At 45.5% G+C, this 576,716-nt stretch overlaps 1 protein-coding gene across 1 annotated transcript; it reads right to left on the reverse strand.

Annotated features, from left to right (window-relative positions):
• Positions 1 to 73,089: 73,089 nt before the first annotated feature.
• Positions 73,090 to 427,362, reverse strand: LOC138566934 (placenta growth factor-like). The gene is made up of 7 exons (XM_069644691.1): positions 426,425 to 427,362; positions 159,599 to 159,629; positions 119,940 to 120,136; positions 110,967 to 111,046; positions 107,603 to 107,629; positions 79,428 to 79,571; positions 73,090 to 76,917 (listed from the first exon to the last, which is right to left on the reverse strand). The coding sequence occupies exons 1-7, from the start codon at positions 426,524 to 426,526 to the stop codon at positions 76,800 to 76,802; spliced, it is 699 nt and encodes a 232-aa protein (XP_069500792.1). The 5' UTR covers positions 426,527 to 427,362; the 3' UTR covers positions 73,090 to 76,799.
• Between the last annotated feature and the right edge of the window lie 149,354 nt (positions 427,363 to 576,716).

Here is a 576,716-nt window from a genome sequence, read left to right on the forward strand (position 1 = left end):
TTTGCATTAGAATAGATGTAGCGCCCCTGCCCTCTGTGTGCCAAGCGCTTCTGGGAAGTCTAAAGGCTGAGGGTGGCATAGTAATTCTGTGCATAGTTCATAGGCTAGCTGCGTGGTTCAGGACCAGAGTTGCTGACTGCAGGGTTGAGGTCCAGAAACAATTTGCAGCAGTGATTGTATACAGGATTTTTCAAAGTTAATTTGGGGTTCGGCAGAGTTGTGTACTAGCCCCTCTTCTGTTCACACTGTATAGTAATAGTCTGCATTAACCCTTGGTGAGAGCGAGTGTGGACTTCTTGTTGGTGGGTATTCAGGCATTGGCTTCATTGGCTGACACCGTCCTGATAACCCGCACCCCGAATGCACTTCAGAGGCTGATATTGGAATGTACTGTGTTCATGAAATTACTTGACCTAAGGATCAATACCGCCAAATCTGCTGTTATGGCATGTGGCCTCAGCAGGAAGTCAATTAAAATGCACCCAATGTGGAGTAATGGTATGGTCATCCCCAGGGTGAATGAATTTGACTACCCAGGAGATCGGTTCTCTCGCTGCGTTACAGGAAAAGCCCATGTAAGTAAACAAGAGATCCGTCAGGAGCAATCTTTGGGAGCGGCTGTTGTGTTGCAAGGCCATGTGCACCATTCAAACCTTGCACATGATCTTGAAGGTTTAAAAGGCCAAGACTAAGGCCTCCGCTAATTATGGTGTCTGCATTTGGGGCTTTGAGAGGGTCACCACTCTTGAAGTGAGACAGAACATATTTCTGAGGGAGCTGCTTGGATTACCCAGTTCAGCCCCCATTTTTTCGATTCATGCTGAACTGGGTCTTGGGTATTTGGAACATGACTGGCTCCGGGCTCCATTTTTATTTTGTCTAAGGGTTTGGTCTAATCCAAGGGCGGCCCTGACACAGCACATTATGAGGGCCATTATAGGGGTTGAAGGATGGAATAGGATCCCTTGGCTTAGGCGTATTAATGTTTTTTTGACCCAGTTCAATGTTCACTCATTGTTTGCACCAAATTATTTGTTAAGTAGGGAACACATATCGGGTTTATAAAAAAAAGATGTTTTTTATAACACTAAGGAAATCTGTGAAGTTAGTGCATTGCTTGTCCCCACCACTAGGAGGCTGTCAATGATTAGTTTGGTGGATAACAGGCAGCCATATCTCAGTTTTGACGCTCATTTACAGGATAGTTGGGCAATAACAAGGGCCTGTTTCAATCTGTTGTTATTGAGAGCACTAACTGCATATTCATCTATTAGACGATGCACAGTTTTGCCCATTTTAAGACAGATGAAATTTGAACAATGCAGACATGCACTATTTTGCCTTTTAAAAGCAATTACTCCTTATGCAGCCTGGGCATTGCTTTCGTTTATAAAGGGAGCTTTGAGCTTATGTAAACTCAATATAGCTCTGATACCAAAGGATTACATTGTAAAGGTTAAGGAGTGCTTGTGTACATATTTCTATGTGATTCTGAATATGAATCCTGTCTATGGATTGCTTTATCTGTCTCGTCCTGCCTGCAGAAATGTGGAAGGAGAAAAAGGTTGTTTTATGAAGATTATCTATTTTACAATCTATTTTGTAGCATAATGTAGGATCTAGATCAGTGGTCTCCAACCAGTAGATTGCGAGCTACTGGTAGCTCGCCTGAGGCTTCCCAGTAGCTCTTTGATCAGGCCCCAAAATGAGCACTGTGGGCCTCATCACGAGTCTGGCGGTAACCCTTAAATGCAGCGGTAGCACTATTACCGCTGCATTTAAGAGTCTGCCAGATCATGGCTTTGGCAGATTTTCCCCTCAGCTCTGAGCCGGGGGGAAATCCGCTGCAAATTTGCCGATTTTCTGCGCGATTACCGCCAGCGGGAAATCCGCCGGCGGTAATAGCGCAAATCTTCCCCATTGGGCCCAACGAGGAATGAGGAATTCCCGAATAGGCCCAATGGGGAATGGGTAATAACCCTTCCGCCAAACCCGTGATCTGGCGCTAATAGTGCTGGGGGGTTTGGCGGTAGGGCTATTAGCACCGGCGCTACTAGCGCCGGCGTTACCACCCAACTTGTGATCAGGCTGTGTGTTTATTTTGGTGTCTGAAGTCCATGGGAATTTTCCCCTGCCGCCTCCTACTGCTCTTCCTGTAAACTAAACAGTAAAAAGCTGTGTGCACAGTGAGAGGAGGGGCTGCATCTGGGCTTGAAGGGCTTGGGCAGCATCCCAACATGGGGTTAACTATCAATAACAAAAGTAAATGGCAAATGTGTGTTGTGGCCATTGTCACCAAGAGGTGCAAATGATGGCGGATTAGAAAGGGCCTGGGTGCATAAATCTGCATGCTGTGTTAAACAAAGCTGGGGCTGTGATCGTTTCAGTCTCACTGTGTTTCTTTAGATTTTTCAGCTAGCACTACTTTGCATGCTGGTAATTGTAGATACAGCTGTAATTGTTTTCTCAGCACGCGTGTGTGTGTGTGCATAGAAAAATAACTATCTGTGTGAGTCCCAGCTTGCAAGAAAAAAGGTACATCTCGCTTTGCGTGTTTATGGTAAAACTGTGATTTTTTAAAATATTTTCAGATATTGATTTCCCGGTTTTAAAGCTCTAGTATCCAAACTGCATTACAGCTTTGAATTGAATAAGGCGTGATATGGAGGAACCCGCCTCTATGGATGCTCCAAAACAGGAATTGAAGCGATAACTGCAATTTTACATTTAAATAAACATGGAGAACTACTAGTGCACTGCATTCTGGTGCTTGTCCACTTATATTTATGAAAATAAACAGGAATATAAAGTGACATGTCTATCAATACCAGCACTTAAAAAAACATAATGTGGGATGTTTTACGAAACGATAGTTGGAATTAAGTGCGAAATGTGAGCAGTGGTTTACATATATATATTTCGATATGCATAGGATAAATATAGCTTAAACTTAGTTACTAAGTAACAGAGCACTGTACAAAATAGGGTGGTCAATACAAGGAGAGAACATAGAGGCGAGACATGGAATTGGAGAACAATTAACAGGGCTGATCCCCTTTGGCTATGTGCACAAATCGGGAGATCTATAGAGATCTATGGGGAACCTGTACACACGTTCAAATTCTGGTAAGGGATTTCCAGCCTTTCAATACTGGGCGGAAATCGTACAATTTATGAGCACTGTTTTGCAAAAAAATTCAGCAAAACATATAATTTACAAGTAATAATCTAATACCTGAACAATTCCAATATGTCAGAGAGTTGCACATGCAAGCCAAGCATGGCCCATTAGTCATGTACCAAAATAACATGATTCCTGCACAGAGAGGCAGCGATCATGTTAGCTGTTCACTTTGATACTGCCTCCTTCATAAAAGGGAGGAGGGTGGCATGTCGCCATCCATTCTGAATAAGTCGCCCCTCATTACAACCATACTCTTTGCTCAAAATATTAATTTAAAGACTCATATGTTGTCTCATGTGTGGACGCTACAAGTCACCACTATAAACTGTTTTGTTTCAGTGTAAAAAGAAAATGCGCATCTTTAGTCTACGGTGCACAAGTTAAAGTGGGAATAAAATAGTAACATTGATAGAAATTTTGCAGTAATACACGTAAATTATTAAAATAATTTTCCAAGAAGAATTTGTCTGCAATTCTAAAAAGTAGGTAAACTAAATACTGCAATACAAATGCTGTTACAGGCCGTCCTTCAAAAGGTGCAAATTATTTGATGAAAAACGGATGCTCTCTTACAGATGGTGCAGTTTGAAGGGCACAGTGACTCCCATGGCTGAGTCTGTGGTAAGCAAGTTTAAAACCTGTCCTGAATGTATGCCTGCCATGTTGGGTTTGCAATCATTATGGCTAAAAAGGTATCTGCACTATCAGCCAATGTGATTGCCTGTCTCTGTGAATCTGCACTTTTGAGACGAACTTCCTGAAATCAAAACCTTGACCCCAACTGACAGCCCCTGAGTGCATGTTCCTTTTTCAAGCTTTACACCAGATTACTCAGCACCGGTGTATAGCATGCAGGTTAAGCCTTCACATTGAATGTCCAGATTAGTTTCCTGATATGCTTAACAATTTTTAGGAAACAGCATCTAATAAAAATAATAAAATAAACATGTTTTTGATGTTATTGATATATTAGTATCACAGTAAATTCATACAGTGTTCCTCTTTTTATATGAAGAGCAAATAAACTGCCAAAAACATCTTTGTCGAAATTCTCATGCTCATGGATATCACCAACTTAGTACCTATTGGCCATTAACTACAAGTAGCTCTTGCCAACGAAAAGGTTGGAGACCCCTGATCTAGATACTCTGTAATAAGGAAAACTGTTTAAGCATTGTCTGTATGATTTGTACACATAGTTAGTTTGGGCCTATCTGCATGAATGCACATTTTTAACCTTAATGAATAATAACTATTTTATCTGTTGTATTTTAGCGCATTGGATGTTTTTTAATAGTTTTTTCTTATAATTGTATTTGACTTTTCTGCAGCATGGAGTCTGCCATAGATTCACATGCCCATGAATATTCCCTGTTGTCAGGCAGGGAATCCTCGGTAAAAGAAAAAATAGTTTCACTTTCGCTTACAAACTGTCTTTCTCTTCTAAGCCAATCACTGAGCTCTGGGTCATACTGCCCCCGGCCAGTGACTGCCCTCACCCTAAGCCCCTCCTCTGACACCATCTTCAGATTTTACCACACATTCAAGTGTTGGGAGTCCTTGTGTTTTGCTACTAGATCTTTTCTATGTTTTTGCGCTTTTTTGATAAAAGTTCCTATTTTTGTCTAATAGAGCCTGTGTGCTCTTTCGTCCTTTGCCTGGCAAGCGGGGATATGTTTGTTGGCGTCTTTCAATGCCCCTCAAGGGCAAGAATCATTGAGAGTTTCATCGAATATTCCAGAAGGCCATTGGACCTACACCACATGCCGGACCATGTCGGAAGAGAAGAAGGAGGGAGGATTGAGGAATGTGTTTGTGGAGGACAAACACTCCCAGTGCCTCTACTGTCTCCATCCGGACCACGGGGAAGCGGATTGTGAAATCTGCCTTGGTTTCTCCAAGTACACCGTCAAGGATCGTAACAGTAGGTTGGCGGCGTGGCTCAACCCCAAGTGGCAAGCAGGGGAATGCCTCACCCAGGAATGGCTGGTCTAAGGAGCGGGCTTCTAAGTCCTTTGAGGGTGCTCCCTCCATGGGGGCCCAAGACAAGTCCAAGTACCGTAAGTCTGTTTCTGTTGGGGTCGCCTTACAAGCGGGTCCCTCGATGAGCAGGGTGCGCTCATCTTCACTGCCTCCGTCTCCAGTCATCGCTCCAGCTCCTCCTCGAAGAGGAAATTGGCTAACCCAGGGAAGCTGCAGGAGAAGCCGGAGAAGACCAAGGGGCAGGGAAAGATGTCCGACCTGCCCCTGTCGGGCCAGGTGGTCCAGGTGAAGTCATCCTCGACGATCGAGCTGGTGATGGCCGCCCCATCACAAAGGCTAAAGGGGCTGACCAGTCCAGGGGACCCCGACGGTGCCCAGTGTGGCCCTCCCCCTGAGGCGGGAGGCCTCGGCCAAGGTGGTGGAGAAAACGCCAGAGAAGAGGATGCCATCATTAAGGCCGAGACCGAACACCCAGGACTCAAAAAAGTGGGGTGGAGACCTCATCCGTGCTCCAGGGAACGGCTATTTCTTCCTTGGACAAGGAGGACCTGGTGTCCATTCACACGGTCCCGGAGGACGTGGGTAACAACGGTGATGACGGCGCAAATGCCGAGGAGGACACCGATGGCAGAAATGTTGAGGGGGATGATGATGACGGCAGGAACGCTGATGATGATGACGACGTGGGCACTGGTCCCAGCAAGCCCACCGCCCGACACCTCCCAGGGACGTATCGCTGGACATCATTTCAACTCTCCACACACTGGTATCGGAGATACAGAAGAGGATGCCGATGGCACCCATGGCCCCGGTGGCACCGGGCCCGCCTCAGGCAAAGAAGAGAGAACGGCACCCTATGCTGCCTCATCAACCGCTGTACATGCCCTCCCCCCCTAGTGATACGGGGACGGACACAGCGACTACGGACACAGGCGATGACAGTAGCATTTCTCCACTACCAAGGGATTCTCCCCGGACAACGTGGGGTAGTTCCATGCCATGGTCACCCGCGCATCTGAGCTCTTCCAGCACGCCAGAAGGGAGCAAGAAGTTTACTCCTTTATCAACAACGTGAGGCCAAGAGGAGGACCATTCTGGTGGTGCCTCTCCTAGACGATGTTTGGGATGAGGGCCTGGCACTGATGAGAAACCCGGCCTCAGCCCCAGCAAAAAGGGACAGGCTGGAAAGGAAGTACCAGGTGCTGGAGTCCGCACCCAAATGCCTACAGTCACAGACATCCCCGGACTCTGTGGTCTCGGCGGCTGCGAGGAAGAAGTCTTCTCATCCCTCATCTTCAGCCTCCGTTCCCCCAGACAGCGAGGAGAAGAAGTTGGATGCCATGGGTAGGAAAGTGATCTACTCAGTGGCAACGACAGTCAAGGCAGCAAATGTGCTTGAAATCCTGGCCAGATACGACAGGGAGATGTGGTATAAAATGGCCCCGCGGCTGGAATTTCTCCCCGATTACAAACGGGTTGAGACGCTTGAGATCCCCATTGAGGGCAAGGTGGCATCGGACCATGCCATCACCATGGCCCTGGACATTGCGGACACAGGGTTGCAACAGATGGGGAACAGTGTCTGCCTCCGTCGTCGTGGCTGGTTGAAGGCCACCAACTTCCAGCAAGAGGTCCAGACGAGGGTACTGGACATGCCGTTCGACAAGGACAATGTTTTTGGGAAAGTCGTTGATGAATCATTGCAGGCCATTAAGACAGACATGGAGACGACCCGTGCCCTGGGCACTCTTCAGCAGATTTGTCTATCCTTTCGTGCCTCCGGCAGAAAATCTGGCAGATCGTTGAAGGGTTTCGGCAGAGGGTTCTCTTCTTACTATCAACCCTCCCGGCCTACGGCCCAGGAGACTTACAGGGGTTGTTCCAAGGCTTTCAGCAGAGGTGGCAGATGTCATCGTCATTCCCAAGGCAGCACGCAGACCCCAAAGCAATATTGAACTGGCCAGGACACTGGGCCCCCACCCATGCACCCCGATGGGAGGCTGGCTGGCAGACTTCATCAGCAAGTGGGAAAAGATCTCCACCGACCGATGGGTGCTGGACGTTCTCACCCACGGACACACTCTAGAGTTCCAGAAGAAGTGTCTGCGTATACGACCAGTGGCCCGGCAAGAGCAGCACATCCCTCAGCCCCTGCAGGAGGTATTGGCCATGCTAAGAAAAGGGGCAATAAAGTTGGTTCCAAACCAGCTCTGGGGCTCCGTAGTCTACTCCAGATATTTCTTGGTAAAGAAGAAGACCGGGGGCTGGAGGCCAATTCTAGACCTGTGGCGTCTCAACAAATACCGCAAGTCCCAAAAATTCAGGATGGTCATGTTGCAGCACATGCTCAGCCAACTGGAGGAAGGAGACATCTTGACGTTGCTGGATCCAGAGGACGCGTACTTTTACGTCCCCATTCACATGAAACCAAGTTCCTCCGCTTTGTAGCTCAAGGAAAGCACTACCAATACGAGCCCCTTTCCAGCGGACTGAAGTTGGCACCCATGGTGTTCATGAAATGCCTGGCACCACTGGCGACCCATCTGCACCTACAAGGGATACATGTGTACCCGTACCTCGACGACATGCTCACGGGACACAGCCATCCAACACATGGGGAGGACCGTCCGGCTGCTGACGGATCTGGGATTCTCCATGAACTATCTAAATTCCTGCTTGATTCTATCACAGAACATGCTGTTCCTGAGGGCCAGGCTCAACACGGTCTCCTGCCTGACAGGCCCCTCAGAGGAAAGGATAGCAGCTGTGCTGAGAAAGGTGCAACGGCTGTTGACACTGAAGACGGTGCAGACCATCAAGTCGCTGCTCAGCATGATGTCATTGTGCATTTACCTGATACGACCCCTTCAGGAATTCCTGGACGCTCTGTGGATCCATGTGTCCGGAAGCTTTGCAGACAAGATTATTCTCGACGAGGAGTTCCGTCAAGCTATAAGGTGGAGGGGTGTGCGTTCCATCATCGCCGGCGGCACAGACTTCCAGAGCCCTCCGTACCAAGAGACAGGCACCACAGAAGCTTCCCTGGAGGGTTGGGGAGCCCTCACCAGACGTCTCCACGCCAGAGGCCTCTGGCGGGCGGAGGAGAGGGATCTCCACATCTATGTCCTGGAGCTGCGGGCAGTATTCTGGGCTCTCAAGTCGTTCCTTCCGTCCATCAAGGGCAAGGTGGTGAGGGTCTTAATGGACAATACCACCACGATGTTCGACATCAGGAAGCAGGGGGGAACCAGATCCCAAGTGCTCTCCAGAGAGGCACAGAACTTGTGGCACTGGGCCGTCGCCCAGGAAATGTTCCTCATTCCTTTCCACCTGGTGGGAGCCAGGAACACCATCGCCGACTCCCTCAGCAGGAAGCTGCGCTCTTGCCACGAGTGAGAGCTTCGACAGGATCAAGTGGACAGCCTCTCCTCAAATGGGGCAGACCCCTCTAGATCGATTTGTTTGCGACGGTGACAAATTCCAAATGCCAGAAATTCACCAGCAGGTTCCACCAGCCGAGGAGCATGGGGGACACATTTCCTTTCCCTTGGTAGGCCTCTTCCTGTACGTGTTCCCTCCGCTGCCTCTCCTGCTGCGAGTCATCAATCAACTTAATTTTTTCATGATTGGTGCTGTGGATGCATCCCTCCTTCATGCCAAACGTTCCGTCTGAATTCCACCTCAAAAAGCCTTTGGTGTTTTCTGTGTTCTTTCCAAAGCTTTGTTGCCGGCTGAAAGGACTTTGCACTCTCTGGATGTGGCTTCTGCTCTGAAGTTCTATGTGGCACGCACGGTTTCAGGAAGACGACTCAACTGTTCGTGAACTTTGGTCCTGTGAACCATGGGAAAGCCTTGTCCAAGGCTTCCATCTCCAGGTGGCTCTCTGGCTTTATCACACACTGTCATCGGGTGGCAAACCGACCGCTACCCGGCCATGCGAGAGCCCATTCCACCAGAGCAATCACTGCGACAACGGTGTTCCTGTCTGGTGTACCCCTGCTGGACATCTGCAGGTCTGCTACATGGAGGTCAACGCACTCCTTCACAAGATTCTACAGCATGGACAGGGATTGCAGGGAGGAGTCCAGGGTCGGCCAAGCAGTGCTACTCAACCTGTTTGCTTGAAAGTGAGCCTGTTCCGGAGGTAAGAGTAATTGTTTCTGATGAGCATTGCCACCTCCAGCGGTTGTGTAATGTTGTACTGCTATGTATTCTTTATTCATGAGCATGTGATTCAATGCCAGACCCCATGCTGGAAAATGAACAAGTTACTTACCTGCAACTATTGATCTCCAGCATGGGGCTGACATGGATTCACATGTGAACCCTCCAACCTGCCCCTCTGCAGCAGTTTTTGGTCATACTGCCACTTTACGTGCTTACCAAATATAAAGATGGCTGCCAAAGGAGGGGCTTTGGGAGAGGGCAGTGATTGGTTGGGGGCAGTATGACCCAGAGCTCAGTGATTGGTTTAGAAGAGAAAGACAGTTTGGAAGTGAAAGTGAAACAGTTTGCTCTTTTACCGAGGATTCCCGGCCTGACGACGGGGAATATTCATGAGCATGTGAATCCATGCCAGATCCATGCTGGAGTAGAATAGTAACAGGTAAGTAACTTTCTCCTTATGGCACTGTGTGGCCGAAATAAAGTTTTAAAAAAATCAATACAGTATTAGTATGCCAAAGATTTCCAGCTTTTTTAGCTGTAGCAACTGAGGCTGAGCCATGATTGCAGCGTTCAGAAGTTACAACGTTCATTCATCAGTGGGGGTTTTTTCACTGGGTTTTTTGTCGAAAGATTTCGGCCAAAAAAAACTCATAGACACATATGGGGGATGGGGGTAAGCGTTTGTAAGGGGTAGGAGTTTGGGGAGGATAGAAAATAAATAAAGGGGAAGGGGGTTTGACACTAACTCATCATATACATGTAAATGCTTTCATTTAGTTTTATGCCCCCAAATAAAAAAATAAATGTTATGAGTTTTTTTCGGTGAAAACCTTTCAGCAAAAAACTCAGTGAAATAAAATCTGGGGATGAATGAACATAGAACCTTCAGAAGAGCCTAGGGAGGTGGGCTTCAAGTGAAAGAATTGTAGTTGTAGCAATACAAGTCGAAGTGTGGTTGGTGAGAATTCAAAGAACAGGGAAGGTACAGGGTGCTAAAAGGCCAGGGGCGAGAGGAGCTATGAGCAAGGAAACTCGCAATGAAAGCACAGTCAGCCACCAGGGTTCTGAAGAGGAGTTGATGGGAGTTGTTACACCCTTTCCCTCTTTTCCAGAAGCTCATGACTGCTTTGCCTCACGTCTCCCTGTGTGCATTGCCAGTCCTGATCTCTGACCCAAACACTCACAGGCTTCTGCCATAAACCCTGCCTGAGTTCTAAAGGCCCACAGTGGGGACTACTTCCCGGTAAACTACAGTGGTCATACTCCAACTCTTCCTCGTCACAGTACTTGAATCCTGCCTCTCCCTCCCAACATGGCTTAATGGGGCTATGACTTAGATATGATTAAATGGGGTCTGTTGGGTTTGCGGGGGGTTATGACCCCGAGGAATGGACAGGTCATAGTGGATCAGGGGTGAAAAGAGACATAGAAGAAGGGCTCCTGAGCGAGATGGGACAACTCATGAATAAGTACTGGGTCCAGGAAGAGGGACGTGGAGGTAATACTTAGGACCATCTGCTTTGAAGAAGAGGTGAGTTTGTATTCCTTTTCAAAGCTTCTGGAAGTGATTTGGAAGTTGATGGTAGAGGTCAGGACTTTCATAGGCAGGAGCCTTGTGATTAGAGCATTATTTCGCCCAAAACGTTTGTACCTGCAAGATCTGTTATTTTGGCCAAAAGGTTTGTGCCTTGAAGTTCTGGGTAGAAGTGTTTCAGATGCCAACCTTCAGGGCCGGTCTTGCGTCAGGCAGCTCAGGCGGCTGCCTGACGTCTGTCAGTCTGTAGGGGGTGCCGCACGGCGGTGCTCAGAGTCCTGCAAGGCAGGCCGCACCCAGCCAGGCCTATTCAGAATCATTTTTTACAATGTCGTCATGACATTATAAAAAATTATTCATGTCACAAACAAAACAAACAACGTAAATCCTTACCGCCATCCGTGTAATGAGGCCCTTAGTGTCAATCGTTCTTCTATCACTTCCGCCATCCAGTCCCGCACTGAACCCCAGTAGTCCTGAACTTTCGGGCAGAGCCACCACATGTGGCCTCTGGTGCCAGTCTGTCCGCATCCTCTCGGGCACCTAGGCGAGACCCCGTGAACATCCTCGACAACTTCGCGGGATCTCTGTGCCACCCCTGTAACACCTTAAAGTTATGCTCCATGTCCGAGGTGAACAAGTTTCCGTGAAATGCTATCTTGAAGATTCTGGCCCAGGAGTCCTCGGAAATCTCTTCCCCAGCTAGGTTGTCCCAAAACTTACGAAAGTTCCTTCTGCCTTGAAGGTCGTAGGTATTTAAGATTTTGTACATGCTGGACACCGCCCCCTTCCTTGAGGTCGCCAGATCGAGGAGTTGCTCGAAGGGGGTCAGCTGTCTCCTCAGGTTCGGGCCCCATGTCGGGTTGCAGAGGATGCCCTTCAGGCGGAGGTATTCCAAGATGGATAGTGAATCTCTTCCGAGAGCGTCTCTCAGGTCCTCGTAGGTTAGGAATTCCCCTTCTCTGAACAGCTGCCCCGCCCATTCCAGTCCCTTGTCCGACCATTCCTGAGAGTGCCGGAACCCTCTGCCTCCCAATCTAAGGGGATGGCCCCAGAGAGAGGTAATCGGGGACGGCCAAGTGGTGAGGTGAGCAGTCCGGGGGCCTTCTCTCCAGATGTCCCAGAGGACTCCCAGGGTCGGGTGGGACCTTAAGTGTTGCGGAATCGACCCGCGAGGGGCCCACAAGAGGTCTCGGACCTTCAGGGGATGGGCATCCATATCTTCCAAGTATGACCAATACGTCCCCATTCCCTCTTTCATATGCTCCAGTAGGACGCGCAGTTGGGCAGCACAAAAGTAGAGGTGAAAGTCCGGGAGCCCGAATTCCCCCTCCTCCCTAGGCAGAGTCAAGGTGGTCCTTCCTATCCTCTGGGTTTTCCCCTGCCACACAAAGTCTCGAACCCCCTTTTGTAGCTCTCTAAAAGTCTGAGGTGTGATGTTGGTTGGGAGTGCCGTGAAAAGGTAGAGAAGCCGTGGTAGTATATTCATTTTTACTGCAGTCATTCGGCCATACCATGACAGGATCATCTTGTCCCATCTCCTCAGATCTGATTTGATTTCTGCCATCATGGGGTCATAGTTAGCGGCGCTCAATTTCGATATGTCTCTGGTGAGGAGTACCCCCAGATACCGTACAGCGGCCTTCTCCACTTTAATCCCGTGAAACCAGTCCAGGGGGTCGAGCCCCGGGTCTAATGTCCTAATAGGGAGCAAAACAGATTTTGCGGCGTTGATCTTCAGACGTGAGAAGCGACCGAACGAGGCCACCAGCGCCAGGAAGGGGGGAAGTGATGCTACAGGCTCCACCAGATAGGCCAGGATATCATCCGAAAACAAGGAAAATTTGAATTCAACATCACCCCTTCTGATCCCCCTGATGTCCGGGTGACCTCTAATCGCTATTGCCAATGCCTCCATCGTGAGGACGTATACCAAGGGGGAGAGAGGGCATCCCTGTCTTGTCCCCCGGCAGAGGGAGAATGGTTCGGACAGCCTCCCGTTCACCTGAACCCTCGCCGTGGGGGCCCTGTAGAGGGCGGTCACCCAGCTCATGATGTGAGGCCCGAAGCCTATCCTCTGGAGGAGGAGACCCATGTATCGCCACTCGACCCTGTCGAAGGCCTTCTCCGAGTCTAGGGAGAGGACACATGCATTTAACCCCGATGTTTGGGCAAAGTGGAGCAGGTCTATTGTTTTGCGTATATTGTCCACCCCTTGCCTTCCCGTAATAAAGCCCACTTGGTCGCCATGGATTAGCTTTGGCATGATTTCCTCCATCCGCCTCCCCACCATCTTGACCAGGACCTTGACGTCGATATTCAACAGAGATATGGGACGAAAAGAGGAGCATTCCACAGGGTCCCTCATTATGGCCCCCATCATGGACTCAGGGAGGATACCATCCTCCAGCACAGCGTTGAAGACTCTCGCCAAGAACGGGGCCAGGGCGGAGCGGAATCTTTTATAGAAGTAGACGGAGAAGCCGTCATCTCTGGGGGAGGTTCCCACCCTCATCCCACCTATCACCTTGTCAATCTCATCCTCGGCACCGGACCCTCCAACCCTTCAGCCATCTCACGTGAAAGGGATGGGATCTGTATGGAGTTCAGGAAATCCTCTATCTGGGTGGCATCCCCGTCATACTCCGAGGAGTAGAGGGTTTTATAGTATTGGCGAAAGGCCTCTCCAATATGGGAGGAGTCGCGGCCGAGATGCCCCTGGGTATCCCTCACCTCCTTCACCCTTCTGCTTCTCTGGACCTCCTTTAGCTTCCAGGCTAGGATCTTATCCGCCTTGTCCCCCTTCTCATAGTATTTTTGTTTTACCATTAGGAGGCTCCGCTCAGTTTTATGTAGGAGCAGATCTTTCAGTTGGAGCCTGTAATCCTCCAGTGCAGCCACACGGTCATGCTCTAAAGCCTGGTCCGGGGATCCCCCCAGCTGGAGACAGGCTATTTTACCCCGCAGGGCTTTCTCCTGGGCCTCCCTCTCCCTCTTGCTCATGGAGCCCATTTTTAAAAAAGGCGTCCCAAAGTGTAGGCATGGCCACCTCTCCATTATCATTAAACTCAAAGAACTCTGCTATGGAGTCCAGGATCTGCTGGGCGAGTGCCTCATCTCTCAATAGGACATCATTGCATTTCCAGCGCCCCCTACGTTCTTCACACCAACCCATCGATAAGGTGACTCGGACCATGTCGTGGTCCGACCAGGGGACTGGGTCTATCCTATAGCCCGCTACATATGGGGTGAGGACCTCGTCCACCAAAATGTGGTCTATTCTCGAAAGCGAGTTGTGAATAGCTGAATAGTAGGTAAAGCAGGGGGTCCCTGATCTAGGGGTTGGGATGGTATCTGACAGTCCCAGGTCCCCATTAACCCTCTGAAAGTTCTGCGCCATGGCTTCATCGCGGGTCTGAGGTTCTGGGGGCTAACCCGTCTTCTGTCTATAGTTGGATCTAGGACCATGTTAAAATCCCCCCCACCACTAGTGTGCCCTGCACGAACAACCTCAGCTTGTCCCCTACCTCCTCCCAGAATTGGGCCTGACCTTCGTTAGGACTATACACTACTGCTAGAGTCAAGAGGGAGCCCTGCAGGGAACCCCGCACCATCAGGTACCGACCCTCGGGGTCCCTCTGGATGGCCTCCTTCTCGAAGTCTATGTCCCTTGCCACCAATATGGCCACCCCTCTTTTTTTGGCCTTGTGGGAGGCGTGAAAGACCTCCCCAATTCCTCCCCCTCGCATTATAGGCTCTTTCCCCTTTGCCCAATGTGTCTCCTGCAGATAGAGCAGGTCCAGTTTCGCCCTCCTAAACTCCCTATGAACCAAGGACCTCTTCGTGGGGGTGTTCAGCCCCCGCACATTAAGGGTACTGTAACGCTCACCTGAATCCCTCAGAGGCGTGGGTCTGGTCTGGGCGTTCTCCGAACCTTCCAAAGTCACTCGCAGGTCTTTGGCACCACCCTGGAAGGGCCCCCTCCTTACTGTGATCTTAATCTGGAGAGTGAGATGTCTGTGGGCAGAGAAGAAACAGGGATTAACGTCTGCCTGACGGGGTTTCGGCCCTTTCCCCTTCCTGACAATCCTACAACTCTCCTATGCCGCACGTGCTCACCTTAGGTAGGTAAAAGCGGGGCTCTCCATCCTGCGTCTGTGCAGGGGCGCTGTAGCCAGTTACTTCACTGGACGATAGTTCAGCCTTTTATTGCGGAGGTAGAGTCCAGAAGGCAAGACCGTCGTTAGCTGCACGAACGGTGAGTGCCTTATATGAGTCTTTTTATTGTCCTTTCAGAACCTTGCCTCTTTGCAGGTCCGGTATGCTGATCCGGTAAGTGGAGAAGTCCGGAGTTTTTGCAGGGAAGCAAAAAGTTCATCTGAAGTTAAATGCCCTTTTAAAAGTCTTTTTCCCCTTTCTTTCAGGTCGCGGTGCAATCGGCGATGAAGACTGATGCCGAAGGATCGTGCCGGAGGATGGACAGGTATCACCACTTAAGGCACGTGAGTAGAAATGGAGTCCTGAGCTCTAATAATGTCCTTCTTGTATTTTTTTACAGGTGCGGACAAATGGCGCTGAACGGAGCTCGCGGAGACCGTGGCACAGGTAAGCAGATATCACAGAGTTATCGCTAACCTGTATTCTTTGTAGTTGCAGATGGCTGGAGAACGAAGAATCGCGGCACGAGGCCTTGGAAGGCGCCGGAAGGTGGTAAGAGCAGCTCTGGTACTTTCTCGTGCTACTCTAATGTTCTCGTTTTCCTTTTCAGATGTCGAGGAAGGCTGGAGCTGGATTCAGGAAGGTAAGTTGAAGATTTTCCTGTTTTCAGGTGCAGAAGAAGAAGATCAGCTGGAGCCGACACGGTGAGCGTCCTGCTGCTATTGCAGAATAACGCGAAGCACGTGAAACCAATCGGGTGTGGTTTAAATAGCCTTCAGTAGTGCTTAGGCGTCTTCTTCCACAGCTTCAGAGATAAGAAAAGAGTTCCAGTATGTAATTCTTGGGAGTGGTGCTGGCCCCACCCAGCAGTTAAAGTAGTCCCTGCAGGATTGGATGAAGAGTTCATCCTGCAGGTAGGAAAGCAGCATGGTCTGCAGGAGGTAAGTCCACCCAAGCACTAATCCTTTTTATATGAGCCCGGCGCTTCCAGTGCCGGGACTGAGTCCCTTTATGAGCATGAGCCTGGCGCCGCTGGTGCCAGGACAAGGTCCAAAAGGCCCCTACGGGGGCCGGCTTGTGCCTGAAATAAGGGTCGTGACCCTGCTTCCAAGGATGTTGGGCTAAGTCTGACCCCTTGGAGGCAGTGGTCATGACAGCACCCCCCCTCAAGGCCCCTCCCAAATTGGTCTTCCCCGGAGGCTTTGGTTTGTTGGGGAAGGTCCGATGAAATTTTCTGATTAGACGAGAAGCATGGACATTTTCTGAAGGTTCCCAAGATCTCTCCTGGGGACCATACCCTTTCCAATCAATCAGGTAATACAGTTTTGACTTGAAAAACTTAGAATCCAAGATGTTCCGAACCTCGTATTCGTTTTCTCCGTCTACTTGGATTGGCTCTGGAGGTTTAGTCAGACGGGTTCCGGGTTGCATAGGTTTCAGGAGTGAAACATGGAAGACAGGATGTATTTTCATTCGAGTGGGCAATTCTAATTTAACCGCCACAGGATTTATCACAGCCGTGATCGTGTAGGGTCCTAAGTACTTTGGATTGAAGGTGCGTGGTCCTTTTAGAGACAGATGTTTAGTAGACAGCCAGACTTGGTCTCCTACTTGGTACTGAGGGGCCTCTTTCCGATGTTGATCAGCACCTTTCTTATAAGATTCTTAGGCTCGTTGAAGGTGTGCAACGGCTTCCTTAAATGTTTGAGTTATGGTCGCATGAAGATGGTCCACAGCGGGTGTTCCGAGATCTTGAGGCGGATCTAAATTAGAGGTCCGAGGGTGAACCCCATACAACAGGAAGAAAGGGGTTTTACCTGTTCCGGTATGTATTGAGTTGTTGTACGCATATTCAGCAATCCAAAGAATGTCCCTCCAAGTACCCTCTGATTGTTGTAACATGCAACGAAGATACTGTTCCAGAGTTTGGTTAGTCCTCTCAGTCTGCCCGTCAGTTTGAGGGTGGTGGCTGGTAGAGAGTCGCACGTCAATTTGTGCAAGACGACAACAACTTCTCCAGAAATGGGAAATGAATTGGCTCCCTCGATCAGAGATTAGGACTGAAGGGAACCCGTGCAAGCGAACAATGTTTTCAAGGAATTCTCGGGCTAGAATGGAAGCTGTGGGTAATCCTTTCAGTGGAACAAAATGAGCCATCTTTGAAAAAAGATCAACAATTACTAGAATTGTATTATATCCGGAACAAGGGGGTAAATCCGTGATAAAATCCATTGAGAGGGTGTGCCAAGGGCACGGTGGAATGTCTATCGGATGCAGTAGCCCGGCTGGTTTTTCTCTCTGGCTCTTGTTTTGTGCACAGATGCCGCATGAGACCACAAAGTCTTTGATATCCTTTCTCCAGGACAGCCACCAGAAATGTCTTTTAATTTTTTCGGAGGTTTTGGCTACACCCGGATGTCCCTCTATTAAGGAATCATGATAGCAGGTGATGACCTGTTTCTGTAAGTCATCACACGGTAAATAAAGTCTACCTTGAAAGTATAATAGATCTTGATCTATCGTAAAATCCTTTCCTTTTTGCAGCCAAGTCAAGGAATCTTCGGGAGTTATTATTTGCTTGATCTTCCTTTTCATGTCATCAAGAGACATTGTGTTGATGACTCCCAAAATCTTTTGTTCGGGGATTATGGGTACTGGTTCTAGATTAGCTGCGAGTTCGTTAACGCCTATTCGTGAAAGGGCATCAGCTTTTCCGTTTTTGACGCCCGGCCGGAACGTAATCACAAAATCAAATTCCGCGAAAAATAAAGCCCAACGGAGTTGTCTTGAAGATTGGGCCTTGGCTGACTTCAAATATTGGAGGTTACGATGATCAGTAATTACAGTGACAGTGTGCCGGGCTCCTAGGAGATAATGCCGCCAGGCCTTAAATGCGGACTTGATTGCCAGAAGTTCCTTGTCCGTGATTGTGTAGTTGATTTCCGGGGCCGAAAATTTGCGGGACCAAAACGCCACAGGGTGTAATTGGTGTGTTTCAGGATCTCTTTGTGACAAAACTGCCCCCATTGCAAGGCTAGATGCGTCGGTCTCGACAATATAAGGAAGTTCTGGACGAGGATGTTTCAGGACTGGAGCAGAAATAAATTTGGCTTTCAAATCTTGGAAGGCTTGTTCGGCCTCTGGAGTCCACTCAAATTTTTTGTTCTTTTTTAGGAGAGCCGTGATAGGTTGGACTATTCGAGAGAATTCGGGGATAAACCTTCGATAAAAATTAGCGAAGCCCAACATGCTTTGTACTCTTTTACCGAAGTCGGAGAAGGCCATTTGGTGATTGTATCCACTTTTCTTGTGTCCATGTGAACACCTTTGGGTGACAAAATGAACCCCAAAAATTCGACTTCCTTTACATGAAAGGTACACTTTTCCAACTTAGCAAATAAACGATGGTGGCGAAGCCTCTGCAAAACTGCGGTGACATGTCGTCGGTGTTCAGCTTCTGAGGAGGAGTATACCAGGATGTCATCAATGTAGACGACTACACAAACATCACTAAGCTCTCGGAGAACGCCATTCATAAAGAACTGGAAGGCGGCCGGTGCATTACATAATCCAAAAGGCATTACTTGATACACGAATAATCCGTATTTTGTGCGAAAGGCCGTCTTCCATTCGTCACCCTCCCTGATTCGTACCAAGTGGTAAGCTCCTCTGAGATCTAGTTTTGTGTAAATGCAGGCGCCTTTTACTTGGTCCAATAGTTCGGGAATCAGAGGCAGCGGGTACCTGTTTTTGACTGTAATCTGGTTCAGGGCGCGGTAATCTATTCACGTTCTCAGGTCACCTTCCTTTTTCGGGACGAAGAACAAAGCTGAAGAAGCTGGAGATTTTGAGGGACGAATAAATCCGTTAGCCAGGTACTGGTCTAAGTATTGTCTGAGGTGAAGATTTTCTGGCTCAGTAAGAGCATATATTCTACTGCACGGTGGAGTGGATCCGGGTATCAGGTCTATCTGGCAGTCGTATGATCTGTGCGGGGGCAAGGTGTTGGCCTGATCTTTCTGGAAGACATCACTAAACTCTTGGTATTCAGGAGGCAATTGGAGGTTCTCGGAAGCGATGGCTGCCAGCCTGATGTCGGGCCGAGAATAACAAGTTTGGGCGCACTCTGGAAACCGGATTACCTTGGCTCGCCAGTCGATCTGAGGATTGTGTTTTTCCAACCAAGGAACTCCTAGAATTACTTGAAACTGCGGGGCCTTGATTACATCAAACACGATTCCTTCCCGATGTCCGTCCTGGCAGAGCAGCGTCACTTCCACGGTGGTGTGAGAGACTGGTCCGGAAACTATTTCTGTACCATCCACTGTAGTGATTACATCTTTTACCAATTTAGGACATAAAGGAAGATTCATCCTAGTTGCCATATCTTGGTCCACGTAGTTACCGATTGATCCGCTATCAATGAATGCCTTAATAGCATGCATACGATTTGGTTGGTCGGGGCTTATGAGGACCATGGGCAGTACGAAATGCGAGGTCAAGGAACTGGTTTTTACGCTCGGCAAGCGGACCTCTACGCTTGCCGGGCGAGGTCGTTTCCCGATTCTTGTTGTTTTGCATCCTTATCGGAAGCTCCCAAGGCTTTCTTGACCTGTTTCACTGAACAATCTCGAAGGAAGTGTCCAGACTTCCCACAGTAGAGGCACAGCTGTAACTGTCTTCGCCTTTCTCGTTCCTTTTGAGTTAAAGGTCCTTTCACGATGCCTATCTGCATGGGTTCCACGGAATCATTTCCTTTAGCAGGGTTTTGAGTCTTTGAGAACGTCCGGGTTTCAAATCTGGAGCGATTGGCCTTTCTGTTCTGTAGTTGATGATCTAATTGAACTACTAGGTCGATATAATCGGAGCACTCTTGCGGAGGATTTACCACCTGTGCTAAGACATCTTTAAGTTCTTCACGTAGCCCCCTGTGGAAAAGCGTGATCCTCTTGTCTTCTGGCCACCTGGTTTCAACCACCAGTCTGTTAAAAGATGCTATGTACGCCAGGAGATCTTGGTTACCTTGTCTTAGCGATAGGAGTTCATTGTCCAAGGCCTGCCCTTGTGAGTGTCGTGCGAACAACTTTTCCATACTGGCCTGAAAGTCTTGGAAGTTTTGGAGGACCGGATCATCCTGTGTCACTAAAGGAATCGACCAATCAGCCGCATTGCCACTAAGATAGGAAAGTACAAACGCTACTTTAGCTTGGTCAGTTGGGAATGCAGCGGGTCTACACAAAAAGTGCAAGCGGCATTGGTTGATGAATACTGCGTAGCGTTTAGGATCACCTGAGAAACGTTCTGGTGGAGCCAGGGGCACATTCCCTGGCAGATTAATCTGCACCGGATTGCTTGAGGTTGTAAGTGGATAATTCCCTCCCGAGGTAGGCAAAGGTGCTTGCCCAGCCTGAATTTGTAGCAATTGCCTGGCCAGGTCGTCCGCTCGCTCTTTGGAAACGATCAATTCCCTTCGTAAGGCATTTGTTTCTTGACAAGATGCATGTACCTCGGCCCTCAGCTCCCCAAGCAATTGGGCCAATTGGTCTGTATCCGAGGTTTCCATTGCGCCTGGGTGGGATATTTGTGGGTGGCTTCGCGTTCTGTAACGCTCACCTGAATCCCTCGGAGGCGCGGGTCTGGTCTGGGCGTTCTCCGAACTTTCCAAAGTCACTCGCAGGTCTTTGGCACCACCCTGGAAGGGCCCCCTCCTTACTGTGATCTCAATCTGGAGAGTGAGATGTCTCTGGGCAGAGAAGAAACAGGGATTAACGTCTGCCTGACGGGGTTTCGGCCCTTTCCCCTTCCTGACACTCCTACAACTCTCCTAGGCCGCACGTGCTCACCTTCGGTAGGTAAAAGCGGGGCTCTCCATCCTGCGTCCGTGCAGGGGCGCTGTAGCCAGTTACTTCACTGGACGATAGTTCAGCCTTTTATTGCGGAGGTAGAGTCCAGAAGGCAAGACCGTCGTTAGCTGCACGAACGGTGAGTGCCTTATATGAGTCTTTTTATTGTCCTTTCAGAACCTTGCCTCTTTGCAGGTCCGGTATGCTGATCCGGTAAGTGGAGAAGTCCGGAGTTTTTGCAGGCAAGCAAAAAGTTCATCTGAAGTTAAATGCCCTTTTAAAAGTCTTTTTCCCCTTTCTTTCAGGTCGCGGTGCAATCGGCGATGAAGACTGATGCCGAAGGATCGTGCCGGAGGATGGACAGGTATCACCACTTAAGGCACGTGAGTAGAAATGGAGTCCTGAGCTCTAATAATGTCCTTCTTGTATTTTTTTACAGGTGCGGACAAATGGCGCTGAACGGAGCTCACGGAGACCGTGGCACAGGTAAGCAGATATCACAGAGTTATCGCTAACCTGTATTCTTTGTAGTTGCAGATGGCTGGAGAACGAAGAATCGCGGCACGAGGCCTTGGAAGGCGCCGGAAGGTGGTAAGAGCAGCTCTGGTACTTTTTCTCGTGCTACTCTAATGTTCTCGTTTTCCTTTTCAGATGTCGCGGAAGGCTGGAGCTGGATTCAGGAAGGTAAGTTGAAGATTTTCCTGTTTTCAGGTGCAGAAGAAGAAGATCAGCTGGAGCCGACACGGTGAGCGTCCTGCTGCTATTGCAGAATAACGCGAAGCACGTGAAACCAATCGGGTGTGGTTTAAATAGCCTTCAGTAGTGCTTAGGCGTCTTCTTCCACAGCTTTCAGAGATAAGAAAAGATTTCCAGTATGTAATTCTTGGGAGTGGTGCTGGCCCCACCCAGCAGTTAAAGTAGTCCCTGCAGGATTGGATGAAGAGTTCATCCTGCAGGTAGGAAAGCAGCATGGTCTGCAGGAGGTAAGTCCACCCAAGCACTAATCCTTTTTATATGAGCCCGGCGCTTCCAGTGCCGGGACTGAGTCCCTTTATGAGCATGAGCCTGGCGCCGCTGGCGCCAGGACAAGGTCCAAAAGGCCCCTACGGGGGCCGGCTTGTGCCTGAAATAAGGGTCGTGACCCTGCTTCCAAGGATGTTGGGCTAAGTCTGACCCCTTGGAGGCAGTGGTCATGACAGGTACCCACACCCAGGGCTGGACGGACATCAGCCATGATCTATGTTTTCCTCACTCTTAGCCAATGATATCGCATCATCACTCCCTCCTTGCTCCCCTTGTTTCCCCTTTTGGACACTTTTGGAACTTTCCCCCAACTGCCCCCCAAACCCTCCCCCAACCAACAAACCCCAACTAGTTTGTACTCCCCCTCCCCCCACCCCAGCGTCCAGCCAGTTAGTTCCACCATTGCTGGCATTTGGCTGGACCGCCAGCCTACCCTCCTCGGCTAAGCAATCAGTACAGTGCTCGTGTCTATGAGACCCCCTCCCCCCCACTGCTTCGTCCCTTCAGTTGACCCCGTTATACTTGCTGTTCAAGGGGACTCTGTATTCTGAGAAACTTCAGGAACTTCCTTTTTCCGACCCGCTGCGGGTCAGGGCATCACCACCGTCAGCCCTCCGAGTCGACGTGTTCGCTTCCCAATGCGGGCGGCGGGGTGTTCAATTTTTTGAATTTTCTCAAACTGGTTTTCTTTCTTCTGGCCCCCGGCTGGCTAGGGTCGCCCCTTCCAAGGGCCTCTGGACCCACCGGGCCCCTCCGGGGGTTGATTCCACCACGTAATCCTGGATGGCTCCCCTTATGTCGTCTTCTGTAATCAGCGTTGTCCGTTGGCCCATGTATTCGAAGGCCAGGGAGAAGGGGTACCCCCACCTGTATCGCACCCCCTTTTCCTTTAGTAACTGTGTTAGGGGACGGCACATCCTGCGCTTGGCCAGGGTGTATGCGGAAAGGTCCTGATAAATGGTGATCTGAGCGCTGTTGTAGGTCACCACCCCTGCCTTCCTTGCTTCCTCGAGCACCTTAGTCTTTTCCGCGTAGTAGTGGAACCGGGCCAGGACCGACCGGGAGCCCCCTGCCCTGCCCCCTGCCCTATGCACTCGGTCGAACGTGAGCTCTGTGGTCATCTCCTCTGAAAACAAGAGTGTGATAATGTCCCTCACCACTCGGATCAAGTCTCTCTCCATTTCGCCCTCCGTTTCAGGGATCCCAAAAAATCGAAGGTTATTTCTCCTTTCCCTGTTTTCATAGTCATCCATCTGTCTAGCCCTTTCCTCGTCCCTCTTCTCCAGGGCTGCGAGCCTCACCTCAGTTTGCACCTCCTGGGCTGCCGTTGATGACTGGTTGGTTTCCACTTGCAGGAGTCTGTCCTCGACCTTGTCCACCCTTTGGTCGATCTTTTCGAATTTCTGAGCGATATCCGACTGCATGTCCCTGATTTCCTGTAGGATAGAGACGAAGCCCCTCTCCATCGCTGTCGTGGACTGCATTGAGGCCTCCGGCTGTGTCATGATCCCAGCGTCAGTGGGGCTGCTGACTGCACTTTCCGTACCCTTAAAGCGATATGCCTGCAGTGCCACTTGCCAGCTCCTGTGGCCTTCCACTATGCCCACTGCGGGGACCGGTGCGGTCCGGTGGCTTTAGGGAGTCTCCTCGAGGACCCGGCTTGAGGTCCCCAGGCTGTGTTGTCCCGGGGAAACCCGCGGGAGGCCGGAGTCTTTCCATGGGGGGGGGCAGCTCCCAGGCGGGCACATGCCCCACCAGCGACGGATGGGGGCCCCACACCTGGGTGCCCTCGAGATGTTGGCGTTCCTCTTCGGGGGGGGTGGCTGTACGCGCCGTCCCACTGTCGCCGTCTGAGGTCGCGTTCCCCTTCAAGGGGGGTGTCAGGCGGCAACACGCCCTGGGAATGGGCCCAGGGGCCTCCCCCTGTGGAAGTCTGATGCGGGTGAGCTAGGCCCCTCTGCGTGTCCTCAAAGCTGGTGCAGGCTGCAGCGATTCTGGGACCCCTCGAGAGAGGAGGGGTTGCGATTCCGCTCCGACGGTTATTGTGATTTTCTTTTTTTTTGTTTTGATTATTGGGGGGGGCGTGGTGCCGTGCGGCCCCCCACACACCCTGACCCCGCTCTCCTGCTTCGAGGGGTGGCCGGGGCCCGGAACCTCCGAAATCAGGTGCTGTTTGCCGTGGCCGAGATGGGGGCTCGTCACGGCCCGGGGGGTCGGGGGGGGCAGCGGAAGCCCGAATCCCCCGCCGGGGCCGCTGTCCCAAAATCTTGTGGGCACCCCCCGAGGGCGGGGGGGGCGGATGGATGCTGGGGGACGGGCTCGCCGGCAAAAGGCTCTCCTGCGGGCCGCTCCTCCTTCTCCGGCGCCGATGCACTCTTCGTCGCTCCCCCGACACGGCCCGTTCTCAGGCTCTCGAAGTCTATGTCCCTTGCCACCAATATGGCCACCCCTCTTTTTTTGGCCTTGTGGGAGCCGTGAAAGACCTCCCCAATTCCTCCCCCTCGCATTATAGGCTCTTTCCCCTTTGCCCAATGTGTCTCCTGCAGATAGAGCAGGTCCAGTTTCGCCCTCCTAAAACTCCCTATGAACCAAGGACCTCTTCGTGGGGGTGTTCAGCCCCCGCACATTAAGGGTACTGTAACGCTCACCTGAATCCCTCGGAGGCGCGGGTCTGGTCTGGGCGTTCTCCGAACCTTCCAAAGTCACTCGCAGGTCTTTGGCACCACCCTGGAAGGGCCCCCTCCTTACTGTGATCTTAATCTGGAGAGTGAGATGTCTGTGGGCAGAGAAGAAACAGGGATTAACGTCTGCCTGACGGGGTTTCGGCCCTTTTCCCTTCCTGTCAATCCTACAACTCTCCTAGGCCGCATGTGCTCACCTTAGGTAGGTAAAAGCGGGGCTCTCCATCCTGCGTCTGTGCAGGGGCGCTGTAGCCAGTTACTTCACTGGACGATAGTTCAGCCTTTTATTGCGGAGGTAGAGTCCAGAAGGCAAGACCGTCGTTAGCTGCACGAACGGTGAGTGCCTTATATGAGTCATTTTATTGTCCTTTCAGAACCTTGCCTCTTTGCAGGTCCGGTATGCTGATCCGGTAAGTGGAGAAGTCCGGAGTTTTTGCAGGCAAGCAAAAAGTTCATCTGAAGTTAAATGCCCTTTTAAAAGTCTTTTTCCCCTTTCTTTCAGGTTGCGGTGCAATCGGCGATGAAGACTGATGCCGAAGGATCGTGCCGGAGGATGGACAGGTATCACCACTTAAGGCACGTGAGTAGAAATGGAGTCCTGAGCTCTAATAATGTCCTTCTTGTATTTTTTTACAGGTGCGGACAAATGGCGCTGAACGGAGCTCGCGGAGACCGTGGCACAGGTAAGCAGATATCACAGAGTTATCGCTAACCTGTATTCTTTGTAGTTGCAGATGGCTGGAGAACGAAGAATCGCGGCACGAGGCCTTGGAAGGCACCGGAAGGTGGTAAGAGCAGCTCTGGTACTTTCTCGTGCTACTCTAATGTTCTCGTTTTCCTTTTCAGATGTCGCGGAAGGCTGGAGCTGGATTCAGGAAGGTAAGTTGAAGATTTTCCTATTTTCAGGTGCAGAAGAAGAAGATCAGCTGGAGCCGACACGGTGAGCGTCCTGCTGCTATTGCAGAATAACGCGAAGCACGTGAAACCAATCGGGTGTGGTTTAAATAGCCTTCAGTAGTGCTTAGGCGTCTTCTTCCACAGCTTTCAGAGATAAGAAAAGAGTTCCAGTATGTAATTCTTGGGAGTGGTGCTGGCCCCACCCAGCAGTTAAAGTAGTCCCTGCAGGATTGGATGAAGAGTTCATCCTGCAGGTAGGAAAGCAGCATGGTCTGCAGGAGGTAAGTCCACCCAAGCACTAATCCTTTTTATATGAGCCCGGCGCTTCCAGTGCCGGGACTGAGTCCCTTTATGAGCATGAGCCTGGCGCCGCTGGCACCAGGACAAGGTCCAAAAGGCCCCTACGGGGGCCGGCTTGTGCCTGAAATAAGGGTCGTGACACTGCTTCCAAGGATGTTGGGCTAAGTCTGACCCCTTGGAGGCAGTGGTCATGACAGCACCCCCCCTCAAGGCCCCTCCCAAATTGGTCTTCCCCGGAGGCTTTGGTTTGTTGGGGAAGGTCCGATGAAATTTTCTGATTAGACGAGAAGCATGGACATTTTCTGAAGGTTCCCAAGATCTCTCCTGGGGACCATACCCTTTCCAATCAATCAGGTAATACAGTTTTGACTTGAAAAACTTAGAATCCAAGATGTTCCGAACCTCGTATTCGTTTTCTCCGTCTACTTGGATTGGCTCTGGAGGTTTAGTCAGACGGGTTCCGGGTTGCATAGGTTTCAGGAGTGAAACATGGAAGACAGGATGTATTTTCATTCGAGTGGGCAATTCTAATTTAACCGCCACAGGATTTATCACAGCCGTGATCGTGTAGGGTCCTAAGTACTTTGGATTGAAGGTGCGTGGTCCTTTTAGAGACAGATGTTTAGTAGACAGCCAGACTTGGTCTCCTACTTGGTACTGAGGGGCCTCTTTCCGATGTTGATCAGCACCTTTCTTATAAGATTCTTAGGCTTGTTGAAGGTGTGCAACGGCTTCCTTAAATGTTTGAGTTATGGTCGCATGAAGATGGTCCACAGCGGGTGTTCCGAGATCTTGAGGCGGATCTAAATTAGAGGTCCGAGGGTGAACCCCATACAACAGGAAGAAAGGGGTTTTACCTGTTCCGGTATGTATTGAGTTGTTGTACGCATATTCAGCAATCCAAAGAATGTCCCTCCAAGTACCCTCTGATTGTTGTAACATGCAACGAAGATACTGTTCCAGAGTTTGGTTAGTCCTCTCAGTCTGCCCGTCAGTTTGAGGGTGGTGGCTGGTAGAGAGTCGCATGTCAATTTGTGCAAGACGACAACAACTTCTCCAGAAATGGGAAATGAATTGGCTCCCTCGATCAGAGATTAGGACTGAAGGGAACCCGTGCAAGCGAACGATGTTTTCAAGGAATTCTCGGGCTAGAATGGAAGCTGTGGGTAATCCTTTCAGTGGAACAAAATGAGCCATCTTTGAAAAAAGATCAACAATTACTAGAATTGTATTATATCCGGAACAAGGGGGTAAATCCGTGATAAAATCCATTGAGAGGGTGTGCCAAGGGCACGGTGGAATGTCTATCGGATGCAGTAGCCCGGCTGGTTTTTCTCTCTGGCTCTTGTTTTGTGCACAGATGCCGCATGAGACCACAAAGTCTTTGATATCCTTTCTCCAGGACGGCCACCAGAAATGTCTTTTAATTTTTTCTGAGGTTTTGGCTACACCCGGATGTCCCTCTATTAAGGAATCATGATAGCAGGTGATGACCTGTTTCTGTAAGTCATCACACGGTAAATAAAGTCTGCCTTGAAAGTATAATAGATCTTGATCTATCGTAAAATCCTTTCCTTTTTGCAGCCAAGTCAAGGAATCTTCGGGAGTTATTATTTGCTTGATCTTCCTTTTTATGTCGTCAAGAGACATTGTGTTGATGACTCCCAAAATCTTTTGTTCGGGGATTATGGGTACTGGTTCTGGATTAGCTGCGAGTTCGTTAACGCCTATTCGTGAAAGGGCATCAGCTTTTCCGTTTTTGACGCCCGGCCGGAACGTAATCACAAAATCAAATTCCGTGAAAAATAAAGCCCAACGGAGTTGTCTTGAAGATTGGGCCTTGGCTGACTTCAAATATTGGAGGTTACGATGATCAGTAATTACAGTGACAGTGTGCCGGGCTCCTAGGAGATAATGCCGCCAGGCCTTAAATGCGGACTTGATTGCCAGAAGTTCCTTGTCCGTGATTGTGTAGTTGATTTCCGGGGCCGAAAATTTGCGGGACCAAAACGCCACAGGGTGTAATTGGTGTGTTTCAGGATCTCTTTGTGACAAAACTGCCCCCATTGCAAGGCTAGATGCGTCGGTCTCGACAATATAAGGAAGTTCTGGACGAGGATGTTTCAGGACTGGAGCAGAAATAAATTTGGCTTTCAAATCTTGGAAGGCTTGTTCGGCCTCTGGAGTCCACTCAAATTTTTTGTTCTTTTTTAGGAGAGCCGTGATAGGTTGGACTATTCGAGAGAATTCAGGGATAAACCTTCGATAAAAATTAGCGAAGCCCAACATGCTTTGTACTCCTTTTACCGAAGTCGGAGACGGCCATTTGGTGATTGTATCCACTTTTCTTGTGTCCATGTGAACACCTTTGGGTGACAAAATGAACCCCAAAAATTCGACTTCCTTTACATGAAAGGTACACTTTTCCAACTTAGCAAATAAACGATGGTGGCGAAGCCTCTGCAAAACTGCGGTGACATGTCGTCGGTGTTCAGCTTCTGAGGAGGAGTATACCAGGATGTCATCAATGTAGACGACTACACAAACATCAATAAGCTCTCGGAGAACGTCATTCATAAAGAACTGGAAGGCGGCCGGTGCATTACATAATCCAAAAGGCATTACTTGATACACGAATAATCCGTATTTTGTGCGAAAGGCCATCTTCCATTCGTCACCCTCCCTGATTCGTACCAAGTGGTAAGCTCCTCTGAGATCTAGTTTTGTGTAAATGCAGGCACCTTTTACTTGGTCCAATAGTTCGGGAATCAGAGGCAGCGGGTACCTGTTTTTGACTGTAATCTGGTTCAGGGCGCGGTAATCTATTCACGTTCTCAGGTCACCTTCCTTTTTCGGGACGAAGAACAAAGCTGAAGAAGCTGGAGATTTTGAGGGACGAATAAATCCGTTAGCCAGGTACTGGTCTAAGTATTGTCTGAGGTGAAGATTTTCTGGCTCAGTAAGAGCATATATTCTACTGCACGGTGGAGTGGATCCGGGTATCAGGTCTATCTGGCAGTCGTATGATCTGTGCGGGGGCAAGGTGTTGGCCTGATCTTTCTGGAAGACATCACTAAACTCTTGGTATTCAGGAGGCAATTGGAGGTTCTCGGAAGCGATGGCTGCCAGCCTGATGTCGGGCCGAGAATAACAAGTTTGGGCGCACTCTGGAAACCGGATTACCTTGGCTCGCCAGTCGATCTGAGGATTGTGTTTTTCCAACCAAGGAACTCCTAGAATTACTTGAAACTGCGGGGCCTTGATTACATCAAACACGATTCCTTCCCGATGTCCGTCCTGGCAGAGCAGCGTCACTTCCACGGTGGTGTGAGAGACTGGTCCGGAAACTATTTCTGTACCATCCACTGTAGTGATTACATCTTTTACCAATTTAGGACATAAAGGAAGATTCATCCTAGTTGCCATATCTTGGTCCACGTAGTTACCGATTGATCCGCTATCAATGAATGCCTTAATAGCATGCATACGATTTGGTTGGTCGGGGCTTATGAGGACCATGGGCAGTACGAAATGCGAGGTCAAGGAACTGGTTTTTACGCTCGGCAAGCGGACCTCTACGCTTGCCGGGCGAGGTCGTTTCCCGATTCTTGTTGTTTTGCATCCTTATCGGAAGCTCCCAAGGCTTTCTTGACCTGTTTCACTGAACAATCTCGAAGGAAGTGTCCAGACTTCCCACAGTAGAGGCACAGCTGTAACTGTCTTCGCCTTTCTCGTTCCTTTTGAGTTAAAGGTCCTTTCACGATGCCTATCTGCATGGGTTCCACGGAATCATTTCCTTTAGCAGGGTTTTGAGTCTTTGAGAACGTCCGGGTTTCAAATCTGGAGCGATCGGCCTTTCTGTTCTGTAGTTGATGATCTAATTGAACTACTAGGTCGATATAATCGGAGCACTCTTGCGGAGGATTTACCACCTGTGCTAAGACATCTTTAAGTTCTTCACGTAGCCCCCTGTGGAAAAGCGTGATCCTCTTGTCTTCTGGCCACCTGGTTTCAACCACCAGTCTGTTAAAAGATGCTATGTACGCCAGGAGATCTTGGTTACCTTGTCTTAGCGATAGGAGTTCATTGTCCAAGGCCTGCCCTTGTGAGTGTCGTGCGAACAACTTTTCCATACTGGCCTGAAAGTCTTGGAAGTTTTGGAGGACCGGATCATCCTGTGTCACTAAAGGAATCGACCAATCAGCCGCATTGCCACTAAGATAGGAAAGTACAAACGCTACTTTAGCTTGGTCAGTTGGGAATGCAGCGGGTCTACACAAAAAGTGCAAGCGGCATTGGTTGATGAATACTGCGTAGCGTTTAGGATCACCTGAGAAACGTTCTGGTGGAGCCAGGGGCACATTCCCTGGCAGATTAATCTGCACCGGATTGCTTGAGGTTGTAAGTGGATAATTCCCTCCCGAGGTAGGCAAAGGTGCTTGCCCAGCCTGAATTTGTAGCAATTGCCTGGCCAGGTCGTCCGCTCGCTCTTTGGAAACGATCAATTCCCTTCGTAAGGCATTTGTTTCTTGACAAGATGCATGTACCTCGGCCCTCAGCTCCCCAAGCAATTGGGCCAATTGGTCTGTATCCGAGGTTTCCATTGCGCCTGGGTGGGATATTTGTGGGTGGCTTCGCGTTCTGTAACGCTCACCTGAATCCCTCGGAGGCGCGGGTCTGGTCTGGGCGTTCTCCGAACTTTCCAAAGTCACTCGCAGGTCTTTGGCACCACCCTGGAAGGGCCCCCTCCTTACTGTGATCTTAATCTGGAGAGTGAGATGTCTGTGGGCAGAGAAGAAACAGGGATTAACGTCTGCCTGACGGGGTTTCGGCCCTTTCCCCTTCCTGACACTCCTACAACTCTCCTAGGCCGCACGTGCTCACCTTAGGTAGGTAAAAGCGGGGCTCTCCATCCTGCGTCTGTGCAGGGGCGCTGTAGCCAGTTACTTCACTGGACGATAGTTCAGCCTTTTATTGCGGAGGTAGAGTCCAGAAGGCAAGACCGTCGTTAGCTGCACGAACGGTGAGTGCCTTATATGAGTCTTTTTATTGTCCTTTCAGAACCTTGCCTCTTTGCAGGTCCGGTATGCTGATCCGGTAAGTGGAGAAGTCCGGAGTTTTTGCAGGCAAGCAAAAAGTTCACCTGAAGTTAAATGCCCTTTTAAAAGTCTTTTTCCCCTTTCTTTCAGGTCGCGGTGCAATCGGCGATGAAGACTGATGCCGAAGGATCGTGCCGGAGGATGGACAGGTATCACCACTTAAGGCACGTGAGTAGAAATGGAGTCCTGAGCTCTAATAATGTCCTTCTTGTATTTAATTACAGGTGCGGACAAATGGCGCTAAACGGAGCTCGCGGAGACCGTGGCACAGGTAAGCAGATATCACAGAGTTATCGCTAACCTGTATTCTTTGTAGTTGCAGATGGCTGGAGAACGAAGAATCGCGGCACGAGGCCTTGGAAGGCGCCGGAAGGTGGTAAGAGCAGCTCTGGTACTTTCTCGTGCTACTCTAATGTTCTCGTTTTCCTTTTCAGATGTCGCGGAAGGCTGGAGCTGGATTCAGGAAGGTAAGTTGAAGATTTTCCTGTTTTCAGGTGCAGAAGAAGAAGATCAGCTGGAGCCGACACGGTGAGCGTCCTGCTGCTATTGCAGAATAACGCGAAGCACGTGAAACCAATCGGGTGTGGTTTAAATAGCCTTCAGTAGTGCTTAGGCGTCTTCTTCCACAGCTTTCAGAGATAAGAAAAGATTTCCAGTATGTAATTCTTGGGAGTGGTGCTGGCCCTACCCAGCAGTTAAAGTAGTCCCTGCAGGATTGGATGAAGAGTTCATCCTGCAGGTAGGAAAGCAGCATGGTCTGCAGGAGGTAAGTCCACCCAAGCACTAATCCTTTTTATATGAGCCCGGCGCTTCCAGTGCCGGGACTGAGTCCCTTTATGAGCATGAGCCTGGCGCCGCTGGCGCCAGGACAAGGTCCAAAAGGCCCCTACGGGGGCCGGCTTGTGCCTGAAATAAGGGTCGTGACCCTGCTTCCAAGGATGTTGGGCTAAGTCGGACCCCTTGGAGGCAGTGGTCATGACAGGTACCCACACCCAGGGCTGGACGGACATCAGCCATGATCTATGTTTTCCTCACTCTTAGCCAATGATATCGCATCATCACTCCCTCCTTGCTCCCCTTGTTTCCCCTTTTGGACACTTTTGGAACTTTCCCCCAACTGCCCCCCAAACCCTCCCCCAACCAACAAACCCCAACTAGTTTGTACTCCCCCTCCCCCCACCCCAGCGTCCAGCCAGTTAGTTCCACCATTGCTGGCATTTGGCTGGACCGCCAGCCTACCCTCCTCGGCTAAGCAATCAGTACAGTGCTCGTGTCTATGAGCCCCCCTCCCCCCCACTGCTTCGTCCCTTCAGTTGACCCCGTTATACTTGCTGTTCAAGGGGACTCTGTATTCTGAGAAACTTCAGGAACTTCCTTTTTCCGACCCGCTGCGGGTCAGGGCATCACCACCGTCAGCCCTCCGAGTCGACGTGTTCGCTTCCCAATGCGGGCGGCGGGGTGTTCAATTTTTTGAATTTTCTCAAACTGGTTTTCTTTCTTCTGGCCCCCGGCTGGCTAGGGTCGCCCCTTCCAAGGGCCTCTGGACCCACCGGGCCCCTCCGGGGGGTTGATTCCACCACGTAATCCTGGATGGCTCCCCTTATGTCGTCTTCTGTAATCAGCGTTGTCCGTTGGCCCATGTATTCGAAGGCCAGGGAGAAGGGGTACCCCCACCTGTATCGCACCCCCTTTTCCTTTAGTAACTGTGTTAGGGGACGGCACATCCTGCGCTTGGCCAGGGTGTATGCGGAAAGGTCCTGATAAATGGTGATCTGAGCGCTGTTGTAGGTCACCACCCCTGCCTTCCTTGCTTCCTCGAGCACCTTAGTCTTTTCCGCGTAGTAGTGGAACCGGGCCGGGACCGACCGGGAGCCCCCCGCCCTGCCCCCTGCCCTATGCACTCGGTCGAACGTGAGCTCTGTGGTCATCTCCTCTGAAAACAAGAGTGTGATAATGTCCCTCACCACTCGGATCAAGTCTCTCTCCATTTCGCCCTCCGTTTCAGGGATCCCAAAAAATCGAAGGTTATTTCTCCTTTCCCTGTTTTCATAGTCATCCATCTGTCTAGCCCTTTCCTCGTCCCTCTTCTCCAGGGCTGCGAGCCTCACCTCAGTTTGCACCTCCTGGGCTGCCGTTGATGACTGGTTGGTTTCCACTTGCAGGAGTCTGTCCTCGACCTTGTCCACCCTTTGGTCGATCTTTTCGAATTTCTGAGCGATATCCGACCGCATGTCCCTGATTTCCTGTAGGATAGAGACGAAGCCCCTCTCCATCGCTGTCGTGGACTGCATTGAGGCCTCCGGCTGTGTCATGATCCCAGCGTCAGTGGGGCTGCTGACTGCACTTTCCGTTCCCTTAAAGCGATATGCCTGCAGTGCCACCTGCCAGCTCCTGTGGCCTTCCACTATGCACACTGCGGGGACCGGTGCGGTCCGGTGGCTTTAGGGAGTCTCCTCGAGGACCCGGCTTGAGGTCCCCAGGCTGTGTTGTCCCGGGGAAACCCGCGGGAGGCCGGAGTCTTTCCATGGGGGGGGGCAGCTCCCGGGCAGGCACATGCCCCACCAGCGACGGATGGGGGCCCCACACCTGGGTGCCCTCGAGATGTTGTCGTTCCTCTTCGGGGGGGGTGGCTGTACGCGCCGTCCCACTGTCGCCGTCTGAGGTCGCGTTCCCCTTCCGGGGGGTGTCAGGCGGCAACACGCCCTGGGAATGGGCCCAGGGGCCTCCCCCTGTGGAAGTCTGATGCGGGTGAGCTAGGCCCCTCTGCGTGTCCTCAAAGCTGGTGCAGGCTGCAGCGATTCTGGGACCCCTCGAGAGAGGAGGGGTTGCGATTCCGCTCCGACGGTTATTGTGATTTTCTTTTTTTTTGTTTTGATTATTGGGGGGGGCGTGGTGCCGTGCGGCCCCCCACACACCCTGACCCCGCTCTCCTGCTTCGAGGGGTGGCCGGGGCCCGGAACCTCCGAAATCAGGTGCTGTTTGCCGTGGCCGAGATGGGGGCTCGTCACGGCCCGGGGGGTAGGGGGGGGCAGCGGAAGCCCGAATCCCCCGCCGGGGCCGCTGTCCCGAAATCTTGTGGGCACCCCCCGAGGGCGGGGGGGGCGGATGGATGCTGGGGGACGGGCTCGCCGGCAAAAGGCTCTCCTGCGGGCCGCTCCTCCTTCTCCGGCGCCGATGCACTCTTCGTCGCTCCCCCGACACGGCCCGTTCTCAGGCTCTCGGGGGAGCTCGAGTACCGTTCTTGTTGGCGGGGGTGTTACGAGGGGCTCGCCAGCTCAGGTCGAGCACATGAATCCGCCTGGAGGGGTCCGGGGGGGGCTCAGTCCCCTTCAATGGCCCAGCCTCAGCGGGAGCACGACGCTCAGGCATCCATCACCTGGTGGCCTCCGCCTAGATTTGTTTTTTAATGGGGTTCCAGATACCCACTTTCACCGATGATCCTCTTACTTTTCCATCACCCTACAAATTGCCATACTCTACTCATTCCCCATGCACCCCCACCCCCACTTTTTGTAAGCAAGACATTGGTTCAAACAAATGTACATTATCGTGATTCTGTAACAATAATGCACGTTCGTGATGATTCTGCGTGTCAATGCACATGTAGAATCCCTTTTTATTTGGAGTTTTAATGTGGGTGCAAGAGGACGGGGTCACACCCCTATATCACGAGACTGGGTACCCTGAACCCCTTTCACCCCAAGCCGTGGAAAGAGGGGGTACTTGCTACAGAGGCGACTTGTATTGCTGTCAGAAGGCCAGATAGGTAAGGAATATGCAAGACATAGAAATGCGACAGAGAAAAAAGTGCAAGGGAAAGAGAATGTTTGAAAGGCGAAAGGACAGATTAGAAGTGACATACAGTGTAACATGGCAAATAAGGTAATATGAGTATCAGGGATTGCACAATGGAAGGAGGACAGGAGGAAATGCATGACTGAAAATGTACAACGGATGCGAGCATGGTAAACAGGCGAAAACATAAGTGAAAACATGTATAGGTGGTGTCAGGAAGGAATAAATGGGAGTGAAAATGTTTCAGAGGGGACAATAATTAGAGGGTAAACCGTAATACGGTACACGAAGAAGATGAAAGAAGCTATACAGAAAAACAATGCATAGCTTCCTGTACACCCAGTGTGGCCCCTATGTGGCCCCATTGTGGCATTATCACTCGTTGCTGGACCCCACTGAGTGCCTTAAGTATTCTTAAAAAAAACAAGTGAAAAAAAACAGAGAAATCTGAAGATTTGGTTGCTATGTACACGTGCAATTCTCACTGCATTCTCAAATTTCAGACAATGATAATTATTGCTCACGTCCATTATTAGAGCGCAGCGCTTGGAAGTTGGAATCCAGCGTGAAACGCTACGGCAGTGCACCAAGCATGCTTGCCTACATTTGAAAATCAAAATTCCTGAGATTTATGCACTGTCCACAGTCAAACAAAACTCTGCCCATTTTCACATGCCTCCGCCCATATGTTAAAAATGTAAACTCTGTTGTAATGTGATGTGACGTCAGAAATGTGCAGTTCCAGTTGAAATAGGCATATTTCATTAAATTGCCTTTTCACAACCACCCAAGTTGTATAGGACAAAAGGCAGTCGCCTTCCATAAAATCAACACGTTAAAATGTGCACATGTAAACTCCAAGAACCAATACAAAAGTTTTCCCTGAATTTTGCAGTACCGAAATTGGACATTTCACCTTAGTTGTTTTTCATCAGGTTATGTAGTGCAGTGGTGAGTTGTCCAGACTGCAAACCTGATGGCTCTGGTTCAATGGGGCTGAGTTCACCCTAACCTGGGCAAAAATAAAGAAAGCAAAAGAAATGCACGTTCGCATTGAAAGTCGGCAAAAAAGAATGAAAGGTGAAGCAAAATAAACCTGCGTTATTTTGCTACACCTGCATTCTTTTTTCCAATGTGCTGGAAGCGTTACAGTCATTACTGCAGAGACAAAGCCACACTCAGGCAGGGAGTCCATGGCAGTGCAGTCCTGCAAGCATAACATTACAAAACAAAAAAAAAGTAATCAGTGAAAGCTGTCCCCCACCAACATTTCTGAGATTCCAGGGTCTTTCCCGGAGAAATGGTTAAAATTCCTGAGTCTCCGGGAAAGATCCGGAGGTTAGGCAAGTATGGCACCAAGTCATCATTATTATTATCCCTCTGCTCTTATGGAGCTCCTTTTGAAAAGTAATCCCACCACAGGTAGCTAAACTGCGTATTCCACATTATTAATTGCTGCCTGTGTTACAAAAAAATAATGCACATTTGTGTAAAACGCCCGAAAATTAGAATAGGCAATGCATAATCACTTAAAGTGTGTGACATTAAAAAGCGGTATCTTTTTAGGAGCCCAGGTGGACTAGGTCACTGAACTGTAGATGTTGTCGAACTATGAAAATGTGATGCGTGTGAGACCTCTACTTACTTGCATTCTTTTGATGAGGTTTACTCGGCATATAGGGGCAGTGGTGATATCGTCTTGCGTATAGGGCCTACGTTTAATAAACCTTATACTAGGCATGATGGGAGCGGCTAAATCGGTTGGCATCATTGTATAGTTTGTCATTATGTTGTCCATGTCTGTTATCACATCTATTTTAAAACTAGTTGCACTCGTTCTAGCATGCTCAGTTGTCTTAAGATGGTTATTTCTTACTTTATGTGTGACCTGTTTTAAGGACTGGGCGTTTGTTGGCAATGATGAAGGGATGCCAACTCAAGTGGGAGGTGGGAATTCCAAGCGCCTGGAGATCGAGCACGGCATGCAGACTAAAGTTTGCAACATGTACTGTCAGCCAGCCAGGTTATACTCATCGACATAATATGCCAGTCTCCGGGAGATTTTGGGAACCGGCTTGTTTTGGTGTGTTTGCCTAGCGCCACAGACCCTGAGTGCTGTCAAAGTGCCTCTGTTTTCTGGGCCATTTCAAATTTTCACCATTTGTGCAGCGGCTTGGTATGTCTATTGGGAGATATCGCTGCCTGGAGTTGTTGTCGCCATCCGAAACAAAGTAAAACCATGTTCTCCTCACATTTCCATCTGTCACATCTTGGAATGATAACCTACTATCAGAAAATTATTCATATGGTTAGTCTAATACATGTGAGGTGGTACGAACAGAACACCTGGCTGCAACACAGGGCCAGTGGTCAGTGGGCCCTCAGACCCCTACAGGCTGGTTACACTGCAGTGTGCCAGTACGGACAGTTTGAAACTGCTTCCCTAAGAGCAGGTGACAGAAAAACCATTTACTTGGTCAGCAACAGCTGTGATTTCACATTAGAATTCTTCTGTAAAGTACTTGAATTACAATGTAATGAAACTAGCTTCATTCATATAGAAATTATTTATTCATATTACGGAGGGGTTTTGTCGCCCAACAGATGTGTAGTTTGTGATTGACGTGAGCCAGTCGGGGGAGGAGGGGCGCATTCTGATGAATGAGGGGGCGCCAACGATGCTTCCCGCCTGGGGTGCAATCTGGTTTAAGACCGGCCCTGCCGACCTTAGACAATTGGTCAGCAGAGGAATGAATTGCAGCTAGCCGGCAGTGCAGCTCTGCAGGGGTTGGGGTGCATTGATTTACATTGGCAAGCTGATCCATTCATTCATTACTTAATTCCACAGCTTATCATTATTCAATTTTCCTGAAAGGCTGGTCCGGAACCAGATGCATGTTCTTTCCGCAGAGGGTTCTGAGCCCCGCTCAGTGCCAGCTCCATGGAAGAGTGGGAGAAGGGCGTCAAGTTTTGCACCACAGAGGCTGGCTTGCAGAACGGCCTGCAAAGTGATTCATCAACAGGAGGTAGGTCCAGTGGTGGAGCTGGGGCCGGGGCAGCCACCTTTCCTCTGCCCCCCCCGCTGGTGCCCGGTGCGCGCCACAGCATCCCGCTGGCACCCCATTATCCGCCCTCCCTGGCACCAAGAGCTGGAGTAGGCTGCTTGCTGCGGCACAGCTTTTCCAGATCTTTCTTTGATTTTGCAATCAGTTGGACTCTCTGGGTGCATTTTTATACAAAAAAGAAAGGATCATTCTGAGGATTACAGATGGATTGATGCAAAGATTCAGGCATTCATCGGGCTCCATTATTTGTGTTCACTGTGACTGCTCAGAGTCAAGTATTTGCTCTTGTGTGCTCTTGTATCAATTACCGTTGAATGTGTCCTTCACAAACACCCCCTGTGCAGTCCACGTGACTGGAATTATGCAGCTGCTGAGTCTGATGCTGAGTTCACACACTGCCTTTTTAACTAACAGACACAGCATGTGCATTGTGGTGGGTTTGAAAATTTGTTTCAAATTAACTCATTCAAGCTAGTCGTTGTGCGCGGGTGTTCGTAACATTGGCCCTGGCTATCATCTGATCTATGTGGCCAATCTTCCCTCTGGGATTTCTCCTGGGGGTGGGCTTTCCTGATGAACATTTTTTAAATGCATTCTTGGCCCTGCCCCCTTTTCGTTCGCTGGCATTCTCTCTGGTCTCCCAGTTCGGTGTGGCTCGGTCTCGCCACGGCAGCGGCTCGCTCTCCAGCCAGTTGTTACGTCATGGAGCCTGACTGACAGCTGTCCTCCTTCTCCCGTCCTGTTCGGTGCAGTCTGTGGTTGGCCCAGTGAACTCTGGACGCTGTGGTTATGCAAGAAAGCAAAAAGACCTTTAGCCAGAATAAGATAGGTGGGCACTGTGGAAAAGACAGTGGAACCAATCTTTTTGAAACACAAGGCACGCTAAGGACTCAAGAATGGGCATTCCCAAATCTCCCACCGCACCTCTGGTGAAGGATCGGCTCTGGCATATGCTCTGGTAGGCTGCATAACCAAGTTTCGGAGGGGACCCTGCGCTCCTTGACAGGATCAAGACCCTAACCCTGCCACACTGTCCATTGCCAATCAGGCCCACTCAGACGATTAATATTATGATGCACAGTAATGGAACCTATGTTCAACCTCTGTAAACATACTGGGCAACCACAAGGACATGCCCCTCCCCCACACGACAAAAGAATAAATGCTTCTGAATTCCTCATCCACAACATATAGACTTACAGCCACCACAGAATGAGCGTGCACAGCAGCAATATGCATGCAGCTACACCCAACGATGGAGGCCAAATGCAAATGCACTTCTCATTACAGTTCATACATTCTAGCAATCACCCTCACCACAGGTCTGCAAATAAGCATAATACTGCTGGTCATCACAGACACGTTTCACATATTTCTGAGTCCTGTGACACTAGGGCTAAGGGTTGCAAACACAGGTAGAAACTCTGCACACTAAAACGCCACCCAACCGCACCAGCCAAAGGCAAGCTCACAGGGCAAGCTAACTGGGATGCATACAACAATGCCACAATGCGATACACCCTCAACTGCCTTCATGATTCAGCCCCCAAGCCATCAGTGGCTAACTTCATGGGTCCTCAAGGATCACAGAACGACTGGCAGACAATCTATCGTCTGGTCTGTGCATTCCTGCCAAACCCTCTATTGTAACCATGCATTGCATGACACAAATCAAGCATTGTACCATGAACTACAGTGCATCAATGGGGTCCACACAGGAGAAAATGCCTGCGAGCATGCAGCATGCATTCACTGAGGTCCATCGGCAACACCCAGCTGCACCCAAAAGACATACCTAATTGACCCATAACCTACCCTGCCCCCATTTAGTGAGTACAACATTCCTCAACCCCTGCAAACCATTGCAATCACACGTAATGTATAGCAGCCGCTCCAGAAGATACAGAATGAGACCGGGTGGCACTCCATTCCTTCACCAAGGCCAGCAGTTCATGCAGGAATCTCGAGAACGCTGAAACGCCTCATGAAAGACAAACTGCCATGCAACCAATAGCTGTAAGGAATCAGAGAAGCGGAGGTACAGGATGGCCACAACATCAAGAGAGGATGATCCCCTTTCTGACACCATCATCTTCAGCAGAGACGCACAGCCACACAAGTAGTCAGACAAACAGTGGCAGGTGCAGGGCACACTACAACCATGAGTAACAATGTCGAAAGCACTCACAACAGTCAGCAAGGGCCAAAAGATTTCTTACTTCAAAAAAGCAAAAATGCTGTTATTGAACAAAAAAGTAAAGCCACATGCGACATTGCAGTACCACAGAGGTAAAAAGTGACTGTGATAGGTCAGGGGCAATGCGTTTGTCTTGGAAGCAAGACACTGTGGCGCAATACAGGTAAAAATCCCAATCCCGTGCTTAGAAACCACTCGTTGGTATTAAGCGCATAATAAATGAACAATAGAATAAGTAAATAAACAGAAGGCCTGAGAAGGCATGTGGAGTCACTTCTGCTCACAGAAATAGGCTCCTATGTGTGTTACGCCAACAATGATAAAGTACCGCCACATGCGCTTAACATTAAAGAGTCAGATTGTGTTGGGAAGCACGTTCATGCATGTGGTGCTCACACGCAAACTTTGAACAAATACATGCAATTGGAAGATATCATCGCCACTGCACTCACCCCATAACAGATCTCTGGAGTGGAAAATACATGGGACGTATGGGATTGTATGTCATCCAAATGCATGCATAGGGGACAGCATATCATTGCGACATTACAGAGGCAGCTGGGGCGCCAGGGGTTTGGGGGGGGGGGGTTGGTGGAGAGAAAATAGGTTGTTGGCCAGTGCCAATGTAGTCAGACACAGTTCATTGCGCCGTTCATTCTGCCAATCCCATCATTCAAGGCCACCATTGCTATAATATGACTTTGCACAATCTGCTATGATCAACAACACATATGTAGTCATGCAGTTGTCGGACACATGCAGGTAATGCAGACCATTTTCTGAGCAGTGGCTATTCTACTTCTTGCTATCATATATGATGTCTATGTCATACATCTTACAGGGAGGTGTGTGATACGTCATTATAAATGACACAGACAATACATTCCAATGTAATGTAGTTTATTTGCTTTGCCAGAATGGTTATTGATTTCTCTATGGTCTTTAGAGTGTCCCCCTCACTATGAAGTAGCCTCTTTGGCGTTAGCGCCTCAATAACTCCACTAGCTTGTTTTCTCCCCGGGTTAGTGGCCAAGCCACTACTCTGGTTTGTCTTTGAATATCAGTGACCTTTTCACCAGGTATAACTCTCCCAAGTCTTAGGATTCTCATGACATCCTGTTTGGCACGTATCACAACTCTCAGGGCTCCTCTGGCGTCTTTTCCACAAATTACCCCAGTATTCTTCTGACCAGGTATCACTTTCACAAGTCTTCGGACTCTCCTGCATGCTTTCACTCGGTTATTTCCAGACGATTCACTTCCGCCTCAAAGTCTCAGAATGCACCACTCTCCTAGGTGTGGTCTTTCCTTTCTCTCAGTGGTGCAGATGAATTTACTTCCACTTCCACTGGCTTGTCTACCCTCCAAGGTTTCTTTGTGGCAGAAGTCTCCCTTCCAGGCTGGGAAAAGTGGTAGGCACATCTACTTCTTCCGGTGCAAGACACGAAAGTACTGCCTGCATCTTCTACCACTGAGGCTGCAGGCTTCCTGGTAAGATGACTCCAAATTGCCTTTTCCCTTTTGTACTTTGTTTCCCTTTTCCTGATTGGTGCATGGATTGGGGCCGATAATCATTCTTAAATGTAGTCTGGGATTGGATAATTGGGGACACAGGCACTTGGTTTGCTGTTTACCTGATTGTGATGGTTTGAAGGCATGTACATTCCCAGGGGCGTTGCTAGTGGGGGGGGGCTAAAGGGGCTATAGCCCCTGATCTTTTGGTTGTAGCCCCTGATAGAATCTCAGGAGCTACAGCCAAAAGTCTAGCTAGCCCCCAGTCCCAACAGAACCAAGATCAGCTTAGCCCCAGGTCTTTTCCAGACCTAGCAACTCCCCTGTACATTCCTCAGAGCCATCTTGGAAACTCTGTCGTGTCAGCCTGCAGCTCTGCAGCATTCTGTAGTCACCGGCTGCCTACTGACATATTCTCCTGGCGATTTCTAAGGTTCACGTGTTATGCAAACAAATAATTTCATTCTACAGAGGGAAACCCGAGAACGAGTTTTCTATGACGCTTTGCTCCTTACCCTATACTGTGCTCCATGTCTATGATGTTCAGACTCTAGGAATGCTGGAATATGTAGTCCATTTCAGATGTCTCGGACCAGGGTCTCGCCGGAGGGTTTGGATCTGTACAGAGCCCACGGTTTCACCCTCCCTCCACCCTCTGGGAGTGCACGACAACCAGCCCGACCCGCCCAGTTCCCCTTGACTTGGTTTCCCAGGGTGAGTGCTCTGACTCACCAGTGTTCACTTGGTAAACATGCTTTGTGCACGAATAGAGTTTATGAATGGTGTTTGTACTAAGTTTGCGATGCAACTTTTAGTGTTTGCCATTGCCTTACTGTGTTTAATTTCCTTGATTGGCCTCACCCCATGGGCATGGCTGTGTTGATGAGTTGGCACTTGGCAGTCTTTCTATGGCATGCAGATGTTTGGTAGCTACTCCATAATCGCACGCGGCTTTCCGAGTCCCTCCATTCAGAAATCATTTGGAAATGTTTTTTTTGCTTACACACTTGTACACACATTCACTGATTCTGTAGTCCCACAATTCACAGACTAGTATTTTCATTGATCAGTGTGTAATGTCCTTGCAACGGCCAGTACAACTAAGAAAACAAGGGTTTAAAGGCCATGAATGTCGGTAAAAGGAGGCAATCAGGCCAAAATAGGTAATGAAATTTAATCAGGAAATTAAATGTCTGCTATTGCACCCGAAAAAAAGCCCATCTAGAAATCTCAATTCTCAAGTGCTTCTCCATGCCCACTTTCTGCACATTTATTCTAGTTCTTTGAAGAAGATAAGTAGGAGAACCCTAGATTTATGAAATTTTGAATTGAAAATGGTTTTAATGTGGATTGGCAAAGGTATGTTTGGCGGAATACTGTTGTTAAATTATATTTTTCCGTCTATAACAGGTGTCTGCAACCTGTGGCTCTCGCAATAATTTAAACTAAGACTCACATGATCCCTCACCTTTGACTATGGTGGTAAGGGCTGATGGAAGTTGTAGTCCAGAGCCAAAAGATGCATATCCCTGTTCTAAAATGTGGCACATGTTTTGAATGGTTGTATACGAATTGTTCGTTTTACAACTGCTCGAATGACAATTGACCTTTTCACAATTGACCGAATTGTGAAGGTCAATTGTACCATACATGTGGGGGAAACCCCCCACAAACCCCCACCCAATGCCAAACCCCCCAAAACCCATACATATATATATATATATATATTACCAAACCGATATATATATATATATATATATATATATATATATATATATTCGGTCAATTGTGAAAAGGTCAATTGTGACTCTTTAAATTCGGTCAATTGTTCATTCGAACAATTGTAAATGAACAATTTGGGTAATACCTTTTGAATAACATGAGATATCGAGATGACAGAAGCGAGGGGCCACTCAACCCATTTTACAGATTACATTTATCCTGCAACCAGTTCTCTACTGTTAAGAATTCCCTCTCTCCTGTGCCCATCTAACCATTTCCCCATAGAAAGAAATGGTCCTTCTGTACTTCGTAAAATGATGGAAGGAGACCTAACCCCTCTGCCATAAAGGGTGCCTCAGCTAAGTCTCCCTCCTCAACTGCCCCATCCACACCTCAGACTCTCTTTGAATGACCAGAAGGGCAGGGTACTGCTGTTACCCTAGTCATTTTTCTAGTGTTGCCTTATCACCGGGCCAGATGATGTTGTTATGGCATTGGGTTTTTTACCACCATGCTCTGCAGACATTTGCATGGCCTCTTGCTGCTCTGGCGGATTATTATTATTATTATAATTATGGTATTTATGGACCTAGTTTAGGGAAGCAACGGAACACTTTACAATCATAGGGGGAAGCTGTAAGGGAAGCAGAGATACAAGGAGCAGGGAGACAACAAGGGAGGGCGAGGGGGGCAATTGTTTGTAGGTGGACCTACAAACAACCGGGAGGTGGTAGGCAGTGGGAAGCACATCAGAGTCTCAGGTAAGGTGGGGTGTGCAGGGTGTATAGACCTAGGTGTTAAGGAGGAGCCATTCCTTGAAGAGGAAGGTCTTGAGCTCTTTACTGAACTGTAGAACTGATGGGGCAAGTCTGATGTTGACAGGGAGAAGGTTCTAGAGTCTTGAAGCATCGACAGAGAAAGCCTGTCTTCTGGTTCTTTCCTTCCTGCAGCATCGTAATTCAAGCCTGCACATTTCCTTACTTCTGGTGGATCACATGCCTCCAGAGATTTGAGTTTCTCAGTGAGGTAGCCTGGGGACTTCAGGATCACAGCCTTGTAGATGATGCAACAGGATTTGAAGATGATACAGGCTTGCAGTGTGAGCCAGTGCAGTTCAGTGAGGGTCGGGGAGATGTGGTTGAATTGGCAAAGTCCTTTAATGAGTCTTGCTGCAGCATGCAAGACTCATTTCAGGGGTGCCAGAATAGCTGCCCGAAGGCCTTCCAAAAGGGCATTGCCGCCATGCAGGTGGGAGAGGACCAATTCTTGAACACAGGATATGATGTTTTCTGTGATGAAGGGTTTGATTTTCCTCAGGAGAGAAACTTAGTACCAGGCCCTTTGTTTCTTCCTTGCTATGATTGAGAACAATCATTTTTTTCTGATGTTTTAATGACTGTGGCAGGCATTTGCAATGGATTCCTATGGAATTCACATTCTTTTGCTACATGGTAATTGTAGGCAGATTCCAAAGGAATCCATTGAAATACTGCCAGCATGAAAATGTCCCGCTGGCAGTAATGCTGTTGGATTTATAAGGCAATTTGTTAAGGCTAGTGGGGATGCAAAGTCTGGTCTGCAAAGTCTTTACCGGCATACCTATCCAATTTGGAAATCCACTAAATCGCTGGAACAGTAAAAGTTGGGGGAAACATGGTGATAACCATTACCACCACTTTTCCCGTCACTTATTGATGATACAGTGGATTTGAAAATGAAGTGTATGGTCATTTGTGACTTGCAATTTGAGATGCCATAGAATAATGTAATGTCATGTATCCAGCATTAATACTCTACTTGCTACCACCTTAGTGGACTCCTGGGACTTATGCTTGTCCGAGTGGATATAGCATATTGCGCCCATGCCTCGGTTTCCAGACATTGATCTGTGGTGATGGGAAGATGAGGGGGTGGGTTGAGAGTGAGTAGGAGAAACTGTGGGTATAAAACATAGAATCAGATGTAAGTGAGAAAAGGCAGTGAGGTGAGTGCTTCTGGCTTGACTTCTCTAGTTCGAACAAGAGGATGTGCTTTTGGTGCAGAGGCTGAGATGCCAGTACCGTCGGAGATGAATTCTAGATGGCATATTTGTTACTACCAGTGAGATGAATTCAGAGGAAGTGAAAGGGGTTGAATGATGGGATCAATGTTGCTACTGTAGTCCAAAGTAGTTGGATGCCTGGTTGGATTGGACGCACTTAAATTTGTCCAGCCCACTCACCAGGGACAGTGCCAGGGAATGCCAAGGCATATACAATCTATGCAAGTCAAAAGGGACTGTAAGAAAGAGGAATGCAGGGGCTTGGGATGGGGAGGAGGGAAGGTGGCAGTCCAACTGGAGTGCCTCATCTGCGTGTGTGACCAGAGTCCTGTGTGAGTTGATCCATATACATGTGTAAGCCTGAAGTGAGAGAGGGGTTCTATTTGTAAGCTCCCTGATTTGTAAATTGCCAGTCGAATCCCCTGCTCAGTGACTCCTGCCCTATCTGCATTCCTCCCAGTATTGCGGTTACTTCCTTGAGTGAAGTGTGGCAGCAATGTGAACTATGAATAAGCCCCCAATTTGCAAAGTTATTGTATGGGTGATACGCAGAAGTTGAATGTGCCATAGGAGTGCAACTGCACGGCTCTTGTGAGCCAAAGAGCTGTTGCAGCACTGTTCGGTCTGTTTGTCTACATGATACTGCAAAGGAAAGTGTAAATAGCTGCACACTGTTGTTTTTATCTAGAAAATTGTCTATAGAGGGAATTGTGCATGCTCATTTATTATATCAGTCTTTTGTTATGTTAAGTTTAGTGATATTTCTAAAAGGCAGCAATCGCCATTTTCAGAGCTTCTTGATGCTGATTGACACAGAGGTGAGTGGTTATATCTTCTGGTGTGTCTTGGCCTCGGTGAAGATTTCCCCATGGGGAATGTGGACCTGCTACCTTGTTTAAACTATAGAATAGGGTTTTAGTATGTCTTTGGCTCAGGGCGGTCAGGCCTTGAGACCTTCTGCAAAGCTTGAGGATCTACATTAATGTCAAAGTGCTGCAACATGGCAATACTTACTGCCTACTCCCCAAACAGCCACCCATGGACAGGTTCTACATGCCTCAAAGCTGGGCGGAAGTTCGGGAACTTTTAAATGAAGGTCAGGGGTCTTGCTAACTTTTATTTCTCGCTGCATCAAAACCTTGCCCATACTGGATTCAAAGTAGAGAAGTGTGAAAGCTTTTACATTTGTCTAACTTTCACATGTCCTTCGACTGCATTGAAACACTTGAAACACCTGTGTATAGGCGCGTTATAAATGCCTTCGCATATCACATCATTCTATGTATGTATGTATAGGATTTATGTAGCATGAACCTACCTCGAAAGTAACAGAGTGCTATTTAAAATTGGGGAGAATACAGAGATAAAGATAAGAGCTTGTGTCTGGGACCAACAGGTGACAGTGTGTTCTTTAAAGAACAGCGTCTTTGTCAATGTGCAATGAGGTCCTGGTGGTGCTAATACGGAGTGCCTTGCTGTGCCATTGGGGAGAATATCTGTTTCCTGGGTCTCTCCTTGCATCTTTTAGATTCTGTTCTGGTCATGTGGCATCTGGTGCTGTGGAGGCCTCTAGCGACAGTGACTTCTTCAGTCAAGTAGTATGGAATTATGTGTGTCCTTGCCTTGTATGTGCTGAAGGCCCTTTTGAAGGTGATGCCAGTTTTGAGGGTTGAGGTCATCTGGCTATACTTATTGGTTAAAGAAAGCATTGCCCCGGTACAAGTGAGATAACAAAACAGGGTATGGATGATGGTTCTGACATCTGTGTCACTTGATGTTAAAGGGGTAAGAGCTGGGTCACGGCTATCTGGGGTTTGTTCGAAGGAAATGTTTCTATTGACAATAACGCCCGGAGCTTTAAAGAGGGATGTCAGCTGAGAAGAGGATCCTTGAGCCAGTTCCGGACTTGGTAGAGACTCTGAGTGGTTTGTAGTGATAAAATCGAAAAATAAAATCTCAATTTTTTTATGCCGTTTTTTATTCGAAATGGGGGGGTTCCCCCCGAACCCCCCTTTTTTTTTTTTTTACCCATTTCTTTAAATCCCGGACCCCAAAATAAATATATAATTTAAAAAAGAGTAATTCGACTTTTTTTTTTTTCGATATTTTTTTTCGACTGTATTGTCATTCGAGATTTTTTTTTCGTTTTTCGAGATTTTGACCGACCACCACTCTGAGTAAGATAAACACTGTCGCCCTGGGGTTCAATTTCCGGTTGATGCTTGACATTCATTCTTGAATGTGTGAAGCCACGTTTAATTGATTGATGCCATTGATAGAATTGACCTTTTTGGCTGGCTAGTATTCCGTATTGGTGGATCTTGATGGAAATGTTAGTGAGCATCCCCCAGTGGTTCCATGTAGAGGCTGGATATGATGGACCCTTGTGGTGTTCTATGTCATTTCATCGACACCCGTTTTTACGACAGGTGTTTTGCCACAGAATCTTTGCCGGAAAAATCTTTAGAAATTCTTTTACAATTATTTTTGGGGGGGTTCACCGCAACCCCCTGTCATTTACCTTTTTTTTTATTCCTGACCCCCCCAACCCTTTATATGCCCGTGCCCACCCTCAACAAAAATGTCCAAACGTTTTTTGCAGCAAAAATGCTGTGGCAAAACACCCGTCATAAAAACGGCTGTCGATGAAAGGACGCTATATATACCCCTTGTGGGTCTCTGCAGTGTACAGGGATGTGCTGGGATCCGTTGATGCTCACCTGGATGAGCTGGGGGTCTGGCTATGAGGCAGGAGATTAATAATTTTAAAACTCTGTCCTTTAATCCCTACGGACTGGTAAGTATGCTGAGAAGCAAAGATGCACTTTGTAGTTCACAGTATCAAAGGCAGTGACAAGGTTGAACAGAATCAGTAGACTGAGGTCACCTTTATCCATGGTGAGAAAGGTCTCAGTGTTGCATTAAAATTGTAAATAACTCCTTTCAATTTACTGTGCAGGTTTTGCTAAGGAAATACAGTTTTGACACCTATACCCTTATAAAGTGACAAACACATTGTTACTGTTAAAGGGTACTGTGAAAAAAATTAATACTGCACTTTAGATCATTAGAGCATATCACTCACTTATCTTGCCCGAAATGCTTATTTCAGTGTCACATATACTAATAGCCACCATTTTATCCTCAGATTATCTCCAAGATGAAACCTGCACAGCCCTTCGAGGTGCTATCCAGTTGCCATTATATGTATCCTTGTCATTCAAAAGACCCTTTTTTGAACAACAAGGATACACGCATATGCTTTGACCACAGTCCACATGTGAAAGCAAGCTCATATCTCATCAGGCATGTGTGATTCATTTATCGTTGGTGGACCAGGCGTTTGAACACCCACCTTGCAAGTGAGCAGCAGGAGGAGCTATGGGTTTTATGCTCCCACCAATTATCTCACATAATTAGTTTTCCTTCTCTTATTTATTAAAATGCAGTAACTATTTGTGCAATATAAAGAGATCTTAGAAATCATCACCGTGAAGTGCTTCATAGGGGTTCATTGCAGTGAAGCTCTGCGTGCTAAATGCTATTCATATGAGTATAAACACTATGCAGTAGATTCAGGGCATGGTGTAGATTGTCTAGGCTCACTGGCTGATGATGTTGAATGTTGTCACCGACCTAAACTTGCACATTTAACTAATTTGGTCCCTCCTGTGTGACCAATGCTCATACTGACCTCGGGCAATATAGGCATGCCCTTGCTACATATGTAAGAATAGCCTTGGTTCCTCTTATGGAACATACATTTTTATTATTCAAAGTTTAACATAAAATGAAAACAATTAGGTATAAATTCCTTGATGAACCAATGTATTTCTAGCTCATAGACACCTCCAATTCACCTACACATACCTTCCATTCATATGTGAAACACACTTGAAAAGATAGTGAGAAAAGCACTTTGACCACATGTCTCCATGAGTGACAATATGTAAAAAACTAGGGCACAGAACTTTGAGTGCATTGAAAGTGAATTATTCGGTTTATGTGCTGAAAAATTGAAAAGTTAAAGATCGAAAAATCTGCATCTTTGTTTTTGCTGGGCATATCAATCACTATGCAATTTGCCGTAAACTCGTTTTGAATCGCGTGTTTTGTGTGTGTGTGTGTGCCTCCTGATTTTTGCTTACTTGATTACTTTGGCCAGCATTGTGTTAGCCTGAATATCACTTCCAAGATGGCTGCCCAATTTTCACTTCAGCCTGTGTTGCCTTCCCTGGCCCACTGCCAATTGGCTGCATTTGCATTATCCACCAATCAGTGTGGACCGGGAGGCGGGAGCCGGCCTGTGGTTCAAAGGTCCATTTCTAAGGCCCCTGTCTACTTCGCTGTTGGCTTTCGGGCCGCTACGTGAGACTTCTGCAGCAGACAAACCCTCCCTGAGGCTGCTACCCCTGGACTATTGTACTACCATGACTCTTTCACCACATTTGCATGGGTTATTCCCTCCTTTCTGATTTCCCTTGTACTTCCTTCTCTGCCGGTACTCTCAGCTCTCCCTGTTATGTACTCAACTGAAGGTGTGTCTGTACTCAGCTTTACCATCTGACTCCCACTTGATTCCTTAACTACAGGGCCTTCTTATTACTTGAAAATCAAACTTGGGTGTTTTTTGCATTTAATTTGAAAATCAAACTTTGGTGTTTTTTGTATTTAATTAGAAAGTCAAACTTGGGTCTTTTTTATATTTAATTTGAAAGTCCAACTTGGGTGTTTTTTGCATTTAACATTGGCCATTGATTGTAACCGGCTAGCCCAGTGACTGTTCCATTCCACTGTACTTGCATACCCCTCTCTCTACCTCCTCTCTCCTTCCACTCATGGCGCTTTCTGTTTCTCCCATCTATTCCATCTGCTTCTCTATCAACTATCCTTCCCTTCTCACTAAGACTGGAAAGAAGAAGTTTAAAAAGGATATCGTGACCTCCAACCTAGGTCCCCCTATCGCTGATACCTATTCCAGCACTTCTTCCAGACAGACCCTCACCGACATCCTCTTTGTCATTCCTTTGCCTGATCTATGACCCTGCATATGATCTATGTGCTCTGTCCTGTCTCCTCCTCTCCCATTAACATTGGCACTCCCTGGGAAGTCCTCATGGCTTCCTTTGACTCCTCTAAAGTCATCCTTAATGTCTATCTTAATGGCACTGTCATGGTCCAAGGTCTTCGGACCAATCTCCTCTTCTTCGATAGGCGGTTCCCTCGCCTCATCAACTTCCTTTCATCTCCTGATATCCCCTCCTCTCATTCCTCGGCTACCTTGCCCACTCTTCTCTCCTCCTCTGCTCTGCACACTTCAGGCTACCTACACACCTCCGCAGGTCGTACCTCGTACCCCAGAAGGTCTTTAAGGCTGGCAACCTTCTTCATCTTGCCACTCTCACCTCTCGCTCTGCTGTCAAACACTCCTCTGACATCTGCCATGTCCTGGAAGAAATGAACCTTGATGTCCTCGGTCCTACAGAGACATGGTTCATGGCCAGCTCTGTCAGGGGCTTTGCCACTCTCCTCCCTGATGGCTACAAGATCCTCTCTGCACCCAGATCCACCCGGCCCGGAGGGGGTGTAGCCCTGATCTTTCCTGAGTGGATTCCTGCCACTATCATTCCCACTCATATTTACTCCTCTTTCGAATGCCTTGTATGCAGGCGCTCAATCTCTCCTAGCCACTCTCTCACTTTTGCTACTCTCTACCGGCTCCCTGGTCAAATTACCTCTTTTCTCTCCGAGTGGGCTGACCTCTCCTCCTGTCTCCTGGCCTCAACCACTCAACTCCTCCTCCTTGGTGACCTCAACATCCACCTTGATTCTCCCTGTCACTCAGCTTTGCTCTTTCGCGACCTCTGCAATTCCCTCTCCCTCTCTATCTTCCCCTCTAGCCCAACGCACTCTGCAGAACACACACTTGTTGTCCTGATCTCCTCTGGTCTACCCCTCTCTATCCCTCTGTCCACTCCCCTCTCTTAGACTGACTACTGCCTCCTCTCCTCTCATCTTTCTCTCTCTTCCCCCAAGCCAAGCCTACCCAACACTGCCACCTACCTTCTTGGACAACCGGCCCATGAAGCCTGTGTCTGTCAAGGCTTTTGCTGCCACCTTCTCTCTCCCCCCTCATCCTCTGGCTGACTCACACCCTGACACATCCCTGTCTTCTCTCTACTTTTCTATCTCTGATATTCGTGATGCTCTTGCCCCTGTCATGAGGATAAGAATGAAGTCCAAAGCCAAGTGCAATTCCTGGTATGACTCTGACCTAGCTTCTCTTAAACGTAAGTGTAGAGTGGCTGAGAGAAAATGGAGGGATTCTTGTTCATCCTCTGACAAACTGGCCTGTCGCCTGCTCCAAAGGCAATACCGACTCTCTGTCCGTACCAAGAAGAGAGTCCACATTCAAGCCCGTGTCTCTGCGGCATCTAATAACCCGGTCGAACTCTTTAAAATCTGCAAGGAGCTGGCCAACCCTGCTGCAGTCTCTACCCCTCCTCTTGCTTCTCAGGCTCATTGCAATGCCCTTGCCTCTCACCTTATCTCAAAAACCCAGGACATCTTGTCCACCCTCTCCTCCACTCCTCCTCCTCTCCCCTCTCCGTCTCTACTCGCTGACCCTCCTCCAGCCATACCACCACCCTCCTTCTCATGCATTCCTCTTTTCTCCCCTGATGAGGTCGCCAGAAAAGTCCAATCTATGAAAGCCTCATCAAAATAGGTACATCCTTGTTCCTCTAAAACGATCTAGGACCACATTGATACACTCGCTCCGGCCCTTGCCGATTTCTGCAACCACTCATTTGCCTCAGGTTCCTTCCCCTCCCCTCTTAAGCACTCCCTTGTGCATCCTCTTCTCAAGAAACCCACAGTTGATCCTTCTTGTCCGGCCAACTATGGCCCAATTTCCATTACTCCCTTTTTGGGCAAACTCCTTGAAAAAGCGGCCATCTCTCAGCTAAACCTTCATTCCGATTCTGTTGGCTATCTCTATGACCATCAGTCTGGCTTCAGAGACTGCTCTCCTGAACATCCATGAGGATCTGCTTTCTAACTTTGACTCTAGCATTCCCTCTGTCCTCATCCTACTCGATCTCTCCTCTGCCTTCAACACGGTCAACTATACCATCCTGCTCAACCGTCTCTGTGATAACCTGGGTTTCACCGATCAGGCTCTGGCCCGGCTGACCTCTTTCCTCTCTGATCGACCCTCCCAGGTCCAACCTGGGTCCTTCCTATCATCTATCTTCCTCTCCACCTGTGGTGTTCCCCAGGTGTCTAACCTCTCACCCTGGCTTTTCAACCAATACCTGGCAACCCTCGCCCGCTATATTGCCATTTTCTGCTCAAACTTCAAGTGCTACGCGGACGACACTCAACTCATTTTCAGGCTGCACTCGGCCACCTCCTCTACCTCTCTCATCTCTCATCTCTGATTGCCTAACTGCCATTCAAGATTGGTGTACTTCCAACTATCTTTGTCTGAATGCCAGCAGGACGGAGATCCTCCTCATCAGCACACCATCTTCATCCTTTCCCCTCACTCTCTGGCCGGCCTCCCTTGGCCCTCCTCCTACCCCCACCTGTGAGGCCAAGAACCTCGGTGTCACCTTTGATTCCACACTTTCCTTCTCCGCCCACATCGCTGATGTCTCAAAAATGTCTAACCTCTTACTGCACCTCCTCAGAGGAACTCTGCCTTTCCTCTCCTTCCCCCAGAAGCTCACTGTTCTCTCTAGGCTGTACCACTGTAATAGCCTCTTTTTTAATCTACCTGCTTCTACTCTCCGTCCTTTGCAAGTTATCCAGAACAGGACTTCAAGACTTGTCCTTGGCCTCAAGCCCTAGGATCGTATCTCTCCAGCTCTGAACTCTCTCTATTGGCTCCCAGTGGATGCAAGGATTACATTCAAAACCCTGGGCATTGTCCACAAGGCTTTCTGGGGCCTGGGTCCAACATACCATCAGCTATCCCTCCAGAAATCCCTCCCATCTCAAGCTCTCTGCTCCGCTACCTCTAACTCCTTCAGGGTCAGTCATTTCGCAAAGAAATGAGTGGGGGTAGCTCTCTGTCTTCGGCTGGGGCCTCCCTCTGGAACTGCCTCCCTGCCACTCTAAAACTTGAGGGGAACCATCTCTGGTTTCGTAAATACCTCAAGACCTTCCTCTTTGCTTCTGCCTTCTCCCCCCTCTCCCCTGCTGATTCTTTTCTCCCTTGGCACTGTGCACCTGGACACCTTCTGTCCTCCAGGCCCAGGTACTGGCTCACCCTGCCACCCTAACGCACTGCCTCCGGGCCACGCCTTGCACTGGGGTCTTGTATCTGTACCCATACAGCCCCCCCTTTTATTCCTGCACTGATCTGACCTACCCAGCCAGCTGCCTTAAACACAGCACTTGACACTCGCTGGCTGTACTACCATTGTTTGTTGCCTTTATTATTTATTAATTTATTATTATTCATCTGTTTTTATCCTTGCTCCGCACTCTCCTTTTCTCCCTCCTTCCACGCACTTATCGCCCTCCCCCTCGCTTATGCATTTGCACGTTCTCAATGTCACTGGGCCTAGTAAGATCGTTGTTTTTGTTCTTCCCAGTTCCCCCTCCTTTGCCTTGTCGCGCTCTGAACACTTGTGTATGAGCACGATAGAAATAAAATATCAATATCATAAGACAATTTGTATAAAAAAGACAAGTTCATTTAAAACATTAATCATGGGCATCTGTTCCGAAAGCACATGTCTTTACCAATCCAAAATATTTCCGTCTTAACGCTTAGACTCCTGACATTCTTCAGGGGTCAACAATTTACATAAGAATGTAATCACATCACAAACATTGTTATGATAGTTGTTCACTTTGTTACAGGCAAGCCCTTCTTTAAGACAATTGCTATCCTTCTTGTGGGTGTGGACCCTTGGAGGTGGATATCATCAAACACTTTGGCTTCAAGCATTCAAAATGTAAGTCTTGGGTAACCACTCCCCAATTGTTCTATCTACAGAAGAAGTATGTAGGAATAACTACTTAAACCTACATCAATATGTTAATGCATAACACACGTAAATAGCACCAACCCTATAGTTGACGACATACCTCATGTCTTCTTTTTGGAACGTCAGGCTTTTTTCATATGCTTGACTCTGCCAGGACCAATTCATGATCCTATGATTAACTTCCAGAGTCCAATACACACTATCACTTCTATACAGAAAAATCTGTCATAGGTGTTTAATACTATGATATAAAAATACAGAGAGAATTGACCGCACACCGTTTCCAGCAACTGCAATGACGGAAGCACGGGCACATTACAACCTCGTGGGAGGGCGCAACTTGCCTTGCCGGAATTGGTGTTACCGGAATGATGGAAACACTGGCAAAAGCAAGAAATGCAGGTGTTTCGGGGAAAACAAATGCCAGTAACAACGATTCCGGCAGTGAAAGGATGGAACCACTAACAACGGAGCAACCAATGATGGAAACATTGGCAACGGAAACAGCAGAGCTGGAAACAGCATCATTGCAGGAACTGGAAGCTCATCGTTGGCCATTTTGAAAAAATGAAACCATATAAAACTGCCCACTTCCTGTAGCCATCCAGTCCTTGAAACGCTGGCAACATGACAGAATCAGGCAAAGCACTTGTCAATGAGGTCTGTCAGTGGAAGCCACGCTTCTCAAAGTCAGATATAACAGTGTTGACCGATGCAATAGTGGCCAATGCCGATTCACTTTTTGCCACAGGAAACCAGGGAACCAGCCAACGTAGAAAGTCAGCAATATGGGAAGGAGATGGCCCAGTAGGTCTCGGCAGTGGGCTCTGTCTGCACCCCTGAAAACTGCCATAAAAGGTGGGACAACCTCCGCCTCAGAGTGAGGAACCTTCTCTCTACCAACCGGAGGGAATGCCTTGCAAACGGAGGTGGGACAGCCTCCCCTCTTAAGCTTATATCCTGGGAGGAGAGATGCAGCAAAGATCCGCACCTGGATGGGATTGACGGAGTAGGAGTGGCAGAGGCCGAAGTTGGGATGCAAGCAGAGGGCGGTGAGTACAAACAGTCACATCAAAACACAAAACATGAGACGACTGTGAAATGCACCATGCGCATCATGGAGTCAGGTGACTACAACTTGAATATGTGCCATGCACAATGAGGCAGGCATGGTATCAAGAGAGACACAGACTCAAAAGCAACAGTTTGAAAACCTTTATCATAAAACTTTGTAGGGTTAGTGTAATGTCTAACTGGCCCTCACTCTAATGGGGTTGTTCCCTCAACTAAAGAAAAATGGTGGGTCAAAAAGAAAGGCAAACCAAGGCTGGTTTCAGGTAGCCTTACGGTCAGGTTTAGTTCTGCCAGTTTTAAAAAGTAGTTCAACGCAAAAGCGGTGCCTTCAGAATCTTCCTGGTAGGGCTCTGGCAGCAAGTCAATATAGTTCCTAATGTCTCTGTGTCCCTTGGTGTTCTGATCCCCAAGTTCTGACCCTTCTGGTTCCAAAAGAATATAGTTCACAACATCTCTGGGTCTCCTCGGGTTCCCTTCCCCAAGCTCTGTCCCTTCTGGTTCCAAAAGAAATTAAAAAACACAGTTCCCTTTTAGGCCCCTCAGGGTTCCCTTCCCCAAGTATGGGCCTCTCTCCTTTCAACAATATCTCTCACAGTTTTCTTTTGGGTCTCTTCAGGTCCCTTACCCAAGCCTAGGCCCCTCGTCTCAAATGCAGATGTACAGTTCCTTTCACAGTTTCCTTTGGGGCTCTAAGGGTTCCCTCCCCCATGCCTTGGCCTTTCTCCTTATAACAATGTCTTTCACAATTTTCTGTGGGCCTCTCAGGGTTCCCTTCCCCAAGCCTAGATCCCTCTTGTCTCAAACAAAAGTTTATACAAAACTGTACCTTGTCAGGATGTACCTCACACATCACAATTCTTTCACAGGGCAGTATCAGAGACTTTCGAGAACGCAGAGCTTTTGCTTCTCCCATGCGAGACCACTCTGATTTCTGCAGTGGTCGAGGTGCATGAAAAGAAGTAGTGGAAATATGTTCCCTGATGGCCTTCCCCAGCTCCCCACAAACCCCATCACCAAGCCCCCTCCCACACACAATACAAACCCCCAAACAAATGTGCCTACTATTTAAGGGAACATTCAGTGCAGTGCACTGAATTGCAAGTTTCAACTTCTTCCTACACTTTTATTTTAAAACTAAACCATTGTGGGACGGTTTCTTTTTAGAATAAAAGTATAGGCAGAGTAAAACTTAATTTAAAAAAGTAGAGGAGCACTGCTCCCAAACGCTCCCACCCACTTCGACCACTGGATTTCTGGCCCCTCTCCTTACACTCTTTACTTTTCTTCTGGCACCTTTTCCTTCCTGTGACTCTTTCACCCTTTTTTTCTTTCACTTTTCATCTGTCTGTGCCTCTTGCACACTTTCCACTTTGCTGTGCCTCTTGCACACTTCTATAACTTTGCTGGGCCTCTTGCACCCTTTTTTAACTATGCCGTTCACTCTTGCACACTTCTTTTCTGTTTGCTTCGTGCTGCCCGCACCTGTCTCGCTTTCCCTTTTCTCCATCGGGTCGCTGGCACCCTTTCTTTCCTTTCCGTTCCACAAGTCACTGTTTCTGCTTTTCGGCTTTTGCACCGCTAATGCACTTTCTTTCTCTTGCTTTTCAATTATCGTGCCGCTTGCACCTTCCACTGCTGCTGCTCCCGCTCCAGCCACCCATATGCTACTGAGTTTCTCTCTCTCATGAAACTCACTGTAGCACAACGCTGGTGGGCAGTTTCCTCAGGACATGTGGATCGAGGTCAGGGTCACACCACCTGTCCCTCAGACACCCCTGGGACCAGGGCAATGAGCACTGGCCTGGATACAGCCAACAGGTCACAGCTTTCCTCAATCAGGCTCCATGGAGACACAGTTCCCTCGCCACACTGCAACCCCTCAAACACATCGGGTCAGCGTCCTGGCGTCCTGTTCTCCTCCGGATCCTGCAGGCTCCTCCTGCTGCAGCCTCCTGTTCCCTGGCTTCCACGATCAATCCAGCAAACCCACCTCGCTTCTTTACTCTAGTAGAACCCCACCTTTTATACCTTATCTGAGAGTCAATTGGAGTCAGGTGTGTATGGTTAGTGTCAAATGCCTGACCTTAGCTGACTTTGTTTAAGCAACAGCCTAGTGCTGTAATGTAGGCCTTTCCAGTCATCTTCCTCTGTACAGTACTGCTCCTATGGGTAATCTTTCTAACTCTCAGTTGCCTCTTCCTCATCCCAGTATATGATTGAAATGCAGAGGGGAGAGGGGATGAGACTGAAACTGATATTTATAGGCTGAATAATCACAGGTGATTGAAAGAGGCCCTCTTCCTCTGGCCCAGTTTTTATACAACGGGGTGATTCCCCTTTTGTTAGGTTACTCTCTACCCCTGCTACCCTCTCCTGTAAGTACTGGTCTTGACAGCCCCCCCATCGTCGGAAATGGGGAGGATAAATAGGTGTTGACATCAAAGCCATACTTTTGTGTCATCTGACCCTCCTCACATTCTTCTTCTGTTCTAGTACTATATTTCCACCTCCCTCTTGGATCAGGGACAGTGGGACCTGTGTATCCCCCATAAGGCGATGCTCCCAGCAGCTGTCGTGGCCACCGGCACAAGGCAAGGCATATGACAACAAAAAACATAGAGAGTGTCTATGACCCACAACATTACTGACACTATTTAAATCGTGGGGGTGTTTGGTTGAGGATGGAGTTTGGGGAGGGAGTGTTTGGCAAGGGGGAGGGAGGCACGGGGTTTTGATTGCACATGGTTCAAACTCTTGTTATGCACAAACATCAATGACTGGACATTCCTTATTGGTTTCGTCTGAGTTATTGGTTCTGTGTGTCACATGCAGTGAGGGGCATGGGTCGTGCACAGTGGATGGGTGGCCAAAAGAAGTTAATTATTTCCTGATAGGCAACACATGTATCCCTGTCATCCATGTGCACGTCTTGTTGCCTGGCTGGAGCTGGATCCCAGTCTCCATCATCTTCACCTTCTGGTGGTGGCATGTCTATTTCCGGGGGCAGGGGTATGTTGTGTCTGATGCATATGTTGTGCAACATTGCACAGGCCAGGACTATCTTGCCCACCGTCTCTGGCCTGTACATGAGTGCACCCCCTGACTGGTGTAGGCATCAGAATCATGCCTTCAATAGTCCAAAGGTATGCTTAATAGTTATCCGGGTTCACGCATGTGCGTGAATTTAGGCCACTTCCTGCTGCGTCTGGGGGTCTCTCAAAGGGGTCATCAACCACAGCAGTAGCGGATAGCCTGAATCAGTTGCAATGGGTAGGACACAACGTGAGCCATTACATGCATGTGGCTGGACAGAGCTTTGATCAATGAATGCCTGTGTATGCCTTACGCATGCAACTGGTACTGTGGACTAGTGGGCGCTCATGTGCCCTGCTGCACCCTGTGATAGCCACTGCTGGACATGCTGGGTGTGCAGCGTTTGGGTTCCTGGGATGGGTTGTTGGGGGGGGTACGACAGGTTTGGCCACTGACTGGCCCTACTATATACTACATATGCCTGCACATTGTCTGATTTGGACGTTGATGTGCACCTGCCAATGCTGCAACTGTACACAGTGCATGGCTCCTGCAATGCAGATTTGGCAGTGATTGCCTTGCATGTATGTCACATTTTGGCTCACATGCACGATATGCCTGGAAGGACAATCCACACTTTGGATGCACTGTAGCCATTCATGGAATGGGTGGACGGGTAGCCCCTGTCCCTCCTGTTCCCACTGGGATCCCACCCCTGTGCTACTCACATTGCAGTGCCACCACAGTACAATGTGTGTAGGCCAGTGGACACTGTGCAGTGCATGGAGTGCATTGGCATTCACTTTGATATTGACATGTGATGTGAGTGAGTGATGGTGCACGATGGTGGTGTTGAATGTGACTGTGGATCACACACAGTTGCGGTGTTCCCATGCATGCACCTTGTCTCATCAGGGCATGTGTTACCTGGGCCTAGGTGGGACTGTATACAGGTATGCTGGAATTGGTGAAATGGCTGTGTTGGTATTCTGGTGCATATAGTGCATTTCATGTGCTTATCCACATGTTCTCAGAATGGAATGGCCTGTCAATTATACCACTCATGTCTTATGTGGGTAATATGAGTTATGGCCACTCAATTGTGCATACCGTTAATTGTTCTGCATTTGCATGGTGGCTAAGGGTCATGCATTGGTGCCAAGGTACGCCCCCTTGACCTGTGACCCATGCAGCAATGTGGGTGTGGGTGTACATTTACTCACTCAATAGCAAGGTCTTCTCCGTCCCCCATAATGCACCATGTATGTGTTCTGCAGGACCATGGAGTCATGGGTGGATCCTGGGAAGCAGGTACAGCAGTGAGTGATGGTGAGGACAGCATCACAGGTCACCTGGACGTTGAGTCAGTTGTACTGCTTACGGTTCCTGTACACCACCTCTGTGGCATGGGGGGCCACCAGCTCGACGTGTGCAGTCCAGAGCTGCCAACACATTGGGCAGGCCCGCAAAAGCATGTAAGCCAGCCTTGGTGGTGTTGACCTGTGCCTGGGTGTTTGGGAGGACAATGTGCATAGCCACATTGCACAGGAGGGCATCCAGGACCTGCACAAGCACTTTGGAGAATGCAGGCTGCGATATGACATGCAGCTCGCTCACAGAGTGCTGGAACATGCCTGTTGCGAGGAAATGCAGGACTGACACAAGCTCCGGCAGGGGTGGTATGCCTATCCGGAGGCCTATGCTGCTTTCGTTATCACTGTGGATGAGCTCCACCAGTACCAGGATAGTTTCCCTGTTTAGACGGTACAGGGCCAGTGTCACCATTAGCATGTTATTGTTTCTCATCATCATCCTTATCCTCCTTCTCCTCCACTGCCTGTCCTCTCCTGTTGCCCCTGATTCAGCTCCAGCTCATACAGCTGCACTCCAGCATGCAGCACCTCCAGGTCCATTGCTACGAATATGAGTGGCAGCATGGTTTTGTTGGTCAGTGTTTGTGGTGTGGGTGTGGTCCATTTGTGGAGTAACTGTGCTTATTGGGTGCACCTGGGTGTATTTGGTGCACCTGTGGTCTGTTCTTCTCCACCAGGGCCCATTTTCCACCTGCTTCATGGTGCTGGTGTTTGTGGCATGGATTTTCCGATAATACTGGCATTTATATGCCGGTGCACATGTCTTTACCAGTCCAACATGTTTCCGTCTTAATGCTTAGACTGCTGTCATTCTTCAGGGACCAACAATTTACATAAGAAAGTAATCACATCACACACATTATGATGTTTGTTCACATTGCTACACGCAAGCCCTTCCTTAAGACAATTTCTTTCCTTCTTATGGGCGTGGACCCTTGAAGGTGAATATCGCCAAACCCTTTGACTTCCAGCTTTCAAAATATAAGTCTAGGGTAATGTGATGAATCCTGCACAGTAATCACTGAACCCCAGCCTAAGATATCCTCCCATGGGGCCAGGGGAAGTCAGACGCTGACTGATCCTAACCATGGGGGTGGTATCATGGGGGAGGTTCACATGGGAGGAGATGGTTGTCAGGGGGGAGTGGTGACTCCTTTGGGAGGGATGCAGTATTCACCTTCTTGTAAGGATGAGTGTCTTGTAATTCCCAAATATCTGATGGCATGCTGTCTTTGCACAAGTCCCTCTCATGAGGAAAACCAAGGAACCTTTTGTGAAAAGTTACCTAGACAGAATAAGTTGTATACCTTGGGAGTTCCTGAATCAGATGTGACATCCTCTAATGGCCATGACTCTGTCTTAGGTGATGGTCCTAGCCCTAATATTAAGTCACAAATCACTCAAATAACACCTCCTAACTCTGATAACATCCAGTTCAACAATCAAATATAAATGAATAGACAAAAAAGACTCAACCCATTATGGACTTCAAGATCCATAATGCCTGTGGTACTTGGGAGAAGAAGAAGGATCAAAGGTCAATGAGGATCAAAGATGCCACTGAAGGGAATATGTGGTCTAGTTGTTTGAAGGCAAGGCATCTGAGCGGTATATTTAAACCTGAAAATGGACCACAGCTGGAGAGAAGAAGGAAAGGAGGAGCAGCACAGCCAGAAGCAGTCAGGAACAACACAGGAGTCCTGCAGAATGGGAGACATGCTACCGACCTGATGCGAGTTCCCTGGAGGTGCTGGAGGATGCAGAGACCCAAGGGGGCTCAAGAGAGAGGGCGTGCAGGTGGTGGCAGGCACAGAAGAGCTGTAAATTGGATTACCGATCTGCTGAATGTCTGCTGCAGCAGCAGGGAGCAACACAGAGACAGCAAAGAAAGCAGGAGAGTTGGCCTGAAAGGGAAGGTAACCACGGGGCGCCCCTAGTGGAATGTTTGCTAAAATCAGACTGGTTTGAATACTGAGCAAGTAGAATAAGAAGGCAATATGGTCGCAATACTGTATTTATGAAACGTCAGTTTGGGGAAACCTGTAGCCCACATTGCCAACAGCCAAGAGGCTATCCAGAAGATGTAAGAGTGCACAAATGGTGCAATGCTCCATTTTTGAGGTGTCAACTTGAGGAAACCTATAACAAAAAGATAAAAGGGCAACAAGGGTGCAATTCCCCTTTCCTGAAACACTAGTTTGGGGAAATGTACAACCCATATTGCCATTAACAGAAGGGATCAACTGTAGTAGTAGGAGCTTTTTTTCTTCCTGGCAGTAGAGTGAGCTAGGAAAGGGACCACTTGTAGTTAGTCCTGGCAGGCGAGTAGATCAGGAAAGAAACAGTTGCTTTGAAGAAATGTTGTTGTGGTAAAAAGGTGTTGTGGAAAGACATTGGTAATGTTATCATTTGGACACACTATTGCATCACCAAAGGTAGTTGCTGTTATATCTTGACAAAAGTATTCCATTGGAAGAATAATTGTGATATGCTAATACGTGATTTACATCCAGAGAAATACATTGTGTGGAGGAAAAGAATTGCTTTGGATTTTGAACAAGTGTTTGGGAAAGAGACATTTACTTTACCAAGTGGAAGGACGCATTTGATGGAAAAGACATTTTGTGTTGAACTGAACAGAAATGTGTTGAATTGTTGAATGAGAACTTTTCCAAAGGCGTTCCTGAATTGGTCCAGGGAAAGGGAGCCCACCCCTGGTGTCAAGGAGTTCTTTCTAAAAACTAAGTTTGAACATTTGCACTGTTTTTTTTAAATGAAGTCAGACTAATATTCTACTTTTGTTGTATGTATTAGTGTGAGGTTCAGAGACTTTTGGACACTCGGTCATCTTTCTTTAGTTTTAGTTTGCTAGGTAGGGATATTCTCGTTAGGATAGGCAAAGATAGGCATTTATCGCACCCCTTTTTATTTTAATAAATGACAAACATTGAGAAAACTGTACCTTTGTGTCCGTCTCACATTTCTACCCATCACACTAACCACTGCCCACTTGTTCTATCTACAAGAGAAATATGAAGGAATAATTACTTAAACCTACATCAATAAGTTAATGCGTAGCACCAACCCTATTATTGAAAACATACGTAATGTCTTCTTTTTGGCACATCAGGCTTTTTTCATATGCTGAACTCTGGCCGCACTGATTCATAATCCTATAATTAACTGCCAAAGCGTGCAATACACACTTTTATTTCTCTACAGAAAAACCTGTCACAAGTGTTGAATACTATGATATAAAAATACAAGGAGAATGTATTTTAGTTGGGGTATTTTAAAACATTTTACTTGTTTTTTGACCAACAAGCCACGCTGTGGTCTTTCATACAAAATGGATTGTGCTGCTTGTTCAATGAGCACCCTGTGATGCATCGATGACCTAAACCAAAAAATACCAAACAACTATTGTAGCATTTGAAAACCGCACAACGAGAACTACTCTCAACAAGTACTCATAAGTTCCCTCTTTACCATGTCTCTGTGGGTCCATTAACGGCATCCCCAATCTCAACGGGACCAGGATTCTACTTCCTGTAACACACAAAACTTGACAGACTACTCCTCTATATGTTTGCTTTATCACATACTTGGTACAGCGTAGAGGTACCACGTGATGCACTGGTCTGGCCTCTGTATACTCTATGATTGAACAAGCATCCATATCCCAACTGAAGTTTAAATCTGATACCAAGGCTGAGGACATATTACTTACTGTGTCTCTATAAACGCTGAAGTTATAGCATTGAACAATCAATAATGAGGGGCAACCTATTTGTGTGACATATAGGTTCTCAACCTAATTTGTTATCATAGATGTTACCACTCTATATTTTTGTGTAGGCGTTGTTCATCACTTTTCATGGGGAAGATACAATGTTATTCCAATTCACTCAATTTTGTCTCAATTGTATGTTGATTATTTCCCAGAGCCTTTTGGATTATTGTCCACTTAAATTCATTAAATGTGTGTGATTTTTCCATGAAGTGTTTGACCAGAGGGGCTGTCGTGATCTTATTTGTCAGAAAGCTCCTTTGTTCAGTCATTCAGGTCTTCAACATCAAAGTAGTCTTCCCTATGTATATCATTTTACACTGGCATGTCATTACATAGAGGATATTTCTTGTTTCACAGTTGAGCCACCTGAAAAATTCCAAAGCCTCTTCCTATGGGACATCCAGCCCCGTTATCAAGATATGGGTTTGTTACATTGACAACATCCTTGTCATATGGACAGGTAACCAGGAAGAGGCCATGGAATGTTTCTGATGGCTCAAACAGAGGAATCCCAAAATCCACCTCCAATGATCCACACCCATAAGAAGGATAGAAATTGTATGCTTGAAGATTAAGGGTGACACAATGTGAATAGACATCATAACAATGTTTGTGATGTGATTACTTGCTCATGTAAATTCTTGGTCCCTGAAGAATGTCAGCAGTCTAAGCGGTAAGACAGAAACATGTTGGACTGGTAAACACATGTGCATTCGGAACACATGCCCATGATTACTATTTTAAACAAACTTTTCTTTTTTATAAAAAATGTCTTTTGTAATGTGATGCACCGTTGTTTTCTATATGTTGTCTCTCATGGAGACATGTGCTGAAGGTGCTTTTGTCACTATCTTTTCTAGTGTGTTTCACATATGAATAGAAGGTGTATGTACCGCCCATTGAAGGTGCCTAGGAGGTGGAAATACATTGGTACATCAAGGAATGCATTCCTAGATCTTTTCATTTTATGATAAACTTTGAATAATAAAAATGAGGGTTCTATAAGAGGAACCAATGATTTTCTTACACATGTAGCAAATGTTTCATGTAATCCCAGGTATTGTAAGAGATCCTACTTCTATCCTGGGGGTCTTGCAGTATTGGATTACTATAGTCAGTCAAGATACCATTCAATGCTTGGTACCCTGTACATGACCAAAACTCTTTTCTGTGCACTGCCAGCACTTTCCTAATTACTAAAAATTATAATTTTTTGTGTAAACGAAATACATCTTCAGAGATCTTCAGAATAAACTATGTAATGTGAAGTACTGTAGTTATCGACTACAGACCAACCATCTTTATTATTTGAATTTTTTTTATGTTGAACAAGTATATTTCACAACAACAAAAGGAGCATTGGTCGTGTAGGGGGACCAAACTTGGTCATGTACTTGAAATGTTGGAAGAATTATGTGTTGCTCATGGCCCTGTTCAACCCCCTATCCAATAGGATGGCTGTAATGTGAAGGAGGGGCAAAAATAACAGAATTTGGGCAAGCCAAAGCAGCCAGAGAGAGGGGTGTTCACAAGAGAACATATTGATGCTGTTAATGTTCAGTGATGCCCTTGCATAATTACATAATACCTGTGCATTTGAATTCAAGAAAATGAAAAATAGACATAACAAGTATAGCACTGATGGAGAGGTCCAAACCGACAACCTATCACAGTTCCCTTTTAGTTCTCCCCTTTCATGGCCCACTTATTTTATAACTTCTGTTTTGTACTCAGCCAATCTGTTTAAAAACAATATTGCACATTTCAATCAACCAGTGTGTTTAATTGTAGGCCATTTTAGGTTGTAACAGTTTACATTTTTGTTTTTAACTAGAGAACCAGCAGAGATTTTCGAACCAAGCTTATATGGAGGATCACTTGTCTATTCCTCTACACTACCAACCTTCAGACTATAAAGCTTGAAAAGGTATATATAACCTTAAACACATCACTTTACACCATTATATGCTGGGCACTATGTTGGGAAAGGCAATCAGTGCCTTCACATTCAGGACAGTAGATAATGTCACATGGTGTTTATGGCTGATTTCGGCAGATTAAATATACAAACTCAGCTAAAATAATATTCTTTTGCATACCTACCAGGGTAATTTTTTATACACCCTGGAAGGCCTTATGTTGCAGGAACTATGGGTAGCCTGTAAGAATTGTTTTATTTTGATGTGATTAATATGTTATCCCCTCTTTTGCACTTGATGTATTTGTGATGAATGTTCTGTTTCTCTTTATCTGTTCAATTGCTCTATTCTACTTATCTTTTGTTTTAGAAATTATGTAAAATCTCAAAAAATTGTGCTTTTAACAATAAATTTATGGTTAGCATTTCTCAGACTTCTTCCTTGTTGTATCCTTAGTGATTTGCCTCGCAAACACTAGCCTTTAAACTACTATGGAGATTTAACTTGAATGTTGGACAGAATTTAGGACTGTCTCGAGTGTGAGTACCCTTTTGATGGTTTTTGTAAATATGGCTAAACATTGAACATGTTCAGCGTGGTTTGATACTAGCATGACGCTGTGGAGAGAGTGGAGGGTGCAGTTTTATTTTCGGGGTATTAACAATGGGGAAAAAAAATAGGTGTGTGACGATACGCCGCGATATAGGATATCAGATCATGGCAGCGGGCACGTTGCAGGTTGGCTGGGATATTTCTGCTGCCCTAGCAACGCCAACATAAATACATGCACCCCCTCTCACTTTACTCCACCTCTGCCAGACTATGCACCTTCACCAGATTCCACCCTTTCAACAAACTCTTTCAGTGTTGTGCAAACTACGTCCCTTCACCCCATTACATTATAAGGACTTTTAAAAGTTGCATGGATTAGAAAGTTATTGCTTCCTCTGTATTAATTCAAGCTTCTTATCTTCTATGTTATGCTGGTTAAAGTTGTGTTTTCAGATCTTTGCTGGCCAAGATTTGGAGGAAGGCAGTGTGTTCTACAGTTGAGTGCAATAGAGGTACTTGTTACAGCACATGTTCGAATTTCTGTTAGGTCAGAAAATCTTTTAGAGGAAGCAATCAGAATGTAAGCTGTCTGCAACTGGATGCAAGTGAGAGAAGGTTGGAACGAGGAATTTTAGATGCAATGCTAATATCTGTTTTCTCTCACAAATTGCCTGCTGTCACTCTGAGAAGCACCTAGACGGTCTGTTATTCTAATGCAACATAACAACATTTCTGCATCCGGTCTTGTCAAATGGTAAAGTTTACAAATGAAATATATGCAAGTGGTAGAGGCACATCTTATAAAAATGTTCAATAGAAAGGACTCAACCCCCTTCTCATGGTTGCATCTCTGGTGTTAGCAGGGGGCAAAAATGGAAATAAGGCAGGCTACCTGCTGCAGCCGATGTACCTCCAATCCGTTGGGCTGGACGCCATTAATAACGGCAAAATCACAAGTGAAGTTTGTGAACTCTGCCTGAGCATAAATACCTCAGTAGAGTAAAGACAGTTGGAGAAGCTTCTTGGAATCTTTGGCTGCATTCTCACAGTGGAGTAATGGATAATGGCGACTCTGAACATTCATGTGTGGGAAGCAACAGCATTCCTCGTAGCTGCACAATGCCAGCTCCTTTTATAACAAATGACATTGTACATACTGTTTACATCATTGCTGTTTGTCCATTGTCCAAAATACCCACCATTCCAAGAGTAACATTGAGCAATGGATTGGGCGTTCCAGTACAATATTACCTTTGTGGGTGTGGTTTAGGTTATGGGTCTTGCCAGCTTGTGTTTAAGCTAATTTAAAATGTTTGTTAACTCCGTAGATTTTGTTGAACTGTACAATACATAGGAGCATTTTGAGATTTCTTGGTATAGATACAGCTGTCCTGCTGTCGTTTGAAGTACTGTTTCACAGTAAAAGTCGTACCTTGCATTTAAAATATAATTCATATAAAGATTACTTATAAACATCACAGTTATGCATTTTGTGACAACTTTGCAGTTTGTTCTCCTGGTAGTACTGAGCATGCAGCAGAGTGCCATCAGAGACGGATGATAACCCCAACAGGGATGCTATTTGCCTGCTTAGCACTGAGCAGCTTCTGTAAAGATGGCTGAATGGATATCTTTACGGGACAACTTCTTTACAGCTTCGAAAACAAACTTCTCTATTGTCTTTTTCATGCTTGCATCTTTTGGGAGGCTACAGACCTCTGAAATATGGGTCCGGGGAGGGAAAGGAATGCTTGCTTATGAACATAATTTTAGGTGCACCTGTGAGAACTCTGTGCTTGATTTAAGAATAGGCATGTGTTTAATATTGCAAAATGAAGTCTCATTTTAAACTTTTACTTTTCTGAAGGGAAACCCTATGCAATGGTTTATAAAATGCATGTCGTGTATTTGAATATAAAAGCGATTACTTAACACAGTGGATGGGTGTATTGATTAGAAAGAACTCCAAAGAGAATGTGAAGTGGCACCAATAAAACCACTGAGGTTTTGGCTGTTTTGGATTTTAAAGAGAATTTTTCGGAAGATAAGAATGACCAAAGAGTTTTATAGCTGTCATATGTCTTTGAAAATTGTATGACTGAATCACTAAATACCTAAAGCACGCTGGGTGTCGTACGCATTTCCTTATTTGTTTAAAAAGAAAAAAGGTCACCCTAACAATAAAGCTTTTGTAACTATCAAGCAATATATATATATAGATTATTTGTTACACAACAGGTATCGCTCCCATACACTTTGTATGGGACATATATGGGCGCTTACGCACTATGCACTTTATTTCTATTGCTGCTATGTATGAAATTGCACATTCCTAATGATTGTTGTTTTGCATATTTGCACATTGACAAAGGTCCTTGTTAGCTGAATGTATTGTCAGATTGCACATTTGTTTAATATGCGCTTGGTTCTACCAAAGATATGAATTACATATTCATGTAGGAAACTGCTGCATGAAGTGCAATGATGGAGATTGTTGGTAATATTAGGTGCTGTCCCCCCCTTTCTTCAGATAATAAAAACATTTATATGGTAATGTTCATTTAAATGTTCCTCCCCATAAGGCGGACTGCCATTAGTGCAGAACGAATAGACAGCCTTTTTTCAAATTGAGGGGCTTTAGCTCACAATGTTTAATTAATATGGTAACAGTCACACATAATTATGTATTTTGACTTTACATTGTGAGCGAAATTTCCAACAATCTCCAACCGCAGAAACATGACGGTATCTCGTACCTGAGATTCTATTATGTGTAGAATGCAAGCGCTTACTGAGTATTGGAACTGGTATTACTTATGACATTACTAGATGTCCAACGTCATAGCATTTATATAATAACACAATAATCAGGGTGACTGAAAACACATGCCGTCATAATAGTACTCCTACGAAAAAAGACATTATTCTAATATGCTGTCTCGGTCAAGGTAGAATGTTTTGACCCCGAGTTTTTAATGCACATCAGTATATCAAAACAACAAAACAGAACACTCTTTACTTATAAAGACTCTGTATGGAATACACAACAGTTCAGTCCAGTCATCTTGACTCGAAACGCATAATGGTAAGCATGATTCTTCCCTTACAAACATCCAGGGAGTTCAATATATCGATAACATGTTGGCACAATACACAACAGTGCACAGTTGACAATGTTGGTGATGGACACTGGTACGGGAACAAGTGTTGAGAGAGCGGGTGTCCGGTTGATCTCTGTCGAAGCAATGACAAGAGATACGTGGTTTCAGAAAGTATGTAGGTTCAGAATCAATTATCATTATTAACAAAAGCTTGTTAATGCTGAGATTACTAAAAGACAGTGATGATGTCAGTCAAACACATCACTTGGCTTACCATATGATAGGTATCACTACAGTGGAAGCTGGTGAGCTGGTCTCCTTTTCCAAGTACAGGAGATTGTGCTAACAGGATTCTGTGATATCTGGTATCCCCGAGTGGCTTTGGGGAGACAAAAGGGATACCCAGAGAACTATTTAGTCTAATGGTGGGTCTATATACCCACCCCAAGAAATGGTAATGAGTGTTGCATGGTAACTCTTACCAAAATGACGTTTCACTGCGCTCATAGTCTCTGGCTTCCGTGGATGGGCCGGTGGACCCTGTTGTTCCTCGTGGTCTGGTTACACAAGGACTTTGGATTGAATAGAGGGGAATCATTAGAATTTCCTGTGGGTAACTGCACTTACTAGTGAGTACCAAAGCCAGGGGTTGCATGCAAGCCCTGGGTGTGAGAGGGCTATGTGCAGTGGCTAGAATAGTTTGTCAGGGTCTGTTTGCAGAGGTACTATAGATAGGATGGACGGGAGTGAATCACACAGTGACTGAAACAAAGATTGCATGCAGGCCCTTGGTGTGGGAGGACCAAGGATGGATTTGCGAAGATGAATGGCATTTCTTGAATAAACTACATCCACGGACACCAGCCTTTTATATCCTCCCAAAAATGCGTAAGAATGTCACAGAATCTCCGGGTCGACCAATAGTGTCCGTCTGCGATTCCCTTTTGGAACCTCTCTCTCTCTACACCGATTCCTTCCTAAAACCATTTGTGGGCCTAATGGACTCCTACATTAAGGACACAACTGACACAATACAGGTCGTAGACAAGGTGAAATTATCCAGCAACTGCATTTTAGTCACCAGGGATGTCGAAGCCTTGTATACCTCCATTCCTCAACAAGAAGGTCTGGAAGCTTTGAGAACATGCCTAGATAAGAGAAGAGACACCACATCCACACCAACCAATTTCATTCTAGAATGTGTTAGATTGGCAATGTCTGAGAACTTTTTCCTCTTCAAAGACCAACTATATAAACAGACTAAGGGAGTAAGCATGGGGGCTACTTTTGCCCCCGATGTTGCCGACCTTTATATGGATCAATATGAGGCGGACCACATCACCTCCAACAAAAACCCTCACAAGGCCACGGAAGCCAGAGACTACGAGTGCAGTGAAATGTCATTTTGGTAAGAGTTACTACATAACACTCATTACAATTTCTTGGGGCGGGTATATAGACCCACCATTAGACTAAGTCCTCCGGGTATCCCTTTTGTCTCCCCAAAGGCACTTGGGCATACCAGATACCACAGAATCCTGTAGCCACAATCTCCTGTATTTGGAAAAGGGGATCAGCTCACCAGCTTCCACCGTAGTGATACTTATCATATGGTAAACCAAGTGATGTGTTTGACTGACATCATCACTGTCTTTTAGTAATCTCAGCATTAAAAAGCTTTTGTTAATAATGATAATTGATTCTGAACCTACATACTCGCTCTCACAACACTTGTTCCTCCCTCCTGATGACGGCCATCCACACGCCAGCCCCAATAGAAGGCTGATTTTTGGCTGAAACACAGTGGTGTCGACAAACCATTGTCCTGTACCAGTGTCCATCACCAACACTATCAACTGTGCACTTTTATGTATTGTGCCCACATGTTATCAATATAATGAACTCCCTAGATGTTTATAAGGGAAGAATCATGCTTACCATTATTTGTTTCCGGTCAAAATGACTGGACTGTATTGTTGTGTATTCCATACAGAGTCTTTATAAGTAAAGAGTGTTCTGTTTTGTTGTTTTGATATACTGATGTGCATTAAAAACTCGGGGTCAAAACATTCTACCTTGACCCAGACAGCATTTTAGAATAATATCTTTTTTCGTAGGAGTGCTATTATGACGGTATGTGTTTTCGGTCACCCTGATTATTGTGTTATTATATAATTGTGTACCTACCTGGGTAAATCGGGGCCAAGCCAGGTGCCCTTTTATGAGTATGGCCTCATAGCATGTAACTGATCCTCATTTAGGTAGTGGCACTCACTTTCAGCCTGTTACCATAGAGATGTTTTACTTAACTTAAGTCTATCATCTGTGTTTATATCCCTCTACATGATCAAGCGGTGTGTGAACCGCGAAACGCGTCGTTAGCTTGCTGTTTTCTTTTTTCCACGGCACATTAAAATAAAGGAAACTATGCTGCCTGGATTTCTGTGGTGACTTTCTTTTTGCTGACAGAATATCTGATCTTCAGCTGCACTTTGGAGTGCATTCCACAGACCGTACTTAGGTATGAAGGTTTTTTCAAATATATATGTACATATATTTGTTTGGTCAGGAAAGACTTTAGCTATCAGATTGGAATCACTGTTAACAGCTCAAAATTACTCACACAGTGTTGTGGATCAGCCAGACTCTGAGAAGCAAAATTGGCTTTATATTAAAAAAAACGACAACCAGTAAATTGAAAATAAAATGCTGCTCCTCTGGCAATCTGCCATCCTAGACCTGGGCCTAGTCAGCTGTGTTGCAAATATGTCTCTGGCTGGGATTGCAGATATCGATGACAAATACTGTACATATTTTTAAAAGCAAATATCTTGAAAATTACTGCACATATTGTCCACAAGTCAAAAAAGTCTGAAATTGCATTTGGGTAATTTTGCGGTCTCTTCTATTTCTGCAATATTACCTGTATGAGACATTTCTTGAACTAGAGCTAAGGCATTTCCTATCTAACCTCAAGGAAAGGAAGGTTTTGCATCACCTTACCCCTTCGTAATAATCTTGGAATGGCTTAACAAATGTTCGTCAACTTTCAAGATCTGAAGAACATTGATAAAAATGGTCTGCTGTGTGTCTTTCACTTCTGATCCATATATCGACAAATGGAAAACTGAATTTAACTTAAAAGTGTTGATGCAAACAATATTCAGTTTCGCGGCTGCTTAATTCGCTATTGAGTGAATTCACAATGCACACCATATATATTTCTTAATCAACTTCCATTTCTCTCAATTTATTTTGCCAAATCTATGGGACAAAAGGGAGCAAAATTGAGATTGGTTAAGCAGGTGCTAAAACCAGCTCCTGGTTATCCCGCATTAACCAGCTACCACTGGAGAACCAGGAGCAAGTGCACAGTGTTACGCAAATCTGACTTCCACAATAGATGCACATTTATAATTTTGCCTATTATGTATTTATTTATTTATTTTACATTTATAAAGCGCTCACACAGCCCGCAGGCATGGGGAATGAACCTGTTGTTGTTGTTGCTTCGTGTGGTCTTGCTTCCAAGACGCACACGCTGCCGTTGAGCTATACTCCAGGGATGATGTATGACCCATCATGCTTTCAAAGTCGTATAAATGTGTCCTAATGTGTATTTTTTGTTTGTCCCAAATAAACAGAGTTAAATTCATATAGGTGTGTTTGCTCGGCATCATTTGGCCTGGGTAGCCAAAAGTGACTCCTGGTAGCTGTTGGTGTCAAGCTAACCAGTCCCTTCAAGGCCACAAGCAGCAGCTAAATAGCCCCCAGATCCCCTCAATTTCGAACCCTGGTGATATTCACAATAGCCTCTAATAGACTGTGCATGGACTGGGAACTTCTGTCATGAAGTGAAGGCATTGAGGCACTAGCATGCACTCAATAATATGATCATAACCTAACCACAGACTTTCACATGCTTCGTAAATGTTGCAATCGGGAAGTTGAATACTCTGACAAACTGAACCCATGTTCCATCGCCTCTGATGAACGCGCACATTTGGAGTGACAGAACCGTTAATGAAGATTAATCGAAACACTGGTTATGAATTTTAATTTTCAATTCAAATGACTAAAAATACAAAACACATAATGGGCGCCAGTCTCGCACCCCTCACCAAGATATGAGGCTGATTAGATCAGTAGTTTTTTTAATGCTTGTTGAAAATATGTTTAATAAAATCAATATATAAAATGGACATGTATTTTTAATAAATATTGTTTTGATTTTAGATCCTCTCTGGTTCATCCGTCGTAGGAAGGTTGAGCCTGGCTGAGCAGAAATATTGAATGAATTTGATAAAAATACCAACTGATCCCTAAGGATTAGCCTGTTTGCAAGCGTGCCCAATGATGCCCACCAGAGGTGACATGTCTCTCCACTCGTGTCAAGACCTGGGTATGTTTTATCATCGGTGTAAAGCATTTTATTTTTAAACACCACAAAGCCAAATAAATGAAAACAAAGAGATGGGGGAATAGATAAATAAAAACGAGGGAACGCTGTAGGGGGTCTCCATCATTTTGTTAAAAAAAAACCTAAATATATATATATATATATATTTTGAAAACAATGCCTTTACACCATTGCCAAGACACACCGATATTCTGTGCAACCATGAAAGGAAATTGAAGCACGATATTGTCTTGTGACTGTTTCTAGAGCAGCCCCGTGTTAGAGGAGGCCAACGTCCTACCTTTGTGTTAATCCCCTGAGACAGGTGACAGACTCGAATCAGTATCCCTATGCCAATCCCTTGACATATTGGCCAATACAACATAAACATTAGGGGTCTGGTATGGCCTGCCCTGTGTGACTGCAGCCTTGCAGCCAGTTCTGCCCCCAGTGGAGTGACACCCTACTCGTTGCTGCATCAGCTTGTGGGTGGTCTCCCCATACAATTACAGCCCTGCCTCCAATCTCCATCATTTCTGTGTACAGGTTTGACTTCATGGATCCAGACAAGCTCTTGGCTGAACCAAAAGTGGGCAGTGTTTGCTTACGGGAACCACAGGCCTCACCAAGGCTCTTGACTTGTGGGGTTGTCTAAGCAGCCCACTCCAACCCTTAAGGGAACACCACACAGCTACCATGTGGATCCCCAGTGGGAAAACATCAGTTAGATGTTTTAACGACCTGTCCTTTTTCGCACCTATCTGGGCCAAGCAGTGTTACTTTTTGTGAACCTGCTGTGCTTGAACTTTTGTGCTGGCAGAACTATTCACCGCCCGCTACTGGCGACGGTTTATATTAAATAACTAGGCCCATTAAGTCCTAGGAGCCACAGGCTGCCTATCTCTGAGCCCATGCCCACATCCAATCCTAGGGGAGACACTACCTGTATCTCTTTGTCCTTTGACTGTACTATAATGTTTTAAAGGTGCCTTTAACCCGTCCGTCCAAGCGTAGAGGAGTAGGGTTTGAGCCTCTTTAAAAATACAGAAGCGCTTCGACTTAAAGCCCTCTGTTAATTTCCTGAGCCAAACAGGTGCTGTTTTAAAAGGTTATGATTGTTTGAGGTTTTTAGACATGTTCAAGTGAGGAGTCTGAAACAGAAAATATATTAGGTTCATCCTCCCTAAACCAGTTGTCCTGATACCTCCCTGAATCTCCATCTAGTCTTTCCTCCCCATTCCTTACCTCTCCCTCCCCCGTACACATCATGTTGTTTACTGGCCCCTCCCATTTCTCCTCACCTTTTGTAATTATAGTAATTGTTCTTTTATAAACGTGCTTAGACCGGGGACCAGTTTCCAAACGCCCAGGATCTTAGACCGGGGACCAGTTTCCAAACGCCCAGGATTCGAACCTGTGTTGCTATGCCTTGTCTTGCTTCCGAGACAAACGCATTGCCCCTGAGCTATCCTTCCGGCCTAGAGATTCCATTCAGTGTGTCACAACTGCTCCAGGCCACCCTTCTATCTCTGCAGACCTTTCTGCTCCATGCAAACCACTTACTGTTTCTCCGAACATCGCCCTGGTGTTCTACTACACCAGCTCACCTTGCCACATGCCATCTCTTGTGTTTCCTCCTCCCACTGCTCTCTAACTACTTACCGACTCCAATGCGCCCCAGCTCCTACCTCCTTCTGCTTGTCAAATCTTTCCATATCTAGATTCAACGGCTCTAGCTCTACTAGATCCCTCCTCCTAGCTCTACATCCACTATGCCTCAACCCAAGTCCCCGTGAGATCTAATCTTCACCCCCACTCCTCCAACATTTCCTTTTATTTCATTTCTGCTCTCCATAACTCCAGATTCTCTCAAAGCTCGGCTTGCTTTCTCCGCAATACTGTTCTCCTCTAAATTTTCTTCCAAATTTGCGGCTTAATATTTTCCAACTTTCCTCTTTTTCTGCTTCTCTAACCCTATTCCATATGGTCATGTGCCACACAGACACATCTTCCTCTACATTTGCTTTTCTCCTTAATGTACCCCTTTTCTGTCTTCTCCTTCCAAATTCATCTTTCAACTCATGCTGCTTTCCGCGGTTCCCTATCCCATGGATCGCTTTAGTTTTCCCTTCTCCGGCCATGACTCCCTCTAGCTCCTCATAATGCACTGTGAGATGAATATAGTGCATTTTCATGATTGTAAAATATATATCAACATAAATATGTGCTACATATGTAGAATATGGAGAAGTGATTTGACGGAATTTGCACGAAGCAGAGTTTTGAACATTGCATACAGTCTGATTAGATTAATTCATACAAAACCTTTGCTCCTGTTATCACTCTATAGCTGAAGCCATGTGCGGTCAAGCCATGCAGTGCAATGACACAGAGTTTATATTCAGCGTTGCAAAAAGCAATCCATTTGCAGAACCTTTCATGGCCAATTCAAAGAGTTTGTGGAAGTTCTGTGCTTGTACCAAACTGAGAGATTCAGTGATGGGTGGCACCTGTATCCTTCCACCTTGAAAGTTCACGGCTACTGGACATCTACATTGATGGTGCAGGCAACTTCGAAGAACGCTGAAATCTGCATGTGCGGCTCAACGACAGGAGATATTTCCCTCTGGCAATCCTGTCTGTCGATCAATTCTCAGAGTCATCCAAGAGTCTATTTTAAGTAGAGTTTGCCTTGGCAGCTTAAGAGACTCCATTGGTAGTTGGTCTCATCTATCCAACAATAGTGTTTGACAGTTGGATTCTTTTATGGCTGACAGAACAAGTCCTTGGATAGTTGGGTTCGTCTTCAATCAAGTCTTCAACTTAATTGGTGCTACATACTTCTATATTCAGTCTAAGCCGTAGGAGTCTATAGATTGTTGTATTGCCAATGTCAATAGTGCATGTCAATTATAAAACAATGAAAGGCAGAAGACTGGATTGTCCACTCTAAAGAGACCAATGAATAAGGTCACACCAATGAGAAATGTTTAGTGGTAATGGCGTACATCTTCAAATAATCGGTTGATCTGCACTTTTAGGACGAACATGGCTCTGCTTGATAGCTTTGCGAGTTAAATGATACAAGCTTTTCTCAGTCCACTTCCAGAGACTGTGACCTAGATGAGCAAGCAGCATGAACCAATATATCAGCCCCGTGGTCTGTTGACTGGCCATGGCTTATCGCCCCACGACAGCAATGTCTCCAGAGTCCTCCTAGTGAGGAGAAGTTCACATTGCAGCCAGTAATTTTTCAGACAAGTAAAAAGGTGCAGGTGTTAAGACACCTGTTGCCTGGTAGCTGGAAAAGCGCTCCAGAAAGAATTGAGAGAAGATGTTAGACAAGGCACACTCAAAGGCCTGTAACTGTTTCTGGTTGCCTCACATCTGGAGAATGATGTTCAGTTCTGCCCTCTGTCTTGTGAAGTCGCCTTTCCTTTTTCTTTCCTTTTTTCCGGTTTTTTTTGCATCTAGGAAGAAACAAAGACAACATCTGTGAGTGTGATTGTTGTGACATCAGGAGGGAATTAATGGATTGGTCACCCTTGCAAGCACCCAGCATGATTCATGAACAATATGACCATCTTACGCGTTGACACAAAAGCGCCCGCGCACACTCGCACACACAGTGAGACGCAAAGCGACAGCCACACACATGGGAACTGCTCTTCACAAGCATTGACATCACTACTCCTCCACTGCAGTCCGTATTCAAACCTTTATCACTACCTCTCACTCTGTCCCTCTCTGTCTTTCTCTCACTTAATGGGCTCCACACCTCTTCCCGAGTATGCGTGAGAGGAAGGATGCTCTGTCTGAAATGTTCCTTTTAGCCTTTTATGCTAATCACTGGGTTTTATATAACCATCCGTTTTGTCTCCTCTTATGCCCACCTTGCCCTGTTCTTATGCTTTTCCTTTTGGGAGGATTGATCTGCTTTTGCCCACTCATCAAGTCACCTAGTGTGCCACACAACTACACTTTATTTCTGTCCCATGGCAACATATTTACCTTAACAGGCGCAGGGGGTTCCCAGTGCCTAATAGCAGCAAACCTCCCTTTTGCTGTGTGCCCTCCCCTAATATAAATGTGGCATAGGTAAAGCCCAGGAGGGGTAAAGATACCAGCGCCTGCTTTCATTATTCATTGAGTCCCCCTGATGCAGCCCCCCCTTCGCAATCATATGTGTGGCTCACATGTCCATGATGCTTTCAGTGGGGAGGAATCTGGTTAGAACGATGACTCTCTAGCAAATTGGAAAGGTGCCCCTTACCCAAGAGAACAAACCAGGCTAGGAGCTGGAGACAGTTGCCACATGGGGCAGATAGGACCGAGGAGCTCATAGAAGAACCAGCAGTCACCTTCGGTCACAGGAAGCGGTTCATCTAAGAGCAGGAAACCATGTTCAAGGGATCAAATGTTTTGAGGGGGGTGAGAGACAGCAGCCACTTGTTCGCAGAAAAGACCCATGCATGTGACTGCGTGACCTAATTAATGTATGCCGACGTTTCAGGAGAACTTGTCCCTTTAGAAAAATACTAATTTCGCGCCAGGTTGTTCCATCTCCGGCATGCTGTGCGACACTACATACATCTACTGGTACCATGTCATTTCATCACGGGATGTTTTTTCACAGGGGTTTTTACTGCAGATTTTGTAACAGAAAAAACGAATCGAATTTTATTTTTTATTTTTGAGGGGATCCCCTGGATCCCCCATCCCCTTTAATATTTTTGCTATTTTCGAACACCCACACCACATATATATATTTGCCTAACCCCCCTAAAAATTCTATGAGTTTTTTCATTAAAAAAATCACTGTAAAAACCCCAGCGAAAAAACATCCCACGACGAAAGGATGTCGTACCAAATCTACTACATAGCCGGTCAGATAGCACAGCGAGTAGAGTGCTTGCTTTGGCATCCGTGCAGATCACCACACACCGTGGGTAATAATAAGCAGTGCTCAGATTCCTTATATTATTACTATGATTATTATTATTAGTATCATCATCTGCGGCCCACCGTGGAGTTGTTATTAGGCGACATTGTATGATGCTTGCTTGGTAATGGAAGCCACTGGATCATTTGCAGCAGCCCCTCTGCTATTGGAACTAATGGAGCAAGGAAAGTCAAGAGGCGAAACCTTAGGTATTTCTGCATATTCTGGTTTGATTTTAAGTCTGGTAAGCTAGAGCAGGTGCAGTTGTTGCCAGGCTAGGGGAACCCCATAGTTCTTTATCCTGCTTGATACCTGGTTTTTAAATTCTGCTCATCGAGCATTGATGGTAGTACGGAGTGGACTGTCCTGAGGCGGGTCAGCTGGGGAGGAATACAGATGGCTCGTTGCGTGTTTTTAGATTTTGTGGGGGCTGTTGAAATAAGCGGGCGCTGCAGTGTCTCTTTAGGACACTCAATGTGTGTAGTGTGATGTGGGCTATCAGGGCCCATGGGCGTGGCTACTTGCTCATGTGCTTGGGTCTTTAATATTTTGGCTTTGTCCGAATTTTATAAGGCACTTTAAACACACAGAAATATAAACAATGATAACAGTGAGTTTTCAGTTCGTCATACTGGAATGCAACGACATTTCAACAGTTAATACCCTTAGGATGAGATGCGCTAGTATTAAATTGGCCCTTTCTTACTTTTCTGTATCCTTTCTACCCCATCTGGAGATTGTTTTGTTGCCTTAACCTAACTTAGAGCACACAGATGTTTTGGTTTTCATTGACTTAACACTGAGATGATATAATAGTTCAGAAGGTTTGCACTATTGTTTCAGACGTTTTGCATGTTGTAGATCCATTAGCATTTCTCTTTTTTTTTTGTTTACTGCAATTGTTGGCTCAATGCTGACATGATGTTGTTTTGGTCTGTTGATATTGAACGTTAATAGACATATTTACAGCAAGGAAAATGTTACTTTGACACGCAAGGACATTTCTACAGGTCAAGGATCTGCTATTGGACAGTCTACCTGTGCCCAGCACTTTTGCATTCGCTCCCGCGTTGCCGCGGGGAACGACTGCGCGCTTGATGTGGCGAAGAAAGCATTGCTGGAGAAGTGACAGGAGCTTCAGGAGCTTTTCCTTTTGGCCTTTGACGTCGGGTAGACTTGTTCCTGTGGAAGACAAAAAAAAACTTTCGCGAATAAGAGAGAGGAAAGAGGAGATTTGTGACGCAATTAAAATATATATAAAGGAACATACGCGAGAATAGTGGGCATGGACAAGGGAAATCAATTGTAGAGCTAGGCCAAGGACATATGTGCCTCCACGAAGGTGCCTTAGCTTCGCCCTCTGTGTACTTCCCTTGTGATCTTACCCATGTAAATTACTTAGAATGGGAACATAAACTTGTATTTGTATTTATTTGAAGAACAGAGATGTCCACTTCAATCAGAAATGACTTACAACAGCACCTTAACCGAAGGTGGGGACATTCCCCAGAAAGGTACCTGTACGATAGCACAAAGATGAGAATAAGAGGTGGGACCCTTTTTGAGGGTGTCAACAGAGTGGGATATAGACCAAAGACAAAACAAAAAACGGGTGACTAAGAAAAGTGAAAAGATGCGAGTCCACACTTTGGTAAGTGGAATACCTGCTTATTTATTAATGGGACAATTTCTCCCAGCAACCCCCAGCTCTGGTCAGCTTCTCTTAAGCTCTCAACTGACCAGATTCCAGGATAAACATTCCACCGTGGGTTTCCACAACCCAAGGTTCTATGGCCTGGAGATGCTCAACATAACACAAAGTAAAATTTAACTGGTTGGTGGGGGGTCAAGTGCTGAAAACTAAAGAGGAGTGCTGTATAAATATACAAACTACACAGCACTGGTGGGAGTGGTTGGTTCAGGTAGGGAGGATGGGGAGAGGGCAGGTGAACTCCCACGTTGGTGAGTAAGTGAACAGTTGAGGTGACTTTTATTTTGATGGGCAGCAGGTTCCAATGGAGCGGCGAGAGTAGGGAGAAAGAGCAGAGGCAAGAGGAGACACAGGGATGCATGGGACAGTGCGGGTCAGTGCAAAGGATGAGTGAAGAGAGGATGAACGGAGGGGAAATGATGGTGAGTAGACAGAGATACAGACAGCCATATACTGAGGAGCAAGACCATTGATAGATTTTTAGACTAGGAGAAGGAATTTGAAAGGGGACCGATTCTGCATGCTGTGCCAACCAGCATGGTGTTGGTAGGTAAAAGTGGGGGAGGATCTGGGTAGGTTGTAGAGAGTGAGGGTAGAAACGTTCATGACTTTGTCCAGAGGGTGGAAGCAGCCACAGCGAGAGGAAGAGCAAGGAGTGGACTCGAGCAGTAGTCAAGTTTGCTGAACATGAGGCTGGAGATCAGAGTTTTTATAGAGTGGTGAGTAAGAAATGTATACATTTTTGGAAATGTTCAGAAGCGTAATACGAGCAGAAATGGTGGTTGTGATTAATTGTTTCCATTGGGGTTCACTATCAACAACAGGCTATTTCAAAACTTCCTGTAAAGGGATATTTTTTCTTTTTTTAATTGCATGCCTAGAATGCCAAATTTCTCATAACAGCATCATAATTTCACATTTATTGATGCACCCCTAAAGCTAAATCCTTATAATAATGCCATGTGTACACTAAAGTGCACATCTCTTGCCATTACTTTTGTGGCCTAACGGGACCTCCGTTAGGCCTCGCGTCCCACACGTCACCCATCCTACTTGGTAGATGCGGAGACAAGAGAGTATATGCAATGCAACTTCTTTATTCCTCCTCTTACAACGTACTGCCCTCCCCAACCCCTTTTGTCACTCCCTGTTCCTCCGCGTTCCCAACAGGGGCCTGCCTCCCACATAACGATGTGGGCAGGTTTTGTCCCGAGTATTGCAGGATGCTACAACTTGCATAAGGCAGGTATGGCAAGGTCAGTTTGGCAGTATTTGCATTGTATAGGATTGTGATGCACCAAATAGAGCTGCTTAATGCACATATCTGCGTCTGAGTAAAATGATGCCCTGCCGCAGACTGGGAACCAAAACCAATAAGTCATAAATATAATTACCAAGGCTGAGCGTGCAGTACTCATTACAATTGCACTTCTAGGCAGGTGATTGATAAAAGGGACAGGCAGCCATTTGGGAAAGCTGGCAATGGTAGTGGAGAACTGAGCCCAAAATAATGCAATGGAAAGAAAAGAAATACTACTAAGTCGTTTTTTGTTTTCAAACAGCTGCTTCTTCGAGGTGCCTTCAATGCAACTAGGGTGTTTGGGAGATCAGCCTGTTTGTGGCACTGATCTGGTGAAAGCATTAGCCTTTCACCTTTCCCACATTAATATTTGAGTATCATTAATATAAGTGATTAAAACACATGTTTACAGTGCTTACAAGGTTTTGGCGTATGGTATGAAATAATCGATACAAATGTGGTACTGTTCTGGAGTCCACATGTTATACAATTTCATGTAGTAAGTGAGAAAAACCATTGGTGGCATTTGCAGAAAGCAGATAATGTATTGATAAAGACAACCCAGGCTTCGTGGAACAAATGAAATGGCAGCCACGGTGATGAAGGATAGAGTCAGTGTTTTGTTATGTGTAATTTGCATCATTCATGATTACGACTGAATGCCATCGATATTGTGTTATCATAGGTGAGCATGGCTAAAGGAATTGTACTGCACGTGAGGAAGGCTGGGATGAAGGTGAAACGGGCCTCTATCATAACCTCGATGAGAGAGTTCTATCGAATTCTATGTCAAGACCGGAGGCAAGCATTATGCTTCACTTCTTTATTAGCTAACTCTAGCAGCCTTCCAAAACCTGCAATTTGTTGTTCTTTTTTGTAAAACGTCAGTAATCAACTGTAGAAAAAAACAAGAAACGAACATCAAAGGGACTACTATTCCCCATAGTTCCTCTCCTTTCTATAGACCTGAGTGCTCTGCCTTTCTCCAATCAGGGTGCACTCCTCCTCCACATGCCGTGCTCTGTCTAGGTCCCTTCATTTTCTTTTTGCTGCTCTCTGGCAGTTAAGTACTCTTCTCCATATTCCTCCTCATGATTTTGTATATAGGTATGCTTTTCTGGGTTTGCACCATGTATTAGAGGTGGTAATATTGCGTATTATTGATGGGAAGCACTGTAAGGAACAGCGAACAGCAGATTACGCTCATGGTGTCAGATTGAGTTTATTTCGCTTTAGGTCGTGCAGCGTTACAGCTTCAGTGTGCATACATGAGCCCCGTGAGCCTCAAGGATATCGAACGCTGTTTGCCAGCGCATCCCATAGTAATAACACAGCGGCCCTCATTACGACCCTGGCGTTGGACCATGGTGCTAATAGCACCATGGTCCATGCCGGTAACTTACCGACTCCGCCATGGCGGAATGGGGAATTACCGCCCGATTCCGAGGTTGGCGGGGCGGTAATTCCCCATGCCGCCATGGCCCTTCCCCATTCCCATTTTTGCGCCATAGGGCTCAATGGGAATGGGGAAGGCGCTAAGTACGGTGCTGGAAATTGTGGCACCGTACTTAGCACCAAGGTCCCTTTGCGGGTTGGTTTTTAACGCCTGCAAAAAGCAGGCGTTAAAGTCTCCAACCCGCAAAGGGACCTCGTAATCAGGCGTTTAGGGTTTAACAGCACCGCCACCTTTTACGGTGCCGTTAACCCTTTAACGCCTGGGTTGTAATGAGGGCCAGCGTCTCTGCACAGCTAGCTGGTGTGGGTGGTGTATAGCAGCTGAGAAGAGAGGGGAGCGGGCTGAGCCTGTGGGCGCACTCACTCACCTCATGGCTCCAGACCGTTCGTTCCCTTTGCTCAACTACCACATTTCCCAGCAAGGGTGACACGCTGGGAGACATTTTCCAGAAAATGCGACGTGCTGGGCCGTGTGCTGATTTGGGGGAAGGAGCCAGCTTGCAACGTCCCACACACCAACAGTTGCACGAGCGGCAGTGCGGGGTAGCACACAGCACTTACTGCTACACGATTGTGAGGATAATTAAAAGAATAATGTAAACAAACACAAAAATCTCATTACTTGAGCAGCGTACTGCAGATCAACACGATGCAGACTCTAGGCAGAGCTCAGCTCGAGCAATTCCGCCGTATAGCTCACACATATAGTTTATAGATGGTCTATGACCAAGCAGAGCCCGAGTGTGGGAGAGAGTGTCAGTGGACACTGACCTCACATTGAGCTTTAAGAGAGTGTTCGGTGATTCGTTGGTGCACGCAGTGGCACAAGGAGTGAGACACCTACAGGACAGATTGCAGGTCCTGGAGAATCTCCTGGGCAAGAGTGTTGCAAAGAAAACAACTGGCAGACAAGGGGAGCAAACCTGCTCGGAAGAGAAATGCCTCTTTTGCTCCCCGGTCTCTGAGACTGGGATTAAAAAGAAGCCCCAAGAGGCGGCTAATGCGTATAGCGATTGAAAAATGCCTTTTTATTCAAGACAGCCTTTCCCAGTCTCATACCCTCGATCCCAGGGGTAAAAAATACAGGGGATGCACAGACGTTCACATGGTATACAGTGTTTATATCAAATCCTTTATATAGAATGCCCATATATCGAATATTTTATAATGAAAACCTTTATGGTGAATGCATTTGGGGGTGGGGTAAAGGGTTAAATATTTTGGAGAAACGGTCGGGGTGGGTTTTCAGGGTTGCAAAACGGGGGTTTGGGGTGGACCCCTCCCGCCCCCCCCAAAAGTTAATTCACTATAAAACTTTAATTATAAAATATTCGATATATGGTCTTTCAATATAAAAATTTTCGGTATAAAGACACGTAACCAAATCTTACCAATAATGATGATGATGCAGGTACCAATACTCAGACAAAAGATACACTCACTACCTGCGAGCCTAAAGCCAGCACAGTGGAGGCCCCACAGGAGGACGGCCATATGTCAGATATATTTGAGCCTGCAGCCATATTGCATCCCAGATCAACGAACTGGGTACCATCCCCCAGGGTGGCGGTCTACATGGTGCAAAAAATGTGCAAGCCCCTGGAGAAAGAGACCAGATTTCGACTGAAGGCTGAATGCCCCAGACCAGAGTTGGTCAAGCGTCACAGCGAGTAGAGCGCTTGCTTTGACATCCGTGCAGAGCCTACTAACGCAGGTTCGAATCCCGGCGGGGCCAAACTCAGCCTTTCATCCTTCCGAGGTCTATAAATGAGCACCACACACCGTGGGTAATAATAAGCACTACTCAGATGCCTGAGGGTTCGTAGCGCTATATAAGTGCCAAATTATTTTTTTTTTATTAGAGCTGCCGGGTAACTTGGCTGAGACACTGGACCTTGAACCCAAGATGCTTACTTTCATGACGAAGGCATCCAAGGACATCCGGAAGGGTATGGACTGACCTAGCTAGGCCCATCGCGAAAATGATGGACCTCACAGAGCGAGCAAGGGACGGTGGATGCTCAAGTGCCGGCAAATTGGGCACATGTGCAGTATACCTGCTCGGCAATGCAAATTGTGCCGTCCCTTCGATGAGGCGGAGAAGCCTGCTATTAAACATCGATAATAAGTTTAGGGTTCTAGCCTCTTATGAAGCAGGCAAAGCAGCTCTGGGGCTGCTCTTTGGCAAGGCCTTCATCAAAGAAATGAACAGGTTTGAGAGCACATTTACAGCACTTGAAACGGTGCAGGAGTCCATAAGAAACGTTTTCCCCAGGAGAGTTTTTTCCTGGACAGGCCGACACAGGGGTCGATCAACCGGTCGATTTAGTTCCCAGAGGAAACTCCAGATTCCAAGGGTACAGTACTGGGAAATGAGGCAATAGGATGCTTTCTTCGCCAACAGAGGCAGGAGCTCCAGGGACCGCATGAGTAGAGGTTTCTACAGACACCAAGGTGCACCAAAGGTTAAATGTGATTTTACTGAATTAAAAAATAACAAAAGCTTATTTTTATTTGGGGGTGCCCCTTAATCTCCCCATTTCCCTTTGTTTATAATCCCACCCCAACCCCTCCCCACCCATTTTAACCCATTACCCCACCCCACCCATATATATATATATATATTTTATTTTTGAAAATCAGTATTTTTTTCAGCAAAATGTTTTGGATTAAAATGTTGTTTATTTTTTATTCAGTAAAATCGCTGCATACCGCACCAACAGGTGAGTGAGAGCGGTGCACAATACCCACCAGTTGGGGGAAGGACGGAGCAATTTGTAGAAAACTGGCGCAGGCTATCAGGCGATGCATGGGTGCTCCAGACAGTAGTAGGGTTTCGCCTAGAACTAGTACAGAGACAAGTGCGACCACCCCCCCCACAGAAGCACATTTCACAAGGGGAGAGTATCCTGTTGGATGTGGAGTTAGAGTTTTGGTGCAGAAGAGTGTGATAGAGCGAGCAGGCAACCTGGTCCCAGGCTTCCACAGTAACAAGTCCATCGCAAGGACATAGTCCGTCCAGTCATAAATCTCAGGGAGCTCAACAGCTGGTTAATTTACAGGCATTTCAAGATGGAGGGGATCCATCTGCTGGTGGATATCCTCAGGAAGGACAACTTGCTAGCAAGGCTATACCTAAAGGACACGTTCCTTGCTGTCCCAATAGCAGTAGAACACCGTCCCTTTTTGAGGTTTATTTGGAGAGGGCAGTTGTGGCAGTTCAGGAGTCTTCTGTTCGACCTCTCATCAGCCCCTTGGGCGTTTACCAAACCAATGAGGCCAGCAGTAGTGGCGCTGAGAGAGAAGGGTCTGCAGATGATCATATATCTAGATGACATCCTATTTATGGCAAACAACAGAGAGAGGTTGCAGACTCAGGAGCAGTGGACATCCCCCGTCCTAGTTGATCTAGGTTTCCTAGTGAACAACGAGAAATCAGCACTCGTCCCCAGCAAGAGAACAGAATTCTTATGCTTTAAAATAGATACTCAGAAAGCGACCTTGGAGCTACCGACTCCCAATATGAGAGCTATAAAGAAATAGTTGATGATAGTTCTCAGGAAATCGGTTATATCGCTTTGGAGTCTAGCCAGAGTAGTTGGCCTGCTCGTAGCTTCCATCCAAGCAATCTTTCCTGGCCCACTACACTACAGAGCCCTGCAGAGGCTAAATATCAGACACCTCTGGGGAGGAATGTGTTACCAACAGCTAGTTACGCTAGAGAAGGAAAGCACAACGGAGCTGCAGTGGTGGCTCCACAACATCGAAGGGTGGAACGGTCAATCCTTATTCAGAGATGTTGCAGAGCTCATCATAGAATCCGACGCCAGCAGGTCAGTCTGGGGCACCAGATGCTGGCAGTTCCAGACTGGTGGAAAACGTTCCCCACCAGAGCTAGAGTTACACATCAACTACCTGGAGCTGCTAGCAGGCTTATTCGCGGTGAAGGCATTTGCCAAAGGTAGAGCGCAATGCTGCATTCTGATACGGATAGGACAACATATCCAGAGTTTGCTATATCACCAAGCTAGGGGCACGAGGTCTAGAAAGCTGGTAGAGGTAGCAAAGGATTTATAACATTTTTGCCTGAATCGGAGGCTCTCCACTGCGGCAGAATATCTGCTGGGAGTGCAGAACACAGTAGCGGATTGGAACTCCCGCTATTTGCAGGACTCGAGCGGCTGGAAGTTGCACGAAGCAGTGTTCTCTAGACTATAACATGAATGAGGACCATTCAGTACGGACCTTTTCACTTCCAAGCTGAACACTCAGCTGCTGAGATACTTCAGCTGGATACTAGCTCCAGAAGCACTGGGGACGGATACTTTCCTTCACAGTTGAACAGGGAGTCTGCTCTACACGTTTCCCCCTTTGCGATGCTGGCAAGGGCACTAGCAGAGGTCTTCAGAGACAAAGTGGAAGTGGTGATAGTGACGCCAGAGTGGAAGTCTCAGGCATGGTTTCCACTTCTGATGGAACTTTCCTTGGATTTCACGCAGAGGATTCCATGTTGGATGGACATGCTAATGACCCATCAGGAGTAGTACACCTCCTAGTTCAAGAGAAAAGCCTGGAGCTGATAGCATGCATGGTTTCAGGCACAGATGGTATGTGCCAGGACTTTCAGAGAAAGCTACTGAACTCATCAAAGTGTCTTGGGCACCATCCACCGCCAGGAGCTACAGTGCTTCATGGCAGGCCTGGGAGGGATGGTGCAGGAGGTGTATTCCTCCCATTTGTGCCTCTGTAGTGCAGGTGATAAACATCTTAGTGAGCCTACCCAGTCAGGGAAGAGCGTTTAGGGTGGTAGGAGTGTACAGATCTGCCATTTCTGCAGGCCATAAGCTAGTGGATGGTGCAACGATAGGCAAACATCCGGCGGTTGTTAGACTGATCAGGGGGTGAAGGTTAGCAGGCCCCCCTACCGAAGTACTTTACCCTGTGGGACGTCAACGTGGTCCTTAAACTATTTGACCAGTGGCCGCGTAACGACCTGCTGTCAGTGCGGCAACTGTCTGGCAAACTAGCGACCCTACTGTGCTTGATATTTTGTAGGTGCGTGTTGGACGTCAGAGCGCCAGAGATTGACGGAAAGGTATTTTACCCAGAGGGAATAGCGTTCAGCCATTATCTCTTACCTGTACTTTCTACATAACAGCAAGCTATGAGGCGTATTCAGAGTTACAAGGCTACTATGACGGAAGTCAGGCCACACGGCGTATCAAAGCTGTTAATTGCATGGAGGAAACCCTATCAAGCAGTGGCCTCCACCACCATATTGAGGTGGGTGAGAGAAATGATGGCCATGGCGGCGGTAGACGTGTCAGTCTATGAAGCACATTCCGTATGGGGATTCCTGACTTCCAAGGCCTTTGCAGCAGGAGTGTGCTCGCAAGATATCATGAAGTCAGCAGCGGATTGGTTGAGTGACTCCACGTTCAAGACTTTATATTTCAAGACGTTATCAGCAGTCGCTACGGCAGTAATAGAGAACTTTGAACAAGCATAGTGCTCACCTTCAGTCTTGTCATAGAATGAAGATTACCCAAGTTTACAACACAGGCAGTCTTGATTCTATTAAAGACACAGAGGCAAGCATTATCCCGCCCAGAGAATACGCGCTAAGTAATGTAATGTGTGTCGCTTGTGTGTGCATGAGAAGGTATTCCCTGCTCTAATTATCCATTCTCTTTTGTGAAAGGGGACGACCAGAAAAACGACTGAGCGAGTACAGGGCTAGGTGCCCAGCAGCAATGGAGTTGGTTTCCCAGCAAGGTCTGGAGTTATTTCACCACCAGGAGCAGAGTTCCGGTTCAGCACTCCGAGAGGACAGACTGTTCTGGTTTATGTTAGACTGTTTGTTCAGGAGTGTTAGTTTAAGGCACCCAAAAGAAGAGGAAGGGACCTAGACAGAGCACGACATGTGGAGGAGGACTGCACCCTGATCAGAGAAGGGCAGGGCACTCAGGGCTACAGGACAGAGAGGATCTATGGGGACTTGTTTTTTTGTACAGTCGATTACGGATTTTTTACAAAAAAGAAAAAAAAAGAAATTGAAGGTTTTGAAAGGCTGAAAGGCTGCTATAGAGTTAGCTAATAAAGAAGTGAAGCATAATGCTTGCCTCTGTGTCTTTAATAGAATCAAGACTGCCTGTGCTGTAAACTTTGGTAATCTTCATGATCACCTATCCCACATTAAAAAGAAGCTTTTGAAGCACTAAAAAACCCTTTATCAGGTAAAATGCATTATTGACTGAATGTTTCCAGGTGTGTTTTTCAAAAATATGATTTCTTTGGCTTAGCTGTGCCTTCCCGTCATGTTTTTTTCTTCATTTTCTATGCATATACATTTGTACCGTTAGGTTACAATCTGTTATATACACTACTAGTGTGAAAGCCTGTGTACACGGGCCAAAATGCGTGAGCCAAAGTGCGTGAGGAGAGACATTTTCAGTGTTAGTATTACATCTGGCCTTATATATTTCCAAGGCAACAGTTCACTCTAGCAGTGACGACAGGTGAAGCGGGCAGTCTCTACTGCACATGGCTGCATCGGACACACATACATCTGGCCTTTTATTGTGTGATCAATAAAAGATACGCAGAAAAGGGTGGTAATGGGTTAATCACTTTTTGAGGTTGCTAATAATTTCTTTTCAGCTATAACTATCATGCTACATATTTTTATTATGATTAATTTGTATTTTGAATTTTCTAAATATGTGCATTTCAGTGCATGTTTCTTTTTTTCATTTCTATAACTATTGTCAGATATGGCACGTTGAATGTTGTTGTTTTTGTGAAGTCCTTCCACCATATATTTATCTTCAGTTGAGGCTTTTGCAGAAGGCCATCATTTTTTAGTATGACCTGAATACATTTTCATTTTCATGATCTTGTTTTAACACATTAACATTTTGTTTAACAATGACAGACATATTTATATTATTAATATTCATACTACTAGCCCAATAACAGCCCAACGCTTCGAATACTTCCTTTTAGTCTGTGTTGCATTATTACCAATCCTCTGTACCCCAACACTGCACATTTCACAGACTTCCACCATTTCAGGTCTGGCTAGGGGGGAAAGTTCTAGCTTATGAAGACAGTTCGATATTAGCAGAAGGTATCAAGTGAAGCTGTCTAAGGTGGGTAGAGATTTCATGAATGTTGCCTTTAAATGCTTGTTTTGTTTCCATAAAGCTTGGTTAACTGATGTGGTTTCCTCTTTTGCGCTACTTCCATTCCAAAACGCCTTGTCAAGTTACCATACTTACTTACATAGGTCAGACCTATCCAGTAATCACTTCTAAAGCACCAACCGTCTGTTTAAGCTATATTATGAACATATAGAACACAACTAATAGACATAGTAAAGAGACTTCTGTCCACCTCAGTGTTTGGAAGTCTTTTTATTATGCTTTTAATTTTCTCCTTACCTCCTCGGAGTTCAGTCTTCCAACCTCCTATGGAGATCTGTGTTTTAAGTACCCTGGTTGCTCCCAGAAAGGACGCATTTAGCAGCCCAGTGTCGGCGGCGATGCAGGAGGGCCTTCATTAATTAGTAGTTCCATTATTTACCAACTCCACTAGATCCAAATTGACCATGCACTGTACCTGCAGAAAACTGTCTTCATGCCTTCCGTGTGGTGTGAGTCGGGGGTCAGACCCTTCAGCCATTAACAGGTGAGTGATCAGCAGTGCCTAAACACAACTTGGGGGGAGGGCTGAGAAATGTGGCTTGGGCTCTGTGTTTCTCCCACTTCCCTGCGACACGCATGGACATTAGGCTAATTTAGGGCCCCATGTTTGTACAGTGGAGGGGAGGATGACACCCTTGGCGTTTGTAATTCTAACAACAGAATTCCATGTTGTCCAGTCAGTATTACTCCACGCTCATTCCCTGTTCTAAAGTAGTACTACTTGCCCCACCGGTCCAGCAAGTATGCTTTCAAGATGATGCATTCTATTAAACATCCAAGGCTTGGTGGTAGGTAGCAGTTCTCATGTTTTGCCTGGTATTCTAGCCCACGATGGACGTTACTGGAATCACACCTACAATAAGTGTGCTGCTACCAATTTAAATGAAACAAAAACAAAGTGAGTCACGTGATGACTGACTGAGCCACAGTTTCATACATTGATGTATTTATTTATTTAATTGCATTTTTATTCTGTTCTGTGATCGCATTTCTAAGTCATGCTTTTGAGGAAATTGTCAAACTACTAATTCACATCTAGATGTGTGCTTATTACCACTGTAGACAAACGTTGGGTCATGGTTTGATTGCTAGGCAACACACATGTTCAAACAAAGTGCCTTCCAGGGTGGCATTTGGAGGTAGTTATAGGTAGAAGTTGCTGTCCCACGGTGTTGCTTCTTACATGGGATTTACGCAGCCAAAATTCTGATCTATATAAAGAATCCTTTGTTTGATACATTTAGAAGCTGGGTGTTTGAGTCAGTTGTTACTGGCTGTTTATTAGCTTGCAGCAGCCGCACATTTTCAATAATACGCCAAATAGAAAACAACCATACAAAATGAAAGGTCAGCTGCGCTTCCCCTTGATGTCTGGTAAGATTACTGCCATTTTGCACAGTAGACCTGTACACCACTGACTATTAGGATGTTACATTAAGCCACATGTCCTTCACTACAGATGAATTGCTGACTCTGACTGCGCCACACCTGATGCTATCAGGACATCAGGCCTGAGTGTGAGCTTTGTATTTAAAAACTGTAGGCTTTGGAAGCTGGTTTTTGACATAGGTTCCCTGAAACAAACAAAAAACGGCGAACATATCTTGCTTAAGAACTCCTAAGCTTGGAATTTAAGCGAACGTCTATGCATGATTCAGCTGACCACTTTTGCTTACAGAGAAAATGCAATGGTGTTACAGAGCCCAGGAACAGCTGCGAGAGAGTAACTGATGCCTCAGCAGGAGTACAATTTTAGCCAGCATCAAACACCTTTTGTAAGATTACACTAGCTAGGGAATGTATACAAACTCTCCTTTGGCTGGGGAGAGGCAGACACAGATAGAGAGAGCAGGTTGTTCCCATGGGAGAATGTTATGACCATGATGAAATGGCTGCAGCTATACAATAACACCTGTGTCTCTCGGAGAGAAATGAATTCTGTTCCAGTTGTTTAATTTTGCCTTAAACTTATGTTCTGAGAACAAGTGGGAATACAAATAAGTATTTTCCTACATAAGCACGAGCAGGACGGCTGTTCACGCTTGGTAAATCTGCAGGCCACACCTTGGATGCTCTCATCTCTACTGACATCCCCCACTCCATCCCTCTCACTACCTCCCTCTCTTGGACTGACCACTCTTCTCTCAACACACCTGAAGCTCTCCTCTCCTCTTGCAGCAATACATCTGGCACAGTCACTTGGCTTTAAAGTCACCAGACCCATGAAAAAAGTGACAGTGGCTGTCTTTGCCGCCTCCTACTCTCTTCCACCACCCACCCCTCGGCTGACTCCCACCCTGACACAGCCCTCTCAAACCTCAATCTCTCTATCTCCAACACTCTTGACAGTCTTGCCCCTATCATGAGGGTCCGACTGAAGCCTTCCAAAAAGTGCAACTCCTGGTACGACTCCGACCTGGCTGCCCTTAAACGCAAGTGCAGGGCAGCTGAGCGAAAATGGAATACGTTGGGTGAACCATTTGACAGACTGGTCTGTCGCCTCCTTCAAAGGCATTATCAACTCTGCACCTGCACCAAGAAAAGAGTCTTTATTCAAGCCTGCATCTCTGCGGCATCAAACAAAACGGGCTGAATGTTTCAAAGTCTGCAAGGAACTGGCCAATCCTGCAGCAGACTCTTCTCATGTCACACCCACCCATGACCTTTGCTTGTTCCTGGCTGCACATTTCACCACAAAAACCCAACATGTCCTTTGCACCCTCTCCACACCACAGCATTCACCTATACCGGAGCCTCCCTTGTCCACCGTCGGCCGACCCCACCACTCTCGAAAACTACCACCCTATCTCCATCACTCCTTTCTTGGGCAAACTCCTGGAGAAACTGGCTATCTCTCAGATGACCCTACACACTGAATCTATTGGTTGCTTCCACGAACATCAATCTTCCTTTAGAGCATCCAGAGGCATGGAAACTGCTCTTCTGAACACCTATGAAGACCTGCTTTCAAATCTTGACACTAAAACCCCCTCTATCCTCATTCTCCTTGACCTCTCCTCTGCCTTCGACACAGTCAACCACGACATCCTGATCGCATGTCTCAGTGACACCCTGGGAATTACAGGTCAGGCTCTGCACAGAAAAAATACACTTTGCACAGTTCCATGAATCAGGGTTCATGTTGGCAGTGCAAAGTCACTTTTCAGTAGTACATATTCACTTTGAACCAGGTGAATAGTCCATGAATCAGGCCCATACTCTATAAAATCGATTGAAGTTGACTCTCTTCTTGATAGGCAACAGCTAGAGTTGTTTCCATCTCCTGTGTTATACACTGTGCATCTAATAGATCGATTTATCTGGGTTTATATTATGCTCTAATTATCACCTTGATGTCCACTTCAGAGTGCAGCGCACAATTATGTGGGTGCAGTGTATGTTGATCTTTCAACAAAAAGTGACGGATGGGCAGTTCTGAATTAATCAAATCCAGTAGCATTGTTCTGGGCAACCTTCCATACCATAATTGTATGCCTGGCTATAGAGAGCTTTAGTTCTCTGCCAAAGGCTTGAAGATGCAGATTCGAGGCACCCAGTCAGTGGCTCAGTACAATGTATTATTTGTTCTACTGCAAGTACAGGCCCCAAGAGCGGTGTAGGTATGTCTTTTTGCAAAAAACTGAGCAAAAATAAAATAAAGCACAAACCGTACCCTCTACAGTTACAAAGCCAGACCTATTGGATTTGCAGATGCTTGTTTTGAGGTAGAAAAGTCGTGGAGTGCTTGAGGGATCCAGTGTTCTCCAGCTGTTTCCTGTTTCCTTTGGGCGTGCAGTTATATACTGTTTTGGGACATTCCCTTATACACTTGGGAAATACACTCCAGGAGTCACATAGGAGAGATTTGTGCTAATCTGGAGCTTGCTCCTCTGATGTTCTGGATTACCAATCCTCGGCTGTGAATTTGGGAATATACACAATGTCGAGCTTGCTCCATGACCACCTGCTCTTCTCTCTGTTTCGCAGCTTGTATGGAGATTGGACTGGATCCTTTCCTCACTGTATTTCAGAATTTCGAAGACAAAACCAGGCCACACTTTTCCATCACCATAATGTGGATTCTGATATTCTTCTCTTTTGGGTTCTACCAGTGACTTCATCCTTCTCACCTCGACTCCATCACTCTTTTCCATTGCCAAGCACTTCCCTTTTTGCACCTGATCTCTGCGAGGTTACCTTCACTTCCAAGACCCGATTGTTTAGTGATCACCTGCAAATCTCCTCTGATAGCATCTGAGAGCTCAAGCATAGGAGCATCTGTGGAGATAGCCTTGCATTTTAGGGATATTCGTGTCAATTCATGCAACCGCTGTTTTTCGCTTAGATGAAAGTTGTGAAAATGTTACTATCTACATCTAACAATGCCATTGGTCTGTTGTTGGATGGGTCTTCCTAATTCCCCTTTTTATAAAGAGGGACAACATGCAAACGTTTCCAAGACGTCACATCTTCCCCACAGTAATAATGTTACTGAACAAAACATATAAGACCAGGGCCCACAATTCTGGTGCTTTTTTCAGAATTAAATTTGAAAGGCCTTGTGGCCCACCAGCACAAGAATTGATGGCCTTCTTGATGGAGAACAAAACATCGTAATTATCAAAATTGAGCACCCAACTAACTGCTATTCCTCTTACATTCAAATTTTGCATATCAGCACCCCTCGCATATAGTGAGTGAAAATGCTGAACCCAAGCAGATTCCGGGATAGGGTTGATCTGTACGTCTCCTTGAGAGCGTTCAAGATTATTAAATAGCATCCAGAAATTCTCATTTTGTTCAGAGACTACAATCTTTAACATGATTTCCGCCTCTTTTGGTGCCATTATATATTTAAACTTCCTCATCCAGTTTTTAAATTGTTGGCACAATTGCTTACAAAGTTGGATTTTGATTTCTGGAGTATCCTGTCACTTTTTAATAAATCTGAGCTCTTTATGCATGTTCCTTTTTCTCTGTTGTTCCTCTAAGTCAAACTTGTGTGCACGATGTTGCTTAGCCATGGAAATCCCCTTTTCAAACGTTCTATTGTATCTCTTAAAAATAAATCAAATGTTTGGGGAGAAGTTAGGAGCCTTTCTTGATGGGGCCACTACTTCATAGAAGGCATCCAAGACTACATTGTTAGGTTTTACTGTATTGCTACAATTCCATGTAATTCTGTTACCTGCCATATTGATTAACCCATTTGAGGGCCCCTCTGCTTTTAGCAATGTATGTGGGGGAAGAAAGTATGCAATGATCATTCTATGGTCACTGTGCTCTGTATCGATAATATGGAATTTGTCACATCTCAGGAATAGTCCATTGTCTACCAAGATATAATCAATTCTTGATGAGAAGGCGCCACTAAGCCAGGCATTCTCATTTTCGAGGTCACCCTCTACATTACCATTTAGGCAGAACAGTTCCCAATTTTGGAGAAATGCTGACCATCAGTGGCCCTCACAATTTATGCTAATGGCATGAAACAATGTCTCCTCTTTAGCTTCCTTTCTGGAGAGATATATTGAAGTAAAATCACCTACCAGAAAAATATAGACACCTTCACTGTCGGAGCACCAATCTTCTAAAATATTCAATAATTTATTAAGAAATTGGGCGATGTAAAATTTAGCTGCATTCCAATAAATGTTCACAATCAGGAGATTCATTTGAGCATTTCCATCATCAATGGAATACCAATTTACCAGGAGACCATATGTGCTTGAGTCTGAACTAACAAGAGTCCAACCCAATGAGTTATTAACCGCAATTAATAGACCCCCGGAGGGGTCTCCATGTGAGTCCTGGGTTGCCAATTGCTGGTTAATACTATACCTGTCCAGATAAATGTCTTATATCTAACATATCTCTTACAAGATGACAACTGGGAATTGCCTCAATTAAATGCACAGTTGAATGTTACTTAAGAGATGACCATTACCTCTCGTATTCCAAGATAGAATTCCCAATGTTTGTCCCTCACTAAATGTGCTGTGTTGTAACCCGTAAGTTGCAAGGGCTTTTATTTAATGCTGCCGATAACCAAGACCAAACTAAGGCACATCCCTTCGAGAGGTTCTTTGTTTTCACAGTCTTCCATGTATTCGAATCATTGCTATTGGTACTGCAAATTATCTTTATGTCTTCAATTGGGTACTCCAGATTTTGACTTCCTATAAAGTCTAACCTCCTTTTGTGAGAATTATTCTCCAACTCTAACTCTGGGGCTATAGCACAACCCGATTGTCTAAAGCTACCTATTTCTGACAATAACACTTCTCGAATAACTTTTGATGGAATGTCTAAAGCAACTAAATCCATTCTGGAGTCATCTACAAAGTCAACCAGGTCAATGCAATGTGCAGACATCAGGGTAAATTTAGGAATATCGTAGATTAAAGCCACAGCATTTTGATCTATTAAGCAGAGGTCTCTGTCTGTCCGGCAACAGAAACACTAATATGTTTCTTGATGATGAAGTATCCTTTTTCCCTGTCTATTATGTTTCGGGATATCACTATTCATTTGTATATCTGAGAATCTTAGAGTCTTCACCTTTGTATCAGCTGAGGTTCTTTTCCAAGAATCAGTTATTGTTTGGATTATTGCTGAGATTTCTCCAAACAACATCCAAGGTGCACAATTCATTTGAGTGCCCACCTCCTTAACTAGACCCTGGAACCTATAAACCATTTAGGTGTATTTACGACAAGTAGCTAGATAGAGAGGCACATACCACGAGTAGGTCATCTTAAAAAACAAGATTGCTACAACATTACTCCCTGTAGGTTATTTTATATTCTGTTATGATCTTTATTATTGATATATTTTATTTTGATTGTATGTATATATGAGATTGTCCAAATTTCTTTTGTATATTTGTGAATATGTTTTTATTATTGTGCCATACTGATGAAGAAATAAATACCTTGTCAGGCACAAGGAGGAAAATAACATTGATGTATTGATGCACTTGATTTTCCTTCTTGAGGTCACCAATTTCTGGAATATAAATCAGATTGCCAGGAAGAACTCATAAAATAGCAAATGTAGTTCGTATTAGTGACACTGTGTAATAACAACAGAGGAATTAGGTTCTATTATTAAATATGTTTCCTGCTAGGACACTCTACTGAGCTTTACACCTCCCTAAGAGCAACTCACGGACTCATTCCTCAATGGTTTGTTATGTGTGTCACTCGTTGTACTCAGCAGAGTCTCATCTTCCCAAACTGTCTGGATCGGTCTATTTTTCTTATTCTTATTAAGGGCCAGAACAGTGTGTGATTTTCATTTAAATCTTTGCTTTACTGGATGTAGCCTCAACATTTCTTTGGTTTTTCATGTTTTGTACTCTTTCCTCTTTCTCATCAGTAAGAGTTTCCTTATTAGATAGACAAAGGCTAAGATTTTCATTTTTATTTATCTCTTAAAATAACATTGATAAAGACTCTTGTTCCAGGGGAGTATGTATAATTGTATTTGATGAGTACAAGATGACTGTCACTGGATGCTCCAAAACCAATTTAGGGCTCCAAGAGTCAAGGCATCGATGGACAGAATTTAAAATCACTGTATTTTGTTTTACTTCAGTCCATATATCATCATACATTTCCATTATCAAGGCCAATACCATATACAATGCGGATATGGAGGCTTGGCCACGATTAGTAATATCTCCTAGGGCCCTATCATTACTCATCGATGGAACAGCAAATGAGGAGGAAGATAAACAAGATTAATCCATCGAAGAATCAGAAAGAATACCCGAAAAAGTATTCTGCCCAGGAACATCATGTGGGGCCGTTCTGTACAAATTCTGTGTGAGAGAGAGATTGATTTCAAGGATACTGTATGTTTCAAAGTCTTTTGTTCAATAGGTCGCTCCCCTATCCCATCCTTCTCTAGCCCCTGGCAATTCACTGCTGTCCACAGTTCCATTAGTGACTAGAGTTGGGTTCATTTCTGCAGGCAGTTCTAGAGGATCAAACCCCTCAAAAGCCGATGTAGAATTCAGACCACTTAAGCTTTTGCTGTTAAAAAGGTGCACAATTTTATTTCTAGATTTTTTTTCAATTTTCACTGACACACTTACTCCTGCCACAAGCAGTCTTGCTGATGATTTAATCAGATCTATGGAAGGACCAGGCACGATTTTAGAATCAACTTGAGAAATACGAGTCTCACTCACACATGACTGGTTGAAATTAACAGCCATACAATTTTCCGATGTTGGGGTCTTAATAGGGGGCTGTGAGGGCTGTTCGTGAGACACCGAAGCCTGAGGGGTTACGGAGGACCCTGAAACATCACCCCCAGCATTTTTATTGAGCAGGTCGTACATTGGTATTTGGGCCTGAATCACCAAAGGGAACTTAATGGTCAAAAATGATTACTTTTTGTGGGCTCAGTAACAAATTCTGCTTACCTCACTAATATCTGCTGCAAATGGCACACAATTTTCCTGCCGGCGATTCCGAAATTCCAAATCACCTGTTCAGCCAGTCAAGGTCCTCTAGATGAGCAGTTCAGTGTCTCAAATGTCACTGCTTAAATGAATCCAACGTCTGAACTACCAAACGTGACTCTGCAGTGCTCCGTTGTAAACTTACTTCAGAGAGTACCTGACTCAAGGGTGGGGGGAGTACCTGCCACAAGGGCACCCAATTGCGCCGACTGCGGCACATGCAACAACTGTGCTTAAGATTATAGTGCTTCACGCGGTCCAGGCAAATTTGTAGCTGTCAGCGCCAGGGCTTCCTGTACCACAGACGTTACAGTCCTCACTGCAACAAATGTGCTTTACTCCACAGCGCTTCACGCTCACTGTGCTTCGCATTTGTAGCTGTGTGCTCCAGGGCTTCCTGTGTCACAGAGATTACGGTCCTCACTGCAACAAATGTGCTTCATTCCACAGCACTTCACGCGCATGCTAATTTCTTTCAGTCGCGACTACGGCAAATGAAACAACTGTGCTTTACACCTTAGTGCTTCACGCGGTCCAGGCAAATTTGTACCACAGACGTTACGGTCTTTAGTGCAACAACTACGCTTTATCCACAGCGCTTCACGCTCACTGTCTTCGCGTGCTCCAGGCACATTTGTAGCTGTGTGCTCCAGGGCTTCCTGTGTCACAGAGATTACGGTCCTCACTGCAACAAATGTGCTTTATTCCACAGCACTTCACGCTCAAACTAATTTTTTTCAGTCCCCACTGATGTGCATTGTTGTGTTTCTTTGTGACACCAAGAGAGTCAGGATTGTCTACCAGGTGCCCCATACATGTGTTTTGTTATCAGGTGAGGCGCAATTACTCAAACCATAACAAACCAGCATATGAATCTCTGTACAAGGCCCCTGAAGACCTCACAATCTCACACATGTATCCTGCAGAACTCCTAACCCCTTACCTTGTCAGCGTCTCCCAACTGAAGAGCAGGCCGGAAGGGGGCTGCTATTTACACCCACATAGGACGTAGGGCACTAACCACCTTACACACTTTTAAGAGGGGACCTGGCCTGTCATCCACCACTGCGGTGTGCTCTACACAAGATGTTGGGTCACGTGGCAATGTCGGTTTTATTGGAATGCAGTATTTTACACCTTTGTGTGTGGTGACCACAGGATGAGATTGCAGGGGTTGGGGGACTGGTAGAGCCTTTGTTGGTGTGTCACAGTATTGGAGCTTAATGTGCCATGTGTTGATCAGCCCCGCTTGCTTATAATGGTGGTAGATCCCTGGTACAAACTACCAATGGGGAGTGGGACCTCCTGCTTGCAGAATATGTCACTGAGAAGTGGAGCCAACATCTTAAGATAACGAAGGGGGTGCGAGGGAGTTTGATGTTTCATGACCATTGTGAAGTTGTGTGCCTTTTACTACTGGGCTTACTGTGCATGTAACCTACAATGTGCAGGCAGAATGGGTCGGGAGGATAGATCAGGGGCAACGCATTCACCTTGGAAGCAAGACAACACAGAGCAACACAGGTTTGAATCCTGGTCCCGTGCTTAGAGACTGGTCTCCGGTATTAAGTGCGTTACAAAAGATAAATCAATTAACTGGAATGCCACACACAAGTCTGGAATGGCAGTGTAGTGGAACGTTTCGGTTTCCAGGTTGGTTGGTGACTGATTGAAAGTAGTTGCATGTCGCTGTTAGGTGGTTGGTGATGCCCCATTTCCCTACTATAAAAGGGAGTATAGTTTGCATGTACCGTGCCTTCCTGCAAGGTACCTCATGATTCTCAGCGGTGCCTGAGTTTGACTAGCCAACATGCTGCTGTCTCCTCGCTTCAGTCTAGATCCACCACATTAGGGCTGACCCGAGTGAGGGGAGCAATGGTGGAGTGCTGGACCATATAAGGAATGCACACTGAAAGGAGGACTAGCCATAAAACTGCAGAGCAAGGTACCCTATCTCACTATGGTAGAGCGATGCATGGAGCAAGAGTTGCTATACACTGGCTCATGGTTGAAAAGGATTTGGTATGAAGCCCTTGTAGATGCGAATCCTGTCCCTTCAGTGAAAGGGAGGCATCCTTGCATGCATGCATGCATGGCCAATGCCATGTTATGTTATTCTATTTTATTTATAATGCGCACCAAGAAGCCCGGAGGCGTAAGGGCCCTCTGCTCAGAGCAGGATCTCAACACATAACAAAAGTATGCACGCTGACACAACAAACACTCAAGTCACCAGACTGTCCACCGGGCACCCCCCAACCTAAACAAATACGTTTTTAATTTCTGTTTGAACATTTCGCACAATTTGATACCTTTAAGATTCAGAAGAATTGCATTCCATGCCTTGGGAGCGGCTGCAAAGAAAGCACCTTTACTGACTGGGGTCACTTTTAGTCCCTGGCACCACCAGTGAAGCAGTATCATTGGATCTGAGTGATCCCTGCACAGGCTTTCTCATAAGATGTTCTGCCAGATACTCTGGGCTAGTCCCCGCCAAACATATATGCACTATGGTCAACAGGGGATGTGATATTCCAGCTTCCATAGGTAGTCTGTGCAGATGTTTTCTAGCATCGGCGACGTGTTTGCTTCTTTTCAATCCTTCTGCTGCTCTCACGGCATGGCGTTGAGGCAGTGTCCCTCGGAAGCAGTGCAGACCTCCAGGTGAGGTGAACTCAGGACCAGAGGGCCCTCCTTGATTAGAACTAGAAAGAGATATTATAATGGCAAATATGGACCGAGATTTTAGAGGTCATCAGGAGCTCGTAGGTGTTCTAAATAAAGTGTAATAGGGTCGAACTTAGATTCAATGTTCTTAAGTAGAGTTTAATGAGGACTTGAGCATTCCTCGAAGCAACGGACTTCAACGAGGGATGTTGTTATGCCTTTGGTAACTGCAACGAGAGGGGACTTACTAGACTGTGAGCGTGAATGTGAGTGGAAGGCATCGGGAAGCATAGAAGCGGTGCCAGGGCTCAGAGGTAGAAGAGGGAGCGTGTGCCTTTAAACCATATTGTTTGCCACAGCGATAGCAGCGCTAAACGTAAAAAAGAAAATGCGAAAAGGGACTGGTGTGTAACTAGGTGGCTGGGGAAAAACGTGAGGTGTTTGAAGACAGCATTCAAGAGCGCTGCAAGAACATGCAGACAGTAGACGGGTTCCTGTTGGAGATGGGGAAAGGGCGATCTCGCCTCACGATTCACCACACACACGTTTGCAATTAGGTTTATTGGCGGAAGGTTGTTAAATGATATGAGGACCCCAGGGGCATCCAATGTCTGCCCAGATTAACGATACAGACCTTTATTTATTTATTGTTCACTTGTTAGGTTCTTATACAGGAAGCAAATACTTGTTCAAAGCACCCACATGGCAACAGGGAGGGGACAGGGGATGATAGGCTAGGTGGAGACCCTGACTCGGGTATCATCTATAAGAAGTACACTTGCTGCCTAGTGACAGAAGGAGCATTGCGTGGTTCACAGAAAGGGGGTGCCCCAGTCTTCTGCTGTGAGGAAAGCAGGCGGCTAGCCGGTGTTCATACACCAGTAAAGTCCTGGACAGCACAGCAACTAATCGCTTCTGCCCCCACAACCTCGCATGTTATCTCTTTGGCCCGGTTCCAGGTGGCAGGAGCTACACTTCTATTCGTGGCCACTGTGTTCACACATGACCATGAATGACCATGCCTCTGAAGCCTGCCCAGTATTTCTGACCAGCGTCGACTTCGTGCCCTCAATTTTGAGGATCTCAACATAAGGCATACATGTATGCTGCAGGGCTACAAAGAGATTTAGGCACTATTCAGTGCAAGTTACTGCCAGGTCACAAGCCAAAATGATTGAGCTTCAGAAGCGCTACTAGACCTAAGCGGCTTTCCCTATCCGGTGTATCAAATTATTATGGTACCTCTTCCATGCTGAGACAATGGCACGGCATGGGGGAAGACTTCATCGTAAGTAATGTCTCTGATTTGATAATGTTAATTGATTTTTCTAGAGCACAACTCATAAATCCCCGTCAGCCAGTGATAGAATAACGGTATGAATTAAGTAAATAAACCAATTAACCTCAACATTCCCATACACCACCCATCTCGCCACAAGAAAGCTGCTAATTACCGGCCATTCCCAATTTTTTATGAGGCTAAACTCATTGGGCATATGGAAATGATTCTTTTCACCCTCAATTTAGATGGGGCGGATGCGGAGGAAAAGTACATAAAAATGCCTGCTGCATCTCTGTACACATCCGCCTCCTTCTGGTCAGGTGGTGAGGATTCCCACTCAGCGCGGCATTCCCATGCACAAACTCCAAACCGGGGTTCCTGCATCGCACAGGGAATCCTCAAGCTGCCCTGAAGTGATCGGTGAGCCATCGTTATGGACTGTAACTTCCTTTCCTGCTGTGGGAAAAATCAGGTGCGGTCCTCAGACATCAATGGGCATTGAAGGCTGCCATGTTAGTCCTTGCGCCCGCCATTTTAGATCTCTGAAATTCGATGTTATACAAGATGGAGACCAAATGTGACCTAGTGCATTCCCGGTTCCCCGTGCCTCTCAGGGAACAGCTGCAGTAACTCCTTGAGCCGTGTCTCCTCTGTGTGGAGGTGGTCCAGAATGAGGGTGAACCACCCCACTGCACGAACGCAGTCCCGGTTGGCCTTTTTCACACTCATTTACAGTGCTCGTCGGAATGAGGCCGTGCTGGAAATATCAACGCCTTCGGTGCATGCTCGAGTTTCAGCTACTGGGACTCATAGTTCCCGGTTCAGAAATAATTGTGCAAATGCAGTCTTGACGCATAGCCTCCTTTCCATGTGTAAACTCTTTCATACTTGTACTTCTGGGATGATCCCAGCCATGCGAACCGTCTTCTACCCACAAGGCATCTCACCATTCTTGCCCGTGTCTGAGTGTAGCACAGAAAGCATCGAGTCATCTACACACTGGTTTCAAAGCCTGATCCAATAGGCAAAGGATGAATCCATGGAGGCTGGAGTTCTGGTGTTTACACCACCATACCGGAGTGCGGTTCACTATGTGGAGCTATCAGAGGTGTGCTGCTGGGTCCAACTGACCACACCTTGGTAAGGTAGGGCACCCGACAGGGGGCAAATCAGGTAGATATGCAGCAGACATGATGCCACACCATGGCATCAATGCCAGGGAGAGGCCATCCCTGAGCATTTTTCCAGATTGTATTTCCCCATCAGCCCCTTATCTCCTTCCCTTCAAGTCTGTCTAGCAGGGAACACATGATACATGATGGACTTTTACCACGCTCTGAGTTACACTTTGATAGCCCCTGCACATGACATGTGAGTGCTGTGCTCATGTGCACTACCAGAGATACAGTGGTCACACATGCCTTGCAGTGGAGCACACTTTCTTATCCAGGACGTTGGAACGTTGTCCTTTTGGCTTCTGAGCTGCTCCTTACTCCTGACTTGCACTAGTGCCCAAGTCTTTGTTTAAAGCATGAAAACGTGTTACTGTTGCGGGAGCGGTCCTTGTCGGTGGTGTCTTGCGTCTTCTCTGTTTTAGCTCGAGGACATGCCAGTCCGTTAGAGTCCTTCGACCAGGCACTACATCAGAATAAGATATAGTGATTTGCGAGGATATCACTCAGTTGGTATGATAGTGTGGGCAGGATACAGAGAGTGAGAAAGGAGAGACACGGACTGAAAGGGCGTGGATGATGCCATGCTCCTTGAGCCTCCCTGCGGCATGGGGTGCCACAGGGTGCTTTTTTCCATTCCTGCCACTCACGTTCATCCAGGGGGTTGGATGGCAGACACGCTGTGAGATGGTTTTCATCTTTCCTATGTGGACACACTCAATTTGCCCAGGTGGGATCCTGCAGCACTAACCCCCTCCCCATGCCATGTTGCATGCCCCAGGGGTTGATATGATCTGTCATGCTATTTAACATTTCCACAGAACTGACGAGAGGTTCGGCATTGGGACCGAGCTCCACCATCAAACAGTTTGCTGATGACGTCCAACTCTGTCTTCAGGTGTCATCCTTGGCAGACATCCACCACCTTAGGGCCTCATCAGATGGCCAGACATCTTCAAGAATTAAAATAGATGTGGTTGTCAAACAGGGCAGTGCCCTTGCCCCCATCTTGTTTTGCCTCTTTATGAATGGGGTTATTGATCGCCTGGTGGGCCAGCAGAACGATACCCCATTGCATGCATGTGAGCCAATACCTCTCCCCCTATTTGCGGATGGTGTGGTTCTCCTCTCACCGACTCCTAGGGGTCTCCAGAGACAACTGGCAACCTTTGAAAGTTTTGCGAGGAAAATGGGCTCGCAATAAACATGCAGAAAACACAGTCAATGGTGTTCAGCAAAAAGGGCACCAGGAAAATCCCCAGGCTCAGAGTATGTCTGAGAGGTGGCATTATCGAGCAGAAAATGAGCTATGAGTATCTGGGGGTCCGAGTGACGGCCAGCTGTGCCGGAACAACCAGTAAGGTGAGCAGGGATAAACTGACTACGTGTGGTGCGGCTGTACTCAGATTTACGCAGGCCTATGGGTCTGGTCAGTGTCTTTCTACAGATTTATATGAGCCAGGTACGGCAGGCAGCCCTTTATGGGGCCGAACTCTGGGGCATGTGTAATTTAGGAATGCTACAGGTGGCAGAGTTGACATTTTTTGAGTCCATATCAGGGCAGCCAGCCAATGCACCCAATATCCTGGTTCTGTGGGAATTGGGCTTACAGGGCATTGGCTTTGCCTGTCGAACAAGTCTAGTGTCCCTATGGGCTAGAGTATGGTCAAATGGTAATCTGGATCACTATAGGAGGGCTGTTAGGGATGTTTTGACTCACCCGGGAGGGCATGATCTACCCTGGGTTCGAGCCATAAGAAAAGAGCTGGTTGCAATGGGGATGGAAGGCTACTGGCTACAGCCCAAATCGATCCCGACTAATTTCAACATCTTATTCAATAAGGTTATTGTAGCTAGATGGGATGGAGATTCCAGGGTGAAGCGTATATGCTCAGCTAGTTTGGCCCCCTATCTATCCAGGGAAATTGCCCATGGCTTTGAAAGTTATCTGGATAGTATGCAGGGGAAGTTAATGAAGGCCCTATACATGAAGTTGTGTATTGGTAAATTACCCTTGGCTAGTCTAAAGTACATCAGGAACCCAAGTAATCCAGTAGTTTGTCCCTTTTGTCCTAAGGAAGAAGAGAACACTGTGCACTTTATCCTGTTCTGACCAGCCTATGCCAGCATCAGGAGAAACTGGCTGATACCACTTTTTAAACAATTGCATCTGAGAACGCTTAAAGTAGCCTTGTGTCTTTGGTGGGAGAAAGTGAAATCTCACATTATTGTACTGGGAGCTTTTAGTTGCAGGCTTGCGAAAAGGGATCCTCAGTTGTAGCTTCAACGGTGAGAGATCCATTGGTACCGGACCCTTAATAGGGCCTTTTTATATTGTAAAGTTTTAAAACATTTTATATTGTAGTGTTCCTTTTGTATTGATACAAAATATACCTTTGTTATGTCAATGATGTTGACATTTTTGTATGTTACTTTTATGAGCCATTTGGGTCGAAATAAAGGAATAAGGAAAGAAAGGTAAATATGCAGAGGTAGACCCCACAACCTCCTCATACTCCCCTCAAATTATTTATTACCCTAACCCACCACCACATAAAATTGTGCTGGAATGCGCTGTAAAAATGTCAGCATTTTCAGATTTGGTATTTTGGGTTGCAGAATGATGGGGTGATACCCAACATCTCTTTTCTGCAGGCGGTTTCTAGGAACACATTGCAGAAATGACCAAATCCTGAGGGTGTTTCTGATGTCTTGCCCTTTGTTAAGCCAATGCTTCTATCATGGATGATGGGAACGCAACTCTCTCAAAGCTCTTCTCTTTGACTACTTGACTCCTCTGCTGCTCTTGTTTTCTAGGGGTCTTGTAGGTTCTGCCACATCACCCCTATTCTAGTTTCATTGGCTTCCCTATCGCATCCAGTTTAAGCTATGCTGTATCTCCTTCAAAGCACTTGCCCTGAGGGATGCTATCTGTTTTCCCCAAAAAACAGAAGATCGCTGGTGTCCTCGCCAACACATTGGTGCATGCAAATGCCAAAATTCTACTGCACTTAATTTTCCAACCAGTCATTCTCAGTGGCTCATGGTCCCAGACGCGCCCCCTTTTTTAATTTAGTTTCTGCTGTATTTTCAAGTTCTTTTCCCTGTGGTTCCCAACTCATCATTCTTCCCATTGTCATGTTAGCCACTAACAGAGGCGTTGCTATGGGGAGCCTGAGGTGGCTCTAGCCTCAGGTCTTTTGGTTGCAGCCCTGGATAAAAGCTGAGGGGTTACAACCAAAAAGGCTAACTAGCCCCAATTCCCGACAGTTCCGACATTAGCGTAGCCCTGGATCTTTTCCAGACCTAGCAACACCCCTGGCCATGTGTTTTTATAGATATACAGGGGTTGTGCGGGTCTGTAGCTGACATGCACGTGGGGGTCTGCTATAGCCTTGTGTAAGTTGTATTGTGTCATAACTTCCTATTTTTGAAAAATCACAAAATCAGCAATCTCCCAAAATCACCTATACTGATAGCAGCACAGGGCCGGACCCCGCTCCATCCCGCTCCACCCCTGTGCAGAGTGAAAGGGCGGAGTTGGTGAAATTTCACTATTGCAAGTACACCCTAGACTTAAAATTTCAGCCGAGCAACTGTTCTGGGGCTGGAGCCAACAATCGCAAATCGGCAATTTCCCGAAATTGCCTGTACTGAAAGCACAGGGTCAGACCCTGCCCTGTAGAGGGCAAATGTGTGGGGCTGGTCAAATTTCACTTTCGCTAGTACACCCAATACTCGTATGCCGACCGTGGGCCAAACTTTCAGCCCACCAATTGCTACGGGGCTGGTGCCAACCCAGAACATACAAACACACCTTCACAAATATATACATAGATTTCTTTTAGCTTCTGTATAGTGCCTTGTTGCCTCATCTGATGATAGAGCGCTGTATTATATTTTAAAAGAAATTACATTAAAAAAAGTTGTGAGGAAAAATGTACATACCCGTGCTTTTGTCGTTTCCTCCTGCGCCTAAAAACAAAGAAAGGACAACTCATTATATACCTGGGGTACAATGGCATTACGAAATTCGCCAGCACCTTGCATCTCTTCAGGTCAAGCGGAGTAACAGTGCCCAACTTTGAGCAACACATGGGTGAATGAGCATGTGAATTAAGGATTTGTTTTATGGGTCTTGTTGAGTGTTTGCTAGGTGCAGAGACCACATCAGGGGTGCGAGCATTTGGCCGCTGTAACATTGCCCGATAAAGAAGTTGTTTTTTTCAGCAGGTGTTTAATTGTCAGTAGGTTTCTCAGGGGTTTAAGGGATGCGCGCTGGGGTTGCCCGGGAGAGTGTGCGGGAATGGTAACACGATGGCAGAGGTGCGGGGGGCTGTGCTTGCTGATAGATATGATGGGCGGGCAATTACGTCGAAAGAGATAGGTATGTTTGTCAGCGGGGTACCTAGTAGGTATTCGCTATCGCCAATGATTTGCTTGGCAGCAGGATACTTGGCGACAGGAGGAGGACTGTGTCTGTGTCTATTGGGCAGCAGGGCATCCAGACAGTCTTGGCCTCAAAGGTGCGGGCGAGCACCCCTTGGCAGGTGTATGCGCAGAAGAGTGTGCTTGTGTCGTGAGAGTGCAAGGCAGTAGGGTGCCCCACACGAGGTGCCAAGCGGACTTCATGTTACCTGGAGATCACTCTACCTGCACTGTTTTCTTTATCCAGACCATTAGTATTGGGTGCTTAAATTCATTTGGCCACTTGAAATTGAGTAATACTACAACTCCTACATGGCATTTTTGTTAAATTAAAGCCTAGATCTGGACATCTTATGCCCAGTTGTTCAGTATCTTTTTTTGTGACATTTTTACGTACTTTGCTTTGAAGAATTGACTGTTACTGTTATATCATGGACGAGTTCGACACGTTTCTTCATGCAGCCTGGAGTGCCCTCAAGTGGTGAACATTAAGGATAACGTTTCTTTTAGTTGCCGAGAGCATTTTTCCCTCATATTTTTTTCTTTGCATAATACTACTGACAAATGTATGGTAAAATAGCCCAGCGCAAATTCATTAGAAAATGGCCTTTGTTCTCTACCAAGGCATCCTGCACACTGGCAACGATGATTCTGTCTTTTCACAGAGTCTATTTGTAAGGCTTGCATCTCTAGTAGAGGGCAACAGACACCTCAGGCAGAGAGGAATGCAGTGAAGTGTGAAAGGTGCTCTATTCTCTGACCAGTTGCAAGAAGTGTTAATATTTGGAACATATTCATTTAAATGCCTACAGCTGCCTTTTCATTCTGTATCTCCTTCAATGTAAGCTGCACGAATATGTGAAACAATGAGCAAACACAGGTGACTTAATCATACATGCTCTTCTGGGCTGCTTCTTTACATTTTAAAAATAGAACACGTGATAGGACCTTTGACAACAATCTCAAGTTGTTCCATATCAGGTGTGAAATATTCACAATGCTTGCCATTTAGGCTCACTTCATGTTGCACCCTGTAGCACCAGTACCTGTCGAACCTCATTTGTAATGTAAAAAAGCTATAAGTATCATAGAGCAATGCACAATGGGGTGCAAAGAAAGCCTAGACTGCAGGATATGACTTGCAATCTGTGCCACAAGCGCTTACATCTTTATTGCTTCTCACTAGTTATGTGAGGATGTGTTTTATACCCAGGTGTTGGGTTGTGCTTCTTATCATGCAGATTACAGCTGTGTGTAGCAAATTATCAATCATTTACAACTAGAATAATGTGGATTCTTCTTATAGGACCAGGTCTACAAACATGCAGATCTCCAGCGAGGTCTAGATATATGCACACACATGCATATTGCAAAACCAGAAGGTTATGGCGGGAAGGTTTAGAATGAATCTTAACCACGGGCACAGCTCCGGGCAACCATCCAGACCATCTTTTTTCGCCTGCTAGGCCACTACAGAAAGGGAACGACAACGTGCAAATTAAGCTTGAGCCCACCCCAAAAGAGGAACGATGGTCTGGAGGGTTGCCCAGATCAATGTCAGAGGTTAAGATGAATTCTAAACCTTCCAGCCATCAGCTCTTGTGTTTTGTTATAGTCAACCGGATGAGACGTGGGTCTTGTGGCTGCTGGGCCTAGAGACCCAAGCTACTCCTCACTGATGACACCCAATGAGACTGAAACATGTTTGGGGATGCTTGTGGTGTCCTGCAGAGGGGATGTGACCTAGCAGTTCGGGCTGGGCTGCCCCTTTTGTTGTGGGACAAAGCCTGGTGTGCATATGGTCTTTTCCCTTCTGTAATGGCTTGGCAGGTTGCAAAATGATAGTCTGGAGGGTTGCCCAGAGCCGCGCCAGTGGTTACAATTAATTTAAATCCTTCATGATTTCACCTTCTGGTTTTGCTAAAGTCACCCTGAGCGGGATGGTATGCCCAGAAGTAGGTTCAGAGCCTGCTGGTGCTAAAGACCCAAGCTACTCATTACTGATGATGCCCAATGAGGCCAAAACATGTCTGGGGATGCTTGTGGTGTCCTGCAGAAGGGATGTGACCCAGCAGTTCGGGCTGGACTGCCCCTTTTGGGGTGGGACCAAGCCTGGTTTGGTAATGACTTGGCAGGTGAAGTACGATGGTCTGGAGGGTTGCCCAGAGCAATGTCAGAGGTTGAGATTAATTATAAACTTTCCAACTATCACCTCTTTTGTTTTTCTGTTTGAATTATACCACAAGTGTCTCTGCCTTTTGTCTTTCTGAAATTGATCAAAGGAGTAACTCTAAGCTGGTTATTTTTAATGCTGTGAAGCAGCAAAACTGCGGTCGCAACCACTATGCAAAAGCAAGTTAGTATTATTATTGAAGAGAATTGTGTCATATGAAGGTGTTCCTGGCACTCAATGGAGGTGCACAGCAACATAAGGCTGAATCTGGGCAGATGTAGATGTCACGGTCACCCCACTTTGGGAGTCAGCAAACTGCAGTATTTACGTACACTCGGCGAGCGGAGCCGCTCTGCGGTCCACTGTGTAACCAAAGCCACAAAGAGGAATGGCTTTTTGCACAGGCCTTACCCAATAAGGTGACATGCTTAAACCTTTTATGCACCTGACACCATTTACACAATTGCTCAGCCCGGCCGCACTCCTCACAGCACTTTATAAATGAGTGGTGCAGGAGCTAGGAGATGCAGGTGCAGAGTAGAGCCTGGTTGAGTAGATAGTTGTTACTTCCATCCCATTTTTGAAGAAGGGGAACAGAATGAAAGGATGACACATTTTCCTGGGCCCCTAGGTCTTTGCCCCAGAGCGCCTTCTCATCCATCCCTTTCCCCTGCTGTGATCAGTACAGCTGAGTGTCTGCCCGTCTGTTACCTGCACTCGCAGATGCTGTGCTCTGTGAAGGTCATCTCCTCCGGCACAGTATTCTCCTCGATCGGACTCACTCGAATGACCTGAAAGAAAAGGCACACACTAGAGCAAGGGTAAGAGAAAGGGCACACAGACTCAGTACTGAATGGCAGCACCATAGGCCCAGAAGTACCCATGGATGGGCCTTTTAAGAAATTGGTAGAATACCGTAGGGCCCCCCTTGGGTAAAAATGTTGGTGCTGGGCCCCGTTGTCTAAAATAATGTTGCTAGATCTCCACAGAAGCCACATCTGCTTATATGCCTAAAATCGGTACCTAACACCCTTTTGGAAAAGCCTTGCACCCCCCTGGACACCATAAGGGCTTGCTTAGGGGGGCCAGCCCCACACTTTGAAGACTACTGCCCTAGGCAAACCCATGCTTTATAAGTTAATGCAAGCCCACAAAGCCCACATTCTGAGCTGGCCAAAACATTCCGACCGCCTCGATCCCACATGTGCCTTATTCCCCGTCTGCACGTCCTTCTGTTCAGCCACAATGGGAATAGCAAAGGAGATCATCCTCAACGGACCAAGCTTCTTTTTCTGTTCACATGGCGGCCATGTCGACCTTGCACATTTTAGTTTTGGCTATTAGATGGCGCTAAAGCGCCACATATAAACCAACATTATTGCATTGGAGTACAGGTAGAGGGAGATGGCATATAAGGGACACAAAGTGTATAGGTGTTTTAGCCACTCATTGACTGCCCATGGCCATGGTCATTCCCACCCACCTCTGGCCTCTCTAGACCACAACACATCCTACTGGGATCTCCTTGAGCTATCTTATCAAGCCATAACATCATCCTTTGCAATCAAAGTGCCTGACTCTATTTATTCAAAGCAGTCTTCTGAGTGTTAATGGCTTAATTGGAGCTGTAAACGCGCTGTAGGTTTAATAAAATGTCTTAAACGGGTCTGCCGCCAGCCTGTTGATTTATAAGCAGTGTGGGTGTCCTTCACTGAAGTCCTGTAAAAACAATCATAAACAAGCCAAAACGTTTGGCTTTGCCAACATGTACTAAATAGGCATTTGCCAGGCACTGCTGTTATATACCCAGGTACTCACACCATTTTGCGGTGTCATTTTTTATTTTATAAATGCAGAGAGAACAGAAGATACAAAGGTGAAAACAACATAGGCAAAGAATGAAGAAACGTAGGCCCAACAGAACCATAGCCCTGAAACATTAGTCAATCGCTGACATTGGAATAGAAACAAAAACACATCTTGAATAACGCATGGCATGAAACCAGATTAAACATAGGGACTCGTGCATCAGGCAGAATGCAAGGAGTGACCTTAAGGAGTAATGTCCTCAACTCATGCCCAAGTTAACACACATGTCCTGGAACGGACCCCAGATCTCTTCAAACTTGTTCATTCACCCTTGTGCTTAAATACTGGCTTCTCAAAAACCCAGTTGTCAATACAAAAGTAATGTGGAGATTTCCCGGCCCGCAGGATCATTTAATTTGCCAGCATGCAACTGCCGAGCAGCCAGAAGTTGTTTGCATAACTCAGATCATCTGTTAGATGGTCATCCCCAAGAACATCGAGGGAAGCCTTCACGGGTATATCAAGTCGTAGCACTAGACACAATCTCTCCATCACGCACCTCCAGAACGCTGCATTATTGCAGCAAAACCAGAGTAATTGGCTCAGTGTTCCTTTTTTCTCCTGCTCGTTCTTAAACTCCCACCATTTTGCAACTGCTATCATTAATAGCCAGTTAGTGCCATTATGGCAGTGCCTTGCAGAGGACTTTCCCAGGCCTACACAAAAACCAAATCTGTTGGCATTGCCAATGTATGTTTGGAATGGCTTGTGCCCCCAACACAAACCCACTCACCAAAATTGTTTTGCGAAGGCATGCAGATGCTAATGCTGTTGATACACAGCTGGACAGAATATCTCCCCTAGTCAAGGGGGCGCACAGCCCCGTTAAGGGCCCTAGCGTCGCTTGTGACCTTAACACAGTCTGGTGTGCTGTAAGTGGTAACAATGGGGTAACAATGGGGTATTAAGCTTTCATAATAGGCGTAACAACATCGTAGGAAATGTACTGATTCCAATTTCCCTCTGCTCAGAGAGTGACAGGTTACATTGGGGGTCATTAAATTACCGGGGCATTACAGTCCTAGCAGACCCGGTAATTGCCCATTCCCGGGCGTCTGAAAATATTACTCCCCATTCCCATTTGAGTCCCATTGAACTGAATGGGAATGGGCAGGACGGATGCACCGGCACCATTCATGAATGAATGGTGCCGGTGCATCCGTCAAGGTCTGCGAGCACGTGCCGTTCCGCATGCCAGGTCAGACCTGGCGGGCTGAAAGGCACACGCTCACAGACCTCGTAGTTTGCTGGTCTGGTAACAACGGTGCCGGTAGCTTACCGTCGTTACCGGACCGGCAAACTTGTAATGAGGCCCAATATTGTTTAGGTAGGAGCATTACGAGGGCCCCTTCAACCAAAGCCCCATGTTTTTCTCAGTTTACCAACAGCAGTCTGTTCCTTTTGGGTACGATGAAAAGCCTCCACTATTTGCGCCCTCACGTCTGATGGTGTGGCAGGCTTGACCTATGTCCAGAAAGGCACACGCATTGCATGTTCATGTTTTGGCTTAACTACGGATGTCACGCCTTCTTCGGAATATAGCAGGGCTTGATAGAAAAACCACAGCTAATGGATGGGCCACAAGGTTGGCGATGAGATTTTGCCAGGATTCCTTCCCATTGGGCAGGCGAGTTTGGTCCATTCTCGGCTCTGATGGCAATGTACCGAGGTTGCCACACACCCCTAATTGCAAAACCTCTGTGCCATCATTCTGTCACACTAGCCAATTTCTGTATCCTTAATGCAGTGACTCTGAACCGTCTGTGTACAGGGTTCGAAATTGAGAGGAGCGGGGGGCTATTTGGCTCCTGCTAATAGCCTAGAAGAGCCTGGTTAGCTTGACACCAACATGCACCAGGAGATACCTTTGACTCCCCAGGCCAACCAATGCCACCCATGTGAATTTAACTCTGTGATGTGGTGCAATCTATAAATAAACATGAGGCCCCCTCTATATGCCATTTAAGGCATTTGGGTTCAAACAATAGAGAACATTATAGGTTTGCATATTATGTGTGAGTTACATTTGTGGAACACTATGTACCAGCTCCTTTTTCCCCAGCGGTAGCTCCTGGCCACTGGTTATTGCTGGATACTCAGGGGCTGCTTTTCGTTTCTGCTTATTTGATGTTTATTTCGCCCGCTGTGTGTATAATATTCCTGACAATAATAAGACCCTATGTTAATCTCATTGGAGCAATGGTGATGAGACAGCCTCTTGTATGCTTGGCAGCGCTTGGCATGGGCTTTGGTTGCTGCCAGTCTTCCCGGTCTTCACCTTTGGACGGTGGCCTATTTAGAATAGAAAGGATAGAAAGGAGGTGGGAGGCACAAGAGATACTGCAGTAGAAGTGGAGGGTAGTTACACCTGGAGATCGACTGACCTGTCGGAGAGTAATCTGAATTTCCTACAGGGCGCCACCCATGGACACCCTCTACTTCCACTCTGAATGCAAATGTCCTCCGTATGTTTCGTGCTAATGATTTTTAGTTGCTAGTGTCAGAAGTGTTTTTTCTCAAAGATGTTCTGAACGCTCAGGCCACTCAGTGGATGAAGACTTCTTGATACCACAAGACAGGGTGTTAACCTGTAAATATGGAAAATACCACACTTCCCTTGACATAGCTGAGGCCTTGGTTCTGCTTGTCTGCTCTGAGGATTGCTTACTCTCTGTCTCTATGAACTAAATACGGTGAAATATGCAAACTGATGAAAGTTATCCACCTAATTCCAAAAGAAGACATGGCCACCTTGGTTGTACACATGACCAACATAAGGTTGGAACATAGCAATAACCCATACGTGGGTCAGGCCAAGAATCTATATGCAGAAAAACTGCAAATGGACCTTGAAACTGACCCCTGGCCTCGAGAAACGGGGCTATAATTTAGAATCTCTAAAGACCTACACTGGCTACTGGTCTGGAGCAGAAAAGTCTTCACCACTGCATGCCTCACACATGCAGCACAGCCCTGTCCTGGCACTAGGAAGAGCGACTACGACTAGAACTAGAGATTAGAGCTAAAGTACACAATTGTCAAATGAGAAATTATAATTAGGATAAAAGATTAGGGCCGGCATTTATTTATTTTTTAAATTTAATTTTATTGTTCACTTATAACGCGCTTAATATCAACACGTGGATTCTAAGCACGGATCAGGATTCAAACCTGTGTTGCGCTGCGTTGTCTTGTTCCCAAGACAAACGCGTTGCTCCTGAGCTATTCTTCCTAAATTAGGACTAGGATTAGGATGAAGGATTATGTTGAAGGACTAGGACTAAGATGATAGACTTGAACTAGGGACTGGGATGAGAGAACAGAACTAGGGATTAGAAAAATAGACTAGGAAGATACTGGGGACATTGACGAGGAACTATGACAAGGAACTAGGATTTAGGAGTAGATCACTAGTGTAGGGTGAGGGAGTAGGGAGAGAGATTAGGATTAGGGACTAGGACAAGATTTTAGGATGACGACTAGGGCCTAGGGCAAAAGTACTTGGACGAGGAATAAAGTGAGGGACTTGGACTAGGAAAAGTGACAAGGTTTAAACTGAAGGACTAGGACAATTGACCAGGATGAGGGTTGAGAGACTAGGATGCAACACTACGACTTGGGACAAGTAAATCACAACAAGCGACTAGGATAAGAGAATGAGGTAGGAGGTCTAGGGACAATGTCTTGGGACTAGAACATTAGATGACGATGTGAGATGAACTGCAGACTAGGATGAGGTTCTGGAAAGAGCGAATAGGATGAGAACTCGGCACTATGGTTTGGGGCTAGGTGCTAGGATGAGAGACTAGGATGAGAGACTAGGACAAGTGGCTATATGAGGGACTAGGATCAGAGACAAGGACAAGAGATTAGGATGGGAGATTAAGGACTAGGATGAGAGGCTACAAATAGGGACTAGGATGAGGGACTAGGATGAGAGACTAAGACTAGGGACTAGGCTAGGAGACTAGGATAAGATACTGGTTCCAGTGACTCGGAAGATGGACATGGACAAGAGACTAGGACTAGGGAATAGGATACGATTTTAGAAGAGGTCTAAGGACTAGGACTTTGATGAGGGACTAGAATAAGGGACTTGGGTGAGGTATAAGGAACAAAGACTAGTATGAGAGACTGGGACAAAAGAGATTTGGGTTGGGATGAGGGACTAGGGCATGGGATTAGACAAAGGGAGAGAGTCTAGGGAAGAGTCTAAGAGGACAGGCTTGGATTTCGACAAGGACTAGGAAGAGGCATATGATGAGGACTAGGACAAGGACTAGAATGGACAAGACCGAGTCCTAATCCTAGTCCGAGGAACTGGGCTGAGGCATGAGAGACTGGGAGGAGATACTATGATGAGGGATTAGGATAAAAACCAGGAAAAGGGCGAAGGACTAGAATTGGAGACACGGGCAAGGGTTAAGATCTAGGACAACAAACTTTGGTGCAAGGTTAGAACTAGGTGTGGGACTAGGAGAAGGGATGAATGATGAGAGTTTAGGATGAGAGACTAGGGGCTAGGGTGATAGACCAGAATGTAGTCTATCAGCCGAAGGAAAGTAAGTTAGAATGAAACACTAGGTTGAGGGATAAGGGCAAGAGACATGAGGCTAGGATGAGGGACTAAGATTAGGGAGGATGGTGAGGGACTAGTACTAGGACAAGGGACTTGGACAAGAGTCTAGCACTAGAAATGAGAAACTAGAAAGAGAGATTAAGACTAGGGTCTAGGATGAGGGATTAGGACTTTAAGATAAAGGACTAGGATGATGGAAGAGGCACTAAGACAAGGGGTGAGATATTACAAAGAGAGGCAAGAGACTATGACAAGGGGTGAGAGTCTACGTTTAGGGTGTATCCCTAGGATGACAGGCTAGGATGAGGGAATAGGAGGAGAATGAAGGATGGGTGGAAGATTAGGATTTGGGACCTGGACAAAGTAGGAAATAGGAATAGGAATGAGGATAAGGGACCAGGACTAGGCACTAAAATGAGGGGAAAAGGTCTAGATTGAGGGACTAAAATGAGGGATGATAGATTAGGATGAGACACTAGGACAAGAGACTCTGGGGAATTTAAAGATTAGGATGAGGACTAGGATGAGGACATTACAAGGGATTAGAACCAGTGTGAGAGAATGCGACGATGACTCGGATTTTTCTAAAATACAGGCAGATGCGGGGCTTTGCACTGTCCTGATGCGAATCAGTCTGCAGGGAGGGTGGCACAGGTTTACCAGGGAAGGACCTCTAATCCTCTTCCCTCCCCAGGGACCCCCTCCTTTGTAGAACACCAGAGAGGTAGGGGCCCATATGAGGGAGGAAGCTCTGCAGTTTGCTCTTGTTAACTTGTGCTTGTGCTGAGAAACTGTGCAGCAATATAGAGCATTTCTACATCCTTACTCCTCATCGGCCCCCTTGTTGGTTGATATGGTAGAATCATAACACATAAGAATCTGTTTTACAGCCAATAATTGCACCAACTGTGACTGTGCCTTGCCAATCAAATATTCTGCTTCCTAACACCCTGTCCTTTGCCAAAATTAAAAATGAAATGTTGAGGGTTAGTCAAAATTCTGCAATGTGTCCTAAAAAACTGGACAGAATTTGAAAAGGTGGCGGGTATTGTTTTATTTATTTTAAAAAAGTATATATGATGGAAAACTATTTGACATTGGTTGCACATATGTGTAGCATGCAGGAATATTCTAGGTCTGTTACAGCCAGATACCACACCACTTCTTCAGTATATACCCTCCAGTTACAAATGCTAAATTAATTAACTCTCAACATGCCCCCCCCCCATAACGAAAAGACGAGCCTGAAGCAAAATGGTCAGAGTTCCACACCCGAGTCCTCCATGCGCCCCCAGTGCCCCCACACAGGAGTACAGCTCTGTGTGGCCACAGAACTCTCTGCTGCGCACCCTCTACTACCCCTGTAGCCCGGGGGCGGAGGGGGGCCTGGGCATCAGGAGATTAGACTGGCTCCCTTGGGTTATGAGACTGCCATAGCCTGTTCCTGAGCGCCCAGTGACGGAGACCTCTCTAAAAACCGGATGCCCAAGCCCTGTCTGCACGAGGAAACTGAAGGGCGGTGCATCTTGTAACTGACATCTGCGTTCACACTGAGTCACTCATTTCACCTGCAGCCACCCCATACCGGGAGGGCAGCTCAGGGGCAACATGCTTGCTCTGGGGACAAGATCTTGCTATGCAACATGGCTTTCATCCCTGGTCCGGTGCTTAGAAGCTGGAGGATTCCTCCATTAAGTGCCAAAATTAATCGGCACTCAATAATTCAGGGGAGAGCCAGGGAACCGGAAGGTCCAGCCAGCAGACACTATGGGCAATTAGGGAGAGTACTGCAAAACTGGGGTCCTTCTTTTAATAACAACCCTTTTACTGTGTTAACCAACTAAGCTGGAACTCACAGTCAGACCCTGTTTCTTTACACCGACACCCCCTCTCATTTCCTTTCCAACTTCGTGCTCTCCTTCCATCTCACCGATTCTCCCCAACATTATGTTTTCCTTGCACCCGACAGCTCTTTGAAGAGACATGAATAGTTGGATAGAGCGATGTACAAGAAATCCTGATACATAGCATAGATACATGTTTATAAAAGTATTCAGGGTCTCCCCAGCAGTGGAACGGCCTAAACGTTTTACACATTTAAGTAAGACACACTACCTTGTGAAACACTTGTGTATAGGCGAGTTATAAATGCCATATCATATCGTATAATATCATATCATACCTATGCCGGAGAAGCAGTATTAATGGGACCGTACCTTTTAATTTGTAGTAGCTTAGCCGCCTACATCAGGCAATAAGCTGTCTTTCCCTCCACATTACCCCATTCCCAAACTCTCCATTGAAATTGAGTTCTCTTAAATGCATTCCTTTTTTAGCTCAAACTGGACGAGTTAAAAAATGAAATATTTTTGATAAATATGGAGCTTTTTTGTTAATTTGACAAATAAAAAAAACATTTGAAATAAGCAATTGCAAATATTGGTGCATCCTTGACTTGCCCCCCTCCCCCCAACCTCGAAGAATGTTCACGATGAGTAAAATGAAGCCATGCCCCCCTTTTTCCTCTGCAGGGGGCATCCACAGGCCACCCAGAGTCTCTCTAAGAATTGGCCATCTTTCTGATTGCTAGGGTTACCTCTCAAAATACAACAAACATTGGCAACGCCAACAGTTTTGGCTCTTCTGTAGACACTGCATCTGTATTTTCCAGGCACTACTATAATGGTACTATGTGGCCAGAAGATGGCAACATCTACTCAACGATGCTAGAAGCTAGGCATATTATATACATAAACCACCCAAATGGGTAAACACACAATCCGTTTCCTTCCAATATTACATGGAAGGTGTTACATGTGGAAACATACTTTCAGCGTATTGCTCTGCAAGTTTCCGCAGTGCACCACATATCCTGATGAGGTCGCTGCGGCACATTGTAAGATCTTCTGGGAAGGGGAAGAACCGGAAGCTTGCAATGAACTGGAGGAAGAGAGAACTTGCAGGAGTACAGATGGTATTGCAGGTTTCCATGAGGCTACAACAACCAGTGATTACTGGATACTCACAAACACCTCTCCCTGACGCAGCCCCCGCCCCTCTTCAACGACATACCCCACTGTCCACTGTACAGAGCCACACTGCTTTCTAGCTAGGTTCCCGCTCCATAAAACCCCTACACACATAGATACAATACTAGTGCACCATGAGTCTGGCGATTGAAAATCTTGAAATGAAGCAGCACCCCAAACCCCCAAAAATAGCACCTAGAAAAGTACCTGCATGGTCACAGCCCGAGTCTCGAGTGGCACACACTCCAGTGTCTCGTCACCACAGCAGCCACCGCAGCGCCTGAGGAGCACGCAGGACGGCTTGAAGATGTGCGCGGCCTCATGGGGATACTCGCTCAGGATGTCCACCAGGGTGTCGATTGTGCGGCAGTAGCTGCCTTTCCAGACGTCTTCAAAGAGAACCACTAGCAGAAGACAAGGGATGGTTGTTAGAGGGGTGCCCGCTCTCTCTATCCCTGCCCTATTATCCCACCCTTCCTCGCGGGAAGTGCTGCTTTTATGGTGTATGCCAACGATGTCCAACTCCAGGCCTCGAGGGCTGGATCCATGACGGGATTTCAAGATACCCTCCATTAATAATCATGAGATACATTTTTATGAATGTATGCAAATTTACCCTCATGAATATTAATCGTAGTTAACCTGAAAACCTGTCAGGATTCCAGCCATCAAGGCCCGGGAGGCACACAGAAAAATGCAATGCATGAACGAAAACCAAACCAAATACAAACACTTCTATAACATTAAACATATTAGTAATGTATTAGAATGACCTTGAGCAAACCTATAAAAAAATGATATGCTGATAAGTGGCAGTGGAAGAACGAAAAGGCTATTAATTAGTGCTCTCTGTGTTGTTTAATGTAAGGAAAGCGATATATGCTCCAGGACGACCGAAAAGGAACTAAAACCTTACTGCCAAGGTTGGTAAATCACACGAGTTTGGAGAATTCTTCGTGCCTTGTGCAAGTTGTCAGCTTTTAAGCACGTTCACGTTAGGGAGCAAATGCCAAGTTTTGAGCACTCGTGTTTTCACTTCTTATTATAAATAGAGGCACTTAAGTCTTGTAGAGGCTTACTTGCCGTCATGTTCATCAATGAGTAGGTTTGCTTCTCAACACATGGTGTGTCAGTCATACAATATACACATAAACTTCAACATGTTTCGGTGTGCTCCAGCAGCTTCATCAGGGTGAAACAGTTCAACCGCGTGGTTCTGTTAATCCTTGAAAAAATGCCGACCACCCAAATTACCACCAGTGATTGACAGCAATTTCCTGGGATGTTTAGCGGATCCGAAATTGAAGATTCCCCTCATCAGGGGCTACTTTCACAGGCTAGGGAGATTTTGAACCGCCCCCTTATTTCACAATAAGAAGGGAAAACTGTAAATTGAACAGAGGGCTCAAAACGGGGTATTTGTATGGAGAAAAAGAGTTATGTGACCCAGATCAAAACTAGACAGCATGTACACAGCACACAAATCCCTTCAAATGTCCACTTGCGCATTGAGTTTGCAGTGGTTCTTTTCTTGGACACCCACCCTACACCCCAGAAGAATGGCTTTAGCTGCAGTACCGGTGGGGCTTAAATACAAATGCAGGAGTCCCTCGATTTCTGTTGGATGGGACTGGTTTGAGCACCCCAAATACACAAGCGTCTGTTCCTGTCTCTATCTCCACGAAGCCCTCTTTCATTCCAGGGTTCCATGGAAGCCGCAGGAGTGGCTCCACCAATCTACAAAGGTATGTACACAATCCTGTTTTCAAACGCTTCCACGTGAGGTCTTCGCTTTTATAGTGGACAACGTATATTTGGCTCTGTGCGAGAGGGGTGCTCCACTAGTCCCAGAACACACTGGTCACCAAGTTCCTCACCTAGCCAAAGCCTAGTGATCAGTGGTCGAAGTGTATGAAAGGAAGTAGTGGAGCTTTGTTCCCTGCTGGACTGTCGCCACTCCCCACAAACCCCACTGCCACGCCCCCTCCCACGCACAATACAAACCCCCGAACAAACAGACCTGATGTTTAAGGGAATGTTTTGTGCAATGCACTGAAGTGCAAGTTTCAACTTCTTCCTACACTTTTATTTTAAAAACAAAACCATCTCGGAATGGTTTCTTTTTAAAATAAAAGTATAGGAACAGTAAAACTTAATTAAAAAAAAGTAGAGGAACACCGCTCCCACCCACTTTGACCACTGCTAGTGACACCATCTGGGTGTACTACTGGTGAATTACCCAATGTGAATGGTGGGACTTTGACAAGATCCTATTCTGACCAGAAGCCATAAAAAGGACACTCCAAGGCGCTGCTCTCAAACTTGTACGATAGTTTGGTCCAGAGTTATTTCAGGCCTCAAAGCAAAACAGGTAAGCAAAACAGGTAAATGTATACCTGTTTTGCTTCTATAATGGTAGAATTGACGGAAAGGAGGCTGTTCCCTCCTGATAAGTAATTCAGGAGCAGAAGCTTCCAAACAACAATAGTGCAGTAACTACCAAAGTAAAAGTAATGTCCATGCAAGGCTTTAAAAATACACTCTTTACTCAAAGCACAACCGGTAATCAGAAACACTAAAACCCATGATGTAAGGAAAATACAGACTATGGGCCTGATCACGACTTTGGCAGTAACCCTTAAATCCGGCGGTAGCGCTATTATCCGCCGGCGGTAAGAGCGCAAGTTTTCCCCATTGAGCCCCATGGGGAATGGGGCATTCCCGAATGGGCTCAATGGGGAATGGGGAATTACATTACCGCTGAACTCATGATCCGGGGAGTTCGGCGGTAGGGCTAATACCGCCAGCTGTAATACCACCGGCGTTACCGCCAAAGTCGTGATCAGGCCTGTGAAAGGTAAAATGGGAAAGCATAAAACAGTTATTTTAAAAATGTCTTGGTGTAAGGTAAAGGACTGGCATGGCCTCCGGGGCTCAAGGTAAGGCCAGCGCATCAGGGTACCTGGAATACCTGGGAAAGGGCCCCTCGTCCACAAGTTCACTGCCATAGTCTTTGTTAAAAAGCACAACAGTGCCAAGCAGTAGTCCTGGGCACTTCCAACAGTTTGAAGCTGCATTTTCGAAAGAGGTGATGTAGCTTGATGGGATTCAATCAATGCAGCCTGGATCAACACGTGGGGTGGTTCGATGGTGGTTGGCCTCGTCAACGGCAGATTGAGTCGGTACAGCTCAACCGTCTCGACAGACACTGATCGTTGTTGAAGTGGAATGGTCAGTCTAGGCATCTCCATGTGGCAAGTAGCTCCAAGCAGCTTCATCACTGTGGGGACAAACAGGGTATACTGACTGTCTTTTCGTGCGTGGCTCAGCAGTCATATATTCTCTTGCCACAGGCGGCAGTAAGGAGCATAACGTGTCATGAAGCTCAATCATGGTTTGAAGGTGGCTCAATGCCTTGAAACAGACTCAACATCTTCTGTAGGTTTGCTGAGCAGGGGCAAGTGCCAGAAGTCGAACCTCTGGACTTAAACAGAGCTGGGGCACAAAAAGCTGTAGCTCTTCTGTGAACTTGCCTGCAGACCGACGTATACTCAGTCATCTCCAGGCACACTGTCTCCCCTGTCGGCTTGGGAGTCCTGGTCTCTGTTCCTCAGTGCAGGCTAGTTCCAAGGTTCCTCTAGCTGCTGCCCCTGTGTTCTCCAGCTACACTAAGGTAATGGCTCTACCTTGAATCGGCCATCTTAATCCCTATGGGCAGGGGCTTTGAATTGTCTACAGCTCCAGAAGGTAATCAACAGAGTAGGTTGCGTCTACAGCATTTAGAGACAACTCCTAGGAGGGGATAGTGGCTTCCAAACCTCCTGCTAGAATGGAATGGGGACAAATTCCCTGAGAAGTGTACACTCTCTTGTGCAGCAATTCCCAGAGTCCTTAGCTCCAGTAGAGTTGCTGCGCAGCAGAGCTAAGCATGTAGGGAGGATCCACAATGGCTGCGCACCCTCGGCTCCTATCCTGCTCCCCTGAAAACAAAGGGACTTTCACTGCAATTAACGGCACTTGCCTAGGCCGCTCTTGAGTAAGCAGGCTTTAAGGAGTTGCTATCGGTTGGTTCAGCCCAGTCTTAAGAAGCCTTCACATCCTGGTCACGTGTGAAAGTCTCACTTGGGAATTACAAGGGCTTGTGCATTGGCCTGAAAACACTTGGCTTGGGAGGAAAAAATTCTTCCCAGAAAATGTTTATGTCACCTGGTTCATTAATGAGCGCATGGTAAGCCTTGTAACTTTATTTCAGTTACTATATGTCTCTTCATTCCACGATATTCTCCTTTGGCAGAATATTCCTTTATATTTTTATTTAGTTTTATTAGCATCCAAACTATAGAGTGCTGGAACTCTGCCACCAGGTATGAAACACATTGTAAATACCAGTCATTGTCAGCAAGGAGCCTTAAGAATTGAAATAAAACCCCACTGCTGTCTGGCAAATGTAGACCTTAGTAAACTTTCTCCATTAATAGCATACTTTCCCCAGCACTCTCCAGTGATGGGGTCAGAAGTACAGCCAAGCAATTCTATGACATTAGCATATGGGCTCTTAACCCTTTCACGCCCTGAGGCCACGTACATAAATCCGTATACCCATAGGAAAACATGTACATTCCCACGGTGAGAGGGTTAAAGCGAAATACCATAAGCTGCCACAAAGGTTCTTCATCCACACATTTGAGGTAGCATGTACTTTTGGTATTTGAAATGTAGCCAATTCACCTGTCAGATGCTGGTTTGTCCTTGGAGTGTGCACAGCAGATAAAAATATATGTTTCCACTATATGGCTGAGGGTGATTATGTAACTCGCACACTAAGAATGCAGTCAGCTCAGTTTAATTACAACGCGTATTAAAAAAGGGATGATCAGGGCATGCATGCATGCGTGCCTGCCTGCAGAGAAACCACATGTACTTTATGCCTCCAAAATTCCAAAACACGCCAGAAGGGGACACCTTCGCAGATTCTGCCACAGGGCAGGTGATACCTGAGGTTCCCTTTAGGACCCAAAGTGCCCTCTGGGGTTCACCATCAGAGGTAAATGAAAGTTGATATGGCTTATGGGGTGACACCAAGATGCTGCCTGGGTCCAACAAAGATGATGGACACGAGGAGTCCAGTGGGCCTAATCTACTTAGTGTTCTATGGGGGTGCTGCACCCTAAGGTTCACCACTCTTTCCTGCCATTTCATGACTGTACCACAAACCAGTACCAGTGGAATTCCACACTATGAACACAGGCAGCCAATTGAAGGGCGCCAATGGAGGTTATTGATGAGGAGCAGATAACACAAGGATTTGCTTTTAGTCCAAAGTACCTCAGGACGCCGAATTTAAGATGGAAAACCACCAGTACTATTGAAAGGACCAGATTCTGGTATTGGCTTTGAGAAGTATGTAAAACACATTCAAGGAAAAAAGGCTTAATTCCTGTCACAATACACAAGGGCATGTGGGTACAAAATACTCCATACTCCCCAGTGCTTCCACTTGAGGAGTAAAGTTACTTAAACAGGCACAGACGCCCTAACTCCAAGTTAAAGAAGCTGCCATTGTATGAATTTTTGTAAAGTGCCAGAAGAGACTGCACATTCTCTATGTAGAGCCCTGCATCACTTGAGGGGGAAGGAGGCCTGTTTCATGTTCATCCAAGGTCGATGTTAAGATGGATTTCTGAACTCTGACCTGGTGGGCAGAGGTTCAGACGGCCAGCCTAGTTTCTTGGAACAGGATAACCTTCTGCACAAGCCAGACCAATTAAGGTAGCATTGGCGGCGGTCAAGACTAGGTCTCAGGAGAGGTGAGGGTGATTGAAAGTCAACAATGAGCACACGCAGCAAACAACACCGCAAATTGCTCTCAGTCAGGTGTATATATGAAAAATACATATACATTCATGAAAGGCCTTATAACTCCAACACAAGATGAAAATCAGCAATATTAACAATACTAACAAAACACTATACTAGCAAACATATATACAGTAATGTAGAGGAGGCGCTGTTAAGATGGATTTCTGAACTCGGACCTGCAGGGGCAGAGGTTCAGAAGGCCAGCCTAGTTTCTTGGAACAGGATAACCTCTGGACAAGCCAGACCAATCAGGGTAGCGATGGCGGCAGTCAAGACTAAGCCTCAAGATGGGTGAGGGTGACTGAAGGACCCCAATGAGCACACAAAGCAAGGACACTTACAAATTACTCCATAAAGGTGTTATATTAAAAATATAGACACATTTATTACAAGGTCTTTGTAACATCGACCATAGCAAAGAATCACAATAATACTAAATTAAACCAACACATAACAATCAATACAATACATATATAAGACCGAGGGTTCTAAGCAGTTATGAGCATGTAATATGTAGACCACCTAGATGGGGTGCAAGTAATCATTAGACCCAGTTCGACATCAGAAATACACCTAACTAGGAGGAAGTTCAAGCCATACGAAGAGAGGAGCCTTATGCTCAAAAGTACCTGCATGCGCTGGTGCCAATGGATAAAGTAGAGTCTCTTCAAGGGTCTCAGGCAGTTCAGGAAGGTGAATGAAGCGATGAAGAACAAGTCCCCACTACTCAAGCAAAGCCTCCACTTGTGGGCAGAGGCAGGGTGAGAGTGCGGAATAGAGTCGCTATTTCGCAACAGCGGTAGAAAAGAAACAGGCTCCTGCGTGAGGGGCCACCGTTGGGGTATGGACTACTCACCGGTCCCCGACGTAGGCAGACCCAAACTTCTCCAGTTCAGTTCACGTTGCTGGCAGGTTCAGCTGCGATGATCAGGATGTCTCGACACCGTGTAGATTCTGCATAGCAGGATGCAGGGTAGAGGGTGTCCCAAATGCAGTGGACGTGCACAGGTTGTTACCGCAGCAGGGCAACACGGCAACCGCGTTTACTCTGGTCCGGGCGCACTCGTCTCACTTCAGACCTGGGAATGCCAAGTGTGCGACATTCGGTGTGAGGGTGCCGTGGACACAGAGAAAGCAGTAGACCAAGTTTCGAGGGCTTCCCCAAAACGGCGGCGGTGACAGAGCAAAGTGTGCTGCGTAAGCTGGTCAGACCACTGGTTGGTGGTTCATAGTGATCATTTCGACAACAAAAATGTCGAAAAAAAAAATGTCGACTTTTTTTTTTCAATGCATTTTTTTATCGAAATGGGGGGGTTCCCCCCCAATCCACCTTTTTTTAAATTTTTTTTTGATTTTTCCCTTTTTTTTAACTCCCGAACCCCTAAAATAAATATATAATTAAAAAAAACAAAAGTCGACATTTTTTTTTTTGACATTTTTTTGTCGACATTTTTGTCTGTCGTTATTTTTTATTCGAAATTATGACTGCCCACCCTGGTTGGCCCAGGGACACTTCCGAAAAGGCTTACTTGCAGGGTTTGATGAAGGTGCCGTGAATAGTTGATCCCACTATTCTAATGGGTCAAAGCGCCTTCACAGACCTTCTAGGACGATCAGATGCAGAAGGGTCTCGCAGGATGACAGTAGTTCAGGGTGCCAAACCTTCAGCGGGTCACCAGAGGTTCCTCGACTCAGCTTCTTGTTGCAGGATACTTGGCCCCTTATCCCTTGTTCGGTGTGAACTCAGGAGATCGACATGGTATTGGTGTTTTCAGCCTCCTCTTATCCAAAGTTCTCTTTGCGCCAAAACGGAGAGGACCCAATGGGAGATCTGCTCACAAACACTCACACCATACGTGGACCTATCACGGACCATGGTGGTCCCAGGCATTCAGGACACTGCAGACTCTCTGGCACCCAGGATGTGTATTGGGACCAGACATTCCAGCCCACATCCTGGAGGCATACACACAAAGCATGCAGAAGCCCGCGAAAGCTTTGCGTTTCGCGGGAAAGTGCATGACCAAATAAGGACGCACCCGGGTCGGCTAGACCTGGGTAAGGTGAAGGGGCAAGACAGTCAGAGGACAGGACAAAGAACCTTGTGACATGGTCATTTCGGAGCCAGGCCACTCATTTGTGCCAAACGCGGTAAGCGCGGATAACATGGCGAAAAAGGGTTCAAAACACAAGAGAAACGATAGCTGCCACCAGTCCTGTCCGTGACACACTTGAACAGTTCATAATAAGTCCAGCAAGAGTTTCTAGGGCCTTTGGAATGACTAGAGACCCAAGAGCGCGGTAAAGTAAGTTACAGTGCACTCTTTTTTCATGTTGCACAAAAGCTGCAACATGAGGAAAGGACTAAGGGAAACAAAGTCTCCCAGTACAGACTGTCTTAAGGGCATGTCAGTTTCCCCAAAAGAATTGAGCGAAAGCCCAGAGGAGTCCGGCGGAAGGCTGCGCTTCTCTGGCAAAGTCTAGATCAGGGTGTAAAACAGCAGTAAAAAGTTTGGGGGTTGCCACATGGAGGGTAAATTACATACAATTATGAAATCTTTCCTAATAGGCACCAAATTCCTTTAGCGGAAGTCCCGCCCCCAATTTGCCTATATGTTGGAAAGCAGAAATTGTGACATGCACAACACCAGTGATGGTACCTATACCACGAACAGTTCTTGAAACAAGGTATCCATTGAGAAAACCCTAGATGATGTATCCACAGAGAAATGACAGTCTTCTGAAGGAAGTTCCGGAAGAAGTGTGAAGATGAATGAAAGAGAAGGCTGGTGACGTCACATGAAGCAGAAATGGAGCACCCAGACGAGATGCTGAAGAAGAGACTATATGGACCTTATAGAATCTGATGGCAAAGTTAAAAAAGAGTAACATTTCATGTGCAGAATGAAGACTGCACGTGCAGAGAGCACTGAAGAAAATGTAAGCCATTTTACAATTGTACAGATGCTGAAACGCAAGTAGACTAAGTTATCATGAGGCTGGATATACATAGTGAAAAGTCTGCAGGTGTGTATAGAATCTGGATGTTCCACAACGCATTTTAGCAAACTAGGACCCCATGAACAGAATGGCTGAAAGTGTGGCACAGTTGAAGAAAACAGCTGACAGCGAAGGAAAATTCAAGAGAGGTTGTCTGGTCCAGTGTTAAGGGTTGGGGCAGCCAATAAACTGGTTATCTAGTCGGAAACATACAATGAACGTGAGAAGCGAGACAAGCTCCTGTTGAGGTGTAATGGAAAAACACTAGAAGTTCCAAGTTGTATTCATTTAATAGTGTTAAATGCAAAGAAGGAGCTCAAAACATGGGGCCTCATTACGACCCTGGCGGTAAGGGGTTTACGCCAGCGTTAGCTGCGCCGACCCCTTACCGTCAATTACGAGGTCCCTTAGCGCCATGGAGGTTTTAACACCCGCTTTTAGCGGGTGTTAAAATCCATGGCGCTAAGGGACCATGGAGTTAATTACGCCACCGTAATTTACGGTGGCGTAATTAACGCCTTCCCCACTCCCATTATGCCCTATGGGGCAAAAATGGGAATGGGGAAGGGTAAATGGGGATTGGGGACTTACCGCCCCGCCAAGGTCGGAATGGGGCGGTAAGTCCGCCAACCACCATGGCGTAAACGTAGTTTACGCCATGGTGGTAAAGTGACGGCCCAGGCGGTAACTTACCGCCTGGGTCGTAATGAGGCCCATGGTCTCCTGTCACATGGTCAAGATGAAAATAGATTTTGGGTGAGCTACACCGAGACCAGAAGATAAGACCATGCTCACACTCCCTTCTATTCTCAGGTGCAGTGATACTTGCAAGGCCAAGTTCAAAGACTAATTCCAATAGCAGACAGCAGGAGTGATGATGAATGTTGGGCTAATTGGGTGGGAAGGCATGTTCATGTCCAACCCTAGCAAGTGGAACATTTCAGAAGAGTACAAGCGTGCCAACCAATCATAGAGGGCCACAGAGTGAAGAGCACTATAGTTTGAAAGCCAATGAAACATTGTGTATTTTATGACACTGAAGATGACTTGCACTAGGGGTGGGCACAGCTGTCCATCTGACCTTAGAGACCCAATCACACTCCTGTTTCCCATAGAAAGTATACTTAGATGTTCCCCTTAGGCCTATCACAACCCTAAGTAGGTTGTCTTTTTTTGCCACGTAGTATGACATGGCGTATGACAAAACTTTGTTATAAATATGTGTTTATTCATGTGAAACATTGCGAACGCTTGTGCGCGGTCTGTTGATGCCCATTGTACTCCATGTTTTTGAACTAGCTGAAGATTTGCCAACTTTATGATTATTGGTGTCAGAGTAAAATCTGCATCCCCATCCATCCCAGATAGTGCTACCTCACTTAAAGGGCCTACGGGTTCAGTAACTATTAGTCTAAAGTAATATTCAACACCACGAGCTTCCAAATTTGAGTTTAAAAATGATAAATAAACATGTTTGCATACAGCGGGTCATGGTGGCTCCAATAGAGTTCCCTCACATTTGTAGACAGTATTACTCATTGGGCCTCATTACAACCCTGGCAGTAGCTGTGCCACCGGAGTTGCAATTTTTCTGGCACCCACCATTATGACCCTGCCGGACCCGGTAATTGCCTATTTGCGGGCGCCGGAATAAAGATGCTCCCCATTCCCATTCGGCCCTATAGGGCGGAATGGGAATGGGGAGGTCAGATACACCGGCACCATTTATAACGGTGCCGGTGTATCCGACATGCTGTGCTTGCGGGTGCCTTTCTGCCCGCCAGGTCCGAGGCACCTGCGAGCACAACTCATAGTTTGCCGGTCCGGGAACTACAGTACCGGCAAACTTACCGGTGCCATAGATCCCAGACCGGCAACCTTATAATGAAGCCGCCAAACTTGCAATTTTTTCTTGCACCCGCGAATGGGCAATTACTGGGTCATTACAGCCCCGATGGACGGTTTCCCATTCGTGGGCGCCGGAAAAAAATGCTCCCCAGTCCAATTTGAGCCCCATAGGCATCAATGGGAATGGGGAGGTCGGATGCATCCGACATGCTCTGCTCGCGGGTGCCGGTATGCCTGCCAGGTCAGACCTGGAGGGCGAGAAGGCACCTGTGAGCAGATTTCGTAGTTTGCCGGTCCGGTAGCAATGGTACCGGCGAGCTTACCGGTACCGTTGTTACAGGACCGGCAAACTTACAATGAGGCCCAATGTGCAAAAGCTAGATCGGAAAATCCTTATTGACTCCTACATTATCCCTTTGGCAAAAGATATATTTTGCAGTTTCAGGTCCATGAACATGAGATTAGTTTACTCTAAAAGTTCATTGTCCAGGGTACAGCATGTTTCACCAGTGCCCTGTAAGTAATGTCTTTGTTTTCTGTATAATAGGTACTAAGCTAGACTATTGCTACTGCTGGGCATCTCTGCTAAAAACATCAACAAACTTCAAGTGACAAAGAACAACGCCCTTAGGGCAGCCCTGAGTATTCCCAAAAGGGAACACATTTCTCAGGCCAGAAAAGATGCACACTGGTTGCCTATAAGAGAACGCATTCTCTTCAAAACACTAGCCATAACACACAGGTGCCTCTCCTCCGATGCCCCACCCTACCTCTCAGAAAGAATCACCTGCCACCTTTCCAACAAACCCACAAGATCTCAGCTGACAAACCAGATCTACGTATCAACTTATAAAAGAACCAAAGCTGGAGGCTCCAGTTTCCAACACCTGGCCCCCAAAAACTGGAACACCCTACCCCAGCCTTAAGAAATGAGACTTCATACCCTGCCTTCTGCAAAATGCTAAAAACCTCACTGTTCTGCTAAAACACTGCATGTTCTTGACAACCAGATGCCGCTTTGTAACCTGAAGCATCATGTACCATATGTTCTGTGTCTAATATTCTCTTAACCTGTAGCATTTATGTACTATATGTTTTTCATTTTATAACTGTTGTCATGTCAAGCCGAACCCTCGGTAACAGCACCACGATGCCCCCGGGCTGCTGCTGCGCAGTATAAAAGCAAATAAATAAATATAAGTCACTTTAAACAATAATGTAAATATTCTGTTAAAGACTGCAACAAACTGTTTGCTCCCACAACATTCAGTCTCCCAGACGGACCATTAAGATTCCTAGGAATTTTTGGTAGGAACTAAAACACAGGAACAATATTGAATGATTCATTAAGAAATCTTTTCTTATTGTCATTCATCTACTCAATTTCCTCCTCCTTAGGAAATACTGGGCCTCATTACGACCCAGGCGTTAACCATGGCGCTATTAGCGCCATGGTTGATGCCGGTACCTTACCAATTCCGCCATGGTGAATGACGGAATTACCGCCCCATTCCAAGGTTGGCGGGGCGGTAATTCCCCATTCACCATTGGCCCTTCCCCATTCCCATTTTTGCCCCCATGGGGCTCAATGAAAATGGGGAAGGCAGTAATTACGGTACCGCAAATAGGAGTACCGTAATTACCTCCAAGGTCCCTTTGGGGGTCCCGTCCTTAACGGCTGGTAAAACCAGCCATTAAGGGAGGACCCACAAAGGGACCTCGGAATTGGGCGGTAAGGGATTACCGGCACCAGTGTCCTTACCGTTACCACTAATCCCTTACCGCCCGGGTCGTAATGAGGCCCACTGTATTTTAATGTTAGGACCTGACGTAGTGCCATAAAATTACCCAAATCTGTAATTGTCTCGAGCATTCCTGACTGTTCTCATCTGTGTCTATAATACATATCAGTGCCCGGCAAGGGGAGTGTAGTGCCCTCCCAGCCAATGGTGAGGCTAAGAAAGCGGGCGTTACCAGACGGTAATCCCGCTGCCCTGAGCCTCCTCAGGGCTGGCGGCCGCCATACTCCCTCGCCGGGGAATGAGGTAAATGCTTCTAACCCCCACCCTCTTTCCCCACATTTCCTCCCTGCACCCCCACACTTACCTGTTTTTCACGAGCGATGCGCTGGAAACACTTCTGTCTCGAGCGCGTCCGCTCCTGATCTGTGACAGGCCGACATAGAAAGGAATAGAAAGGAAGAAGGGAGTACGTGTAGTCCCTTCCCCATGGCGGCCATTTTTTCGTTTACTTTTTCCTTTTTTTTTTTAATGGCCGTCTTGGAAAGAGAAAATGCACTATGTGTAGTTCCTTATCCCTTTCCATGGTGGGCATTTTGTTAATTTACTTTTTTTTATTGTTTTTAATGGCATGGCAGACTTCGTTTTACCTTCCCGGCGACCATTTTTTTACTTTTTTTCTGTTACGAAACGCCAGAACATTTAGCAAAAGAGAAAAAATGCTTTTAGTACCCTGGTCTTCAGGGCTGGGCTACTAATAGCAATAAGCCCCTCGAGGGGGGGGGGGTGCATATACCACTTCAAGTTATGCCCCAGGGCCTTTGTGAAAGCATGTTCTTCACTTGGACCTGTCACAATGGTCCCCCGGGGAATTACCTGAAGTAGTAATGCCCTCCACTGTTCGGGGCTCACTGCTTAAATATGCCTCCTTTGTCTGCAGGTTTTATTGTAACTAATGACTGAAAAACAATGCACCTATAACTTGCATTTAATTTCTGGACATGTTACATTATAAAATGTCATTGCATATCATTTGTTTTACATTCTCCCACATTACTTGATGAAATAATTCAATCATTTTGGGCCATGTTCAATTACATTTCGGACTCAACTGGAACTCAGAGTTAGTCATAATTCCCACATGGGAAGTCCTCAAATGCAGGATGATGCCAATGGAATCTGCCTTATTGTTTTTACTGGAACTCCTCTTGGTATCTGGCATGTTCTACTTGTGAGAGAATTCTGTGTAAGTAAAATTATCTCTAGGAGTTCTAGAAGGATGGCATAAGAAATAGGTCAAGAGAGAGGAGGATGTCTGATGTGGCAATGCTGAATGAGACCTGTCCAAAGGAAAATAAAGGCACTCCAAGAAGGTAACCACAGTCTCGAGTTTATCATTCAAGTGTGAGTACAGAACACACTTTTTGGCGACAAGCTTTTCTTGCCCTTTGGCCCCATCAACCTGGAATTTCAGTCTGCTAAGAACTGAGCCCTCCACAAGAACCAGCATACTTCGCGTAAGGTTAGTGAAGCTACGTTATTTCAGAAATGTGGACAAAATAACACTTAAAAACAATGTCCCCATATTACCCAATGTTTATTTTCAATCCTATGCCCGAGCTGGCACCGTTCGGATCTGACAAAGGTATTAGAGGAGCGAACCTTGATGCGTTAAAAAAAACATGCTCTAAGCATCACTGGTTGCCTAGCTACCGGCACCGCTAGGGTTATGGAACCCTCTTCGCTCCAGTACCAATGCAACTCTCTGTATAGCAATTCCATTCATAAGGACAGAACGCATAAGTAATTTATCAGTAAAAGCCCGAATTTAAAATGGCAATGTAAAATCAGACCAAAATATGGACGTAATGATCACGAATATAACGATCACAGCATCTTCTTCATCCCAGTACCAGTGCCACTGTCTGTACAGCATTTCCATTCCTAACGACAGTAAACATGCGTGATTTATCAGTAAAAGTCCTCATTTAAAATAGCAATGCAACATGTGGACCCTCCTCCTAAATTCCTAAAAAACCCAGGCTTGTCTCCTATTACTTGGCGATGTTGGAAAGCAGAGTTTGACATATATCTAGAAGCCATAGATGGGAATAGACTCTCTGCTTCTAGAAAGAAAGCAATTCTCATGCACAACGTAGGATCAGAGGGCCAAGAAGTGTGCAGACTTTTACCACCAGTCTTAGAAGTGCAGGAGGGGAATGGATTAAACATATATGAGGAAGTAAAATCCAGAATGGAAAAACAATACAAAAAGAAAGAACTTGTCATCCTAAAACACATACATTTTACAACAGATCAGGGCTCAAGTCGAGGGTACACGCGGGTGGACGGAGTCCACCCACTTCTTTCAGAGGGTGGACTCAGTCCCGCCAAGTTAAAATGAGAAACATTGAATGACCTCTTTAAATGTATTAGTTAAAGCCAACGTGACGGATCGAACTACAGTCGTCAGGTTTGCAGGCAAGACACTTCACCATTGCACTATATAACCTGATGAATAATAACGAACAAAGGTGAAATGTCCCATTTCGGTACTGCATGTCCCAGGGAAAACATTTGTACTGGTTCTTGGAGTTTAAAACATGCACAGCTTTTAACGTTTTCAAAACCACTGTTAGAAGAAAATATCCTCTCGGTTTTTTGGGTGTGTGTTGATTTTATGAAAGGCAAATGCTATTCGTCCTGTGCAATTTGGGTGGTTATGCAAAGCCAATTTAATGGAATGTACATATTTCACCTTGATATGCTATGCTAATTTCTGGCGACATCACATCCCATTTGCGTTTGTTGATGAGTCCCCCCACTTTAATTTTTAGGACTTGACCCCTGGCAGAGATCAATTACGGAGAGAATCCATAGATGAATTTCTAGCAGCCCTGAGAGGAATTGCTACGCATTGTATCTCTGGACAATTTTTACATAAAGTTCTGAGAAACCAAATAATGGTGCACACGTCCAATGACCAAATACATCAAAGAATATGGGAAGAATTAGAACGCACTCTAGATGATGTGGCTCATATAGCTAAACGTATAGAGGTCACCAGAAGCTTGTATGAAGTTAGTAAAAGAGAACAATTTAGATAACATGCAAGTATGTACAACATTGGTCAAGGGAGAAAGTAACAAGAATCAACAGAAAGTAATGGCAGAGAGAGGTAATTTACATGTGAAGTGCTACAGGTGCGGTGTGAAGGGCCACATTCCATCCTCCAAGTCATGCTATGCCAATGGAAACATATGCAACATATGTGGAAAAATAGGTCACATTGCTAACACCTGTAGGAACAGGTCCTACAACGCATATACACTAGGTGAAAAGAAGGATGTGGCATTAGAGAGTTCAGTCGAGTTACGTCTGTGAAGGAGGAAGCTACTGTTGAAAATGGACCTGTGTGCCAAGTGACAATTGCAGGAGTGAAGATGCACTTAATGGCAGACTCAGGCTCGTTACACACTGTTATTCCATATGACATGTATAAAGGACCGTTAGAGGCTGTGGTCAAGAGTCTCAATCCCGTTACCAAGGTAACATGTGCGTATTCTGGTTATCAACTTGGAATGATAGGATGGGTTGTAGAAAACCTCAAATTTAAGACAGAGAAATAATGGGAAAAGTAAACATGGTGGATAAAGGGCCCCTCATTTTGAGCTGGAGACTGCAAGCAGAGTTTGGGATGGAGCTGAAGGCAGGGGAAAAAAAGCAAGTGTTGGCTATTGATCACAATTTTAAACAACAAGAATTGGTTGTGATGTTCCCTCAGGCATTTTCAGAGAAGATAGGTATTCTGAAATGGTACCAGCACCATATTAACATAAAGACAAATGCTGAGCTTGTCAAGAGTAAAGTGAGGAAAATTCTGTTGAGGCTAATGGGACCACTACAAATCTTACTGCAATACATGATAAAGCAGAAGATCATACAATAAATGCAGGGCTCGGAATGGGTGCCTCCCGTTGTAATTATTATGAAGCCTGACAATTCCATTAGGCTATGCACAGACCTGAGGGGAGTGAACAATAACATCATGATTGACACACATCCGCTATCGAACATCACAGAGATGATACAAGATATTGGAGGTGCCTGCATATTTTCAAAAATGCGTATCATCAGACTGAATTGATGGAAAAAAGCAAACATTTGACTACATTTATCACGCTGTGTGGTCTATTCCAATTTAATAGAATGCCATTTCATTTGGCTTCAGCGGCATGTGCTTTTTAAAAGCTTATAGGCAAGTTGTTCAAGGGTCTGTGGGAAGACGAGGGGAACCTACATCAAAATTGGACAAGATCCCACCCCACAGATTGCAAAAATCATCCAAACAACGTTGGATAAAGCATTCGAAGCAGGATGGATTTCAGAAAACACAAGAAAATAGATGACTAAGGAATTTCCAATCCACCAGTATTTTATAGACTACCCAAAATTCATAAAAATCTACAAACACCACCATTAAGACCAATTGTCGCTGGGACGGACAGTATATTTAACCCACTTGCAATTTACGTCGACAAAGCCCTGCAACCGTTAGTACAAGCCACCACAACATATCTGAAAGATACAACAGATTTTTTAAACATTTTGACCAATTTACCACAAATCAGGGAGGAGGACGACATCTTAGAGTCATTTGATGTTCAAAGCCTTTATACATCTATTCCCCATCAAGACGGATTAGAAGCACTCGAGTGGACACTCATGAATAACAACAACTGTAAAGCAAACAAAGTGCTCATTTTGGAACTAAGTAAAATTATTCTAGTTAATAACTACTTCAGATACGGAAACCAATTTTACTTACAAGCAGCTGGAACCTCCAAGGGTTCATCCATGGCCCTGGCATATGCCAATTTATTTATGTACTACTTGGAAAGTACACAAATATTGATTGAACCAAGATGGAAAACAAACTTGATCATATAGAAAAGATTCATAGACGACGTCTTTGTAATCTGGAGAGGAACAAGGACAGGTGTGGACACATTTCTGGAATATCTTAATTCAATACACAAAAGAATAAAATTCACCATAGAGGTTGGTACACCGAGACTACATTTCCTGGATGTGGAACTGGAGATCGGGCCAGCAGGTATAATAACAAACATATACCACAAGAAGACAGATGCCAACAGCTCTTTACACTACTTGAGTCATCACCCGAAACATCTACGTAACAATTTACCCTACAGTCAATTTCTACGCTTGAAGCGGATCATCTCATCAACAACAACACTGGAAGAGGCAAATCTGACTATGACCGAGAAATATAGAAGAAGAGGTTATCAGACAAACATCATAGAAATAGCCAGAGAGAAGACAGAGAGACTAACAAGAAATGAATTATTAACTCCCAAAGACAAACCAGAAGGGTCACCTTTCATATACGCCCTGCGATACTCAGGACAAAGTCACCACATCTCAAGGATGTTAAAAGAAATTGAAGAATTAGTGGAATGGACCCTCAACTGAAAAAATTGTTCCCAAAACCCCCTATTATAGCATATAAGAGGGGCCGTAACTTCAAGGATGAATTAGTTAAAGCAGAAAGACCTCCGAAGGAGAAGCAAACAACATTGAGGACAAGAAAAGCAGGCACATTTGCATGCCTCAGCTGTGGACACTGTAACAACATAATGAAAGGTACCCACGTAAGACATCCATACAATGGAACCAAAATCAAATTGAGATATTACGCCACATGCAATACAAAATCAGTCATATATGGACTAAGTTGCCCCTGTGGCTTTTTTTACGTAGGACAGATAAACAGAAAAGCAAAGGAAAGGTGGCATGAACACAAAAGTAATAACAGGATGAAGAATATCAGATTTCTGGTGGCCCGTCATTTTGATGAAAAGAAACATAATATATCACAACTAAAAGTAATTGTCCTAGAAGTAGTGAAAAGAGCACCAAGGGGTGGAAATCACACAAAAAGGCTAAATCATAGAGAAATGTACTGGGTAGAAAATTGAGCAGTTTATCCCCTAGGGGCATGAATGAGGACTACAATTTGGGAGTTTTTCTGTAAAAGACCACCATGCAGAAATGATCATCATTAGGTTTGATGTAACACATGAATTCTGTCAATCATCTACGGCTCTATAGAACATTATACTGTGAGCATATTCTTCATTTCATAATGACTTGTGCAACAGACATGTAATTACTAAATACATAGGTAATTGAGAGTGACTTCATATCTTCCATAGTGGATTGTTCTAAGATAGGATTACTAGACATCCTCATGGGGGTATTACGTGTCCAAATTTCATTCTTGAGCATTTTCAGAACCATTTGGAACATTTTCTGACAACTTAGGATACTACAAGTGACCAATGTACTACATACTATTGTAATCACAGAATCGAGTAGCCACTAATATCTCGGCACAAAAACGTCACAGCGATATGCATGATGTCATCACACAACCGCGTGTCTACGTCACTGCGATGACGCATATAAATAAATGGCGGCCATTTTGCGGTATGTTTTCACCGCGGCAGGGATTCGCATAACAGGAAGAATAGAGGTAAGATACCCAGCCTCCAGCGTGCTGGAAAGCGTGCTGGAAGGCTACATTAGAGAAGCCCAATAGGTTCAACATGAACCATGATATAGATAGGACAACAACTGTTTTTATAAGAGTAGTCATCTGGTACGTTTACCTTTTTCAGGTCTACACGATAAAGAAAGCCCCCCTTTTTAGAAATGATTTAAAGATCGTACCGCACTTCAGTGGGAACACCTCATGACCCGTTTCTGGTAAGAATCTACTTCCTAGTATAAACATCATTTGAAAAGTCATACACTATCATAACCCTAAACGATCATAGAAAATCAGTGCCTCTTTTGAACATCCAAAGCAGATAGAGACTGCCACGAAAGTCACATTACCACGGGCAACGATAAAGGTTGCTGACTAGACAGAGACAGCCTAGATTAACTACGGTTAATCCTACAAGAATACTGAGCAGGTAAATCTGGGATATTGAGAGATCGAGTTACTGACTTTTTAACAGCCACCATTGGGTAATTATTAACTGAACAACTCTGGATATTAGTCGAGTAGTATTGTCATGCCGCGGGCTCTGGGGAGCTGCTGGAGGCTATTAGGATGTCCCGGGTGTGGCTCTCTACTTCCTGGTTGCCGTTCTAGTCTTTTTGTTCTGTCTCTCTGTTTTCCTATGTAAGCCCCGCCCCTCTGTTTGTCAGAACGCTCTGTTGCTTGATCCTGTGCTACTCGCTTTGCTTCCCACCTCTGCCTATCTTCCCCTTGCCTTTTGTTCTCCTCCCTTTCCCTTCTTTCCCTCTCTCTCTTCCCTCGGCGCCTTGCCGCCGCCTTTGCTTACCTTTTTTCTTGCTGGCCTCCTGCTTGCTTTGCTGCTCTGGTGAGTCCCGTCTCGCCTGTGCTTGGAGTGTCCTCCCATCCTTCTATGGAACTCGCTTACCTGCCGGAGCTGGACCTGCTGCTCCGTCTTCTCTTGGATTTCCCTTCCTGTGTGTTTTCATCGGACATTCTCCCATCCGGTCCTGTGCTGACTAGACGTCTCTACTACACTCATCCGGACGCTGTGCAGTGACGCTTCTGTTTTTCCCATTTGACTTTTCACCCGGACCGGCCAAGACATTCCTTCAGTCTTCAGTTGCCACCATCCCCGAGAAGGTTATTTTGAGCCGTTGCTTTTTTCCCTCTTTTCTGGTTCTTGCGGGAAGGGGGCCCACTGCTTCCCTGCTTGGCAGGGAATCAGGGTGGCTTCTCACTGCGGGCGACCGTATCTCCTCTCAAGAAGAAAGAAAACAAAGAAGAAGTTTACCCGGCAGGAGACATCTTCAGAGGATTCAGGTGAGGAGGAAGGGGAGGCGGACACAGATATCACAGACAACCCTCCTGTCACTGCTAAATCTGATAAGTATAGTTATTCTTTTATGTTTTTGATTTTTACAGGAAACATTTTTTAGCTCTCCAAGAAAAGGTTACACGGAATAGGAAGGAACACAGGTAATTATGAGATGGAGAATTATGACAGATAAAGTACTTATTTACTGTCAATTAGAGATAAGAGTGATGATACTTTGATTATTTATTTACTATAGATTGGAGACTTGAACTTTATGAAGAGAATAGACAACTCCTGAAGAAGGGGAGAAAACACCCCAAAACGCATAGAGACACAAATCTAAGACTGGATATTTAATAAGAAATTGCTCTGCTATGAAGTTGTATTGTAGAGTCATTACTGAATACAGGATGAAATGTAAAATCACATGATACTGAAGATTTGTATTTGTCTATTCAACTGCGGAAATTAAGAAGAATTACAGAGGTTGTTGATTAACAGAAAATGTACAATTGTTGATTAAGAAAGTATATTCGAGCACAGTATTTACTTACAAACAAATTGGTTATAAATATGACCTGTGTGTGAATCACACTATTACATTATTATTTAATCAGAGACACAAACTATACATAAGAAATAATTAACGTTTGATTGTCTATACAATTATCATTGGGTGCGCAGGGGATGGGAGAGATCCACAAGATTGTGGACATCTGTTGTTTTGTAGTCTAGTAGCACAACCCAGTGTCAGGGTTGTTTTTCTCCCCGGCACCCCATTACTTAACCTTTAATGAATTTATGTTTTGAAAATCTAAGATTGAAATAGGAATGCACTAGGACAACCAATACCAAGACAAGGGTCTGCTTGAGGTCATGCATTTTCAGGATGACATTCTAGTATACATGAAAGATGAGGCACAACGTAAGATTCTACCAAACAGGTTTTAAACAGATTGAGATACTGTGGTATGACAGTGAAATTATCTAAGTGTAAATTGTATCAAAAGGAAGTCTAATATCCTGGACAAACCTTATTCTGAAGTAGGATAAAACCTAAAGAATCGTTGATCAAGAGCATCGTTGCGGCGCCTGAGCCATCTGATGAACGAGAATTGTTGTCTTTTCTGGGTTTGTGTGAGTTTTATACCAGATTCATGAGAGATTTTGCCTCGATTGTGGAACCAATGAGAAAGCTGATGAGGAAGGGAGTAACATTTCAGTGGGCAGAGAGGCAACAGCAAGCCTTTGAAAGAGCCAAAGTATGTATCATAAGGCTCCAGCGTTGAAACTATTTGACATAAAAAGAGACACTATTGTTACAGTTGGTGCCAATAACAAGGGACTTGGGGCTGTACTTATGCACAGCTCCCTTTCTGTTGCGAATGGATCATAGGGCCTTATTGAAAATATTAAATGGTGGGGAGGCGAGAAAGTATATCCCAGGTCACTTAGACTAGCATCAAGGTTGATTGAGTACAATTATAGTATCGAGTATAGTGATGGGCAACACAACAAAGTGCCGATTATCAAGAACGCTGAGGCGAGACGTCAGGACAGTGGTATTGATGATGCCATTTCAATAGCAGAAATGTGTGTGTGTATTAACCAAGAATGTGATAACAAAAGAGATCTGTATGAATTCGTAGGGTAATGATGTGGTGCTTCAAGAGATATGCAAATATATTATAGAGAGGTTGCCACTGAGCAAAAACCACAACATTAATGTTAAGCCGTTTGGAATAGTCAGTGAAGAATTGTCCACGGAAGGTGGTATTTGGAGGAGAGGTGAAAGAGTTGCACCACCCGAACATGTGAGGTATGTCATTATTATCAATGCACATATAATCCACTCAGACATAACTAGCAACAACACCTTTGGTAAGAGAACACTTTCGGTGGCTGGGCACCTACAGATATGTCAGGGTGTGCAGACAATGCAGTGAGAGTGATAAGATTTTGATTACCAGGACGCTGTCATCTGTGGCACAAAAATTACAAACTGAATCATGGTCAAGGGTTGCTAGGGACATAATGGGATCTTTTTATGGGATAAAGGCTGATAAGAGGAATGCGTTGGTGTTAATTGATTATTATAGTGATTGGCCAGAAGTAAAATTTGTAAGGGAGGTTAACACAGAAACTGTCATATGTTTTCTTCAAGATATATTTCAAAGGGAAGGTATCCCAAAGGAAAATGTCACTGATAGTGGGACAGAGTTCGTGTAGAGTAAGATGGTGAACTTCATAAACAGAGAGGGAATTAAACACATTACTACACCTTTATACCATCCACAGGTTAATGGCTTAGTGGAAAGGTTCAATAGGGTGGTGAAGAACATGATACAGCTGAACAGGGAGTCAGGATTGGACCGTGGTGAGGTAATGGATAAGATGCCGGCTGAGTATAGAGTCAGGAAACAGCCCAGTACAAATAACACTCCCTTTGAGTTGATGAGAGGGAGACATTGTAGGGTAGGGATAATAGATTCCTTGCTTGGATGGAGGAATTGTTGAAGAGGCAGATGTGTAATGTGGGTGTGTCTGTGGATATGAATAAAGTGTAAGAGAGGAGAGAGAGGATGAAGCGGGTTATGATTTCAGTAAAGGAGTTGGATAATTGAGTATCCAAGTAGGAGACCGTGTTAAGATTAAGTTGCCTCTCAATGTTAAGAAAACATGCTCTCTCTTTAACATACAAGTAAAAGTGGTTAGGGTGTTGAAAGCCAGTGTGTTGACCAGTGAAGGATGATGGTCGAATTGAAATACACTTTCACCATCCTTTCTGAAACATTCCATGGGAAGGGAATCATCCTCTGGATCCAAGAACGTGTACTTGGAAGAAACCATGTTTGTTGGATTTATCTATTTGCTTTACATTTGAACCCTTTTTGGCTAAACCTAGATCAAAGACACTTTTCTTTACACTTCTTAATTGTTTCATTTCTAGTGTGAGGGTCAGATATGTTTTGGACACAAGGACAATTTTCCTACGTTTGACGACAAGACACAGACTGATCTTTCGTTTTCGTTTCCTAGGTAGGGAAACTCTCTTTAGGCTAGGGACAGGGAGGCCTTTATCCAACCCCTTTTCTTTTGATAAAGATGTCTGATGTTGAAAACGCTACCATTTTGTGCCCACCTCTCATTACTGACTCCTCACATATGGTGTCAGGGTGGGATTCTAACTGGTTGACACAAACTGGGAACCTACTGATGACATCTTTATTCTCTAGCGGAACTTATTATCCAACAATTAGAGGAAGAAAATGTCATGCTTGAAATTAATCCTCACAACACTATTCTATGCATTAAGCAAACTATTCAAACAAAATGTGCTTTCCCAGTGCATCACCAAACCTTTTTTTCATAGACGTCCCCTGCTAAATACCTTTAAGGTGTCAGGCTATGATATAAAACAGCACATCAAATTATATTTGGTGGTGAAAGCAGAAATAGGCCTAACTTCAATGATGATCATCATCATGATAAGCATCATTCCTAGTCCCAGGAGGTCTGCACAAGACCCAGTAAAACAGGAAGAATGATCAGATCCTATTTATTTATTAAAGAAAAGTGTACCAATAGAAGTAGCCCTGTCTCCCAAGACAAAAGAAAATGTGTAAGAGGACCTAGGGAATTGTTTTCTTAATTTTGAGCTTGTGGCCTGACAATTTCATTGGGAGGATGAATTCAAAAGCTGTTACCTAGCTAGCTTATTGAGAGGAGAAATTCAGAATTCCTATCACTTATTAAAACCTGCAGGAACAACTCCTTTTGATGAAATCAAAGAGGGGCTACTGAAAAAGGTAGGCAAAGCAGACATTTAATTATAAACAGAAACTCTGAAGTAAGTATTAAGTTGATTCTGGATGAAACACACGTGGAGCTATCAGCTAGAATATAGAACACACTGGGCCTCATTACGACCCTGGCGGAGTGGGTTTACGCCAGCGTTATTCGCGGCGGACCCGTCCGCCCTACTACGAGTTTCCGTAGCGCCATGGAGCGTTTTCCGCCTGGTTTTTCCGGGCGGAGAAATCCATGGCGCTACGGGACCTTGTCGTTAATTACGCCACCGTATTTTGAGGTGGCGTAATTAACGCCTTCCCCACTCCCATTATACCCTATGGGGCAAAAATGGGAATGGGGAAGGGTAAAATGGGGAATGGGGATTTACCGCCCCGCCAAGGTCGGAATGGGGCGGAAAATCCGCCAACCCCCATGGCGCTATCGGCAGCTTTCCGCCGTGCTCCATGGTGCATTTTGCACCGCGATTTCCGCCAGGGTTGTAATGAGGGCCACTGTCTTTATGGTTGGGAAAAAATCCCTAACAGAGGTGTTGGAGATCCTATCCATAGAACAATTGAGCTGTTTCAATAACTAAAGTCAAACTAGGTTTGTTCTATAGAACAAACCTAGTTTGACTTTAATTATTGAAACAGCTCAGGATTTTGCAGAAGCCAATCGTCATGTATGAAAACCTCATACAGTTTAAAAACTCAAAAGAGATCCAAATGTATTTTCATGCCTCCCCCCCTTCAATAAGTAAACAAAAAACTCAAGACAGTTCACACAAACCCCTAGTGAAATAATCATTTAAGGGGGGTAAGAAGGCCTGGCATAGTTAAAGAAAAGAGTGAGCTAAGGCTTGAAGAGGCACAAATCCAAAAGCCTACCTTATTGGTATGTTTTTCCTGTGGGCAGCCTGGACATCTAGCCCGACATTGTCCTTTTAATAAAAGGGAAGGACCAATGGGGATTGGCTATATGACGGGGCAGGATTGGGGGTGAGGATGAGTTAGATGAGGAAGATGTGGAAGTTACTAGTTGTCATGGGGAACGATTCATGGAAGATTTTGTCGAGGTGGTGGATCCGCCATTAGCGTGCCATCCCTTTTACCTGCAGCGTTCTAGTTATCCTACTACACTTCCCATAAGTACCTCCTAGCCCCGCCCACTGGTGCGTTGTAACTCTAGGAGTTTATGCGCACCGTTACTGTTCGTTCTGTTTACTTGTATCTTGTGCATTTGCCTTGTACTTTTCTTCCTTTCCCTATCTCGGCCGACCCTTCCTTGACTTGCATTCCTTGCTTTATTGCTCTGCTGTTCTTTTCTTTGTTTGCCTTGCCGGCCGCAAGTATCGTCTCACGTCCCTCCCTCGCCGGCACTCTCTCTCCTTACCTGCCTTCTTTCTGGTTCTCCTAATTATTTCTATTTGATTTGTGACATGCCGCGATTCGTGCTGTTTTCCATCCCTGCATGGCACCGGCGTGCTCTCTCTCTCCTTTTCCTTTGGGTGGTTGGGTATTACCTTAGTTTGCTTCTTGCTTTCCATGCGCGCTTCAGCTATTAGTGGGTGCTTCCTCCCAGCATTGCTTTGTGTTAAATCGTGCTACTGCCTTTCAATTAGTTAACCCTTTCCTTGTTTTCTCCACTTTGCTATTTCTGCTTAACCTTCTTCTAGCATTCCCTGGCCACTCCTGTCTTCCTTTCACTGGACTTCACCCTTGGTCACATCCACTGCTTATTTGTCAAACTCCGCCAGCTTGGCGCCTATTACTGCGATAGTTCTTGCCTCTCCTGTTTTTCTCCTGAAGAAGTCCGGACGGCACTTCATTGCCTTTTGTGAAGTAGGATTCTTGTTGCCCTGGACTTCTCTTCTTCTCGTCTACTTGTCATTCATCCCAGACAATCTCCATCTCATCACTTCTTGGAGTCGACCATCGCTCAGGAATACCATCCAGGGGTTTTTGTGCCTTTGGGCTTTTTCCCCTACCTGGGCTGCGTAGGGAGGACACCATTCTTGTTGGTATTGGTTCTCAGTCCAAACAAGGTGGCGAGTTCCCGGAACAGACCCTATCTCTTCAACAAGAAGGGTACTCCTGAAGAAACCACTGCAGACCTCTCGGAATCCGACACATCCTCCAGCGACAGCGACAACGAAGCCCAGGTGAGACCCCCCAGAGGTGACACTAGTAATATATTGCTTGCTAGTAATACTTTTAAGACTCGTGATTCTGCAGTAGTAAACAGAGTCCCAGTCAGAGCCTTAATTGATTCTGGGAGGAAAAAAATGCCCATAAGATCTAATTTAATATCCCCCAGAGATCGGAAAAAGGAACTCCAATTAAGGTTACCTGTGTACATGGGGATGAGGAAATTTACCATAGAACACCGGTCACTATTAGGGTTTAAGGTGAGGCTACTAAGATACATTCTGCTGTCATTCCTGGACTACCCAAAGAAACAATTACTGGTACAGATTTCCCCCATTTTGAAAGGCTTCAAAGGAATGCTAATACAACATTCCTTCCATATTCTCCAATTCATTCATGGGAAAGGGATGGAATCCGATCAACTAGCCCTGATTGGGAAACTTAACCTAAAGAACCCGTTTCTTATATGGGGGAGGCTATTGGTTCTCATCAAACAAATAACCCTAGATCTTTAGGTGAAGGGTATGTGATGAATCTGGTGGAGTCATCACTGATCCCCAGCCAAAGATCTCCTCCCATATGGCCATGGAGCAGCAGTTGCTACCTGAACCTGACCCTCGGTGTGGTACTAAGAGAGAGGATCATATGGGAGGAGATGGCTACCAGGGACAAGTGGTAACCCCATCGGGAGAGACACAGTATTCTTTACCTCCCGGTTGGAAAACCACATAATTCCTGAATTCTTAATAACCGATTGTCATTTTACAAGTCCCTCTGATTGTAGCACCAAAAGAACCCTTTCTGCAAAACGTTCTCAGCAGGATAACATTCACACCTCAAATACACACAACTAACATTTAACAGCGTTTGTCTCTGATGTTTTCGTTCCAAATAAAAATCCCAAACAAAATCATATTAGAAGTCTTATGAATACTAGGGACTCCAACTCCCATAATGCCTCAAGTACTTAGATGAAAAAAGATGAAGGCATTTGTATGGATTGAATGAAACCCCAAGCCAAACAAGCAGACTTGTTGTTTCCATGGAGATCAGCTGCGTGAGATGTTTAAAAATGGCTTGCACTTTCAATCAGGAGTCAGAGAGAGAAGAAGCAGAGCGGGGGGCGAAGCAGGAAGCAGGACCGCAGGAGAAAGCAGGCAAACTGGAACAGAACGAGCAGCAGATAGCCAATGCTTTCAAGGTGCGCTTGTCAGCATTTCTTACCAGAGTGGCGGGAAACCCAGAGGAGCGTGGTGGGCACCCGGGAAGAGCGACTAAAGAACAGTCAGCAGCAATAGCATAGCTGTCAATGACACAATCATGCCGAACAGTGACAGCTTCACCGGTTAGTGAATGCAGAGCTGGCAGGAAAGCTGAAAGTGAGTCTGCACAGTGGGAGATGCCATTTCCGAGTGAGGACTTCACCGCAGCAGTGTGCCAAAGGTTGGAAACGTTTTGGAGCATTGATGAGTCAGCCCGGTGAATGCGGGAACCCTGGTGGGTACCAACAGGTACATAAAAGATTGAGAGTTCCTTTTCAATACTGACCAAGTAAAGTAGAGAGACAGATGGGGAAAGTTGGAGCAAATGTTATTAAAAACAGGTAAATGTTAATGAGAAAGTTGAAAGACAAAATGTGTGCATGTCTCCATATCTGAGAAGCCAATATGGGTAAAGATGGAACAAGTCTAATGAAGAAGTTGATGAACAGAATTTGTACAGGTCTCCATATCTAAGGAGCCAATATGGTGAAAGTTGGAACAAGATTTGTCACAAGCAAATGACGATTGATGAAGAAGTTAAAAGATATAACTTGAAAAAGTCTCCATATATGAAATGTCAATGTTGGGAAAGTTGGAACAAGCAAAGTCAAAAGCCAATGAAGTATAGACAGTGCATGAATACAACTGTGCTATACTGAAGGACTAACAGAACATTTAAAGAAGTCTTGGTAAAAGAAGTATATCATGCATTGAGCATTTGGGGAAAAGATAGCTGGCAGGAGAGTATACCAGGGGATCTATACTAACGAAAGGGGATTCCTGGCAGGGGAGTACACCAGGAAATCCTGAAAGAGAAAGATGTTGTGATTAGAGACCTGGCAGGAGAGTATACTTGGGGATCTAAAAAAATCTACTGAAAAATTCTTGGCACGGTGTATACCAAGAAGCTTGCCTTGAGAAGCTATTGTGTAAAAGAGACACTTGTGCCATCCTTAGAAAGATATTGGCCTCATTACACGGATGGCGCTAAGGGATTACCGGCACCGGTAAGGGCACCGGTGCCGTTAATCCCCTACCGCCCTACTATGAGGTCCCTCAGCAGGTCCCGTCCTTAACGTGTGGTCAGACCACATGTTAAGGAAGGGACCCGCTGAGGGGCTTCAGAGCAAATAACGGTACCGCAAATTGCGGTACCGTTATAAGCTCTTTCCCCATTCCCATTGAGCCCTATGGGGGCTCAAATGGGAATGGGGAATGGTATTTGGCATGGGGACTTACCGGGTCCCTAAGGGTCGGAATGACCCAGTAAGTCCCCATACCGCCAACCCAGACCCAGAAGGCGGTAAGGGGTAGCCATGGTGCTAGTAGCACCATGGCTACCGCCTACCGTGTAATGAGGCCCATTGTGTGAAAGAGACATTTTTGACATCCGTGGAGTGTGCTGTACATAAGAAAACATTGTCTGTAAAATACACTTTCAGCATCCTTTCTGAAACAATCCAGGAGAAGGGAATCATCCTCTGGAACCTAGGACGTGTCTTTGGAAGTAACCATTTTTTGGGGATTTATCTATTTCCTTTACATTTGAACACTTTTTGGCTAAACCTAGATCAGAGACACTTTTCCTTACACTTTTTAATTGTTTCATTTCTAGTGTGAGAGTCAGATATGTTTTGGACACGAGTACAGTTTTCCTACGTTTGAGGACAAGACACAGACTGATCTTTAGTTTTAGTTTCCTAGGTAGGGAAACTTTATTTAGGATAGGGACAGAGAGAACTTTATCCAACCCCTTTCCTTTTAATAAATGTCGAAAACACTACCACTTTGTGACTGCCTCCCATTTCTGACTCCTCACAAGAGTCAGTATGTGGTGGTGGCTGTCATACAGGTGGTTGGGTCTAAAGACAAAAGCTGTCAAGGAAATGGAACAGGACTCCAGAGTCAAGAAGGGAGAAGAACATCAGAGCCAGGGTGCAAAATTAAATCTGTAACAGGTGAGAACAGTCATACAGGAGGAGTTGCAAAGGCACCGAGAAGAGATAAGTGTAAGGAAGACTGCCAGGAACATAGGACCTACTCAGGCAGAATATGTAGGATCTGGCAGGCCTAATCAGCTATAGGCAGGTCAAGATGGTGGGTGGAGGAACGATACAGGATCACGCAGACTGCGTACAGTGGAGCGACTGGAAGCGGCAGACATCCAGGGTTTCCAATCAGCCTTACTCAGGGACTCCTGTTTAGCTCTCACTGCCTTCTCTGACCAGTGACCCAACTGGTCAGGGCCAGTGGCAGTTGGTGAATTATTTCATTGGAAGGGTGTAAATATTTCCCACAAATCTGTGCGAGCGACAAGGGTCGGGTGCTATCAATATCAACCCCTGTATGGTCTATGCTACCACATTAGGATCCAAGGCCAGCCATATTAGTGCTAGCATCAGAGGGTTTGCTGACTACTACCTCCATAGGTTGCGCAACCGCCATGTCACCCTCAGTACTAGGTGATGACTCCACTATCGCTCTAGCACTCCTCCCGTGAGCATCAAGGAAAGACATAAATAACTTCTTCAGTACTCTGCCAAGACCATGTGGCATTTGCACCCATTTGCTACATTCACCTCCATTTGAGCTATATGAAGAGTATGTGCAGCAGATGTATTGGTGGTTAGATGTATTGGGGGGAGGGGAGGGGGTGGGGCGTGCAGGGCATAAAGCCAGACTTTTCCAGTGCAGATTGCCCTTTCTTGTTGCAGACCGGAGGTGCAGTAATAAGGTTGGCACCAGCACAAACAATTCAATCGCCCGTGGGTCTTCCAAAAATGGGAGTAATCTGTTAGAGATCGGGACTGCATACTCAGGTGGCTCGCCCTACACAGCAATGGATACCTCTTCTGCACAATCACCCAAAGAGCCCCTGCTAATGGGCGACACACCACCGTGCTGGACACCCTGCAACATGCCATCTGAAGAGGACTGCCCTGTGCTGGCCTCAGGTCGCACTGCTCCCCTCTCGCCAATGCTCAAGGTGTCTATAATGGCAGGTGTACTGTAACACTTCCCTTCTTCCTGAATAGCTGGTTTTGCAACTTCAAGAGTGGCCAGCGGGTCCTTGATTGTGTTCACAGGGTTATTCACAGGGTTATTGGACTTATTAGTCATGTTATTACGCTTGACACCCACTTTGGTAGAGTAGGCTTGACTCCGCCTTGGCTAAAGTTCAGGCCACTGGAAGGTGGGAGCGCGGGTGAGTCATCAGGGATAATGCACAGGTCCGCAATGACGCGGCAATTGTTGACATTACTGCTGCAGCAAGGTTCCCTGTCAGCATCTTTTGTACTCCGAACTTCGGAGCTGACAGGGTCCTTAGTCATGACCAAAAACGGTTTGATTTCATTAATAAGGATATTTGCCTCCATAGTAGGGTTTGTGGAACTGTGAGTCCACTTTCTAGCTCGGTTGGGAGGTGAAAAGTTTTCCAGAGCTTTCCGTTAGGACATAATACATTTGATTAGTTAATTGGATGATTGAAGGCTTCCCTCTGGGAATAAAATCAGCAAAATCCAGGGCCGTCCCAGAATATTGCAGTACCCACACTTGTGTTAAGTTCACAACTTAACTCGGCTCCGGTGCGTGAACTCGTGTTTTAATATTACCCAACTCCACGTACCGTGACGTACCATGGTGTCCTAGCATCCGGGCTAAGACTGCAACTGGGAGAAACAAATGAATGGCGAAATGAATATCAGCAGCCGCGCCCCGGCGAGTCCTCAGCACCTCCAACGCCGAGCAGACCCCCAACAGCACTGCACTCTCTTCTACACCAAACACCCTGCTGGTACTCAACACCAGCACCCTTTTCTGTATCTGCCTGAGTAAGTGTTCTGGTGGGTGCCGTGTGAATGAATCAAACAGACTCTCAGTCATACAAATGCCACCAATCAGAACACTTCACTCATCCAGATATACACATTCACACAAGCAGTCACACACCTATACATCTGCTCTCTCATACACATGCCACTCACCAGCACACTTCACTCACAAACATAGACTATGCTACTCACACACACACTTTAAAAATAAAATCTCTCTCTCTCTCCCTCTCTCTCTCTCCCTCTCTCTCTCTCTCACACACACACACACACACACACACACAATCACACAAAACATACATGTATTGTTTTCATTTTAAAAACATACTTGTTCGGGCCATGGCAGTAATCTTCTTTGTAGGTCATCATGTGGGAGGAAGCGGGTCAGGGTTTTAAATATTTTTAGATTCTTTGCAAATGCCAATACTCGATCTGCATTATTATGGAGCGAGTTAAAATGGCCTGCTGCAAAATACAAATGCATTTCTTTTACTGCTCTAGATTCCTTCATGGGGACCTGGAGGGCCCTGAAAATTAAGGAGGGCTGCCACAGTAGTGCCCTCTAAGGGTGAGACCCCACCGGTCACTTTGGCAATTACTGCAATAACGGGGTACACAGTCCTGGAAAGACTGCATGTATGAATACATAAAGAATAGATGAAGAATGGGGTTCAAGAACCCCACAGGCATGAAACAGCAGAGCAGAGGGAGGTGACGCAACCCCTGGGGGATTCCGAGAAACTAAGACATTTATCAGAGAGCCTGAGGCAGCCTGGCCCCCGTACCTACTTCCTACTGGAAGAGCATGCACCTGCAGAAGGCCATTCTCAATTGCTGGGAGCTATTTAGCTCCTTCTCCTAGCATAGTAGACCCTGGTTAGCATGAAACCAACAGCTACCAAGAGCTACCTTTGGCTCCTAGGGCCAACTGGTGCCTTCCAGGCATGTAAATGTGGCATTAACTTTGAGTATTTGAGAATGTTAATAAAGAAGAATTAGAACACATCTAATACACATTTATACACAATGGTTCATACAAAAAGGACCAAGAGTTAAGGAGCATCTCTGGTAGCTCCTGGTTCCCCTGCGGTAGCGCCCAACTAAAGGGCGACACCCGACACCCAGGAGTTGGTTTTAGCTCCTGCTCATCGGATCTCAATTTCGAATCCAGCAACGGTATGCATTTAAAAGATAAAGAGGTCATTATGGTTATCAAGCTACTTCTGGGGTAATAGAAACTTCTTAAACGAGGCTGCCTTTAACTGCTTGATTTCTAAGTAACAGAGCATCTCACTGCAGAGCCCTGAATTAAAGAATGTAGCTTGTCGGCTTCAAGATTTTGGTTCATAGTTAGAAAGCCAAAATGTATTGTTACGACGAGTGATGACAGCAGTCGCAGAGGTTCACATCTACGTGATGAAAGTCGCCAATAGCTGATTCTCTGTGTTTCCTAAATTCTGTCACACATTGACATTGAGGTCATTTATAAGACCCTTTCCTTTTCTGCCTGAAAAGCCAACTGTCTGAGAGCCAGTTTGTTCGCTGTAGCCATTAGGCATCGCCTAAACTGTGTCATATCCTTTTAAGATGGTTCAGAGCACAGTTAACTGTCTGGAATGTTATAGGTCGATTGAAGCCATTACAAACCTCTAAAATAAACTTTTTGACCAAGTGTGCCTGTTCCAGCCACTCGATTTATAAGCACTATGGAATCTCAGCACACTGGCCTGCACCGCAGTGCTTATTCTTGACTCATTGATGCTTGCACGTATTGCTCACATGGTTCATCTATAAAGCATGTTTTGTTCTCAAGTCTGCTAGGATGAAGATATGCTGTAAAATAAGCAGCGGCATGTTTTCTCTTGCACAGCAGTGTAGACATGTTATTTCATTTACTTATTTATTTATTTGTATAGCGCACCAAACCGGTAGGCATCAAGGCGCTGTATAATGACTCACATTGACTGATTCCAGGCCAGATGATGCAGTGAAATAAATGATCTACAATATGGTGTCCAAGGTAATCTGCAGTAATCCAAGGAAACCCAGAGGGCTATGGATCTGAATGCAATCCAATGTAGTATGACGTATTATGCAGTAATGCCAAAGTAATCCAAAGTAATTCAAAGTGATTTAGTATTTGCATAGGTTCCCTGATTGTCAAACGCAGATCTAAATGTCAGCAACTGGATCCTGTAAAACACACAGTGAGATACTTTCTACTGGACCCGGTTGGTGTCATTTGGGTTTTTGTACATCTCTTAACTACTATGCGGAACACATCTGTGGTAATGTACGTCCCTTCCTGCACTCATGATTTATCACTTTATATAGTGGTAACCTGGTGCTTCCTTGGGGCTGGTGGAATGCACTCTGTAACCTTATAGACATACCAAAATTAAAAATGATGAAAGTGTGATTGTGAAACACACACAAACAATTTAGTTGGAAGATTAGAGGGCGATTAGAGGATATATTACTTCCTCGGGCTAACTAAGGTAAAATATATTGAATTATGAAAGACTGAAAGCACATTTATAATGTCAGTTCCTTTACATGCTGAACTCACGATATGATCTGGCAGCAATCCAGCCAAAGACTTCCCGAGAAAAGGGCACTCGAGTGACTCAGCGTGCTTCAGGAATCCATGCATGACAACACATGTATTTATTTAATTAGGAGTTTTAAACAGCCCGTGGCATGTGATGCACATGAGGGCAGCAGCTGCACATGTGGAGCTATCCATTACCACATGGTGACGATTCCAAGCATATCATGGCATTCTCGTAGCACTTGAAGTTGCACTCTAAGAGATTAAATGTATTTACTTTTTATTTCTTTTTGTATAGAACATGTAAAGATTAATAGTAACACATTATAATCTTTTTTCTTAATTGTTGTTATTATTGTGTGGTTGAATTCACAACCTTTCAACAAAAAAATATTATTTCTACATGAAACCATAAAATAAGCATTTTTACAGGCCTGCGTTGTTGTACAGTCAATAAAGATTGCAATTCATATAACTTGGGTTAAATTAGCTAGTTTCCATGAAGTGATACAGCTTTTGTTCTCAAATTGACTAAATACATTCAATATTAATACATGAATACATTGTAAAACTCTAACAGTATCTAAAACCAGTGGAACATAATTACCAGAAAAATTGAATGACCATACTTTATCTTCCGAAATATATCTAAAATCCTTAAAGTGCGTAACCAACATCAATTTTCTCACATCAGACCATTTTGCACATGACACGATTAGGTATGTTAATGTTTCTGTGTTGCAAAAACGGCAGATTTTGGCTTCCTCGCCTAGCTTCAGTCTCGAGGCTGTAATCTCTCTGGTCTGCCAGAGGTTTAACCGAATCCTAGAAAGCCGCAACGTTTAATACAACACGGAAATCTGGACTAGTATTTTGGCAGTGAGTTTAGAGCTCCTGCTTCATGCAAATGATTTTTAAATCACTTATATCTATGGCATTCAGCAATTGTGTTGCACCAATCTGCTTTCCACAGCATGATTCATGCTTTGTCTGGTCTGTAACGTTTCGACTGATGTGCCTGCCTCATTTAACCAGCTCTGACAAACTTGCCATTTTATGAGTAAGCCCAGTTTAGGGTCTTTTAATAGATGTTGCATGGTAGATAAGATAAAATGTGTCTGATCTAAAATTATCTCCCTGAAAAAAACTTGTAACATTTCCATCTTATTCTAACTCCTAAAGAGAGTAGACCCAGTTCATATTGTATGACTTGAATTGGCGTCCCCTAGGGATTCCCAGGACTTTTTTCCAAAACAAGCTCTCAAGCTTGTTCCAGTCTCAGTTCTTCAAGAACAACATTGCTTCTAAACCATACAATATGATTGGTACCACCTTTTGATTTCAAATGACAGCACTGGTTCACAAGCAAACCTCCCAAATAGTTCATGTAGCAACAGTCCGTGTGAGGCTACTGTTGCCATTTTTAAGTTTAAGTCCGCTCTATATTAAAGTTCTGCCTCAGATTGGCTTATGACTACCCCATGGTATCTATATTCCAATAATTGATGTAATGGGAGGTGATAGACTCTCATGGTAGTGGTTGTGATTGTTTTTCTACAGCGTGGTATTAACTACAAGACATTTGATTTATTTGTGTTAATACTCAGGTCATTGTCCTGGCAGAAGGATTCTACCGAAGTCAATTGTCTCTGCAGGCCCATCAGTGTCTGGTCCATAAGTACCAGATCGTCTGCATATAAGAGCCACTGGAAAGAGATACATTCCCAATCTTGGGAGAAAGGCTTTCACCAGCAACAGGTATGAACCAATATCTGAGATATAGAGGTTAAACAAGGCCGACGCCAGAGTACACCCTTGCTTTATAGCCATAGTTGTTTCTCAATAGTTGACCCAGGCGATTTAGCCTGACCTGAATGGCTGTTCCCGTATACAAGTCTCTCATTATTTCTGAGTCTGGACCCATCCACAAAGTCAAAGGTCTGACTAAAATTGATAAATGCTAAAAAAAAAACTAGTTGATCTGAGCGAAGGACTTTCTCCTTTATTAAAGCTAGGGTGAACAAGCTTACTGCCGTCCCCAAGCCCGTATGAAACCAGATTGGAAAGCATCTTGAATTTCGCTTTTGTTCGCCCAACTTGAAGGATGCGTTAGGACCAACTTCCCAAAGATCTTGCCTGCAACGTCTTTATTGTGATTGCTATGTTTTGTAAAGAAATATATTTCCCTGTAATCAGCACGACAGTCAAATACAACAAAAATAGGTAGTACACAAAATTAGAAACATCAGAAACCCAGCTGCTGGCACCATGCTCCTATACACACAAAACTCCAGGGATGTATTTGGTTCAGTGGTACCCGCATAGTGCTGCCTTCTATTATTATTGCATGGTCAGAAGAGGAACTATAAGGTAAACGTCCATCTTAACCTGCATGAATTACTAGATGCAAAGAAGTATCGATCGCCTGTTTTAGAGTTAAAATATTTAGTTTTTGTCTAGATAAACACTCCCATTGGAAACGAGAATGACTCTTTTACTCCCTAAAAATCGTTTTACGCCCAGCTTCAAAAACTAGGAGTAACATGCTCACTCTTCAGAGGTTGTTAAACTGGAACTGTACAACTTGGCAGGGGCTGTCATACTTGGGGCTGACTCATGGAATATTTTGCGGGGTAAATCTGGACTTTGCAGGCCAATCAGTCCACAAAATCCACCTTCATCGATTTATGGAATCGACTTTGCAGGAATAATCCGTACAATGTGGGGCCTTCTCGCAGGTCCTGCGCGTCCCTGCGTGCAGTGGAGCACATTGCGCTTGGTTGGGCCTAAGGAGAGCTCAAAGTAGGGGGCAGAACATGCAGAATGACGAAGAACCAGGCAAATTGTGGGCATGTCGAGGGATGGCTAGCATGAGTCAATTGCACGCCCACAACTGCACTGAACGAAGCGTATTCATGGATGTGACCACGTAACCTCGTGTCGGGGAAATCACCATGCAAAGCTCACGAGCCAACCACCACCGAAGGCAGGCCTAAAGACCCATGTGCATAGGAACCACTGTGCAAAGGTTAGATCAGAAATTGGTTTTAGGTGTGTGCACGTAGTCAGGGTTCCCATCGAAGTTAGGGGTGCACGTAAGCAGTGTAGCGGGGTGCAGACATTGTTTACAGGGGTTTGCACACATATTTACCGGGAAATGACTACCTTTGCAATACATGGTATGCATGTTGAGGGGGTGCTTGTAATAGTTACGGGGGACCCTAAGCAGTGTCGCTGGGGTGCTAGGGGTTGGTTGTAGGGGTTTGCATGCAGTATTGCCACTGTTGATTATTTTGCGGTCAAGGAGTGCGCAGAAGTCTGCATACGTGGCTCGGATTGCTATGCGTGGAAGCGTGTCATGGACGCTCCGGCTGCCACTTGTGCATAGGTTTACTTTGCGGAAACAATTCCATGTATAAGTGGAGAGCGCTCAGAAAATCTTATGAGCGCTGGGACACGCAAAGTAATTTTGGGCGTGCAGCCTTTGCGGGATAAATGCGCATTTTTCCATGAATCAGGCCCTTGGTGTCTACTGAGTTGGATAAACTGGTAACATAGCAGCGATTTCAATGTGGAAGGAAACGTAGGTTGGGCAAACTGGGAATATAAACTAAAATGCTCAAACTGGGAATATGCTGTCATTGTGTAGCCTGGAAATGTTGAAATAGGAGTATAGTGGGATTGCACAACCTCGGCGTATGCTGGGTTTTTCAAACAGGAGTACACTGAGACTGTGAAGACTGGAAATGTGCTGTGATTTTCGAACTGGGTATTTACTTGAATTGTTTAACAGTAAACTGGCAGGACGATGGACATGTGCAATAGCACAGTGGGGGAACACCAACAGTAATTGGGCACATTCTGGAATTGTGCAAGCTAGTTTTTTGGTGATATTGTGACGACTGAACGTATACTGGAATTGTGCACAGTATAATACTGTTTAATAATACTGTGTACTGTGGGTAAATACAAACATTTAATCTGGCAGCATACTCCGATTCTGCAAACTCGAGAAATACTAGCATTATAAAACACGGACTATACCTGCATTGTGGAGACTAAAGGATTACGGGTGTTGCCAAACTGGGAGTACTTTGAAGCTCTAAAAACTGGGAGTGTGTAGTGATGAGCACCCACAGAATATACTGGGAATATTAAATCGGAGCAGAATGGGATTGCTAAAATGGGAGCAGAATGGGATTGCTAAAACGGGAGCAGAATGGGATTGCTAAAACGGGAGCAGAATGGGATTGCCACACTGGGAATTTACCTGGATTGTAAAATCTAGGACTGTTATTGGATGTCTAGTGACACTTTCCTGGGATTGCCAAAGTAGGAACATACTGTGCTTGGCAACATTTGGAATATATCATGGTGGTCACATTTAGAATGTCCTTGGGTTGGGCAAATTGGTAATCTCAAAATAGCAGTATACCAGAATTGTACTAATTGGGAGTATACTGGGACTGTCCAAGTGACAACTCTCTTGGTAGAAGGAGAGGGGAATGTAGGTCCTCTGTATTTAAGGGTATACAATGACTGTGGAACCAGATGTTTTGATAACAGCTGCATGACTTTGACACCCCTTCACGTATATTCTAAAGTCAGACAGGAAAAAAAGATGATACGTTTTCTAAATATTAACTTTAGTGGGTGGGCTTTTTGTTGTGGGTGGTAAATCACTTTAGAGAAAGAACTCAAAATGAGAACCACCATAGCTAGACCCCCCCCCACAAGCCTTCCACGAGTTGGGCTTTGATTGTGTCTCCCATGACTGCATGACGGCAGTGGAGAACTGGGGTCATAGGAGGCCATTTTGTGGCGATGGTGGCATGCTCCGTGGATTCCGATACCTTGAGAAGAGAAGCACTGCCACACCACACGACAGCAAAAGGACAGTCGCCTGAAAACACCTAGTGGTTTCTGAGGCCTATTCAGCACTATGAAGGGAGAATGGCCACATTGGAAGCATGCCCTCTAGAGGCTAGGACGGTAGTTGTCTGCATGTGCGCTTCCTCGCTGGCACATTACTCCTCCACGGTCACTTGAAGGGTGCTGTCAGAGTTATATTCCCAGGCTGGGTCCATCCTTGAATATGTTTTTGAGGGAGAGAGCGGTTCAGTCTCTTTGCGAGTTGTATCCCACTGGTTTCAGTGAGGAGACCTCTTCAGAGGTTGGGGTGTGCAATGGTTTGAGATGACAAAAGGGCTTAGATTCACTCTTTGAAGTTTCCAACACACATTGTACTACACAAAACAGAAAAAAGCAGCTCAACATTTCACTTCAAGAGAATACAATGGGTCACAATTTTAGTACAAATTAGGTTCGTTTACAGACAGTTCATTAATTAATCATTAATCAGCAATAGTACATTTGGTGAAATTGATAATCCTACTGAATTAATCCCTTCTCAGTGAAAGGTTCTACTTCTGGAAACACAATTATTGTTTGCATGTGCGAGGTTTCAAATACTTTTGGGTGACAGGATCCACTTTTGGAAAGACATTTCTTCTGGTTCCTGTGCTTGAAATTAAGTTCCTGTGGCCAAGCACTGTGGTAAGTGGTGAAGACAGGATTTTATCTCACAAAATCCAGTTTCAACACAGCACCTTAATCCGTAGACTGGGGGTCTACCCCCTCATGAAGTTGTAAACTATGACCCCCGTGGTCCCCCAGAATTGACTAGGCGGGCTAGGGCTGATGGCAGTTCTCGTCAAAAACATCTCGTGAGTCAACAGTTTCAGACCCCTGCAACATAGCTCCTATAGGAGATAACAGTGATGTGTCAAAGATAACACATCGTGTCAGTGGTAAACTGAAATTCTAGGCGAGGTATTTCTGCTGTCCTCCCAAGACCCTGTTACTGAAATAGGCATTATTCTATGCTGGTCCAATAGCATTTCATGTGGGTAATGTCTGACCAGTGTGACATCTGTCAAAGTATTTAAGAACGGAAAATCAACTCACCACCTGGCGTCCGGTTCTGGGAAATCGGCACCTGAAAAACAATAGAGAGCGGTGAACAACGGGACACAGGTGTGTGGAAGGAGCGGGAACAGGGCTGCTCCCGGGAGATGATCTGTACAGACATTTCAGCAATGCCGAGCCCTCGTGCCAGGCAGCGATTGGCAGCTGCAAGAAGCACAGCCGCCATTTCCTGCCCAGCTGGGAGAAAGTCCCCCTCCCTGAACGCTCACGCTGCACCTCACACCTGGATACCAGCTCACGGGTTCCATGATCCCTGGAAGGAACCCTGCAGGGGGATTTTCCTGGCAGAGGACAGACACCAGTGTCAAGAAAAGCTTTAGTTAGCCCTGGAACCAAGGCCGCTGTTAGGCCATTGATAGTGAGAAACCCGGAGGCTCAACCACTGGAGAAAACAGAAGCGCGCAGGCGCCAGAAACAGAGAGACAAAACAGCGGGGGAAACAGCCATTGAGAAGAGAAATGTTACTGAAAAGAATGGCAAAAGGGGAGATGGGATGAACGAGTGAAAAGGCAGATATTGCAACAGAAGCATAACACAAGGTGTCCCCATTGAAGAGTCTGGTGGGAGGGAGCCCTGAAATACCATTTCCAAAAAATGGCCAACAAGTGGCCAAGCGTGCAACCGTCCAGTGTGCTGCATGGACGTGGGCACCACAAGGTTACCAGGACCATTGCTCAAAACCTGCCAGTGTTTCAATACCATTGGACGGTGTGGGAGGGCGAGTGAGGGGATTGGGCGTTCTCCCCGGTGCAATTATTGGCAAATGGTACATGTAAGGTACATGTTCAGGAATGATTTAAACTATTTTAGAATTGCTGCAATACAGGATGTAAACAACATTCTGTTACCACAAATGGTCAAAACGAAATAGGATTCAGAAGCAACACTTATGGGGGAATGGGACGGGGAACAGGACTGGGAATAGGAAGGGGAATGGGCCCGGGAATAGGACTGGGAATAGGAAGGGGAATGGGACGGGGAATAGGGCTGGGAATAGGAGTGGGAATGGGAAGGGGAATAGGAGTGGGAATAGGAGTGGGAATAGGAAGGGGAATAGGACTGGGAATGGGACTGCACCGTAAAACAGATATCCTCATATCCCACCTTCTTAGTAACAACTATTGACATTATTCCAAATACACAGTGACGGCAGTGGTTTTTAGTTCCCACATTTCCACCAACAGGATGGGTTAACACTTCCCAAAATGCTCATTCCCGGTAAAAAAAAACAATGACTGTACACGCCCAGTTAAAACTGTTTGCTGTTTTGCTACGAGTAGAAAGTGTACTGGCCAGTTCCAAAGCCTGGCACCGTTTGTGGCAACTGAACATGTACAGAAACGGTATTTTGATCTTTAAATGCCCACAGAAGTTATTGCAACTTTCACATGGGGACAAACGAATAGGACCACTTTAACCAAAAGCAATATCTTTTAAGCCATTGTCACGTGCTCAAAAACAGAACTGCCAACACTAGCCGCCCGGTAGCAGGCATTACCTGCATCACAAGCCCAGTATCATGGTGTGGCCAATTAGCCCATGCCCAGTATCATGGTATGGCCAATTAGCCCATGCCCAGTATCATGGTGTGGCCAATTAGCCCATGCCCAGTATCATGGTGTGGCCAATTAGCCCATGCCCAGTATCATGGTGTGGGCAATTAGCCCATGCCCAGTATCATGGTATGGCCAATTAGCCCATGCCCAGTATCATGGTGTGGCCAATTAGCCCATGCCCAGTATCATGGTATGGCCAATTAGCCCATGCCCAGTATCATGGTGTGGGCAATTAGCCCATGCCCAGTATCATGGTATGGCCAATTAGCCCATGCCCAGTATCATGGTGTGGCCAATTTGCACATGCCCAGTATCCTTCCGGAGTGGTCGCAGTATTCCTGGGCGTGGGGTTTGAATCACATACTTATAGAGAAAAGGTACAGCACTTACAGTTGAACAGCTGGGGGCTAGAAGGATAAGCATAATGCCAGACGAACAGCAGCGGACGCACTGCACACATGTATCTCATTTGCACAATCCCAGGGCACATTTGTTATGTAACAGTTGCCTTTGTGACAGGTGACCTTTACCGCTCCTATGTTTTTACCTCTAGCTATACATCTCTCACCTCCATCTCAGCCACACTCCTTTCTTCATCTGTATTTCTGCGCTTGCCAACCTCTCGCTCGATTTCTACCTCTATCCCCTTTCTGCGCTCCTTATAACTCCCCAACTTCTACCTCTGAGCCTGTGATCAGCTTCTCTGCCTCTTCTGCTCTCTCACCTTTATTTCTACCTCTGCCTCCCCTGAGTCTTGGTTCTCCTCGCCTCTACTGCTCATTGTCTCATCTTCATGTCTCGCTTTGTCCTTTTCACGCCTCCATCCCTCCCTTACCCTTTCTTCACCCATGCCTTTGTTTTTCTCTCCACTGTGTCTTTCATATTCTACGTCTAACTTCCATCTTTCCTTCTGCCCTCTTTTCTCTCCTAGAGCTCATCCTCTCACCTGAATTCCCAACTCTCAAAATCCTGCCACCTTTTTTGTCCCAGAGTCGTCCCCTCACTGAATTTGATTTTCACCTCGATCTCTCATTCTAGCCTCCCCACTTGTGGTTATTCACTCACCTGCATCTTCTCCATCTCACACTTTCCATCCCATCCCCTCAGCTTCCCCTTTTCCATGTTTACTCTCACCCACAGCTCAATGTTTCTACTTAGGGCAAGCACTTCCTCTCAATCCTAGATCTCAGTTTCTCTCTCTGCCCCTAATTATCTCACCTCCACCTCTCACAGTTCCTCTCCTCTATCCTCTCCCCCAAGTTCTTATTTATTCTGCATCCTTGAATGCATCTCGACTCTGTCTCAATATCCAATTCCCACCGTTCTATATCTTCCTAATTGTCTTTATTCCGCCCCCCCCACCCCTCTTGCCCCAGCCCATTTCTCCACTACTCCTGTTGAGGCTTAGCCACACTTTCACTTCTTCATCCACTTAGTTTTGGATATCTTCTTCCCAGTATTACGCTCCCACTTTCTTCTTGTACCTCCTAAATGTCCCTGCTTGCTCTTTTTTATTCTATGTTTTTCTCCCCCCAGTCACTTTCATGGTGGCTTGTTTGCCAGCCGGCTCTTTCTATTTCTGCCTCTTTTATTCCTTGTCTCTGTTATTTTATTACTTTCTATCCCTGTCTAGCTTCTCTCTTTCCTTGTTCCTTGAACCTTTTTCTGGAGCAAGTGAGGAGATGCCTTTTCCCCCTCATTTGCGCATTCCTGCTAATAAGGGGGCTTTTCAGGGTATTTAGAAGTGTATTCTGAATTCACAAATGGATGCGCTTTTAAATGCCCTGGAATGAGGGTCATCTCCGTGTGCCTTTTGTAGGGGGTGGTGCAAATCATGAAAGGTTAAATTCTGACCCCATGATGATTTTATTAAGTGTGACAGCTGCTTTTGGAGTAAATGCTTCATTTTCCCAGTCATTCCATCAAGACGACGTGGTTGCTAATGCATGCAAGGGGGCTGGACAGTGCAGCTTTGTGGTATTGTCCAGCCCCCCCTCCCCCCGAAATGCTTGGGTCATCCTTGAGATTAAGGTGACCTGAGAATTTTTTTTTAAAGCAGCACAAATGCAACGAGCACATTATCTGCGCTCCTTTCATTTGTGCCAAGTGTTGTCATTGAAACATTACACCCGACCAAGTGCTGGATCCCATCCTTGCTCTGCGCAGCCTTCTGTATGCAAAGTAGAATGTTGCAAAATGATACAGCTTGGAGTGGTGTGCAATGCAGTGCAGATGCCATAAGGCAAGCGAGGGGCAGGGATGCCATTTCCTGATGAAAGCACTTGGGGAAGGACACATACTCCCTGGTCTCCTCATAGCTTCCTGCACACTCTATGCTGCTCCATCAGTCCCATGAGCTTCTACGGCGACCGGCCACTCCTTGTCCCACCCCCCACTGCCTTGCCACCTCCGTAATCTTGCAAGCAAAGGCAGCAGGACGGTGTGGATGGTGGAGCTATGCACTTGTATGAAAGCTGTACTTCTATTCCATGGCCGACTGCTCCTTAAAGCCGGTGCATAAGAACAGTCCTGCACCGCTGAACTCTGTCCTGCGTAGTCACGCTATCTTGCTCAGTCCCCCTGCAAGGGAGCTAGTTTGTGTGCCAGAGGAATTCCACTGCACTGTACTTGTCCCCCATGCAGTGGCCTAACGGGGGAGGCGGGAGCATAACTAGAGATTTGATTCCAAGCCCTGGCAAGGGGGCGAGGACCTGGCCAGGTGATGACGATCTCTGAAATGGGGTGAGCGATTGGATATTTGATCTAAACTCTTGGCAATGGTGAGAGTACCTATGCATTTGAATGGCAGACCCAACAATGTAATTAGTGGGAGCGCGTTGGACGGCAATTCTTGGAAATGTTGTGAGTACCTGGGCATTGAACGGCAAACTCTGCTAATGGGCTGAGTACCTTTGCATTCGAAGGCAATCCATGGCAATGTTGTTTGTGCGTGGCACTTTGAGGTTTCTCCCTGGCAATGGTGTGAGACCCGTTCCCTTTATGGTAATATGTGGCCCTGGTATGAGTGCTTGCACTTTGATGACCATCTGTGGGAATGTGGTCGGGGCATCGGCATTTGATGGCAACATCTGGCCATGGGAGGAGTGGATGTGCATTTGATGTCAATCCCGGCCAATGGCGGCAGCACCTGTGGATTTAATGGTAAATCTTCAAAAGGGTTTGGGTACTGGCTTTTGATCGCAATACATGGTCTATGATAGCAGTACCCTCTATGTGATGTGAGTGCCAACACATAGATGGGTATTTCGTTTCAAAGGATGATAGCACCTGGCCGGATAATGGCATTAGCTAGCAAATGGTGAATGGCTGGAAAAGTATTATAAGTTGCCAACAAAAGACACAAACCCCTTCCTTTGTCATTGTTATATCCTGTATTACTTTCTGTCTCCCTTTGATTCTTCCATCATTTTAATGTTTGTTTTTCTATTAACCCCTCTCTTTCTGTTTCTTTTCCTCCCCCATCTGCTATCACTTTCATGCTTTTCCTTTTATCTCCCTTGTTCTTTTTACCGCTCCTTTTCCATAGCATGTGCTTTCTGTCCCTCCCTGTCTTCTCTTCTCGCACTCTTTCTCCCCTTCTTCTTTTCCCCCTATTTACATCTACTTCTCTCTATTCCTTCTTTCTGTCTGTCTACTTTTGTACCTGTTCCTTCTGTCCCCTTTCATGTTCCTCTCTTTTTCTGTCTGCTTCTTTCTCATTCCTTATTCCCTCTTTCTTCCTCCCTCCCCTGTTCAGTGTTCCTTGCTTTGCTCCTCCTGCTTTAATTCCTTTCTTCTTGGCTTCATCATTCATTGCCATGGCCCCCATTGGCCTCGGCCTCTCTTTCGTGTACCATGCTAGTCTTTGCCTGGGTACTATAAGTTAAGGCTCCTGGTGCTATGGGATTTATTTTTTAGACCGCTCTGTCTGTATCTATTTATATTTATTCGTGGTCACTTTAGCTGTATTTATCCACTTGTCTTATTGCTCTGTAAAAGTCTACGTTGCAACTGGTATCATTCCACATTTATTCAATTGAAAAATGCACATGTGTGATGGATGGTGGCAATGGGGACTCTGACCTCACATCAAATCAAGCGTCTTAATAAACACTGGCCGCGCCTGTTATCTTCTGGCTCGAGTTCCACCTCTGCAGCCGCTTAAACAACCTCAAAAGAAAACCCATTACTTATTTCCTCCACTAACCTGCAAGGCATGGTTTACAGCCATGCAAGAGAACTGGATTTTCATTTCTGTCTGCCTTTTACAAATAAATACTGTCAGGAAGTACATTCACTTCTGTCTGTATTTATATCGAACACACTGAACGGAGGATAGATAGCAAATGGGCAATGCGCTGGTCTTGGAAGTAAAACCACACTGAGCAACAGAGGTTCGAATCCTGGATCTGCGCTTAAAGACACCAAACTCAGGTATGGCATTGGGTGCGTTAAAAAGAACAATAAAAATTGGTAAAAACAGAGAGCCTTATTTATGATGTCTTGCCTGAGGAACTTCACAAGTTCATCTCTATTTACTTCTCTGGGAACAACACCCAAACCATGTGCCTTCGCCGCCATCAACACTGAGCTGCCGGAGCAATATGGCTGAGTATTGAGAGCATTGAGAGCGAGGTGCTACATTGCACCTCACATACATTCTCTTACATTCCCTCTCCCTGACACACCCATGGCTTTCTTGCACCTAGTCATGCATGCCAAAATGCCTCATTCCGTTCATGAGGCGCTTGTCCAGTCCTGGATTTTTGGTCCTATTGCGGAACTTGGATTTCTGCATTTATTATGGAAAGCCAGGACGACAAGTCCCAGATGGCAAAGGAAAAGATAGGGCTGGACAAGAATCCCCTGAGTGTAATGGGCAATGTTGGCATCATGCATGCAGAAAGTTATTCGGCCGGGCCCTTGGAGCTTCGTTTGGATCTTTGCGTTTGAGGTGTCCCACATCACGGGGGCCTCGGGCTGTTTGTTATATCCCTGGACTGAAAGGGCAACGTACAAAGTCAGGCCAAAGAAAGTGAAAAGGGTAGTATAGATAATTATTTAAACAATTCATGATGTGCTACGCAAAGAAGAGTAGGATGCTCGGGCCCCAGACAAGGAAGATCTGATGGGGAGGAGGCTAGGAAGCTCGGAGCATATAGTTGGGACATGACAATTGCTTTTTATGGTTTGAATGACACATTTACAATTTGAGGCACACACAGAGCAATTGATTTGCAATGAATCAAACAGATTGTTAATTATTTGGTTCTGAGCATCAAAATTAAGATTACAACACAGCTCTCCAAGTTCTAGAACTCAGCCACTAGACCACAACTCTTGCAGCCATCTTGAAGGGTGCTAGATAGTGAGACAAATACATGGGAGGGCTCAACAATATCATGAACAATAGTGTTTTCATAATGGTTAAGATAGATTTAGCCTCGGCGGTCATTATCTTAATATAAAGCAATGGCCAACGTTGTTGAGGTCGTTCGCCCGGCCAAACAGCAATTCTAGAGTGCATCCTGGTCACCCAGACTGAACAAATTCTCAAACTTTTAAAAATGTATTGTTTGCTTCCCTTGCACTGCACTACGTGATGCTATTAAGTGTTTCAAAGTCTTTCTTTGGCCATTGCCTTTAGAGAACCTGCAATGGATTTGCTCAGGCTGAAGGACACCGTATCTGGCCAATAGCTCCTTAATCAGGACTAAATTCCATGTAAATCTCAGAGAGGATCGCCTAGTCTGCCTATCTGGAAATATGGCAAGATATGGCACTAAAATTCTCACTCGCTTATGCTCCTGGCTTAGATGGTTCAAATATTCATATTTGTGCATGTCTTCCAAAGTGGTAATCCAATCAAATGTATAGAACATCTGTTTGATTTTCTCCACATTATCAGTTTCAGACAACCTGTTTTTTGACAAGGTCACAGCAAAACACAGAAAACTCTCTTACAAATCTATCGCAGCTGCCATCTGAAATAATAGTTAAATCATAAAACACTGTACCTTTTATTTGATTTAAAATCTTATAATGCAAAGAAGACATTTCCAATGAGCCCTACAGGTTAACGAATAAATACAGAGCTCATATCGAATAGCTGCCAGAGGTACAGAGCTTGGCACCCGCAGGGCTCTCCTCCAAACCAGTCCCTCCAAGTAGGTTAAAAATTCCAAATGTTAACACTTCAATACCATATAAAATATTTGGGACTATTTTTCTCTCATAAAACTTCAAAATGGGAACGACTGAGAATGTACTGTATTTATTTATTTCACTTCTAAAGTGCGCACAAGACTTCAGGCACCGGGCGCTTGCATCGACTCGACACAACTGGTTCAATAGGGTGATTACTTGTGTTTTTAACCATTCCTTAATTTCTAATTTCAGGGGTTTTGCAGTTATGGGAAACCCAAGATAGATAAAGCTATCCACCCTCGCTAGTCAATGCACCATTGGAACCTTGTTTTTTTTCCATTTTTGTGCAGTGCATTATTTTGGTCTTTGAGGAATTTACCATAAGGGAGTGAGAGGATGCATATTGAGTGAAGGCATTTAGCAGATGCTGCAAAACAACCTGGGTATTTTAAAAAATTGTCTGCGTATGCCATCCATATCGGCCTCAAGTTATGTATTTTAGGAGTGGCAAACGCTGCAGGTTCTCAAAAATCCCCAATGTCTGATATATTGAGGTTAAACAGGCAGGGTGCCAGAATGTAACCCTGCCTGACACCTCTAAGTGTTGGAATGTTGCGTGACAAGACCCCATTCTGATTCAACCTCACCTGGACATTGGACTCTTCATGTAGACCAATTGCCAATTGTGGACAGGAACATTGAATCATATTTTTTCTACCAGGTTTGACTTTGTACACATTTTAGGATGAGTCCATTCAAGGATGTATCTAGAGCCTTACGGAACCCGGTCTGCCACTTCTTAATTCTGTCTGCTTCCCTTGCCAAACTTCCAGATGCTACAAAAGCAAGACCGCAAAGAGCTTGCTGCCGGGATCAAGTATGGCAATAGGCCGATCATTTTTAGGCTCAGACAGGAGACCTCTTTTGTAAATTTGTACTATATAGGTAGTTGTCCAGGACTTTGGTAACTGCAGGGATTCTGCCACATGTTCAAATAAGATCATCCGTGCCACTGACCAGAGTGCTGGGTTCCCTTTAAACAAAAAGTTACATAATTTGTGTGGTCCAACTGCTTGAGAATAACTAATCTTCGTAATTATTTCCTCCACATGTTCAGTGTCAACTACCAATTTCCAGCCATTTTCTTGTAGACCCACTCACTCATCTACAGTCACTCCTAAAGATTCCGGAATTGCAAACTCTAATTTGAGACACCCAAACTTCCTCAGCTGCTGGATTCATCTGCTGAGTCAACTGCAAACGCTCCACCTCATTCATCAATCTCCAGAATGCATGCAAGTTTGTATTTCATAAAACCAACCGCATGCATTCTGCATCATGTTGGGCTCGGAGCAGCCGATTTCCCCGTAGCCAATTTTTATAACGCAGCTTCACTTTTTGATTTTTAAGTACAGTTCCTGGGAGAAAGGACCCACCCCAAGGTTTTTTTTAAAAAAAATGTGATATGTGCTCTAATCTCTTTTTTCTTCACTGCCACTTCAGCATCAAAAACATGCACATTCTTCTTTACCACATTAGCAGGTCGTGATTTCACAATAACTGAACTTTCACTAATCACAGCTTCAATGAAGAAAGCATAGTTCTTCACTGATAGGGTGTTGTACTGCCAGTCAGGAGCAGTTAAACTTAGGTAAGTAGCAAGAATTTAATTAACTCGGTACACCGAACCAGGATTCTAGGATTCCACAACACTCTATTCCCTGCCACATTCCCTCGTAAATCGCAGGAGGCACCCCCCACCCCACACAGATTCACTGTTCCGATCTCAAATTTTGCTGACATAATACAGTGATCACTGAAATCAGTCGGAGTAACTTGAACCAATTTACACCTCTCAAAAAGGCTCTTGCCCACAAAAATGTAATCTATTGTGTTAAAAGAGGAACTGTTAGCCCAAGTATAATTACTCAGAATGTCTCCTGCAATGCAACCATACAATAAGGAAAGTCCTAAACCACCCAAACTCCTTAGCCAAACGTAACCTGGATGCTGCTTTCCCAGCATCTGAAGGGCATCCAGGATATGTACCAGATCACAATCCGGCATTATACAAGTAGCATTAAGATCACCCGAGAGGATGATTTGTCCTCCCAAGAATTTCCAGTTCCACTCATTAGCACAAGAAAACATTTGCTCTACAAAAGATTCCAAACTACCACTGCCGGGCTGCCAATATACATTAAAAATCAGGAAATCCAGAGCACAGTCAACCATCAACCTGACATGGGTTGCAACTACACCCCAGCATACATGTATATGCTTAATTACAGTCTTTTCCTTGCATGATCTCACCAATGTTCAGCGGCCACCAAAAGGGCGACCCTGCTCACCACTTTTAGCTGGTTGAAAAGTAGATTCAAAGCCATCCAACAATGGACCCTTAAGAAGCCGAGTTTCCTGGAGTGATATTACACTGTGGGCTTTTTTTATCATGACCACTTTAGGATTGGTCAATAGATGTTTATGACCATGGGAGTACCATGATAGTGGTGTTAGGGACCGATCAAAGCGCCCTGGGCTAGGAAAAAGACAAAACTTGCCCTTGTGTAGCCCCACACATTGCTCTTGCCATCCATGACCAATCTATTAATTCTTCTAAGGGCTTCAACTCACTCTTTAGCACTTGGCACTCACGGGCAGGACCCCTACCTGGCTCCACAATATCCCATCACACAACACACATTTCCAACCGTCCATTATTCATTAACATTAAGTTACGGTCCCTCTCAGGAAAAAGATTTAAGTTAAAACCAAACGCTCTAATTGATTGGCGTTCTCTCATAATGGTGTCCAGAATACATTTTGACTTAATGTGAATAACTACCCGATCGGTTTTGTATAAGTCTATAAAATCTACCCGTCCAAGATCTCTCAAAGCAATTGCCTCTAAATTAGGATTTTCACTCAGAAGCCTTAAGATAGTTGATCGATTTAAAACAATATGTTTGTTGTCTGGCAGCACACTCTCCAGTAGAAGCTTATGCACCTGGCCAAATGTAGAATCTTTAAGTGGCTGGACCTCACCCATGATACCCATGTTCCAGTCTACCCCAGAACCACCTGGACATCTACTGTCCCTGGGATCATTATATGATTCCATAACCTAAGACCCCTTTAAGACACTAAAAACCTGATTTTTCAGCTTTGGCGGACCTCCCACTCCCACACACCGGGGATTATTATGTTCCGTATTGGGATAATTAGTAGAGCCATTTCTCCAGTTATCTTTACTCGTACCTGCTGTCAGAAAATGAGTAGTAGCTCTATTGACCGAATATAGAGCTAGTTGGGAGATACTACTCACAATACTATGCTCCATATGACTACACCCATTCTCGTCTGCAGACTTCTCTTTCAATTGTACATCATAGTGATGTAGGTTCCCACCACCAACCAGGTCCTCGGTCTATACAGCCTGCGACACATGACCATTGTCTAATGTAGTCTCCAAGTCTGCACTTACTTCAACACACTCAGCCCCCGATCATTAAGCTCAACCATTCTAATGTCCTCATTTATAACCGGTGGAGTCCTGACCACTACTTTCTCCAGGACAGCTTTCAGACACAGTTGCTTAAATAGAGAACTAATTAACTTCCGGGAGGCTTGCTTATTGAAGTTCTGCATAGGCTTCTTTTTTCTTTTTATGCTTTACATTATTCACAGTTGCTTTATTTAGACACCCATTGGAACGTGCAACTAGCGATACCTCAGTGCCCACCACACAATCCGACAGAATAGAATGATCTCAGATTGACACACAGTCTGAGGTATTCATGAGAATGGGTTCCCCCGTCCCCCAACCAAGCTGGGTAATTGCGGGTTGACTCCGGTCTATCCATTACTATGCTCTGTCTCAAATTCACCATGACTACCATCAAGGATTGTTGTAACACTACCCGCAGCCAGAGTCATAACATTGGGGGGAAGGGATCCGACCCTCTATTTGCTGTTGCATCCTTTCGCAACAGGAGACAGACATAGCCCGCCCTCCACTGCAGCAACCACAGGTTCTGTTGGCTTTGCTATGCACTGTCGCCAATTAAACAAAAACCCCTTCATATTACTGTGAACTTTAATGTTCTCAAATTTAAATTGAAGGGATTCCAGCAGTACTGAGTGCGTTATCATCTCCACCTTAATACTTTCATACAAGGAGACCAGGATACAATGTACTTGATTAATTTCAGTAAAGATGTCATCCTTTCCCCCTCCCCAATCTGTGGTCCATGTGTCTTAACACGGCCGAGAGTCTCCCAGGTGGAACCCAGGCCAGCGTTGAAGTCTAAGATGATGCAGAAGAATCAGAATCCTGCGATGCCATCATAGATAAATCAGGCCCCATGTCAAACAGGTTGGAAACATTACTTTGATTAGTCATGGGAGACGGTGAATAAACTTCCGGACGGACAGACTTCACCACCACCGGGATTGCTGAAGGTAGTTACCTCTGGGGCACGGGGCTCCCTCGGCCCACAGTTGATGACCCTACCACGTCTTTGTAGGTGACCAATTTGTTCCGTACAGGAAGGGATACCGCAGGGACTGCTGGAAAGAAAACTGTTATTTTCCCAGGCTCGGGGGCTTTCCCCGCTTCGGCTTCACAAGAGTACTTGCCTCCAGAGGGCCCTCAGGCAAAGCACCAATCAAGCACAGGCTCCCACTTGCCTCCACCACACCTTCCTCCAGTGAAGTGGGAAGCAGCAAACTGAGTGCCAATAGCATTTCTTGATCAGTTATCTGAGCAAGATTCCACACCGGGGCTGCAGCGGCCTCCATTCCACTTTTGCCCCTTCTGTTGCTCCTCAATTGTACATAAACTGCAGCCCACCTATGTGTTGACGGTAATTAATAGGCACATGCTGCCAATGAATCGCAATTAAATATCTGTAAACTCAGTGTTTATGGGGCGTTTACTCACCACTGCTAACACTCCAGCTACCAAAGTCACTAACTGTGTCGGATGCAGCGGTAGAGCCCGCCCTCACTTCACTTCAGTCTCAGAGTCAGCAACGGCCGCTTCAGCCGTGTCTTGCCGCAGGACTCCTCACCCCTTGCCCCACGACCCGCTGAACTGCAGAACTGCTTCCTCACACTGCGCTCACATCGCCTACACAGGAGCCTTTGAAGAGTTCACCAAACGTGCTGCAGTAGAAATCCCAGGCAATAGACTCCCACGAGGCAGAGTAACACTGCAGAACTGCTTTCTCACACTGCAGTCACACACGCACAATATTAGCTAGTCCGTCTGGAACCGTATCTCTAGAGTATTTAAGTTTAAAATGACCTCCAATATGCTTTTGTGGTTATATTCTAATTGACATTTCGCACAAAGAGAGGGTCAGCCAACTCTACCAGCAACCTTAAATGTTATATAATGACACCATTCTGCTTCACCTACTGGATTGATAAAAAGGGCCACCCTTTACCCTGATTGTCTGCCAACATTTCTTATAATCACCACTATTCAGGATACCAGACATTTTTTGCCATTCCTTATTCATTGGGGAAAATCTATATTGTTTAACCCAATTATCTGGTCTATTCTCATTCAGGACGCGTCTTTCATTGGGAGTTTATCCTCCATATTGAGAGCAAGAAGATGATCGTTCATTGCAATTAGGTTTAGTTCAGACCGGCCCAGCCTATTGGTACCAGCATTGGTTTCTACCGCGCCGATTTCTTCTTTTTTGAGAGCTGCAGCTGGCCTCTAGCAGTATAGCGAGTAGAACAGTTGCATGGTCGCTATAATGATTAAAGGTGACTACCATAGAGGTAACCCTTTCAAATCCTATTTCTTTAATAAAGAAATAATCTAATGTAGCCATTTTGTTGCTCATCGTCCAAGTATAAGAGCCAGGGCAGTCACCTTTTTTTTTATCATTGAGCATAACTATGTCTAAGTCTGAGGATAATTCACCCCATCTCCTGCCTTGCCTATTACTGACTGTCTGCTTAATAATACTCCTTGGGAGTTTATCTTACATTTGATTCACACCTGTCTGATCAGTACAGTGGGCGATCACATCACCTCCAATGATTACGATCTCTTTAGGATAGAGTATCATTCTATAGAATAGTGTTTCGTAAAGAAGCAATTGAATGCGCTCAGTATCTATACCACCAGAAGGATCATCAATATTTACAAGTAAAATGTTTCCCACTGCATTAACTTCAATCTCAATAATTAAGACATTTGGATCTGGCTCAGAGAGATGCGCTTCTTTAGAGATGAAATTGCTACGTACACCAAGTAAAAGACTTGCGGAGAGCGGCCGAGAGAGCTCTTCCTGGCATGTCTTTGATGGAATGTAAACCCATCAATGACTAGGGGCCTCATTACAACCCTGGCGGTAACCGTGCCGTCACACAGGCACGGCTACCACCAGAGTTTCATTTTTTCCAGCCCCTGGCAATGGCGACGTACAGGGCCATTCTGACCTTGGCGGACCCTGTATGTCCCCATTGCCAGGGGCCGAATCCATTACTCCCAGGGCTCAAATGGGAGTGGGGAGGCCGGATGCACCGGCACCGTCTACAACGGTGCCGGTTCATCCGACATGCTGTGCTCGTGGGTGCCTTTCTGCCCGCCAGGTCCGATCTTGCAGGCAGAAAGGCACCCGCGAGCACAACTCGTAGTTTGCCGATCAGGGAACTACGGTACTGGCAAGCTTACCGGTACCGTAGTTCCCGGACCGACAAACTTGTAATGAGGCCCTATGTCTCTTGTGGGCCAGCTCTCTCAGATCATAGATATATCTGATGCTGTTAGTATATTACAATCCCCACGATTATTCAGTAAATGTCTATGTAATCGGGTGTTCCATGAGGTGATCATCAACTATCACAGCCTTTTTGTTACAGTTATAGCCTTGCATACACATAAACACAAGTCGGTATCACTGACCTGTACAAGATATCTTATGACCAAAACTGAAGCAGGCAAAGACTGCCCTGAAACCCCTATCCGACTGAAGATCTTTAACAGGAAGACGGACGTCTGAGCTAAACCCTGTGCGGTAAAAAACCCTGAAGACTGATGTAGTCTTCAGAAGAAGCAGCGGCAGTTAGTTGTTCATCAGTATCTTTACTGCAGGCTTGCGGCTTGGATATTTCAGGGGAGCATAGGAACCATGGAAAACATGTGGTACTGCATACAACCAAAGCAGACCGAGATTAGAGTTTGCAGCAGAGGAAAAGAAGGTTCAGACAAAAGGAAGAAAGAATACAGTGCAGCACAGAACTTACGGCAGCGTCAATTTGTGAGTCCAGAAATTACCCTCCTATAACATAGACGATGTATTATGTTGGCCGAAAACCAACCGCCTCATATGTTCAGCATTATGAATACACACTCATGAGCATGACCAGAGAGCGGCCATTTTATTGGATTTTTCGCATTTTTTGCTTCTTGCTTTCTGTTCAAACTGCTTTGCTGTAAGCGTATTCAATTCCGTTATTGCTCATGCATAAAGCAAGGCCACAAGTTACATGTTGAAATGCAGCGCAGGCAACCCAGACAGCAATACCCGGTCTCCTCCCTCACAAGTCCTTGGAAGTAAGCAACAAGGCATTTAATCACTATGCAGGTGCCAGCTAGTCTCGCTGATGCGGTAGAAACAGTAGAAACTAACAATCAATGGCTTGAATTATGCTCTCTTTTACGGCCCCGTTCACTGAGCCCCTGTAGAGCGAGCTGACCCCTAGCACACGAATAGAAACCAGAAGATAGTGAGGCCTGGAATGTGTCTCTCCCCTGCACGCAGCTTGCTTGTAAGAACAAGAGCATTATGTTCCCTAAAACAAAGCATCGTGTCTGCAAGTCTGCAAATTGCAAACTGTTGCTGAATAAATGTCTGAAGGTGTCATATTCATCATAATTGTCAATCATCGAAACCATTTCAAAGGAAATACATTATGGGTGGTATTGAATATGTCATTGCTGATAATAAGATGCTTGTTTTGTATATATGTAGCTGTTGTAGAATGCTCGCTCTCTTGCGTCCCACGAGGTCTGGAGACACACGTTGCAGGACGTGAGACCCAGTTGGCCGACTGAGACTATTTGCTTTGCAATAAACCCTAGATTTTGGGAATTGAACCTCGTGTCTGGCGTATCAGTTTGTGTGTGGTGATTGTGCTTTGTTTCCATACGCGAGGGTCCCTTAGGGGCCCCATCAAAATGGCACCCGAATAGGGACCCTCCCCCACTTGTTCCATCGTATACGTTGTAAGATAAGAAGGTGAGAGAAGAAAAAAAAGAGAGGACGAGATGGTCGAACCGGGATCAAGAGGTGTTCGGTGCGCCCCTGTGAAAGTGATGAGAGACTCCTTTGTAGATCTGTACACAACTGATCCCTGATCGATGTGTCCGGCCAGCGAACAAGGAGGCGAGGGCCCTGAAATGAGGCAGAGTGAGCCAAGATACGCATACACGACGATTTTTGGTTGCGTCAGTATACGGATAAATTGCGTCTTGAAAGGCGTCTTGGTTGATCAGGTGAGTCGTACCCCAATTCTAAATAACCCTGATATTGGTTGAGTGTTGCTCTTGCAAGATCAAACACCCAGAGTAAGGTTAAAACCTGCCTGGGGTATTGTCTTCCTGTTTAGTGGGATTTTTCCACTGCGGTAGACAATCTTTGGAAACTGGCCAGGCTGCGCCACCTGTAGGGTCGCCGGCATATGAGATGTACATAAAATATGTTATAGGGGTGATAATGTTTGTGAAATTTGGCATAGGCAAACCAGACACGAAGAAGATTTGCAATGGGCAAAACATGGGGGTTATGAGATGGCGCGCATAGATTATTTGGAATCAATACTGTTAAAGAAGAAAGCACGCCCTGCGACATTTGACGTCATTAGAGACTGGAGGAAGGAAGCTATGCGTTGTTGGAAAAGCAGAGAGAAAAATGCGCGCATGCGCAAGTCAAGAACAGAAAAAGTGTAAGAGCAGGATGAGAAGGAGTGGGATGATAATATAAGAAAGACAGATGTGTTCCGATGGGGGTAGACAAAATATATCCTCAACAAGAATTGCATTCATCAGATGAACTAATTAAAAAAATATTAACTGAGAAGAGACAAGAGTGCCCAAAAAGAGAGGTTAAGAGATTTGCATCAGTGCCCATCGCCCAAACCATCCCTGCTGCCCAGTCCCCATTACAGCCACAGATCTTACAACCGCAGTAACAACTCCCCCCTCCCGTTGTTCCATCCGCACCAGCAACTCCCTCCCAATGCATTCCCCTTCCCCCTCCGCCCATTGAACTTGAATTCACTGTAACAAGAGAAGACGGTACGGAAAGAGAGGGGACGGCAAAAAGTGGGTGTACTAGAATAACCCGTAGTGCGGTCAGCAAGGAGAGAAAAAAGGAGTTGAAAGAACAGGCAGAAATGTATATAGATGGAAATGATGAGACATGGATGCTGGATTTGATGTATGATTTCAGGAAGATTTGTGAAAAACAGGTATTATTGGAATGCATGGGAGAATATTTAATGGAGAGATGGAAGCAGTTGACTGGAATGGTAGCACCGCAGAAGTTGCGGGATTTGAATGCTTTTGCACGATTGAGAGAGAGAGAGAGATGCAGAAATAAAGGAACATGTGGACAGGCTTTTTGAATTTAAAAATGAACTTGATGATGCATATGCTGAAATGTTTACCATGCCAGAGTATAGGAACAAAGACATAAGAAGGGAAAGAAAGGAGGCGGTACCATATGTGCAGCAGAGATTTCCTATGCCGTCAAGACAGGCTAGTGAGAAAATGAAAATATGTACACGGGAGGCGCTAAAATGGATTACAGATCCTAGTGTTCCCACGATGGAGGTGCACGAAATATTTGATCAATACACATTGCCAATGAAGAGGAAAACACTGCAGGTAATGGTTGAATATTTGCAGGATAGAGATATAGAAAATAAACATGCTAGCCCCCCCGAATTAAAGGCAATATATAAGAGAGCTATTGAACGCGGAACGGGAGAAACAGCCTTATTGCTTGACTTAGCAATAGTGTTGCATATGAGAGACGGAGGAGGAAAAGTGAGTGCAGTATTTCCTATGAGGGAAGTTCCACCTACTTTTGTGCCGAAAGTAGAAATTCCTGCAGTGGGTGATATACCAGCACAGGTAACGGAAGTGCAATATACAGCGCAGTACATACATGTCCCTTTCTCCAGACAAGAGGTGAATAATATAAAAACAAACAATTCCTGACTTGAGGAAGAATCCGTCGGGATTCTATAAAGAAATAGAGTCCTATTTGAGATCGTCCATTTTTACTATGAACGATATTAACCTAATATTCCCAGTAATTTTGCCAGCAGATATATGGAAGCAAATAAGAAAAGTAAATGATGAGGATAGCTACAGTGACACATGGGAAAATCTAGCAACAGAGGATAAGGATAGAAAAATTGACGAGAAACCATTGCCAAATATGGCAGCATTGCCAGGACGAATAATAAAAAAATTGAAGGAGATAGTTCCAGAAGAAAGAATTGTATAGGACAAATTAACTGCATGTGTTCAAGGCAAAGATGAGTTAGCCACATATTATTTCAATAGATTTGAGGAAGTATTTACAGATTTCAGTGGGCAGTATGTAAGCATGGAAGCAGGTAAAAGACTATTTGTTGATAAATATGTGAGGGGATTAATACCTCCAATTCAAAACCTGATAATGACATCTGAAAGTGCATGGCAGGCAAAATCATTAAGTGAAGTATTGCATATGGGTCAGTGTTATGAGAATAGAGTGAATACAGAAAAAGAGAAAGAGGTGAAGGATAGGGTAAATTTGAAAAAGAGAGTGTTACTTCAGCAGGTAGCGGGCCACAATAGAGGGAGAGGAAATGCGCAAGGGAGGAATAATTCCAACATGCATGGACGGCCTGTGGGATTAAATCAGTGTGCATATTGTAGGGAAGAGGGTCATTGGCAAGCGCAATGTCCACACTTGCAAAATAGAAATGGGTATGGTCAGAGAAGATCGCACAGGGGATACCCGGGAACAAATGGACAAAGTAGAAATAATAATATGCAGCAAAACCAGAATAATCAAGGAAATGGCAATCAGAGTCAGAACCAGGATCAGAGTCAGACCCCCTACAACCAAAATCAAAGTGAGCACAATAGCGGAAGGAGCGGAATCATTTTTGATACACAACCCAATACATAATATTGCAGTGACTACACATCGGATGATTTGTTGTTTCCTCAATAGGACAGCCCAAGACAGGGGTCGGAACCAGTGTCTATTCCCGTGAATCTAAAAGGACCCTACGTAGAAATGAAAGTCGGGAATAGAGAGCATAGCCTTCTCGTAGACACGGGTGTATAGAAGTGCTCAATAGACCACCACTTGGTTCCGGAAATACCGCTGTCAGGGCAAAAGAATATTTCAGTAGGGTTCGCAGATACGCCAGTAATAAATCTAGTGTTCCAATCAGTACCAGTAAACCTAGGTTCATTTACCCAATATTGTCCATTTCTCCTGACAGTGAATTGTGGGGAAAATCTGTTAGGATAAAATTTATTGAAAACATTTAGTGCAGTTATCCATTGCACTCCTGATGGGGTGTTCTTGACAATTCCACCATAGAATATACCAGAGTCCGAATATCTGTCCAAACCTTTGCCGGGGGAGTTGAGTGAAGCACCAGATTGTATATGGGCAATACATGATAATGATGTGGGATGCTTGAAAATAGAACCAGTGAAAATTGTTTTAAAGGAAGGAATAATATTGCCACGAATTCCTCAGTACAAGATTTCGATGGAGGGTCAGAAAGCATTGAAAAGTATTGTTTCAGATTTGGTAAAACTGAAGGTAATTGAAGAGATTACACGTAGCACATGTTACAGCCCCATTCTCCCAGTGTATAAGAAAGGAGGGAATGAGATACCGTATCGTTTCATAATTGATTTACACGCATTGAACAAAGTGGTTGATCCTCAATTCCCACTGGTCCCAGACGTCACCAGAATTTTGACAATGAAACCTGCCTCGGCAGCATATTTTAGCATGATAGACCTTAAGAATGCATTTTTCAGCATTCCAGTACACCAAGATAGCAGATATTTATTTGCTTTCACTTTAGGAGGGCGGTCATTTACATTCACACGAATTCCACAAGGCTATACAGAGAGTCTAGGTATTTATAGCAGAGCATTCAAAGAACAGTTAGATATGTTAGCGTTACCGACAGGTTGTGTATTGTTACAATATATAGATGATTTGTTGATTGCTGCTGATACAGAGGATATTGGTAAAAAGAGTACTGTTTTGTTATTGTCACACTTAGCAGCACATGGCCATAAAGCGAGTTTGAAGAAATTCCAATATTGTCGAAAGGAGGTGGCTTATGTGGGCTACCTACTTTCGAAAGAGGGGAGAAGACTGACACCAGAAAAGATAGAAAGTATCTCGGGTATGCCTATTCCAAAAACACAGAAAGGAGTCAGAGCCATAATAGGCATGGCTTCCTATTGCCGGCAGTGGATAGCGAATTTCGCGAAGATTGTGAAACCAATGGTGGCATTGACAAAAAAGGATGCTGTGATGCCTTTGCAATGGAATAAAGAATGTCAGACAGCATTTGATCTGCTCAAAACTGCATTGTGCTCTGCCCCAGTTTTGTGCACACCAAATTATGAAAACATTTTCAGATTATTTGTGCATGAGAGTGAAGGCTGCGCATGGGCTGTTTTAACACAGGAACAAGGTGGAAGAAATAGACCATGCAGCTATTTTTCTTCCACGCTGGACCCTGTAGCATGCGATTTACCACATTGTTTGCGAGCTGTTGCAGCGGCTGCTGCGTCAGTGAAAAAAACTGAAAGAATGGTGCTGGGGCATACCTTAATTTTAACGGTGCCACATGCCATAGACATTCTATTAAATAGAACGTAGATGCAACACCTCACGTCCGCTAGATTGACTAGATATGAAATTGTCCTATTTGCACTGCACATTCAAATTATGAAGTGTAGCGCTTTGAATCCTGCAGAATTAATGCCACTGCCTAATGAAGAAATAGGTGAGAATGAATCACCTCCCCATGATTGTCTAATGGTTACTGAGGAAGAAACAAAAGGAAGAGTTGATTTAACAGACACCCCACAGAAAGAGCCAGATGGAGAACTGTTTTGTGACGGCTCCTGCTTTAAATTACCTGATGGCACATCAACTGCTGCCTATGCTATTACGACACAAAAAAAGTATTGTATAAAGAAAAAGAATCCCCTACAACTCCGCACAAGCCACAGAGATAATAGCATTAACAAGAGCATGTGAAATTTCTGGAAATGTGAGTGTAAACATATATACTGACAGCCAGTACGCCTTTGGGGTGGTATATAACTTTGGCCGACTGTGGGCTGAGAGGGGTTTCTTGACATCACATGGAACCAGGATTCAACATGGCCCTTTGATTGTATGATTGCTGTCTGCACTTACGTATCCAAAGCACCTAGCAATAGTGAAATGCGAAGCGCATAAAAAAGTAACATGTAAAGTGGGAGAGGGAAACGCATTTGCAGACAGGATTGCGAAACAAACTGCCACTTATCTGAGTACCAAAATGTTAACAGTACAGTCAGAAGAAGTGCCTTGCATGATAGAAAATGGGATTGCCACTGTCAAAGAGATGCAGGCTGAAGCAACTGCTGATGAAATACAAGAATGGGCTGAGGGTTCTGCAGAAATGGATTTAGAAGGTTGCTGGGTGGACAAGGAAAGTAGAAATTGGTTGCTGCCCAACTCCTATGTAACCGCAATGGTCACTATGGCCCACAGTCCCACGCACATTTGTGCAAAGAAAATAATTCAGCACTTAGCTGCAGTATGGCAGAATACACACATAAAAAAGAATGCAGAAAGACCTGTACAGAATTGCATAACGTGTTTGCAGCACAATGTTGGAAAGAGAACAGCTACTCCAACAGGTAGCTTTGTCCCCACCTCTATGCCATTTGAGGTGATCCATTTTGATTTTATAGAGATGGAAAGGTGTCAGAACTTAAAATATGTACTGTGGTTGTATGTGCATTCAGTAAATGGGTAGAAGCATATCCACTGAAGGATTGCACCGTCATGAGCACTGCTAAAGTGATGTTGAAGGAGTACTTTTCACGGTTTGGCTTGCCCCGGGTCATGTGGTCAGACAATGGCCCGCATTTTGTTGGCGCAGTAGTATTGCAGATTTGCGCAGGTCTTCAGATTGACAAACGATTCCATTGCGCCAGACATCCGATGAGTGCCAGACTTGTTGAGCACCAGAACAGCATATTGAAAGCCAATATTAGTAAAATTTGCACAGGAAACAAGTTACGCTGGACGGATGCATTGCCCCTAGCTTTGTTGTGCATGTGCACATCTGTGCAGACAAGGACTGGGCTCTCCCCATAAGAGATTGTTATGGGGGAGACCTGCTAATGTTTGGTGTGCGCCACAGCCAAGGCGATTGAATGAAGTCGAATACCCTGTGCTCAGTACATACTGTAACCTGTTAATGCAGAAATTGCGTTTGATTCATCAGCAGATGCAGGAGGCTCTTCCCATCAGATACACTGGTCCGTGGCATTTTCTGCAGCCAGGCGACTGGGTCCTGGTGAAGAATTTCAAATCCTTTTAGCAACACAAACAGCAGTCCGTGTGGACGGTAGGAAGGCGTGGATACACGCCGCCACGCATATGAAGAAAGTTCCATTGCCATTGAAAGAACTGCCCATTCGAGATGACCAGAGAGAGACAGCGGCCTCTGAAATGATGGAAATTGTTGCCAGTTCTCTGCCACCAAATTTGTCTGATTCTGAAACAAAGCCTGGAAAGATTGCTATAAAGGAGAGAGGGCTGAGAGTGCCCCAATGTTGCCCCGCAGAATCTGCATCACTGCTGGCTTACACGAAACCTGCATCATCACTGTGGCGCCCATCACCTTTCGTTGCGCCGCAGGCTGATTCTGAGCCTGAGTCTGGAAGTGCACCCGCACTATTCATCGATCACACAGTACCTGGAGCAAAGCGGTATGATCTACGGCCTCGAAACAAAAGGTGGTAAGATCTTCGTTCTATTTTTCTTTGTTGCCTCTGTTTCCCATCACGGATGAAGTGGGAACCGGAGGCCTAGGTGAGAGAGGCATGGGAGTCTTGCAAATCTCACAGCTCAGGAACGCGGCTTAACAGTGCTATCTTTGAAAATCCATGTGTAGATCACCTCTCACGGACAAGAGGGGCTCATATGGTACAAAGGCAATTGATAACTGCTCTGGAGTTCTTTGAGCAATGTACAGAAGCACGATAATCTTGCCCAACGTATAGCAATTCAGGCTGCTGAGAACTGGCAAAACACTTTTTTGACATTTCTGAACTTACTGATATTCGAACAAGTGCAACGACAAGAGGTTTTCACGACGAACATCAAGAAGAATCAAGAAAAAATGCCTGCACCAGCTTCTGCCCACTCCTGCACCAATGCTGATAATGAAATAAATATAGACACTGTAAGGTTGCCGAAAAAACAGTGCCGAAAAAATTGTATGCTGATCCTAACAATAGTCATGTGTGTTATGAGTATATTAGCACCGATAATGACAGTACTGGTATTATGGTATCTAGAAGAAATACATCCATTAGAAGTGTTCTTGCCTATTAGAAATATTTCTGCACTGAAAGCCCGGTCCATGTAATTTCCTATACTTTGTCCCCAATGGAAGAGAGACACAGAGAAGGGTATGGAAATAACACATTACTTCTGATAATGAACATGACACACTCAATTCTGAGAAAAACAATTGTTGGTTGTGTACCCACTTACCACAGCATGGTGGTAAGGAAATAGGTTGGTATGTGCAGCCATTGTTCTGCATGTTACGCGTCTTTAAGTGCATTGTATTATGGGAAATGGAATAAGAGTGAAACGGGTCAATTAGATAAAACAAACATGAATGAATTTGAGGAGGTAATAATGAAACCTGTAGGTTGTTCTATATTTCACAAAACAAGACTAATAACACCAGTAGTTATGCGACAAGATAGATTATATGTGCCATATAAATCATCTGTAATCACATTTCATATAGAAGGAAATAAAGATACAGTGCCCCCTCCTATACAGTAAATTACAGTCCACGCTCTGTCCCATTTTGCTTAAAAAAGAAAGGCTCCTATTCGGTAGGGACATACACCAGGTGTATGAACATTGCGATCCTTGAGAGAGAGGAAGAACCAGTGTACGTAGGTAACCATATCTATTTTATATGTGGAGAAAAAGCTTATCCCTGGTTGCCTAAAAATTGGGGAGGTACTTGTTACTTGGGGATTCTGTTTCCGGGGGTGTTTCTTTCAAAAACAGCAGATATAGCCAAACTATCTAGATCAAGACCTCGACGAGATGAGGAAGGAGGATTAATTGTAGAAGACATAGCAAAATCATTCATACCCTTGTGGGGCCAAGCAATAAACTCCTATAATATAAGACAATTGTCCAGAATATTAGAGAGAACGATAAATGAGACAATGGATATATTATACAACATGACGTTGGAGGAAAAAGGGATTAGATTGATGACACTCCAAAATAGGATGGTTCTTGACATAATTATGGCTGATCGTGGGGGAGTTTGCAAAATTGTGGGATCATCATGTTGCGTATTTGTAAGGGACTCCTCCCCTACGATTTTTGAAGCGATAAAAAAATTGCACGTTTTGAGCTTCCGACCTCCATCTCCCAGAAGGTAGTTGGGAATTAAACATAAGCTCTTGGTTCTGGGAAATATTACGCTCATGGGGATGGAAATTAGTTGCAATTCTGGTAGCAGTGCTCGGAATATTTATGACATGTTGTTGTTGCATACATTGTTTACCAATAATTTGCACTGAAATAAGTGAGGAGTGCGTACATATAGTAACACAGAAAAAAACTCCCAGATTGGATACTAAAATGAATCATGAACTGAAGACAGTAAAAGAATTCATGTCAATAAATATTGATGATAATGATGATGATAATAGTAGTATGCAAAGTTTGGAATCAGATACCTGGTCAGAAGAAGATGCAATGTTTGGATGATGCGCTCGGCTTACGGCTAAGAGGAGGGTTTGTGAGTCCAGAAATTACCCTCCTATAACATAGGCGATGTATTATGTTGGCCGAAAACCAACCGTCTCATATGTTCAGCATTATGAATACAGACTCATGAGCATGACCAGAGAGCGTCCATTTTGTAGGAATAGAATTCACCATTTTGATGGATTTTCGCATTTTTTGCTTCTTGCTTTCTGTTCAAACTGCTTAGCTGTAAGTGTATTCTATTCGGTTATTGCTCACGCATAAAGCAAGGCCACAAGGTACATGTTGAAATGCAGCGCAGGCAACCCAGACAGCAATGTCCGGTCTCCTCCCTCACAAGTCCTTGTAAGTAAGCAACAAGGCATTTAATCACTACGCAGGTGCCAGCTAGTCTCGCTGATGCGGTAGAAACAGTAGAAACGAACAATTAATGGCTTGAATTATGCTCTCTACTACGGCCCCCTTCACTGAGCCCCTGTAGAGCGAGCTGACCCCTAGCATATGAATAGAAACCAGAAGATAGTGAGGCCTGGAATGTGTCTCTCCCCTGCACGCAGCTTGCTTGTAGGAACAAGAGCATTATATTCCCTAAAACAAAGAATCGTGTCTGCAAGTCCGCAAATTGCAAACTGTTGCTGAATAAATATCTGAAGGTGTCATATTCATCATAATTGTCAATCATCGAAACCATTTCCAAGGAAATACATTATGGGTGGTATTGAATATGTCATTACTGATAATAAGATGCTCATTTTGTATATATGTAACTGTTGTAGAAAGCTCGCTCTCTTGCGTTCCACGGGGTCTGGAGACACACGTTGCGGGACCTGAGACCCAGTTGGCCGACTGAGACTATTTGCTTTGCAATAAACCCTAGATTTTGGGAATTGAACCTCGTGTCTGGCGTATCAGTTCGTGTGTGATGATTGTGCCTTGTTTCCATAAGCGAGGGTCCCTTAAGGGGCCCCATCAAATTGTTAAAGAGAAGTGATACATCAGATACAGTGAAGGAACAGCTTTTGATGCTCCCATCGAACGGATGCAGAGTTCCTGGACCGTCATCACGTTGCATCTGGGATACAGTGATGAGTGGAATGAAAACAGCTAGACTGCTACATTCGGAAGTGTAGAACTTGTCAGGTAAATCCGACGTGCATGAAGGAAGTATGCAATGCACATATTTCCAGCGATGCCAGACGGACCATTGTCTGCGCCGTGTTGTAACAGTATGCTCCTGCATGGGAGAGGGGAACCCAGGCTTTCCCGGACACAGTTGATGACAGTGGCGAACCAAACGAGGGGCATGGACCTGAGCTGCAGGTTCCTAAGTGCGATCCGCAGTCTGTATCCCTTCCAGTCCACAGGGTAATGTAAACTTCCCCTTACATAATAAGAGTCATGAATGCTGGACACTTCATATTCAGGTCCTGTCACATTGTCCACCGGAGGAGACTGAGGTCTAGAACATTTTAGGAAATGATCAGAAACATGTAGTTTCAGTTGGGAGATGTGGAAAACCAGATGGATCCCGGACCAAGAAGGAGGCAAGCATAACTTGTATAACAAAGGAGCCAAGGCAGCCAGAATTTTAAAGGGGCCAAAGTACTTGGGAGAGAGCTTTGACGGAATCAAATGTCTGGGAAGAAAACCAGATGACAACCGCACAGAATCACCTGGCTAAAGAACAGGTTTTGGAGTACATTTCAGGCCAGCATATTGCTTGGCATGAACATGAGCTGCAGTGAGATAAGCAAGAGCAGATGTGTGCCCCTCCTGGATGTCAGACATTAATGCTGAAACAGAAGGAAACTTGACAGAAGAAGATAACACCATCTGAAAACAGGACAGATCGTAACCGTAGGTCGATCGAAATGGACTGACCGCCAATGCAGACTGACATGAGTTGTTATAAGCAAATTCAGCAAGGAGTAGAAGTTCAGACCAGTTATCCTGTGCAGCCGATACAAAGAAACGGAGATAGCACTCCAAAGTCTGATTAAGTCCCCCGATTTGGCCATTTGTCTGAGGATGAAAGCCTGAACTAAGTGCCCTTTGAATTTCCAACATTTTACAAAGGATATGCCAATATTCCGAGGTATATCGTGGACTGCTGTCCGAAAGTATGGAATCAGGAAGTCCATTATGAGAAAAAATGGAACTTAGAAAAAGATGTGCCATTTGAAGAGCTGTCGGAATCTGAGGTAAAACCAAGAAGTGGGCCAGTTTTGTGAAGGTATCGATGGTGACCATTGTAAGTCCATCTGAAGGAGGCAAATCCACTATGAAATCTGTTGAAATCATACGCCATGGCCTGGATGGTAAAGCAGGTTGAAATAATTGACTCAACAGGTGCAGGCGAGGGTCTTTGGACTGAAGACAAGTGACACATGTAGAGATGTAATCATTTACATCAGAGGTGACACCTGGCCACCAGAAATGACGTTGGATGAGATCCAAGGTGGTTTTCACTCCTCTATGGCCTATAACCAAGGAATCATGACACATATGTAGTACAGTATTTTGTAGTGCCAGAGTGGGAATCAATGCCTTCTGGCCATAAACAAAAGAATTCCCCTCTTGAATCAGACCATATTTGGGAAGCAGAGATCTACAAAAGGTCTCATGTGCATGGGATTCCTTACAAAGAGTTTGGAGGAAATCTGACACAAAAAAATTGAAAGGTAGATTTGGGGAACTATAGTTCGTTTTGGAATCCAGAAAATGGGATACCATATTTATGGCATAAAGATTCCACCATGATATCAGTTTTCACTGGTATCACTATGAAAGTGATGTCGTAAGGAGAAAGGAAGTGGGCCCAGTGTGCTTGTCTGCTGTTTTAGGTTTCTGCATACTGAAGACTTTTAAGGTCCTGATGGTCAGTTCTCACTTCCATCGGATAGCGGGAACCCAATAGAAGATGTCTCCATCCTTGAAATGCTCTTTTGATAGCAAGTAGCTCCTTCTCCAGAATGATATAATTAAGTTCAGAAGGAGATATTGTTTTAGACAAATATGCCACTGGATGTTCGTCGCCTTTACTGGTCTTTTGTTTTAGAACTGCCCCTAATGCGCTATCAGAGGCATCAGATTGAATGATAAAGTTCCTGGACTGATATGGTATCCTTAGAATGGGGGCAGAGGTAAAGGCGACCTTGAGAGTCTGAAAGGTGTCTAGTGCTCCAGGTGTCCAGACAAAATGAACACCTTTCTTGAGCAGTGCTGTGAAGAGCAGTATGATGCGAGAGAAATGTGAGATAAACTTTCTAGGTAAACAGTTACAGAATGGAGAAGAAGATCTGAAAACACATGTTCCATAAAACGCTGGAAAATTGCAGGGGCATTCGAGAGACCAAATGACATGACTTGGTATTCATATGGCCAAATGGCATCCAGAACACAGCTTTCCATTGATCATCGGAGCAAATGCGAATAACATGTTACGCCCCTCTTATGTCTAGTTTGATGAAAATGGATGCGCCCCAGGCGGCTTTTAATATATCAGGAATAAGAAGCATGGGATAGCGATCAGGCACTGTGACCTTATTAAGTCCAGGAAAGTCAATACATGGGCACAATTCTATTCTATTTTTCTTAGGAATAAAGAAGAGAGATGCCACAGCTGGTTATTTCGATCTGTGATGAGACCGTTTTCAAGATTGGTATGTAGGTTTTCTTTGAGGGCGGTCTTTTCAGATTCAGACAATATGTAAATGCATCCAAATGGGAAATGCTTGTCAGGCTGCAGAATGATTGCCCAGTCATCTCGACAAAGAGGAGGTAGTGCTTTGTACTGCAAATTCGAAAAGACGGCCTGATACTCCAAACAAGGCTCAATAATGGTCATAATATTGTGAACCACAGTGGCTGAAGAGTTTGGAGTTAGTTACTGGCTAGAGAAATGTGTACCCACCGATCCTTCGGTTAGACAGTGTGAGGCACAATATTCGGACCCCAAAAAATAGTAAACCAGCAGTCCAGTTAACAAATGGATTGTGGCAGCGTAACCACGGCAAACCCAGGATCACTGATAATGAGTGGACTTAATGAGTTCAAAAGAGATCTGCTCGGAATGTGAGGAGATAGTCGTAGTTATTTGGGATGTTTGTTCCTTATTGGGACCAGAAACCAAAGGGGATCCATCAACCCCTGCCACTGGAACAACGTTATCTTTGGGGGTCCAACTATTCCCTTAGATCTAGCCCACTGATCGTCCATAAATATGCCTGCTGCCCCAAAATCGACTTAAGCAGGCACATTGATAAGAACTAGCTCTGGCAAGAGTAATGAGACTTTGATGACAACCATAGACTGTGCTTTGATAGGAAGATCTAGTGCAGGTGAACATAAGAGATTAACCCAGATCGCGGTTCCCTCTATGATGTGCGTCTTCTATTCCTCTCCTCTAAGGAAAGATGGACCAAGAGCCATTCCCAACTGCATGGGTTCTTCAAGTTTGTTGCTTCTAACCACTGAACGAGGTAAACCATCCGTCATACGGGCGGAACGTCCCTTTTAACGTTCTGTCTTATGCTCTTGAAGGCGGTTATCTAATTGCATGGCTAAAGCAATCATCTCAGCTAAATTAGGGGGACTACAAACCCTAGATACCTCATCCTTTAGCTCCTCTGAAAGTCCCCTTCTAAATAATGTGATTAATGCATCATCTGGCCAAGCGGTGTCAGTAGCCAATTGTTTGAAATGCGGGACATAAGTCAAGATATCCATGGGACCTTGTTCAAAGTCCAAGAAGTTGTTCCTGAGCAGATACTGTAATTTCCTGGTGAACAAACATGGCCGAGAGGCTATTAACAAATGCTTGGTATGAATTGAACATCGGGTTTCCAGTGGTTACTAAAGGAGTAGCCTTGCTAATGACCCAACCATGAGATTTGATATCATGTAACCAGCTTTGTCACAATCAAGTTTTAAAGGTGAACTGGGAGGTACAAGCGTCCAGCAAACCTTTTAATTTGTGGGAGTTGCCATCAAACTTGTCACTAGGTAACGGTCCAGGGGGAATATCAATTGACCTGGTGTCCTATTGACATGTTGACGTAATGCTGCAGTTTTGTGCTTCAGTGTCTGAACCTCAAGTGTAATGTTCTGGACTGCAGCAAGTAGCTTCTGCATTTGGTCCATCTTTGCAGAGGCGTTGCTAACTGTTACAGTTATAGCCTTGCATGCACATATAAACATAAGTCAGTATCACTGACCTGTGGCATATATCTCAGGACCAAAACTGAAGCAGGTAAAGGCTGCCCTGAAATCTCTATCCTCCTGATGATCTTTAACAGGAAGACAGAAGTCCCAGAGAAACCCTCTGGGGTAAAAAACACTGAAGACAGATGAAGTCGTCTTCAGAAGAAGCAGAGGCAGTTAGTTACTTGTTCTTCACTATCTTTGCGGCATGCTTGGGGCATGGATATTGCAGGGGGTTGTAGGAATCCTCGAAAACCTGTGGTACTACATACAACCAAAGTAGACAGAGATTAGAGTTCATGGGAGAGGAAAAGGAGGTTCAGGCAAAAGGAAGAAAGACTACAGTGCAGCATGGAATTTACGGCAGTGTCATTTGCTAAAATGAAGCGACACATCAGACTTTGTGAAGGCAAAGCTTTTGATGATCCCATCAAACGGATGCAGACTTCCTGGAACGTCATCACATTGCGCCTGGGACACAGTGATGCACGGAATGAAAACAGCTAGATCGCTAAATTCTGAAAGGAAGATGTGTCAGGTAAATCGGAGTGCATGAACGAAGTATGCAATGTATGTATTTCCAGCAATGCCAAACGGACCATTGTCTGCACCGTGTTCCAACACTTTTATCAGGTTGGATAGGTAGAATCAGTATGGCTCCTAATTCATCCGTCAAGCACTCTCTGGAGCACTGAGATGTATGTCCCTTGCATTTTTGCTTGTAATATTTTGTACTGTGTTCACATCGACCCAGTGTGAGGGAGGGAACCTGTCTCAGAGAACTATCGAGCTCTTGTACGCAACTGCAGAAGAACACCACCAAGTTAACATAGCTAGTTCCCTAACACCTAATATATCAGAGCCTCAGTGTGCAAACCTTAGAGACTGTGTCAGCTCCTACACCCATGTAGGCATATTAGAGAATTTTCACAGGTGAAGAGTTCTTTTCAGAAGTGAGAAGCACCACGGAACACACAGTGAGAAGCACCACTGAACACACAATGTGATTCATTTCAGTAAGAACGTGAAATAAGCATTGACGAAGCTAATAATTATGGTGTTTGCATCAACATTTGTCAGTTGTTAGCATCATATGGCAAGGTACTCAGATCAAATGCATGCTGTCGCCATCATATTCCCGGGGAGTGCTATATTTTGTCAGGTATTATCATGATATAAGTCCATTCTCAAATCAAATGACAGGTATTGCTGTCACATAGCAGGGATTGACATCAAAAATCAGGTATTGTTACAAATTCCAGGTTTTACAGGTTTCCAGGCACTCACACCACTTGCAGGTATCGCCATCAAACTCATGGGCCCACACACCATTGTCACTCAATGCCAAGGTACTCACAACATTGCCGGGATTATACCCAGTTAAAATAGCTTTGCCAGGTTACATTATGCCTCGCTAGTACACATTGTTAGATTCTATAATACCCATTTTTGGGACAACACCAGATGCAGAATAGCAGTCCCTGAGTCCATTATAGCCAGCTAGCAAATCAATTCCAGGTTCCTTTCTTCTCAGTTAGCATCAAGGCTCAAGTAGAAGGACCGCGTGGGTGGACAGGGCCCAGCAACTTTTTTGAGAGGGCGGAAAGCCTGTGTGTTTAAAGAATTAAGAAAAAATATATCCGTAACACGTTGCTGCAGTTCCGTGCCCGGGAATCAAACTCGGGCCTGGCAGTTCAGAAACGAGACACATCACCACAAGACCACGGGAATCTCACGTCATATACGCGGGAACTGTCTCAGATTAACATCGTTCTAAACACAGGTCATATTTATGGCACGTTCTTAGATTTTAAATGTGCTTACATTTTACAGTTATGCAGCAAGGTAACATGAAAATCTGTTCTTTTGGCAAATGTTTTTTCGTTGTGTACTTTACTCAATCGAGAAAAATAAACTGAATGAAATGTGCATGTTTGACTTTGAAGGTATGTTCACTTCTCGTGACGTCAGTTCCTAAAGAACGTGAGAGTCCGCCCACTTTATTTTTTAGGACTGGAGCCCTCTTTAGCACAGAAGTCCTGGTTTCCATTGTGCACAGTTAGCACAGGCGTGTGAGATTATATTTCCAGCTGGCATGCCAATGCCAAAATCCCTGATGCCCAATTAACACATTAAGGCCAGTTTTCATTATTCCTATACAGCAACATGAAACCATGTCAATTATGCCCAGTTAGTACACCAAAGACACGTATCAGTTAATCCAGTTTGCACAGTAAGGCCTACTGACAATATGCCCCTTTTTTACAATAAAGCAGATTCCATTCTGCACAGTTCTCACACTTAGAACATACACTTTAAGGCACGTTTGTACAGTAAAGAATCATCCCATCATATCCAGTTAGCACAAAGTGCCATATTTCATTAGCAGCAGTTAGCCTAGCGGTGCACAAAAGGACCAAGAACCTCAATTCTTAGTACTAGGTATGTACGATATAATATGATATGATCGTTATTTATAATGCGCTTAATACCCAGAGGTTTCTAAGCGCGGACCCGGGATCGAACCTGTGTTGCTCCGTGTTGTCTTGCTTACAAGGCGAGCATGTTGCCCCTGAGCTGACATGTCTAAAATAGGCACAATTTAATACACACTTCCTATGAATACATATGAATGACTTTGATTTTCCTGGATTTTCCAAGACATGTTAAAATCTATCAGACCAACAGGTGAGTAGACAATGGAGATGAGTAAGAGTCCAGAGCATTTCGGACCAGCCCAGTCCTTCGGCAGGGAAAGCATCTGCAAAATATGAATAAGGAACATATGATAATAGCCCCTCCCCCCGCCCCCCACTCCTAGTCGTTAAACAATCTTTTGGAGCCAGGCATAAATAAAAGCAGGGGAGTTGCTAGGTCTGGAAAAGACCCGGGGCTAAGCTGATGTCGTGACTGTCGGGACTGGGGGCTAGCTAGCCTTCTGGCTGTAGCTCCTGAGATTCTATCCGGGGCGACAACCAAAAGACCAGGGGCTATAGCCCCCTTAGCCCCCCCCAGCAACGCCTCTGAATAAAAGGTGTGAAAAAAGAAGAACGGTACCTGTCGTTCCAGCGAGAAACATAAGCACCAAAATATGCTCTATAACAACACAAATGTATCACCATGTACCATTTACAGTTCGAATAACTAAATGTTAACAAAGAAATCTACTGTCAAAGAACTGACAAAATGTTCACTGAAAAAAGCAGGCATGACAATTGATTCCGCATAAAAGCACCTGATGTAGAGAAGACACAGAGCTCGTCACAATACAGTCTTACCAAAACCTCTTGACTATAACAAACAAAACGTATGTATAGAAACAGTTTGACTAAGCGAAAGAAGATATCGTGCATAGTGTTTTAAGCACTTTGTCATCCAACAGGTATCTATTGAGAGAAATGCGGGGAAAACAGTGATCTGTCAGTTAAGGGCCTCCATCCAGGGAGGAGTATTGTCAGTGGTGTTGGGACGTTAGTCTGCAAGCCAACGCACATCACAAACTATGCAAGTCAGGGGCGTTGCTAGGGGGGATAAGGGGGCTATAGCCCCTGATCTTTTGGTTGTAGCCCCGGATAGAATCTCAGGAGCCACAGCCAAAAGGCTAGCTAGCCCTCAGTCCCAACAGTTCCGACATCAGCTTAGCCCCTGGTCTTTTCCAGACCTAGCAACTCCCCTGATGCAAGTGTTGGTGCCGAACTAGGGTCAATGCATTGTAAACAAGATGTATGTTCCATTAACCATTCACTAAACATGGTGTATGACAATGCTAAATAATATCAAATAACCACATCATACATCAGCTGCAATCAATACAATTGCAGCCGGTATGATACCCACAACCTAGAACATACTCCTGTGAAATGACATGACGCTTCAATATATGAAGAGCGACTCAATTATTCATTCAAAGTGTGAACGTCTTTCCTAAAAGCAATCAGACATGCCAACAGTGTCAACACAGCAGGATATCCTGAGTACCTTGGAATACCAACACTTTCTGGGAACACTTAGTATTGAAGCGATCTGTTACAAATTTCATACATCACAATGAATACATTATAAACAATGCCAAGATGTTCACCAGAAGCATGTAAAGTCACATTCTTCGTTCATGCCCCCAGGGACCACAGTGTACAGTCTTTAAACCCAATTTACGTATTCTTGGCTCTGGATACGGTCTGCGTACATGGCAGATTTGGTAATTTCTATCCCATCCAACACTCGAAACCGCAATTGGGCGTTGTGATGTCAAAATTGATGCAAGTGCCTTGCGATAGGACGCTTTGAAGTGTTAGTTCTTCGCACTTTGATGGATAATTAATTATTTCAGTTGATGTATGATTAGGCTACTTGATATTATTTGGCATTGTCATGCACTGTGATTTGTTAATGGAACATGTATTTAGTTTGCAATGCATTGGCACGTGTTCTGCGGCAACACTGTCCTGAAAATGTGGCTTTCGCTTGCGCGCTAACGGCATCATGCCACAGAAAAGACCTGAGCTGGGCTGCAGGCATCGTTACACAATAGTTCGGAGTTTACTCCACATTTCTGTTGGTTGATGAACTATTGAATAACAGAGCACTTAAACATTGGCTCTGTGTATTCAATATCTACATTTGGTGAGTCAATCTATTTATGTAGGTAAATTGTGTGTGTCAAAGCCAAGAGGTGTGGTAAGACTATGGGCCTCATTCCGAGATTGGAAGTAGCCAATGGCGCTATTTGCGCCATGGCTGCCTCCGATACCGTGTCCGGCACCGGTCTGGTTCAATGGGGACTTACCGGTGCATTCCAACCCTGGAGGGACCGGTAAGTCCCCATTGAACCAGCCATTCCCCATTCCCATTGAGCCCCGATAGTGCTCAATGGGAATGCGGAGGGTGCTAATAACAGGCTCGCGAATAGCAGGCCCGTTATTAGCGCCCTGGTCCCTTAGCGGGACCCGTAAAGGACGTTTGGTTAGACCACAAGTCCTTTACAGTTCCCGCTAAGGGACCTCGGAATTGGGCGGTAAGGGATTACCGGCACCGGTCTCCTTACCGGTGCCCGTTATCCCTTACCGCCCAACTTGTAATGACCCCCTATATTAGTGACAACGCATTTTGTGTCTTCTTCTCTACCTTCAGGTGATTATATGTGGAGGCAATTGTCATTCCTGTTTTTATCTGGTACCATTGTGTCAATTCTTGGCCAGTCTAAATTTATTTTTTAAGAGTAAGTTTTTATAACCATAAAACGTTACAAAATGATATGTTTGTATTGTTATATATCATGTTTTTGTGTTTATATTTCTTGCTGGAAGGACATGTACCTTTGTTCGTGCTTCACACATTTTATGTATGTATTACTCCTACAGACTGTTTAACTGTTAGGGGACTACTATCATCTGTTTCTTATAAATTGTTTGGGTGATATTTCCCTGATGAAGGAATGGACTGGTACGAAATGCATTCGAATTTTACTTCTGTCTCCATTCTCTACCCACCTGTTGTTCTAATATATTTATTTATTTATGTATCTATGTATTTATTTATTTATTTATTTATTTATTTTAAATAATGTGTAGTGTCTCATTGTTGAAAGAATACATTTCTCACATTTCATTGTAAAACAGTATATAAATGCATACAAGACAGTTAAAAAAACAATTCCTCAATACACTAAAAGTTCAAAGCAAAACATATTTAATTACATTATTAATGAAATTAGAGGCAGCAATACTTAAGGATATCTGTTTCACATTAATAATTCGATTAACAAAATCTTAGGTATAACGAGACAAATGATCATGAATAAAGAGTTGAGAAGTCGTAACTCTTAAGTCATGCAATTTAACACGTTCCACAAACCAATGTTCCACTGTTTCCATTTTGTGAGGTGCACAATATAATCTGCAAGTATGTAGTTCATAACTCAAATTCAACCTATGTCAGATTATTTCATAGGTTTTGAAAAGAGTAATCCTAGTTTGCATGATGCTATATCAAAGAGGTTTGCAGGGGCAGTGTTATGTCTTGTCTTTCCCTGCACCTTGCCCTATATGCGTGGAATGCTGTGAGTGACTGTCATGGAATGCTGTGTGTGAGAATGTTATGTTCTGAATGGTTCTGTGAACGTCAGTTGAGAAGATGGTTTGACTGAGAGAGGATACCGGTGGATGTCTGTCCAAGTAACTTACCTTATATGGCTTAAATGTATTCCTGTACCCTGAGCTGGAACTCCGCAAAAATGTTTCCTGTTCCTACACTGGTGTCAATGTCATGCTTGGCCAGAAATAACCCACTTTAACAGGCAGCTAGTCAAATATGTAGAAAGACAATGGGCCTCATTACGGGTCCGGTGGTAACCGTGCCGGTACTACCGGCGGGTTGCTGGCAGACCCATAAATATTTACTGGTGCCTGACTTCCTGGTGCCACTGGGAGATTACAACCCCGGCAGCCCAGAAAAAGTCAGACGCTGGTAAATTGTAATTCCCCATTCCCATAGAGTCCCAGAGGACTCTATGGGAATGGGGAACGCAGAAGCACCGGCAGTGTTGTTAACGGTGCCAGTGCTTCCGTGACAGTCTGCTTACCATTGCCGTTGGGCCTGGCACAGCCAGGCCTGTAGTATGCCGGTCGGGAAACAACGGTGACAGTAAGCTTACCCCCTTTTCTTTCTCCCCTAGGGCCAGGTAGGAATGAAGTCTAGATGGGGACACTGCATCACAATAAGAACACCAGTCGAAGTCCCAGAGTTATATCCTTATCCTATCTCGTTTTACCAATAATGGGCAAGATTTGATTGCAAGTATTGGCTCAGAATGACAGGACAAGACAGTCCTTTACCATGATCAAATTATTCAATAGGGGGAATAAAAAGGTTTCTGGGCCATCCCAGAGTTTACGATATAGAAGATTCTTTTGCCACTTAATGTTGGCTAACAGGGACGTAAGCCCTAATTCAAATCTTATCATTATACAAGCTGTACAATGTATTCTCATATATTAAAATAATTGGGAATCCAGGAAAATCAAAGTCTCTTTTGTATTTACAGGTCATGTGTTTTGGATTGCTCCTATTTTAGACAATTCTGCAGTATATGCTGCATGTGAGCACTCAGCTCTAAGAATTAGAGTTCATGGTCCTTTTGTGCATATTAGAGTTCCACACCATGCAAATGTGGTGATTGGTGCATAGAGAATACTTATTTGTTAACTTGCTGTATTTATGATTAACTAGTCTTTCGTTTATCTCATTGGTGCCCACTCCATTAGTTTTTGTTACTGTCCATTGTCAGATTCTAGTTTTCACAGTTAGCACCTAGTGCTAGGTTTGAATCATGGCCAGTTAGCACATTAAGGCCAGCTTCAGTCATACCCAGTAATTACAGTAAGGTTGTCTTTGATAGCTCAGGCAGCACAGTTATCACAGATTCTATCATGCCCAGTTAGAACAACATCGTCATATTCCACTATGTACATTTAGCACAACAGTGTCCAATCCCATTATGCTGAGTTTGAAAAGAAGTGCCATATTCCAGTATGCACTGTTAGCACTGCAATACTAGATTCCAGTGTGCCCAATTACCGTAGCCGTGCCAGATTCCATTTATTTTTAAATTTGTTTATTGGCATTTAACAATGTTGTTGCTGTAGTTTGGCATAGAGATATACATCATTAAGGATGGTGTGTATTTCGTGGGAGAACATCCATATTAACATTAACATTAATAACTAACAAATTAACAATTCAACAGTAACTGTCTCCGAGTGTTTCATTCGTTACGGTGGCCCAGAATGTCCGTTCAGGGGGGATCAGGTTAGCTGGTGATAGGGGGGGAGAGGGGGTTAGAGCTAGAAGGAACTTGGTGAGGTGAAGGCCGGTTGCTCTTGGGGTTCGATGACATTGATCGTGGGATCAGGTGCCCTGGGTTTATTTCCTTCATGGGGGCTTATCATCCGAGGGATGAGACAGGGATCCTATGAGTTCTTTCCAGGCCGCTAGGGTCGTGCTCGAGGCGTCCGTTGATCTAGTTACGCTGTCTTCCCATGCCCTTGTTTCAGCCTGTGTCCAGCGTTCTAATTCCCTGTGCCATATTTTTTGTTGGGGCCCTGCAGGTTTTTTCCAGGACATTGCGATGGTTCTTTTGGCCAGTATGCACATGATATCCATTAGTTTGACTAGGTGTTTAAGTTTGGCTGGTCTGGAGTACGTTCCTAATAGGCATTCGTCCGGAGTCCATTTGTATATCGTGGACCCGGCTTTCTCGCTTGTCTGTTGTACGGTGGTCCATAGGGCTTGTGTTCTGGTGCACGACCAAAACAGGTGGATCAGATCCGCATTATCCGCCCCGCACCAGGTGCAGTGAGAGTGCGGTGATTTGGTGAGCTTCGCTAGCCTGGATGGGGTTAAGTATGTCCGATGTAGGAGGTTCAGTTGGATGTGTCTAAATCTGTGGTTCCTGGAGACTGTTCTAGGATGCTCTAGGGCCCTTTCCCACTCCCTGTTCGTTATCTCCCGGCCCAAGTCCGCTTCCCATCTGCTTTTCAGGTCGGCGCTGCGTGGGTTAGGGATGTCACTCAGTTGGGCGTAGATTTGGGACACGGGTTTCCCCCCCTCGCCCAGGTTATACAATAATGTAATTAGGGGGTTTGAGTCTGGTTCCTCTGGCCATGTTGCCCATTTATTTCGTGCTGTGGTTCGTATCCTATGATACCAAAGGAACTGGCCTGTGGGCACTCCAGCCTCTTCGCGTAGTCTATCAAATTCCTTGAAGATGCCGTCAGCGTATAGGTCACCCCATGTGTATATCCCTTTCCTTTCCCAGTATCTGAGGTGTTGTAGATCCGAGTCGGAACTGCATAGATCCGAAATTAACGGTATGTCCGGAGAGTATTGGTGTCTTGCGTGGGCGAGTGTTTCTGCCCTGCGCCAGACTTTACGTCCTAAAGCTACTATAAGGGGGGCATTTTGCACCAGGTGGCTGGGAGCCCAGATAAGTTCCCTCAAGTGAATTGGAGAGATCAAGGACTGGAGCAGGGGAGTTTCAGATGTGACGTCATCAGCCAACCATTTGGACACGAAGGTAAGTTGTGCTGCCAAATAATATTTTTCCAGGTTTGGGAGTTGGATTCCCCCCCGGTCGTACGGGAGGACCAAGGTGGTGAGCGCTATTTTGCGCCTTCCTTTCCCCCATAGAAAATCGCGGAGTATCCCTTCTAGGAGGCGGAAGAAAGAGGCGTTAATATAATAGTGAATGTTTTGAAACTTGTACAGGAATCTAGGAAGGACGATCATTTTAATTATTGAGGCTCTACCCATCATGGACAGGGGGAGTTTTGCCCAAAAGTTCATGGATTTTCTCAAGGCAGGGATTGTTGCCTTTGTATTGCGTTCGTGCGTCAATGCCGGGGAGTGTGTCACATGTATGCCCAGGTATTTGAACGTGGTGGTCTCCCATTGTACCCCCACGGAAGGGAGTTCCGATGCGTTTTTGTTCCTGAGGCCCGCCAGAGGGAAGAGGCAGGACTTTGCCTTGCTAAATTGTATGCCTGAGTATTTCGCAAAGTTGTCTAAAACGTCCAGTATTGTGGGTACATTGTTGTGTGGGTCCCTGACGTACAGTAGTACGTCGTCTGCATAGAGCGAGATGATGTGATCCTCTCCCCCCAAGCGTATCCCGGCATCAAAAAATTGCTTCCGAAAGTAGATGGCAATAGGCTCTAGTCCTAATACATAGAGCATGGGGGATAGTGGGCATCCCTGTCTAGTACCCCTGCATATGTTCCAGGCGTCAGATATGTATTTTCCGGTTTTCACCCTAGCCTTGGGTTCCGTGTAGAGAATCCTGACCCATCTAATGAATCCCGGCCCAAAGCCAAAAGTTTCTAGAACCGCTACAAGCCACTCCCAATATATCGAATCAAATGCCTTGATGGCATCTAGGGATAGCAGTGCACATGGGTCTGCGAGGTCCTGCGTTTGGTTTATAACCTGTTGCAGCCTACGTAAGTTCATGGCCGTGTTGCGGCTTGGTATAAAGCCGCACTGATCGCCGTGCACGATTTCTCCTATGACTCTGGCCAGTCTCTTTGCTAATATTGTCGTCAAAATTTTTACATCATAATTAAGCATGGCTATTGGGCGGTAAGAGCCACAATCATCGGTGGGTTTATTGGGTTTAAGGATCGGGACCAAGAGGGTCTCTCTCATACTATCAGGGAGCCGTCCTCTCTCGTATGCCTCTCGGAAAACCTCGTGCAGTAACGGTGTAAGGGACCTTTCATATGTTTTATAAAATTCGGCGGGTAGCCCATCACTGCCAGGGGTTTTGCCGGCGGCCAGTGCTTTGATCGCCTCAGTTATGTCGTCCGTGGTGATATCTACCTCCAGGGTCTCAGTTTGTTCTGGGGTCAATCTAGGGAGGCCTATTTCCTCTAGGGTATCTGTAATCTGTTCCTGGGGTACTTGGTCTGTGTGGGAGTATAGGCGCTCATAGTAGCGCTTGAAGGTGTTATTAATGTCCTGTTGTGTGTGGAATTTGTTGCCGTCTTCGTCCTGTATCGTGGTGATGTTGTGTCGTGGGTGTTCTTTCTTGCACAGCCAGGCCAGCAGCCTGCTTGGCCTATCAGCCTCTGTGTGTGCCCTATTAGTCTTGGTGGCGTAATCAAATTTGGTTAGTCTATCCCATGCCAGTGAGCATTTGGTTCTAAGTGTTTTGAGGGTGTCTTCTCTTTGGTGTGTGTTCACCGGGGCCGTCTCCGATTGCTCAATCTCTCGTTCCCAATGGTCTAATTCCACCCGAAGCTGTTTTTTGATGCCGCCAGCTTTAGCTATAATTTCCCCCCTGGTTGTCACCTTCAGGGCATCCCACATTGTGCTCAAGTATTTGACACTTCCGGTGTTTACTTCTATGAAGTTATCTATAAAGTCCTGTAGTTCTTCCCTGAACACTAAGTCACCCAGGGCGTCTGACGGCATCCTCCACATGGGTATAGGGGTTCTAGGGCCAGCGTGATTCCATTCTATTAAGAGTGGTGAATGGTCCGAGATAGTTCTCCCTAGGAATTTTGCGTCGTCTATCTGTGATAGGTATTCTTTGCTCACAAAGAGATAATCCAATCTCGTATGAAGATCATGTGGGGAGGAGTAGAATGAGTATCCCCGGGCGTCTGGGTGTTGTTCCCTCCATGTGTCGGCCAGGTCTAATCCATCTATTATTAAGGACAGGGCCACCGTTGCTGTTGAGGGACCCTTCGGGTGGGGCTGGGACCTATCAAGTGTGGGGTCTCGTACACAATTAAAGTCCCCTCCCCAGAGAAAGATACCGTGCCTATATGGTGCAAGTTTGGGGTACATCAAGTTCAGATATGCCGGAATGTTGGTGTTGGGAAGGTAGGAGTTCACTATACATACCTCTTCTTGTTCTAGTCGGCCCCAGATTATCACAAACCTGCCCTCCGGGTCTATTTCTGACTTGATTAGATGGAATGGGAGTTGAGGGTGAATCCAGGTGTATACTCCTCTGGAAAATTTGGAATAAGCGGTTCCAATTCCCTGTCCTCCCCAGTGGTCGCATAGTCTGGCCAGCGAATCCGCTGTACAGTGTGTCTCTTGTAACAGTGCTATTTGCACTCTTTTTCTGTTCAAGTAGGACTTAATTCTGTTTCGGCGTGGATAAGTTCCTAGGCCTCTTACATTCCAAGATATTATCTTTATTTTAGTCGTCATGGTGTGTTGATAGGTTGTCCTTTAGTGCTGTCGTGTAATCACCCGCTTCTTCTATTTGTTCGTTCGAGTTCGGCTCTTCCCCTCCCAACTCGTCCTCACCAGCATCTTCTTTTGTTACTCTCGGAGACTTTTTAACTTGGGCAACTCCCATTGTGTGCATGGGGAAAACAAACCAAACGATTGTAACTGTCCCTAGCAGTTGCTTCAACGTGCAGCGCTCAGGGTGTCCTGAGCCTTCCAGGCCAGTCCTGGCCTTCCGGATCAGGCAGTGTGTAGGCAGAGTGCCCGCACAGTTTCCGGTGGGGTGGGTCGCTTTCTTCTCTTCCGTGTGTTCCTTCGAGCTCCTGTCCGATCTGGCTTAGATCACAGTAGGACTCAAAGTGTGGTGCGGTTGTCTGTATTATGCATTCTTATGGGGTGGTCTCCGCTTCTCCTTGTCGCGATAGGTGCGAGGTTAGCCCAGTTTCGATTGTGGTGGTTCATCTTTGCCCTCCGCCAGGTTGTTGTGTTCCAGCCACATGTTTGCTGCAGCTGGGGTCTCAAGGAATATCGCTCTTCCTTTATATAAAATTTTGAGGCGTGACGGGTAAAGCAACATATATTTTAGGTTGAGCTTCCGCAATCGTGCTTTTATTGGGATAAAGGAGTTCCTTGCTCGTTGCACTGTGGGGGTGTAGTCTGGGTACATGACTATTGCCGCCTCGTTTCTCTTGATCTCCCCGCCTTCTCTGGAGTATCGCAGTATGATTTCTCGGTCTCGGAAATTCAGAATTTTAGCAATGATAGGGCGTGGATGTGAGCCGGGTGGGGGGCGCTTCTGGAGGGATCTGTGGGCTCTTTCTACGGAGAACCCTTGGGAGAGTTTCCCTGGACCAATTTCCTGTAGCAGGAGTGTTTCGATAAACTCTGTCGGGTCCGAGCCCTCCATGTCTTCAGGAACCCCCAGTATGCGTATATTATTGCGGCGGGCTCGACCCTCGGCGTCCTCGGAGCGCGCCTCCAACCTGGCCACCTTCTGTTCTAGATCTTGCACCTTTGTTTTTAGGTCCTGGGTGTTCTCCACGTTGTCCTGTAGGGTAGTTTCTGCCGCCGTGACCCTTTCCGTTAGGTTTCGGGCATCTTGACGCATGAGCTGTATGTCCGATTTCACTTCCTCAATCTTTCCCTCGACCGACGTGCGGAGGGCCGCTATTGCTTGTAGGACTTGTGTGTGTTTGAGATCATCCTCTTCTGGTGCCTCCCGATCCGGTTGTATTTGTCTTTGGGGTCTGGCTGTTGTGAAGGCGTCCATTGTGACCAATTTGGGTTTGCCTCTGGGAGGGGACATCCCCCGTTTCCCGGCTCGTCGCCTCGCGTGTTCAGTCAGGTTCTGAAGGGTGTCTCGGTTTCCCTGCAGTTTGTGCTTTGTGCTGTAGTTCGTGTGTCGCCAGGTGTGATCTGCTGGGTGAGATCTCCTATCAGTCAATGCCAGATGGCCCACATTGGGCGCTGCCCCGGCGGCCCACTTGCGATCTGAGCAGTTCAGGGTGGTTCCTCTGTTGGTTTTGGTTCTAGCCTGGCGACTGTATGTTGCTTATTGGTAAAATGTGGGATTGGGTTTCGGGGCTTGCGGGTTCCTGCCCCTCCCCGGGTGTCCCGCTGAGTTTCAGAGGATCTCAGGGAGCGCTCCTTATCTTGAGCACAAGGGTGTGCTGGGGTTCCGCTGGGGCCCAGCGGCTATAGTGGGGCGGACCTCGGTCCGCCGCCGGGTCCAAACGGGTCCTTAATTTCCAGAGCGCGGGCAGCGCCGGGCGGCCCAGCACCCCCCGGCGCCTCCGGAGTCGGCGGGGCCCAAGCAGGCTGTCCCCTGTTTGTGGTCGCTTGGATCTCGGCGTCGGTCCGCAGGTCACGCCCGAGATCTTCGTCTCGTGGGTCTCCTGGTGGGGCGCATGCGGGGGGGGTCCGGGGGGGGGTCCGGGTGGTTCTTCCCCTTTCCCCGGGTTCCTGGTACCCGGCTGGGTCCCGCCGCCTCGCCGGGCACCGGCGGTGCGCCGCCGGGCCGTCCCGTCGTCTACGATGCTCCGGGCGGCTGGCACCTCCCCGGCCGTTCGAGGTTTCTGGTTACGTTTCCTGGCGGAACCTTTCCTCCGACGTGGCCGCCCCCCGGCACCCGCAAGTGAGTGAACCGGGCCGCAGTCGGACGAAGCACCGCGGTCCTGCGGATCTCCCCTCGTATCGGTCACGGCGAGTGCGCCGCCATCTTGCGGGACATAGGGGGTTGTCTTCGTGTCTTACGTTCTCGTCCTTCCCGGCTCCGATTTTCCACGGGAGTGGGGTCGAGTGCTGGAGATCGGTTCCCCTTCGTGAATTTGTGTTTGTCACCGTCGTGTGGGCAGTTTTAGAGCGATAATTCAGCTGTTGATAGGATCACGGACCGGAGCTCCACGGAAGCTCGACTTCACTGCATGCGTGCTGGCCACGCCCCCGTGCCAGATTCCATTATGCTACATCCCAGTAACCCCAGTTAGCTGAGTAAGGCCACATCACAGTATGTGTAGTTTCCACAATAACATCAGATTCATTCTGTCTAGTTATCACAGTTAGACCAGACACTGTATGACCCGTTAGAAGAAAAGACAGATTCTGTCATGCTCAGTTAGCTCAGAAGTGCCATATTGCTTTATGGCCAGTAATTGTAGCAGTGCCAGATTCCATTTTACCCAGTGTGTACTTAGGAACAAGCTACTTACCTGTAACTCCTGTTCTTCAGCAATGCATGGATTCACATGTTCATGAATATTCCCCATTGTCAGGCTGGGAATCCTTGGTAAAAAGAAAAGCATTTCAATGTTGGCCTGAAAACTGCATTTCTCCTCTAAACCAATCACTGTCCTTTGGGTCATACTGGCCCATCCAATGACAGTCGTCTCCCTAAGCAGCACCCCTGGTGGCCATCTACAGATCTGTTAGAGCACGTAAAGTGGCAGTATGAACCAAGAAGAGCCACAGAGGGGAAACAGGGAGGGTTCACATGTGAATCCATGCCAGACCCATGCTGGAGAACAGGAGTTACAGGTAAGTAACTTGTTCCTTCTACAGCATGGAGTCTGGCATTGATTCAAATGTTCATGAATTGACACAACCATGGGAGGTGGCAAGGCACAACAGAAGTAAAACACTGACCCCTGCAGCAGACTCACCTCAAAAAACAGGTTGTGCAGCACTGCTTGGCAGACATGGGACGCCTCTCTGGACTCACTGTTGGCGCAGTAGAATCTCATAAAGGTGTGGGTAGACCTCCACTTAGCAGCCCTGCAAATGTCGAGAAGGGGAATACCAGAGAGAAACACAGTCGTCGCTGCGTTGGCTCTGGTGGAATGGGCTCTCATCCAGCATGGAAGAGGTCTGTTGGACAGACAATGACAGTGCATGATGCAGCCAGAGAGCCACCTGGATATAGACGCTTTAGACAGGGCCTTCCTGTAATTCACAGGTCCAAAATTCACAAAGAGTTGAAATGTCTTCTGACAATCCTTTGTGCGTGCCACTTAAAACTTCAAGGCATGAGCAACATCCAGCAAATGCAAAGTTCTTTCCGCCGGCGAAGAAGGGTTCGGGAAGAAGACTGGTCGCACCAAAGGCTTGTTGAGGTTGAATTCTGAAGGAACTTTCAGCATTAAGGTGGGGTGAGTCTGCAGTACCCTCATAGCGTGGATGGACAAGTATGGCTGCTTGCGAGAGAGGGCCTGGATTCCACGACTTAACTGGCCGAGCTGAGCGCCACAAGAAAAGCTGTCTTCCACGAGAGAAACTTCAGCGGGCCTGATGCATTGGCTCAAATGGGGGCCCCGTGAGCTTTGTCAAAATCACTTTGAGCTCCCAAGCTGGAACAGGAGCCTTCACTGGTAGAAAAGTCCTGAAGAGGCCTTTGAGGAACTCCTTGACGAGCCTGTGTGACCACAGGGAGGGCTTATCAGGCGTCCTGGTGCGTCCAGGCGTTCTGGTGTAATGGGATATGACAGTTCGGTGCACCTTGATAGAGGCATGAGCCAGGCCAGCCTTGGCCAGGGAAAGCAGGTATGGAAGGAGCTGTGGAGCTGTGAACTGCAGTGGTATAATTCTCAGAGTCCTGCACTACACTGTGAAGTGTTTCCATTCATGGCACTATGAGTTGGTCGCCGTCACGAAGAGGTTGATCTGGGGTCGACTCCACTCGTCGAAGAGAAGAGATACTTGATCCTGACGAAGTTCCCATTCGTGGCAGGGGTGCCACTCCCTGATGAGCGAGTCTGCAATCGTGTTCTTGGTGCCTCCCTGGTGAAAAGGGATGAGTAACATGTCCTGAAAAATGGCCCAGTACCACAGGTTCTAGGCTTCTAGATAGAGCGCCGGGGAGCACGTCCCGCTGGCTTCCAGATGTAGATCATGGTAGTGGTGTTATCCGTGAAGATTCTCACCACATTCACTTGCAGCAATGGCAGGAATTATTTGAGGGCTCAGAAGACTGTCCAGAGTTCTAGGATGTCGAGGTGAAGGTCCTTTTTCTCCAGGAGCCAGAGGCCTCTGGCGTGCAACTGTCCCCTTGAGATGTGGGCGTAGAAATACTCCCAACAAAAAATAGGAAAAAGACATGTAGAATCGTGCACCCGTGCTTTCACCCTCACAGGTCAATGGATATGTTTGGACCAGTAGTGTACATAGTACCACAGGAAGAAACTATTTTAACTGCCTGATTGGAAGAAGTAAACATGTATCTTTTAAGGTGCATGAATAACTAGGTGCAGAGAAATAAATATTACAAAAACATTTCTGTTTTTCAGTTAAAACATATTTGTACTCGTTTATATAATTTGACTTACATTTTTACTCCCTAAAAAAACATCTTACTCTCAACTTTAAAAAATAGGGAGTAAAATACTCCCACTTCCAAATCTTAGCTGGAGCACTGGCTAGCAGTTACCAGAGTAAGGCCAGGAGTAAGCCCAATTAACACAATAAGGCTGGATTTCATTAGGCCCAGTTACCACTGTAAGAGCGGAGGATCCTTTGGACCACACCAACATTGATGTTCAGGCTCAGTGGAAACCAAAAGCAGTTGGCTGCTCTGACGTAAGTGCACTTTTGCTGCCAAGCTGGGACGCAGGGTGAAGCTGCATTCAGTTCTGAGGGCGTGCCTCAGAGAACATACGTTGGCAATATGCAGAGCCGGTTGTGGGAAAGTTCTGAAACATTCCTACACACCCCCGGCTCTGCCCAACTCCTCAGTCCTGGTGCCTTTTACAAAAGGATCCAGTGGCAGCCGTGGGACCTGCAGGGAAGCATGTTGCTGATAAGTAAGACATCATTTCTTGAAAACCCAACATCTTTTGCTGAGAACTGGGAAGGCAGGATTTGGTACACATGGATATGGCTGGCATAATCAAGGATTTAGCTGTGCTTGGACAGAGGACTAAAGGAGGTGTAAGGGGAAGATCTACACTACGGTGGCCAATCAAGGACACATAGGAAACCTACAACATGTCACAGGCGCATCTCACGCTCAGGAAGGTCCCTTGCCCGAGCATGGTATATCCCACTACAGATCCAGCACAAGAAGAGTCTCTGACTGGGAAGGATGGCAAGTAGTTTGGAATGGTTGGTTGATCACTTGAGTTGCAGATGTTGATTTGCAAGTTGAGAGATGGCTGTGTTCGAGTTGGTTGGCACCTTGCCGAGAAGAATGGATCTATGTTCTCATAAAGCACTTGTGTTGGGGGCGATGCTGTGCCAATCCTTTCAGTGGCTATGAATTATTGTATCACCTCAAACAGTTCTCTGGGTTTGTTGATGGGTTCTACCCCCACTGTAAAGAGCGATTCACCTTTCTAAAACCTGCGCTCTTCTTTTTCTATAACTCGTGCATCAAACTCACTGCAGCAGCCCTATTTCCTATAAAAAAAGCCTGTCTGAGGTCTGGCAGATGTCAGCATTCCCACCCTTGAGTAGACACATTCTCTGCCCAGTTCACCTCAAGCTAATTATACATGGTGCACCCATAACACGCTGCTTCTATTATCTGTGCCACTACACGTCGCTGTCTCACTCCACTTCCCTGCTAGTGGCATCTGCGAACCATACCCTTCCTCGTGTCCTGCTCCCAGGATGTAGCTCCCCTCCACGTATTCCTCTTCCACAGTCTGCCCCCAGTGTCTGTGCCCACTCATCTTCCCAGCTGCATTACAAGTGTATGTGTTCCCTTGTCCATGTGGGCCTCTCATTGCACATATCATTTGTGGTTTCTGCGGTTTCCTAATCTCAATTCCCAATTTTGTTTGATTATAACCCTATTATGATTTCTCCAATTAGTTAATATTTTTCATACTATGTGCTCTTTTGTAGTCTTAATTAATTTAAAGATCTCAAAGACATTTTTTTCACAAAGACACTATTTGACAATTATTAGCCAGTTACTTATAATGAATTGATCATAATGTTATAATACCTAGATAGATAATCATTTTGGGCAGCTATAAGATGCTTACAATGGACAGTACAGAACAAGTGTCAACCAAATAATGAAGACTATTGAAACCAACGTGTACTTGAATTACTGAAAACTGGGTGAGTAGAGCTTAACCATCATTTTATACCTGACAACTAACACTAAAAAAGGAGTACTTATTAAAACAGTGCAATTATTTCAGGACACTGAATTACACAGCTGAGAAACACACAGCTAGTTAAAGTGGCTAGAATGTTACTCATGAAATACACAGAATAAATAGCACTAACATGTATACATTCAATCTATATACATTCCAGGTCACTTAATTTTTTTCACCATGAATTGATCGGTCATGATATTTATGAACCTCATTTAACCATTCCTTAAATTAGAGAGAACAGATCCTTAAACTGACTAGTTATGATAGATGAGCTCAGAATCGTATTACTATGAAGTGAATATCAATCATGAATTATATGATGCATTTAATATTATGCTATTACAATATAATTGTTAATGATACATCTTTTTTCTTTTTTTTCTCCCTATATATTTTCTTCCATAATTCGTTATTTTATTTTTCCTTGGGTATACTTCAAATAATATTTTATTTCTTTATGTGATGTACAAAAATGCCCCAAAAATATTCATGTAAATGATCAGGGTTATAGCCTTGAGAAAGCCCACACAATGTGAAACATGTGTTGGCATACACTTCATGGCACGCATAATAAATGGTATACTAATTAATTGGCAAATTATAATTAAGTAATGTTCTGAGAAAATACTGTTTTATTTCAATACAATGGCACACTGAGAAACTGCCAAATAATTGTCAAAAATTGTTTTTGTGAAAAAATGTCTGAGATTTTTGAAGTAATTAAGACTACTAAAGAGCACATAACATGAAAATTAATTAATTGGAGAAATCATAATAGGGTAATAATCAAACAAAATTAGGATGAGCGCATCAGAATTGGATGATGAACAAGGTTTGATTTTTAATGCCAAATAAAAAAGTTAACTGATTTGGTTGGCTTAGGTATTCTGTTTGTTTTTTGGGCCTTTGGTAGAGTACCTAAATACCTTAAATTCGGGACTGGATTTGGGGTTGCAACTGGCTTTGGCGTCAACTGTTCGGAAAGGGACAAAGAGGTAGGTACATTGCCTAATTTAGCATGCAAGGATGGGAGGTTCGTGTTATTAAACTCATTTATATTTTCCTCTGATATCACTCAGTGCGCCAGTGCAGAGCTGACCGCGCGCACTCAGAGCAACTTGGCACTCATCCCCCATTTAAAGCCACACACTCTCTGTTCTAGGGGAGACAATGGGCATACTTGTGATGAACTGATGTACACACACTCGGTTACCCCTCACCTTGTGAACATGATCTTATCCCTTCCTCTGAAAAGCGGTCACTTCCGGCTGTGAATAATGTCCCTGTGCCCCATTTAGCTCCTCGTGAACATCCTTCGATGCCCTCGTCAGGGAACACCCCATGAACCCCTTTAACTAGTGCCCCTTGCCCACCTCTGTATACCTTGTGTATAGTGTTCTATGCCTTCTCCTTTGTACCTTCCATCGCTTCCGGTGGCCTAATTTGCTTGTAAACCGTCTACCAGCCCCTCCCCTTTCTACCTTCCTCTGCTTCCTAAACCCTCCTGTATGCACTTTCAATTGAACACTATGAACACCCTTACTAAAGTCTTGGGGTACTCTTTGAGACACAGATAAATGACTGTCCTTGGGGGTCACATTATAATAATAATAATAATTTAGCAATTATGTAGCGCTATGAACCCTCAGGTATCTGAGCGCTGTTTATTATGGTTGTGTGGTGCTCATTTATCGACCTTGGATGGATAAAAGGCTGAGTTTGGCACTGCCGGGATTCGAACCTGTGCCAGCAGGCTATGCAAATATGTCAAAGCGAGCACTCTACTCGGTGTGCTATCAAACGCAGATGGGTGGTCCTCGTGTAAGGGATCTATGATAAGTGTGAACTGGCAGGTTCAATTATAGCCACTAAATTACTCTAGTGAGTGAAATTGAAACACAAACTGTATGCAATAGGGAGAGCTAATATAAAGGGCTAAGGTGAATGGTAAAATGGACCTGCCTTGAATAAAGTGGCCTTTTATTTACTAATTTGAAAGTCAGAGAGTTTTATGTGTAGCCACTCCCACTGAAAGGATGGCCCCCGCAGGCGGGAAGTCACTGATACCATCCACAGGGAAATTGTGTGGGGAGGGAGTGGGGTTCTGGGGTGGAAGAGAGGGAAAAGAATCGTGATGACGTACAACGCCTACCCACTGGGACTGTTTGACGGCCCGGCGTTCGTGGCCAAGCATTGCGTGAGGTGGGGTGCTTCCCTGTCTTTTCGGCTGTGACACAGGCAGCAACACTATTATGGGCCTCATTATGACTGTGCCGGTCTGGTAACAACAGTGCCGGTAAGTCTACCGACACCTTTGTTACCGGACCGGCACAGTACGACTATGCGGGCAGGTGCAGTCCCGCCCGCCAGGGTCAGACCTGGCAAGCGGAATGGCACACGCCTGCAGAGTTTCATGGAAGTACATGCACTATTATTAACGGTGCCAGTGCTTCCGTCGTGTCCATTCCCATTTGAGTCCTATGGGACTCAAATGGGAATGGGGATTTAGAATTTACCGGCGCCTGACTTTACAGAACGCCGGGGTTGTAATCCGCCAGTGTTACCGGCAAGCAAGACGCCAGTAAATCTTGCAAGTCAGGCAGCAACCTGCCGGTAGTACCGCCAGGGTTACCTCCAGACTTGTAAAGGAGCCCATGTCTGATTGCTAATGTGTTGTGTTAATGTTCACAGAGGCTCTTGTTCCGGGGGGTTGACCTCTCCCACTGTCCCACCTTATATCAACACATGACAAAACTCAAAGACATTGCAGATATCAACTGTGCAGCTCAGAGGATTTGGCCTTAGGATAGCCACCTTTACCTTTAAAATGCTGACATTCCCAAAATAAGCAGCTCTGAAAGACAGAGCTGAATTTCTGATTGGGCGTTGTGCCTGAGTTGCATGAATGTGCATGTCCACTCACGTGTACTCTAAGGAAAGACCTCCGTCTCAAACAGTAATGCACGCAAGCATGCACAATAGGCCCAGAGTGCCCAGGTCAATGCAGTGCATTGGTAATAGAAGCGCACAAAAATAGCTGTCATTTCTATTTTCAGGAATGTTATTGTGTCACCAGAATGGGTTTCTTGCAACAAAAGTCTCTTGGAGATTCTGTGGGACTGAACTGCATTTCCCAGAATGCCATAAAATTCAGTCTTTATTTTGGGAAATTCACTCCACTTCCCAGAAGGCAAAATCTTGACATTAACATCTCTCCATTCTTAAAATGCCTTTTTGGGACGCTTTACTGTTTCCCTGGAGTGCAGTGTCAGGGTTCTCTTCCCCCCACAATTGCTTGTGAACAATTGGGTAGTTTGACTACATTTCCCAGATTGCAGAAACCATGATTTCGTTTCTCTCGCAATATCTTGTGAATGCTTTGATACTTAGACTACATTTCCCAGAATGCAACACCAGAACTATGTTTCTCTCACAATGGCTTTTGGATAGGTTGGTGCTGTGACTACGTTTCCAAGGGTACAGGTTGAGGCCAAAATCATCGGCAGGGTGAAGGGAGCAGAGGTAGGGTTAGCATGCTGGAGCAGATGGCTTAGAGAAGCCTCGGAAAGTGGCGTAACACAGGAAAAGGAAGAGAGGGTAGTAGAAGGCAACACAGAAGAGGAAGAAGGGAGAAACACGCATCAAAGGGGTGCACTTAAGAGGTAACTTAAGGTGCAAAGCGGAAAGCCGAGAGTAAAAAATACACAGTGAGGTCATGAGCTTGAACCAAGAGTCCAAGAGATGATTAAGAAGAGTACATAGATGACAAGGACGAGGGGAAAGAGAATGATTATGATACGTGTAACACAGCTATTCCCCCGAAGAATGCTGAGAAGAAATTGAAGGAAGACCTGCTGAAGAGTGCCATTTATGCTAGCGACACGGTGCTCCAGTTTGCCAAGGGATTCGGGAGAAAATGGCAAGGTATGTTGTAGAGAATAGTAATGCTTTAGAGCGCGTGCCGTCACGCGAGCCTTTGTTCCTTGTTTTGATTCTAAGGGAAGGGGTTTGCGTGATGGCAACGATGGTTGATGTGAGGCAGCTTTAGGAGTGGTTGTGCTGGCGGGCTCGCTATATTAAACTTGATATTTACTCACAATTACTGCCTCCGGATCTTCCTTACATTTGGCGACGAGGAGAAAAACAACAGCGAGCCCGCAGCAGGAAGCAACGCCACAGCAGGACATCGCACGCCGCCTGGGTCGGACGACCACTGGTTTGTTCCGGCGCCCCGGTCTCTCTCCGAATCCATGGAGGGGGCGGGGTGAGAGGCGCCACTGGGACCTGCTGCCAGCCTCTTCATCCGGCGTATTGCCCTGTGAGGCACACAGGAGTGCGGCGGGAACGCTCTGGCCCCGCTTCCCAATGACAGAGTTGCCAGGTGAGGAGGGGCACTGGGAGAGCGGGGAGGAGTTGGGCAAGGAGGGGCATTCCCTCTTGTCGCAAGGCACCGCAGTGCACGGCAGAGCAGTCGTGTAGCTCACACCCCTCAGCACGGCCAAGGTTTTGAAAGAAATTGGAAAACAAGCTCCACCGCCTTACGGACTCGTATATAAACAAGCACGCCCACGGCTGCGGTGGAGATGAGGAATTAAGCCCAATCTCATCGCAGACTCAAATAAGAATAGACAATTTGTTTGAAAAAACTGATCTGTTCAGCACAAACTACAGAGCAAGCAAAGAACGTCAATAGTGACGCATATACAGTGGTCAGGAGAGAAAAGCACACATACTTTTCAGTTTCAAACTGGGTGGGAGTTGGGTTTAAGTAAATTTATTCTTTGCTGAAATAGTTTCTGGTGCTGTACTATTTAAATACGGCAGCAGCCAGTATGGCCCCACCTCCTCCTTTCCTAATGGAACCAGGAGTTCCACCAATAAGGTGGGACAGGTGGAAGAAGATTTTGATACATATCTTGTGGCAATTGGAGGTGACAAATTTGCTGCTGCAAGAAAGGAAGCAATACTCCTACATAATCTAGGCACGGAAGGGCGAAGCGTATATGAAGGTTTGCCACAACCTCCACAAGAAGGTCAAGGAGAAGTGGATCAGTACACACTGGCTGAAAAGAAGCTGGAAATTCATTTTGAGGCTAGGAAAAATATAACATTTGAGAGGCATACATTTTTTTCAAAGAATAGAAGACCCCAGTGAACCAGTAGAGAACTTCATAGCTGCATTAAGATCTTTGAGCCACACGTGTGAGTTTGGTCAATTAACGGATTCGCTAATAAGGGATCAGTTAGTGCGTGACAACATGAAGATTCAAGAAAGACTACTGACTAAAGATGTATCTCTAGAAGTAGCAGTAGAGACTGCCAGAAGCATGGAGCAGACACATAAGTACATGTTGACTATGAAGGGGGACAAGCATGAAGGAGAAGTGGCGGCTGTGAGGGGAATCAGAAGAATGAATATGAATAAAGAGACTAAGTGCTATAAATGTGGCAGCAATCGCCACATTTCGATGAGCGCATTCTGTCCAGCAAGAAACATTAACTGCTTAAAATGAAAAAAAAGGGACATTTTGCAAGAGTTTGTCGAGTGGCAAATCAAGTGCATGACATTGAACCTGGAGCGAGATTCCCAGAACAGGAAGATAGTGTGAGCATAGTTAAGAACATACAAGCCAGACATGTGTTGGAGATAGCAGAAGTTTCCAATAGGGGAGGTTCTCCGACAGATGTGTTTTTGGTAAATGGAAGAGTAGTTACATTGAAAGTAGATAGTTGCTCACCTTGGACTTTAGTATCCAGAAAAACATTTGAAAGTTGTTTAGAAGGAAAACTCACTGATCTGAATGAGCACAGCATAGAACCATATGCATATGGCAACGTGAGGATTTAGGTGTTGGGAAGGTTCCATGCAGCCATTAAATATAAAGGGAGAAGTTGTGAATCAGAGGTATATGTAACGCAAGAAGGCTCTTCCCTTTTAGGTTGGGGTGAGCAACGTAAACTAGGCATTCATATTCAGGCGAGTGCAGAGGAGCCAGTTACGGTTGCAGAAGTAAAAGACAAGTGGGAAAAAGGCTTTACAAAGGTGTTTCAGGAAGATTTAGGGATGCTCAGAGGATTTGAGCATGAAATTCGTCTGAAAACAGGAGCAATACCAAAGGTGCACAAAGTGAGACCAATACCTCACGAGTTGAGAGAGAAACTTAAATTGGAAATTGAGACTCTGATGCAGAAGGGGATCATAGAGCAATGTGAGAGCTCAGATTGGTTATCCCCTATTGTGGTGGCTGCGAAACCAAATGGACAGATAAAGCTTTGTGTGGACATGAGAGACGTAAATAGGAACATACTTGTGGACAGACATCCATTGCCGATAATTGGGGATACCCTGTCTACTCTCAGAGGTGCTTAGGTGTTTTCTGTGATAGACCTTTCTCAAGCGTAACATCAGATTCCATTGAAAGAAGACTGTCAACATCTAACTGCGTTTATTACGCCCTTTTGTACCTTCAAGTATTGCAGAATGCCGTTTGGGCTTGCTTCGGTGGCGTCAGTGTTTCAGAGAGTGATGGACACTGTTTTAGAAGGGATAAAGAACATTATAGTGTTTCAAGATGACGTGCTTGTGTATGCAAGTAGTGTGACTGAACATGATGTGATTTTAACCAATGTATTGAGTAAACTATCTGAAGCTGGTTTGACAGTGAGGAGGGACAAGTTCAAGATTGCGGTTCCGAAAGTGGAATACCGTGGACATGAAATTGATGAGTCTGGAGTGAAACCAAAGAAAAGTTTGGTAGAAGCAGTAAAGAATGCACCAGTGCCATTTAACAAAGATCAAGTGAAATCCTTTTTGGGTCTTGCTGAGTATTACCATTGTTTTGTCAAAGATTTTGCTATGGTTTCAACTCCTATAAGAATGATACTCAAGAAGGGTGCCAAGTTTGAATGGTCCCCAGAGTGTGATGCAGCATTTGAAAACATTAGGAAGGGTATAAGTGAAGCTCCTTCAATTGGAAGGTTCGATCCATATGATAAGACAGTGTTGGTAGTAGATGCAAGTATACTGGGTCTTGGAGCTACATTGGTACAATATGACAAGGATAAGAGGGAAAGGGTCATTGCATTTGCATCAAGGGCATTAAAGGGAGCAGAGTATAAATATTTTGTTATTGAAAGAGAAAAAAGCTATGTACTGGGCCATCAAGCACTTTAAGTATTTTTTGTGGGGCAGACAGTTTGTTGTTAGATCGGATCACAAACCGTTGGTGCAACTATTTGAAAGTGGGAGGTGGGCTTTAGGTTCACCCAGGATAAGTCGATGGGGCCTACAACTACACACATATAACTTTGAGGTGAGTTTTCTTCCAGGAAAGAAGAATATTGTAGCGGACTGCCTATCCAGGTTACCGATTGAGGACACTGAAGTTGAGGTTGATGATGGTAGAATTGAAGAGTCAGTAGTGGCAGAGGTAAAAGAAGCGGTTAGTCAGGAGATATGGTTGCAGGGAGAAGAATCTGATCAAGATCTTAAATCAATCAAGGAGTGGACAGTGAAGGGATGGCCCCAAAAGAGAACTTTGGAAAAAAAATGTGATGTATGGTGGGAGCTCAAGGAGGAATTGACATTTTTGAGGGTAGACTAAGAAGAGGAAGGTGTATTGTTCCTCCAGAGGCTGTCAGGTCAAGGTTACTGGAACTTGCTCATGAGGGCCAACAGGGGAAGGAGCTATGAAACGAAAACTTCGTCAGAATTATTGGTGGCCACGGATTGACAAGATTTCTGAAAAGTGGGTGAAAGACTGTATGATTTGCCAGATGAGTGACAAAACTAAAGTTGTGCGTGAGACTCCTATGATTCCCAATCCTGTTCCCATTGAGCCTTGTACCAGAGTTGCTGTGGATATAATGGGTCCAATTAGGGGTTTAGGAGGAGGTCTAAGGTTTTTGTTTGTGTTGACTGATTATCATTAAAAATGGGTTGAGTGGGAGGCGGTTAAGGAAGTCACAGCTAGAGAATTGATAACTTTCTTGGAGAAAGTATTTTTCAGAGAAGGGGTGCCAAAGGAACTTGTTTCAGACAACGGGGTACAATTTGTGTCAGGAGCTATGAACACTTTTCTCAGAAGTTATGATATAAAACACATCAAAACGGCGTTGTATCACCCAAGGGCCAATGGTCTTGTGGAGAGTGTCAATCGGTGGCTGAAGGAAGGGTTGCAATTAGCCATGAGAGGGGGGCAACCGTGGAAAGAAGTTTTAAACTTGTTGACGTGGAGTTATCTAACCACTCCACATTCAGTGACAGGAGTGTCACCTTTTGTATCTCTGAAGAATAGAGAACCAGGGACAAAGTTGTGTCCGGGATGGTTAGGGATTGCCAAAGTGGTTCATGTAGATAGAGAACAAATAATGATACTTATAAATGCCAGCCAAGAAAAATGTGCAAGGGATTTCAATGTTCGTGAAAGAGTTAAAGAACGTGAGTGGAAAGTGGGTGAGAATGTGTATGTAAAGAACCCCAGACTAAGGGAAAAATGTTGTGAAAGTAAATATTTTGGGCCAAAGAAGATATCAGCAGTTAAAAAGTCAGTGGTAATATTGGAAGGAGGACAAGTCTGGTCAAAAGGAAGAATTGCGAAATCGTATGGAATGGATGAAAGAGTGGAGGATGAGGGGCAGTAAAATAAGAAAGGAAGTGTGAATGAAGAAATGAGTAATAGAAATAAGTTTGGTGGTTCTTGTAGGTTGAAGTTCAAACCAGCATGGATGAAAGACTATATGTTGTGAATTAATAAAGTTTTGTGTAAATTAATATGATATTTCTATACAGGTCTTTGTGCCTCTAAGATTCTACATTCTGTTGTACCTGTTATTTCCTAATATGTGTTATTCTTGTTTTGGTGCCTCATATGGTTCCATATTTATTGTACATGTTATTTACCTATTTTTTTTTTTTGTTTTATGCACTGTTCATTAAAATTCAATATTTGGAGTTAATTTGTCCTCCTAAGGGGGAAGATATGTAGAGAATAGTAATTCTTTAGAGCGCGTGCCGTCGCGCAAGCCTTTGTTCCTTGTTTTGATTCTAGGGGAAGGGGTTCACGTGACGGCAACGACGGTTGATGTGAGGCAGCTTTAAGAGTGGTTGTGCCGGCGGGCTCGCTATATTAAACTTGATATTTACTCACAATTACCGCCTCCGGATCTTCCTTACATAGGTCTTATCCAAGACTGTAAACCTTTATGTGAGGGAAGACAAAGTCAAAAGAAATAGTGAGAGTCAAGAGAGGATGCAAGAGAAGAAAGCAAAAGATCATGTAAGCATTGGGATGGAGCAAATTGGGGAAGAGAATGATTAACATCAAAACAAATGATGGAGTGTCAAGGTGACAAAGGTACCAGCACAAAAAGAGGAAGCTGTAGAAACTGTAGGGGACAAGAAAGGTTGGCTGCAGGTGAAAGATAGAAACAAGTGGTTAGTGGTGAGATAAGGGGAAAAGGGATTAGGCGAAGCAGAAAGAACATTAGAAAAAATGAAATCAAGTGAGGGACCAGAATTATGATACACTGTAGTGAGCAGCAGGCTCAGATGGAAAGCGTCAGTGATCTCGAGAAAAGAACACGTTGAATGAGTGGTGAGGAGAGGAGGATTAAAGTCACTTAATAGAAAGAAAGGAGAGTCACGAGGAAGAAGTAATGTCAGTAAGAATCAATGTCATCACAGGACACGTGAGGAGTAGAGGATAACCACACCACCACCAATGCCCAATATACTGCTCAAGGTAGTAAGAACAGCGGGCGTAGAGGTATTAAAATAAGAAATCCAGGTCTCCGTAAATGAGAGAAGCTATAAATGTAAGCTGAGGAAGATCAAGGTTGGAAGATGTTTTATTGGAAAGGAAACGTGCATTTCAAAGGGTCATGTGAACCCTGGATAGAGAAGGAAGTAGTAACAGGGAGATAGACAAGGTTAGCAGGGTTCCAAGAGCAAGATTGCAGGGATGCTGTCAATATCCCCCAAAACATGTTCAGAAATTGTTTCTTCGGGGTAAAGGTTACCGAAAATGTAATTAATTAAGCTTAAAATAGTTTTCTGGGGGAAGGCTGTGGGGGAAGGGTGTAAGGGGAGTGAAAAACCAGGTGCATGGGGATGAGCTCACCAACTCCCCCACCCCCATACAGCAAGTTTGGAAAGGGGGAAACAATAAACTATTACTATTTGTGATTCTGAAGTTTCAGTCTACTGCATAGATCCACATTGTAGGACAGAGTTCTGGGCCAGACAACATGAATTCTGGCAGAATGCCACTGTAGATTTAGCTTTTCTGATCACAGCTCATTTTAGATAAGATATGTCCAGAATCAAGGTCTCCTGACTACTTGGCTGCATGATTCTCTTCTAGGCGTGAAAGAGACAGGATGTCAGAGCTGTATTTTATTCATTTTATGAGGACTAGTTTGAATTGGTGATTTACATTGGCTTAATACCAGACTCCTCCAGTGTCTAAGTGCCAGACCAGGGATTGAACCCATGTTGCACGGCTTCATCTTATTCCCCTACTGGCCTATGGTACTCATAGTGCTATGCTCTTGTTGATTACCAACATCCTCCCTCCATACCCACTCATTCTCTGCCTAGCACATCCGACCAAGAGACTTGGCAAAAAGGGGAATGATGTGAGTACACTGGAGCTATTGGAAGGAGATGGGGTGTGTCTGTACCATTTTGAACTACCCAAAGCTTGGTTTTTAAGGATTTGGAAGATGTTTACGGACCATCAAGTGGGTGGCTGGTGTCCACATGCTGGTAAATAGCAGATGGACTATGACTCCTGCAGTCAGCATAAGGTTATCCTTCTTTGAAATGCGTGCATGAGGCTTATCCTACGGCTCTCTCTAGATAAGAGCATATCATTGTTATCCTCACCTCGCCTTTTTGTAACCCATGCTGGTAACGTACAGCAACTGTGATTAACATCCGCGCTCCTTCACCAAACCTACTCATACAGTTTGGCACCAAACCTACTCATACAGTTTGGCAGTACCCTCCGATGTCCTTTTCTGGTTACTGTCCTTTGCATCTTGTAAATACCCTCCGACACCCATGTATGGTATTCTTGCATCAAGCCCCTTGACTAGTCTCCCATACCCACGCCTGTTTACCTTGCATTTATTCTGGTGCATAGTACATGCCCTACGTTGTGCACCTTCCACCGCTCTTGGGAAATAGTCCCCTACAGCCACCCCAGGATTCCTGAGGGACCAACATAATGCGGAGCTTGGAGCTGTTTAGCTCCTGCTTATAATCTAGAAGAGCCTGGTTAGCTTAAAACCAACAGCTACCAAGACCTACATTTGGCTCCTAGGGCCAACTGGTGCCGAAGAAACACAACTATATGAATTTAACTCTGTGCATTTGGGAACATCTATAAACATTAGGACACATCTATATGACATATAAAACATGAGGGGTCATAAATAATGGATATAATTATAGGTTTACATTTTATGTGGAAGTTGGATTTGTGTAATGCTATGTACTAGCTCCTCGTTCCGCAGTGGTAGCTCCTGGTGGCCGGTTACTGCCGGATACCCAGGAGCTGCTTGTAACTCCTACTTATCCAATCCTAATATCGGGCCCTGTCCCTCCTAAAGTTTTTGGATGTTTGACCCTGTATACGATCCCTAGGGTTCCTGCATCTATGCCTTGCAAGTACCCAACTTTGTAATGTCCTGCTTGCTGTCCATTAAATCTTGTCAACGCCCTCATGCACCGTCCTCTGTGTGAACTCCCTCTGAATACCCTTATTCTACTCTAGGCATACCTTTGCCATGAATAATGTCCCTTTGCCCTATTTTGCACCTTGCTCCTATACCCTTCATAAAGGTACCTCCCATGAAACCCTCCATTGCTTCTAATGTATAATGTCTATACCCTCACTTGTTCACCGTCCATCACTTCCTAAGCAGGTAAGCATGTACCAACATGTGTTTACTCATTCTGTCCCCACAGGCCATCCCCACCCCCTCTGACCCCCCGTGATGTTCCCTTGTGCCCCCCCTTCTCGCACACAGGTGCTGCCTGTTTTGCTTGATCCTGCTACCTTGCTCCCCCTCACCCCATCCAGCCTACTTCGGCAGGAGTCTGTCCTGATACATTCTGGTTTCACCATCACGGTCTTGTGACCAATTCTGGATTTCACTTTTATGAACTTCATTGATTCACGGTGCGTCACCCTTTCCCAACTTTTATGCTGGACTTCCTTTGCATCTTTTACTCATGGTGGCTCTGAATCATTCTGTTCCCATCTTCATCTTGTATCCTGGCTTGCAACATTATGTGTCACTACTGACTTCTGCAATTGTATTCACTCTCCCCTCTTGCTTCTCCACTCTTTTTGACTGCTTACTCTCTGTTCTCCCCTCCTCTCCCTTTCTCCCTTTTCCTATCTCCTCCTCTTACTTTCTTCTAGGCACTTACTCTGGACCTGGACCTAGTAATTGGGCAACCTTGTCTGTCTCCTCTCTCTCCCCTTAGCCCCCCCCACCAGCACTATCTGAAATGTCGTCAGGCCTAGTACGATAGTCGCTTGTTTTTTTCCTACCCTCCCTTTCTGCACCCTTCTCCCTCACCTTTTGTTTTTCTCCAGCTCTAGCAGAAATGCGTCAGGCCTAGTACAATAGTCGCCTGTCTGTTTCCATTTTCCTTCCCACTCTCCCCCTCCCTTCCTTATCTATGTCTTAGCTCTTGCACTATCCGAAATGTCGTCAGGCCTAGTACAATAGTCGCCTGTCTGTTTCCATTTTCCTTCCCACTCTCCCCCTCCCTTCCTTATCTATGTCTTAGCTCTTGCACTATCTGAAATGTCGTCAGGCCGAGTACGATAGTTAATTTCACATCCTTACTGTTCATGGCCTCTAAGAATGTCATTGTATTTTCCCTTGTTCCTTCCCTGCCTTGAAGCGTTTGAAACACATGTTGTATAGGCGCTATAAAAAAAAACTATCATATCATATCATTCCTGTTCCCTCATTTGCCTCTTGTGAATAGCCTCCTGGGCCCTTCCCTGTGTGCCCTCCTTGGCTTCTTAAGCCCTCCTTCTTCTAATTTCAGTTGCACACAGTGAATGCCCACCGTTTCCGGCTTCTTGGCATGTTACATTGGTCTGTGTAAACGTGCCCCCCAACCCACCCGCATTCGCTCTCCCACCCATCCCGCCCTTCCAAATGACCCTTGCTTCTAGCCCCTTAAGCCTTTTCCGTGTACCTTCCTGTGCATCCTGTGAACACTCTCATGTGTCTTTCTCAGTGATATTTTACTATGCGCACAGTGAATATTCTTCTAGGCGCTGCCCTATGCACCGTCGACTAAACCCCAAAAGTACATTGTGCCCTGAGTGGCCCTCCATCTAACCAGAAGTTCATCTGAAGGCGTGTGGTATTACTTTTAATTTAAAAAGTTTTTAAATGTTGGACTCTAGAGGGCGGCAGAGCAGTTACAATGACTTTTAATTTGAAAAGGATGTACACAGTCAAACCACTTTCTTTCTGTGAGAGCTGAATCTTAACTAAATGTTTCTCTTTTTTTTACACTCCTCAAAACTCCTCTTAAACTGTGTTATAATTGAAACTGTTTACATTGCATCATCTTACCTCTACCGTCAGCGCTGGTCATTGGGCCGGCTCTCACGGATCCGAGATCCGGCACCAGATGTGTAGCCGGATCTCGGGATCCAGCCAAAGTCAGCTGCCCCAAACCCCTGCTCTGCACTGGGAAGAAAAAAAAAGTGTATGCGAGCAAACTGTAACTTCCTCTGGTGACCCCATGCAAGAGGTCACAAGAGGAAATTACAGTCCTCACCCACAACCCTGGTTTATTTATTTATGTATACAGTGTTTGTCGGATACATGGATCCGGATTATTTTATTTATTTATGCAATTTTGCGGGATACCTGTATCCGACAAATATTGCATGAATAATTACCCCTATTAACATCACACACGATGCAGCCACCCAACTGCTTTCGGAGGGGAGCTGCAGGAGCTGTGCCGGGTGTGGTTCAAGCAAAGGAAAACGTTGCTTATGGTGAAAAGAAATCACTGTGTTTTAATAGCACCCAAAGCGGAGGTTTTTTAAAGAAAATGGAATACAAATTGTGAATTTAAAGAATATTTACTCAGCAACACTGGTCAAAACTATTTTCCACATAGTGAAGTAACTCCTCACCAGTGCCATGGAAGTGGAATTGATAGTTTGGAAAAGAAGCAGCATTAAAGAAATAGTGCCGTTTTAAACTATTATTTTGGACATTTCCTGCCTCCTCGGGCACCGCCCCCCCCAAACTCCACCCCACCCCGGCCCTTGTGGTATCCCCCACCATTTTTTTTCCATTTCCACCACTATCTACCGCAAACTCATCGTATGGTCCCAATCTGTTAGCTCTGTGCTTCCATGCCTCAGGAGCTCTCATGCCTCAGGGCTTCCTGTTTTCAGTGCCACAGACATAAATTAAATAAAACAAATTCATAAATTCTCTTTCCTATTCCTGCCACTCTCCCCTGCCACGTGTTGCCCTATTTTCCTTTCTTCTTCCTCCACAGACTACGATCTGTTTCCCTCAGACAGGGGCATCGGACCAGGTACTGGTGCTGTAAGGCGGTGCAGTATAAAACCTTCATAGCATAACATATAGAATTTGCTGCAACAATTTTTGCCATTCAATAGTGCTGCATACAACTTCTGTTCCTCTAACCCCTGCTCAGTTCATGGACCTCGAAAGGATAACGTGCCACGCTAGACCTGACAAGGGTTGAACAGTGACCTTCATATTGACGATCGATCTTATCAACATCAACTTAAACCCCTAATCTCTCTGACTGGCTAGGCCAATGAGCAGCCTCATTTGCCCAGGTGCAGCCTGCCCTGGCCATGTGTTACCATCAGGCCAGGTGAGGCCTCACATGCCCTGGTACATCCTGAATTCACCATGCAATGTCAGTGTGCAGCGGCGGAGCCCTTACATCTCCACCCGAGCTCTAAGGATGAGGGCTTGGGCCGCTGTGGTTTCATACTGAACCATTACACTTTAGTAACACCATAACGACCCATTCAGGACTGAATTGTCTAAAAGGCCTAGGACAGACACACAGTAAAAGTAGCCTTTATTATTCTAGTGGTGCAGTGACCCTTTCCAGCCTTATCACTCCTGGAGGTTAGTCACAAATGTAATCGGTTATTTATAACGTGTTTAATACCCAAAGGTTTCTAAGGCTGACCAAGGGATCCAACCTGTGTTGCTCTGCGTTGTCTTGCTTACAAGAGCAAGCATGTTGCCCCTGAGCTATCCTCCCCAGACACCAAAACACATCTTCTAAGGAGGGGGGCTTGCTATCATTTTAAAGTAATGGTGCTTGGGTGTTTCTCTTAAATTGATGCGAGCGGTCAAGAGCCAATCAAGTGGGATTCAGGGTTTTTTCTACCCCACACCTTGAGAACATTATTTACGTAGTGGGTAGAAATTGTGCGCTTTACACTTTACTGCACTTTACATTTTGGAAAGATTGGGCAAAAGGTCTTCACATTTATGATCAGTTGCGTAGGCGAACACATGAAATATGTTTATAAACATGTGATCACCAACTGTACACAGTAGCAGTTCCATGCTGGATGCGCCCAAGGAAAATCATGAGGCCTGTCTCAACAATGTATGTCGGCATTGGCCCTGCAGAACATATTTTCCATGCTGTGAGTGCCTAAAGCAAACCATCCGGCCCATTTCATCAGTGTATGCCAGTGTTGCCATGTCTCATGCTGACTCTGCTCAAAGAAAATCACACAGCCCTGCCCCAACAATGTGGAGCACCATTGCCCCAGTAATACACATTATCATGCAGTGTATGTGCAAAGAATTTCACGTGTCCCTTCTCCGCAATAGAAGCCAGCGCTGCCCGTGCCCCTTTCATGCTGGTTGTGCCCAAAGAACTTTATAAGACCCCGTCTGAATAACGTATGCCAGTATTGCTACTCTACAACACGGTTTAATGCTACATGTAACCAAAGAACATCAAAAATAGCAAGACCCGAACTCAACAATGTAGGCCAGCATTGCCTCTAAAAAACACAATTTCATGCAGCGTGTGAGGAGAAACTCATGAGGCCTGTATCAGCAATGTAGGACAGGGTATCCTCTATAAGACACAACGCAAGAACAGAAGAAGATATCTTACATCATCAATGGGGTTCTCAAAGCTGGTGAGAGACAGCACTCTGACTGTTATCTAAATAGCATTAGTACCCGGCAAGGGCGCAATCTAAATGAAAGAGCCATTCTGATTGGCCCTCGCCGAGTCAATACCAGGCCGGGAATCCCTCTGTCGGGATTCAACTGCCTTTTTCCACGGCGGGGGGCTTGGCAGCCCCTCAGCCAATGAGGAGGCTCGAAGCGGGGCCATCACCCGCTCCGAGCCTCCCTGCGGCTGAGAGGCTGCCTTCACCCCCCGTCGGGGACTTGGGTAAGTCTTTTTTTTTTTATTATTCCTTTCCCTCCTTCCCACCCGCCCTCCCTCAACTTACCTTCTTGTTCCTGTGTTCCCGGCGGAGGACGAGGGAAGCCTCCAGCCGTGTGGAGACTCGGAGCGGGGCCATCCCCGCTCCGTGACTCCTCATGGCTGGAGGTTTCCCTCGCCGGGGACGCAGGTACATTTTTGTTTTGTTCCCCCATCCCACTCCAGCCCTCCCAACCCCACTCACCTTCTTTTTGATCCTTTTTCGGGAGCAGACGAGCTGGGAACACTTATGTTCCCAGCGCGTCCTCTCCCGATGGCCGCCATGGAAAGGGAAAACAGACTCCGTTTTCCCTTTCCATGGCGGCGGCATTTTCTTGGTTGTTTATTTTTTTTTCTGTCCTGAAACACCGCAGCGTTTTGGGTCAGACAAAAATGCTTTTAGTGCCCCGGTCACGCACATAATGCGGGCCGGGGTACTAATAGCAATATGACCCTCGCTTCGCTCGGGGCCTATACCTATGGGCCTCGGAGCATTACCTGAGTCGGTAATGCCCCCACCACTCGGGTCATATTGCTTAATTAAGTCAGACGCCCATGAATTAAAAGCATGCGACCCAGCTCATGTCCCAGTGTTTCCTGACATCAAAGATCATCCTAGGGAACATCAAAATCTTTGCCCCATTCCTTAGGCGATTTGTCATTTCATCATTTTTCTACAATCTAGTACCTAAAGAGATAAAAGATCTGGTGGTAACGCCCCTTGTTAAGAAACCAGGACTGAATCCAAAAGTCATTTGAGACTATAACAAACACCCGTTTCTACTTAAAATTGTAGACAAAATAGCTGCTACACAAATGCAGGACCATCTTGAAATACCATAATCTCTGCATGCAAAACAGTCGAGGATCAGGCGGAAACATGGGATGGAACTGCACTCCTGGATCTGCAAACACAGATGTTAGCTACCATTGAAGAAAGAAAAGCCGGGATGCTAATTCTCTTGGATTTATCTGCGGCATTCGATTTACTTGACCACAGATGCCTACTACAAAAATGGTCAGATGCAGGAATCTGTTCCAGAAACGCCATTGAATGGCTGAAATCATTTCTGAGGGACATAACTTCAAGGACTGGCTTGGGGGACGCTACCTGGGAACCAATTCAAAAAGAATATGGTGTACTGCAGGGTCCGTGCTTGTCACCCGCGCATTTTAACATATATATAAAGCCACTATGTGACCAGATGGAACAGATGGGCCTCGCCTGTACAAATTACACAGACGACATCCAACTGGTGATGGACCTTAGTGGATCATATGAAAAAGACATGGAAAAGCTGAATAACATAAAAGGCTCGATTAATAATTGGGTGCGGAACAACTGGATGTGTCTGAACAGTTTAAAAACGGAGCTTATGGTATATGGTTCAGTACAGCCCAGGGCTAAATTGGGGCCAGAATACATTGTTTTTGATATATAGGGACGATCAATACCTGTGTCAGATAAAGTCAAAACTTTAGGGATCCACATGGACGCCTCGGTAGGTGCCAGAGCCCAGGTTGATGGTGTTGTGAAGAACTCAAATTATTATTTTAGAGTCTTATAGCAAGTTCAGCCATTGGTGACATGTAAAAACTGTGAAACACTAGTAAGAGCTATGATAATGCCAAGGCTGGACCACTACAATGTCCTGTTGGTAGGGGCTAGCAAAGAATGTCTACAGAGACTATACGTAGTGCAAATTGATGCAGTGAGAATTGAATGTAACATCTCAAGAAGAGATCCCATCACAAAGGCGTGAAAGGAGCTGCATTGTCTCCCTGTGACTGCTAGGCTACATTTCAAAGTCCTCGCACTAACCCACAAATGTATTTACAGGGAGGCCCCGAGGTACTTGTAGCAAAGACTAGCCCACCAAAAAAAAAGGCAGATCATTACGCTCAAGTACTACACAATGCCTATCGGTCCGATGCGTAACAAGAACAAGGGGAAATGGAAGATTATTTCCTGTTTCAGCGGCCGAGGTGGAATGAATTGCCGGTAAAATTAAGGCTGGAGAGAAAACAGGACGCTTTCAAGAAACAGTTGAAAACACTGCTATTTAAACAAGCTGCCGGCTAATTACCTACCGGCTACATGTTTGTACCGGTGCACAAAAATGTCCACGTGTCTGTGTGGCGCCCTGATGCCCAAGGGCTATGACGCGGTTGAAACAAATAAATTAAATAAATAAATAATCAGATGTCCATAATCCTCCATCAGAGTATACCTCACTTAATCACATGCATTTAAAGCCATGCTGAAGAACTCAAAACGGTGTGGAATTGCAATGCAAATATGCTCTATGGAGACAATTCACAAAAAAGGAAAAATTGTATCTTACTACCAATTTACTTTTAACTTTCTAGGGGAAGGTCAGGAGTAAGTCAAGAATACTCCTGGTACCTTTTCTCCTGAACCAGCACCTGCATAGGTAAATTGTCTTTAACAAAGGGACCTGATCACCTGAGTTGGGAAGAGCCACTGCAACACTATGCATGCCACAGTGAGCGCAGCAGGTTGAACCCTCGCTTCTAAGATCGGTGTCTGATCTACCGGTTCAAATGCCGGCAGGGCCAACTCAGCCTTTCATCCTTCTAAGGTTATTAAAAGAGTAGTTATATAGGTTAGGTAACAATACTTGTATAGAAAATGTTCTCTAGAAAGGGTGATAGAAACGAAAGATTGATTTACCAATAAGATGATTGCAAACAAATCCATGCACAATTTAATGATTTGTTAATTAGACCAAAATTCAGTCTTAGGCCTAAGAGGCTGGCTGACAACCCCTACTCTTAAGCCATGCGCTACGTGTATGGGCTAACCTGAGAAACATTAATACATGTTTTGTTTGTTTGCAAATAAAAATAGAAGGAAACTATGTTGCCTCCTGATCGAGTCCAATTAAAATAGGAAGTAAAACGAGCATTAGCAATGGCAACAGTTTGGACTTTGTATAAGCATGGGACAGGCCCTTACCAGGGACTGCCATAGTGGTATTAACTGGCCAATGATGGTAGCAGGTGAACAATGGCGCGTGTACCTGGGCATCTAATAGCAGTGCCTGGCAAATGCCTAATACTTGTACACAAGCCAAAACGGTTGGCTTTGCCAATGCTTGTTTTTAACATGACTTCAGTGAAGGACACGCATAGTGTTTATAAACCGAGTGGATGAAGGCAGACCTGGTTGAGACATTTTTACTACATCAATAGCGTGTCAATAGCTCCAATTAAGTTATTAACTCTCTGAAGTCTGCTTTGAGAAAACACTGGTAGGCCTTTTGAGCCCAAAGATTGATTGTACAGCTTGTTTAAAGTGAGCTCAAAAAGTTCCCATATGGAGGCGTTTTGGGCAGGGCGGGTCAGAATGTGGATGGTCAATGGGTGAACAAATAATCAAACAACACCTACAAGAGGTGTGTCCCTCCTCATATCCAATTTCTCCATATTTGTACTCTAATGCAATAGTTTTGGTTTATAGGTGGCAGAAGCGCCACCAAGTAGCCCAAACTAAAAATTACTTCTTTTCCTCTCAAGTTTTACTCTAACAAAGTTTGTTATTTGAGGGTAAATATCTTCGATACAATTCCGGTACTTGTGCCAAATTAGCTACATTATGACATTAAAAAGAGACTATTTAAAATCATTTTATGATTGACTGCACTTTATAATTCTTTCACAGTTTAAATCATTGTATTGGTGCGACTTTGTAAGAATTGAAGGAGGAATAATAAGGATTTGTTTAACTTTGAAATCTTAAATAAATCCATGCTATGATCCAAAGCCCTGCATGGCACAAAGCACTTGAGATGTGTGACTCATAGTTCTTTGCAATGTCTCTGAAATTTCAGAATTGTTCAGTCAATGTGTGGGCTTTTTTGAGAATTAAAAAGATGTAAGAAGGACTTTATACAATCAATTCACAGGCACCTCATTGAAGGAACCCTGTTGCTCAAGGCAGTTTATGTAATAATGCATTTTATTATTATGCTGTACAAATATTAATTGTTGTGAGTAGATTGGCACCACTGGGATGTTAAGCCATTAATGTTCTGGTTTATTTATTTGATTTTGTATTTATCTTTTGTGATATGGTTTTCAATTAAACCTATCATATGTCATTACATATAAATACTATTGTCAATCATTCATTTTCCATCTCTTACAAAATAGAATAATTGATTTTTCAACAAAATTAAATATCACAAATCGGATTACCTTCAATTATTTCTTAAACACGTCAACATAACTTAGAGCAACGTTAAAACATCTTGCAATTCACCGTGAATGATTTGTAGACTTATGTTATACAATCTTGCTTGCCACGCACCCCTCCTCCGTCCCAGCATCCCCACGAGAAAAGGTGACCTTACTCATGGACTTAGAGGGACCCCACCCATACTGTGGATGTCAAATGGGAATGCTCATTACCACCATCCCACATCTTCACTTTCAAGGAAGGCTGGCCTGGGATCCTCACAGAAATCCCTCAAAATAAGTCCCCCCTCAGACACATGGAAAGTGAGGACAAAGGAACAACAATTGATCATCAGCTTGATCCGCAAAGGGCCATGTAGCAATTGTTGATGGAGATAGTAGCGCTCTGGACGACCACCTACATATTAATTGCTAGAACCCTCGAACCCACATAATCCTGGGGAAAACATGAGGTTGCAGGCAGGCAATCTTGCAGATTCTGTGGATCAAACAGCATTTGTGGAATACTGAGTAAAGATGTCTTGCAGAACAAGGTTGTGGAGATGTCAGCACCAAATGGTGACATTGAAGACCACAAGATCGGGGATAGTATTCCCAAAGGCTTTCAAAGAAAGGACCCGGCGGTGTATGTGGAGAACTAGATCCACAAACATTTAGAAACATCATCACCATCACCAGCTGGATGGCCACACAGTTCCTCAAACTCAACCCTTCCAAAACAGAATGGGCCTCATTACGACCCAGGCGGTAAGTTACCGCCTGGGTCGTACCTTTACCACCATGGTGGTACGTACGTTTACGCCATGGTGGTTGGCGGACTTACCGCCCCATTCCGAGGTTGGCGGGGCGGTAAGTCCCCAATCCCCATTTACCCTTCCCCATTCCCATTTTTGCCCCATAGGGCATAATGGGAGTGGGGAAGGCGTTAATTACGCCACCGTAAATTACGGTGGCGTAATTAACATCAAGGTCCCTTAGCGCCATGGATTTTAACACCTGCTAAAAGCAGGTGTTAAGTCCTCCATGGCGCTAAGGGACCTCGGAATCAGGCGGTAAGGGTCGGCGCTGTTTACGCCGCCGTAAACCCCTTACTGCCTGGGTCCTAATGAGGCCCAATAGCTCCTCATCTGCCACTCAAGACACAAACCCAACCCCCCGCCCCAGAATCCAAGAACTCACCATGGACAACCCACAAAAATCCCTCTTCACACCTATCAAATCCCTTGGCTTCACCATGTAGCCCAACCTAACCTTCACACACAAGATAACCGCTGTCACCAAAACATGCAATCTACAACTACACCTCCTGCGCAACATCAGACATATCCTTCCTCCTGGCGACTTTCGCACCGCAGTCCAAGAACTGGCTCTCTCTAAGCTGGACTATGGAAATGCTGTCCTCACAGGACACTCCAAAAACACCCTTGCCACCCTGAAGCCATACAAAATGCAGCAGCCAGACTCATCCTCCACATTACCAAACATTCACACATCACCACTGCTCTTGCCCAGTTCCACTGGCTCCTCAACCCACAGATAATTTCCTTCAAAGGGCTCTGCGTTATATTTAAAGCTACCTCCAAACTCCATTTTACCTTCATGACATACTCAAACCCATACCCCACACAAACACCAGACAAGCCAGCCAACACTGTCTACAAATTCCACTCTTCAAATTCACATGCACACAAAAACAAGTATTTACCGCCTGGGCACCCGGGGCATGGAACACCCTACCACTCCACACGTGCTGCATCCCCATCACCACTTTCAGGAAGAGCTTCATAACATGCTTGTTTACCCACACATAAGCTTGCCCCCCTCCACTGCTATCACTTGTCTGTCCTAATCTTCCTATCCTTTCCTGAAAATATTTTGTAACTTCTTTTTTCAACTCCTACCATTTCAAACTTTGAACAAATTAAGGCGCTCCAAGAGCCCCAGGGTAGGGCCAGCACTAAGCAGAAAGTCAAATAAAATGAATAAAATAAACACACTTTGAATCTCAATGGGACATACAGAAGACACACAATATAAGACTCAGGGACACCGCCAGGAAGAACATCCCAAGGTCATACATCAGTTTCCTACTAAGACATAAACACACCAGGACAATGCTACACATCGCCAAGAAACCCAGTCCATTCCTCTATGAGGGGAAGACGTTTATCTTTCCTGACTTTTAGAAGGTATCCATGAAAAAAAGGTTGGTAGACCTCCAATATCAAGTAGTGGGATGCATGTTTGCACACATCCTAAGATCCAGAAATAGCAACCAGCATAATTCATACCACGTAACAATACCCTCCAGTCTGCTGGTTGTTCTCAAAGTCCAAATCACATCAATAATGCAGCAGAGCAAGAGGAAATAAGGGTCCCAGGGTTATAACTGGTCCCCGGGATGTGCTGTAGAGCAGAGCATGAGGTCTGACATGTCCATCCAAAGGGAACTTCGGTAGAACTGGTAGTATATTATTACCATACCTGTAGAAGGACATGCTAAGGTGCCATGGGAGGGTTTCAGTTCGGCGACTTCCACATGCTTTTTGTATTTGTTAATGTCTAAAAGGCATCTACTCCAAATGCAATTGGACAGGCGGAGCCTGACACATATGTGTCCCTCCTGTACTCTGTCTCTCCAGGATGCATGTGTTTCTCCTGTATAGAAGTCTGATTAAAGCACTGGAAATGTGAAGAACGGAGATCATTTGCTCATGTGGAGACTAGATGAGAGCTGATCAGATGGGGAAAGGAGGCTGATCCTGGATGAATCCTACCTCCACAAACTTTAGCAGTGCAATTGTGTTTGTAGTTGAATGTAACTGGAGGCTGACATGTTGGTGATGTCAGACTAGCTCAGGAATGTTATGTGTGTCACAGTGGAATGTTATGGGTGATCTAATTGAATGTTCCAGTGGGAGACAGTTACATCTGGGGCTGGCTAGGGTGTGGATGGCCAGTGGCCAGTGGTCTGTCTATCAATGTTACCCTGAAATGTACGCTGACGGTTGTTCTTACCTCAATGTGTGCACCTTGTGACGTGCCCAGGACATTAAAGCTCCTTACCTGAAAGCAAAGTTCTAACGGCTTCTGTGAATTGCCATTTGCAACAGTGGGCCACTTTTTCATTGGGGCCCGAGACAATCTTATGCCCCAGACCGACCCTGCTAGCTCCAGAGCCAGATCTCGCTTCTTTCAGAACATGATGTAAACGGATGGAGGTGGGAACACCGGGAGTCATGGGAGGGTTAAATCTAGTCAGTGCCAGACTCAATATTAGTTCTATCTGGTTAGCCTAATCGGAATGCCAATAGGGTTAAAAAAGCAATGAAAGAGATGATGCCAGTTCCTAGACATCTAGAGCATGGTTCACGCAACATCAGAAGGAACGCCAACAGACTCACCTGTCATGCATCTTTGGCAGGTTTGCTAGGCTTGGAAGTCGTGCTAGTGCACACACACAGTTTTATGATCTCGATGGGAATACTAAAGGACACCCCCACCTTGTTAGGCTTAGCCACGAACCATTATAGGCCCACATTGAAGCACTGCAGAATGACCACAGGGAATTATATAAATAAGTTGAACAAGACAGGACTTGGAGACGTGATGAGGAAATATGTATAGATGAATGAAGACCTGGTGAACCCTCAAGGAATTCTGGGAGCATCAGCCAAGGCGTTCATGAGGTCATAGAACAATACCTTATCAAACCATCAGAATGGGTGCTTTATAAACTGAGTAAAATAATGACATTGTTGCATTATATCAGTGAGAAGCAGACGACATTAGGACATTAATTCATAAGCAGTTCGCAAAACTTCACTAACTAGACCCCTGGATAGGATGTGTGGGTAACCCTATCAGAGGATCTTAGACAAGCTCTTAAGTACTTGGCTGCGGGAAAAGCACCAGGAAGCAATGTAATCTGGTATCGTACCAAAATGTCACCCTCATTTGTGCTCCCCCTCAGTCACTGCAACTTTTGAGGCGCACAAAATAAGGGCAACATTTACTGCGTCAAAACTGAGAGGGGGCTGGGGGGGTGTCCCACGGTCTACATGGGCGCAGTAATGGGTGTCGGGGGTTGCGGTGGGGTCCCCTGCTTACCATTTTGGAAAGCAGGGGACATGTAAGAAGGAAGAAAAAGCACCCTGCAGCGTCAGCTCTAACCCACGTTAGTGGGAAGAGCTGACGCTGCAGGGATCGCAGAGTGGGGGCGGCACACGCAGAAGTGTGCCGCCCTAAAGGTAAGCGGGGTGGGAGGGTTGGGAGAGCTATTGCTGGCTGGGGGAAGCAGGCACAGTGCCGTAACTGTAGTCGGCATGTTCGGCCATTGCAGGTACAGGCGGCGCAGTGATCAAATAGATCATGTAATCTCACCACAACACTTTCACCAAAGTGTTCAGGAGGCTGGTGCTATAGGAGTTCTGCCTGTGGAATTTCTTAGAGCACGAATTGATTACTAACAGCTGGCTTGGAGGGCTGTAGGGCTGTAGAGTGTTGTGATGGCCTGGGCAGTTATTGCTATTTGCGACCAGGAAATGCAAACCAGGGCGCTGAGAGAAATAGTTTTGCGAGCGTGCGAGCTGTTGTGTTGCACACAAACAAATAAATGCTTCAAAAATGAACGCCATGAAAATGGAGGCTGGAGCCTGCATGGTGGTGAGCAGTGGCGTGGTGAAGTGGCGCTGTGGCGAAGAGGAAGAGAAGTGTCGTCACCAGGTAAGAGGGGCTGGTGAGTGGAGTTGGGGGTGGGAGGAATGGCAGTGTGGTAGGGGTGAGGCAGACAACCATGGAGGGCAGGTGCTAGCAGCACACAGCTTTCTCGGAACCCAGGCTTTGATCAGTAGATTCCGTCGGTGGGGAACCTCATTGGCTGACACCCCCGCCTGCGTGCTAATGTCAATTATTTCTTAAAGCAAGGTGTGGTACAACAAAATCGAAGGATTTTAGGCCACTCTCTCGAATTAACTTGGATACAAGATACTGACGAATATTTAGGCAATAGACCGCCATGTTCCATCCCACAGCTGATGAGTAGGTCTCAGATTGGATGTACCATGTGGGGAGGCCACTAGAAACATGTGTGCGCTACTACACATTCAATGACAGAAAAGTGAAATAACCAGAGATCACTCGGACAGAAGATGCCCGGAAGGATTCTGAAAGGATTGAGTGGGACTACCTGTCAGTGATGACCAGCCAAATACAAATGATTTGAATAAACTATTAGATGCACAATAGAGAAAATATATATTTAAGGAGATGCTGCTATATGCTTCTGGATCAGGACCAATTATCAAATGTAAAACACTATCCAGAAAAATATGGAGTTCTGCTAAGAGAAAATGTGTACTTTCATTCATTAAGCTGCTTTTTTATTAAAATCCAGTTCTCTGCCAGCAGCTCCCAAAGTGAGTCAGTAAGTGTACATACGCATACAATTCACCAAGTGATAATGTCAAAAAATTAAGCTTGGGCATGAAGGATTGCACAGGTATTATCATTTAGTCATCATTCATCAAATATTTATCGAAATATCCCTCGATAAAATTATACAAAGCAAATTCCTTCAGCATAGTGTATTTTACATCAGGTCATGTCCACCGTCGGTGAAGGAGGCCAGCATGTGCAAGCCAAGCTCACAGCCTGTTCAGGTGGTTTTATTGCCACCTAATCATCACACAACCTCACATGTCAAAGGGACTTTGGTTCATAGCTCTTAGTTGCGCCATACCACACTACTGCTACTACTGTACTTTACTACTCTACACCCAAAATACAAGTAAGGGACTTTCTCCTCCACTTCTGTCGGCAAAAGAGGCTGCAGGGTAATATGGTGACACCAATAACGGTATTCGGTCATTGCATCGACAACCAAAGCATCTAAGAAAAAACATATAAAAAAAGAGCATCTAATGCATTTTTTTTTTAGATGGTAAAGGGTTTAGATTAATAAAAATGGGTTTAAAAGGTTTAGAAGGGGGGGATGAGGGAACCCCCCATTTAAAAAAAAAAGAAACTAAGAAATGCTTTTTTATTAGATGGTATGGCATTAGATGCTTTGGCTGTCATGGAATGACTATAAACCACTATAACCACCTTCTTTGGGATGTCTGGCATATTACTCAGGGCAGCCTGCAAGATTTGCCTGTAAATGATGCTGTCCTTCACTGAATGGTTACATGGAATGATGTAAAACAGATTATGATTTTCATATTTTAATTAGAGGCCATCATTTAACACCAATATTGAACTCTGCCCAAAATGTGGAGATAAACGTTTCAAAACCTCCCCTTTTTGCTGTTCTGAAGTGCTTCCCTTCGGTGCAGCAAAATATATTTATGTGTGGGGAATCCCAATTGTAGTGAGAAAGTGGGCATTTCCTATGCCCACCTCCTCACTACTCTTTGGTTTATGAATGTGCACAGTAGCAGAACGATCCACTACTGTCCTCAAAACGGGGGAGGAAATAAATAAAACATTGCAAAAAATATTTTATGCAATATGAAAGCAAATGTTTATCTTATATCACAGTTTTAAGCAGCGGTTCCAAGGGCTAGAACGGGTGTTAACAGACCAGGAACCAAGTTAAAGGCTCAAGCGAAGCAAGGGTGTTTAATGAGGGCCCAGGGACGTTAACACCTGCTACAGCCCTTGGAATGAGTGCTTAACGCTATAGGCACCCTGAGTTTCGAATCTGGAAACCCGGGGTGCTAAGAATATTATGTTTTCTTTCAACGGGACATGCGCGGCGTCCAGTTAATTGAATGCAAATTGTCTAAAGATGGCTGCCATGGCTATGGAAGGTGGGGTTCCATTTGGAGCACCTTTTCCATTTCGATGGTGGTCATGGAGCTGCCGTGGAGCAGCGCTGATGAAAAGAGGTAAGTGAGGTGGGGTGGGGGGTGCAGGGAATCTTAAAAAAACAGATAAGGGAGGGTGGTGTGAAGGTAGCACTGCGGGGAGGGTAAAGCAGCCTCCAGGTTCCAATGAACAGGGGCTGAGAATACTAGGTTACTTTACTTTACTTTTGTTACATTTATATTGTGCACCAAGTGGCCCAGACGCATAGAGGTGAAGAACAAACAGACAAAGACAATAAACAGGTAATCCAAGAAGCGTCACAACTGAAAACATCAGGCAGGCATCTTCAATTGGTTAGAGGTAGACAGATATCTAAAGAGCAAAGCTTCTTTTTGAGCACTTCAGTGGATTTCATTGCCCTGAGATCCGAGGGTATCCGGTTCCAGACTTTCGGGGCTGCTACAAAGAAAGCCCCAGTGTAAGTTTACATCTGGGCACCTTCAGTAGATTCAAATTGTTAGATCTCGAATAGATGATTTACTCTCTAGTACCTCTGCTAGGTACACCAGATTTGACAATATGAGACATTTGTGAGTAATCATTATAAGCCGATATTCGCTCCTGGCCTCAATCGGTAGCCAATGTAGGCTTCTCCTAGCATCTGAAAAATGGTCTTTCCTCTTGAGGCCAACGGTAATCCTACCAACACTATTTTGAATCAATTGAAGCCTGGCACAATCGCTTTTTCATATCCCCACGGGCAAACTACTGCAGTAATCTATTTTGCGCCATTAATGGCTCTTGCATCTGTCTCGAAATTCATTGTTGAAATGAAGGGTCATAACTGGGCCAACAACTCAATATAGTAAGCAGATGAAGAGACCAGATTATTAACTTGGGCTTACTTATTGAGGTTTTGATCCAAATATATTCCAAGTGTTTTAACTTTCTTTTGTGTAAAAATCACACAATCTGCAACCTTAAACCGCAGGTAGTCTGCTCCGAGCTTTGTGATTTTTTTTTTCTGTTCCCACAACCATCAGCTCAGTTTTCTCATTGTTTAGGGATAGGCCACTTTCCAACATCCAGGACTGTATTCATTGGTATATTTTGTATCCTGCTCGTACATGCCAGAAAGAGGACTGACACATTGTGTCATTTACGTAATTCATAAACCCGACGCCTTCTCCTCAAGCAGGTCAAAAAGGGATACCGTAAAAATATTATAGAGCAAGGGGGAGAGGCACACTCCCTTTGGCACCCCAAACAACAAAGGCGCTGGTACCGCCTCTCCATCCTAGCTACACCCCCCAATATGTCTGTTTTTCTGGAAAGGCTGTATCCAAAGTACAGCCTTACCCGAAAAGGTGCCCACTCGATTAATCTGGTGACCAATAAATACTGGATGCAGATAGGGCCAGCAGCATTCGTAGTGCGCCTTGCCCCTTATCCATTACCTGCAACAGCCTGGATTTTAGGTCCAACAAGGCGGTTTCTGTAGTGTGTGTGCTTAAATGCTCTAAAATGTGGACATACGCAACACAATCTAAGCTTTTCAGTAGAAATGCTCTACTACTGATAGGCCTATAATATGTTGGCACCAGGGGTCCAAGCCTGGTTCTTTAAACAGAGAAGTGATCCAGGCATTCATGAGCACATCTGGAACATGGCTATCCTTAAAAGAAGCATTTACAAATCTGTACATGACCCCTATCAATGCTGGGTTGTAACCTTTAATGGTGATAGCTCGACAAGCATCCCCTTTGCATATTGTAGGCTCCATTTTGTCAATAACAGCCACCAAATCCGCTACCAACACTGGTCTAAAATTACATTCGTATTGTGTAATATTCTGCAATTTAAAGTTGAGGGGAGCGGCTTATTGATCCACTGGTTTACTACTAGCCTCAATGTTCAAGTTAATTAGCTCAAGTTTCTTCAACATGGCTTCTTGTATCAATGTACACCATATGGTGTCTTGGGACCATTCTTTTTTGTTGGTTATGGATTTCTGACTCTTTCAGCACCTTGAATAACTCTTTAGATTAATACTGTGCCTTGGAGATCCTGTTATCCAACATTGTTTCTTAGCAGAGATAATTTCCAATATATAAGCTTTGGAAGCAATGTTATATGTGTCCTTCTGTACAATATTTTCATAAAGATTCCAAGCATAGAACCGTTTTTCTTTTGGCTTTAAGTTTCTGAAGATCTGCTGAAAACCATGTATTTACTTTTTTGTCTGGTACTAGTCTGGTTATCAGAGGTGTTATGCTATTAGTTTCAGCCTGCGATCCAAGTAACCCGATTGGCTGCTCTCCCCGTCATGGGTACCAATAATATTTATTTCTATTTTTATATACAGGAAAGAACACTGTTCTTTTCATCACAAAAGAACGTACAATAGCAAAGATACCATATTTGATGGGAAGAGGTGAGCTTCTTACAATGGGATGAGTTTGATCAGGTTGTGGGAGATGGGGGGGGGGGTAAATGGAACCGTCATCCAGGAAAATATATTGGTGGATCTACATAGATTAAGGATAATAAACAAAAGACATTTTTAAGTGCTCGCTGTGTTAGGGATGTGACCCTGATGAATGAAGTGCTAGAGTGGCGGCCGAGAAAGTGAGGCACAGAGGCAGGTTATTGGCGAGGGAAAATGTTAGTTAGAAGGCAGATGAGAGGTAGATTAGTCTGCTTCCATTAGTGACAACCTGGTGGATTTCTCATGATTGAGCATATTTCCAGAAATACCACATGCATAGTCATGCTGACTGTATGCTGTCATTACATTCGGAAATCTGCACCACTTATAATGATGGCCGTTATGTTGTACATGCTTCTGACCCTGTGAGAGCTACGGAATAGGAGTAAGGAACCGATTACCACTGTGGACACAATTGTCTATATTCGTAGGCTATACAATTAACCTGCAGAATTATGAGTTGGGGGCTAGCTGGGTGGCAGACGCATTTAGGAGAGTGAGCTTGTGTATGGGATCATTGTAAAACAGCTGTTCGTTTGGGATAGCTGCAAACCCTAAGGGGCATGGACTGACCCCCTTCCCCCTGAAAATGTACTTATGGTTAATTAGCTACCTAGCGTAATGCGCTTTCCAAAAACTTAAATTATTAACATTCCTGGTCAATAGAATCTACGATTTGAGTAAATTCAATGCAATGCGATCAAAGGAGCCATAACTGAACGCTACGGCTAGGTTGAGAAAAAGTACAAAGAATAAAATTGCATTTCTTCAACTATGCATTGAAATGCATCAATTCGTAGATTCTGTTGAACAGGAATGATAATAATAAAAAATAAAACATTTTTTGACAAGGGCATTCCTCTAGGTAGCAAATTAACCTTAAGTATAAAATGAACCTGTCCAAACGCAAAGCCTTGCCAATCCCAAGGACAATAATCATTGCAGAGATAGATGGTCACCCACTTAAAAAGGTAGAGAAAGGTGTAAAATATCTGGGCATTCAAGTTCATTTTGCACCGGCCGGCATGTCTAACACTCTGCACGCCCTGCAGAGGAGCGCAACCTCAGTTTGAAAAGATGGGATCAATGAAACTACTATTGAATGCACAAAACACATTTCTGAAGGCAATGAACAAAGAAATCACATAAAAGATAAGGGGCAATAGGGGGCAACGGGGAGGTGGGGATAAAATATAGAAACGTCATGCCGGTCTGAATCTGGAGGTCGGAAGTTACCCAACAAATTACCTCACTGACCAATGTGTACCCTACACAAGTCCTGAATGATTGGGATATGATGTAGGCAATAAAAGGAAACAATAAGACATCCATTCACTATCTCTACTGTATACAGTTGCACAAGATTGCGAACTCTTAAATCCTTTTGGAAGCCCTCTTGCAGTACATCTGTAGGATAAACAAGCATTGGCAAAGCCATCAGTCTTTGCCTTTTTGGAGGCATTGGAAAGACATTTTACAGGCTGTGCCATAATATTACCACCTACCTATAAAATGGGAACAGCTGGCCAATGGTGTTAGCTCCTCGTATATTATGACAGTTACAGGCAAAGGCCTGTCTAATGCGTATACAAGCACCAAAAGTGTTTGATTTTCCATTGCTTATTATTAACAGGAATTCAGTGCGAGGAACAGATTCAAGGACTCACATATTGTTTATAAATCTAAAGGCTGAAAGCACGCTTGATTGAGACATTTTATTACACCAGGTGCTGGTTTACAGCTTCAAATAAGCCATTACGTTTCAGAGGACTGCTTAGAATAGGCATAGACATTCCCTTTAAAGGACAGAGCCAGCTTAAAGAGATGCTGAGAGAAGGGTGGTTTGATATGGATGGGCAGGTAGCCAGTGAGAATGACCTTAGGGTCTAGCATGGCTAAGGCAGGTCAATGGGTGGATACAAATCCAAACACCACCCACAAGGTGTCTGTCTGCCCTCACATACTAGCTTCACTTCCCATGCCAATAGTTTTGGATTATAGGTAATGCTTAAAGTATCACCTAATTGCTAAAACCTAAAAACGTTTGGAGAATCCTACCCGAAGTCCTTTATCCTCTCTATTGTGCTACTTTTTAAACTTGTGATTCCTGCCTGCCTGACAAGTCAGGGGAGTTAAACATTTGAGCCCAGACTGCAGTGTTATCAATCAGCGTAAAGGTACTTCAATAAAGCATTTTGATTTACCAATGTCTGTAAACGAATGAGTAGGGGTGGTGGAAGCAGAGCAAGATTGTGATTAGCGCATAATAGCCATTCCTCGCCCCATCCCCCAGCCTCTCACTCCAGTCTCCATAGCAGGGCGAACAGAAATTAAAGGGAGTCCCTGGAAATATTTCATGAAATGTTATGGCAAATGCAAGGATATGTCATGGGCCCACTCTAAGAGCAGTCACATACACAGGTACGTGTTGACCTAGAAATAAGGACGCACACAGCACGCAGAAAACACATTTGAGTTAAACTACATGAAAAGCAAGGACGTGACCATTCTCTCAACAAGTATTTCGCTTTTCCAAGCTGCCACTGTGCAAATAGTAACAAGCCTTGAATACGCATTGATCATTCTCTTTCAGAAAATCAATATCCTGGATTTTCTTACCCATCGGCCACAGAATGTTTGGATCAATCATTAACAAAGATATTCATGCAATGAAGGTCATGTCTTAACAAGGCATGTTTACATTTCATTGGATGTAGCTTATTGAGCAACAAATCAACTGATGGCTACTTAAATGGTTAGATGTGAAGAATACACCCACTGAATAAATACCCGGAAAACATGTCTGGATCAGCACATTTTAACGTGGGGCCTCATATACTCTGAAATGAAATTGCATTAATGTACAGCTCTCAAACTGCCCCACGTAAGGAGTGAGTAGCCTGAGGAAGTCCTGTTTATTTTATTTACATTATGGTCCTTACTTTTCTTATAACAAATGCTGCACTACCGAAGTACCAGGACTGGAGAACTTACATCTGGCATAGCACAGAGGTCTGTCTCTGTGGGGGCTGTTGACATGGGCAACCAGATCATCAGTGCAATAATTGGCATTACAAAAATTAAAATACCCATGAATTGGTAAACCAGACTTCTTTATAATTTGTTCTCTGGTTTATAGAATGAAATGTGTAGATGATCATTTAAGTAATGACAGTGATGCATAGGTGCACACACATTCTTAAATCTGCAGATCTGGTATCCTCCCTGTATACACCCTCCTGTTGCTGGAGTATATATTGAAAAAGAAAAACCTGCGGTTCACTGCAAGCTCCTCACCATGGGGTGGGGCTTGGAACTCATCATTTGAAAAGAGACACTTGATGCTTTTAAGTCAATCACATTTTTTTTGTTTTACCTGTTTAAGATTTTACAGGTTTTGAACAGGACTGTCCCATTTGCCTTCCAAAGATGGCAGTGCAACAGTAGGGAAGTAGGCGGGGCATGTTTCTGTTTACAAGGTTGACTTGGTAATTGACTTTCAAGCGAGGTGAAGGAAAAGGCTGACAGACTCGGAGCAAGCAGAGTGAATGGAGGTGCTGTGGTTTATTCTTTTTATTCTTTCAAGCTAAAGATCATTTATTTTCTCAACAGTACACTGTACGTAAACGTTTTTAAATGGCATTGAAATCATGTTCAGCCCACCAGCCATTATTTTAGGCCCATTTCCTAACAGCGGTCATATTAAAAGCCACTGCAGACCCAATGGTGATGAACAAAATGTGAAGAGTGATTGCACGTTTCAGAGAATTGAACCCATTTAAATTCAGATCTTCAGAATAGTGTAGATTTAACTTTGATAGTCTGTTGTGAAATCTCTCATTATCGGTGCATAATTTGTGAGAAAAGTGGCCAAAACCTTTATGGTGTAACTGATAAACCTGTTGGCTTTAGCAATGCTTGAATTTTATTTTTAACAGTACTTGAGTACAAGAAACAGATATAAATCAAGCAGCTGAAGACATTTGCTTTACACCAGTAGCACATTTTACTGCTGCAATTAGGCAATTAACTCTTAACAGACAGCTTACAAATAACACAGGCAGGCAAATGGTTGATGTTACTGCTTGATAAAGATAGCCCAAAGAAATTCCCGAAAGATGTGTTTTGGGCTGGGAGGGCCAGGTACTGGGCAAAATGGACATTGGAATTAGTATGTAGTATGAAGTCAATTGGCAGGTAAATATCCAAACAACACCCACGAGCTGTGCGCCCCTCCTCACATGCCATTTCCCTCACAACTGTAATCCAATGCAATAGTTTTGACTCACAGGTGGCCCTTAAGCGCCACTATGAATAATTTGACCATCCGTATGGTGGGTGTACGCTCGCTTGGGATTTATGACATTTTTATTAAATGGAATGATGGTAGACCAAACTCAGGAAAATGTGTGAGGCTAATCGACACACATTTTCCTCACACCACTACAAAAAAATAGACCCATATACTCTGGGTGGGCACAGCCTACAGGCACAGACTGCCCTGTCATATTTAGTTGAAATTTGACAGCCATGAATGCACTATGTCATCTCCAGCAAGTGGGGAGGACCACGCTTTCCCCTGCCATGGCCAGGCTGATTAACTAACAAAGGCTCCCTGGATCCACCAAGCCCTGCAGCTGGTGCAGCGATTAACTTACCAATAGAGGGTACTTCAACCAGGCCCACATGGGACCTGGCTGCAGAAGTTCACAAAGGAGACAGGAAACCCAACAACCTTTCATATGTAACTGTGTCAACCTGAAGCCAGCTCCCACCCTCAGTATCAATGACAGTGAGCAGTCATGTATGGGACTGCTGTTTACAGTAGGCCATCCCGCTAGGCGGACCCCATTCATAAGGTAAAAGAATGTGGTTTGTAGGAGCCAGAGAGTCTGGTCTCGCTGTAGCTTCAAGGGAAACCTTGCACTTTAACAGGGACCACATAGAGAGAACCATTAACCAGAGAGACTCTGAACACAACAAGAAGAGGAGTGGGAATTAGTGTCACAAGGGAGTGTGGCCATAGCTTTCTGTTGAGAGAAGGTTTATAACATTTTAGTTCTGTGGCACACCTTGTTCCTGTTTTCACCCCTTACCCTTCCTGTGGCAAAGCAGTCTGTTTATGACCTCACACATACAGGGAATTATTGGTAGGGACCCCATGATTGGTTCATTAAGGCAGGCTTAGTTACACCATTCAGTGTGGTCCACTTGGCTTTAAAAGAGGGATGGGGCCCCTCTTTAAGCAGATCATCTGAAGGCTTCACAAGAAGCAGCAATAAAAACTCATCCTTGCACTCTGGCTGAAAGAACAGTCTTCCTTAACACTTCCAGCAGTGATGGAAGGCCAAGAGATCCAAAGAGGGAAGCAAGATCCCTCCCCTAAACATCTCCCAGGTAACAGAGGGAGATACAGAACTTAGAGGACCCTCCAGGCACTCCAGAACTGGTACCCAGCCAGCACACAGCGTGCCTTGCTGTGATCTGCAGCAAGCTTCCTGGCTAGGAAGTGCCAGAAGGTCTCTGGACCTACAACCAAGTACATGGCAGCTGCCTGCAACACACTCCACAGCTGTGGGCAATCCACCTTAAAGGACCACAAAAGCCCATTGAAGAAGCTGGTTGAATTGCCTCAATGAGCATCTACCGGCATCAGCATTAAGGGACATTTTCGAGCCAGTTGAGTTCCTGTGAGTTGCAACTGACTTCAACGCTGACCGTTGTCAAGCCACAGTAGCTTATAGACATCCAAGACGTCTCAACCAGTGCTTCAGAACCGCTGATCAGCACTTCGATGATTGCTAACCCTGAGCCAACGTTTGCAGCCATTTGTCCAGCGAATGTTGGCCAGTGACACATGTAGATGGAATTGTGAATAGTGGCTTGCGTCTCAATTGGACAGGATTGTGAATATTACCCAATGATGCATCCAGATAGAAATGTGGATATATTCACTCACCACATCTAGAAAGAAATTGACATTAGCACGTACCACATACAGATACCGTAGCCAATAACCAACCCACTAACAATTTCACCCTTCTGCATGCACCACTCAAACTCAAATTCTAACCAAATACAACCACAACCTTAAAACACAGCAAACCACACAAACTTCACTACAGTGCAACAACAAAACAAATCACAAGAGAACAAATCTTCTCACAACAGAACACGACGGCTACCAACTGAAGCGCACACCCAAGCTCAGCGAACGGTGCTAACCAAACTTAAGCTGCCAACAGCACATTACTGCTCACTTGCAATTTTCCCCGCTCGATCACACTAACTCATCACACCCACTTTTCCCTTTTTCAGATCTGCCAGAGCGGTAGGGGACCATTTCAGTGGTGATAGTGCGTGGTACAAATATCCTATAACATTAACATTCACTTGCTGAACCGTCTTGCCGCCTGATACCCGCAGCTGACTTCCATCTCGAAACTCTATCACAGAAGCCTGCAAAGCACCCTGAAGCTGACTCGATAATATTGAGCAACAAGAACATCTATAGCACAAGGTACATTGTGGTTCTGTCCCCTGGTCCTTCCCAGAAGGCCACTAGAGACATATTAAGACCCATTGTTCCCTTTGTGCTGAAGCCAAGAAACCTTAAACTGTTGTGGTTATTAACCATACCGAATACCCTCCTGTCAGTATCCAGCGAGCATCACTTTTCCTTCTTTGATACTATCTGTCCTCTGCATTCACTTGCAAGGTGGGTTGTATTTCCTAGTGTTGTTAGACTGTCTGTTGTAATATAAATAAAGTAGATATTTTTTATACAACCTTGACTGGACAGTCCCTTTTATCATTGTGTAATAAGTATTTTCACTGTCTTGGAACTAACCAACGATCCACAAACCTTTGGCGATAATACTGCCGTTCCATACACATTACCAAAATTGGACATGGAGGTTTATGATTTGCTTGTTATTCCAATCTGTTCGTATCCTTTCTAGTGTACTAGAGGTTAAAGGCTGATCGATGGTTTAGAAACCAACATTCACCCATGGACCACTGGCGCCCCGGAGGCTGATTCCTCACCCATCTAATAGCCAGTACTAAAAATTGGTTTTGCTTTCATTTGACAAGACTGGGTGAACAGTGGTATAAAACACATCCGTGATGCATGGCAAAATGGTGCAATATTTTTTTTGCATTTGAATCACTGGAGTTTTGATTCCAGTGGAAGAACCATCAACATTGTAAATATAACCAACTCAAATGCTGCTTGAAACACACGTGAAGGCCCTCAAAACAGGCGAATCAACGAATTTTATGGCTAATTGAGTAATGAGAGCAAATCTTCCAGGTCCTGCTGTCTGAGACACTCCAGAACAGGGTGGGGACTGAACAGCAACACACCTTCACTAATGCTTAATCGACAAGAACTAGTCACAACTAGGGAATCAGACATGCAGGATTACAACTTAATCAATTCCACGGGAACCCTTTCATATTAAACATAGGGATGTTGGGGTGTGTTCCTGCAGACGCTAAGATCACACACATACTCTTGTCCTGCTCCATGGTGTTATAATGTTCGACTTAGATAACAGCCAACATGGACGCCATATCAGGAAATAAAGCTTCCCAGACAGACTTTAATACGATTACTAAATGGTCTATCGAATCTAGGGAAATTGTCCAAATACTAATGCAGATATAGTAGTAAAGTTCATGGTAAGAAATGAATGTCTACCAAGGCACTGGGGAAGGCAATCCGGTCAGCATACTGCAGTAAGGATGTCACAGGACACTTCACTGCTGCCATTATTTTAGATCAGGGAAAGGGGGAGATCAGGAACAGCTAGCAAATAAAACCCCACTTCTTCTGTAGAGGGAAAAGATTGGCTCAGTAGCCAATGCTTCCATGAAGTGGAAGAGACCAGTGTGAGGAGTGCGCTGCAAAGTACGGCTGAAAGGGGCAGAGGCATGACTCAGAGGTCCCGGAGGGATCATGGAAGAGCGCCTGAGAAGAGAGGGCGAGCCGGGTGTACCTGTTCTTCACACTCACTCGCTACAGGTACCCGTCAGATCCTTGTTGCGCTTCCGTTTAGTCAATGGCCATTCCTGTACATTCTAGGTACGAGGAAGATATGTTATGTCTGATGGGCTGCACCGGGTATGTCTGGCACCAAACCTGTAAGTGCCTTCAATGAACTAAACAAATTCAAACAAATCCCAGAATGCGCTCAAACAATGCTATTGAAAACCAAAATGATTTGTCCCTCGTTTATTTTTCATATTGTTACTTAGTAGTCCACATCATAGATATGTGGCTCCTAGTGAGCTTCTTCTCAGAAATGTACTCCATCAACACTCTGTACACCACTCTGTTCCTTCCTTTGAACATCTTGAATTTATCTCTATTTAGCATATTTGTGTTCCAGTTTGCATAATTCGTGTTATTTTTGCAAAATAAACCAATCCAGGTAATTTAAGTGTGTTGTTCTTTCTACTAAGCTACCACAAGGCCTATTTCTATTGTTGTTTCATATATTCTTCAGTCTAATTCAATGTATCCATGCAGCGAGGCATGATAAGCACGTCTTGTTTGGCAATTGGGTTATCGTGCCACTCCGTATGGTATGGTGTTGCAGTAATGTAGTGGTAACAGAATTATTGCTGCATTATCGCAGTTTTTTCACTGCACCACCCAAAGATTCTACCGATTCAATAGCGAATTCTCCAGAGTGCAAAGGTAGGGTAGCTCCAGGTAGTCTCGTTAATGCTGAATGCACAGTAGTGGTCTGCAATTAAGGCAGAAGGGCACCAAATGTTTTGGGAACATATTTGTAATGTATGTAAATACCCTGTTAAATAAATTCAATAAAGATTTAATGTAGCAAAAAAATTAATTCTGTCCCCGTTCATCATCGCCTCTTTCAAAAGAATGATATGCCAATCAAATATTATGTTCATTTTAAAACAAAGTGAAAATTCACTTACGTGTTGAACAAAATCGTAACAGCTGGCATCAACAACTCTTTGCAAAATTGGTGCATACTGAGTAAATCGTTTTGTGGGCAAGTGGCACATGAGGTTAAAATCTCAGTGGGGGTCATTATGACCCTAGGGGTAGGGGGTTAATGGGGCCGGAATAGGTGCCGGCCCCTTTAACCCTCTTCCGCTGCATTATGAGGTGTCTTTAGAGGGTCCTGCGAGCAGCCCAGTATGCTATGGCCTATGGGGGCTCAAATGGGAATGGGGATGGACCGGGTCTGGGTTCCCTGAATGGGGAAATACAGGGCCCTCCAAGGTTGGAATGGCCCGGTACTTCCCCATTCAGGGAACCCATACCCGGTACCCGGAATGGAGGTAGCCATGCCGCAAATTGCGGCATGGTTACCTCCTACCTCGTAAGAATGCAAATGCACAGGACACAAAATCGCTATATGCCTTTAGCAGCCATCTATTTAACAGGAGACAGAGCACTTGGACCAGAAGCAATGCTTAGAGTAACAAACATAGAAAGCGGAGCAATCCCAGAGAGGAGGCATTTTACAAGGTATAGTTGAGCCGGTTGCGATCTGGGCAGTGGAGGGGGCAAACAATATTAGTTATAATATACGCTTGGGACACGCTTGGGGCATCACAGGCGGGCAATATTTATTTATTTATTTTATTTCCTTTATTTTGACATTTATATAGCGCACCGAACCCGGAGGCATCTGGGCACTTTTACTTAAGCAAGTGGTTACAGGAGTTGCTTAATTGGTAGGTTACATACATTCCACACCACATGGATACGAGAGGTCAATCCAGAAGTTACAAGTAGGTTACATGGTACACATCGCAGACTTGCGCTATTAGCAATATAGCTAATGTGCAATATATATGCATATGGTATATTAGAATGCAGAGTTTATTATAGTGACCATCCCCCCCTCCCCCGTGGGGCGACAGGGAAACTAAAGGCCCACCTGCCCGAGCCTTGCAAGGGCCCCGTCAAAGGCATCCACGTTTTACCAACACTGTCAGCCACTGAACGTAGGAGCTATTGCTATTAGCACCCCGGGGCTCCCTCCAGGGTGAGAATTGCATTTTGAAGGTTGTTTTAAGGAAGTAGGCTTTGCGTGTATGTATGGCACATGCTCAAATTCACTGAATAAAAAGCTGAAACAAAGACAGCTGTCATGGGACAAAATAAAGGCAGTAAGTCTCTTTTCTATTTCCTTGGCAGCCATGGCAGCAAGAGCGAGGGAGTGCGGGGTGGCAGCTGAGGAAAGGTTTGCAGGATTAGGGAGCTGTGGTTCGTAGAACTGGGGGCGAGGCAAGGAGCAGCCAATGGTCCTGCCCTCTTGAATGGGTTGATGCCGCCCTCCCACGCTAAAAGACAATGCGAACAGCGCAGGTGCACAAGGGGAGGGTAAATCTGATGGATTCGAACAATGACACCTTGCTGGGAGTCAAGGAGGGGGATCAAATGACGATTTGGAAGCAGGGATAGGGGTGGTACTTTTGAAAAGATAGAGGAGGCAATTGGGATCATTACGACCCAGGCGGTAAGTACACCAACTTTACCACCATGGTGTAAACTATGTTTACACCATGGTGGATGGCGGATTTACCGCCCCATTCCAAGGTGAGTGGGGTGGTAAATCCCCATTTCCCATTTACCCTTCCCCATTGCCATTTTTGCCCCATAGGGCATAATGGGAGTGGGGAAGGCGCTAATTACGGCACCGTAAATTACGGTGCCGTAATTAGCCCCAAGGCGGTTTAGCGCCATGGATTTTAACGCCTGCTAAAAGCAGCCGTTAAAATTGGAATCAGGCGTTAAGGGTTAACGACGGCGTTAACCCTTAACGCCTGAGTTGTAATGAGGCCCAATGCCAAGGAAAAGGAGGGATACAGTACAGTAGCGAGAGCAGGTGGAGGGAAGTGGGAGACAGTAGGATCGAATAAGTACCGGGAGCATAAGGTATGAAGTGGAGAGTAATGAGGGGGAAAGTTAGACAGATAAAAGAGGTGAGGCCATGGAGTGATTTAAAGACGAGCAGGAGAAATGCAAAAAAGGGATCGGTGATACACGTAGAGCCAGTTGTCATGAAGCGTGTGGACATAATTAGTAGAGAAGTAGAAAAAATGCTTAGTATGTCAGTTACTAAGTTGAGAATTTTGCTAAGGTGAGAAAAAGGAACAGAGAGAGAGAGAGAGAGAGACCCATGGACGGCAAATGCAGTAGACAAGGTCACTGAGTACTGAGGTGGAGAGGAAGTTTTAGTTAAGTAGTGTGTGAGGAGGCAGACTGTTTTGCTGATTTTAAGTAGGCTTACATGAGTAGAGGTTGCATTAGATGTCATGAAGTGGTGGTTTCTAGATCACTGTTAAAGACAGTGGGCCTCATTAGGACCCTGGCAGTGACGTTATGAACGGTGCCGGAAAGGCACCGGCACCATTCATAATGTCCCGCTGCATTATGAGTTCTGCTTGCGGGTTCCTGACAGCCCCGAGCAGAACTCGTGATTGTACCGGCACCGTTATCAACGGTGCCGGTGCAACCATGCTCCCCACCCCCATTCTGCCGCATGGGGCAGAATGGGGATCGGGAGCCCGGCAATACCACCATCCACGAATGGCCAATTACCGGCCCATTCAACTCATAATGGACTGGTTATTGTCCAATCGCAGGTGGCGGGGCGGTAGCGAGCATGGCGGTAGCCGTGCCTGCCATACAGGCACGATTACCGCCATGCTCGTAATGTGTCCCAGTGCCTTGCGGCATTGTGAGAGAAAGTCAGGGGAATGGTATAGAAAGAGAGGTGGAGCATGCTGCGACCAGAGTTTATTCACTCCATTCTGGGAAGTGTAGAGAATAACATCAAGTGGCAGATGGCCAGTAGATGGAGAATGGACAGGATAGATAGGGTGGGAAAGGAGCATGAACAGTAGCAGTATGCAGAATGGACCACTGGAAGTGCATTAAGTTGTACATATTGCAGGAGATGGGGCATGAGAAGGTAAGCAGACATCCAGGCCAAGTGTAGTGGCATGGACTAAGGATATCATTGAGCTGTTATACCATGGCCATGACAGATGCATTTCTGGTAAATATCAGGTTTATACAATAGTTTTGATACAGAGATAAACACATGCATTATATTCCCTCTCCCCATATCAATTTCACTTTATCCATGGAGCTAGAGTAGAGGCACAAAAGAATTTGCACCATTGTGTCATTCTATGCAGGGTAGAAAAACATGTTTTTATGCTTATGATCTTTCAATATATTTTTTAAGTTTGAAAAGGACCATCCTGACAATCCACCAACCAGGAGAACACAGAGCGATCCACGGCAAAGGAGCGGAATGCATACAGGAGAAAATCACCATCTACAAACCACACGAACACTAGGATCCAGAAACAACATCCACCTCGAACACAAACAATACTGAAAAGAACTATTTGGGGTATCATTTTCCAGCATAGAGGTGAAACTCTTCAACTCATTCCCAAAGGAAATACGAACAACAGAGCATCACCTCAAGGGCAGGAAATTATTAAAAACATGTCTCTAACATTCCGAACTGAAGAAAACTTCAGAGCAACCAATAATCTACCCACCACAACGCAAGATAACCCCATGCGACTGGACCACGCAAATGTCAGTCACAAACACACCAGGAGCTACACTAAGCGAATGGGCCAACCCATTGCAACAAACCCAAACAGCTTCAACCAGCCCTTTTAATAACTCTGTAACCATGTAACACTCAGCAGACTCATCACATCGCATAACGACTTGAAACACGCAGCCCCAGCTCCCTTGTGACGAGCAGAAGCAGCAGCAGCAGAAGCGGACATGTCTGGTCGCGGCAAAGGAGGGAAAGGTCTCGGCAAGGGCGGCGCCAAGAGGCACAGGAAAGTGCTCCGAGACAACATCCAGGGCATTAGGAGGGAGGCGGGAGCCGGCCACAACATCGAAGGCCCACTTCAAAGGCCCTGTCTACCGCTGTCCACTGTGGTACGCCGGATCGCAGGCCCCTCTGTGAGTGCCTGTGTGCCCCCCTGCCCCTCCGTGAGTGCCTGTGTGCCCCCCTGCCCCTCCGTGAGTGCCTGTGTGCCCCCCTGCCCCTCCGTGAGTGCCTGTGTGCCCCCCTGCCCCTCCGTGAGTGCCTGTGTGCCCCCCTGTCCCTCTGTGAGTGCCTGTGTGCCCCCATGCCCCTCTGTAAGTGCCCGTGTACCCCCCCTCCGTGAGTGCCCGTGGCCCCCCCTCCCCCTCTGTGAGTGCCTGTGTGCCCCCCTCCCCCTCCGTGAGTGCCCGTGGCCCCCCTGCCCCTCTGTTAGTACCCGTGTGCCCCCCTGCCCCCCGTGAGTGCCCGTGTGCCCCCTTGCCCCTCCGTGAGTGCCTGTGTTCCCCCCTGCCCCTCCGTGAGTGCCCGTGTGCCCCCCCGTGAGTGCCCGTGTGCCCCCCTGCCCCTCCGTGAGTGCCTGTGCTCCCCCCTGCCCCTCCGTGAGTGCCCGTGTCCCCCCCTGGCCCTCCCTGAGTGCCTGTGTGCCCCCCTTCCCCCCTGAGTGCCTGCTCCACCCTCTTTGCTCTGCGTTCCACCCCCCTTCCTGCCTCCTTCCCTTCCCACCTCCTCACATCCATCCTCTTCTACTACCTTTCCTACTCCCCACTCCTTCTCCCTCCTCTCAGACTTCCCCCTCCTAGCACTTACTCCTATCTTTTGTTCCGTGACTCTCGATAGCAGCTTGTCTGTCCCCCCTCCTCCCCCCCTGTTCTCTTCCTCCCCCCCTCCCCTACTTTCAAATTTGTCACCGACATTTTTGTTCAGTATCGTGCCTTGTTCTCCTTTCCCCTCCGTACCCTTGCCCCCCCTCCCACCCCTCCTCTTGTTACCACCTGCACTGCGTAAATTGTCGTCAGACATAGTAATGTTACTGCTTGCTTTGTTCTCCTCCTATCCATTACCTCTTGCCTTACTTGTTCTATGCACTTGCACTATCAGAAATGTCGACAGGCCTATTATGATAGTTATTTTTACATTCTGTACTGTTTCAAGGACTTTGCTGAATGTAACTGTATTTTCCTTTGTTCCCCTCCCTCCTTGAATCGCTTTGAAACACGTTGTGTATAGGCACTATATAAATAAACTATCATATCATATCATAACAAACCTTAGACAAAAAACACCAAAACTACAAACATTCATCCATTTTGGAGATCCTCATTGAGGTGTTGTCGAACGGTAAAATATATCATACCTCCTATTGCAACGAATATGTGTATATTGGCCTACGCCAAGCTGCTTGTAAGCCACTTGCGAAGAAAACCGTGTTGCAAGGTCCTGACCTTAGAATCAATGTAAACCGTCATTTTAGGTCAATCCGCCATTTTAGGTTTGCTCTGTAAAGTCACCCTGTGAGTTAAAATGGTGGACGATGTCATTCCGAAATAAAACATGGCCGTCTTGACCTCTGTGTGTAATTAATATGTAACTGGCCTGTAGGCCACTTGTTGGGGTCGTGAACTGAGACCTTGTCCTTCACTGACCTGTGTGTAAAGGATTACTCGTGCAATGAAACTAATCCACGAGCGTATGTTAAGAACAATGTATTCAAATACTGAACTTAGAACACTTGTTTATCTACATTGTATTAATGTTTGAGAAGACCTGTATAAAAAATCCTAAAATACACAGTTGTCGTGTAGGCTTGTTGACGTATGTATTAAAGGCAAACTAGTTGCATGTGGATATGCAAACTCGGCATGAACCCTAGATCAGTGATGTATTAGAGGAATATTAACCCGAAGTAGGGTTGGACATCATGTTCGCAATTGGTATAAAAAAGCAACAAATTCAAATGTACAGTGTCTCTCACTAAGCACACTGAACCACGCTGGAGTTTGTTGTGTTGTACTGAGGGCCGATAGCTATCTGTTACTTTTCTTGGAAAACTGTTCAGTATAAAATAAAGATCTTTGTATGTTCCTTTGTAACCCGTGTTCGGTGTATTTCCTTTTGGGGTACTCAGCCTCGATATTTTGATTTTGTTTTCACAGTGTTATGTTATGTTTTTTTAATGGGAGTTATACTGTGCACTGCTGCCACTTGCATGGTCTCCAGGTGTTCAGCCGGATCTTAAAAAGAGGATGGATGGGTTTATTAGTGGGTGGTGTGAGAAACCTGAGTTTTTTCTCACTCCTAAACCCTCTGCATCCTCTTCTCAGGTGGCCATGGAAAGGCCATTGCTTTTGGATCCCGACCTTGGGGGTGGAGAAGCAAGGGAGGATCACCTGGGTGGAGGGTCCTCTGAGATTGGGAGACATGGTATCCCCCTTTCCCTAATTATGACCAACCTAACCTACAAGACCTCTCCCCTATTTCCCCACATTTAATATTCAAAAGTACTGGGATGAGGAAGAGGACACTAAGAGTAATGAACACTACACCTTAATGTTACAACTCTGGTACTGAGACGAGGACGATGCGTGTAAAGTATGGTGAGAGCTAGGCATATCTCCTTAATTATGGCAAGGCAAGTCTAATTAGGCATCAACACCTGCAGCCTGTCAAGGGGCTGCAGGTGTATAAAGGGAGACCAGTAAAGAGAGACAGAGAACAATGGGGAGGCCTGTGTAGGAAAGACCAGGGGACCCTTTCCGTGAGGAGGCAGCCATGGTTGGACCTGAAGTGTGACCGGGATGTCGACTGACATCCCAGAGGTGTGGGAGCCTCCGTTGCAGAGCTTGAGCAGCTTAGAGCTGCGAACGAACAAGAGAGAGGACGCTGCCTGCATCCACCCAGAAGCAATAAAGTTGCTGGCGCATGGAGAAGTGAAATCAGCATGTGAGAGGGGCTCGCTGACGTCGGAGCACCAGCCTGGGAAGGCAAAGAAGCAGCAAGAGTCACTGGAGCAAGATGCTGTAGACCCGTGAGTGTTAGGGGAAAGACACTTGGAAACCGGGGCACTCCGCGGGCGGGCTGCGTACAATTAATAAAGCACTGTATGAATGAAAGCTTCAAAGCAAGATGATTTACATATTGAATACTGAACTGAATGGACATTTTCAAATAGTGCTAAACTATATATATTGAATACCAAATGAAGGGAAGCTGAAAACAGCACTACTACCATACATATTGAATGCCGAAATGAATTGTGAAGTTTTAACAATGTTAAACAACGTATATTGAATGTTGAACTGAATGGAAGTTTTAAACAATGCTAAACCAAGCAAATTGCTTACCAAATTGACTGAAAACCTAGCATTTAAACCCATGTTGAATATTGAGCTGAAATATAAACTTTATATACAAGCAAAGAGCTAATAGAGGCTAAAATGGAAAATGTCCATATAAAAGCAACCAATGAGGAAAGGAACAAGTGTGAAGGAGTGCAACCAAAGGTGGGGCATGAACAGGACCACCCCCAAGTGAACTTTTTGAGTAAATGCAGTGCGGCAAGAGGTGTGTGAAACGTTGTGGCAGAGCCAAGAGGCTAATCAGGAGATGCTAGAGGAGTGTAAATACTGCACAGAAAGCCAAGAGGCCAACAAGGAGAAACTGAGCGAATGTAACTTTGTACACAGGGGCAAATGCAGAGGAACCTGTGTGGGCTGAAGAGCCAAAGAGCCCTGGCTGCGCGACCTGAGATGGGTGAACCTTGAGATCTGACAACTGTGCCTATACCAGTGAGCACTCGATTGTGAAAGATAAAGATACTGTGAAACCAACCAGATGGAGGGTCTCGTTGGCCCAGAGTTAAGTTGAATTTTAAAAGACTGAATCACACATTGGTTGCTATGTTGAAGTTTTGGGGAAGGGAACCCTGAAACATGAGGAACTACAACTACTGTCTTGAGGACAGGGGCTCAAGATTCCTTTTGTTTGAACTGTGTCACTTTGAACTTGGGGAAGGTAGCCCTGAGAAGTTTGTGGAACTGTTTGAACTTGAACAAGGTAAATCCTAAAGACTTTTTGTGGATCTGTCTTGAACTTGGGGAAGGGCAGCTGAAGAATAAGCAGAGAGCTGGATGGAGCTCAGAACTTTGTGTTGATCACCATTTCTTAGATTATTGACATCCACTTGCATTGTTTAGCTTTAGTTGTGAGGGCAAGTATAGGTTTTGGACACAGACAGACCTTTGAGTTGAACTCTTTCACTCAGACTTTCCTTAGTCTTATTCAGGTACGGAAATCCCACCTTAGCACAGGGCAGGTTAGGCCTTATACCATCCTGACATTTAAGTTAAAAAATATATTTTGTTTGAACTTAAAGTCTGTTGTCTGTGTCTTGCTTCATGGTGCATTCACAGTGGAGAGGTAGAGTGCATGAGTGCTTTTGCTGTTGTATTGGTAGTTTCAGTTTGGAAAAATGGTTGTTGTGTGTGGGTTTGCTTCTGGTAGCTATGGGTCGGTGGACGTGCAGGTGCTAGAGTCCCTCTGGAAGGCTGTGTGTGCCTGCGGAATAGGGTGCATGAACTGTTGCGCTTGTTGTTGTTATCGGTACAAGTGTGGAGATTTTGTTGCTTGATGTCATTGTGGGTTGTTGTGGTTGCTGTGTGAGGTGGTGGAGTTGGTCGGTGTGTGGTGTGTTTGCAGGTGTATGGCGCGCTTTATTGGGGTTAGTGTGGGAGAAGAGGGTGGTCCTTGTACCATATAGTGTTGAATCATTGTTACGTTGGTTGATTGGTGAATACACTGAAACCCATTGTGCTGGAGTTAACGATGGGCATCTCTTTCCCTGTTAGGTCAACCCACTGCGGGACCTGGGAATCCCGAGCCAAGACCCCGGAACTTCGTGCAGTAACGCTTTGCATTAATGTTGTCTGCTTTTATTTAACCATGGGCCATGGTTTGGCGACTTAGGTCGGCAAATCAAGAAGCAATCATTTTAGTGCTTTCCTGAATTTCAGGTGATCTTATATTGTGCGTATTCCCTTTGGCAGGGAGTTCCAGAGTTTCATTAAGATGTTTGAAAAGGCTGATCCTCCATATTTAATTTTCACATATATATTTAAGTTTCAAGATGTATGTTGTTAGACATCAGTGTTGCTTTTGGTCTATAGATTTTTTCATGCAGCAATTCTGATCCGTGGCTGTAAACTGCTCTTTGAGCCAAAGTGTTTTGAAATAGATCCTTTTCTTGACTGATAGCCAGTGTAGGGATCTTACTGTTCTCTCTTGCTGAGTCTTATGAGGAGTCTTTCTACTATGTTCTGAATCTATCGCAATTGTTTGTTGAGGTAGTCAGGCATTGTGCTGTATAGGTGTTTCGAGCCCTATATGTGTGAGCGTGTGTGTTGAGTGTGTTCTTGGAAAAGAATGGAGGTATGTTGTATCAGCGTTCCTATCCCTCTATGTGTCTAAAGGTCGAATGTGGGTGATTTCAGAGAGTGAGGCCATGAGTGGAATGTATGTGGAGGAATGTAGAATGCACTGCCGAGTGCCAAGGTGTTCAACTGCAGGCAGCTGGGGAGAAGTAGCGTGGGTAGTGAGCACCCGTGGGTCCTCCTCTTATGTACTAAACCCACTATGATCATTTAAAAAGGGAACTTAAGGATCATACCTGTGGCTGCAGAAATTCTCTACTTGTAACACTGGCGACGAGTTGGTGCAAGGAAGGTTCCAGAAAGCGGACCAGGGCCGCTGTGTTGTGGGAGCAGCCAACCGAGGACCCACTGCCCCCTTAAAGAAGACCCACCACCCAGAGCATCCTAGAAGAGGTAAGGTGGGCTACGGCTCTATGTTTCAGCAGAGAGGATTGCTAGAAATGACGAAAAAACGAAACTAAAGACCCATGGAGGCCTCCAAAAGAAATATAGGCCTAACGTAATGATGTGATGAGAAGCGCTTGAAGGCGGAAACTATGAAGAAATTGAGCACCATCAAATATTAAAACTACAGTAAGAAAGGAAGCCATCACGATCTGCGTAGCAGAGGCAAAGTACGATGATGAGCAATGCATAGTCTACTGAAAAGAGTCTGCTCCAAAGTGCAGCGTATGAAGTAAAGGGAGCCGACATCAAAATAGCGCTACACTAAGTAATACTATAATACCACTGGTCACCGCACCTGCAGCGGCAATCAGAAGAAGGGCCCCTGCATGCTCAAACTGGTATGATAGAGAATGGCATGCAGCCAAAGAGAGAAATGATAAATTGTGTTAAATCCAAGTTAGGGGCAGCCAAAGTCGAATTGCGTGCTCTGAGAGCAGGTTATAAGGAATTAATTATCGCCAAAAAGAGGGAGTTTCTTTGTGATAAATGGTTGGCCATGCACAATGTCTTGGAACAGGGGGATGTTACCCTTTTTTGAAGGATGATGGCAGGTAGAGAGATGATTGGGTCCAGTCATTGCAATGTTGCATTTTAGCTGATGAAGGGGCGTCTCATTTTTCTGATCTCTACAAACACCGTTCACAAGATGACCTAATTGGGGATAATCCGGTGTTGGTAAACGTTGTCAAGCAGAGATTGTCCCTCTATATAAAAAGGGACAAAGAGACCTTCCCTCTAACTATCGCCACATCTCATTATTGGATGGGGCGGGAAAAGTCTTTGCAAAGACCATACTTGGACACCTGCAATCTTGGTCTGACTCTAATCATGTAATAAGTACCCACAAGGCGGGATTCAGGCAAAGCAAAGGCACAATAGATCAGTGTTTTCCCCTACTTCTTATAGTTCAGAAATATGTATCGTTATTCAAGATTAAACTTTATGTTGCTTTCCTGGATCTTAACACAGCATTTGACTCGGTTTTGCGAGCCACACTGTGGCATATCCTTACAGCCTGCAAGCCCCCTACGGAATTCATTTCAATGATCTCTGCACTGTATTCCCAAACCCAAGCTAAGGCTCCATTTGGTTTAAGGGGGGAATGGACTAAAGCGTTCAATGTATGCAGGGGAGTGAGGTGACTGTGTCCTGGCCCCCCTGCTTGTTAGGATATATTTTCAAGAAATTATTGATACTTTGCTACAGGTGTGTCAGGACTGTCCAAAGATGGGCTTAGTGAAATACACAGCCCTTTTTGTTGCCGATGACTAGGCAATCCTATCAACAACCCCATCGGGGCTAAGAAAAGCCCTCTCAAAATGTATGCTCAAACGTAAAGACCTAAAACTTGGGCTGAATGCTGAGGAATCAAAAATTGGGGTCTTTTGGTCTGATTATATAAATGTGGGTCGGTATCCTTCAATATTGACAACGAAACACTTAAACAGGTAAATCATTCTGAAGGAATCAGGTCTCAGGAATTTGCGAGCTGGGTGCCACAAGTGGTAAAATCAAGTATTTGGATGAAAATATACACCTCCTTTTTTGTGCGGCATGGTAGTGGAGCGGTTTCCGCCGCCCTGTACCTATTCCAGAAGCAATCAACTCGAGCAACTTCCCACGGAGCAGAGGTATGGGGTTATATGGACCGAACAAGCTGCACATTTGTGATAGACATTTTTTTTTAAAGCTGCTTTTGTTACGCCCAAGTGCCCCACCCTCCTCAATATATCGCAAGTTACGGATTTTACATGTGATGATTATGGTGAAGTTCGACCCAATTGGATATTTGATGAGATTGTGGTGCACGGAAGGCTTACAACCGTACTGTGAGGCCTTGTTACATTTTCTGAGCTTGGAGGGAGGCAGCAGCTCGAAATGGTTCGCTCACGTGACAAAATGGCTATTTGATCTGAATCTGTGCAACCTATGGGATGAACGAACCACCAGTTTGGCAGCAGGAAGAGACTGCTAACTTGGCTATTAACAGCCGGCTAAGAAAATATTTAATTTGGAATGCCCTGAAACTGTCTGTCGGTCTCAATTATATAGGTTGCAGATAATCTAAAGCTGCTATAGCATTTATCGACTTAATTAGTCTGGCTTATGAAAGCTCTTTGTACCTTCGGTTTAGACTAGGGCCTCATCACGAGTCTGGTGGTAACCCTTAAATGCGGCGGTAGCGCTATTACCACCGTATTTAAGGGTCTGCCAGATCATGACCGTGGCAGGGGGGAATCTGCGGCAAATTTGCTGATCTTCGGCGCGTTTACCACCGGCCGGAAATCCGCCAGCGGTAATAGCGCACATTTTTCCCAATTGGGCCCAATGGGGAATGGGCAATAACTGTTCTGTCAAACCTGTGTTCCGACGCTAATAGCGCCAGGGGGTTTGGCGGTAGGGCTATTACCAACCCGTGATGAGGCCCTAGGTACGCTGGCGGTTGCAAGCGTCTCTGTTCTATGGAAACATCAAGAGTCTGCCTTGTGTCCAATGGGCATAATTGCCACCGAAAATGTTATGCACTTCATGCTGACCTGTCAAAACGCCCTGATAATGAGAAGTAGATACCTGAGGCCGATTTTAATTACAGCATGGCAGTCGCGGTAATAGAGAGGCGATGCTTTATCTAAGTAACCCTCAGAGTATTTGCGTTCTATTTGTCACAGCACGGTATATCCACACAGCATGGCTACAAAGGGCAAGAGTGGCTAGTAAATGTATGGAGGAACAACCGTGAGGTCAGGAGCAGTGCTCTCCTTACAGCCGTTCCTGTTATTCTTGTAAAAGGTTGGAAATAATGTCATACTATTATGATGGTTTTATTGTGTTTTAATAACGTTTAATCAATAGTTAGTTATTACTATGTGTTCGTATGTGCTGCCTTTATGGTTTTACGACTGAAATAAAGCTTTTTACTACTGCAAATACCTGATTTAGAGGGAGAGAGAGAGGCAGCAGAGCACCATCAGACTTGATGATAACTATGGTACAATAAAATGATATCACCAATATACAATCACAACGCAAACATGACAAGGCATGGAATGCCTACAGGAAACTGATGCAAATGGTATGCTGAGATAGTGAATGATTAACAGAAGTGTGGCATTCTGCTGTTGGCATGGAGAGCCCTACATCCCCCTGGAGGCCTGATGAGAAATTATAATGTTTTCTTTGAAGAGGGTCAATGCGTGTGTGGTCACACAGCATGCATGATAAAGGTCAATGGTTGTTAATGGTTTCCGCTGTGACTCAGTGCCCACATCTACCAAGTTTCCCAGTTCCATGCAGAATCTTTGAGCCCGTTTTATTTTTTCTTCACTGCATGCTTGGACCTGTAGGCCCACCCTTGCAATGGGAAAAATGAAACTACAAGTTCCAGCATGCAATTGGAAGCACAAACCTGGACTGACTTGAGGTAGCAGGCAGGGTACTGGGAAACCTGGCTTGGAGGAGTCTCACAACTGGCAAGAAGTGCTCCAGAGGCTAATGAGGCCTCTGTGGTAATAAACATGCATTCAACAGCCATAGGTTTGGGGGTTATAAGAGCGATGACTCCTGGACTGTTCAACTGAGCAGTTACAAAGCGCGAGATGGAAGTGCTTGTGACACATCACTACTCAAATGTTGTCGAGAGAGGTCTTCAAGCTTTAAATTCGAAGGTCAATTCACCTGTTAAAAGAAACGCTGTGGAGTGTCTGAAAATTGCTAACAGTTCAATACTGTCTATATATTTTAGGAATTTGCCATTTCATATCGCATTTATTTGTTCTGTCTGCAGGCTGCCGCTGGGTACCATGTGTCATTATTTTGGTTTGAAGCAAATGTAGGAGTCAAATGTCATTTAAGAAATGTGCAAAATGCAATTTAGAGTGTTTTTCCACATATGAACTGAGAAACGAGTCCACACCTGGTACATTTGTCTGCAATATTGTGCAGAGTGATATATATAATATTTTGTGTTTCCTTCATGTGGAATAGGGGCAACGTGTATGAACCTGGAGAATTATAGTGAAGGAGTGAATGCAATTTGTGGAATGCAGGTGTTGGTTAATGATGTAAGAATTCTCCAACAAGAAAATGTTCTAGAAAAATGCTTGTATGGTGTATGCTATTGATATGTCCCTCAAAGGAATGTGAATGGTTAGGTGATGCATGTTGTCTATGTAATGGGTCTACGGTGGTGCTGTTATGAGCAAATGGCATTGATAAGTGATGCAGAAGTTTAGTTTATGCATTTATTTATTTATTTTAGTTCTTCTAACACGCCACACGCCCGTAGGCCTCAGGGCGCACAGTTGCGGGTGTCCTGCAAATTGAAGCGTCCCTAATGGATGCACGCAAGTTGAGTTATGGATCTATTGGAAATTGAAGTATTGCTGGGATATGTGTGCACGTTTAGCTATGCAAGTAGTAGGAATCAAAGCGTTGTTACTGCATGCGTGCAATCTTACGTATGAGGGAATGGGCATTGAAGCATTGCGAGTGGGTGTGCGTGTTGAGTGTGTGCTTGGGAATGAATGGAGGCGTGTTGTGTCAGCGTTCCTATCCCCTTATGTGTCTGAATGCTGAATCTGGGTGATGTCAGTGAGAGTGAAGTCATGAGTGAAATGTATGTGGATAAATGCAGGATTCCCTGCCTATATGTTCCACTAGGGACACGAGGAGAGAAGTAGCATATGTGGCGGGCACCGGTGGGCTCCCCTCTTATGTACTGTTCTTAATAGAGTGCAATTTAATAAAAGAACTTATGGATCATACCTGTGGCTCCAGGAATTCTCTGTTTGTAACACATTCCAATCTAGATACTGTTGGCGTAGTATATTCTTGACATGATGAGAGAGATGATGGCAAGTGTTCTCTGTGGGAAGGTGAGAAAGGGTAATATCCGCTTGGTAGTATGTAGGTGGAAGAAGCATTTCTTTACTACTTTGTTGACTTGAGGTTACAGTGTTAGGTTGATTTCCATCAAAATTCTGAGATTCAAACTACTTTGGATATCTCAAGTCTGGTTCCCATTTCAGTAGGCCATGGTTTATGTGGTTATAGAGAGGTTGGTGGGTGTGAACATGATTTCAGTTTTGTTTGGGTTGAGTTTAAGGCTGTTGTTGCTAATCCATGCATTGATTTGTGAGAGGGAGTTTGCAAGGGTTTGGTTCATGTCCTCACTGGTATTGATTTTGTTAATAATTTGAGTATCATCTGCATAGTTGTGGCATGCGAGTCTGTGTCACTTTATGGGATTCATGAGTGGGGCCATGTAAATGTTGTACACTAGTGGTGAGAGTGGTAAGTCATGAGGAACCCCACAGGTGAATGTATGTGATGTTGAGTGGAAGGATGGTAGCCAGGTGGCTTCTATTCTTTCTGTCAGGAACAATTTCATCAACTGTAGTGCGGTGTTGCTTATTCCTGCTTCTGGTATCCTTTTAATGAGAGTTAAATGGTTAACTGTGTCAAATCCTGATAGAAGGTCTACTAGTATCAGGACAAACTGATGTTGGAGTCTGAGTTCATTTTTAGTTCATCCCAGATATAGAATAGAGCTGATTCAGTTCCTCTCATAGGCCTGAGGTCGACCTGTACCTGGTCCAGTAGGCGGTTGGTTTCTCTGTGTGTCAGGAGTTATCCATGGTGGGGTTGGCTGTGTTTCCTGAGGAATCTTTCAGAGGTGGTTTAATGAAGGCAGATTTGAAATTCCTAGGTACTGTTCTTGTTTCCAGCAAATGGTTCATGAGGTTGTGGATACATTTTGCTGTTGTCTCCGCTGAGGGTGTTCTTGTAGACGTCTGATGGTCAAAAGACTTCAGCGGGCCAGCTTTGTTGTTTTCTTTCACGGGTTTAGTGAAGTTTTCTGTTGAAATCAATGTGAAGCAGTTCAGTATTGTGGTTGCCTCTAGGGTTGGGTCATGGGCGATATTGTTGCTTTTGTCCTTGGGCATAGTGCTGATGACTTGGATGTTTATGACTTTGTTTTTAAAGTGTTCATAAAGATTAGGCAATATGGCTGCAGACAGCTGCAGGCACCAGAACCCAAGCATTTCTCCTCCATCACCTTGCCTTGCTGAGATGCATCACCCTGACGACGTAGAGAATGGCACACAGGAAATAAGCCAAGCCGGGCTACTGTGCTCGATTCTGGAGGCCCTAATCCTCTAGAAATAGCTGGAGTTGCTCACCTAGAACCAGCCCACTTGCCGCTGATAGGCCGCCCTCTAATACATTTGACCTCATCCAGTGATCTGGCAGGCAAAGCCGGCCGATATCCTAAGGCCCATTCTTAAGACCTTTGTATCCTGTCTGGGTGTTCTTTTTCACCCACAATGGCTGCAGGCACCAGAACCCAAGGCATGTCTCCACCATCACCTTGCCTTGCCTTGCTGAGATTCATCACCCTGACGATGCCAAGAACAGCACAGGAGGTAAGCCCAGCAGGGCTACTGTGCTTGATTCTGGAGGCCCTCAACCTCTAAAAATGTCTGCCGTCTTTTCACTGCTTCTTGCAGCATCAGAGCTGCTCACCTAGAGCCAGCCCCACTTGCCACTGATTGGCCACCCACTAATACTTTTGGCCCAATCCGGGGAGCTGGCAGGCAAAGCAGGCCCCACTCTTAAGGGCCACTCTTAAGGTCTTTGTATCCTTGCTAGCTTTGTCTAGCCATGGCCAAAGTGGCGACCACCCTCTTTCTTTTGTTTTAACCCCTCACTTCACTGCATTGCCGATCAACGCACCACCAAGCCCTGCCTCCAACTGTTGATGGCCATATTCCAGGAAACGAGTTTCAAAGGTAAGTGTAGCTCCCTTCAAACTATGCCCAGTCAGTTCACCTTGCACTTTGCTTTATTTATGCCCCAGTTGAAGCTGTCGGCACCTCCACGAGGCTCCCCCTCAAGGTTCACACCTGTCCAAGCATGCTTGTGGTGGATGCTGTGTCAGCACCACCTTTTTCCATTGTACTCATAAGCGCCTACCAGTAAGGCACAGGAACCTGCCCACCGCCGCCTCATACTCATATTGCCCATTGTTTATAGACCCGGCTGATATCGTCGTTTAACCAACCCCTATCAGTATAGTCGTGCCATGGAACATCTGTCTAACTTTTGAACACAAGTCTTGATTCATCAACGTAGCCTCCCTGCACCACAAAGTGAGGCTCTGCTGGACTGTAGACCCACTGGAATATCACTGTTCACCTATTTGTACGTGCATACTAGCCCCCCACACCTTACGGTGAGGCTTTTCTAATCTATGCACCCACGCAAATATTGATGTTTACCTGTCTGTACCTGCATACTTGATATAACCCCTATATTTGAGGATATTTTGGAATGATGCACTAATTGGAAAAATTACATTTGAGGGTATCTAAAGAGGACGCATTCTTTGAAAACTGAGGCTAAGAGGATGCATTCAGAGGATGCTTAACTGAAGAGAGATTGATTGAAGCCAAAGATGCAATAAATAAAAGTCAATATAGAAAAAGAAGGCAACGTGGGCCTCATTATAAGGTTTTTCACTGAAGCACAGGCACCGCCAGGCGGCCGTAACGGTAATACGGGTTTACCAGCAACCTCGTAATGAGGTCAATGTCTCTTCGTGGAAAATGCTGTCCCCAGGCATGTCTCTCTCCTTTCCTCACACTTCTCCAACACGCACTCCCACTACATATAAAAGAAACCATGGTCATGTTCAAGATTCAAACGTTTTTCACTATCCTTTTTAAAAAAAGCAGCTCCCTACTAACTCACTTGTGCATATTTCCAGCAGCTGGCACTCGCTATTCAGTGGAAGGTGGTGCGGGAATGCTCTAGGAACAGCCAGACTGCCGAATGCAGCATTGGGTGAGCTGGTTCCCAGATCACAATAAGGATTGTATCTGTAGTTTACATTGATCATACTTGGAGCCTCATTACGAGTTTGGCGGCATTACCAGAAAACTCATATACCATTACTGTATGATTTAGAATTATGCAGACCCTTCAGTTATTCCCCATTTTAGAACCCCATAGTACTCCATTGGGGACTTGTCTTATTCAACATGTGATAATATCACATGGGTAATGCTGCATGCAGTAACGCATTTTTGTTCTAAGACTTTTTGTAACAAAACTCTTAATTTGCGCAGCAGTGAAAGAGGCAATATTTCAAAATACCACCTGTTGTACCACTACCGCCAAACACCTTATGAGGCCCTTATTTTACTGCATATGCTTATCAACTCCATTGCAGAGGACTTGGGCCTCATTACGAGTTGCTCGGTATTCCAGTGGTAAATCCACCGGAATACCACCCAACAGAATTACCATTACTGCCACTTGTTCCGGGAGATTGACCACTGGATTGCAAGTGGTGGTAGCAGTGTTAGTCTGCATTTTGTCGGAATTACCACTTGTGGAAATACTACGTTGGTAATTCCGCCGATTTTGCTGATTCTTGGTCTGAAAGTGGGAGGATTTACCTCCCACCCCAGGGCCAGACTCGTAGTATGGCGCAGTGGGAGAAGTGGCAGTAATTCTGTTACTGCCACTTTATCCCACGCCGCCATACTCGTAATGAGGGCCAACATATTTATCTTGGACAGGGTCATCCCAGGGGAGGTGCCAGGAGGACAAACTGCCGCGGGACCCGAGGGGCAGGTTTTCTCAAGGGGTGGGGATGAACCCTCATGATCTCCTCTCGGCAGTTATATGCAAAACAAAACAGTAATGCATACTTACCTCCCTCAATCGCTTCACTGCTGATTGCTGGCACCAGCAGCTTGGAATTCTCCACTCGCTCTCGACATTAGCACCTCATTCCCCTCCATTGGCCCCAAAACCTCGAGCAGGGCCATGTCAGGGTGCAGGCTGGCTACACAAGGGGCGTGGATTACAGACAGATCCCATTGTGTGCCTCGGCTCTGCTTTGCACACTAAGATCACTGCTCTGACGCCTTCGGCTCTTCCGTTGGGTTGAACGATGTGGTCATTGGCTCGCTACTGGTGGTGCTGCTCTCCCCTCTCACTGCTCTATCTAGTATTGAGGCAGAAGCATGGCCAAGATGATTTATCGCTGTCCGCTCTGGCTGTTTTCGACAATGATGATCAGATCTGATCAATTGATCCTATATAATGAATTCCCTGTGGTACACCCAGTTTGTGCATTCACTATCGCACAAGTTGGGGAATATATTGATCAAATGCAATAATCAAAGTTGAGATGCACATTGTTAGGTTTGTGTGCCATCATAGATATGAAGAAGTGCAGTGAGTTTAGTACTTTTTGCAGAGACCTATTTTAATATGCCATATTACAGTACCCAATCCCTGCAAAGCCAATTTAGCCTTTCCTTTCTGTGAGGTTGATATTTATGCATATAAACAATGTTGATCGTAACAGTGTGCGAAAAACTATGTACCTGCAAAAAAACACTAGTCATACAACTAACACAGCATTGTTCTTTTGCAAGTCTGTTTATCATCCATAATGATAGTCATAATGTGTTAGTCTTGAGAGGTGGTTAGGTAGCCAAATTAGGACACCGAAGCCAACATGCTGTGTCTCACACCCTCTGTTTGTTTTGTTTTTATTTGTGCTTATATAACGCTTATCGTCAAAGCGCTGTACAATAATATTACAACAGTACAAAAATTAAGTAAAATTAAAAAGCAATGATCCATTAGGTGGAAGAAAGACAATTAGCTTTTAGTTGTGAGCGAAAGGAGGAATAAGAAGTAAGAGAGCAAAGAGCTAATGGAATAGAGTTCCAGAATTTGGGAGCCAGGAGAAAAAAATAACAAAAACAAGAGTAAGCAGAAGGGGATTCAACAACAGTCAAAAGAAAGAGAGATTAAAACGAAGGGTCCATGATGCTTGGTATCAGGATATTAAGGACTAGAGGTAAGGAGGTGCCATGCCATAGAGAAATTTAAAAAGAATACAGAGAATGTAGTATTGGATGCGCTACTCAAAAGATAACCACTGAAGAGAGGGTGATAGGGTCACGAGAAGAAAGAGAACAAATAAGCCAAACCGAACAGTGAAAGATAGAGCAAAGTGGGGCAAGATGAGAAGCAGGAAGGACAAGAAGAAAGGAGGAACAGTAATCAATACGTGAGAGAATCATACTGGAAACTAGAAGTTTAGTTCTACCAGATGTTAAGAATGGGCAAGTCTTACATAGATTACATTGATGGAGCCGACAGACAAAAGCAGTCGTCAGGATAAATGAGAAAAAGGACAATGAGAAGTCAAAAATAAACCCAAGATTACGAGCAGAATTAGACCAATTTAGACATGTAGGAGGAAATAGTGTAGAGGTAGGAGGAATAGGAGGGGGATTGAGAGGAAGGACGGAATAGAATTTCGGTTTTAGATGAGCTAAAATGAAGAAAGTTAGAGAACATCCAAGACTGGACAGAAGAAAGGCAAGCCGAGAGTTTAGAATGCAGAGACTCAGTAAAAGATCTAAAGGAGAAGAACATTTGTGTACCATCTACATAAAGATGATAGGAAAAACCGTAGTAGGAAATAATTGTGGGGAGCGGGAATGTATACAGAGAAAAGGCAATAGGACCAAGCGCAGAGCCTTGAGCGTACTTCAAGGGGAAAGAGGTGGATGAATCACCAGCCCAAGAAACTGAATAGGTGTGATTGGTTGGGTTAGAACAGAGCCACTTCTGAACAGATCTTGAGATACGAAGTGAAAGAAGGCAAGATTAATTAATTTTGTGATCCACAATATCAAAAGTGGAGAAAAGATCAAGAGGTATGAGAAGAGACAAGTGTTTAGTGTAACAAGCTGACAGAAGAGAATCAGTTACTGAAAGTAGGGCATATTTGGTCGAGTGAAAGGGGCAAAAACAACAGAGAAGGAAGTCGGGAGGGTTTATATATGAAGAGATCTGGGAATAGACCATTTTTTCAAGGATTTTTGAGCGATAACGGGGAAGAGAAATGGGATGAAAATTAGATGGAATCAAGAGATGTTTCTGGGGATGACCATAATGTGCTTGTAAGAAGTGAGAAAAGCAGCTGCAGATAAAGAGGTATTGAATAAGATGGCAAGATATGGAATAATAGAAGGATAGATCTGGGGAATATGAAGACAGGGCACAAGGTCAGTTGGGGCATCAGTGGGATTGGCACGGACAAGGAAAGCAGAGATATATGAATCAGAATGAAGAGAAAAAAGAGGACAAGGGGTGAAAAGTAAAGGTTGGGATGCATTTTCTTGAATAGGACAAGATGACCCAAGATTAACTACTTTAGTGGTGAAATAAGATGCAAAGTCCGCCGGAAAGAGGCAGGACAATGAAGAAAGATCTGATTCAGGAGGAAAAAGAAGATGATTAAGTTCACCAAACAATTGGCGAGGATGACTGGAAAGCTTGGTTAGAGGATGAGTGAGATATTTTCCTACAACACTCAACACGTAGAAGTAGTGAGTGAAAAAGACAAAAAGGGTGATGGAGCTATGTTTAAGGAGGTTTATGAGAAGGGTAAAAAGGATGGGTAGGGTATAAAGTGTCAAGAGTAGAATGAAGACCAGAGGATAGAGAGTTGTCAGCATTGTTAGCTGAGAGGGTTGTGAATTGGGAAACAGAAGGAATAGTAGATTCCAAAGAGGAAGAAAATGTAGATGAACTGACATTTCTAAGACCACGACGAATAGAGGTTACCGAGGAGGGGTAAGAGAAAATACTTTGGGAGATGAGAGAGAGAAAGAGAGAAGAAGGTGATAGGAGAAAAGAAGAGGAATAGCAGCGACAGCAAAATAAGAAGGGAATGATGAAAACATTAAATCCAGTGAGGAGCCGGAACGATGGAGGAAGGGAGGGAAGTTCTTTGTAGTAGTATTCAATAGTAGGCTAGAACGAGGAGGAGCTATGAACAGTAGTAAGGTGACGATTAAGACACCAAATATAATAGTGGGTGTAGTAGATGGGAGTATAAAAGAAAGCAGACCATCAAGATCATCACAAAAGTATGCATTTGGACCAGGAGGACAATAAATGACAAGAAGATTTTGAGGAAAGGAATTTTAAAAAATGAAAATTATATTCAGACTGTTAATTCTAGAGATCTAACGCTCAAATTTCCATCAAGGCTAATCGAGACCGACACTCTTCTCATCAGCATCAAGGTGAACGGCATAGCCAACATCGATCGTAGCGCCAAAATGTGCTCCACAGCAAAATGTGAACAGAGTGGGTGAACAGTACAGAGAATGAGGGGCACAAAATGATTGCAAACATATTGGCGCTAGTAATAGAATGTCTCTATAACCCCCAAAGTTGAACTCTCTGTAGCTCGCTTGGTTTCTTTGGCTCCGATAGAGGATACTCCATTTAAATTCTGCTGATAGTGCAACACTCAATTCCCCTGGAAGGACACACATCGGGTGTGCAACTGTTGCTTTCCAAGAGACCACAATTAGTCTCCTTGTCAACCCTATCAGCTCTTAAAACCAAAGACACTAAAAGAATCTAAAACTAAACATTGGGCAGCCTCTGCTATGCAGGCAGAAAAATCATTGGGCGGATCCACTTCTACTGTAGAAGATTACGAGGTCGAGGGACAGGGCAATGGAGTAGAAAGCGATGCTGGGGAGCAAACTAAGGAGGGAGCAGCAAGCATTTGCTCCCAGCCAGCCCTCAGCTCTGCAAGGCTGATGTTACCTCCACCTGTGGGGGCATCGCCTGGCATCCCTAAAGCCACAAAGGATAAACACAAGCACAGAGTTAAGCTGGATGGCATCCGTCGAAGGATAAAGTCTGAGCATTCAACTTTGGCAATACTTCCGAAGCCAACAGTCGAACATTCAGTGCATGTGTTGAAAAGTAAAACAAAGATACAGAAACAACGTTTGAAGTCGAGCACAGAACAAAGCTCTAGTACAAATCATAAAACTAAAGACAATCACAAAATAACACATTGAGAAACCTCCACACCGAAATCTCTAGCAAAGACATCCTCATCTACACCAACAGAAGAGGAGGGGATATTTTCTTCTTCTATGCCGAAAAAGGGGGTTATTTCTTTGTAGCGTTTACACTCAGTAAGATAACTCCTACACAGCAGGGCGATGGCCAGGGCAAAGCATGTTCCAAAGAAAGATTCAGCAATATCATGGATACAATGGAGTCTTTATGGGCTTTTATGGATGCCTTGCAAAGAAAAGAAAGACAGATGTTTTGGAGGACTCAACACCTTTTATAAAGGGGAGGGATCAGCTCGATCAGTCCCTACTAGGGGAAGTGGACGTAGATCAGGAAGAGGACTATACAGAAGAGGAAGTCCTTATAGATGATGATGCCATTGACCAAAGTTACTACCCCATACATTGTGGACATTGTGGAACCTCTAATAAGCTTGTCACCTACAGAGGATCAATGTCTTTACACTGACCTCTTAAAGGGAGGAGCAGACAAATTCAATATGCAAACTCATGAATATGAAGACGAAACAAATTTCATCTAAGATATCTTGCAAGAAAAAGGACAGTTTCCCAGTCCATCACTCTTCTAAAAGAATCCAAAAAAGGGTAATATCTTCTCTAAGTAACCCAGTTCATACTCAACCTGTTAATGCCAGAATAGAAAAAATATATATATACCTGATCCCAGTGATCCCCTTCAATTTACAGGTCATTAAAAAACAGACTCTCGTTGTGACTACCTCAAAGAAAAGGGATGGCACACCTTTATTCACTAGCAAATATCCTCCTGATAAGGTGAGCAAAACGATATATGCCTTTGACAGAAAGGTTGCCTCTTCTGCAGCCTATGCACTTCAGATATCTAACACCATGGCCCTTATGACAAGATATAATAGGGCCCAATGGGACGAGTTAGACAAACTTAGCAGAGAAGTCCATGAACCCCTTAAATCAGCCATGGCAAAAATAATAACGCAGGGCTGGTCAGGGATACTGGCTTACAGCTTTTCCTCGAAAACCTCTGCTATTGCAAAGTGCTAAGGAAATTACACCAGGTCCATCTATCAATGATCCTCATTGTGCCAATGTGTACAAGACAGCCGTGGTACTCCCACTTACAGAACATGTCTCTTTGCCCACCAATTAATCTCCTTTCATCCTAGTGTCCACTCACACAGAACAAATGACTGATCCAGAACCTCAAACAACCTAACTCATCAGCATGGCTCCTGGGGTCATAGAGTGTGGACATTTACAGGTATCCACACAGTGTATTTAGATATTTTTTAAGCCCAATCACCAGACACTGATAATATAAAGGAAATGGTTTGTAATCTGGTGCAACCAGAGTAATATCAACCCCATTCATTGATTCTTGGAAGATATTGGGCCTCGTTCTGAGATTGGAGGTAGCCATGGCTGCCTCCAATACCTGGTCCGGCACCGGTCTTGTTCAATGGGGACTTACCGGTGCAGTCTGACCCTGGCGGGACCGGTAAGTCCCCATTGAACAAACCATTCCCCATTCCCATTTGAGCCCCCATAGGGCTCAATGGGAATGGGGAGGGCGCTAATAATGGGCTTACGAATGGCAAGCCTGTTATTAGCGCCCTGGTCCCTTAGCGGGACCCGTAAGGGGCGTTTGCTCAGACCACACGTTCCTTACGGTTCCCACAAGGGACCTTGGAATCGGGCAGTAAGGGATTACCGGCACCGGTCTCCTTACGGGTGCCCGGTATCCCTTACCGGCCGATTCGTAATGACCCCTATTGTCACCTACATGCTTTACCTTACAATTACACAACAGCTCAATACGTAGTATTTTGGTGGAAAGTTCCAATAATGAAATCTTGTATAAAAGATGTAACAACTAATTCACCCTGTGGTGTTGCACCTTCCATCTGTATGGGATCTAAATACGGCACTACATAAACGAATGGACCCCCTTTTGATTCAATGCATAAAGCTCTGTTAAAAGGAACTTTCATATAAGGTAGCCTTCCTCATTGCTATCACATAAATCAGAAAGAAGTGTGAATAATTATCCTATGTCAGTCTCTGAAGGTTTTGTCGCAAATACACAAACTCACGGTAGTATTAAGAACACATTCAAGGTTCTTGCCAAAATATATATTTCATGTAAACCAATTGATTAAATTGGATGCATACTAATTGACCTTTTCACAATTGACCTCGGGAGAATTGACCTCGGGAATATTGACCTATTTTAAAAGGTCAATTAGGACATATATGCGGGGGGCGCAGAGGCGGTCTTTGCGCAACCCCCACCCAATCCAAAAACCCCCGCAACCCCTCACCCAATCCCCTTATATTATTTATAATCCAAAACCAACCCAATACATATATAAAATAACTAAAATAATATAAAGGTCAATTGTGCAGAAGATCAATTAGGACCACTATAATTAGCACAATTAGGACAAAAGGTCAATTGTAAAAGGTTAATTTGGGTAATACCATTAAATTACCTGCAGTCTTTCAGAATACGTAAAATAGGGGAGCGAGGGCATTTCATACATTAAACTTTCATCAAGCAGTCATATATTACCTCAACAAAACCAAAGAATTTCTAATATCTGACTGATTCTTTGTATAAGTGGCAAGAGGAAAAAAAGGAGATCTGGTCACCGAGGTAGTCATTGCAAGATGGAGTGTTAGGTGCATACAACTTTGCCAAACTCTGGCAAACAAAATACTACCATTCACTCCGAGAGCACATTCTACATGTAGCAAAGGAGCAACATTAGCCTTTTGCGCAAATGTACCACTTTAAGTCATTTGCAGATTGTCAAAGTGAAGTTCTCTGCACACGTTCACACAGCACTGTTGTATAGACACATAAGAAAGAACAGACTCTCTGGTGGGTCAAGCAATCTTAAAACATTTGTTTGCACTGTTCCTGTCGCCCAACCTCCACCGTCAGCGGGTACTGCTTGCTAATCTAGGCAAAGCATGTGAACCTAAGCAGTTTCATTCACAAACCTCAGAAGGCAAACATTACTTACCATTAATTGTCTTTCTGTGGCTTGTATCTGCACCCGCCCATCCTCCCCACTTGGGAACAAAAGGGAAACTTAAAAAATAAAAATAAATAAAAGGAGGGGCATATCCTATTACTTTGCACCTGTAATGTCAGAAAACAATATCTGAAGATGTCGCTGCATAAGGAATCATGAGTACTCATACATGCAGTGTAGGGATAGTGTAACAGTTATGCCCCTGTTCGAGGATTACCATTTGCAGATAATTTTAAACTTTGTCAGAAACAAACATTTCTCCCATAGAGAAACATGGCTTTGTTATATTTGCAGTTATATACCAATTTTGGGTTCCTACCTACATATACTGAAAGTGTGACTTCCTGCGTCTCCTGTAGGTAGTGCAAGACCAGTACAAAAAACAATCAGAAGGCCTCACAAAATGTTTTTGCCTCAGCCCTTGCAAATACTACTGACAACCTTGATCTTGGAATCGTAGTCCTTTGGCTTGCGTAGTCACAGTGCAGGGCCTCACAGCTTCCAAGGTGAAATTACCTATTGCTTTATAAGTCAAGCATTGTGGGACTGAGGACTTTGGAAGGGAGGATGGGAGATGCCATAAACTCTACAATACGGTATGGACTGCACCACAGGTAATGTTCACAACAAGCAGATGCCTTCAGTCCTAGCATTCATTTCTTGGTGAAATACCATAAATCAACATTAATTTAAGTTAAACACAGTATGGCTACTTCTACACAGGGTCGGAATGACCCCTCGGCCTTTCGGCTTGTGGCCGGGCTGAACTCGTCCCTGGGGAGTGGGGGCCGGTTTCTGGCCATGCCTGGGACGGTTTGGAAGAAAAAGAACTTGGAAAAAAAAAGAATGCCAATTTTTTTCTTCCCAAAAAGCTTTTTATCCTTCTTAGGCCAATAAATGAGTACCAACACAGGTTCGGTGATATTGTATGCATATTTGTGCCATAAAAAAGAGCTTAAGCGTAAGTGCTATACAATAACATATTATCATTTGGCCTCGGATGTCTGCTTGGATTCACAGTAATTTAGTGTACTTAGGTACAATGATATTTGATGAAACTTCCTGTTTTGTCAAGGGGTGAAAGGTTGTGTTTAATCGCTTCCCGGCATATCACTTTGGTGTGGGGTCAAATGACAACACTTCTGGTGATGTCATCAGAAGTCAAGGGTCGTGAGGCGAGGAGTGGGCCACTTTTTTGAGGCGAGGGGTGGACCACTTTTCTTTGGGTGACCGGGACTATTTCTTGTCCCAGTCTGACCCTGCTTCTACAGGCAATTTACTGCAAATATACATTGCATTTTTAGTGAAAAATCTGAATTGTGTTGAAAATTACAATAAAATTCAGACCTAAACGTGGAGGGCCATCATAAATCGTTATCTCTGACTTCTCTAAGAAGTCACACTACCAGCTGCACCTCCTCAGACGTATTCTTCCTTTCCTCTCCTTATCCCAGAAGCTCACTGTCTCCAGAGCTCTGGTTCTCTCTAGGCTGGACTATTGCAACAGCCTCTTTCTAAATCTGCCTGCTTCTACTCTCCGCCCTCTGCAACTTATCCAGAATAGGACTGCGAGACTTGTCCTTGGCCTCAAGCCCAGGGATCGTATCTCTCCAGGACTGAAATCTCTGCACTGGCACCCAGTGGCTGCAAGGATCAAGTTCAAAACACTCTGCATCGTCCACAAGGCCTTCTGGGGCTTGTGGCTTCAATACATTCAACTCTCTCTTCCTAAATATCTTCCTTCTCGAGCTCTTCGCTCATCCGCCTCCAACACCCTCAGGGTCATTCGCTTCTCCAAGCAACGAGTTGGTGGTAGATCTCTTTCTTCGGCTGGTGCCTCCTTCTGGAACAGCTTTCCTCAAACTTGAGGAGAACCATCTCCGGTTCCGGAAACATCTCAAAACCTTTCTCTTTGCTTCTGCTTTTTCTCCTCGTTTCCTCTGCTGACCTCCTGGCTGTAACCGGAACTGCACTGGCTACCTGGACTCACTCTGATCTCAGGCCCAGGTCCCTCCCCTGCCAGAGTCACACACCTGCACTGCCCACCTGGCAACCCCTGCACGTGGGGACTCTTTCTGTATCCCATTAGTCCCCCACCAGCCCTTGACACCTGAAGTCTGCACTTACCCATGCACTTGCCACATGTGGGCCGTTACTTACTGTTATTATCGATTCCCATGTCCTGCTCTCTCCCTGCCCCCTTCCCACACACTTGCCCGATCTGAATGACACCTGGCCTAGTAGGATCGCTGTCCGTCCTCCCTTTGTTTACCCTCCCTTGCCTCGTCGCGCCTTGAAACACTTGTGTATAGGCGCATTATAAATGCCATATGATATCATATCATTGTAAATGTGTCGCAACACATAAAAGCCAAAACACCATATTGGGATTATTGGTGGAATTACCACCAGTTGAATTACTGAGGTGTAATTCCACCAATGTATTGGGGAAAAAGTGGAGGATTTACCAGCTGGAGGTAAATGTTCCACTTTTCCTCCAAAAATCGGCAGAATTACCACTCGGTAATTCTGCCGGTGGTACTATCACCGAACTTGTAATTTGGCGGTGCTGGAAAATTGACAGGAACGGAATTACCACTGCTTTTTTCCTGCACCACTCCACCCATAATGAGGCTGTGCCAAACAGGTCTTTAAGTGGATTGGGGCTATGCGGGTCTCTGGTAGTCTCCAAATATTAACAAGCTGTGAAGGGAATGTACAGGGAGAGAAGAGGCTGTCTTTCCAGCCAACAACGCCCAAAGGATGCGTTTCTTCAAATTAGTATATATGACTGATAGCTTGCATACATTTTACTGTTAGGTGTTACCACAAATCAAATGAGCTGCCAGGCCAGTGTGTATTATGGGCTGATAAGGACTGCAGGCTTGAATCACTGCATCATAGACAAATGTGTCACTTTTAAAAATGTGTGGTCATTCTTATGTTCCAAGGATGCTCTTTAGTTTTATGCGTTTAGGCATGTGTTCAAATAACGTTTGGGTTACCTTACCCCCATCGCCCCCATGCTGTTGTGTGGTGCATACTTTATAATGGAGATGTTTCCTAATGCAAACGCCAATGAGTGACTTCCATGGGTTCATCATTGAGGGCGCAAAATGCACTTCATTATTCTACAAGCATGTTTTCTTCCCCCTCATCAAGAGCTGAAAGCAGGGTAAAACATATGAGTGATAAGTTAGCCCCCTTTCTAGAGGTCTGTCTTTGGCCAGCACATTCTCCTTTAAAGTGACACATACTTTAATTTGTGAACACTGATGCCTGTGGCAACATCCTAGCTAATGCCATTGAGGAGTGGGGCAAGTGGCTGTAGATTATAACAGGACAGATGTATTGGCCTCGGCATGGCAGAACAAAGAACAGAATCCGGCGGATGAGCTGAGTTCTAAAGCACCAGTTAGGAAGCGCTATAATTAAGCTGGCCCTGACGCCGATCCTGGGTAATGTGTTTATAGAATGATGGTTGCTTACTCACGGACTTATTTTTATACTGAGTGAAAATTTGATTAATGTTCAGACATGTATTCACGAACTGACCCATAGAGATATTAACAGCGTACAGACTGGATGCAAACAAGACCACTTGAGAACATTCTGAGCGACACACATTCCTTGTTTGCAGGGTCTCGTGCTGGATTGCTTGCCTAAGCCACCTGCTCCTCCTTAGGCCCCTTCAGCACTATGGCCGCACCCTCCTGTTGGAGACCCCCTTCGATTTATCATCCCGCTTAAAGCACTGGAGCCCTATTGAAATAATCTGCTAGGCTAAGCAAAGACCGCCTCTGCCATGAATGATGCAGGAGTTCTACACAGGCCAAAGCAGTGCATTGATGGCAGCAAACCATCAGGCGAATTGGCAAACCTTAAATAGACTGATGATAGTGAAAAGGCACACCTTTACTGGCTTAGAGAGGACAGTGGAAGTGCACATACATCCTGAACATCAGTGCACACAGTGGGCACAGCCCCATAGGGGAATGGCCAAGGACATGCACTATGAATAATGGTGCACGCCCACAAGGATCTGATGATTCGCTAAATAGGAGCCCAAAAATAGCTTCTGTATTGACCTGTGGTGAAGTGTCCTTGTGCAAGTCTGGAAGGAGAACTGGAAACAGACGAGGAAATCAATATGTGCTTTTTTTTAAAATTATTTCCCTCACCAGGCGCGGCCTTCTCAAATGTAAAAGTGTACGTTTCCCAGTTTCTCACTCAAAATGACCTCTCAGAGCTTGTCCAAAATGCTGGCTTTTGTGAATCCCAAGCTTTTTTATGGGTAGTTTATGATATGCATAACTCAAATATTTAGACATATATACGGCCTCTATGGTGCTCTCCACAGCTACCGCCTCGAAGCGCTGCTTTGAGGCAGAAGGAAAAGCCTTTAACGTATTTACTGAGGCGAGGGCGACAACTGGGTGATTGGACTGTGGCATTGGTTCTCTACCTGGCCTATCTTTTGCGCCATTTTCAGATGTTCCAGAACATTGCTCCCTGGATGCTCTCAGGAGTCAGTCGCAGAGAACACACATCAAACGTGCTAAGAACATAGCACTGGTTGCCAGTTCGGCAACGGATCTTATTTAAGACACGTTAGATTACCCATAAAGATTTACAGGACCATAACGTACAGGGCCGGCCTTAGGGGCAGCAGCGCCCTGGGCAAATTGGCGCCCCCCGTGCGCCCCTGGTCAACAGGGGGCGTGGCCACAGAGTGTATATATATATATATATATATATATATATATATATATTTTTATTTTTTATTTTTTACCACCTCGCTCCGCCGAGGAGGTAATTCTATGAATAGGGTGCATTTGCACCCTATTGTTCGTAAATGCCCTCCGCTGCTGCGGGCGCATTGACCAACAATGAGGCGCCTGTCGCCACTATGCCAGCTCGGGGGAGCCCTTGAAAGACTCCCCCGAGCTGGCGTGGGCATAACGGTGCCTTTTGTTGGTTAAGGTGCCTGCGGCAGAGGGGTGCACATTGAATGTGCCCGCCTGCTGCGCCTTCTCCCGCTACGACATCTCGAGGGAGCCCTTGAAAGACTCCTCCGAGCTGGCGTGGCGGGGGCTAATGGCACCTGGGGGGCACAACGCCCCGGGCGGTCGCCCGGCTCGCCCCCTCCTAAGGCCGGGCCTGATAACGTATAGGACTATAGGCCAGTCCCAGCCTGGAGGGATTGCTTTTTCTGTAGAGGACCCTCACCTGTCGAGGAGAGCTACTCAGGACCACTTTACTTTCCGAAGAGCACTTAAGACTTGGCTGTTCTCTTAAGTTACGTTAACGGTTTATCTATCACTATGTCGCTCAAGGTTTTAGTTAGGAGTGCTAAGCAGCCACTGAGTGTGCAGGTATCGCTGCAAAATACAGAGGGAAAAAAACGAAAATACGTTTACTGCGCATCTGCAGTAAACGAAAATGCTGAATCCATGTTACACCGTAAAAGGGGATATGGGGCTGCAGGGGTGACCGTCACTCCCTTTGTGTGGCATAATGTGTCTGGGGGCTACATGTGTGTCCCCTGCAGTTGCAAGGCCGGGATTGTGCCATTGCACGATGCCACATCGACCGCGCGTAGTGCCGGAGACCGCACCAATAAAAGGGAATTTTTAAAATACTGGGTTAAAAGTGTGCATTTTAGAGCACACTTTTTAGAAACAAATGGGTAAAAAGCCAAACAGTTTGCAATTGGTTTTGTAGGGTAACTCATGAAATAATCCAATAGATGCAAGTCCCCAACAGAGTCCAGGAGCATTTCTCCATCACATTTTCATGATGCCTTTCCCCACAATATGTCCCAATATAAAACATGTTGTACTCTGCTTGTACCCATACATTTCCAGCTGACTTCACCATTATACCCTAGTGCCCATATAACAACATACTTATGTTTGCCTTACGCATAATGCCAGTAATGATACAATAAGAAAACATGTCCATGTTTGTTCTGCCAATATGTGGCAGTTACCCCACGTAAGAACATATGCCAGTTGGCTTTACCATTAAAAATGCATGCCAAGCTATGAAAAAATGTCCAAACTGACTGCACTAAAATGCCATTCCGGCAACATAATAACACTTATCATGCTTGCTTTATCAAAGATGCGCAATACAAAATGTCATACTGCAATAAGAAATTACTGGACTGGCTGCATTGAAATGCCAGTCTAGTTACATAATAACATGTATGCTTGTTTTTATCAAAGATGCCAAATACAAAATGTCATGCCACAGTAAGAATAATACCACTGGTCCTGCTTGCTTTATCAAAGATGCCCAATACAAAATGTCATGCCTCAGTACGAAATGGCTAGACTGGTTTCATAAAAAATGTCAGCCTTGCTTTTTAATAACACTTATCATGCTTACTTTACCAAAGGTGCCCAATACAAAATGTCATGCAACAATATGAAAGGGCTAGACTGGCTGCATTGAAATGCCAGTGTAGCTGCATATTAACACTTATCATGCTTGCTTTATCAAAGCTGTCCAATATAAAATGTCATACCACAATATTAAATGGCTAGACTGGCTGCATTAAAATGCCAGCCTAGCTACATAATAACATGTAGCATGCTTGCTTTATCAACCATGCCCAGTAAAAAATGCTATGCCTGCTCCATGGTGATTCAGGGTCTTGCACTCAGACATAATCACATTAATGATGAATGTGATTATGTGTGATGCGTGTCAGGAGCTGTGGTCCCAGGGCACAGCCATGGCATTTTTTACTGGGCATAGATGCCTTGTAAAAACTGCCATGTTCATCCCTTGAAGCCCTGAGATCCTCCCAGGCACACATTGTGTGTCTGTGGTGTACTATGGGGCCCAGTCATGGTAATAAATGGCATTCCTTCACTCATTGCCCCCCCCCAGTGTTTAACATGCACAGATAATCAATTTTGTGTACATGCAAGGCTCTGGGGGGCTTAGGGATCTGGCTTGACATTGCATGTGAGGCACTAGGAATCCCAGCGAACTGGACTGACATTCTTTACTGAGCATAACCAGTAATAAATGCCATGCCTGTCCCCTGGGCCCTAGTGTCTCACACGGTGTGTATGCGAGGGGCTATGGGGCCCAAGGGACTGGCATGGTATTTTTTACTGGACATCTATCATAGATTCCCAGTAAAGAAAATGGATACACCTTTCCCCTGGGTCCTGAGCTCCTCAAAAACGCACATAATTAAAGTGGTTATGTGTGTATGCCAGGCATTGGGAGTCCAGGGGACGGGCATGGTATTTTTTACTGGACATCAATCATAGACATCCCGTGAAAAAAAAATAACATGCCTGTCCCCTGGGCCCCACAGTGCCAAACACACCCACACAATCAAAATGAGTGTGTGTATGCAAGGCGCTGTGGGGCCCAGAGGGGCAGGTATGGTATTTTTTTACAAGACATCTTGTCCAGTAAAAAAATACCATGTCTGTCCCCTAGACTCCACAGCGCCAAACACACACACACAATCAACATCATTATGTGTATATGCGAGGTGCTGGGGTTCCCAGATGGGCAGGTATGGTATTTTTTACAAGACATCTTGTCCAGTAAAGAAATGCCATTCCTGTATCCTTTGCCCCAGAGCGGCAAGAACACGCACACAATCAACGTGATTATGTGTGTATGAGAGGTGCTGGGGTGCCCAGGGAGCAGGCACAGTATTTTTTACTAGACATCTATGTTAGATGTCCAGTAAAAAATGCCATCTCTGACCCCTGGGACCCACAGCGCCAAACCCACACACACAAAGTGATTATGTGTGTATGCAAGGCACTGGGGTGACAAGAGGGGCAGGTATGGGCAATGCTGCATGGGCATCCCACAAGCGATGCAGGGTAAATGCTGTTACCATCGGCAGCTGGGAGAGGGGCAGCCCCAACCCCCGCGCCTGCTCCTCTCCTTCCCCCCATCTACGGAGACACGCAGTCTCGGCAGCACAAAAGCCACGGAAGGATAAGGTGCGAACAGTCATCGCACCCTTCCTCCAAACAGCAAGTTGCTAAGCGCCATAAGGAAACACCTTGCTGATTGGTGGATTGTATAAAGTATATACATTCTTCTTTCTGCTCTGCATTACTCAAATTGCATTTTATAACTGCGAGAAAAATAAAAAAAGAAAAGGCGAGACAGGGCATAAAATAAGAAGTTCTATTTAGAAATACGTATTTCCATAGGTCAAGTGGGCACCTAGAGGCGGGCTGTAATTAGCAATCTCCGGAGTCTGTATACTTTTCCACTAGTGATATTAAGCCACAGTAGATACTGTTAATGTTGTCGAGTTAAACTGGGAAATCAAGGGCATCCCTTGTCCATAAACATGTCTATCTCTCTAAACAACATGGCAGGATCCAGATTCTAGTTAAAAAAATTCAGAGAAAAGTGGTGTAAGTAGAGATTGATTGCTTCTAAGTTTGGTGTGACTATAAAAGATCACTTTGTTCTTTCAGAGTTAAGGCGTAGCCAGCTGCTTTTAATCCTTGCCTGGGTGCAAGTAAGAAAACAGTCAAATTTGTCCTACTTAAAGGGCTGCGTTGTTGTCATAATTTAGAAAAGGGTTGCATATTAATAATTTTCAAAATTGGAGTTTGAGAATTGGAGTTTGAGAAGGTCACTGAGGAACCTCACAACATCATGTTTTGCTGGTGGATTAGTTAATGTAGACAAACAATATGCACATGACTAAACAACGATAAGTAATTTACATATGAGCAAAATGGATGTATGGCGAACATTACTGAAATATTTCTGAACTTTTGAGATTTGACGCCAAAATGTGTATTGTTATGTTATGTTATTATTATTATTTTTTTATTTTTTATTATTATAATTGTATAATAGTTCAGAAACTGAACTTTTACAATAATAACTTTTAAACACATTTACAAATACTTAACACAATTTAATCATCTTCTAATTTCATAAATGATAAAACATTTACCAGAACCTAAAAAGAAAACATGTGTTTCATTTAAAATACTAAAACATCACATTAAAAAGAAAGAAAATCAAGTCATTTTTCAAATCGTCCCATATCTCACTTAAAGGCCCTATTACATACATTTGCCAACCCTGGCCTTCTGCCGCAATCAACAAAATCGTACTCCGTGAATATGGCAGACTACAACAGCAACATCACTACAGATCTCCAGACCCTGTAAAGGGCCAACATGGTTGTTACTGATCTAGAGTTAACACCTAGCACCCAAATCCCCTCACTTTTAATAGTGTTATGTTATGTTATTGTGACTTGTAATGTGCACCAGTGCCATTTTATAAGGTCTCCTGGTGCTCAAGCGGATCAGAAAAGGAAGGGGGATGGATTAGTAAGTTAGTAGGGTTGAGAGGGAAAAGCGGAAGAGAGCTTTAATTTGCTGTTAGTAGGTTCAGTTCGGAAGAAAACGGTCACTGTGTGCTGGTATGGTTTTAGTTGATTGGCATTGTGTGATATTTTGTGTGTGGATGTATGCAGGTGTTTCATGTGTGTGTTTGGTGTTGTGGAGAATTGGTAGAGTGCCTGCTGTTTGGGTGTTCTGTGGTAGAGGTCTGGATTTGCTGGTGGGTATGCAGAATGTTAGAGGGTTATTAGCAGGGTTAGTCAGGGAATGTCTGGGTTGTTTTTGTGTTGGTTTAGCCCTTTGGCTTATTTTGTTCCTTTTCAGTTTAGCGCTGGATGTTTCCTTGGGTGGTCCAGTTTCGTAGTATTTTCTTAAATTGCAGTGCTGGGGTTTCCCGCTCTGATGATTCCTTAATCTCAGGGCGTTAAAAAAAGCCATGTTTTTAATAAGCATCTGAATTGAAGGTGATTTTCTGCTGTTCGTATTTCCTTTGGGAGCGAGTTCCATATTTCCACTGCTATGCAGAAGAATGCTGACCCCCTGAATTTTTGTTTGCGTATTGTTTTGATTCGAAGCGGATGTCGTTGGATTTTAGTGTTCGAGTTGCCTTGTAGATGGTGATTTTTTCCAGTATGAATTCAGCTCTGTGGCTGTGGATCGCTCTGTGCGTTATGCAGAGAGTTTTGAAGACAGTGTGGTTTTTGACTGGTGGACAATGCAGTGTTTTGTGTTCTTTACTCAACATAGAGTCTCACATTTTGACCCATGATACTCCTACATTCAGCGTTATAGAACTGAGCCCAAGACAAAATTGTCTGTGTCATTGGCGCAAGACAATGTAGCGATGGCACTTGCAGAACAGTGTTGGGTGTGCGCTCCGCAGGTGCACTTCTTACCCGAGCGTGAGCTGTGATACCGATGGTAGCAGTGAACTCAAGCAAGCTCAAAAGAAGACCCTGGTGCCGGTGTGCCAGGTTGGAGCTATGAGTACGTCTGCTGGCAGCATGTCCATTTGTGGCACAGCATGCTTTGATTTATTGAGCGAGAAAGAAGGTAGTCCTTCAAGAGAACTTTGATATTTGGCCGCAATGAGCAAAGTGTGGAAGTGCACTACTTGCTTCTGTGCAAAGTTAACAATATATGCACAAGATACCTACGCTGATTAGTGCACGTTTTTCCATAATGTAGGGTCGGTCTCAGCACCTATCTTTAATTATTTTTTAGAGTGATTTTTGACTTTTCTGTTACCAAATTCGTTTGTGTTTTAATTGTAATTTTCAAGCCCTGCCCTCTGCATGCACTTGACGGCAAGCATATACCCACTGACACAACTTTCAAAGGACAAAGAACATAAGAGCATTTCTTGAGGTTCCTATTTGTGGTTTTGGAACTGAGGTGACAACCGCAATATGTGTCTAACAAACAGTTTCCAGGTGAGGTTTATAGTTTCAATTGTTCAATATTGATTTCCCGGGTGGCGTCTGGGCACATTCTGCAACAATAGCAATACTGCAGAGAGACAGACCTCCTCCACCCGTGGAAGGTTACAGGACAACTGCATGGATATCAACGTATACTGCTAAAATTCGGATCTAGGTTTCAATTGGCCACGCATCTTTTAAGACATTCGACTGCTGGAGAACTCCCTAAATGAAACCCCTCTTGGTTTGGATACTGCCAGGAATTTGATTCTGAGCTTGTAATCTCTGGAGCATTAAATTCTCCAGATGGAAATTAGTGGTTTTCAAGAAAGAGCGTGCTTCTTAGATTAACATAGAGGCCACCACACCGCTTCCCCATTTTTGGAGGGAAATGGTAATTTTACTGCACTGGTCGAAACTGAGCTGTAGTAGCAGGTTTTTTGGTATTCCGAGAGCCTGAAACCCTAGCAAAACTAGGGATTCTTAAAGGGACGGAGGGCTGAGTGATGCTTCAAAAGTGATGGAAAAAAGTATTCTACAATCGTCTGTGACAATGGGTTAGGGTCTGCAACCTGTGGCTCCCCAGATGTTTCGGATGGCGACTCCCACGATCCCTCACCATCGATGCGGAGAGAGGTTGACTTTAGAAAGGCTACTCGATGGGGCATCATTGTCAGCGACACGGACTCCAAGGTGCACCGAGATCCGCCCCTTGAGACTGGAAGTCTTTTGAAGCAAACATCTGATCCTACGAAAGGCGCAACAGCTAGAGAAGCTTCTTCACAGGTAAGTCAATGTTTCGCAAGTGGTAAGTATTTGTTTTGTTTCGGCGTGTTTGGCTTGCTGCGTTCAAGTGAGAGGAACGCTGCATGAGTGAGCTGATGGATTTTCTGTGCGCGGCTGCCTTGGAGAGATTGTGGGCGGATGGATGTTGTATCCTCCTCACTGCTGCTTACCTGCTGGGACCTATCCGGCACTGGCAACCGTTAACCACAAGCATCTCTTTAGCACCTATAGCTCCTGGTGCCTTCCTGAACGCCTGGCGTAAAGGAATCTTACATGGTGTTGGGCAGGGATGTCTTCTGATAAATTCAATGTGAGTCTGCCAGGGCTGCCACTGGAGGATGTCGAAGGTGTGGTGAGGTGCGAGCCTGAACCTTGTGCAGAAATGCACGACTGAAAGAATAAACTGTGTGCTGTCATGCTTCTACAAGCCCTCGTTTTATAGTGGAGAAAAAACATTAATCTGAAAGTGGACTCATGCCAGGCTGTTGTATTGAACTTAATAAATGCTTTCAGCGTTTCTATGACAGCAAAAAGACAAGCTCTGGCAAAACGTTGGGGATTATGGCAGTGGAGTCAGCTTGTCTTATTTGACAAATGATACAACTGACATTAACATAATTAATAATTTTGTTTACGGTTTTAGAAATGTATTGGCTGAATAATAGATACCATTTTTGATTACCCTCCATCAAGCTGAATGCGCCACTCTCGTCCACTCAGTGATGGCCCATGACATTAGCACGACTTTGAACTGGGTAAGAGGAGCAGTGATGCCAGGTGAATCTCCAAGACTGGTTGGTTGTACTGATGAAAGCACTTTAGAAACCAATACACACAAATATTGGAATCCTACCTAAATAGTCTCAGGGCCAGCTAATGTGTCTATTTCCTCGTCTTCATTCATGCCATACACTCTATAGGGCCATGTCTTTCCCGTGCCAGATTTGTGGCGCATTTCTAGAATCAAAATACAACACAAACATTGCAGGCTTCCACCCCCTCTCAATACGTTCTTTCATAACCTGAAAAAAATAGTACGGTTGGACTTCAGTCATTGCAACAACAGATCTTCATCAATGTTAAGGTGACAAACCAAATGTATTTTCATTATAACCACACATGTAATTAAAAACAATATCAAACACAATTAAAATAGATCATCATCTACAACTATTCTGTGCAAAACCTAAAAACAAAGAATGTGCAAAAGAATGCAGAGTTAAGTGACTTTTGGGGTTTGTAAAGTGCCAAAGTGCTGTAAAATGCTTCACTTCAAGAAAAACATTTAGATTACTACATTGCCGTGAGGATAGGAGTGGACTCCACAGTCATCACTCCGAAAAATGTGTATCTACTCAACATGACGTTTCGAAACTGCCACCGTTATATATTCCTTGGCAAGAGAGAGCCTGAGGCTCTTCTCATAATTATCAAAATGAGGTGACCAGTACAGATACCCTCTACAGGAAATTACTCCGGTTCCCAAAGGATGTCTACTAGAAAATATATGTTGACACCAAGTGTTTTGGCCCTTTTGTAGAGATCTGCCCATCCCAAAGCGCTCTCTTCGGGGTGTATACAGGCCTTCATCAGGACAGGAAAAGCTCTTTCACGCAGGAAAACATTCTTTTGGCCACCCCTTTGGTTTTGCCACAGTTCTACAACAACAAATTGAATAAAAACGAGTGAGGTGAAGATCGTAGGTGATGGGAATTCATAACATTCAATTCTCAGGTTGGTACTGACCTTAACCTTACTGCTACTTGGGGAAGTCTATGTATATTCCTTTGACGCTTCTCCTGCATAATTGTTTGCAAAAGCTATTTTTCTGAAACGATCACGTGCACACATCATCTACTATCATATATACGCTTTCTTATTTTATCATTTTCAATAAGGTGCCTCACTAACCTTGGCATTCAGTTATAATGTCTTTGCTTGTTCAACTGAGCCCAGTATTTACAGCCAATATCATTATTGCATTCTCTCGAACCTACAAAAAAGGGATTTGCAAAATCATTTTTTCGCTTTCCCAGCTCATCATGATACAAATGAAAGATATTTGTAACTTCTTCATTCTTCCTTAAGAATTGTGTAGAAACGGTCAACATTCATCTCCTCTTCCTAAATTGAAATATACAATAATCTATCGAAATGTCATAATTGTCACATCATCCAATCCGTATGGAGCATAATAAGAGAAGTGCACACTACATGTATGTGCAGACACCTAACGTTGCGCATTTGCAAAGGAAACCAGTCCCAGTGGTTGCTCTGACAAGCCTTCACCCTTCGGTCTGCATTTCACTCCCTACTCAAAACCTACACCATAGTAGCAGGTCGCAGTGTTTCTTATAGAACATCTAACATTGTCTCCATATCCAACCTCACAGTAAATCAGACCTACGCACACATTATTGCACTTGCTGCACACATGGGATGAACTGTCCAAATATATATTGGGCTTGGCGTCCCTCTGCTATTTGCTCCCATGTACAGAGACTGACATCTCCGGTACCAATATACATTAACCTGTCACAGTGGTCACATGAATGGAGTTCACGTGAGCTCAAATGTGCTCAGACCAGCAGACTTCAGATTGTTAATGAATTGGGGACTAACATGGCAGCCATAATGCAACAGCTTTCTTATTCATAATGCTGGTGAAACTTAAATCAATGTCTGCTCTCCAGCCCTAACAGCCCAGTTCATAGGATGACATTTCTGGGCAACATCCCTCAATCGGAAAACTAATGACTACACATATGGCCATGAAGCACTTTTTACAATTATATGAATAATGACCATTCAATACTAGTGTTCAGGCCATAATTTAATGTGTCAAGATGCATTATCCACTTTTGTTCCAATTTGCGCAAGGTGACATTTATGTCGCCTCCTCGTGGGTGTTTTTTTTTTCATTTGGATCACAAATCACAAACTATGAGTCACATTGTGTTTTTTCTTGATATCATTTTCCACGAATGGCTTGTCAGCTCCCTGTTTTTTTATGCATGATCTGTGTACACAGATCCTTTGTCCTATTTCTCTTTTTGTTTTACCAATGCAGATGAGCTTGCATGGATATTTTATGCCATACACTGCCCATTGCGTTCTACAATTTGTACATTCTCTCAACTCGACACACAACAAACGCATGCCATACAAATCTATGTTCTTTGTGTTTTGTGTCAAAACACAAACTGAACAAATCCCACATTGGGTTTTTAACCTTGAGATTGATGAAAATCTGTTTTTGCAGTGGCTGAAGTCCATCTGTCTATTTTGTCAGGTTGCTAAAGAACATATTGAGAGGGAGGGGAAGCCTGCAACATTTGTGTTGTATTGTGGTTACATACCCCTAGTAGAAGCAGGTCCCCCATGAACAAAAAATTAGCTGTGACCCTTATGGCATTTTGTTGTGTGGCCAACCCGTGGTTGGTGGGTCATTTTGCTCCTAGTTGAGTTTGATTAAATCTCCTCCAATTTGATCCCACAGTAAAGTAGAGAGATCGAGAATGTAAATATTGTTTCTTTCTCAGATGATCACTTTCAAAAATTATTGAGCACCCCGTCTCTTCTACTATCAGGCCCCAATGGTGCTGTGACCCACTCCACTTCCAATGTTCTTGATGTGATCCTGCAGAAAATGAAGAAACTTGTACACACAGAACTTCACTGCCAGTTTATGCTAGAATATTTGAAGGCGGTGTGATCCCAGAAGGTCTACAAGTTCAAGTGGAGTGGGTAATAAGTAAAGTCGGGACTGGATTATTTTGATTATAGACATGGCAGAGGAGGAGACAAAAAAAGGGGGAAGAGTTTGATGCACTAGAAAGAAAGATTTTGGAAGAATACATTATACAATGCATCAAAACCAAATTGGAGAAGACATTCATAAATTTAAACAGTTTACATTAGATTAAAAAGTTTGGAAATAAAAAAAAGACATTGAAATATATAAGGCTATCCATTCCTAAAACCAGATTTTTACCAAGACCAAAATAATACGTATGGAGTAAAAACACAAATGATATATGGTGCCCAGAAGAACAAATATGCGACTTTCTCAGATACTTCAAACACTACCTGTGGAAGTGAGTCTGAACCAAAGAGTGATGATAACTGATCCACCTCAACTGCACAACATCCCCAACCCCATTAGTTTCTTCAGGGGGAGGAGGAGCAAATACAGAAAATGGTACCTAGAGGGGGAGTACACAATCGGTGTAGAGGAGGTCCCAGATATGGCCTGCACTCCAGCCACCCATTTTGAGATACCAGGAACATACACGCCAAGATATGTGACGTAAGAGGAGAAAATAAACCAACAGAGAGCAGCGCTAGGGCTCTGCCCAGTGCCCATCAGAAGAGCAATACCTGTTGATGTGCCTATAACCAGACAGCCGTGGGCAGCACGGTACCCATTGAGACAACCTTACCAGCAGTATCACGAAATGAAGACTACTTACAAACTGTCCCGAGAGACCCAAAGGGCCTTAATGGAAGGCAAATGGTGACGACACAAGGGACTTGATAGGCATACTAATGAACGAAACGACAAGCAAAGAACGACACGTAAAGACGAAATATAAGGAATAATGTTGTAATAGACTTAAAAGAAGAAACGATGTTGCAACACAAGGAACGTAACCATGCAAGAAGGATGAAAATATTCAACTGGCTAAATGCCTGTAAATAGGCTTGGAACGCAAGAAGCTAAGGAAACGGTACTGCTTGCAATGCTTAGTAGAAGGATAGAGCGGCAAGTGCCAACCATATATCTACCTCAAGAAGCACATTATACAAGTGCAACTCCATTTTATAAAGCAGAATTAAGCCCTGGATGGTGGAGGACAAACAGGCCCGGATTCAGATACTAGCTCAAAGCCAGACGAAAGAGCAGAATCGAAACTCAGCAACAAGCAGCTCATGCCTAGGAATCGAGGTCAACTCCAGGAAGGGAAGAGAGCATCAACTCTGAAGAAACAAAACTTAAGAGCATAGCAGCCAGCCAGTGAAGGTCGAGATAACGAGGCCCAGCCAGGTGGCAAGGCTAAAGGAAGAATCAAATACACAAATGGAGGGAAAATGAAGCAGATTCACAGTGAACTGACACGTGACCAGCCAAGCACACAGAGGTACCTACGTCTGATGTTATCCAAACCCAGAGGGTGCCATAACTTCTCCTGATAAGAAGCTACAGTTTCAAGGCCATCCTATGCCAACTAATTGACACATAGCCCTAAAGCGCTGAATGATGGAAGGGAGGTAGGGAGAATCTTGGGGCACACCACATCTGGGTGTCCATTTTGCATGCTGCTAATTAAAGTGGAGATTTATGCCTAGGGGTGTAACCCACCCAATCACAATGGACCAAATAATCTAGGGTCCTATAGCAAGTAGAACCAATGAGACATCATACTTTTAGTGACATTGATCACGAGTGATGTAGAGGGATGGGCGTAGACGCCCACCTGATAAGAATTATCCAATCCTCACACTCTGTTACCATATACAGATATAGTACCTATACTTAAGTTACCTTTTCCGACCAATAGAATTGCGTGACGACTTTGGAGTGTTTCACGTCAATGATGACGAGAATGTACTATAACTATTGCTGTTTGAATGAAGAGTGTGGAAGTTAAAGTGAGACGGGCAATCGTATCACAGTTGATTTCCATTTGTTTCCCCGTTTTTTGTACTTGTCATTAAACAGACTTCCCTTTGCCAAACCATTGACTTGTCCTTATTGATTGGTGTTGGAGTAAGAGAATCCTGCACCCCATCCTCCTCAAGGCGCAGCTATCTCGTCTTAAGGTGCTTGAGGGTGAGCTCTGATCCCATGGGCCCGTCAGAGGTCGCTCCGCCCTTCTGTACACTTGGTAGCGGTGGGGATGGTTGTGACCATCAACTATTGAATATTGATTATTGATAAGACACCTATTGACCGTCGACACAAAGTAACTCTAGGTCATCGGCAATATCACGAGTCCTTCGCCATTTCGGCCGAGTAGACTGTGAAACTCCAAGTCGGGGTATTGATTAGAAGGCAGAGATATCTGTGTCCAGCTGGTGTCTGTCTAGTCTGTTTAATGTTTGTCATACATGTTATATTAATGTGTCACACGTAAGGTAATTTGTCTCCTTGTTGTTTGAAATTGATCAAGGGATTTTACGCGATTCTATGGTTGAGAGGGAATCGCACATAAATGAATGTTCTTGAGTAAATTGGTGATATAAAATTTTGGCCGGAAAAGATTGGATTGGAGCTTGCGGTATTGGTGCTCACTCATATTGTAAGGAGTGGTGAAGATACATGGAAGTATTGTTAGAGACAGGCTTAAGGATGGAAGATATTACTCCACTAGCACACTTATGTAAGCAACTGCCTAAACATGCACCCAAGATGTTTATGCCGTGGCCACAGAATGGGTCCTTATCAAAAGCCGTCTTACAAACATGACGACTTACTTGCATGCCACATATACAGGTAAAAAACTAGAGAAACGCCTCGCTTTTCTAGGACTTTGGAAAATGTTCGAACAGTCGAAGGATGAAGAGCCACCTGCTCACTGGATATTAAACATATGCACGGAGGGGGTTGAGACGCCTACCGCGCCACCTGCCCCGCCCTAATTAGGAACCGAGGGAAGTAAGGATCAGAAAAATAATCTTACCTCCACAGTCCCGAGGGACAAGGAGAGACGCGATGATGAGAGGAGGGACCAGGCACAGATTAGATAAAGAGAGAGAGGGAAAGAAATGGAAAAGAAGTGAAGACAGAACTGATGAAATAGCATTCGCACAAGACGAATGGATGAGAGGACAGATATTGTTGAAACTCGATGGAAAAGGAAGTGATGATGTGAGACCGAGAGAGAGGTCTGATGAGGCACAGAGAAGGGAAAAGGAGAAGGAAAAGGAAGTAAGGGATGAAAGGATAAGAAGGAAAGATAGGCTGAGGCGAGAACAGCTATATCGCCAGGAGCAAGAAAAGCAGCTTGATTGCAAACAGAAAGCAGCCTATGACCAGTACAGAAAGAATCAGAAAAGGTTGGAAGAAGAGCAAAGAGTATGTGAAAAAAGAATAAAGAGACGAGAAGATGAGGAAGTTCGAAGAGAAAATGAACGTAGAAATGAAAGGAGAAGGGAAGAAGATAAGGTTAGAGAAGAAGCGAGGAAGCGCAAAGAATTCGATGATGATATTGAACGTAAGCGTAGACAGAGGACATCTGGAGTGGGAAGTTAAAAAACCCAATCCTGTTGTAGAATGGGAAGACATTGAAGAATTTTTCCCTGCATATGATTCAGTACCAGGCACTAGTGGGGCTAATATTGAGGATGACTTCGACACCAGAAGCATCGGGGAAACGATTGAGAAAATATATGATGAAATGGGGTTCGAACCAGTATCCCAAGGGGAAGACGAGCACTTGGAAAGCACTCAGCTGTATGACACTGAAGATGTCACCCGAAGTAGTGGGAGCAGGAGACTGCCCTGGATAGGCTAGAAATCAGTAAGAACCACAATGATGCAAGGAGTTGCATGAATTGGGAACAATCAATGTCCGACTCCGGAGAGGAGACGGAATGCGAGACCAATGAAGAAGGGAGACGGCTCAAAAAACAGCTCCCAAGGGATAAAGGGGTACGATGTTCAGATTCTAGTGAGTCTGCACCAAGGGCATCAGAGTCTGCCACACAGCCTGACCGGCATGAAGGAACACCCCATGGTCAAAGGGGGGTATTGGCACCCGCCTATGTAGACAGGTTGAGGATATTGCCAGGCAGACGGTGATGTGGGAATGCTACCCCAGCGATATACAGATGAGCTATGGGGAAGGAGAAAGAAGGCTGCACATTCCAATTTCCGCTGTTAGAAAAGGGGGGGCAAGACCGCAATATATTCCATGGCCACACACGGATCGAGAGAACTTGAAAAACAAGCTTCCAATGCTGACATCGGGAACTGGGAAGTGGATACACGAGTTAGAAAAGATGACAGGGGGTGTCATGTTAGCTATAGGAGACATTAAAGGTCTCCTGATTGCCATACTGGGTGAGAGAGCAGACAATGTATTGGCACGGGCTGGGTACCCTAGTGTTACCATAATTAACACAGCCCACGATGGAGCACCATTCAACAATTGCAGAGCAACAGTATGGAAAGCACTGCGAGTGCTTTACCCAGACCCCTCCAATATGGGAGCTATAATGACTCGAAAAATGAAGGCGTCAGAAGATCCGTTGATTTATATCCAGAATTTCCAAGACGCGTGGGTGCTCGAAGCGCATGAATCTTGGACAAAATCTATACCTGTATTTTATCACATATTGTGCCAGGGATTGCCCGAGCCAGTACAAAAAAACAGCTTAAGAAATTGGTAGGAGTTGAGGCTAAACCTTGGCCCGGAATACAGTTGACTATCGCACATTACTGTAGATTGTTGCAAGAAAAGAATCGGAAAAAGGAGGCAACTCGAAGAGGTGAGGAAGCGAAGCTGGTGCAAAAGAAATTATCAAAGTGTGCTCTTGAAGGAGCCATGCTGATCAGCCCAGCTGAACAGAACGTACAACAGGTGGCTAACCCACAGCAGAACAACCAGGGTAACGTAGGACAATACCCAAGGGGAAGGGGATTTAGAGGAAGAGGATGGCAGAGTAATTAGGGAGGTTTCCAAAATAATCAAGGAGGCTTTCAAAACGTGCAGGTGGGCAATCCAAATATGTCAAACGGACAAATGGTCAGACCACCGCCAGTGTGTTGGCTGTGTGGAATGACAGGGCATTTGGCGTGCTCGTGCAGCCAAGGGGCGTGGCAAAATGGCCAAGGAATGGGAGCAGGCCCGGTGAATCCGCCTGCAATCTCCCAACAGGGTAGTGCACAGAATCACACAGTGCAGCAGCAAGCACCAGGCTTGCAGCAAGGTGCACAATAAGGGGTTCAACCCCTGAATATGGGGAACTTGCCACAGGGGCAATTCCAACAGGCACCACCGCAAACTTCTCAGGGCACAAACTCCGGAAGGGAAGGCAACCCTGGAAATGGAGAGAATCCACAAGTGTACAGTGGGCCAAACTTATATATGTACTAGGACAGCTCACTGGGAACCCTGATGTACTCTATCCTATCAGTGACACCAGACCCTAACAGGGAACCTAGGGTGAATGTCGTCATAGGGGGTAAAGAATATTCCTTCTTAGTTGACACGGGTGCAACACGCTTGTGCATACGGGAAGGCAAGTTTTCCTTGTCTGGCGAGGCCATAGGTACCCAGAGTTTCACAGGAGCTCACAGTCGAGTTCCCTTTACAGACGCAATCCCAGTCTCCATAGGAGAGTGCGAAATGAATGTACCTTTGTTGTATTCAAGTCAGACCCCAGTAAACATTTTGGGTCGAGACTTAATGACGAAATTGAATATGACCATCTCATTCACGGAGTATGCTCCACTCCAGGCATGCATTATACAAAGGTGCGTGAAATGATCAGGGCATACTCAGGACACATAGCCATGAGAGCTATACCATTAGAGCCAGAGGTCTTCACATATGGCATGCGTGTGCTTATGGCAGGATTGCCAGGCCTCACAGCTAGAACTATGAGAACCCCTAATAAGTTTCTATTCAGACCAAGAATACCTATGCATGAAGAGGAGGGACAAGTATTTCCCTTGATGATACATACTGCAGCAGTACAAGGGAAAGTAGCATTGGTTGAAGGATACAATGATGAAGGCAGACAATGGTGCACAATTATCGCCATTGAAGAAGGGTATCGAGTGGATGACGTCACCGATGATAATCTGTTTGAAGAACAACATGACTCAGAAGAGACGAGGGTGGAAGTGAGTCTCATATTTTGGGTGAAAATGATCAAAAGAGAAGTGCCTCAAAGAATGATGTTGGCACTGGTACGTCCGGAATACTTTGATGACGACATGGCCCAATTACCTGTCTCATTATGGACTACAGGACCATATGACGTAGGGCTCCTGAAGGGGTGGGAGAAGTGAAAATTAAATTAAAACGAGGAGCAATTTTACCCAGAGCGCAACAATATCCCATGTCCAGAGAGGCGGATGAAGGGATCGCGAAAACAATTTCCCCCATGATGGATCAGGGTATCCTAGTGACGTCAGAGTCACCCTCTAATACGATGATTTATCCCGTCAAAAAATCAAAAGGAGGATTTTGGTGTTTAATCCAAGATTTAAGAGCAATAAACAATATTGTTGAAGCCGAGTTCCCTCTAGTCCCTAATCCATCTACAATCCTATGTAACATACTCATTGAGGCAAAATATTTCACAGTGATTGACTTGAAAAATGCTTTTTTCTCAATCCCATTGCACCGTGACTCCCAAGATCTGACGTCATTTACATTCAGACAAATGCGTCTGAAAAGCACGAGGTTGCCACAGGGGTACTGTGAGTCCCCATCCATATTTAACAGAGTCCTACAGATGGACCTAAGCAATATTGCAGTGGATAGTGTTGTCTTGCAGTATGTGGATGACATCCTAATCTGCAGCACCACTGAAGACCAATGCTGGCACGATTCTGTTAAGCTACTGACCATACTGGCTGAGAAAGGATATAAGGTTGACAAGGAAAAGCTACAGTATTGTCAACAGGAGGTGCTGTACATCGGCAACTCATCTTGCATGAAGTAAAAAAGGTGACCCCAGAAAGGGCTGAAGCTATCATGAATACGGCAAAACCACTCACGATAAAGCAAATGCAGAGCTTTTTAGGCCTGTGCAATTATGTTAGAGCGTGGGTCTTCGACTACAGCTCGTATACCAAGCCCTTGCTCCAGGCGTTAAAGAAGGTCCAGGTGACAAAGGGAGAGATTGAATGGACCGAGGCAATGGAAAAGGGGTTTACAGAACTCAAGAGAGCGATTTGTACGGCTCCAGCTCTCAGAACTCCTAATTACGCAGAGGGATTCTACCTATTCTCACACACAGATGGCAGCGTTATGATGACAGTGCTTGCTCAAAGAACCTTGTTGGGGTACAAGCCCCTAGCGTATTACAGTGGGAGCCTGGACCCATTCATGAGGGGCCACTTCCCATGTGAACAAAGCTTAGCTGCCGCAGCGTTCGCCATAGAGAAGGCGACAACCATTGTAATGGGATGTTCCATGACGTTATACGTCGAACACTCATTATTTGCCATCTTAGAGAAACCAAAGGGTACGTTGACATCTCAAAGAGCTTCTGCCTATGAAGTGATCATATCTAACCCATCGATCAAAATAGTTTGATGTAAAACAGTAAACCCAGCGACGTTTATAGCTGAGCCAGTCACTGAAGGGGAGCCGATACAGGACTGTGCAAACTATGAAGAATTCTATGATGAAATGCCCAGGTTGAAAGAAAATGCCCTGGCGGGAGGAGAGATCGTTTTCATTGATGGTTCTCCGAGAATCGACCAAGAAGACTGACAAAGATATACAGGCGTTGCCGTAATGAAACACATAGCAAACAGAATTTCAAGTACTCGTCAGTGCACGAATACCATCTCATTATTCGGCAAAGCTGCAGAATTATTGGCGTTGATACTCGCCATTGAGAATCACGCAGACAAGGAAGTGACGGTGTACAGTGACACCGCCTATGTGGCGTCCATGGTGCACGCAGGCCTAGCACGCTGGAAAAGGAGGGGCTACCTCAGAGCAGATGGCACACCAGTGCAGCACGCAGCCTTATTGGACAGGCTGATAAAGGCACTACAGCTCCCAGTGGGCATAGCGGTTGTGAAATCTGCCGCCCACACCAAAGGGACAGATTTCGTGTCACGCGGAAACCATGCAGCAGACACGGAAGCCAAGCGTATGGCATCCAAAAGTGAAACGATCATGGAAGTAGAAGTAGAAGTGGCGTGCACCCATGAACGAATGATGATAGCATGAGCCACACCAGAAACCTATAGCAATATGGGGCAGACACAACTAATGGAGCTTCAAGGGGAGGCACCTCAGGATGAAAAGAACCTGTGGAAACATTGAGGGTGCTCCTTAAACCCCTCTTACGGATTGTGGCGGCAAGACAGCACTGGTAAACCAGTAATGTCTGTAGCCCTACTAAAGATAGCATTGGAACAATTGCATTACCCATTTCACATGTCAAAAGAGAATCTAGCAGCAACGCTTGCAGAAGACTGGTTTATACCGAATTTAGCAGAGCATGTTGCATTCTTTATGGTGAACTGCATAATCTGTCAGCAATTCACCGCTGAGCACACATTAAAAGTAGTGAGAGGAATCATCCCCCGGCCAAATGGGCCTTTTCAGCACTTACATATCGACTATGTCGACATGATTCAACTGTGTAACGGGTACAGGTACTTAATTGTAGTGGTGTGTCCATTCTCTAGATGGATAGAAGCAGGTCCCTATGCACACCCAGATTCAACCTGTGCTGCCAAATTCCTGATGAGGGAAGTGTTCCCTAGATGGGGGATGTTTGAGGTGATGAGATCACACAATGGGGGTCATTTTGTTAACGCAGTCTTTGAGCAAATCAGCTTGCTGCTTGGTATAAAGCACAAGTTTTCATCGGCGTATCATCCAGAAGGTAATGGTATTTGTGAGAGGCTCAACGGCTTGTTAAAGGAAAGGATAGCCAAGTTGAAGCTTACTCTAAAGAGGGGATGGTTGCACTGCCTTCCACTGGCATTGTATGCTCTTCGGAACCAACCAGGCTCCGACCATCATCTTACGCCGCACGAGATAGTTACAGGAAGAAGAAAGATAACCCACTTTACCCCCCGAAATAGAGCTAGATGTGATGCCCAGTCAACCCGAGAGGTCCTGGGAACCGAGTTACAAGAGTACCTGAACTGCATGACATCCAGCCTTACTGTAATTTCAGACCAACTACAGCGACGACGAGAAGGGGGCAGCGCAGCACAAAAGACAGCAAGAGACGCTGAAACAGACGCAGTTCAAAGTCTACGTGCGCCACTCATCTTCTCTGGAGACGCCATGTTGGTGAAAAACCACACAAGAAAAAGGTGGGAGGAGCCAAGATTCAATGCTCCCTTCACTGTGGAGGATTGCACCCCTTTGGCTGTCAAACTGCAGGGCAGAAGAGCATGGATCTTTCTTCATGACATTAAGACTTACATTGGAGAAAGCCCTCAAGCTGCACCCCACTGTGAAGAAATTACAGACAACTGGGAAGAACCTCAGCATGTGCAGACGAGATCCATAACGAGCAAGAAGGACGCATGAGCAGCAAAGCAAGACAAAAGAACCCTTTTGCAAGTTGTGGCTTAAACTGGACATTTCCTCTAAGCAAAAAAGGGGATAAGGACATAACGGACACTCTGTGCATCCTAGTTGCAGGGTGAAGAAGAAAATTGCGCATCTAAGCCACAACACGTATGTTGACAGAAACTTGTAGATCAAATCACACTAAAGCGTTGTTGAGAAAAAAAAAGACTCTAATAGACTGAGATCGAGGACTTTTGCCCTAAGGAGCTAAACAGTATCCTGAAGCAACCAACGCCAAGACCTTGTTTTGCAGAACTTATGGTATCTCCCAGCAGAAATCTCACAAGGGATGTGCTCACCTATTTCCAGATAGTAGTAATATCATATTGTCACTTGTAGGGAGAGTAACCTGTGTCACAGACTTTATTCAAGATCCTGCCAACAAGAAAGTAATCGGCAACTGCTTACTGTTATCGCGGAAGCCTTCATTGTGTTACCTGAATACAGTGATAAGGACAGAAATGCTTCCACCACAGGTGATAGTAGATGAACTCACAAATACGCTTTTCTTTCACATCATAGAGGAGTGCCCAGCAATCGTCGGGAGAACCACTGACACTCTTACTTTTATTAGAGATCCTATAAACACTGAACATTTGAGCCAACTGTGGACTAAGCTCAGTTATCTGGTCACAATCCACACAGCAGGAAAGTGCAAGGACTGTTCACATCAAGGGAAGAGCTCATAATCCTGAACCCAGCAAGGCAGGACAAATGTCCCTGTCACCTGAGGACAGCCGACTGGCTCACAACGTCCTCTTCTGCCTAGTAATTGACTTTCCGGAAATGGTGGAGAGACCTGTCGAGGTTGACGTCCTCATCTTCGTCAGAGACCCAGCTAACGTTGCACAGAAGGGAACACTCCTCCATGGCATAATGCTGCAAGTGGAGCTGTTCAACTTTCAGAGAGACTACATGAGGACATTCCAGTGAAACCTTCCGCCGAGGGACAGATCAAGGAAGCCAAGATATCTCTTTATCTTTCTGCCGAGAGACAGATCGAGGAAGCCAAGACAGCTCTTCATCTTTCCACTGAGGGACAGATCCAGGAGACAGAGTCAAGCACTTCATCTTTCCGCCATTGGACAGATCAAGGGAGCAGAGAGGAGAAATTCACCTTTTTATTTTTTGGTTTTGATTGTTTACCACTTTTCTTCGCATTGTACAGGTTCCAGCATGTCCTCAGGACTGAAACAGATTCGGGGGGTGGACTGGGAACTCACCTATTTTGAATATGCACAATGAATGTGACTCACTAAAGGTGTTAGTCTAATCTTTTTTTCCATAGTCTAGCAAGGGAACTGTATCCCATATCCAGAGACAATCGTCACCCGCAAGAGGGGGGACACTTGCGAAGCACCAGACACTTTAAGATACAAACTTTGAGAAACAATAATGGAGTGAAAAGAATAAAACATTGACATGTTGCTATGATTGAAATGGGGGCCAAGAACAGTAACCTGGTCCTCCCACAAACAGAGGGGCACCCCTGCTTCCCTGGAAGGAAATGCTGCCAATTTTCATACCACACGATTATGTATGTATGTATAGTGATTATCATTGTCTTTCTGCCATTAACAATCAGAACTGCATTCTTTATTGGTGCACGAAGCGTTCCAATTTCAGTGAACCCATCGGATAATGTACACATAGGTCCCACAAAAGCACCCAGGCCCTATACAGTTATTCCAGTTCCGAGAAAACCTGATGGTAAGGTAAACAAACTAAAATTGAATTTAATTAGCAGTGATACATACACACTTGAGGTAACGAATGAAGAGAAAAGCTGGAGACAGGGTCAGCGCGGAATGAATGAAAACATAGCACTGACCACTACACGCACCTACACACTGAATGCACACGAACCAGGGCAAGTGTCAATGGCCACAGAACCTCAAGCAAAGACGACAGAGAGCACAAGCCTGCCTTCCGAACAACCAGTCCCTGTAAATAATGAAAGAGACCAAAAGAAATCCAGTGAAAGATCAACTAAAGCAGACATAGCAAAAGCCCTCAAGAAGACAGAAACGGCTATGGGAGAATTCACTGCAAGGACACAAATGTTGATAGATCATTTATTCCCGTTCATAGCTAGAGCGAAGAAACTACATGAGGAACTGAAAAATAAACCTGCAGAGGCTGTACTGACAAGCACACCAGTTCCAAACACAGGGAACAAGTACCAGGGCCACGATGCAGCATTACATTGGGCTGATGACAGACAGGTGGTGGTTAAAAGGCACTTCTAGAAGACAGGAAACGAATTGAAGAGGATAAGAAGAGATTTGCAACACCTCCACCTATCACATCAATGCAGATAAAGAAACCTGCTCCACCGACCAGCATGCCCGAGAGACGCCCAGCAAGGAAAAGTCACACAGATGCGTTTAGAAATGTAGTCATAGCTAACTACAGAAAGACACTAAGAATCAAGAGAAGCCCACATGAAGATAACAATGAACTAAACGATTACCTGGACAGCACAGCACATCTAGGAAAACAACATTTGGTACCAACACATGAAAGAAGTTGGGAGAAGGAAATCAGAAGGAGACTGCTTTGTTTGTGCACTCCTACCGTACAGCATGGGAAAATCCAAAATCTTTGTGGCGGTAGAAATTGATGTCCCGACAGCACACTGTCTTTCACACGTAGCAATGTGCAACACCAGAGGACAGTTTATGGGGAGGGATGCCTCATTGATATGGGCAACTGAAATGGATTACCCCAATGAAGACGGCTAGATCCAGGACATTAAGACGAGAAATAGAGCTCATACCAAGAATCACGTGATCAGGTATGAGAAGCCTGAAGTTAAAGCAGGAGGAACAAGATGGGAAATAAACCCGAGATTGAACGTCCAAGGAAAGACTCCAGAAGAGACTCAAATTTGGAAAAACAGAGGCCAAATGCAGTTTTGGGGAACAGTGGTTTCCCCCAAATGGATGGGAAGAAGTAGCAGTGATCTGCCGAGCTTGGATGGTCCTTGGAGCCTGCAAAGAAGCAATAGAAAACTCACAAAGACTGTGCAAACCTCTATGGCCAAAGTTGGTAAAGTTACTAACATGGGTCAAAGACAGAGGAGGACCCTTGCATATAGTGCCACTGGAAAGCCCAAAATTGTGCTTCAGGAACAACGACACTAGGAAGATGGGAGAGAATCAGAACTGCGGACGAATCTTCGAAGCCCCAGGTATGACTCACGGAACTGCAGTAATTATGGATCATTACAGGGCGTGTGGATCCAAGGCATACATAAGGCTACCGGAAAACTGGAGAGGGATATGCACAATAGTGAACGTCCACGTTCCTGCACTAGTGATCCCGAAAGTGACCTGAATATTGACAGATTCCCGAAAGCAGATGCTCACCTGAGGAAAAGGAGATCTTTGGAACTGGTATTCCGAATGAAGAGAGAAAATTACTTTTCTGCCAAATCGGAAGAAGCATTCCATGCCCTCCCATACGAACACAGGCTGTTCAGCCTCACCTCATCAGTGTTCACGACAATCATCATGACAAGATTCCAGGTTGGAGCAAACACTAAGTGGTTGCAGATAACCAGATGGGAATTATTACAGACCATCAACACCACCATAAAAGGATTCAACGCTATTAAAGAAGAACTAAGAGCAATTCGATTGATGACTCTCCAGAACAGATATGTACTTGACATGATCACAGCGATGGATGGAGGTGTTTGTGCAAAAATCGGAGAATCATGTTGCACATTTGTACCTTCACATGATGAAGAAAATGGAACCTTAACAGAAGCCATAAGTATGCTGACCAAACCTACAGAACCAGATGATCGATGAAACTGACGAAGTTGATGATGACAGCTTGTTTGGTCCCAAAATGGATGGCAGACATATTCAAGTTTCTGGGAGCTGGGCTATTGATGATACTACTAGGATGTTGTGTTATCAAGATAATCATCACACAATGCCAGAAAACTGTGAAGAAAGCCATTGGGATGAAGATCATGATCGATGTCAAACCAGGATGCAAGCCCAGAGACCTGATTGATAAAGAAGTAAGAGACTTTGTGAAGGCCAGAGAATTTGCACCAGAAGGAACAACGTTTGTGTATCCCAGAAAATGAAGAAAGTATGAAGTAAATGGATCTATTGCAGCCCAAATGGACAGTGCCAGTTTATGACCTGGAACAAAGACGAACATGTAAAAACAGCAGGAAGTCTGAAAGGAGTGATAAAAATATGGACTCCAAAGAAACACACGTTCACACCATCATGTACAAATCCAGAAGACGATGACCAAGATACAGAAGAACCAAGTAAGACGAATCCAAAGGAGGAAGCAGAAGTGGTCGATGAACCGACCAGAGGGGGGAGTGTAGAGGAGGTCCCAGATATGGCCTGCACTCCAGCCACCCATTTCGAGATGCCAGGAACATACTCGCCAAGATATGTGACGTATGATGAGCAAATAAACCAACAGAGAGCAGCGCTAGGGCTCTGCCCAGTACCCATCAGAAGAGCATTACCTGTTGACGTGCCTATAACCAGACAGCCGTGGGCAGCATGGTACCCGTTGAGAACCCCGTGCCAGCAGTTCACATAAAATGAAGACTACTTACACACTGTCCCCGAAGAGACCCAAAGGGCCTTAATGGAAGGTGAATGGTGACGACACAAGGGCTTTGACAGGCGTACTAATGAACGAAACGACAAGTAAAGAACAACATGTAAAGACGAAATGTAAGGAATAATGGTGTAATGGACTTAAAAGAAGAAACAATGTTGCAACACAAGGAACGTAACCATGCAAGAAGGATGAAAATATGCAACTGGCTAAATGCCTGTAAATAGGCTTGGAATGCAAGAAGCTAAGGAAACGGTACTGCTTGCAATGCTTAGTAGAAGGATAGAGCGGCAAGCGCCAACCATATATCCACCTCAAGAAGCACATTATACAAGTGCGACTCCTTTTTATAAAGCAGAATTAACCCCTGGATGGTGGAGGTCAAACAGGCCCAGATTCAGATACTGGCTCAAAGCCAGACAAAAGAGCAGAATCGTAAGATGCAGCTCATGCCTAGGAATCGAGGTCAACTCTAGGAAGGGAGGAGAGCAGCAACTCTGAAGAAACAAAACTTAAGAGCATAGCAGCCAGCCAGTGAAGGTCGAGATAAGGAGGCCCGGACAGGTGGCAAGGCTAAAGGAAGAATCAAATACACAAATAGAGGGAAAATGAAGCAGATTCACGGTGAACTGACACATGACCAGCCAAGCACAAAGAGGTACCCACGTCTGATGTCATCCAAACCCAGAGGGTGCCATAACTTCTCCTGATAAGAAGCTACAGTTTCAAGACCATCCTCTGCCAAATAATTGACACATAGCCCTAAAGCGCTGATTGATGGAAGGGAGGTAGGGTGAATCTTGGGGCACACCACATCTGGGTGTCCATTCTGCATGATGCTAATTAAAGTGGAGATTTATGCCTATGGATGTAACCCACCCAATCACAATGGACCAAATTATCTTGGGTCCTACAGCAAGTAGAACCAATGAGACGTTGTACTTTTAATGATGTCGATCACGAGTGATGTAGAGGGATGGGCGTGGACGCCCACCTGATAAGAATTATCCAATCCTCACACTCTGTTACCATATACAGATATAGTACCTATACTTAAGTTACCTTTTCCGACCAATAGAAATGCATGACGACTTTGGAGTGTTTCACGTCAATGATGACGAGAATGTACTATAACTATTGCTGTTTGAATGAAGAGTATGGAAGTTGAAGCGAGACGGGCGATCGCATCACTGTTGATTTCCATTTGTTTCCCCGTTTTTTGTACTTGCCATTAAATGGACTTCCCTTTGCCAAACCATTGACTTGTCCTTATTGGTTAGTGTTGGAGTAAGAGAATCCTGCACCCCATCCTCCTCAAGTTTCAACCCATCAGATTATAATTTGTCCACTGCAAAGATGAATGTCTGAAATACAGGACTGAGCTTTGTGCCTACCACCTTTGTGGATAATTTCCAAACAGAAGTGGAATCAAGACGTTTTATTCAGGTCATTAAACTTAAATATGTTTTCTGGGACAGTGAAGAGTATTCAGACTATGACAAGTAGAGGAGCACTACAGGGTTGAAACCATATTCTACCTTCATTCCTCCACTGCCTCGATATGCCCTGAAGTCACAACTTCTGAAATTCAAATCTTGAATGAGGGCAAAAAAACTGCTGTCCCAAAAAAACTTCTCAAGAGACAAAATAAAAAAAGATGAATGAAAGGCAGGGAAAAACCCAAATGATCATTGGACTTTAACATAAAGCCTGCTGACAAAGGGGGGTGGCGGGAAATGTAGTGCAAACAGCCAGAATATAGAAGCAAAGTTATGAGATTGTTGGGAAATCGAGACCATAATTGTAGCTTAGAAATAGATCCCACAGTAAGACTTCAAGAAGAAATCTCTAGTCTCACCCCTCATGCTGTCAAAGAGGGATAAATTGAAGAAGATGAAGAATGGTTTTTGAACAAGCTCCATCCCACAACACCGGCTTTTTACATTTGCCCTAAATTGCTCAAAGATAGGGTGCACTGTGTGTGAAGACCGATTGTCTCCGCAATTGGCTCAATATTAATGCCTCTATCCATATATGCAGATGTCGAGGCACTGTATACCAGTATCCCACAAGAGACAAGTATAGAGGTGATGAGGAAATACTTGGATAAACGCCCAGACACAAATGAAAAAGTACAGACAGCATTTATTCTGGAATGCATCAGGATGACGCTCATTGCAAACTTTTTTCTGTTTGAAGATAGACTCTTTGAACAATCTCACAGTACCAGCATGATATGAAGGTATATGATAAGATGTCATTTATAACGCACCTGTACACAAATGTTTCTAGGTGCAACAAGACAAGGGAGGAAAGACAGAGTGAGGACAAGACAAACAATCTCACTAGGCCTTGTGTCATTTGGATCGTCCAAGTGTGAGAACGAGAAGTGCAAGGGGAAAGAGGGGGGGAGTGCAAGGGAGAGGGCAGGGAAAAACAGGGCAGCAATGCTCTGAGTAAGTGCAGCCAGGGCAGCGCGGCTCTGGGTAGTGCAAGGAGAACAAGAGACTGTAGGGTTACAGTTACAGCCCCTAAATACATGGTAGACACAGAGGCAGTGCAAGGGTGACTGATCAAGAAAGAGCCTGGTACCCAGTGAGACTCTGAGGGTAGCCAAGCAACCAATCGGTACAGCAGACAGGTAGGTCATCAGGGGAGGGGGAGAGATAGAAAGCAGAGAAAAAGAAGAAAGTTTTGAGCTGCTTCCGGAACTTCAGGTGTTCCAGCTCAAGTTTGAGAGGGGCAAGGAGGCCCTTCCCCAGAGGGAGGCACCAGCAGAGGAGAGATATCTACCTCCACACTCTGCCTGGAGAAGCGTCTAACCCTTAGAGAGTTGTAGGTGAGTGAAGTGCGACTTTTGCACCAGACATAGCAAATCTATATGTTTTATATATTCTGAACAAAAACCCTCACTCTGCACAGATGATATGCTGGCATAGGTATATCGATTATGTGCTGATGATATGGAGCGGCACTACAAAAGAGTTAGCCTTTTTGGGACATGGATCAATGGACTTGACCCCCATTTCAACTTTATCATGACATATGATGTACATTCAGTGGTTTTTCTGGAGCCTGTCCTCTAGAAAAATGATATGGGCTTGGTTGACATATCTCTTTATCGAAAACCCACTGACAAAAACACACTCCTCCACTTTGAAAGTTATCACCCCCTTAGTCTAGAAGACAATTTACTATACGGGCAACTCTTTCCTATTAATAGGCATTGTTTGAGGGATGAAGAATGTACTAAACATGCAGATGATCTGGAACAATGATTAAAACAGAGGGGCTTTCTGAAAAGGGCAGTGAGGAACGTCAGAAAGAGAGCAAAAAATACCAGCAGACAGACATGGCTCAATAAACATCAAAAATCACAGGAAGACAGAATTACGTGTGTAACTACGTTTAGCCCGATTAGCAGTTCTCTAAAAAGCGATATTTTAAAGAAGTGGCACATCATACAAACACTGAACTTCACCCTCACCAAACCACGTTTTGCATTTAAAAGATCAAAAAACCTCAGACAGATGCTGGTATGTACCAGCCTTTTGGGGCATGGCATCACTCACAGGCCATCATAAATGTTGGATTTTTCAGTCTGTGTTCTGACAGGGAACATGAAGAGCATAGATTTCTATGGAATAAGTTGGGAATTGAGAGAATTTCCAAACTGTAGGACCCAATGGGCAGTGTATGGCAGAGAATGTTCATGCAAGCTCATCTACAGTGGTAAAATAAGTGAAGAGAAAACAACACATTATCTGTGAACATGGATCATGCATAAAAAAATCAGGTACTGACAAGCCACTTGTGGAACATTATATCACGAAAAAGCACAATGTGACTGATATCTTGTGGTTTGTGATCCAAACAATAAAACCCCATCCACGAGGAGGCGACATAGATGTCACCTTGCGCAAATTGGAACAAAAGTGGATAATGCGTCTTGACACAGTAAATCATGGCCTGAACACCAGTTTTGAATGGGCATTATTCATGTAATTGTAAAAGGTGCTCCATGACCATGGTCTTATGAATAACAAAGCTGTTCCAATATGGCTGCCATGTTACTCCCCAGTTAATTAACAATCTGAAGTGTGCTGGTCTAAGCACGTTAGAGCTCATCCGAACTCCAATCATGTGACCACTGTGTTGGGTCAATGTATATTGGTCCAGGAGTTGGCAGTCTGTACATGAGAGTGAACAGCAAAGGGACGCCAAGCCTGGTGTATTTTTAGAGAGTTCATCCCATGAATGCAGAAAGTGCAATAATTAGCAAGTAAGTCAGATTTACAGCAAGATTGAATATGGAGCCAATGTTAGGTGTGCATGACACTATAAGAAACACTGCGACCTGCTACTACAGTGTAGGTTTTGAAAAGGGAGTGAAATGCAGAGGGCGAACGTTAGTCAAAGCAACCATTGGGACTGGTTTTCATGGCAAATGTGTCATGTTAGGTGTCTGCACATACATGTTTTGAGTACTTCTCTTATTATACTTCATACTGATCGGGCAAAGTGACAATTATGACACTTGGATAGATTGTTGTATATTTCATTTTAGGAAGAGGGGAAACATGTTGACCCTTTCTACACAATACTTAAGCAAGAATGTAGAAGATACAATATCTTTAGTTTGTATCATGATGAGATGGGAAAATTATTTTGGATGTCCCTTTTTTTGTAGGTTTGAGAGAATGCAATAATGACATTGGCTGTAAATATTGGGCTAATTTGAACAAGCAAAGAAATGATAACTGCATGCCAAGGTTAGTGAAGTACCTTATTCAAAATGATAGAATAAGAACAAGTATATGTGTTCGAGCTCACTGATGTGGACACTTGATCTTTCCAGTGAAATCACTTTTGCAAACAGTTTTGCATGAGAAGCATTGAAAGAATGTTCATAGATGTCCCCAAATAGCAGTAAGATTAAGGTCAGTAGCAACCTGAGAATTAGATGTCAGGTTTTTATTCAATTAATTTGTTGTAGAACTGTGGCAAAACCAAAGAGCTAGCTAAGAGAATGTTTTTATGCGTGAATTTGCTTTTCCTGTCCTGATGAAGGCTTGCATACACCCAGAGGAGAGCGCTTTGGGATGGGCACATACTTGGTGTCGACATATTTTCTAATAGACATGCTTAGTGAACGGGAAGTGTGAAAGTAATTACTGTACAGAGTATCTGGACTGGCCACTTCATTGTTGATATTTGCGAGAGGACCGGCAGGCTCTCTATTGACAATGAATATATAGCGGGTGCAATTTAGAAACTGCATGTTGAGTAGGTACACATGATTGATGATTGTGGAGTGCAGTCCTATCCTCAAGGCAATATAGCATTATAAATGTTTTCCTTAAAGTGAACGATTTTATAGCACTTTGCACTTTACTAACCCCAAAAGGCACTTTACTCTGCATTCCTTTGCACATTCTTTTGTTGGTAGGTTTTGCACAAACAGTGGTAGATGAAGATCTGTTATAATTGTGGTTGATATTGTTTTTAATTATCTGTGTGGCTTTAATGAAAATAAATTGTTTTAAACCCTGAGATTGATGAAGATTTGTTTTCGCAGTGATTGAAGGCCACCTGTACTATTTTTTCAGGTTGCGAAAGAACATATTGAGAGGGAGGGAAAATATTAGGGGTGACCCTTATTGTATTTAGCGGGCTCTAGAATGACAGCCTCACTTTGCGGGGTGTTTACTGCATGCCACAAAGCAAGGTACAGGGAAGGAGGTAGATTGGAGCATGGATGAGGTAGGGAAAGGATGGCGGGGCTTGGAAAGGGTGGCAATCAGGGAATAAGTAGCAAGGAGGAAGCAGTGGCCAGAGACTGACATCATGAAAGAGGGGGAGGGGGAATAGAGAAAGCTGGTGAGGGGGCCTAGTGGAGGAGAGCCAACAACATGGGGGGACCATGAAGAGAGGGGTGAAGCCGGGACCCCCAATTCGAACAAAGTGTATGGGTCATAGATGGAGCCCTGATGAAGTAGAGATCGCAGCAGTGAGGGAGACATGCTAGAGGTCTGTGCCAGAAAGTCAGCATGGGAAAGACATTGATCCCAATCTACGTGCAGCTTCATTCTGAGCCTGGTCATCACAGAACTATTTCAGGCACAACAGCTTTGCCAGAGAAATCTCTCCAATGGCCTATCACTTGTCTCACCACATTGAGGCTGCCACGGCATGAGGCAACCCTAGGATTTCTGAGCTAGCCCCATGGGCTCTGGTCCTATTATCAGTGTTTCTGATTTTGTGGCTCCTGCAAAAATAAGACATATTCTGATAATATTTAATGGAAAGAAGTGTTACAATTGCATGCCTCCAAATACGCAGCCTGCAGCCCAGAACCTGATATCGACCTTCACGGCACATTAATCTGATCAGGCCTCGAGGGGCTTAGGAGCATTTTGCCCACCAGACATCCTTCATTATTTGTGCAGCCTGATTAATTATCTATGAGCCCTCACAGAGCAAGTCATGCATATTTAAGGGCTGCTTGCAGTGGGCAATATGAATTACCCAATTAAGGAATCAGCTACTAATCGGTGACTACAATTCAAAACATATGTTAACCCATCAATATACTATTTCAGACACTACAACTCCAAGTTGTATTCACTGGTTCCATGTGATGTTACTGAAATGAATTTTAACGAATAAAATGTTACCGGGAAAAAAACAAATATCATTTTTTTTCAATTTGGGCGTCCTCCCCCAAAACCCCAATTTTCCCATGCTTGTAACCCCAACCACGAACCACCCCCACATCTTTAAACACTTTACCTCCAAAACCTATATATTTTTATATAGGGGATGGGGTAAAGACATCCTGCTTGTCTTGCTCCTATTTAAAATCCATTTTAGCTGCGTGCACATTCTGATTGTCTTGCTCTTGTTTAAAATCGGATTTAGCTGTGTGCACATCCTGATTTTCTTGCTACTGTTTAAAATCTTTTTTTTTTCTGTTTGCACGTCCTGATTCTCTTGCTGCTGTTTAAAAACAAATTTAGCTATGCTAACATCCTGATTGTCTTGCTTCTGTTTAAAGTCGAATTTAGCTGTGCTAACATCCTGCTTTTCATGAGAATGTGTTGACGGGTTTACCCCCTCTGTTCTCTGTCTGACTGCTATCTGTTACCTTACCCTCATCATCTCCCGCTGTCTCCCACCTACCTCAATTGCTCTGCCTGGTCAAGTGTACCACACCCTCTGCCCCTCACCATGGCACTTTCTATCTCTCCCATCTACTTTAACTGTTTCTCCATCTCATATCCTTCACCTCTCACTAAGTCTGGCAGGAAGAAACTCAAGAAGGACATACTTGCCTCCAACCGGGCCTTCCCATTGTTGACACCTACGTCAGTGCTTCCACCACAGAGACTCTCACAGGCATCCTCTTTGTTGTTCCTTCCCCCGACCTATGGACTCCCCATATGGCCGCTTTGCTCTCTCCTTACTCTTCCTCACACATAAATGGTGGCACCCGCAGGGAGGCCCTTCTTGCCTCCTCTTCCACCTACAAGGCCATCATGAATGCCTATTGTAATGGTACCATCCTAGTACAAAGGCCTCAAGCCAACCTCAAACCTGTTGATAGGCTCCTTCCTCGCCTTATTAACTTTCCTCTTCATGGGCTCCCTTGCCACTTGATTCTACGGCCAACCAGGCTCCCTTGCCAACTATGTCCACTCTGGCTACCTTGCATCCTACCAACCTCACAACTCCCCCATTGTTGCCCTCAACTGTACAGACTCCCTGGCCTACTCAAACTACAGTGACAACCTTGTCAGTCCTCTCGACCTTGCTGCCCGGCCACCCACTGCCACTGCATCTGGAGCTACCATGCCTCCTCTGCCACCTCCTACCTCGCAGAGGCGTTGCTAGGGGGGGCTGAGGAAACTATAGCCCTGGGTTTCTTGGTTATAGCTCCAGATAGAAACTCAGGAGCTACAACCAAAAGGCTAGCTAGCCCCAAGTACTGACAGTCCCGACATTAGCATAGTCTCGGATCTTTTCCAGACCTAGCAACACCAGGCACTCTTGCCGCTTGCAGGGAGACCTCTGTCCCCTGCCTCACCCCACATAAGTCCTTCAAAAGTGGCAACCTTATCCATGTCGCCACACTAAACTCTTGCACTGATTTCAAGCACACCTCTGACATCTGCCACTTCCTGGAACTCCTGGAACTTGATGTTCTTGCTCTTACAGAGACATGGTTTAAGGACCGATCTTTCCTGAGTGGATCTCTGTTTCAATTATTCCCACTCAGGTCTACTCCTCCTTTGAATGCCTGGTCTGCAGGCTCTCTCTCTCACCTGCTGCCTCTCATATTCTGGCCACCTTCTATCAGCCGCCGGGCCAGTTCACCCTCTTCCTCTAGGAATGGACTGACCTGGCCTCTTCTCTCCTTTCCTCCTCTTTCTAACATCCATCTTGACTCTCCTGACTCTTCAGGACCTTTCCGAAACCAATGTGACTCCCTTTCTCTTTCCATTCTAACCTCTGGTCCAACGCACACTGCTGGCCACACCTTGGCGGCTCTCATCACCACATACATCCCACTCTCTATTCCTCTCACTTCACTCTCATGGACTGATCATTCTCTTCTCTCTTTGGCAATAGCACCCCCTAGACCACCTCCTGCCTTCAAGATCATCTGACCCATGAAAAGAGTGTCAGCGGCTGCCTTTGCCTCCACCTACTCTCCTCCTTTTACTCCTGCGGCTGACTCCCACCCTGATACAGCCCTCTCCAACTTTATTCGTTCCATCTCCAACACTCTTGACATTCTTGCCCCTGTCATGAGGGTCCGACTGAAGCTTGCCAAAAAATGCAACTCTTGGTACGACTCTGATCTGGCTGCCCTGAAACGCAAGTGCAGAGTAGAGGAACAGAAATGGGGATCTTCAGGTACACCCTCTGACAATAGCTGGTGCCCGCACTATCTACAATGCTCTTTTCCTAAATACTCTCCCTGTTGAGTCCTCCGCTCATCCTCCTCCAACTCTCTGCAGGTGCGCCGCTTTCACAAACAGAGATTTGGGGGTAGAGCTTTATCTTCTGCATGTGCTTCCCTCTGGCACAGCCTCCCTATCTCTCTCCATCTTGAGCCACAGCACCTTCCGTTCTGGAAACTCCTCAAGACATTTCTTTTCTCTTCCCCCTTCTCTCTCCCTCTCCCCTGCTAACCTCCTTTATTTTCTCTCCACCCTCCTTCTCCTCCCAACAATGTTCAGTTCTTATTGCCTGGTTGCCTGGTTGACCTACAGAGCCTACAGGTCCCAGGCTCCCCTGCCAGTCTTCTGCACTTGACTCTGGGCCTCTGCACTTTTTTCAACACTACTGCACTTTCGGTTTATGCTTCTTGAGCGGGGCATCCTCTCTGCACTTAACCCAGGGCCCTGCTGGACCAGACTCTTTGCCCCCACCCCACGTCTCTGCACCTTCGTCTGTACGCGTACAGGACCTAAATGTACTAATACCAGTTATGTTTGTCTGTCCTTTCCCCTCCCACCCACCCCCCACTGTTTTCTGTCCCACCTCCAGAGCTTGGTCTCAACTGTACCACTTCATGCACTTGCACTAGGAGAAATTTCTTCAGGCCTAGAATGCTAGTTTTTCTGTTTAGATCATTCGGAATCTTCAAGGCCTAAGAATGATTACTGTATTCCCTTGTTACATTCCCGCTTTGATGAGCTTTGAAGCTCTTCACCTGTGTATAAGTGCGATATAAATAAACAATAAGTAAATAAAATGTTAAAAAATTCCGGTAACATTTCATTCGTTATTTTCATTTCGCTAACATCACTGGATACCGTATTCACCATCTAAACAGCAAATGATCTAGACACACACGCAAACAAGACATTTTAGGTTATTTTACAAACAACCTTGAAAGAAAGTTACCAAAAGATACCAAGACTGCATAAAACAAAGAACAGTTTGCCATCAAAGGTTGTCATTTTTTAATGCACAGTTTTTGCGCTATTTTGGCAGCTCCTTTCCCTGCCATTGTTCACATGGAATAAGGCTCCTATGGAGCCCACCAAGGATGTGATGCCCGCAACCCACTGCACGCGCGATGGATTGCTGCTTATTGGAGACTCAGGCTGTACTGTAACATCCAGGGGCCAGATTACAGAAACTTTGCACCGGTGCAAGTGCAAAGTTTGCACAGTATTAGCATTAGGGCAAAGTTTGCCCTATTTTTAAAAACACTGGGACACATTTAAAGACAATTCCACCTCGACAAGTGCAGTTTGGCATGTAAAAAGCACCAGGGCTAAAATGTGCTTAGTGCTAAAATGATACATTTTTGATGCATTTGTGCATCGGGGCAAAGTGTGCCCTGGTACTTATAGTATGCCAGACTTCCCTTGTCGAGGTACAATGGTTTTTTAATGTGCCCCAGTGTTTTTAAAAATGGGGCAAACTTTGCCCTAGTGCTAATACCGTGCAAACTTTGCACCTGCACCAGTGCAAAGTTTCTGTAATCTGGCTCCAGAGCACTTTCCTGCAGACCAGAAAGCGCCCTTTCATTCTCCATGCATCTTTTGCAATCGCTTGTCAAACCTCCCAGCCGTTGGGTTTGGACACATTCGAGTAAGATCACACAAAAAGGCGTGTTACAAGTGACATTTGAACTGGACTTTCGATGAGATGTTTTGAGATCACATTCTCTGACCTGGCTTTGCCAGTCCTCGCCATATTTCACATGTACAGAGATCTTAGTCTGGACGTGAGAGGCCACTCATCTGCACGAATCCCACTTTCCTCTCAAAAGCTAAGCAGAGGATATAGTGACGTGAAACAATGACATGAACGTGCCATTGACACTGTACACTAATCCCCAATACAGGATGCCCCATTGGACATTTTAGGTCCATGCAGAATGGAATACCCATTTCGCGGGCATGGTGCGGGGGGTGAAGGAAGAACTGGTGAGGCCTGCCACAGTCACCCAGCTGAACCCAGCAGTGATGCTCAGACATAAAACCTGCACCCCTCGACTCCGAGCCTTACCAGATGGCGAGTGTAAGCACAACATCCACATTTACATAGGAGAGGGAAGTTGACTTCACTCTTACCATACACTCTAGTCGACTGTATTACACACAGTGGCGTCTCCAGTGAGTGGCCTGGGGTGGTACGTGCTACCCCTGGAATCTGATTGGCCACCCCAGGTGCCAGTCCATGATCCTAAACTATGATCATTATGCGTGTGTGCTTCATGCCACCCCTGCCACCCCTGCCACCCCTGCATAAGGCAGTGCCCAACTTGGGCCACCCAAGTCAAAAGAGTCTGGACACACTAGTGATTGCACTAAGGACATACTTCACGTTGTCCATTACGCAATAACTGCTGCAAGTACATAGATTTGCTGACAGTTCTCATTTTATCGGTGTTAAGTGATGCCATGCTTTGCCGCATTTGCCATTTCTACTTTTCATAATCTACTTTTTAAATTTCCTAAAGTCATTCCAATGTAAAACAGGGGGAAAATGCTCACCTTAATTTGACCATTATTCATATGTTATGCTAATGACCATCTGCAAAGTATAAACATGCAAATTGTTTGTTGTTCTGCATCATTTTACGCAACAATGTTGGACTACGGTCCTCTGAAATCCCAGAACCTTGGAAGTAAGCATTCAATCAGCATTCTCTCCGCTGATCAGTAGACTTCACATGTCCTGTTTTTGATGGTCGTTCCCTGTGTGTAGATGTGCACCCCGATGCCCCCCGGCTACCGGCGCAATATAAATAAACAAATAATAAATAAATAAATAATTAAAGCGGGCATACCCAGACTGCCCGAAGCTCTATGAGGCCATGTGAACATCAGATATGTGTTCTGCAAAAGGGACTTAACAGAACATATCACATATGGCTTCATTACAACCCTGGTGTTAAGGGTTTAACGGCGCCGTAAAAGGCTGCGGCGCCCTTAAGGGACCTTGGTGCTAATTACGGCACTGTAATTTACGGTGCCGTAATTAGTGCCTTCCCCATTCCCATTGTGCCCTATGGGCCAAAAATGGGAATGGGGAAGGGGCCATGGTGAATGGGGAATTACCGCCCCACCAACCTTGTAATGGAGCGGTAATTCCGCCATCCACCATGACGGAATACGGCATGGACCATGGTGCTAATAGCACCATGGTCCAACGCCAGGGTCGTAATGAGGCCCATAGTGTCTGCTGGCTCTATCTGGCATCAGGCTCAGAACACTGGCATGGTGTGTGCAGCCTGCGTGCTAACAGCGTCTGGAAATGATCTCACGTGGCCAGAAGGCAGTTTCTGGTCGCTCTACAAACACATCTAATCAAATCGTACAGCTGTTAGGTTCCGCTTCCAGTTCTGTTCCTCTAATCACAGAAAACTCCCCGAAACCCTAGATCCTGCCAGTCACTTTGACTGTTGCATTGTAGAAATAGCGGGGGTGCAGGTACCCTATGTAAGGGTCCTATAAAACAGTGAGTGTTGAATCGGTCCTGTCAATACAAATGTCGGCAAAATAAAGTATCACTCAATTAGAACAAAACACAAAAGAATCTTGACTGAGCAGATACAATTACAATAATAAAAGTGTAACAGAATGTTGTATCGCTGGCTCCAAAGTTTCAAAAACCTAATATTGAAATATTTGCTGGTCTACTTTTGTCAACATGTAGGCTGTGTTGGTGGTGAATCGGCAGAGCTCATTTCCCAAGTCTGTGTATTCCTCTACCTGTGACGGTGAGGACGCGACAAGATCCTGCTAACACCAGCTGTGGAGCAGCTGGGGCACACACAGTCGTGGCTGGCTAGAAAACGTGAAGGCAATGGCAAAGCCGAGCTAGCTGCACCCTGGCAATGCGGAAAACACTAGCCTATTGAGGGTAGAATTCGGACAACATCCAGTGCCAAAGACTAACCATTTCCTGCTCCATCTACCTTCACCTTGAATCTATCGGCACCACTTTCCAATTCCATCACCTATACACCTGCCTCCAAAAATATCCTAATGCCACTCTTGCCAGTGCTAAATTTGTGGGGGTGTTTGCCAGGGCTCAGCCCTGGCACTTATTTCTGAAATCCGGCACTTATTGTCTCAGCTAGAGTTTGTTTATGATGTGGTGTTTCGCCAATGCTATTATTTTAACTGCCAGTCACATAATAAACACCTATTGAAACAGAGCAAATCTAAATGATTGTGTTTTAAGACACACTTAAACGTGCCTCATGTCAAGACTTGACAAGCATGTTATTTTATGTGTATGTTGATTGGCATTTGCAAATCACACGTTGCCGCAGTGAGTAGATGCGTCAACCACAATAAGCCGGTGGGAGTTGCAGCTTTAACCCCATATATGTTGACAGCATGGGGAGCAGCCGTGGGTGGTGGCAACAGTGGCCGGGGAGCTGCACCTCCTGGCTTGTCATGGGCATGTTAGAAAACATTTGAGCCTCAGCACTTATTTGTTTACAAATGAAGCACTGCCTCTTGTACAGCGCTCCATTCCTTGCTTGCTAGGTTTGCACTACATGCACCCCTGTAGTCAATAGGAACAGGCCCGCTTCCCAGTCATTTCCTGAAGTGCACACTCCCTGACATTATTCACATCTTGTGATAGTCCCCTTGTTATGAAACAATGGCCGGCATTAGAAACTGACATAGTTCGCCACATTCCCCTCTGCAAACTTGCACATCGACATCTGCAGCGTCACTATGCTGTTGGCTACTGTCACAGTATCTACCAATGCTTATCAGTCATTCCACAGAGTTATCTATATGTGGCTTCTGAATCTCTGATATGGATTGCAGGCACTGTTATCTTTCAGGAAATTAACAGACCCCGGTCTACCGGAAGCCCAGAACCAAGCTGGCTCTATACATTAAGCCTTTTCACAGTGCTCCTAGGTCATCTCTTTAAAACCCCACAGAGCACAACAAAGCACAACTGCATTCAGACACACCCTGCATCAAGTGTTGAACATGTTTTAGTGCGCAAGTGTACTCTGGGACAGGTTAACTGTTTAAAGGTTTACTGGGGATCAGCTGCACACGTAAAAGAATTGGCAGAGCGGTGGCAGTGTCATATGTAGGCGTTGCTCAAAATTCTGCACAGTGCTGCACAGACATGTTTGGCTGTATCAGCAGTACATCCTGCTGCTGTTAGCTCGGCAGGTCAACATGTTTCATACAGTCATAGTACCATCATAGTTCTTCTCTCTCTCTCTCTCTCTCTCTCTCTCTCTCTCTCTCTCTCTCTCTCTCTCTCTCTCTCTCCTCTCTCCCCTCTCTCTCTCTCTCTCTCTCTCTCTCTCTCTTTCTCTGGCACCGGGAAAGACCATGCAAGCTGCTCACATTCCTGCGTACTAGATGCATCAGCTGCTGCTAGGTGTAACTTACTAAAACACACTGCAATGTAAAAGGGTGTGCACATTCGTTTCAGAGATGCCCATTATGCCACATGCATCAGCCTATAATTGATGCCATGCATGTAACCATGACAAAACGTGCTTCACCTTCGGAAAATGTAGGCAGTACACACCAGTGTGATTCACTCCTGCCCAACCGTGTGTTGTACTCATCACACTCAATCCACGTGTAGATATTCCTTCTCACACACTAACAGTCTTCATTATCAAACTTAACTCTACACTAGGGGCCTGCAACCTGTGGCTCTCCAGATGTTTTGGACATTGACTCCCATGATCCCACGCCACTGGCTATGCTCTCTATGGCTGATGAGAGTTGTAGTGCAAAACATCTGAGGACCAATGATTAGAGACGACTGAATAGCCCTCGCTGTCCTCCGGGTTCCTTGAACGAGGCAAATTAAACCATCAATCAGCCATTGTATGTGTTGACCCTGGAACACAATAGTTACGTAGCAGTTTCACTGACCTGCAATCAGTGGCAGATGACCTATTAAGCACAACAGACACATGCCAAATTAGATAGACAGGCTGCTGACCCACAGCAGCAAGCAACATTGAGGCCGTTTGGTTTAAATGGGCCAAACCCTCCTCTATGGGCAAGATACCAGCAGCAGCGGGGTCCCCTTCTCCTCCCACATTGAAAGAAGGTGCAGCGACGGGGGTGGCGGAGACCAAGGGAGTAAAGGATAACGGCCCCGAGGGCAACATAATACCCGAGATGGCATGGGGAACAGTTGCAAACTGGTTACTATTGCCCCTTTATTATCGGGAGGGCCACATTAGCATGGCATACCCCAAAAGAGGTGAAGTAGCGTCTTTGGGCAAGGGGGTACTTTGATTTATTTTCATTATTGTCAGCGGATACGGTGGGTCTAGACATCACTATTAGCAAGGAGGAGGGCAAGAAAAGGCAAAGGAGGAACAGGATTGAGGAGACAACAGGTAATTGAACTAAGGCATTCTCTTTATTGGCAGCAGTGACAATGGAAAAGTTCCTAGATCAGGGAGCAGTGCTACGAAAATATAGGGACATGATAGTTGATGAGCAGAGAAGGTATGGTACAACACAGTGGTTAGACTATGACCAGGATACCAGGTCCAAGATGGCCCAGCCAGGCAAACAGCAAAGCAGGTTAGCCTCTCCCCTGGGCTTGGTTTACCAGGAATGATGATGGGAGAAGAGAAGGTTGGTGGCCCTTTAACCAAGGCATTCAGACCCCAAGGGGTAGAGAGTGGCCTCACAAGCACAGCCCTCAAGGTACGTGAGGAAGAAGTGCAGGTGGTGCTGGTTTTGGGGATGTCTTGTGATGGCTGTTTAACGGTGGGTCGTGCCACTGGGGTGAAAAATCAAGCAATGTTGTGCCAAATGTCCCAAGGGAGAACTAAGGTCAGGGGCCAGCACCGGGGAGTGCAGTAGGGTGCGCTGTGATAAAGGGCCATCTCCGGTAAACAGACCTCTGCTACACACACTTTTGAATGACTAACCCAGGGAGAAAGAGTGCATTCTATTATACCAGGGTTTCAAGGACAGCTTTTGCATCCCTTACGGGGGCCTAGATCTGTGAGGACGGCAAAGAACTTACCGTCAGCTGTGAAGTTGCCTGGTGTTGTGAGGAAAAGAGAAGGGATTGGGCATGGTACTGGGCCCTTTTCACCTTGCCCCCGCTTCATAATTTCAAAGTCTCTCCTCTAGGAGCGGTACAAAAAAAAGCAAGGGCAGTACAGGCTCATACATCATCTATCCTACCCCAAAAGTGATTCTGTGAATGATTGGCTGAACCCAGAGTACTGCTCAGTGACCTATGCCACGTTTGACCAGGCAATGGACCTGGTCGAGGACATCGGAAAGGGGGCGCTTTTGGAAAAAGTAGAGATTGAGTCAGCGTTCCAGTTCCTGCCAGTTCACCCAGATAGTTTTTACTTGTTGGGTTTTCAATGGGAGAGTCACTTCTACTTGGACAGGTGCATGCCGAGGGGCTGCGCGATTTTTTGCACATTCTTTGAGGCCTTCAGTTAATTTCTCAAAGCGTGTAGGAAGGAACAGAGTGGGAGTATTATTCGCTCCCTGGACGATGTTCTCTTTGTTGGTACAAAGGGTTCTAGTGAGTGTGCAGGCACGTTGGCCTCTTTCCAGGACTAGATGGGACGGTCGGAGGTCCCCCTGGCACCGGGAAAGACCATGCAAGCTGCTCACATTCCTGCGTACTAAGTGAACAAATTACTGAAAATCAATTTTGAAAAATACTGATTTAGAAAGACGGCTCTGACCGGTCTTTCTAAATCAGACTGTCAACCCCTGTATTGCACACGAGTGCACGCAGGAGCTGACAGGCACGTGGGGCCGAGAGGAGTAGTCGCGGGAGACGGTGAGTGTGTGGGTGACTGTATGTTACTGCGTATGAGTGTAAAAGGAATGTCTCCAAAGGAAGAAGGGGTAAATGCAACTGGTTGCCTGTTTGCGTGTGTGTGAATATGGTGGGCGATTGAGTGTGTATGCATGTGGTGAGAGGAGGCAGAGGAGAAATTAGCAAAGTAGGTTGCAGGGGGTTAACCCCCTCCCCCCGCACTCCCCGTATTCATGTAATTTTGGCTTTTTGAGTGCCTCACATAACCAACTGAAATAAATCGGTCTTTTTTTATGTGCATCCTTCAAAAAAGCTGAAAAATGACATAGAACACGTTCCTGGGCATTGAGATTGACACTATCAAGGGCACTTGCAGGTTTCCCTTAGATAAAGTGGAAGGTCTGTTAGCCATGTTCGACAATAACCTTACAAAGGAAAGGACCACTCTGGAAAAGGTACAGCATCTGCTGGGCAAACTAAATTTTGCTTCAAGGGTAAACCTGCAGGCCGGGTGTTTTATAGATTTGTTAAGGCAACAGTAGGGATGATGCAGGGGCATCATCACATCAGGCTTAGTGAAGCCATCAAGGAAGATCTGTGCATGTGGTGCAACCTTCTCCAGGGGGTTAATGGAATAAGGTTATGGAGGACCCCATGGGTGACCAGTCCGGAGTTGCATATGTACTCGTGACTCCGCAAGCCGGGATGGGTTTGGGGTCATGCTGGGTCAACAATGGTGCACTCAGAAGTGGCCTACACAGAGACAGAAGAAAGGCAGGAGTAGGAATATCATGGACTTGGAGCTCTTCTCATTTGTCATAGCACTCCTGCTGTTGCCGGGGGTGTTGAGCAACAGAAAGGTGCATTTTTTGTCTGATAACAGGGCGGTAGTGCAGGCGATTAACTTACTGTTGGCATCTTGTCTAGTGGTCCTGGGGCTGCTGCGGAAGTTAGTGGAAATGTGCTTGTATCAGAATATTGCGTTTAGGGCACGCCATGTGCAAGGTATTGCTAACATTGCAGCTGACGCTCTTTCTCGTTTTCAGTGGGATAGGTTCCAGAAGGCCCATCCACAGGCATGAGAGAAAGGGGAGTGGTTTAAGACAGAATGCTGGCAGCTGGTGAAGTGAACCTCGGGGAGCTTTCGCCCAGGCCAGCCGTTAGGTCCAGGTACCAGTGAAGCTACGGTACATTCTTGAAAGTGTAGTCTAAACAAGGGTCTGCAGAGAGGGCTTTTGAGGAACAGGTGCAAGCGTTTCTAGTGTGTGATATGATATGATATGATTATTTATAACGCGCTTAATACCCAGAGGTTTCTAAGCGCAGACCCAGGGATCGAACCTGTGTCACTCCATGTCGTCTTGCTTCCAAGGCGAGCACGTTGCCGCTGAGCTATCGCATAAGGGCAGTTAAACAAAGAGTTGGGTGGCAGGGCGTCTTGCAGCAGTAGCTTTTTACAACAAGCTTGCAGGCCAATTGATTTCAGGGAATTGGTCAAGCTCTTGGGGGTGTTGCCCGGGTTGTGTTACAGCCCTTACGAAGTGGCACTCTTCAGGTCAGCCTTTTCTATTGCTTTCTTCTGGGCTTTTCGGGTCAGTGATCTGGTTGCACGGAGAGAAAAAAGGACATGTCCGGGAGGGCACTTTTGAAGGGAGACATTTCTTTCACTGGTGGGAGAATGAAGATCAAGGTGAGAAGGTCCAAGATAGATCAGGAGGGCAAAGGGAGATGGATTACTTTGTATACTTCACCGAACAAGGGGAGTTGCTCCATTGGGCTACTCTTGCAGTATCTTGCTGGCAGACCAGCATGGGGGGCACACCTACTGGAGCATGAGAATGGCACTCCAGTGAGTCTTTTCCAGTTTTCTAAGGTTTTGGCGGCGCCCTTGGACAAAGAGGGTTGCTTGGACAAAGCTGGTCATCTCATGGTTTCAGAATAGGTTTGGCAACAACTGCATTCCAGCAAGGCATGCCTGGGTCAGCAATAAAGAAATTGGGCAGATGGGAGTCTGACAGGTACAAACTTTATATCAGGCCAAATGAGGGGAAAATGGAGGGTCCCTCGTCACAGGGATTGGTGGGGGCTGCCACAAGTGCTTGGAGAAAGGATGGCACAACAAAGGGGTGTGAGTACGACGACTTGCGCTTCATCGCAAGATGTGTTCTTGGTGGGGGGCATGGGAATAGAGGAGACAGATGCAAAAGGAGGGGGGCATTATTGCTGATGTGTAACACATTTCATTACACCAGCAGGCACAACTTTGTGGTTCATCGGGCACTCCTCAAGCAGAGAAGAGAGCTCAGGAAAGGCCACAGAGCTGTGCCAGTGTGGGGCTGAAGAGCACAGAGTTGTTTTGGCTAGGAATGCCGGGCATGTGATGGCCCGCCTTGCTGCCTGCGATAAGCAGACACATGGACAGGATGCCAGGATGGTAGTACATATATGGGGTAACTACTTTACCACCCTGGGGAGGGGGCGGCTATTGGGCCAGATGCAGGAGGGCATCAGGATCCTGGGGAACATGCTAGCGAACACTGAGATTGTGTGGTCAGAGATAATACTTAGGACAGTGCGGTGAGGAGCAGGGTCCAATGCAGCTGTGCAGAAATCTAGGAGGAGAGTAAACAAAAGCATGGAGAAATTCATGCAGGTGGAAGGCGTGGGCTTTATAAGAAAGCCCCAGTCAATTTTTCGGAGAATGGAGTGCACTTGTCGAGATTTTGTGTCTTTCAGGAGAGTGGAATGTGCATGATGTGCTAAGGTGAGTATGTGAGCAGGAGATGCGGCGGCATTGAAGGTCGCAGGGGTCTACCCCCAAAGTGTGGTGGAGTTACTGGGCAGTCCTAGCTGAGGAGGGGTCACGCTGCGGATGCTGCCATGAGCATTACCCGCTGACTGCAGGAGCCAGGTTGATGTGCGACGGGCACTGACACTCTTACGACAGTTGCTACTCCTCAACAACTGCAGTGGCCCAGGGTTATTCGCTCCAGATGGGTGTATGGGAGTTATACTGTCCTGGCATAAAAACCACCAGAGGCAGGCTTGACCCGTTATATACGAAAAACTACTAAATACTAAATACTAAAAACGGAGGTGACGGGGTCACCCGGAAGGACATTGAAACCTAAGTGAAGGTTCCCTGGTTTGTTGAAGCCTGGGAACGGCTAAGAGCCACCCGGAGATGTGCTTAAGCCAGGTCCCATTGTGGCCTTGGCAAAGCTGGGACCACCCATAAATTGACTCCAATAAAGTGATCTGTTTTCTTCCAATATACACAAATTGTCTGTGCAAATTACTAGGGTGAAAACGATGGTACATGTCTTGTGGTGGTGGGGGGGTGCAGTAGGGGTTAGCTCTGCTACCCAATTGGAGATGAGTTTGGGGTGCTCACCTTAAAATGAAGGCCGCCGTCTACCGTTCACACAGCAGTCACCCAAGGCTAAGGTTTCAGGAATCGTAGAAATTGCTATTAGTCTTTCATGGTGACCTGCCACCACGCTGAGCCATAATCCTGCTTGCTTAGCCACAATAAAAGACACAAGGCAGAATAGTTTGTTTGCTTTTGTTTCTCGAATTACAAAAATGCTCTAAATCCACATCACGTTATACAGAGTTGCCAGTGGGGAGCTGGTCATCAGTCGCAACTTTTTCATCAGTCACTTTGCTTGCTGGAACTTGTAGCTCTCTAATTACAACGATAAAATGAACAACCACAAGTCACAGCATACAAAATGCTCTTGGCTAAGAAACAGGCCTGGATAAGTGTTAATCTCTGCTACATGTTGTCAGTTGCTAAATTGGATTTAGGATATTAAAGGGGTAATACAGCAGTGGCGTAACGGGGACCCACCACCACATGTCCTGGGAGGGGGGCCCCCTTGGACTAACAAAAAAATATATTTTTTTTCTTTTATTTTGTCACTCAAAAGGCTGAGTGACTACACAAGGAAATTATTTATTTTTGAAGTCTGAGGGCTCCCCCCACCCTATGACATGGGAGCCTCTAGGCTGGAGGCCTCCATGTCAAGGGGTGGAGGAGCTCTATGACTTCAAAAAGAAATATTTTATTTTTGAAGTCACTCTACCTTCATAAATAAATTATTTCCGTTATGGATCAGTCCTTAACGGAAATAATTTCTTCAATGAAGTCAGAGAGACTAGTCGTCCCATTATGTGTCTAGACTGGTCCAAATTGTGCAGCCCGTTGGACATGTTTTCATTGTGGCATGGCATTTTTAGTAGCAAAGCATTATATTAATTAAAGCATTAATGTTCCTGTGCACTGCTGGTGACTTGCATGTATTGGATTTTTGGATTGTTGTTACCCTACAAAACAATTGCAAACGCTCTGGCCTTTTGAACCTTTTTTCACAGAAAGTGTGCTGTATAATGCATTGAAACACATATTTATATGTTTCTCCTAGTGCAGTGTGTGGCGTACCCCTGCAGCAGCAGGTGTGTGCATATTGTGCAAGCATGGTAATCAAGGCCGGCACAGAGTGTGGTGCGAGCCGTGATTCGTTTCCGAGTTGCGGGTGCCCCCTCAGCATGGCTTGCCCCAAATTTTGTGCTACGCCACTGTAATGCAGAGGGATCCCTCACAAATCCTCCAAAGGGATTAGGTTGCGCGTGGCATGTTCAAAGTGCTAGGTTGCCCACTGGACAGTCTATAAGGCCCTTGAATTGGGCAAAGGGAGAGATTAGGTAGAAAGAAAGTTCACTCCCTTTACAGGCCCATGCAATTCCTTGAATGGGCCCCACTATCTCAGATGTGGGGTAGTGGAACACAGAGCGAGTCAATGGAAGCAGCAAGGCACTCACTTTCTCCAATTTCTCACTTGGTCTTGGTTTGGAGGATAGCTCAGGGGCAATGTGCTAGCCTGGGAAGCAAGACGACAAGGAACAACACAGGTTCGATCCCCGGGTCCGCGCTTAGAAACCTCTGGGTATCAAGCGTGTTAGAAATAACCAATCATATCAATAGCATGGGAGAGTAGCTCACCCAGTCCTGGCTTTATTCTGACTCTTGTATTGTACATGCACAGGACTAAAGATACACATGTTATGTATTCGCACTGACTTTAAAACCTATTTTTTGTTTTTAGTGTCAGACACTGCACCCAATGATGCGTCCCAGATATTAGTCTACTGCGCGCACCCAGAGATTCGCTCGGGCGCGCAGTTATCTGATGGGCGCGTAATAATGCTAGTAGTATCTGTCCTTTAGGTAGCTAGAATCATGATGGATTCCTCCTGCTTCTATTTGCTGCACAATGGAATGGTGCTGACTGTATTGGCCTTAGAAGGCTGAAGGGCTGAGTCAGCACTGCTGGGATTGAAACCTGTGTAACTGGCCCATGTCCGAGGTGATCGCTCGCTGGCCTATCTTCCCAGCATTACACACATGGTTTGCAGCGCAGCAATGCTCTTGTTTTCTGCGGCAGAGATGACATCTGAAGTTGTGTAATATCTCGTGCGCCTCCCTTTGAAGCTGAACGTCAATCCTGCGGCTCTTTATGAACTTTCTTCGGAAAATTGCGAAAAGTGCACCCTCCCACACATGCTCCAGGAGCCGCGACACCTGCTTATTTCAGGGCAGATGTTTAAACTACGCCGATTACAAAGATAATCTGGTGGGAAACATGTTTTGTTTTAAAGTTGCAAATTCTCAGGAAGGGCCCTGGTAGGGTGAGAAGATGAATAAAGTAAAACAACAGGGCAACTAACATAAAGGTAGGACTAACTCTTGAAACTGACTGTCAAAGCTCTACACTTCAGTAGCAGTTGGTGGAGAAGGAGGTTTAAGTGTTACTGGTGGAATGAACACACATTGTAATTCATTTATCACAACTACCACTTTTTTTAATTCTTAAAACGCAGCATTACTTCTGTTTGAGATTGTGCATTCCTGCCAGCCATGAAGACCTACTACCAAAAACCAGGGCCACTGCATTTTTCAATGGAAAAATAATCTTGAGAAAGGGGGGCAGAGCACTCAATTCCGGGACAGTCCCGGCAAACCCAGACATCTGGTCACCCTAGGCCAGGGTCTTCATCGACACTGTGTGCAGTGTTGAAGTTAATCATGTCCACCGTGCTGTAAACTCCGAAGCTCGTGGTGCTAAACATTGGCACTGCCCTTGTGGTGTCTGCAAGATTTCACCGCCGCCCCCGATCCCACTCCTTGTAAAATCCAGAGGGGACGCTACCTCCCCTGCCCCTCCCCCAGATATGACAACCTGGGTACCACTGATTACAGGGAATCCAGAACAGCTACTCCTAAACCTTGCCTTGGCTTTCTATGGCCTCGGTGATTGTTTTTGGCTTAGAGCAGACAAAGCAGAGGCGTCAGCTGCTGTGTAATGGAGGGCCATTAAGAGATAGGGGTGACGTGACCACCTACTGTCAGACACCGCAAATGGAGCAAGTGCCAGGAACCGCTGAAGGCTCCATTTTGTTATTATCCTAAAACATGGAATTCCAACTTCTCTAAAGAAATAGGCAGAGTTATACAGTCAGAACATATTTCAGAACTGAACCCCACCAGTTAATGTAACTTAGTGTGTGTTTAGTTTTTGGGGGAATGCAACTTGTATTCACATCATCCATAACAATAAGACACATTCCTGTTTTGAAAAACAGTTAAGAGCAAATGACGCTGTCACACAGGCCTATTAAACCTATTGAAGACCTCTCAGGTTAGCTCATGCTACCCTTTGCTTTAAGCTCCCACTTGGTTGCATTCTGGTACGTGTAGTCCTAGGTTTTAAACTGGCAAAACACAATTCCATATACTGTACAAGATTACAGAATAAGAGCGCCAAACAGCCAGTTTATACCCTCGGAAACGAAAGATTAAAGAGAAAAATGTGCAGAATTAAATGCACAAATGTGCAAACGATGCAATCAGAAAACCTGGGCCCAGAGCGACACTTCCCCGTTTGACCAATCCATTTGATCCTGGCCAAATCACTCCCCCTAAACGAATCTTATTCACTTTAGCTGTCATAACTGGGATCACCTAGAAGTGATGCTGTGACGTGTGAAGTGCCCCAAAAAATGGCTCATGCATGGTTTAAGAGACTATGGTGTGTGCTCCATGTATACAATTAATATGTGTAATTTCTATAATGCATGTTATATGCTGAATTGTGGCTTAGCTTGATCATTGCTATGGCAACCCAACTTGCGAGCCACGATGGCATCCTGACAGAAAAGTGAAATAAATGATGTACCTCAATATTCGGTGGGTGAGGGGCATTGCCTTAACCCTGCAAGGAGTAGCCAGCCTGATTTTACTCTTACCACACTCTGTCAGCCTAGGGGCAGTGGTCAAGGGGTCTCAATATACTATACAGTATATGTGCCCCTTTGTATCCTGCCCCGCTGTACATCTGTTCTGTTGTTACTTCTAAAAAGCGCTCGGTTCTGCATCTGTATTCTTGAATACCTCTGTAAAGCACTCAAAGCTAGGTCCACGCTCAATGAATACCCTTATAATAAAATAATAAAGATGGAGGAGAAGAGACTCATTTAGACATGTTGGCTTGCTACCTTCCACACATTGCTTTAGGTTTTCTCCGCCTCTCCCCCAGAACTCAGGACATGTGGGTGCTCCTTGCTCCTCCCTCGTTTGCCTGAGCTGTGGGGAAACCTCTCGCAAGGCTAAAGCCACCCAATAGCTGTGTTTCTTACTTTCCGGTCCATTCCCAGACACAAGGGCATCAGAACATGTGATTGCACTGGCATAGCCAGGATACAAACTGGTGACCTATAACTTGCAAACACATCACTGCAGCAGGTGCATCAACCAACTGAGGAACCTTACAAATTCCATTCAAATGTTCTATTCTGTGGGTTTACCTTATTGAGGAGAGAAGAAAATGTCGGGTTGATATGAGAAATGTAATTCTGGAGTGGAAAGTTGGTAAAATAAAAGACCAATAACATTTGATTTTGTGTAGTGCTAACTCTTCCATTTGGTGGCATCTTTGCACTACAAAAAAGCTTTGCATTGATTATGAACACAAGTGGAGAAATCTGTTAGATGGGTGCTTTACAACGGGCAATCCTGCGCTCTGGCAAGACAATTGTTGCAGGAGTGAAGCTTTGTCTTGTTCCAGCACAATTCCTTCCCTGATTGTGAGTCATCATTAGACTTATTGAATGGAAATCCTGTCAGAAGACTCCTGTGAGTTCATAAAGACTCGGCCTGTCTGATGTAGACTTTGCGAATGGAAAGATGGTGCGAGCAGGAAGTTTGTACATGCCATCCTCTCGCAGTGTTTGTGCTAGGATAATATGTGTGAAGCTTGACTGCATCAACAAGTACAAAGCCCAAAATCAAATCTAAACGAAGTGAGAAAGAAAAACAAACTGTGATTCCAAGGGGTAACTTCCATGTTATACCAGGCCAAAGAAAGCAAGCAGATGGGTGAGGACCGTCGCATTACAGGTTTCATAGATAATTTACTGTAGAACGAAATATGCGCTTTCACTGGAGAACTTTGCCTTGACTGATGTCTGCGGACCTGAACTAATGGCTTGCAATATTCAAAGGTTAAACTGTTCACTAAGTTTGTAAATGTACCCTATTGTTTATGGGTTGCATGCTGAAAAATACCACCATCATCATCAGAAAAATGTCCTTTATTGCCAATGAGACTCCATCTCTAAGCATCTAAGGTTAATTGAACAAAAAGTAAAGTGTACAAAAAAGTGGGAATAACAACGCTAATGTACAACCGCTCACTGTATATCACTACAAATTCAACCATGAAACTCCAAGTATAAACACACACTCCATACCACTACAAATCAAACCTTAACACTCATTTCAACTATGAAGTGAGTGTTAAGGTTTGATTTGCAGTGGTAGGAAGTGAGTGTTTGTACCTTAAAGTTGTTCTTCCCACTCATTGCAAACTTACATTTTTGTTAGATTAGCTTTAAATCTTGAATAAAAACGTTTTTATCTATCATTTCAGTGTTTTTATTTGTTGCGAGTACATTGTATTACGTGCGATTTTGTGTAGTATAATTGAATGCAGTATGAGTCTTTGCCACATGACTGTATTAGCATATGAGTGTATGGCATATGAGCCATACTCTTCAGAATTACTGTATGTATGTAATCATTTCATATGTATAGTAGCGTACATATACGAAATGTACATCTTCTACATGTACCTGTACATTTTGTATGGAAGGTGTACATTGATTCTCAACGTTTATCTTAATAGCGTTTATTGTAAGAACATGTTGTGTGTATGGTGTATGCAATTGTGTGTATGAGTGCAGGTGTCATAAGAGCATTTGTGCTAATATGATATGATATGATAGGTTATTTATAATTTGCATAATACCCAAAGGTTTCTAAGTGCGGACCCGGGGATCGAACCTGTGGTGCTCTGTGTCATCTTGCCCCTGAGGTATCCTCCCGAGACATACTATGTGTGGTACAGGAGCATGCATTATAGAAGTGTGTGGCATAGGAGCATGTGTCATAAGAGCGTGTGTTATAACAGTGGGCCTCATTACGAGTCCGGCGGTAACCGAGCCGGAAAAACCGGCAGGTTACCGCCGGACTCGTATTACCATTCCGCCTTTGTGATTCCCGGAATTACCGGGGCATTGTAACATTATAACCCCGGTGACCCGGGAATTCCGGAGGGGGAATTGTGTAAGTCCCCATTCCCATGGAGTCCTGAGACTCCATGGGGATGGGGACAATGGAAACACCGGTTCCGTCTATGACGGAGCCGGTGTTTCCATTTCCACCTGCAGGCGGGTGGTGTTAAACCCGCCAGGTCAGACCTGGCGGGAGTGACACCTCCCGCCTGCAGGACTCGGAATCAGCCGGTCCGGAAAGAATGGTGGTGGCAGTTTTACCACCACCGTTCTTTCCGGACCAGCTGACTCATAATGAGGCCCACGTGTCGTAGAAGTGAAGAGTGCAGCGAAACCAACATTTCGGGAGGGCTAAATGGTTATGGGCGTGGAAATTTTAGAAACTGGGTGGGGCAAACTTAGAGGCTCTGCCCCCTCTGTTCTACCCCAGGCTTGTCTGGCGGGGAGCCCATGTGTCCTAAGCGCACACATATATATATAGACACACACACACACACACACACACACACACACACACACACACACACACACACACACACACACACACACACACACACACACACACACACACACACACACACACACACACACACACACACACACAAACACATGCACTCATTTAAACATCCCATTGACCACACTCACTTATTTATATGTGCACCCATACATTGTAACTCATTCACACACACACATACATTACATACATACATTACATACACAAATGCATACATACATAATAAGCTAACATGCAACACCCTTTCACACTGCTAGTTTCAGAAAAGACTTCCCTCACCTCCCTGTCTGAGAAAAAGCAAGTGTGCATATCAGCCCCCTCCCTCAGATGTGAAAGAACACATAAGGTTGTTATATGGTTGCTTGCATCTATGGGGAGGGGGCTGATGTGTGCATTTCATTTTTGTTAGGCAGTGCAGTGATGGAAGTCTTTTCTGAAACAAACAGCTTTAACGTTTTGCTGCGTTCTGCACCAACACAGTAACACTTTAAAGCCACCTGTTTTAGGAAAGGCGTCTCTTTCCTCTCTGACTAACAAAAAGCCCTGCCCCTCAGCTCAAATTTTGGGGGGGGGGGCTGAAGCCCAGCCAGCTCAATGGAATTGCGCAACTGGTAGGAGTGTGTGTCATAGTAGCGTGTGTCATAGGAGCCAGTGTATCATAGGGGCTGGTATTATAGGAACATGCATAATAAGAGTGTGTATTGTTGGAGCATGTGTCACATGAACATGTATCGGAGGAGCGCATGTCCTAAGAGTGTTTGTTGTAAGAGTGTGCGGCTTAAGAGCATTGATCTGAGTTTTCAGGTGATGTACATTGCGCAATGTACGAACTGTGAAAGTCATATGCACATTGCATAATGTACGAACTGTTAAAGTCATATGTACAGTTCGATTTACATGTGGCATAGAAGCTGTACCCAGAGCATAAATCCTTGGACACGGACACTGTTTGGATATTCATGCTGCAGAGTAGGCCAGAGTACCAGCAGTGTGGTAAAGGACAGAGACTAGGTGTTTGGCACAGGAGCATGTGTCATGAGAGCATGTGCATAGGAGCATGTGTCGTAGGAGCATATGTCATAGAAGCATGTGTCGTAACATTATGTGTCATAGGAGAGTTTGTTATACAAGCGTGTGTTGTAGAACCACGTGTGTTGTAGGAGCGCATTTCATAGGCGCATGAATAGCAACAGTGTGTGTCATTGGTGCTTGTGTTATAGGAGCATGAATCATCGTAGCATGTATTGTCACAGTATGTGTCATAAGAGTGTGTATCTTAGGAATGTTGATATGCATTTTCAGGAGTTGTGCATTGTGTAATGTGCAAACTGTGAAACTCATATGCCTCTTTCCACAGTTCACATGAACGATTAACATTTTGTATAGAAACTGTTCCCAGAGCAACTATGTTTGGACACAGACACGATATTCCTGCCACTGAGCAGGCCAGAGTACAGTGGATTATAGAGACAAGGTCAGATTCCACAGTGGGTATGCAAGATGCAATACGCACTGTGTGTTTCTGAATACATTTTTCATGTTTTTGAACTATGGTTTCATTGCAATGACATATTTTGTTAATGGAAAACATGTTTTTCATTCTGCATTCGTAGATACATTTTAAATATTTAATATCTCAAGATTGGCCAAGTCGACTTTCATAATTGTTTTTCAGTGCACCAATCCCTGATGAGATCTAAGTGTATGGCAACAATTACTAAATTCTACGATGCCAATGTTGAGATATTTGGGCCAAAAGAATAGTTAAGCCCCATATTAAAAGCTCTTGGAAACACGATCAAAGTAAAAAAAAATGCAAATATGAAGAAGTCCATGAGAAATTCTGCAAATATTATACAGTCAAATTTCGAGGCAGCTGCCTCTGAAAAAATCAAGAATGTTTCATGCGAGGGTTCAAGAGTTATTAAGAAACGTTTTTTTTTCTGAAACTCCATAGAAAAGTTATCTTAATCTTATCTATGCCACAACGTGAAAGTGAGTTGGGTGCGGATGGCTGAATGGACTGTGGTGAGAGGCATACCTCTACATGGTGTCACAGAGAACACAAGGCATAAATTAGTCGAGGCAGCTAAATAAAAATATTTTTATTAGCAATTCAATGTTTATGATTAGCAAACTTGTATATCCTTACTTTCAATCAGAGCCGATGCTAGATATGTTTCCCCTGTATGGCATCAGAGGCCCTAGGGACCTGAGAGGCTTGTTTTGCCACTGGTGCTATAATGAGTATGCCTTTTGTTGGACATGTGACCGGAAAGTGCAATCCTTGCAAATTCAACAGGGCTACCGAATAGTGCCTTGCAAATAGTCAACACACACTTATCTATCGGCAGAGCCTTTAAATGGCAAGCTCCTTATTAGTGGTGGTTCATTGATGAACCATTGTTTCTGACAAGTGTTCACTTTCCCTTCAAATGATATGCAGTAGCAAGCATGATTCTGTCAAACAATGAATACAAGAAGGTGACCTTATCTGTCATGATCTCTGCTTCCAAAAGATCAGGACTTGCCCGACTCCCTTGGAAGCAGACCCATAACCCAGGTTCCGAGTGCCAGCCAGTCCCAATTGGGACCTTTTGGACCCTGTCCTGGCGCCAGTGGCACCAGGCTCATAAAGATGCCCAGTCCCAGCGCTGGAAGCGCCGGGCTCATAATGCTTGGGTGGACTTACCTGCAGCAGACCATGCTGCTTAATTACCTGCCAGTTGAACCCCTGATCCTCTTCTGTTTGGGACTACTTTTCCTGTTGGGTGGGGCAGGAGCCACTCCCTAGGTTCAGAACACTGGAACTCTTCTGGAAAGCAGGAACTCTTTTCTTACCTAGGCGTGGCTGTGGAAGGAGACACCTAAGCACTACAGGAGGCTATTTAAACCACACCCGATGGATGAATCTTGCTTTGCGTTATTCTGCATTCTCTGCAGCAGAACGCTCATCGTGTCTTCTGCTTCTGATCCTGGGCCTAAGGGAACAAAGGCTTACCATCCTGGAATCCAGTCTTCAGCAGCACCTGTAAAGACAAAGAAAGAACAGGTTAGCACTACGGTCTTCAGTGGCAGCGCATCTCTTACCTGGTCCATCGGCTGTCACCAACGCCTCGCGCTGCATTCCGGCATCTGAAAGACAAAGGCTTACCTACTCTTCGCATGCTCTGGAGGTCTTCGCACTGCATTCCGGCATCTGAAAGACAAAAGCTTACCAGCTCTTCGCACGCTCCTGAGGCCTTCGGCGCTGCATCCCGCATCTGAAAGACAAAAGAAGGTGCGTTTAAAGACATTGGGCAACTTTATTACTCACGTGCCATTACTCCTTCCCACGCCGAATCCAGTGGGTATTCCAGCACCCTTCAGCTTCTCTAAAGCTCCGAACTTGTACCTGCAAGATAAAAGGGACAGTTAGTGCGCATCGTGAAGCAGGCTACAAGCGCTTACTTACGTGCTTCCAGGCGCTTCTATTCCTCACGCGGGTTCGATCCGCAACTCTCATCAGCCCGCCATCCGCCATCGCCGGAACCCTGCAAAACAAGAGATATCATTACAAAAGACTTTTAAGACATTTGAAGTGCCCAGAACTTACCGTTCGTGCAGTTAACGACGGACAGCAGTCCTCTGAGGTCAAGAGGCCTGCACCCTTATCCAGTGAAGAAACTGGTTACGGCACCCTGCCCCGAGGCAGATGGAGAGTTCGGCATTCACTTACCTAAGGTGAGGGCGTTAACCTTTGGGGTTCTACAGGAGAAGAGAAAGGGAAGAGGAGAGAGGCACCCAATAACCCCAGTTCATTAATCCCATATTTTCTATCTGCAGACATCTTACTCTTCGAGTCAGACATACAGTGCACAGAGGTCCAGCCCAAAGAGCCAACCGTGTGTTACACATCACCTTTGAAGATACGGCATTCACCCAGTCAAGACCGGCGCCTCTGCGGGAATCAGGTGAGCGTTACAGAACGCAAAGCCTACCGCAAAACTCCCACCCAGGTGCTATGGAAACCTCGGATACCGACCAGCTAGCCCAGTTACTTGGGGAACTAAGAGCAGAAGTGCATGCAGCCCGTCAGGAAACGAATGCTCTAAGAAGGGAACTGATTATTTCCAAGGAGCGAACAGACGATCTCGCTAGACAATTGCTACAGTCACAAGCCGGACAAACTCCGTTACCCGCATCAGGGGCAAATCTTCCTTCAACATCCTCTACGAACCCAGTGCAGATCAACCTACCTGGGAATGTACCTCTGGCTCCGCCCGAACGATTTTCTGGTGACCCAAAGAGGTTTGCAGTATTTATTAATCCGTGCCGGTTGCACTTCTTATGCCGGCCAACAGCCTTTCCAACTGATCAAGCTAAGGTAGCTTTCGTGCTTTCGTACCTTAGTGGCAATGCGGCAGACTGGTCGATCCCTCTAGTTAATCAAGATGATCCGGTTCTCCATGATTTTCAAGCTTTTCAGCTCAGTATGGAAAAACTGTTTGCAAGACATTCACAGGGGCAGGCCTTGGACAATGAGCTCCTTTCATTGCGACAGGGTAATCAAGACCTTTTGGCTTATATTGCGTCTTTCAACAGACTGATAGTGGAAACTCGATGGCCTGACGACAAACGGATTACGCTGTTTTATAGAGGTCTACGTGGAGAGCTCAAAGATGTGTTAGCCCAAGTAGTGAATCCCCCGCAAGACTGTTCGGACTATATTGATTTAGTCGTTCAAATTGACCACAGACTGCAGAACAGGAAGGCCGATCGTTCCAAGTTTGATGCTCGAGTATTTTCCAAACCACCAACTCCTACCAAAGGAGTAGACTCCGGGGAACCCATGCAAATAGGAGGCCTGAAAGGACCACTAACACAAAAGGAGCGGGAAAGGAGAAAACAGCTGCAATTATGCCTCTATTGCGGAAACTCGGGGCACTTTCTTCAGCCAAGAAGGCAGTAGGAGCTGCAGTTATCAGGGTCACAAACTCTGAGCAGGGAAACGACCTCGCCCGACAAGAATAGAGGTCCTCTTGCCGAACGTTAAAACCAGTTCCGTGACCTCGCATTTCGTGATACCTATGGTCCTCATTAGCCCTGAACATCCAGATCGATTACATGCGATTGAAGCTTACGTCGACAGCGGTGCCATCGGCAATTATGTGGATCATGAAATGGTTTTGAGGATAAATCTGACTCTTTGTCCAAAGGCTGTAAAGGACGTCATTACTATGGTGGATGGTACGGAGATAGCCTCCAGACCAGTAACGCATACCACCCAAGAAGTGACGCTAGTAAATCAAGATGGACACCATGAGAAGATCGTGTTCGATGTTATCAAGGCCCCTCAGTTCCAGATTATTCTAGGAATTCCTTGGTTAGAGAAGCACAATCCTCAGATCGATTGGTGAGCAAGAACGGTTTAGTTTCCAAAATGTGTCTCTACTTGTCACCCTCGACCTGGTGTTGCACTGGCAGCAATTTTCTCGGAGGCTCCCCAGTTACCTCCTGAATACCTAGAATTCCAAGATGTTTTCCGGAAGGATCAGGCTAACTCTCTACCTCCTCATAGGTCTTATGACTTCCAGATAGACCTGATACCTGGATCTACTCCTCCTTGTAGTAGAATTTATGCCCTCACCGAGCCTGAGAATCTTCACCTCCGACAATACCTGGATCAATACCTAGCGAATGGGTTTATTCGTCCTTCCAAGTCCCCTGCTTCCTCAGCTTTCTTCTTCGTTCCAAAAAAAGAAGGGGACCTTAGAACTTGTATAGATTATCGCACCCTGAACCAGATCACCGTTAAGAATAGATATCCGTTACCTTTGATCCCTGAACTCCTGGACCAAGTCAGAAAAGCATGCATATATACAAAGCTGGATCTTAGAGGAGCCTACCACTTGGTACGAGTAAAAGAGGGCGATGAATGGAAGACGGCCTTCCGCACCAAGTATGGGCTATTTGAATATCAGGTCATGCCCTTCGGACTTTGCAATGCCCCGGCCGCCTTTCAATATTTTATGAACGATGTCCTCAGAGAGCTCATAGATGTGTGTGTTGTTGTTTACATTGACGACATCCTCGTTTATTCGTCATCGGAAATTGAACATCGGAAACACGTGAAAATGGTCCTCGAGAGATTGCGTCAACACAAACTTTTCGCTAAGTTGGAAAAATGTGTTTTCAACGTGACTGAAGTTGAATTCTTGGGATTCATATTATCACCTAGCGGAGTGCGTATGGATTCAAAGAAGGTCGATGCAATTCTCAAATGGCCATCGCCATCCTCCGTAAAAGGTGTTCAGAGCATGTTAGGCTTCGCTAACTTTTACCGCAGGTTTATCCCCGAATTCTCTCGAATAGTCCAGCCCATCACCGCCTTGTTAAAGAAAAACAAACGTTTTGAATGGTCTACCGAGGCGGAACAAGCTTTCCAGAATTTGAAGACTAGATTTATCTCTGCACCGATCTTAAAACATCCTCGCCCAGAACTCCCCTACATCGTTGAAACTGATGCTTCGAGCCTTGCCATGGGGGCAGTTCTATCACAAAAGGACCCAGTAACCAATCAGTTGCATCCCGTGGCATTTTGGTCCCACATATTCTCGCCTCCTGAAATCAATTACACTATTACTGATAAGGAACTTCTAGCTATCAAGTCCGCCTTTAAGGCTTGGCGGCATTATCTTCTGGGGGCCCGACACACCGTTACTGTGATTACAGATCACCGAAACCTGCAATATTTGAAAACCGCAAAAGCTCAATCCTCTAGGCAACTCCGTTGGGCACTATTCTTTGCCGAGTTTGACTTCATAATTACCTATCGACCTGGTACAAAAAACGGTAAAGCTGATGCCCTTTCTCGGATGGGAGTGGAAGAACATTTGATCAATCCTAAAACTGTACCTATCATTCCCGAACAAAGAATTCTAGGTGTAATCGCCACACAATCCATAGAGGACGTTAAGGATAAAGCCAGGCTACTGGTAACTCCAGCAGACATACAGAATTGGCATCTGCAGGGAAAGGACTTTACGGTGAAGGACAACCTATTATATTTCCAAGAACGGTTATACCTGCCCAGCACAGATTTACAGAAAAAGGTAATCTCTTGTTATCACGATTCTTTAATGGAAGGACATCCCGGTATGACCAAGACCTCGGAAAAGATCAAGCGCTACTTCTGGTGGCCATCTTGGAAAAAAGATATCAGAGACTTTATAATGTCCTGTGGAGTATGCGCCCAAAACAAGAGTCAAAAGGAAAAACCAGCCGGCCTCTTACGCCCTATTGACATCCCGCCTCGCCCTTGGCATACGCTTTCTATGGACTTCATCACCGATCTACCTCCATGCTCCGGATACAATACGATCCTAGTAATCGTGGACCTATTCTCCAAGATGGCGCATTTCATTCCACTCAAAGGCTTACCAACAGCAGCAACTCTGGCCCGAGAATTTCTCGAAAACATCCTCCGACTGCACGGTTTTCCTTCAGTTCTAATTTCGGATCAAGGTAGTCAATTTATTTCTCATTTTTGGCGAAGTTGCTGTCGGTCGGCTCAAATTGATGTGAGACTTTCGACCAGCCACCACCCTCAAACCGACGGACAAACCGAGAGGACCAAACAAACTCTGGAACAGTATTTGCGCTGCATGCTACAACAAACTGAAAAAACTTGGAAAGATATCCTTTGAATAGCCGAATATGCCTACAATAACTCTGTCCACTCGGGAACTGGGAAGACCCCGTTTTTTCTTTTATACGGTAGTCACCCTCGAACCTTGGAGTTGGATCCACTCCAAGATCTTGGAACACCAGCAGTAGACCACCTGCATTCTACAATCACCCAAGCCTTTAAGGAAGCTGTTTCTCACCTTCAAAGGGCTAAAGAACAATACAAGAAAGGAGCAGACCAACATCGGAAGGAAGCCCCCCAATATCAAGTAGGAGATCAAGTCTGGTTATCCACCAAATATCTACCTCTAAAAGGACCACGCACATTCAACCCAAGATACCTTGGTCCCTATTCCATCACTACCATAGTAAATCCAGTAGCGGTCAAGTTGGACTTGCCCCCTCACATGAAGATACATCCGGTCTTCCACGTCTCTCTATTAAAACCCGTGCAACCTCAAACCCGACTAACTACATCTCCAAAACCTATTCTAGTTGATGGAGAACTCGAGTTTGAAGTCAAAAGCATCCTGGATTCCAAGATCTCCAAATCTAAACTATTTTACCTGATTGACTGGAAAGGCTACGGTCCCCAAGAAAGATCCTGGGAACCTGCAGAATATGTCCACGCGCCTCGTCTAATCAAAAGATTTCATCGAACATTTCCTAACAAGCCCAAACCCCCGGAGAAGTCCGGTTTGGGAGGGGCCTTGAGGGGGGGTGCTGTCATGATCTCTGCTTCCAAAAGATCAGGACTTGCCCGACTCCCTTGGAAGCAGACCCATAACCCCGGTTCCGAGTGCCAGCCAGTCCCAATTGGGACCTTTTGGACCCTGTCCTGGCGCCAGCGGCACCAGGCTCATAAAGATGCCAAGTCCCAGCGCTGGAAGCGCCGGGCTCATAATGCTTGGGTGGATTTACCTGCAGCAGACCATGCTGCTTACTTACCTGCCAGTTGAACCCCTGATCCTCTTCTGTTTGGGACTACTTTTCCTGTTGGGTGGGGCAGGAGCCACTCCCTAGGTTCAGAACACTGGAACTCTTCTGGAAAGCAGGAACTCTTTTCTTACCTAGGCGTGGCTGTGGAAGGAGACACCTAAGCACTACAGGAGGCTATTTAAACCACACCCGATGGATGAATCTTGCTTTGCGTTATTCTGCATTCTCTGCAGCAGAACGCTCATCGTGTCTTCTGCTTCTGATCCTGGGCCTAAGGGAACAAAGGCTTACCATCCTGGAATCCAGTCTTCAGCAGCACCTGTAAAGACAAAGAAAGAACAGGTTAGCACTACGGTCTTCAGTGGCAGCGCATCTCTTACCTGGTCCATCGGCTGTCACCAACGCCTCGCGCTGCATTCCGGCATCTGAAAGACAAAGGCTTACCTACTCTTCGCATGCTCCGGAGGTCTTTGCACTGCATTCCGGCATCTGAAAGACAAAAGCTTACCAGCTCTTCGCACGCTCCGGAGGCCTTCGGCGCTGCATCCCGCATCTGAAAGACAAAAGAAGGTGCGTTTAAAGACATTGGGCAACTTTATTACTCACGTGCCATTACTCCTTCCCACGCCGAATCCAGTGGGTATTCCAGCACCCTTCAGCTTCTCTAAAGCTCCGAACTTGTACCTGCAAGATAAAAGGGACAGTTAGTGCGCATCGTGAAGCAGGCTACAAGCGCTTACTTACGTGCTTCCAGGCGCTTCTATTCCTCACGCGGGTTCGATCCTCAACTCTCATCAGCCCGCCATCCGCCATCGCCGGAACCCTGCAAAACAAGAGATATCATTACAAAAGACTTTTAAGACATTTGAAGTGCCCAGAACTTACCGTTCGTGCAGTTAACGACGGACAGCAGCCCTCTGAGGTCAAGAGGCCTGCACCCTTATCCAGTGAAGAAACTGGTTACGGCACCCTGCCCCGAGGCAGATGGAGAGTTCGGCGTTCACTTACCTAAGGTGAGGGCGTTAACCTTTGGGGTTCTACAGGAGAAGAGAAAGGGAAGAGGAGAGAGGCACCCAATAACCCCAGTTCATTAATCCCATATTTTCTATCTGCAGACATCTTACTCTTCGAGTCAGACATACAGTGCACAGAGGTCCAGCCCAAAGAGCCAACCGTGTGTTACACATCACCTTTGAAGATACGGCATTCAACCAGTCAAGACCGGCGCCTAAAAAATAAATTAAATTATACAACACAGATACAAAAATGGGTTATGTCAGATACATGCCCCATGGATAATACTTAGTAATCCATAATTCCAAATCTGATTCCATACTATAAGTAGACAATCTGATGATCACACAAAACAGTGTAAATTGAACTCCTTCATTCATTCCTTTGGGGTGTACCGTATCCAATAGGTGGATCCAGTCCATTCCTCTCTGACTTTGCATATGGCTGCCAATAGCATTCTTGTCAATTAATTTATTTCATTATCATAGAATGACTCTTTGTATATAGAATTCTGAATTGACATGAAGTGTATTATATCTATTACATTAAAGATTTTTTTAACTGCACCCGATGAAGGGAATTTTGAATCCCGAAACTTGTTGCGCTGCCAACCTTTGAATATAAAAGAAGATTTGGATAAAGAACCTAACATTTAATAGTGTCATTGTTTACTTTGAAAAATGTGTGACATATATCTGTACAAACGATTTAATAATGACTTAACACAATATTGGCCGATCTTCAGCAATAAGGTGTGCAGGCTAACAGAGTGTCCGATACCTTTCGGACACCATCTTCTTAGTTAACTATGAAAATTGTCCACAATGAAATTTGACTCGTTTGTAGTAAAGGGGCATAATTGAATGTTGCACTGCTGTGATAACTGTGAATAACAGAAGTGGGCATGTATGTGCTAAATAGATATAATGGAATCTATTACTGCTGTTGAGTCTGCTTTCCTTCTCTCATGTCTGTGTGGCTGATTGCAAGGTGGGTGATGTCGGAGTGTATGTGATGTCACGGGTGGAGTGTGTGTGGATACAGAATGCTTATCGACGGTGTTCCACGGGGAGTCAGGACCAGAGAGGGTGCAGTTGGCGCAAGTCACACCTCACTTCATCAGGTTTAGGAGTTCCATGTGCACTGTTGTTTCGGTGAAGAGCGATGATGTTGTGCAAGTTAGCAACGGATGTCAATGAGCTGGATTGGCTATGTGCAGATGCAATGAAGGCACCCAGTGATGTGGGAACTTGGTGCGGAGCAAACTGCTGCACACAGTGTGAACGTACAGCAGGGAGTAAAGGACCCAAAAACATGGGGACGCTGTTTGTTTGTTTGTTTATTATATTTCTATAGCGCTCCGGACCCGGGTAGTATAAGGGCGCTTAGTACAAGTTACAAGGCACAGTACATGGTAATAAACAGTAGTAGTAGTAGTAGTAGATCAACAAATATACATAGTATATATACATATATATATATAGAATATATAGACAGTAGAGGTAATAGCAACCAATAATGACAGAGATGAGACATGTGCAATATGTACAATTTATAGCTGAGGTCTAACTTGAAGGTTGACTTTTTGTCAGAAGCCACCCAATGGCAAGCTTCCTGAACGATTGGAAGGATTTGGACGACTTAATATTCAGTGGCAGGGTGTTCCAGAGTTGGGAGGCGAGGACAGTGAAGCTCGAACCTCCGGCTCTTTTAGAGGTAAATCTAGGCACTGTGAGACATAGGGTATTGGAAGATCTCGTAGTTCTAGGGGAAGATTTCAGAGTAAATTTGTTAGTAAGGTAGGGAGGGGCTAGCTGGTTGAGGGCTTTGTAGGTAAGGCAGAGGGTTTTTAGATCGATTTTATGTTGGATGGTGAGCCATTTGCATGAGGTTTTAGTGGCAGATATGTGCTCACGTCTGGGAATGTTTAGAGCTGCCCGTAGCACATTATTTTGAAGGACTTGGAGTTTGCTAATTATTGCTTGATTGGCACCTAGGTAGAGGCTATTACAGTAGTCTAACTTAGATTGTATAAGAGCTCTAGCTAGTGTGAGGCAACTGTTAGAGGAAAGAAATGGTCTACAAGCTCTAATTAGTTTTCCTGTATAGGCAGTGGCTGAAGCGGTCGAGTTGACTTGTTTGGCGAGGTTGGTATTAGCATCGAGGTAAAAGCCAAGTGTTTTTACATTTTTGGCAACCGGGATAGTATTACCATCGATTATGATGTTGGAATAGTTGGGACTTAGTTTTTGTAAGTTGTTGGGTGAACCAATAATGAGCAGTTCAGTCTTCTCGTCATTCAGGCAGAGGCCATGTGTGGCCATCCAGGCCTGAATGACGGAGAAGATTTCATTGATCCTGGTTACATCAGTTATGTAGTTGCCCGAGATAGTGAGGAGTACCTGGGTGTCATCCGCGTAGTTTGTGTAGGTGACACCCAGACGGTCCAGTTTATCAAAGAGGGGCTTTGTGAAAATGTTGTATAAGGTCGGTGAAACACATGAACCTGTGGGACGCCGCAAGTAATGGGGATAGGGTCTGCTGATGCCACCAGAGAGAAGACTCTCATGGTTCTATTGGCCAGGAAGGACTGTATCCACGCGACAGCAGAGGGGGAGAAGTGGTCGGCAGAGGAGAGGTGATTGCAGAGAATCTTATGGTCAACCAGGTCGAAGGCGGCTTAGAGATCTAAAAGGAGTAGGATGGCAGCCTTGCCCTTACCTTTAATTTTGTCAATCTGGCTTTTAAGATCAACAAGGGCCGTTTCTGTTCCATGCTGAGGCCGGAAGCCAGACTGACGCAATCCAAGTAATTGGTTAGACTCTAGGTAATGCTGAATTTGCAAATAAGCAACTCTGTCAAGAATTTTTAACAGGAAGGGAACGGTTGTGATAGGCCTGTAGTTAGTAGGGATGGCTGGGTCCAAGGTCTGTTTTTTTAGTAGCGGGAGGACCCATGACTGTTTCAAATTATTGGGTACCGAGTTAGTGGAGAAGGACAAGTTTATGAGCTTGGAGATAAAGGGGGCGAGATCTCTTGCTGCGTCTTTTATAATCTGTGCAGGGCAACTGTCCCCTTTGCAGTTTGACGGTTTGAGGGAGGTTATGATTTTTTGCACTTCTAGAGCAGTGACTTTTTTAAAGGTGAAGCCATGGTTAGTGTTAGGGGTGGTGGGTGGTCTAGGGTTAGTGTTAGGGTTAGGGATAGTGTTAGGGGTGGTGGGTGAGCTGGGGATAGGGGGGCTGGGGGTGGGGCTGCTATTAGAGAGTTGTAGTCTTTTGTTTTCAATTTTGGTTTGTAGGCCAGTGATTGTGTTTGCAAGGGCATCTTGGATACTAGTGCACCATAGTTGGTTCTTCACAGACGTGTCCGTGGGTGGATTAGGGTTTTCTAACTCCTTCAGGATGGTGAATAGTTCTTTGGTACTGGGACTAGCATTACTTATTCTTATATTATAGGCTTCCTTTTTAGTGCGAATTATTTCTCTTTTATAAAGGGAGGATGCATTTGTGAGATTGATTTTATGTTCCTCTGATGGGTTCATTTTCCAAAGGGATTCCATTTTGGACTTTTTATTTCTTAGTATTTTAAGTTCAGGAGTGTACCAGGAGTTGAGATGTGCTTTAGGTTTACCTTTATGTAGTTTTAGAGGGGCGACAGGGTCGATAGCTTTGGTAATGGTGTTATTGTAGGTGTCTGTGATGTTCCGCTTATTTCTCCTCAGGCATGCTGGTGCAGGTGGGCACGGTATATGGTGTGGATTATTAGTGCTAATGTCAAATGAGAGTAGGAAATGGTCGGGCCATATGAGTGGTTGGGGGTCCTTACAGATAATGTTGCAGTTATGGGCAGCGAGCCAGTCTAAGGTTCTGCCTTTCTGATGTGTGGGTAGGGTGTTAAGTTGAGTGTAGTTCTGTTCGCCAAGTGCATTGGCAAGGGCGGATGCTGGAGCGTTGTGGGGATCGTTATATCCCAAGTTAAAGTCACCTAGAATAATGTTCTGTGATGAGGGTTTGGATTTTTCAGCTATGAGGGACGTTATATCTTCCTCGAAGGAACCTATGGGACCAGGAGGTCTGTATATTAATTCTACGGTGATGGTATTTTTAGGGGTAGTTTGAATTTTAATGGATAGGTGTTCACAGGAGTTTAGAGGAAGGGAGGTCACAGATCTAATATCCAATGAGGATTTGAATATAAGTGCTACGCCTCCTCCACGGGCATTAGGTCTGTCAGCCCTAAGGATGGAGTAGTTGTCTGGAACCGCAAGGGTTAGGGAGGGACCTGCTGCGGCATGAAGCCAGGTTTCTGTGACAGCGAGGAAATCCAAATTTGCTGAATGGATGATGTCGGCAATTTCCGTAGGGTGGGCCACAAGGGATCTGACATTGAGGAAGGCTCCTTTGAGTGGCATAGTGTTTGCAATGATGTTTTTGTTAGTGGCTTTAGATGTAAGATTGTTGGTCATTTTGTTAAGTAAGGTAGGGAGTCTCCAGCCTAGTCTATTGTTGCGAGTCATAAGGTTAGGGTGGGCTGTAGGGCGAAGTTCGAGCAAATTACGTGCGTTCGGGATATTGTCAGAGTGGTTGTCTGTGACGAGGTTAGGTGAAGTGTGTTGCTTAAACGTGATGCCAGCACTACGGGACGTGCGCATAGGGCATGAAATAAAATAACAGTGCTTCTGATAGGATGGGCCAGCTCTGTGAGGAACAAGTGCACATTGAAGAGCTCTGTAGAGGCACACCCTCATGGTAATCAGGACCGGCCTTAGGGCAGAGCGGGCTGGGCGACTGCCGGGACGCCATGCCCCCAGGGCGCCATTAGCCCCCCACCACGCCAGCTTGGGGGAGTCTTTCAAGGTCTCCCCAGAGCTGTCGTAGTGGGAAAAGCCGCAGCAGGTGCCCTTTTCTTATTAAATGCACCCACGGTGGCGGGCGCATTTAATAACAATAGGGTGCTGGTGCTTGCATCAGAACCCTATTGAGATGAATACCTCCCCACTCCAAGGCAGGAGCGAGGCGGTTTTCATTGGAATAGGGCGCAGCACTCTATTCCAGTGATTAACTGCCAGGCGCCGGAGCGGGGAGAGATAGAAAAAAAAGTGCTGCGCCTGCCCCCCCCCCCCACTCCCCACTTCTCCCTGAGGGTAATGTTGGAGTGCGGATCACTGATGTGAGGTTCACGTGAATGGAAAGCAACAGGGAGGTGCAAGAGGGAGGAGCCGTGTTGCAAAGGAAGTGAACAACTTTTACAGAGATCACCAAGGGAGTCGTTTGTCTCTGTGGCAAAGGAGCTAAAGGTCGCGCAACTTGCATGTTGTGAGACATTGTGTGTGAGTATGTGTAAGGGTATGTGGGTGGAACGCGTATGGCAACCTGGTAGAATATCTCGGGTGAATTTCAAGGTCGTTGTCGGACAGTGATAATTCTTGTTTGCAAGTTGAAGTAGGCACATTACATTCGACGAAGAAGCGAAAGGGACATTTTCAGTGACTGTATGAGAAGCGTATGGTTCGGTTACCTAGGAAGTCACTTATTGTGTACGACAGAGTCGAGATACTCACTTAGTGAAAGCAATCAGAATCTCAGGATGTCGCTCAAGGGATGTATGAGTATTGAGATTTTAATTGTAGCTTTGCAGATTAGTGCGAAATGAGGGGCAGGGATGTTTAGTTATTGTAGCATTCTGGGGAATGCACGCAATGTGGTGTGGATGCATTGCTATTGCTGTTGTGGTGTGGATGTATTGTTATTGCTGTTGTGGTGTGGATATATTGTTATTGTTGTTGTGGTGTGGATGCATTGCTATCGCTGTTGCGGTGTGGATGCATTGCTATTGCTGTTGCGGTGTGGATGCATTGCTATTGCTGTTGCGGTGTGGATGCATTTCTATTGCTGTTGTGGTGTGCATGCATTGCTATTGCTGTTGTGGTGTGGATGCATTGCTATTGCTGTTGTGGTGTGCATGCATTGCTATTGCTGTTGCGGTGTGGATGCATTGCTATTGCTGTTGCGGTGTGGATGCATTGCTATTGCTGTTGCGGTGTGGATGCATTGCTATTGCTGTTATGGTGTGGATGCATTGTTATTGCTGTTGTGGTGTGGATGAATTGCTATTGCTGTTGTGGTATGGATTCATTGTTTTTGCTGTTATGGTGTGGATGCATTGCTATTACTGTTGTGGTGTGGATGCATTGCTATTGCTGTTGTGGTGTGGATGTATTGTTATTGCTGTTGTGGTATGGGTATATTGTTATTGCTGTTATGGTGTGGATGCATTGTTATTACTGTTGTGGTGTGGATGCATTGCTATTGCTGTTGTGGTATGGATTCATTGTTATTGCTGTTATGGTGTGGATGCATTGTTATGACTGTTGTGGTGTGGATGCATTGCTATTGCTGTTGTGGTGTGGATGTATTGCTATTGCTGTTGTGGATGTATTGTTATTGCTGTTGTGGTATGGGTATATTGTTATTGCTGTTATGGTGTGGATGCATTGTTATTACTGTTGTGGTGTGGATGCATTGCTATTGCTGTTGTGGTGTGGATGTATTGTTATTCCTGTTGTGCTGTGGATATATTGTTATTGCTGTTGTGGTGAGGATGTATTGTTATTGCTGTTGTGGTATGGGTATATTGTTATTGCTGTTGTGGTGTGGATGCATTGCTATTGCTGTTGTGGTGTGGATGTATTGTTGTTGCTGTTGTGGTGTGGATGTTTTGTTATTCCTGTTGTGCTGTGGATATATTGTTATTGCTGTTGTGGTGAGGATGTGTTATGGGTGTATTATTGTCCTAGCATTGGGGAGAGGTGCATGCAAAAAAAGTAGTATGGGTGTACAGGTTTATAGAACAGTGGGTTAGTGTGGCGATTATGGATGCATGGATAGGTTTTGCCTTCTATTGTTGTATTGCATCACGGTGATGGGTATGGGTATATCCTTAAGTGGCAGCATGGCGGAATGCATGCCTATTATAGCGCGCAGATGTATAGTTAAAGAGGCATGCTCAACAGCATGAAGCCTTAAAGAGCTTAGCCTCACTTGTGGTGAGTATGCCAGGCAAATGTAGGTGAGGTTGGACAACTTTTGGGATACGTAGGCGGCAGGGCCAGTGAGAGACACCAGACACAGATATTGTTTGAAAAGCCTTAGGCCACATTTATTACATTTTTCATCACCAAAATGCGACACCATACATGAATGACATCATATGAACTGTTACGTCATCAATCAATGACTTGAGTGTGGGGGAGTGGGTGTGTGTCCATTGACCCCCATGCTCCGGGAAACGGGCCATGGGGTAATAGGTGACCCCAGAAAACAACCAGACCCTGTTCCCATTCTCCTGGTATATGGATCAGTGAGAATCGTTCAATGAGCGCCTGGCATGACACGTCACCCCTCTGTACCGTTCCTTGGACCATGACATAAATCAGCAATAAATCTCCCTTCCAGTGACCCCGATTGTTGATACCATACCTCAATTCAAACCAACAGTCCATACCACTGACAGTAGCGATATCCCCCAGGGCCACATCGCATCACTGACCCGCAACTGACATGGCTACGACGGTCTTGGCACCCCTGCAGCCCCGTAGGACAACTGTTTGCAAGCCATAGAAACCAGCCACCTTCACACCTCCTCAGCCCCAGATATGCAGGACCAGGTCATATATCTGTGCGACCCCCATGCCCTCGCAGCCACGTAACGATCCTTGAAATTAAGTAGCCATACCTGAGCAAACAGCTCTACAAGGGATTGGCCATCTGCATCCAAACCATCTCAATTTACTGCAATTGCTCACTGACTTTTAACAAATAAGCCCGGGCCTGCCAACTGCCACGCCCCCCTGGGAAAGATAACTGCTGGCCCGCAGGCCCATCTAGGGCCCCTCCCAGATCCCCCGGCCCCCGCAGTCTACACCGGCTAGGAGTCCTGTGCCATGCTCTGTCCGTAATCCAAAGGGGCCATCCCGGATCCCAATCTCCCGGCAATTCAAACTGGCTTACGGTCCCTTCCATACTCCCCTGTGACCACACACCTGGCTGGCCTAAAGGAACAGGGCTAGCTCCAGGGGGCAGGCCACCCAAGAAATGACATCCCCAAAACCGATGACTCTACTAAATGGAACATTCAACGTGCAGCAACATCTACTATCACTCACCCTCCTGCTGCACATTTTCTCCCCCCATTCTAAACTTAAGAGTGCATCTCCTCAACCAACCCACTCCCTGAGAACAATACCCGGGGGCCCCCCATGGCCCTTGACCTAAAACCAGCATCCCATCCCATAGCCTGATCCCCCGTCCCGCTGTTGACACCGACCGGAAACCCCTTGCATGCTCCACTATGAGCCCTCACCCAGCTAACTCCTGACAAATGGACGCTGCCTGGGGGCAAGCCCTCCATTGGCTATCCCCCTAAATGTGGACCCAACCACGCAGGCACCCCAGTGAGGAAATGCTCACTCTAGTCTACTTAGCACAGATGACCTAGTGCAGGGCTTCCAATATAACTGAACCCACTTTGTAGGAAGGCTGATTAACCTCTGCCCCCGATTGTACCCTGGACCACCCACGGCCCACCTTGCGGATACAGAGATCGACTTTTCCCTGTACCAATTTGCGAGTGCAACACCGGTCAGGTGCAAACTGCAAATACACGCCCTCCCAGCAAATGCCGCACAACACAGACAGGGTGGCCCATCCACTATCAACTCCCCTTGTAAAATTATCCGGGGGCCCGCAGGCACCATGACCTGTCCAGGGCCTCTCCTGGATCGTGTTCCTCCGGTCCCCAAGAGCCAAAAGCCCTGTGCTATGCTCTGGCCGTAATCCGCCACTCTGTTAGTGTTGTATACCGGGACTGCCGCCAGGAGGCAAACCATCCCAGATGGACGGAGAGGCCCTTCTGCTGCGTGTCCCCTTTGAAAATGATACTCTAGGGGCCCCCAGGCACCTTGGCCCTCCAGGACCCCTCCGACATCCTGATCCCCTGCCTCCACTGCTCATTCTTCTAATACTGAGGTGCAATCCCAGCCACCTTAACGTCCCTCCTGGTGCCCCTGCTGTAGCCCACACCAAGGAGAACTGGTATGGCCCTAATATAGAGAAGGCGTTAAGACCCAAAATACTGTATCTAAATCCTATTGTACTCCTGTGCGCCCATCGAGTCCCCTTGCTGGAGATGGCCAGCCTGGCCTCAGCCCTGGCCTGCAAGAACACCGTAACCCACCTGGGAACCTGACCAGTCAACCCAAAACCAGACTGCAGCCGCTCACGAGGGGAATGCTGTACCAGTGACCACTGTACAAATCGACCCATTTCCCCGGCTGATGCCATCGTGAAAACACTAACCAGCCAGCGATATTCAAAAACCGTATATCTGTTTGCAATCAATCTTCCCGTCTGAGCCCCTGCATCCTACACACAAACCCTTCAAAGACCACCTCCTTACATAACAGATGTAGCTCATTGCTACCCCTTTACCCACATCCACTGTGGAGGAAAGCTTAGTCCCTGCTCCCCCTGCACCTACCTCCAAGATACGTAAATATCAGTGGTACAACTGCGACACAAGGCATCCGTTGCACCCAGGAACAAACAAATCTTAACCACACAACCCCATGTTGAGTCCTTGTTGAGTAAACTCAAGCCTACGGTGGGCAACGCCTCCCTGGCCGCCCCGTCCCCTGATAAGCCGCCAGAATAGTCCCGATGGCCTGGTGTGTTTTGCCAGCTCCTGCACGCCACTTTAGGTCCTGGCGCTTGCAGGTGAGTGAGTCCTGGCCCTGGCCCCCTGGCCTTGATGTTGATGTCTATTTTGTTGTTTTAGTCCCCCATTCCCCTTTGTGCACCGTGTGTCCTCGCTTCCTCCCCGCACCCAGCGGCCGCCTCCCCACACGGCCCCATCCCCTGATCACCAATAATAACTAGCATTCCCTAGGGCGGCCCTCTGCCCGGTAGCCCCCTTCGGCTAAGGGCCCCAAGGCAAAGGGCGGCTCCAACATTGGCAGCTCCAAGACGTGTCTGCAGGTGTCCACAGGGGAAGCCAATGAAGCCAGCAGTTAACAAACACCAACAGAAACTGTAAGTGTGGCATGGGTGGGGTGTGGAGCAATTACTCTACTCTAGAAAGCCTCTGCCACTCTACCTTACCTTTCCAGAACGTAGACTGCCATAGACTTACCCCATGCATACTTAGAGAGATTTGTAACCGTCAGCCTAAATCTATTTATGGCTGGACTATATATGTTGCCAAGCATTACTGATTAACATATTTACCAATGCTAACTAGTAAGAGCTGTGAAGATTGCCCCGTGTTGCATCTAGATAGAATTGTGAATGTTGGCATTCGCCACACACTTAGATGGAATTCTTAACTTTAGCCTGCGTCACATCTAGATAAAACTATTAATGTTAGCCACACTTACAGCATGTGCCAAACTTAGATGAAATTGTGAACTTTGGCCTGCGTCGCTTCTAGATAGAAATGTGAATGATAGCATGTGCCACACTTAGATAGAGTCGTGAATTTTAGCCTGCGCCACAGTTAGATTAAATTGTGAACTTTAGCCTGCGTCACATCTAGATAGAAATGTGAATGATAGCATGTGCCACACTTAAGTGAAATTGTGAACTTAATCTTGCGTCGCATCTAGATAGAAATGTGAGTGATGGCATGTGCCACACTTAGATGAAACTGTGAACTTTGGCGTGCGTCGCATCTAGATTGAAATGTGAATGATAGGATGTGCCACAATTAGATGGAATCGTGAACTTTAGCCTGCGTCGCATCTAGATAGAAATGTGAATGATAGCATGTGCCACACTTAGATGAAATTGTGAACTTTGGCCTGCGTCACATCTAGCTAGAAATGTTGAATGATAACATGTGCCACACTTGGATGGAATCGTGAACTTCAGCCTGCACCACACTTAGATGGAATTGTGAACTTTAGCCTTCGTCACATCTAGATAGAAATGTGAATGATAGCATTTGCCACACTTAGATGAAATTGTGAACTTTAACCTGCGCTGCATCCAGAGAGAAATGTGAATGATAGCATGTGCCACACTTGGATGAAATTGTGAACTTTAGCCTGCATCGCATCTAGATAGAAATGTGAATGATTGCATGTGCCACACTTGGATGAAACTGTGAATGTTAGCATGCGCCGCACTTAGATGGAATTCTGAACACTAGCCTGCGTCACATCTCGATAGAATTGTGAATGTTAGCATGTGCCTCACTTAGATGGAATCATAAACATTAGCCTGTGTCGCATTTAAATAGAAATGTGAATGATGACACGTGCCACACTTGAAATTTGTTGGCCAGAACTGAATCTAGATAGAAATGCAAAGATATTCACGCGCCACATCTAGAAAGAACGTAGATATTTAGTACATCACTTCTAAACAGCGATGCCCATAACCAACCCACTAACAATGTCACCCCTCTGCCTACACCTCTCAAACATTCGAGACACTGGTTCAGTTCAGTCCTGTTTCGGCTTTGTGTTCTGGGATTTGTAGTCCTGGGTTTATAATGGAGGAGATCCGGGATTGGAGGTCCCGCAGGGCAGGGTTGAAACCAGGCCTGGTTAACTTTCTCCCACATGGAATGGATAATGTTGGTATGTATGTGTACTGTGAGAATGGCACCTTTTCCAGCGCAGCTGGCCCCCTGTCCACATGTGTGCATGTTCCTTTACAGAGCTTGCCCCCTGCGGCCACCTCACCAAGTTCTCTCCACACCGTTCCAATCCCCTGTTCAACTTGCAGTGACTTCTCAGCTCTGTAATGCCAAGCCCTGCCCCAGTTCTGTCTCACCCTAGCCTCTCTGTGAGTTAAGTTGTGCATGCTAAGGGTTAACAAAGAACCTCTGCCAATCATTGCAGGCTGCACGCCAAACAGTTCTGCATTCTGCTATATATCTGTATCCCCATATATATCTGTATCCCCATATATACCTGTATGGACCCCTGTCCATATATATCCGTATGTCAATATATATGTCCCCACCGTCCTGTTCACGTGCTTGGTATCAGGCGCCTTACAGATAACCACATATCACACCACTACGCTTACTCTCTACTATACACCATCACTCAACTAGAACAGAGCCATACTCCTGATAATTCGGCCTAGCTGTTCACATACGAATACGACCCCATGAACACCCATCACCCTAATAAAACGCAGCTAGCCGAGCACATTCCGGCCTAGCTGCTCACATTGGCGTTCCTCAGGCCTAACGCAGCCAGAACCCAGTTTGTGTGTCCACCCACCTGACTGCATACATCCAACTGATATCCTTAGCACCGCACCTATCGCTAGGAAGCAGCTATCATCCGACAACTACACCAGCTGCACACCGTGCACCCACGCACCATACGACACTATCTCTCTCTTCTGACCTGAACTACGGTTCCCAAGGCCGTTCAAGCTACCAGCGCTTTGAGGTCATACCAATGACATATCAAGCGCTATATAAATGCCAAGTATCATAACATAACATAACACTGTCCATGCCCTTAATGTTGATCGCACAAAATCACACTCCCACCAACGGTAACAGTTCATTAACATGTCATTAAGCCCTCCCTAACTGTTCGATGTTGTATATTATATTATATTATAATTGTATTTTTTATAACATGCTTAATAACAAAGAGGTTTCTAAGCACGGACCTGGGATTAAAACCTGTGTTTCTCTGTGTTCGTCTTTCTTCCAAGACAAGTGTGTTGCCACTGCCCTATACTACCCATGCCTATATAAAATATAACACAATAAAAACAACCAACAGCACAAAAGAAAAAATGCCCTGGTTGTAGAGAATATTTCAAAATTAGGAGCCCACAATTAGGTAAACCTTGGCACACTGCCAATGGAAACAAGACACAATTGCCCCATAGTTATCGATGATACGCGGTACCCGATTGCAACGCAAATATAATCCCTCCGACCCAAACCAATAGCTGGGCCGATCAGCTTTTGAGGACTTCATGTTATGGGAACTTGTTCTTGCCAACATGCACCTTACTTCATGAGCCCTAAATTCCCAGAGGAATTCTCCGGAAAGTACTCAGCGGCGGGTAAGGCAAATGGTGGGAAACCTGTTAAATGATGACCACTTAATGAGATTAATACCATAATGCCATATACTAGCCAGCTTCCGCACACCACAAATAATAAATAATTAACACGCTTGAAGAAGACATTAACTCTCTATTATCTACTAATCTCAAAACCTCCACACAACTACTCATTCTTGGAGACTTCAATCTAGGCTATAATGGCGAATCAGACAAACATGCTGTCAATGTGGACAACACCCTCACTGAATTAGGACTAACCCATAAAAATTGTGGAACCCACCCATAATAGAGGGAGAACTTTCGACTGGTTAGCAGACTTTAACTGCTCTGCCTCCATTACCTCCATCTCCCCACCACTATGGACGGTCCATTACTTGGTAACCTATGACTTATCTACCACTAGGCCACTCCGCCCTGCAACCAATAAGGCCCCTTCATGCCTTACCAGAAACAAAAAAGTATCACCAAAGACAAAGTAATTCCTGCCATTCTACCCATCCTAAACCAACTTGATCAACATCTAGACCCAGAGATGCTTGTTGAAGAGTATAACTAAATTATACGAACCACTCTGGACAACATCGCCCCTCTAAAACTTAGACCAAGCAAACCCAAAGCCCACCTTAATAAATGGTTCACCCCGGAACTGAAAGACCTCCGTCAATTTAAAAGAAGTTGCTAATCCACTTGGAGACTTACCCCATCAGAAGACCATAAAAACAAACTCATAGAAATCTCCTCACAATACAAGAAGGAAATTATCCTGGCCAAACGTAACTCATATAATAAGCGCATCTCTACAGCCAACTCAAGTATGAGGGAACTGTTTTCTATATTAAAGGAACTAGAGTTGCCTACTCCCATCATAGATATATGCACAAAAGACAACGCCTGGTGCACAGAGATACAACAAGCTCTGGCCAACAAAGTTACCATGCTCCAAAATAAAAAAAAGCGGCTAAGAAAGCAGCACTTAATCAACCACCTATATCTAACGCCAACCCACCTTCTATGGAGCAAAACACAACTATCCAATTTAGATTTGCTAAAACATCCAGCAGGGAGGTGGAGAAAGTCATCCTCTCTCTTAAACCATCCAACTGCCAAGGCGACCTGTGCCCTGCACAACCTATAAAAGATGCCACCAGAGAACTTTCCCCCTTCATAGCTAAACTCGTAAATGCCTCATTCACCTCAGGCACTGTGCCACCCAACCTGAAACAATTATGGGTACTGCCGTTGCTAAAAAAACAATCCCTAGACCCCCTCATTCCTACTAACTACCGCCCTATCACGACAGCCCCCTTCCTGTTAAAAGTCCTGGACAAGATTGCATACACTCAAATCCAAAAATTCCTAGAATACCACAAGCTCCTAGGAGTAAGGCAGTCGGGCTTCCGTCCACAACATGGGACTGAAACCACTCTCATCGACTTGAAAGCTCAAATTGATGAGCAAAGAGACAAAGGTCAAACAGCCCTCCTCTTACTCTTGGATCTCTCGGCCGCATTCGACCTTATAGATCACAAAGTCCTCTGTAACTACCTTAACTCCGCTGCACACTTTTCCAAAGAAGCCATAACATGGGTTGAATCCTTCCTCAGCGAAAGGACCATGAGGGTGTTCTTCCCCACAGATGCAGCTGACCCAATCCCCATCTCATGCGGCATGCCCCAGGGATCCTGTGTATCTCCAACACTCTACAACATATTTACTAAGCCCCTCTTTGGTGATCTGGACTTTCTTGGTATCACCTACACTAACTATGCAGATGATACCCAGATTCTCCTCCCATTTTCAGGGGATTACAATAAGGATTTGGCCTTGGTAACTAGGGTGTATCTCATCATCCAGGCATGGATGTCTACTCACGGTCTATGCCTGAATGATGACAAAACAGAGCTAATCATTCTGGGCACACATTCCAATCTCAAAAAACTAGGCCAGGATTACTCTGCTTTTGAGATCGATGGGAACACTATTAAGGTAGCCAATGAAGTCAAGACCTTAGGCTTCCATCTAGATGGTACCCTCTCCTTCAACAAACAGGTGAACTCATTGGCTTCAACCACAGCTTACACATGTAAGCTCATCAGAGCAGGTAAACATTTTATCTCTAATGACAATTGCATGATTCTAGCTAGAGCTCTCGTTCTATCTACACTCGATTACTGCAATCCCTTATATATTGGGGCCAACAAATACATTCTACATAGAATACAAATTCTACAAAATAATGCCTTGAGAGCAGCTCTTGGCATCTCTAGACAATCACATATTTCTAAGATAAGGTGTAATAACAACTGGTTGTCGACCCAAGACAAAATCCTACTGAAAGTTGCCTCCCTCACACACAAAGCCCTGAACAACGCGGATCCTCCCTATCTAACTGAAAGATTTGAAGAAAGAAGATCCTCCAGACCCTCAAGAATCTCCAATGCCAACACACTTATCATTCCTAGATTCAAACTGACCAAGGCCGGAGGCGCCAGCATCCCCGTCCGGTCGGCCCAAGTATGGAACTCATTGCCCCACACTATACGTGAGGAGAAATCCTACCTTAAATTCAGATCCAATTACATCAACCACCTAAAGCAATCGTTCAACTAGCCAGTACCCTCTTTCCCCCACCACCCTGCTGATACACTACCTGTAAACTGTATAATATACTGTATATAATTTACTCTCTTACTACAGCCTGTATATATTTCTAGCATTATGTGTAATTATGTAACTATGTAACCTATGCCTCGCATATCCTGTATCGCTGCGCCCTCTTACCCTCGGGTCTGGTGCGCATTATAGATGAATAAAACAAACAAACAAAACAAACTGCCAGTACCCATGCCTAATATAGGGAACCGGCCGCAGGCCAAATAATCCAATCAGAAATCCCTTTTGCATACAGAGCTTAGGGGGGACATGAAAAATGGAGTGGGGGAATTTGTGCACCCGAGTTCCCGTTTTGTGTTCCATAAATCCGGCTCTCGGAGCACCGACCATCCCGACTTAGAATAAGGTAAGCCCGCTCCAATAACATACGCCACCCAAGCCCTGATGAGTAACGCATCTAGTTGGCAAAGCATAAATGAAACGCATACCATCTTATGCAAAACCCACGGAAGTGTAATAACATAAAGTGGAGTTGTTTTTGACAGCACCGGGTGAAATTGGCCATATAAAGCCGCAAATGTACCTAATTGAAAAACATGAATGCCCAAACAGGGACGCGCAGACCATGGGCCTCATCACGACTTGGGCGGTAACGGTAATGCTATTAGCGCGGGCGGTATTAGCCCTACCGCCAAACTCCCCGGCACTAATAGCGCCGGATCACAAGTTCGGCGGTAATGTAAGTCCCCATTCCCCACTGAGCCCATTCGGGAATGCCCCATTCCCCATTGGGCTCAATGGGGAACCTTCACGCTAATACCGCTGGCGGATTTCCCGCCGGCGGTAATAGCGTGAATTTTCGGCGAATTTCCCCCAGCTCAGAGCTGGGGCGAAATCCGCCGAAGCCCTGATTCGGCGGGCCCTTAAATCCGGCGGTAATAGCGCTACCGCCGGATTTAAGGGTTACCGCCGAAGTCGTGATGAGGCCCCATCTTTTAAAAACCCACGAGAATGCGACTAAATTGAAGTGGCAATGTTGTGGGAGCCGGCTGTTGGCAAGTGCCTCAGGGGGTTCCCGGGGGACACCCGGTCTTAAGTGGGAGCATGGCGGGCCATACCCTGACCATGCAGACCCTTGCTACCTTGCTGGCACGAGCGCCCCACGGCAATAGTGTGGGCCTGCAGGCCTAAATGAGAGATGGTCATTCCTCTTTGGGAGTCTGCAGCCGTTCTGCTTCACTTGCCTGCAGGGGCTGTCATGGCCCATCTCAAAAGGGAAATACACATGGGAGGAACACATCCCATTAAAGGGGGTAACACACTTGGGAGGGTCACACACCACAGACAACAGCCACATACCACACTCTAAGAGCAATGCACAGCTCCATATGACCTGGGCTAAAGACCTGGGTTACACCTTAACCTGATGGTGGAAATGTAAAGATTTTCCACCCGAACGGCGCCAAGCCAATTGAGAACAGGGCCCAAGGATTAAACTAAAGGGAAAGCTACACTTACAAAGAAAACAAACATGTGGAGAATAACAATAACGCACAAGGAAACCACTCCAAGATGCATGTAAAGACTGAAGGGGGTATTTGTACTTCTGCCCTCCATACGGTAGGGTAAGGGCACAGAATACCACAGCCACGGCTCTCAATTTGGTAGCAATGGATGAGCAACCAGTCTTAAGCCTTTAGGAGGTGATACAGGCCGGTTCTTAAGTACAGTGAGTCCCCAAGCCCCCACAAAGAAATGTCCACACACTATGTTAGGTGATAACACAGCTTCTCTATATAAAATACGATTCAGGAATATATATACATTTATCTAATAACACTTTGTACTTGGAAATACTTATTCAAAGAATGGCAAATATATATACTATATGCGGTACCACACAATATTTACATTCAGCAATAGATGCACTAACTGCAGATAGTTTTGAATAGGCATGTGAATACTTAAGTGAGGTGTGTCAGCATAGAATAGGGAAGAAAGGCAGGTTAGTTATGAACAGTGGCAGAATGCTTTCTTTAGACTAGATATACAATTCCATGTAAAGATCCCCCCACCTGAGCAACCTGTAATGGAAAAGTTAGGGAGTCATTTATCATGTCTTTTACAGCCCAGTCCAATAATGTTCACTAACCATCTGCTTTCTTTAAAAAGTTCTACCATCCCAAAGTACCTGAGAGGCCACAGAAGAACAGGATCCAAGATGAATCTGGGACCCCTGGACGACTCCTGAGGCTAGAAGTACTCTTCCTGGTCACAGTACCTTTGGTGCCTTGGCAGGTGAAGTGGCAGAGTTTCTCAGTTTCACTCGAAGATTCCCTCCGAAGATGGACCCAGCGTGGAAGAAGGAGCCACTGGGATGCTGAGTCCATGAGAAAAATGGAACCAAGGTCTCTCTGAAGTACAGCAGTTTTGCTCTTCGAGGTGCTCTACTTTGGTTGATGATTTCTCCAACTGTAGAAGTCCTGTGAAGATGAAACTTGCTGTGGGCTCCTTAAAGGATTGGCAGATGAGACTAAGACCCCTGGTACCCGTCGATGATTTCTGGCGGCAATGGATGCATAGGTCTCTTTTTGTGTTGGGTGTTGGATTATTGCGGTTTTCCACCCTTCGGTTCCTTGGTGCTGCAGCCACAGGACAGACCTCTGGACACCTTCTGGTTACCTGGACTCGACCACTGGAGTGGGCCTCGGACCCTCACTAAGTCTGGACCCTCGGGATATCTTATCTTTGTTGGCTTCTGGTGGCGGGAAAAATACCGGCAGACCTTCCTCTGCACTCAGCGACTCTGGACTCTTTCTGGCTGGAAAATGTAGTCAATGATGGTGGCAAGATGTCCCTTGGAATTTTCTTAGGCAGTTTGGAACTTTCGCAGCTCCGGATGTCCAGTAGCACTATGCCAGGGTACCCCCTCTTCTGGCCGGTAGACAGCAAAGTCTTCCAGAGGTCACGAAACGCACCTTCGGACCCTGGGTGACACCAATGGACTTCTTTGACTTGAGATGTCTGGGCACTCCTCTTCAGGACTCACGAAGACCCCTTCTTTGGAGCGAAGGCACAGGACTGCCCTACAGGGCACTTCAGATGAAGAATAGCAAGTTGCACAATGGTCCCTTGTAGCTCGGGGAGAGGTCTCCTTTGCAGTTCCTCTCTGGATCCATCCTTGGAAGAACACGGCAGCTTTTGCATTGCATGAAGGAATGCAGAAGCAGACTTCTCCTACAGCTGGGCTTCAAGGAGCAGCTTCTTCTTGGTTAATCTTTCGACTTCAGCTTCTGAACAAATTGGTAAGTGAGAGGTCCCCAGATATTCACATCGTTTCATCTGTTCACTGTGGCTAAGCCAGGCTCAGTCAGCCAATCACACAGAAGGGCATTCATGCAGGCTGGCAGCAAATCAGGCTCACAAGCATTCACGCCATTCACTCCACCCAGACACCCATAAGCCTTTCAGCACAGTAAACTGCATTCATGTCAGTTTCAGTCAGGGCTGTCACATTCATTGTGTCACACACACAGAAACCAGACACCCAAAAGACAGAATGTGAGTTCACTTCAGACTCCATTCATACAAGTCCCACTCCTAGGGTGTACCCACAACACACATCACCTGGAGAGGCACCAGTAAGTCTGACAGGAGGCAGCCACAGGGCCATATATGGTATTTCCACCAAACAGCTAGTCAGTAGGAAGGGATAAAGTCAGGGCTGCCCAGGACGTTGGCAAACAAAGTAAAAGGCAATAGAAACCAAGAGGCCACATGGGCCATCTTGTCTTTCTGCAGGAATCCATGGATTTGTATGGCAGAGCCTGGGTGTCCCAAAATGGAGGACACTCAGAGCCACTGTCAAGACAGCATCTAGCTGCCACGAACCCATAACCTGCTCTGTGGGCAACACACAAGTGCCCAAAAACACACACAAGGGGAACAAGGGTACACCCCTACCCATGGGTAGCAGGCCCTGTCCCTCCATAAGGCATTTCCAGCATCACAATGCCGTAGTGTATAATGTCTGCAAGACAAAATATGAACTTATGATGCACTTAATATAAGACACACACACACCCAAATGCGCCACGCCACATTTCTTAAAATTGGATTGGCCCCCAAACAGGCTCTTGCAACTAACGCCCCACAATTCTAGGCATGGGAGAAACCAAACGCAGCAAAGAAAGAAACTTGACTCGCCCACTCACCCCAACTGAAACCACTCCTGCCACCTCGGCAGGCCATCCGACCTACCTCCTGCTCCCAGAAAAAAAGGCAACACCAGAATTAACTAACTAGGCTGCCTCTGCAGCTATACCGGTCTCGGCGGGGCAAAAGAGAGGGAGAGTCCCTCATGCTCTACCTCTTTGTATCCCGCCCGAGACCCCTTACTTAGCCAGGGACGTCAATTCACCAAAATGCCTGGGGTAGCGAAAGTGACATTACACAACCCTTGACCTCTGATAATATCACAGCAAGTGATGTAATGTGACCCCACCACAAAGTTATATTGCAGGAAGTGATGGAATACGACCTTTCACCCCTTGACAAAACAGGAAGTGTCATCAAATAGCATTGTTCCTAAGTACACTACGAAAAAGAGGGTTACCATATCACTATAATGTGATGTACATTTCATACAAAAATGGATTTCCATATGTATCATTAAGATCAGTGTGTGTAGGCCCATATTACCAAATTACTGTGACTGCAAGCAGAAGTCCATGGCCAAATGATAATGGTGTTATTATATAGTACTTACGCTTAAGCACTTTATATAGAAAACAAAATACATACAATATCACCCAACCTGTGTTGGTACTCATGTATCAACCTCAGAAGCATGAATGCCTGAGTTGAGGTGTTTAATCAGTGACCCACCCCCTGAAGTGTGCCTGAAATAAACCTCCAATGAGTCTAGCAATTATTGTATAGAATTTCAAAAAGACACATTATTTGGTATGCCTATTCTTTCTTATTTAGGGCCACTGCTGAAAGTGTTAAACTTGTAGAACCCCCCCTTTTTTTTAAAGAGGTCTGAACAAGAAAGCCAGCCACTCCCAAAGCAAAGAGCCACATGGCGCTGGCCACAGCCCAGGAGCTTGCATAAACAAAAAAGAAAAAAGTTTTAAAATATTTTCTTTTTAGGGGTAGCAATGGAGGACCCAGGGGTAGCAAGGGAGACCTCAGGGGTCGCAGTTGCAACTCTAAATGACATGACGTCCCTGTACTTAGCCCAATGCTTCCGGCACCGCGGGTAAGGCATGAAAAGCACATCCTTGCGCTGGCCGGCACCAAGTTGCACTTAACCCCCGTGGTGCCTCCCCCGCTTAGCCAGCCACCAATGCGCCAGGGCTGCTAATTGGAAGCATGAGTCATAGGGTGAATTTGCTGTGGTATGTAGAGAGGTAGCCCGATTAGCATGCTATCCTATTTCTATGGCTGTGTGGGTGGGGAGGTGCATGTTTAATGAGCTACCTTGCTTCTGTATTGGTGTGGTGGAAGTGTGTGAGAGCGGGTGCATGCATGTACATGGAAGTGTGCCAGTGTGTAATTGTGGGTGCTCGTGGTGTGTGCGTTTGGAAAGAAGGCATGTGTGTTGTGTCTGCTTTCATTCTTTCATGTCTGTGTGGCTGAATGCTCTGCAGGTGATGCCAGAGTGTATGTGATGTCATGGCTGGAATATATGTTTGCATATGGAATGCTTATCCCTAGCGCTCCACGGGGAGTCAGTCAAAGGATGTATCCCGCGTGCTGGGATATCCTCCTTATCTTGTATCTACATAAGATTTGACATAATAAAGTGACATGACTGAAGACTTACCAGGGGGTCAAGTGACCTTTGAATATAACAGCTGTGCTAACAGGGCCTATGGGTTCTGTTCTTACCGTGCAAAGCGGACATTCTAGAAGACCTTCCTCTGCTAACTTTGCATACCGCAATGTGGCCTGACTGTGATAACTGGACCAACAAGGATGTGGCTTTACTGTGCTACCTGGGAATAATGCAATCTGGCATTGCAATAGTAATTGGGCATAGTGGAGTCAGGACCTTGTGTACTAGCTGTGCATAAAGGAATCTGGCCCTGCTCTGTCAACTAGCCATGATGGTGTCGAGCCAGCGCTAACTGGCCATACAGGAATCTGGAACTGCTGTCCTAGCAGGAAATAATAGTATACGATTTTAATGTGTCAGATGGACATAATGGAATGCAGCACTGTTATGCTAATTGGGCATAATGCAGCCGGTTTTACTTTGCTAAACGGTTCTAATGGAACCTAACACTTGTGTCTTAAGTTGGCATAATGGAAACTTGCTCTGCTATACTATGCCAACTGGATATAATGGAACCTGGCACCACTTCGCTAACTGATCACATGTATGAATCACTGGACACTGCGTGACAATCAATGTTACACTTAGATGGGGTTTTTGGTGATGAGACCTGCCAATGGCGAGAGTACCTGTAATTTTGATGCTAATACCCAGTACTTGATAGCAATACTTGCCATCTAAAGTCAGTGCCACAGCAAATAATGGCAATGCGTGCGTGGCAAACAACGGTCCTCCCTGTCTTATACAACAGCTGAAACTATTAGCTTTGACAGAGCTTGTTTTAATCTTGCTCGCCCTGTGACAATTACTGTTGATTCTCTGGTCATTACCCATTATTGGAAGTGTTCCAAATCCCGCCTGGCTGCGCCCGACCCAAGCTGCAAAAACATAAACAAACAGAGAGGCCATGCAGGCAAAACAGGCTGTCTGCAGCAGGTGATTCCCCTCCCTCCCACGCCCAGCTGTCGGCGCTTCCTCGGGGAGGTGATGCTCGTTGGGGGACATCCTGGCCCCGCTCCAGGAGGGGCACATCTGGACGAAAATGGCCTCCCCGCTGTAGTGCAGCGTCCTCCGGGACTCGTGAGCACTGAACAGCACTGCCATTGGCACGGCCAGACTCTTTTGACTGGGGTGGCCCAAGTAGGGCACTGACTTTAGCAGGGGTGGCATGAAGTACGCGCACGCACACACATAATGACGATAGTTTAGGATAATGGCGTGGCACCTGGGGTGGCCAATCAGATTCCAGGGTTAGCATGTGCCACACTAGGTAATACGTATACACAGCTTTTAGTAAGTGGGTGCAGGTTATTGTATGCCATATTTACAGTGCCTTAAGTGGCACTGGAAAATGAGCCAGGGCTCATCAAGGGGGCGTGGCCATAGGCATCTCTTGCTTGAAGGGATGCCTCGCAGGTGCTTCGCCACCATTATGAATGAAAGGCATTTTTTTTTCTGAAGCCTGAAGCTCTCACACATGAGCGAGAGCTTCAGGCTTTAGAAAAAAAGCCTTGTCTTATAGCAGACTTGGCTGCCAGGGGGAATTAGTGAGACCGCCTCAGCCACCGCCCACTTAAAGCCCTGCTTGTATGTATAGGGGTGCGAATGAAAAGCAGATGATTAGAAGTTTGGGATGGTCAAGTGGATGGGTTCTCCAAGCAGAGCTCTTAGGTTGCCCCATGCACTCTTGATGTGAATAGCTCTTCAAATCCAGGCTTCTCATTAATAGTCTTTCAATGGCATTGTTTTGATTTTCCTAGTTTAATACCAAGGTGCGCTCATCCTATGTTCCAGATATAGGAAAGTATTGGGGTTTTATTATAACCAACCTTGATTTGACCATGCGCCTTATTCACACTTGTGCTTTCAAAATGGTGTCGCAGGTGTCTGAGGCAATGACCCCAACCTCTTGATATAACCAAGCAAACAAAGCTGGCGACACACATTCACAAACTGCGCCGCACTTGGTAGGTCTATAAAGATCTTTTTTAGTTTTTCAAAGTCATATTCATTGAAACATAATGGCTGAAAACAAACAGTGCCCTTTCAGATTACCCGTGTTTCAACACATCAGTGTCTTTTTCAAATCAGGGCAAATGTAGTCTAGATTTCACATGTGTGTTCAAGCCTAAGGAGCCAAATATTCACGGGTTGCCTTGAAAGCAGGATGACTTGGAGCAACATCGGTTCGATCCCCGGGTTCGCGCTTAGAAACCTCTGGGTATTAACCACGTTATAAATAACCAATTAAAATGACAGCAAAAGTGATGTGCCCAATGAAACTTGTCTCTTTGATAGGGAAGACCAGGGCAGAGGAAATCCTCCCAAAAATCCCCAAATTCCTGTGTCTGTCCAAACAGGAAGGCAGATGGGTTTCCATTCCCGGTCTTTCACAAGGCCCTGGGAAACCTGGCGCAGTATGGAAGTATTATATTTCTGGTAAATCTAAGTTCAACCTACTGGGCCAGGGGTGGGGGAGGCAGCGGCATTCCTTGCTCATCCCTTGCATGCAGTCATCTGTCACGTTGCAAAAGCTCTACTCATCTAGTAAGACTGTTTTCATCCAAGATGTTATCGCACGTTTGGTATTCATGGAAAAATTAGTGATTGGTGCATTATCAAGCCCTGCTACAGCTGCACATCAAATCTCTATCCTTTATATCCTTGGGGTACGAAAGGGAGGACAACTTGCAACTCTTGTGTGAGTGATCGTATGCCCATTCAGGGTTGCTTTCTTCTGTAGCCAAAATTGATATCAAGAGCCTTTGTGGCAAAGGACTTCTCTCCTCTGCCGTACTTCCCTTTGTGTGTTTTGCTCAGAGTATTGCAGGTATAGTGAGTGTCAAAGTATGTCACAGTGTGCATTATCTTTTGCCGCAAAATGTAAATAGGGTTTATAGTAATTTTTTTCGGATTCAAAAATGTCGAAAGTCATTTTTTCGAAAAAATAATATCGAAAAAAAGTCGCATTTTTTTAATTATGTTTTTTATTCAAAATGGGGGGGTTCCCCCCAAACCCCCTTTTTAATTTTTTTTTTGTTTTACCCATTTTTTTTTATTCCTGCACCCCAAAATAAATATATAATTTAAAAAAAAAGAATTCAACTTTTTTTTCGATATTATTTTTTCGACATTTTGGTCTTTCGACATTTTTTTTTTGAAATTATGACCGACCACCTGTAAATATATTACTCTGGTAAGGAACAACGACAATAGTGCAGCCTTCTAGGAGCTATGCATTTTCATTGATCTCAAGAAGGTATAGACCAGGTAGAATGGCTACTACCCTTGGACAAATTCTAGAAGAGAGTACAAGAAAAGGGAGAAAGCCTATGTGGTAACAGAAGGATTTCCTTCATTTTATTTATTTATTTTTAATTTTTGTAGCGTACCTAACCCTCAGGCATCTGGGCGCTAGTTACAGAAAGTGCATAGTACAGTTCATAAAGTGCAAGAGTACGCTTATAGTTTAAAGATACCTGCATACTTTGAAGAGGCTCACCTCATGGTTTGGGGTGCTACTTCAGGCATGCAGGGAAGCATATTAGACAAACTAGGTGAGAATACACAGCCTGGAAAAGCCTCACCTCCAGTGGTCGAAGTGGATGGGAGCGGTGCTCCATTACTCAAAAAAAAAAAAATATATATATTATTTGTTCCTATACTTTCATTTTAAAAAGAAACTGTTCCGGAATGGTTTAGTTTTAAAATAAAAGTGTAGGAAGAAGTTGAAACTTGCACTTGAGTGCACAACATTCCCTTAAAGAGCAGGTGAGTTTGCTTTGGGGTTTGGATTGTGCGAGGGAGCGATGTGTCAATGGGGTTTGTGAGGAGCGGGGGCAGGCCAGCAGGTAACCTAGTTCCACTAATTCTTTTCATACACTTCTATCACTGCTCACCTCTTGTTACAGCAGGCTACTTCAGGCATGTAAACAAGCATAGTAGACAAGATGGGTGCGAGTAATCAAACTGGCAAAGTCTCACATCATAGTACGGGGGCCAGTTCAGGCATGGAAACAAGCAAATTAGATTAAAATGGGAATGAGTACACAAACTGGCAAAGCCTTACCTCATGGTATGGGGGCTACTTCAGGTATGGAAACAAGCAAATTAGATTAAAATGGGTATGAGTACACAAACTGGTAAAGCCTCACCTCATGGCGCAGGGGGCTAATTCAGGCATGTAAGCAAGTAAAGAACGAACTGAGGGCAGTATTGGGATGTGTACACACACTAGGCATGCTGCAACAAATGAAGAGAGAAGCGTAGCAGTACGGTGCAGAAACAGTTTAACAAATAACAGAAAAGCGAACGTGTAGCATTGGTAATGTAGCATCAACACAGTGCAATGAAACGCGATCATGTGATGCGCGGTAATCAGACCACAGTGTGGAGCATGATTGTTAAGGAGACAGTGTTCGGGAGAGTTGAAGAATGTTTCAGTCGTCACTTGCTGGGATCACGGTATGCAGGTCCGAAGTGGGAACTGTGAAAACGCGGAGCATTTCGCTCAACACCGGGAAGGACGCCTCTTAACCAGAGTGGCACAGGGTTGCAGCGGTAACACAGAGCGCTAGCGGACCGGATATGGTGATGTGAGGACCAGTGGGAGTGGCCCTAACACACATGCTGGTTTTACCGCAGCGTGATGATGATCAGGCCTTTTCATACCCAGGGGTCAGCAAAGGGGGTTGAGGGGCGGCCTCCCATACAATCAGGAGGCTCTTTACCTCATGGAAACCGGAGGCCTCCATCTTCCCTGCTGTGATTCAGTTAAGTGTGCCCCCACTCTCCCTTCCTCCCCGTCCCTCTACCCAAAACATAACTCCAATTTTCACATTCCTCACCCCACCCCAGTTAAACTTGCATTCCTTTGTCCATTGTCAGCACCTGGAACACTCATTGTTCCCGGCACATCTCTGTTGTGGCAATGGCTACCACGGAAAGGGAGAAGGGACTACGTGTAGTTCCCTTCTCCCTAATCAATGGCAGCCATATTGTTTTGTATTTTTTTAATGTTGGGAAATGACATGCAAACTGTTTCTCAACTTGAAAAAACTATTAGCATCCCTGCATGACATGCCGGCATGGTAATAGCAATAAACCACTTGCTGGGGGGGCATTAGAAGTCAGCTAATTCCACAGGGCTATCGTTAAGGCTCTCACTTTGCTCATGCCTGTAACTTGGGCCCCGGGGCATTAACTAATTGTTAATGCCCCCCAGCAAGAGGTTTATTGCTTAATTAATATCCAAGGGGGGTTCCTTTCAGCCACTCAGAAGGCTCAGAATTGCACATGGAAAAGCATCTGCTCTGATCCTTCAGTGGAAGCGGGGGGCCACCAGCTTCCCCGTCGGGATTCAGGAAAGTGCATCCTCATGCTCCCTTTTCCCTCATTCCCCCACACCTAACTCCAATTTCCACATCCTCCACACACACACCACTTACCATGCGCTCCTTTGTTCCTCGCCGGTGCCGAGAACACTTAGCATTCCCGGGGCATCTCCATCGCAACAATGGCCACCATGGAAAGGGAGAAGAGACTACATGTAGTTCCCTTCTCCCTGATCAATGGTTCAGTGGTAGCCATCTTGTTCTGTAGGTTTTTTTCAATTTTAGTAATGGCAAACAAACCGTTTTTCTCAACTTGAAATAAAAACTGCAAGCATCCTGGTACAATATGCCAGATGCTAATAGCAATAAACTCCTTGATAGGGGGGCATTACTGGTCAGGTAATGCCCCAGGCCTATCGTTAAGGCCCTCCAGCTCGGGGTTCATGGCTCAATTAAAGTAAGGTTTTTACTTCACCACAAAAACTCCAAAAGATATATTGCTGTTACCACTATCTGCTAATATTCTTGTAGACCTCGGGAAGGGTCGTTAGGACTTGGGATAGTGACCCTTCCCCAACTTATCACCCAATGCCAATGGTGGCGGGACATTATCCCGCAATAATGACCCCTCACTCAGTCTAAAAGGCTACAGTATAGAATGTAAGCAGTTCCTAGAATCATTTTTTGCAATGCTTAAATGTGCAGATGCCATTAAAAATGTAAAAAAAACAACTTATCCTTAACCATCACATAATTAGGCCCTAATTAAGTTTGAGGAATCGTTAATTGTAGCATCAGGTGTACCAGGAAGATTGACACAAATATTCTGTAAAGATAGAGAAGCATGACACTTAAAAATCTTTAGCAAAATCTTCCATACGCGTTTCCAAAATGATTGAACAAATTCACATTCAAAGATTGTGTATTTAAAGGATGTTCTGGGGCTTTCACATGACCAGCAGGTATCTCATGAATGAGGATACATTTGAGATATTCCATGAGGAGTAAGCAGGACTCTGTGCATCATAAAGGACATGGATTGAGTCAAATTAGTAGCCATGCTTATTCTGAAGTTTCTACACCAAGCTTTGCCTCAAAGGTCTACAGATATGTTAAAATTCACTATCTGCTCCCATTCCATTTCAGTTTTGGATTTACATTCAGGAGGTTTTGTTTGGGGCATAAACCTATAGGTGTCAGAGGCTTTGATCGAGCAGGATTTTAGGGAATTGCAGAGGTTGCTTGAGATCATTTTACTTGAACAATCAAGGATCTCTATTGGAATAGCCTTCGTTAATGTGATGTGTCATTTGAGATAGTATCTTCCAGATTATATCTATTTTGTAAAGCATGGAATGGTATAATTTTTGGATAAGTATAATGCCTTTGTTAAACCAAGAGAGACAACCGAGTGTTTTATTAGCAATCCTTATACCTTTATTGTACCACCTGTGTATGTTAGACTGTATTGTGTCAACCGTAGAGCATTTGAGAAAGGAATTCCATGCTTGTTTTAAGTTCAATAGAACACAACATCTTTCGATGAGTGGACCATCATTGAATTTTAGAAAGTTAGGGGTAGTAAATGGTTTAACCAGGTGTGGCTCTAAAGTACACCAAAGGTTTTTTTCCCTTCATCTTGAGGGTAATATATGATGAAAATAATGTCTAACAACGAAGAAGGAGTGGTTTGAGCGGATGTTCGAAAAGGTGACTCTGCCTTTGGATTTAGGTAGTGGTAGTTTATTTAGAGCGATATTTGGAGGTTTATGATTCCAAAGGAATTATGATGAAATTGAGTCCATAAAAGGAGTTAGGGAACGTTCTGGGTAACATTGACAAATGATATAGCATAATGGGAGTAAGCATAATCTCAATGGTGCTAGAGGACCCCACAACGTTAGGTAGAGTGGTCACCATCTATTTGTAAATTCTGTGAGCTTGTCAAGGATCATCTTTGAGTTAAGATGAATACAATATAGTCAATATATTTGGTAATAAAACCCATACAATCTAGATGATAATTATCCCATTCCAGAACTATGTATTTCTACTTGTGTGCAAAGAATTGAAAGTGGTAGAATGTGTGCTTTGTTAACATTAAGTTTACAACAAGATGTAACCGAATGATTTTTAATAGATTCTAATAAATTACTAAGTGATTAATTTGGTCAAGTAAGATATCGAATAATATCATCCGCGTAGCCCAAAACTTTAAATTCTGAATTACCAATTTGAAAACCGTGACTGTTGGGATTATTGCAAATATTTAGAAACAGTGGTTCAAGTGCTTGAAGTGCTAACATTAAATTCTGACTCAATCTTGTAAAAGTAGAAGAAATCACAGCTACACGCTTGCATCCTCATGGTTGTAATGAGTGTAATCTCTGTGGGGTTTGATTAAGCAATCCCTACATCACATAATCATGAAATGTAAAGGTACAAATGATCTCTGTGAAGCACGCTTAAGATGATTTGTAGATCGCAGAGACTCCTTGTATACAGAATCATTCTGGGAACGGTTAATATCTGGCCATGAAAGGTATCTAACAATCGAGATCATAAAACTACTAAAGAAACTTAATGTCCTTGAATAGATACAGCCAAATTACTGCAGTCTGTAAAACAAAACACTTTGTTTTACTGCTCAGATTGCGATCGCTAAGTAATATTGACTGCTTGGTGCCTGATCTTAATGCTGCTGATATCTTGATTCATCGGAAAACATTGGATTAACCTTTATTACATCTGGACTTTTAGTTAGTACATCTCCTATGTTAAATGTTTTTTTATTTTAATTGTATTATTGTGTCAGTGTGTGTTAATAATTCATTGTTTTTACTGTACTGCATTGCACTGTATATCTATGTTCATATCGTTCTTTTTCTAACTGTGTGTAAAGTCAAAATTTCTGCAAAAATGCACAATAAACAAAACAAAGAAAAATACAAAATTAAAAGGAGAGCGGATAGCGGAAATCCTTTAATAGTTCCTTTGTATAAGGAAATGGGATTGAATAGAGTATTATTAATCTAAAATCGGGACTTGGGGTAGCTATAGAGGATTTTAACAAATGAGATGAATGTAGGGCCAATGCCATGCCAGGTGAGAGATTGAAACATGAATTGCCATGAGACACAGTCAAACGTATTTTCATCATCTAACAATGTCGGGATAGATGGATTTGTGTGGGTTTTAACTAGGACAATTATATGGCATTGAAAATGAGAATTGGAATTAGAATGTCTGTTTTGACAAATCCAACTTTGTCAGATTGTATTCAAAATGGTATAACTCACTCTAGACTATTAGAAAGACGTTTTGCAAAAACCTTGCATTCAGTATTAATAAAAGAAATGTGATGATCATTTTGAAGTAGTTGATAGTTCGTATTAGGTTTAGAAAAAAGGATATTAATGGATCAGAAAAAGTATCATAGGTATGTTGATTTTCTGTAAAAGACTTCATTGGTGGGAAAAGAATGGGGCAAGAAGATCAATAATAAAACATACCATTCAATTGAAAAACCATTGGGCTGGGAGCTTTTCCTTTTTTTATATGAGAAGGCTTGTTTGACTTCTTCCAAGGAGAGATTGTTATCTATTGGCACCATACTAGATTTATGCCTGTTATAATGAACTGTGTTAGAAAGGTAATCTGAGATTGAAGGGAATGAAAGAGATGCCTCTGGTACAACTTCTGATAGTATTGGAAAAAGGTATTGACAATGTCTGAGTTTTTAGTTAAAAAATGTGTAGATGACTGACTTCGAACAGATTTTATTTGTGTGCTTTCAATTTTATGTTTTAGGTATGCAGTTAATAGTTTACCAGATTTATTTGATCTTCTGTAAAATGTGGATTTTAACATTAGCAAGGTGTTACTAGATGTTCTAGTAATATATTTATTGTATTATGTTAGTTTCTCAATTAGTTGCGACAAAGTAGCTTCATTCAAATTGATTGTATAAAAGTTTTCTAATTGTTTGATTTATGATAAAAGATTAGTAGCACAATTGTTATATTTTCTTTTTTTTTTGCAGAGGTTTGAATAATATGACCATGAATAGTAGCTTTATAGGCATCCCATATTAAAGGACGTTTACCCCTCACAATATTATTATGCATAGAAAATTCATTGTGACAGTTTAGAATAAGTTTCACAAAATGGGGATTAGTAGAGAATTATAAAATCTCCATGAATACTGCTTAAATTCCTGAAAATCATAATCAAGTTTGGTACAAATTGGGGCACGGTCAGATATAACAAGAGCTTCAATAGGGGAACCACTATTGTGTGCAGATAGATTCTTGTTGACAAACTTATAATCAATTCTAGAGGAAGATTTATGTAGAGGTGAATAGAAGGAAAATTAAATCTAATCAAGATTAACAAGACGATGAGTATCAATTAGGCCCAGTTGGTCAATAAGTTGTAGAAATTCTTTGTCGGATTTTGAGTTAAAACATTTCGCTTGTGATTTTTAGCCCAAGGTGAAGTCTGATTATAATCACCACAGAAGATTAGATTATCTAGATGCAGAGTCAAGAAAATTGACGGAGATCTTTGCAGAATGAAGGATCAGGAGCATTTGCACCGTAAATGTTGACAAGATTAAATGGTGTTCCATGAATGTTCAGGAACGCAAGAGTGTGTCTGCCATGACCATTCTTATATTGTTGAACTGTATGTGCAGGGAACATTTTTGATATTGGAATAGTAACTCAATTTTTCTTACCAGAGGAGGTGAGAAAGATATCTGTTTAACCCATTGTTTGGTTATTTTTTAAGTTTTCTTTTTCATTAATATGAGTTTCTTGAAGACATACAATATCATGGTTGAGCTTAGCAAAATGTGAAATGAAATGTTCATGTTTATTGGGATCAGAGATACCCTTGACATTCCAGGATAACATTTTCAATGAGGAAATATTGATAAAAGCAGAATAAGATTGCAGTAATATTCAGAAAATATTTATGCTATTAGATTGCGACATAGTAATAAGTTAATAGCATCACTATATATATTGAATAAAACAGTTACTGGTGCTAGATAGTTATGTAGATAGATCAAGACTGGTAACACACATATCAGGGAGAAAAGGGACAAGACAAAAATATTGTAGGTTGTAATAAATAAACATATTAGACAAATATGATGTAAATATAAGAGAACTGAGTTAAGGGCAGCTAACCCTAGCAGGAGCAGGAAGTGATAGCCTTCTCCTTCTCCTTTCACCTTAAGCCCTAACACAGGCTATTCTTGACTATGCCACAGTTGGTTCAGGCTTGGCAATCACAGAATTAGCATTCGGACGTCAGACCTGGGTTACAATGTATAGAAATGCCTAGGCAAATGGGCCACCAAACTTCCAGGATTGCACAAGCACACTCGCAAACTCTTCATGCTTCCACCATTATACTGTGAACTAACCTACAATTCTCCAAATTTGTCTTGGGAATACAACTTAATTAACACAACATTTTAGGACTTATGCATTTCCTTCCTTTTGCAGAACTACGGACCGCCTAACAGGACTGACATTCACCCATTCTATTACAAAACATCATTTCACCGCTGCATCCCCGCCTGCCTCCATGTGTTTGTAGCATTCATTTCCTGCTTTCCAAACCTCTTATATTCCCCCTGGCTCCTTTTCTTTCCTTCAGCAGACTTATTGTGACGAGTCAACTTATGAGGCAACAGTGGTCCAGGGATGAATATCGGTTTCTAAACAATCAATCGGCCGCACACCTCTAGTACACCAGAGGGAATCTGAACAGATTGGAAGCACAAAAAATGATAAACTCCTTGACCGATTTTTGTAATGTGGACAGAACAGCAGGCTTATCTCTGCAAGGTCGTGGATCATTGGTTAGTTGAAACAGCGAAAATTTTATTATTACCCAAGGATAAAAGGGACTGTCCAGTCATGGTTGTATACAAATATCTACTTTCTTAGTATCACAACAGACAGTTCTAGCACACTACAAAATACAACCTACCCTGGAGAGGTATGCAGAGGACAGACAGTTTTAAGAAGGAAAAGGGATGCACTCTGGATACTGACAGGAGGTTAGTCGGTAAAGTAATTAATCACAATAGTTCAAGAATACTTCACCACAAATGGAGCAATGGGTCGTAAAAAGGGTCTAGGGGCCTTTGGAGAAGGACGAGGGGAACAGAACCACAATGTACCTTGTGCTTGTAGAAGTTGTTGGTGCTCGACAGTGTAGAGTCGGTTTCAGGGCACTTTGCAGCTTCTGCGACAGAGTTCAAGATGGGAGACAAGATGGGAGACAGCTGAGGGTATCAGGCAGCAGGCAGTTCAGTGAGCAAGTCTGCACAGATGGCTGCAGGCTGGCCTACACAGCGGCTTGGTTCAGGAGTCGTTGTCTCAGTGCTTATTAGCGGTTCTGAAGCACTGGTCGAGGTGTCTCGGACGGCTTAAGCGACTGCGGCATAACAACAGTCAGCGATGTATTCGGTTGCAGCTTGAGGGGCTCAACTGGCTCGAAAATGTCCTTTAAGGCGGACGTTAGTAGATGCATGTCAATGCACTCTGCCTAGCTTCTTCACTGGGCTTGCGTCGTCCTTTAAGGTGGATGGCCCATGCTGAGGAGAGTGTGGCAGGCAGCTGCCTTGTTCTTAGTTTGGCTCAGAGACTCTCTGGCGGTTCCCACCTAGGAAGCTTGCTGCAGAGCCTAGCAGGGCATGCAGTGTGCTGGCTGGGTACAAGTTTTGGAACACCTGGAATGTCTTCTGGATTCAGTATCTCCCTCTGTTCCTTGGGAGATATTTAGGGGAGGGATCTTACTTCCCTCTTGGATGTCCTGGCCTTCCTTCACTGGTGGAAGATGTAAGGCAGGCTGTACATTCAGCCAAGGTCCAATGCTGAGTTCTTCTTTCTACTCCTTGCAAAGTCTTCAGATGATCTGCCCAAAAGAGGGGCTCAGTCCTCTTTTAAAGACAAATGGCCCACAGTGATTGGTGTAGACTAAGCCTACCTTAATTAACCAGTCCTGGGTCCTCACCAACAATCTCCTGTATGCCTGAGGTCATAATCAGAGTGTTTTGCAACAGAAAAGGTAACGGGGTGAAAACATGTAATACTAGGTCCCTCCCATCTTCCTTTCTGTTGTGGATCAAAGGGTCTGGTTAATTAAGCTCTCTGTGGTTCCTGATTAAAGCGGCAGGTCTCCCTTGAACCTGCAACGAGACCAGAGTTTCTGACTTTTTCTAACCACATTCTCGTACCTTCTGAATGGGGTCCCACTGTGGGGATGACTATTGCAAACAACTGTCCCAGACATGACAGTTCACTGCCCTTGATACTAAGAGGTGAGAGCTGGCTTCAGGTTGACACAGATGCATATCAAAGGTTGTTGGGGTTTTCCTGTCTCCTTTGTTAGTCCTGCAGCCAGGCCCCATATGGGCCTGTTTGAATTAACTCTGGTTAGTATGTAAAGCTGCCACCAGCAGAGCTAACAAAAGGACAGGGTGGATCCATGGAGCCTTTGATAGTTAGGTAGGCTGGCTATGGCAGGAAGCCACTTTTGCCCTCCCCCTTCTGAGATGCCTTGATGTACTCTTGGCTGTCATGTCCCAACTAAATATGACAAGATAATGGCGCCTGTAAGCTGTGTAGTCATGCTGTGAGCATAGGCAAATGTGTGTGGATTAGCCCCACACATTTTCCAGAGGCTCATCTACCATTATTCAATTTCTTTTTAAAGTTCCAAAAAAGCCAAGGTGAGCGCACACCCACCATGAGGATGGTCGAATTCCTCACAATAATGTCTAGATACCGCTTGCGTGGGTGCAGTACGCCCCTCCACGGACAAGCCCAGGCTCTCTGAAACTACTACGGTGGTGATTTGGCACAATATAAAGTCATAGTAACATAACATAACTGGACAAAGGAAAGGGCACAAACTCACTCAACAAATATTTCCGTTGATATAGGGTTATGCCTTCTTGACATAGGAAGCGCAGGGAGCTTGTAGAATGTATTAGATCAAATTATAAAATAATGCTACTGTTTCATGAGACAGCTCCCATCGCTCATATCTGAGCATTGACTGGCCCAGATGTCAAAATAGACCATCTACTGCCAAGGCTACATTAATCTGGGCCTTAGGATTCATAGGCACCTATTTTTGTTGACCCAAGTCCAATCTTTATACATCTCAGAGGCTCCTGAATCCAACAAAGCAGAAGCATCACCGGATGCAGCAGAAAACGACGACAACACCTTCAACATCAATAATGATTCTCAAATCCATGACAATGCCTTCAACATCAACAATGATTCTCAAAACCAAGACAATACCTTTGAAGTCAACAACGATTCTCAAAACCATGACAAGACATTTCACATAAAAAATGATTCACCCGAAACATGAACTACCTCACTTCGTCACCTTAGCCAATTTAGGGTGGTAAATTGATGCCGCCAACCTCGTCTTCCTCATACAAGGTGAGTGAACGCACTGGCCATAATATCAATATAATCGCAACTGCTGTCATCAGCAAGAGAACCAGTCTGGAATTTTTCTTAAGAACCAGACACGTCAGCCAGAGGTGAAGATTGCACATGCACACTGTTTACCAGGCATCCACAAAGCAGAAATCAATGTTCCAAATCCTTTTCCTCTCTGCCTCTTCCTTTACAGCAAGTAAACATCAATATGCATGACCAACTCAATCCATGCCTGGAAAATGGGAGGCCACTCTGGCCAACTCTTCTGTAGTCATAGTAATTGAAGCCCTGGACACAATCTTACTATCCAAAGGACATTTTACAGCAAATAATCAATAGCAATAATCTGTGGGTAAAAACCTGCAGTGACATTTTGTGCTGGAAAAACATATGGAACCCCCAGAAAAGCTACTAGTGGAAATCTCAATGGCGGCAGAGCCACCCCACATACTTTCCGCACGATATAACCACAGCCTCGAGCAGGTTTGAAATACAGCATCCCTTGCATTCACCCAGTCCAAAATCACAAACATTACAATGGTCATATCTCCCTTAAACAAACCTCCTCAACTAAATCCATGCAATGCAAGAATCATATATATGGGACTTCACATATTGGCCCACTCATCACCAAACTCATCAATGCCTTCATATCAACTGGTATTATTCCTTTAAAACGACTAAAACATGCATCATACCAGTTCTTCTAAAAATGATGAGTGATCAATCGATTTCTTCCAATTATAGCCACATAACTGGATGTACCTATGCTGGAAAAGGTCGGAAAGAGAAGTCACTTCACAAATATCTTCAAGCTAGAGACTAATGACATATTAAATTATTTTTTGTCTGGATTAGTAAATATCGAAAAAGAGGTCTTGACTGCATATTGATAACAGAGAAAACCATTGAAATTGATCAAACGGCACTCATTTAGTCACTTCTTTCCACAAATATTGGACTCACAAGTTACTCTTGGCCCATTCAGATTTAAAAATACTAGCATCTCCCATGAAATGCATCAAAGGCTGTGCTCTCCCCTACCCGCTTTAATGGCTAAATTCAATTATTCAGTTACCGCAGGTCATACTGCCAAACTCAACTACTGTTAATGCATATACAGTAACAATGTGGTAACTATAATGGTTCGCAAAGTAATGAGGACCCAGCAGGTATTCCTATTTTCAAAGGCGCGTGGCACTGCCATGGTATACCTAGGTACTACCACCATTTGCCCGCTATTTTCTAGGTAGTACCATTATTGCCAGGAAGTACCATTATGGCAGTGACTGGAAAATGTTGATCATACGTCTACACAAAGCCAAAACAGCTTGTTTTACAATTGGCTTTTATTTACAAAATCCTCTGATGTGCCATCCCCTAGGATGCTTAAAAACAGCTGACTAGCAGCACACAGCATCTTACAAAAAACTACAAATTCATTTTGAACAAGCATTGGCAATGGCAACAGTTTGGCCGTTCGTCAGGCACTACCACAGTTGTATGAACTGGCCATTGATGGTAGCAGCTGCAAAATGGTGCGAGTACCTGCGCATCTCATAGCAATGCCTTGTAAATGCCTAATACTTGTGCACAAGCCAAAACGTTTGGCTTTTTCAATGCTTATTTTTAACAGGTCTTTTTTAATTGTATTTCATTAAAAAAAAACCTTTACAAAGAAGTAAAAGCTGAATTTTAGATGCATATAAAATCCATAGAATATAAAAGGTGTACAACCTCAGTAAATACGTCTCCCTTTGCATAGAATACCACATAAAAACGATAAGATCCACGTTATAAATACAACAAATTCCTATATAAATAATCAGCAATAAAAACATTATTCAAAATATTCTCCAAAAATAGCTGAAAAAAAAATCAGGCAGTCAAGTGCAAGGTTTTTAAGAAAGCTTCTATGGCTAGTCCATCCTTGATGTTATTTGTGCCCTGTCATCGTCTCCAGAGGTCTTGCCAGTTTATTGTCAATAACAATTTGTCCAAATAGGCAGATCTCCGATCTTTCTAACAAGTACAATGTAGCAATAGCTGTTTAATAGTTTCAACTGAATCTTTAATATTACAAAACTTGCACATCCTAATATCCGAGGTAATCATCCCCCTTCTTAAGAGAATTCCCTTTGTCCGGAATCTTAAGAAGATCGACCAATAGAAATAATTAGGAAACTGAAATAAATAGGGTGCAATAGAGCCTCTCTTTTTATGTTCATGGGCCAAATGCTTCATGGAAACATCCTGATGCAAACAGTCAGTCGCATTAACTCAATCGCAATCGAATACAGCATGTGTTACTCTGTCTGGGTGAAGGACATGCAGAGTGCTTATAAATTAAGTGGCTGAAGGCAACCTGATTTAAGATGTTTTTATAACACCAGTAGCGGGTTTACAATTCCAATTAAGTCACTGGGGGTCATTATAGGTTTGCTGGCATCCGCCAGTAATTCTGGTGGGATACTGGCAAACTGCCCTACTGTTTCACCGCCTAATATCCGGGTATTACTGGGATATTCGAGGAGGCAGAAAGGGCGAAACATCCCCATTCCATGGAGCCCCCCATTCCATAGGACTCCATTGAGGGGCTTTCCGGTAGCCCACTAGTTATACCAGCTGTTCTTTGCCGGTGGGGGCCTGATTTATGACAAGCTCTTGACTGGAGGTAAATCAGGCAACACCCACCGGCAAACCTGTAGTTTGCTGGTGTGGTAAAAGTGCTGCTGATGGAATTACTGCCACTTTTTTTTTACGGGCACTTTTACTGGACCGCCAAATTTCTAATGACCCCCATTAACTCTCAGGAGACTGCTTTGAAAAAAACTGCAGGCACTTCAAGTTTAAAGTTTGATGCTAAGGCTTGTTTAAAGCGAGCTCGAAGAGTTCCCATAAGGGGTTGTTTTGAGCAGGAGGGGAAAGAACTGGGTGGGAATGAGAATAGGGATTAGCATGGCCATGGGCAAATAACCAAACAAAACATGCAAGCTTTGTGTCCCTCCTCATTTGCCATATCTCCCTTTCTGTTCTCTAAAGCAATAGTTTAGGCGTATAGGTGTTGCGACACCTAATAGCCCAAACTTAAAAGGCCATCTCCTGCCTAAGTTTCCATCTAAACAAGTTGCAGTGCGCTCTCTCCATACCAAGCTGCACCGCAATGGTGTAGCCCAACAGGCTGAAACGGACGTGGATTGCTTGCCTGTACCTGCTGAGGGGACGTGACCTAGCAGTTTGAGCTGACAATTGGCGTTGCTAGGGAAGTCTGAGGGGGCTATAGTGCCGGGTCTTTTGGTGGTAGCCCCGGATAGAAGCTCAGGGGCTACAACCAAAAGGCTAGCTAGCCCCGAGTCCCGACAGTCACGACATCAATGTAGCCCCGGATCTATTCCAGACCTAGCAACACCTCTGGCTGAAGTTCTACCATTGGTGGCAGCGCCAGACTGATTTGCGTATAGTTGGTTGCAAAGACGCAGAGTCGCTAAACACTGGAGTGTGTAAGGTTGCCTGGGGCACTGCCAGTGGTTAAGATGAATGCACAGCCTTTAGCCCAGCCCTGTATTGGGCAAAGCTTAGATTGAGCTATTATTAAATCAACTTCCATAACCAGCCACACACAAAGCCCCAATTGTCAGTTGGCAACAACAGCAGAATTGCACCAAAGCCGTAGACCATGGCTTCACAACTTGTGGCCCTGCACGTTTTCTGGACTACAACTCCCATTATCCTTAGCCAGCATAGTAAGGGGGTGAACCTTCATGGGAGATGTAGTCCGAAACCTCTGAAGGGCCATAAGCTTCCATGTGTATGATAAACACTGTGACGGCGTGATGTCGTCAACGCCCACGACCATCACGCTGGACTTAATGCCCAGCGTCACCATGATGATTCTGACCACCTTGGGCAGAATGCACGACAGCCTTGGCCAAAATGCACGACACATAACATGGCAGATGTGCATTACAGAAATATTCATATCATAACACTTTCATATCATGGTTTTTGTACAATATGTTTAGTAAAAACCTAACAGACATCCAATACATGTATCCAATGTAAATGAAACAAACTCCATAAAAACAAGGCACAACAAAACGCAATCAATGAACAAATTGCCTCAGTGTCTCAACTTCCACTCATGCCTGGCATGGCTGGCATAGTTTGCCCTTTTTTTTGCCAAACAGCAAAAACCTCATATGTTTCTGAAACTTTAAATTGGAATCCCCTACAGGTGCTGCTGACATGTAAACAAATCGATATATGACGGACAGCCCTGCACTCCCAGAAAAACGTTCAATATATGTGGCTGAACGTTTTTTGTTTCATCTGCTGTTGCCGTAACATACATTTTTTTCTTTAAATTCAGTTAGGATATGTTTCAAATAATGTAGTATGTTGCATTTCTACACATTCCAAACATATACACATTCTTGACCATAACCGTAACCAGTGCTTACACCTTATTAGTTGACGTTTCGCCCATAGTAGTAATACTTTATTTCGGTTTACACCATTTACAAACAAGATGTCAATACAATCATAAAATACATGGATAAAACACAGTGGGTTAAAATATACAACGTGCTCCTATTACCAAACTTGCTAATAACAGCCGAGTTCAAAATGTCGTTCCAAACACTTGAAGGAGGCGATAATATTCTCACATAAGTCACAAAACATACATCATCACAGGACAAATGAAAGATCACTGTCCCGGAAGCAGATCTAATGTTATTGCAGATGAAATGTCTTCTCAGCCACTGCCGCCTGAGATCTAATAGCAGAAATATGGAAGAGCCTCCCCAAGCAGAGCCCACACTGACTGGTCACTCGACAAGATCATCTTTCCATATGCTAACGCTCTCATTTTAGCCTAGGCCTCGTGTGAAAGTAAACTTAATTCACCCCAAATAGGTTCATTAGGCAGACTCAGAGACAATAATCCTAAAGCGCTTTCAGAGTTGTGACTCTGCAGTTGCGTTAACCCATTTTGGCTTACTGCACAAAAACCCAGACTCATTTAAAAGTGGAAAAGGTCGCTTTAATGTGACAGGCCAAAGCTTACAATCAAAACGCTTAACTGGCTCCATGGCCTAACAAACTAAATAGCTATTTGAACAATCAATTAAATAACTTAAACATTTCCCATTTTCCCCCAACAGTTAAATAATTAAATAACCCATTCCTCCCTAATGATCCCTTGGATCCTACCGTATCCTTGCCCCTTTTCCAGGCGTCCCGCTTTCTCCCCAGGGGCCATGCCCCTCCAGGCTCAATACCTGATCCCCCGGGGTGACCTGCTTGTGCAAACAGCGCCACCCCCTCCTTTCCCGTGTCATTCCCCCATTGTGCTTCCCTCCCCCCACATCAAAAGGGGCCATGCCCCCGGCACCCCGACCTACTTTGACCCCCTGAAACTCCCCTCTACACCCAACTCCTCTTACCTGTGACCTGCAGCCAGCCTGACCTGCCACATCAGCAACAATATTACACACACCTTTCCCGATGCCCTGACCTGTCACACCAAACTACCATCCCTACCCTCTTAACAGACCCCTAAACCATAAACCCCCCCTCCCCCTCATAATCCTCTGACGAACGTCCCCCCCCCCATTACATAACTAACTTCCCTAAACAAAATGAAGGGGTGGGAGGGCGGGACAATCGCCAAGTCCTAACCGTCGCCTGCCTCCCGAACCTTCCCTGATCCCTTAAATACCCCGGGCGGGGCGCTCTACACCCCCACGGCCACTCGCTGGCCGTGTGCAGCGCCAAAATACTCCCCGGGGGGAAACGCTTCGCGTTCCCCCCGGGGTCCCCCTTTTGGCTTACTGCCCAAAAACCCAGACTCATTTAAAAGTGGAAAAGGTCGCTTTAATGTGACAGGCCAAAGCTTACAATCAAAACGCTTAACTGGCTCCATGGCCTAACAAACTAAATAGCTATTTGAACAATCAATTAAATAACTTAAACATTTCCCATTTTCCCCCAACAGTTAAATAATTAAATAACCCATTCCTCCCTAATGATCCCTTGGATCCTACCGTATCCTTGCCCCTTTTCCAGGCGTCCCGCTTTCTCCCCAGGGGCCATGCCCCTCCAGGCTCAATACCTGATCCCCCGGGGTGACCTGCTTGTGCAAACAGCGCCACCCCCTCCTTTCCCGTGTCATTCCCCCATTGTGCTTCCCTCCCCCCACATCAAAAGGGGCCATGCCCCCGGCACCAGAAAAACCCTCCCCCGAGGAGTTCTTTCTGCCCCAACCCCCCCCCCAACTTTTCTACCTCAAATTTTTTACCCATTCTCCCAGCCAAGCACCCCAGTCCGCCGGATAGTGATTATTCCCATACACGGACAAGTGTACCCCCACCTCTCTAAAGATAAGGAGACCCTCATATGTTATTTCCTTATGGTCCATGACCTGCACTGCCACCGAGGCACAAAATTTTTACCCTTTCTCTGTTTATCCCCTTCCTGGCCCGTTCTATTGCTCCCCCCTTTTCACTCCCCTCCACCCTCATCGCGGCAACAACTTAGTCCATACCACCACTGCTTGAGGCCACATTTCCCGCACCCACACTAAGTCCCTCTTCATTTTCCTTAGCAGAGCCAACCCCGTATCTCTCACCAGGTCATTCTCCCCTGCATGCATAATCACCACCTCTGGAACCCCAAGCATCCCTCATCCCTGCCAATATAGGAAGCAGGTGATCCCACCGCAGGCCCCCCAACCCGTGCCGTCTCACCACCACTTCCTTGTAACTGCACCCCTGTTACCTTCCAAACCCCTTTTCCCCACTTCTTTCCCCAGCCCACTTAACAATTGAATGGCCAACAAATCAAAACTTGCGCCAACTCCCCTTCCTTTCGCGCAGCATCTGAAAAAGAAAATACAAAATCACTGACAAGTCAAAATATTTCAACACAGTTGGCCCGCAAAAACCTAACCACCTTTTCAGCATCCCCATTATCAAACTCCCTGCTGTACCCCTTGTATTTCCCAGCCTCCAACGACCCAATCTTTTCACCTTGGCTTCTGAAAAAACCCAGCCCGGTACCCTCAGATGCTGCGCCCATCCTAAAATAATGAGTCCCAAAAACCTATTCCTTTTCACCCACTGCCACCAACTCCTTCCGCAATACCCCTAACACCTGAAACTGGGCATAAGACCTTGCTCCCACGACCAGCCGAACCCAAGAGTCCCTTCCCTCCTTATCCGTCTTAACCTTTTAATCTTGATGTCTAAACCTACTTCTGTAATTTGAACATCTTCCCATTGCAGTCCCCCTACCCCCCTTTTCCCCCGACCAACTCAAAAAACCTTGAAAGCCCCCAAACAATACCCACATAAAACAAGTCGCAAACCGCTCCCCTACAAGCAATAAACCATTTGCTCCACTTGTTGTGCCCAGTTTATTCCTTTACATTCCTGCATTGTCCCCCAGCACCCATTGTCCCCCCTGCACCGGGGGCCCACGTGCACCCCCGTCCATGCAGGCCCTTCCATATAACTCTTCAAGCTCCTCGCATCCCTTACCACCTTTTTCCCACCTGCACCAGGAGCCCTAATGCACCCCCGTCCATGCAGGCCCCTTTTCTTCCTTACTCCTCTCCACCGCTGCACCAGGGGCCAAACCTGCGCCCCCGTCCATGCAGTCCCTTCCATATAACTCTTCAAGCTCCTCGCATCCATTACCACCATTTCCCGCCTGCACCAGGGGCCCTAATGCACCCCCGTCCATGCAGGCCCCTTTTCTTCCTTACTCCTCTCCACCGCTGCACCAGGGGCCAAACCTGCGCCCCCGTCCATGCAGACCATTACACATAAATTCCTCTTCCGGCACTTCGCTTCTCTGCCCCACTTTTTTTTTTTTTTTTTTTTTAATTTTAAATTTAGCTGCACCAGGGGCCCTAGTGCACCCCCGTCCATGCAGCCCCATCTCCTCACTTCCCCCCTGCTGCACCAGAGGCGCTCCCGCACCTCCGTCCATGCAGCCTGAAGCCTACTCACCTTGTCGTGCGGCAAGCGTGAGGGCTTCCCCACCGTCGACCCTGCCCTCCAACGACAGCTACCTCTCCCTTAACAATTTCCACCGTTACCTCCCCCCTGGGCCCTCCCCTACCTACGCATCTTCCTCCTCACCTTTCTCCTGCCCCCTTTAATTTGCTCCCAACAAACCTTTCATCAAACCTTGTGCCCCCCACCTCCTTTACGCTAAACTGAGCCCGACCTACCAGCACACCCCGATTTACCTGGCATGCGGTCCTTCCCCCCCCCCTTTCTTGCCCCGCTCCTCGCCCTGACCCACTGTCCCCTGCCTGAAAACAATCTGTAACCGGATGCCGACCCGCACACCTGCTGCACTCGTGTTTAAATTTGCACATCCACCTCGTGCAGTTTTCTTTATTGAACGCCCAACATGCTGTGGAGGGCTGTCCTCCGCCTCCTCCCCCCGCCCCCTCATGGGCGGGGCGACCAAGAAAGGGCCGGTAAGGCACAGGCAGCCCACTTGCTGTGTGTAATGTCGGGGCAGGCCTCGTTGGAGCCATCCATTGCAGCCAAAGATCCATGTCTATCTCCCCCCAGACCACCTGACTATCCTCCGCCATTCTCGCTCTGAATTCCTCATCATAGCGTACCCAGGCAAAACCCCCAAAACTCGTGAAAGCCTTCCTAATTACGTCCATATATTTAAGCAGGGCCACGCAACGCTCCGGAAATTTTTCACAGTACACACTGGCATAAATAATAAACGCCGACGTCCAATTCTCAATAGTCACCGGGACCCTTGGGCGTGACGCCAGTTCCCTCTCTTCCTCCTTAGACCCCTCCTTTGCTCTCACTTCCCTATGGAGCAATTTAAAGACATCCACAAATTCCCCTGCCTGAATCTTCTCCCTGGTCGCTGCCATCAAGTGCGCCCCCAATGGTTTTGTTATCCCCATGTATGGCCATTTTTTCTCTTTTCTTTTCACTTCACACTCCTTATCCTTTCCAGCTTGAACTTCGAGCACCAATGGCTCAACCAGCTTGTCCGTTTGGACCTCCACTGAGCAAATGTTCTTCTCAACCCCTTCGGCTCCAATGGCCTGCACCCCGACCTCCTTCATCACACCTTGAAGACCACCCCAGTCATCCCCCAACCGCCTATTTGTAACCCCTCTCTGCCATGCAGATGACCATTCCCTTTCCCACTCACCTCTTTCCACACCTGCCACCTGTGGCCTAGCATCCACACCGGTGCTCCTCCACTCCATTCTTAGAGGGCTCCTGCATTGAGGATGTGAGCTCCTGCCCGAGATGATTTGCTGATCTTCTTCCGAGCCCGGGGCGTCCGCCCCGCCGCTCCCCTGACGTCTTCTCGGCGGGGCTGTGGGAACCTCTGCCCGGTCCTCTTCTCTTGGGCGAGGCGTTCCGACCTCCACCCTAAAATCCTCAATGCTAGGGGCTGTGCCGCGCCCTCTAGGCTCTCCTTGCGTTAACCGAGGAGGGGCCGTACTGAAACCCTCACCCTCCATCCGTACCGCGGGGGTTGCACAGCGCCCTCCGCCCCCACTCCTCCTATCCGGGGGGGCCGTTCCGCGCCCCACCCTACCCTACTCCACTGACGGGGACCTCTCCCTCCTTCTCCCACCTGCGCTCTTCTGCAGGTATTTACCCCCTCTTCCTCTCCGCCCTGCCCTCCCCACCTGCGCCCCACCCCTGCCCCCACTAGTATTCCCTAGGTCCCTACCCTCTCGAGCCTCCCCTCTTCCCTAGAGCTTTCATACCCTTCCTCCCTCCCTGGCTGCCCCCCTGACCTACTTAAACCCCCATCTGCCCTCTTGTCTATTTCCCTCCTCATCTTCCTGCCCCTAGATTCCCAAATCTCCCCCCTCCCTGCAGTAGGGGTGCAAGCCACCACAGCCGCCGCTCTGCGCTGCGGCCGGCCCCCACCGCTCTCCTCCTCCCCCGTAACTTCCCCTATTGCCCCTTCCAATTGGACTTTAGTTGCCCTGCTAATTATTTCCAGGGCCTTCTTCAAGGCCCCGGAATCCACCAGCCCCTTCTTGCTCACCCCCCGTCCTGTCATCATGCACACTAAAACGCGTGTGCCCAGAAGATATACCCCGTCAAAAATGCCCTAATCACTCTAAGCCCCCAAGCCGGGACCTACCCTTGGACTAACCCTTTTGGCCCTGAAAACCTCAAAACCTAACCGGAGCTAACCGCCCCCCAGAAACAGAAACACAACACCCACCTAGTGTGCTCCCCTGAACCTAATCACCCTAATATTGCCAATTAATAAAAGCAACAAAATTTAAACTAACACTTCCCTAAATAGTTTTATTTCTTTATTTTATTTTATTTTTTGTATTTTTTTTTTTTTTAAATTTATCCTCTTCCCTATTGATAAACTGACAAATGTAACCTATAATATACATTTTTTTTTTTTTTTTTTTTTTTGTACCTCCCTACCACCCTTTTTTCCCACTACCCCCTCCCTCCTCACCACCTAATCCAGAAACCCCAAAGCGGTAGCCCTGCACCCCCGCTAGCAAGCACTAGATGGCGCTTGCCAGCCAGCAGAGAACACTGCCACCTGGCGCTGTCCCGACGGCACCGCACTCCTTACTCAAACAATAGGGGCGCGGCTCCTTTAAACGCGCAGCCCCAGCCTCTTATGTGCGCTCGCTGGTACGCTCCCTCCGCCCCCGACCCAACGCTCAGGACGCGCCCAGGGCCGTGGAAAGCCTCTGCAGGGGCCCTGAAGATCCGCTCCTCCCCCGGCCCCAACGCCCACACGAACCGCGGGCCTACGCCGGATCTAGAAAACCCCTCCTCAACCAGACGCACCGCGGAGCCCCGCGCCCGCAGGCTAACCCTGACGGAGACGGAAGCCTGCAGCAACCGGTAAGCCACGAGGGGTGTCTTATTTACGGCACCCCTCCTATCCGCTACCGACAAACCAAACTTTTTTTTTTTTTTTTTTTAAATTAATATCTACCCGCCCTACCGCTATACAAATCCCCTCCTCACCTGCACTAACTCGCCCACTAGGCCCAAGGGACCACAGGGAAGGCTCGGGAGCGGGCAACGGGACCTGACAATCGCCAAGTCCTAACCGTCGCCTGCCTCCCGAACCTTCCCTGATCCCTTAAATACCCCGGGCGGGGCGCTCTACACCCCCACGGCCACTCGCTGGCCGTGTGCAGCGCCAAAATACTCCCCGGGGGGAAACGCTTCGCGTTCCCCCCGGGGCCCCCCTTCTAAGTCACTGAGGACCCATAGGTCAGCACCAAATACAGCAGAAGGCACTTTAGTTAGCAAAGCTTCTACTACGGGGCATGATTAAACCCCCAAACCCAGAGTGCCAATATCATGTTTGTATAGGTATCTAGTGATATTAACGAATTGAAAATAACGAAATACATTTTAAACGAACCCTAAATACCGAAAAATACCAACTTTGTTGTAAACAATATGTATGGGAGGTTGGGTAAAGGATTAAAAGGGGCGGGGAGGGCTTTGGGTGGGGTTATAAACTGAGGGAAACAGAGGTTTGGGGAGGGGGAACCCCCAAATAAACATTTCTTTTCCGTTATTTCATTTTTCATTAAAATCACAGTTTAGTTTATTTATTTATAGAGCGCACCTAACCCTTAGGTATCTGGTCGCTTATTCTTGCTTAACGGTTACAGAAACAAAACAGATAGCAGTTGACTTGTGATACAAACGGTTACAGAAACAAACAAAAAAACTTGTAGCAGTTGACTTGTGTTACGTACCAAGGCTACAAATTAAGTAGAGGCATGAGTACAATGTGGTAAAATTAGATAAGTCACGAAAACATGCCATGCAATGGCCGCATATGCCTACTGATCCGTTTTAATATAGTTCTGCATTCGGGATTCGCCCAACTTCTAAGCACTGTAATAGCAGGTGCTGTATTGCCCAATCCATGTTATCACCCTCAGAAGGATAAAGGGCTGGCACAGTCCAGCTGGGGTTCGTATCGATGATTATAGGTTACACGCAGATGTCAGAGGTGGGTGATTAACCCACTGAGCTACCTTGCCGGCTTTAAGAGCAGTGTTCAGCATAGCAGACGGTAGATGAAAATGGAACTGGTAATAACATGGAGAAGTTAAAGGAAGAGTGAGAGGGTTCCAGAATGTGCTGGGGGCAAGGGATTTTGCCCCCTGAAGCATACAGCAAGTTTACAGCGAAGCACAGGGAGCATTCTGTTGGCAGGCAATCAAGCGCTAACATTGAGGTTAGGCCTAGTGGCAGGCGCTGTCAACACAAACTCCTTCAGAAGGAGAAAGAATTGGGATGAGCAGGGTAGGGAGCAGATGAGGAACTGGGGGAGACGGTGGCAATGAGGGTACGACGAGGCAGTGTTTTTGCACTTGTCATGTTTCCTTCCCGGCCAATGCAGAACCCATGGTAGGAAGAGAGTGGCCGGAAATCTGAATATGTGGAGCTACGTCATGGTCTCGGGAGGATAGCTCAGGGGCAACGCACTCACCTTGGAAGCAAGACGACGCAAGCAACACAGGTTTGATCCTCGGGTCCGTGCTTAGAAACCTCTGGGTATTAAGCGCCTTATAAATAACCAATTAATAATAATAATAATAATATTATTAATAATAAAAGAACAGGTGGAAAGTAGGCCTTGTGGAGACAGCCAATGGGCAATGTTGATGAGATTACCCTATAAAGGGGTTTGCTAGTGGAGCCAGCTCACAGAAATCAACGGTGGCTTGAAGGCCCCGGTATTACTGATCATGGGCGTCATTCTAGGCTAGGACAAGGGTGTTTGTTCCCCGCCCCCCACTTTTGTGGCATACCATTTTGTCCCCTTCATTTGACAGGGGCCTCTTTCCTTTAGATGTCAACATTTTCAGCAAAGTTACTCAACTGTTACTGATTGTGTCCTTGGAGAAAACGTGTGGTGCTACCCACAGGGGTATCAAAATGGCTGAGTGCCCTATACACGAGCACTTGACATTACATTACTTCTGTAAAGAAAATTGAAAGCAAGTAGGCACCAGTGTTTTAGTATGAGATGATCTGGACATGCTGAGGTGGGCAGATAAGCCGATGGCAGTGGATAAGCCAAGACGTGTGGGCGTGGCTATTGTGTGATGTCATCATGCAGTATTTGGCCCCTTAGATTATCTTCAATGCTGCAAGTGGATTCAGGCGAGGCAGGGGGCGCCCACCCGCATCCGGACAAGCGTAGATAGGGGCTGATAAGCCCAAGGGAGTGGATTTTGCTGCGGAACATTTGTATTTGCATTTGTATTTATTGTGTTTTATATAGCGCCTTTGTCCAAAGCGCTTTACATAGGACAGTCAACAATATAGGTTAAAACTATGCTAGTTTTGGGAAGGGATGGGGTAGGCATCGCCAGTGATTGTATGCCAAAACCGGTCGCATTAAAGCACCATTCTAGACACTTTGGCTGAATCCCTGCCAAACCGTGTTTCCCTTGTCAAATGTTACATTGAAGGCAGAATTTCTTTTTCTGGGGAGCGCGGGCTATTGTTTTGTTCTTGTGAAGTTGAGCGTAGCAGCTCTTAACAAAACAATGAATGTGATGGACCAGCGCCGTTCCTGTATTCAGGACAATCCCCAGGTGTTTTACTGTAGGCTGTAGAGAGACGTTAGCTGCACGGGTTGGGGGTGAATTGTGTGGTAGCTTCTATTCCAGCGCCCGTGAGTGCGTATGAAAGTTGTGTGTGTTTGTGTGGATGGCATGTATACCACTGCAGTGGGCGGGAAGCGGTTGGGAGCGGTGCTCCTCTACTTTAAAACTTTTTTTTTACTGTTCCTATACTTTTATTTTCAAAAGCAACCGTTCCGTAATGGTTTCGTTTTCAAATAAGAGCAAAGGAAGCAGTTGAAACATGCACTTTAGTGCACTGCACTGAACATTCCCTTAAACAGCAGGTGTGTTTGTTTGGAGGTTTGGATTGCACGTGGGAGGGTCGTGGTGATGGGGTTTGTGGGGAGCGGACCATAGTTACACACTACTTCTTTTTGTACACTTCGACCAGTGTACCACCTGTGCTGTCCCCGGGCATGTGCAGTGTGTGCAGTGGCACAGGGCCCCTCTCTCAGCCCACCCCAGGCTCCGGTGCCTGCCTCGACTATCGCAGATCACATTATTTTAAATAGGGGTTGTGCTGCTTCCTTGGACGATTTGTGCTTTTTTCCAAGCGAGGCAACAGTGTCACCTCCCAAGCCATTGTGATGCTCTGAAGACAAATACCCCCACCCAGCGGTTAATCAGATGCTGCAGGCCCCACAATTACTGCTAATCACTTTCTTTGCTCTACCCTAGTTTTTAAAGCAGGAGTAATTGACACGTCATGGCTCATTTAAGAGACCATTGTTTTGGGCAAGGTTTTTCCGTTTTAAGAAATGCAAAGGGTCATTTTTATTCTAAAAGCAAACACAAAGCACCAGTTAGCTGCCTAATTGTACACCCTTCTGCAGCCCACGTAAAATATATCTCACAGAACAGTTTTAAACCACCTACATTATTTTCAGATGTTCATATTTAACACATGTAAAATGTTCATCAAACCATAATGAAGAATGTATTTGTCAAACATTGAAACACAAACAGGTAACTTTTCTCCCCATAGTCTTAGTCTCGAAAGTACATTTTCAAAACTCAAAGGTCATCTTTTACCTTCTGCTGTATTGCATTCTGGTATATGTAGTCTCCCAATCAAGAAAAGGAAAATAATGCCACAATTAAACCATTTTTGCCTACCATGTTTCTATAGGGATTTATATATTCGTGTGAATACCTTACTATGGTTTGTGTACTTTTTAAGACATAGTTATAAAAAACCACGTACTGTTCAAAGCCAAACGTGGGGGTAAGGGCAAATGATGAGCAGGCAAGCAAGTCATTAATATATGTCCATGAATTGGTCAGAGGTTACAATCAAATAGATGTTATTTTCCCTCATTGCGGCCATGTGTTATTTTTTAGGGCATAAGTAGGTGATACATGTGGGTGGGCACACCTTTCCAGGGGGTGGCCACTACCCCGCTTGATATTTTTGAGTCCTGCAAACTTGCCCAAGTGTTTGGCTACCAGGATTTCACCAAGGTTGTCCAAGTGCAGAGACACTTACCTACAAGGCCACATAAAAGTGTCATAAAAACACATGTCTCTTAATCTGATTTTGTTTTCACTGTAGATTTTTGGGATTAAAAGATGGGCCCCTTTTACACTTTGCCAGCATAGTTATTAGAAAATCTCCCCTTTCAGGACATTTTGCTGGTGTTGGTTAATGTTTTTTAAATTCCATGCGCTTTTGTCTGGTGCACTTTCTTCTAAGGGGAAAGGTCAATTGAATCAAACTTGTGTATTTCACTTTAAGATATGTATACTTACTGTGAGAATATTCATAGGGGCCGGCATTTCGATTTTTGCTTTTGGCCGGGAAGTACCCACGCCTAGGGATGCGAGGGAGCAGTACCCATCCCATAGTCGAAACACCAAATTTTACAGCACATTTTTCAGCAGGAATGAGGAAAAATCCATATGATTTATAGGAAGATATAAACATAACATCTCAGCAGCAGTCACCAAACCTGCTGAGCTGCTGTTGCAACATTCTGTTATGGGATTCTCTGCTTCCCATTTCAGTTCCTGCACCCCGCCAAACAGGTGTGGCCTGCTCACCCCCTCCAATGAGGGCTCAGGGGGTACATTGATGGGACCCCCTTCTCATTTGCTTCTACAAAATAAAGCCTCACTCCTGATATTGCCACATAGGTACATGTTAACAATGACAAATCATAACCGGACGTCACATTGTATTGTATTTGTCTCGTGCCTTACTAATGGCAACTGGTTTTTAATGTACCTCCCCTTGATATTTTATATATTAAAGACTCATTCTGTGAACGAATTTTCTGTAATTTCACAGGTCACAATTTATGCAAATAAGGGGGCACAGAACCCCGAAATTCCCAGGGCCGGCCTTGTGTACCACTGTTGCTAGTCTACGAAAGCAAGCGAATGCGTGTTCTGAGCTGGCATGGCTAGAAGTGAGTGCCCGTAGTTCACTGCCTGCCTTCAGTGTCTGTCAGAGTGTATCCCTCTGTGCTTCCTTCCTTCGCTGGGCGCCTCTGTGAGGTGTGGTTTTCACTGCCTGCCTTCAGTGTCTGTCAGAGTGTATCCCTCTGTGCTTCCTTCCTTCGCTGGGCGCCTCTGTGAGGTGTGGTTTTCCATTACGTTCTTGTTTAGTAGCCGAGTGAATCCGTGCTATATGAATGAGGATTTGGGCCACTCGGTCTGTACATTGGCCACACAGCACAAGTGGAACAGTTCTATGTCAGCAATTGTGAAGCCGGAGACCAGGTAGAGAAGGAAATGGGCGGGCCGGGAGCACGGTGCCTGTAACGGCTGTGTTGACAGAGCTCTTGGCGTGCCGGAGTGTGGGTTCCGTTCCGGCCTGTGACAGGTGATTCCTCTTCCGCCTCCCACCCCCAGCTGCCTGTGCTCCCAGTGGGAGGTGAACCTTGTCAGATGGCATCCTGAGGCTGCCGGGCCAGGGCTGGCGTGCTGCCAAGCAGGGGGAGTGGAAGTAGCGTGAGAACTGAACCCTGACACAAGTGCATCCGGGCGGCAGGAACCAACGGCGCACCTGCCAAGCTCATGAGGGTACCCGGCGGGAGGGGGGACAGAGCGGGGCGAACTTCAGCGCAATGCCCTGGGGAGCAGGAAGCAGCGGCGGACCCACCCGAGAGAAGAAGATTAAGAAACGAAAAGCGAGAATTGTGTGAGAAGTAGGAGGGCGGGAGAGTGGCAGAGAGGGAATAGGAAGAGACTCGGAAAGATAGTATAACTGATTTGTAAGAGGGAGGTGGGATGCGTATGGGGAGAAAAAGGGTGGGGCGAGAAAAAAAGAATGAAAAGTGGGAAGTGAGGAAAGGAGAGAGAGGAGTCAGGTGGCTAGGAAGTAAATAGAGGAGAGCACCTTGGGACACTGCGCACTTGGAAGGGGCAAAGAGCGAGATGACAGAGAATGCATAGAGTTTGGGAACAGGGGAGGTGTTGTGACTTAAGCTCTTCCTGGGTTCGTGCAAAGACACGGGTGGTGCACACGTGACACACACCACGTGATGCTTTCAATAAAAGGGGTGCATGGCTTCCCGTGCACCAGTCAGAACGGCCATTCTGGGGACAAAGAGCCTGCCTCCAACGGCCCTTCACTGTAGTGCAGGGTGAACGGCATTCTACCACAAAAGCCCGCCAATCCTCGCAACCCCAGGTGCAATAACCCGGGGCCAGTAGCGAGTCATCAACTAGGACATGTCAGTCACTTCAATGCTGAAAAGTTCCTGCGTGGGGCAGTGCCCACCATGCCGAGCTCCCACTGTTCATGTTGGATCATGTGCAATGACTGGCAGCAGAGCTGGCGAGATCCCGCAGGGCACGGGCGCCTGCTCACTTGGGTCCCCAGTGCGGGCTTACATGCGCCACACAAAGCAGGTCAGGGGCAGTCCTGATTACCGGCGGTCCCACAGCGAGTATTGCGCACACCAGAGAGCCTGGGATGCCTGTGATGCTGTAATGGAGTGGCCGCCTCCAGGCAGTAGGCTGAGTAGTGTGGGTTCACGTTGCTTCTCTTACCAGATCCCTACCTAAGCAATAAATCACAGACAACTTATGTGTATGGAAAAGTTGTAGGCCGTAGGCATTTTATTTTCTTACAGAAAATACAACACAACAAACTAATTAAACTGCCATATGCTTTTTGGCACCTTGTGTCCAGTCCCGAAGTTGCCCAAGGCTCTCCTGAGTCCTTGTTATCCCTGGGCCTTCGTTCCTGAGCACATGCCGCCTACAACATGTCTTGGACCGAGTACCGAAAGAGTACTCGGCGTTCTTACTTCCGCTTGCTCCTTCTTCTTGGACCGTGTACCGAGAGAGTACTCGGCGTACCTGCTCCTGCCTGCACCCTTCTTCTTCCGTTATTATTGTAGGGTGGGTTGGGTGGCAAACGTTTTTCCTTCCCCTTATCCAGGCACTAAGAGCCTACCCGAGAGAGGTGAGCTCTTACCTGGTTTGTGGTGCCTCTCCTTTTCCAGGCTTACTTATACCCCCCTGGCCTTTTGTTCCTTCTTGGGGGCAGCCGGGTTACCCCCCTGACCTCTTGATGTTACATTTCGCGGTGGTCAGTCAAAATCTCGAAAACAAAATCTCGAATGACAAAAAGCACGAAACAAAAATCTCGAAAAAAAAAATATCGAATTTTTTATTTATTTATTTATATATGTTTTTGGGGTCAGGTAAGTAAAAAAAAGGGGTAAAATAAAAAAAAATGAAAAAAAGGGGGGTTGGGGGGGGAACCCCCCCATTTTGAAAAAAAACGCATTGAAGAAAAAATTCGATATTTTTTTTTTCGGCCTTTTGTTTTCGAGATTTTTGTTTTCGAGATTTTTTCATTCGGTATTATCACTATGAACCACATTTCGCACCTTCCCAGGTGCTGTTTCCTGACCTTACTGAGCTTTTGTTTCTTGTGGCGCCGTTCAGATGCCCCTCCCTACGCTTTCGCGCCGTTTTCCCCCACCCCGCGCCTAAACTCCCAGACCCTCTATCGTCCCGCATTTCATGCGGCAAGGGGCCTGTGTCAAGAGAGGCGGCATAAGGCCACGTTGATGTAATGAAGGCTCCTGCCTCGGAGGTAACGGCCTGCTGCTGCAACACCGAGGGTGGATACCATACAGCCCTGAGATGGTGCAGCTGACACCGCTGCAGCGGGGCAGAGAGCGACTCACGCCCTTGGGGTGAAATAGATGGGATGCGCTCAATAACAGTTCCCACTTGGGAGAGCCAGTAAAAGTGGCTCTCTGCTTCACTAAGGGAAGCGAAGGGGCGCGCCGCAGCTCTGAAAATGTATGGCTTCTGTCTGGGGAAGAATGAACGCGGCTTGTCGCCACAGTGGAATAAGTCAATCTCCCAGCTTGTGAGTCTAGGCATAGCGTGGCACAGACAACGTGCCACCAGTGTCATGCTGCCTCCCGCCAACCCCTTACTGTAATGCTGCATTGCCATAGTGAATCCAACAGGGTGCTGCCCACATGGGAAATGCCGGGCAGTCCATCCCAAAGACTCCTTACCACTTCCTGAAGGACGCAGCCTGCCCCCACGTCGCTCATGATGGTTTCTGCGTGGGTGGGTCTAAAACTATTTCCCAAGTTTCATTGAATCCAGAGACCGCTGATGTACTCTTGAGAAACTGGGTTCCTGCGCAGAGGTGGTGCACTTAAAGTGGACACAGTTAACAGTCATCCAAAAACTTTGACCCTGTGTGGGATTAATTTGGGCTCAGTAAAAGCAACATCCGTGATGCACCATTCTTCCTGGACTAATAAAGCGTGGGCTGAATTTCAAATGTCTGTGATTTGTGTTTTAAACCTCATCAGCCTGCTCACCACATCGAACCGCATTCAGGGAGACGGACAGTAAAGAGAGCCACCGATAACACCCAACTTAATAAGCCTTACCACCCCCCTTCCCCTACTAGGACAGCGACTGAACGAGTCGCCAACTCCAGCCAGAATACCACCCACAGACGGAGCCCAAACTAGTAGCGGACACCCCTCACCCGCCACTACACCACAAGACCACAAGACAACCAGACCAAAGCATGACGTCACCAAACAAAGACTAAACACCTCTCAATCCTACAATGCCGCGCAAACGAGAGATGAAAGAACAAACACTCCAGAACAGCAACTTAGAACAACAACCATAGACTGAACCGCCACACACACGAACACAAACCAAAGGAACTCTGAGAGAAGAGAAAAATCCCTCTACCTAACTCCATACCTCGCAGACAACTAGCCACCACGGCAATCCAACCCAACATTAGAAGCAGCAACATCAAACAACCTAACACAAGCAAGTAGAAGAAGGATGACCAACACAAACAACAAACAGACGACCAACCCAATAACCCCCTACATCACCAAAGCAAGAGGAACTTCCAATCAACAACCACAACTCCCGGAAGACGAACCCGATGAAAACACAAAAAACCCAAGACAAAACCTACAAGAACTCTACGAAGACGCTGACACCCCAAATCCCACAACCCAACAAGTGCCCGACCAGGAAGGAAACCTCAACACCAAGCGGAAGACGACCCGAAAAAGCCCAAACCAAACAACACCTCCAAACTTCACTGCAATCTAATAAACGCAAGATCCATGTCAAAACACTCAACAGAGATCTTCGACCTACTCAACGACAACGGCATTGACATCCTGTTCATCACAGAAACATGGCTGGACGACAACTACAAAATCACACTCCAAAGCTGCCTTCTAACCGACTTCAAATACCTACAAATAGAAAAAACAAAAAAGGAGGAGGCATCGCTATAGCATTCAAAGAACACCTGAAAATAAACCACTGACAAACCACTCAACATCCTCAACTGCGAAAGGATGGTAATACACCTAACAGTGAGCCCATAAACCAACATCACATTTATCCTGGTATACAGACCACCAACATATGATGCAACATTTGTCTATAAATTGATAGAAGCCATCACCAACTTAGCCATCAACCACAAACACCTAATCATCCTGGGGGACTTCAACATCTGGTTTGAAGACAGCCACGCCACCTCCCAAAACTCACTAATTGAACTACTCAGCACCATGAAACTATGACAACTAGTCAAAGGAGCAACCCACTCGGCAGGACACACCCTAGACGCAATTTTCGCCAAAGAAAAACTCACCACCACGGCACCTCTGATACAAATACTATGGAGCGACCATTTCATTATCCATTCGTGATCACTCTGCCTACGATTCGTGATAACTCTGCCTACCCAAGCCTACATCCAACATCCGAAACTCACAACCACCACCAAAAGAAACTAGAAACACGTCAAAGAAAGCAACCTATTCGAACAACTGGAATTAACGAAACCCTCAACTACAGAACTGGTGCTAGCTGACCTAGACGGGAAAGCAGAGATACTGCACAAATGGATCGCAGATACAATAGACAAGATCGCCCCAGAAAAAACGTTCACCCCATCAAAAAAAAAGAGCAATGGCAAAATGGTTCACCCCACTATTAAACGACATGAAAAAGGAAAACAAAAAGATGGAATTGGAATGGAGGAAAGAATATAACCCAGGGAAAAAACACTGCACCAGAAACAAATCCGTGCATACAAGAAGGAAATTCAAAAGGCAAAGAGAAGATATTACGCTGACAGAATCAACAATGCCACCAACAGGGGCGTGGCCAGCGGGCGTACGATGAGGACGTGATCCCTCGCCGCTCCCGGCCACCAGCCCAATCCTTCATTCATCCTGCTCTTAAAATACTTCTGCGGAGTCCCAAAACTATTGTAGAGACGTCCGAAACTCTGCTGCTTCGATCCGGAACATCCTGGATCGGAATCGGTGCGTGCTGTGCGAGATATAAACCGCAGAGATCACGGACGGCAAACAGTGGTGGGAAACCAAGATGGCCGCCTGAGGAATCGAGAGGTGGAGACCGCGAGGCCTGGAGCTGCAGCGGGCCCAGGAGAGAACGGGCGACGCGCAATCACCCACCCACCGGCTCCGGGAAAAAGAATCGGCTGCTTCGAGCCGCCTCCCCAGCTGCCGGATTACACCGACTAGTATCGGACGCTTCCGCGTGCACAACTGCGAAGGGAGAACCTCCCGCCAGCAACGGACCCAGAAGACTGCCGGCGGACGTGCGGAACGCACAGCCGGGAGTCCATCGCGTCGGAAAGAACCTGAGGCTGTCACCCGATCGCGTGGGTAAGCGCCGGAGAGGCCCCCCCACCTCCTCGGAGGGGGCCAACGCAAGGTGGAATCCGGCTCCTATGCTGTGGACGCGGGTGCTCCGCTCCTCGTAGAGCGCCCGCACGTCCTCCCCGGCGGCCGCGCCGCGGACAATCATATGCTGGTAAGGAGAGGGGAGGGAACGAGAGCTGATCCTGGCGGGTGGCAGTGAACCATCGCCCCTCCTCACATAGGCCGCAGGAATCCCATCGCCAAGAGACACGTGGAGAGATCTGCACGGAAGCGAAGAAACGAAACAACCCGGGTGCACAGAGCCGCGGGGAGCACTCCAACAGCTCCTACGCCAACTCCTGCCCATATCGCCGGCGTCCCTGGGGACGCGTGATGGAACCCGATCATCCTGTGTGACATTGCCCAGACATACACGAACAAAGACCACGCTCCCAGCCCCAAAAACTTAGTAATCTAGCGCGTACTGCCAGCAAGCAGCGACGAAATTCCAAGAGATTTTGCCTTTACACCAGAAGGCCTTCAATAAAACAACCACGCCATTGCTGCGAGGCTCTAAGAGACGGCTACCCCTGTGCCTCCTCAGCTTGGACAGCACTGTTTTTCCCACAACGATAAATGCAACTATGGGAAACTAAGCACAACTGTCCTCCCTGTGCACACTCATAGGACTCCCATTCACCACTGTGAGATTGTCCTTGACATGCACTCAGGAACTGTAAACGTCCCTACTGCATAGAGTCGAAAGACTGGACCGACCATACCGGAATCTCCCTCCCATTCGGCAATACTTGCCCCCTTGTCCTACAGCGAGCCCCCCCTTCCAGGCGGATCTAGGACCTGCACAGCCACTTCACCAAAATACCGGCAATGGGGAAAGATAAGCCCAGAAAGACCATCACGCAAAGCAGGATTGAACAATATGCAACTACACCAATGCCTCGCTCCCCAGAGAGACCACTACAACAAGACCCGGATAGCATGGAAGAGAATATCTCCCTAAGAGACATTATGAGTGCTATTGCCGGCTCTAGAACTTCCATGGAGAAAAAGATGGACAGCATAGGTGCAGAAGTATCCTTGCTAAGACACGACCTCCAGAAGCTAACGTCACGCACCGGGGAGGCAGAGATGCAGATCTCCGAAACTGAAGACAACCTCCGCGGAGTCAACCGTCAGATGGCTGGCATGATGGCAAGAATAAAACTCCTGGAAGCAAGAGCAGATGACACTGAGGGCAGATCGAGGCGCAACAATGTGCGTATTCCCGGCCTTCCAGAAAAGACAGAGGGAGACTGTATGGAGCTTTTCCTGGAGGGCTGGCTCGCGGACATATATGACGTACAGTCTTTCTCCAAGTTCTTTTCCATTGAGCGTCCCATCGTATTCCCGCCGGCAAGATCACACCAGGAGCACCGCCTCGTACAATTATAGCAAGGTTCCCAAACTATAGAGACAGAGATGCAGTGCTGCAGCTGGCGAGGTCTAAGGGAACTATCACGTACAACGGATCAAGAATTGCCTTTTTCCCAGATTTCACCAGGGAAGTTCAGAAAGCGCGCCAATCCTTTGACCCCCTCAAAAAATGCCTCCAAGCAATGGGAGTCAAATATGGGCTCGTATTCCCCGCCCAACTTAAGATTTTTCACAAAAATACAACAGTACACTTCACTGATCCAAGGGAGGCATGAAGATGGGCTGAGGAGCATATAGATGGCGACTGGAGTGCCGACGAGAGACGGAGAGGAGAACGGAATAGGCCTCGCCCTGAGCGACCACCTGAACATGCACCGCAACAACAACAGCAGAAACGAATCCCACAACAGATGGCGGATTAGCAAACATCGCCGAGATCCTGGACGTCCACTTCGCCACAAATATACCGCAAGATGCTACATCGCACACTGCAAGGTGTTGACGACGGCAACCCCGGCTGGCGGCCACCCACGCGGCGGTCCCCCCCCCACCGGGCATAAAGTAAACTCGGAGCGCCCATAGCGGAGCCCCACTGCCCTGCCCAGTGTTCTCAGTGTCAGCACCTGGCACACTTGCGCTCTGGACTCGGACTGTCACAGGGCAGTTTGATGTAGTCTACAGTTAGGTTGTTCAAAAGTTAAACAATGGGTCGACAGATGCTTCAGTTGTGGGTGGAGTATGGGGAGGGGGGAGTTGGATTTATTATATGTATTCAATGTTCAGCATACAGGGGCAGGAGGAGTACGATATGTAGATTAGACGGGATGGATATGACGGGGATGCGACCGAGGAGTTCCACCTGTGTAAACAAATCCCAGAACAATAATGACAGCTGAGAACACTCCAAGCCAAAGAAAACTCAAACTCCTGGTATGGAATGTGAACGGATTAGGTAATAGTATCAAAAGACGCCTGGTCCTCCAGCATCTAAATAGATATTCCCCAGATATAGCCATGTTGACCGAAACGCACCTAGCCGGTAACATATGCAAATTCTTCCAAAGATCAAACTACCGCACTGCGGTACATGCTGGCTTCTCTATGGGCGCTAGAGGGGTCCTCATACTAATTCACAAGAAGCTTCCTTTGGCAATTACAAACATATTGCAAGACACGAGAGGCCGATATGTGCACATCCAAGCAACGCTTTGGAACCAAACACTGGCACTCATGGCGGTATACTCACCGCCAGCTCCCCTTAATGACCTGCTAAACGAAATTACCCCTATTGTGGCAACGGGACTGGCAGACACAATGGTGATAGGGGGTGACTTCAACGAGGTCATGGATTATACCCTGGACCGCACACACCTGCGAACCAGGAACCCGGCCACCACGACGAGACTGGCTTCTTTCGTGTCAGCAATGGGCCTATGTGATGCGTGGAGAACCCTCAAACGCGACAGTACTCCTTCCATTCGGGAGCCCATGCCTCGATGTCAAGGATAGATTACTTCTTCCTCCCACAACAATCTATCCACAAACTAAGCAGTGCATCCTTCCTCCCACGTGGAATTTCTGACCATTCCCCGCTCCTGCTTGAACTGGAATCAGCAAGACCACGACCGCCACCCTCATGGCGGTTGAACTCCTACTACCTAGGACTCCCAGAATTCCAGGAGATGATGGAAACAACCACCTCCGATTATTTCGAACTTAATGCAGAATCAGTGGATAATCCCATTACCTTGTGGGAGGCGTATAAACCGGTCCTTCCCAGAGAAATTATATCATGGACATCCCATAAAAAAAAGAAGCACAGTGAAAAACTCATCAAGGCGGAGAGTGAGGTCCTATCCAAAGAGATGAAACATATAGCCAGTGACACCCCAGAGACGAATAGGGCCCTATTGTTGGCACGGAAAAAACTGCACAATCTGTCTCTGGACTGTGCCAGGAAAGCACACGCTGCAATGAAGGCACGTGTATATGAGACAGGTGACAAGGCAGGCAAAATGCTTGCGTGGCTCGAAAAGCGAGACGAAGGACAACAGAAGGTGAACCATATTAGAACGTTAGACGAAAACCTAGTTTACACTGATGTAGAGATTGCTGAACGCTTTGCCGAGTTCTATGAAGACCTATACAAACCACCCACCATTGCCATAGATACTAATATACTAACCACTATTGCCCTCCCAACACTCAACACAAAGCAAATCTCCGCTTTAGACTCCAAAATCACCACTACTGAAATTTCAACCGCCATCGGGCAACTACAAGCAGGCAAGACCCCTGGCCCAAACGGATTTCCGGTAGACGTCTGGAAAAAGCTAATCCACCTCGATATACCCGCTCACCTCCTCAACGTGTTTGAATACTCCCTAACACATGGCGAACTCCCAACAGATCTCCGCAAGGCCAGCATCATAGTAATTCCCAAAAAGGATAAGCCTCCTGAAGAATGCACCTCCTATCGGCCCATATCCCTCATTAATTGTGAAGCTAAAATACTAGCTAAAATATTAGCCAATAGATTACAAGTAGTCATTACATCTTTAATCCATCCGGACCAATGTGGCTTCATGCCCCAGAGGTCGACCAGAATGAACATTCGTAGACTGCATCTCGCATTAGAGAGAGCACCGGCCCTACAACAATCCCTGGCCCTGTTGGCCATAGACTTCGAAAAAGCATTCGATTCTGTTCACTGGGAGGCACTATGGGCCATAATGCGCAAGATGCAATTCGGGGAACCGTTCATACGTTGGGTACAACTCCTGTATAACCCACTGGCTGAAGTTAGAGTAAATGGGTGGCCGTCACGCATCATCCGATTGGGCAAAGGAACCAGACAAGGCTGCCCACTCTCGGCAATGCTATTTGCACTAATAATAGAACCATTAGCAGTCCTCCTGCGAGACTCCAATACGTGGACGGGCTTCAGATGGGGTCTAAACTGGGAAGATAGAGTATCCCTCTATGCAGATGATCTCCTAATATACTTGGGTGACCCAGCGACCTCCTGCTCTGTGGTCACACAACTCCTAATAGATTATGGAACCTTCAGCAGACTCAAAGTAAATTGGTCTAAATCCGTGCTGTTCCCAGTTAAGGGGGTAGACTGTATACCGACATCCGGCTCCCCATATAAGGTTGAAACCAATCAATTCCGATACTTGGGTATTTTAATAACCAACGGGCTGGATAGCTATAAAAAACAAAACTTACACCCAGTTATCAGAAGATATGAACAAGACGTAGTCCACTGGCAGGCGCTACCACTGACACTGCTAGGAAGGGCAGCACTCTTCAAGATGTTGACTCTACCCCGCCTCTTATACATTCTCCAGAACGCCCCCCTAGATGTCCCCACTGCGGAATTCCACAGAATAGATACCACAACACGTATACTCCTCTGGGGTGGGAAACACCCGAGAATCGCCCTCTCAACTCTCCAGCGCTCGATATGGGAGGGGGGAATCGGACTCCCGAATATTCAGATCTATTACTGGGCAACTCAGATGGCGACAGTTAATGACATACTACACGGTGACCCGACCATCCCACACATAAGAGCAGAGCTAGCGGCGAGACACGGTATGTCCCCACTTGAAAGCCTCTACTCTAAAGTAACCCGCCCGCCCGAATGCACGATAGCAGTACATACAGCCTTGGTATGGAAAGAAGCGCATAAACATTTAGGTTGGGACACCAAGATTACCCCAGTCCAACCCATATGGAACAATGCTAGGCTCCCAAACCTTGTCGATCTCCCAAAATGGCCAAATTGGGCTGCAGCTGAAATACAGACAATCCAACAGATAATCGTGAATGACCAACTAATACAGCTCCCTGAGCTCACTACCACATATGGCCTCCCAGAGACTGAACAATATCACTATGGGCAATTGCAGCACGCACTAGCTTCGCACAGGACCCAACTTGTGGACATGCCAGAATGCACGCCAAAAGAAAGAAATATAGTCATTGACAGTGTGAGTAATAAAGTTACATCTACCATGTACAATGTCATTTCTTCATTTGCCACAAAGGAACTACTGAACCTGAAGGCAAAGTGGGAAAACGATGTTGGCCCTATATTACCTGAAGACTGGATTGAAATCCTGATGTACCCTAGAGAATGTGCAATCTCAGCACGCATTAGATTAGTACAACTCAAGATACTCCACAGGATATATTATCCTCGAATAGCTTTGTTCAATTGGGGCAGAACATCAGATCCCAACTGCCTACGATGCAAACAAGAAGAATGTTCCTTCTATCATATCCTCTGGCAATGCGCACGCATACAGCGATTCTGGCACAAATGCAGCGCAAGACTCTCCAGGGCCATATGTCGCCCGATCCCAATGGAACCCAAACTCCTTCTATTGGGCATCGCTGACACGATAGAATTGGCTCGATTTGAAAAACTACTAGTATCAACAGCCACGGGAATTGCTAAGAGGAACATCGCACAATTGTGGGGCTCAGAAAACACCCCAAAATATGGTCACTGGATAACGGACGTGGAATCAGTCATCCTAATGGAACGCCGTGTCTACCAGGCCAGAGGCTGTCCGAGCAAAGCAGATAAGATCTGGGGAAAATGGGAAAAGACTATGTAACCCTGCTATAATGTCGTCATATTGTATTATTGTGAAAGCATGTAAGACCTGTACCCGCTCATCCTTCTAGAAGTCTTGAACAATACCAGGATGCACAAACTGCCAGCTATCTTACCGTCCAATGTATCTACACTACTGATATCTCTGCGATTGTTTATACCTGAAATACTTAACCGTGCTACTCTGTCACCTGTATGCGAAGTCTTATAATTGAGGTTTGATATGTTGTTGTTTCATTGCATAAAATACAATAAAATGTGTTATCAAAAAAAAAAATGCCACCAACACACAAAAAGAAATGTTTAGCATCATTGAAGAAATGAGAAACCCACCAGTCTGCGATAACACCCCAACCCCCTCAGAAAAACTATGCAACGACCTGGCAGACAACTTCAAAAAAAAAATCAAGACATCCGCCAAACCATACAAGAGCGACCAACCAACCACAACATACAACCCAACGAACCTAACACGGAACCACAACACAAACTCCGAAGCGTTCCTGAAATATCATCAGAGGCATTCGCAATGCTGGTAAAACAAAGCAAGAAAGCGGGATCGCCCATGGACCCATGTCCCCCAGACATCTACAAATCAATCCTCGCACAAGGATCGCCAGCAGAACACTACAGAAACCTACTAAATCTATCACTATCAACAGGGACTGTACCAAAGATCTTCAAATCAGCATACATCAAGCCACTCTTGAAAAACACAAGTGGTGACGTAGATGACCTTTCCAACTACAGGCTGATCTCTAATATCCCCTACCCAGCAAAACTTCTAGAAACCTACGTATATAAACGAACCCAAGAACACGTAGAAAAACACCACCTGCAGGACCAAGCTCAAATCGGTTTCAGACCAGCGAGAGGAACGGAAACAGCACTACTATCCATCTGGGACGACCTCAAAACTAATGCAGACTCAAACACTACTTCAGCCCATATTCTGCTCGACCTCTCTGCAGCCTTTGACACAGTTAGCCACAACACCCTGACCAAAAGACTAGAAGACATAGGCATAACAGACACAGCACTACGCTGGACCAAATCATTCCTTGCAGACAGAACAGAAACCGTATGGATAAAACCTTTCAAATCCACTCCACGAGTTAACGACTGTGGAGTACCACAAGGATCCTCACTATCTCCACTATATTTCAACATCTATCAGACTCCGGTTATCAGAATCTTCAAAAAATACAACATTACATGTTACAACTACGCAGATGACACTCAGATCATCTACAAAATCAAAGACACCGATGCCAATCATTCAACCCAAACCGACTGTCTAAAAGAAGTCTTCAACTGGATGGATGCCAACAACCTGAAAATCAACCCAGAAAAGACAGAAATCATGATTGGATCCAAAGACCAAGAGAACGAAACCACCATCCCATGGCCTACGGAAATGGGAAACGCACCAATACCATCGAAGGTAGTGGACAACAACCTAACCCTGGAACCACAAATAAATGCAACAGTGAAGAAATGCTTTTTCCTCCTCCACATGGCAAGAAGAATTCTACCTTTCCTCTCCTTCATGCACAAAACACTCACTATCGTTGCCCTAATAATGTCAAAAATCGACTATGCAAACAGCCTCTACCTCGGAATACCAGGATACCTCCTGAAGAAACTGCAACAGATCCAAAATGCAGCAGCAAGACTACTCAAACTATCCAGGAGAGACCACATCACTCCAGCCCTAAAAACACTACACTGGTTCCCAGTAAAACATCGCATCACCTTCAAAACAATGTGCATAACGCCCAGGTCAATCAGCGGACAAGGAGCAGAATTCCTACAAAAGAAAATAACAGTCTACAAACCAACGAGACCCCTCCGATCAAGCAACGAAATCCGCCTGGAACTCAAACCATACCTTAAGAAAAAACTTGGAGGCACCTCCTTCTACCACTTAGCCGCAAAAACCTGGAACAACATCCCAAAAGAAATAAGAAACACTGAAGATCACCTAAAATTCAGGAAATCACTAAAAACCTGATTCTACAACACCACAGACTAAACCTCGAAACTGAAACTGGAAAAAGGATGACTAAACCGAAAAGACACGGACATCCCGACCCGTAACTCCCACGGCACCTGGACGGGTGACACCGGATAGACTGGAACAAAGGCGGCATGCACGGAGACTGAGTCAACTACCTTAGACAATCCCACCAACACTTTCGCCCGCCCCTTAATTACCGCCAGGTACCACACTGGTGTGGAATTATCGAGATATTGGCAATCACCCCACTACCTGAGAGGTTGTCATTGGCAGGTGCACTGGCCACAGGAGTATGAATGGAGAATAAGGGGAGCTATGAGAGAGCATGTTAGAGGCGGGGGCTAGAGGAGTAAGGAACCTGTATGCCAGTCGGACCCAGATCAGGACAGAGCCGCATCAGGGGAGACTACGCAAGCCGAGCGCATCAATTCAGGATAGAGACGCAAACTAACCAACCCTACAAACAATTTCCCTTTCTGCATACACCTCTCAAACTCCAAACCAAACACAACCAAAACCTACAGCACAACAAACCGCACAAACTTCACTACATCGCAACAACAAAACAAAAGCACACATAACTTGCACAACAGTACACGATGACTACCGGCCGCAAACACCCCAGGCCCAGACAACGGACCCACCGGGCTGCGGCCGCCAACAGCACATCACTGCTCTCTTGCACTTTTCCTGCTTCTTCTCACTAACTCAACCTCCCCTCCTCTTTCAGAGCTGCAAGAGCGCCAGGGGACCACTCCGGGGGTGATAGTGCACGGTACAAATGTCCTTTAACATTAACATTAACATAATGTATTACCAAGTATATTGATTGTAAAATCATGTTGTGTGAACATTTACCCATGGCATGGGATGTTATAGCACCGGATAGAATCTCAGGGGATGCAACCAAAAGGCTAGCTAGCCCCGAATCCCAACAGTCCCGACATTAACGAAGCCCCAGAACTTTTCAAGATCTAACAACACCCCTGGTTGTAACTTTAGCCCCTCATGGGCTCGTGCAAAGTCACAGGTGGGGTACATGTGGAATACACCACATGTTCTTTCAATAAAATGGGCGACTTCTGTTCCCTGTCCATCAGTGCAGCCATCGGCTGAGGCGCACTGCGCGCCATTCTGGGGACAGGGGTCTGCCTCAAACATCCCTGCTCTACAGGGAGCCACCCCCCACCGGCATTCTACCACAAAGGCCTGCAGATCTTTGCAGCACCAAGTGCGCTACCCCCGGGCCAGGAGCCGGTCATCAACTGGGCTGTGCCCAGTCACGTCAATGCTGCTGCCGGTCCCCCAGCAACCCAACAGAAGGGAGGAAGGGGTGCAATTCAGTATCAAATAATCTACAAACTTCCCCTGCACCTTTCATAAACTGCACACCTGTCCCTGCTCACTAGCTCCTCTAGGACTACAAATAATTAGCATGGGTAGCAAGTCCCAACCCACATCTTCCTTTGGCGGCAGCCTCGGAAATGAGACATATGCCCCATTTTACCATAGATTTACCTATTTGCTAGGGTGTCTATTCCTCCTACAGTTATCTTACCATTACCTTTAGGTAGCCTTGTTGTGCGACTTGAACCAGGAAGTATTTTTTCCTGCACACACACGGAAAGGGAGAAAACTACAACTCCCATCTGAACTTGTAGTTTTGAGCCTTACTTACCCATAAACCCGGCGTGAAGGGGGCAAGCCAGTCTGTCCCGGTTGTGGCCGGATGTGCTGAGGTTTCGGCTGATTGTTCTGAGTTGCGTACAGCCATGGGCTTGGGCTTGCAGAAGGTCTTACCTGCGATCGATGCAGCTAGAAACATTTTCACTAGCCCACTACAAGCCTTAGCCAGGCCTCTGAGGGTAAGTTCTCCATTGTCTGCTTTCCAGCTCTTATTACAATATCTTCATCACAGGATATTTGCACTTATCTTGCAGACTGCCCTCTTACTGAAGAGGAGCCAACCGATTCTACTACTGTTAGCCATTTAGTTGCTACTGTGATTGCCCATCCACTTGAGATGCCCGATGAGGGATCAGATCCCCTGCGACATCCTCTCTCTCCTGTAGATACCTTACGATGCATGTTACTTAATACCCGATCTCTGGTTAGACATGCCCATGAGGTTGCAGATTATATAGAACACCATTGTTTAGATATATACACATTAACAGAAACGTGAGGATCTAGCTCCGCCGGTCCTGCTGTGTATCAAGCTATTCCAGCAGGTTACAATACACTGAGACAAGATAGAACGGCTGGTAGGGGAGGAGGGGTTGCCCTAATTCTTAAAGAAACTCTCTCTGTATGGGAGGTGAAAGGCCACCTTATCGACGGGGTTGAGTTTATGCATGTCAAACTGGGTATGAATGTTGAGGCCACTGTAAACATCATATTAATTTACTGCCCACCCTTCCCTAAAAGACAATTTTACCTTAGCCCTCTCTAGTTATCTGCTCCCTCTCTTAAAGCCTAATGCACGCTTTATAGTTCTTGGGGATTTTATCTATTTGCTAGGCCATGTTAATGATCCGACTGCCACAGAGATGTCACAATCGCTCACAGACCTGGGGCTGATGCAATCCATTTATGTTCCAACCCATATAATGGGTCATACATTGGACTGGATATCGGTATCTAACGTTCTGTGTAATGATATTTTGGTCTCTCCTTGCCCCTGGTCAGATTATGCCTTTATGACCTTTTCTTTCACAGTACAATTTCCCACTAAAATTATGCCTAATTATGCTCACTCTGTCCTGGTTCGAAATTTGAAGCACTTAACTCGCGAAAAAATGGAACCTGTCTTGTTGCATCTGCCAGTTTTCTCAGATGCAGACGCGACTGATTTCATGTCCATGAATCTTAAGACCACTTTGGAACATATGGCTAATACTATGGCCCCACCGAAATTTAAAAAGAAGTCTTGTGAGGGAAAAAGAAGTAAACCGTGAATTGCTAATTATGAAAGCTTCCTCTCTTTAAGCTATTTTATATCTGGTAGGCTAAACCGACACCATTAGCTTTGATGGACTTTAAAAGAGCATCTACGAGTTATAAGGCCACCATAGTGGCAGCCAAAAAGGAGAACCACAACTTAAGAATTTCCCTAGCGACCTCAGACTTGCAGGAATTGTTTAAGATTCTTAAAGAGCAGGAGACTACACCCCAACCGCAGGCATCCACAATTGACAAAGATGCCAAGTGGTATCTTGAAATTCAGAATGCGATGGTTCTGAAACATGCGGGTATTCGAGAAGGCATTAGAGCTAAAAAAGCTCTGACCGCATGTAACGTGGACATTAGGGAGCGTAATGCCTGTGTTCGAGATGCGGCTATCCCAATTTTAACTTTAGCCCGATCACTACGGAGGATCTCGCAATAGTGATTTCCCAGGTTAAGCCTACAAAATGCAAGGGCGGTCCCTGTTCTTCCATCATGACTAAGACTTGCCCACTTACGCTTGGAGAGGCGAAATGTAAATTCATTAACCCCTCTCTTATAACCGGCCTGGTACCCGATGATTTGAAACTTGCCTGGATCACTCCGCTCCTTAAAAAACCTGGCCTTGCACAGGATATTCCCGCAAATAATAGGCCCATAACCAATACTCCTTTCCTTCTCAAAATTTTTGATCGAGTCGCCTATTCACAGATTGCTCAACATCTTAATCGTTTCCCTATCCTGAACCTGCTTCAATCGGGTTTTAGACAGGGCTTTCGGACTGAAACTTCTCTTCTAGATTTAAAATCTAAGCTACTAAGTAGAATGGACAAAGGTCTCTCCTCCCTTCTTTTTTCGTTAGATCAATCTGCCGCTTTCAACCTTGTTGACCACACTATCTTGGCAGAGTATTTTAAGGAAGTGGCCAACTTTTCACCAGCAGCAGTTCAATGGATGTTATCCCTCCTCTCAAATAGAGTAAGTATGATTAGTGTGGATGATGCTACGGCTCTGCCTATCTCTGTGCAGTTTGGAGTACCTCAGGGTGCCTGCACGTCTCTGTGTATTTTTTAACATTTCCACTGCCCCCTTCTTTGCTCATCTTGAACAGGAAGGGGTCCTATTCTCTAATTACGTGGATGATACTCAATGCGTTATTCCGCTCACATGCATGGGCGTAATTATAGGGGGCACAGGGGTGTTTGTCCCCCCCAACTTTCATGGCACACCATTTTGTCCCCATTCATTTGGCTTGGGCAACTTTTCTTCAGATGTCATGTCCCCCAAGATTTTCAGTAAAGTTACTCCACTGCTCACATGTTCTCATCTCCAAGATGAAATTGAACTGAATAGAATATTTTCTATTATTGAACTCTGGATGATGCAGAATAACTTAGCGCTTAACCGAGGAAAAACGGAACTTATGATTGTGGGATCATAAGGGACACTTGCCAAGCTGGACCCGGCTTACAAGCACTTTCAGCTAGGGGATGTGGCTATTTCTCCGCTTCCCAAGGTCAAAATCCTGGGAGTCATTCTTGGCCAGCGTTGAACATGAAATCCTATGTGGGAAGCACGGTCTTAATAGCATTTTATTATATCAAACTCTTAGCCCATCTTAGACCATACATCTCCCAAGACAATGCTGAAACCATTGCGCGGGCAATAATAGGGGCCAAAATTGACTATTGTTGCAGTCTCCTGGTAGGGGTTAGCAAAGCAACCATCAATAGACTCCAAGTGGTCCAAAATGGCGCAGTTAGAGTTGTCACCGGCCTGGCCTCGCACTCCCATGTAACGGAGGCCAGGCGCTCACTCCACTGGCTCCCTGTGTAAGCACGAATCACCTTCAGGCTACTAGTCATCACATTCAAGTGTAGATTGGGTACTATACCATCCTATCTTCAAGATCATATCAGGGACAAACCTAATTACAGAAGTCTGAGGTCCAGTAACCAAAACGACCTTTTTTTCCCCCAAAATGTAAAACCAAGAAGGTCCAGGGAGGAGCCTTCTTCTGCGCTGCTCCCGTATTATGAAACTTTCTACCTTCTTCATTGAGAGGCTATTCCTCTCTGACTTTGTTTAAGAGCTCAAGACCTGGTTGTTCCGATAATTAGTTAATTTCTCTTATCTCTCTGTAACTCGACTGCTCCCCCGTTAACCTGGACAGCATTTATTATTTGTTTGTGTCTGTCTTTGTTTACGCCCCCACGCCCACGGGTTTATGGATGCGCATTACAAATAAATAAAGTAAAGTAAAGTCCAGCGCTAGTGCAGTACGGGCATTTACAGCACTGCAAATACTGTGCCAATAGATCCAGTGGCTCCCTCGCCTTTGGCACAATGGGGACATCCACAGCGCTGCTAGTGCCAGATACTACCTGTGCAGTAGCCACGCAGGGGCTAGGATTTACCGGTGCCCGATAACATGAGCTTGAATCCAGTTATGGTATTAACAGAGCGAGTTACCCCTTCCACACACCATTGCAGCGCAACATCCACAGTCACAGTTCAACTTGTGTCAAATACAGGATCAATGGGCAGTGGCAGATTTAAGGCAAAGTGCCCCGTGGGCAAGATTGACAGAGGGCCCTGGCTAGGCAGGGTTTAGGGTGGGAGGAGCTAATGGCTGTCACACGTGTGACATTGATGAACTTTAGGAACATATGTTCCGGGTATTGTAGGTTCTCGTTTCTACTATTTGTGTTGTGTGTTAAGGGTTATGACTGGAAGGAAACAGCCTGCCCACTGCACCAGATCTTGCGGTCATAAAGTGGTTTGTTCAGGACCACTCAATTTTCCCAAGTTGGAAAGCTGCTTTACGCTTCCATTTGTTCATATCTTCAAAAATCACATGACCTCCTGTAATCGTTCCAAAATCTTCTGCTCTCCTCTTGCGTCCGCCATCTTGTCCTCTTCCATTAGAACCTCACTCCTTTCACATTCCATACTCTAAAGTCTTCCATCTGTCCCACATCCTTTTCACTTTCAATCCACTGCACTCATTAGCTTCCACCCACTCTCCCCTTTCCCAGAAGCAAACTGTAATTTGCCACAGCATGAAAAATGAAAGCTGTTCACTGCAGATCTCCAATGGGAGCCTGAGAGGTGAATCCCAATTATTAATTGCCTAAGAATAAAATGTGTGCATCTTTTAATCAACATATATGCATAAATTGATACATACCCTGAGCAAAAGACAAGGATAAGTAATGTAGAAACCAGGGCTCAATTCGTGGGTACACGCCGGCGGACGGAGTTCCCCTGCTTTTTTCAGGAGTCCCCCCCACTATTTTCAGAGGGCACCTTAATATGCTAATTTCTGGTGACAGCACATTCAATTGGTATGTTAATGAGTCTCCCCACTTATTTTTTTAGGACTTCACCACTGGTAGAAACATCAATTTACTGATCTTCCTGTCTGCTCTCCCCTTTTCACTTTATCCGTGCCCCCTTCAGATTTCACACCTAGTCCATCCACTCCCCCTTACCACCCTTCCCATTTACTTCCAATGCATCCGCACCATGTCTTCATGGCCTGGCTGGAGAGAATCGAGGATGCAGCCTCCTCTGTAAAGACTGAGCAACAAGGGCCCTAGCCCATATTCCATCTCAGCTTCAGCACACCCCTACAATATGTCCCTGAAAACTGTGGCTACTCCCAGCAGACCGCAGAGGAGGGGCTGCAGATCCGGGCATCATGTTGTGAAAGAGAGGCCCGCCCAGCATACCACAGCATGGAATGGGATATTTTGTAGCTTCATAAACAACATTTTGGAGCACAAAATTGTTGTTTTGCAGTTCATTATGAGGGTGTGACGTAGTGTTACTATGCCGGAAAGAGACCCATGATGCAACAGAAAGAGCATTTGGAAATGTAACCAATATCCTCAGGGCGACATAGGCTTGTGGAAACATCATATGCTACCTTGCATAGTTAATGTGAAGGGTCACTGTTATTATATACAAAGGAAAACTAGTCTAATAAATCCAGAATAAGGCTTTTTTTGGGAAAAGTGCACACTGGGCCCAGAAACACTTCCCTGGGGCACCTAATTTTGGCAGGTAAGGCGAGATGCACAAATCACACAATTTGGTTAAGTGGTGAAGACGGGATTCGAGCCTAGTCCAACTGTTGGTACTTGATGAAGTATTTTCCTAGCTCAAGTTGGTACAAATATGTATTCATGTTTAGGTTTTGAGACCAAAAACAATAGTCTGTGTTATACAGATGGCTTTAAGAGTGCACAAGTGAAATGATAAACCAGTCTGACAATGTATAGATGATTGCAGGGATCGAAATTAAGATTGGATAAGCAAGAGCTAAAAGCAACTGCTGGGTATCCAGCATTAAACAGGGACCAGGAGCTATAACTGGGGAACTAGGAGCTAGTACATAGCATTCCACAAATCTAACTTCCACATAAAATGTAAATATATAATTTTGTGCATTATTTATGACCCTATATGCTTTCAATGTTATATAGATTTGTCCTAATGTGTATTTATGGATTGTCCCAAATGCACAGATTTACATTTACATAGGTATGTTTGTTCTGCATAAGCTGGCCTAGGGGGTCTAAAATGGCTGCTGGGAGCTGTTAGTATCAAGCTAATCAGGCTCTTTTAGGCTACAAGCAGGAACTAATAGACTCCAGCGCCCCTCAATTTCGAACCCTGTGATTAAAGAAACATTTTGATAAAAAAGTGTATGGGGGTCATTTTGTTTTGAATCCCAAGTTACACAGAGGGGACTACATCTGTTTGCACTTTTGTGCTAAAGGTCCCCTGCATTCAATTTTAATTGTTTATACCACTTAGTAGAAAAGTAAATAAACACAGGTGAAAAAAACCTTTACTCTTCACTTCTACCTGTATGTATAGAAACAGTGTAAATGTTGCCTGCAATTAAAGATTGTGTGAAACATGTACACCTGGACTCCTTTAGAATCTGCCTGCTTTTACCAGGTGTAAACGTCAGGCGGCTTCCACAGGAATCCATAGATTTTTCAGCAGCATAAAAATACATGACAATGGAAAACCAGGCAGATTTGGTAGGCAGACCTGAAAGAGCAAGCAAACATTTTAAGTCTGCTCTGCTCTCCAACTTCATCTGTCAAATTATACAAAATCCTGTGCATCGTAAAAAGTGGTGGTTAATGCTTTTACCACCACCTTTTTCAGGAAGGCAAGGAGTTCCAAGAGGGAAGCAAGATCCCTCCCCTAAACATCTCCCAGGGAACAAAGGGAGATGCCAGACTCATAGGACCCCTCCAGCAGCTCCAGATCTGGTACCAAGCCAGCACACTGCATGCCCTGCTACGTTCTGACAGCAAGCTTCCAAGGTGGGAAGTGCCAGAGAGTCTCTGGACAAAGGACAAGGATGTTGCCTGCTAACACCCCCCTGAGCTTTGTGCCGTCCGCCTTGAAAGGACACAAGCCCTGCGAAGAAGCTAGGAGGAGTGCCACACAAGCATCATCCAGTGTCCATCTTTTTAAGGACAATTTCGAAACAGTCGAGTCCTCGAACCGTATCCAGATGCACAGCTGACTATTGTCACGCCACAATCACCAGAGCTGTCCGGGACACCTTGAACAGCATTCCAGATCCACCAACCAGCACTGAGACAACAAGTCTTGGCCTTGAGCCACTGTGCCGAACAGCCTACAGATGTCCGACCAGCCTTACTTGCCGACTGCCTGCCGCCTGGTACCCGCAGCTGTCTCCCGCCACTAACTCTCTCTCAAGGGCTGCAAAATGCCCTAGAACCGCCTGGAGATGGCGAGCACCAAGAACTTCTTCAGCACCAGGTAAATTGTGGTTCTGCCCCCCGTCCCCCGATCCTTCTCTGAAGGCACCTAGAGACAGTTGCAACCCCTTGCCCCAGTGGTGCTGAAACCAGATAACCCTGAACAGTAAGACTGATTGCTTTATCAACTACCCTCCTGTCAGTATCCAGAGTGCATCTCTTTCCTTTGTGAAACTTTCTGTCCTCTGTGTTCCTTTACAGTGTGGGTTGTAATTGTAGTGTGCTAGAACTTTCTGTTGTAGTAATAATAAAGTAGATATTGTTATAAAACCTCAACTGGACAGTCCCTTATTTCATTGGGTAATAATTGTATTTTCACTGTGTTGCAACTAACCAACGATCCACGACCTTGCAGAGATATGCCTGCCATTCCGTCAACGTTACCAAAAATTGGACAAGGAGGTCTTGTAATTCAGTTATATTACAATCTGTTCGAATCCCTTCTGGTGTACTAGAGGTGTGGGGCTGATTGATGGTTTAGAAAGCAATATTCATCCCTGTACCACTGGTGCCCCGGAAGTTGATTCGTCACATTGGTGGCAAGCGGTCAGATCCGTTGAAGCCTTGCACAGAGCTTAGTCACCCAACGATAAAAGTACTTTTGTAGGCAACGTTTAGTCACTGCTGGGTAATTGTAATAGTCATGGAGCTTGTGATGGAGACTATAAAAGGCATGACCATGATGTACTGCGCGTCTTATGTTAAGAGAGGGGACTTCCACCCAGCGTGCTAGGGCCCCTTGTACCCAAACGTACAAGACCTTCTGGAGGGGTAAATGACGAGGACGACTGCATGAGCAGTGTTTCTTGCCAATCATCCCGCTGGGGGGCAAGTGTGGTTTGTCAACACTCGAGAGTGTCAGTGTGGACGGGCTAGTGCGGCATCCCGCAGGTTCCAGGCCTCAGCAGAGTCTCTAAGGGACCCAATAATTATTCCGGCTGTTAATGAGGTAGCGGCTAGAAAGCTCCTGCTCGAGGAGAGGAGACTAGTGCTAGAGGAACATCAACAACGGGGCAAGGTCACTATTGAGCAAGACAGGGCTGCCATAGAGCTGCGCAAGCTGGCGCTTGGAGAGAAGAAAGAGGCCGACAGATTTGCCTCTAGCGAAGGCAGCAATAGTGGCTCAAACCAGAGTGCCTTGGATAAGCACCGACGGCACATCCCCAAAGACTTACTACAGGCTTAGGAAGTGGGGAAAGATATTTTGAACTGGTTTGAAGTGCACAAGCTGGCATTCCAGCTGCAGGAGATGGATAAGGTACTTTGGGGTGCAGCCCTGATGAGTCTCTTACCGACACCAGGGACTGATGCAATTCTTCAGTTAACTCCTGAGGAAAGGTCCGTTTATTCTTGCATGAAAGCAGCCCTCCTCAGGAAGTTCTGTAAAACCACAGAACAGTATCTAAAGAGCTTCAGATAGTTCCACGCCCATTAGCCCAGCATACAAAACGGATGATGCAATCGGCTGAATAGTTAGACCAGGGCGGGTCTCTATGCTCACCCCAGCATGGGAGCATAGGACGATGGATCTGTTGGCAGGATATTGGGTGGAAGAGCAAGAAATTATCCTAAGGTGTTGCCTAGTGGTGTTTCCCTGGAAAGAGGCCAAGGATTGAAGGGGCACTGTCAGAAGGCGAGCCTATTTGGGCGTTCAGCTGAAAAAGGCTATGCAGCAGAGGCTAGCTAACACCAGTTGCTCCTGTGCTGGGTAATTTGACACTGACATTTGCCTCCATCAAATTGTGCAATATGTCTCGTGTCTACTAGTCAGTCAAAGGACAAATATCAAGTTTGTACTGATAAGTCTGCAGAAATGTTTGTGGAATAATTGGCCTCACCAGTGTACCGTCACCTGTTCACTTTATGTAATCTGGCCAACCAGGCCGGAGGATATCCTACCCAAAGGAGTTCTGGGGACGGTGGGAGTGAGTTAGCTCCGGAATCACTGGTTAGTTTCCCTATGTCATCCTTATGTCCCATGCTCCAAATGAATTCGTATTTTTGACACGGACCCCGGAAAGGCAAAAGTTCGGGTGGACATGCGAAAAGACCTGGAGTTGAGGCGTACAGTGTATCTTGCGCGTACCGATTGGGGTTGGCCGAGCAATTGCAGACCTGAGCTTCTGGGTGCAGACAGGTAATACAGACACTCTTCAGCTCTCCATTTGAGCATGCAGTGGTCCTCCCACAAGGGGCTGGAAGGCTTGAGGGGTGCTCTGGTACTTCCTTACCACTGGAGATGATTCATGTAGATGCAGTAGTAGGAAGAGACCGACTTTTTGCATAACCCCAGAGTTGCAGGGTGACTTAGTGCAAGAACATCTTGTCGGAAGAGCATGGGCGACGCCAGGGCCTTTCAGTTTTTTCCATTGAAATGGCCCTCAAGACTCAGGAGGGACCTGAGCTGCTGTCGTAGGTTGGCAGTCTTATCATAAAGCAACATACTTCCTAAATTCAGCAAATTAAATGTGCCTTTGCAGTGCACATGTTACAGGCTGTCTTTCCTGGGGCCCTCAGACCACCCACACCCTCAAGCCTGAAGGATCCAGCAGGGCCCTTATCGCCTTGCTGCCTTTCTAATCTGGGTTTCGACTACATTCGCACATTGTTAAGAAAGAGAGAGCTTAATAGCATTTTGTAAGTGGACATTTAGTGCCATAAGGAAGTGTTGATGGTATGTATGCACATATCTCCATTAAAATGTAAGCACCCCACAAATCGCCCTGCCAGGGTTTCCCAGCTGTAGGCCACGAGGAACCACAAACATTCTTTTGAAATGCACCCCCACACGCCTTCATCCGGCCAGGGAAGACACAGGTGCTTTTTCACTTCGGGGTATGATGGCAGCGCCACTTGGTGTATTCTCCTCAGGAGGTGAGCATGTTGGAAGAAGGTTGTGTTTGCAGGGTGGAGCGTGCTGTTAATTAATACATCTTTAACTTGTGGCTGGTGTTTGGGGTTGGTGGCAGTGTCACTTTGGGCAGATGACCCATATCCTCACCACAAGAGACAAGCCTAAGGGAGGAGGGGTGCGTTTGCCGAGTAGCACCTTGCCAATACCGCTTGGCGGAAAGACGACGTTTGTTTTTGTGTGCCGCGTTTGGTTCCACGGTGTCGGTGCCATTTGCTGGCAGCTTACTGTCTCTCTGGCCAGACTCTCTGTCGCTCAAGGTCACATGACTTCCTCGCCGTTCGAGCAGCGTGGCCATCCCCCCACTTTCTACCAGCACAAAATCTACAGCAAACACCGTTGCGCAGCGCCTCGCCCTCCTCACCCCGTGCCCGGCATTCGCCGTTTGAAGCCTGTCAGTCTGATAAACAAGAGCGTTCAGTCAACAGGGAAGACAAAGGCAGGCCACCTCAGATGCCCTCACCAACACAGGTCTTCCCGCCCCTAACGGCATGGACTGACACCCTAGAGAGCAGTGCCCCGAGCCTCGCCCTGTGTTTGCCCAGAGGCGAGGCCTACGCCACCGGGGCAGACTCACAGACCGCGCTGTTAGGCCTTTTCAACAGAACCCCCTGGCCTCAGGCGGCCAGATTGCTACAGCATCTGTGTAGGTCAGCACACCGCCTTCCTGGGATAAAGTGAGGACATTGGGGTGCACAGGGTTTGCTCATAAAAAATAAGTGCCAGGGCCCAAATATTTTCTAGCACTCCTGTGACACTGCGGGTGGGCAGTGCTGCCAGCACCCATAACTGCCCCCCCCACCCACAGTGTCGACCTGTTTGGGGTTACACGACAGCTCGCACCCCTGAGGTTGATGGATGCCATCACCATACTTGCCAACATTCTGTGACCAAAAAGATGTAGGATTTTTCAAGTTTCAAAAATAATAATTCGCATAATATTGGCATCATAGGAACACACAAAACATACATGGTTGGCACAATTGAAGCATTCTAAAATACATAACCCATCAAACAGCACTACATGAAAAGATGTTCAAATTTTAAAAATGTAACATTCTAACGGTTAGTTAACACCAAATTCAATTACACAGAAGGTAATCACACAGAGCAGGTAGGCAACGTTTGCCACTGCTCTGTCGCAGGAGCCTGGGCAGTACATATGTATTCCTGCAGTGCGAGTTGAACACTGAATGACATGGAGACTGATACCCCCTCAGTCTGATAGGCAGATGCTGTGTGAAGGTGGTACGCTCTGCCACTTGCCTTCACTGGTGGTTCACCTAAGAGTTGTACCGGCAAGAGTGCAGGGCAGAGTCACGTAGCTGTCAGGTCAGTGGATTGGTCTGAGCCCAATCAAAGTAATCACTTACGCGCCCACTGCACAGACAGACTAACTAATGTGCTGCATGCTGTGTCCTGTGCTGGTCTCAAGCAGCCTGCCTTAGAGTCACATACATTAACGGCCCCTGTAAAAAGCAGTCGGATCTGTCACCCAAATCTGTAGGCGGTAGCACTGCTTAAAAAACAGTAGCCCGCCTACTGCCTAAATCTGTAGGGGTGGCAAGTATGCATCACTATCGCCATTTCAGTTTAAAGTGAGTCTGAGACAACAAGTGCCGGGGCTCAAAAATAAGTGCCAGGGCTCACCCCCACAAATTAGGCACTGGGTTGCAGAGTTTCCGTGAACTTTTGACAATGGTGGGTTGGAACAAGTGTGAGGCAGGGATGTTTCAGCTTGTGGTGAGGGTGGTTTGACTGGGTTCTGCCAACACCATGCACCGTGTGGTTTCAGCAGTTTCACTGTATGGGAGTAGCGGTGGCGAGTATACAATGTAGGTTTTCAGAACGTTTCAGTTTGGAGTAGGAGGAGGGATTTGGTCCTCATTTGTACTTATTTATTTATTTATTTATTTTTGTTTGTACGGCATTCCTTATCGCTGAAAGAGGCTTCATGGCGCCAAGATCAAAATCGTGGTATTGGAGCAAGGGGTACAATAACCATTCACTACACACAGGCACATTCTAGAATATGCATTCACAACTTCCATTGTCTAACAAGAGTGTGCTGCTCTTCTAGTTCAAATTCTGAGTGGGGAGGGGGTATCTCCCTGTTTTTTTTCTTATGTTTCTATTTATCATTATAATGCCGTTACAGTTTAAAATAAAACATTGTGCACTGAAAGGATGATGTCTGGCAAATTATTGCACTAATTCATTTAACTACAAACATGCTGGTTCTTGCTACACAATACAACTGACACACCCCTTTAGCAGTGGTCGAAGTGGGCAGGGGCAGTTGGGAGCGGCGCACCTCTACTTTAAAAAAAAAAAAAGTTGTACTGTTCCTATACTTTTATTTTTTAAAACGAAACCGTTCCGGAATGGTTTAGTTTTAAAATAAAAGTGTAGGAAGAAGATGAAACGTGCATTTCAGTGCAGTGCACTGAACATTCCCTTAAACCGCAGGTGTGTTTGTTTCGGGGTTTGGAGAGTGCGTGGGAGGGGGCATGACGGTAGGGTTTGTGGGGAGCGGGGCAGGCCAGCAGGGAACATAGTTCCACTACTTCTTTTCATGCACCTCGACCACTGCCCTCTGGATAGCTAAAGGTTTTGTGTCCTGACACATGTTTCGCTCGAAGCATGCTTCTTCAATGCATCTGATCTCTAACAATATTTGAAGTCTAATTTCAATCAATGATATCACGATTCGTTGATAAACTCCTGTCAAAATAGGTAGTCATCAGTTTGTCCTTTGTTGATACGTATTTAGAAAATCGTTCATACAAGTTCCAAAGATTGTCAGGGGAAGTTTTAAGTGTGACTATTCACCAGTGTTCAGCTGCCTGGAAGTCATACAGCAAAATCTGTGCTTATTCATAATCCTAGCTACTTTATCTGGGAAGTCTATATACCATTGTGTGTCCCTGTTCATATTGTTTTTAAGTTAGTAGGCATGACCACTGGAAGGGTGTCCCAGGGCGGGTACTTTGTAGGTCTTGTGTGCAAGGCCGTCCAAAATGGCGCATACATCTTTCGCCTCCCATAAATGTTTCTCCTGCTATTAAGCCAAAACCACCAGGGAAGCACTGCGGGGGTATCTCAACCTCACGCAGAAGGAGAGGGCTTCAATATTTTTGAATAGCCACTCCACAGAAGACGCTTTTCATACAAAGCCAATTTGGAACGCATGCCGCTTTCTAGAGGGGCACTGGTGATGTGCTCACCTCTGCGTTAAGCATCCTCCATCAGATCACTGATTAGATGATTTTTGATCTGCTTTCACAGGCCAAGAGCGGATGGGGCTATCACCAGGCTTTTCTACATTCCAGATTACACAAGTGCAATCAGTTTGCGCCATGAATGTATTATTTAAACTGGATTCCTGAAGCAGCCTTTGCAAAACGCAGTCACTTTGTGGGGACCAATTGGGTGGGGACAGGGGGGCTGTAATAACCTTTTCCCATTAAAAAACAGATTGCTGGTTATCTAATCGTGCCAAATAGGCCCAAGGGTCAGGCACTTGTAGAGGGGCAGGTTGACGGGTCCCCCTCACCTCTTTAATATTGGAAAAGCAGGAGAAGAGCTCTATGTGGGACACAGGTATAATCCCAATACTGCATAGAGTGTATGAGAGATGATATGCACTTAGACCACCATATCGAATGTACCCTCGCACTGAAAGGGTGGAAGGATGTCTGCACCATATGAGGGCAGAGTGACGCCATGAAGGGAAGACACGAAGACGCACTGAAACGATATACAAATACTTACGAATACAGATGTAAGTGAAGTAACAGGAGAAATATGTAATCGGATATGAAGAAATCATTTATACACGAAGAAGCTAAAGTAACCAGCTGACTAATAAGTGTATATATGCAGAAACACAAGGTAGATGAGAGATATAGAGGCTTGCTGCAGAAGAAAACATAACATGGCTAGGGCGGGCATGATGGAAAAATGGACACCGGTCCGCATGTTAAAACCAATCAAGCTACCTCGGAGACAGAACAGGGCTGCCGAGTCAGGAGACACTGGAAAAACCACTTTGTGTGTGGCCTGGGATCAAGGATGCCACATTAATGAATTATAACAATGTCATCTGTTATTTCAGTGCTCTGCGACATATGGGTGAGTAGCGCTATATAAGAAATACATTATTATTATTATTGCAAGGGACAAGAGGAGTCAAAAGGATAAGCCATGTACGTAAGACAAATTTCTTTTAGATTAAGCAAAGAAGAAAATATCTGCAAGAGCCAAGTATTGGACGATTAAAGATGCAGAAAGACTATGTAAGGTGGAGCGAGCAAGTCTCCAGAGGCCAAGAGGAGTAATGACACCCAGCATAATTGAATTAAATGGCAGTGAATAGAAGGTCGGAATGGACAAATTCGTGGTCTGCTCACACGTGATTAAGAAGTCAAAAACAAGGGCTCTTTATGAAGCTCTAGACAAAGATAATGGTGCGACTACACTACCATGAAAGTCCCCGAACGGAGAACAGGCTGCGAGGTCAACTGCAAAGGAGAAGCCTTGGCTTAGGACCGGACTGATGAGATGATGGACTAATTGGGCAAGTGGATAGTAGTCTGGCGTTGCTCTCGGCACCTGGGTTTCGTTTTGCTTACGTGCTGATAACTAGCTGAAAGTTCAAGGTTGTGAGAGAATTCCAACCAATCAGAGGGTCTATGTAGCACCATGCTGTACAATGTTGCACAGGCCAGCCTGTTGCTATTTGTCTGCTATAATCAGTATTATATGTATTTAGAGTTGGTTCAAGGCGTGCCCACCAGATAAGGGGCATCCAGTAATATTACTAATACTTATATGATATATAGGTACACATGTTTCCTTAACCAATCCCTCCCTTCAATAGGTTTTATAGTTTGCCACACAGGATGACGTCATAGTTGACGTACATTGGGGTATAAAAACGTTGTATAATCAAACTTGAGTGTGAGTGTGTGAACTACAGTTTGTTGTTCGCCAGATTGCCCTGCATTATTCTATGCTACTAATAAATGAGTACTTTGCCATATTCTTTGAGTCTGTCCGGTTATTTGGGTCTAAGATTATTATTGGTAATTCCATGTAGCACGACACTCTTCAAGGTGCTAGAGCACACACTCGTAGCTAAGGCTCCAGGTTTTATGGTAGTTTCTTTTTCAGCGTTTCCATCTTCTTATCCATATCTATTTTTGGGAAATTGTATCTGCATGTATCCATATTTATTTTTCACTTTGTACAAAAAATGTTGCAACTGAAAAAGTTGCAACTAGTATTTTTCCACATTTCCTTACATGAAAAGTGTAGTGCTTTGATTCCTGTAATTGACTGCTCAGATTACTGTTTCAGGATACCAAGTCATGATCCATTTTTGCAGAAAAACCAAATGCCTGTTTCTGCAGTTTTTGCTCTGAGCAACAACACATTAGCCACTTAAACATCTCCAAATGGAAAAATGGTCCGTTTTTTTAGCCTCTCTGTTTCACATCTCACGGAAAATAGCCTGCAAGGCATGGTTGGCAATTTGGAGAGCAGAGCATTTATAATTGCTCCCATTTTAACATACACATACTAAAAATAAAAACAATGATTTCCGTTTGTAAGTTAGAAAAACAGAAGACAGAGAGCCTTAATCATAATTAAGAGCCACGAATGACACAAAGGCCCTAATTCACAGAAGCTTTTAAGAATGGAAATAACGCTCAGTGATTTAGGCTCAAAGTGCGTGAATAGCAAGGTTTGGACAAAGATGGAGCACGAGGCTGCTTGAAAGCCTTTTTCAAGAGTCCAATTTGGAACCATTTTCTGAACACCTTGTGGGCTTACATTGTTTTCAACGATGTGGGCCGGTGAATGCTATGTTGTTTAATATTAGTATAGTGCCTACTGCCATTGTGATGGCTTCGAAGCACTGTGGTGGGTGACCACACAGACCTCTCCTCTCCTCTCTTCCTCTCCTGTAGCTACTTCTCTTCTCTGGCAACTAAGTAATGACTTCAATGTATGTACAACTAATCATTTTCATATCTGTAACAAGGGCCACGATGCCCTTTGGGCTTCCTGTGCGCTAAACAAATGCGAATAAATAAATAAATAAAGGCCCTTCAGAAGACCATAATCTCTGCAAACATGAAAATTCAAAGAGCATTACATTGTAAGTGAATAGTAATTAGAATTCGGTGCCTATTCAATTACTAGCAGAGACGACAGGCTTAAAACATTGTAAAAATCATAGCGCGCACTGTGTTCAGGCACAGAGATGACCGCTATGTTAGTGACTATGTGACAGCTGGACCAAATTTTTCGTGGGACTCAGCTGTATTCTATAGGTTGGAGCACAACAGGAGTAATGGGCATTATAAGTAGACTATCAAGCCCTATGGCAACTGTCTACAGTTGAGGGTTCTGCTATACTTTGCACGCTGAATAACATGCAGTCACATGCAAATTACATGCGCTATTGTCCGATATGTCAAAGATACATTCAACGCATGTCCTCTTCTCTTTACCATTGGGTTATTGGAGTACAAATGTTTTATATTGGATACAAAAGTGATGGCAACAATACATAGCCAAAGATAGAGACACTACTGCCCCTCCCCCTGCAGTCTGAGTCCCTGTATATCCTTTTCCTATCCCAGAGGGGTCCTCTGTGCCTGAACTTTGGCTACTGGGAATTCTAGTGAATCCTGAATCTTAAGTCCTTAAGGTCTTTTCTCTGCACCTGAGCGCAGCTTAGTTGTGGAGCGGCGGAGTTATATGCTGGTTGATAGTCTCAGATGGCTCATTGAGTAATATTGGTGGAGGTTTTGACATCGGCAGCCAGGGTCTGTTTGTTAAGAGGCAGCGGGGTGTTGCAGAGTATCAGTCTAAAGGTGTGCTGCTATTACTGAGTACCATCTTTCTTCTTCGGTGGAGAGGGGGCAGTGCCTATTTATGTATTTGGGTGACATGATATCGCTGTTCGGCCTCTTCATAGCACCATTTAGTTACAATTACAGTATGGGAACATACTTGTCGAGTCCCACTTCTGGGGACTTGCGAGACATATCATAGGGGTGCAATGGTACCAAACCACCTGGACAAGGAAGATCTTGGCGTGCAGCGGTGGCAACATCGAGCCACTGATTCCCGGCCACGTGTGCTCAGTAGCGGGTCTTGGAGCTGCTCATTCCCAGTGCTGTCTTCGATACTCACTCCCCTCTGCGGCCCTCCGGCATGGAGGCAGTCGCGGCTCTGATTAGCATGATTTTGTGTGTGGGTGTTGAGGCTGGTGTGCCAGGGAGGGGTGACTGTCCCATCATCCATTGGTAAACAGTCAAAGGCTTCAATGTTGTGTTTAAAGTTCTTTGGAAGGCGGTGAGGCACAGCAAGGCTTGGATTTGAGTTCTTGGCACTGCCTCGGGTGAGTATGGCAGCTGGAATAAGGCCAGGGTTGCTAGGGTGCTTAGTTTGTCCGACAAACCTACCATCCAGCTCAGAGTGACTCTTCAGGGTGCAGACTTAGCACATTGTGTTCTTTCACACTTAATTCCATTGCTGCCTTTCACCATTGATTTCTGCTCCGCTTGCTGCTAAAATTAGTTTTATGTCAATCTTGTGAACTGAGGCATTTTGTGAATATCTAAAAAGGAGTATTTTATTTAGTTTTTTCTTAATGGGTTGAGGGTGCCTTAACTGCTCCACTTTCTCCTTACTCACGTTTCTAGACCTAGCCCTGTACATTTGCAACATAGCCAATCACTTGGTATTCAGAAAGGCCCTCGAAACCTGGCTCTTCCCTTCCCCCTCTTGAAACCCTCTCACACTCTATACTTTGATAGGCACACAGAAAAACTGAACCAAAAACAACACTCCTATCCACCATTACCCCATGGATGCCGGCAGCGTTCGCATCAGTACACCGTGACAAATCTCATCCTTCCCCCAAATCCCTCACTAACAGACGATCGTACATCACCCCCCATGCCCCTTGGGCCCTTCCCCCCCTGCTCAGACTTTCGTTCCAGCGAGACCAGCCAATCGCATTGGACCAAGAAAAACGACATTGAAGCCAAACTTCATCCAAGCTTACAGTATGTATACCTTGCACCACGTCTGTGGAAAAAGGTCGTAGGCACTGCCACCCATCTATGCACCCTATTATGCAGCTATGGCCCTGCTATTACGGTCTAGCTGCATTCATAGCTGTCCACACTGAAACCCCCATTGTTATTCAGCGACAACCTATGAAAAAATGTCAGTCGGGCTGGGCACACATTGATTCTCCAGCACTAGCACTCTGTCCTAAACCACCAAAAGCACCCGCCCACGTGCCTGACCTCTGAGCTGCTTACTGGGGCCTAGCCAGCCCACCTAAGTCCTAAACTGGCAAAATGCACACATACATCTTTCATTTAACTCTCAGAACCTCCCACATGTGGACTGCGGTCACCAAGGGCGTTCTAACCACAAAGTGCATTGAGGCCATACAAATGGGGAAAAGGCGCTACATAAATGACAAATGCAGTACAATATATATATATCAAGTATGTTGAACGGAACGGGTGAAGTATGTGGATGGAACAGGTGAAGTGGGTGGATCAAGTGAAGTAGGTGGTTGAAACGGATGAAATATGGGTTTGGAAAGGGTGAAGTGTGTGAGTGGAATGGATGAACTGGGTGGAACTGATGAACTGGTTGGAACGGACGAACTGGGTGGAAAGGATGAACTCATTGGAACCAGTGAAGTGGGTTGAATGGGTGAAGTGGGTGGAACGGATGAAGTATGTGGATGGAAAGGTTGAAGTATGTGGATGGATCGGGCGAAATGGGTGGACGGAATCCGGGGATGTGGGTTAATGTAACTGGTGAAGCATTTGGATCGAACAGGTCAAGTATGCGGATGTAACGGGTCAAGTATGTGGCTGGAACGGGTGAAGTGATTGGATGGAACGGGTGAAGTGGATCGATGGAACGGGTGAAGTATGTAGAAGGACGGGTGAGATATGTGGATGGAACGGGGCAATGGATGGATGAAACGGGTGAAATGGGTGGAAGGAACGGATGAAGTGGGTGGAAGGAACGGATGATGTGGGTGGAAGAAACGGGTGAAGTGGGTGGAAGGAACAGGTGAAGTATGTGGAAGGGACGGATGAAGTGGGTGGAAGGAACGGATGAAGTGGGTTGAAGGAACAGGTGAACTATGTGGAAGGAACGGGCCAAGTATGTGGACGGAACGGATGTAGAGTTGTAGCAGGTGTAGAGTGTGGTCCGAACGGGTGATGTATGTGGACGGAACGGGTCAAACATGTTGAATGGATCGGATGAAGTATGTGGATGGAACAGATGAAGTGGATGGATCAAGTGAAGTATGTGGTTGGAACGGACGAAGTATGGGGTTGGAACGGGTGAAGTATGTGAGTGGATCAGATGAACCAGATGGAACGTATGTACTGGGTGGAATGGCTGAAGTTGGTTGAAGAATGAAGTGGGTTGAACGGACGAAGTATGTGGATGGAAGGAGTAGTTGGAGTGGAGTGCATAGAACGGTTGGAGTGCATAAAATGTTTGGAATGCATAAAATGGTTGGTATGCATAAAATGGTTGGAGTGCATAAAACAGAGTGCATGGAACGGTTTGGAATGCATGGAACGGTTTGGAGCGCATGGAACGGTTTGGAGCGCATGGAACGGCTTGGAGTGCTTGAAATGGTCGGAATGCATGGAACGGTCGGAATGCATGGAACGGTTGGAAGGTTAACCACCATATCACATCTCCACGCTTACTCTCTTCTTTACACCACCACTCAACTAGAACACAGTGATACTATGACACATTCTGTATAGCTGTTCTCATACTAACACTTGCCATCAGGCAGCATTTATTTATAATTAGTGCAGTTTGCCATGATTGCATGGCAAACAACGGTCACAATTACAAGCATGTCAGGCAGGGTTTAATTTGAATTGTGAACACTGCATTCTATGCATGCATGGTAAGCAGTGTTCCCAATTACAATGAAACCTCTGCCGATACGTAAGCATGTCAGGCAGGGTTTATTTGTAATTGTACACTCTTCCTGCTATGCGAGCATGGCAGGCAGCGTGTGCAATGGATCCCTAGGTGTTCCGCCAGCTTTATGCTACCTCTAGCTTTTGCTAATGCACAACCTGCGTACAGCAGAGAGGAAGGAGGAGGCAGCAGAAACGCGCAAGTCGCGTTCCACCCCTCCTCCCCGCTATACAAATGTATGAAAATGAGGCATGGCTTGAATGGAAGGCATCGCAGCTTTTATGTCTTTCGTTTACAGTACGGCTCATTGGAACATGCGCTCCTCTCTGATATGGTTTTGATTCAATATTCGTTTGGGCGAGAGGGATTTTGCCCCATAATTCTCAGCTACGTGCCTACTTCTTACACCGCCTGCCAGCGCAAGAGTTTTACTCTTCTGGGCACTTAAACCTTCTCCTCCTGCCCACCGCTGCAAGCTTCTCACACTGCCGACCAGCACCAGCTTTTCACAGTGCTCGGCACTATTTCTGCCACTGATCATCACTGCAAAGCTCTTGCTCTGCTCACCACTGCACGCTTCTCACACTGCATAGCCCTGCACGCTCACTGCACACTGGCTATTCAGGTCTGAGCCCACCAATCGTTACATGCTTGGGAAAGTAAAAGTTGCCGCTATTCATATGTATCTGAAGTTGGTGTTGAACACAAGCGGTAACACCCGCGGAAAATTACGCACATGCATGCTCCTGCAGACAGAAACGGGAGTCAGTACCTGGCTCAGTACCGCGCGGAGCAGAACCGGGCTCAGCAGCAGGATCCTCAGCCCCACGGTGACAGCCATGCCTCTGGATGCCCGCCAGGATCGTGGCGCCATCTCCAGTCACCGCCACTGCGGCCAAATCCCCGACGAGAGCTGCGCCAGCGCCGTGCCTGCGCGTTAGAATCGGCACCCAATCCGATAGGTAACTTGCTGTATTCCCCCAAGAGCTTCCGCGGGAAAAGACGGCACTTGAAAAGAGCACAGGAAGTTCGTCCAAGGTCCAAAGTCTGCAGGCTTGCGCTGCAGTGTGCGTGCGTATGTGTGCGCGGGCACCTGGGCTACGTCTGGTCGTCCTCCGACGGGACGGTAACGTTGGCCCCGTCAGGAGGCGAGCTGGCCCCCAACGGACCCTGTGTCAAGGGGAGCCCCGGGAGCACGACTCCCTCCATGTGTCCTTTTACTGGGGGAACAGAGGGGCATGACCCAGGATGTGGGGCGGGCCAACACCAAACCACCGGGAAACAGCCAGAACACGGAGCGCGGCGGTAAAATCCAGGCGCTGCTTCCCGACAGCGAGCACTCAGCGGGGGGTGCCGGTGCGGCCCAACCCTCGGTATCTCCTGAAATAACTCCCCTCTGGCTCCTCGGAACCAAGACCTCTTGAAATAAGGGCGGCGGGACTTCTGCGAAGTACAGAAGAATGGGGTCCCCCAGAAAAGACTTCCGCAGACTCCCCCTGTAGGTCTGTCCGGAGGTCACAGCCCGGTCTCTCCGGCCATGCCACAGAGGAGCCCCGTCTGGCCGTACGCTGCTGCCACTTCCCGACCGCCCGGAGCTCGTCCAGGGCGTGAACGCAATCGCACTGTTTTTTTTTAAACTACCAAAGTAGACACCACCAGCACTGGACGCCTCCCAGGGGCTGACCAGTGGCTTTTTTGAGCGTCCATGAGTTGTCATGTCTGTTTATTTACTAATGCAAACTTTGCTTCTGGCTCCACCCAAGTGCGGGCGGAGGGGGTGGGGGGGGGGCTAGTCTCACTAGCCCTCTGGCGCCATTGACACCTTTCCGATTCAAAAGCACCTATGATTCAAAACCCCGAGGCAGTAGCACCCCTCTCTTGGAATGCTGCTTCTCTGATGCAATAGCAGCTCTCCAACCAAGTCACACTTCCGTGGTGCAGTAACGCCGCTGCGAGGGATGGAATATCGCCTGTCTGATGCAATAGCACACTGTGTGGATGGGCTAGCACGTATGTTAAGCAGTAGCAGCTGTCAGAGCAACGCTGCCTCTCTGATGCAACATGTAACAGCACCTCTCCAATCGAGTCGCACTTCTGTGGTGCACTAACACCGCTGCGAGCGATGTAATGCCACCGCTGCGATGGAATAGCACCTGTCTGATGCAATAGCACACTGTGCGGATGGAATAGCACCTCTGTTATGCAGTACCAGCCCACGGAGCAACGTTGCCTCTCTGATGCAACAGCACCTCTCCAATCGAGTCGCCCTTCTGTGGTGCAATAAGACCACTGCGAGCAATTAAATGTCACTTCTGCGATGGAATAGCACCTGTCTGATGCAATAGCACACTGTGCGGAAGGAATAGCACCTCTGTTATGAATTACCAGCTCTCGGAGCAACGTTGCCTCTCTGATGCAACAGCACCTCTCCAATCGAGTCGCACTTCGGTGGTGCAATAAGACCACTGCGAGCAATTAAATGTCACTTCTGTGATGGAATAGCACCTGTCTGATGCAATAGCACACTGTGCGGATGGAATAGCACCTCTGTTATGCATTACCAGCTCTCGGAGCAACGTTGCCTCTCTGATGCAACAGCACCTCTCCAATCGAGTCGCACTTCTGTGGTGCACTAACACCGCTGCGAGCGATGTAATGCCACCGCTGCGATGGAATAGCACCTGTCTGATGCAATAGCACACTGTGGATGGAATAGCACCTCTGTTATGCAGTAGCACCTCTCTGATGCAGTAGCAAGTGCGATGCACAAGGAGGCCTGCAATGCAGCAGCACCTCAGATTAGAAGGAACAGCACCGCTGCGATAGAATATTACTTCTCTAGTTAATTCTCAGATGGAATTCTGCCTCTCTGATGCAACAGCACCTCTCCAATGAGTTGCACTTCTGTGGTGCAACAACACCGCTGCGAGCGATGAAATGCCACCTCTGCAATGGATTAGCACCTGTCTGATGCAATAGCACACCTTGTGGATGGAATAGCACCTCTGTTATGCAGTAGCACCTCTCTGAGGAACGCTGCCTCTCTGATGCAACAGCACCTCCCCAGTCGAGTCGCCCTTCTGTGGTGCAATAACGCTGCTGCGAGCGATGAAATGCCACCTCTGCGATGGAATGTCACCTGTCTGATGCAATAGCACACACTGAATAGCACCTCTGTGCTGCAGCAGCAGGTAGGATGCAAAAGCACTCCTATTAAGCAACTGCACTGATCAGATTAGATGGAATAACACCCCTCCGATGCAACAGCACCTCGCTGTAGGAAAGGAGACGTGGAGGCAAAGGCTGGGTCGAGGTTTGATTGTGTGGCAGGCTAGAGCAGTGGTGGTGGCAGGTGCAGCAGGGGGGAGGATAGGTCGTGGCAGAGGCACCAAGAGTTTGCATGATTCATGGGTAAGCCCTTACGGGGTGATGAATGTTTTCTGGGGCGGGTCCCAAATATTTCCTCAAATTAGCACGAGCGACCGAGCATAGCCAAAAGGAATTAAGAGAGGCTGCACACAGTTTATGTGAAAAACTGGATAACGCGTCATTACATTTGTAATTGTTTCGCTGGTGAAACACGAACAATATCCATTACATTTCTGGATTCATGGGCGGTCATGCCTGGTCAATATTTCCTCAAATAAGCACGAGCGACCAAACGTTGCGAGGGAGCCTTAGGGAATTACCTTAGGAACTGTTTAAAAATAACGTGCTGAAATGATGCATTTGGCAGCACAGTTTTTGACAAAAATGAAGCAAACAATTTCCAGTTGGTTCTCTAGGGTAATACATGGACACATCAAGTAAATGTGATGTCACGAATAGTACATGACATAGTAGCACTTTATACCATTTCCATGAGACTGCATGAAAAACGTATCTATGCCAGAAGTGGTCACTTTACGTCTTATGCATGAAGCTGATGCCACAACCTATCTATGCCTGTAAAGTCCACTTTAAGACTCATGCACGAAGCTGATGCCACAATCTATCTATGCCAGTAATGGTCTTAAGTCTCATGCATGAACCTGATGCCCCAAACTATTGATGCCAGTAAGGCTATCACAGTGACTGGCATAGATAGCTTGTGGTATCAGCTTTATGCATGAGACTTAAAGTGACCATTACTGGCAGAAACAGGGTGTGGCAGAAGCTTCAAGCATGGGATAACTTTAAATCATATGCAAGTAGCTCCTGCCAAGACCTATCTATGCCAGGAATGTTTGCTAGCATAAATAGGTTGTATGTAAATAGCTAGCAGCAGCGTCATGCATGTGATTCAAGGTCAACAGGCACGTTAAATCACATGCATGAAGCATGGGCATGAAGCAGGGACAGCAATCAGGTCTTTAACCCTTTTCAGTTGAAATAGGCCTCAAGCAGGCTCGGCTGGCCTATAGGGCAACAGGGCAATGCCTGAACCAAAAACACAACATGCTAGTGTGGGCCAAAGTGGGCCACTATATGTGGGCCAGTTTGATAAGTTACTACACAATGCAGCTAGTAGTTTTGACGAGTGTTACTGAATTATTCTTTAAAATGCACACTTTGCATCACATTTGATCAAACACCTCCCCCTTGGGTACTACTCAAAGGGTCTGTCACAAGAGGAATGAATTGCCATTTGGAACTGTGGGCCACTTTTTCATTGGTGCCCGAGACAATTTTATTCCCCAGTCTGACCATGGTCTCAAGAGGAACGGCTGGGCTGCTGCCCCCATCTTTGCAGTTTTATCATAAGGCAAAATACTTTTGTAATTCAGTGCATTAAATGCATGAAATGTACACTTTGCAGCACGAACGTTACAGGCTGCCGTTGTGATGGTACCCTCAGGCTGCACTCCCCAGTTCGGTGCTGGACTGCCCTTGGCCAGGACACAGACTGATATGATACGGGCACTTCTCTTCTGTCAAAGGATGGTGAGCTAAAGACTCTGGTTGAGACTCTAACCAGGGCTATAGATATGATATGATAGGTTATTTATAATGCGCTTAATACCCTGAAGTTTCTAAGCGCAGACCTGGGGATGGAACCTGTGTTGTTGCTCTGTGTCGTCCTGCTTCCAAGGTGAGCACGTTGCCCCTGAGCTATCCTCCCGAGACTTTAAGCCGGTAGAGAGACGCGCCCAGGACCCCCCTTATTTGTGCACTGCCCATGGCTCTGCAGTATTCAGCAGCGTGCAGGTGCTCATCACTTTGTTGCCTTTCTACTCTGGATTTCGTCTACATTAGGGCCGTGCTGACTGGGTATTTAGAGTTTCAGATCCCTTTTCATGATAGTGTCCAGAGGCAAATAAACCTTTCCTCTAATAACCTGCATCTGGTCACTCCTCCCCATCTATTGCCGCGTGTAGGTTTTTGCCACAAAATGAAGCCACACAAAGTGGTTGATGGTAAGCACTTATCTCCATTATAATCCATGAATCTCACTGCTGCCTCAGATGTGTTTTCACAGCTGTTGGTGAGGGAGGCCCCAATCATAATTTTTAAAATGGCCCCCAAGAAGCCCCACGCAGCTTCAGCCGGCTCTGTTTGGGAGAGAATGGAGGGCCGACAGAGTCTATTTTCGGGATGCGAAAGCTGTGTAATTCCGCTCATTCTGCACCAGTCAATGGTCTGACCTGGCAGGCATTACGGCACTCGCGAGCAGACCATTTCGGATGTACCGGCACCCTTCAGAAATGGTGCCGGTGCATCCGGACTCCCCATTCCCATCTGGCGCCCGGGAATGGGCAATTACTGGGTCTGCTGGGGCTGTAATGCCCCGGTAATTGCCCGTTCACGGGTGCCGGAAAAAAAATGACTCCGGCAGCAGCCGTGCTGGTTTTACTGATAAGGCTACCACCAGACTCATAATGAGGCGCAATGTGCCCTAGGTGTTGACATGTGTTTCGACCCAACCAAGGTCTTTTTCAAAACAGGGCACTTGTGTGCGTATAATAGTCAAGTTCAATACATGCTGATTGGAAACTGTGTGTGGAGCCGAATCCCCAAAGTCCTGAACTGGATAAGCGTGTATCCCTCTAGGTATGGGATCACTGGACCAGGTGCTGTGTCCCAATCACGACACGCCATCAGGTCCAGTGATCCCATACCTCTAGGGGGACACGCTTATCCAGAAAAATAGTCTATAATTGATATTTCCTGATTTTCCAATTTAAGCACTTCAAGTGAACCAAATGCAGGCAGAGTGGCATATGGTCACCAGTATGTACCCTTTTACCAACTGCTTTGCAGCACCCATGCTCCTTTTTCCTATTCAAGTTTATTATTATTTTTTATATGTAAAAAAGCATGCAACCAATTTTCAACATAGTCAAAATATCTTATGAAAGACACCAAAGAAAACATAGAAAAGCTATAGAAACGGGTTAAAATATTATAAGAGAACCCATCTAAATAAAAACATGGCAAGATATGCTATCTTAGCCAGGTCTGATGTTAAGATTCTTTGGGCAATAGTCAATAGCCGCATACTGATTGATGCAATATATTAAAGCAATCTACGATGACAATGTCTGTCTCCTGGTCTTTCAACTAGTGAACTCGTTTAAGACCATTACTAGTGCTGCTATCACCCATATGAAAATGTTGCATGCTAACACGATACTACTGGAGCAATCAGAGCTGTGATCTGATATTGTATAATTATAATTGTTCTTTTATAATGCGCTTAATACCTGAGAGGTTTCTGAGCACAAACCCGGGATTAGAACCTGTGTCCCTCTGCATTGTTTTGCTTCCAAGGCACACTCGTTGCCTCTGCGCTCTTGTCCAGGATCTCTGTTGTTCCTAACCCTGGATAGTGTCACTACCAGTAACTGTATATAAAGAAGCATTGGCAAACCAAACATTTTTAGGTTTTCTGTAGGCATTAGATAAGCATTTGCCAGGCCCCGCCATAATGATACTACTTGGCCATAAGATTGCAGAAGCTGTTAAATGGTGTTGTTACCCAGACATATAATAGCAGTGCTTGACAAATGCCTATCTAATATTTATAGACACGCCAACATTCTTGTTCTTAACAGGCTTTCAGTGCTAGGAACTGATACAAATCAATTGGCTTAAGGTGCACTTGGTTAAGAGATATTGATGACAGCAGTAGCACATTTACATCTGTTGCAATTAAGCAATTAACTATCATCAGACTGCTCACAAATAACACTGACAGGCCAAAGTTTGGTGTTAATGCTTGATAGAGTTAGCTCCAAGAGATCCCAGGAGGATGTGCTTTTGGTGGGGAGGTTCTAGTAATGGGTGGAAGTGGCTATCGGGATTAGCATGGCCATGGCAGTCAGTAGTTGATTAAATAACCAGACACCCACCACCCACAAGCTGTGTGTCTCTCCTCACATCTCATCTCCTTCCTAGCTGTACTCCAATGCAAAAGATTTGGCTTATAGGTATCAGTAAATTGCCTCAAAAGTGCCAAAATAAAAAAAGGCACATAAGAGCACCCATGGAATTCTCGTTTATTATCCTGCTGGATGTGGCCATTAAGGTTTTTGCGTCCTTAATCCTGGGAGGGCTCAATGAGTGGGTTGCAAACAAGGAGCTGCTTCCTCCGTTAGTGGCTGCGTTCAGAAAGGGTCTATCCTCACTGCATAAAAACCTAGTTCTGCATTTGTTGGCAAAGCACACAGCGAGACAGGGCCATTCTTCATTTTTTGCAGCCTTTCTTGATTATTTGTCTGCATTTTTTCGGGTAGATACGTCAGATCTGTGAAGCAAATTAGAAGAATGAGGAGTTGACCCCGATCTGTTGAATTTGTTAATAACATTGCACAGTACGCATAGGAATGCATAGCAGAGTACACCATAGTACTGCAGTACGCATAGGAATGCATAGCAGAGTTCACCATAGTACTGCAGTACGCGTAAGAATGGATAGCAGAGAACACCATAGTACTGCAGTACGCGTAAGAATGGATAGCAGAGTACACCATAGTACTGCAGTACGCATAAGAATGGATAGCAGAAGACACCATAGTACTGCAGTATGCGTAAGAATGGATAGCAGAGTGCACCATAGTACTGCAGTACGCGTAAGACTGGATAGCAGAGGACCCCATAGTACTGCAGCACGCGTAAGAATTGATAGCAGAGAACACCATAGTACTGCAGTACGCGTAAGAATGCAAAGCAGAGTACACCATAGTACTGCAGTACGCGTAAGAATGGATAGCAGAGGACACCATAGTACTGCAGTACGCGGAGGAGTGGATAGCAGAGGACACCATAGCACTGCAGTACGCGGAAGATTGGATAGCAGACGACTCCATAGTACTGCAGTACGCGGAGGAGTGGATAGCAGAGGACATCATAGCACTGCAGTACGCGGAAGATTGGATAGCAGACGACTCCATAGTACTGCAGTACGCGGAGGAGTGGCTAGCAGAGGACACCATAGCACTGCAGTACGCGGAGGAGTGGATAGCAGAGGACACCATAGCACTGCAGTACGCGGAAGAGTGTATAGCAGAGGACACCATAGTACTGCAGTACGCATACATTTTCCTAAATCCTTCAAGACAAGTCCTTGGCCGTTAAACAAGGCTGCATACTGGTTCCCTACTGTTCAGTCTATATGGCTGACCGCCCGAGGACTTTCGGGAAGCTTAACACTCATGTTCCGAAGTCAGGCCAAATTCATGAAGCATGATTGGCATATGCCGATGATACCATACTACACATATTGATGTTGCCCGAAATGACACATGCAGTTACTGAATAATCCAAAAACAACTCACAGGAACTAAATCATTTCAACGCCAAATAATGCGGGCCAACACTATAAGACAAAAGGACAACCTCATTTGGTGGTTGAATGGGGAACGCATTGAGGCAGTTAAACACTTAGTTCATTTCGGGCTGCATTTCATTAATGGGAATAGGGAGCAGTCAATAAATGACAGGGTAGATTGCCAAAGTAAACCAATGATGGCAATGATACCATGCATAGTGTATATACGCTATCTGTGTTAATGACCCCGTGCAAGCAGAAGATCCCTCCAATCATATTCTGTATTGCTGAACACGGCTATGCTCTTTAACCCTTCGGTTTGTGGGGAATTGTGGAACCGATCGCCGTTCCCCTGGAGTAACCAGAACATGGGAATTGCTTGGGTACAGAGCAAGAGACGCACTGCCCAAAAGAGTTTGTTTTCTGTGCAGGGGATTTCTGCCTCTTGCTCCCTGCTAGGGGTGCACCTGCAAGATACTCCTTCATAATTTTATTTCGGCTGAAAGCCTTACAAGTTTGACAAATGCAACAACCGACACTATGCAAATATAAAACATTGCATACAAATAAGTGACACTTGATGATAAAATGTATAACCAAATTCATACTGTTGTCAATGGACCGGGAACCTTGATGGTCTAGGCAGAGGGGCCTCACTTGGGGAACCTATTCCCCAACGAGGCTGCATTTGCTTCTGTGAGCACAAACCAGTGAGGCATATTGTTGCGGGGCAAATGACTGAGTACTATGGTGGAGTTAAGTGGGCGTCCGCACAAACCTGCTCAGATTCAATATAGTCTTTAAAATCAATTTTAATAGAGTTCAAAGCATTGGCATCTTGTCGATGAATCCTGGTACAACGTACAATTGGTTCCCGGCTAACAAATGAGCATCACCTCGCCACCCAGAACCCATGGAGACTTTTATTTAGGAGGGCATCTCTGGGTTTGTAATAATTTATAGCAAGCTTCGGGACCCAGTGGTGGTACAGCGGCCCCCCTGGCCATGATGACAGTGGCCTGTTATCATGATCAATTGATCTAATTGAGGTATGACCCATTACCCTTCCTTGCATATTGGTTGCCCCAGTTGCCCTAGGTGCTTTATGACCCTGAGGGTATGACAATGCGGACCAGGAGATACAATGACTAGCCCTGCTATGTACGTGGTTGTTTGAAACTATGTTGGACAACGCCTGCACGCACCTTGAAAAACTTGTGTATAGACACGTTATAAATGCCATATCATATCATATCATTAGGCCTGATGGACGATGGATATTGGATTCAGGACTAGTCGTCTCTATCGCTCTGGTTAGTGTCGATTGTCACAGTAGCGGCGTAGCTAGTTTCAAGCACTGGCACAAGTTGATCACCCGCCACTTGATTCACCTGTGTCTCTCCTTTAGCCCTCCAATCATTCAGAAGTCCCTCCTTGGTTGTGCCTTTGTCTACCAATTCAATCAAATGCAGTACTCATTTCTTGAGTTAGGAAATATTGACCAGGACTGTGCTGCTCTGGCAAACACTAGACACTGCTCCCTTGCCATCTGAATAAGGCACTGTACTATTATCCAATCTCTCGCATGAATTGTAAAGACCACACTGATTTTCAACTGGTAACAAGTTGCCAGAAATCCCCTGGCACCCTCGTCCTGCAGTTCCTCTGCGCACAGTCCAAGATAGACCATTACCCTCTAGCAGCCCTTTAACAAACCCCTGCTGCCATGGCGTTTCATTACAAGGACTTGCAAGGCGGGGAGCATCATCCGATATGGACATCCCAGGTGATGCGTTAACCCCTGTTACAGATGTTAAAATGCAGAGCACGGGGGTTCACTAGGAGGACAGAGGTCCATGGCATCTGGAGCTGGGGAAGTGGTGGTCATTATACAGCCTGTGGATATGTGCGATCCGGATTCAGAAGCAGAATCAGATGGGAAAACCATTACGGCCGTCGTGGGGAGACATCCGTGGGTGACAAAAGTGACACGGAGCCCACACCTTCAGGTGATACTGCATTGTCGGAGTTACCAAGGCTAGGATGTGCAAGGTCAGCAATGTCACAGGTAGCAGAGCAGTTAAAGGACCAGTTAACGAACCTAAGGAGCCCAAAAAAGTGTTGATTTCAGTCATTAAAAAATGGGCTTCACCAAAAGGTCTTCCACCATCAAATGAGCTTGCCTCTTTAATACATGCTGTTGACATTTGAGCTGGCAATTGATCTGGCACTGGGAGCTTCCTTTTTGACCAATAGGATTTTCCGTTTTAGCGTGGATACAGGTGCAGGTGTGAGATCTACTTGCGCGTTAGAAGTGTCAATAATTGGTCTATCCATAATGAGGGCATTGCTGTCTAAACCAAATAGGAAATATGCAAATAAACAAAGCACAGGCCGTTCATCTCAATTCGTCTCCATTCCAGGTAAAAAACTTGTTCAAAATCCACAGACCCAAAAGTCGAGGAGGTGAAAGTAGCGGGCTGGGTGCAATGACTCTCACCTGTTCTCCTACAATACCATGGCCCAGTTCTCCTTCCCAACCTCCGTTAGCTCCGGGAATCTTTACCGTTGTCCAGTTTGGAGGAGATAGCCGGATGGAGACCGGCTAATGCAGCTGACGGGGGGAGAAACATCTTGTGGGCGAGCAGCAACCTCCTAGACCCTCCTGGCGTAAACACCCTTGGGTAAAAACACCCTCACCCATTCCCCTGCGGGCAGCTTCACCCTCGTGGGGGGACGCAGCAGCTCTTTTCCAGGAGGGTGGGATGCAAAATACGAACAAGCTACATGCGCATCGAGATCCATTTTTCTTTAACGTAAAGAGAATTCCATAAACTGCAACCATTTCTTAGGCCCTTTTTAAATACATGGATTCTAGAGACTGTATTGTTGATACTACTACAGACATGCAGAACATTGCACATGGAAGTTGAAACTGTGCCACTTGTAAAAAGATAAGGGCCAGACATTTGAAGTGGATTTACCAGAAACAGAACTCAACAGATCTCAGAATTGGTATGCAGTGATTATATCGAATACAAAACAACAAATGAAAAAAATAACGAATGAAAAAACAACTAATACAAAAATAACTAATTCTGGAAAAAACAAAAAATGGGGTTGTGAGAGGGAATAGTGGTTTTGGGGGTGGGGAAAGGTATTATTTAAAAAAGGGGGATTGATCGGGGATCAACAAAAACAACACAAATGAAATTAGTTATTTTGGGGTTAGTTGTTTTTTATTTGTTATTTTTTCATTAGTTATTATGCCATTAGTTATAATTGCATGAAACCCCCAGAATAACTTATCTGGCAGTCTGAAGTCTAAAAAGAACTCAATTTCTCAATATTTGTTTATATTTTTTATATTTCTGCTGCAAGATGTAGAAAAGATGTAGAAAAAATATATCTGTAACTTTTAAATTGCACATTGCTTTCTTTCAAATGGTGAAGTCAGATACATAATGTCAAGAGGAAAATAATACATTCCAAAATGAGTAAGGGAAATACTATTGGAAGTTCTATTGTGAATAATGCTGCATTTTCGTTTAACTTGAAATGAGACATGACTGTGCAAGTCCCTGAAGCCGGCTTTGAGCAACTACTCCCAACCTAAGGGACACATTTTTCATCAGACCCAGATCACAAGGAAAATACTTTGTTTACTTCAAATAAGAATCACATGCCGAGCAAGGCCTTTGCAAACCAGCTTGTTCAGCCTCTGCTCACAAGACACTGTTTAGATCCAATCAGAGGCAAACTTTGAGCTTTCTATGTCAGTAAAATGGAAAAGAGTCAATTTCCCATGCTCCGCCAGTGATATCTGCAGGCTGAAATCACCATGTATACTTCTTGCCGAGCTAAGTAAAAGTTCATGTCTTGTATTTTAAATCAAAAATATGATCATTTAAAAATCATATCTTTATAAGGGAATATCATAGCAATTTGAGACAAATTGTAATTTTTAGATAAATAATATGTATCACACCCAACATAAACTGTGTTTGGTGTGTAATGATATAACATGTAAGAAAAGCTAAAAATAATTATCTCTGTTAATATAGATTTCACATGTGCAGGTTGCATCTTGAATGATACCCCTTGATGTATATATTCTATTGACTTATATTATATTAACCTAGCACATTCACATAAACAGTTATGTTGCAAAAAACAAAATACCTATTTACAAGATTAGGAGTGATTTCCCCGTCCCTTAACATTCACAAGGTTAGGGGTGGGTCTTGCAGTCACATGGCTTGGAGTGCATAGCCAGACGTTGGTCACAAGATGAGGGGGGTGGGAATTTGATATTATAAAATAGCTTGGAAACACATAGATAGATGAAGACTGCAGAATATTTCTGGTTATAACTGGAATGAGATGGCTAGGTAGATATGAGACCAATTGGCAACTGGTTTCCAGGAAGGCTGGAGAAAGAAAGCCTTTCAGAGAGAGGTGAGCATGCCACATATTGGAGACTGATTTTCCATACAGGTACCTGAAAAGTGACCTTGCTGGTGGAGTAACTGCAGACAGAGAGTGTCACAGCTGACTCTTGCAAATAAGAAGCCACATTTAAAATGAAAGTAAGAAAGCCTTGCTATAACTCCAGATAGTGGGTATATAAAGCTCCTACAAGATTGTTATACAAATTGAAGAATTGTGAGAAACTCATCATAGATTACTTGGCAAAGTGATGCAGTACGGCACCCTGGAGTACTTTATGGAAGCCAAGATGATCCCTATATTATTAAGACTGTTAACATTTCCTCCATATGAGGAAAATCTCTGCACTATTTGAGGAGAAGATGATTTTTTATAGATTAAAAAAGCAACGTTTTTACTAGTCATTTTAATTGAGGATGTTAATAAAAATTAAACAAGATTTGGATGCAGAGGAAGATCAAACTGTGGTGAAATCTTTTATAGAAAAAAATAAAAGCAAAGGTACACAAATGTTAAGAAGAACTCTGCTAGTGCAAAATGAAAACATTTCAAAGAGATCTAAAAGATTATTAGACAGGGTGCATTTATATTTGTGCATAAATATGATCCCCCCTTAACAAAAGGAATATGAGGGACTAAACATAGCACCAACTAGAGAAGCTACACCTCCTTCCTCAGTTGTGGAATCAATCAGTTAAGATGAACAACACACAATAAAGGCCACACATGTTCCTAAATAAGATTCTTTAGGAGAAATTAGGATGGTTTACATAGAGAGAGAGAGAAAAACAAAAAAAATGGCATTAGAGGCCACAGACAAGCAGATCAGACACGCCAGGAATGTGAAGAAGAAGCTGTGAAAAAAGAGGGTAAATCGGGAATGGGCTGACAGAAAAGTACTCCATCCCTAAATACAAACACACTCCCCAAAAGCCTAACAATATTGTCAACTTAATAGAAAGAGTGCTAACCAAAAGATCAATAATCAGTGCTGAATTTTGGTTTATTTTTATCTCAAAAGACAACAGTGAGATTGTGGCACAATAATTGATATATTTAGTTTTGCAAAAAAATATGTTTGATGAAATTGTTGGCTAATTCTTCAACCCCTGTACCTATTTATAATGAGAATATGAATGCATGTATTATTTTAGAATGTTGAATCGCTAGATATGTTAGAACAACTGCATGTTGAGAGTGGGTGTGATAATGCCAATAATAAGTTGCTTATGTTTTGTCACGTCTCCAACTTAATGATCCAAATGGATTTAAGCCTAGATCTATATTTGGATTAACGAATATGAATAATGCGGGTATTGATGAACTTGAAAATAAAGCTTTGGTAGACCTTAAAAAGATCATGTGGTCAGGAAAAGCACTGTCTGATCTTTCTCTTTCCAAACTGAGAGAACTAGAACCACTTGTTATCATCAAATCTATCATTGTAAAGCCTTTTGGCGAGAGAGGGCAAATGTTATTCCATGGAAACAGAATGATTATATTAACGAGGCAGAATTCTAGCTGACAAATGCAAGAGTTATGTGATCTTAGAAGATGGCCCCACCCAGAAATTAAATCTAGAGTCTCATACTAATTCTTTTTTTTGTTTTTTGCCAGAGGACATTTTTTTTTGTTTTAGCAGTCAAAAATATGATATTCCAGGGAAAAACACATTTCAGAAAGCACAATCCACAAAATTGGCACAACAGCTAAAAAAGGTCCCTGCAGGCAGAACATAGCTGGAGACGAATTTAGGCAATATTGTGTGCCTAGCAGTGATGGTAACTTTGCCCACCCCTAGCCTTGACTAGGAGACTGAAAATGAATCTACAGGAACTGGTGACAAAGTCCAAATGAGGGTGTGTTGAGAGCTATGCATTTTCTTTTCTTTTTAAACAACTTTATTTATATATCAAAGGCATACAAGTTCTTAGTAACGTAACATGTTCAGAGAACTAACAATAGTAATCAATGCATTGCTTATATTCAAACCCTTCAGTTCAGAATTCCTTTCTTTTGCCCTCGGGTATTTTCAATTTTCTCCACTCCCCCAAACTCCCCCACCCCATTTTCTGTAACTCCAACTTTTGGCTTCCCGAGTTCACGCTGCATGGGGTCCCTTGCGGTAGGTTTGGCCGGATTTACCTCTGTGTCCCGGGGACTCAAATGACATGTATATTTTTGAGTAGACATGGTTTGAAGTATTGGGCTTCTCTGTCCTGCACCAGTTTGTGGAAGGGGTTCCAAATTGTTAGGAACTTTATTGTATTTCCTGTTACTGAGGGCGCATATTTTCTCCATGGCCATCACTCCCAATACTTTGACCCACCACCAGGCAGATAATGGTCCGGCTTCATTTTTCCAGTTCTGTGCGAGGGTCATTTTTGCCGCAGACAGCCGGTGGTTGATGAGGGTTGCTTTCACCCCCGACATTGCATATATTCCCTCTACTGGAACTCCTAAGACAATTGTTTTTGGGGACATCAGTAACTGAGCTCCTGTGATGTCTTTGATATGACTCAGTATTACCTTCCAATATGCCACTGCTTTGGGACAGGTCCACCACATGTGAAATAGATCTCCTCTCTCGCCGCAGCTCCTCCAGCAGATAGGTGCGTAAGACTTGTTGATATGGTGTATATGGTTTGGAGTCATATACCATCGAAGACATCATTTGTATGTAGACTCTTTAATCGTGGAACACATGGAAGTGCCATGGGCTCTTTCCCATATTTTATTCCATTCCTCCTCCATTAGTGTCTCTTGCAAGTCCCTTTCCCAATTCCGCTCTATACGGGAGGTTGTCCATTGGTTGTACTTTGGACAGTAATCTGTAGAGTCTGGTCACTCCCTTCGCTGTCTGGCCTTCCTGAAGGGTCAGCTCGAGACCTGATGGTGTCCTTGTTCCTGCCTTCTTCACTGCTGGGTGGGTTATCCAGTGCCTAATTTGTGCATATTTATAACTATCTTTTTCCCCTAGTCTGCTGACAAAGAGTAGTGGGGAGCCGTTACTGTACATGTCTCTCAGGGTCAGTATTTCTGCACCAGACCACCCCTCCCAGTACTTCCTCTGGAGGCTCGGTGAGAAGTCCGGGTTGTGCCTCAGTGGTGTGCAGGGGCCTAGACCTCGGGGGATGCGCTTCCACTTCCTGGCTTTATCCCAGCTTAGAAGTGACGACTTAGTTGATTCCAGGAGCTTTCCCCCCTTCTCCCAGCTTTCTGCTTTCAGGCTCAGGAAGACTATTAGGGGGGTTGATGCAGCTGACTGTTTAATCCAACACCAGCCTTTGTGGTTTTCAGGTCTCGCTCATCTCGGCATTGGTGCCAGTTGTGCTGCCACTATGTATCTGTCCACCTCTGGGACTCCCAGGCTTCCGAGGAGCGGGAGGCGCATTAGGATACGTTTTTGGACTCTAGGTTTCTTGCCTTGCCATATAAACCTGGAGATTGTGTTTTGCAGCTCTTTGGCCTTGGCGGATGGAATGGACACCGGGATTGATCCTATCACATAGAGGAGGCGAGGGAGGTTGGTCATTTTTACTGCTGAAATACGGGTGAACCACGACAGTTCCTGAGATTCCCATCTGAGCATGTCGTCCTGCAGTTGTTTCCATAGGGGGATTATATTTGTTCTGTATAGCTTGTTTAGGTCTCTTGTTAGATGGATCCTCAAATATTCTAGTGATTCCCCCCACCCAGAGTACTGTGAATGCCTTCCCAAGTTTCTCGATCACTTCTGGTTTTCCTGTGATATTCATTGCTTTAGATTTAGAGAAGTTAATGGAGAATCCCGAGATCTTTCTGAATTCCTGCAGCTGTGTATTGCTCTAGGCATTGTGACTTCCGGGTCTCCCATAAAGAGCATGATGTCATCTGTGTACAGCGCAATTTTATGGGACTCTTGGCCGTACGTCACTCTCTTGATCCTGGGAAGATCAGAGGGGAGAGAGGACACCTCTGTCGTGCGCTTATCTTGATGAACTCTGAGCTTTGGCCATTGAGTGTGAAACTTGTCGATGGGATTTGGTAGTTGGCTAGCACCATCTTTGTGCACTCCGGGCCGCATCCAAAGCCTTCCAGGACCAGTTTCAGATACCCTTGAAGCGTCCAGGGCGGCGACTGCGAACGTCTGTTGTGTTCATCTCCCCGATTCTATTACATCTATTGCTCTTCTCACATTATCCTGTGAATGTCGAACTGTGATGAATCCCACCTGGTCATCGTATATTATGCTCGGTAGGACGTTCATTAGACGAGTTTTGAGGATTCTTTGCGTAGAATTTTGAATCAGTGTTCAGCAATGCGATGGGGCGTTAGCTGGAGCAATTGTGGGGGTCTTTCCCTGGCTTCAGGGGCAATATGGTAATGGACCTTGCCATATTGGGCAATACTATCCCCTCTTCTCTAATTGTGTTGAAAAGCCTCATCAGCGGGGCCAGCAGTTGTGTGCGAAAGGTCTTGTAGTAGAGGTTTCTGAGGCCGTCTGGGCCCAGGGCCTTGTTTGCTGGCAGTGCTGAGATAGTGTCACTGACCTCCTGTGCTGAGATCGGGCCCCCTAAATGTAGTCTTTCCTGTTCTGTGATCCGGGGTAGGGGGATAGAGCGAATGTAGGATAGTTGGTGTTCTGGGTCAAGGTTCTCACTGCGAAGGATTTCTTTGTGGAAGTGCATCATTATTTCAATTTTTTCATGTTCAGCCATGTGTGGTTTCCCATGCTTGTCGCACAGTAGTGCTATATAGTTTTGGGTCTTCCGTTTTCAAAATTTTGCGGCCAGAAATGTATTCGCCTTGCCCCCATGTCTGTAGTAGGACTGTTTTGTGTTTAACAGTGACTGAGCCACCCGATCTGCTGTGTGGTTCTTTAGTTGGGCTCTGATCTTCCTGAGCTTTCAGAGGGACTTTCTGGATTGTCAGGATTTGTGTTGGGCTTCCGCTTCCTTCACTTTCTTTTCCAGCTGATGTGTTATCAGATCCCGTTCCCTGTAGTATGCCGCCACCTGTGAAATAAACTCACCACTAATCACTGCCTTCCCGGCATCTCAAATCGTTCCCCAGCCCGTTTCCCCAGTGTCATTCTCCTTGAAAAAATTATTGATGGAGCTCTCCATGTAGGATCTTAGTGCTATATCCTTCAGGAGTATGTTATTTAGTCTTCAGGGCGGCATTTGCTTGAGTCCTGCTTCCCCCCATTCCACCCCCACTAGCACCGGCACATGGTCCGAGAGATATTCCACCCTGATTTCCACCTTTATTATTTGGGGGACTAGGGTGGCGGAGACCAGGATCATATCTATACTGGAGTAGCCGAGGTGGACGGCTGAATAATGCGTATGTTTTCTATTTTCCCCTTGGAATAACCGCTAGGTTTCTATGACCCCCAGTTCCCTGAAGAAGTGACCCAGTGCCTGCCTGTTTTACTGGTCTGCTACTGTGGAAGGGAGAGTTTTGTCCAACAGAGGGTCCATAACACAATTAAAGTCCCCACCTATAATCAGTTGGCCCTCGCACCAGCTGCCGAGTTTACCCAGTAAGCCCGTTATGAACACGTCCTGCCGTTCGTTGGGGACAAATATGGCCAGGATTGTGTATGTGCTGCCTTGTATCAACCCTTTGAGCCCGAGCTACCTCCCCTCACTGTCCTTATGGAGTTGCAATTTTTTTAAGTCCAATGTCTGCCCTATCAGAATGGCAATGTCCCTCTTTTTCTTCCCACTAGATGCATAATATTGCTGTGGGAAAGCGCGGTGGGCCATCCTCCTCTCATCTTCAGAGAGGAGGCGTGTCTCCTGTAAGATCCCTATCGATGCCTGCATTGTTTTAAGTCTTTCCAGGATAGCCCAGTGTTTCATTGGCAGATTCAGTCCCTGAGTGTTCAGGGAAACCACATTTGACTCAGCCATTCCTGATTGAGGGGAGGCTACCAGTTGTTCTGGCTGTGTCGTGGGATGCCCCGTTGCTTCCATCGCTTATCCCATACTGACCTCCCCGTACCCCAAATTAACCTTTTGTACGTAGAACCCAGATCCTTTCCCCGCTTACTTTGTCCCCCACACCCACCCACACCCACCAGCCCCCTCTTGTGATCTCCGTGACCAGGATTTCCCGGAATCACCCCCTCTTACAACCTGGGGTGTTGGATCACTGATCGATTCACAAGTTCCGAGTGACCTGGAAGTTCCGAGACTCAGATTGGATTCCAAGGGTTGGCTTCACCTGCCTCGTCACAGGCAAGCCTTTCAGGTTTTATGTTCATTGCAAGTTGTGTCTTTACGCTTCTAATTAGGGGTTATATACAGGGACTTGATCTACCGTTGCTGAGCTTCCTGCTGTGTCTGGCTGTTTTGTAGGCCCAATGGTTTTGGTTCTATCCTTGGCCTGCCTCTTCGTGCTGTGGACCATTCCCAGGGGTTAGTCCCTGCAGGCGGGGAGTTTCATGCCGGACCGTTTCCCCGGCGGTTCTGGTCCTCCTCAAACTTCAACACGGATAGGCCCTCCTCGCAGGTGTTGATTTTCCTATGTTTACCCTCCCAGCTAAACAGTAGGCCAAAGGGGTACAACCAACTGTAGGATATGTGCTTTTCTCGTAGGACCTTCATCACCGGACGCATGAGCCTCCCCTTGTGGAGGGTTGTGAGCGCCAGATCCTGGTACAGTTGAATCCGATTACCGTTGATCGTCAGGTCGGTGGTGGACCTGGCTGCTCTTAGTATGCTTTCTTTCGTGGCATATGAAGTGAGAGCCACCAGCACGTCTCGGGGGCGAGCGCCTGGGCCATTTCTTCTGGAACCTACACGGTGTATCCTATCGAACCCGATTGTTTCAGGCATGACGTCCTGTAGCATGTTGCTGAAGGTTTGTTGAAGTGTGTCTCGAAGATCTCTGTCCGGCATTGACTCATGCAGGCCCTTTACCGTGATGTTGGACCCTCGCAACCGATTTTCAAGGTCCTCTGCAATTCGAGGTTGTTCTTGGCTACAGCTATTTGGTCCAATAATAGGCTGGTCTGTTTAGTTTCTTCTGCAAGAGTGGAGAGTCCACTTTCACAACTGTGTCCATCCTGTCCCCCAGCTCGTTTACTTCTTTGCGGACTTCTTGTAATGAGGCCTTTAGATATTCCCTCAGCTGACCGATTTGTGCCTGGAATGCATTCGTCATCCTTGTCTCCATGCCCTTAAGGCAGTTCAATAATTTCTCCTTGTCCGCGGTCCATCGTACCTCAGGGTGTGGCTGGGGTTGTCTCTGTTAGCTCCTGCAGTGACAATGGTGGAATCAACTCCTGTGGCTGTCGTTGTCCCCAACACTTGGCTAGCTGGTTCTCCTGTTTTTTGGGGGATCCTTTCACTCTTGGGGGTGCACTTTTCATCCTGGCGCCTGGAATCTAGACTGTCCACTCGTCGCCCCCGCTCAGTAGGCCCTCTTCGGGGGGTTTGCAATGGATGAGTCCGCTGCTACGTGTACCTGTAGGCTGGTGATCTGGAGGGAGACTGTCTGCCTGCGGGCGTCTTAACCTTTGTTCACAGCAGCAATTGCAATTGGACCAGCTATGGTGGGTAGAGCGACGCTTTGGGCTGCTAGTAGGGATCACCCCAGGGCTTTTGCATGCCGCAGGCTCTAGACCAAGGAGTTGCTGGTGAGCTTATGTTTGCCTGAGATGCGGGTGGGTATCATAGGACTGGGGATTCCGCCCGCTGTTCAATGGCTGAGCTGGATGGGTCAGAGCGTTCTTGTATGTCCTCCGTTGGCCTGCAGTGCGGCGTGCGAGGTGGGGAGCCTCGATTGGTTTGTTTACTATATTGCTGAATATGTGATTGGGCTCTCCCTTATCTTCCAGGGAAGGTTGAGGGCCATGGGGCCGCTGTGCGCTTCACCCATTTTTGTCTGCACCCTGACTTTGGGGTGTATCTGCAAAGGGGCTGGGAGCCCCTTCCCCGGCCTGTTGTGTGTGCTGTGGGCCGCCTGCCATTCTTCTCAGCCAGGTGAGCTCTTCTGTTTCTTCCCTGTTCATCCGTTGGCCGCTACTTCAATTGTTGCCGGTCCGCAGGCTCCCTGTTGGGACTCTGCAGCAGCTCCGTGTTACTAGCCGTGGTGGACCCCGGGGCGGGCGCAGGGCGTTTCAACGATGTGGGCTGGGAACCGGTGCTATGCCCGTCTGCTCCTTCTCGCCTCCTAATTCTACTGAGTGGGAGACTTTGGGAGAAATTAATTCAGAAGAGGAACCATTTCATTCCCTGACTTCCTATATTTAATTTTTTTCCTAAGTTTCATAAATCAAAAGCGAATCCGCTGGGGAACTATATAGTCATTCCCAAAGGTTCAGCTACACAACCATTATCCATCAACACTGAACGTTTTTACATAACTTTAACAACACTTGATGTTACCTCTTTCTATACACTAATTAAGCATTCTGAAAGAATACAAGCGTTACAGCATTTTGTAAGGCAAATTCCTGCCAGAGTCTTATTACACATGTTAATGTTGGTTTATAGTCATTTGGTCGAAAACAAAAATGTCGAAAGTCATAATGTCGAAAAATAATGTCGAAAAAAAAAGTCGCATTTTTTTTCAATACGTTTTTTTTTTTAAATGGGGGGTTTCCACCCAACCCCCCTTTTCTTTTATATTTTATCCATTTTTTATACTTACCAAACCCAAAAAATACATATAAATAAAAAAATAATATATTCGACTTTTTTTTTTTGACATTTTTTTTTTACATTTTTGTCATTCGACTTTTTTTTTCGACATTATGACTGCACACCATTAATGTTAGCAGAGATGACATATTTTATACTCAGAAACGATTTTTTTAATAATAAAATACTACCAATGAATTAGAGGAACGGCCAGGGACACCCAATTTGTGCTTTGTGCGTGAAACTCATGATGGGTTTTTGGGACAAGTTAGGGCGTGGTTCTTAGAGGATAAAGTTTGTAATTAACAGGTACTTGTATTCCTTCACTGTATGGAGGCCCTCTTCTTCCTAATAGGAAATGGCAAAGAAGGAGATCGCCTCGAGTGTGTTTGTTTTCTCAACAAAAATCCATGCAATTTGCAACTCACTCTTAAGTCTGACCATATTTAAAGAGAGTTTTGTAGTTTCAGAGTGAAGATAACTGATGGTGACATAGACACTACTAAGTTTAGGAAGGAAACTTCAGATAATGCAATACTACATGCACTATCTTGTAATCCCAGAGCAATATTTGAAATATTCCCTAGCCTGAAATAGGCTTATAGAAATTGTTCAGGTAAAACTGGCTATATATATATACCTGTACACCTGTACAGATATGAGAAATCAGTTTATACAGAGAAGCAATTCAAACAAATTGCTAGTGGTTGCACAACATAGACTAGAAGAAGTAGTTAGGCAGGATTTACTTACACCAAAGATCAAGAAGATGTCAGAAGATCCCCAAACAAGATTGATAACCACCTACACCAATCCACCTGGTCAAGTGTTGGTCCCTTTTAAACACCAGTGTCATGTATTAAAGAAGGATATCAGCATATGCAATAGAATTGAGGCTAAATCAAATGTTTGTTTTTAGGAGAGGCAGCAAATGTGGATCATTATCTATTTGCAGCCTATATAAGAGTAAGACATTGGTGTGTGTGGGATCTAAAATAAGTTGACAACGCTAAATTTGCGATTACATAAACTAACACTGAATCTTAGTCTATGATCTTCAATGTCCCTGTGGTTCTTTTAGAATGGTAGTGCGATTATAAAATGTAAAATCCACATTTTAGAACACTTACTTGCTATGCAAATTGTGGATAAGAACTATCCTTTGATGCAATCTGCAATAATGGTCTGTGTGGCATCAGACACCGCACAGATACTGGCCATTGCACCAGTCCATCACCTCCTCCTTTATTCTTCCCATGCACTCTTGCTATTTGATTCACCCTTTTTCCAGAGCATCTCAACTGTCTCTTGCCGTATCCATCTGTGGACCACTCAGGCGATCTGGTCATTCATGATATTTCCAGCCACTAGTGCCTTGTAATTGATGACGCTGGGGTGTGCAGAGCGCATTCTATTCGCTGTGTCCTGTGCACATCAAGGCTATGTACCACATTAACTGAGAAATATGCTTTTAGCAAGAAAGGCACAGATCATTTTATGATGGTGGGTGCCCCTTCGCTAAAAATGAAAGAGTGCCTCCCGCTACGTTATCTTTGCTAGTGCGGATGCACCGGCATACATTTGGGAGGGTTTGGAGACTCCAATGGGGTTGCAGTGGGTATCTGCACGCCCTTTTCAGATTGCACTATTTGCTGTCCATGTGTTTTACCTCTGTGGTGGCACGCAGAGCCAGATTGCCATACGCATGAATCCCAGTGCAAAGCATGCACAAGAGCAATGGGGTTCTGCCCTATTCAGGATGCATATGTGTTACCTGAAGCATAATGTGCTATTTGCTGAAGTTTCTAAAATTCAATAATGAGGCTCCAGAATGTGTATTCTAACTGCAAGAAAAAAGCTCATTTATGGGAGTAAGGGTTCTTTACAGGCAAACCAACAGACCCCATGGCATTCTGTAACTTCCCTCTGGCAACTTGGGGGACAAGCTCATGGCTTAAGGCTAAAAGACATGGGAGATGCAACCAGTTCAACATCTCAAAAGGACAATACGGTACAAGATAACACTGCCAGTTAAAGTTACAAAATAGCCAATGTTGGTATATAATTCAATTTTTTTAAAAAATAGAAAGAAATGGCAACAATAATAAACTCAGGAAAAGTAACATTAAATGTTCCAAGGAATTCAGTGGGGTCATAGCTAAAATAAGTTACTTTGGGGCAGGGTTGGATTGGCTCCTCTGCCTTTCGGCCCGTGGCCGGGCCGAAATCGTCCCTGGGGAGTGGGAGCTGGTTTCTGGCCATGCAACGGTATAATTCATTAAAGCAAGGTAACACATGTTACCTTGCTTTGATGATTTATTTGCATGCATGATGTGGACATCATACATCATGATGCATGCATCGTTCACATGCTGCTGCAGCATGCAAAGTTGAAGGGCCGGGGCTGCCGCTGGGCCGGCGCCTGTCACCATGCCACCACACCAGGGCGCACAGTGCCCCCTGAAGTTGCTGTGCTGTTGTATTAGTGATAAATATGTATTAGTGATATTAGTGATAAACAACCAATTTTAGAGTAGAATAAGCATCCATTTCGGACTATGTATTTTACCTTTTACAAGTTGCAGCAATAGCATGTTTTTTCTGCCGTTGTCTCTGTTACGATTATCACAAGACATTCCATCTCCGTTTCCTCAGTCACTTGACAAAATCCTTGTGCCTAAAAGCTCCTATACGGTGTATAAATATTTGATCATAGCACATCAAGTGGCCATTTACTTCATTGTGCCACAATGCATGCTTTGTTGTAATGTGTCTATCTTTCCCATCTCACTGGCATGCTTTTCAGGATGTTTGTTTGCATGTATGAGGTAACGAGTGCTCAGAGTATGCGATGTCCTGTGAGTGCGCTGATTTTCCTATTTTGCCAACATCTGAAGCCTGAAATGCGGCCAACTTTGCACCAGATCTGCAGATGAACTTAACTGGTCTGCTGTTATATCTCAGTTACCAGTTTAATGGTATCCACAGCAGAATAATTGCTCATTTTACTATAGCCGATATGAGCCACTCAGTGGGTTGAGCGCTCGCTGCTGCGATGTGTGTGTTATCTGCAGGTTCGAATCCCAGCAAGGCCATCTCAGCCTTTCATCCTTCTTAGGTCGATAAATAAGTACCAACACAGATTGGGTGATATTGTATGCATATATGTTCTATAAAAAAGAGTTTAAGCGTAAGTGCTACACAATAACATATAATTTGGCCTTGGATGTCTGTTTGCATTCAAATTAATTTGACAATATGGATCTCTACACACAGATATTAAAGATACATATGGTGATCCATTCTTGTATGAAATGTATATCACATTAGTGAAATCATAACCATATTTTTCGCAGCGTACATGAAAATGTCCATATGCATGATTGAAAGGCGTAAATAAGGCTTGTGCCGTTCAATCAAGTTACACCAAAACAAAAATGAGCTCGGTTGTATTCTGACCCAAAGTAACTTTGGATTTCTCACAAAGCACTTAGCTGATGAATCCTATGTTTACGATTCATCACAGAGCACTTTGGTGTTTGCATCGCTGATGAGACCTAGGCTAAGATTCATCAATGAAAAATCAGTAAACCAGTGGGGAAACATGGAAAACAGAGACATTCGACCAGCGTGATAGATTTGGCTTTTCAGTCTCACGATTAGTCACTTTGCTGAGACCACTCAGATGTCAGGGAAGTTACATATGTTTGGCAATATGTAGGTCTCCATGGTTACTACAAACCACGAACAGGGCTGCGGGTAAATGAAAAGCAAGAGGAAATATGGAAAAAAAGGCTAAGGAGGTGAGAGAAGGGGATAGGGGTGGTTTCTGAAGACAGAGGGAATGGGAGGGCGTTGTAAATTCCAAGAGTGGAATGGCGCCAGTTGAGCTGGGTAACCACCGGCTATAGCAACCTAATAAGGGAGAGAAAGTGAAAGGGAGGTAGACAAGACATGAAACTGGAAGCGAGATAGAGGGGAGAAGGCAATAGGCGTGTAGGGCAATGTAAAATGGTAGGGTGTTAACAGTCAGATGGGGTAAGAGGAGAAATCAAAAGCTGGGAGTTTAGCTCAGCAGGTTAAGCACTTGCCTCTGCTTCTTGTGGGCTGTGCTTGCGTTTTAATGGCACAGGAACACAGGTCACTGTCTGCAAAAATCAATCGTCTCTAAAGGGATCAGAAAATGGATCCCAACTGACTGGCTTTATGTTTGCAGGCCTCCTCAAAAGTCCCCTACCACTCTCCCTTCCCCAACAAATCGATGCACCATGTTAGCACACATACATTACAATTCAGCTGCCCCAGCACAGGGCATCTTTTCGTGTTACAGCACCACCCCCACATCGCTTACCTCAGGAAAGCTGCACAGAGTTCACTGCAGGAGCTGATCCATCTTTAGCTTTGCCACCCTCTTCCATGTCAGCAGCTTTTCCAGCGTCCCAGTGCTGTCTTCTAATCGATCTTGGTTCCTCCCTGCCTGATATAACATATATCCTGGTGTCACCACTACAAATCACTTAGAGCGTCCACACTGACGCCCAGGCAGTGCTCATTTTGTGGGGGTGTTTGCCAGGGCTCAGCTCTGGTTCTTATTTCCGATCCCTGGCACTTATTGTCTCAGACTCATTTTAATTTTGAAGTGGTGATAGTGCATCCATCAACCACATTGAGTGGTTGTCAACTGGCCATTCGCAGTGCCACGGGAGTGTTAGAAAATATTTGGGCCCTGGCACTTATTTTACTTACAAATTAAGCACAGAGATCAGGACTTGGGCAATTTTCACATGAACGCACCAACACCACAGGCTTTGCACTTGCCTCTCCACTATGCCCCCCTTTTCTGCAGAACAATGCTCTATACTACAACCAGAAAATAGCGCAGGCACTGGTGTAGTGGGGACCCCTACAGCTCTTGCACGTCCAGGGCCCATCCACCACATGTCCGAGAGGGGCATGCCTCAGCCCTTACTTTGACTAAAGTCAGGACAAGAACTGGTCTGGGGACGACTGTTGCTGGCTGGTGGCATGAAAAGGCGGCGATAGGCCTTCAGCACCCCAGCTCATGTCAGACAGGAATCAAGGAGCTCTGCCTGCTTCCCGGTTCCTGTCTTTGTGGGGCAAGGGAGCATGAGGTCTGGAGTGATTGAGCATTGAGACTGGTGGTGCGAAAATGCTACGGGAAACAGGCATGATAGCCTTTTTTTTGTATATGTAGTGTACGTGTGTATTATGCATGCAGGTCTGATGCAAACGTATGTATATATGTGCGTGTGCACGTGAATGGTGTGTACGTATGCATGGGTGTGAGTGCATGCGTCAGCTGAATGACACTGCAGTGATTGTGAATGTTGTAATTAGGTGGACATCTGGAAGATGCAGTGGGAATGTTCCGGGTGCTCCTATGAGTGAATGTAATAGAAGGTCTATGTGAGTGACTGGTGGGCGAATGGATATGAATGTGGTGGTGTTTGAATGATCTGAGTGGGTGCGCAGGTGGAGAATGCAGTCTGATGTTATAGGGGTGCATGTGAGTGAATGAGAGAGAAGGTGTATGGCTGAGTGACTAGTGGGTGAATGAATATAAATGTGATTGTGTGTGAATGTTCTGGGTGTGGAGAATGCAGTATACGTGTTCTGGGTGTGCGTGTGAGTGAATGTGAGAGAAGGCGTAAAGGTGGGTGAATGGGTATGAATGTGATTGTGTGTGAATGTTCTGGGTGTGGAGAATGCAGTATACGTGTTCTGGGTGTGCGTGTGAGTGAATGTGAGAGAAGGCGTAAAGGTGGGTGAATGGGTATGAATGTGATTGTGTGTGAATGTTCTGGGTGTGGAGAATGCAGTATACGTGTTCTGGGTGTGCGTGTGAGTGAATGTGAGAGAAGGCGTAAAGGTGGGTGAATGGGTATGAATGTGATTGTGTGTGAATGTTCTGGGTGCTCTTGTGCATAATTGTCAGAAAGGTGTATGGGTGAGTGACTGGTGGGCAAATGCGTATGAATGTGATTAAGTTTGGATGTTTTTTGTGGGTGCCCATGTGGACAGTGTAGTGTGAATGTTCTGGGTATGCATGTGAGTGAATGTGATAGAAGATGTATGGGTGAGCGACCACTAGGTGAATGGTTACGAATCTGATTATGTGTGAATGTTCTGGGTGGTTGCCTGTGTGGGGAATGCATTTTTAATGTCATGGGTGTGAGTGTGACTGAGTGTGAGAGAAGGTTTACAGGTGAGTGACTAGTGGGTGACTGGGCATGAATGTGATTATATGTGTGTGTGTTAGGTGATGGAGAGCCTGGTGGGCACTGGAGCATTGTTGACATGGCAAGTTTTGCTGCTTATTTGGGCAAAGCCAACTTGGTGAGTGTTCTTACATTGATAGAATGGCCTTTTGTGGAGCCAGTCTCGCCATTTCATACTGTGTCATCACATCTTGTATTGAGTTGTACTATTCATCTATGATAAAGTAAGCACAATAAGTGTGACTATGTGGCTAGACTGGCATTTTGGTGCAGCTTGTCTAGCCATTTCTTACTGTGCTATGTCATTCTTACTGGGCATCTATGATACAGCAAGCATGATAAGTGTTTTACATGGCTAGTTTGGTATTTTGGTATAGCCAATTCTAGCCATTTCTTACTGTGGCATGACATTTTTTTACTGGGTAGTGGTGATAAAGCAAACAAGATAAGTGTAATCAGGTGGCTAGACTGGCATTTTGGTACAGCAAGCCTAGCTATTTCTTACTGTGGCATGACAATTGTTACTGGGCATCTATTATAAAGCAAGCATGATGTGTGTTATTACGTATCTAGACTGGACTACATTAGTTTGGACATGTATTCTTATTGTGGCATGGCATTTTTATTGGCAAAGTCAACCAGAGTATGTTCTTACGTGGGGTGTATTAAATGGTGCATCCACTTAAAAATTGCTGGCTGAGAGCACAAGGGTCCGGCACAGCCAAGTATCAGTGGGTCAAGTGTGGGACTGGGGTTTTGAAAAGAAAATGAAGGACAGCTGACCAGCGACAGACCCATGCTGGAATCCAACAGTAGAACATGTTCATGCAAATGGGTGAGAGCTAAAATCGGAAAAGGAGGGAGTGAGTAGAGGAAGGGGTTTGAGCTAGAGATTTCAGCGAGTGAAGGGCTTCGGTCAATGGCTTACTGCAGGGAGATGAATTCCCCCAGAATGGAGCGCTCGAGTGGCCGACCCTAGGGCCGTTGGCTAGGGTAGCAGTGATGAAGCAAAAGACTTAATCGTAGGCAAAGCTAGAACACCAGTTCAGGGGCTGTCCAGCCCCCAGAGGGAGCACTAGAGAGAGAGCCTGCATAGTGGGACACCCTTATGGCCACCCCCACAGGGGGTACCTACACCTCACCTTCTCCCTCTGAGGAGAAGGGGTGTCCCCAGGCCCAGCGACATCCGGCTGGGCTCCGGGGAGTAGTTATAAGGCAAGGGGGCTGCTTAGCTATTCTCTTCTTGCAGCCCCCCGCCTGAAGTCGAATTTGTCATTTTCGCCACAGAGCGAGGATCGATTGGGGATCGAGGTAACTGCTATATGCTGGATGGGCTCTTGGCCTGCTCCTGGCTTGGGGAATGTTTGGTGGACTACGGCTCACCAGGGTGCAGGCGAGGTTGCTCGCTGTGCCATGAGGAGGGTGATTTCAAAGTGTTTCTCCGGTCCCTGTTCGGTCGCAGTGCCATGCGGTTTGTTGAGTCGAATGGGGTTTTTCTGTGTTTCCCTAGTCGGTTGAGAGGGCGGTGGTTGCAGGAGTGTTTTCTCCTGTCCCCTGTTCGGGCTCCGTGCTGCAGGGTTGGTTGAATCGAATGTTGCTTTTCTGTGTTTCCAGGTGCCGCAGAATTGCTCTCATGCCGCATGGTTTCTGAATTTTATGATGGTATGATGTATGATGATTTCTCGTTTTGCTCCTAGCTTGGTCGCCGTGCCGCAGGGTTTGTTGTTTTAAAATGTGTATCGGTCGTCCAGCCCCATGGGGTTATGCATTTCTGGTGGTGACTTCTTTTTGTGTTCCTCGATCGGTCGCCGTGCCGCAGGGTTTGTGATTTTGATAGATGGTTGCTCTTTGTGCTCCCTGTTCTGTCTCTGTGCCGCAGGGTTTGTGGTTTTGAGTGTTGGTTGCCCTTTGTGTCGCCGTGCCATGGGGCGTGTTGTTCTAGCCCCTGGCTCTCATCGAATACAAGGTGGATCCGACAGGGCGGGCACATTGTCTGACGTTTTGGCTGTGGGATCCTCACATGCCGCTTGCATTCGATCAATCCAGATCGTGGCTTATTTGAATAGAAAAGTACATGTTGTCAGCTATGGGATTGGCTGAGTAGTTGTGGGCTTTGTTAAAAAGGTTGGAGTTGGTTAGTCATTGCATGTCAAATTTGGAAGGCTCGCATAGGGGTCACGTTGGGTATTTATTTTTCTGTTCAAAGGGGATGATCGTGTGCCGCCAAATTCATGATGCTTTGGTAGGATGCAAGGAGGTTTGCTGGGCTACCCAGATTTGTTGTGGGTTTGCTGCCAAGAATTCGTTTTGTTGTTTTGCAAATGGTGGTTTTCGCGGAGGAGGGCACGCTCGGATAGCCCATGGCAGTTGCTGACACTGCCTTTTGGCCAGTACATCGCATTGGCGTTTCGTGCCTAGATATAATATTGTTTTGGAGATGGTTAATGCGAAGAAGGTTGCATAGGAGGCGGGCGTCGTCGTAGTGCCGGAAAGTTGTTTAGGGGCTGGGTTTGTGTTGTGGCAGAGGTATGGAATTGCCGCCGCATGCGTTTCCCAGAAGCCGGGCAGACATGCTTTTGAGCCCCATTGATCCTTGTGTCGCCACTGAGCCATTGAAGGGGCAATTTCCGGGGGGCGGAGGGGTTTCGGGTGCCAATTTCATTGGATGTTGTGGGTAGATGATGGCACGCAGCACAGAGGGGAAGTCCCTCTGTGGCATCTTTAGGATGATGACGGGCCTGATGGACCCGGAGGTGACGAGTGGCAATGGGGCTTTGGGTGGTTTAGGCTTTGCTGCCTTTTCCATTTACAATGCTGGATACGTTTCTGCTCATGTCACGTCCACGCCTCTGTGTAATACCAATGAGCTTTTGGGGGGCTCACACGTTTTTCGGGGCTATGTGATTGCAGTGCTCATGTTAGAGCAATAACTTGGGGCCCATAGCCTCCGCTTTGGGTACAATTCAAGCAGGGCATAAGAAGTATGAATGGCTAGGGGAGCATGTTCTAAAGAGGCGCGCAAGGGATTGGAAGAGTTTCTTGTGTGTGAACACGAGCAGTGAACAGTCTATGTGACTCCAGGGGTGCCTTTAAACATGCAGCATTTCCTTTTTGTCTATCGGTATCTGTCTCTCGTTGCTAACAATGATCATATCCTGACCAGAGGCGTAGACCGCGCAGGGCCTGAGTGGGCAAGGCCCACCCAAAATCAGTATATGCCTAATCAGCAGCATTGTGTGGGCATTTACAGATGTTAATGTCACTGCGGTGGGCCCAACTACATTAGCTATAGACCCCACTTGTTAGGCAATCCTGGCTACGCCTCTGATCCTGACCCGAGGCACTGGGAATGTTTTGCCCAGTTCCTGGCCTTGGGAGATGCAATAAAGTTTGGGAAGCGCACAGGTTTCACGGTTATGATATGATATATGTCATTTATAATGTGCCTATACACAAGTGTTTCAAGTCGCTACGAGGCAAGGCAGGGGGAGCAGAGGGAGGACAAAAAACAACGATCTTACTAGGCCTAGTGACATTGAGATTGCGCAAGTGCAGGGGAGGGGAGCAGTACAGTGGATGTCGGGGAGCAAAGATGGGCAAAAGCAGGTCATGGAATCAATGCAACAAGTAGTGCAGCCAAGGTGGCAAGTGCGAGTGTTAAAAGTGCAGACAACAGGTGTCAATAAGTGCAGGAAAGGGTGTGGGAAAATGAAGGATGCAATGATAGAATTTTTAAGTGATATTGTAGGGCATGGAAAGCATTTACAATGCTGCTGGCCCAATAACGACACACAGTAATTTTGTTGGAATTGTGGAAATGCCTCAGTAAAGAGTGATACAGGCCCGGATGGGCGTGTTGATGTCTGCACCATTAATTAATCCCAGAAAGGGCTGCAGTTTTAAACCACACTCGGATGGAACACGGGCCAACTAATGCATATTTTGGGGGGGGTTAAAGGGTTCATTTTTGTTTAGGTACATTATAAAGGGTAAAAAACAGGGGTTGGGAGGGAAGAAAAAATGCATTAGATGCTAAGTTTTTAGATGGAATACATTAGATGGAAAGACCATAAACCATTCGGTGGTATGATGCACCTATGCACAAACGTTTTGCATCAATTTTCATCATAAAACTCCACTTTGGTTTCTAAAAAGGAATGAACAGCCATTTGCAACGGGTGGACACTTTTAAATGATTTAAGTTAAGCAAGCAATACAGTAAATTCAGCCAACCAGCCAGGAACTTAACATCAGTGACTGCTGATTTAATTGACCTGTACACAAGGGAGAAGGATCCAGGACAAAGATAGAAGAATTCCTGCAAAGGGTTCATGTTTAAATGTACCAGCTGTTGTTGGCTGCATTCTAATTTGCTTCAGAGGGTTGCTATGGTATGTATACCATTTTGAATCCACCTTTTGTCTTTTAGCAGCAGTTCCTCTACGACAGCCACCTGCTGACAAATTATTTATTTATATCTTTTCAGTGGCCATTTAGTGTTTTAGCTCCCGGCTGGCTGGCTGCCTCATGAAAATTGGTGGCTATTAACCTCAGTGGGTCGCAGGTTCAGATCCCGGTATGGTCTACTTTTGAGGTAAATAAATAAGGGGCAATTCCGATTGGGTAGTCATAGTAATGCATGTAAACATGTCCGATGTAGGGCACTGTACTGTAGCGATATAAATAAAATGTACATCATTATTTCACATTGGGTAGTTCAAAGGCACCCGGACAGAAGGATGGCAGACCAGGTTTAGGATTCCCAAGTGGGGGATAATGCTTTAAGGGACTTTTTTGGATAACGGCTGGTTTTATGTGCCAAACACAGGTCAAGGATATCATAAGAGGGAAGGATCATTTGCAGGTCGGTCACAGTGCAAGTGAGGAGCTGGAAATTAGTTGTAAGGTCGTTCTGCAATTACAGGACAGGGTCATAAAACATGTTTGCCAACATCAACATTAGCTTAAACAGCCCCAGTGGTGACGAGTTGGAAGAGGACGAAATGTTTGAACGTTTCCAAGAAATAATGCACAGGAAAGGGAGATACTGGGCAAAAAAGATGTTGGAGGACGAGCTAGAGGTGCCCACACACCAGCAGGTTGTTCAGGCCGAGATTTGCCCCCCTGCAGCAATAGACATCTCCCGGCAAGCAAATTGCCTACCAAACCACCACCGAAAAGGAAGCAGCCAGTGCGTGAATGGAGGGGCAAGGTTGCAACTGTTATGTCACAGTAACATTTGCTAACAAGTCAGTCTTAATGCACCACCAAAAAACAAATGAGCGGGGTGTAAACCGAGGCTCAAGGTTGCACCGATCACGTTACAGGAAACTTTGTTGGTACAGGTGACAATTAATCCCACCGGGCGCACTGTCAAAGTGCATCCGGTGGTTCTGCCAACAGTTGTCATGGTAGAAGAGATAAGTGGGGCAGGGATCCCACAAATAGGGAATCACTCGAATAGTGGGGCAGTTGGTAAGCTGTCGACAGTTAATGATTGTGAAAATGAAATAATTGGTAAAGCTTTAGAAGAAATGCTGAGATTAATATGGGGAGTGGTGAGGGTACCTAGGGTAGGGGCCCTCAGTGAGACCGCTAGAAGAGTTTGGGAGAGCCCCTCCTAGTCTGCTCCGATTGTGGGGGTTTTGGGGGTGCAGACCTCTCTTGGTTCAAGAGGGGTGGTTGGCACACCATAGTTTGCAGCAACAGTACACAAGCAGGGGATTACAGAACTGGGGGACTTGATGGCAAATGGACAAGGTGAAAAAATGGATAGCAGCTCCAAAATTGGCCTTGGAGGTACCCACACCGCAGTAACCATATGCACGTTCAGGGATAGCAGGTCCCATTGTGAGTAGGGGACATGCACATGAGGTGGTTGCCACCCCTTTAGTAACTATAGTGCCTTTATTATCTGACAGGCCCAACCTTAGCATGGCATATTTCCAAGCATGTGAAAGAGCGGATTTGGGAAAAGGTACATTTCGACATAGTCTCATTATTAGCGGTAGAGACGGCAGCAAAGAGTTAGCAAAGAGGAGGGCAAGAAGAGGCAACAAAAGAACTAGGCCTGAGGAGAACATAGGAAACTGTAACAAGGCATTCTCTTTGTTAGCAGCAATAGTGATGGAGAGATACCCCGAACAGGGGCCAGCTTTATGGAAGTACAGGGATACTATTGTGAATGAGCAAGGGAAGTATGGCTCCACGGATGGATATATTATGACAGGGATTTTAGATCCAAGATGTCAATGGTGCCAGATATGACTTGGGACCAGAATGACATGGAGGGCTGGGTTTCATTTATGGGGGTAAAGACAGGGCTAGTAAGGCAACTGTCGATGTTTCAAAGGAGACGCAGAAGTCGTGGTATGGTAAGGATGAGCCCAACCATAAAACTGACTGGCGGCCCTTTCAGCAAGACCACTCAGCACTGAGACAAAATTAATCTGCTTAAATCCCGAGGGGGAGGGCAGGAGCAGGGGGCACCGCAAAGGTGTGCAACAGATCAATGTGGGAAAAGGGCAGCAAGACATTCAAATGTTATCCAAAGAACAAAGAGTTTGAGTTACGATTTAAGTTTCTTTTTTGTCCTGCATGCTGCCAGTGTGCATACTAATGGTTTATGTGCTGTTATAGGAATGGAGGTATTTGAGGACGACGAGGACCACCTTAGATTTGTCTCTAGAGTAAGGCCATGGCCACTGTTGAAGGGCCCAGAGGTTTGGTACGGTGTGGGCTACTCACGGATTACAGGCTCAGCAGTAAGATTGGATAGTAGTCCAAATATGGCAGACAAGCTTACATTTAGAAGTATGAGGAACAGTACTTTGCATACAGTCATAAGATTATTAAAATAACACGACACAAGCCTGCAAGGTACACACAACAAAAGCATAAACATGTTATGACCAAATAATTGTTTTCAGGCTTTGCACCATGCGTAATGGCCACCCGAAAGGGGGGATGTGAGTATGTTAGGCCAAAACCCTGGGGCTACTGTTGAGGGAGTCCTGACCTGGTGGTCAGACACCAGAGGGGGGCCATCCGCCAAGAACAGACATATGAGTGATCCATATAAAGGTTATGGGAGTGACTGGCCTGGCAGTCAGACAGCATAAGGCAAAGGTTTCCTCAGGGTTGTGTTTATAGCTCTTAAACGGGCAGGATATGCTAATGAGAGACGGGGAGTGTAGATTCGGTATATAAGGGCTGTATGTTTTTGGAGGCATTGGGAGCGGTCGGGGGGCACCCCCAAAGTGTGGCAGAGTTACGGGGCGGTCCTAGGCGCAGAGGACTTTGACGCTGCAGTTTTAGCCATGGGCGGTTTCCCGACAGCCGGACTAGAGCCAAAATCGGACGACGAGCAATGAGTTCTTTATGGGCAGTTGAGACTCCTCATCGAGATTCAGTGGTCCCGAAGAGTTACTGCTTGGCAGTTTATAATCAGAAGCATAGAAGTCTGCTACTCTGCAAACCGAAAAGGGACAAGTGTCCCCGGGAACTATGAGATAATGACAAGCCCAACAAACCAAAGCGGTACCTTAGAAGTCCAAGGAGATGTGATATCACTGAGGGCTGGGACCGCCCCTATTAGAGTTGCATGACTCTAATAAATCTAATCTTGGGTTTCCAAATATACACCAGTTGTCCTTCTGATTCTTATGCTATGTCTAACCATTGCATGATGTCTTAGACCCCGAGGGCGGGTGGCTAATGGGGAAAGGCTTCGCTAGGCTTAGAATCCTGACACAGTGACGATATTTCTAGGACCTCTTGCAAATTAACTCCTGCCTAATAAAGCATGCAAAAGGCGTTTTTCTTCTCACGCACCACGTGTCTTGAGTACGGATTGGGTTGGCAGTAGTTGGGGTTTGGCCGATCAGTTTGATGGTAATCATGAGGAATTTTAGCAGCAGGCTGGTATGGGTTGCCTTCACTATGAACGAGACCCCTTTATATATAACATTATGTACAGTAACTCCCTTAGCGGTATATGCAGGTAATCTATGAGAATGGGCGGTTAGGTGAACGAGCGGAGGCACGAGCGCCTTTTTCCCCTCTTTACAGGGGTGGACTGGGAACTAAAAGAGGCCCTGGAAATAATTACTGGGGCCCAAAAAGAGGCCCTGGAAATAAACTTCAAAGTGGCCCTATATGACACATTTTCAGCAAGCCAATGCTTTTCCGATGAGAACATTTGGAAATACCACACAAAAGAGGCCCAGGTTGCAGAGGCCCACCCGGAAATCCCCGGAAGTGCCCTATAGGCCAGTCCACCCCTGCTTCTTTACCGACGCTGATAGAAGGGAATCACTGCAAGCCGAATTCGGGGCCCGGCGGTTGCGTTTGGGGTGATGCCCTGTATCTATGGGGAGCGGATGCATACCATGAGCTCTTGGTGGGTGGGCGGGAATGGGATGAGGCATCCGTAAGCTTCCTCCTGTTCCACACAAGAAAGAGCGCGCGCTGTCAGCAAGGTCGTGGCGTGTCGGGCTGTGAGGAGATTACGCAAGCCGAGGCTGCCAGTCCAGGGCGTGGAGCTCTCCCAGGCCAAATCAGGGCTCAGGAATGCGACCGTGAAAAGCATTCACCAAAAACCTTTTCGCAGCAGGTACTTGTGATGCGGGACGGAATGTGATCTCGGGAAACATCTCTCAGCAGCGCTTTTCGACAAAATCCCATCTCTGGACACGAATGAAACACCGGCACCGCGGGGCTTTGACTGATCCAAAGCAACGCCCAAGCGGCGGGCCTTTGCTCATTATTGCAGTTTTAAACTAATATGGACACTTCCAGTGTTTAAGCTTCTGTTTTTTCAAAGCAGAATACAGTGGCGGGCGCAGCCACTGCCTTCCTACCAAATGGAGGAATTTGAAGGCAGAAAGCAGCTCTCTGCCGTGGCTCTCAGATAGGAAATGGGCACTGCAGTCTGCAGCAAAAGCCTGTCGAGTGTGCCACTTGTGAGAGCAGAGTGAATGTAAACAATCATTAACAGGCAGCAACAAAGGTTCCTTGAATTGGTGCAGAAGCTATATCTAATGGGCTAAAGAAAGGCTAATGGATATTCAGCCTCCAAGGTCAAAGAGGCAAGGGGCAGAGGGGGCTTGACATGGGTTAAAGCGCTTGCGCATGTGTAACCTGCAGGAAGGACTTCTAGCTCATGGTGAGGTACTGATGCAAGTTAGCTTGCTTTGCTGGGCCCGGTAGCCGCCTCGAGAAGGTGCGCTGATTCTCTGCTTAAGTAATTTATCAACATGAACTATGCTTCACTTTTCTCCCCTCCATTTCTGAACAGTTGGGAGCAGAGAGCGAGCCTATGCGCAAGGGTTACTCTGATGTATTGGATTCTGCCCTGCAGAAGTATAAGGATGAGTTGAGGCTAAAATGCCCACTCAGCCCTCACACTGCTACACTCCAAGAGCCAGCACAATCATAAAGGTAAAAACAGGCACAGTTAAGTGATATATCACCACTTTTCGTGGTAGCGTGGACCCAGGGAAGGTTATGCTCTTAAGAGTGGTGTGAATGTGATCCATTAGTGACCCAAACACCACAGCAATTCAGTCCAAAATAAAGGGAATGTCCAATCAGGTTCTATGAATCTATATATATACTTTAACCAAACACACCATCTGCAATAAAACAATCTAGAAAACAATGTAAAAAACCCACTGCTGTGGAAAGGCAGGCATAATGCAACACACGGAAGAAAGTAGCACTCTGAGCTGAAATCAGGGGTGATAGGCAAACTGGGTTCTTGTGATTTCATCGACGGACTTTTCATCGCAGGGTTTTTTGCCGCAGATTTTTTTTTCTTTTTTGGGGAGGTTACCCCCCATCCGTTTAATTATTTTAATATTCCCCTAGAAACACACCAAATTTATTTAATTTTTAACCCCCCAAAAAAAGATGTTTTTTAAAAAAAAAAATCTCAGCAAAAAACCCTGCAATGAAAAGCCCGTCGATGAAATGACGGTATACCGCAAATTGCCAACTGTGATGAATCAACTTCCAGGGCATCAGTGGTCCAGGGATGAATATCGGTTTCTAAACCATCAATTAGCCCCACAACTCTTGTACACCAGAAGGGATTCCAACAGATTGGAAGCACAAGCAAATTAGAAACCTCCTTGTTCAATTTTGGTAACATGGATGGAACGGCAGGCTTACGTCTGCAAGGTCGTGGATTGTTGGTTAGTTGCAACAAAGTCTGTCTGAGCAGCTATTTTTCCTGTTATGGCGTCCATGTTGGCCATTATTTGAGTCGAACATTATAACACCATGGAGCAGGACAAGAGTATGTGCGCGATCTTAGCGTCTGCAGGAACACACCTCAAAATCCCCATGTTTAATTTGACAGGGTTCCTGTGGAATTGATTAAATTGTAATCCTGCATGTCTGATTCACTAGTTGTGACTAGTTCTTTCGATTAAGCATTAGTGAAGGTGTGTTGCTGTTCGCTCACTACCGGGTGTGTCAGACAGCGGGACCTGCAAGATTTGCTCTCATTACTCAATTAGCCATAGACTTTGTTGATTCACCTGTTTTGAGGGCCTTGATGTGTATTACAAGCAGCATTTGAGTTGGTTATATTTACAATTTTGATTGTTCTTCCACTGGAATCAAAACTGCAGTGATTCAAATGATAAAATGACACCATCTTGTTATTCATCACTGATGAGTTTCGTGCCGCTGTTCACCCAGTCTTGTCAAATGTAAGGAACACCAATTTTTTGTTTTGGCTATTAGGTGTGTGACGAATCAAGTTCCGGGGCATCAGTGGTCCATGGGTGAATATCGGTTTCCTAACCATCAAACAGCGCCACACCCCTGGTACACCAGAAGGGATATGAACAGATAGGATTAACAATCAAATTATAAACCTACTTGTCTAATTTTGTTAACATAGACTGAACAGCAAGCTTATCTCCGAACGTTCGTGGATCATTGGTTAATTGCAACACAGTGAAAATACAATTATTACCCAATGATAAAAGGGACTGTCCAGTCAAGGCTGTATAAAAATATCTACTTTATTATTATTCAACAGACAGTGCTATGCTCTACAAAATACCACCCACCCTGCCAAGGAATGCACAGGACAGGTAGGGCCTCATTACACGGATGGCGGTAGGGATTTACCGGTACTGGTAAAATACCGGTACCAGTAAATCCCTACCGCCTTACTACGAGGTCCCTTTGCGGGTTGGGGGATTTAACGCCTGCTTTTTGCAGGCGTTAAAATCCAACCCGCTAAGGGACCTCGGAGCTAATTACGGCACCGCAAAATTGCGGTGCTGTAATTAGCGCCTTTCCCATTCCCATAGAGCCCTATGGGGCAGAAATGGGAATGGGGAAGGGCAATGGCGGAAGGGGGATTTACCGCCCCTCCAACCTTGGAATGGGGCGGTAAATCCCCTTTCCGCCAAGGTGGTGCCGGTATTTTACCGGCATGAGCCATGGCGCTAATAGCGCCATGGCTCACCGCCTACCGGGTAATGAGGCCCATAGTTTCAATAAGGAAAAGGGATGCACTCTGGATACTGACAGGCGGGTATTCAGTAAAGTAATTAATCACAATAGTTCAAGGATACTTGGTTTCAGCACAAGGGAGCAATAGGTCGTAAAATGTCACTAGTGTCCTTTGGAGAAGGACCAGGGGGACAGAACCACATTGTACCTTGTGCTTGGGGAAGTTCTTGGTGCTCGACAGATTGAGTTGGTTTCAGGGAGCTTTGCAACTTCTGCGATAGAGTTCAAGACGGGAGACAGCTGTGGGTATCAGGTGGCAGGCAGTTCGGTGAGCAAGGCCGGATGCACAGCTGCAGGCTAGCCCATATGGTGGCTGGGGGTCCGGAATCATTGTCTCAGTGCTGTTTGGAGGGTCTGAAGCACTGGTTGAGGTGCCTCAGACGACGGTAGCGTCTGCAGCGGGACAACAGTAAGTGGTGCAGTCGGTTGCAGCTCAAGGGGCTCGACTGGCTCGAAAATGTGCTTTAAGGTGGATGCTCATTGATGCTTGTCAATGCACTCCTCCTATCTTCTTCACTGGGCTCGTATCCTCCTTTGAGGTGGATGGCCCAAAGCGGAAGATAGTGTTGCAGGCAACGGCCTTGTCCTTGGTGTAGTTCAGAGACTCTCTGGCACTTCCCACCTAGGAAGCTTGCTTGCAGAGCCTAGCAGGGCACACTGTGTGCCGGCTGTGCACCGGTTCTGGAGCTTCTGGAGGGTCCTCTGGATTGAGTATCTCCCTGTAATCCCTGGGAGATGTTTAGGGGAGACATCTTGCTTCCCTCTTTTGAAATCCTGGGTTTCCTTCACTGGTGAAAGCTGTAAGGCAGACAGCACCTTCAGCTAGGGTCTGACTGAGTTATTCGTGTTACTCCTTGCAAAGTCTTCAGATGATCTGCCAAAAGAGGGGCTCAGCCCTCTTCAAAAGCCAAATGGGCCCCAGTGATTGGTGTAGGCTAAGCCTACTTTAATGAACCCAATCTTGGTTGCGTGAGGTCATAACCAGAGTGCTTTGCAACAGGAAAGGTAAAGGGGTATAAATATGCACTATTAAGTCTCACCCATTTTCGTGTATGTTGTTGATCAAAGGGCCCCTCTTGTTAATTGAGCTCTCTGTGGTTTCTGGTTAAAGGCAGGTTTCCCTTGAAGGTGTGGTGTGACCAGACTTTCTGTCTCCATCAAATAACAGACTCCTACCCTCCGAATGGGGTCCTCCTGCGGGGTTGCCTACTGTAAACACATGCACTAGACATGCCAGCTCACTATCATTGATGCTGAGAGGCGGGAGCTGGCTTCAGGTTGACACGGTGCATATCAAAGGTTGTTGGGGGATTCCTGTCTTTTCTGTCAGTCCTGTAACCAGGCCTCCCATGGGCCTGCTTGAATTTACTCCGTTTAGTATGCGAGGCTGTCACCAGCAGAACTGACAATGGACAGGACGGATCCATGGAGCCTTTGTTATTTAATTAGGATGGCCATGGCAGGAGGAAGGTTTTGCCCTCCCCCTTTTGAGATGCCTTGATGTACTCCTGGGTGTCACATTCCAACTAAATGTGACAGGGAGGAGTGCGCCTGTAGGCTGTGCCCACCCAGAGTACACATGTCTATGTGTATGTTGTGCGGTGAGCATAGGAAAATGTGTGCAGATTAGCCCCACACACTTTCCAGCGGTTGATCTACCATCATTCAATTCCACACCAACCACAAAAAAGGATACATCTTTGGGCGAAAGAAGGTGCAATAGTGACTTAGATCAACTAACACTAAGAGAGGTAGGAGGACGGGGTATTTATACTGCTTCACCAAACAAGCCTCCAAACTAGGGAAAACAACCCTTCACAGAAATACAAAAGGTTTGGTGAGCAGTGTATTGACCAGGTGGGGCATCTACCTTTTGCTGGATCAAGTTTTCTAAACTGCAAAGGGATAGCATGTAGCTCACCACATTGGAGTGTAGAAACAAATAGCCGGGTTGGTGCTACACAATGTACATTCAAAGCACACATTTATCAGAATATATATAATTAAATAGATTATCAATGGTTAAAAAAGAGATCCTTCAAAGAGACAATTCATATTTAACAACACAATACAATTGGAGTGTGGAAAGTGCACAAAACAAACTCAAAAAGATACTACACGGGAAACAGTGGCAGTAATTGGGACCATAATCAATAAGGTTCCATATTATGGATAAAGAAAAAATCACTATTCACAAAAATTCACTATTCAAAAACACTCAAGGGATCAACTAATTCACCCACGAAGTGCTCAAAACTCAATTATACCAAAATACTCACACTGCATCATACCCAGTCAACCCAACATGTTTCATTCCTCATACAACCACATCACACACAGTACAGGGAAATTTATCAGGGGATCATATTCAAAAGACAAACACAATTCACAGGAAACAATTGGTTGTGTAACTTTGACGGCTAAAAAGAAACGGGCTCAGGGGCCGTTTTTTATAAAGAAAACTTTGCAGAACCTCCTGGTCACTACCAGGGCTAACCACAAATAAACACTATTAATGTGATGCCATGGTTAAACGGCAGAGGGGGATGATAGGTGCAGCCGAATTGCTATCTTTACCATCACCTCGGTCTCTGATCCTGCCGAAGGAAGATGCTGTCCACCTGTAGACAATGAGAGAATAGGGTGTGGGTAAGAGAGGGACTAGTCACTAAAGCCTCCATCCCACCAGAATGTTACATTACAATTCTGCGGAGTACACATATGCATATGTAGAGAGTCTCCACCCCCATCACACAATGCGAATCTAATGCCAAGACACAAGTTGAATTAGTACTTTAAAATATTATAAATAAATATTTTATAGGGGAAAGAAAGAAAGAGAGAAAGGGAATGGGCAAGATTAACATTAAACGATGGAGAAGTAATGTTAGTCATAAATTCTTAACCATCCTGTACCTTCCACAATCCACGCTTATAGCGGGACTCAAAGCAACACAGTATGTCCTCCATCACAAGGTCAACAGCACTCACTCTAGATCTTCACGCAATGTTTTTTGTAAAGTGCTAAAGAGCATTTTCCGTATTCGTGAGGGTGCCTTAACCTACACCACACGTCCGATTAAGATGAAGGGGTGTGCTCTACTCAGAGGCTCAAATGGTGCCCACTTGATAAAGCAGCTAATCACATATAAGGGCACACTCATACCTCCCCGAGTTGGATATGCTCTCGGTTGAGCCACTTCTAGTGTGCGTAGGCTGCTTTTGGTGCTGGCAAGTACAGACACACCCACCCCGAAATGAAACAATCCTGGGGAGTCAAAAAGGAATAATTTTAGGCGCAAAGGCGGTAACTAACGCAGCTGTGTTATGTGGGAGGTACACAAGAGAGCTGCAATTCGGTACCTGTGGAGTATTCGTCATGCAGCCTACAGGCAGTCCAACCGCGGTTTCAAAAGAAAACGAAGCAGTTCACCAGAAAATTGTCTTTACATGGCGAATCCATCAGGGGGCTGATCAAGACCACATTCGGTCAAAGGAGCCTGTTTAAAATAAGGAGACAAAATTATGCCAAACAGTGTCTCTCACGGCTCCCAGTGCCACAAAGACACTACTCATTACTTAAATATTCGCCCACATTTGCTCATCAGTTTACCTGAGCCTGCTTGTGTATAAAAGCACAAACACCCCGAGCACGGTATTAAGTCCCAAAAAGAAGAAAGGGGATCAGAACGGAGGGATGGCGCTCACCTCATATATGATTGATGAAGTCTCAAGCGTGGATTAGCGGTCCCCCCTCTGTAAGGAAGCACTCTGCAGCGTCTGCACTGGAAACCTGAATCAAGCAGGGAGTCTTCTTCTTTTTCAAATTATCAAATGCGGGGGCGGACCCACGCAGGCGCTTCCCCATCCAAAAGGATGATATGCACCTACCCCACCAATCTTACACACAGCCCTCACATTCTCATAACTCCTCCCACCGCCCGTCTGCCCCACAAAATCCAGCAGCACACTGCTCCTCTCCCTGCCTCTTACCCCGACTCCTCCCAGCAAAGCCTTCCCACTCAGTTCAGCCACTCCCAGCGCACACAACCAAACCCTCATCAACCCTCTCTCCTCAACATGCCTCTCACACGCAAGCAGAAAATGTCCCACAGTCTCAGGCACCCCACACACCGCACAGTCCCTCGACTCACGTTTCCCCACTCGAAACAGACTGTCATTCAGCCCGACATGCCCTATCCTCAACCGGTTCAGCATCACCTCCTCTCTCCTCCTCCATTCCAGTTTCCCTGCATCCACCTTCACAGACACTTTCTCACGAACATCAAACATGCACCTGCCCTTCATCCCACTCTCCCACCTCTCCTGCCACTCATCCATAACCCGCTTCACCACCACAGCCTTCACCTCATCCACACTCAAAGGTATCCTCACATCAACCGCTCCGCTCCTCATACCCGCACCCACCGCCAAATCCACCAACTCATTACCCAAAATGCCACTGTGACTGGGGACCCACGCCAACTCCAGATCCATCCCCCCACGCACACACGGACCAATCTTCCTCCTGATGTCCAAAATCACATCCTTCCTATCACCATCACCTGCCACAATCGCCTGCAACCCACTCAATGAAACCGAAAACACCACCACCTTCTCAAACCCCAACTCGCACACCCTATCAATCGCCAATGCAATCGCCACCAACTCAGCCGTACAAATCGACACGTCATTCGTCAGTCGCCCCACTTTATACTCCCCAGTGCTTTCCAGACAAAATGCCATACCCACTCTCCCAGACACAGGATCCTTCGAACCATCCGTGAACACCTTACACCCTTCCTTCCCTGCCACATACGCCTGACCCAAAGCCTTGATCTCACCCCGCAAACCCTGTTTCTACGACACCACACTCACCAACTCCAAACAGACCTTTGGAGACCCCATCATCCACATCGACCATCTCACCAAATCCATACCCGTCACACCCAACAACTCACCCACACCCCACTGCACCCCCTTCTCCCACATGTGAAACCCCAAAGTGCCGCCCTTCCTCCTCCACCGGTCCCTATAATAGTCAAACCTCCAATTATACAGCAAACATTCACGCACTGGGTGAGCCACAATCTTCGCACTGCACTTCACCCACCACCTCATATTCAACGTATCCCTCCTCAACCCCAATGGCATCTCCCCCACAAGCACCTGAACCGCATTCACGGGAGAGGACCTCATCGCACCCGAACACACCCTCAATGCTCTCGCCTGCACCCTATCCAACCGCAGCTTCTGACTCGCCGTGAAACCCACTGCTGCCTGACATCCAAAATCCATCATACTCAAAATCAACCCCATATACAACATTCGTAAACACTTCTGATGCGCACCCCACTCTTTCACAGACACCGCCTGCAACAAATTCAACCTACGTTTACACTTATCCACCACACCATCCACCTGCAAATTCCAGTTCAACTTCCTATCCAAAATCACCCCCATGTACCGAAACTCTTCCACACTCTTCACCCTCACACCTTTCAAAACCAAGTTCAACTCCTGCTGCACTCTTCTCGTCGAGAAAACCATACTTACACTTTTATCCACAGACACTGAAAAGCCCCATTTCCCACACCACTCCTCCATACGCACTATAGCAGCTACACCAAACTCCGCCCTCTTACCCATACCACACCATCATCTGCGAAGAAATCCACCTGACACCCGATACCCGCCAAAGCCCGAATCAACCCATCCACCATCACATTAAACAACATCGCACTAATCACACTCCCCTGCGGTGTCCCATTCTCCATCTTCCAAACCTCAGACATCACCCCCCTCACTCTCACCTGAAAGGTCCTATCAGCCAAAAAAGCCCTAATCCACTGAAACATCCTCCCCTTCACACCCATCTCCAACAGTCTCACCAACAACCCACTCCTCCACACCATATCATAGGCCTTCTCCAAATCCAAAAAGAACGCCCCCACCAGCTCCCCATCACACAACGCCTCCTCCACACCAGTCACCAACCTTACTAACGGATCTGCCACCGACCGATTCCTCCTGAACCCACTCTGAAAATCACTCAAACACCCATTCGACTCCAAATAAAACCCCAATCGCTCAACCACCATCCATTCCATAACCTTACACAGCACAACAGTCAGCGCAATTGGCCTATACAACTTACACTCCGTAGGGACCTTGCCACCCTTCAAAATCGCCACCACAATCGCTCTCTTCCACAACCTCGGCAAAACTCCACTCTTCCAGATATCATTGAACAGTGCCAACACCTCCAACTTACATTCCACTGGCAACTTCTTCAAAAATACATACATGACCCCATCCACCCCTGGACTAGACCACTTCCCCTTCCGAATCGCCCCATCTAACTCCACCATAGAAAACGGAACCTCATACTGTTCTTCCCAAGGCCCAACATCTGCCAACAACTCCCGCATCTCCTCCTCAACCACACCGATACCTAGCCTCACCACCTCCGGGAAGTTCCCTGAACTGTGCACCCCCGCAAAATACTCCCCCAACAAATTCGCCTTCTCCCCATCCTCACTGACCACCTCCACCCCTTTCAACAACACAGACATACCACCCTGCGGCCTCATCAACCCGGACATCCGCTTAAACTGCTTCCAAACCTCACCCACACCAGAATTACTCCCCAGAGACCCACAATAGCCCCTCCAATATCCACGCTTCCTTTCCCTAATCACCCTCTGCACCACTGCCTTAGCCTTCTTATATGCCAACAAATCCTCCAACATTCCCGATCTCACCGCCCTGGCCCTAGCCTTCTTATGTGCCGCCACAGCCCGTGAACATTCCACCGACCACCAAGGAACCTCGACCTTCCCACCCTTCCCCTTCCAAATCTCCAGAACTGCAGCCACTGCCGCCGCTCTCATTCCCTGCACCAGATGCTCATTCCATTCATCCACCCCCCCATCCCTACCCCGAGGAACAATCAATTCCCGACACAATCCCTTATACAACTCCCAATCAGCCTTCCTAAAATTCAACCGACTCCCAAGCATCCGGGACCTGACCCCTACCTCACCCCTCACAGTCACCAAAATGCCAGAATGATCGCTCCCCATATCCCCATCCTCACGCACCTCCCAATCACATTCACCCGCAATCGCAGCAGACACCCAGGTCAGATCCAAACACGACAACTTCCCAGTCCTCACATCCAACCGCGTGCCTGAACCATCATTCAGCAAAAACAGACACAATTCATCCGCTTTGCCCTCCAACAGTTCCCCATTCGCATCCGTCCGGTCATTACCCCACAACCTATTGGCACTGCTGAAATCGCGACACAAAACGCAAGGTCCCACATGTCCCCTTATCACTCCAGACAGCACACCCACCTCCACCACCTCACACAGATTATAATAATTCAACACCAATACTTCCGATCCCCCTACCCGAATCCCCGCCCCGATAGCCTCCACTGCTCCATCCACCACAATCACCCTTGCAACAAACCCCTTCCGATCTGCCAGAGCCACACCCCCCCTTTCCCCCCCAGCCTATCCTTACAAAACAACTCAAAACCCGGAATCACAAACCTCAGATCACCCCTTAACCACGTCTCCTGGATATAAACCACATCAACATTCAATTCCCCACACAACACCGCTTTCAACTCCTGCCCATTCCTCAAAAAACTCCTTGCGTTCCACTGCAAAATCCTCCGGCCGACACCCCACTCTGCTTCTGTACTTTAGCAACCATCCTGAACACATCCTGTTCCAACACATCCACAACACTCAAAAACCTCCTCCCCGCTTCCACCACTCCTTTCGTAAGATCTGACACACTGAGAGACAAATACCCCTGAACCAGCTCCAACACACTCACCATAAAGCACATAAACTCAGTTTTCGGGACAACCACCATTTCTACGCCTTTCTCCTCACCCACCATACTCTTCCTTCCCACAGCCTCATCCACCACCGAAGCAGGGAGTCCTAGATTGTGCTTGCCGGCAGGAGTATTTATGTGGATTCAGCCGTTATGTAACACAGCTGTGTCCGGCCCCCCTGCCGATGTAGAGGGTAGGCTAATGCAGTGCAGGTATGTGTCATGTCGCTAGTAATTGTGGTAATTGGAGTCCACGACTTTCGAGCTCCACTAGCGGCATTAGCAGCTGAAATACAATTAAACACCCACACAACGGCAGTGCTCATCCTCAGTGCCGACTATCCCCAAATTAAAAACCAACCAAGTTGGGAAAAAAGATGAAAGGGGGAAGGGAACGGGGGGGGGGGGGGGACGAATCCACAGATAGCTAATATTAGGGCATGTACTTCTGGCGGCCACATATAAATTGTATTTCAAAATGGGTTGTGCTGGTCAGGTAGCTCTCTAAAAGAGGGAACTACTCAACTACTAGAGAGCAGTCAGCACAAATATAACCACGGAAAAATGCATCGCAGACAAGAATAAGGATAGGCCACCAAAATTAAATGTCCAGGTGGGTCAACCTATATATTACAAAAATTGGATTGAAAATAGGGGGCATCACTGCACGTCACATAAAATCAGCACGCAGGATTGGCCCCTATCATGTCACGCCAACACACTGCAGGGGTACAGTCAAGAGCATACCGAGAATAGCGCTACAAATCTGACCATTGATGTACTGTGAATCAATGAGGATGTACACCACACCACTCGTCATAGGCCTAGCTGGGCAGAGGTGAAAATAGAGCACATCACTGCACGTCAAATAAAGTCCACACCCAGGGTTAACCGCTGTCGTGTTACACCAAGGGACTGCAAAGGCACAGGTAAAGATATACTGGAGGTGGCACTGTAGAACTACCCACTGGTGTGCTGTACGTTACTGAGAGGGTACACCATAATACCCATTGTGAATCTTACCGGGCAGAGGCATTGATCACATCATGTATTTATACGCCCCATTCGATTTTGTCATTAAGCCCGATCTCGCCACTACGGGTCCGGAAGATCAGATGTTATTCCTTCTGGAGTAACTTTATCTTATTACGGTTACTACCACCGGTGGGATTAATTCTCAGAATCACACTCCGGCGCAGATCTTCCACTTTGTGTACAAATTCAATCCAATGCTCAACTAGAGGGGCAATCAGAGTCCTATTACGAATACAACTCTTATGTTCCCCAAACCTTATTTTGATCCTGCGTTCAGTTTTGCCGACATACATTCGATCGCAAGGACACCAGATCACATAAATGAGTGTGTTGGAATTGCAATTGCTGAACTGATGTTGGCACCACATTGTTTGGAGACCCAGTTTCAATTCTGTGCTTCTAGACATGGAGTTACAGCACAAGCATTGTCCGCAAGCAGAGTGACCCGTTAGTTTTGGGATACCCCATCTTTCAGGCAGTGTACTCTGTCTACTGGGTCTCAAATTGCAGCTCCTTTTGAAAGCAACAATCGGTTTTGTAAGCGGTTTGGGACCTTGTTTTAGGATATTCCAATTTTTGAGCATCATGGTTTTGATTTTGTTAGAAATATGGCTATAGGTATTGACGAATACAAGTTTATCATCACCATCCCTTTTGGGGTGGGTAGAATACTCTAAGAGGGCCTGTCTATTGTTATTTCGAGCACGCTTCTTCGCAGAGAGTGTTAGTTTTTTAGGGTAACCCCTCTCAAGCAGTCCGGTGCTCAAGGCCTCAGCCTCATTCTTAAAATCCTGTGTTGACGTGCTGTTGCGCTTCAAGCGCAAAAACTGACCCAATGGTAAATTGTCCCAGACGTGTCGGGGGTGAAAGCTCTCATAATGTAATAGAGAGTTCCTGTCGGTGCTTTTGTGAAATGGCTTCACACTAAGCATGTTATCAGCAGTGTTTGACATGATCGTGATGTCTAAAAAATTAAATTCACAGTTGCTCTGGGTAAAGGTGAACTTGAGAAACCTATCTCGAAAATTCAACCATTCGAAAAATTGGTTGAGTTCTTGTGTGTTGCCAGACCAAATGACGACAATATCGTCAATATACCGTTTCCATATACGAATATTGAACTTGAACGGATTGTTAACCGACAGAATTTTGTTAACTTCAAATTGCTCCATGTAGAGGTTAGCCACACTAGGCGCTAAAGTAGCGCCCATTGCGGTACCCTGTATTTGTTTGTAGTACTCACCATTAAAATGGAAGTAACTCTCTGTGAGCGCCATTTCGGCGCACCAGAGTAAAAACGACATGGGAGTAGAAGAATCTGGGTGTTCAAGAAGAAGGGTTCTTCCAGCATGTCAAGAGAGCCTCTTTGCGGTATACTGTATATAAGGCAACAACATCAAGTCCTACCAATAATTTGACATTCGAATCGAATGTTAGGCCTTCAACATCATTAATCATCTGGATTGTATCCTGCACATAAGAATTCATTTTGCGCACTAACGGTTGAAGGAAAAAATCTGTGAATCGGGACAGTGGTTCTAACACCGAATTCACCCTGGACACGATGGGTCTACCTGGCGGGTGTTCCATATTCTTGTGAATCTTTGGGAGGGTGTAAAACTGTGGGATTTGAGGTTTTAGGGCACATATGAAATCAGCTTCTTTGATAGAAATCCAGCCGCGTTCTTTAGCTTTGTTAACTTTAACATTGATCCGTTGTTGTAATGATGTTGTTGGATCTGTATGTAGGGGTGTATAACAATTAAGATCTAAAAGTTGTCTATTGCATTCGAGGATATAGGCCTCGCGGGTTTGTAAAACAATCGAGCCACCTTTATCGGCTTTACGGATGACAATAGATTTGTTGTCAAGAAGGCCTTTGATTGCTGCTTTCTCACACTTGCTTGTGTTATGGAAGACAGACTTATTTGTACTTTGAGACTCTAATTTCTTTAGGTCATGAAGTACTCTTTTCTCGAATACTAATGCCTATGTTGTTCTTTCGCTAGCTGGTACACAGAAAGTCGACTTGTTATGTAGCCCCGTATCGGTTTCATCCATTTCCAGCTCTTTATCTTGAAAGAACTGTTTAAGATGAACCTTCCTCATGAAGGCATGAAATTCCTGTCAGAATAAAAAATCATTGTGTAAATTGGTGGATACAAAACCCATCCCTTTCTCAAGGACCTTGACCTCATCTTGGGTCAGATTGTGAGAGGAAAGGTTCACCACAAGGCTTGCATGCTCCTTGTTACTCTAGCCTCGGGTTCCCATCCTATTTGGTCCTGATCTAAAAAAGTTGGTTGTGGTGCCATGTTACCTCTATTCCCACGCATCCCTCGATTACCAGCATTTCTGCCACAGTGGTTGTTACGTCTGTTACCTTGGCCTCGTTTAGGGCCACCATGGCTGTTGCTGGTGTCCCCATAGTTACTTCCGTCACTTGAGCTAAATGAAGTATCACGGAAAGTAACTTGTTTCTTGTTGTTTGGGGCACCCAAATTTAAGGGATCATTAGGTTTGTAGTCGTCACCAGTGTAGCGGAACGCTTTTTTGTGGGTAAAGTTTTGGATGTCCTTATTCAACCTCCCAACTCGATCCTTTAAAGTATCATCCTTAAAGGCTAACATCTCTGCAAGGAGGGATTCGGCTTGTTTTTTATTTATACAGGTCAAGAGGAATAGCTTTTTTAATTTCTTCCTCTAATGCTGAGAGTTGTATTAGAATTTTCTCAGACATTTAATTGGCCGTATCTATAATAAGGATCATCCAATCCCGCCCACATTTCGTGGAGACATAGCTCCATTGAAGTACGAAATTCTTGTTGTCTAAAAATAAATGAGGTTCATTCCGCACTACGAGTCCCTGGGGCAAAATGCCCTTCCTAAGGTATTCCAGCATTATGGACCCGTGTAGCTCAGTGTGGATGAGCCTCTTTTTAATCTGAGAAAGTTTGTCCCATTTCGTAATATTGGCGGTGACTTCAGCCATGCCGCCCAATAAAGAGACTTTGTTAAGTAATTCTGTGACGTAATCGTCGTTATAAATTCTACAACATTCAAGTGCCATATTGGGGTCTCAAATGAAAGAAAAGAGGTAAATAGAAAAATGGGACCACACTTTTAGTGCACTAAGCACCCCCTAAAAAGTAAAAAATTAAACGATAGTGTCTATAGCATTGATAATGCACTGTGTTAATAAACTGAACCTCCCAGCCACTAAGCTGTACTGGGACCAACTAACACTAAGAGAGGTAGGAGGACGGGGTATTTATACTGCTTCACCAAACAAGCCTCCAAACTAGGGAAAACAACCCTTCACAGAAATACAAAAGGTTTGTTGAGCAGTGTATTGACCAGGTGGGGCATCTACCTTTTGCTGGATCAAGTTTTCTAAACTGCAAAGGCATAGCATGTAGCTCACCACACTGGAGTGTAGAAAGAAATAGCCGGGATGGTGCTACACAATGTACATTCAAAGCACACATTTATCAGAATGTATATATTTTATTAAATAGATTAACAATGGTTAAAAAAGAGATCCTTCAAAGAGGCAATTCACATTTAACAACACAATACAATTGGATTGTGGAAAGTGCACAAAACAAACTCAAAAAGATACTACATGGGAAACAGTGGCAGTAATTGGGACCATAATCAATAAGGTTCCATATTACGGATAAAGAAAAAATCACTATTCACAAAAATTCACTATTCAAAAACACTCAAGGGATCAACTAATTCACCCACGAAGTGCTCAAAACTCAATTATACCAAAATACTCACACTGCATCATACCCAGTCAACCCAACATGTTTCATTCCTCATACAACCACATCACACACAGTACAGGGAAATTTATCAGGGGATCATATTCAAAAGACAAACACAATTCACAGGAAACAATTGGTTGTGTAACTTTGACGGCTAAAAAGAAACGGGCTCAGGGGAAAAAATCACTATAACCAGTCTCTAGGGCCCAAGGGGGCAGTTAGTGGTCAACAATACCTTCTTTTGGTTTTTTGGTGGGTTGACAGTGACAACCGGTTTTGAAGCTTGATGTGAACGGATAGAGCTCAGTTCGGGCCCAAGCAGCAAGCGAGCGTCAAGCAGGAGTGAATGGAATTACTCTGTATGGTTCAAAGGGGGAGGGGGATTCAACGATGCAGGTCAGGGCATTCACCAGGATCTATTCACGGTAGGCAGGGCCGAGTTGGGTTGTACCCATTGAGAAGGGTCAATGAGTGATGCTCTAGCATTGCGAGTCGTGCACAACGGTCAGTCATTAAATTGGTGGTCAGGTGTTCCGATGTGCGGGTCAGTGAAGCAGCTGTTTGAGGGCTACTCGAGTCCCGTTGTCGAGCAGGTGACAGGCTCAGCAAGGGCATGATACAGCATCGAGTTGGGTTGAGATGCTGATCATACAGTTGGAATGGGCGGAGGAGCACAAAAGACAGAGCCATTGTATTACATCTGGTTCTATGAAAGGTGAACATGGTGTGACCATTTTGGTGTGGCAGAATAGGGAGATTCAGCTGATCTGGTCCTCTGGATGCTGTGAGGCCTGCACAGAGGGACTCAAGGACAGGATGGTTTTGTTCAGGGTCTGCTCTCCCAGCTTTAGGAGGTTCTGTTGCAGAGTGACAGGTCCTAGTCCACAGCAAAAGTCACCCCCAATGTGCCTTGGTGGTGGGTAGGGGGCACAGCTCTCTTCTGCCTTAGACTGCTCTTTCTTCACCTCAGTGGTTGAGGGCTTTGGAAAGTATAACTCTCCAAAAGTGGTCCAGTGAATCCTTCTCAGGTGTTGTTCCAGGGTGAATCAAACAAGTGGTGCGAGACCCCTTCTTTTAAAGGCAAAAACCTGCAGGCGATTGACCTAAAGCTAGCATACCTTAATGGTCCAATCCCTATTCTGTAAAGAAGTGGACTTTGCCATTCTGACATCACACCCAAAGTGCTTTGCTCTGGAGCAGGGGTGCACAACTGATTTTGGCAGATGCTGAATGTACTCTACATGCTGCCTATAGTGGTCCAAAAAGTAAATGTGTTTGGGGAGGGGCAGTAGTCGGGCCGGGCGGGGGGCAAATGGGGAGGCCGGGTAGGAAACATTTTCAATCCCAATTTGTATTCAACGCATTGCCTTGATCCCACCCCCCCCCCCATTCCCCATCAATGGCATGGCCATGGTTTACCCTATTCTCCCCCCACTAAACTGCATGGTAATGGTCCTGCTCTAACCCTCCACCCGCCAAATGGCATTTCTCATGTCCCTTGACCCCCCAACAACCACTGAACAGCATGCTGTGTGTCCCCACCACATTGCATGGGCCTAGTCCCCCCTATGCCCTCCCACCCACCACCCAACAGCATAGCCCTGGTCCCCCCACATCCCAGAAATGGCATGACCCTGGACCCCCCAAGACCTCCATACTGCAACTAAACACTATGGCCATTGACCCCACCCCCAACCAAACACTATGCCTAATGACCCCCCAACCAAATACTATGCCCCTTGACCCCGACCCTAACCAAACAGTATGCCCATGACTCCTACCCCCTAACCAAGCAGTATGGCCAATGACCTCGATTCTCAACCAAACACTATGCCCCATGACCTCACCCGCCCAAGCAAACACTATGCCCAATGAACCCCACCCCAACCAAACACTATGCCCAATGACCCAACCCCCAATCAAACACTATGCCCAATAACCCCCACACCCCAACCAAACACTATCCCCCATGAGCCCCATCCACACATCAAAAGGCCATCCCCATAACCCCCTACCTCCCCAGCAAAAGGCTATCCCCATGATGACCCCAACAAAATGCCATCCCCATGACGCCCCCACCCCACCAACAGGAGGCCATCCCCATGACCCCACACCCCCAACAAAATGCTATCCCCATGACCCCAAAAAACAACACCATCCCCATGACCCCCTCCACCATGCCCGCAACTAGAATTCACTTATCTGGGGAGCACCAGCGAGCAGGCAGGCAGGTCGACGAATGAGCTGAAGGGCAAGCTGGCTGGCAAGTTGGCGTGCAAGTGGGTCTCTTCTGAACTTATACTGCGGCTGGTGTGGCATGTATGAAATGCCTTCTGGCAACAAGTCGCTAACCACGCCAGCCACAGTGCTGGCCCTCCATTAGTGCAGCACATGCTCTATATGACTCATCAGAGTCATGTAGTGCATGCACTGAACCAATGGAGGGTACACATTTTTCCTGACTCGGCAAGTTAAACAAAGGCTTTCTTAATGTCTGTCAGGAGTTGCTGCTTGTGGGCTGCCCTCCATTAGGAAAGTCTTTAACCCTGGCGGGCCGAGAATACCAACATGCTGGGCCACACTTGGCCCGAGAGCCGTATGTTGTGTGCCCATGCTCTTGAGGAAGTGGCAGAGACAGGATGGAGAGAGAGCCAGAAGGAAGCAATATGGTGGAAATCTCCTTCCACTAAACAGAGTGCTCCTGACTACTCCAAACCTCCCCCTTCCCTTCTCACTCGGCTCAACGGCCTTTAGAAATGCAGCACCCTGGTGTGAGGCTAAACCCTATGAATGGGTGTGTGTGAACCTTTGATGCCTGGGCCCATGGCAGCTGCCTGCTGTGCAGCTGTCCCTGGCTGAGTGTGTTACCTACCCTCACAAAGAGATCAAAGAAGAGGCATGGCCATTCAGGTTGTTGTCGTGTCCTTTGACAGGCACAACCCATCTGGCCCGAATACACATCACCTTCCACAGCTGAGCTTGGCTCACATGAGTTGACACACGTGTGATATCAATTGGATTTGGATGCAATGATCATAAGTAGTGCCATGCAGTATGCTGTAACATATAGTTTTGGTACAGGGGTGCATATCTTAAATGCAGCCCCAGCGCTGCAGAGATTGGCCGTCACTGCAGCTGTCAAACAGGCAGCTCTGACCTCTGAACCTGCTTCATGCCCCTGGTAGAGCAGGCACTGCAAGATACTGATGCAGCAGGACACAGATACACACTATGCTTTCGGCATGGAGTTTATGACAGGGGAATCCAATCAGCAGATTACCCTTTCAGAGATAGAATTACCTGCATCATTTTATTAATAAAAAAAATTAAAACAAGGCTTTCATATTCTTGATTCTTGCCGGATGGCGATTCATCAAAGTTGCCGAGGCCAGAGGGCTCAAAGCTGAGGCACAACAGATGGTGGGTATGCTGGCATGTGGAGGGCCATTGATTATTGGGGGATCAACATTGGTCCACTCGTGACAATCTTTTTAAAACTGTCCTTCTGTGCTTCTGGCAGAAAAACAGCCACTGTTGAAGTGTCACGTTTTTACTTCTATTTTTTACCAGTTGATTAATTGGGTGATTTATATAGCACCCACAGACAACCAAATGACCTCTAGGCGCTTCTTTCCTTCAAACTTGTTACTGTCATTGGGCAGAAACCATACAAAAAGGAATGTTCGCCACCTGAACTGCAGCGAGATTGTGAAACTTTTAAGTGGGCGAAACGGGGCGTTTCATGTGGGTCTGAAACCTACAAGGGTGTATGGAAGAGGCAATTGGTATCTTGTAGCCAGGAGGTCTTTTATGAGTTCTGTACAGAGGTGTCAGGTGGCGGGAGAAAGTCGGGTTGTGTGTCCGTATGAGGGTCTTTTGGGAGATAGGTGGTCTTGTTCTCGTGGGGGCTATATGAATATCTATAAGGGGCTAGGTGAGTTTCTTTTAAAAGTGATAGTGCTTGGGCTGTGCGAGTATTTGTTGGAAGTGTATGATGTTGGTTGGCACCCTGTGAGCATCTGGTAGCTTTATGAGTGCAATATGCATTCGGAGGATAGTTCTGTGGGAAGGCGTGGGTCTTGGAAGCAAGACTACGCTGAGCAAAGGTTCGAATCTCGGACCCGCGCTTGGGGAAAAAGAAAAACGATATTACAGTTATCTAAAGGACCTCATAGTAGCATACGCAGTAGTAAATGAAGATCGCTCATGACGTATCTGAGGCGCCATTGGTGATTATGCTTTGGCATTTTTGGCCACGTGATACTATGTTAGGAGTAAGTGCTGAATCTGTTGCTAGGCGCTGTGCTTGGAGTACATTGTACCTTTGTGAGGGTCTGATGGGATTCGACCATGTGAGGATCTACTGGAGAGCTTTTCCAGTGTCATTTGGGGGTGAGGCGAGGGCTTATCAAATATTCTGGGCCGTGTTCCCAGTTCTAGAATCTTTTGTTTTTTGCTGAAACAGGTTGAGACCCGTGGGTTGTGCAAGCCTCTCTGCAGAATACAAGTGTAACATTCTGTCCCAAAGCGTACGATACGGGCCCTTCACAGTAAACATCTGCACAGCACAATCCAGCTGTCATTGTATAGCGTTGGCAGGATAACACTAAACCAGGGGTGTTGCTAGGTCTGGAAAAGATCCGGGGCTGCACTAATGTCAGGACTGTCAGGACTCGGGGCTAGCTAGCTTTTTGGTTGTAACCTCTGCGCTTCTATCCGGGGCTACAACCAAAAGACCCGGGGCTATAGCTCCCTTGGCCCCCCCTAGCAACGCCTCTGCACTAAACTAATCTTCTACCAGTGCAAGCAATGGCAGCGGCCAGAATGCTGACAACATTGATGCCATTATTGGATCTGCTAGTCCCCTTATGGTGATGATGGGATCAGTAGATGTTCAGCTGGGTGCAGAGGCAATGCACCTGTAGGAAAATGCCAGAGACTTGGGCAATTAATCCAAATAAATGTATTCAGGGGATAAAACAAAAAACATGAATGCTTCTCCTTAAAATGGCATGAGAAAGTGAGGAGAACAAAACAAGGTTGAGGAATGTGTTTAATCAAGGCTATAAGGCTATAGGACCATGGTCCTGAGTCCTAATGTTTCTTTCTGTCCAGGTTGGACTCATGATTGGTTAATGTGATTCCACAAAGTCACTTATAGTCCTGTAATTAGGGTAGGCGTCTACTGAAGAGGATGTTGCAAAGTCACTTACAGTTCCTAAGGTTTCTGGCTTGTGGAACCCTTTATAGTCATCAATAGTAAGCGTGGCCCTGATAGGCTGTGGTAATTTGGCTCTCAGGTGGCAGGTGATTTCTTTCCTGTCAGTCCTGGGTGTATTTTAAGGCTGCAATCATTGAAGCCCTCACTGAAGGGGTGATGTAGTTGAGCTGTGGCACTGGAATCGGGTTGACCGCATTCTGAGGCAATGCCAGGTTAGATGTCCCTCAAGTCGTTCATAGGTGCCTCTCTAGTTTCATGCTTGTAATCTTCTAAGCTCTGACAGTCATTAAGGCTGGGTTACAGTCGCCTCGGGATCTCTCTAAATTGGAAGTACTCTGGCTCCTCTTGATTCAGGGCTCCCAAGACACCTCTTTGGCTGGACCCCAGATGAACCCTTCTGTCTCTACCCCATGAGCCTTCTCCTTCCTTTGGGTTTGACATGAGGCAGTGGTTCGTTCTCTTGTGTTTGGTGGGTTTTGTGTCTTCCCTGTGGGACTCAAAACATCTCTGTGACTGTTATTTTCTTCTTCTCAGAAGCAAGCCCCACCATCGTCGGACTGTGGCTTCCAGACGCATTCTCTTTGGTGGGATTTGTCCACTCCACCAACGTCGGACTGTGGCTTCCAGATAGCTGGTCTCTCTTTTTGTAGCTTCTGACGACATGCAAGTATTATCTAATATCTTTGGTGGGCTTGCCAGTTGCACCAGATTCTGGATTACTTCTCCTGCCTAGCCTGTCACTTTCTTTAAACTTTGTTATCAGCTTTTGTCTGATCTTTAGGATTTGCTCCCACCAGTCTCTCGCCACAGGTCAAATAAACTTGTGTTGCCTGAGCCAGGGCATGCTCCAATTTTGTCCCAACCAGTCTGACCATATATCTCTCAGAACCACTCAACTGTTGAATGTTTTCACTTGGCTAATGCTGACTTATATCTCTGGACCAACTCGTCCACATTTGCTTCTGATAACCTCAAACTTCCTCTGCTTCTGTCTTTCCTCCAGACTACTCCTTCTTTCCCTGCTTCGATCTACCTTTATTGCCATACCGTCCCTTCACTGTTCTCCCTCCAAATACTTTCTGTCCCTTCACCTGACTTTCCTTTCTACTCATTAGCACTCCCCAGACTCTTGCACTGCCAACCCATCTCCAAACTATCCAACCTCTGCTGCATTCTGGCTTCTTTTTATGTGGTGGTCGTATGTGCGATTCAGATAATCAGGGAACAAATGGGGCCACTGGCGTGAGCTGAGTGAACCTGTCCTCAGAATAAGTCTTTGCCCAAAGCGCCGGCTCTGACCTAGGTTTGATTGCTAATCTTATGATGTGAGGATGATCCTCTGCTATGCGGACTGAGGCTACAGATAGTGAGGCGGCACTTTTGGAATCAGATGGCCCTGCCATGGCTGTCAACCTCTTGATTCAATGCCATGGCTCTCTCCAGTTAGCGTGTGTTAATTCTGAATACTGTTTCTCACTCTTTGAGGCTCCTCCTCCCACGACTGTCAGGTAAGCTCCTGATCATGTCGACGTCTTGATCCATTCCACAGACCACGCGATCGCTCATAGGCCTCCTGAAGTCCATCTACGCTCACCAGTGGAAATCTAGATTCCTGCTTAAAGGAATGAAAGATGCCCTGGCTTAAACCTACTGCTGGACTGAGTTTAGGGGGTACGTATTTACATAACTAAAGAGGTTAAAAGGGGAGAGAAGCCACAGGGAATCTTTATATTTAAAGCGGAATGTATGTATGTGTGTATGTTTGTCTGACCATACAAGTCCACACGGTTGAACCCATGTCTATCACATTTTTCATGGATTCATTTTGTCTGGGGCAAGTTTGTAGTCTATATTTGGGTGCAAACAATTCACTCTGTAAGACACTCTAATTTACAGATGCTCACCGCGATTCACTACAGTAGGTACTAGAAGGAGGGAACATTTTGAAAAGTGTCTGACGCAAAATGTTTGATTTGTTAGTTATTCCTTTGAAATGTATTATTACTATATACAGTTTGAAAGTGTTTATTAAAGCATATTTAAAGGAAATTAAAAATAAGAACTTAATTTTATTTTTATCACGCCACTCCAAATATGGGAAATGGCAATGTTACAGTTTACTTAAGTTCATTCCCGAGAAGAGAGCACAATCAATCATTTTCTCAAATGTGCTGAAGCCATTGAGTGACTGAAACATGCTGCACAAAAAACGAACATTACTTGGAAAAACTCCATCTGATGCAAAGCGAAAATCAATATGAAGAGCTTTTGAAACACAACAACAAACAGCTGCACGACTTGCCGACTAGAGGGCAGGAGTAACTTTCTCCAGGGCAAATGAGATGCCAGAGCAAACTGAAGCAAGACTTGCCGACAAGAGGACAAGAGCAACATCCTCCAGGGCACATGAAACACCACTCGATCAGGACACAGGCAATGCTGGGTACCACGCTAGTGTCTTATACACCTCCTCAAAGGCTGGCATCACAGAGCCGGAGGCCTCAGGCCCGAGCTCCCCTTAGGCCCCAGCCTCAATAGTGTGACTCTATCATAGAGTGCAGAAATTGACTGTCTGATTGGTGAAGTCCCCATCATAAAGGAATGTTTCAAGGAGGGCAACTTTTCAGCATTTAGAGGGTGAGATAGTCTGCTGGAGGGCTGTGATATCCAAGTGCCATTGAACAGAAAAACAACTGAGACAAAGAAGACTTCAGGAGTCAACATGATTCCAATGAGCAGCCATCTTGTGCTCTGAAACCAGATCTGCTCTGGGCAGCAGATAAGGTTTGCACCACCACTGGGAATGTTCCCCATGGTTTGAAGAACGTTACCAAAATGATAGGCATCTGTAGTACTCAGTAGTCTGTGCTTATCTTAGAATGATTATCCAGATAACATCCCCGAGTTGGCATTCCCTCAAAGGATATCTACAGGTATTTGTGTGAATTCTTCCAGGGACAACCATTGTCAAAGGCCATTCTCCCAGAGTCATACACAAGAGCAGTTTTGACTTAGGCAGTAAGATTGGTCCTTGCAGAATTGTCGATCAGACATTCTCGGGCAACTGCAATGCAGAGTTGAGGAATGAATTGTCAGTGCCCAGAGATGGTAACATGCTCCTGGGTTGCCACTGGAACATATGGGGCATACGATAGGTGTCCAGGAGCCTGGTGGAGAAGGGTTGCTGACTCACCTACCTGAAGAGCAAGGATCAATGCCCAGGACCACGCTGTAGTAAACTGTGAGTCATTTATCTGGCCCCAGAGGAAGGCCACTGATGGAGTTGCACTTGCTGCCCTACCCTACCATTGTTCAAAGGGCCTCCGAATAGTCTAATTTAAATGAAATGCTGTATTCTCCCCAACATCTGCTCCAAACCCTCATCTGAGATCTATAGGCAAGATGAAAGATGAGTGGAAGCGGCCAGCAGCAGCTCAAGTTAAAGGGAGCCCTCTTTTAAAAAAAATAGCCACTCGCCCCTTCCATCTCTACTGCTTTCTGGGTCCTTCCTAAAGGAGCTGTGAATGCTTGTAGCGATTGCAACCAAGAGGTTATCTGCAGAACTTCAGTGGGTCTTTCAGAAGATGGGGCATCTCCCCCTCCACCATTGTTATTCACAGTGTAGGGCGACCTGGTGTGTATGTGTGTGGTATGGTTGTTCCCTCCCCTTTGTAGAGCTGTATTTAGGTGAAGAATTACTGTACACCTACTTGGGGGACATCTCACTGTTTTACACCCAACCACGCCGGCACAGTCATTTTTCTATCTCAGTTTTCTGTTTTATTTACTGAGGAGACTGTGCAATGTTTCTCACAAGCTAAGTGGGAGACTGACCGATGTCTGACCGGAGGCGAGAGAGGAAATCTCTGGTGTACAGTAGAGCACAATCTTTTTACTCTTTAACCATCTGGGCCCACACTGGCATTTTCTTGGGCCTCCAACTCCTGCATATGAAAACTCTGCTTATCCATTAGGGATAATAAACCCAGTTGCCCTTTTTTCCATGTGCCCTTCCCTCAAAAAATCCCAGGAAGTTTCCTGGCAAAGAGTAGGTGTGTGCAGTACCTCTGCCATAGTAGGATGACAGTAATCCTTGAGGTTGCTATGAAACAAGGAACTATGGGCCACATTACGAATTTGGTGGTAATTTGGTGGTAAATTTGTATTACTGCCAAACTCAGTTACCATTACCACTGCTTGGTCTTGTGGATTTTCCACGGGATTGCAAATGATGGTAGGGTGGCGTAATTCCCTGTTTTTGGAGAACATCGGTCTCATGGGGATTTTTCTTGGTTTTAATGCCAGCTGATTTACCGTGCAGTAAATCCACCACTTTCTGAAGGTAAAGAGACTGATTCACCTCAACCTTGTGGTAAATCCTCCACTGTGCCTCCAAATGTATGATTCAGCCATGTGGGAAAAGCAGTGGTAATTCCATTACCGCCCAAAAAGGTGGCAGTAATGGAATTACCACCCCTTTTTTTCTTCATCACCACTGGTAGACAGATGCCGGCATCGTTTGTGGCTCTGGAGCAATACATACTTAAGTGCCCATACACAGAATATTTAGATTTGAACAAATGCACCGAGATTGCACATTGAAATGACTCATTTCACCCAATTGTGGTCAGGGTACCTGCTGCTAAAACTGCAGTACAGACCCGGGTATAACTACTACTAAAATGCAGTTCACACACCAGCCCTTGGTTTGCCATTACTTGAAAACCTCCTCTCAATGTGGAATTTCACCTAGTGATTACACAAGTGATTTATGTTCCAATTTCATCTCCCTCGACACCACCTAAATCCATTTTAATTAGAATTCATCATTCATGTATACCCTACATTAAACATTTAAATGTAACATTGCTTTAGATTGAGGCTTTACATGTAAGCCTGCATATCTACATGAAGAAGTAAATAACAAGTTGGTAATTTCCAATACGGTATTTCTGACTAAAACATTATATGATAACAGAGATAGAAAAGGATATCTGTGCATTTTTTATTTATTTATTGGATATTTATAATGTGCGTATACACAATGTGTTTCAAGGTGCAAGTGGTTTAAAGCGCACATTGAAGGCACGCCCCTGTACACTCACGCCAGAAAAAATACAACCCACTAGGGAGGAAAGGCCAAGAGATTTCTTGCAAGCATAACAAGTTTTAATCGCACAAATATAAGGATGCAAGCAAAGAACTCTGCTGCTCGAGAATGTTCTGCCGAAAATGAGAACAAGCAGAAACTTATAAGGCAGCTCATTGTCATCACTTTACAGTAAAAACCTGCGTGGCTGGTTGGTGCAAGCCCATACATGGGCCTGCTCCGTAGGGGATGCCAGGCTATGATTGGTCCAAGCCTCGTCCGTCTGTCTTCCATCACGTGTGGTCAGCTGGGATAATCTCTCCAGGTACTGAAAGTCATGCTCCTCGTAAGTTTCCATTACAAAGTTACTTTTGCAAGATAATGCTACTCTGTCATTATGGCATGCACCTGGGAAACTCATGGATTGGCACGGGGGGATGAACACGATCATGCTGACCCACACATTCTTTGCTCAGTTCATATCGCACTCTCCGCACCCAAGGCTTCCACCCTCGCCTTGGATTATAATTTATTCCTCCCTGTACCTCGTATTACAAAGTGTGTCATTATGGGATAAGGTGAATTGGCGGTGTTGGTTCAGAACTTTTATGACCACTGGTTTTATGGTTGGTGTTCTGAAGTCACCTACTATCGCGGAATACAGGGGTCTTGGACTGGGTCATCTGTGGGTGCCATTACTCCTGGTGGGCTGGGTGGGGGTTGGAGGTCTACTGGTGGCCGGGCTGTGATGAATGTGCGGAGCGAGGAGCCTGGTGCTGTCTTGTGGCCTTGCAAGGCGCATTCCTTTTCGGGATAACAAATCATTGCAACAGTTAAGGAACAAAGGGAAGTTTCTATGGGAATTAGCAGCACGGGTCCTTCTACCATGAGCGCTTGGGCATGTGCAGGTTTCTTCTTCGGGCCTATGCGTACCGCGTGTCCATGCAGGACTGACTGTATCTATCATAATGACAAAATGGCGTCTCTTTCTAGGCGCACACTACGAATATACATCTGTATTTCATGCAATAGTGTGTTTGTGCAGGGTTTCTTAACAGGGTCCTCTCCCCCCTGGTACATCACACGTTTATCCATGGGTCTTGCTTCACTCTGAGGCACCTAGTGGGTGGGAAAGGTTAATTTCCTTACCAACATCTTGCATGCTGTTCCAGAACACAAAAGCAAAAAAGAAAGCACAAATACGGTAACCAGCGTATCTTCAATGTAAGAAAGTCAGTATGGTATGGCAGATAGGTGAAGTATTTGGTAGATCTGAGCTTTTGATGATGAAAGCATGAGAGTTGGGGCACAGCTAGTATATATTTTAAGGACCATTTAGGTTTTAGATTTACCCCAAGCAGTAATGGTAGAGTTTCTTTTGAAACAGTCACCTAAGAAATATATCAATCTGCTCTACTGCATGTTTAATGCTCTTTGTGTCAAAATGGAATTGAATCTGGCTGAGCTTGCACTATAAATGCATGTGATATTATCTGTTATCATGTAATAGTGTCTTATACGCCATTGCAGGTAAAGAAGTGCCAATCACAATGGACAAAATTCATATGGCTATGAATCCTTACCCCAGCATTTCTCTTGCTACTCTTATTGGAATAGATTGTCCTGTGCCAAAGCAAGCCAAGGAGAAGGGATACCCTGGCTGCAGCATGTGACCCAGGTTCCACTAGTGACAACCTCCAAGGGAGTGACATACTAGTGGCATACCATGCAAGACTACAATAAGCACCTCTGAAAGTTGGTGAATTAACACTAGCTTCCCTGCTTCCTTTATTTCCAGGCCATGCCATGTCAGTGACAAGATTCATCATTCAATTTCAAGTTCAAGGTCTTAAACCTGGACAGGTGGCAACCATCCCGTTTGATCAGCCACTCTACTCAGTAGAAAAACAAATTCAGTGGAATTGTCCAACCATCAAATCATTAGGAGGACACTTCAGTTATAATGTTTGGTTGACTCCATGTTGAGATGCCAGCTCTCAGGGTAGTTCGAAGTCTTCTGGATGAAAGTGAGTGGACTGGAGTGCTTGTTCAGGCTAGAGTTACCAGAGCTAGGAATGCTGATTAATTCATAAAAGCATCCCACCTGTGATCAAATCACAGACATCACTCTCTATGTGCTTCTCCAGCAGGCCTATAATGAGCATACCAAACTTAAAGGATAGCAGTCAAGTAACGCCGCTTGAAGTTTGGTTTAAGGAAAGAAGTGCTATATGTGTGCTATATGTCCTCAGTTCTAATTATGTTATATTATGCTACAGTTGGAACTTCTCTTGATAATTTATCAATACGAGAGGGAGACTTATTTATTTATGTATTTGTACATTTATAGCAGCGCTCACAGCCCGTGGGCATCTAGATACAGTTAGGAGAGCAGTAATTGGTAGGGAGGTGATAGAAGGGAGGAGAGAAAAGTCAGTTAAACGACAGTGTTTTGAGTTCCTTTCTGAAAACATTGTAAGAGGGTTCTTCCCGCAGGTGTGGGGTTAGCTTATTCCAGATAGATGGTGCTCGGACTGGGAAGCTGCTTGCCCAAGCTTTGGCACGATTGAATCTTGGGGTTATGAGGCAGTGCATGAATGTCCCCCTAGTGGGTCTTACTGAGGTGAGTTTTCTGAGGCTGGTCATCAGGTAGCCTGGGTCGTTGTTCAAAAGACAGAGGTGGGTGAGGGATAGTATTTTGAAGGTGATTCTGTCCTTTACTGGAAGCCAGTGGGCGGATCTCCTGTCCTCTGATATGTGTTCCCGTTAGCCAATGTTCAGGGCAGCTCTGAGGTCATTTTCTGGGTGGTTTGAAGTTTGCAGATGTTTTTTCTGAGGTGCCGCAGAGTAGGGTGTTGCAGTAGTCTAGTCTCGAGCATATACGTGCTTGTGCAACTTCCAGATGGTTTGTGGTGGTGAGGAAGGGTTTGCTGGCATTAATTAGTTTGAACCCATAGACTGAAGTTGAAGTGATGTGGTTGATGTCGCGAGACATGGAGAGCGATGAGTCGAAGTAGACCCCCAAAGTCTATGTGCTACAGGAATCTTGTGGCCATCAATGGTGAAGGATGTGTAGTACTTGGGAAGACTTTTCAGATGGGCAGATGGCCCAATGAAAAAGAGCTCAGTCTTTTCATCGTTAAAGCAGAGACTGTTAGCTGCCATTCAGGCTTGGATAGTTTCATATATTTCGTTGATTCTCAGGGTGTCCTGCGGGTGGTCACCGGAGAGGGAGATGAGAATTTGGGTATCATCGGCATAGTTAGTATATGAGATACCCAAGATGTCAAAGTGGTGAACAGTGGCTTGGTGTAAATTTTGTACAGGGTGGGTGAGACACACGAGCCTTGGGATACCCCACAAGAGTTGGGTGTTGGGGAGGCAATGGCCTCGCCCGCAAATACTCTAGAAGATCTGCTGGATAGGAAGGAGGCGATCTAGTTAGTGGCATCTGGGGAGAAGTGAGCAGCGGATGAGAGTGCTTGGCATAGGATATTGTGATCCACGCGGTCGAATGCCACTGAGAGGTCGAGGAGGAGGAGCAGTGATAAGGATCCTTTGTCGTTGGCAGTGGTGAGCTGATTTTTTAAGTCGAGGAGGGCTGTTCTGTTCCGTGCTTGGGGCGGAAGCCTGATTGGCGGGTGCCAAGGATGTGATGGTGTTCGAGGAAGGATTTTATTTGTAGATAGGCTACTCTATCGATAATTTTGAGGAGAAAGGGGACGGTGGTGATAAGGTGGTAGTTGTTGTGGATAGCAGGGTCGAGGGTGTTTTATTTCAGTAGCAGTGAGATCCAGGATTCCTTGAGTGAGAGGGGGCAGAGCAGGCTGTGAAGGAGAAGTTGATAATGGTGGCTAACAGAGGGAGGAGGGGATCAATGCAGTCTGAGATAGCGTCTCCCTTGCAACGAGAGGGTTTGAGGGCACAAATGATGTTGGAAAGGGTAGTTATGCTGGTGGGCTGGAACTTGAATGGTGGGATGTCATCACGGATGGGTCCCGATTGGAAGTCCGCCATGGGTAGAGAGGCTGCATGCTCTATGTGGAGCCTCTATTCAAGATTGCTCCCTGGTTCTTTTCTTTGGACTGTACCGCACTATGCAAGATGGATTTTTGTCCACTAACGTGAAAGGATTTCACTTAAAGAGCCCATGAAGAATGAATGCAAGGGAAACTTGTAATAAAAAAGACAAAATATGTATTCTCTGTTATTGCCATTGTTCAGGTCCATGAGTAGAAAAATGCATCAGTGAAAGATGGGGCTGGGGCTTTAAGCCTGACTCAAAAACCCAGCAGCTCTGCGTCGTTGGATTGTCTCTGGTGTTGAGATGGTCTGCTTAATTTAAGAATTTGATAAATCGCCTAAGAAGAGATGGAACATAGATGAGCGCCCTCACTAGGCCCAAAACATTCGCGGAAGGCATCTGCAGAAGATGTCAAGTCCCTCACCCAAATAGATGAAGATATGGGAAACCCATTCAGTACAACCAGCTGTCATTTAATTGTTTGTGCTCGACCATAGAAAGATAGTATATCCAGCAGCAGCACATACAGTTCCCAAGCACAAGCACTACTAATGTGTGTACTAATACTAAATCATCAAGACTTGTTGAGACTGGCTTCATGCTTACGTGAAGAGGCAGACACTCTCATCCTACTCCACTTAAGTGATGCTGTGCAGCAAGGATATAATACGCACTGTAGACGCTGACAAAGTAGTTCAAGCCATACCATCAGCACATCATCTGTACATTGATGTTTCAAGGATTGCATTTGGGTCCTGATCGCTGTATCGGCTTGCCAAAGTTCCATGCAGTTACTGGGTATGACACTGTGCCCTTTTTTAGAGGCAGAAGCAAAAGGACTGCTTGGGGCACCTGGAATGCATATTAAATGTCAATTCAGCATTCTGTACGTTGGCTGACAGGCCAACTCAACTGTCAGCTGTAGAGTCGCTGAAGCTGTTGAAGGGATTCATAGTTTTGCCATATAACTGTACCAGTAGCAAAGAGCATGTCAACGAGGCAAGAAAGCAACTGTTTATGCAGAAAGCTAGAGTAACTGACAGTCTACATTCTACAAAGAATGAGGTCATTCAGCATATCAAAGGAGCAGCCTATCTGGCTGGTAACTGCTGGGCCCTCATGAGGATCGCACAACTGCAGCTTTCCTTGCTGAGTGATTGCGGGGTGGATGGAAAATATGCTGGATATTCAGATTTTCCATACTAACATTACAGAAAGTCGTACTTTTGTTGAAAGACACAGAGGCAAAGGATTATGCTTTACTCCTTTCTTTAATTCTCGAGCAGCATAAACATAACATGTTACAACAAGTACAACCTTAAGAAAAAAATATAAATCCCTCGTAACAGAGTCTTTTTCGTAGCTTGTACTTGATTGGTGCACTCTCTCACGTGAACCTTCCAACCAATCAGCATCTCCCTTGCCCTTCATCTTCTTCCCCCTCTGTAACTGTCTCCTCTTTCTTTTACTGTTTTTAGACAACTTGACTCTTGCATCCCAACTATTTGACGCCGGTCTTCATATTCCATTCACACCTACACCTCATGATCCTACTGGATTGCTCTCTGGATCTGCAATAAGATATAAACAAACCCGTCATGAAGTAAACCCTTGGAGGGTGGCCAATCGTGAATCTAACCAACAACATTACAACTAATTATTTATTTATTTTATGTTTTCATTTGTTACACGCCCAGACCCTGGGGTATCACGGGTAGGTTACAGACAGCTTAGAAATTAGTCATACAATAGTATAGTGTGCATAAAACGTTATTACTGCCAACAGAAGATTATACAATACACTCACAAACATTATTTACAGTTAGATCAGGTGTGCTTCGTGCTAATATTGGTTGAATAACCATGTTTTTAGCAGTTTTTTAAAGCCAGGGAGCGAGGTCTCTTTTTTGATAGTGATAGGGAGGGAGTTCCAGTGTTTGGGTGCTAAGACCTGGGAGCTGCTACCCCCCGTTCTGTTATTTTTATACCGGGTTGACACTAAGAGTAAATTATCGTTAGACCTTAGAGTTCTAGTCGATTCTTTTTTCTGAAGGGCGTTGTTGAGGTAGATCAGGGCTTTTTTTAATCATTGAAATTAATCATTGAAACATTTACTTTGTACAATTTCCCTTTCCTTCTCCCATCACATTTCTCTCCCCTCTCGTTCCTGGCGTCACCACCTCTACAACATCTGCAAGATCAGGTCCTCCCTCACTTTCCACGCTTCTAAACTCTTCATCTCTTCACTCATCTTCTCCCGACTCTTCTACTGTTCCTCTCTCCTCTTTGGACTCCCTGCCTCTCATCTGTCCCCCCCTCAAGTCCATCCACCACTCCTCTATTCCTACTCTCTGCCTCCTCGGCCCTCGTGACTCTATTTCCTCTTCACTTTCTCAACTCGGCTGGCTTCCCTTCCCCTACCAGCTTAAATATCAATTTCTCTGCTTGGTCTTCAAATCTCTGCATGACCTTGCTCCCCCCCTATCTCTCTTCTCTCTTCTCCTTCTATACTCCCTCTCTCTCTCTCCGCTCCGCTGACCTCTTTCTACTTACTGTACCCCCGTCTCCTTGTGCTGCTTCTCGCTTCCGCTCCTTTCAGCTTCTGGCCCCCCTACATTGGAACGCCTTACCTCTCTCTATCCGCTCCACCCCTACTTACACCTCCTTCCGCGCCTCCTTGAAAGCCCTCCTTCTCCACTCCCCCCCTTGACCTCCTACCTTTTCTCCTCCCTTCTCGCCCATCCCCATACCTCCCCTTCCCTTCCTCTCACAGCCACTCGACTTCATATCACATAACTGAACTTTATCCAATTCCCTTCTCTCCCTTCCTTCTCACTTTCCCTCATCTACAATATCCAAGGAAGTTGTTCTACATATTGTTATGCTGGTTTGTCTCATGTTTGTTAACTTGCTTCTCCATTACTGTATCTTGTTGTTTCATTGTAAAGCGCTTTGGTGTAAAGCGCTATATAAAATTAATAAACATAAACATAAACAATTTCAGACAGATTCTCGATAGTAAGGGTGGGATAATGCTTTGCCTCTGTGTCTTTAATAGAATTATGACTTTATATAACATTAGTATTAAAAAGATGTATTCTATGTCAAGAGCAGGAGCTTGGATTCTGACTGTTTAAAGCGTACTCACACCACCGAAGATATCTGGTCAATTGTAAAAAAAGAAAACATTAAAAAAGTTGACACATTTGGCCAGTCTGCTGCTTTCAAAATATCTTCCATCTATGCCCCTACGCTGTACGCTTTAGATGCCATTTCTCCTCTGAGTCAGCACCATAAGTGTCCACGTCGATGCCCGCCTGTTGCATACAGCATCTCACCCATCTCGCCAAAGTAGCAGGGCCCACAGCAGAATACAGTCTGCATAACGCTATGAGCAGGTCATATCCCCTGGAGGGTCTAATGTGTTCTGTCATGGCTTCGTATGCTGCCAGACACTTGACCGGACAAAGTTTTGGCTGGTCCGGGAACATTGAATATGTTACCGACGTAATTCCCGTGTTCGTCCTCTTAGAGATAAAAAAGATAAACCCTGGTGGGAACACCACTGTCCTATTGATCTCCAAAGCTCTGATGTCCAAAACTGTTTTGCAAGAAATGAGACATAGCAACATCGTCACTGTGGCTGAGAGAGCTTTTTTTGACAACTCTTTGTTATCTGGCCATTCAAAACAAATAGTCTTAAAACCTCATTCATGTTTCATAAGCGTGTATATTTAGGTGCTGGCAGCCTCATAATTTTTATCCCAGGCTGTATACTAAGGGATGTTCCCCTATTGGTAGGCCATCTACATGACAGTGACCCACTGAAATTGCTGAGCGAGCCATTCGAATTGTCCTATAAGCTTTTTCCTGTGCTGCCAAAGCCACCAAAAAATTCACTACGTGTACCACATCTGTTCCAGCAGGATGTACATTCCTCTCCAGACACCAGCTATGCCACTTCGCCCAAGCTGATTTGTAAGCTTTCCTGGTTCCTGTAGTCCACAATACCTCGTTGATGCATTCATCTTCTCCCGAAAGACCTGGCATAACCCAGGATCCCCGGAAATTGCCCATGCCATTAGGTTCCTGTTGCCCGCCTGTACCAAGGGGTGATACTCTCGCGTTGGGCCTAACACAATTGTCTCGAGTCGTGGTAGTGAGATCGGATTGTCGTATGACATCTCCAACATGTCCAGAAACCAAGCATGTCCCTTCCAGTCTGGTTTATCAATACCAGTGAGGCCTCTTACCTCCTCACCTGCGCCAGAGTCCTCAGAATAAACATGAACAGAGGTAAAGCATATTCCCTTCCCGGACCACATGACTGAAGGAAAGCATCTGATGTCTCCACTTCTGGGTCTGACCTCCAGCTGAAAAAGTGAGGCAGTTGCCTGTCCAGCCTTGATGCAAATAGATTTGTCCGGCAGGGGACCCTTCGGGACATCAGTTCGCGAAACACTGCTGAGTCCAGTCGCCAATTGCTGGCCTGGATCAGATACCTCGAATTCCAGTCCACAACTTGATTCTGTAGCCCTGGAAGGTATTCTGCAGTCATGCTGACTTTCCTCTGTAGGTATAAGTGCTAATAATCATTTGCTAGTTCCGCAAGCATTTTGGATTTTGTGCCACCCAGTCAATTGATATATTTCACTGCGGCACGTTGTCCATTTTGAGGAGTACACAGCATCACTCTCTCTCCTGGGCCCAGCGTTTCATTGCAAATGAACCCTCCAACAATTCTAGGCAGTTGATGTGAAGTTCGAGTTCCTTCTCTGAGCATCTACCTTCGATCATCATCTCTCTACAGTGGGCTGCCCAGCTCCACCAGCTAGCATACGACTCGATAACCAGGTCCGGGGAGGATCCAAATGTCGCTCTCCCATTCCACACCTCCATGTGGTGATACGACGACTGTAGTTCCGATCTCGCTTCTTGAGATATCGGATTTCTCTGTTCATAAAACAGGCCTTTCCTGAGATGTTGTATCTTCAACTGCTGTAAAGCTCAGTAGTGGAGAGCCCCAGGAATATAACCTGTATCGAGGAAGCCAGTCACCCTACTAGCCTTGTTTAATTCCCTTAGCGATATCACCTCTCTTGCCAAGCTCGCTTTGGTCTGTTTTCTGATCATGTTCACCTTGTCTAATGGTAAGTTGAGAGTACCCTGCTTCGTGTTTACCACAAAACCCAAGAATTCTATAGACTGAGCAGTGGCTAGTTGTGATTTCTCCTAATTTACCAGGAATCACAGTTTCTGCAATAGTTTGTTTGTGATTGACACCTGCTTCTGTAACAGATCCCTGTCCTGACACATCAGACAGATATCGTCCAGGTATACAATCAGTTGAATGCCTTGCTCTCTTAGCTGACTGACTACCGGTTTCATCAGTTTGGTGAAACACCAAGGAGCTGATGCTAGCCTGAAAGGCAGACTTGCAAACTCCCACATCTGGCCTTTCCAGATAAACAAGAGGAATTTCTGATGTTTTGCTGCTATGGGTACCATCAGATATGCATCTTTGAGGTCTACCCTGGCCAACCAGTCTCCCTTCTGCAGAATCTCTCTCATGAGATGGATTCCCTCCATCTTGAAATACCTGCATACTAGGATTACATTTAAATTCCTGAGATTGATCACTGGTTGCCACTTGCATCTACCCTTAACTAGAAACATTATGCTAGAGCGATGACCTTTTGCCACCCTAGCTCTCCGATCTCCACGTCTAGTAGCTCTTGATCTTCTTTGCTGAACAGTATCGGTCTTGGGGGAAAAGACTGAATCCGTTCCTGATAGAAATCGAAGTGAAAATCCTGGACTTTGTCTAGAATCCATGGATCTCCAAATATTTCTCTCCACTTCCCTATGCAGTGTGCCACCCTCACACTAATTGCAGGAATCTCTATGTGTGCTGGTGTATCGCGCTGCGTTGCCTGGGCTTTATCGAGTGGCACATATGTATTGGCAACCTCATCATGTCCTCGATAAAAGACTCCCCAAATAGCTTGCCCATGGTGGCTGCTGCTGCCTCTGATGTTGCTAGCTTGCTCAATTTTGGGTCTATTTTAATGAGGAGTGATCTCCTTCTTTCTGCCATAATGGCACTGTTTTCATTGCCCAAAAGGCATATGGCCCGCTGGGTCCAACTTGCCACTATACAGGGATTTATTGTCTCCTCTTTCTGTTTTGCCTCATCGGCTAATTGGAGAATCTTGGCCAGCGGGCCCACCACATCCAACATCTTGTCCTGGCAAGATCTCTAGGACCTGCCTAGGCCTTTTTTTTTTAAACATCTTTGGTATATCACTCCATGAACATGAGCATTCTTTTGTCAATGTCATGCATGTCTGCCTCCCTATCCAATAAACGTGGTCTAGGGCAATGCGCTCTTAATTTATTTCTGTCCACTTTGGACAGTGGTGTCCTCAGCTTTTTTCTTAGGTTTTCTGCTATCTTGGCTGGAGGCTCCCACTCTGAGTATCTGAGATTGATAACAGCGTCCGTGCCAAACTGATCCCTCTATTCCTCCTCAGCTCTTTTCCTTTTCTTGGACGCCTTGTTCTTACGGGCCTCACTCGAGGAAGGGGCGCTGGACAAGCTTCACCTTGGCAGCGTGAGGGTTTCAGTGCAGCAATGACATTAGATATTTTGGGTTCAGTTCTTCCATCCCATGAAAGAATGCTAGCCGGTCTTCCACCAAGTTCATCTGTTTAGATATGGGTCCCAGGCTTGTGCATAAAGCTTTCTGTATAACCTGACCCATGCTGGCTTGGAGTCTGCTGTGGCTTGCACACCTCACTGGAGCTTACAGCATGTCTACTCATTTTCTTCAGCTCTAAAAATACCTCTTGAGCATTTCTAGGTGGGTACTCGCAGGAGTCTTGGTCCTGCCCCTGTCAATGAAACACTTTCAGAAGCAGTATTATCTATTATGTGAGTCAGATATGTGCCGCTAGAGCAGCCTGACAGTTTAACTTGGCACTGTGCCTGTCATGTTGTCAAATATAGACGTTTGTTGTGAACAATGTCAAATTTTAATCGAGCAGCTTACTCCCTATGCCCTGTAGATGGAGCTTCTCTCCTCTAATTTCATAAATCTCTTGACTATGTCGTGACTTCCTAAGTGCTACTGGCGCTCCAATCCACTCGGGCTCTCTCGTAGTGATACGCGCGTATACTGGGCTTCCCACAGTCCACGGAAGGGCACCCTGACAGTGCCAGAACTGTGGGGTCCCTCCACCCTCTCTGCAACTTCTTTGGGACACTGCTCTCTATACTGAGCGACTGACCACATTACGCTCCGCAGGCCTGCCTCGTGCTTGCTCCTCTGATGAGAGCTTGATGCCTAAACTAGCCCGTGGCACCTGACCAAGCCACTTCACACACACACACACGTACTCAAACACACAAATAAATTATTACTTATCTACTGCCTGAGCAGCAAAGGAAGAGGAGGAAGTTACAGAGGAGGAAAAAGATGAGGGGCAAGGGAGATGCTGATTGGTCAGAAGGTTCACGTGAGAGAGTGCACCAATCGAGCACAAACTCAGAAAAAGACTCAGTTTCAAGGGATTTATAGCTTTTTCTTACAGTTGTACTTGTTTTAACATGTTATGTTTATGCTGCTCGATAAGTAAAGTGAAAAAAGGAATAAAGCATAATCTGTGCCGCCTCCCGTCTTGACATAGAAGCTTGTATGGTGTGACTGCAAGGAAGACTGTAAGGGACATGACAAGTGTTCGAAGGCTGCTCTACAGTGTACTGCTCTCTGACATTGTGGCACACTTTGTACTGACTACAATAAGTAAGGAAGGTGACAGTATCTAAGTGCATTGTCATGTTAAAAACAAATGTATTTTAGTAGAGGTAATGACAACTTTATTTTACATGGAAGAACCAACCATCATTTGTTTAATATTTTTCTCTGCAATGTCTAACCATTGAAAACAATAAACCTCTATAATACTCTAACAAATTGGATTCTGTCCCGCAGGAGTACAAGGATGAGTATTTATTTATTTTTACATTTGTAGAGCGCACACAACGCACAGTCGTCCAGGTGCTGTTTGTCTGGCGGGGGGGCAAAGGGAAGAGGCAACGGAGCAGGGGGAAGTAAAAACGAATAGGAGGGAGTATAAACAAGAGGGTCAGACCATCACAGTAAAATACATTGGTTTTAAGATTATGAGAGCAGGAGGGCGGTGGTGCTGTGCCCTAAGGTTCATAATCAATGGAACAAGCTGGTTTTCAATTGTTTTCTGAATCGAGGCTCGATGTGCAGGTGAGGGGGTAGGTTGTTCCACAAACGGGCGGCAGTGATTGGGAAGCTAGATCCCCCAGTCTGCTGCATCTGAAGTGTGGGGTGGTTAGTCTGTGGCAGTAGATTGATCTTGTAGGTCTGGAGGAGCTATTCTTGGAGATCCTCTGTGCGTTCTGAGGTGCGGGCAAGAAGGGAATTATAGTCCAGCCAGGAGCCAATTACTGCTCTGGCAATGGTTAGGCGAGAAGAGGAGATGATTTGTGGTGCTCAAGGGTTTGGTTGTGTGGGCTGTTGAGCAAGCGATCGCGTTGACCTGGCAGGTCATGCTGAGGCTGGAATCAAAATCTATGCCTAGTGTTTTGAAAGAGGTGGAGACCGAGATGGAGCAGGCATCTACGGTGAAGGAGCAGAAGGCTGGATAAAGTTTGGCAATTCGTGAGGGGGGCCACTATCAGGATTTCTGTCTTATCGTCATTCAGACAGAGCTTATGTGTGGCCATCATGTTTGGATTGTGTCATAGATTCTGTTGATGTAGCTGGAGTTTTGATCATAATTCCCTGAGGGGGAAATGAGGATTTGTGTATCCTCTGCATGCTTGGTATATGATATGCCCAGTGCGTCTAGATGGCCGAAGAATTTGTATAAATGTTGTATAATGTTGGGAGATGCCTGAGTCTTGTGGAACGCCACAGGGAACTTGAGTTGGATGGGCAGCTGCACTTCCAGCATAGACATGGGCTGTTCTGTCTGCAAGGAATGTGGCAATCCATTTGGTGGCCTTGGGTGAAAAGTTGGCAGCTGTAATGAGGTGGTGCCAGCGTGTTTGGTGGTTGCCCAGATCAAACGCTGCCAACAGCTCTAGCAGAAGGAGGGGCCTAGGTTGACAGTGTCATGGATATTGTCCAGTTGGTTTTTAAGATCCAGGAGGGCTGATTCTGTGCCGTGGCAGGGTCTGAAACCTGAATAGCGAGGGCTGAGGATATTATGTTCTTCCAAGTAGGCTTGTATCTGAATGCTAGCTGCACGGTCAAGAATTTCTAGAAGAAAAGGGACAGTTGTCATGGGCCGGTAGTTGGTGGAAATAGTAGGATTGATGGAGGCTTTCTTGATGAGGGGGGAGATCCAGGCTTCCTTAAGGTTTGGAGGGATGGAGCTTTTCGAGAAAGAGGAGTTGACGGCTTCCACACAGTCTTTGATAAGGGGCGCTGGACAAGCTTCACCTTGGCAGCGTGAGGGTTTCAGCCCAGCGATGACATTAGATATTTTGGGTTCAGTAAGAGGCAGGAAGCTGAAGGTGGTGTCATTTGAAGGGGCTAGAGGAGTTGGCAGGAGAGTATTGGGTTCAGATGTATGTGTCTTGGTGTGGATAGAGGCTCACTTCATTTCGATTTTCACTAACAGGGTCTCAATCTTGTGAGTTTGAGCATCTTGGATATTTTGGCACCAGGTGTTATCTTTAGTGTAGTTGGCAATTGGTGTGATAGGGGCTTCAAGCTCACGTAGGATGGAGAATAATTCACGTGGTTGGGATTTGGCTTCAAAGAGTCTATTTCACAAGGATGTAGCTTTCACTCTGAGGATGAATTGCTTGTATATCTTGGAACAGTTGAGGAAATTTGCTTTGTTGGCACCTGAAAGAAATTTGTGCCAAATGGTTTCAAAGGTGGCTTCTTAGCCCTTATGGCCTGGAGACATGGTGTAAACCATGTGTCAGACTTCCTTCTTCTCAACGCAGAGGCAGCACAAACGTGGCTAGAACGCCTCCCTCCCCGTCGGGTCTTGGTACCTGGGAGCAAGTAACACAGGCCGCCTTGACCGTTGGGGGAAAGAGGGTTAGGGTCCGATGGTTGGATGGGTAGAGGTTGTTAGGAACACCGGAAAGAGGGAAAGGGAGAGGTTATGGATGGGGATGGGGAAGAACAGGGTAACATGCTCCTCAGCTCCGGCTCATGTATCTGGAGTTCTCCGCCCTGGCGCTTTTGTATTCACTAGCAATCTTACTAATGCCAGATGAAATGGGCCTTTGTACTGGAGCCCCAGACCAGTTACTGTGTTCAATTCACATTCAACAATGCACACATATGCCAGATGAAGTTAGGCCTTTGTACTGGAGCCCTCAACCAGTTACTGGACTTATTGTTCTACCTCTATCCTCACATTACTTCATGGAGGAAAGCAGTGTCTGCATTATCATCATACAGAATGAAAGCACCGTCTGCATTTACATCATACAGAATGGAACATTCAATACCCAGTTTCTAAACGTGCCCTAAAATAAACAATGGAAGTTGCACTTAGCTTCGGCACTGCTGTGTAGTCTTCTGGTCTCTTCATGCTGCTAGACCCCTATGGCGTTCTGTACCTCACATGCACTGCAAGAGGCAAGAATAAAGTCAGAATGAAAGCGTACATATAAGCGGAGTCGCTGTTTAGGGATTAATAGTTCTGAATTAGCAATTCTGCTCTGCAGTCTTTTCAGTCTAAACACATATAGGAAGCATGCTTCGTCTAGGAACACAATCGCGTATTAATGGTGTCACATGCTGGGTTATTGGACGGAACGCCATGCATTCCTAAACCGCTTCGGGCGCGGTTCCAGTTCGGAAATCCAAGCACGACTTCCTCTAAATAAACTGTCTCAAGAATGCTGCCGGAATGTGCACGCTTGGCTCAGCACTTATCTTTTCTGTCACGCGGGGCCTGTGGTGGCTAACAGGCGGCAGGGTGCCCCGCGTAGGCTTGCCGTCAGGAGCTCTGGCTCTACACGTCCTTCCTCTCTGCTGGCCGGAATTGCAAGCGTGGGGCTTCGGGCGCGGTTCGCGCATGCGCATTCGCGCGGGCGTGGCTGACTCCATCCCAGCAGGCCTGTGCCACGCTCGGCCTGCTGGGAAACGTAGTTCCTGGGCTGTCCTTCATCCCGGAAGCTGTTTCCTGAAAAAGGGATGAAGGACACGCCTGGGGAATAATGTAGGATGAATCCTACGCACCATTAGGGCACCTGCCACACTGCTAGAGTCCCCACCAGCCTCAAACCTGACACCATGAGTTTAAGTGCATGGTTGGTTTGGCTCTCTGCATTTTGGGTGGAGCAATGGCATTGATGACTGAGAGGATGGCCACATTGTAGGTGCTGACCAAGTCCGTTGAGGTGGAAGGCTGGGCGGCTCGGGTGAGGGAGATGTCAGATGTGAGGACAGGGAGGAGTCTTTCTTTGTTGAGGTTATGAGAGCATCTAGTGATTGCTGGGGAAAGAGGGAGGGAGTTATTTGCCTGTTAGTAGGGATAAAATGGCTCGCTCAGACCTCACACTTTTACAAACCAAATCACAATGCAATCATAAAGGTAAAACATGGACAATCAAGAGATATACCTACTTCGCCTTGTGTGGTAACGCGGGCCGAGGACAGTTTATACTCTTAAGAGGGGTGTGATTGTGAACCAGTAGTGACCCAAACAACACAGTACTACAGTCCAAAATAAAAGGAATGTCCAATAAAGGTTCTATTCAAATATAAATACTATAAAAAAATATGCAATCTGCATGTAGAACGAAAAGAGATAACTGTACAAAAACCCACACCAGAGGAAAGACAGAGAAGATGTGACAGACTGGCGAAAGTAGCACTTTGATCTTAGTTCCAGGGGTGGTAGGTAAAGTACTACCAAAAAGGATATCTTGGTGAAGACAGGGAGGATTGGGACCTAATCAGTTTCTAAGGCCCAAGTGGACCAGGGTGGCAGTTCACTGTCACAGTACTTGACTTTGGTTCTTGGTGGGCTGACGCATCAGCTCGAAGTTGAATGTTGAGGCAAGATGGTCAGGCTCAGTCAGTCACATAGGATTGGGAAGGCCCTGGCAGTAAGCAGACATCAAGCAGGGTCTGGCAGTTCAAGTGCTGCAGGTCAAGGTGCTCCCAAGAATGCTTTAGCCGATGGCTGAGGTCAGTGAGTGACGCTCCAGCAGATCGAGTCAGCAGGAGGCAGTCATGAAGTGGTGATCAATGGGGCATTGAGATGCAAGCAATGAGGCAGCGGTTCTCAGGCTAGCTCGGCTGAGTCGTGTGGTAACCTCTGGGTAGGATCAGCGAGTGACCCTCCAGAGATTCGGTTCAGTTTCCGGTGTTGAGCAGACACCTCGGGCCTGGCAGTTGACGTGCTCTGCTAGGATTCAATTCTGTGTCAGGCTGATAGAGATGCAGTGCAATCGTTCTGCTGGTTGGAGTAACTCAGGAACCAGCACCTTCCCTCTCGTTCAGGATGCAGGGAACACAGTGGACCATTTTGGTGTGGGTGAAAAGGGTGCTTCACCTGGTCTGGCTTTCCGGCTTTTTGGGTTGCTGTGAGGCACTTGCAAAGGGCTTAATGGAATGCACAGGATACTCCACTTGAGGGTATGCTCTTCAGGCACAGAAGATCTGTTTCAGATTGGTTGGTCCTGGTCCACAGGTCCACAGGTCCACTGCGCTGGTCACTCCTGATAGTCCCTGTGAGTGTTTAGGGGACAAATCCTCCCTCTCTCTTGAACAGCTCCTTCTACAACTCCAGCTGGGTTCTTTGGACACTGCAACTATCCCAAAAGAAGTCCAGGTGAGAGTCCCCAGAATGTCTCTTCAGCCGTAAAGGATCTTCTAGGAACTGAAGGTATTCTGGTGAAGGTGTGCGAGACTCCTTCTTTTAAGGGCACAAGTCCTCAGGCGATTGGTCTAAAGTTACCCTGTTTTAGGGGACCTGTCACTGCTCCTGGCTGGAGTGGACTTTACCCTCTTGATCTTGCACCCAAAGTGCTTTGCTCCAGGGGAAGTGGAGGAGACAGGAAAGGGCAAGACAGACAGCATTAAAAAAGATGGTGGAAGGCTTCTTCCATTGTCCATAGCACTCGTGCCTATCCTACTCCTGCCCCTGTTACCACTTACTGACAACAAAAGACCTGTAGTCATGCTACACCCTGGTGTGAAGCTACTCCTCCTGAATGGGTGTGCTCCTTGACACCTGGGCCAGTACCACTGCCTGCTTTGTGGCGGTCTCTGGGTGAAGGGTTTACCGGCCCTCACAAAGAGAATCAATGAGAGACTGGGTGTTCTGGATTTGTGTCCACCCAGGTGGAAGTATTGGCCAGTCTGACGCTATTATACATTCCCTTCCACAGCAGAGCTGACTCACAGGAGCTGATACATGGGCAATATCATTTGGGTTGTGGCGGCCATGTCCATAAGTATCACCATGCACTACGCCTAAATACAGGCATAGCTTACTCTTAGAGATGACCCTGCCACTAGCATGGGGTACTCATTATGGTCGTAGGGTGGGCATATCTTACATGTTGCCCCTGTGCTGCAGTGACTTTGCTGTCATCGTGGCAGTCGTGACCTTTGAGCCTGCTCTGCGCCACAAGCCTAGAGGTTGTTGCACAGGGGTGTTGCTAGCTCTGCAAAAGGTCCAGGGCTACACTAATGTTGGGATTGCCGGAACTCTGGGCTAGCGAGCCTTATGGTTTTAGCCCCATAGCTTCTATCCGGGGCTATAACCAAAAGACACAGGGCTATATCCCCTCCAGCCCCCACCCCGAGCAACGCCTCTGGTGCTGCGGATCATGCTACTGAGGCAGCCGGGCACAAGTGCTCTATGCTTTTGACATGGAGCTGCGTACAAGGGAGGATCTGGTTAGCAGATGACACCTTTGGAGAAGGAATAACTTGCACATTTTATATACTAAAAATAAAGAAAGCCAGGGCTCTGCACCCTTGCCAGACGGCAATTCCTCACAGTTACCTTATAAAAACAGAAACATTTCATTCACTATGATCTATACTTATGCCTTTTTACACTTGTAGGGTTTACATCATGCATCACAAACACTAACATGTACACAATTGTGCAACCATTGAGGAACCATAGCAGCAACTGGTGGACATGGCTGAGGTGCAGTATAGCCTAAACCTTCAATATGGTATGGTTTAAATATGTGCCAAATTTAACGCGTTTATCACCAAAGGTACAATTTTCACAACTATCTGCCATACCACTAGATTCACTTAAAAAGGAATGGATTTTAGGTTAAACAAAGATGCAATGCTAGAGAAATCTCATTGTATTATGCAAATGGGAGACTGGTGTCCTCATTCTAACTTTGCCGGTCCGGACAAAATGGCAGTAAAAATGCTGGTAATTCCAGCACTGGCATTTTTTCTGGACCGGCAATGCACAAGTTCACAAGTTTGCTTCAGGCCCCTACCAGCAAAGAAATGCCTGATCATCGGCATTGACAATGCCGGGGCCGGTGATTCAGGCAATCCCATCCCAAGGAGTCCCTGGAATTGGAACTTACCATCATATCCGCCGCCTGTAATGGGCATCGGAGATGGTAAGGCAGTTTCGCCGGTATCCCTTCGATAATACCAGCGGGATACCAGCAAAACTGTAATGAGGACCCTGGTTTAAGCTAAGGTGAGTGGATGTGGCCTACGTAGTTTTCAATAAAGCATTTCCGACTGTTCTCCATACTAAAGACACTTAAACAAGCTTTGCAGCCTATGGGAGTTCAGCTGCTAAGTGGGTTAATATACGGCTCAGTGATAAAATCAGTGTTGCCGACGCCTTCTAGTATTTCATTGATGGTGTCCTCTCCTGTACATAATACACATTTGCTAGCCACCCGTCTAGGGCCACATTGAGGTATTCCAGAGGCGCTTTACTAATCTCGGTGAGGTTCACTTATCTCAGTTCCTTTAGTGTCACAGTGGAGCGGTCATGCCTGTTCTGGGGTGCTCTTGTTTCACTCTTGAGCGAGGGCCATAGCTCTGCGTGTTGGTGGTGTCGGCCCGTTCCATGAATGTGTATGTGTGTCCTTGTTGAAGTCTTGCAACAATGGTGATGTGGTCCGAAGTGTGACGTGCTGCCCTGCGCCGCCTCTTCCGTCCCTTGACTTCTTCTGCTATGGTAAAAAATCCGAACCACCAGGCACAATCTTGCACGTTCCTCTCTCGCTTGGAAGAGATGTTGGAAAAAGAACCTCTTTGCCAAATCTTATTCACACTGTCTTATCTTTGTTTACAGGTATTACACATCTAATGTATCCATTTACAAGGTTATAGGGATATAACATAGAATTTGGGGAATAATAGATACCTCATATCCCAAGAGAGTTAACAGCAGAGGAGTGTGTCTGGAGGGTCAGCATTCCTGGAAGTATCTTAGAGAATTTCACCCTGACTAGAGTTATAGTAGGTTGCATTTTCCATACTTACGGACTCATTGGGGCTCATTACAGTTTTGCCTGTCTGGAATAAATGCTGGTAAAAATTCTGGTAATCCGGCACCAGCATTTATTCCAGACCGGCTATACAAATAATTTGCCGGTAGGGGCAGTGAACTACCAGCAGGTTTGATCTCCTGGGAGTTCAGGCCCCTTCCAGCAAATAATTGCCCCTGTCACCAGCACCGCTACTACCAGTGCCAGGGATAGGGGCAAGGCCATTCCATGGAGTCCTATAGGATTTACCACCATTGCCAGAACCCATAATATCCCGGCCACACTGGGATATCGCGTGCCAGAAACAGTAAGGCTAATCTGCCAATAAGGGCCATTAGTACCCGGCGTGGGTGTGTCCATGAGATTACACCATGGTGATTGGCTCATTTCCAAGCCATACCACGGTGTAATCCCGAGGACGCACCTAAGTGCCTGCGTTTGTTCCCAGTGGGGGCGCGGGTGGCAGCCCCTTAGTCAATGAAGAGGCTCGAAATGGGGCAATCCCCGCTCCAAGCCTCCCTAAGGCTGAATGCTGCCTTCGTCCCCGACTCAGGTAGGTTTTTTTCTTTTCCTCCACCTCCCTCACCTCCAAACTATCCCCTCCCAACCCCACTTACCTTTGTTTTTCTTCTTTTCTCGGGAGTGAATGCGCTGGGAACAATTTTGTTCCCAGCGCGTCCGCTCCCGATGGCCTCCATGGAAAGGGAAAACAGACTACGTTTTCGCTTTCCTGGTGGCTATTTCCTTAGATTTGTTTTTTCTGTTCCGAAATGGAGCGTTTCGGAACAGAAAAAAATGCCATTAGTACCCTTGTCTAACGGGCCGGGGTACTAATGGCTATAAGACCCGAGGCGACGGGGCAATACCGCCCACGGATAATGCCAATAAAACGCTTGGGCCTGTAACTAGGTGCCCCAGGGGCATTACCTGGGACGGTACTGGCCCGCCGCCTCGGGTCTTATTGCCACATTATGATTTTGTAGTATCAATAGCAGAATATCATTAACGCCTTTGGAAATGGAAATGGTCTGCATGATTTAGTCATGTAGAGACTGTAGCTATTTACCATTTTGCATTCTCATTTCACAGCTTTGGGCAAATGTGTTATTACATTATGAAATAATAACACGGGAGGATAGCTCAGGGGCAACGTGCTCGCCTTGGAAGCAAGGGGACACAGAGCAACACAGGTTCCATCCTGGGACCGCGCATTATAAATAGCCTATCATCATATCATATGGCTAATGCATTTGTGTGAAGGTAATTGCCTGTAAACATGAGCAGGGAATTTTGCAGGGTTGTGCTAATGAAACTTGTTATAGTGTGGTAAATGTAAAGGTGGTATTCAGAAATAAAGCATGCTTTATGATTAGCACGCTATTCTATTAATCCCCGTAGACGTAAACTCGCATCAACGTGAATTAATTGTGGAATAGGAAATGTGTGGCTTATTTATTGTCGATTACGTTTGCGCAGAGTTTGCATCAACTTGTCTGTTTTTATGTTTTACTCTTATCTGTGGGTTGTCTTTTTGCATTGTATAAATGTAACACCGTTGCAGTACGTGTTCCAATGCTACAGCGGGAATATAAAATGTACAACCATGGCGATTCATGGCTTTTACCATAATGAGGTTTAGGGGGATGTTGGAGTCCTGTGAACTGGGAAAAGGTGGCAGTAAACTTTCGCCCCCACTTTCGCGTCCACGGAATTTTCCGCTCTTCCCTCTGGCTGGCAAATTTGCCTCATTTTCGGGAGCATGTATTTTCATGCGGGCAGAAGACCAATGGATTTGCGTGGAATTCCTCTGACTTTGCCACCTGGTAAAAGCCAGCCGATTCCATGGGAGTCCCTTGTAAATGCTTCCTGCAACCATTAGTTGCCGGAGGCATTTACATCTTTCCACAAATGTGATGGAATAGTTATGTGTGCATTCGTTTTCAGCTGTACACTTTACTTTTTTCTACTGCATGGTGGAACACTTGAGAATTGCTTAGAGGGGACCTTTTGCCCAGAAGAGCAAATGGACTTGGTCCCATCCAGGGCAATTAGATTGTTTCAATTCTCCTTAGTGGGTCAACTCCCAACAGGAAGAGGATACTAATATAATACAATTCCAGTGGGCTCATTTGGAAAGCCCCACAGATCTTTAAAGAAGGTATTACAACAGCAGTATACGTGTTACCCTTGTCTTAACACCTCCTTTGATGATCCGTTTGTTTTCAGGCACTGATCAGACAGGCTGTCCGTTAGTTTGGAGCCTCAAAACACATGGACCAATGGAGCCTCAAAACACATGGACCAATGCCAGCAGGTATTTTCATGCTCTGTTAAACCAATGAATTCTTATCTCTCTGCAAATGTCAATCACATTCCACTGGGATCCATTGCAACTTCCTCCCGCAATCATTCATTTTGGGAGGTTTGTACACTTTTCCAAACACACAGTGGAAAAATTGTGATCTTGCCTGTATTTTGCTCTTTACTTTTCTACCACATGGTGGAAAGTATTACAATTTCATGGACTGGACATTTTTGTATGAAAGCGCAAACGAAGCTGGTCCCCTTCATTCAATATCCACTTTGGGGAAATGACATCCTATCTAAATGATCAGACAGCTAACATTGCTTTGCTGCAAGAGAGTACTTTTGGAGATATAGGTGCTGAGAATGTGTAGAGGGCTTGAGTTGGTAGAACTGCTGTCCATGCTACCTCCAACTCTAAACTTGGAGAACCATGACCTTGACCCAGTCAAGACCCTAACACATTTGTGACTCATATGCAAGGTACTCAGTGGCTTAAAAGATGGTGAGGGGTGATTGCTGACGGATAAAGTTAAAGCGGAACATTTAGCATTCATTCTTCTAAACATGTATGCTCCTAGGGTCGATCAAGGTGAAATTTCATATACTACATCAAACTTGGGAGGAGATCGTGTCTCAGGAAGATAGCTCAGGGGCACCGTGCTGCCTTGGAAGAAAGACGACATGGAGCAACACAGGTTCGATCCCCAGGTCCGCACTTACAAACCACTCGGTATTAAGCATGTTATAAATATCATATCATATAATATCTTACGTTTGCACTGAATAATCTGAATAAGTCTTCTCTGGAGCTTTTGCTTGGGTGCCAGGACCAGAAGGGCATTTGGGGAAGTCGGACCCAGGATTGCATTCAGGGGGGCTGGAACCAGCTTTGCAGCTGGGGGCATCACCTTGTCCGTGGTGTTCAGCGGTGACTTCTAGCATTGTGTTACGAGCGTCGGCACCGATATGGCGGTATGGGGCTGCAGCTTTGTATCATTAGGGATAGATAGGGATGGCAATAACCAGTAGAAAGAGTATTTTAGTCATTGTACATCAAGATGTCCACTGAGTACAAGCACTTTCCACTCCACTATGGGTAACGTGGAAGATAATGTCTGCACTTTCCATTTCAATAATGTCTCGGTCATTTTGTTGACTTTCCTCCCATCACTGGCAGATGCATTGGATCGGGGTGATTTGCCGCTCTTCTGCTGCTCAGTTTGATTTCTCGCCTTGAACTCTAGTTGTGCTCGATTATGGTTGTGCCCATTTTGTATGCCATTGGAATTGGAGAAGGGAGAAGTTCAGATGGTAAACTGACAGAGATACCAAAGAAGAATTGTACAGCGGGAGTTGTGGTTCTAACATACCAAAAACACATGCACTGACAAAAACGAGACACCCAAACACGGATTTCCTACTGGGAGTTGAGATTCTAACTCTCCAAATGCCTACCTTGAGAGTGCTGGCAGAGTCAAGAGACCTAAGATGAATTGCCTATTGGGAATTGTGGTTCTAACGCTCCAAACACATAGGACAGTGGTCCTGACAAAGTCAAGAGAATCAAAGAAGACTTGCATTGTGGGGATTGTGGTTCTTACTCTCCAAACATCCAAGCACAGTGGCTCTGACAAAGACAAAAGAATGAACAACTAATCGTCTACGGGCAGTTGGTGTTCTAACTTCAAATATCGAGTACACTGGTGCTGCCAGAGCAGAGAGGGAAAGAAAAACGAACTGCTTACTGGATGTTTTGAAACTAACACTCCAAAAACTCCAAAAACTCCAAAAACTCAGTCTATTGGCTCTGGCAAAAACTAGAGAATCTAAGAAGAATTGTACACCCGAAGTTGTGGTTCTGAGATGCCAAAACCCTAGCACAGGTGCACTGATAATGACTTAATAGACAAGTTGCACAGTGGGGTGTGTAGTTCTAAGACTCCTAAAGCATTGAGCAGAGCCACTGACCATGACCCAAGTAGAACTACATATTTACTAGGCCGCTGGAGCACACCTGGAGCCCATTGCGCAGCCAATCAACGTTTGTTATTAACTAGTTTGAACTGCTTCACATAGACAAAAACGCATAGAACATACCATCTCTTTTACAACACCCATGTACGATTCACCTTAATTGATCCACATGCACCCAAACTATCACCCAACATTCCTATTCCCCTTCTACATCATCCTGTCCCTATAGTTGTGGCATTTCACTCGCTTTCCTGCCCTCTTGTCTTCTCCCTATTTTTTTTCCTTCCCAGAAAAAGGCCTGGAAACTCCAATCTCCAGACAAGCCAGGTTCTCTGAGGACACAACAGGTGTAATTTGGTGCAGTATAAAAACTTTGTAATCTAACATATTGAGCTGTGGTTCCAGCAGGCCAAAAGACCAGCACAGTGACACTGATGGCCAGAGAGATCTTTGGGAGTGGTGATTCTTACCCTTCAGAAGCCCCGTGCAGTGGCACTGACAAACAGAGCACCAGGGAAGACAGATGGCATTGACTTGAAGATTTCACAAATACAAGATGTTGCCACTGGTAGGAGAAAGACCTGCAGCAAAGAGCGACATGTTGGAAGTTGTGTTCTAGATACTCAGAGAATATAGTCCAGATTCACAGATGAGAGAGAGGAAAGTCCCAAAGGAGGCCACAGACTGAGAATAGTGGCTTTGAAACTGTCTTTGAAGCAAACAAGTTACAGAGACAATGGTGTAGCAACACCAACGTTGATGAGAAAAGCTCCAAAGCTAATAACTGAAAATTACTCTATTACTTGGAGAAAATATAGAGAAACATTCTGACAACTTTGAGAAGGAAACCAAGAGAGGGGTGGTGCCAGTGATCCATCTGATAAATCAGCTCTTGTATATCAAGAACATAAGATATTTTAATATTTTTTTTAAAGAAACCCTAATGTCATAATTTAGAAAACGTTGCTACGTGACTCAAAGATTGGAAACTGACACGAAACCACTGGTAGACCGTGTTTGAATTAATGCAGCCTATAGGATGTGTATGAAATTAAAGAGCAGGCTCATTTTGGTTGCTGTGCAAAAATGACCCGCAATGTACCTTATAGGCTGAGACAAACACTGTGCCTGTTATGTGTATTCCGGGCCATTACGCTCCTATTTCCAGGGCGAGAAACATCAAGTCTGCTCCACCCAAACCCTTTTTCTGTGCAGGAATTACACCAAAAGCCTCAATCTAATTTTGATGTGGGCAGAGAGGCTTGAGTCCTTATGGATTCCAGATGTGTTTTACATGAGTAAGAATCAGGGGGAATAGTGAGATTCACAGGGATTCATTGTGATGCTGGCTAGCATGCATGTGCATGGTTGCAGGTACTATTGCATCCTGATATGAGTGCAAAGCGGCATAGAATCCATGACCACCCAGATGCCTGTGCTTTTTTTACACCACCAGCAGGAAACTGTCAGAACTGCACAGAGTGGTCCGTGAGCATGCAAGTGCTGGCGTCTGTGTCCCTTTCTGTGGAAGTTCGAATTCTCTTAAAACGAGGGTGTTAGTGTTTATATTGTATGGCCATATTGGATGGTTATAATACAGTGGAAGCATTCCCCAGAAAACTCAATTCCTACAAACTATCAATTCCAGACACAGTGAAATTTCAGAGAGCGAAATATGGGTGGGCAGGCCAGAGCCCAATGCCCAAGGGGGTGGACTGCAGCTGGCGAAGTTGGGTTGTTTGACTGAAGGTGAAACTGGACCGCTACCGCCAAACAACCCATACACTAGAAATACACTGTTTCTCACCTCCGCCCTTACTTGCCTTTCGGCGGCACACCTCGTTGGGTGCCGCTGACTCCCCCCACTCCCTGCAACACTGGTTCCCTTCATGGACGTGCTTGGGAACCGGCTCTGCAGGCTCCATTCCTTTTTGCTTTTTTATTTTATTTCGGTAAGCAGTGGACACCCCCGCAACCTCTGTTCCAATTATAGCGAAGGAGGGGAGCGGGGACACCCCCGCAACCCCTGTCCTCCTTGGTCGCTATAATGGGTTTGTATGGCATATTTGTTCGAAATGTTCATACAGCCTTCATTCAGTCAAATGTGCCATACTTTTTTTTATATTCGATCTTTTTGGGTGTTTCCCAGCTGGCCACACCATAATTCCTTTTTTCCCTTCACCTGCTGCTATTTTCAGCAGTGGCCCCTACCTTGGGACTTCCAGCAGAGCCATTCTAATCTCTTCATCATCGGACTTCAGACCACACTCAGCCAAATAAAGCTGCAGGTATGCACACTTGTCTTCTGCCAGGTAACCTGGGACATCCGGGGGTGCATAAGGGGTCTCATTGCTTTATCAAATGCAGCAGAATCATGGCTGAAGTATTTTGTTTATTTATTTATTTATTTATTTTATAGGTAGCGCCCAGACCCGGAGGTATCACAGCACTGAGAGTATGGTTTCATTTCGTCTTTTCGACAGCTTCTCAAATATTAATTCACAGCATGTTTCCTTCCTAGCATTTGACATTCTAGCGTGGAGAACACAGATGCATTTTTAATCATTTGTTCCCAGTAATTCGCTGAATGCCTTTTGAAGACATAAGTTCCCTGTTGTGCTCCTTTCTCCTTTCAGAGTGAATGGCACTTGTTTTGTTTACACCACTTTAAAGCCAGCTTTATTGAACAAACGCTAGTTTGCTTGTTCCAAGAAAAAGATGCAGAAACTTAATTGCAGAGATGAGGAAGGGCTTGGATAAGCTGCCTTCTGCTGCCAATGCAAACTGTGGAAATGGAAATAGTGAGCTCTGAGACTGGCAGTCCTAACCTAGCAGTGGGCACATCGCTCTACTTCACTGGGCCTTTATTGCATTAGCTATAAAAACAAGGGGTACCTTGAAGTGTACATGATACAAATATCCTCTCCCACACAGGGTCTAATTTAGCTCCAGAAGTCACGGGCGCAGAGGCTACTAGGACTTCATTTCCTGCAGCTCACATTAAGGGGCCATTAACAAAGGTTAGAGGCAATTAAGCTATTTATCTTATAGAGTATAATTAATGTTAGTGTTCGCATCTGTAGATCCTAAAGCTACTAGCACCCACACCTCTGGCCGGGGGTGTCAAAAAAGCACTCTCTTGTTCTCTTTTGTGCTTGAATCACAAGTGATTGTGGCGTGAAAGACAAAAGGAGAGTAACCTCAGCAATTTAACGTGTATCACTGGCCTTATAAACTCGACCTGATCGGCCGTCAGGGGACTGCACAAAAGTCCCATTTAATTTTGAAATGAATTTCCGTGGCTTCTGTCCACGTAGACGCGTCACAGAAGAATAAGAAACAGAGAGGTTACATTTTTTGGTTTGTTTAGTTATTTATATACAGAGAAGAACAATGCTCTTTTGATCACAAAAGAATGTACAATAGATAAGATATTGGATTTGATGGGAAGCAGCGACTTTCTTACAATGGGGTGAGTTTGAGTGACATTCGGACCCGGTTGTGGTGGGAAGTAAATGGAACAGGCACAGGGGACAGTACATGGGTGGACTAAGATACATTAAGGACAATCAATATTATACACGTCTAAGTTCAGTCGATGTTACGGCTGGGGGGTCTCGTGGTGGGGGCTCATTCCACTTTTCGGGACCCTTGCGCGGAGCCTACATGGAAAGTAAACCCATCCGTGCGCCCCCTGGTGGCCGACAGAGATGGAGATTTTAAAAGAAGAGAGGACATGGCTAGTGGCGGCATGCTAGTGCCAACATAGAGAGGGTCCAGAGTCAAGAGAGGGTAGTGTGAGGATCAGCACAGTGACAAAAGAAAGGTGTGGCTGAGCTGAAGAGAGAAGAACATGGTGGTGAGGACTAGAAACGGGCACTGGGTGTGTGTAAACCAACAGCTTTGAAGGAATTGTGGACAATTAGCAGCTGTTAGTGCCCACATCCCTTTAAAGGTGATTGGTGAAGACTCACCTACTTCCATTTGTTGTTGTCAACAGGCGACCGTGTTGCTGTATAAATAATACGTCTCAGAGAGATTACAAAAGCAGCCGAAGGACATGTCGCATCCTGCCCTCGGGTCAAACCAGGAAAGTAATGGCAATCATATCTACCCAATGCACAATCTATATACTTGTGTGCAAAGCCTGATATTTAATTTGCTTCTTCTAACACGTGTGTGTCAATCCTTTTAGGGTGCTGGTGCTGAATTTAGAAACAGGAGAGCTGGATTCAATCCTGGGTCCCCACAATGTTTATGTTTTGCAACTCCAAAGAGGCAAGACCAGCATGGGAAAGGAAAGCACAATTTCCACAATCATTCACACAGACACACTGGCACATCGACAGCACGTCCGTTCACATTCTCCTCCACAATTACCAGCACGCCACATACAAGCGCACCAACCAGCATTCACATTACCAACATGCATGCATGCATAACCACAAGCACTTCCACAACGACCCCTACCAGCTCCACAACACAAGCTGCCACCGTGGCATCCTCATCCACACTCACATGCATGCACCATTTCACCAAACCCAACACCGATTCACCAAAATATCCCTAAGCTATAAATCTACGGAAACTCATAGCAAACCACAATGGAACACACCAATTCACACGCCACAACCCTCTTCAACTGTCATCACACAAAACACTCCTCAAACACAGACTGAAAGACAGCCACTGACACCACATACACCCATTTTCTTTTTTTTGCCCCTGTCCCCATATATATGGTCACCCGTATAATATCGCCACAACCTTTTCCCGGCGATATTATTTACGCCGTCCATATATATGGGGATAATATTACCTGGCATATTTACTGGGAATGTACACGTGTGTGTGAGTGTGTGTGTGTTGGAATATTGTCATGTCCCACATCACGAGCGCATCAGTACTGCTAGTTTGGTGACATGTACTATTTGCATAAACTCTCTTAAGCTGGACAACTCCATGGGCGCAACCACCAGGGGTTTAAGAGTGTCCTGATCCCCTCACAATGTGCAACATAACCTTTGGTCCGCCCATGTATTCCGCTCCACCCTTTCTCTCACGGTGGTGTTTACAAGCTGTGAATGGAGGCCTGCAGGAAAGGTCAAGCTTCACAACTGAAAGGAAAGGCTGCCTAAAGGGGCATATATGTCTGATGGTATGGGGTGAAGGCATCTTACTTTTAGGGTGAGTATATCGATAAATAAAATGAGCCCAAGCCTGGTGTGCATTCCGTGCTCAGAAAGGTTTTTTTTTTAGCTTAAATCACTTTTTAAGGCATATTACGATCATTCCTGTATTTAGGCGCTCTGTAAACAAATGCCACGTTTAATCTGTTTATGAAGTTATTAGCCTCTTCTTCTTGCAAAGGTTAAAGTCATTGGTAACAAAAAATGTTTTTAACTATAGTGGGCTAGTATTAGTAAAGTGACTTAAAAGATCACATTGATTCAATAAAGAAACCGCCATTGACTAAAAAACTAAAGAAACCGCCAACTGAGTGGCCACAAGTTTCGCCCCTAGGGCTGTTGCAAGGCAAAACAATAAACAATACAGTCTTTGTTTTACTAATTCCTCAAGTAACATTATTAGTAGCATTCCGATTCTTGTTTCTTATTTCTTTTTTCAATTTTCCAATAATTCAGTAACTTATGTTACATGGTACGTTGTCTAATTGGTCACGTAGTAGTAATGGATGAGATTTGAACGCCGATGTTTGGTGCAAGTCAGTTGTTTGCTGATATCGGTTAAGGAAGATCAGTCATTCTTTGTAATATGTGTTTGGCCTCTGGGCGGCGCTGCGCAGGGTAGTGCCACCTTTAAAGGCATATGTCTTCTACTTGCTGCCCTTCCCTTTCCTCTAGGCGATTTATTTACAGACTTTAGGCGATTTACACACACGGACCATTTTAAAAAGCCACTGCACTGTAAAATAAGTGTAAAAGGGAGACCTTAAAGGGCTTCCACCATGTGTTACACTTTTTGTACAGCTGCAGGGCATTTTGGGCGTCTGTTGCAGGTGGAATGGGAAACATGAGGGGAAATACATTTCCCCACCTCCCTCCTGATGACATCCGCCCCATGACATGTATATCCGGGCAGAAAACGAATGGATCCATCGCAGAATCCACCTGCATTTGGTACTTTACACGTGTATTACATAGGAATCCATTTTGTAATGCTGTGCTTTGCTGGCAGCGTTGACGTTTTTTTACAAAACGGAGAGGAAAATGAAAGAGTAAAGGTGAGCCCCGGCACCCCCTAAGTGCTAACGCTGTCAGTCCCCTGCAGGCGATTACCACTTTTAACAGCATCAGCCTGTTTGATTAAATTGTGTATATACTGAGTGAGAGAGCATTTTATTTAAAGCCAGTTGCTCATTTACAAAATGCGCTATAGAGATTAATTGACAGTATGCAGGTTGGATGCAAACAAAACCATCAGAGATCATGCTTGAGTGAAACGAAATACGTGTTTGCAGAGTTTGTGATTTACTGTTTGGCGCATAGCGCCCCCTCCTTTGAGGAAACACCCACCAATTCTTCCGCCAACCTGAAATATTTCCTGTGTTACCTGAAAGAACCAACTGGAAATTGTATGGCCTTTTACCCATTTTTTTCACAAAAACAATTCTCTAAAACATATTATTTAAAAAATGGTTCCTGGCGAAGGACCCGGCTGTGCCACCCTACCTTGCTTAGGGTTACCTCGCTACACTTCGTCACTTGCACTACTTCGTGGGAGACGGAAGTACCTCTCCACTAAACGATACTCACCTCCGGCCAGTGACCTTGGATCATTTACAATGGCAGTACCACTCAGGATCCAACCACTCCAAAAGCTGCCTCTGGCACTGACATGCACATACTAATGTTACTAGTTGCACAGAGTGGAGGATGGTACGTTTGGGTATCGAAGGCCAAAAGACGCCGCCATTGTTTCTGCACTAGATTAATGGTGTAAGATTTGATTAAAAAAACACACTTGCCCCTTTCACCTAGTGCAGCGTTCCCTACCTTGGCATGACCATTGTGTGCATTGTGCATGCACGATGGCTCTATATGGCCTGGGTGCCTGTGGTGTGTGCTTCCTCAAAGAGTTTGAGGATCCACTCAGCTCAGAGGGGAGCCCCCTCATTTTGTGCCACTGACCGACGTTAATCTTAATTAGAATCCTGTGTTAGCCTGCCAATAACACAGCCATTTTGACGCGAATGTCCAAATCTGCTCAGCTTGCTTTTAGCGTATTGCTACGTCTATTGACTTATGATGACTGTTTTATTTCTTGGGCCTCGTCTGCTGCAGCACACAACTTTACAAATCCAACATACATCACGCTGTGCGGTGGGCTGCCCCAGCACCAGCCTTCCCTAAGTAAAATTGATACACTGCAGCACTGTCTGATGGTGTGCTGGTGTGAGCCGTTGGCCAACACACTAAGTGGGGCCCACTACCCCAGTGCCAGGCCCCTAAGCCAGAGAGAGAGAAAGAGAGAGGCAGTGTCATACACTAGACTGAGGCAGAAGAAGGTCAGGCCATTGGCAGCCTCAACCCAGCCAACATCAACTCACCCTCAAGTTGAAAGTAACCCATTTCAAATGTGAAAACCTACAAAGGACCGCTTGTGCCAAGCCCCCCTCCCACTCCCATTAGTATGTATTCAGGAAAATGAAGGGATTAATGGCTTGCGGCTTATCATGAACCCATGCTCTACTCTGCAATGTGATTTTCTTTGTTTTCACTTCTCATGTGTTTCTCCCAGGGTCTCCCTATCCCCATGGCTCATACAGTGCTCACAGCCATAGTAAGAGCTGAGCTCACAAAGCAAGATTGTTAGGATAAAGTGTTGCAGTTATTAGACCATACCCACTAAGCTAGACTGGACCAGGTAAGTGCATGGAGAAGGGGAACTGGTTGGAGGAGGCTGTCCTCCTGATAGGGGTACACAGGGATATATGAGGAAATGGGCATGAATATACAAAAGCTCAATTCTAGGAGTGTGTTCAGTAGGATTGGGTTTGGGAGCCATTTAACACCTTTAGAGAGAGGCCAAAGAATGGAAGATCAGGTAAATTCAATACTCTCAATGTAGGCCTCCAGAAAGAGACCAAGAAGCAGGGTTCACAATTGAGGGGATCTGGGTGCTATTTAGCTCCTGCTGGTGGCCTCGAAGAGTCTTGTTAGCTTGACACCAACAGCTACCAAGAGCTAATTTTGGCACCCCCGGCCAACTGATGCTGAACAAACACACCCATGTGGATTTAACTCTGTGCATTCGTGGCAATCTATAAATAAGCACTATGACACATCTACATGTCATGTAAAGCATGTGGGGTCATAAATAATGGACAAAGTGATATGTTTGCATCTTATGTCTAAATTAGATAGCTGAATGCTATGAGCTAGCTTCTGGTTCCTCAGTGGTAGCTCCTGGTCACTGGTTAATTCGGGATGCACAAGAGCTGCTTTTAGATTCTGCTCATCAAATCTTAACCTTAACCCCCGAAGAAGCATGTGACTGGTTTATCCCTGTCTCGAACCTTTGGAATGGTGGGGTGTTGAGTGAGCACTTAACAAGATAGGCCTGTGGGGCAAGTAATCCTCTCTATGAACCCTAAACCATAATTCCAACACACTAAAGAGAGAATGTTGTTCTCCTTTCACATGTACCTACTACCCTTCTCTCGCCCTGCATAAAATTGCATGCAGGAGACTCCACCTCACACAATGGCTAACGTTGGTAGTCCCTACATGCAAATTATGTTCACAACATAATCAGGCTTTAAGGGTTTTTAAGTTTACTAATATCCATTCAAATTTCCAAAACAAATTCACCTTACCCAGGTGTTAAAGAGGAGCAGATACCTCAAAACGGTCTGATGTGCATGGTTGTAATGTAAGTGTAATACAATTATGAACTTTAGTAATATTGAAATATTGCCTATATATTTGATCATATAGAAATGCTTAAGTCTTTGAATGCTGTAGTTAGGTACTTCTAGTAAGGAAACTATAAAATATTAATTAGCACTCTAAACCTCCTTTCTATGTGTACCTACAAATATTACATTAACATTATAAAGTAAGTACATTAAGTCAGCATTTTTTTAGATGGGTGGCAATTGAATATTTTTAACCTATACAAATATATTTAACCTATTAAATATGAATAGTAGAACATTTTAAAAATAATTGCTGCATTACTTGTTTTCCTGTTCAAGTGAACATGAACAAACCTTAAAAAGTCTCTATGGACGATCAAACAAGGTTTGCTTTCTGCACTTTTACTGCGCCGCGCTATCTGGGCACTATAAATGCACATCTGTATAAAATAAAGTATAGTTTTCTAAATTATTTAAAAGTAAGGGCACTGTTACTGTGTTTTTGGAACACATATTAAAAAGCTGTTGTGCATTTTATTGTAAAACCATTACTAATAGGGCTTCTGTCTCTTACCAAATTTACCTCATGTTGTATGACAATGGTAAAGAAACAAGTCTCTTAAACACATACATTCAGTAACAAAAAACAAAATAAACACAAACAATACAATAGTAAAACAATATGTGATGAATCCCTGGATGTTGTCACTTAACCCCCAGGTGGAGCACCTGCCCATGAGGCAAGGGAGGTGAGGCCACTATCCTCACCCCTGGGGGTGGTACTCAGTGGGTGGATCACATGGGGAGGGAAGCACCCTATGGGATTAGTGACGGCCCAAGGAGAATGTGGTATTCCTATATCTCACCTTCCCAAAACCCACCTCTGTCACCAAGCACCTACAACACCATCCCTAGTGTTCCTATCTGTTTCCTTAAAACCAGTAAGGAAGGAAGTACTGGGACACAAAAGAGTGTGGGCTCCTCAAGGGACATATATCCCTTATGTACTGAGACGAGGGAGTAACCAACTGACTCACTGGGAGTCCTCAAGTTCAGTACTGGGATGAGGAAGAAGTGCAGAAGCATAAAGAGCGCCTACATTAACCATACTAAGCAGTCTAGTCTATACAGACTTCCTATTGGCCAAAGTACAACTAAAATAGAAGACGGAAATCCAAACATGGAGATAGGCCCTCCCTGGAGGAACTGGGAGATTCAAATCCTGTGCAAGGAATGAAGAAGCAGCAGAGGTTGGGAAAGATACCCGTCTGCAGAGGAGTCCCGGAAGGTCCACCGTGGAAAGGCTGTAGGGAGAGATGTGAGATGGAGCAACCACAATGGGAAGAAGGCTGGAGAGGGGGAACCGCCTGGGCTGAACTGCCCAACAGCAGGGAGCCGCTGCAGAGCCACCGCAGTCCCTGGAATGATCGGAAGAGGATAGAGAGCAGCAGGGAACTGCTGCAGAGCCACTGCAGTGGCGCTGCAGTGCCACTGCAGTGCCGTTGCAGTGCCTGGAGCAATCAGAAGATGCCAGAGAGCAGCAGGGAACCACTGCAGAGCTGGTGCGGTCCCTGGAATGATTGAAATGCCAGAGAGCATCAAGGTATCACCGGAGAGGGTAGGTGAAGCCCGCAGACAACCATGAGACACCGGTACATGCCTAGAAAATGGTGGGAAGACTGGAACGGTGTAAGGGCCCCCGAAAGGCAGAGGAACCAATATCAAAGGGGCCTGAGACCCAAGAAAGAACGAAATCAATATCAAAGAGTTCTGGGACCCGAGAAATAAATAAACCAACAAGAAGGGTCTCGGACCCAACAAGAAGAATACCTGGCAGGATAGTGAACCGGGTAGTAGTGTTAAAAAATGAGAGGAGCTAAGAAGAGCCTGGGACACACAAGCAATAACAAACTGCCTCCAGAATCATCATCATAGTCACAGTACGTGTTAGGGCAGTGAACAAAGTGGGCCGTGAAAGCTGTGCACACTCTGGCAATGTGAAGAGTTTGAGAAAGACTAGGGGAAGGGAGATACACCCCCTGGTATAAATAAAAGTTGTGAAAGAAGAAAGACACTTGTCCTGGCATTGGGAAAACCACTGAGAAACTTGAGAAAGGTCAGGGGGAGGGAGCCATTCCCCTAACACCGTAAAGATACAAGACTTTTGTCCTATATGCCTTGCTGGAACCCCAACCCAGGAAGCCTTTTGAGACTTTTGATTTGTATCCTTTGAGGAGATCATTTTATTTGCATCACCCAGAGCTGGAATTTGGACTGCCGTTCAGAAGAAGGGAGCCATTCTTCTGGGCCAAGAAGACCAACCATTATTCTTAGTTAAGTGTATAGAGTAAGGGCTGGAAATCGGTTTTGGACGTTGGACTCTTTGCTTTAGACTGACATCCTGACAGTTTCTTTAGTATTTGTTGAGGCAGGGAAACCCCCATTAGTACTAGGTCATATAGGGTTTACTCTTTTATTTGCTCACTAATAAAAGTATATAGCCAAAAGCATGCCACCTGTGTGTCGGTTTAGTACTTTAACAGTCTTACAATTACCAGACATTTAAGGAAGAGTAAACAATATTCCTTGCAGGAGGCACAAAACCACTTAAAACATATCAGAAATTCATACTCATTTCTTTCTCTACTCCATTACAATAACATGCAGACTTTTTAGTCTTAGGGCATTTCAAGGGGATCATGGGTCGAGGTTTGTAATGGAAGGGGGAGCAATAGAACTGTGGGACGGCTGCGCTTCCAGGTGAGATTTTGATTGTGTCCTGCTGCGTGTATAATTGTTCTAATAGAAACAGTGCCCCACTGTTCTTGATGGGGGATCGAGATTGGTGTTTTAAGACCAAACAACTTTGCACCAGACACTCAAGGTGTTTTTGACAATATTCTCTCTTAGTAAATGGCACAAGAGCTAGACATTGGTTTCTAGTACTGTAATATTTAGTGAGATTTTGGTGACACGTGTTTCAACCTCAGGGGTCATTATCAAGGCTAAACATGACACAATACGATTTGCAGCCAATTTGTAAACCCCATGTCAAGTAATCCTATAAATTGCAGGAGTGCTAAAGTGGTTGGAGGTGAAAATAGAGTTGGGTGGGCCATGACCAGGTGGGTATTATACGTCAGTGTCAGGAGATGAAATGCGGGGGATAGGGTTGTGTAAGACATGAAACAGGGCAAATAAGGAGCTTAGAAGGAGGAAAGAAAGAAAGGAAGGCAAGGTAGTGCTGTTCCAATAAAACATTCCCAGGCGGGGTGAATCTGTATGCGGTGTAGGTGCCTTAGTCAACCATGCTTACTAGAAATATTGAGTTAGGGGATGGATGTGTAGTATTCATTCTGGAAAGTGGGTGTTCCACGATGCAGGTAGTTACCTGCGGAATCAAGCAAATAATAGGTGCGCATGGAGTCACTAGCTGTGCATTAGAGGAAGTTAGCTGAGAGCAAAGGGGGAGGTGGGGTGGTCGTGGTCTAGAGGACACTGGTGCCGGTGCCTGCTGTTGGGCTTGCGTGAGGAAGGCAGGATTGGGGTGGAGGGAGTCTTGGACGCTCTTGGCTCAGGTGATTAAGTCCCCACCGGGTGGCGTGTATCAAGGCAAGATCTGCCCGTGTGTGGCCCGGGTGGTGTCTTAGGCAAGGGTTAGTGCGTGCGTGCATATACGCAAGCACAGGAGGTTTACAATAAGGGATGGTGAGAGTGACGTAGGGTGGTGCTTTGCCAGCGAGATAAGCACAGGGAGGACATGCAGTGAATGTGTAGTCGTCCCAAAAAAAGGGGGATAAATGTAATAGTACAACATAGCCGTGAGGGAGGAGCGCCAACACAAGGTGATCCTAGGGAAGGGCTTGGGAGTTCAGCGTATTGGGTGAGGACCCGTAGAGAGTAATGGGAGGCTGAGTGTGAGCATAGCTGTCCATGGTGAACTGGAGTGGGCTGTTAAAGTCGTTCATCCTGCGATCAGTGTCGAATGCCATACAGTGGCAGTACAGCCAGTACTTCTAGTACGGCCAGTAAGCCGCAAGGCTCAATTGGATGAGCCCAAGTGCTGCAGCTATTTGGCTGGGAGTGACCACGTCTGTGATTGGCCTCAAAATTTAAAGGGCTAGCGCCATGTAAGCGGTAATTAGGCTACCGGTGTAAGGGCCGGAATATTGAAAAACAGTGGCTCGTTTGGCACGGTCAAATCTGAAGCATGGTGTCATCTATAAAGACAAAAACTGGCGATAGTGGGCTACATTTGGACGGAGGTGGGTCATTAACCCTGGAACCCGGGTAAGGTTCAGAAGAGCAATGATTATGCGTGTGTGGTTGGGCGAAGGCTGATGGAGTTGCGACCACCATGTGGTGGCAATGGGTGGTCTGGGGGATCCAAAAATGGGTAAGACGTGTTGTCCTGATTGGAGCTGGGCGGAGGGTACGGGCAGGTTTCTCTAGGAAACAGGTTGGAGGTGCAGCCAGCCTGGTGATTTTCGATAGAAGATCAAATGACCGGAAGGTGCCAGCTGGCATAGGATACTGATTTAATGAGTGGAACAGGCGTGGGCACATGGTTATGATCATGGAGTGAAACCAGTCAGTCCAAAGCGCAAGACCATGGTGGCACCGGGTGTGGGAACCCGGTGTGATGATAATGACCTCTGAGGTTGAAATACGTGTCGGCAAACTCACAATAAATATTGCAGTACTAGAAACCAATGCCTAGCTCTTGTGCAATTTACTAAGAGAGAACTCTGAAACACCTTGAGTGTCATGGCTGGAGGTAATTTATGGAATTGTAATGGAGTGATCATAACCCTTGCTTGTTTATCCTATACACATGATAAGTAGTCCCCATTAGTAAATTGCATACATGCCATATAGACAGTAACATAGATTTAAGCATGGCAGAATCATCTAATTGATTTGTATAATAACTGGTCAAGGCCTGGGAGATTATTTTCCTACTTATACCCAATGTAGCTTCTTTTCCTTGCGAATAACATGGATTGGTCTAAGCTGGCACATGCATTTTTAACATGATTTCGACCAAGTTAATGATCTCTAATGGATTGTTAATAGCCATGCACACCAATTGTAACTTTCCATTTTTCCAAATGGCAATCTACAATAAAACTGGGTGCATTCTTAAGCTGAAAACCAACCGTATCACATTTAGTTCAAAATATAAAAGCTCACTAGGTGTCCCAGAAGCAACCCCGAACAGGGATTTTAAAAACCTGCACTCCAACTATTTTATATTCGTAAAACAGGTGTGACCCCAAACATCCGCGGAATATCTGACAAATTACATATCTTTTAAACTGATACATTTTCATTATAGGACCCACTTAATTTCCTCCTTACTGTGCTGCAAAATTGCCTACTCCTTAATTTGCTTGCTTCATCAGCGTAATCAATTTTCCCGCCTTAAACGACCATTTATTTCTATTGTGGAATCACAAAACCAAATAGTCGAAAATACTAACAGATACCAACAATATTGTGCTTGAAGGCAACAAAACCACTGCTTCTATCATTATGCAGCTGGAGGTTTTGCAAAATGTACAGTACCTTTGACCTACCCTTTCACTTTGTTGAGGTATTTTGTATGCATCTTTAACTATGCCATAACAAATACTTATTAAAATGAAACATTACAGATGTTCTACATTAGTAACCTCTGCTACCATATTGAAGGAACATCACATATTCATGACTATGAAGTACAAAAGGTGTAATCCAATTGCACAAATGAGTAAAAACATAATTTAGAGGGGAAGTGTTTTATAGTGAACAAAGACACAGCATACACAACACCAACTTTAAAATGCATGTTATGAATTAAGAAGTATATGTCTTATTCAAATGGCAGTTGTTCATTCATTATACTTTGGGGTGGGTCGTTTACAAACAGTAAGAATATGCTATGTCCATTATCCAAGTGATGATTAAATAACTACAATGGGGTATCTTCATGATTGTTAAAGAAAGTATGTTGAAAACAAATTAAAACATCAGTGAAACATATACCTTTTTCAAATTATGCAAGATTGTCTAAAGCCTATTGAAATGATGTATAGACCCTCAGGCTCACAGGTAGTTGCCTGTGCAATTCCTTTATTACAGCTTCAGTCAGTTACATCAAGATCTCACAGAGATAACCACTGGCTCCCATCACCCAGGCAGGGCTCTCCAACTACCTGCCTCTAGAACCTTGTCACCACACATTCTCTCACTCACACATAAACATTCTCTCAATCAAACCCAACATTATCTCTTGCATCACCAGCTTCTACATCCATCCCAAGCACTACACAAGACATCTCCCTTGCTTCCAGATCTCGCCACATCACAACAAAGCACATCGCAGCACATCTCTCTTCTTACCAAAAAGCAAACATCCATCACACACACACATCACACATTCTCCAATATTAGCTACATGCTGGGTGCACATAGAACTTGTGAAATAAGATGCGGTGTTAGCAACTGTTATGCAAGAACACAAAGGCAAGTGGGAGCCATATGTCTTTACCATCCTACAAAGCAAGCAAGCACCTTTCACCAAATAACACTCCTCCCTAGCCCTCATTTTGCACCTTTTTTTTTACCGAGAGGTGCAACTCTAAACAGTGTGAAGGATGCACCACTGATTTCTTCTCGGTTAACAAAAAAAACTTTCAATAAACCCATCTCCTGTGGCTACCCCAAAATACTATTGATTGTAGTCAACTGCAAACACACACCTTTTTAATAAGAGGTGCTGCTCAGCAGTTACCGCAGCACTTCCTTTCGCTGATCAACACCACAAGCGGGGTCTAACCACCATCCCCCACCCAGATTCCTTGTGCATGTATACCCAGTGCTTTAAGTGGGCCGGGGCCAGCTGGGGCTGTGCCCCGGCAGTCTCCAAAAAGTGGGGCAGAGCTGGGTCTTTGCCAGGGCCCCCCGTGCCACCACACCATGGCGGGACACATTATCTCGCCGCGGCCATAGCCACGACGGAAGATGCACGCGCCATTTTGTTTTAAAGTCAGGCAGCTGTGTGACTGACAGAAGTGCCAGCCAGCCACAGCATCACTGAAACTGGAAGTTGCAGTTTCAGCAATGCTGTGGCTGGCTGGGACGTCTGTCAGTCACTCTAATTTCCTCTTATGAGCCCTTGTGTGAGGGGTTACAAGAGGAAGTTATGGTCCCTTTGTTTGTTTGCTCACTTACTATGGTTTGTGCACTTTTCAGGCTATGCCCACCATGGACGTCACACCCCCAAATGAGGCCCCCCTCAATTTCCTACCCCACTTAAAGCACTGTGTGTACCCCCACACTTCCATTACATGTCAGTACTATAAGACGTTGTAATTCCCCCCCAAAATATCACTTTTCAGAACTCTCAGCTTCATAGTATGTTGAACATACACTACGTATGCAACTTTAAGAGACTAGAGGTTTATGACCTATATTTTTGTCCTGGACCTTTGTGCAACAGCCCTCTTTGAACCACTGCCCACAACATAGTATTAAATGTGCACAAGGTCACTTGCTTTCCACTACTCAACCAGCTTTTGACCACAAGCGCATGTCTTTTTTTCAATTAAATTTCAACATACTACAAAAGGATTTTGAATCAAAAAATATCACCATTTTATTTTCATCATATAAAAAAATATATATCTAGCATCTTCATTTCATTTGTAAAAAATACATATTTGATTATATATGAAGACAATCAACAAGTCTTTTTCTTTTTTTTAAAAACAATTATTTTGTATGTTTTTTATATAAACCAACAATTAACCTCTTCAGCTGGCAAACAGAATGTATGATTTTTCTCACAAAGGCAATTCATTTTAGGATCTGATATGTGGTTGCTTTTAATCACACATTGGGGTACTCAATCACGGTTCTTGTTATTGTAGAATACCGTCGATTAGTATCTTCAATATTTTACACTGATGGTTCATCAATCACCCATTCTATCATTCTTCATATAAACATACCCGACATGTTTCATTCCTCATTACCAACTATCATGCTAACAGGAAATTCTTCAGGGGAAGAAAAACACACTAGATAAAAAAACAATCTTAGTTTTTCAATTGTTCCTTTTTGTTGGATTTCACCAAACTTCTAGGCTTTCTTTCTTATTTCTTTTGGTTATAGCTCTAGGTCAAATTCTGGATGATATTCTGTGGAAACACAAGGAATACAGAGGGCTCTATTGTTCACCACTCCTATAATGTAGTATCATTCATACATTTTAAAGTTTTGTTACATTTTTAGATGGGTACAATCGGCCCTATCTTTTTTGCTCCTCCTTTTCCCTAAGAACACCCCCCTAAACACTTGTAGGTACGCACTGTCAATTTATCACTTCCATGACATTTATATCTCTCCCTTCTATGGAGTCCTCTTTCCGTATACATATCAAGTATCTTCCTGCCTAGGTGGTAATTATTTAAGCACGGAAAATTGGCATAAATTACCTATGGAAAAAGTAATCTTCCCATTATTGGTGGCTGTTGGTTCTTTTGCGGCCGTATTAATTACTCTCCTCTATTCAGATGTTTTGGATTAGCCTTAGGCTATTCCCTTTCTCTGTGTTCAAGAAACAAGATGGAAAGACATTCTATTAGGTTCAAATCCCAACCATATATTTTCATTGGGTTTTTGGTCTTAAATTTCCAAAGGTAGGTGTTACCTTATTCCACGTGTGCCCTCTTTTACAGATGACACAACCTTTGTTTGAAACAAGAACACAATCTGTTCCTCTTCTATGATTCACCAGTCAGGGCCTCTTTTTTTTGGCCTTAGTCGGTGGGTTTTTAGGTGGTACAGCCGGATTCAAATAGATTTCAGACTTCTGTAACCTATAGAATTCACAAATTGGGTGTACATTAGGACAAAATGCTGCAAATTGTGGCTCTTGTATAATACAGCAGTTGATTCCCAAAAACAGGCATACTTGACCCCAGGGGGATCTGATCTCCTCTTACCTGTATCATTGTCGCCAGTTGTTTACCTCCTCTATCCGCGTAGTCTCCCGCGGGTGCAGAAATTTGCAACAGCGTGTTATTTCTGTAGTTTCCGGAAGTCATGTATCCTGTGCATTTTGCTGCTTCTATGGTACTCCGAGGTATCGTCTCGTGTGCTGTTTACCGCTCCTAGGTGTCAATCCCGAGGTTCTGAGGAGTCCTATTTTCGGTCCATAGGTGCCGCCTCCTTGCTTTCCTTACTTCTTAGGCTGACTCCAAGTGCGGATGCTCCTTCGCGCGGCCCCGTCGACCTCTTTAGTTGGACCTCCTTCAGTCTTTACTTCGTCTTGCCGACAGCATCCGTCTGTCCCAACTCTCGTTTATTGCTCGCTTAGACTCGCGCGGTTTAGTATTCACTGTGACATCATTCCGTAAACTTCACGTACTGAGGGTCCTTTTTTCAAATAGTTGCGTTGTTTTCCTTATTTGTTTTTTTCCTTTTTTGGGGTACATCTTGTAATCAAAGGTGCATTCACCCCATGGTTCAATTTCTTAATTGACTTTCAATATTATGAATAGGGCCAGATCTCTCCATGATATATTTAATTCAAAACATTATCCGACTGGGGCAACTATAGGTATTCAACATTCCGATTGAAATTGAGCAAACACTTCCATCTGTGTCCATTCACTATATATACGCAGTCTTGGATGGCATTTTCTTAACTTCAAAATATTTAAATGGACTGTTAATGAAAGCCCACAATTACAACAGTCTCTTTCTGTCTTTTACTTCAGTAAGGGCATTAGTCTGGTATTTTATTTTGACCTGTCTCTGCACTCTTTGTCAGGAAGATCAACTCTTTCTCTTTCTTAAGTAGCCTCTTTCGATCTATGTTGATGTCATTACTCCGTTTTAATTTGAAGATAACTGACCATAATAGATCTTCCGTTTTGTGAATATTTTCCACATAAAGTCCCACTAAAGGAACTGAATGAACAAGATTTTTAATGCAACTCTTGTGTTCTGTTATTCTTAATTTCACTTTTCTTTCCATTTTTCCAATGTATAGTTTATTACAATGGCACCAGATGCCATAGACCACAAAGGTCGAGTTGCAATTTGTCATACTGCTTTGTTTCCATTTTGATGTCAGTCCTATATCTATCTCAGATGTCTTTCTTGTCTGTTGGCAGCATGTACAATTTCCACAAGGTAAATGGCCCATTGTAGTTGTTAGTCCCCATGTTTCAGTCAGGGTCGGCTGCTTCTTCTTCTGTATAGTAATGTCATTCCTCAACACTTGATCTCTGATGGTTTTGCTTCTGCGGAACTCTATCAGAGGTTTTTCAATTGGGATGTTCCCTTTTTCCAAGATCTTCCAGTTCCGGTAGATGATTTTACGAATTCTATTCGACAGATTACTATATGTGTTGGCAAATACTATGCCACCTTTTTTGTTTTTCATTGGTCTTTTTTGGTATTCCAAGAGGGCCTCACGGTTGTTGTTGTCTGCCCTCTTCATCACTTTCTTTGTCAATTTGGCCGGGTACCCCCGATTGTCTAGATTGTTTCTCAACTTTCTGCCCCCCTCTCGATAATCCTCTCCGTTTCATGTGAGCCTTAAAAATTGGCCAAAAGGAAGGTTATCTCTGATATGGACCGGGTGGAAGCTTTGGTAATGTAAAATGGAGTTCCGGTCCGTTGGCTTTTTATAAGGCTTCACAAAGAGTGTATTACTTGTTCTGTCGACCTTTATAGTAATGTCAAGATAGTCAGAACATACACTACGTAACATATGCAACTATGTACATCTTAAAACATTTTGCTAAGAACCCATGGCTCTGTCATAGCCCTAATCCTGAAAATCGTCAAATATGTTATTTTAACACTCTCAAACGCTCTCCACATATGCTAAGCACATACTCAAACATATGAAACAAATATCTTCTTACCACATTTTTTCTTTAAGTGAAAAGTGCTTAGCTGATGCCAGCTCTAGCCTGAAATTCCTGAACGAGGTTAATTTAGCACACTCACTCACTTTCGCCGTGCACCCTGGTCGCACGTTATTAAAATATCCACAACATGTCTTAATAAACACGTTACACATGGGAATCCATTTAATAAAACGCTGCTTGCTCAATTGTAACCATGTGATAATATCGTTGTCACTCTCCAAGTGCATAACATGTGCATAAATAATATACAAAGGATAAATACTTTTCCTAGAATCCAACAGTTTTTGCTACTGCGCATGCCACCATTGTTCTTCCTGTGGAAATTAACTGGCCCAAAGAGTCCCACATCGCAGACTTTGTACACATCGCAGACTTTGTAGCTTGCTGCGCTACTCACTTGAATCTTTCAGAAAATGTATTTATTTATGATGGGGCTGTGACCTGGTATAACAAGGAGACTGTACAGGTAACCCAGGCAGAGACCTGGTCTGTATTGCAAAAGAGTGCTACCTGCTGAAAGGTACCTTTCTCTGAAGCAATGGACGTGGTGGCATTCCTAGGCTATTGCACAGAGAGGAATGTAGACAATTTTAACAGGCTCCATTGTTTCTTAGTTACCTGTTTAACTTTGAAAAACAAAACCAAAACAGCAAGCGTGTGTTCAGATTGGCCTTGTTTATGGTATATACACAATTATGAACAGAATGGTTTTTCATATTGCAGTGTGCATTAGTCCTTCGCTCGTGTTATGGGTTTAAAAACATCACTATTGTATCAGGTCAAGAACTGTGGCTTGAGAGAGCATCTAGTCTAGACTCTGCAGCGTTTATGGATTCCTTTGTAAACTCTACATTAGGCACTGCCAGTTTCTCATTGCCTATGCCCGCTTTCCAAATTGTTCCAAATGTGCAGCTAGATCACTGGCACAGCAGAAAGCCTCATTCTCCACAAGAAGTAAGCAGAATACAGAGAAATGGGTATGGAATGGGGCAAATTTTATTCAGGGTCCAGTCACTTAGCAACTGTTTGGGGGTTTATAACCGGGGCACAAATGTTAAGTGCCAATGCCAAAATCAGATAGCTGACGATAATCTCTGTCTTGAGCACAATAAAGAAAAAACTCCTGACAAGCCTGATCTGAAACATCATCATGGCTGGAGAGACCCTGGAGTGGGAAATCACCTGTGCAGAGGGTTCAGGATATCCTGAATGAACAGCTGCTGATTATTCATGAAGATGTACAACATCAGGGATAGCACTGGGAACTTTCTGAAGAATCCCAGATTCCTGCCGAACTGTGGCCATGGAGAAGGCTTTGGAAGTACATGATCTGGAGCTGTCACAGATCATAGTGCTCTTTTCAGGCTTGCAGGCCCAGCAAAGGAGTCTGCAAGTAAGATACGGTTTGGTCCATGAGTAGCATGAACCTGGTACTGGGTCGTATATCACTATGTGTGGCACATTTACTTATTATTTTTTTTGGATTTATAGAGCGCACTACAGCCCACAGGCATTGAGGCGCTATGAAGGAGCATAAGAAGGCTTATTCAGGGTTACAAGAATGCGGCCCAACAAGAATTACTTAGTACAGGTTGCTTAGTTACATATACAAAGATACATACAGTTGGTACATGTGCACTGTAAAATAAAGAGCCTGGTTTTGATGGCTTTCCGGAAGGCTGCATGAGAGTCAATCAACCTGATGTGAGAAGGGAGGGCGTTCCAAAAAGTGGCAGCCATAGTTGGGAAACTGGTACCGCCCGCACGCACTTTGCGGGTTATGGGTATGGTGATCCTGTTGGAATAAGCCGCTCTGGATGGAGTGTGTCTGGAAATCCTTTGAACTAGGTAACGGGGAGCCAAGTCATGGAGACACTTGTGCGTCAGGGCGAGGGTTTTGAAAACAATCCTTTCCTTGACGGGAAGCCAGTGGACCTGCCTCCTGACCTCAGAGATGTGGTCCCTTCGTGAGATACCATTCGCAGCCCTGAGAGCGTTGTTTTCTGCTTGTTGAAGTTTGGCAAGATTCTTACAGGAGGTCCCTACAAAGAGGGCATACAGTAGTCCAATCCTAACCCAAATATTGCCCTAGCAATGTTGAGGACATTCTGTTGGGATAGGACAGGTCTAGCTGCATTAAACAGTTTAGAGTGGTACTCTGAAGAGGATGCTATGGCATTAACCTGCCTATTCATAGTCAGGTTAGGTTCCAAATATACGCACATGGTCTTAATGGCTTGGGAGACAGCGATGGGGATGTTATCAAAGGTGATGGAACTGTATTGCTTGTCCAATTTACCCAAAGTGGACAGGGCTCCAATTAACAGATGTTCCGTCTTCTCACAGTTGAAACATAACCAGTTTTCTGCCATCCAGGATTCGATAGTTGAGTAAATGGAGTTGCGGGTGTTCGGGTCAGACAGATAATCACCCGAGAGGGGGATGAGCACCTAGGTGTCATCTGCATAGTTTGTGTATGAGATGCCCAGGGCATCCACATTTTTTAACAGAGGCCTTGTGAAAAGGTTATAGAGGGTGGGAGCTATGCATGAACCCTGTGGGACCCCACATTTAATGAGACTAGGGTTGGCACATGATGATTCAGAGAAAACCTTCATCGCTCTTTCCTGTAGGAACAAAGTAATCCAGGCACAGGCCCTCGGGGAGAAGTTAGCTGCGGTGGATAGGTGATGGAAAAAAGTCTTGTGATCCACCAGATCAAAGGCAGTGGATAAATCCAGGAGAAGAAGGAGCACACGTTTGCATGCGTCTCTGATGTCGTCCATTTGATTTTTTCGGTCAAGCAGGGCCGTTTTGGTGCCATGTCGTGGCTGGAACCTGGACTGCCGTAGACCAAGAAGATGGTTATCTTCAAGGAATTTTTGGACTTGCAGGTAGGCTGCTTTGTCCAGGATTTTTAACAGAAAGGGGACAGTGAAAATAGGCCTGTAGTTCCCTGGGACTGATGGGTCAAGGGAGGGTTTTTTAAGGAGCGGTCAGACCCACGCTTCGTTGAGTCCAGTTGGGACATGGCCAGACTGGAAGAGGAATTAATGAAGGCAGTGATAAATGGGGCAAGGGAAGGGGCACAGTCTTTGATGTTCTGAGCCGGGCATGCGTCCCCTTTACAATTAGACTGTTTCATGGATTTGAAGAGGGCAATGACTTCACGTTCACTCATATCCTTAAATTCAACCACAGGGGATTGGCTGGAGTAGGTTACTGGGGACGTGGTACTGTGACTGTTGGCCACTAGGTTAGAGAGTGCCTTTTGGTGGGCTAAGATTTTAGTGTGCAGGGTTTCCAGCTTATCAGGCATGGCAGATTGAATTTTGTAGCACCAGGTCTCGTCCTTCAAGAGAGTAGGAGGCGGGGGGAGGGAGTCTCCAACTCTCCAAAGATGGCAAAGATTTCCTTGATCCCGGATTTAGCAATATTCAATCCTGGTGTTGAATGAGGCGGCTTTAGCCTGAATGATGGCAGTTTTATAATCTTTGGAAACAGCATTAAAGGCTGCTCTAGAGGCATCATTAGGATTATTTTTCCAAGTAGCGAGCACTGCCCTTTTTCTGGAATGAAACTCCAGGAGCTCCTGGGTGAACCAGGCATTAGAATGCTTTGCTTTCTTAGCTTTCTTGAGGGTGAGCGGAGCAACGTTATTGGAAGCTTGGTAATGACCCTTTTGAGTGCATTTGCCAGTAGCTCCGGGTCCTTGGAGAAAGGGGGCAGGAGGATGGGCACTGAGAGGTAGGGGGAGATATTCTCCTTGGTGAGCTTGCACAAACTTCTCAAAAGTGCAGCAGGTAGAGGGATGGCAGGCTTAGGAAGCCATTTGGAGGTATTGAGGTCAAATTTAATGCAATGGTGGTCAGACCAGGGAATGGGAGAAATCTCAGTGACCAGGAGGGAACAATTGTGATGGGACACCCAGTCGAGCATGCAACATTTAGTGTGAGTAGGCTTAGAAATGGCTTGGATAAACCCTAGGGTGGATAACGCTTTTTGCAATGCAGTGTCGTTAGCATCGTATGAGTCATTAAGCCCTAGATTGAGATCACCCAGCAGCATGATTTTGGATGAATTTGTGAGGTTATCAAATAGTGCGTGGATAAGGGCCTCATGAAAGTCAGTAGGGTAGGGCCAGGGGGGCAGTAGACGACATGGAAGGCAGTGGTACAGTTGGGGGAGAGCTTCAATTTGAGTAAAAGGTAGTCAGAATTCTGACCAAGTTCCCCTTGGATCCTTCTGATGTCGAGAGTCTCCCTGGCGATGACAGCTACTCCACCGCCCCTTTGAACCGACCGGTCCTGCCTATATATGGTTTAGCCATTTGGGATGACAAGGGCAAGGGAGGGGCCAGAGGTCTCATTTAGCCAAGTCTCATTGAGAGACAGTAGGTCAAGGTTGTCCCTGATGATAAGGTCTTGCACATCTAGAGTGTGTGCTGGTAGGGAGTGGGAGTTGACCAGAGCACACTTGAGTGGGACATCCGGTGAGGGAAATAGGGTGGCAGGGGGAGGGGATACGGTGCTCAAAGGGTCAGGAGAGGTGGTCCTGGGCGGGAGAAGGGCATGGCTGACAACAGGTGCCAAAGCCATAGTGGCATTGCAGGACAAATGCGGTGAATGGGCGGCAGGCATAGATACAGGTCTAGTAACATCACTGACAACAAAGGGCAATAGTGGTTGGTGGGTAGCAGGCAAAGATACAGGTCTAGTGGCATCACTGACAACACATGGCGATAGTGCTGGGTGGGCGGCAGGCATAGATACAGGTCTCGTAGCATCACTGATAACACATGGCAATTGTTGAATAGGTACAGTAGACACTAATGAACATGCAGAACATAGGGGAGATATTTCAGGTGGCAAAAGTCTTGTAGCAGTATGGGCAGTGGGCTGGTGCTTTTCCAGGCTCATAGTTCTGAGACTGGGTGCGGCGGAGCATGACGAAGAGCGTGGGTGCAAGACCAGTTTGAGAGGAATAGTGAAGGTCTGTGCAGGCGATGCACAAGTCTGGATGTAGGCAACCCAAAGTGGCGGTGTTGCAGGATGGAGTGCCGCGGAAGCAGATGGCGTCAAAGTCTTTCCAGGCATTGCGGGCGGCAGTAGGGGTATTGGTCCGAGCATAGGCGTGTCAGCGGCCTCAGCAATACATATCCAAACGGCTTGCCGATCTTTGGAGTTAGAGAGGGTGCAGGAACAAGCTCCTATGGAGGTAATGTGAGGGAGGTAAGAAGCGAGTGTCACTGAGAGGGGTGGGGCGGGTATGCAGGTCATATGCGACGGTCTGGCGGGGTACAAATACATGACTGTGGGGGGCGTGCTTCTCACTCCTGGGCGTGCCTTTCTAAAGGCCAAGTTGGGGGTAATGGTCAGAGAGCGGCCGAACGTAGTGCGCAATCGGAGGCGCTCATTTCTCTGCGGGGATGGGCATGGGATAGATGCTCTGAGGAGGCGAGCATCGGCATGACCCTTACCTTGGGCAGAAGGGCGGGTGCCAGCAACCAGCGACTTCGAGCAACGCAGAGCTGCAGAAAGGGGTTCAGACCTTTTCTCATGGCCTTCCCCCCAATGATTTGCCTCCTGGAGCACCTCCCCTCCACTTAAAGCAGATGGGGAGGGCCGTGCAAGGTGTGGTGATGAATCTGGGCGCTGGGGCTGTATTGTGTTGACGGTTGCCACGGAGACCACAGTGGCAGCCGTCTTCCGGGTTGTAGCAGCCTCGTGGCCCGTAATGGAGATGGGCAAAGTCTTCTGGCGCTGCAGTGCTTCGGCAATCATTCCAACAGCTGAATGGTGAAACAGCTGATCTCTCTCTCGCAGCGGAGTGGAGCAGCGGAGAGGTGAGAATTGTTCTCTATCAAAGACATCTGTTACGGGGTCACTGGTACACCTTCCCATGTCATTCATGTTCTCCTCAGTACGCCTACTAGGAATCCCAATGTACTGGCCATCGGAGAGCGAAAGGTTGGCAAGTCTTGAGTATGAAATGCCTTTCAATTGGTCAACATTGCCAGCCCACGGGCTTCAGAATCTTTGTAGGGATTTTGCGTCAGGTCCGGTAAATGACTAATGTAGGGAAGCCAACACATGTCTTGGAAACCGATTTTAATGAGGAGAAGAGGCACTTCCAAGTCGCTTACATGTATTCCTCCCTGTGCATGCCTTCAGATGTGATACGTTCAGAAACTGAATATTATTTCCATCAGTGTAATTCTAATGATTTTCATCATTGTTTTAGCAGGGGTGATAACATGTGCTAATAAATGACGTCAGATCAAAAATTGAGGGAGAGACGTCGCAACATCAAAGGTCAAAGGAGCAGAACACCCTGAAACCTAAGGCCTCTAAATACAGGGAACTCCCAAAGCACCAACAGAAGGAATAGCCCTTTTGTACATATTTTGGGCAAGGGCTCAATCCAGGAAAGGAACCCTAAAATGAGCTCCGACTGAGAATAAATCATCATGAGATGTTCGTTTATTTTGAACTTTTAGTTGAGTTAGAACTGTTAGTTAACACTGACCACTTGGTTGATCCTGCCAACTTTCATATATTTCAGAAAACCCTTTTGTTGTTTTGGCCCCAATTTGTGCATCATACCTAATGGATGTTTTGTTAAGCACATGCTTTTTTCTAGCTTTTTATGTGTCAATGCCTGTCACTCACATGAGAAGTATATTTTGTATTTGCAGAAATGCAAGCATCATTTCCATTACTGAATCCTGACTTCGCTTTATAGAGAAAACAATGCATTGCCATGTCATCAAATTAACACCTTACAATGGTACTTCTAATGTTATTGGTACCATCATTTAGCTGTGTCAAAAACGTTTCCATGACATCGGCCAGAGCCCCTCACTCAGAGAGAGACGAGAGAGGGAGATGGGGGCTTGACAGTGGCAATGTAAAATTAATTTTTAATTGTTTTTTTTTATCTGGTTAGTCGACAAACCCAACTTTTCAAAATAGTGAAATAGGACCTGTCTGCAAGTTGCCAGTGGTGCAGGGCTGCAGGTTGTTTTGCCTTGTAAGGCCTACTCCCCCATCCCTCTGACTAACCAACACCCATTTAAGATTTCTATCATCTTACAGCACACACCCAACCCCACCCTAAGACAGCTGCCACAGGCCTAGCTATTAGCACCTCAACACTAACCAACCCATGACAAAACTCTCCTCCTTAGCCCCATCCCACTCTCCCAGGTCAGGGGCTAACAAGACCCAGAGTGCTGCAGTCTATCAGATCCTGGGTTCTTCACTGTGGATATGATACTCCTAGATGTCTCTGCCAGACAAATCGAAAGCACACTGACACACATGAACCAGTTACTTCAAAGCTACACCAATCAATGCTACAGGTTTCACATCTGCCTCTCCCACTGTCCCACTAATCATCCCCAGTTATTTCTTACTGAGCCACGTGCATCGAGGTCCCCAATTGTGGCAGAAGGCTGCTATATAAGACCACTAACTCTAGTAGAACTTACTATTGGTAGTAAAATAGTCTTTATTTAGTGCAAAACATATACTGGAAGAACCAGTTTCATGGTGATACATAAAATACACGAAACAGCTCAAACACAATACAAATTACACACAATATATGACATAAAGCCATATGAAGAACACAAGCTAAAACAAAATGCAAGTTAAATAGTTATCTATAAGAATAAGGAATTTTAGAGCAGCAAATCACGAATAGTCATTTTAAAATGTGTAATGAAGTGAACCTAATTTTGAAAATGTATATTCATTGAATTTAAAAATTCTGAAAGGATGGGCTCTCCCTAATACACATGGGTGAATCGTCCAAGAGTTGACTACCTTTACTTCCCATGTGCTCCCTCATGAATAAGCCTATCTTCAGTGTAGCTGTGGAACTTAAATGCAAAGTCTGATCAAGTACATAATCCTTAAAAAGATCTGCATGATATGATGGACTAGCGCCATTGTGAATTTTCCAAATTAAGGCAAAAACACGTAGATAGATGTTGTCGCTATAGGCAGACAAATAGGTGATAGACAGGCAGGCAGTTCCAGCTCCTGAATAGGGTTTCCCTTTTTACTGATAGATAGCATCTTCCTGTGGTTGTTAACACTCGTATTAAGTCCAGTCTTAAAAAATGCAACTTGTTACATCTGGCATCCCGTATTATCAACTAGAAACAATTCAAAAAGTCCACAATTCAGCAGTTGTCCTGATCATCCCTCTTCCTCGTTCAGATTCAAGTGGTGGCACTGGCTGCCAGTGAGGGGGCATCATTTTTAAAGTTCTGTGTCTAGTTTTTAGATGCGTCGAGATTCATCAATAAACAAATCTCGTTCCTTACAATCTGAAGACCAAAATGTACTTGTAGTCCCCAATATGGCTTCAAACATTTTCAGTTTCCACACCTGGCTTTTATGTAATCCTTTATATTAATATCGTGACAATTGGTTGTGCCTTGTGCCACAATGCTGTTCAGTCTGTAGGTGACGCATTAAAGGCCATAAATCAAATCAAAAACCAAATCAAATATTGCAGTATGGTTGTCACCAGAATGTGTGATGGTCCAGCATTGCCGCCACTCGCCCAGCATTTCACGCATCATAATGGGCTTCCTTTATGGCTTCGTCCTGCTGTGGTTGGGGGGAAAGAACATTTGACTGTCAAAAATGACACCCATATTCCTGGTGTTGTCCACTGGGACTGGGGGCTGGCCTAAATGGTCGAGCCACCAAAAAAGCCACAACTAGGGGGGGGCGCAGCCAAGATGCATTACTTCTGTCTTATTACTAATAAGGCATAGCCAATTGCCCTGCATCCAATGCGCCCCACCCTCAGAGAGTGCGCCACCACTAAACCATCCCAGGAATACCATGCAGGTCAATCAGGATTGGGGTGTCATCGGCATATAATTGACAATTAGGACCAAAACCATCCACTACCTGGCAATGCATGTAAGCATTAAAAAGTCATGGGGATAGAGAAATACCATGCAGTATTCCGCAAGTGATAGAGTTGCATGGCGAGATGTAATTGCCAAGCTGTCCTCTTTGATTTCTCTCTACTAATAAAATACTTAATCCAGGTTGGCATGGATCCTTGAATTCCCATGATGCTTTCCAGGCAGTTAATGAGTCCATAGTCCATAGTCTCAAAAAAGCTGCCAACAGATCAAGTGATATTAGGGCAGTAGGCCGTCCGTGGTATCACAGGTGGAGCTGCCTTTCCCTAATCAAGGCAACAGTTGGCTCTGTACTTCTCTGGTGGAAAACCAGACTGACATTCTGCCAAAAGTCGGTCATATAACACTAGCCCCTGATATCTGTGCGCAGCCTGCTGTAGCAGGTTTGAATCCTGTCAGGGTCAACTCATCCTTTCCTCCTTCCAAGGGCGATATATTGACTACCACTGTGTGGGATAATAATGCCATCTGTTATTTCAGCGCTCTGAGACCTGAGAGTGAGTAGCACTATATAAGGAAGACATTATTATTATTATTCGTATTATTAAAAGGCCCTCTCATTTCAAATAATTTGATAGATGGTAGTTTACCTCCTCTTCTAATATTTTAAAAATCAGTCGGATGTGGGGTGGTGTGGGTTGAAATGGGTCTAAAGTTTACAAAGAGTCTAGAGTCTATTATATTTTCAGAAAAAAGATAGACCAGGACCTCTAAGTACAGGAGGAACTGTTCCCCTTTGAAAAGAGGCAATGACTGTAATAGGCATATCATCAGTAACCATCACAATACGTCTTTCAAAAGGTCTTGCTGTGTAAGGATCCATGAAAAAGGATTTGGTTTTTATGTTCTAGCTGTCCTAATTACATCAGGACTGGACACAAAATAAAATTGGAAATCCAGTCTACTGGTGAGGAAGGCAAAGGATATAGGGTCTCAATATAAGTGTGGAGGTGCAGTAAAAAAGTGACGGTAATGATGTTACAGCCACTTTTCCTGCAACAGTAAATTATAATTTTTGGCTGATTTACCGACAGTGGAGTTACTGCGCTGTTAATCCACCAATTGTCAGAGGAAAGATTGTTGCTGGAGGTAAAACCTCCACTTCACCTCCAGAAATCGGTGAATTTACTGCGTGTAATTCTACTGGTGGTAAATCTGCCAAAAATCCCCATAGAATCCTGTGGACTCCAATATTGGGGAATTACTAATACTTGTAATCCCGTGGTAGGCCACGGGATCAAGTGATCGTAACAGTATTTGAGTTTGGTGGTATTTTGACAAATTTAGCATCGGAATACCACCAAACCCATAATGAGCCCTCTACCCAGTGTTCTGCACCAAGAGAGGCACATATTCTGCAAGTCCTCAATACAAATTATTTAACTAAATCATCCCAAATATGTGTTAGGGAACACACTTTGCAGATCCACAGTTTATCATGGCTAACTCTTTGTAGATCCTGAAGATTTCTGGGCAATTACATTGTGCATCATATATTATATTAGCAAAATATGCCTTTTTGCAGACATCACAACTTTCTAGTAATGTTACAAGTGATATTTACATTGGGACCTATCCGTCAAGGAGTTATATTTCTTCCATATAAGCATACATGGCAACACTCCCGATTTAGGCTGGAGACTCGCGATTTATACATGGCAACACTCCCGATTTATACATGGCAACACTCCCGATTTAGGCTGGAGACTCACGATTTTTTGATAAAAGATCGGGCTATTTTTTTACTTACTCCCGCCTAAAATAATTTAAACCCCAATGCAATCTAAGGGGCAAATTCCTGTCTCCTGCTTTCTGTCGCCATATCTCCCTCTCAGGTGCTTGGGAATGTTAGCCTGTATGTATAAGTAGCCTCCCAGATCAATACAAGTTGCCTCCCAAATCTTATTAAACGTAAAAGAACTGGGGTAAATATAGGATTATTTTTTTTCTGGCCTTTTGTCCTTCAATTTGCTAAGGGGGCCAACATATCAAGGACCCTAGTAACTCTGTCATTGATTTATGGCAACAACTGACAGAGTTATGTTTATTGTTTCTAATGTGGCAAGAGTCTGAAAAAGTCTTCAACTGACGGCCATATTAAAAAAAAATCTGTTTCATAGGTAAGGACTAACTTCTGTGAACGGTGCTGCACATTAATTTCATAAGCACATGACTGGATCAGAAAATAGGCAACACTGTATGATCTTTCAGATCCATATTAAAATTTAAGACCAACTCAAGGCTGGTCTTATTGGCAGGTCCAGTAAACTTTGTTTAAATCCTATAACATCTAAAAGTTTCAAAATACCTCATTGTGGGTTTGCTGGAAAATCTGACAGCAGGCAGTGGGTAACCTTCAACCCCGTAACACTGTTTGCAGCACCTGACTTTCCAGTGCCAACGGGATATTATGGCAGGTGGTGGAAACAGTAAATCCCCATTTCCGTGAGTGCCATGGGTTTCCACAGAAATGGGGACACAGAAGCACAGTGCCGGTGCTTCTGTGACAACCATGCCGGTAGGGGCCTGAAAACCTGGCAGGTTAGGCCTGCTGGGGGATCCATGGTCCCTACCAGAATCATTGTAGTGTGGCGGGCTGGAAAGGGTGATGATACGTCGCTGCCAGCACCCTTATTTCCGGACCGCCATACTCAGAATGAGGGCCAAACACTCTTCAGCTAATATGCAATCCTCAAAGTCAAATGATTGTTAAAATCACCTGATGTTTGAAGGTCCTTGTACCGCTTTTGAACCCGATATATACAAAGTGGATATTTGGGTGGTCAATGGACGACTGCCAGATTTGCAGAAAAGTTATCCCAAAAGATAATTTTTAAAGTTCAGTGTTCATAATTGGAAAATAAGTTAGATTGTATCACAGAGCCAAAACAGGTCTATGAAAGACAATAATTTGACCCCGCCATCCTTTTGTACCTACTCCATTTTTTACAATACACACAATATCCAAGGAGTAGAACTACATTTAAAATCACAGGGCAGTCATGGGGAAACCATATTATAGTTTTCAGCAATTACATTAAACTGTTCAGCAATTAATAACAATTCTGAATAATGTGTTTGTTCAAGAATAAAGAGTATTAATTCAATACATTTTGTAAGGGCATGCTTTTTTAGTAGGCTTCTGTGTTTCAATTCATGTTATGAAAAAAAAAACACTGTTACTAGAAAAGAAAACCATAGGCCTTGAGGGGGTTTATGTGTTTGACACACACATTGAGTGATCCATTCAAGGCAGTGTTCATGTATGAAACTTGTCAGACCCAAAAATAACCTGACTTTTGTTGTATGCTCTTCACATATATTCGTCTTGGATTCTTGACAAGCCCCCATGACCAGGGAACATGCTAAGGAAAGGCATAAACCGATGGTCTGTTTGAATCTGTGAAACTGAGACGAGAGTACAGAGGCAGGTCATACATGTTGCTGTCTCTGTCTGGGAATTGATCCAGCCTGCATGGTCTGCAGAAACATTGGATAAATGTACCCAAACCACATGATACAACATGGTGTCACCCTGCTCTCACAGTCTCCCTTATGGCAGCCATGACACTTTGGCTACCTTCAAGATGTTCTGTCATATCTTGAATTCTACATGTGCTGTCCTCCTGGGGTAAACCATATGCTATTCTGCATATCACTCTATTTCTCCTAATATATTTTCCACCATTAGAGAATACTCCTAACAATGAGCCCACCGGGAAGTGATGTTTCAAAGTCTCTCAAGATATGGAAACCCACCTGTTAGCAGAACTGCTGTGTTTCACAAATGAAGAATGCAGCAGTAGTGCGTTCGGTTTCCCTCCGTGTTTCAAAAGAAAATGATGAAAATCACGATGAATTTAGCTGCAATGATATAAAACAAAGGTGAAGGTAATTCCACAGTCCTGAAAGAAGGTCCAGTACTCAAGCCCTGGAGTTGAAGAGTTAGTGTGCTAAGGCTGTGGCTTTTCCAAAAAACCTAACGATTCCTGAAAACCTTTGAGGATGGTGCCATATGGCCAGGTAAGTGACCTTTCAAGTACATATTTGGAAAGGTACCTTGTCTTGTCTGTTGCTTCCAGGAATGTGTCAGTTGTGCTGTCAGTTATGAGTGAGAAGCTCATCAGGTGGGCCAGCCTCAGTGATTGTAGCAGGAACTGGAGATGCCTGAGCTTGACTTACGAAACAACAAGGGGGGTCTTGGGAGTCCCTCTGCCAGACATTAGTCCTGGTTATGAGAGCCTTACCCAAAGTCTGGACTCTGGACCATTGCAGTTGTGCATGTTCAATATGTACTGGTGGTTGGGGAATGATTCCACAGCATGTGACCAGAATGGGGATGGCAATCGGGCTGTCAATTCCCACAGGTAGACCAAAGCACATTACACTGAAATGTATGATATAGGAACAGTAAGGTGACAAATATGATCAGTTACTAAAGTGTCAACCTGCACAGAACTCATGTAGAATTTGCTGACAGTTCAGAGGGCTGCATTTATGTGATCACATGAGCCTTAATGTGAAGGGTGCAAACACAGTTATTAAAGGCACCCAGGTGAATAGTTGCCTCCCTTGTATCGGACAGTCATATGCTTATGGAACTTCATGGGATGTCTTGATGTCGTTTTTTTCTACTTCATCTAGGATGCCCAGGATTGTTAGGTAGTGTAATTTCCAAGACCCTATGTATTGTACAAAATGTCACATCACATATCTAGGCCAGTGGTGAATAACAATGTTTACTAAGTACACTCACATCTGTGCAAATAGCTTCGCAAAGAGTTTGTCTTCTTGCTTGTGCAGACAAATTCATTTATCTCATCTAAATGGTAAATATCAATATGTTCCAGTCTGGAACATCTCTTGGAAGCGTGCCTACCAGCACAGCCACTAGTTGCATAGTTGCAGCAACATATTGGTCATTTCCTATTATGGATAGATCACGATGCATTGTCCTAATCATGTCTACTATAACATCTTTGAGGAACTAGATGCCTTGTTGTTGGGCATGGAAATTACCATGTGCAGCATACAAGCCTTTCTCTTTGGTATGATCTTCTAGAAAATGCATTATTTTAAAGAATTTGGCTGCTCACCTGAACACTTCTTTCTGGGTGTCCCTAGCCATGTAGCTATCTGTATGGCTGCAGTCCAATCGCTGAACAACCCCATGTGTCTATGTTGTGAATGGTGTAGAACATGTTTGTATACTTAATCATTAAATGGTATAGCTTGCCAATAAAGATTGCACATGTGTGTGACGTGTTGTGTGACCCAGACTCTATAAGGACCTGCACCAGTACCAAACCATCTTTTGTAATCTTAATTGGACCATAAAGCTCACGGTGCAGGCGTATCTTATGGGCCTGCTGCCAGTAAGAATAGCTTCTTCTCTTTCTTTATCATCCCAGAACTTCCCTCTTGTACCTCCCAATCTGAATAAAATGATATGTTTCTTTTGCAACAAGTTGTCTTAAAATAGGTGAAATGTATAACATACATGAGATGTGGAAACCTATATGCTAGGTCTATATTGTCATGGCAATCTACCTACCAAGAATCCACCTGCCCTCCACAATTTGGTTTTTAAAAGGACTGATACTTGCCAGGACCTTTCTGTCATGTTACCATATAAAATATCTATCAAATAGTATAGTGGTTGTAGACCAATAGAGGTTTCCATGATTTGGTGGAACAGTAAAATGGCATTTGTGTTGTAATTACATACAGCCCTTTGATGGGGTCCAGATTTACATAGTAAAACCGATTCCTGAAATCAGTCTGAGAAAGATACTGCACACTGTGCCCAGTGGGCTTTGTTTAGCCACAATACTGGGCCAGGTTCATAACACATAAATTAATCAAACTATCTAACAAAACAAACATTTTCTGTCATGCTTTGCAATTTATTTCCAGGATTTAACATGTCCCCTTAGATAAATGTCTAACATTTAGCCCTGAAATTAACTGCAGGAGTGGGCAGGGACTACAATGATCTCTTATGGGAATTCAGGACGACCATAGACGCCCTTAGCACTTAATGGGTTAAAGTGTTCCAATTTGTATCTGAAATAGGGACACTCAGGGAAAGAGTCTTCTCTTAAGTATCACTGATAGCGCGGGTGCCGGAAGTTGCATAGTGTGCTCACTAGGATTTGTACTGTCTTGACCATAGCTGACCCAAAGGACGCGGGTGAATGGTTCTGTTTGCTGGCACTCTATCCTGCTCATCCCTCTTATGTAGTGCTGGTGATGTAAACTTTAGCCGACTACTGGGAATATGTGTAGCTGCTGGTGTTAAACATGCTCCAGTGATCACAGGTACAACCACAGCAACGGGGGAAATCGAGTTATAGTCCCAAATGATGGTTCCATTCTTTGATTTCTGAAATGACTTCTCATGGTGTGTGAGCATCTTGTGCTTTTGTCTAGTTCAGGAAAACACTCTGTGGTCTTGAGAGAGTCAACATCATGTGATTATTCTTTGCCTTCCTCCATCATTAATATTACGGTATGCAGTGATTTTAACAAATTAAATTACAGAGGATGCTTTAATAACAAAACATTAACAACGAGAAAATATATAATTTTTATTTAAAATGTATATGGGGTGGGGTAAGGGGTTAAAACAGGTGGGGAGGGCGTTGGGGTGGGTGTAAAAGCATAGGGAAACGAGGGGCCCCAAAATAAAAATAAAATTAAACATTCAATAGTTTTCATTATAAAATGTTGATTATTAAAGGATTCTCTGCAATTTACTTTGTTATAATTGCATGTAACCTAATATGACATCTTCTGTCTTTCCTGCTCATCGTGTTGTTCAAGGGAAAGCGTCTTCTCTCTGAGATGGAGGGGGTAGCCATGTGCAGTTTCTTTCAGATGATCTATTGGCATCTGCCATGTTCCTTTTTGGTGGGCACAGCTGATTCATACGCTTTGATTTACTTGATACATGTTTGTTAGTGTATTGTAGTTGGGGGTTGTTGTATAGTAGTTTCCTGAAATACACATTTCTTACTTATTGTTCAAGTGAATTGGTTGTTCTCTTTTCATGATGTGTGTGTTTGTGTGTGAATGCCTATGGACAAGGTCCAACAGGTTATCCAGTCTTATTAGCACGTGTGTTGCCCTTGACTCTCACTTTGTGTGTTTGCTTGTATGTGGGTAGTGTGTTTGAGTGTGTAGATATCCATGGGCCTCATTAGGACCCTGGCGGAGAGGGTTTTACGCCAGCGTAGTGCATGGCGTACCTCTCCGCCATACTACGAGTTCCCGTAGCGCCATGGCGGCCTTTTCCGCCTGGTTTTACCAGGCGGAGAAAACCATGGCGCTACGGGACCTCGTTGTTAATTACGCCACCGTATTTTACGGTGGCGTAATTAACTCCTTCCCCACTCCCATTATACCCTATGGGGCAAAAATGGGAATGGGGAAGGGCAGAATGGGGATTGGGGATTTACCGCCCCGCCAAGGTCGGAATGGGGCGGTAAATCCGCCAACCCCCATGGCGCTATCGGCGGCTTTCCGCCATGCTTCGCGGTGCATTTAGCACCGCGAAATCCGCCTGGGTCGTAATGAGGCCCCATGTGTGTATGCTGCTTGTGCTTTTGCACGTATATGTTTGTGCAGGTATGCAGTTTTGTTCGTGTGTCTGTGTAGGTATCGCTGTGTGTATACTGCATGTGCTTTTGTGCGCGTGCAGGTATAAATGTATGTGTGCTGTGATGCATCTCTGTATACTCCATGTGCTCATGCGTGTATGTTGGTAGTGCATATGTTTGTGTGTGTATGTAGGTATGGGCGTTATTGCTTGTAGTTGTAATAGCACCTGTGTTACCTTCAATTTAATCTGGTGTCTGTGTGTGTAGAGGTAGTGTGTTTGTATGTGTGTGTAATGGTCCGTGTAATGGTCCGTGTGTCTTCTCTGTGGCCATTGTTCTATGTTGTATTTTGATGTATTGTATTTTGATGTCACGCACGTGGCTTTAGTTTGTTATTCCATGAGTAGTTATTGTTAATATTGTAAGACCACTAAGGTGGTAATGGGTGCAGTACAAATACTGTATAACATAACATGTGTTCCTCTTTTGCACCAGTATGCGCATACATGATCCGTGAAATTGTGTACAAATAATCATACATTACTAGTGCTCATGTATGAATATATATAGATTGTTTGAGATGACAAAAGTGAATATCTCGAGTTTGCCTCAACAGATTTGGTAACGTTTGTCGAATACACAACTTCAGAGTATGGGCTACATGTGTGGTAAAAACCTGGTAAATCAATTTTGAGATATGCATCGGGAAAATGTGTTTTTATGCGCCTGTGGAAAACCCTATTCAAAAACACCTTTTTTTATTATTATAGTTTTGGCTATAAAGCCTCTCCTGTAAGCCAATCAGTGCTTAATTTTTAAAAAAAAAAAAAAGAAAGGAATGCCGGAGCTAAAATATTTTCTAACACGCCTATGACACGTCAGGATGGGGAGCTCGCTGCCCACTGTTGCCACCACCCATGGCTGCTCCCCGGCTGTCAACATATATATCGGGTTAAAGCTGCAACTCCCACCAGCTCATTGACTTTGACGGATGTACTCACTGCGACAGATGTGTGATTTACAAATGACAATCAACATACACATAAAATAACATACTCGTCCTGTCTTTACATGAGACGCATGTTTAAGTGTGGTTTTAAACACAATCTTTTACATTATGCTCTCATTCTATAGGTGTTTATTATGTGACTGGCAGTTAAAATAATAAAGTTGCCCAAATACCACATTATAATCAAACTGTGTCGGAGACAATAGGGGCCGGGGATCCGAAATAAGTGCAAGGACACTGTGCACTGGCAAACCCCTTCACAACTTAAGCACTGAAGCCAATACTATTGCACTGGAGTAAAGATTGTAGGGAGATGGCATGTGAGGAAGGACTCAGCGCTTGTGTGTGTTTGGTTATTTACCCGCCTGCTGACTGCCCATGGCAATACTAATCCTGAGGGTTATTCCCACATGCTACCTGCATCTGCCTGCCCAAAACACATCCTCCTGGGATCTTTTTGAGCTAGCTCTGTAAAGTATTAACATCAAATGTTGTGCTGTATAAAGCATGCAAGTGATATTTCTAAGCTATCTTCTGACAGGTAATAATGTCTTAATTGCAGCTATATATGCGCTTTTGGTATAATAAAAATGTTATATCTAAGTGTGCCTTCAGCCACATGATTTATAAGCAGTGGGTGTGTTTTTCCATCTGTTCCTTGGATTGAAGTCGTGTTAAAAATAAGCATTGGCACAGCCAACAGTTTTGACTTGTGTATTGGTGGCTGGCAAATTCCTATACAATGCCTACATAAAACTCCAAACTGTTGGCTTTGCAGGTGCTTGTTCTTCAACGTTTTTCAACATGAACCCGTTAAATCAAATAGCTTCACATGCAGCCGGAGTGTTTGTATTTGCCCAGGTGAGATGCATGCTAAATTTGGTGAACTTTCATGAAAGAGAACAAATGCTACCGATTTGACAAATTGCCCAAAGAACCTCAAGAAAATGGCTAATATTGTTCTGTTTATTAGATAAATATGCAATAATACTAATATGTGATGTAATTGTGGTTCCAGACATGTGGTGGTACCTGCATCTTTTTTCATCCTTGAAGTGAGTTCCCACTTCCATAACCCAAGCTTCACTATTCAAACACAACAATTCAGAAATGTTGGTTGACTACCCCCAGGGTATCCTTTCTTTCAGACTCAGGAGGCCTAAAAACCATAGTATTCTCTAATTCACTCTCTTACGGGATTCCTAGGGCTCTAGCGGGATAGCCAGTTTGGTCTGTCACTCCTCTCCTGAAGGCCCTTTTCCTCAGCTTCCCCTCATTTGCCTGCCTCTTTTTTTTCTCGCACTTCACCCCTTGTCTGTCTCTATCTCTCTTTCTCTCTCTTTGTCTCTCTCTCTCTCTCTCTGTCTCTCTCTCTCTCTCTCTCTTTCTCCACACTCTGTCTGCTGGTCTTAATGTTCTCTCCTGCTTCTCCTATCTTCGCCCTTCAACTGTTCTCTCCCTGTACTCCACTTCCTGGCCTTACCTCTACCTCATCAATCTTTCTCGCTCCACACTCCTTCCCCCTGGTCTTACCACTCTTTGTCTCTTTCCTCTGCTATCTCCACCCTCCAGCAGCCTTCTGATTGTCCACTCCCAACACTACCCCTGCCTCTCATGTCCCTCTCTCCTTCTCACCCACTCACACAAAGCCTTTTCACACAACTACTAACCCCCTTGTCAGTCTTCAAATCAGTCTCTCACTTTCTCATTCATGCACAACTCAAGTGGTAGACCCTTCTCAGACACAACACCTTACCTTCGCTCTCTCCCTATACTTCAACAGTCTCCATCAGCTCCTGGTTCACCTCCTTGTTTTTCTGTTGGTCCACCACCTGAGCTCCTGCCCTCACCAGAACACTTCGTATACTCTATGGAAACTGCTGCCTTTGTATCGCCCAGCTCATCTTGCTTGGGAATTTCCTGAAACTCCAAGTGGATCTCTGAGTCAGCTCCCTCCCACCCCCACTGGACAAATCTCTATATGAGCTACTCTCCTAGGGCTGGGACATTCCCTGAAAGACTTTAAGAAGCTTTCTATCATTCTTATACTCCAGTCTTCATTTGCTCAGGCAGGTCATTTGTACCTGGGTTCTCCCCTTTCCTGGGTGAGGTTTTCTTCAAGCAGGACTTTGGAATTGCTCCTGGGTCTCTCCTGTTCCCCTGCAGTCCCTGTCTAGTCTCATTCCTTCTGCTCATGCCACGCTGCTCCCCTGTGGTCCATTTGGGTTTCGTAGGATGGATGTCTGGTGCTTCTTTTAGCCTGGGGAAGGGAAATCACAGTCCAACCTCGTTTTGGTATGGAATGCATTCCTCTTGCTCTGGGCTGTTTTTTTGCAGTTGCACCCAGGTGCATTCTGGCAGTTTGGGTTTCCCGTTTGCTGATATTTATTGTCTGGACCTGGGATGCGTATCAGGTTTCCAAGAGCTGAGGAATCAGCTTAAGTGCTCTGAAAACTACTCAGGTTTATCTGAAGGACACAAGGGATGTGATTAAACTCATCGAGGAGTGCGAGTTCGACAAAGACACAGATGTTCTGGTCACTCTCGATATCACAGCCACACACTATATCTACAGAATTCTTGACACGGTTGTTGAAAATTGCCTTGAAAATGAATTTCTTCATGGCTGCTCTCGAAGAGAAATTTATATTCACACCACATGAATACACCATAACATCCGCCTATGGTGACGTTTCATTGATGACATCTTGTGTATTTGGCATGGTGATATCAATGATTTTCATCATTTTACAAGGTGGCTGAGTAACATCACTCCCAATCTGCATTTCACAGAGGCAATGGAGCAAAGATGAGATTGCTTTTCTTGACCTTACGATTCGACATACCAACAACAGATGACATACGACTCTGTACACTAAACCCACAGATCGAAATACTCTATTGCTATACTCTAGCCAACACTCCCAACACCTCAGAGATAGCCTTCCCTTCAGCCAGTTTTAGCATGTATGACAAAACTGCACTAAGAAAACAGATTTACTATTTAAGCCACATTTTTGGAAAGGGGCTATCCTTTGCACCTAATTAAAAGAACAGCCAAGAGAGTGTGGTTTGTCAGCCAGGAAACACTTTTTAATTCAGAAAAGAAGTACACAAACAATCATATTTGTGCCTGTGTGACAACCTTTTCCAGATGTACGCCACGTTTGAAACAACTTGCCTGCAAATGCTGGACATCATTAGATATGACTAACTTTACTGCTTCTCAATTACTGTTTTCTCTCAGAAGGGGACAACACCTGAGAGATAAACTAGTGTGCGCAGCCTTTGAAACCACTGCAAGGCAACCTAACATCGCCAGAGCCCTTGCTACTCCCACCACTGTGCGACAACTTTCTAAGCGCCTATGAAATAATTTGCCTACAAGAGACCTGGCTACGAGAGAAACCATAATGTGAGGGATACGAGGTCTATATCAACTCTGCAAGAAAGGGATTTACTGGTCGCCTCTATGCAGGCTTGTTAACGCTGATAAAACTAACAAAAGGAATTTGGGTAGTCTGTATCCTCCTAATTAATGTCAATTGGAGTGAAAATAAATGGCTGAACAATAATTTCACAGCGAGAATCGAGAATATAATCGACAAATCCATGATCGAGGAACCGGAAAAATGTATATGCTCTATGTGGCGAGTGAACATCAAACTTCTAAAAAGTAAAGGCAAAAGCGAGATCCTAATCCCCTTAGGTGAAAAAGAACAAAGTAGGAAGCAGTCCATGGAAGGCCACTGCATGAGGATGCTTAATGTAGCCACTAAAGGTGATCTGAGAGGTGCTGATACCTGGTTCCGTGCAAAAACTAGTGCATGTCTGGACTATTGCTTTGTTTCAAATAACCTATGGGACTGTAAAAAAGCAACTTTATAGCGATCGTGCACTCCTCAGTATAGAAGTAATCTTCGTTGGGAAGGCCCAAGAGAAAACTAAAACAACTCCCAACAAAGTATGCTGGGGAGGAATCGAATCAGACTAAAGGAAAAGAATGTAGTCAACCTAATAAAGGATTATAAGAGGCAAGCATCAGATAATCCAGAAGAAGTTAACTATGGATGGTTTCTGATGGATTATCAAATGAAACAAAATTCAAAGAAGATCGATCAATTAAAAAGTAACCACCCTTACAACAAAACTGTAGTAGAAAAGAAAAAAGAATATCAAGCACAGTTAAGGCATCTTCTGAAAGAATTCTTTCCAAGAAATCAGGACGCAATAAGAAAATGCAAACAGACCTATAAAAATTGGCTCAAGAGGTCAAGAGCCATTAGACTACAACTAGATGGAGAGAAAATGCTTGCTGCCATCAGCTGTTGTAACCCAAAATATCTTTGGGATGTTATCAATAATCGAAAGGACTTTGAATCAGCAGTTGGAACAAATCAAGTCTCAGAAGACTGTTGGGTCAAGCATTATGCTTCCCTTTTTGCAAAGACGGAGACCCCGGCTTACCTAACAAAGAATATAGCAAATCAATCATGGTCGATTAATTTCGACCACACAGAAATTCACGAAATGATTGGTAAGCTAAGTACATATAGGGCAGCCGGACCGGACGGCATCTCCAATCAAATCCTAAAAGAAAATAAAGACAAATGGGCAGCTTTCATCAATTAACTTTTTGAACAAATAGTAAAAACCAAAACTATGGACAAGAAGCTGTTGTGGTACCCTGTTTTAAAAAAGGGGGACCACAGTGATCCCAGGAATTGTAGTCCCATAGCCCTTTTGGACTTTATTGGGAAGCTCTTCACCTTGATATTGCTACGGGACTTGAAGAAATGGGCACTACAAGGAAATATCCTTGACAAGAGACAATCTGCCTTCGTGAGTGGAGTGGGCACCTCCCTAAACTTATTAATTTTAAACTTGTTGAAAGCAAAGGCACTGGAAACAAAGACCAAGATGTATTTGGGGTTTATTGACCTGGAACAGGCTTTTGACTGTATGAATCAAGATCGATTATGGGAAAAGTTGGAGAAATGGGGTGCCCGGCAGACCTTCTGGAAGCAATTCAAGCCTGTATTCAGAGAACGCTATTCAAATCCAACTTTCTAGAGATGACACTCTCACTAAGAAAATATGAATATTTCGGGGAATTAAGCAAGGATGTGCCCTTGCGCCTTTCTTGTTTGTGCTTTACCTGGCGGACATGATTAACTCACAGAATGAAATTAGAGCTTTTCCTCCAATAATTGAAGACGACATAATTCCATGGATTTTATACACAGACGATATAGTCTTTGTCGATCTAACACCAATGGAACTGCAACAAAGGCTGAATGCATTCAAAACATATTTGGATACGAACAACATGAAAATCAATGTCAACAAGTCAAAGATAATGATTATGCAGTCAGCCCAAGGAACCAACAGAAATGGAGGGACAACCTTTACATGGAAAATTGACAATCGTCCGCTGGAATCAGTGGAGTCCATTCTCTATTTAGGAATCTGCATCTGCTAAAACATTAATGAACTAGGACACTATTCATTAATAGGGTAAAAAACTAGCAAAACTGACAAATCAAGGGAGAGCACTCTACGATCGCTATGGAACCTATTCTCTGAAACCAATTGCCATCTTCTTTAAGCAAAAGGCAACGGCTGTGATAACCTATGGAGTGGAAGCATTCCTAACTCTGTCTTGGAAAATTTGGGAGATTTGTGAGGCCTTCTTCTGGAGGAAAATACTGAGATTACTGAATGCTGTCCCTGCTGCAGTGCTGCAGTGATACGATTTGAGTTAAGACTGCAATCTCTAACGTCAATCGTACTTTGGAAGTCATTATCAATGTTCCAGAAATGTATCATTGATAATCCCCCTGGCCCTTTCGAGATTCTAAAAGGGATGGTAGCAAACAAACATAAAAATCTCTCAAGATGGAAAACTTGTTGTAAAGAGTACTTGGTAAACCTGGGAACGGACTGTGATACTCTAAAGAATAACCAAAATAAGGTAAAAAAGGCTATCTTGACAAGAGACTGGATATAAACTGTCGAATTAAAACAACAGACTAAGATTTGTTTGACTATCACCTGGGAACGTCAAATGGTTAATGAACTGCCTGGCTACCTGATGAAATTTCCCTCGCCATACTTCAGAGACTTGCTTTTGAGGTGCAGGCTAAACATCTTACCATCGAAGGAACTGCTTCTGGCCAGAAAGATGATAACGGCCAAAGAGGCAGTCTGCCGCTTTTGTGTAGATCCAGACTATATTGAAACAACTAAACAGCTATTGCTGCTCTGCCGAAAATGAAGTGAAGAAAGATGTATGGTTCTACAGTTCCTAAGGGCGGATCTCGACCGATACATTGAAGACCTCACCTGGGAGAGAATTTTGTCGGCCATGAAAATAGGGCAAACCACACTTTGAAATTTCTTGAGAAAGTATTGAAAGTTGACAATGTTCTTATTTAAATAAGGAAAGAAAAGTCAGTTTTGTTCTGCTATCATCTGGGAACAAATGTTTAAAGGTTGACATTTTTGATACAACCATTAAAAACTTAAATAAAAATAAAATAAATTGTACAGCATGTCCTTTTACCAAAATGATGCTCACAGTGACCTACAAAGACTTCACGTGGAAGTTACAATAGTGTACTATGTGTCAGACCAAACATAGCCTTTATGTGATTATCTGCCCTTGTGATCTGTGGTACATTGGCATGACGACACCCAGCACCAGTACCAGGATTAATGAACATAGAACCAAGATTAAAATGGCCCAAACCCAAATTCCGCTTGTCAAACACTTCCTCGAGAAAGGACATTCAGCAAATGACCTTTGTTGGTTTATTATGGAGGCTATTCATCCTGATCTCAACAACTTTTCAGTAATCCGCAGGTTACACAAATTCGAACAACACTTGATCTATAGATTAGACACGTACAACTCTGACCTTAATAAGACTATAAATTGGTCCATTCTCCTTCTGAGATTTCTTTTACACATGGGAACTTTATGGTGCCACGCCAGCCAAACAGTGACTAATCAACTTGGGTTGATTTTGTCACAAATTGCCGGTTAGCTTTTAGAATATTTTGAGAAACACTGCTCTAAATTCTTTACAGTCCATGTGGTTTCCTAATTAATTGAGTATATAGGGATGACACCACACCTTAATTTGTGCCGCCTTTCCCTGGCTTAGTGGAGGCAGCTACACTTCTCAACATTCCTTGCCTAGTTTCAATTCTTCTTACTCAGTTCCAAGGTGACCGCCTACTTTTCACGTGAATAGCACCGTCTGCCGTTTCCATCTTTTATTGAATAGTCCACAATGTTTCACGTCACACACTCAGCACCAGCTAATCAAGCCTCTCACTGCAATGTTATTCACCTGTGCGATGCCCCAGTAAGAAATTGCCTTTATTGGTATTACCAGGGCATCCGCAAACATTCTAGCTTGTTGGCCTGTACTCCAATGTCTATGAGGAAAGGACTCATTTTATCTTCCATCCGGCAACACTTTATTGGGCATGTAGCCCAGTAGAACTCTGACTCATTCACCAACTCATTCAATGTCTTAATGCCCTTCCACCGTCCACTTGGTACTAAGGTCTCTAACTCTGTTTACATTTGCCTGCAACACAGCTGAAGGGACTCGCATATTTATCTGTTTCGGTAGAACCTGTATTCTCTTTTCACCCAAATGGGTATGTTGCTTGTTTAGCTATCCACGTATTACATAATTTTTCATATGTTTGCCACCACGTGGATTTATTTGATCAGCAGTTCTTCTGCCTTTTTATCTCACGTGTGTGCTGGAGCATCAACACACCTCGGTATATATTTTGTAATACATGCATTTAGCATTTTCCCGCCTTATGGCATTTTCCCTGGCATACATTCAGGCACAGGTTTGCTTAGCCGCAGTGACGGACTTGACAGTGGAATACAACAAACTCTTCAGGCTGAGACCACCAAACTGCTAAAAATACAAGACAATCTCGAGACCTCATTTACAAGTGCTCTGTGTCCCCTTAAACAAATGAGATTTTGCTCTTAAACATGAACACATTTGTCATGTGTTTGGGGGAGTCCACATCTATTTTAACACACACACAATCTGGTTTATTCAGCACTTTATTTTGCTGGAAACTACAGACTGCCCACATTTGACAACGTGCCTCTCTTTGCTGCCCACACTTGTAACCTTTCGTCCTGAGGAGGCAGGGTTGGATTGCCCCATCGGCCACTCGCCCCGTGGCTGGGCCAAAATCATGTCTAGTCCCTGGGGTCCGGTTTCTGCCCACGCCTGGGCCATTTTGAAAAAAATAATAATAATAAATACATTTGATTAAAAAAAATAAAAAAATTGAAAGCCTGTTTTTTTCTGCCGTTGTTACAATCATCACAAGACAGTCCACCTCGGTGTCCTCTGTCACTTGACAAAATTCTTGTGCCTAAAAGCTTCTGTACAGTGTAGAAATATTTGACCATAGCACATCAAGTGGCCATTGACTTTATTATGCCACAATGAATGCTTTGTTGGTATGTGTCTATCTTTCCCATCTCCCTGGCATGCTGTTCAGGATGTTTGTTTGCATACTCTGAGCACTCGTTACCTCCTACAGGTTCCATGTAATAATGTCCCCTCAAAAATATCACCATGCAAAAAAATCAGCAGTTTTTTGTGGGGACATTATCACATGGAACATGCGGGGGACACCCCTGCAAGCCCCAAATCCTTTTTTATTTTTCATGGGGGGCGGGGGACACCCCCGCATCCTCCTCTGCCGCTGTCCCTATATATATGGTCACCTATATAATGTCACCACAACCTTTTCCCGGGGACATTATATACGGCAACCATATATATATGGATATTATTACCTGATACCCTTATACAGTATGAGGTTACAAGTGCTCAGAGTATGGAATGTCCTGTGAGTGCGCTGCTGCCAACCTCTGAAGCCTGAAAGTAGATGCACGCAGGCTTGACATGCGGCCAACTTTGCACCAGACCTGCAGATGAACTTAACTGGTCTGCTGTTACATCTCAGATACCAGTTTAATGGTATCCACTACAGAATAACTGCTCATTTTACTATAGCCGATATGATAGCTCAGTGGGTTGAGCGCTCACTGCTGCGATGTGTGTGTGATCTGCAGGTTGCAGGTTTGAATCCCAGCAAGGCCATCTCAGCCTTTCATCCTTCTGAGATCGATAAATGAGTACCAACACAGGTTTGGTGATATTGTATGCATATTTGTTCTAAGAAAAAGATCTTAAGCGTAAGTGCTATACAATAACCTATTATCATTTGGCCATGGGTGTCTGCTTGCATTCACAGTAATTTGACAATATGATCTATGCACACAGATATTAATGATACATATGGTGATCAATTCTTGTATGAAATGTATATCACATTAGTGAAATCATAACCATAGTTTTCGTAGTGTACTTAGGAACAATGCTATTTGATGCCACTTCCTGTTTTGTCAGGGGGTGAAAGGTCGTGTTTCATCGCTTCACGGGATGTCACTTTCGGGTGGGGTCAAATGACATCACTTCGGGTGATGTCATCAGAGTTCAAGGGTCATGAGGCAAGGAGTGGGACACTTTTTTGAGGCAAGGGGTGAGCCACTTTTTCTTGGGTGTCCGGGCCTATTTCTTGTCCCAGTCCGACCCTGTGAGGAGGGCTGGGCCACTTCTTATGAAATGTGGACCGCTACACTAGCCCAAAACGCAAGCTTTTGAGTCGACACGACCCCAACAGGTACCAGCTCAGCTTTTCTCTGAGCAAGATATTTACGTACATGACTGGTTGGACTTATTATTCAGACGAGTGTCACTATTTAATTCAATTGCACTCCACAGTGCAGTGTGTTCTAAATGTTGCTGTGTGTGTTCATGCTAATTTGTTGTGTGTTTTCCTTTGATGTTGTTTGTTTAAGATATTGCTTACGTTTTTTTGCTTTATTTAAATATTGGTTTATGCAATTGAATGCACTCATGGTATTGTAGGGTAGCAACAGTAGACGGAATCACCTTAAGGCAGCATGGTTGCTTTATACCGTTCACTATGGTTTACGTATTTCTTCATTGGTTTTGATCACATTGCTAGAATTCGCGGCACCACCCAATCTGGTTTGAAAAATGTATGTATACTTTTGCATAATTAATACATTTTAATTCACTTAATTATATTTGTATACATTGAAATATCTGAAACTCGACAGTTTACCATGGATTTTCTGGTAGTGGATGTACTTACCCTCTGTTCTCATTTACTTGTATGAACATTCATTAACATTGTCTGATTGCATTATACTTCCGCTCTCAGGCATTAGGCTTTCTCCCTTGCAATAGAAGAAAAAGGGACCTGGGGGGACAGAGGCTCGTATGTATATGGACCGCACAGCGGTAGCACTAGCCCTCCATGTAGCCAGACATCCAGGGAACCAGGGACTGTGATCCCTCTCAACTCTCCACATTCTTGACAGGTTCACATAAATGACGCTGTTACACAGATGAAATAGTTTTTTCAGTTCCCTGTGTAAATTATCATGTAAACTTAACTATGGTGTCACTACCACTACACCATAACACATATTAAAGAGTCAGCGATAGCCACCCTGGAATATATGGAAAGTGATACATGCGTCATCGGAGTGGACTATCTGGTACCAGTCTTCCTTTCCTCATTGAGATGATTGCTCTATGTGGTTCCCAGATATAGGGCATCATCACAAGTCCGGTGGTAACTCTTAAAAGAGGCAGTAACAGAATTAGCGTTGCCAATACCGATCCGCCGGATCATGAAATGGCGCAAATACCGCTGACCGTAAAAATCACCTGACGCTATTACAGCCGGCACTATTACAGACGGCCGCACAAGGCGCATACAAAGCCGCATCCCAAGTCCAAGTACAGCAGTATTAGCACCAAAATCCAGAGCCAATAATGCCCAAAACATGGCGTAGTTAACACAGGTGCCTGAAATTAAGCCACCAGTGATCCTAATCCACTCCAGAGAGCTACATAAGGCACACCCCTAGCGCAAACGCTGTTTCGAACACCATGCTGCCACTAGCCACTGTGAGCTGGGCAGGCTGCGCCTGGAAGTAGAGCGGCAGGACAACCAGGCCAGAGAACAGGGAGTACAGGGGGGTATGAGGAGGAGGAGGAAAGCCCAATCAAGGCGTGCACCACTCCCCAGGGTCAGGCCCTCACCCTGGACACTCACCAACAGCCAGTTGGTCACCCTCTACTACCTCAACAGGGAGACTATAACAGAGCTGTTCACAACAATACATGATGACAGAGGGAGCAGGATCAACATCCGGACAGCTGTGCCCCCACTACAGAAGCTAGCATTTGTTCTACAATTCCTTGGAACTGGCACCTTCCAGCACTCTGTGGCCATGATGCATGGCACGGCACATCCCACATTCTGCGCAGTGTTGGGCCCGGTTCTTGAAGACCTCCTGTGGCAAGTGCAACGCCACATCTCACCGCCTACCACACCAGCGCAGGCCAATGCCATGAAGGCACATTTCTATGCCGTTGCCTGAATGCCAAATGTGATCACTGCCCTGGACTGCATCCATGTTGTGTCGGTGGCCCCCTAGGCCCACGAAGCAGTGTACCGTAACTGCAAGCACTATCACTCCCTTAATTTGCAGGTGACCTTTGACCACCCCAATCCCAACCTGTACATCATCTACTGCTGTGCCTATTACCCTGGTACTACCCACAATGCCATGGTCCTATGGAAAAGCATACTGCCTGGATAGTGGGTGAGGAGAAAAGCCAAAAGCCAGCACGCATGTGCTGCGATGTACATTTCCAAATGTGGGCGGGAGGTGATGCTAATAACCACACAAAGAGTATGGAATGACAAGCAAATGCAAAATCCATACTTGACCAGCTCCTGCCCCACTGTCACAGTACACCCAGCATGTCACATGCACGGTGGAAATACACTGCCACCATGTCAGGTGCACATGTCACTGACAGAAACCTTACATAGCATATGCTGTAAGGGAATAGGGTTCATGTGAAGCAGGAACAATGCATGACACGAGTGACAAAGCCTGCACAGACATTGAATGGACACATGACGTGAAATGAAGGCCCATTTTCATGCAGACGATGTTCATTTCCCTGATATTGTGTAAGGCCACCCCCACACCTTACACCGTGACTAATGTCTGTGCATACCCCCATGCAGGTGACTCCAGATACCCACAGCTGCCCTGGCTAATGACCCCTGTGATCTAGAAACACCACAGGATAATGCCTACAACAATGTTCACAACAGGACCCGCAATCTTGAAGGCTGTTCCATTACAGTCTTTTGCACAAGTCTTTAAGTCTTTAAAATTCTCTTGACTTCCTCCTAGGGGTTCTTGATTAACAATCGAAAGGTGATATCAATTCTTCTTCTTATATCCCATCTACTGTTACGGCTTCCCATACTCCGTATCTTGATCGTTTGGAAGTTTTCTCTAGACAGTTGTTTGACTTAACAGACGTTTTACAGGCTTATTAGGTTCACCACTGTGACGAGGGAGTTCACTCCCAAAGCACTCTTGGTCTTTATCACTTTTATTGTCACCACTGTGATGAGGGAGATCACTCCCAATGCACTCTGTACTTTGGCTGCTTTGTAGATTACTATTGTAACAACAACGGTTCCTCCCTTGACTTCCTTGACTCTTGGTTTGCTGGGTGTCACTATTATGACAAGGGAGATTACTCCTGAAGAAGACTTGAATCTTGGTTCTGTGGATATCAATACATGAAGAGGGAGTTCACTCCTGAGGAATGCTTGACTCTTGGTTCTTTTGGTATTACTATTGTGACAAGGGAGATTACTCCTGCAGAAGACTTGACTCTTGATTCTGTGGACATCACTACTGTGAGGAGGGAGTTCAATCCAGAGGAATTCTTGACTCTTGGTTCTTTGGGTGTTACTATTGTGACAAGGGAGATTACTCCCATAGGAGACTTGACTCTTGATTCTCTCGGTATCACAACTGTGATGAGAGAGTTCACTCCTGAGGAATGCTTGACTCTTGTATCTCCCTGGACCCCACCCGGCTTGCCAACAGCTCCTGTTACCTTCACCTTGACTGGGGAGTGTTCTTCCTGGGGTCTCAGGTCAGTGTTTCTTCTGCACACTCCCTAGCATACTTTTCTTTGGTTGCTGCGGCAGTTGTTAATGGACCACAGGGTCCACCTCTTGGAGGTCATGTGTTACTCACCACTCCGAAATAGGCCGAAGATGCAGAGAAGTGACCTTGGAGATGATGGTGGTACAAGAATCGATATTCAGCCTTCCATCCCAGCTCCCCTGAGTACAAGACTCAGGCTTCCTCAAAGAGGGGCTCTTTTCCACAATGTACCTCTCTGTTGTTTCAGTTGGGACAGACAGAGGTGTCAATTGAATAAAAGAGCGGGGAGAACACACACCGCCAATACCAATGCTGAAAAGGAATACAAAGATATTAGACAGTGTTGAGGTAAATGCAAGTGTTTAGAACAGTTGAATTAAATGGGCAACTACCTAGATAGGTATTGGAGTGGAGCTTCCCCGGGGTGGATCTACAAGAAATAACACAAAATGAGTGGAAATGGTCTAATTCAATATTGGTCCCAACTATATATAGAATTGATAACAACTAACCTGAATAAGGATATATTGAGGAAAGGAATCCAGGAAAAAGAACACAACGACAGGAGAAAATGACAAACAGGGATGTTAGTATAGGGAAGTAGCCCCGAACGGCACGAGGGTCGCACTAGTGCCGGGTTGGTGCAGTTTTCAGGAAAGCGTTTATATGCACTTAAGGACAATCTCACAGGAAAGTCACTCAATGTCCCAGAATCCAACAGTAGACAAATATCCAAACAAGTCGTGGAGATAAATAGTAGCAGAGATGGGGATAATCAATTAAATATGTACCTGAGCACACATGTATCCAGAGTAGCTGTAGAAAAGTTCCAGATAGACAACAGCAATTTGGTTCCGAATGCAGAAGCGGCAACCTGGAATGAAGTACCGCAAGAGACAGAAGGGAGCCGGATCCAGTAACGTTCCGAGTCAAACAACCAGACGAACATGACAGGAATAAAGGAGGAGACGAGGCAATCCAGTAGTCAGGCAAAGGTCAAAACCAGGAGTTCAGATGAGGAATCGTGTAGGAAGACACAAAGAGGTAACGGACGAAACCACGTGTAGCTTGTAACGCTAATTAGTAGCAACGAGCCCCTTTGAAGACGGTGGTTTTATAGTCGTAAGAGGGGCATGTCTTGCCGTACGTCTTCCACGTACAAGACGTGTCAGCTGACCCGGAGTCCGTCGAAGTTTGTACAGACGCCATGGTAGCCTGTATCTGGTTCATAGAGGAGCTTGTAAAAAAGTCGTACTCTGCAAGGAGGCCCGCGGGGAAGCCTGAAGTGTAACAGCATGCCATCCCCCAGATTCATCCCACTTTAGTAGCGAGTCAGTCTTCCACTGTCTTGCTTAGCTCTACTTCTTGCCCATGTATCGACTGTCTTTCAGGATTTCAGATGCCACAAGTTTGAACTTCCTGGACTGCACAGGATCAACGCCGGCTTCCCTCATGGCTGTTCCTGTTTCCCCACAACATTTGTCTTTCCAGTCTTTACGTTATATAACTGGTCCTGCCCCAGCGTAAAGTCAACATCTTTCTTTGGTGTTTTTGATGCAATCCTCATGTCTCCTTGGGGCCACCTCGTCACAGTCTCTTGGTAATACAGTCTGTGGTTACTCTGCATATTTCCTTGGCTCTTCCTCATCTCAGTCAAAGCAGATGTTGCAGGTGAGATATAAGAGACTTTACAACAACAAAAAGTAGACCTGTCAGGTTGGATTTTAGATGGCTTTACCAGGGTCATGGCTTCTGGGGAAATGGGTATAGGGGGGTCCTTCGTGGAACAGGAGTCCTTATGCCCAGGAGGGGAATCTCTACCCATGAGGTCCCACATTCCACCACCCCTAGGGGGACTATTGGGTAGCAGCCTCACCTCCCTAGCCTCACAGGGAAGGGCTCCCCTCTGTGGAGAAGTGATGATATCCCGTGAATCATCAGAATACTCAAGTGTCAGACAAGACCAAGATGAATATAGATTAACAAATTCAACGGATTACAAACTGACATCAAGTGTTAAGAGATGAGATGAATGGTACCTTTTTGGATACAAAAGGCCAAAGGCATAGTAATGATAATATGAAGATGATGAAGTATAACAATGAGTGATTATAATAAACTACATGTATGTTCTATGGCTGCTAAAATGGGATAAAACTAAATTATAAACTCTGGATGAGATTACGTTGGAATAATACTGAAATATATACTCTGGATGAGATTATGTACTATTAAATTGAACTTTTTATTTATTTTCCTAACCACCTTTGTTAAATTTTTCATCAGCTTTTAAATCCTTTCTTTTTTTGCAAACTGTTTTTATGATTTGTTTCTTTAATACTTGGTGCTTAAATACTTTTGCACACAAAATATCTTTGTAATGGATTTTTCATAGTTAATTCTTGAATATGTGGAATTAAATGAATTCCACTGAAGTTAACAATACTGATTGGTTTTATAGCAATTACATTTATTAATTTTGTATGACAAATAATTCAAGAAGGAATACTATTGGCCAATAGAGACATCGTGTTTGTTTTATATAGATTTCCCAAATCCCTAATTTAAGTATGGATCCACCCTTGTATTTTGTCTCACCCCCACGACATCCTAATGTGGGCATATCCTTCAGCCATCCCACCCTCCCCCAAAGCCATCTAACATGGCCATTACCTATGGCTTCTTTGCCCAAACTATGGCCTTCAGTCATTTCCTGGGTCCCTGGCCCTGCAAATCGAACTGAAGTGATCAGGGTGACTGGCCCACGTGCACCTACAGTAGTCACTTTTCCCCATTTCAGATTCTCAGACTGTCCCCTATTCTCTAAATGAATGATGATGTAGCTTTAACCATACTTTCTTGCTTCTGAATTAGGTCTAGACACCAAATACCTAAGACATGTGGCCAGATGCCTTTGGGCCAGGTGCGCTATATAAATAAAGAAATACAAATACAAATAAACATGTAATCCAGGAGGAATGGGGAGTTTTGGCTGCAGCAGATTCCATCGAAGTAGAATTCATCTAATTTTTTTCATCGGATTCTAACCCAAATATATGTGTGGGGTGGGTTAACGTTCATAATTATTGTTGGGCTGCTAAAGGGGAGCTGCCGGGGATCTCCGCCTGCATGTATTTGTACATGTACAGCTCTCTGTTGCTTCCCAGTGAAATGTACGTTTAGAAAAACACAAATATAATTGCAATCTAGGATACAGCTGACTGCTCATCAGGGGTGTTGCTTGGTTTGTAAAAGATCCGGGACTACGCTAATGTCGGGAGTGTCGGGACTCAGGGATTGTAGCCCCCGAGCTTCTATCCGGGGCAACAACCAAAAGTCCCGGGGCTATAGCTCCCCCCACCCCCAGGCCTTCCCTAGCAACTTCTCTGCTGCTCATGCCAGTTTGTCACAACAGTCTTCGCAGCATGGAATCTGCCTGGTTTATTGAGCAGCTCACTTCCTAAAAATATGCCTGGCATAGAGCAGAGAAGTAATGGAGGAAGTCCCCAGGCACTCAGAATGGATCAGATTATGAACTTGTATTAAAGGCGTGCCACAAAGAAGTGCCAAGAAAAAGCAACAATGCAACAGTTGTCAAAGAGAATTCATCAAGCTGTAATCCTACCTCACATGTGCCATTATTTCTATGGGATATCCATGCGCTGTCCAGATGATCACCTGATCACGCCACTCACACGGAACACCTCAGCGCAGTCTGACATTAAATCGCCTTTGCTTTTATTATAGAACTGAATTAATTAGAAGCAAATTTCCTCATACCATTATCAATATTGCTAGTGCTCCGTGGATACCCTAATGAAATTGACGTCTTTTTATGCAAATAAGGCAAGTGTGAGCGCTGATCACCTAGAGTGATGATGCACATACTTGTGTAATATCTTTTGAAAATGGTAGATTTGTACTGCAAATACATGTATTGCTAATTCTGACCATTATATTAGTTCTTAAATCCTATAGTCTCTCATAGGCCAAATTTTGCTCTCACCTGCAGCAAAAACCGATGGAAAGAATTGTGCCAAACATTTGCAAAAAACTGGCTTCTATTCCCAAAGCGTGCTTTGCGTGAAAATCCAGCCAGCATTGTTATGATATGATAAGATATGATATGGTATTTGTAACGCGCCTATACACAGGTGTTTTGCTTGTGTATGCATGTATTTATTTATTTTTATTTGTGTGTAATTGTAACTAGACAATTTTTACAAAAGTGATGCGGCATGTATGCATTTATGTATATTTGGAGCTTCAAAACCCACAAAAGCATTTTTGAGACTATGAATGGCCCTATTGCGTCTGATAACGAGGGCTGGGTCCACGCATTTCAGGAATTCCAGGAAGGGGGTAAAAAGATTGGCTAGCTGAAGGATAGCTATTCTGATTTGTTTGTTGTCCAATATAAGTGTCAATACTGCTGCCTATAGATTTTTGCGGTGGCTCAGAGGAACCCAACATGAAAATCTGCATGAAAAGGGGCAGATTGCCGTCCGCTGGGTTCCTCACCCTGGTCAGAGTAAAGGGGAATCTTGGAGTGGTGAGTCTATTCCCCCAAAAGATTAAAAAACTACAGGTTCCTCCACACGACCCACAGACCCAGATTGTGGGTTTGAGCATGGCTTGCCGGATTTTGGACGGAACTCTGACCCCCTCGATCAGATGTTTTGACATAAGCATGTGCCCTTCTTTGGTGACTTATCTGGCCAGTGCATCACCTCGGCACTAAGTTGAGATCTTGAAGTCACCCATGATTAGGGTAGTGGTGCCAACAGTGTCTGTCTTCACTGAAGCACCGTAGAACTCCTACGTCGTAGAGTGCAAAAGACCACTTGTTTATTACTTTACATTAATCCTGCAAATGCGTATTTTTAGTTTTCAGCTGATCCACTTAAAGAGCACTGAAATAGCCAAAATGGCTGAAGTCCCCTGAAATGGACGGTTTAAACGTCTAGCTACTTTGAAACGCGTCCATTGTCAGTCAGCTGTTCACTTCTTTGGAGTCCTGTCGCAGGTACCGCCATGTTATGCTTTGTCAGTGACCCTGTGGGGTCTATAGCCATTCCCTACTGGCTTACCAGTAAAGCCGTACCTCAGAGTTCAGGAGATCCATCTGTACGTCCTCTTTGAGGGTCTTCTTTTGTTCCTGGTGCTCCTGAAATGACGTGAGTGAGGGTCGCATTGCCAACTCTACTAGTTTGCTTTTTGGTGGGACGGCAGATGCCACTGAACAAACGTCAGCCACCGACTCATTCTTCTGGAGCGTTCTGTTGGTCTTCCCTTTCTTCCTCCACTGTCCTGGGATTGGCTGACACAGATTCTTCCTGCTACTCATGTGATAGGGCCTCATTTAGGGTTTGCAGTATTTCCTCTGTAAGATTCCACATGATTTGGAGCAGGGGCCTGCAACCTTTGGCGCTCCAGAGGTTTTGGTTTACAACCGCCATCAGATCTGGCCAGTACAATCAAAGGTGAGGGTTCATGGGAACTGTAGTCCAAATCCTCTGGAGAGCCGCAGGTTTACATAGCCCTGATTTAGAGTCAAGTTGACTGTTCATTTCAGTTATTCTGAAGTTTGGGGTCACATTGGAATTAATTGGGGGTTACATGTTACTGCATGGATCATAGTTTTTGTGTGAAAGAAATGCCCTCTGCCCAATACCAGTCAGTTTTGATTAGTCTCAATTTTGAAGCTCTAATCTTGGCAGGGCAGTGAAAGTTGTGGTAATTCAACTACCACCACTTAATTTTCTTACCACACTGCCGAACCCTAAATGAATCCCAGAGAGCCATTACAGGTTGCCTGCTTCTTTTTTTTACCTATGGGAGATTGGTGCCACAGAATTGGGTTGAGCTGAATGCACAAGTGTGTGGATGTTTTGTTGATGTACAGGCTCACCTATAGTTTTGAGGATTGGCCCAACAGGCCACCGTAGTGTGGGTCGGTTATGTGGCTCAGTGTGTGCCAGTTTGCTGAGTTAGTGATTTGCAGCTGGCAGTTGACCAATCTTATCGACAAAATGTGTTTTGAAATGTACTGTTTAAAACAAATGTTACCACAAATTGCACCCCAGGTAAGATTCCGTTTGATGCGGGAAGCACTGAGTAGCTTTTGCGATTGTGAGCTGCATTTATATTCATGGATAGGTGCGTGTGTTTCTCTCCTAGTTGAACCCTGGTGCAGTGGGGTACAGAGCGGGGAGGAGGGGTGCGGGCGAGGGGCAAGCTGCCCTCCCCCACAGCAGGGGTGTTGCTAGGTCTGTAAAAGATCAGGGGCTATGCTAATGTCGGGACCGTCGGGACTCGGGGCTAGATAGCCTTTTGGTTGTAGCCCCTGAGATTCTATCCAGGGCTACAACCAAAAGACATGGGGCTATAGCTTCTCTGCCTCCCCCTAGCAACGCCTCTGCCCCACAGGCTCTTTTGAGAGCCTGGCTGGTCTTTTGTCACTGGGGCACCTCTCCCGTTCGGCACCTCAATGGGACCGAAAGGTGTCCCGCAGGCAGGAGAATGTGTGCTGATCAATTCCTGCTCAGAGGCGGTCCGGCCCCCGGCGCTAGAGGGACAGACTACATAGCGGGCTGTCCCCTCTGTCCGCCACCTGCCACCTTCTGGGGGGTGGTTAGCCTCTACTCTTCCTCCCCAGTGGAGGCAGAAGAGGTGTCCCCCAGGGCATGACTTCCAGGCGGGCTCCTGAGGGACACATATAGGGCAGGTGCTGCTGGGAATCAGTCTCTTGTCCAGCAGCCCCCGCCCTGTTTTGATCCAGCGTTCATGAGTTTGCTGCAGTCCAGAGTTCCGGGTCGTTCCTAGCGGTACCCTTCTGCATGTAAGTATGCGGTCGCACAGCAGCGCTTGGGGCGCGGTGGGACACAGGGGGGTTAGCCGCTCGCTGGCCGCCGAGCCAGTCAAAGCGGCCCATTAGCTTTTATGTATGGTCTGAGTTCCTCAGACAAACCCACTTTTGTTCCTTTCTGTTTCATGGCCGCCGCGCCGTCTACATGTTGATATTGTTTTGAAGGTTTAAACTGCACGCGTGGCCACCGGTATTGGTTTTATGCTATATTTTCCACTTTAACGTTTATTGTAATGCGATAACGTTAAAAGCTGATGTGGACTGTTTTTATTGCTGTTTCTATACGCTACTGCATGTGTGGCTGGTGGTAATGGTTTTATGCTGTATTTGGCACATTTAATGTTGTTTGTACTCCAAAAATCTTGAAAGCTGTTATGCACTGTTTTTTATGGCTCTTCCCACGCGCTACTCATGTATGGTTTCTGAGTTACTCAGACAGCCATCCTTTCTGTTTCAATGGCCACCCCGCCTTTTAACATTCACCACCGGTGAATGGCTTTGTGCTGGTGTTTCAATTTTTAATGTCGGGTATACTTCGGTAATGTCTGAAGCTGGGGTAAACCGTTTTCAAGTCTGCAGCGCCCACTGTGATCTCAGGATGTGGGAAAATGTTTTGGATGAGTTCAATGGTGTATTACTATGGAGGGGAAGAGTGGCCAGCAGAGATAGGCTCAAGCTATTTACAGATTCTTCAGGGGCCCATGGTTTTGGAGCGATTTTGCACAGCAATTGGTGAGGTAAAGCCTGGCCAACAGAGTGGCATCCGAAGGGGATCACCAGGGACATCACGTTGCTTGAGCTATTTCCCATTGTGGTAGCATTTAAAATGTGGGGGGAGCAGTTGGAGAACAAAAAGGTGTTGCTATGGTCAGACAATCTGATGGTGGTCCAGATCATCAATCAGGGGTCATCCAGCAATTCAAGGGTGTTAAAACTGCTTAGAGAACTCACCAAGAGCTTGCTTGCATTAAACATCGAGGTCAGGGCTCGACATATTCCGGGGGTCAAAAATGTAGCCGCTGATTCTCTCTCTCGTTTACAGTGGGAGAAGTTCCGGGGAACTATGCAGAAGCAAGCAATGTGATGACTCTGTTTAAGGATCACTGGTGGGGCATGATTGGGGTGATCTGAGTACTCTGATACACACAGCCCTAGCACCAGGCACGGCAAGAAGATAAAAGACCTGCTGGGAGCGGTTCTTGGCATTTCAAAACGAAATTCTGTCGGCAGGGCAGAAGGATTTACCAGTGCGGGCCTTTGTGGGATGGTGGTGGCGGTCTGGGAAAACCAGAGCTTGGATGACGTACCACTTGGCAGCAATAGGGCATTATGCTAAGCTTCGTGGTGAAATTGACCCCACTAAGGAGCAGTACATTGTAATGGTTGTGAAAGGTTGGGCTAAGCAGGTGGTGAAGAAACCAGATGAAAGGCGGCCCATTGACATTGTGAAACTGCATGGCTTGATTAAATGCTTGAAGGTGGTATGCCATAATGATTCAGAGAGGGTTTTGTTCACAGTAGCCTTCACAATACCTTTCTTTGGGGCTTTCAGGGTGAGCGAGCCATACCCGAGAACAAGGATGGCAAGGGTTCCGGGTTTCTACGATTAAGAGATGTCCAGGTTACGGAGGCTCGGGTAAACATTTGCCTAAGAAGGTCAAAAACCGACCAGAGAGGGAAGGGGACTATGGTGACACTCCAGGCCATCCAGGGGAGTATAGTCTGCCCGGTGGCTGCCTTGGCAAACTATCTCCAACAGAGGCTGCCTTCTGACAAGGGGTTTCCACTGCTACTGCACAGGGATGGGTCCGCCTTGAGACGCTTTCAATTAAAAAAGGGTCGTGGATATGAGGTTGGATAAAATAGGGCTAACAGAGGGGGTGTTCGGGACACATTCTTTTAGGATAGGGGCGGCCACCTCCACGGCTGCTGGGGGCTTGGGATCTGGGGAAATCATGCAAATAGGGAGGTGGACGTCGAGGAGTTTTTAAAAGATAAGTCAGACCTGAGAAAATGTAGAGTTAAACTACTTGCTTCTCATCTCCTTCCCACTAGCAGCAGCACAGAGGAGGAGGTGGTCCGTCTGGGTGGTAGGGTATTCCTTTGTGTCAAGGGCCGGGGCAAGCTGGACGGCAGATCAGGAGGAGTTGACGGCCGGTGAATACTGGATATGGTGGCACGGGGTGCCCGGGATGAGATGGGCCCAGCTGCAAGGGCATATTCCAAGTTGCTGGGTAAGCAGCAAAAGCCAGAGGTCTTGGTCATCGATCTAGGTGGTAATGACTTGACAAGCATGGGGAGGGGTACTTTGATGAGGGAGATGATGTTCTCATTACAGGATTTGTCGGCACAGCTGGGTGAGTCCAAGATCGTGTGGTCGGAAATAATTCCAAGACAGGAATGGAGGGGAGCAGAGAACCACGCGGCGTTGGTAAGATCAAGGAGAAAATAGAATTGTGCTATGTCAAAATTCTGCAAGGGCAGAGGCTTCCCACAGATCAGACATGGCTTGATCGACTTGAAATACCCAGAATATTATCTAAAGGATGGAGTACATTTGTCAGCGATGGGAATGGAACTCTTTTATTGGAATGTGTGCACAAAGCTCTTGGAGTTGTAAATAATGAAAAGGGCGAGACACGGTGGACGGTAACCCACGTGTGGCGTGGCAGTGTTTGGGCGACCAATCAAAAGACACAGACTCCGAATGAGCCATGAAAAAACTGGAAGGGACCAGCGCCTCTTGGGAGCCTAAGCGGCAGGGGCGTCTGGTGGTACCAATAAGGGCTCAGCTTCCCCCGAAGAAACAGCGCTCTCCCCGCACAAAGGGTTGGGAGAGTTTGGCCCACTGTGGACTTTGTGTAAGAAAGGGGGAAGCAGGTTGCTGGACACGGAGCAGGCGCCACACCTTCAGAACTATTTTCACTAATGTGTGCAGTTTTTTTTATGATGTTGTGAAAATAAATCTGCGGCCATTTTATGCCAAATGAAGACAAGTCTCATTCTGCACCTTTCTAAGGTGAAAGGAAAGGAACTGAAGAAGGAGCAAGTATAATGTTTATTGGTACAAATAGACAAATGCATGGGTCATGTGTTGGGTCAAGGTACACACATTTTTGTGTTTAATGCTTTGCTGGCGTTAGTTGCCCATGTGCAAGTGAGGAAATTGTTATGTGGTACATATTGCGTGTTATGGATGAACTTGCATGGATTATTGTATGGACTGCGATGCACAGATATGTTGGGCCCACGCACAGGGAAAGCGATTTGTTGCGATGGGCACTAACTTTGCTAATACAATAGGCAGTTTTTTGCTTATACGGTGGCACATCAGGGCTGCAGGGTTTTGCCACCTGGGTTTAGGAACGGCCATCCCTTTCCTTTCTTGTGTCCTAAAAGGGGCAATTTATGGGGAAGTGCAATTTTATTCCTGCCTTTTTCCCTGTACCGATGCAAGGCATTATGCAGCCCAAGATTTTCCCTACCAATAAAGTATTATAGCCAGGGTGGGCCAGTTGATGGGTTGCTTCACTATGCGGCTAATAGTTTTTACCAGTGTTGACAAAAAATAAAATCCACATTTGTAGCTGTGCCCACAATTTTAGTGGTCCCACTGGGCTTTCTGCCACAAATTTGTGCGAGCCTGGCAGAAGAGGCTCACCTGGTTTTTCATAATTCTAGGGTGGTGCAATGTAAGTGGAGTACAATCTATTAAATACATTTCCTTTAACACAATTTTTCTGTACAAACACATGTCTTGTAGTTAGCGAAGCTGCAAGCACAGAATCTGTTTAGGCGTGCAGGCTAGTGTTTGTCCCAATAAAGTCTTATAGTTAATTAACAACAGGGCAGGGTTAATAGGAACAATAGACTCAATAGTGCGCCGTAGAGCCTGCTTGGTGTATTCATTTTTTCAATTTTTTCCTCATCTTTTAGGCCAACATGTCTGTGGAGGGATCACAGGACTGGTTCCACACCATTGAGGAGGTCCCCAACACCCCTGGTTCAAGCGAGGATGAGGACGAAAGAGCACTTTGGGCCCTGTTTCAGGAAAAAATGTGCAGTGAAGGAAAGGGCTGCGCGAAGAAGCTATTGAAGGGCAAACAACGCCCTCCCACCCAGCTCTTGGTTGTACAGGTGCAAATTTGTTCACCCCCTTAGGTGGACACCCCACCACCAAGTGAGCTTCCCTGAAGCCTTTACCCACCAAAAGGAAGCGCCAGCCTAAGGGTAAGAAATCACTGGATAATGGTCAGGTGCCGGCGGCACCACTGATGGGTGTCGAGCCCGCACAACCTGTGGTGGTTGAAATAGCAGCACAGACCACCACGGTGATGTGCATGCCAGAAGTTACAGGTGTGCCACCCATGGCACCGGCACCTACACCGGTGCAAGATCCGCTTGCTGGCGCAGCAGTGGGGCCCCCAAGTGGGAACATGCTGGGCACTGAAAGATTCAGCTAGGTTTTGGAGGAAATGTTATTGATGATCAAGGAAGGTGGGGGCATGCCTTCAATGGAGGCCATGCCGCAGGTGGCAAGAAGCTTTTGGGAATGTCCAGCGGGACCATCACCAAGCTTGGCAATCAATGGGCCACCTACTTCTGCACTCAGCACCACAGCCGCCACTCTGAACCACAGCGACAGTGAGTTGGTGGTCGCACCTGTCTTGCCCCTGACATCCGTAAGAACAGATCAGCCTGCAGTTCCAGTCGCCCCATTGCTTTATGGCAGGTCCTCATTAGTCTGGCACATCCCCTGGGAGATGAAAGAGCGTGTATGTTCAAGGGAGTATTTTGACATATTTTGCCTGCTGTCAGTAGGGGACGCCGGCCCTAATTTAACTCTCAGCCCTGAAAAAGACAAGAAAAGCCAGAAAAAATATCAGCCTGAGGAGAATATTGCTAATTGGGAAAAGCGTTTGCTATGTTAACTGTTATGTGGATTGAAAAGTTCCCTGAGCATGGGCCAGGATTGGTGAACTATAGGGAGACAATTGTTGGCGAGGCTAAGCAATATGGGACAACGGGATGGATTGATTATGATAGAGGATTTAGGAAAATGACGGCTCAATGCTCTGAGATGACCTGGGATCAAAAAGAAATAGATGGGTGGGTCTCTTTTATGGGAGGCAAGCAGAGGTCGAGCGTGGTTTGGACTGACTTTTACAAAGGAGGTAAGAGGTCTCGGTTTGGTAAAAGAGACCAGAGAGAGAATGGTTGCCCCTTTCACAACACCCCCCATGGACGAGTGGGGGCACCGGCTGGGAGTTGGCAGCTCAAACACAAACGGAGCAGAAGAGGGGTGGAAGCCAGGCGGCAACACATGCCGTTTCTTTAACAGGGGCAACTGCACATGGGGCCCCAAGTGCAAGTACCCCCATGAATGTGCCAAATGTGGTGGGGGTCATCCACTGGTCAAATGCATTAAGGGAGAAGGGGCCACCCGCGGTGGGGGTCAGTGAAAAGAAGGATATTAATGGTTCCCAGGAGAAATGTCCCGCCCCCTGGTGGCCACTTATAGGATACACAGTAATGGTTTGCAAGTTAAGGGGCCCTCCCCGGTTATTTTGCCCGTTTTAGTGGAACATCTGAAGAATTATCCCAAGAGCCTTGACAGAGATCTGCTTTTTGGGTGCTTCGTGGTAGGATTCCGCATTCCTTATGGGGGCCCATTGACTTGCCGGGTAGCAAAGAACTTACCCTCTGCAATGGATCAGCCATGGGAGGTTAAGAAAAAGATAATTAAGGAACTGGAGTTGGGCAGAATTTCTGGCCCTTTTTAATGCCCCCCCCCCACCTCCCAAAATGTATTGTGTCACCACTGGGCATAGTTCCGGTAAATTCAGGCTTATTCACCATTTATCCTACTCAAAGGGGGAGTCTGTGAATGACTGGTTGAACCCTGAACAATGTTCTGTGCACTATGCCTCTTTTGATCAGGCCATGGTAGTTGTTGCGGGCATGGGTAGGAGGACCTTGCTGGCAAAGGTGGACATTGAATCTGCATTCCACTTACTGCCAGAGCACCCAGACAGCGTCCATCTGCTTGGATTCAGTAGGAGGGTAGTTTTATGTGGATAAATGTATGCCCATGGGTTGTTCGGTGTCATGTGCTCTGTTTGAGGCATTGAGCATTTTTTTGGAGTAGGCAGCACACAGGTTAGAGGAAAGGGGTGCCAATATACACTACCTAGATGACTTTATGTTCTCAGGCAAGGATTGCTCCAATATCTGTGCTCTTGAGCTGTCTTCCTTCCAGTTTTTGATGAAAGAGATGGGGGTACCTTTGGCTCCGGAGAAGACTGAGGTTCTATGTAGGCTCTTAAATTTCTTGGGCATTGAGATTGATACTGTGGAGGGGACTAGCAGGTTGTCTAAGGATAAAGTCAGATGGTTGGTGGCAGAGATATTTAATAATCAGATGAAAGACAGGACCCCTCCGGAAAAAATGCAACAATTCTTGGTTAAACTGAATTTCGTAGCCAAAGTGATCCCGGCGGGCAGAATCTTTGCATGGAGCCAGCCAAGGCAACTGCTGGGGTTGTCCAAAAGCAACACCACATCAGACTAAGTGCAGCCCTTAAGGCAGATTTAAGGATGTGGCTCAAATTTCTGAAAACCTTCAATGGGGTGCAGATTTGGAGTACCCCCTGGGAGACAAGTGTTGTTGAACTACAGTGGTATTCAGATGCTGCAGGTAGCGAGGGTTTTGGTGTGATCCTAGGGCCAGAGTGGTGCGCCCAACGATGGCCACAACCGTTGCACAAGAAGGGCAGGACAAAAAACATCATGGTTTTGGAAATGTTCCCCATTGTGGTGGCACTGATGTTGCGGCCCAAGGCGTTGGTCAACAAAGAGTACATTTTTGGTCTGACAACAAGGTTTTTGTCCGGGCAATTAATTTACAGTCAGCGTCATGCCGGGCAGTACTGAGCCTGCTCAGGAAATTGGTTGAGATTTGTCTTTACAGTAACATTGAATTTAGGGCCCGGCACCTCCCAGGTACAGTAGATATTGCTGCTGACGCTCTTTCTTGATTTCAGTGGACCAAGTTTCGGAAGGCCCACCCGGTGGTCAGGCTGGAGGGAGCCCAGTTCCGGAAAGAGTGGTGGCAGCTGGTAGCATGGACAGGGCGTTCTGCGAGTTAAGTGAGCGTTCGCTCACACCAGGCGTCAGATTTAGATACCAGCAAAACTATTGTAAGTTCATGAGTGTGACTGTGGCTTTAAATCGCATGGAGAGCACTGCTGATGAACAGGTACACGTGTTTGTGTTAT

This window comes from Ambystoma mexicanum, chromosome 2p (assembly GCF_040938575.1).
Source record: "Ambystoma mexicanum isolate Mex_15411 chromosome 2p, UKY_AmexF1_1, whole genome shotgun sequence".
Classification (NCBI taxonomy): Eukaryota; Metazoa; Chordata; class Amphibia; order Caudata; family Ambystomatidae; genus Ambystoma; species Ambystoma mexicanum.

Coding starts and splice junctions, on each gene's coding strand:
- LOC138566934 (XM_069644691.1), bottom strand. CDS start 426,526: ATGGCGCCACGATCCTGGCGGGCATCCAGAGGCATGGCTGTCACCGTG. Junction 111,047..119,939: donor CTCGGGCTGTGACCATGCAG/GTACTTTTCTAG, acceptor CTTTTCTTTCAG/GTCATTCGAGTGAGTCCGAT. Junction 76,918..79,427: donor TGCAAAAGTGCTGGGCACAG/GTAGACTGTCCA, acceptor GTTTCTTCCTAG/ATGCAAAAAAAACCGGAAAA.